We start from the raw sequence: 455,196 nt of genomic DNA, 5'->3' as shown, positions 1-455,196 counted from the left end.
ATGTACAGCAGCTGTGGTCAAAGAGTTCTTGTGTGTTCTGATTGGTGGATGATGATGATGAGTGGATAAAGACTAGAGCAATCAAATAGTGAGAGAGTGATCTGCTCACCTGGTTATGTTTGTGGATATTTCGACATGGAAATCAGTTCGGAATGGAAATATTGATATTTTATTTGTTAACAACATACTTTTCGTACCTTAAAATCAGTTAATGTTATGAAATTAGAGAACTAAACCAATAGTAGCACTGGCAGTGTCATTTGATTTGGATTGGAACTTCATATTGTGAATCATTGTGAGTCAGTTTGGGAGTTCAAAGCAGGTTTGCAAATCATTTGTGTCATTTTTGGAGTTTGGAGTATGGAGCGTGAATCATATGAGTCAGTTTGGGGATCGCGAATCATTTGAATCAGTTCGGGAGTTCGTAGCGGGATCGTGAATCATTTGAGTCAGTTTGGGAGTTCGGTGCGTGATCGCGAATCATTTGAGTCAGTTTGTGGATCGCGAATCATTTGAGTCAGTTTGGGGGTTCGGAGCGGGATCGCGAATCATTTGCGTTAGTTCGGGTGTTCAAAGCGCGTTCGCGAATCATTTGAGTCAGTTTGGGGATCGCGAATCATTTGAGTCAGTTTGGGAGTTCGGAGCGGGATCGCGAATCATTTGCGTTAGTTCGGGTGTTCAAAGCGTGATCTCGAATCATTTGAGTCAGTTTGGGGATCGCGAATCATTTGAGTCAGTTTGGGAGTTTGGAGCGGGATCGCGAATCATTTGCGTTAGTTCGGGTGTTCAAAGCGCGTTCGCGAATCATTTGAGTCAGTTTGGGGATCGCGAATCATTTGAATCAATTCGGGAGTTCGTAGCGGGTTCGCGAATCATTTGAGTCAGTTTGGGGATCGAAAATCATTTGAATCAGTTCGGGAGTTCATAGCGGGTTCGCGAATCATTTGAGTCAGTTCGGAAGTTCAAAGCGGGTTCGCGAATCATTTGAATCAGTTTGGGGATCGCAAATCTTTTTAATCATTTCGTTAGTTCGGAGCGGGATCGCGAATCATTTGTATCAGTTCGGGAGTTCGTAGCGGGTTCGCGAATCATTTGAGTCAGTTCAGGAGTTCGTAGCGGGTTCGCGAATCATTTGAGTCAGTTTGGGGATCGCGAATCATTTGAATCATTTCGGGAGTTCAAAGCGGGTTTGCAAATTATTTGAGTCAGTTTGGGAGTTCGGAGCGTGAATAATTCGAGTCAGTTTGGAAGTTTGGAGTAGGTTCGCGAATCATTTGAGTCTGTTTGGGGTTTGCAAATAGCTGTATATGGATATTCAAATCATAAAACCAAGCATTTCAATATAATCTTTCTTAGACATATTATTTGGAGATAACAACTGATATTTATATCATTTTATGTAAGTAGTCAGTTATAGTAGGCCTACTGTTATAAAGATTTAATTGATTTACAATACATGCTAGACTACATTAAAATTACATTACAATCAGAATTCACTCTCACTTTTTGGCCATATCAATAATAAAATCGGCACCAAAATGTAGATTTTAGCTCAGTTTGGGCCTTTGAATATAATTAATTCAAATTTTCTTTTGCTGAGTGTTTATTATATTGTACTACATGAGCCAGAGCCATAAAAGCCTGATTTATCAAATATCATAGTGAACATAAACGCATATGCAAACTTCTTTAAAGTATATAAACAGATAGATATATAGATAGATAGATCCAAGAACTACAAATAATAACTTGACTTCTAGTTGATCATTTGGAATTAGAAGTGGCTTATATAAAAGGCAAAGACCTCTTGATTATCAGCACTTTGGTTGAATCTTTGGCATGCTGTCAGAGCTAAGGATGCATTTCAGATGAAGGTTGGGTGTGCTGAGGTTCTTCTTCTACACACCTGGGAATGTGTTAATTACATTATTTCTCACAAGTGAAGCTCTAATCTTTGATTGAATCCTTTAAAGATGGGACAAGACGTTTGTCTAAGCAAAGTCTGACCTTTCTGTCCTAATTAAATAATTGAAAATCAAGGCAAGATCAGATTTTATTTTGGTAAAATAAGTGTAATCTAGTGGCCTTTGTCTTTCATATAAGCCACTTCTGATTCCAAATGATTCCAACTAAGTCAAGTTATTATTTGTTGTTCCTACAACTTGGATAGGCGACAAGATTTTTTCAGGGACTGTAGATAGATAGATAGATAGATAGATAGATAGATAGATAGATAGATAGATAGATAGATAGATAGATAGAGTAATTTTTAGGCAGTATCTGATTCAGGAATCGTCCGGTGAAAGGTCAAGCTCAAGTTACGAGTGGACATTAAGACACAATTGTGTTTGGTGTTAAGAAGCTATCGTTTGAAATCCAGGGGTTTTGCAGCATCATCTCTTTAATCCCAACACAAAAGCCACGGGCGGCATTGATGTGAGGAATTTGATTCAAAGTCAACATTTGGCAGCTCTTTCAAAGGGGTCAGTTATAGCGAGGGCCTCATGCTCTATGGATATAAAACTGGCCTTTCAGGAAGACAGTGGAATGTGCTTAAGTCCCAATCCAGTTCAGACTGACACAATGTTGTTTCTTCTTTTAATGCTGGATCAAATCAGAAGTTGTGTTTGGTGTGTAAGCTGTCATTCAGGCTTCACTTTTCAAAATATTGTAGATTGTTTTGCTTTCACAAAAGTCCAATACAATGTCTCAGGATTGCACATACATTCATTAATGTCACAAAATAACTCCATAATACAGTCTCTGATCATTCTTAAATGTAATAAATGAATCCATTTTATATGTTTATATCATATATTTATTATATTGTGTTACCATGTTGAATCACTGGAAAAAGTATCTGTGCTTTTTTTCTGAAAACCACTTTAAATTTAAATATGGTCAAAGGCTGTCCTCTATTGGTCAAAGAGTAAAAACATGCAACCAGTATATTAATGCTTATAGTTTACTAATGGACGTTCATAAAAATTATTATTATTATTATTTTGTAAACTGTATTCATTAATTCATTCAAACTGATGATTTTAGGTTAAAATACAAATATTTTAGTTTATATTTTAGATGCTGTGATTTGTATTTTTCTTGTTCTTTTTTCAATAGTTCACTTCAATGATCTTGAAGCGATAAATCACTTTTGAATTATTTTTTAGATACAGTACAAATATTCCAAATTAGCTCTAAATTAATATGAGTTCATGAAAATTGAATGCACAATAACTGAGGAAACATTGGAGGCAATTCTATAGTTGACACCCCCCCCCCCCCCCCCCTTCCATTTTTAAGACTATGTGATATAACAAAGATATAATGGCAGATGCTAATTTTGTTGACCTTAACAAAACAAAAATTAATTAAAATCAATTATTATATGCTATATGAGATTAAGAGAACTGAATAATTGTTCATATTAACATTTCCAAAATACACAATTCTTTAACATGAAAATTCAGAATGGAATAACTAATTTATAAAGCTATCTAGCTTTGATAAATGTGAGGTACAAATTGTACCGAGTTTGTACCATTGAGATGAATGGAAATGCTAACAGATAACTCTCAGCAGGTCTAGTTACAAACCACTTCTCTAGAATGGTGTTGTACTCATTAAACTATCCACTAGATGGCGGAGTACACTCGTAAAACTGCTTTTAAGAACAAATAATTTATACCCAAGATTCTCCACATGATGTGGCTATGAAGTTAAATAGCCATTAAATAACAAAAAAAAAAATACTCCTGAGGTCAATGCATTTTTGAGTAAAATTATCAAGAATAAAAAGATTTGATAAAAAATTCCCTGATGATAACATAATAGCTTAAATAACATAATAACAATAAACAGGACTGTGATATCATCATTATTCAAATTAAGAATAATCTTGTAACCATTGGTTTATATATATATATATATATATATATATATATATATATATATATATATATATATATATATATATATATATATTTTTTTTTTTTTTTTATGAAACCACAAAATAATAATAAAACAAAACAGAGTTTATATCACAGGTGTAAATATTCACATGCAATACAGGGAAGTGCAACCCACTACAAACAGACATTACAACACAGTTTCTTGTTAACAAATCTTTAAAGCATATGGTGTACACACCGCCAACATGTGATTTAAAGACAACCATAGGATATATTGTATCTGCACTCGTGGGTATTTTGTATGATGGGTTTTTTATAGTAATCACTTTGAGTTTTGTGTTTGTCAAATGGGTATATCCTACTGCAAAAAGCCATGGTAAAGTCATTTGCCTGACGTGAAGTGCTTGGCCTTTACTCTATTTCCTGCTCTTAATGTTTGTCACTGCTGCATTTGGCATGTATAAAATCTGTGGTTAAACATTTTTCTCTTTTAATAGCTCCTGGGCATATATTTACTACAGAGGTCCACTGGAAAGGCTACTGGGAAGAAAAATAGGCTTTATAAAACAACACCATCAACCTTTGTGCTCCTGGTGTTTCTGAAGCCTTTTTTTCTCTCTCTTCTTTTTTTTTGTTCCATAGGACACACAAAAATAGTCAAAAGTGACAGTACAGAAATGTATAATGTTACAAAATACAGTTGATAAATGCAGCTCTTTTGAATTTTTTAAAATCATGATTCCCACCATCTCAAGTTAAATTATTTTTTAAATTATATATATTTTAATATATTCAGAGATATAATTATATAGTCTTTTAAAATGTTAGAAACGTAAAGTTTTACAGTTTAATTAACACAATTTGATGAAGCTACATTTCTTTTAATATCCATTTTGTAAAAAAAAAAAAAAAAAAAATATTTTTGCTATTGTATAAAAATGTAATATTATTTATAAATGCATAAATGTTAGCTAAAATGTAAATCTACATAAACTTCTGTTCAAAAGTTTGGGGCTCACTAAGATTTTTAAAAGAAACTAACACATTCAGCAAGGATGCATTAAACTGAACTTTCCATTCATCAAAGAATAATGAAATATATTATGCAGCACAACTGTTTTTAATATCGATATCAATAAGAAATGTTTCACGAGTAGCAAGTCAGAATGATTTCTGAAGGATCATGTGACACTGAAGACTGGAGTAATGATGCTGAAAATACAGCTTTGCATCACAGAAATAAATTACATTTTCAAATATTTAAATAGAAAATAGTTATTAAATAGTAATAAAAATATTACTGTTCTAAATACATATTTAAAATGATAGCTTTTTCATTTCATTTTGTGTTAAAATAAATGGTACATGTACATATCCCTTTAAGAACTTTATATTCTCACATGGCCAAAAATATACCTTGAACAATTACGCAAATTTGGGAACTGTTTGTTATGTGACCATAACTCTTTCTGTCCAGTATCTGGAAATCTCTGACATCAGATGACCGATGTCTTCCATCCCTGACTGTGTTTCACTTCTGACCACTCAGGAAGACAGTCACAGAATGTCCAAGTGTCCATTTCCTGTCCTCATGCCTCCCCCCCATCTAAACCAGCACAATGCATCTTTAATTACGTAACACACCACTTATTTTTATGTGTTTTTCCAAGGAGCGTGTGCATACACCAATCTGTGTGTTTCTGCACTTGTGACGCTGCATATCTCAGGGATGAGGCCATCCGAGGAGAACCTAAGGAAAATGACACAGAGGTTGATAAATGTGTTTGCTGTGGCACCAAGTCGGACTGTCACACGCCTGCTTTTTTCAACAAACTGAATGCTGTTCTCATACATCACTGCTGTTAGAATACAGTAGAGACTGTGTAGGCTAGATAAATACAGTAAGTAAAGATCAATTGCATGTATCTAAGAGACAATGCATTTCAAATTGCACCCAAAATGAACATTTTGTTATCACATTAAATTTAAAACAAAAACATTGGCGGATGTAGACACGTCACAGCAGGTTTGACGTCACTGAGAGCAATTTCCACACAGAAAAAGTGAACTATGGGCAAATTCTTTTTTATATCATATGGCTTCGGAAGATGTGAAATATAATGCATAGCTCATATGAACTACAGTTATTATACTTAAATGCTGCCATATTCAATTTTGGAAATATCGTACCATGTAAAAGATTGAGGTTAGTATGTTTTTTTTTTTAAAGAAATTAATGCTTCTATTCAGAAATGACATTAAATTGGTCAAAAGTAGTTAAAATAATAACATAATGATAGCAAAATAAAAATTGACAATAAAAATTATACAAGTGTCAAAATTCGTCAAAAAAAGCCATTTCTACACAACTGATTTCAACATTGATTATAATCAGAAACGTTTATTGAGCAGCAAATTAGTAAATTACAATGATTTCTGAAGATCATGTGACACTGAAGACTGGAGTCACAGGAATAAATTACATTTTTAAATATATTCAAATAGAAAACAGTCATTTAAAATTGTACAAATATTTGACAATATTTTGTTTTTAGTGTCATGTTTATTAGTTTGATCAAATAAATGCATCCTTGGTGTGACTTCTTTCAGAAAACCCAAACTTTTGAACATTTACTGTAAATCAGCTTCTACTTTCATTGTAAATGGAAAAGAACACCTAACGTTTCATTTTGTGCTTCACAGAAGAAAGAAGAAATTATGGTGTTGGAACGACATGAGAATGAGTCAAGATTACATTTTTGTGTGAACTAACCATCTTATTTATTAGAAGTAGTGGTAGTTAATTTAGTAGTATAGTCTACAAATTTATGTGCAACACTCTCTTTTTAGTTTATACAAGTTATACAAACTACCTCATAAATGTGATTAAACTGACCATTTTTATGATAGAAATATACAATTAGATATCAGCATTGCATGTTTCCATGCCTCCCACATCTCTCTCATAAATGGAGTGTAAACTCTGGCTTCCTGAGTTGAAATACCTCTCCTGTGATGCTTCATGACCGAAGTCAGAATGAGGTCACTGTCGCTTTAAGAAGCATCCTGCTGGAGCTCTTGACTTCTGTGACTTCTGTGAGCACTGACTGCTCAGATCTCCGTCCGCAAATGCTGCTGATGTACAGAGCAAGAGGACAGGAACACAGAAAGAGTCCAGATCACCGGTTCACACACGGCAGGAACTTCTTATGAGAGTCTGCTGTATGAAGATTTATTTTATTTCTAAGGTAAGTGTTTGGAAGACATTTTTTTCTTTTAGTTTCACTGCCTCATTCAAGTCGGCGAAGCGTTTAAAGTGCACTATGATACAAACGTCTGATTCCACTACTTAAAACATTCATATTTTGCATCTTTTGTTTAAAACAACATTTTACACCAAAAATTATACTATAAAAATTATAATCTTTAGTACTAGAGATGCTCAGGTTCTCCAGCATCATGATCTGAGATGATCCAAAGAGCTTCAATTAACAATTTCTACAAAAAAGTCACATGATCAATTACTATTTTTGCTTATTAGTGACCTAGAAAATATGTCAAATCTAATGTCGGATCATTTAGATCTTAAAATGTATGTTTAGGTCCAGGTTTAAATGAAAGTTGTGGTCTTGCATAAAAGAGAAGTGTATCTCTTAACCGTCTCTGTAATTGTTTTATAGTAGAATGATTATCTGATTATATTGTTTGTGCTGAATCGTTCATTATATTGAAAGGAAAAGTAAAATCAAAGACCAAGTTCAACATAAAGCATCACTGAACTTCATTTTCACCTTGAATGAAGAGAAAAGTTGGCTTGTCTAGTGATGGTCATGCCACCATTGTTTAATACAATGGAAACATGAACCTACATGAATATTTAAATATTAGCTGGATGCAATTGTGCAGCACTGGCTTATTAATACTTGCGAGTAAGTTCAACATGCTCTCTGTGACATTTTGTGGTCAGGCTGTTTTGGTTGTGGTATTTATCATCAGCTACAGTATCTTTACTGCATCTAGCACCATAAGCTTGAAGGTGTTCGAGTGTCAGTTGTGCATCATGATAAAGAAACAGCTGATATTTTGACCAGTAGAAGAGTCAATTGCTAACAGAATGATTTTGTATATTGAATTGGAAATGATCAGATGTTAAAGTAATGGAAGAAAAAGTCTGTCATTATTAAATGACCCTCATGTTGTTACAAACCCTTTTGATCTATCAACAATTTCAAAGCTTAATGCACTTCTCAACATCATACAATATATTTTTAATAATCTTTCCAGCACTTTCAGTGTAAAAGGTACAAAAGCTGTCACAGGGATGTTACCCTTCAGGTGCTGCCAATATGTACCTTTGAGGAACCAATATGCACCCTATAATGATTCAAATAATGTCAGCGACTTAAATTTCAGTCTGTTCCTTGCAAAAACTTTGTATGATATTGAGAGGTCTAGAAAAATAGCATGCAAGTCATAGAGTCTATTTATGAAGCATTTATATAATTTTATCGAGAAACTGAATACAAAAAAAATCATAAAAAATTACAAAACATTTCTGAAAAACGTGATATACATATATAAAATTACATGCGTTGGAAAAAAATTCGGAATATTTATTAATTTATTTGTTCCACAACAGTGTTGTTATTGTTAACTAAAACTAAAATACAAAAATACTGAAAATACAAAACAAAACAAAAAAAATTAATTGAAATAAATTTAATTGACAAAAAAATTGCATAATAATGCTAATAGAAAAACGTTTTATTTCAGTTAGTTGAAAACGCAAAAAAAAGTTGTCCTAACATGTAAACAAAAATAAAACTGATACTGAAATTAAAAATGAGAACTAAATAACACATCGTAACGTCTGTTTTGACCTAGTTTCCCCTCTGTGTTTATCAGTTATTTCACCTGTGTTCTATTAGTCCCTGTTGTATTTATACTCCCTTATCTGTTCAGTGGTGCCGGTTGTTGTTTGTATCTACATTTTGTGCTCTGTTGATTCTAGTGATTCTCCTGTGTTTCTTGTGTATTTACTGTATTATTAACAGACTGTTTTCGGATTATTTCTTTGTCATGTTCTCATTTATAAGCACCGAGCGTGACAGACATACAACAAAATTATTAAAACTCAGTAATGGAAACATGAACAATGGAAAATAAAGACAAATTCAAAATATTTATAAATACTAGGATAGCAGAAAAGATTCTAAAATAACACTGTTTCACAGAAATAAACAACAGCATATGGTTTTGGGAAGAAATGAGGTTGCGTAAATCTTGAGAGTTTTTATTGTGTGTGTGTGTGTGTGTCCTATTCCTTGAATTCATTTCAAGTGGGTCAGATGTCAACTCTCTCTCACTGTCTTATATAAAGGGAAGTAAAACCAACCGGTAGTGCTGTGAGATGAATAATTATGTGTGCATGTAACTGAACTGATATGTTAAGCCAGACCTGTTTACTATATATTCCGTATGTTTTCAGGACTCACCCTCACAGTAGATGGAGGAGGTTTAGTCTAATTTAGTCCAGCGGGGAACAGCTCTCCATCATGGATCCGCTCGACAAGCTGAGCAGAGAGAAGTTGATCTTCTATCTGACAATGCCACTGTCTTCGATCATCATCTTCTCTAACCTCTTCATCATAATAGGCATCGCCTGCAACCGTCAGCTGCACAACACCCCAAATTACTTCTTCTTGAGCTTGCTGGTGGCTGACTTGTGCACCGGCATCGCCCTGCCCTTCATCCCCGGCATGACGCTCGACCGGCAGCTGGATTTCAAGCACTGCTTGGTGATATACATCTTCCCAAACTTTCTGTTCCTGTCGTTCCTCTTCAATCTGGTGATGGTGCATTACGAACGCTACCTGTGCATCGTCAGCCCGCTCCACCACAGCCAGTTCTGGGTCCACCGCTGCTTCCCACTGGCCTTGATGACCGTCTGGGTCCCGCCATTGCTGTATGCATCACTTCCTGCCTTTGGATGGAATAACTGGGTTGAACCCAATGCCTACAAGAGCTCCGATTCAAACGAGACGTTCTTGAGATCAACCGCATCTCGTAATGCTTCCAAAGAGGATGAGGTTTGCTCCTACAAACAGGTTTTTCCCAGGGCCTTCATTTATTTGGAAGTGTGCGGACTGGTGCTTCCGGCCATGCTGTCCATTGCAGCCATGATGGGACGGGTGTTGTGGATCGCACGTAAGCAGTTGCGTAACATCTGTAAGCTCCACCGCGCCGTGGACCGTCTCCAGCAGCAGCAGCAGCAGCCATCCGACCACGAGCAGCAACTTAACCTGCGCTACGCCAAATGCGTGGCTGCCGTGTCTCTCACGTTCCTGGTCTGCTGGGTGCCGTATATCATCTTCCAGCTCATGTCTGTGACGGCTCTGCAGACCGGGGTGAACTTGTCGAGCTCTGCTCTGTACATCATCATGTCCTGTACGGGAATCGGAAGCATGGCTGTCATTCCGCTCATACTGGGACTGGCCAACAAGCAGTACACTGAGCCCATCAGCAGGGTGATGCTTAAACTGAGAAACCGCTGGAGAGGAGGACACAATAACAGAGATATTGCACTGTGACAGTTGGACAGTGAGTAGATAGGATGTTTCAATTGAATGTGTAAAATCCTGCTTTGAAAAAAAAAAAAATACACTACTGTTTAGAAGTTTGGGGTTGGTTAGATTCTCACAAAGGCTGCATTTATTTGATAAAAATGCATAAAGTATTGTGAAATATTATTAGGTGTTTTCTATTTGAATATATTTTAAAATATAATTTATTTCTGTGATGCAAAGTTGAATTTTCAGCATCATTCCTCCAGTCTTCAGTGTCACGTGATCCTTCAGAAATCATTCTAATATACTGATTTGCTGCTCAAGACATATTTCTTATTAATCTCGATGTTGAAAACTACTGTGCTGCTTCATATTTTTGTGGAAACTGAGTATTTTTTATTAATAGAATGTTCAAAAGAACAGCATTTAGTAGAAATAGAAATCTTTTGTTACAGTATAAATGTCTTCACTGTCAATTTTGATCAATTTAATGCATCTTTACTGAAATAAAAGTAACAATATCTTTTAAAATAATGAATGATCCCAAATTTTTGATTGGTAGTGTAAAAGAACAATCACATCTGTCTTTTGTCATAGAGTTTTGTGTTGTCACAAACATTTTTACATTCATCTTATATATATATATATATATATATATATATATATATATATATATATATATATATATATATATATATATATATATATATATATATATATATGTATGCCTTGCATACTTAAATGTTCAGTTTTCTGCAATATATATTTACAACTGTGCTGATTTCTCACCAAGATAAAGTCATCTAGTATACTAAAGTTCACTGCAAAAATGACTTTTCAGTACAAACTAATTAGTAATGTTTTACATTTTATGTTGCAAATGAGTTAATGCTCATGAGTTATGTTATAACTGTATATTTTCAAAAATATTCTTCATTCTTCAACATTGGGTGGAGTTTTTTTTTTTAATAATAACATTTTATAAATGATCTAATATGTATTTGTTTGTAATATTCACTTATTATATTAATATTAACATATTTTTATATTTCATTACATGTAAAATTACATTATTATATTTCATAAGTATGAAAATATATTACTAAAATGTATTGTTTTTTGTGGTTTGACTGGGTGAAAAAAGCTGAAAAAATATTATTCTTATTCTTAAGTTATCTATCCTTACAAATTAGGGACATTTAGCAGACTACATCATATTAGTTTACCAAACATTCATATTCTAGACATTTCTCACTGAGATAAAGCATTTACAATGAGACATAGTTTTGAAGACATAAAGTAAATAAATTAACCATTATGGGAACCTTAAATTGACCAATAGTTTAGGATGTGATCATAGATATGTTAAGATATTTTTGCAACTGAGATAAGAGGTCCTTCTCATGCGCTCATTCCCAGAAACTGTCCTTCCGCTGACAAACCCACTCCAGTGCATTCATCACGGTGGGATACACTGAGTCTGGAGAAACTCTTTGACATTTTTTTCAGTTTGCATACATTAGACAAAGAGCTAAAATCACAAAGCAACTGTAAACAAAAGATATAAAGACAAATTGAGCTGTCCTGATGGTTTGTGTTGGATGCAGGGTTGGATGTGAAACATGTCGAGTCCCTTGAGGACATTCAGTAAGTTCACCACAAACATTGGCAGATGCACTCTAATGTTGATCATTATTTACATGAGCATTTATATAAAATTGAATTTGATTAATCTCTTAGTCTGTAGGCCTGACTCTTTGTTCCTCATAGTTTTGAAATAAAAGCTAAAGAAGGTCAATAGTGTAAAAAACCACAAACACACCCTCATCCGTCCACCCACCCACTCACACACACACACACACATACAAGTTCATCTCTTGCACTTTCGATACCCAACACTTTCTTCCTTTTTGCTATACTCCGAGAGTTCCGCTGTAACTTTTTCAGCTGTCATCAGAAAACAATAACTGAAATCGTCTAATTAGTTGTGCGTGCAAAACATTACTATTGCTATACATCCATTTAGGAACTTCGGATCCTAAGTGTTCAATTTCATCATAAAACTATAAATATTTATTTTATTAACACAGATTTTGTGGTTTATTAATCAAGTATAATGTAAAACACAAAGTACAAAAAAATATGTATGAAAGATATCAGACATTGTCCAGGCAGTGTTTAAATGTAAAATAATAAAAAAGAGTTCAAATAAATAAAAGAATTTAGTATACAGTCTATCTGACCTTTGAAGAGCGGCTCCTGGTTACTCTACAAGAAAGGAGGACAGTCACTCCTGCTTTTGTGCGAGGACCTCAGCGTTAAATGATGGTATGTTTATAAATATGAATGCCAGATGAGATATGTTATTATAGAGGAGTATAGAAGTGTTTGTAGTCCAGTGAACGGACACTCAGATTCATTAAAAACCTAACAATGCAGTAAAGTATTTGAATGTTATTTATTTGAAAAAAAAATAAAGGGCATTGCCGGTGCCTAACATTAAAAAATCTATTAATTATAATTATAATATCAAATGTTTATTAAGTTATTTATAACATCAGTGCTTTAAGTGGGCCAGCACCTGTACTCAGTACTGCCACTTCCAAATATAGCTCTTGAGCGTACCACCACCTCTCCATGCGCCCAGAACGTGCTTTCAGAACGCCCTTCACAATGCACGCTTCCTAATTCTTCCTAGTTCGGAGTATGAAGCGTGAATCATTTGAACCATTTTGGGAGTTCGGAGCGGGTTCGCGAATCATTTGAGTCAGTTTGGGGATCGCAAATCATTTGAATCAATTCGGGAGTTCGGAGCGGCTTCGCGGATCATTTGAATCAGTTCGGGAGTTCAAAGCGGGTTCGCGAATCATTTGAGTCAGTTTGGGGATCGCGAATAATTTGAATCAGTTCGAGAGTTCGGAGTGGGATCGCGAATCATTTGAGTCAGTTCGGGAGTTCAAAGCGGATTCGCGAATCATTTGAGTCAGTTTGGGGAACGCGAACCATTTGAATCAGTTTGGAAGTTTGAATGCAGTAATGCAGTAACTCTTTCTAAGGGTATTTTTTCAAAATCCTTTTGCACATTTTATTTATGTTCATTAGTTCTTTCTAGCTCAAGCAAATCCACAAAATAATAAATGATTTATTATTAAGGTTGCCTGTTGACTGCTGTATATAAAAGCCCTTCAATATACAGTAGTTGTTGTTACCTCAGGGGATGAGGGGAGTCATCAAAAAAAAAAAATAATAATAATACATTTTTTTTGGCTATAATAGAGTATCGGCACCTCTTTTTGGGCACTTAAAGCACTGTATTACATTATATGTGAAAACAAGTGAATTTCAAGAAAACATGTCCAAAGCCTTTCACCCTAAAATCGCAAAATTATTCAAGTTTGTTTTAAAAATTTATATTGTAATTTTAATATTTAATTAAGAATAAATAAAAGGCAGTGCAAAAAATACAACTTAAAATGCTGTTGCGTAAACATTTTACTATGTAAATTATATATTTCCCCCATTCCATTAATGAGAATGAGAATTTTGTTTGTCTGTTTTTTATTATGGTAATAAAAATAAAATTGTCCTATGACGATGACTAGAAAGTTTAGGGTTTCATGAGATTCCCCCATAAATAAAAATGTTTCCTTTCATTTGTCGGGAATTATATTGCATCATATATTACACTTGCATCATAAAATCCATCTGCACAGAAGAAGACCCCCAAAAAGCAGGAGCATCATATCTAGCCAGGTTAACTCAGGCCATTAATCGTGCTGTGACCTTTCATTCTGAAAACCAGATCCAATAAGAGCCATTTTAAAGATGCTTTCATCACTGACAGCCGAAGTGTGGCCGCAAATCAGAATTTAAAATTAGATTATTTTACTTATCAGAGAAGGATGAGTGCATTTTTACTGAAACGCTAACTAGATCAAAATCAGATACACTTGACCAAAAACAATACTCATCTTTTTACCTGTTTGTTCTTCTATCTGTCATCGTTATTGCAAGTGGCCGCAACCTCACACTGGCTCGTCAGTTTCAGGATGTTATCTGTCTCTGTGCTTCTCTGGGTTTCCATGCTCAGAACACTCCAGCTTGAGATTGAAGCTCAGCAGATCTTGAACTGAAAGAAAGAAACCGTTTACAAATGAAAATGTTCATCATTTATTCACTCTTATTTCATTTCAAACCTGTAGGAGATATTTTAATGCAGGGGTGTCAAACTCGATTCCTGGAGGGCTGGAGCCCTGCAGAGTTTTGTTCCGGCTCTGCTCCGGCACCCACACCATGTAGTTTACAAATAAGCCTGAAGGACTTGATTAGTTGGATGGGGTGTGCATAATTAGGGTTGAATCTAATCCCTGCAGGTCTCTGGGTCTCCAGGAACTGAGTGTGACACCCCTGTTTTAAAGTATATTCAAGCTGCTGTTTTGCAAAATCATGTTTTAAAGCTGCGGTAGGGAACTTTTGGCGCTCTAGCGGTTAATAAACAGAACTTCTTGCTTCTTGCGGAAGAACATCGTAGCCGGAACTACTTCTCTCTGTTTATGTCTATGAAGAATCACAAAGGTACTGGGTCACTCCGCCGCGGTATCCCCGAAGCAATCTAAAATAGTCTGAATATAAACACTTATTATTATAGATGTACCCTAGTGATTCAGGACGAGCCAAAAACACGGTTTGGAAAATGGATTCATGGTGTACTCGCTTATTATATAAATTTTTCTACATTTTGAACACAAACAAAGTTACGGACTGCAGCTCTGATTGGTTGTTTCTTACCGGGAGCGATGGAGTTTATGCAAATGGCAATAGGACACTGGGAGGAGCCAGAGGAGCTTGATTTTTTCACAGATTATCTGTCTCATATTCTACTGTCAGGACATAATGACAGGTTTAACAAATATGTAAAAAATATTTTTTTACAAAAGTTCCCTACAGCACCTTTAAGAACATTGTGCAAATGTTCCAATTAAGGTATGAACACGTTCTCTGAATGTTCCAAAATCCCGTTTTTTAAACGTTTTAAACATATCATTTGAATTTTGAGAGAACATTCCATTTTGAATGCGAACGTTACTTTTGAATGTTCTCTGGACGTTCTGAGACAAGCAGTCACATTTAAAAAAAAATGTTAGATGAACTTCTAACTAAACTGTTTCAGAAACATTCCATGAACAATGCATAAATAACTTTTTTGTGCTGAGTTGGAACAAACATTTTATTAACATTACAGGAAGAACATTTGACAGATCCTTGCCAGAAAGTTCTGACATGTTTCCCTGTTAGTGCATGCAAATTTTTGCTCAGCTTGTTATTGTTTATTCATAATCAACAAATGGAAAAGTTGTCGGACTTGATCTACCTCCCTGAAGAACATCACATCTGTATTCAAACAGACTCCTTCCCAAATAATAATCATGCATTTTCTTCTTATAAATGGACAATATTTTGAGGAGAGCATGCATTAGTATATCTCTGTGTACATAGATATGATAGATGATTTTAATTTATTTTGCCATTTGATTCAAACTGAATCTTATAAGAGTTTAGGAGTCTTGAATTTTCTGTTTACACATGTCTATGCTCTTATCAGAAGTCTATAATCTCTATTGTCATAATTCAACTCAGCAGAGGATTCTGATGTTCATGGGTCCATCTTTGTGTCTTTCCAGGTTGTTTGTCAGCTCAAAACTATCCAATGTTTATCAGTCTTGTGAGATTAAAACTGTACTACAGTTTAGTTTCTGACAAACGATTTGTGACCTACATCATTTACGGGTTTATCACACATTCAGAAGATATATTACATCCCATTAAACTAAACATATTTAATTATACTAACATTGAAAAGCATGTTTTTTCTGCTCACAATAAAGCTGCTGAATAAACACACAAAAAATACATATCTTTAGTCACAGAAGGTTATACTGTTGCCTGAAAAACACGTATAAAAAAGATGAGAATTAGGACATTTGTAGTCTGATTCATTTCCGCGAATCGGTTCTTGTTTTCTGAGGACCAGTTTAAAAAAAACGATTCAGTGGTTGTTTTACGTCACGGCGTAATTACGAAATCGCGTGTTGCCTGATAACTTCCCCACAGTCAGATCTTCGGTTCACTCCTAATTCTTTGTTGGAAAAAGACGGCTCCCCGTTCAATGTCTCGAGTTTTTGATTCGAGAACCGCTTTTAGCACACTGAATCACTATGATTCATGGACTAATCATTCAGGCTTTTTATACAGTCTGTGTTCAGGTCGCTTTTGCGAACCAGTTCAAACGATTCATTTAAAAAGATCCGACCCCAAAGAGCGATTCCCGTGAACCTGCGTGTAAAATACAAATCTGATGGCAGAGCAAACATACATTATTTAAGTATCCCCGCTGATCCTTTTAATGTATCTACAGGAATCCTGCATGCTGTCTATGTTTGTAATACAGTCCTTCATGGTTCCTGGAGAAGTTTTCTTGTGAGTAGCACAGATATCAAGCGCTCTCTGCTGCCCTCATGTGGCCATGAAGGAAAACACCACACTTCATATTATTAAAATAATCACTTTTCAGACACAATACATTCAGACACAAATAAGTCATGTAATGAAGGCAGGTTTAAACTGAATTGTTGAAATGTGATCTCCATTGTTTGCTGTTTATTTAATTTTTCCTAATGTTTCCTAATGTAAAAATATTTATATTTTAATGAAAAGCCTATGATATACTCCTTGGTTCCCAGTGTGACAATTTACCCCATAAGCTATTGCTATTGGGGCATGTTAGGTCAGTGTGTGTTCATAACCTGGTGAAGCGCTGAAATATGACATGGATGTGACAGGATCTGTGAGATAAACAGAATGCACTTTTCAAATATTCAATTCAATATTTATTTGTTTTACTATTTATATTTTGATTAAAAAAAAGAATAATAATAGGCTGTTTGGTTCCCTGTGTGACAACAACCCATTAGCTATTACTATTACTTTTGATGCATGTTGTCACAAAAGGTAAAGCAAAATCAAATGTCTTTGAAATATAATTTGGACTTGTTATATATGGACAGTATATATATATATATATATATATATATATATATATATATATATATATATATATATAGCACAAATTGAGCTCATTAATGTGACAACACAAAAAAACAATTTGATGCATGTAAAAGAGAATAATTTTTCTGTGTTGAAATAAAACAAAGGTGATTGGAGTAAGTTTTACAAAAAAAATTTATATCATTTTTTTCCCTCAAAATATCATGTTTAATTCAAAGTGTTTTTGTCTTTCTTTTTTTTTTTGCAAAATGTACTACCAATTTCTAAGTGAACCCTCCTCAGTGTAGTTTGAGAGTATGTCCTTGTTTATCATCTGTGGGAATTTGCAAACAAATCAGATCCGTGCAGGTGTAGACTTACATCTCCCCGACCAATCACAGTAGAGATCTGAAGTCTATATATAGCTGCTCCCAAACCCCCTCACATACCTGCCGCAGGTAAAACAACAGACCGCATCTCGCAAGCACGCTCAAAGCCACTTCTAAACCGCACCATGTCATTCATGAGCCCTTCCAGGAGTTTCTCCAGCTCAAGTCTGTCTGGTAGCTTGGGGTCAAGGGGTGGTTTGTTCGGGTCCATTTCCCCAGCCACTATAGGGAATCTGGCAAACACACTGCGTCCGACTGTGCAGATCAACAGCAGCACTTTTCCCCCAGCTGATGATAAAGAGACCATGAAGGGTCTGAATGACCGTCTGGCGGGGTATCTGTCAAAAGTGCGACTCCTGGAGGACTCCAACATTGAACTGGAGAAGCAAATCAAAGAGGCTCTGATGAGGAAAGGAGCTGAGAGTGACAGAGACTGGAGCGCCTATGAGAAGATCATGAATGATCTGAGAAACCAGGTGAGCAAATAAATACTCGTGCATTCTTTTTATCATAACGCACACTACCAAATGTTTGGACACATCTGCTAATTCTTTACTATGACTATTTTCCTAATTTTACAATGATAGTTCATGGTGAAGTAACACAAATGAAAGTTTGGGAATTATGTAGTTGCTAAATATGTTTTTCTATTTGTTTCAATCCTTTCAATTCCAGCTCTGTAGCTTCTTTAAATGCACGAGATGCAGGTCTACATCTATGTTGGACCTTGTTGATGCTTTTTCTTCACTATCTGCTCCACCTCCCAAAAAATGACTGAAATTTAATTTTAGTTGTAATTTTTAATGGTTGTGTATGTGGTTTAAGCTTCAAGAACAACGTAATGATAACATGTTGCAACCATTTAATAAAAATATGGAAATAAATCATTCATTGAATTATTCACTGATTCAATAATAATAAAAACAAATTATAATAAAAAGATGCATTTTGCAGGAGTGGTCTCGACAAAAGCAGCAAAAGAAAAACACTAATGTTACAACTGAAGTGCAATTAAGAAACAATGATTGTCAAATGGAAGAAATATTATTAATAAAAATGCTTTTATTAAACTGAAAAGAAAACTGGGTGCATTAAAAATGCCAAGGGTAACACATTTTTTTTTTTTTAGTAAAGGAACCAAAGCCTCAAACACAAATCATTTACCTTTTTTTGTTGTTGTTTAGATTTTTTTAAATGGTCTTTTAAGAGATATAACTATTTTAAAGGAACAATGAAATATTATGCAGTATGCATTTTATTAAATTATTTTGTGATGCATGATCTATTTTCCTCTGTTGGTTATCAGCATAAAGTTTTATGACAATTGTACAAGTAAAAAAAATAACAAACAAATAAAAATATATGCTGTTGGCTTCAATGCTTTAATCCATAAATGCAAGACAATGATGTGAGTGTGTTTGCATATCAACCCCTCAGCTCCAGGAAATGACCATGGACAATGCCAGACTCTTCTTACAGATAGACAATGCGAGGCTGGCTGCTGACGATTTCAAAGTCAAGTGAGTTTTTTGGTTATTTGTTCCTTGATGAAATGTTGAAAGCTCTCGAATTAAGAACATTTCTCTTATAACATGTAGTATAATGAGATAATAATACTAAGCTGTCACCGAGCTGCAGCACAGTTTGCTGTAGATATGACACACGTCCTGTGGTCTCTGATGTAAATAAGCTCTCACTGCATCGCTCCGGCAGGTTTGAGTCGGAGCAGGCCATGCGGCAAGGGGTGGAGCAGGATCTGGCAGGACTCCGTAAGATGCTGGACGACACTTACATGGGCCGCATGCAGCTGGAGGGCCAGATCGAGTCTATGAGAGAAGAGCTGGTGTTCCTGAAGAAGAGCCACGAGGAGGTACATGCCACTCAATACTGATTAAACAGCAACACCTCAAACCTACAGAGACAGACTCATTGTTGGAGCACAAACAGCCTTTAAGTCATAAGCAGCAGCAGTTAGTAGTTAACAGAGCACTACGAAAGCAAACATCAGTGATGGAAGTCAAATTAATCTAATTAATTCTACTGTACAGCGCCATAGATATCCTAAATAAGTGTGATATCAGCTTTAAGCAGATTTTGCGATTTTAATTTCATAGTAATTTTTATATATTATTTTCTTACATTAAAATAATGTGAAATAAAATTATTAAAATATTTTAATATTTTAATGATTGCATGAATGTTAATTTAATATGAATATTAATTTAATTAATATTAAACAAATTTAATTGTAAAATACTCAGACATTGTAAAATTACTTTTTAATGATTCATATTAATTTAACATTAATTAAGCTTAATATTCTAATTGATGTAATGAATATATTAAATAATGATATATAATTATTAAGATAATAGAAAATAATAAATTAATATTAATTTAATAAAATCAATATTTTATTAATTTTAATACTAAAATAATTTTAAATAATATTAATGTTAGTTTAATTTAATTCTATTTTAATATTAAAATACCTGAATTTTTGAATAAATATATATTTAATTAACTTAGAATTTAAATCATTTTAATATTAATATTTAATAAAAATTAAAGTGCATTTACGTTATTAATATATATAATCAATGGCTTCAGTGGAGAGATTGTTGTGGTTTGTTCCAATAACTATTTTTTTGAAGCTCTACTTTATTTCTTTGTTTATTTTTAATTAAATGTTACATTTATTTTATTTTAAATGTGTGTGTGTGGGGGGGGGGGGTCAAAATACTTTCCAAACTAAGAACTGCTAATAAAAAAATAAATTAAAAAACAGATCTTCCCAACCGTTCTACCTGGTTTACAATGCTTTAGAGCAAGTGTTAAACAAACTTAGCTCTGTTGCCAGATCCTGCCTTTATAATCGATATAACTAAATTCATTAATCATTTTATTTCACAGGATGTTGCCAACCTGGAGAGTCAGATCAGTGACTCTCAAGTCAATGTGCAAATGGAGTCTAAAAACAATGCAGACCTCAATGAGACCATTAATAACATCCGCACGCAGTACGAGCGAGCCGCACAGAAGAGCCGCGAGGAAACTGAAGAGTGGTATAAAAACAAAGTCAGTCATATTTTACATTCATTTGTTGTCTCCTGCTCTTCCAAAATTGTTGCCACTTTCATATATATATATATATATATATATATATATATATATATATATATATATATATATATATATATAGTGCTTCTAAAATACATCAAAAACAGCTCTTATAATAATTTCATCTTCTAAGGAAAATTTCATCTTTCAACTTTTGTGAGTTGTGACCCTATTTTCTACCCCATGGGAAAGTGCATTTTAATAAAAAAAAAAAAAAAAACATTGTAGAATATTATAAGGCGCCACTTGTCCTCTCTATCTAGTTTGACAGCATCACAGCTGAGGTGACTCAGAACACAGAAGCTCTGCAGGCAGGAAAGACCGAGCTGAACGAGCTGCGCAGGACGAAACAAACTCTAGAAATTGACCTGCAGGCTCTGCACAATATGGTATGGTACACAAATTACACAAATTATGCACTTGACAAATCACTCAGTCAGCACTCTCACCTGGCAGACATGTGCATCAATTAAATCATTATGAAATGTGATTGCACTAAATGTTCAATACCTGTCTCTGTGCACCCATGTCATCTGAATTTACACATTATACCTGTGGTTTTTAAACCATGGGAAAACAGGAGCTGGTTTTATATGGTTTGTCTAGATTATTTCTTTTTGTTAAGGTAATTTATGAAGCACATTTCTGCAAATAAATAACTGTTGAAAGTCAAAAGGTTGACACACCTACTCATTCCACAAAAAAAAAAAAAATATATATATATATGCATTATTTTTGTTTCTTTCGCTTGCACAAATTGTCTATAATATATTGTGAATATTTTACAATACATTCAAGACAAACTTATTGTGAAACAAAAATAATGAAATTAAACAATATAATACAAATAATATAATGTAATACGTTTAGAATAAAGAAAAAAATATATGTATATTTTGTTGTCGATTTCAAGCGTTTTACACAGAGGCCTATATTTAAAAAGTTATTAAGATCATGAGAAACAAAAAGGTCATTTTTGTTTATTCTGCTTGGTGTTTTGCAGATTCGATCCCTCGAAGATTCGCTGCGTGAAACAGAGGCACGTTACGCTCATGAAGTCAATGGGTACAACTCTGGATTGGTGCAGCTGGAGGGAGAGCTGGGACAGGTGCGAGCGCAGGTGGAGCGTCAGGCGGCCGAGTATGATGCCCTGCTGAACATCAAGTCCAAACTGGAGGCAGAGATTGCTACTTATCATTGCCTCCTGGAGGGTGTTGTTGACGACGAGGGGGACAAAAATAGGTAAGATGAAGGAGAGAGAGGAAGAGCTTGTGAACAGTGCTCACAAAATGGATATTCAAGCTCAATTTCAGAATCATCCTTGATACCTAATCGCCTCAAGTCCTTAATGAGCTGAATCAGGTTTCTTTTTCTTTCTTTTAGACTGAAGGCTAATCCCATAAATTCCCTTGTAAAGATTCAAATTAGGACTGGGTAATAGATCAAAGATTCACAATGTATTCAACACAATTTTGCTAGTCATATAAAATAAAAAAATATATGCATTTTCAGTTTTGACATTATGTTGAAAAAATACCATCTAAGCTGATTAGTTCGAGTCATTTCATGTATCAAATAACGTTTTAAAGGAATAGTTCACCCAAAAAAGAAAATTTACTGAAAATGAACTCCCTCTCAGGCCATCCAAGATGTAGATGAGTTTGTTTCTTCGTCAGAACAGATTTGGAGAGATGTAGCATTCCATCACTTGCTCACCAGTGGATCATCTGCAGTGAATGGGTGCCGTCAGAATGAGAGTCCTAACAGCTGATAAAAACATCACAGTAATCCACAAGTAACCCTCACAACTCAAGTCTATAAATTAATGTCTGTAAAGTGAAAAACTGAACGTTTGTTAGAAACAAATCCAATGCATTTTAACTTTAAACTGGTGCTTCTGGACAAAACACAAGTCCTTAATCCATAATAAAGCCTCCTGCAGTAAAAAACATTTGTTTAGAACTGTTATAGGCTGTTTTCACTGCAGAGGAACCACTGGTGAGTAAGTGATGCTACATTTCTATTCCGATGAAGACACAAAGTCATCTACATCGTGGATTGCCTGAGGGTGTGTAAAGTTTAAGCAAGTTTTCAGCTTCAAGCAACTACTCCTTTAATAAAATGATTCAAATCACTGATTTGAGGATTTGTTTCTAAAATTGGAAATCTATCCACCTTTTTTTAACATTGAGTTAAATACTGCTGTTTGTTCAAATGTTTTGGTTCAGTTCAGAACAAACACAAAAAAGTAACTTTGTGCGTGTTTGTTGCAACATCGTGTTGTTCCAAACCTGTATTCATTTCTTTCTTCAGCGGAAAAAAAAAGATAAGTAAATAAAAATAAATAAAAATATATTTTGATAAAATATTGGTAACCAAACATATTCAGTTCCCACCGACTTCCATTATAATTTTTGTTCATATAATATCTTCATGTTTCATAGAACAAATAAATCCATACAGGTTTAGAATGTTAATGACAGAATTTTTGGTGGACTATCTCTTTGATCTTGAAATCTCTTTGGTCACTGATTGTAACGTGCACATTACACAGCATTGCTGTTTCCGGCATTTTCCTTTGTGAGCTGCCCATGCAAATCTAGCGTGCACAGAGCTCATCTTTCCATGGTGAAGTCACTCTGTAGTAACAAACACATGGCACGAACTCTTTCTCTACAGGCTTTTGAGAAACATTTCCCAGCATTCATCTGTCCTTTAAAACAGACACCACTTAAAAGCAATGAGGGGGACATTTCCCCCCTTATATTTGCAGAAAAGTGATCACTCAGTGTGGGTTTTTCAGTGAATCATTCATAACTTCGATCCACCCCCAGTATTGAACATTTAGTTGCATCTTTTCCCATCAAGCACCTCCCTTTGTGCCATTCTCTCATATTCTCTCTTCCCTTCACAGAGAGGAATTTTCTTTAGAGCAGGCGTTGTATGCAGGTGAGTGCCCTGACGTGTAGATTTTAGGCATCGTCAGTATGAGTTAACAAAGATGCTTGCCTAACCCACAACAAGCTTGTCTTCATACTAATCATCACTCACTGCTCTACTGTCTAACAAAGACAAGTAAACATTGCTGCCCGAATACAATCACATCACTCACGCTGTTTGTTTCTAACTGCTAACCTCATGCAAATATGTTTGAAGGAAATCATATTATAATCTGTAAAAGAAACAAAAGGGTCATTCTACAAAACAGGTGCTATTTGTGTGCCTTTTTTAAGCTGCCTGTGGATCTATTAGCATGTATAGTAAAATGAATTAGAAATATCAGCATTAAATTTTCAAAGAAGGTCTTTCGTGAGCTTATATTGTCAAATGAAACTGTAAAACTTCACCCTGTTATTGTTCTGAAGACATAATTATATCTTGTCATGTTCTAAATGTCAATGAATATATTATAATTTTGCTTGAAATGGAGCAAAATCTTTTACAAAAAAAGCTCCCTTACAAAATAACCTTCTCAAAATGCAACAGGTATCTGATTCATAGAATGGCCCAAGTAATGTTTACTAGTGCAGACATCCCACCCTGTCCAAACCCGTTTCCAGGAAATAGCCCTGGAGAACAAAAACCTGTTTGTTCATTCATTACTATTCGTGAAACGAAAGTGAGAGTGATCCAGTGTAGTCTCAAAATAACTGGATATCCAAATGCAAGAAGTCAGGAGAGGCATTAACAATACCAGGAAAACGCATTGTAATAACAGGTAAAAACAATAACAAATTATGTAAAAAATGTATTATAATACCAAGTAAATTTGTGTCTTGGCTGAACAGCTGTTATGGGGTAGAATTCTCAGGTGACAGGGAGTCTCTATTATTATGCGGGAGACTCCCGGACATTCCTGGAAAGGTGGGACATCTGTAAATGTCTTAATGAATTACCAAAGACTGACTCTAACCTCCAGCTTTCTGTCTCCAGCTCCTCCGCCTTCCGTCGGACTTAAGAAAGCCATCGTCATCACGCAAGAAATAGTGGACAGAAAAGGGGTCTCTCAGAGTGAACTTGAGCAAAATCCTACTAATCACAACAACCACGTTTTTGGGGAGGAAGAGGAGTTGGCAGAACCACTGGTGTTAGCTTTGGAGTTAGCAATGGAAAAGGTGAAAGACGAGCAAGAGGAGTTTGGAGAACAACTGGAGTTAGCAATGGAAAAGGTGAAAGACAAGCAAGGGGAGTTTGGAGAACAACTCGAGTTACAGTTGGAGTTAGCGATGGAAAAGGCAAAAGACGAGCAAGAGGAGTGGGGAGAACAACTGGAGTTAGCGATGGAAAAGGCAAAAGACGAGCAAGAGGAGTGGGGAGAACAACTGGAGTTAGCGATGGAAAAGGCAAAAGATGAGCAAGAGGAGTTTGGAGAACAACTGGAGTTAGCGATGGAAAAGGCAAAAGACGAACAAGAGGAGTTTGGAGAACAACTGGAGTTAGCAATGGAAAAGGCAAAAGATGAGCAAGAGGAGTGGGGAGAACAACTGGAGTTAGCGATGAAAAAGGCAAAAGATGAGCAAGAGGAGTGGGGAGAACAACTGGAGTTAGCAATGGAAAAGGCAAAAGATGAGCAAGAGGAGTGGGGAGAACAACTGGAGTTAGCAATGGAAAAGGTGAAAGACAAGCAAGAGGAGTTTGGAGAACAACTGGAGTTAGCGATGGAAAAGGCAAAAGACGAGCAAGAGGAGTGGGGAGAACAACTGGAGTTAGCGATGGAAAAGGCAAAAGACGAGCAAGAGGAGTGGGGAGAACAACTGGAGTTAGCGATGGAAAAGGTGAAAGACGAGCAAGAGGAGTGGGGAGAACAACTGGAGTTAGAGTTGGAGTTAGCGATGGAAAAGGCACAAGACGAGCAAGAGGAGTTTGGAGAACAACTGGAGTTAGCGATGGACAAGGTGAAAGATGAGCAAGAGGAGTGGGGAGAACAACTGGAGTTAGCGATGGAAAAGGCAAAAGACGAGCAAGAGGAGTGGGGAGATCAACTGGAGTTAGCGATGGAAAAGGCAAAAGACGAGCAAGAGGAGTTTGGAGAACAACTGGAGTTAGCGATGGAAAAGGCAAAAGACGAGCAAGAGGAGTTTGGAGAACAACTGGAGTTAGCGATGGACAAGGTGAAAGATGAGCAAGAGGAGTTTGGAGAACAACTGGAGTTACAGTTGGAGTTAGCGATGGAAAAGGCAAAAGACGAGCAAGAGGAGTGGGGAGAACAACTGGAGTTAGAGTTGGAAAAGGCAAAAGATGAGCAAGAGGAGTGGGGAGAACAACTGGAGTTAGCGATGGAAAAGGCAAAAGATGAGCAAGAGGAGTGGGGAGAACAACTGGAGTTAGCGATGGAAAAGGCACAAGACGAGCAAGAGGAGTTTGGAGAACAACTGGAGTTAGCAATGGAAAAGGCAAAAGACGAGCAAGAGGAGTTTGGAGAACAACTGGAGTTAGCGATGGAAAAGGCAAAAGACGAGCAAGAGGAGTGGGGAGAACAACTGGAGTTAGCGATGGAAAAGGCAAAAGACGAACAAGAGGAGTGGGGAGAACAACTGGAGTTAGCGATGGAAAAGGCAAAAGACGAGCAAGAGGAGTGGGGAGAACAACTGGAGTTAGCGATGGAAAAGGCAAAAGACGAGCAAGAGGAGTGGGGAGAACAACTGGAGTTAGAGTTGGAGTTAGCGATGGAAAAGGCAAAAGATGAGCAAGAGGAGTGGGGAGAACAACTGGAGTTAGCGATGGAAAAGTGGAAAGATGAGCAAGAGGAGTGGGGAGAACAACTGGGGTTAGAGATGGAAAAGCTTATAGAAGAGCGAGAGGAGTTAGAAGAAGAAGAGTTTATGAAGACAGGGGTGCTCCCTAGGAGTGCCCATAAAATCTGGCCACCCCTACAATAATTTTGCCATGGGTATTATTAATTTAAATGCATAATGTAAATTCATAATAGTTCACAAAATGAAAGAAAACTAAATGCAGCCCGAAAAAAGATTGTAGATTGGCACCACCAGAGTAGCTTTGTCACTCCAAAGCTCATGAAAATCACATACCAGTTATATACCATGTTAATCGTGTGTTTATAAGCTTCATGTTCTTCTGTAGCTAATGCTAATCAAAATGTGTAAATCAGTGGAAAATGAAAAGAAATTATGATTCTGTCTGAAGAAATATAAAGTAAAGTGTAAAAATATACATTTTGCTCCTAAGTATGAGCACTTTTGGATTGTAAACCCTTATTGAAGCTGTGAAGACAAATTAACCGCAGCAGACTCGACTGAATATGAATGGGTGTTATTATTCTATTCAAAATACCATACATTACCAAATTATTATTTTGCATAATTAAAAGAATTAAGAAACCAAAGTAAATAAGTATAACAAATATTTTACATTACAAGAAGGGTCTCAAGATATGAAGGAGAACGAGTGACATTGTATTGCTACGTCTCATCCTAATCTTACAGCATTATTGGTTCTTCATTTCTGTATTTCTTTCCTTCTTATAGCTCAGTTTTTCTTTGTGATGACCATGACTTTTTATTAATCTACTGTACCACAATAAAACGTGTATGAGCTTTATCTCTTGGCTAGCGTTGTTATTTTAGAATGTAAATGACCAATCAGAAGTTTGGGTTCCGTAAGAACATTTGTTTTCGAAGCAAGACATTTATAATATTACAAAAGATTGCCATTTCTCAAAGAATGCTAAAAAAAATGGATCACGATTTCCACAAGAATATGAATCAGCACAGGCATTTTCGACATTGATAATAATAAGAGGTTTCTTGAGCAGCAGATTCAATTGATTTCTGAAAGATCATGTGACACTGAAGACCGTATCAATGATGCTGAAAATTCAGCTTTAAATTACATTATAAAATATATGTGGAGGTCTTTTTATTTTATGCCAAAAATCATTAGGACAGTAAAGATCATGTTCCATGAAGATATTTTGTAAATTTCCTACTGGTGATATATTAAAACTTAATTTTTTATTAGTAATATGCAATGCATTCGTACAACTTTAAAGTTGATTTTCTCAATATTTTGATTTTTTTTTTTTTGCACCATTAGATTCCAGATAGCTGTATCTTAACAAACCTTACATCAATGGAAAGCTTATTTATTTAGCTTTCAGATGATGTATAAATCTCAATTTAGGAAAAAAAGACTCTTTTCACTGGTTTTGTGGTATAAGAGTCGTATATTAAAACTAAAAGTTACTTTGAATTGTAATGAGATTTCACTATATTTGGGTAAAAAAAAAAAAAAATACAACCTTGGTGAGAATAAGAGACTTCAAAAGCATCAAAATAATCCTACCGACCCCAAACCTTTGCATGCACCCCAAATAACAACCACAGAATCTCTTCTATAGAAGACGGGTTTATTCATGACCGATCCAGGATGTCCAATATTGATGCATTTGGCGCAAACAGAAGGCAAGAGGAAAGGGAGAATACTGCATGTCTAATGTCGATAAAACACTGTCAGACAACAGCTATGCAATGAAACACAAGAGCGTATCAAAAATCCGACATACAAATAACATTTATCCTATTAATGCAAAGCAAGGAATATATTTGTCTCCCTGTTGAGGTGCAATTTACAGGTGGAGGATCAATATCACTGGCCAGAGGTGTATGATGGAGTCCACAGATGCTGGTCTCGTGATTGCACATCATGTCCTTAACGGGAGAAGGTCTTGCCCCTGGACAGATCATGTGAGGGTTAAATTCATATTCAATAGATCAATGCACAGTGGAATAAATATAGATATATACGCAATACTGCAAGAGTGTACTATTACATAGGATTATGTGTAGTGCTGACAGGTAGCAGGTTTGTTTTTTTAGTTAAAAGCACACTGACATTCACGAGAAGTCATTCTTCAGAGCTCACGGTAGGTATATTTCAAAAGGTTTCTACATTACTGATAAAAATCAATTTCTAATCTACCAGAAAAATGGCCTTTGATTCCAGAGAAGATGTACCTGCAGTATTTGGCCATGTTTCAGTTTAAACAAGCTCAAACAACAACCAGCTGAAGTATCTTTGAAAAGTACATGGTAATCTGCTTTGATATGATCGGCGTATGGCGCAACGACCTCAACGTAATTAATGAAGATTCAAACACACAGTCACAAATTAATCTTTTGCAAGCACATGCCACTGGTGTTAAACTCAAACCAGAGATATGCACCAACATCAGCACAAATCAACCACCTCTGCTGAAAAAAAGCCTGTGAGAAAAATACTTAACTTTGTGCGGTTTCATATAACGTGTGAAACACTAGTGATTGTGAAACAGCACTTACGACATAGTTTTCATCTCTTTCTTCTCAGCGTCCGGGCGAGCTCGGTTGAGTACCTTGAGGAAGTCCGAGGTCTTGGCCCTCATGCGAGTGTGGATGTAAGCCTAAAACCAGAGAAAACACATCTATCTTCATTCCCACGAATATAGCTGTTTTCTTCACGCTGACAATTGTGTTTCATCTGGCCAAACAAAGGGCAGAATGGTTGAATGACAAGAATGCAAACCAAGCTCTCGTTCGACCCTTCATAAACACAATCAGGGGTTTCTGAGGAGGGTCTCTCACCTTGGAGCACTTTATGTGGTAGTGCAGATAGTCCCGGAAGGTGTGGATGAGGTTGATGGTGTTGTCTCTGGTGTTGGCGTTGGTGTGTCGAGGAAACAGCACTGTTGGGAAAGGAATTCAGTATTTTTATTTGAAATAAAATGAGAAATTCACTGTAATTGTGACACGTTGGGTAACATTTACATAAAGATTTTTTATGATTTTTCAAAGAAGTCTCTTATGCTCATCAAGAGTTTATTTAATAAAAATAAAGAAAAAAACTGTAATATTGTGAAATATTATTTTAATTTAAAATAATGGTTTTCCGTTTTAATATACTTATTTTTGTGATGCAAAGCTGTATATTTAGCATCTCTACTCCAGTCTCACTCCAGTGTCACATGATCCTACAGAAATCATTCTAATATGCTGATTTATTATCATTGTTGGAAACCGTTTGGGCTGGCTAATATTTTTTGTTTTGTAAATAATTCAGGATTATTTGACTAATAAAACGTTTAAAAGTACAGAATTTACTGAAATCTAAATATTTTCAAACAACGTCTTTACCAACACTTTACCATTACCATGTATCAGTTCAAGACATCCTTGCTTAATAAAAGTATGAATTTATCTAAAAAAAAAAGTTTATAAATAAATAATAAATCTGCATATTATAATGATTTCTGAAGGGTCATGTGACACTGAAGACTGGAGTAATGATGATGAAAATTCAGCTTTGATCAAAGGAATAAATTATATTTGAAAGTATATTTAACAGTATCACAGGGCTCAATGCTTATTTTTCTTTTCAGGAGCACCTTCTGATCAATGATCAAAAATTTTAAATAAATTTAGCCTTGACCTGTGACTCAAATAGATTTACAGGGGCTTTTTTATTTTTTTTTTGTAACAGCATTTTTCTAACTTTATTAAAAGTATGTCATCTTTTATGTCAGATTCAAAAGGGTTTAGATTCATTAAAACAATAGAATAAGAACAAGAAGAATAAGTTACCAATCAAATTAAATCAGTAATAACAAAATTAATTGGTACTACAGAGGTGGCACAGAAGAACACAAAAGGTGCAGTTAAATTCATAAATTCATGTTGAGATTAATACTTTAAAATGTTAAACTTTAAATATAGAAATATTAAATGATTTAAATAACTGAAATTATATTTAAAAAAACTGCCAGTAGGTGCTGCTACTTTTCTCTCCAATACAGTAGGAAGTGAAATGAAATGAAATGTGGAGGATGTTAACCGTGACAAGATGATTGACAACAGTCAATATGGATACTCTACTGAATGAAGCCCCGCCTTCTGAATAAAAGAGCCAATCACTAATCAGTAAAGTCAGTTATATTTTAAATGATCAGCCGGGTTGGGTCCGAATCTATTACCTCGGGTCCCGGGTCGGTTTAACATCCTTCCCCATTCTGATGCTCGCTTTGAACTTCAGCAAGTCATCTTCACCACATCTAGACGCCTAAATGAATCGAGTTGCTTGGTTGATTAGCAATTTGTTTTACCAAGCAATTGAAAAGGTGTACCTAATAAAGTGGGTGGTGAGTGTGTGTATATATAATTATTATTATTACTACAACAAAATCTAATTTTAAGTTTTTAGTTAACTAAAAAGTGTTTTGTAAATATATTGTGTATATAAAATTCTGTCAGTGCACTAGGACAAAATACACTTGCATTAAAAACAGTGTCTATGAACAGGTTTTAATATCTTATTCAATGCTGCTTCTGAAGTAAATTTAATCCTGTTTCAAGAATTGTTAAATATCTCAAAAGGAAAACCAGGCGAAAAGACTGATTCAGAACTTATTTAGTGATTTTGTTGCAGGGTAGTTGCCGTTTATAGAGGGATAATATATAAATACGCAAAATTTAAACCAGAATGGATGCCTGAAGGTATACACTGAAGGTATAATATGAATAATAATATAAAAAAAATATCTCATTTGAATTTTATTATCTAAATGCATTATTCTGAGAATAAAATAATCTTTATCAAGAGGTTTACATTCAAAGATTAGTATTTTCAGTTACTTCTGTTCTGCATTTCTTGCTGCAGGGTACCAGAGTTAAATGAAGAGACAAAGCAGAACTAAAGAAGCGCTAAATATTGCATGTCTCTCTAGATACTTCCTGGTTGTATGAGAATCTCAAGTGGAGTAGAGCTGGTAAATGTTTTTGGCTTTGATAAAAGGGTGTGGTGCTTTTTCTATTCATTAAGAGGTTTGTGTAACCACCATGAAGAGAAGACGGGTGCTTGCTCTCTTGATCCGAATGCAAATGCACCGTGCACCTATCACACATAATCAGTGCTAAAGCAGTGCTTTGTTCTGGCCTCATAAATGTCCAAATTAATGTACACGGCATCAAGAGTCTATACTTAACTAGCAGCTGAGGTTGATAAAGGTGTTCAACCAGGGTCTGATATGAACACTTGCCAAGAGCCATATGTGTATGTGACCTCAAGATACAAACCAAAAGTGATGTAGCCGATGTTGTCTCCCACTGTGGCGTCAGTGTCCTTCAGCTCCAGAGGAGGTTCTCTGTGACTGAACAGCACCTGAGGAGCCGTGTGACTGGCCCTCCGGCCCTCCTTAAACTCCTGAACACAGAGGAACACAGGCATCATCATGATGACAGTCAAAACACCACTGTTAACAAACATGATGGTGGTGGTTTACACTGCTGACATCATTATGTGCAAGTAATCTGGAAAGCATTTTATTCACTGTATTATAAAACAGCTATAAATTCCAGAAAATATTGATTGCATAAAAATATTTTAAAATTGAAAACGACGGAAGTCCATATCCTCCACTGAATAAAAAAAAGGTATGTGCAACATTTTTTTTTCCCTCAGAATTGCAAAATATAAAACTCAGAATTCCAACTTGAGTTTATATCTTGCAATTTTGATATCTCACAATTCCATTTTTTTTTGTTTCTGCCACAGAATAACAATAAACAAGAACATTGCGACTTTTTCGCACAATTATGAAAAAAAAAGAGAATTAAGAGAAAACTAAATCTGAATTGTGAGAAAAATCTCAAAATGCTGACATAAAACATCAATTACCTTTTTTTTCATTCCATGTTGGAAACCACAGAAAATGGTTACTATTACCGTATTTTTCAGACTATAAGTCGCACCTTAGTATAGGTCGCATCAGTCCAAAAATACGTCATGATGAGGAAAAAACATAAGTCGCACTGGACTACAAGTCGCATTTATTTAGAACCAAGACAAAACATTACAGTCTAGCCACGAGAGACGGTAATGTTTTCTCTTGGTTCATTTCTCTCTGTTCATGTCAAATTAATTTTGATAAATAAGTCGCACCTGACTATAATTCACAGGACCAGCCAAACTATGAAAAAAAGTGCAACTTAAAGTCCGGAAAATACGGTAATTGCATTAATATTATATCAAGATACAGGTGTTGGTTTTCCTGCTGGGCATCACTGCCTGACGCACCTCCTCCGGTGCCTTTTGAACTTGTGTGTCATGGCACCTCACTGAACACTTTGTGAGCCTGAGCGGGTCGTCAGCTGGGGACCACCACTCATCGACGTTTCGCTCCTTTAACCCCAGTACGTCTCGTGGTGGCGGAGCGATGGCAGGGATCTCTCCCTGCCACCCCCTGCTGATGCCCTAGGTGTTTGCCCCCCAAACCTTCTCCTTCCTCCTTAGCCACAGCCAGAAGCTGCCTTTCTCTGCCTCCTCTGCCAGCTCTTTCATGGCTTTCCGATGCCTTGCTCCTGTGCATCCCATGTCGCGGAGTAGGCGAGCGGTTGAGGAACCTACAAAGCCCCTACACCCCACTTCCACAGGGCAGATAACGGCTTTCCAGCCCGCCTCCCTGCACTCTGCCGCCAGATCAGAGTACTTGGCTCGCTTCCGCTCATACGCGGCCTCCACCCCCCCACCCCCCTCCCATGGTACAGTGAGTTCCACGAGGAGGACGGTCTTGCAAGTCTCTGACCACATTATGAGGTCGGGCCGCAGGGATGTTTCCACTATTTCCCTGGGGAACTGGAGCTGCCTTCCCAAGTCGACCCTCATAGTCCACTCACTTCCCGGTGAGAGGAGCCTTGCTGTGTCTCTCTGGCGGGAGGGTCTGATGCTCTCTCCAGCCCTCGCGAACTGGATGGCATGCCAACCTCGAGCGGAAGGTCTACTATTCGCCTCCTTTCTGCATGACTCTGACACCTCTGCCAGCTTTTTCAGTACTTGGTCATGTCGCCACCTATAGCGGCCTTGGGACAATGCCGTCGTGCAGCCCGACAGGATGTGCTGGAGGCTTGCGTTGCTGGTGTTACAAAGGGAACATGTGTCTTCGGCCCCAAACCATTGGTGGAGGTTTCGGGGACAAGGCAAGGTGTCATAGGTTGCTCTGATCAGAAAGCTGAGCCTAGCTTGGGGGATCTTCCATAGGTCGGACCATGACATGGACCTGTCTGTGAGGCCTTCCCATGACGTCCAACGTCCTTGCTGGCCCTGGGACACAGCTTTGACGTTAAGGCGTTCGTGCTCAGTTCTTGCCACTTCCGCCACCACCATGGCTTTCCGGTCTTCTTTGGAAGCCTTTGACCAGAACAAGGGAACATCGCCCCTCCCAAGGCCTGCTCGACCCTCCTGGACTCTGCCAACCACCTCGCGGTGCTTCAGCCTAGTGATTGCCATGTCGACCTCTTCTTGGGCTTTCCACTTTCTTCCCGTTCTTATCTGGGTGCCCGCTGCTCTCACCAGCTGGTCAGTGGTTTCCCTCAGCTCCAGCACCAGCCGAGCCTTCTCTTGCTTGTATCCCCCGCTGATGGATCGCAGTGGTAGTTGTAGCGTGTTCCTCCCGAAGAGGCCTACCTCCGAGAAGCATCTTGGTAGTCCCAGCCACTTCCTGATGAACGAGTTTGCCAGCCCGTCCATCTTGTTTACCACTGATAAGGGGATTTCGCTCATATTGAACAATATTACTGTTTTTAATGTATTTTTATCAAATAAATGCAGCATATTCACTGAGAAAATAATATTGAATGAAAATCTTTTTCAGTTAAAATATTAGTAGTTGAACGGATTGTAGTTGATCTGTATGAATTAGGCCACAGTTCGGCATGCATGTGATCCGCGGATTAATTGTAAAATTTAAGTATAATAGAGTGAAAGTTTATCACTCAAAGTGATTTCAAACCATACCAGGCAGAGACGGTCTATGAAAACAAGTCTGAATATCTTATTCAATTTATCTTCTTTCAAGAATCTTTAGACATTTTTTATACATCAGCAAAAAACACCTAATTATTCAATATGTATATATAAATTTTTTTTAACTATTACAAAGGTCTTAATGTCATTGCATTAGATGCAAACTTTGATAGAAATTAGTGCTTGCTTATATATTTATTTAAAATAAATACCCTTTGCACTGATATTTTTAAATAATGTAAACATATTTGCGCATTTTCAATTGCGGCTTATTCGTCCAAACACTTTTTGGGGCTACAGTACATACAGAGATATAAAATGACTTAAACGTGAAAAGCATACAGCTCTAACAATGAGCTCATAAGTTTTGAGGTCAGTCAGCTTTTAATTCTGTAAACTGAGAAATGACAGCACTGCTTGACGTGTGGTGGTTTAAACTTGACACATGACACCAAATGACTGGATTGCAAAACACCCAGATGGCATGTGTTTCAACATTTTAAGCATACAAAAACAACTGCAAAGTAGGTCAAAACAGAACCTGAAAATGGGATAAACTGAGCGAACCTGCATGAACACTTTCCCGATGATGACGTCGTCGTCATCCTTGAACACCGTGCTGAACACAACAGTTACTCTGTCTTTCTTAGCCTCGATATACCTGAAACCAATGAGAGAAAGACACAAACACAGGTGAGGTGAGAACAGCCACAAAACTGATTTTTTTTTAAATCTGAGCACTTTATTAAATGCTTGTAAAAAAAAAAAAAAAAAAAAAGAATATATTTTTTAATAGAAAAAAAATGTTTTTTTTTAGTTTTTCTGTTTTGTTTTCCCAATACCATTTAATCTAATCTAATGAACTGAGTTCACTAGAAACAATTCACATGATAACATGTTTTCAGATAACATACGTTTTCCTGAATTAATCAGTATCAATTATTTTTTAATAAATTGTTAAATTTAAGCTTAAAATATTTTACCACATAAAAACCACCATAAAATTCTTTTTTTTTTTGGTTAGATTTTATCACCCATTCTGCTGTTTTCAAACTGTTTATATATATAATGTGTAAACATTTAAATATTAACTGGCTAATCATATTGTTAATTATATTGATATTTATATTGAAACTATTTTAAATCATTTGACACAAAATATTGCATAAACATACATTTTCCTTCTTGCCTTGAATTTGCACATTGTTAATAATATGTTTTGTCAGGTTAAATCCAAGAGGAATGTCATTGAAAGGAAACTATTTAACTAATTTTTGCTAAAAAAAAAATAAAAAAATAATAATAATTAATACAAAATCAAAAAATAAAAATAAAAGATTAACTGATTCTCTAAATTAGTTGCAACTCTACTGTCCTGAAGCTTTAAACATAGTAGAAGTACTTACATAGACTCATCATCCCTGTAATGAACAACAGCCCTTTTTTCTCCCTCACGACCCTCTTCCTGGAACTTAAAGTACTTCTCAAAGACGGAAGCGAAGCAGTTTCTCTTGAGGATGCCTGCCTGGTGTATCATCTCCTCTTTGTTGGGTGGGAGAGCCTCCAGGTCAAAGAGCAGTGAAATATTGTACCCTTCAGAGAGCAACAACAACAGACAGTCAGACCAAAACTCTTACAGTAAAAATAACGAAAAATAACGAATGAAAACTGCAACCATTTGGCTTACCGTCTTCTGGTGCCACGAGGACATTTCCATAAATACGCTTCAGCAACTGAAACACAACAAACACAAATCTCTTTCATTTGTTTTATTAATAAAAGACACTCACTGGAAGTAAATTCATTACGCATCATTACAAATACTTTGCAATCATGAAGAAAAAATGATGCATCTTAATAATTTCATCATCACAACGCAATGCATGCTTCTTAATCATAATTTACATATACAACAGCTTGATTCATTCCCAGCATTTAACACATGATTTGAGCGTCCTGCATTTTGTGTTTTGTCACCTATTTTAGCCCAAATGTAATAGAACAGAGATAGGATTTAACAAATAAATCAACTTCCAAAAAATGCATTTGAATTAATTTTTGTCTGAGAGATTGTCTTTGTGTGCAAACAGGTAGTTAAAGGCCGTTTCTGCTGGTTTTCCTCTGATTTGCATTTATTTGATTTACATCAGCGGTCCTGAATGAGGCTGGAACCCACTTTGAATATTTATTTGCACTGGCAGAGAAAAGGCCACCCATCAACCTCAGCTCCATGAACCCTCAAGACCCATGAAAATCATTCATTCATTCATTTTCTCAATGCACTGATTCAAAATCCTGACAAAGCAACTATATCCATCCTGAAATGTGCCTGCAAATAACGCAATTCAAAATTTAGAGCAACAACTGATCGCTAAATAAACTGAACACTGGCTAAGTTTACTAAACAAGGAACCGAGGTTTCTTTATTTAAAACATGTGACTTCCTCTATGCAAAGCGAGTCAGAGACACTTCCTGTTTCACAAAGAAACCACATGTCCTTTAGACCCTTACATGGTGATTAAATGTGATCACCCTGTCTGGACTGAATCATGCAAAACAAAAAACAAAAATCACAAGATGATCAGTATGAAAGAATGACCCAAAATAATGTGTGAAATAAAAATTCCTTCCTGCATAAGTGTCCACAGGAAACCTGAACTCTATTTTCCAAACAGATGAGAATTACAATTTCTACACTACAAACGATAGTGATAGTGATAGTGATATATATATATATATATATATATATATATATATATATATATATATATATATATATATATATATATATATATATATAAAGTATAAATATATAGCACAGACCAAAAGTTTGGACACACCTTCTCATTCAAAGAGTTTTCTTTATGTTCATGACTATGTAAATTGTAGAGTCACACTGAAGGAATCAAGGGCTATTTCAGCAAGAAGGAGAGTGATGGGGTGCTGCACCAGATGACCTGGCCTCCACAGTCACCGGACCTGAACCCAATCCAGATGGTTTAGGGGTGAGCTGGACCGCAGACAGAAGGCAAAAGGCCAACAAGTGCTAAGCATCTCTCGGGGAACTCCTTCAAGATTGTTGAAGACCATTTCAGGTGACTACCTCTTGAAGCTCATCAAGAGAAAGCCAAGAGTGTGCAAAGCAGTAATCAAAGCAAAAGGTGGCTACTTTGAAGAACCTACAATATGACATATTTTCAGTTGTTTCACACTTTTTTGTTATATATATAATTCCATATATAATTCCACATGTGTTAATTCATAGTTTTGATGCCTTCAGTGTGAATCTACAATTTTCATAGTCATGAAAATAAAGAAAACTCTTTGAATGAGAAGGTGTGTCCAAACTTTGGTCTGTACTGTATGTATACATTGACTCCAATCTTTTCAATGGTATAGTGTATAATGTTACAAAAGCTTTTTATTTCAAATAAATACTGATCTTTGGATCTTTCTATTAATCAAAGAATCATGAAAAATATTTTTTAAATATTAATAATAATAAATGTTTTTTAAGCAGCACATCTGCATATTAAAATGATTTCTGAAGGATCATGTGATAAAGGATCAATGATGCTGAAAATACAGCTTCTATCACAGGAATAAATTACATTTTAAGATGCATTCAAATAGAAAGCAGTTATTTTAAATTGTAAAAATATTTCACAATATTACAGCTTTTGCTCTATTTTGGATCAAATAAATGCAGGTTTGGTGAGCAGAAGAGAATTCTTAAATCATTAAAAATCCTCATGTTCAAAAACTTTGGTTGTGTGTCTGTGTGTGTATATAAAATATTATTGTTATTAAATCAGTGCAGCATTGGGGAACATAAAAGACTTCTTTAGGAAAGACATTTTGTGAATCTTACCAAACCCCAAACGTTTGTATGGTGAAGTACATTTTGTATTGAGAGAGTCGATTTTAGGGTCTCTCTTCTGATTTTATGGTCCCAGACATGTTTTTGCCAGGTTTTGTGATTGTTTCTCATACCTCATCGGCGCCGTGCTCCTGAAGCTCCTTGAAGAACTTGAGATTGATGCTGACCATCACCTTAGTTTTGTCTCCATTGGGGTTGGAGATGTGGTAAATCACACCATCAAAGTCTGCAGCAAAGGAATATCAAGACCCCATGTTATTCAATCTGCTTTTATCAGTGTAAAATAAACATTAGTTTTGTTGTAAGATCAGTTATAAGCATGCATAGTAATGTTTGGAGAACAGAAACACATTTTTCGACTTTACCTGCAAATGTAACCTCTACAGCTTCAGGCTTGTTCCTAAACAAAAATAAATCATAGTTTTATGAGTTAATATGGTCTGCTATGCAGAGAACTTTTTTTCCCATAAAACACAAAGAAGTGAAGGGATTATGGACAGTCAAGCAAAAGTGCTTTATTTTGCAATAATGACATTATTCCACTTCTACACGCCTACCTGCCTAATCAATAAATTGACAAGAAATACTTATTGTTGAAAAAAAAAATTATATATATAATATATTATTAGAAATATTTGACCGGAATGCCGTGACTGACCAATCAGAATCGAGTATCACAGTAATAATGTAAACAATGACAGACCGTAATGACACAAATGTAAATATAAAAACGAAACTTTTCATTATTAAGTAGTTGAACTAAAAAAGTAAACGGGACACAAATCAGAATTTGTTTGTAATCAGTTGCAGCAGGCGCGTTGCCGTTCCAGCAGGAGAGCGAGCACGCGCAAAGTCACAAACTGGAGAATATAACGTTAAAGGGGGCAAAGTTATCAAGCAATCACACTTAAATCATTTTTTCTTAAATGTATGGGGTGTTCCTATCGGACACACCCCATTCAGGATGATTCATTTCTCCAACACGGACACATCAACACATTATCCGACAGAACAGAGTCAATACAACATGAAAGCTCGTGATACCGTGTCATTTTATACACGCAAACAAACTCTGTCTCGTGTCAAAGCATCAGATGATCGATGTTTAATCTAGTTGTGTCTCAGACAGGAAGATCTTCGTCTCACCCGTTGCTAGCGCTGTCGAATTTCAGGGTGAGGGTCTCCTCTATGATCCGGTTGTTGATTTCCAACAAAATCATGGTGATTTAAATGAATGTCTAATGGCTGTGTGGAATTAAAATAGAAGCGATAATATTGGTTTTCTGAAATCCTGCTCCAGTCGTTTTGGTTTTCCTGCTTCTACACCTCTGGCCGCTTCCGCATTCACTCGAAAGACCCGCGGGCTGCCCGCGTCACTGCCTGACTGTTCGCGCGTAGCCTACTAATTATTTAAACTAAATACTTTAATGGAATTATGCTATTTACAATTTATTTACTGTAAGATCTTCTATTTCAAAATCTTTTTTTATATAATTATTTTTTTCTTCAAAGTTTCCCACGCCACCAAAGAATGACCAATGATTTCGCATATATGACGTTTCAGGAATTCGTCATTACTAAATAAGGAGTTTTACAAACATTGCACTTTCAACATAGGGCTTTCTACTCTTTAATCTGTCTTTCTGAAATATTTCAGCACAGATGTTGATATTCTACATTCTAACATAAAAACAGCCTGTTTTGTGATCTCCATTACTTTTTTTCCCCTTTTTTTTAGACATTATGCCCCTTTTTACAAGATGTGAGCGAAAATTTTTCAGGTGTCCCCAGCATGTGTCTGTGAAGCTTCATTTCAAAATACCCCACAGATCATTTATTATATTATTTTTCTGATACATTGCTTATAATTTAAGCAAAAAAAAAAAACAAAAAAAGAGGAGTTGGTGGATTTTTATCATTATGGGATAGTTGTGTACACACCAACAAACATTTGCATTCAAACTCATATAAAAGTAGATTTTGGACAATGGTTTTTTTTTTTATGAGGGTGCATATTGTTGTTGATATACGAATACTGTCCTGCATTGAAAATGTTAGTGAAAAAAATACTGCCAAAAATAACATTTTGTCCTTTTGCTATAACATAGATTTTCTTCCTGTTCTTCCCATATTTTGTGCTTGCTTACCATATTTCAATATGGATGCTGAATTTATGTAACATTATTTTGTAATACAATCACTTTATATATCATCTTGCTTTGCTTTCCTTCTTATTCTTCTCGTAGAAAAGCGTTTCTTCCTTTCCTGAACACAGCAGAAAGGAGGCCAGATCAGATTCACACTGTTTTCAGTTTTAGAAAGGTGTCAATTTAACCTCATATGTGTCATTGTGCTAGTACTATACTATACTATAGTATATTCTGAAGCATGTTGGTAACCAAACAGTTTGGGTTCTCATTGACTTCCATGGATGAAAAATACAATGCAAGTCAATGTGAACGGAAACCGTTTGCCAACGTTCTTTAAACGATCTTCTTATGTGTTCTGCTAAAGAAAGAATGTCATACAGGTTTAGAAAGACATGAGTAATAATCATTTTAATTTTCTTTCCCTTCAACAGATTATCATTAAAAGTTATTATGGTTAATAAAAAGATTGTATTTTCTTTAACACCACATCAATGTTTATAAATTAAGTGTCAAAGATGTACGTTTTTTGTTGTTGTTGTTGTTCTCAAATATCTGATAATTAATTGTGGTGATTTTTTTTTTTTAAATAACACCTACCTTTAAAAATAGTTGATGAAATGAACTGGCTGCTGCTCATGTGAGAAACACGCTTGTTTACAGCATCTTCAGAACAAAGCCAGTGGGATGGAGTTGCTCAATTTCCTGGATAACTGTGGGTAAATAATGATGTATGGCCTCGCATCTGTGACACATCTTTCCTCTGATGTTGAAAAATCACTTCCATATTGTGTGTGTCAGGTTTTTCTACATGAAGTTCAAAGTTTCTTTCTTAAGATTTAATTATAAACCTCACGTTGTTTCTCCTAAATCCTAATAATTTTATTTAAAAAAAAATAAACATTCCAGTCATTCATTTAAAATTCAAAAATGATATGAAAATAAAATGTAATAAAAAAAAATAGTTTATTCATTTATATTGATTTCTTATTTATATTTATTCTTAAAATATATATCCAAATATATTTCCAGATATATCCAGAATTCCTATTAAATGGCCTCATGACTTCATATCATAAATCTATTAGGATGATTTTAGGCCACATGACTCTTAGTTTCACTTTTGGTGTTTTGATCATGTTTATGTCTTGAACACGAGTGAGGATCTTGTGACCGTTAGGATATTTCAAATTTCCCCAACAAACATCTCTAATCTTCTGCTTTCTTATAGCGGGATAAAAGCAACATCCTCGTCTTCTGCATCTTCTTAAGGTATCATAAACTTAGAGGTGAGGATCAGCTTGTCTCCTGTTAAAGGGAAAAAATGTTTCGATATTCCTGAGAACTAAGAATAGGTTTCTGAGAAATAAATAGACAAATTAGAACATCTTAGTTGAGATTATGCACTTGAAGTAACCTTTAAGACTTAGACAAACAGGATATATCAACAAGGGTATAAAATAGTCTTCATTGACATCTCTGACATTTCATCCTGTGGATTATTATCACGGTACCAAATCAAAAAAAGAAGTTATGATGACTGGTAAGTCCAATATCTTAATTTTATAATTTAATCAGAAGTCCACAATTTGAAATCGGATTTTAATAATGCACCGTTAACCTGGATAATTTGAATTTACTTATAACACTAAAGAAACGAACTGCTTTAAAAGACAAAGTGTTGGCAAAGTGTTGTGAACGTAAAAAATTTAGTTTATTTAACTTAAAATGTTTTTTGATCAATTTACAGTAATTACACTTGTATTTAAGCTCTATGTATCCATTTCCAAGTTAAATCTTCATCAGTTGTTTTATCTTTCCAATTATGTTAAACTATAAAATTAGAAGAAAAAATTATATATATATAACATTCTAATTCAATTTCAAATCTGAAAACATAATTTTTTATGTCCTGAGAACATTTCTCCATAAAACTCAATAAAAAAAAATAATTGATTTCTGTGATGCAAAGCTGAATTTTTAGGATCACTATCACATGATCCTTTAGAAATCATTCTAATATGATGATTCATTATCAAAGTTGGAAACAGTTCTGCTGCTTAATATTTTTTCAGAACATGTGATACTTTTTTAGGATTCTTTGATGAAAAAAAAAAAAAAAAAAAGCGATGTTTTTAAAATATAAATATTTTGTAATAACAATATACACTACTGGTCAGTAATTTGGAGTCAGTAATTTTTTTTTCTTTCTTCTTTTTAAATAAAATCAATACTTTTATTCAGCAAGGATGTGTTAAATTGATAAAAAGTGACAGTAAAGAAAATATATTATTAGAATATATATTATTAATTTTATTTTTTATTTTGAATAAATGCAGTTATTTTTAACCTTTTATTCATCTAATATATTAGACAGCAGAACTGTTTCCAACACTCATAATAAATCAGAATATTAGAATGATTTCTAAATGATCATGTGATTGACTGGATGTTACATGTGACACTGAAGACTGGAGTAATGATGCTGAAAATTCAGCTTTGCATCACAGGAATAAATTATTTGTTTTAAGTATATTCAAATAGAAAGCTATTATTTTAAGTTGTAATAATATTTCACAATATTACTGCTTTTTCTGTATTTTTGATCAAATAACTGCAGGCTTGATGAGCAGAAGAAACTTCTTTCAAAAACATTAAAAATAGTAAAGTCTGTACTATATATATATATATATATATATATATATATATATATATATATATATATATGTTTATATAACATTTCCATTTTTATACTGTAAACTTCTAAAACCTAAATAACCTATTATTGAAGTACTAAACTTTATTACTTGCTGTAAGAATTGTTTTAATAATACATTTCACTTTTTGTTATCACAGATTGCTTTAATATTTCCTATTTATCCTTTTCTAACAGATCCAAACCATTTACTGAATATCAGTGACTATGGTGACTTCTACGGTGAGCTCAACAACACAGATCTCCAGAACTCGACTGAATTTGTCGTGGATGAGACTACGTTGCTTTGCTCCTCCGCCTCCATGGTGGATGCCGTCAACATTGCGTTCTGTGTCTTATTTGTGTTCATCTTTCTGATGGCTATTCCTGGGAACCTGATCGTAGGCTGGGTCATTGTCTCGCACAGACACATGCTTACCGCCTCAGATGTCTACTTATTCAACCTGATGCTGGCCGACACGTTATTGGCTCTGATTCTGCCGTTTTCAGCCTTTTCCGTGATCCACGGTTGGGTGTTTGGTGATATTGCATGCAAGTTGGTTTGCCTGGTGAAGGAAATGAACTTCTACACCAGCATTTTGTTTCTGGTGTGCATCAGCGTGGATCGCTACATGGTCATCGTCAGAGCTATGGAGTCCCAGAAGGCTCGGAGAAGATTGTGCAGCGGAGTCGCCTGCGCATTGGTGTGGGTCTTTGGATTGGTGCTCTCTTTGCCGTCATTCTACAACGAGGTGTATTACGAGCCAGTTTCCCAGCAGACCATTTGTGCAGAACGCTTTGAGACGAATAACGCTGACGAGTGGCGACTGGCCACGCGTATCATGAGGCATCTGCTCGGGTTCCTCTTCCCCCTGGTGGTCATGTTGATCTGCTACAGCTTGACAGTGGAGCGGCTCTTGCGTACACGCTGTTTCCAGAAACAAAGAGCCATGAAGGTCATTGTGGCTGTGGTTGTGGCCTTTCTTCTGTGCTGGACCCCCTTTCATGTTTCGACGATTGTTGACACCCTCCTGAGGACCAGAGTGGTTCAATTCAGCTGTTCCACACAAACATCGGTGGACGTCGCCATGTTCGTAACTCAAAACCTTGGCCTTCTGCACTGCTGCGTGAACCCGTGGCTGTACGCCTTTGTGGGAGAGAAGTTCAGAAAAAGATTTCTGCAGATGCTTCATAGAAGAAGAGTTCTGGAGTCGTTCTGCCTCTCCAGATCTAGCAGGGCAACTTCTTCGACCTCAGAAGCCACTTCCAGCTTTCTGTGAGCTAAACAATGGGCATCAGTGTATGCAAACTTTAAATAATGTAGTGCACCTTCCCTTGCTTGGTTGAACTAGAAAACACTTTGTTGTACGGGGCTAATTGCCATGATGAATTGGCTCCCCCTATTGGTCAGAAAAAGCACCTTTTTGATGCCTAAATGAATAAAAAGGAAAGGAGCTACACCACTTTTGCACAACTTCAGCATCACCAACTCTAAGCTTCCGACAACTCTTTCACTCTTTATTTAAAACAATATTTTCATTGTACGTATGAATTAGAATAGTTTGCAAGAGCTTTGTTATAAACACAGTGAGGGTGTTAAAGTGGACTAGTGATTGTATGAGTTTACGTGTTTGGCATTTAATGTCCCCGACAACCTCTGTAGTCTCATTTTGACGCATGAAGACAACTGCTTTTTGTGAAAAGTGAAAGCTTTAAAAAACACACAGAATAGGGGTGTTACTAAAGTATTTTATATTGTTGAATAAAACATGAAAATATGTTGAGCTTGTGTTAATTACAGGCATTATTAGAAAACATTCAAAAAACCCATTGACTTCGGGACAATGGAACCGGAAGTGCTATAATTATAACTTGTTTCCAGTTTCTGGCCTACAAAAATGCATATCAGCAGCACTATACTGCTTGGTTGAGCTACTGGTGCCCACAAAAAAAGTCACTTTCATACCAAGCAGCTTTCTGTTGGTCAATTCTTGTGAACACATTGTGAAAACTGCATTGGGAAATCTTTTGTGCTCATGCAAATTTCTGATTTGTGGATTCCTATTGAAATGACTGGCATTTTATAAGTACTTATAAAGCACATACTCTGCATAACAGTATTCTACATCCTTAATCCCATACAATACCTAAATATAACAACTACTGTCATGGATAGCTGAGCCAATGTTGAGCCAAGTCATCATGGTTGATAGTTAATAGTGAGAACTGGATCTTAAAATAGTGTGACTGTTCTGCAGAAAGCTAGGCTTCTGGTTTGTAGAGAGGTGTGTGTTTGAAGTTAGCAAAACAGCTCTTTGAATAGCTTATTGTATATTTGTTTTTATTATTATAATTATTATTATAATTATTATTATTTTTGTCAAGGCAGCTGGTCTGTATGTGGACAGTACACAATTATTTTATTTTATTTAAAGAGATAATGTGCATGTTTTAAATATATAGTATGATGTACAAGAAAGTAAATATTGTATTAAAAGACTGAAGGTTTTCTGAAATGCGTTACATTTTTTCCTCCATAAATTGTACTTTAAATAGGACTGTATAAAGTGCATGAAAGCTATTAGGAATATTTTTTTTGTGTGTTTGTGGTGTAATGGTTTGTCAGTATTAAATGGATGGAATGACAGAAAAATCTCTCCAGAACTTATAATGGATTTACTTTTTGATTTTCATGCTCATTTGTAAATAATAATAAAAAAAAATGTATGAACACTCTTTGTATGTCTCTTTAATATACATTCAGCCAGTCACTGCTGCAAAATTAAAATGATCAGTACTGTCAGATATACAGATACTGTTTCACAATTGTGGTTGAGGCCACTTCTTTATCGTGTGATACTGAATGTGACATTTGATGAGCATGATAGCATTAGCCTACTTTTAATCACACTTAATTTTTAGTTCATTTTAAATATAGTTTTTTAAGTTATATTTGAGTTTCATGGGCACATTTTTTATTTATTTTTGTATGTTTCAGTTTTTGAAAGCAGCAGCCTGAAAGTAAAATTTAAAAGTGGTGTCACAGAATTGGCGTTCTGTAAAAAGATTGGTTTGGTACCCAAAAAATATAATCTTACTGTCGGTCACCTACTGATTCTAACAGACAGCAAATAATAAAATAAAATAACTACAATTAAAATGATTATATTTCAGGTTTCTAAAATGTATATGAGTTGAATGTTCTTCAGTGGAATGTTCTTTAAAAATTCACTTGATTCTTCAGTCAGATTTTAAAAAATATTTATAATTCCAGTTTCTGATAAAATAAATAAAATAGAATGCGTTTTTGCTGTTAAAAACATAAGATGTCTATAGACATCTTTCCCTTTCGAATGGTCTCTCCCACTGTGTTGACAAGCTTACAGGGAAACACCTATTTATTCTGTTACTGAAGCCTGTAGCTGCACGAACCAACAGCTCTTCAACTCATCAAAAAGGGGAGGAGCTGACCTCTATATAAGTTTTGTAAGATTTTTCTCCGTCTGCAATGAGGATCATCTCCTTGCTGACTCTGCATGCATGAAGCATAAGAAGGAAGGTCAGCCTGCTCCTCGCCCTCAGAGAAGGAGCCCACGGCAGCGGAAGAATCCAGAAGCCTTCCCATGCGGCAGTCCGGCACATCTAAGAGCAAATTTATGAGCAAATTTAAGACTGTTGAGGATCTCGGCCTGGCTTGGTCGGTTCTGGAGAAGCTGCACAAGTCCTGATGCCTCTGCATGCTACTAAGGCCGCTGTACACTGTAGGCAAGGCCAGGGCCAATTTTGTGGTTTTTGAGCGCTACCTTTGCCTGAATATGTTTCAAGCTGGACCTGTCCTTCTCACTTGCAAACCACCGCTGTGATAGTGGATCCACATATTCAAAAGAGCATTTATCTCCTCCTCATTTCTAGGAATGTCAGTTCCTCATCCCCTTGTGGTGAATTAACATTTGAAAAGATAGAATCACTACCCATTCATCTTCAGGCTTGGAAGTTATCCTGGATGTGTCAATTTGTATTCTGAAAACCATAGAATGAGGTTACACACTTCAGGTCGCTCACAGACTACCTCACTTTAGAGGCATTATTCAGATTTTGGTGTGGGACAACAATGCTCACGTTCTCCAGCCTGAAGTACAAACACTGCTTGCAAAAGGAGCCATGGAAGCCTTACTTTTACTTGAGTATATTTTTTCAGTATACATTCTTTTCTGTAGGAGGAAGTACTTTCTTTCCAGGCAATATGAAACACATCTAATTTTGTTTTCTTCTAGCTGGACCACGGTGTCGGACTGTTTATCTTAATCTTCTTTAAGCATAAAAGAGCAACTGTATCTAAAGTGCTTGAAAAGAGAGAGTCCAAATTTCTGTTACAACATCACGTTTTTCTGAGCTTATGGATATGCTGAGGAATAGAGACAAGTCAGGAAGATTATTTACAAAGCAGTCATTTGTGGTAGAAGTGATGGTTCTACCATATTTGTAACAAGGAGTTGAATTTGCAGCTTTAGCTAAATGGGGTATACACGAGATTAGATATTGATCTGTGATATTATCGCTTTGCTGGAGAACAACATTAACATCCATGTCAGAGTATTCAATTTAGAGTAAGATTATGACAGTGAGTAGGTCCTGACACATGTTGTCTAAACCCAATGGAGTTTAGAATGTCTAAAAATGCTGATCCCAATGCACCATTTTCATTATCTACATGGATATTTAAATCGTCAACAATTAACAATTAACACTTCCCCTTTCACTTTTTGGATGTGGCTAACGTTTATATTAGAATCATTTAGAATCATTAAAATAATTTAATCATCTGGTTTTAGCCAGGTTTCTGTTTAAGTTATGATCTGTTATCATATCATTTACAAACGGCGCTTTTGTAGAAAGGGATCTAATATTCATTCTTTATCATTTGTTTATCTGTATTATATTATCTTTTTTTATAATTATTTGTTTAACAACAATAAAATTTTTACATTTAAATTGGTTTCGATGGTTTTTTTTATTTATTTTCTAGTTCAGGGAACACAGTCTCCATAGGAAGGCAGTTACATACATCTGGAATGGCTTGAAGGTGAGTAAATCACGGGGTAATTTTTTTAAATGCATAGGTTTTCATTACCTATGCATTTTACTTGAGCGATGCATTGTAGAATACAATGTCATGTGCAAGACGTTGCTTAAGATGTGGGACTTGGGTGCAACGTTTAAAGACATCCATCTAGTGTCGCATTTACATTGAAAAACAATGGAAAATACAGAAGTTGAATGGAAAAATGCATTCTCTGAGATTGGACCTGGCACAATATGAATATTACATTTAAAAAAAAAAAAAAAAAAATTTGCATAGACCAACATATTAGAAAATTTTGTTTATTTTTATCCTATAAATTAACACATTTTAGATCACCACATATTAATACGTCAAGCAAGTCATGTTTACACATACAGGGAATTTTTTACTGACAGAAGCTCAACAGAATGACAGTGACAAGACAGGACACACATGATAAAAATAATAATATACAAATAGACAAAATAGACAATGTACAAAAAAGCTAAATAAAAATATAATATAAACAATTATGATGTATGATGTGTGAATTTTTTTATGTAAGCAAGTATGGTGTTAAATAGGTAATGTATATAGTGTTGTGTGTTCCAATATTTTTGTTAAATGTTAATGAGATAGATTGCCTGAGATAAGAAACTGTTTCTGTGTCTGGTCATTCTGCTGCTCAGAGCTCTGTAGCGTTGACCAGATGGCAACAGTTCAAAGAGGGAATGTGCTGGATGCGAGGGGTACAAAGTGATTTTACTGGCGCTTTTGCACACTCTGGATAAGTACAATTCTTAGAGAGATGGGAGGGTTGTACAAATGATTCGCTCAGCAGTCAGGACTACCCTCTGTAGTCTTCTGAGGTCAGATTTGGTAGGTGAGCTAAATCAGACAGTTATTGAAGTGCAGAGGATGGATTCAATGATGGTGGAGTAGAACTGTTTCAGCAGCTCCTGTGGCAGGTTGAACTTCCTCAGCTGGTGAAAGAAGTACAGCCTCTGCTAGTCCTTTTTCACAATGGAGACAATGTGATTGTCCAACTTCAGGTCCTTGGAGATGGTGGTGCCCAGTAGACTAAATGACTCCACTGTTATTACAGTGCTGTCCATGATGGTTAGTGGGGGGAGAGCAGGGGGGTTTCTCCTTAAAACCACGATCATCTCCACAGTTTTGAGCGTGTTGAGCTCCAGGTTGTTGAGACTGCACCAGACAGCCAGCTCTTTAACCAGCTCTTTAAGGAGACTCATCACCATACTAAATGAGGTAGATGAGTGTGGTGTTGTCTGCAAACTTCAGGAGCTTGACAGAGGGGTCCTTAGATGTACAGTCGTTGGTATACAGGGAGAAGAGAAGTGGGGAGAGGACGCAACCCTGGGGGATGCCAGTGCTGATCGTACAGGTGCTGTTTGAGAGTTTTCCCTGTCTTACAAGCTGCTACCTGCCTGTCAGGAAGCTCCTGATTCACTGACAGATGGGTGTTCGCATGGAGAGCTGAGTTAGTTTGGCAGGAGGAGGTTTGGGATGATAGTGTTAAAAGCAGAGCAGAAGTCCACAAATATGATCCTCACATAAGTCCCCGGTCTTGTCTAAATGTTGCAGAATGTAATGCAGTCCCATGTTGTCTGTGTCATCCACTGACCTGTTTGCTCTGTAGGCAAACTGCAGGGGGTCCAGTAAGGGTCCAGTAATGTACTTCAGATAAGTGAAAACTAGTCTTTCGAATGACTTCATGACCAAAGACGTTAAAGCCACAAGTCTGTAGTCATTTACTTCTGTAATTTGGGGTTTCTTTGGGTCAGGGATAATGGTGGAGCGTTTGAAGCATGAGCAGATTTTGCACAGCTACAGTGATCAGATGAAGATATGTGTGAAGACAGAGGCCAGCTGATCAGCACAGGATTTCAGACAGGCTGGTGTAACACCATCTGGGCATGGTGCCTGTCTTCTCTTGTTCTTTCTGAAGACCTGATGCACGTTATCCTCACTGATTTGGAGTGCTGAAAGGGAGGAGAGCGGGGCTGCAGGAGGTGTGAAAAGTGTTTTTTTTTCAAACCTGCAATAAAACTTGTTCATATCGTCTTCTATTTGTTGATTCTCCACAGTGCTGGGGGAAAGTGTCTTGTAGTTGGTGATCTCTTTCAGAGCTTTCTATACTAAAGCAGGATCACTGGAAAAGAATTTGCTCTTTAGCTTTCAAGTATAATTCCTCTTTGCCACTCTGATCTCCTTTTCTAATGTGTATTTGGCCTGATTATACAAGAATCCATCCCGATTTCTGTGAGCGTCTTCTTTGGCCTGACGGAGCTGTCTGAGTTTTGGAGTGAACCATGGTTTGTCATTGTTGTAAGTTAGATGATTCTTGGAAGGAATGCACATATTTTCACAGAAACTGATATAAGATGTTACAGTGTCTGTGAGCTCGCCCAGATCGGTTAAAAAAATACTCCAGTCAGTGAGGTCAAAACTAGCTTATTATTCCTGCTCTGTTTCATTAGTCCATCTTTTTACAGTCCTAAAAACAGGTTTAGTTTATTTCAGTTTCTAACTGTAGGTCGGTATAAGACGAACCAAACAGTGATCAGAGTGTCCGAAAGCTGGTTGTGGTACAGAGTGATATGGATCCTTTATTGTTGTGTAACAGTGTAACGTTCAGTAAAACGTCAGAATAATTTAAATCTGGTAGAAGATTTTGTGGTGTGTTCTGCTGAATGTTCAGAAGTTCATCCCTGGTGAAACTGATCGTGTTTGATAAACAAAGAAATAGGAAATACGAACAAAAACAGTACAAACACTGGAGAGCCAAGTACTGAAGAAGTTGTGTGCGGCACCATCGAGAGTTAGAAACATCTATTCATGCAGTATGCAGATGTAACAATAATAACCAAAACCATTCATAAATACTCAAATTTGAATAGTAATAACAACATATTTTATTGCAAACCCTCAATTGCAGAGCCTTTTATACTCTTTCAACACTTAAGCTTTATCGTTAATCCTGACTGGTGATGAAATGCTTAATGACAGTTGGGTGATTTTCTCTCTCCACTTCTTCCATTCTTGGCAGGAAGTTTGTGTGTCAAATATGCTAATTAAAATATGATTTTGTGAAACAGAACCTAATATGAATGCTACAACATGCACTTGGCAGATGTTTAATTTCAAAAGCCTACTATATTTCATCATTAAATTCTATTTTCACACTCATCTTGAGTGAGGGGGCAGGATAGTCCTGCATGGTGAGGGGGTCCCCAGTGGCGCCAGCCCTCAATAAATTTAATGTTGGTTTTGGATGACTCTCCGGTGAAACCAAAGTACTGATAATATCTCTGCTCTACATTATTTTTGCTTATTCACACAGGAAGGAAAGAGACAGGGTCGCCTAGTGATAATCAGCAGGCCTGTAGCTAGCTATGACGTTACGGATGTGCTGACCTCGGTAAATTTTCAAAAATAAAATTTGTTCTCTAATGACTAATTTGCTGTTAAACTCTTCATATGAATGTTTTCCTGATATGCATAATTCAGTTTAGACCTTTGCAAGAATGTTTAGCATCCGTGGTATGAAAACTGTCGCTGCAAGATGCTGGCGGAGTTAACAAGTCTTCTTCACTCTCAGAAATAAAGGGACAAAAGCTATCACTGGGGCGGTTCCTTTTCAAAAGGTAAATACCTAAAGGGTCCATTTTGGTACCTTAAAGGTACATATTTGTACTTAAAGTGTACATACTAGAACCTAATAGGAACAAAAGTCTACCTTTTGAAAAGGTACCACCCCAGTGACAGCATTTGTACCTTTATTTCTGAGGGTATTGAGAGTCGTGAGCTCTGCCAGATCCAGCTATTTTAAGTGTTTTTGGACTTGTTTTTTCCACTTAATTTGACACTTTAGAAAGTTAATAAAGTAGGACATTGCAGTTTAGGGTCAGCGATATCTTTATATTATCGTATGTGTAGAAAATTTGAAATAATTTCGGTTTTATTTTTATTTATGTTTCTTATTGTTCCTGTGGCTGAGTGGTAGAGCATTCTGTTAGTAGCGCAAAAGGTTGTCGGTTCAATTCCCAGAGAACACCACACATCCTCATAAAAAAGTAATAATAATAATGTATAGCCTGAATGCACTGTGAGTTGCTTTTGATAAAAGTTTCTTCCAGGTGCATAAAGGTAAATGGTATTGTTTGTTTTGATAGCAATGTCTGGCAACACTAAATCCCTGGCACTAAAACTGACAGTAATTAAAAAAGCAAACTGACTATTGGTGACAAGACACAACATTCAGTTATGGAAACGCAAAAAAAAAAAAAAAAAAAATGATATTATCTATCAGAGACGTTATCAATGCTGTCCAAAACAGTAGCATTTAACACTGGTACACATACCCCCCCTCCACTCCCCCCCCCCCACCGATTATAATCAGTTGTTATGAAACCACTTACAGAAAATTAACAGTCAGTCAGTATTGAGTAATTTTCACTGGATGATCTTCTAAAACCTAGACTGTCAGACCTGAGCGCTGTTAATCAGTAAAATCACAGAAAATAAAACGGTAAGAAAATAACATTTTTATCAATTTATAGAAAGTTTGTTCATCTTTTAATTCATTTAAAGATTAATGGATTAGCAATCTGACTTTAAGTGAAATATTGCACTGAACTATTTAAGCATACTTTTAGTTGCATGCATTTACGCTTCATCTAAAAGCTCCAGTCAAAAGTTTAGACAAAGCAACTCATTCTTTTTTATTTTTTTTATTTTGCACTTTAAGAATAAATTAAGAATAAATGTCAAGTCATATTTATATAGGACTTTTATGTCTACAAATTGTTTCAAAGCAGGTTCACAGTAATAAATAAGAAAATAACTGTTGATTGTTGATTCAGTTCAGTTAAATATTGCAAATTTAAAATTAACTGTAAAAAACTGTTCATTGCCTTCAAATTTTAAGTTTAGTCAACTCAAATATCCAAGTTGTCACTAGCACAATATAGCATTTCAAGTTTTACTAAACTTAAAACTTTCAGGTGGCAGGGCTTGAAAAGAAAAAACTGCGTTCCTCTGTATTATTACTGTTCCAAAACTGGTTTGGTAGGAAAAATCTGTTAATAACGTTATTATTTTAAAACAAATGTCTTTGCCTATAATAGGCTAATAATAATAACAATAGCCTAATAATAATAATAATGTACAGTATTGTCTTTGTATTTGAATTGTATTTCAGCACCCCGGGTTGCCATTTGGTTGAAAACACAGCAAAAACCATCTTCAATATTTTGAATTTGGACTGCAATACCTATTTCAACCACTCTGAGTCAATCCCACATACTAGAGCTGTAATCGGGCCTTAAAATTTAGGACCGACAGGACCCGAGCCTGACAGGTTTCGGCCCGAGCACGACAAGTACATTTTGATTGACAGCTTTTTTAAAGTGCAAAATCTAGTGACCCGGGAACAATTGCTGGAACACTTTACCCGTGAATTTGCCGGAATGGCAGTGTGAAAGGGGCTTAGTTGGGTCAAAATGCCTGTCTTTGCGAGTATCCTCGTCAACACAGTAATTTGTGTCCTACATCAATGTTAAAGGGATAGTTCACCCAAAAATGAAAATGTGATGCTTACCCCCAGGGCATCCAAGATGTAGATGACTTTGTTTCTTCAGTAGAACACAAACGGACATTATTCTTTGTTCTCCTCGACATAACAGAAGGTATTGAGAAGAATGTTCACAACCAGACAGTTTCTGGTCCCCATTGACTCCGATAGTGTATTTATTTATTTTTTAATTATTATTATTATTATTTATTTTTATTTTTTGGTTATCAGTATTGTTCCAAATATATTACTTTGCGATTAACAGCACAGGGAAACTCATACAGGTTTAGAACAACAACAGAATTGTAATTTTTGGGTGAACTATTCCTTTAAAGCAGTCTAATAGCCGATGTTGCCATTTATGTCAATAATGTAAATCAAACATCAGAAAGAAAATAACTCACTGTCCTTGACTGAATCGCTTTTGTATTAAAAGTAAGTATTAATGTATTTCAAAGTCATACAGTGAGTAATAATCAGCCTATTTGTACATTTATCTATTTACAATATAATATTTCTTATTAATTTTAAACTTAAAATTAATTTTAAGTTTTTCAAGTAGGATGATTTGGTATGTATCTTTGTTCTAATTTTTTATAATTTGTTACTGTTTACTTGTGTTCAGTAAGCTTAGTGTTCACTAAGCTTTTTGTGATATTGAAATTGGTAACAAGACATTTCAGTGGCATAAAAATCCTATTTATCATATACATACACACACATATACATATATACCGTACATATATATATATGTATATATAAATAAATATAATAATTTCACTCGTTGGATGTCACATTTGCCTAGGCCGTACTACTGGAATTCTTGATTGATTGACAGCAAATTTCTAATATTAAATTGAATGATAATATAACGTTATTAACCAGTTAATGGCCATTTCATATTTTCAATTCTGTTCGGAACTACAAATTTATTTAGTTTCTAATTCTGGTTCTGTTCCTGTCAAAATATTGTTCTTTTACTGGTTTTCGTTTTTTGTTCCTTGAAACAGTTCAGAGCCCTGGGCAGCACAAACACTTTTTAAGTTATGAAACGAGCTTAATTATCTACTATCTACATTCAAACTAAAAAAATAAATACATTTCATTAATTACATTAATTAACTAATACTCCACAGAATGTCAAGAATGTTGACAGGTGTTGAAACATTTGAGTGAATTAGATTGATATATGTTGGTTCTAATAAATTATTTTTCCCCACAGTTGGAAGTCAAACGTCCTAAACATGGAAACTACTACTCCAGATTTCATATACCCTGATTTGGTGACTCCCTGCCCACAAACCATACAGAGTCTGAACAGCATGGTTTTGGTCTTAGTTTATGCCATAGTCTTCTGTCTGAGCTTGCCAGGCAACATGGTGGTGATATTCGTGGTGAATTGCATGGAGAACCGCAGGACGTCAACTGACGTTTACCTGATGCATTTGGCCATCGCCGACTTGCTCTTTTCTTTGACACTCCCATTCTGGGCTACTTACTTTCACGTCGGCCACTGGATGTTTGGCACAGTTATGTGCAAACTGATTTCAGGCTTGCAGGAAGCTACATTTTACTGCTGCGTCTTTCTTCTGGCATGTATTAGTATCGATCGCTACCTGGCCATCGTGAAAGCAACCCAATTTCTTGCCCAAAAACAGCATCTGGTGGGAAAAGTGTGTGCATTGGTGTGGCTGTGTGCCTTTATGTTGTCCTTGCCCATTATGATAAATCGTGAGGCCTTTGCGTCCAGTTATACGGATCAATATATATGCCATGACAATTTGACCGCAGAAAACATGGACAGCTGGAGACTGAGTTGGCGGATTCTCCACCACACTTTGGGATTCTTCCTGCCATTGGCCGTCATGATTTTCTGCTATGGTTTCACCATCTGCACACTTTGCCGCTTGCGCAACAGCCAAAAACAGAAGGCCATGCGGGTCATCCTATTCGTCGTGTTGGCTTTCATTGTCTGCTGGCTACCCAATAATATTCTAGAGTTAACAGACAACCTGATGCGAGGCGGCCATGTGAAGGAAACGTGTAAACTGAGAGACCGTATAGACGTTGCCTTGTACATCACGCAGGCATTGGCCTTCACCCACTGCGCGATAAACCCTATCTTGTATGCCTTCATTGGAAAGAAATTCCGCAACCAGCTTTTGAAGTCTCTCTTTAAGAAAGGCCTGTTGGGGAGAGACACAATGTCGAAATATCGAGTAGGATCTGCTTATAGCTCTGCAAGCACTAGGCAGATGTCAGTGACTCTGTAGTCAGCTGTGTTCCTCTGTAATATTAAAATGATATGTATTCTTCCTCTTCATGCTTCTTTTAAAAACATAGTTTAGCCAGAAAATGTTATATCATCCCTGTCATGAAAATACAGAGCTTTAAGGTTGGGTCAGTAAAGACAGAATTGTCATTTTTAAGAGGTAAAATAAAAGTGTGCTTGTGTATCTTTGACTTTCTCTGGCTTTTTTAGTGATAATGATCTTTGAAAGGTTTTTCTTTGGTTTGAGGCAAAATGCCGAGCTTGTGCTTTTTCAACGCTGTGTACATATCAGTATGATCTGTGTAAAACACTCTGCAGAGGTTTCTGTTTTTGTTGGAAAAGTGTAACAGGCGAATGTAGATATTTTCTGTTTTGTTTATTTTTCATCTGTATTTTACCTGTAATTTAAAAAATGTTTAATGTCTCTTATGCTCACCTGCATTTATTTGATCAAAAATATCGTAAAACAGTAATATTGTGAAATTTTATTACATAAAAATGTAATTTATTCCTGTGAATTTTCAGCATCATTACTCCAGTCTTGAGTGTCACATGATCCTTCAGAAATCATTCTAATATGCTGATTTGCTGCTCATGAAACATTACCGTTACCAAAAAAATAAAAATAATAAACAATAAAAAAAAGTGAAAGGTTTTATTAGTTGCTTGTTTCAGGACATGCTATTTTTGTTCTTACTCTGAATTAATGTAAAAAAAAAAAAATGTTTTGGCTTCACATGTCTAAATAAAGCTGCTTTCGAAAAAAAAAAATGCTTCTCGACCTTGTACCTTGTACACTAACATCTCCAGTTCCTCTCGACAACAAAACAGGTGGCAACAGTGCTTTAAGTGGCCCAAAAGTATGGAGCCAAAAGAGTCTCAATAAAGATAAATGCACACACTACATTCACATATGCACACACAGGATTCATACATGCACACACATGATTCATAAATACACACACAGGATACACAAATGTGCACAAAATTTACAAATGCACACACTACATTCACATATGCACACATAGGATTCATACATGCACACACGTAATCCATAAATACACACACAGGATACACAAATGTGCACAAAATTCAGAAATGCACACACAAAATTTAAAAAGCACAGAAGATCCACAAATGCATACAAAATTCAGAAATGCACACAAAATTCAGAAATACACACACAATTCAGAAATGCAAACAACATTTACAAATGCACTCAAGATTCACAAATGCACAGGACAAGATTCAGAAATGTATTTCTGATGCACACACACATATATCTTGATTCACAAACTGCTTGCGGTCTGTGAACTTCACTGCATTTGTGTGTGAATTTTGAGACTCCCTTGACTTGGCTCGACACACAAATGCTTTTTTTTAAACAGTGAATGATCAGCAACCAATCAGATATCTCCCTTCTTTTAGCCAATCACAAGAACGCACTCCACGTGGGGGATTGTTTACTTATAAGCCAATCACATGAACGCGTTCACAGAGCCGATATGCCTGGGCATATTATAGCCTACTTATTTATGAAATTGTATGAAGATACAGATGTTTAAATTACAATTCAGGTTTATTTTTTATGTCTCAATACATATAGCCCAGTGACTGCAGAAAAAAAAGTTAACCATGGATTCATAAATTTGAAAGATTTTAATGAAAGTTAAAAAAAAAAATGTTACACCTTTTTGAATATTTAAATATATCTAAATATTATTTTGGATGCAATATAGAAGTCACTTTAATTATAATATTCGGTCCCTATATGAAGAGAGAGTCAGTGGTCCACTGCAAGAGGAAAGTGACTCTCCGGCTGCGCAAAGTGAGTCGCCGACTGCATGAGGAAAGTGAGTCGTTCGCTGAGGAGAGTGAATCGTTCGCTCAACTTCCCTGCGTGAAGAAAGTGAATCGTTCGCTCAGGAAAGGGAGTCGCTCACTGCATGAGCAAAGTGAGTCATTCGCTGCGTGACTCGTGAGGAAAGTGAATCGTTCGATGAGGAAAGTGAGTCGTTCACTGCGAGAGGAAAGTGAATCTCCGGCTGCGGAAAGTGAGTCTCCTGCTGGGTAAAAAGTGGGTCGCCGGCTGCGTGAGGTAAGTGAGTTGTTCGCTGAGAAAAGTGAGTCGTTCGCTGCGTGAGGAAAGTGAATCGTTCGCTGAGGAAAGTGAGTTGTTCGCTGAGGAAAGTGAGTCGTTTGCTGATTGGCTTATAAGTAAACAATCCCCCACGTGGGGTGCATTCTTGTGATTGGCTAAAACAAGGGAGATATCTGATTGTTTGCAGATCATTCCCTGTTTAAATAAAGGCATTTGTGTGTCGAGCCAAGTCAGGGGAGTCTCAAAATTCACACACAAATGCAGTGAAGTTCACAGTCCACAAGCAGTTCGTAACTCAAGATATATGTGTGTGTGCATCAGAAATACATTTCTGAATCTTGTCCTGTGCAATTGTGAATCTTCAGTGCATTTGTAAATGTTGTTTGCATTTCTGAATTGTGTGTGTATTTCTGAATTTTGTGTGTATTTCTGAATTTTGTATGCATTTGTGAATCTTCTGTGCTTTTTAAATTTTGTGTGTGCATTTGTGAATTTTGTGCACATTTGTGTATCCTGTGTGTGTATTTATGGATTATGTGTGTGCATGTATGAATCCTATGCATATGTGAATGTAGTGTGTGCATTCATCTTTATTGAGACTCTTTTGGCTCCATACAAAAGAGGTGCCGGTACTCTATTATAGCCAAGTAATTTTTTTTTTATTTTTTTTGATGATTCCCCTCATCCCCTGAGGTAACAACAACTATATTGAATGGCTTTTATATACAGCAGTCAACAGGCAACCTTAATAATAAATATTTTTATTAGTTTGTGGATTTGCTTGAGCTAGAAATAACTACTGAACATAAATAAAATGTGCAAAAGGATTTTGAAAAAATACCCTTAGAAAGAGCTACTGCATTATTGCATTCAAACTTCCAAACTGACTCAAATGATTCGCGAACCCGCTTTGAACTCTATATTTGGAATAGTGGCTGTAGTAGGCCTACCAGTGCATACAGGCCCACTTAAAGCACTGGGTGGCAACCTGTTTTCCTCCTTCAAAGGGCACAACCCTAAAAAACAGAACATCTATGACAGATATGCAAATATCTGATATCCCCGGGTGCCGCAGCATAAATGGCTGCCCACTGATCCGGGTGTGTGTTCACAGTGTGTGTGTGTTCACTGCTGTGTGTGTGCACTTTGGATGGGTTAAATGCAGAGCACGCAATTATAATAAAAATGTATACCTTTTTGAAATGTATACCTTTTTTGACTAGATATATCCATGTGACACGTCATTTATCAATCTGATTTGCATAGATAAAGTCTTGAGAAATAGAAACAGGAAAGGGTGCTTTTGAAACACGATACAGTTCACTTCTGTCTTTTTTTATGAACTCTTCTCTAATTCTTAATGTGGCCATCTCAGGTTTATTCTCATTATCAGTGTTTACTTCAGTTTAAACTATTACCAGGTACCTATTTATGTGAGTGTGAATTAAACAACACTGGTGGAAGCACTGTTTATCGCAATTTTAATATATAAAGACTAAAAGAAGGGTTAAAGTTTAGGGAGTAATTTAAGAATCGGTAGAATAGTTTTGTTTGTTTGTTTATCACCCCAGAGGTTCCAGGATGTGGTTTCTCAATCTTTGTTTTCCACTGTATTAAGTCAAAAATGCAGTACAAACCTTATTAAAACAACACTTTGTGAATTTAGGCGCTATAGCGTTTAATAATAAACAGAACTGCACGCATCCCGCGGAAAAATATTCTAACCGGAGCTACGTTCTATGTTATGCCATGAGACCAAGTAGGGCGATTCACTCGTGTATGTGTTACTCCGCAGCGGTGACGACCCGAACAAGCTACAATGGTGCAAAAATAATCACTTATTATAAATGTACACCGTAGTGATTTGGACAAAAAGCCGGTTTGGTAAATGCATTTATAATGTACTCGCTCATTATATACATTTTGCACTTTTTGAACACAGAAAAAGTTTTGCAAAGTATAAGCAGAATAGCTCAGAATATGAATTATTAAACCGTTATAAAGAAAAAAGCCAGCCACAGCTGCCTTTGGATTACTTGCCACATCCTGGGAATCATGACCTTTTAACTCCATCTTGACCCTCGGAGGCCAGGCTTCTGTCTCAGTCTCTCAGGCTCCACCGTCATCTGTCCTCTGTCCTCTGTTCGGCTTCACTGGGCCTCTTGTACTCCTGGCTCCTGTTTAGTTGTGTATTTATACCCTTTTAATTTAGTTCGAAATTAAATCATCTTTTGTAATGTTTTTATGGTAACCTTTGATCGATCTAATGAATTCTTGCTAAATAGCATACATTTCTTTAAAAAAAATCTTACTGACCCATAAGCTTTTGAATGGTGTGTCAAATTTTAGTAGTTTCCTACATTTGTTTATTTTCCTCTTACTCTGCATCATGGGGTACAAATAAAGTTAATTCAGAAAAAAAAAACGGAGAAATTAAAGAGAGAAGTGAGGCAACTTGGTTTCCTCCTTCACAGGGAAAACAGACATGCAACATAAAGTTGCTGGTAACTTTATATGCCACTAAAATACAGAGTGTGTGTTAAAGTGTTCTTACATTTTAACAATTCTCTTACATCTTACAATTATATTAAAATGTATTAATCTGAATGATCTTACTCAGTGGTTTGTTCATATATAATTTCCTGATTTTGTTGAGATTTTATTTACAAAAAAAAAATGGATATATGTTGTGGTCAAGCTCAGAAATGATAAGACACGTGCATGAAGAGAATTTTTTTTATTAAATAACTTTTTTTGCTGATAATTGTATTAGCAGTGTGTTATTATATTCCAAATTCAGCAACTAGGGGCCAGCAAAGGGAACTACAAAGGGAATAAGGATTCACTGTATGGTTAGTAGCTTGTTTGCTTGTTTTTAACTATTTACAAGAATATACTAATAATAAAATAGATGCATTACGAAACACCAGAATATTTCTTAATACATTGCCATTTTTTTCATGTTCTCGTGTTAGTAAAAAGGTTTCCTATGTTCAGTTAATCATAATTGTATAATGTTAGAAAACTAAATAATATGAATAAATAAAATGTTTTCACGACATATAATAAATGTGCACATGCAAGTAATCAGCCAGCAGATGGCGCTCATGCTCACAGCTGGCAACGTAAGCCAAGCTTGCAGAAGCAGAAGAAGAAGAGGAAAACACATGTACGTACACTACATCTTTACCTATTTGATCCAAAGTGAATTTTCTACTTGAGGAAAGTCACTATATCACCAGAAGTCTCAAGATCAGTCGTGAAATCATGATCATTCGGCGTTTCTGATCTGATTAAGATTAGTATGAACTACTGAAACAAAGACTGATTTGAGCAGGATCAGTTGATCTTCTGATGTAACGTTAGATATGAAGCTCAAAGAGCTAGAAAGCTGCCTTCAGCAGGTGGATGGGTTTGAAGAGCCCAAAATACTCCTGGAGCAGTACCCCACCAGTCCGCATATAGCGGGTGAGCATTATACTGTATTTGTGTCCAGTGTATGCATTTGTAACCATAAGATATGTATTTGTGAGTTTTTAGATGCGTCTATTCTGTATTAGGATTAGCATACTTGTGTACTATTCTTACGATTCCTTTAATATAGTATGCAAATGTTATGTTGTTCAGATCCAGGGATGGGCAGTATTTCAAATGCATGTATTTCTATGTTGCATAGTCATTTTTGTTTTTGGTATTTTGGTATATTTCCTGATACAGGAAATCAGCAGTCTAATAAAGAGGTTGATTTTGGTATTTTATGTATTTTGAAACCACAAAAATACTAAGATTAAATGTATTCAAATAAAAAAAATAGTATTTTCTATTTCAAATGTCATGGGACAACAATGTAACATACTGATTGAAAGATTTTTATCATTGCATAATGCACTGTTTCACTTGCCACTTTAAAAATAGTATGCATTGTACAGTTTAAAGACTGTTAATGAATATTTAATTCAGAATTTAATTGAACATTGGAGTCCTTTGTCTAGGACAGATGGTTTTAATATATTTGATTATGGCATAAGATACCATTAATGTTTTTTTCACACTGTAGGCTGTATGTTGTACACCATCCACAATACATTTGATGACATACAGCATAAACTAGTTGCAGACTTGGGCTGTGGATGTGGGGTTTTGTCTATAGGAGCCGCAGTGCTTGATGCTGGGTAAGACCGACTCCATCCTTTCATCTATAAGCTGAAATTACTCTAGTTTTAAAAAATGATATGAATCAACACAACCATAATCTTTCCTCTCAAGACTGTGTGTTGGGTTTGACATCGACGAAGACGCCTTGGACATATTCAAAGGAAATGTGGAGGATTTTGAGCTGTCAAACATTGATATGGTCCAGTGTGACGTGTGCTCTATTGGATCCTCTTACGCCAAGAAGTTTGACACGGTCATCATGAACCCGCCATTTGGCACCAAGCACAACCAGGGTAAGAGTCATCTTAAAGTCAACAAGCTCTGCTGCTGATTGTCGAACAGGTTTCCCAAATTCCATTGGTTGACCTTGATTCTTGTTGTTATATCCATATCTTCAATTCAGGTATTGACATGCAGTTCCTGCAGACAGCGATTTCCATGGCAAGTACAGCAGTGTATTCCCTTCACAAGACCTCAACACGAGATGTAAGTTGCCATATAATATCATAGCTTCGACATTTCACTTATATTCATGAGAAAAACTTACAATTTAATTGCATTTTTTTTTCAGCACATTCAGAAGAAAGCAAATGATTGGAAGGTGAAAATGGAAGTCATTGCAGGTAATATTTAGTGCACCTAAAAACATGCATTACCATTCAAACTATTGATATATATATATATATATAAATATATCTACAGTACAGACCAAAAGTTTGGACACACCTTCTCATTCAAAGAGTTTTCTTTATTTTCATGACTATAAAAATTGTAGATTCACACTGAAGGCATCAAAACTATGAATTAACACATGTGGAATTATATACATAACAAAAAGTGTGAAACAACTGAAAATATGTCATTATTGTAGGTTCTTCAAAGTAGCCACCTTTTGCTTTGATTACTGCTTTGCACACTCTTGGCATTCTCTTGATGAGCTTCAAGAGGTAGTCACCTGAAATGGTCTTCCACCAGTCTTGAAGGAGTTCCCCGAGAGATGCTTAGCACTTGTTGGCCCTTTTGCCTTCTGTCTGCGGTCCAGCTCACCCCTAAACCATCTGGATTGGGTTCAGGTCCGGTGACTGTGGAGGCCAGGTCATCTGGAGCAGCACCCCATCACTCTCCTTCTTGGTCAAATAGCCCTTGATGCCTTCAGTGTGACTCTACAATTTACATAGTCATGAACATAAAGAAAACTCTTTGAATGAGAAGGTGTGTCCAAACTTTTGGTCTTTGCTGTACATGTAACAATATACATTGTTATATAACTTATTTAACCCTTGAATTGTGCTTCAAACACTAAGAACATACAAATATCAGATCTGGACTCTGTATAGGCAGATATTCAATATTCATTGACTCGGATCAGATCTGGGCCACAAAAAACCTGATCGGGACATCCCTACCCTGTAGGTTGTAATAAGCTTTATAGTGATATGTTTTTTTTTGTCCTCAACTGTTGTTGTCTCTCTCGCAGAGCTCAGATATGATCTGCCAGCATCTTATAAGTTCCACAAAAAGAAGTCGGTAAGTCAAGTTTGTTACAAAATATTGTGCTGGACACATTTTGTCAGACTTTACAATGACAAACTAGTGACATTATTTTTCTATCTGATTATTTTAGGTTGATATTCAAGTGGACTTCATACGATTCACTCCGACATAACATGTTGGGCAAAAAAGAGCATGTGTTGCTTTGCAAAATTTTAGTTTTATTTTATAGATAAAAATAAACTGTTCTTCAAAATAAGTTTTCTAAATGACCATACAGCATCATTTTTGGGTGGACACCACAGAAATACCAGCGTCTTTGTAGGATTTACAATCACACTTGTTGGAACTTTATTAAAATTTGTGCTTTTCACATTTTTGGCAGCATACACAGTTGATAAAACATGACAATATCTAAAAACAATAAATTACACAAAACACATCACATATTTATAGTAAAATCCTGGGTTCACAACTATATTACAACTACAAAATCATCCAAATAAATATTAATAATACTAAAGAATAATTACATTTCTTGATTTAAAACACCAGAACGGTTTAGTTTTTTTTTTAGTTTTTTTTTTTTTGCTGCACAATATTAGTCTTCAAAAAGGTGCTATTCTGATTATATTTAGAAACAGCCCTTTATCTTCCAGCAGAGATAACAGACAAACTGTGTCTCACACATTATCAGTGACTTCACATGTTGAACAAATATAATACCATATTAAACATCACACTCACTTAATTATATACCATGTGGTCCAAAAGTCTTAGATTTCCAGGATAACAATTCAAGTGATTAACTGAACTGAAAATGAAGAATTCTTGTTGGTTTCTCTCCCTTTTGGATGTGAACAAAACCTGATGATGATCGTGTTCTCCAGCATGATTTGAGATGCAATGAACGAACGTCTGACCATCAGTACAAAGAGTCACATGATCCATGTAAGAAATTTGCATTTGCATGTAAGAATTATGCAGTATGGAATTTGATTTGAGTAAATTCCAGGTCTGGATAAGCATTGGAAAATAATTGCATACTATTAGTATGCATACTATTAGTAGCAGAGTGATTTTCATGGCGTTTGAGTATTTAACGAGGAATACTGACAAATGATTGCACAATGTATTTAATATGATGTATAATGTATAGTAATGCTTTAATTTACAGTATAACCACAAACATTATTATACTGGACAGTATATTGTGCTATTATTTAGAGAATAATATTTTCAGATACATTTCTCATGTAATTGGTGGCAGTATTATTTTTTACATTTAATAATGTAATCAGTGACTGGTGATGATATCACTATTTTGTATTTTTTTTAGTTTAGAATATGAATTTAACGAGCGCTAAAAAATGTTTAAAGTCAGTGAAAGCATGTAAAACATAATCCTGTTTGAATGAAATACTGGGCTTTTAGGTTTGGTGTTTGTACGTGGCTACAATTCCTGCAATTATTTGGCAACATAATATTAAATATAGTCAACAGCTGGATTTTAAACACATTTATCAGGTGTTAAATGTGTTCTGGAAAAATATACAAAAATCCATTGAAATGTTTGGAACAATATGGAAAAATCCACAGAAATCCATACTGGAAAAGTATGTAATGGAAAAGTGATAGGAACCCAGAATTAGTTCCTAAAGTATTGCCTATTCACTTTACTGCTCACTTTGCTCTAACACTTCATTTCTATGTTTAAATGAAAATAGTCTCAGACGTTTAGACCGCAGTGGACAGTGTCTGTTCTGTGATTTCACACGCTGAACACACAAACACAGCCGTGCGAGCGTGCAGCTGACGGGAGGTTTCCCACTATCTCCCAGCAATCGATCTCAGGGTCATACCTCTCTATACTCTGCAGATATGTCCCTTTAGAGTATGAATACCCACCTGCTACATAGATGCACCCGTTTATAACAGCCGAGCCGCACTCCATCCTTCTCTCCTTCATCGCACACATCTGTCTCCATTCATCTCTTTCGGGATCGTAGCAGTCAGTGATGGTGGTCTGACCGCCAACCAGATAAAGCTTATTGTTCAAGGAGACCGAGCAGAGGCCATACTCTGAAAGTAAAGAGTTCTGATGAGCTTTTCAAATCATAAGAGTCAAATTATGGGAGTAACCAGCTGGGCTCACGAGTCAGAAAACAACCCACGGTGGTTGTAGCCTAGAGATCTAAACTATTTAGCTTATCTAATACAAAATGTAGGTGGCTCACCAGGATGTGGACATATGGTTGTGATGCTCCACTCATTGATATCTGGCCGGTAAGTCTGAATCTTCTCGTAAGTGCAGGTTCCTCTGTACCCATAATGTCCTCCGGTTACATAGACTCTGTCATTCACCACACAAGCGGTTGCATTTCCCACACCTTTAAAGTCAAAACAGAAAGACGCTGAACTGCCATCAACAGGCATATTAGATCTACAATATTTAAAAGTTTTAATGTGTATGATAAAAAAAAAAAAAGCTAAAATCCGGGTGAAAAACTGCACTATGCATTAGATTTCAATTTTATGAAAAAGTATATTATGCCCACCACGGCGACATTCATCTGATGCAGTAAAAACAACATTTTGAAAAAGGAATACAGCTTTCTATTTGAATATATTTTAAAAAGTAATTTATTTCTGTGATGCAAAGATACATTTTCAGTAGGGCTGTGCGAAAGGGCCCAAAAAAAAGATCTATAAATTTGTAGGTATATAATTAAAAATATTACTGACCTCAGTAGTTTATATATCTATCTGAATATTTCTCAAAAAAATATATTTTTAAATTAAGATTTTTTTTTGTGCTCAAAATAAATATATTTTTGTGAAACCTGTTAGGTAAACAAAACAAAAAAATACTTGTCCTCTTTCTGATTTTAATAAAATTTTTTAATAAGAATGTTTTACCATGGTTTCTGATTTTTGTTATGTAACAAATCAATCGTTGCAAATGACATGACAACATAAGTACACAGTCTTGTTCCTTTTCGCTTAAATTGAAATGTTGTGATGCTGCCATTCATCTTGAATCTGGTAGATTTGGTAAATGCCTCTTAACTTTTTTTATCCCTAAAATAGAGAAAAATACTTCCAGCACCATGGCCTGTAAACATGAACTAAGAGCTCCTCATTCAGGCAACCAATCCAATAGGTCTGTGTATGTAAACTGAAATTCTCATACCTTGTATCATATCCGCTACAGGAAACCATCTCCTCTTCAAAGGATCATAGAATTCAGTTTCTGGAGTAGGAGCTCCTGCCGTATATCCACCAATGACGTATATGCATCCACGTAAAGCCACCGAGCAGTGGTAGTATCTGGCTGTGATCATGGGACGTCCCTCTGTCCATTCATCTGAATCTGTGTTATAAATCCACACGGTGTCTAAAGCATCCACAGTCTGTGTCCTGTATCCTCCGGTCACATAGATATCAGGGCCTTGAAGTGCCACGCTATAACTCTCTCTTTCAAAATCAGGCATGTCTTTCCCCTGAACCCATGTGTTGGAAACAGGGTCCCACATTTGGACTTCACACAACGGATGCCAGTAATATCCACCAATAACATACAAGCTGCACGTTAGTTTTTTGCAGCACTGTAAGAAACCTTTGCTCGGCTTTAAGGAGGTACGAATCAGAGATCGCAGTTTGCTTTCAGAGCCACATTTGCGTAGATCAAAAGCCGCTTTGATGCAAGCATCATCCACTTCCAAATGGATGCATTTGAGAAGCTCTTGAAGGTGGTTTATTCGAGGAACCGTGTCATGGGCGACCCATTTGACCGCCGCATCCAATAAAGTCACTTCTTTCCACACATTAAGGTTCTCAGTTTCTAAAATCCCCATGAGCTTTTGGAAATCCACCTCGAGGAACTCCTCCTGAAGTGTGAGCTCTTCGAAGCGACTCCGTATGAGCCTCAAAGCCTCGTGCTGGAGATCCGAGCACACGTGAAGCTCGGCGAACGAGTGCATCCCGAGGCAGTTATCAACATCCAGCAGACGAATCAAGAAGCTCTCGCAGGCTTTCTTGAGCGAGTTGAACTGCAGCAGGTCTGCGGCTTCCAGAAGACTTTGGACGTTGTTCTGGGTAATGCTGATCTTTGAAGTGTAGACGTAGCTCACCAAAGCACCCAGAATCTCTCCGTTTATGCAAGGCAGGGTGATGGTGTTGTTCAAACGTTCTCTCATGTCTAAGGTGAACATCACCCTGAAATAAGAGCTGCGGGCTGATAGGACAGCCTTGTGGCAGTGGAACAGCTCTCCGGATGAAGACTGCAGGGTGACGTCTGTGAACAGACCACTGCGGTGAAACTCATGAAGAGCTTCCAGCACCTCAGAGGAGTGAGAGGCGTCGCAGAACTCATAGGAGTAACCGCTTTGAGCTTTTCCTGACATTGCAACTGGAAAGAGAAGATTTTCACAGTTTTTAAAGTGAGTTTTGAAGTGTCCTAACAAAATTAGCTCATCTAACTTATTACTAAATTATCATCAAGGAAAATTCCTTGAAGTTGTAGAAATTTAATGAAGTCATATTAGTAAAACATTTCTAGGGACAAACACAACAAAGCCAGAACTAATGCAGTTAAGAACAAATTCAAATTTTAGACACCATTTTTATCATGTTTATTCCAGTTAATATTTCTGAATATTATTTTTGAAGGTAACTTTCTGTATAGACAGACACCTGCTTTTATATCTTCACAAATGTTGACCGTTATGCTGTCATATTATATGGGGCAAGTTGTCACACTGGGCATTAAACACGTTTTAAGCAAAATGTAAACAGTAAAACAATTTTATACATTTTATAATTTTATACAAACTACACAAAACTAAATGTAAATGGTACCATAGAAAATATGAAAAAAATGTTTTGTATAGCAGTTTTTTTCATATATATATAATTTATTTTTTTACTTGTTTACCTAACAAGTTTCACAAAAAGACATTTACTTTGAGCACAAAATTCACAAAAAAAATCCTAATTAAGGTCAGTGTTATTTAGCATCACTGAAATACTATCAAAAGTTTTCTTATATATATTATAAAGGCAAATATTTATATACATATATGTATATTGTGTGTACTTTTTATCTTAGTTTTAGTTATATTAGTATTTAAAGTGAAAATGAGAATTGCCTTTGCAACGAACTGAAATTAAATAAGTAATTGTTTACATTTAATAACGTATTTCCATAATAACAACTACTCTGTTTTGAACTAGGTTTTTACAACCAATCGACAAAAGCACCACGAATTATGTAAAAAAATAAACTCCAGTTACAGTTATAGCGGCTGTGACAACTAGCCCCTTTGTAAAATCCAAGCTTACCTGACCCGTATGATGACTGAGTGACAAAGCTCGTCCTTTCTTCGCTGTAGAGGTTTTATCCCCAACAGTGCGGCTCGTGCTGGGACAGATCAGACATGTGGCCCCTGTATTTAGCGTCAGCCTCTGGAGAATGTCGCGCTCCTATTTTGGTATCGGTGTATTAAGCAGGAGCCTCGCTGCTGTCAGCCGCTACTACTGATCCAACACAGCCATGTGACCGAACCACTACTACAGCATCCCGTCTTCATAAATACATTATTAAAAAGATGTAATTCCGATGTTTCAATCAACTGAGACATAACACCAGTTTCACGTTTTAGTTGTCATGGCAGTGTCGAGTGTATAATCCTAATAAGGATTAAAGCCGTTGCATAATAATAACGCTTGCTGAGGGAAACAGTACCAAGGGCTGCCGAACACCAAGAATTAATCCATTCTACACGCTTCACCGTTGACTGAACGCAAAAGCGTTTGTTTATAGCTTAGCGACGGTGAATTATTGATGTGCATTGCCATTAAGTCCACAGGGTAACATTAAAGGGACAGAAATAACTCACGGTTACCATGAAAACAGTGTGAGGGGGTCAGTCGATGTTCGCGTTTGAGTGCACTTCTCTGAAGTGATTTCAAATTGATAAATGTTTGAGTGCTTGTAATTCAAGTTTTTAAATTGAATGCATTCTGCAATTTCGAGATCGATTAACATATTCATGTTTGCTGACAGTGTTAGGTTCCCTGAAACGATCTTGGATCATCAAAGGAAATAAATGCTAAAAAATAATAATACATGCACTGTGAGATCTGATCAGATAAGACTTTCTGAAACATCAACAGTATTTTAATGCTAAAGGTTGTTGGGAATGATGCAGTTATACTTGTGGACAAGGTCTAGTGTAACTAAAGTGTTTTGAAAGTGGATGTAATACAGACTTTTGTCATATGTTCTTATAAGCAGAAGTATCCAAGCAGAAAGAATGTGGGAACAGGATCAAGAATTATTTTAAATACACACATGCACGTTTTGGGAACAAAAAGGAGCTAAAATATATTTTTTGGCATATATATGTATATACACTGCTTTTTAAAAGTTTGGGATCAGTAAGATTATTAATGGTTTCACAGAAGTTTTTTGTTCATCTTGGCTACATTTATTTGACCAACACTACAGAAAAAAAATAATATTGTAAAATATTATTACCATTTAAAATGATTGTTTTCTATTTTAATATACTTTAAAATGTAATTTATTTCTATGATGCAAAGCTGATTTTTCAGCCGTTTCTGCGATCCTTCAGTGTCACATGATCCCTCAGAAATCATTCTGATATGCTGAAGCTGGTTTTGCAGCTTCATTTATTGAAACCTGTGATACTTTGTTCAGGATTATTCAATGAATAGTTCAAGTTGATTTAAAATAGAAATATTTTCTAACAATATTAAACAAGTCTTCATTATCACTTTTTATCAATTTAACATCCATGCTAAATAAAAACATTAATTTCTTTAAAAAAAGGGGGGAAGAAAAAAAGAAAAGGGCAAATAATATACAGTCCACAAACAGTACTGTATTTCCAATATTTATTTTAAATCAGCATAGCCTATAAGAATGATTTCTGAAGGATCATGTGACACTGAAGACTGGAGTAATGATGATGAAAATTCAGTTTTACATCACAGCAATAAATTATAATTTAAAGTATATTAAAATAGAAAACTATCATTTTAAATTGTAATAACATTTCAATATCAATATTTTTTCCCTGTATTTCTGATCAAATAATTGCAGCCTTGTTGAGCAAAAAATACATCTTAAATATATATACAAATCTTACTGATCCCAAACTTGCCGAACATCTGTTAGTGTTTAGTAAATTTCTATATTGTTTAGCAGGACATTGGCCTCAGCTATTTGTCGTTTTTATACAAAGGATCCAATGGCAAACCTTTAGTATGCTGAAAAGAGACAAACTCCACTGCAAAGCACTTATTTTTGTTATTTTAATCAAACACTTTCATCTGAAATACAGTGGTTTTAGTAAACACTAATGACAAAAATAGGACTATTTTACCACACTGTTGATTTAGGAATTGTAGTGTTATGAACAATGTGAGTAACACTGAGAAATGATATTCAATCAGACTAGAGCTTAAGCTTCTGGAATGTTTAGTGTTTCCCCATCAGCATCAATGACAGATATTCAGACCGTGAGCTGGGCAGCCTCTTTCGCCAAAGACTTCAGGGCCCCGATGTCCCCCAGCAGTGAAGATATGCCCATGCAGTACCACTGCTCACCACTGCTGGCAGTAGAGGCACTGAAGGACTGCAGCTCCACACCTGCTGCTGCCAAAACCCCTGAGAAAGACCGGAAAGCATCAGACTTCATTCACCCATATGCCACTCCCAAACCATGTTTGACCCTAGACCACAAAATCAGTATCAATTTTTCAAAACTGAGATTTATACATTACAAGGGAGCTGACTAAATAAGCTTTCCATTGATGTATGATTTGTTAGGATAAGCCAGTATTTGCAAAATCTGGAATCTTAAGGTGCAAAAAAAAAAAATATATATATATCAAAATACTGAGAAAATTGCCTTTACAGTTGTCCAAATGAAGTTCCTAGCAATGCGTATTATTCATCAAAAATTTAGTTTAAATATATTTACGGTAGGATTCTTACAAAATCTCTTCATAAAACATGATCTTGACTTAATATCCTAATGATTTTTGGCATAAAAGAAAAAATAATAATTTTGACCAATACAATATATTTTTGACTACTGCTAAAAATATACCCCATCGACTTAAGACTGGTTTTGTGCTCCATATGAAGGCACTTTTATAATATTCTTTGATATATTCTTAGTTTTGTTTTAGTGTTTAGCGCTTTATAGTTTTTTGCAAATTTGCAGCACAAATATGGAAGTAAAAATAAGGAAAAAACTAACCTTGCATTTTAATTTCTATAAATGTACATAACAAGTCATTTAAATGAAAAAATATTTAAGTATATGTAAAAACACATATTACTGTAATTGTAAATAAAATTACCTGGATCAAAAAATAAATTTCTGTGCCTTTTGAAAAATATATTTCCATGACTTTCAGTCATTTGTGAATAGTTGATAAGTTTTTTTTTTTTTTTTTTTTTTTTTTTTTTTAGAAATGTCACTCAAATTAGCAATTTCTGGCCAATATTTTAGAGCTGAGCTGGAAATCACTTTTAAACTCCCTAATAATATTAGGTTTTCTATCAGTTGAAATTCATCACAGATGTTCTTTCCCTTTACGGTTATTTGTGCAGAATGTGAATGAGTCTTTACCGGTCACAGACGGCAGGAGCTTAGTGGAATTGGCTGCTTTGAAGAACAGCAGGTGTCCAGTGAGAGGAACAGGCTGTCGAAACACACTTCCGTTCAGCTCCAGCAGCACAGGAACCCCGGCCTGCACCGAGCCTACAGTCGTATAGCTTCTACCGTTCACAGAGACTTCCACCACACACACCTCCCGCTCATTTGAGTCTTTATGATCCGTCTGCACCTGGTGGTTTGAGACACAGGGACAGATCAGAGCACTGCTGGCAAAATAAAACACCTAGATGCTGTGCTTTAACTTAAAACACGGACTGTAACTAACTGTAAAGAAATCTTACTGTAATTCCGGTCTCTGCAGCTAGAGGCAGTGCATTCACCAAGTTAGGGCCTTTCTGAGGACCTTCAGTGAGCAAACCAACTACAGCTGCTGAGCTCAAAAACCCTGAGGACTTCTTTAAGGACTCCCCTGAACAGCACAAATAAATAAATACATATTTATGTATTATTGTTAATATATTATATAATCAAAATGAATGCTAAATGCATACAAATGCATGATCTTGCCACAAGATGGCATCAACAGAATACAACATTTTTCAGTCGAGTAGGCCTTTTACAATCCAATAAGCTCTGATATGTACATCTGGGAGGGGAAATTATCTGTCCCAGCAGTTAGTAAAAGAAAATGTACATACTGTCCCAGCAACAGGATTGATTTCTTGTTATTTGTTTAAGCACTTATTGAATTAGTGAGTGACTGACAACAGTTTGAACAACACATTGGGTGAATAACTCATCTTACCAAGTGCTGTGACGTGGACCTGACTGTAGGGGTCTTTAGAAGCAGTGCAGGCCTTCAACACTCTGCCCATGGACTCTCCCAGCTGAATCCACTGATGAGAGTCAGGAGAGAAAGCACTGACCAACACCTGAGCGTTCACCTGAGGATGAAAACTAGGAACTCAAAGTTGTGGTCTTTCATTCTGTATTGTGGCATAGGTTTGAGTGATACAGAATACTGAAAAAGAAAAGGATGTAGGGCAGGGACGAGGATTTATGTATCAGTTGTTCAATGAATGGAGGATGAGCTAAAAGGGGTGGAGTTAAAGCAGACTGAATGATTGGAGAAGTCCGGCATGTGTCACCAAAAAGAATATACAAATCCTGATCATTCCAGACTTTCCCTGAACGTGGGAATCTGTTTCTGGAATTTTCTTTGGGTTTTTAGAAAAGCAGTTTTGGATTTAAAAAGAAATACTGCATCTGTGGTGAAAATTACTTGAAGATTTGTTTCCATGTTTCGTTCTACAAATTAAAAGACTTACCCTAAATGTATACAAATATGCTTTTCTGTGAAACAGTTACTTGAGTGATAATTTAACTATTTGACAAACGAGCATAATTTATGATTTTATGTGATTAGGAAAAAAAATATCCTCTCACAAATAAACAAAATGTCCCTGAAAGATTTTCAGGGGGGAGAATATTGCTCCTTCATAAAAAGTAATGCTGTAAAACGAAGCATGACTCACGGCTCCAACTAATGCTTTTCCCGTGGCCATGTCCACAATCTGCAGGGCGATATCTCTCCCACAGCGGGCCTGAGCTTCTTTAGTGCTGGCTCCCAGATGAGGACAGCCGATCACATTGGGATGCTTCACCAGCCGCTGATCCTTTGGAGGCTCCTGAACCCGCCGAAAAAGACAATATCAGTATTATTTTAAATATGTTTGCATGCAATGCCATTGAGCAGTGGCAAGAAGCTAAAAGCATTGTCAGTCGAAGTGATCAACAAGCTCTGACCTCCACAAACACATCCAGCCCCGCTCCTCCACACTGTCCCGACTCCAGAGCCCGGAGGAGAGCGGCTTCGTCAATGATGCCACCGCGAGCACAGTTCACCACCTTCACACCTTTCTTACACTTAGCAAAGGAAGCGTCATTAAGGAGACCTGTGTAGCACATCAGCAAAAGTTTGATTTTACACTGGGGCAATTCAAGCTAAATTAAATAAAGCCGCAATATAGTCTAGTAGAGCAATTATTAAACTGCATTTATTATTATTATTATTAATAATAAATGTTGTTGCTGTTGTTATTATTAAAAATATAAATAATTGTAATCATTAATTAAATAAAAAAATTATATTATTATTATTATTATTATCAAATACAATATTTTAAAATTAATTTTAAGATTACACTAGATTAGATACATGCACCTCAAAACCAGGGTTATTATAGTTAATGAAAGTAAAATAAAAAATAACAGTTAATTAAAAATTAAATAGAAGTTAAATTAAACCAAATAAAATATTTACTATTTTATTTCAGCTAGTTGTCAACTGTATAGACATGTTTAAGAAATAAAAATAATAATACAAATGTGACAATTCAAAATTACAAACATTTTTTAACTAAAATAAAAGTTATATATATATATTAAGAATAAAAACTTTATTTGAAAATTTATTTGAATTTGAGATATTAAAAAAAAAAAAAAAAAAAAAAAAAACTTTAACAGTATATCTAGTGATGGGCGCTTTTGAAACACTGCTTTTTGAAGCTTTGAAATCTTTGCGAATCGAGTTTCGAAACTGTTTTATTCAATTGTAGATATTTTTAAATGACACTTTTGTATAATATGTATGTAATAGTCTATTATTGACCCAATTTACCAAGCTTTCCATAAAACCGGCCTTACAAATTTATTAAAATGACACCTATTTAAACAGACACTTTATATTTAATGGTATTGCATATTTTGTTGACATTTTGTTGATTTAAAGATTTGAAAAGCTTTGTTTCTTCCATCACTGAGTTTATCAACGATACTAGAAATTATCACTGCTCAGGATTTTAGACTTAAGTCTTGGCACTTTATATGAGTTGTATCACAATATTTCTCAAAATAATCGATTGTTTTAACTGAATTGTGCAGCAAACTAGCAGAATGTTGTGTGTGTGTGTGTGTGTGTGTGTACCTGTGGTGGAGGGCATGAGTGGAGTGTGGACTGTGATATAATCACACTGTGGCCACAGCTCCTCCAGAGACATCTGCTCCACACCCCAGCTCGCAGAAACCTCCAGAGGGGTGATGGGGTCGTAACCAATGGTCTATCAGAGATGCAATAATAAAAAATTAAATAAAAAGTTTTAATATCATTTGCATTTTTAAAGTCAGGACAGTTTTTAGGACACAATGATCTTACCCTCATACCGAAGGACTGCATTCTCGATGCCACCTCTTTGCCGATTCTTCCAAGCCCTACAATCCCAAGAACTTTTCCATACAGCTCTGCGCCCATGAACTGTAAAATCATTAGCGAAGCACTCAGCCATCTAACACAACCCATTCAGTGATCGCAATCGATTAGTGATGACTGACTAAACAGACGGGAAAGTACAACTATGAAATCACAACTCTGACAATTTCTAAACTGTGTACGGTGCACATATTTTCTGTTTATTGCCAAAATGTGCAATATATGAAAGGATGGTGCATGCAGTACCCTATCTCGTAACGCATAACCCTTTAAACAATGCCAACAGCCACACAGAGAACAAGAAGTGCACATACCTTTTTACGATCCCATTTTCCATCCTTCATTGACATGACAGCTTGTGGAATATGTCTAAGAAATACAAAAAAAATTAAAATAATAAAATACAAAATAATAATAATAATAACAACAACAATTAAAAAATTTGTAAAATATTTTATAGGAATATACAGTGTTTTTTTTTGGTATCATTTATGTTTTGTTTTTTACATTTTTATAATTTTCTACCCAATTTCAGACCTAGAGTCATACATCAGAGACTTTAAAGTTCTGAGTTCTCAAACATATTTCATAAAACATTAAAAAGCAAAAAAAAAAAAAAAAGTCATTTTGCCAGCTTACCTTGACAAGCTCATCAAAAGAGCACAGGTGAGCTCAGCAGCACTGATTGTGTTTCCACTCGGAGTGCTGAAAAATTTAATTATGAAAAAATGAATAAACATAAAAAAAAATTAGGAAAATAATTCCTGGCCATTCTACTTGAAAGAATAGTTCATTAAAATGAACTGATCCTCAGGCCATCCAAGATGTAGATGAGTTTGTTTCTTCATCAGAGAAGACTTGGAGAAATTTAGCATCACTTGCTCACCAATGGATCCTCTGCAGTGAATGGGTGCCGTCAGAATCCTAATAGCTGATAAAAACATCACACTAATCCACACTGCTCCAGTTCATCAGTTAACACCTTGTGAAGTGAAAAGTGGTGTGTTTGTAAAAAGAAAAATCCATCATTAATGGAATAGTCAATGAGAAATCTGTCAATATTTACTCACCCTCAAATTATTTCAAACTGGTAACCAAACAGTTGCTGTTCCCCATTGACTTCCATAATATGGAAAAAAGTAAGTCAAGAAACTGAACGAAAACACAGCTTTTCACTTCATTTCTTTTTCACCCATTCACTGCAGAGCATTCATTGGTAAGCAAGCAATGCAAAATTTCTCCAAAGCTGTTCCCATGAAGAAACAAACTCATCTACATCTTGGATGGCCGGAGAGGGAGTTCATTTCCAGCAAATATTCATTTGTGTGTGAACTATTCCTTTAACATCTCCCAAGATGGGTTTCATTAGAAAACATGACATGAGAAGCAATAAATTACAAAATGTTCATTCACGAGTAAACTATTACTTTAAGAAAAGAAGAAAGAAGAGTGCACGACTAGATCAACATGCTTAAGCGTTGAAAACAAACAGAATAGAGGTCAGAGCAAGACTCAACATGCTTCATTACTTCATGACAATAATGCCTCTCTTGGTTGCTGCATCCACGTCCACGTTATCAACTCCTGTTCCAGCGCGTCCAATGATCTTCAAGTTACTGCCAGCATTGATGACATCGGAGGTAACTTTGGTTGCTGAACGGACGACCAAACCGTCATAATTCTTGGGGAAAGGATAAGTAAACAGAATTAGCATGTAAAACAGGGTTTAAGTTTTTCTTAAATCTTTCTAGGCAAGACAACATGTGAAATGACAATAGTGACAAGACAACATGCATTCAGCATTGTTGTTGTTTTTTTTTTATTAATCCACAAAGAAAAACAATTGATGCATTTTATAATAACCAAGCAAATACATAGGCCTATTTTAAAACCCAACCAATACACAAACTAAAAACACATGCACAGAGCAAAACACGTGCATTAAGCACAATGCAACGGGGGAAAAGAACATACGTCGAACATATAAAATGATGTTATACTTGCGATCTTATATAGTTATTAGGAATTGACTGGGATGATTCATATGGTGCAGATACAGGCTACTGTTGCATCAGATTGTGAAGAGGAGGAGGAGGAGGGGTGACAGTCACACATTCACACATGCTGTTATTTTATCAAGCACACCGAGTTGATTTTGCTGCTTTGGAGAACGCCATTCTTCCGCTGGCGAAGATTAAAATCAATGCACTTGATATTCCGGTGAAGTTGCTTCTGAATTCGAGAGTCAATCAGTTAAAGAATCACTTAACGTTACCTGAATCTCTGCAATCAACTCTTCTTTAGTCATCTGCTGCTTCTCCGTCACTTCAATGCCGTTCTCCTGCAGAATAGTTTTGCAGCATGGATCGACACTTTCACTGATTAAAACGCGTTTGACTGATACCGGAGCCATTAGTGTTGATTCAGTGACTCGACTCTCCTCAAATGACTGACTGATGTTCCGTGGCGCTCTTTCAAAGAGCTCCTCTCAGAAACTCCGCCCTTCACGCGCCTCTCCAGAAGTTCGTCCTGTTTTATTTAATTGAACAGTCTCATTTTACAAACTCTAAGGAAACAATTATATATATATATATATATATATATATATATATATATATATATATATATATATATATATATATATATATATACACACACACACACACACACACACACTTTTATTTTGGATGCGATGAATCATTTGACAGCACTATATATTTTACATTTTAATGAAAATACCTTAATATTGGAACTTTAATAAAAGTTCCTTTTGTGAAAATAGACCATAGTGAAAACAGTTTGCATTTGTAAATTTGAAAAATGTGTTATTAGTCATGCATAAACTAATCTATATATCTATCTATCTATATTAAATTAAATTATATGAATTTTCAGAATCAACTGCAAAATCTGCTCAGTTTATTTTCTATAATTGTTTTATATTAAACATTATTATAGGCCTAATAATTCTAAGGTTTAATCATATATAAGTCCTCAAAAAGCATAAACATTAGCTTTTTGTTGCTTATATGTCTAAGGGATGAAATTATAGAGTTACATTCTACAGAAAAAGTGGTTTTTCTTTTATTTTTTCTTGTGAATACAGAATTTTGCATACAACATTTAAATAAAAAAATATTTATTTAAACAACATAATCTAGATATAAATGCTTTGGGTTTTCAAAATTATAATAAAAACAATATCTTTGAGGACAAAACTTGTTTATTTTCTGGCATTTTTTTATTTATTTTTTTACATTACATTTACACTGAAATGCAACAAAATTAGAACACAATAATTAAAAATAACAGCAATAAAGAGAAAGAAGGAAAACAAACAAGTACCACATTTTAAAATAGAAACAAAAAAGGAATTAAATAACAAAACTAAACATTACGAGTAGAAAACTTGTAGGCTGTGCAAAGTTCTGAGTGATTTCTTGTTAAGTGAAACTGAAGTTGTAAAGAAATATGTGTGTGTGTGTATCTCATATATATATGATCTAAGAACAGAATTGGGTTTATTACAAAATAGGCATTGGGATCTGCTTCAAAAAATTAGAAAATTTGGGATTCATTGAAAAGTCTTGTAAGATAGTACTCTTTTTGAGATAAACAAACTTATTAAGTATAACTACATGACCAAAACAAATGTTCAGTGCCATTCTGACAAAAGAAGCATTTTGTGTCTAAATCAGACCCCAATTTTTTCTACAGAAAGTTTTGACGTGGAAAATATTATGGAATAATTGAAAATATATATAAATATATATCCTTTACTTGTAAGAAAACACTTTTGCTGCATGGATCATTCATTTCCCAATTGAAATGATCAAAAATGCTGTCCCAATGTGAAACTGAAGGAGGCGTGGTTTATTTTCGAGGTGGCTGGCTCTTTAAGTGTTCGCATGACGTCACCTCCTATCCGGGTTGCCGGGGAACAGTGTAACAAAAGTTGAATTGGTTGCCGAGCAACACAGTGTAGCGAGTACGATCATGTTGCCAACATCAGCCAAGTCTGCCGATGTATGAGGAAATAAATAAAAATACATAAACATCTCAACGAACTTCAAGATCAATCAACGAATGTGAGAGGAATAAAACAGCAGGTAAAATGTCAACCGCGTCAGTAAGGACAGGTGTCGTTCAATACGGGCGGAGGAAAGGCTCGAGTAAACAAGGTGAGAATAAACTCTACTGACCGAGATAACTGAAGACATTAACGTTATATGAATTACAGTTTATAATCACTTGGAAACATGTTATCGAATGCACACAGCTGTGAGCTCGGAGGTGGAGAAACCCGAAGCAGATCTTCGTCAAGTAGTAATTTTATCCCAATCAGACTGGCAGCGCCTGCAGGACCGTGTGAACGGAGTAAATCAGCGCAACAGGAGTGTGACCGCAGCGGCCGAAGAGCGCGAGCTGCTGCACATGCGCTCTAAAGAGCTCGTCAAACACTGGGCCAACACCATCGCTGTGAGCACCTGGAGTTTTTGTTACTTTCTTGCATAGTGAGCAATTTTAGCTTGAAAAACCCAAAATATGCGTAAATATCATAATTTATAACGATCTAAAATCTTTAAAGGAGGCAAAGTTTTGATAAATATCAATGAGTCTTATTTTGATAAATATCAATATCAAGATGCAAAGGCAATGTTTCCCATTTTGATTTAGTACGATGTACTTGGTGTACTAAAATGACTGAAATTAAAACTGTAATAAATTATATACAATATATTATGCATATATAAAAACAAATTCTTCTAAAAATTACAAAAACACAACAAAATGACTAAATCTTTGACTTAGATTAAAATGAAAACAGAATATATATAAAATTTGCTTGAAAAACCCCAAATATGAGTAAAATCATATTTTTACGACCTAAGGAAAAGTTTTGATTAATATCAATGAGTCTTCATTAAGAAAAAATAATAATGTGATTTTGTTTGATTTAGTTGATAAAATAATTTATGATAATATTTTGCCAGTTTTTGTGTCTAGAACAGGGTTATTAATGTTAGTAAAACTAAAAGTAAAAAAAACTGTTAAAAGTTTAAAAAAAACTGTTACTTTAAAATAAATGTTAACTGAAATAAGAAATGTATATACATCTCATAATACAAAAATAATACTTGTTTGGAAGGTCAATATTTATTCTTTGGAGCCAGTGCTGATATTTGAATGATGTTTTATTTTAATATTTTTTCCATACTTCTCTCCATCCACTTTTAATTTTGTCTATGCATATAATTATAATGTTGAATAAGCTGACTGTATAGTTTGAATGCTGTCTTGATGTAATATTTTTGGGTTTTCTTAATAAAAAATAAAAAAGTAAAAAAAAAAAAGATAGAGAAAAAAAGATTGATATAAATGATTGGGTTCAGTGCTTTAAGTGGGCCGGTATGCACCAGTACTCAGTAGCCTACCGCCACTTCCAAATATAGCTCTTGAGCGTACCACCACCTCTCCATGCACCCAGAAAGTGTTTTTAGCATACAGGTATTTTCATTTGGACATCTGTTTTAATAGAGGTTTTAATCCTTTTCCTTCACTGCCGCTTTTCAGAGCGCCCTTCACAATGCACGCTTCCTAATTCTTCCTAGTTCGGAGTATGGAGCGTGAATCATTTGAAACAGTTTTTGGAGTTCGTAGTGGGTTCGCGAATCATTTGAGTCAGTTTGGGAGTTCGGAGCGGGTTCGCGAATCATTTGAGTCAGTTTGGGGATCGCAAATCATTTGAATCAATTCGGCAGTTCGGGGCTGCTTCGCGGATCATTTGAATCAATTCGACAGTTCGGAGCGGGTTCGCGAATCATTTGAGTCAGTTCGGTAATTCAAAGCGGGTTCGCGAATCATTTGAGTCATTTCGGGAGTTCAAAGCGGGTTCGCGAATCATTTGAATCAGTTCGGGAGCTCGGAGTGGGATCGCGAATCATTTGAGTCTGTTCGGGAGCAGTGTTAATTTCGTTGACGAAGACTATGACGAAAAATATTCGTCAACTAACCTTTTTCACGGACGAAAACTAAATAAAAACTAAATAAAAAGTCAGATATGATGACGAAAAACGTGACGAAATATAACTGACACTTTAGTCAACGAATAAAAATGAGACGAAAATATATGGGAGGGACGAATGGAGAAGAGGTCCAATCAGAGCGAATCTTTGAGGGTAGGTTGATCTATGCAGAAGCAGCCGAGCCATTTTAAAAAGCCGCGGCAAATGCAAGCGCAACAGCTAAACAAACGCAGCAGCAGTTACACAGAAAAGAGAACAAAGATGAGTTTGCAGAAATTCGTACAGTTTCGAGGACGTTTTCATAACAGTTAAGTTGTTTACACAGGGAACTACACTGCAACCTTTTGAAATGCCATTGCGACCCAAATTTTTATGAGGTCGTAAATGTATCACTGATTATTTTTGTACCTACTTATGTGTAATGCTATGTTTTAATATGAGCATTTATTAAAACAGAAATGTGTATTTTAAGAATACGTTTTATAACGTGCTCCAAGCATTCAACACATCAAGTTGGCTTCAGCCCCGCGCTGCGGGAACGCTGAACTGAGCAGATGGTTACGCGCAACACTGAACCGAGATCTCTTTCAGGACGTTTGCGTCCTCTTGCACCCTGAACGAACAAATACAAATCGCATTTTAAATAAACATAAGAAAAAGAGCGAAAAGTGAAAGAGCTCAATTCAGCAGCGTGGTGTTCTGGTGTTCAGGGAGCAAGCAGAGACGCGTCTCAAAGTCTTCTTGCTTTTGTACCGACAACAAATACATACTAAATATGTCGAAATACCAGTCTTGGAAAGTGTGTTCGAAAAAGTCTGTAGTTATGTCTTCAGTGAAAGTAAAGCGTTGGAAAGAAATCGGATGCGTATCTTTATAATGGATGCATTTGTCTCTTAAAGTGACCGCGCCTAATTTACTAGCTCTGCTGTCAGTGTCTTTAATGTATGAAAATGAAAGTAAATCACTCACTGCTCTTGATTGAATTACTTTGTAGTTTTAACAAGAATTTATCCAAAGTCAATCCGAAAATCAGATAGAATAGATTATACTGTTTTACTAGTGACTAAAAAATTAATACAAAAAAATTATTAGGGACCTGAGCATGTTTTGCTTAAGTGTTTCTTTCTTTAATTTCTAATGCAACCTTTTCACACCACAGACTGAACCAAATTAAGCATTGCATCAGACATTATCAAGATGAATTTGTTGTTCTGACACAGTTTAACCCTGAGTTATTGTCATATTTTATTACCAATTTCTAAACTACAGCAAATAAACTGTGATATTGTAAGAAACGTTGAAGGTGTCTCAATACATTTTGGTTTGATTGTGTATTTTATTTTACAGTGAAGACTATGCAGTGCTATTTTAAATGAACAAAAACAAACTTAAAAAAATTTAAACTTTGTGTAAATAGCACAAATAAAGAAATAGATTGAACATACAATACAAATATAATATAGGTGGTTGTCTATTTCAATAATACTGTACTTCATCTTGAAAGAATGTCATATGCATTGCATATCATTCAGGACGAATGCATATCTTTTTCAGAGACCATGTATATTTTACATTGAGAGCAGGCCTTATGTTTATTTTATAAATACCATTCCATAACAGACTGATGGAAACATTTAGTCAAGTCAACTAAGTTGACTTTGTTCTACTAAAAAAAACTAGACTAAGACTAAAACTCTTATGATATTTAGTCGACTAAAACTAGACTAAGACTAAAACATTTCAGATGACTAAAATGTGACTAAAACTAAATGGTGTGTTATTCAAAAGACTAAGACTAAGACTAAATCCGAATTTGCTGTCAAAATTAACACTGTTCGGGAGTTCAAAGCGGATTCCCGAATCATTTGAGTGAGTTTGGGGATCGCGAATTAAGTGAATCAGTTCTGGAGTTCGGAGTGTGATTCATCTGAGTCAGTTCGGGAGTTCGGAGCTGGTTCGCGAATCCTTTGAGTCAGTTTGGAAGTTTGAATGCAGTAATGCAGTAGCCCTTTCTAAGGGTATTTTTTCAAAATCCTTTTGCACATTTTATTTATGTTCAGTAGTTCTTTCTAGCTCAAGCAAATCCACAAACTAATAAAAGGGTTTATTATTAAGGTTGCCTGTTGACTGTTGTATATAAAAGCCCTTCAATATACTTGTTGTTACCTCAGGGGATGAGGGGAATCATCAAAAAGCACCAAGTTTGGGGCCACTTAAAGCACTGCTTGGGTTAATATAAGTGCATTTGACTTTTGCCAAATGTCTGCCATGGAGAAAAACATATCAATATTTTTTTTCCCTTACAGGGACAACGACAAAAAAAGCTAGAGGCTAAAAAATGTCGAGAGGCATTAGAAGAAGAGGAGCGGAAACAAGTTGACTTAGAAGAAGCAAAATACCAGGCCCAGATACGAAAGGAGGCCATCGAGAAAGCAAAAACCCAGCAATACTACCAGACCGACAGAGTGAAAGGCTTCCATGTGTGTGTCTCTCATTATTTGATCACACTTTTTCTGTTGTGAAATGTTCGTAGAAACTATCCTTTTGTTTTTTATAGAGCGCTCTGTTGCTTGCAGAGGTTCTGAAGGAAAGAGAGGCTCAGCTTGAGTTAAAACGCATGAAGCAAAATGCCAGCAAGGACATAGACAGAGATATCGTGGCTGAAATGGCTTACAGAGAAGAACAGGCCCTCCAGCAGGAGCAAAAGAAAGCCATACAGAGGAAAAAAGACCAGCTGGCAACTGCTGAGAGCTTGAAACAACAGTAAGGAGATGTTAAAGTGCTTCAGTGCATCGGGCAACTATGATGTAGTAAAAAGGACCTGACTTTTTCTGCTCTTTTAGGATAAAAGATCATGAAATGAAGAAAGAGCAGGAGAGGCAGGAGGCCAATCGTGAGGCTGAAGAAATTGAGCGACTACGAGATCTTCATCTGTGGGAACAGTCCATGAACGAGCGCAAGAAACTGGAAGAGAAGGGAAGCGTGATGAAGGCTTATCAGGTGAGGCGACTGTTGAACAACATTTACAGACAGAGTGAATCAGATGCTGTTTTGAAATCCGTTCTTCTGTCCTCCATCAGGATTATTTGACCAACAGAGAGCTGATGAAAGCAGCAGAGGCTCAGAGGCACGAGGAAGAGGAGGAGAAACGCAAGCAGCTCGCCAAACATAAAGAGAAAGTCATCAAAATGAGGAAAGAGAAGCAGGAGGAAATATTTAGGTATTGTAAATGACATGCTTACACAGTGTAAATTATTATTGTGGGTTTAATGGGTATATAACTAGTGTCAGAAATGTACTTCTAGGAGCATTTTTTTACATTTATGAAGAATTTTTTTTTTCAAACTGTACCCAGAGTATGCAAACTCTTTATGTTAAATACTTCAAAGCTTTACTAAACTTGATATATTAATGGCTATATAAGATACTAGCTAAAATACATTTGGCAGCATTTTTAATTTGTGAGACATTTTTGTTATTTTAAAATTGTGATTTTCTAGACATTGTGGACTTATTTTTTATTTTAGTATTGTTTATATTATTTATTGATATTTTGAAATATATATTTGATATTGTTAGCTGTTCAAATTTAATTGTAGCTTAAAGTTTAGGGATTTTGATTTGTGCTTTTTTCTTTTTTTATTTATATTTATTTATAGCTTCAGTTTCATTGAGATACTATTATAATTTTTTATTAATATTTGTAATGTAATGTTTTTATTTTCATTAATATTTTTAAAGTCTTTTTTTCATTTTAGTTAAAGTTTTAGTAATTTAGTTGTATTTTTTTGTCTTTTGTATATTTTTATGTCTGTATAGTTTTTATTATTTAATATTTTTAATCTGTTCAATGGTTTTATTTTTAGTTTCAGTTTTAGTTAACTATAATAACCTTATTTAGATTTAATTTATTTAAGTTTACAGTAGTTTTAATGATTTTAGTGCTTAAACTTCATCTTATTTTATTTCACGTAGTTGCCAAGGCAACACTTGCATTTTTCATTTAAGTTTTTTAAGTTTAAGGTTGTCTAATAGTTATTATATTTCAGATTTATTATTATATTTTATTATTATTTATTTTTATTTACCAATAACAACACTTGTGGACTTTGCCCTGTACTAAACTATTGAATCAGCTAGAAACTGCTGTTTCTGACTATAATTGTGTCGAGTAAAAAAAAAAATCCTGCTTACCATCTTCAATCTGGAATCTTTAAACACTCAGTCTAATAATAAAAATCCTAATTCAAAAGATTGTTACCTGATATACAAATGGACTTCCACATTCATACAACATGCTTATCCATATATAACTGACAGGGCTATGAAAAAGTCATGGGAATTCATTGTGTGGGTGAAGTGTGGGAGTCCTGAAGAGAAAGAATGATTCTCTTCACTGATTGCCTTGTCTCAGCACTGGGCTTGGATTTGCATTTCCTTTTGCTTTAGAGAGCTGCAGAGACACAGAGAGACTATTATACAGAAGTTAGCCGTACAGAAGCAGCAACAAGTCAGCAACGAGGAAGAGATCATCGCCAAAGCCGTCGCTGAACGTGAGGCCAAACAGGCTCGAGAACAGCGTGAGAAAGAAGAAAAACATGCAGCCATGTTGAACTCCATCACTGCACACAGAGAGTCCATGGTAGTGACCTGTTCTTGATGAATTCATCAACACTTCATCTTCAAAGATTTGTCTAGTAATAGATGCATGATTATGTTGATTTTTGATTAAACTAAAGCAACTAGTGACAAGAGGCCATGTATTACAGTGATTTTACTACAGAAATATTGCATTTATGATCATCAAACTGTTTATATACATGTATATAATTTGAAAGACATTGAAATTAGCATTTTCTTAACCCTGTATTAGAGGAAAGAGCAGGAACGAAAGGCAGAGGAAGAAAAACAGAAAGCTCTGGAGATGCTGAATGCAAAGAAGGAAGCGGATAAAATCTTCATGGAAAAGCAAGAACTTCAAGCTCAGAAAGCGAGAGACGAAGGCAAAACACTACAGGACAGCTATATACAAGAAATGGTGGGTAGAGCTCTGCAGTTTGCTGAAAATGAACCCCCCGACTCAGGCCGTCCAAGATGTGGATGAGTTTGTTTCTTCATCAGAACAGATTTGGAGAAATGTAGTATTGCATCACTTGCTCACCAGTGGAACCTCTGTAGTGAATGGGTGCCGTCAGAATGAGACTCCAAACAGCTGATAAAAACGTCACAATAATCCACAAGTAATCCACAGCATTCCAGTCCATCAGTTAATGTCTTATGAAGTGAAAAGTGTATGTTTGTAAGAAACAAATTCATTATTAAGATCGTTTTTAACTTCAAACTGAGTCCTCTATCCACAATATTGGTTTCTCCACTGAAAAACTGAATTAGGAAATGAATTATTGTGATGTTTTTATCAGCTGTTTGGAGTCTCATTCTGACGGCACCCATTCACTGCAGAGGATCCATTGGTGAGCAAGTGATGAAATGCTACATTTTACCAAATCTGTTTCGATGAAGAAACAAACTCATCTACTTCTTGGATGGCCTGAGGGTGAGTACATTTTCAGCCACTTTCTATCTTTGGGTGAACCGTTCCTTGTTTACGTTTCATACATTGAACTATGATTTCTTTCAAATGTAACACTGGTTTTGTGAAGGCTGAAAAACGTGCAAGGCATCACCGTACGAAAAAAGAAGAGAAGGCGTTTGTGGCTAAGAACACTGCTCTCATCGTTGAGGAGGAAAACCAGTTTCAGAAATATGCCGAACAGGTGATTGTAACAGCAGGGAAGACCGGGAGAATCACCTACCCGCTCCTAAAGGCTGCCAGAGAGGGCATCGGAGGGGGTCTGGGGCCCGTGTTCGGTGGACTTAGACCAAGTTATCTAGTCCATGATGAGTCAGGTGTTCAGATGCCCACTTATGTGAGCGGCACCACTCAAAACATCAAAGAGCTGAACGAGACCTCTGACATTCAGCAGTCCAAGAAAAGACTAGGATTTACCTGTTAACACTTCACAACATCCAGATGTTAATATCAATCTCTTTTACTACTGCAATAATAAAGATTTTATGCTAAAGAAATTGTGATTGCTGCATTTTGATTCAAATATAGCATTTTAACCCCAAAAAGGTTTCCCGAAATATTTTTTTTTACACACAATTTGGATGTTTATGTTTAGAATTAAAAGATATTCTGTTGTGTGAAAAAACTTGGTTATAAATAACAGTATTATTCCTAGAAACTTGAGTAATAGTTAAAACAGACTAAAATGAAAGTCAAATAAAGTTTGGGATGTCTGAATAAAAACATATAAAAAATAAATAACATCTAATTATTAGCTAATCATTTTACTCAAAAGTGTTCAGTTAAAGATAATTTGTATTTTAGCTAATTTTTTTTTTTTTCTCATACCAGATAGACACAAAATTACCAATACAGATATTATTTCTACAATAAAACAAGATTACCAATATTAATATGACAGCAGCATTGCTACCAGCTGTGTATAAAATCAATCCTGGGTACATAATGTTTTGTACTCCCAACAATGCACATGTAAATCATGAAATAAATATATAATTTGTCTTCTATATTTTTAAGTCATTTAAATATCAGGAATTTAAAAATATAATTTTTTTTATTTATTAATTAGAGTATGAATTATAATGACATATTCATGCATGAATGATATAATGATTATGAACAATGACTTATGCATTTATGCATGTATCTATTCATATATTTCTATCTACCATCTATATACTATTTTTTATATATTAAATAATATGTTATGTTATTATATCATTTATACATGCATGTATATCCCTCCTGCAAATTCATAATGTTTTCATTTATTTATTTATTTTCTTACCACAGCGTGGGACTTTTATTTTGACAGACCCCGTGACTTTTGACTGCGCGCGTCATTAAACAGGAAGACTGTAGTAGCATTGATCATGACAGTCAAGTGTTGCCCTTTTCTGTACACATGGGCGATGAAACATTGTTCTTACATGCACGTTAAGCAGCTGTGCATCCGACACAATCAGTAGCGCGCATCTGTGGGACTTGAGCACATCTGTCCTCTAATAACACGTGCTCTGCTGCAGCACAGGGCTCTCGTGCTGTGTGTACATGTGTGTGTTATGTCATGGCTAGCTGATGTTGAAGGTACTGTGAATCTCTCTTAACAGAACATCATCCTGCTCAACACACGTGCTGCTTCAGATGGAGCTGACTTTCAGTGTTCAGAACTTACTCTTAGTATGTGTTTGCTAGTTGACTCTCAGGAAGACAAGTTAAAGGCAGTGTTAAAGTTAAACATTAACATTCAGCTCATTTTGGTTATGGCAAAACCAAAACTAAGAAGCTTTTAACAAAGATTGTGATAATTCACATACACAGAATAGACATGTATACATGATGACATTTTGTACATATGCTTAATATTAGTAAAGAATATATATATATATATATATATATATATATATATATATATATATATATATATTACTTTAAATTAAAAAAAAACTGAGATTATATATATATATATATATATATATATATATATATGACGTTCCCAATAAACCCAATTTATTAAGTTTGCAAGATTTATTTCCATTACATGTATTATATATTATTAAATATATTATTTTTAATTAGCCAATTTTATTATTTAGATCTAATATATATTTATTTAATGCCTGCAAGTTTTTCAGGATTGATTGTTTCCTTTTCATTCATATTTATAATAAAAAAAAATGTATTTCATGCATTATACATATATATATATATATATATATATATATATATATATATATATATATATATATATGTATATGTGTGTGTGTGTGTGTGTGTGTGTATATATACATATACATATATTATATTTTGTATAATATTGTACTATATTATATTGAAATCATGCGATTTTTTTTTTTTTTTGTCCTATAGCCTACATGAAAAAAAAATAGAAAAAGGCATGATATATGCACTTGTTTACATATTACAATTATTTTAATCAAAATTTAAGTACTTATTAATTTTGCGTTTTTTTAAGTGAATAGCAGTAGTGATTGCAGAATTTTCTAATTTAATTTTATAATGAGTGTGTGATTAACATGTATTTCTGAATGTCTTAATATTTGATGTTCTTTTGCTTGAGAAGCAGCATTCAAGCTTACATGGACTAAACCTGATGATCTGAATCTGATCTGTCTAGTAGTCTGATGTGGAGTGAGTCCTGACGGCGTCCGTCCTCTGCCATGTTCCGGCTCCGATCGTTTCGGGTGTGTTCCCGCAGGCTGTTTCACAGCGGGGCCGTCAGCCGTGATCAGGTGCTAGACCAGCTTCAGACGTGCTCCGCTGAAGACCAGGTGTTCGATGTGGTGGGCCGGAACAAAGCCAAGCTGTCGGCGAGCCATGTGAGCTTTGCTATTGGACAGCTGTGGAGGTTTCAAAGAGAGCGGCCACACATGCTCAGAACCATCGAGCAGGTCCGGAATCATCCGCAGTTCCTGACGCTTCAAGTTCTGGCTGAAAATAAGATCAGCCTCATGGATGATGCTTCAGTGGTGGATATGCTTTATGTTGTGCTCAGGTACAGAGTGAACATATGAAGCTCAAGTAAAAGCTCTGTTCCAAACGCTTCTTTTTTGCTTCGTATTTGTGCATATTTATAGTGTTGTGTTATTAATTATTCCTCTGTACAATCTATTTGAATCAAAAAGATTTCTAGGCATTTAGTCATGTTTCATTTCAGTCAGAATGCTCCTTAAGTAGGCAGCTATCTATCTAGGGCAGGTTCTGGAACAGAGCTGTTGTCTAAACTGTCCTAATTAAATGTGAGTGGGGAAAGTAACCAGCCTCTTGTGTTTGTCTTGTTATGCAGGCTTCAAGTAGAACACCATGACTCTCTTGTTCAGCAGCTGGTGACAGAGGCTTGGAACAGACTAGAGAGGTACCCGAAAAAGCCTCACATAAATGCATCCATATGCTATGTACAATATATTCTATGATTATTGCAAAATCTGCAATTTCATGCATATATTTTATGCAAAATAGGCATTTTTGTGTTATATATGTAAATGTGAAATATGCAGTATATTTGTCTTTATTACAAAATATGCAAGTAAATCTTCTTATGCAAAATGCATATAAATATTCATGTAAGTGTAAAATTTACAGTATGTGTTATTTATTATTGCAAAATTATGGAGCCCATAAATGGACATGGTGGTGGGAGATATAAAAAAAAATATTTGTAAACTCTTTTGCATTTTATGCTAGTTTTGAAAAATATTTTTACTACCACCATGTCCCTTTAGAAGCTCTGTGAGAAATATAATTATAAATGCATATTTAATTTATTTATGCAAAACATGCAAATAGACTCTACAGCGTATATCTTCATATGTATTTATGCAAAATATGCTTATATATTCTGCAAAAAATAATGGAAAAAATATCATATATACACACAGGCACACAATATAATTACACAAAATGTACAATAAATAAATATTAAGTATATAAAATAAAAAAATATATATTTGTATTTATACATCCATTTTTTAAGTAAATATATATGTGATTGGAGAGCATCGATTCTCTTTGTCATTTGAAGCGCCACATGGTTAATCACCATTCTGCTGTTAAACATTATTATTTAAAAACATAGACTGCCTGTACATGACCCTTAAAAGTGAAATGAAACAAGCTTTCTGTGCTTTCAGATTCCAGATGGCAACACTCTCAAAGTTTGCGGTTTGTCTGAGCGATCAGTTCCTGCAGCATAGTCCACTGATGGGTCAGATTACACAAATAGTGAGTCAAAGACTGGACTCCATTCAAGATGCCAGGTGTGCTTTTTTTAATAATCATGCACATTAAAGCTGTAATGCACCAAAAGATATGTATTTACTCATATCCTCCTGACAGAGTGCTCACACCCTTGATGAATAGTATTTTTGCCCTGGTGTCACCACAACTACGGGATGCACTGTTCAAAAAAGCAGACTTCCTTCTGGACCATACAAACCCATTGCACTTCAACAACCCCAGGAGGGTCGTGCAGTTCATCCGGAACGTCAAACAGATTCACCGACCGCTCCTGGAGAAATGCAACCAGCTTCTCCTGCAGAACGTCCCGCGGATGGACGTAGAGCACATCAGCATCATTCTGGGGCTGTATCACTCCATGCAGTACAATAACTGTGATTTCCGGCTGGCTGTGAGACAGAGACTCCTGGAGCTGGTGGACACCAGCACTGATCCTGCCACTTTCACCAAACTCTTCGCTTCTTTAGGACCTTTAGGTGGGCAAGGTGTCAGAGAGGGGTGAGCAAGGGAAAGTATCCCGTTTTCTTTTAAGAAATATTCTGTTATGTCAATGTTACTTTATCATCACGTCAGCATGATTTGATTTGTTTGACTGGTCTTGCAGGTTAGAGAGTACTGCGCTGCTATTGGCTGATGAGCTGAATCCCCATCAGGCTTTAGGTGTGGTGGAGACAATGGAGGAGATGCAATGCAGAAACCTTCAGTTGATAAACAAGTAAGAACAATCTGCATGTCATTCACGCCTCAGAACCTTGCAGACAAATAATTATTTGAGTTGGGGTTGGTGTATGAGATCTCAGAACGATGTCATTGCTTGGCAGTCTGTTAGTCTATATGGGGTTCTGTGTTTTTCGACAGGATGGCAGCAGTGCTCTTAAAGAATCTGGAGACGTACAGGTCAGTGGAAATCACTCGAATCACTCAGTCTCTCATCCTGCTGCACTGCCAGAATCCCCAGATCTTCTCCAGACTCAAAGCCATACTGCTGCAGTAAGTGTCTCCTAAAGTGTTGAGTCTTATAATTAAAGGGCTAGTTCATACAGAATGCGAAATTCTGTCATTATTTACTCACCCTTGTGTCATTCTGAAGCTTTGTGGTGTTTTTTCCATTACTGTTAGAAAAAAGTTTTTTATGCTCATCCAGGCTGCATTTATTTGAATACAATAAAGGCAGCAATATTGTGAAATATTTTTTTAAATTTAAAAATAACTTTTTTATTATTATTATTATTATTATTATTATTATTATTATATTTTAAAATGTAATTTATTGAATAATATTTTCTTACAAAAACAAAACAAACGTCTGAACAGTATTGTATATAGAATTTTAAGTAATTTTATTTGGAGTCTTTGGGTCCTTACAATTAACAGTTCTTTCTCACACTTCGTTAATGTTATTTAATATATTAATTTCAACATTTAATAATATTTTATTTTTTTTATTTAAAATTGTACCTGTTATCATAAGTAGCATGGACAATGAATTTTTATATCATTATAATAATTATTATAATATAATTTAATAGTTATATTATTATGATATAATTAATTATTATAGAAACATATGTTGTATTTTATGAATTAACTTGAAGAAAAAATAACAACAGACTAATACATTCTGTAAAAAATAAATAGATTGCTCGTCATTTTTACTAACTAATGAGACTTTGTTTTAAAGAAATAAGACTATTAAAGTATCTTATTTAACACATTTAGGTTTTTAAAGATTGTTGTTTTTCTGTATTTGATCGGTCATCGCTCAGGTACCTGCAGGCCAGTGTTTATCCATACGAGGTGACCATGCTAACCAGGGTCCTGTCCCTGCTTCCTTCTCCCCGTCCCGATGAGGCCGTCCTTTCCCGGGTGAACGCCGTGATCCCACAGAGCAGCCTAAACGACCTCAACACTTACTCCATGGTCATCGCCAAGTGGATTCGCAACGATCCTTCGTACCGGCACAACACCTCCAGCAAGTATGTGCGCCTGCTGCAGACCCTGAACCGCTGCGGGCGTGAGCGGCTGCACGGCTTCCAGAGTCTGGACGTGGTGCTGGAGGAAGCGAAATGTTTGTCGGGGGAGTGGTTTGATGAGATGCTGCTGGAGGAGACTATGGTCACCATGCAGAAACTGATCGACCAGATATCCTGGACTAACGTGCATGAGCTAGGCGTTTATCTGACCAGGACTAACTACTTCTGTGCCGCGCTGATGGACCGCATCGCTAGTGTGACGATTGAAAATATAGACAAGGTGGGAGTCATTTGAAATGCTGTATCAATACATTTTATTTATTATAAGGTTAATTGTATATGCTTTTTATAATGTGATTTCAGTAGTATTTATGTACTGTTATTATTATTATTTTTAACTGTTTTATCTTTATTTTAGTTTAAGTTTTTGTAATTTTATTTTGTCTTTTTTTTTAAGCTTATTTCAGTTAGCATGCATTTATATATTTAGGATAATGTTTTTTTTTTTTTTTTTTTTCATCTGATGAGATGCAGTATATACATTACTGTTTAAAAGTTTGGGGCCAGTAATAATTTTGTTATTGAATAAATCTCTTGTGCTCATCAAGGTTATATTTATTTAATCTAGTAAAAACTGTAAAAATTTTGAAATTTTATTACACTTTAAAATAACTGTTTTCTATTTGAATATATTTTAAGATGTAATTTATTCCTGTGATGCAAAGCTGAATTTTCAGAATTATTACTCCAGTCTTCAGTGCCACATGATCCTTCAGAAATCACTCTAATATGCAGATTTGCTGACACATTTATTATTATTATTATTATTATTAATTAAAATAAAATAATCTGAAGCACCTGTTATTAAATACTTTGTATATGTCTTCCAAACAGATTCATTACTCTGCAACTTATTCCATTTTGCTGCCTTTCGCTGTGCTAAATTATGACTCACCGAAGGCGGAGGAGTTTTTTGACGTGTGCATTCAACATTTCACTCCATATATTTGTAAGATCCTTCTTCTATGCAATTTTAAAATGTCTAATCTTAAAGACTTGGAATGTAACCTGTTTTTGCTGATTCTGACAGCTTCACTGGACCCTCATCTACTGGTTCTCTTGGCTTACGCGCTGGCTTTGGCTGATTATTTCCCTGAGGAAGTGGTCAGAGAGATCTTCAATGTGGACTTTCTTGCAAAGTTGGATGCCCATTTGGAGAGTATGTCTGTTTCTGAGATTATATAACTTCATTATATGAGATAATATAGTTATAGTCCATCAAGATGTAGATGAGTTTGTTTCTTCATTGGAACAGATTTGGAGAAATTAAGCATTGCATCACTTGCTTACCAATGGATCCTGTGCAGTGAATGGGTGCCGTAAGAATGAGAGTCCAAACAGCTGATAAAAACATCACAATAATCCACAAGTAATCCACATCACTCCAGTCCATCAGTTAACATCTTATGAAGTGAAAAGCTGCATGTTCGCATGAAAGAAATCAGTCATTAAGATGTTTAACTTCTAACTGTTTGCTTCCAGCTAAAATACGAGTCTATAATCAGGAGAGAAATATGCACACATCATGTGATGTTTGCAAGCAAAAAGAGCCCAGTTGTGAGTTTGGATTTGAGAGACAACAGGTGATGGACGTTTTGACTGGAGAAAGCTTTATATTGATTATGGATTAAAAATGATTTGTTTCAGACAAACACGCAGCTTTTCACTTCACCAGATGTTCACTGATGGACTGGAGTGGAGTGGATTATTGTGAAGTTTTTATCAGCTGTATGAGTGCTCTGTTGCTTATTTGAGTGTTTTTTCTCATCGCTGACAGCATTTCCAGATTCTCTAAACATGCGCATTCGTCTCCGTCTCATGGAGCTGAATCGGGCCGTGTGTCTGGAGTGTCCTGAGTTCCAGGTGCCCTGGTTTCATGAGCGCTACTGTAAACAGCTGCAGAAGAGAGGTCAGCATCAGTCCTCCAGGCTTCAGTGTCACATGATCTTTCAGAAATCTGCATCTGCAGATATGCATTGTTGCTGCTCGACAGATATATCACTGTTTAAACCATAGAAACCAGTATGCAGTTTAATGCATCTTTGATTAATAAAAACATTGTTTTCTTTTTCAAATTTTACTTTCCCTGTAATCAAATAGATTGAAACTGTTTAATGTACTGTAAACACTGTAGCCAACAGCTCCATTAGTCCAGCTCAGCAGCAGATCCATAAGATGCTCGGTGACATCCTGGGTGGGATGAACTGTGCCAAAGTAGGAGTGCTGACTCCATACTTCTATACCGTCGGTGAGTTTTGAACCAGTGTCACATGTAGAAGAAATGCACATTCCTTGGTCTCGTTGTGCACCTACACCTCTGAAAGCTACCTTCCTTTTCATCACAAATCCTTCTCAAAATATTTCTCCTATATAGATAGAGGCCCCTTTTCCACCTGTCTTTAAATATATGACACAGCATAGTTTAACAATGAAATGAGATATACGCAGAATTTCTGAAATTAGTCAGAATTTACTTTAAAAAGATGAAATGTGAATTGTTCATTCCCAACACTGTGGGTAAGTATTGTACACGTTTGATAAACAGCAATGCAGGAACAGTAAATAACAATCTTTAGGTCTGACATTTGTTTTAACGGAATATTATTATTTATAGTTGTTATAATATTGCATATAGTTTGTATAGTTGCAATACAGTTTAATTCATGCACATTACCGTGTCAAAAAAATACTAAATCATTTGTCTTAGATTTAACATTATATGTATATATGAACTTTTCAAACAAAAATGAAGGCAAAATAATTAGCCTTAGGTCTAACATCTGTTTGAACTAATTTTATACAATTTCATTAAATGCTTAATCATTACTTTGTCAAAATAGACTAAATCATTTGACTTGGGTTTAAGATTGTTTCCACAGAATAAATTATTACATTTAATTTTATGCAACAATTTCATTCCCAGGCTTAAGCATTACCTTTGTAAAACAAAAATAAAGGCAAAATAATTTGCCTTAGGTCTAACATCTGTTGTAACTGGAAGATTGTAATTATTTTTATTTGATTTGATTTCATGCAATACAAGTTTATTTCTATGCTTAAGTATTGTCTTCTCAGTATGGTTTGTCATTGAGTGCTATGTGCCATTAAGTATATTAGCATTGATTTGATGTATAGTGACCCAGTGTAATATTTTATTGACTAAATGCATTTACAGACATAAGGTGGCACAGGATGCCAGTCCTAGATACAGCTTTGCTGCTTCTGTAGGCAAATGACAGCTGTGATATTTTTGCCATTAGATTTTGAACTTGTCCTGGATCGCCATCTTCATCCAGTACCATACAGCGAGCAGATTCAGCTGCAGATCAGCGAGAGCGGAAACGTTCACTGGGAGTCCGGATCGGCAGACAGAGAGAGGACGGAGCTGCCGCCCGGAGCTTGCCGGTATGCATCATGTGACCTGCACACGCTCTGTTGTGCACAGGACAAGTAAAAAAAACATATATAATATGATTCTCTAAATCTGTCCAGCATTGCATTGGAATTCCTGGACTCTAAATCCTTCTGCAAAAATTCCTGGCACATGAAAGGAGAGGCCATGATGAAGAAAAGACATCTGGAAATTCTAGGATATCATGTATTACAGGTCGGAAGAAAGACAATGCATTATTCTGATTCTAAATTGTTGAGTGTGGTTTTGCTAATAATGCAGTTTTCTACACAGATTCCTCACTTTGAATGGAACTCAATGGAGCTTTCCACAGAAGATGCATGGAAAGAATATCTGAGGAAGAAGATATTCTCAGAGTTACCCTGAGACATTGAAACTTGCAAGATAGGATAGCCATCTTATATTAAGTGCTAATTTTGTAATAAATTATATTACGTCATTTCAGGAAGAAATTCATTGCTGTTTGCCTTTAAATATGTATTTGTTATTATGCATTTTATATAAAAGAGAAAAGAGGTGTGTATGGATAAAAATAAGTACATTTTAATTTTGATATCCATTGTAGAAACATTTTTCTTAACTGCTCCACATTTCACAACAGAACCCAACATGAAATATACATCTGTTGTCATTTTTACTCTTATACTTCTGGAAAGAAGAGGGATGAGGGATTTGTAATGTCAGCATCAAAAGAAAGTTGAAAAGTTGCATTTTGATTAAAACTTACAAAGACTGGGAATGGGAATCATAGTGAATATATGATTTCATATTGACTTTAAATGTTTTTGGTGGATTATGCTGCTTTAAAATATAGTTAGACTTTATCGGACACAAACTGTAAGTTATGATGATTTTTTAAAGTTTAGGCATCTTTGCTGCATTTAGTCTCATAGAAACGCAGGAAGCGCCGGCAGCATATCGCATCTCTTGTATCATTCCTGACCACTGTTTCTTGTCCTCCTCATACCTAGATAAAACATACATTAAAAAAAGAGTGTTTTTAGATGTAACCCCAGTTGGAATGATACATTACCAGTTAAAAGTTTACATGCACTTTTCATGATTTCAAAACCTTTTCTCTTATTGCTCACCAAGGCTGCTTTTATTTGATCCAAAAGTACAGTAAAAACAGTAGTATTGTGAAATATTATTACCATTTAAAATAACTGTTTTCTATTTGAATGTAGTTAACATTTTATTTATTCCCGTGATGGAAGTTTCAGCATCATTACTCTAGTCTTAAGAGTCACATGATCCTTTTTATTTTAACTGTGGCACATTCTCTTTTAGATTCTTTGATGAGCAGGAAGTTCAAAAGAACAACATTTATTGGAAAATTATTTTTTTTTTATCCCAACTGAGTGCTAGTGTATGATGAATATAATTCAGATGGATTATTGGTGTGTAAAGCAGAAGACTTACTGCCAGATGTCTGGAATTTCTGATGGGACACAGTGTTTGTCCTCGTTCTCCTGCACGGCGAAGCCCCCCACCGCATACAGGACACCAGCAGCACTGACCAAATTCACAGAACTTCGCTCCTGCACAAATTCACTGAACGGCTCCCATCTATAAAAAAAAAAAGGGTTTAAAAATTCTGATAGCTTTGTAGAGGATAATTACAAATTACAAAGGATAACTACAGTTAAGTAAACAACGGGTGAATTTTAAATATTTTTTTGCCATTTATTTAACTTCACATGAAAAACAGTTATTGGAATTATTAAACACTTTGCTTCATTTGTCTTTCAAACCTATATGGTTCAAACCAAACATATCTTGCTGAAAATATTTTTTGATTCAGTTATAATTTTGTAGGTTTTCCATGTGTCCTTAAGATCCTTTTTTTTTTACTCAAAATGTACATTTATGCATTTAGCAGACACTTTAATCCAAAGCGACTTACATTCAGGCTATACAGCGTCCCAGTATTTGGACATCTTTTAATAGAGGTTTTAATCATTTGCCTTCACTGTCGCTTTTCAGAGCACCCTTCACAATGCACGCTTCCTAATTCTTCCTAGTTCGGAGTATGGAGCGTGAATCATTTGAACCAGTTCGGGAGTTCGGAGCGGCTTCGCGGATAATTTGGATCAATTCGAGAGTTCGTAGCATAGACAGTAGCGGGTTTGCGAATCATTTGAGTCAGTTCGGAACGTTCGGAGCTGCTTCGCGGATCATTTGAATCAATTCGAGAGTTCGTAGCGGGTTTGCGAATCATTTGAGTCAGTTCGGAGCTGCTTCGCGGATCATTTGAATCAATTCGAGAGTTCGTAGCGGGTTTGCGAATCATTTGAGTCAGTTCGGAGCGTTCGGAGCTGCTTCGCGGATCATTTGAATCAATTCGAGAGTTCGTAGCGGGTTTGCGAATCATTTGAGTCAGTTCGGAGCTGCTTCGCGGATCATTTGAATCAATTCGAGAATTCGGAGCGGGTTCGCGAATCATTTGAGTCAGTTCGGGAGTTCGGAGCGGGTTCGTGAATCATTTGAGTCAGTTTGGGAGATCGGAGCGTGATTCATTTGAGTCAGTTCGGGAGTTCGGAGCTGGTTCGCGAATCATTTGAGTCAGTTTGGAAGTTTGAATGCAGTAATGCAGTAGCTCTTTCTAAGGGTATTTTTTCCAAATCCTTTTGCACATTTTATTTATGTTCAGTAGTTCTCTAGCTCAAGCAAATCCACAAACTAATAAAAGGATTTATTATTAAGGTTGCCTGTTGACTGCTGTATATAAAATATAGTTGTTGTTACCTCAGGGGATGAGTAGCCTGGTAATACCAGACTCTGCTTCTTCACTCTGCTTCGTAGAGTACAGAAGCGAAATGAAATTGAGCGGAAGTAGGAAGTCTGACGTAGTCAGGCTAGGGGATGAGGGGAATCATCAAAAAAAAACAGAAAATATATATATTTTTGTGGCTATAATAGAGTACCGGCACCTCTATTGGGTCACTTAAAGCACTGATGACAATATCTATATTTTAAAAGATAGCTGGAAAAAATAGGTAACTGTTATTAAGTGGTGGGAGTAACCATGCTTTTTGAAACTTTGAAGCAGTTAAATTTCGCTTTAATTTAGACGTTTTTTTTGTTGTTGTTTTTTTGTTTTTTTATATCTTTTTGGTTCCAGGATTAAGTATACATTAAAAACAAGTGATGCATACATACTTGTTTTTTCCAAAGTCGTAGGCTTCACAAGAGGCTAAAAGGCCATCTTCATTGACCCCTCCAACCACAATGATCTTTCCACTGTGGGCGACGGCTCCAAACATTGACCTGGGTGTTTTCATGGCCGCCAGCTCTTTCCATTCAGACTTCTTGTGGTTGTACGCAAACATCTTGTTGATGGTCTTACTGTTCCACAGATGAAAACAAGCAATAAGGCCTCCTCTCAGACTTTTATTTTGTATTTATGATCATGTTAACTCAAACCTGGCCTACTTCTCATCCGTCTTTCCTCCTATGCAGTAAACTAGTCCATTTTGTGAGATAACACTGTGACCGTGAATTTTTAAGGGCAGTTTTTTGGTCTCCTGCCACTTCATCTTACTGCAAAGAGCAACAAAAGGTAATTAGATGGATTTGTAATTATTTGGCTTATGCATAGAAAATGCAGAAGAAACTTACTCGACATCATAACTCATCACTGAGTCCAGAGACTCGTTGGTCTGCAGGTCTTTACCAGCAACTGCAAACAAGAGGTTTTCAAACTCCCCCATAGAGAACAGACACCTGGGTGATGGCATCGGTGGCAGGGCTATCCAGTTTGGAGAATGTGTGTCCAGCTGAAGAATATGCATGATTTAAAATTAATTTTAAATGTATATAACTTTAGTTTTTTTCTTTCTGATGAAATAGGCCTTTGTGTTAGGCCGGTTAAAGATTCGGGACTTTTTTTTGCACCTAAAACCATTTCCCAGAAATATAATGTCATAACGTTACAATTTAATGAATAGTGCACTCATAAATTAAAAATCGAGTCACCATTTACTCACCTTCATGTAATTCCAAACCGGTTTGCATTTGCAACACAAAAGTTGGCATTCTTAAATAAAACCATAAAAACTGTTAATTACTTAAAATAATTAGGCCTACGAAAAACCTAAACATATTTTGTATATAGACAAATAAAAAAACTAATAAAAACAACAAAATTACTAAAACATTTAAACTAAAATTAAAATACAATATAAAACACTCATATATATATATATATATATATATATATATATATATATATATATATATATATATATATATATATATATATATATATATATATATATATATATATAAATTATATGAATACATTTATAAAACTATAAAATAGGAATATATAGGCTATTGCATGAATCATATAAAATTAAATAAAAGTAAATCTGTTTCATGTTTTTCTGCTTGAAATTCGTAAATTCTGTGCAAAACTTTTTGATAGCATTTAATGGATAAATAACATTCCTACTTACATCTTCTGTAATTAATTATGTACATTTACTAAGGCTACATGAATATGTATTGAGGCAAGTGTTGGTAATTTTTTGATTGGTTTTCTGAAATCGCGATTTGTGTCTAAAAACATGAGAGTAGGATTTCATTACCAAGGGTTAAAAGTACGACAGTGAAAAGCTAAGAAATTCAGAGACAGAATGTTGCTCTTGAAACGTAGCATAAAATGAGTTCTTGTGCTAAATCCCAGGTTGCTGCAACACAAGTGTTCCCAAAAGATAAGTATAACAGGTTTGGAACAACCTGAAGGTGAGTCAGTGATGAGAGAACTTTCATTTTGAATAAATTACAGTCCGCTCACACCAAAAAAACGAACATTATCAACACCTACAACCTCGTATAACGTTGTGTTTTTAAGGCCGGTAAATTCTGATGCCTGTCAACGAGTTAATCATTTTTCAGCTGGGAAAAAACAATATGAAAGTGATTCCATCAAAATTGTTTCTCTATGTCATTATATTTATGCTATGAGAATAGGCAAAACCATAACACAACTATAAAAAAAAGTGTAGTTGGAGTTAGAAACCTTGGTGTAAACGGCGTTTTTAGTGACTTGGCCTAACCTGGTAGAAATAGCACTGCAGTGGTGATTCCTTGTTGTCTTCATCAACAAACAGTCCTCCCAAAACATAGAGAAGGTTCTTCTTCGATGTGATGCTGACATGATTTCGAGGTATCTGCTCTGCTATGGCTGCTAGGAAGCATTCGTTTTCATGAGCATCGTAGGCCACGGCCGCGGTGTCGTTTATCATCAGGATGAGATCCCTGTTGAACATCCCCAGCCGTTTGCTGTTATTGAGATAACCAGGCAACACTTTTTCGCCTTCTTCTTCTTCGCCTTGCGGAAGTTTTCCAGCAAACGCCTCTTTGATGACCTTCAGCTTCTTGGCGAGCTCGGGGTCGGCCTTGATGATGTCGTCCTTTTCCACTTTCTCCTTAAAGTATTTCTCGGGTAGAAGTCGGAAGCGGATGTATTCAAACGCATCTCCCAAAGCTTTCGCCCGGTTTTCCTTGTTCTTCCCGACCCACTTCATCAAGAGCTCAAACACAACCTCTTCTTTTTCCACGTTCAGGGCATCACACCCGATGATAGCGAACAACTCGGGAGCATTGAACTCCAGAAAGTCCTCATCCTTGGATAAAGTCTCAAAACGCTCCGCTATGAAGTCCCTAGCAGCTATAGCGAGTCTAGGGCAGTTCAAAACCAGTCCCATTCTGAAGATGGCCAAGCAGTTACCCAACGAAAGCTTGTTTTGTAGATAGTTGACGCAAGCGGTGAACACGGATGGGATCTGGAACCTGTTGGCGACTGCGAAGACGTCTTGCACATTCTCATCTGTGATTTCGATGTCTGCCGAGTAGAGATAGTTCACAATCATGTCCATAATGGTGGGATCCACGTTCTCCAGGACTACTTCCTTGCTGGAGTCTTTCTTCTCAACACCGTCTTCAGTAAAGTAGAGCTCTCGGAAATAAGGGCTACATGCAGCCATGATGAGTTTGTGGCAGGGAAGACTCCGATCTCCAACCTTCAGAATACAATCCACAAACTTGTTCTCCTTCAGAAGTTCCTTCAAACCGTCCTGGAGCAGGGTGCTCTGAAAGAGCATCAGGTCCTCCTTGATTTCCTTGGGTTCCATCTCAAATCTTGGAGGACTTGAAGAAGATGCTATACTTCCTCTTGTCTTGCTGATCCAGTCATAAGAGGCTGAAATAACACAGAGCTCCAACACAACACTGCAATTTAAGTCTGCCCCTCTAAATATAGACCCCTCATCCAGTCAGAAAGAATTCAGGCTGACCGAACAGGAGCCCAGTGCCACGTGAAGCAGCTGTCAAAGACAACTGTGAAACTTGGACACACTCGGAGGTGAGTGTGTGTTTGGTGCTATATTTCTAAAGGATGGAAGGAGTGATGCGTCAATAGGAATTCAACAGGTGTCTAAAGAGTTTTAAATCATTTTAAAGGTGTGTGTCATTACCTCAGTTTTGCACATGATGTCATTTGTATGACGCGTAAGTTTATAGGTCTGTGACTCATTTATGTTGTACTCTTCATGTGTGGTTTCTATTAATAGGAAAAGTTCAGCCAGAAATGAAAATGTTGTCATTATTTATGCACTTCCATGAGCTAGTTATAAAATGTATGTTTTTTTTTGTTTGTTTTTTTTGTAGCTTGACAGACTATAAAAGGTCATTGTAAATAGTTTGTAATTTTTTCTAAACTTACATTTTACATTTTTGTTCCACAGAAACATAGCGGCACACAAGTTTGGTACAACATGAGGGTGAGTAAATAATTATTATTGTGAAATGTTCCTTAAATGCTCTTTTTGCTTCATATTCTTCTGTTGCCTAAAAGGTCAGCAAACAGGTCATTTGTGAAGTAGTTGAGCTTCTCTGACACATTTTTAAACAGACTTGTCAAACCTGAGCCAGTGAATTACATATGATGATTTGAACAAACAATTACTATCAAAACTGATTAAAAATAAGAAACATTTTCCCCCGTCATGTGTTTCCTTACAACACAACAGCAGAATTAGCACGTGAAGTTATCTACATAAACAGTTTCTAATATACAAATATGATTTGATATTTCATACATATATAAATGTTTCTATTTCTGTGTATACATCCATATTATACAAAAGAAACTAAAAAAAAAATCCAGCTTTTTTTCCTTACACTTGGCTTGCATATGATTTATAAACATTATCAAATAGCAAATAAATATTCTAAAAATAAATACAATTTTGACATTTTGCTAATGAAAAATGTTTCAATATCAGATCTAAACAATGTAACAACGCAATGCCAAAATACATATAATGGAGAAGAGCGTTTGAGCATCTTAACCCATGACTTCCCAGAGTCCCTGTAGTGTGAATCCATCTTTTAATTTCTCTATTGCCAGACCCAGCTCTTCAGAGAACACCGGCTCACGATCATGTTGCTTAAGGAGAGAAAAAAAGATGGAATTTAAATGGAAATGTTATCCAGATATATAGAAACATAGCTAGATGATAACTGGATACATTAAAAAAAAATTATAGACAGATAGACAGACAGACAGATAGATAGATAGACAGATAGATAGATAGAATTTACCTTATTTCCATCTGCAAAATAAGCCTTGAGGTGAAAAAAGAGAAGAAATTGCACATCAGTGATTGTACATCTACTGTAAGTCTTAAATTAGAGAGCATTCCTGATGTCAGAATCATCAGAGCTCTGTGTAAACATTTTTGACACCAGGCGACAAAAGTCTGTGTTGATGGAGCATTGTGAGTTGAGGCTTAGGCGATCAGCTATTTTCAGTGTGTGAGAGACACACACACACACACACACAGAGCACTACGTGTTGAAAGCAGAGTGTCATTATCTCTGAGAGTAGCATATGAGGTAAAACTCACGGTAAAAGCGTCTGTGTGCTCATCTGGCTCAATCTCCACGTCATCAGGCAGCTGTTCTACGGTCAGCTCCTCCAGAGGCTGAGGCTGAGACAGGAAGCCTATTTATTTTTCCATGTTATTTACCAGATTTTTGCTTTTAATTCACATAAACTTGGAGCCATTCTAGCCATGTTTAAAACGGATGTGCCGTTTTCAAATTAATGTATTTTTCAATATACATAAAAAATCTTCATTAATACCTTTTCTTCCATCTCATATTCCACACCAAAAATGGGGTTTGCGGAGTACACTTTGTGTAAGGAGTTGATTTCCTTCACTGCATCTTGTAACTTGTCCATTGGATCGATCTTGAATCCCAGCACATAACCCCCCGTCTAGGAGAGAGGAATCAGCATGAAATGTTGCTACATTCACTCCAGGGAATTACAACCATTAAAAGATTTGGGGTCAGTAAGATCTTTTCATGTTTTCATATTACAAATTAAAATAACTGCTTCCTATTTAAATCTATATTTTAAAATGTAATTTATTCCTGTGATGCGCAGCTGAATTTTCAGCATCATTACTCCAGTCTTCAGTGTCACATCATCCTTCAGAAATTATTCTAATATGCTGATTTTTGCTGCTTAAGAAACATTTCCTATTATTATTCATGTTGAAAACATAGCATGTGCTGCTTCATATTTTTGTGGAAAGTGTGATACATTTTTATAAGGACTCTTTAATAAATAACAAGTAAACAAGAACAGCATTTAACAATAACATTATAAATGTCTTTTCTATCACTTTTGGTCAATATAACGTGTCCTTGCTAAATAATTTATTTAAAAAAAAATTCACTCAGTGTATAAATTACTATCCTTTTATTCTCTATCACATCAAAAAATTATTATGATGAGTGGAGTGATAATGAGCCCAATGATCCCACTCGTCACAATGATAATAATGTTAAGAAAAATGTACACTTTTAATGAGATGTTTGGGTCATTATAGGTCACATAATACAACACATATGACAAAAGTTTTTCTGAAGATCTTGATGTTGGTCCAGACTTACCTGTTGAGAGCTCTCAATCACAAGAGCAAGTCCAAATTTAGAGTCTCTGATCCTTATTGAGCGCTTCAAACAAAATAATAAGAAAAAGAAAGCACAGTTTTAATAATTACAACTCATTACTGATGGCTCAGTGTTTTGAAGCAAAAGAAACACCCACAATTTGCAGATAGGGAATGCTGACGTTGAAGCTCTCGTTCATGTTGGCATGCCACACTATCCTCACATTAGTAATGAAAAACGTTCCAAGATTGCCCTGAAACACAAGGCCATGCTTCATTGTTTAAGGTCACAGCAACAGACTTTTCTCAGTTAGATTCCTATTAAACAATCAATAATAATAATACTGTAAATTCACTGAAAATACCTGATCACTAGACAGGTTCCAGACTCCATTAATCTTGTCATAAACCTGCTCCTGTGGCAGAAGCCTCAGCTGTTTATTCTGAATAAGAGCTCCTCTTAGCTTTAGATCCCGATACATTTTGGAAGTCTCATAAGCTCTGAAAGAAACACAAATAATTAGTTTGGTAACTATTTTACTATATTTTACTTATGTAAAGGCATGCTTTAATAGATCTTATTGTTTGTGTCAGCTGAATGAATACAATTAAATAAATACATTTTATTGACATTCCAATAATTTCAGCATACAGTTTTGTTGTATATTTTACTTTATTTTAAGAAACATGTTTCATAGGCTTTCCTAAAGTTATATATCCTCTGAGTAATTTATTTCATTAAAAGGTGACCATTTCTTTTAAGAAAACTTTTATTATTATTATTAATTTTGTAAGTTACCAAAGTACGTAATACTAAACTAAACCAATCATTGAACCCAGGGGCTTTCTGTTTTGTCAGATTATGTGGTATGTCTTTATGTCCCTCTTTAAATCTAATATTTTTTTAAGTATAAAAAATTAGTTCAAAGTGCCGTAAAAAAAGGTGTGGAATTTATTATTCTGCAATTCACAAAATATATTACACAGATTATTGTGTATATTGAACTATAGCTCCACAGTAAATACTGTAGATTTAAATATTAGATTATTGATTTAGTCAAAATGCCAACTCAAGTAATTTGAACTGTCATTATGTATAGCAGAAGTACCTGTGCACAGCAATGACGGATGTAAACAGTCTTGGACTTCCTGGGACCACATTGGTGAATATGAACTCAAATCTAGTGTTATTAGATTTGGTTAATATATAAAGTGCTTCAGTCTGACCTCTAAGTTTCTGAAAGAAAAAAAAGAGGGAATTTGAGACAAACTACATGAGCTATCAAAAAGGATTTGATGAAAACATGAAGCAAGATAACTCACTGAATTTGCTGTCCTTGTGGTGATATTAATAATGCAGTTGTATCCCACAGCTGTTCATAAATAAACATAAAATAGAAGGTTAATAAAAGACTTCTTCTGAATCTATTGAAAAGTAGCACCAATTAAGCTTGGTTATATTTTAATAGAACTCTGATTGGATTCATCTGAAAGAAGAAAGTCATATACCCCTAGGATGGCTTGAGGGTGAGTAAATCATGGGGTCATTTACATTTTTGGGTGAACTAACCCTTTAAACATTCCTATGATGCATAAATGATTACATCACAAAAGAGCTACATCTGTCCGGTGCAATAAAATATGGCATTAGGTCTTTCTACTGTAGTTGACACCAGCATAAAGTTAATTAGATTACATTTTTTGAGATTATAATTGAATATTTCTCAAATACTCACACAAGTTGACTCTTGGAAGTGCCAATGAATGCCAAATTATCCTCAAATTGGTCACCAGGAGTCTTCCTATATAAAGACAAAGAAAGATGTCACAATTATGACAACTTAATATACATACAGAAAGGTAACAAGGCTGAAATAATTCGTTTAATCACCTCTATCACCATTATTTCCCTTTGTGTCCTCGATTGAATCCAGGCAGTCGATGAACGCTTCACCTGGTCTGGTTTTCATCTGCCTTAAATGAGATATTAAAACAGTTGCTAAGAGGAGTATAAGACACCAAATGGTTCATAAAAAAAAAAAAAAGATAAAGTGAAGTGTAATAATATGCCTTACGTATTATGTACTTATTTAAAAGTTATTTTTTATTCAGAATGAGCTTTCCTGATTATATTTTCAGTTTTAATATAAATTTGAGTTAAGTTTTTGGTGAATAATGTAATATTCACATGTTTCAGCTTTATTTTAACTAACACGTTTTTAACAGTTTTGTTATAATTTAGTTCACGATAATATTACTGGTATTAGTTTATAAACAATAGAACTGATTGATTCGATACAATGTTTAAATTCTTTATAATTTAAATTCATGGACTGACTCGAATGGAAATATATTATTGTCTAATAATAAATAATATAATTTTGTTATGTTATTTCCTCTGGGTTTCTAGCGCTGTTTGAGTACAAAAACGTCTTATGGGAACACTAGCACGTATAAGTTATCTAAATGTATAAAATATCCGCCTATTCCACTATTAATGTATCTGATTTAATAAATAAACATAGCTAGCTTCTGAGCTAGCAGATTAGCCTGAGGACTTACTGCTGAGTGATATCAAATCTCACGTCTCTGTCCTCCCAGAGTGCGTCCAACACCGACGCCATGATCAGACCTCACGCTCAGCGTTTTAAACGTGAATTAAATCAAAGTAAATATGTTTATTTCTTTCTCCTTTCCTGACTGAAACGCTCAAGTCGTTGTATAAGAAGATTTAGTGCAGAGCGTCTTCACGTCACTACGGTAACAGTGAGCACGGCGAGCTGGAAGGGTCAAACCGCGAAAAATCTGAAAGTAGACATACCGGTATGCTACTTGCTTTATTAACTATTATATACATTTCTATATGGCAATTTAATAATAGCTGTCAAAAGTAATATGTGTTTTAAAGAAGCAGGCTATATGGGATCTATATTAGATTTTTATAAGATGTATATTATAATTATAAGACCCCCTCCTCATCACTACATATTATAAAGTAAAGTTTTTATTACTTGCACTACTGTCTGTTCATCAAGAAACACTGAGTAATCAATTTGCACACTGAAATATTCTCTATGCACTTTACTGTCCGTGCACTAGTGTAAATTTTACATAGTCCATCTGTATAGTATATTCAAAGTACACCTATCTGTATATCATGTTGAAAGTATTCAAAATCTGTAAATTATGTCCATAATACTTCTGTACCTGTATAGTTATTGTACATATTGTAGACCTTGTATATTCTGTACTTACTGCTTATTGCACTTCTGTTTAGATGCTAACTGCATGATATTGTCTCTATCTATCCATCCATCTGTACTATTGGTCTGTCATATTCATGTGTATAAAATAAAAGCGTAATTAGATGTAGTAAAAGGGATAAATTATATTTCTTATGTTTTCTCATTAAATTACAAATTAGACATAGTTATCAACCAAACATTTTATTCACAAAATTCCAGAAAAGAACACATTAAAAAAAAATATCATAACAGTCTACAATTCAATATCGGCTTATTTCAGACAAATTCTAAGACAGGGCTGGTTCATGAATACATTTTGAAACACACAAAATGTTTTCCTTTTTGAAAATCATAATTGAGTTTACATGATTATGACTTATGATTATGACAAAATGCTAATATTACCAATAAAATTCCTAAAACATCATTTATGGCACTTCTGCAACCTGTTACAGTAGTAAATATGTCTGTGGCTTTTCTCGAGTATAGAAATTTTAAATAAAACAAAACATATGTACAATCAATTCCCAGTGAAGGTTCTTAGTAATATTTCTTCATGTCACAACTGTCACATACAGAGCAGTGCACAGATTCTCAAAATGATACTGAGAAATATTAAACATGTGTTGTGCATATGAATAAATGGCCTTTGAAGCTTCATAATAACATAACGCCTGTGTTTGAGGTTAGGAGGAACTTGCTTGTAAAATCTTTTGACTTATTTGTGTCCACATAAAAATTTTCTCTAGATCCTGAGCATAATGTAAGGAAACAGTTTATGATGTCATAGAAAGAAGTGACCGTTGTGGCATGTGTACATCATCATGAACATAATACAAGTTAATTTATCACTATTCAGTGATGTAGATCTTCATCCCGTTTAGCCTGCTATGAAAACAAAGCAGAAAAAGTCAATATAAGATGTAAATCCTGTCACATTTTAAAGGAAAGTTCAGTATGTGTGAAATATTGTTCTCAAGAAAAACTATCTATATAGATACATAGTTCAGCTTTACATTTCTTTTATATATACACATATCAATTTTTATTGTTTTAATTGGTTTCATCTCATATTTATATATTATTTTATATTTATTTTAAAATATAAAAATATAAATATATTTAATTTATATAAATATAAATTATATAAATTAAATATAATTTTTTTATTAAACTAATAAAAACTAAAACGAATAAAATAAATTCTGATTTTATTTTCATTAAAATAAAAAGTGTTAGTGTAACAAAAAATAATTATAATAACTGTAATAAATGCTAATGCTGCTGTTAACACTGCTTCCTTCATGTGTGTAGGAGTGAATGATACCTGTGCTGGTGAGGACACACGTCTTCTTGCATTCTTCTTCCGTCTGGAAGCGGTTATCGTTGCCCTGACAGCCTCCGTACCAGAACTGCGCACAAGCGTTTGCCTGTCTGTCGTAGTACCAGTGAATGACGTAGTCTCTGCAGGAACCCTGACTCAGACCGAGCAAACATCGAGGATCCAGTGGAGCTGATTCTGATGCAGCACAGAAGAAGAGAAAGTAATACCATTAAACACTTTCAGAAAATAAAATCTACTTTCATTAAAAAAACTTATATTATAAAAATATAATTTTATATATTTTTCAATATTGTCTGTGTTTTATATTAACTTTCTTTGTATAAAGTAATATATTTGAAAAATTATATTACTTATTATTCTAAATTATAATATATATATATATATATATATATATATATATATATATATATATATATATATATATACATAGCTCATGATTGTTTGTATTCTCGATATTTATGTTTTATAACAGCTTATATATATATATATATTATATTTTTCAATTTCAGGATTAGTTTTATAACAAATTTTGTATAAACATATATGTTATAGAATATTATAGTATTGTATATTAATTATATACATTTTATATATTATATATATATATATATATATATATATATATATATATATATATATATTTTTTTTTTTTTTATATATATATAAAACTGTTTTAGTATTATTTTATATTGCAAAAACATTATTTTAATCCCCTTTCAGCTTATTGCCAGTATTCAGTGTCAATATTATATTATATTATAATATATTATATTATATTATATTATATTATATTATATTATATTATATTATATTATATTATATTATATTATATTATATTTTTTTAACTAGCCTTTCCTGTATTTTAATCCTTGTATTAAACTTTTTCAAAATACTTGGTGACAATGGCTGTAATAAAAAAACATATTACATTTATTATTTTATATAATACTTTTTATTAAAAGTTTCAGCCTATTGTTAAAATTATGTTCTGTCAGCATAAAACTTACATTAAAAAACTATTTTATTACTTACTAATTTTATTACTTATAATATTTTATCATTCTTATTATATTGTATTGTATATTTATTATATATTTTATACTATAGAACATTAATTAATAATTTGTAATATATATTTTCAGCCTATTGAAGTCAATATTTATATTGTATTACAATAGTAAGTACCTTTTATCACTACAGGACGAGGCTTTGCATTCACGTTCACTGAAGTAGAATGTGTTGACACTGATGAAGATAATGATACTGATGATGAAGATGATGATGAAGAGGTTCCTGGCTGTACAGGTTGGACCGTCTTACTGACAACGGCAACAGTGCCACCTTGAGTTTGTGTCTTTATGTCTAGATCCTCCCCTTCATGGTCATTCTCCACCTGCACAAGAGCAACATCAGGGCCAGGGTTGATGGGAAGACGTATACCGTGTCCTCTGCCTCTCGTGTGACTCTGCGATCTGTCCTGTGAAATCTCCTGAAATCTTCTCCCATCAGCAGCCCAAACATTATTCCTGTATGAGGAAACATCCTCTTGGCCGTTACTGTAGCCGTACCCATTGTTTCCGTTCAAGCCGTTTGTAATCCGGTTGAAGAAAAGTGCCCCGTTCTCATCCTCACAGAACTGGCTAACCAGTTTAGACTCCAGAGCTGCAGAAGGAGACCAGACACAGAGAAAGATGCAAGTAGTTTGCAGCTAGGGTTTTAAATTAAGCAACATTAAAAATATAAAAAATATCGACAAAGGAGCACATCATTAAATTAAAACAAGTTTATAGATGTTTAAATAGCTTCTCTTATTTAAGTCAATTAAAAAAAAATACAGTTAAAATTGCTAAAATTTATAAATTTTAGGAAATCTGTTCCAATTGTGTGAACCGATTCAGAACAACCCCAATATAACAATTTCTCTGGGTGGCATTTTTAATTTATTACATTTTTTAAATGTATACATATATTACTATGTATTGTTATATTGGTGTTTGCACATTAATATAATTAAATATATACATACAGAAAAGTGTTGATTATTTTAACTAGATACCCTTTTTAAATGACTATACTTGCTGTATATTACATCTTGCATTAAACATTTTTATAATAACTGGAGACTATGGCTGTTATAAAAACATATTATATTTTATATAATTTTAATATATTTTTCAGCCTATTGGTAAAATTCAATATCATCAATATTTATGTTTGTAAAAAAAATATATATTATATATTTATTATATTATATTATAGCAAATACATTTTATTATTTATTTTATATTAAAGTAATATTTGATAGTGGCAATATTCAATATTGTTAATATATTTTACATGTCAAGAAGTATGAATATATATTTTATATTTAACACATTTAATAATTTTATATCAAATATTTTCTTTTATTCTATTTTGAACCTATTGACAGTATTCAAATTGCCCAGGCCTATATGCCAAAATAAATAAATAAATAAAAAACAACAAAAACTGTGTGTATATGCTTTAATTTTCCTCCATGCTCACCTGGCAGTGTGTTGTAGTCATCAATGAGGAACATATGTTCACTGTCAGGGTCAGAAGCGATGAGGTTGAGCTCCCTCAGGAACTCGGCCTGCGTTGGGTCAGAGGTGTTCATGATTCCCAGCGCATACATCTCAATATTCGCCACTTGAGCTTCACGTACTGCCATATCCAGCTTAACGGGTTCTCTTTTATCCGTCTGTCCATCTGTAATGACGATGGCTACTTTTCTGACCCCGTTCCTGGCGCTGTAAAAGGCCTCTTGTGTTGCTTTGCGGATGGCGGTGCCAGTGTAGGTGCCCTCTCCCATGTAAGGCATGTTCCTGATCGCCTTCTTGACATCCTGCTTGGTCATATACCTGGCCAGGTTAAACTCCAGTTGGACGTCCAAGCTGTACAGAACCAGTCCGATTCTCGTGGCATTACGGCCCACTGTGACACGGTCCACTAGAGCTGTGACGAAGTCCTTGATGATCTCAAAGTTTTCCGGGCCCACGCTTTCAGAGCTGTCAATCACAAACACCAGCTCCATGGGCCTTTCCTTGCACTTAATACCACATCCTAGAAATATGTGAAGTCATATCATGACATGCATGTTATTTCATGATCAAATTGTTTGTTTCGTGATATTTTTAACGATTAAAACTCACCACAAATCTCCTTAATCAGCTTGATTATGTCTTCTCTCTGAAACAACAACAACAAAAAAATACTTAATTTGCTCATATTTACAGTGCATAGTTTTCCTAAAATTAACACTTTAATCAGCTTTATTCTGTCTTCTCTCTGAAAAATAATTAAACAATTAAGGTATTTACAAATATTTAAAATGCATATGATTTCATAGCTTTCCTAAAATTAACTGCTTAATCGGCTTGATTGTCTTCTCTCATAAAAAATGACATATTTTGTTCATGTTTACCATGCATGTGGTTGTATAATCTATACATTTTTTTTAGGAGTTTTCCTAAAATGAACTCCTTAATCAACCTGATTATGTCTTCTTGCACAAAAAATAATTAAACACTGACTGAATTTGCCAATATTTTAAAAGCATATTGTTCCATAGTTGTGAAATAAGGAACACATTAATCTGCTTGATTATGCCTTCTGTCAATCAAATCATTAAAAGAAAAAGACAGAATTTACTAATATTCGTAATGCTTATGGATGTAAAAAATTTACTCAAAATACAGTTGAAAAGATGCAAATGTATTTTATCTTACCGTGAGCCCTTGTTCGCCCTTGATTCCTGTTCTTCCCTAAAAGGATGGGGTTAAAACAATCATTAAACAAGCTGACTTACAATGTGATTTAGTATTCACAACATTTCATTTCTGTCTGCTGACACAGAAGATGGTTTATAGAAAGTAAATGAACTTACAGCTAGTCCTGGAGTCCCTGGGTCACCCAAATCACCTTTCATTCCTTTGAAGCCCCTCTCGCCCTGCAAACCACGGTCGCCCTACAGGACACAGAGATTTACAGATGAATCAAAGGCCTCATATCACACATTTTAACTAATAGTTTCATTTTTATTTCTGAAGTACATACATAAGAGATTCTTTTTCATCAAAAATAGTCTTAATTCATTTTTTTAATTATGTTTTCTGACCTATATTTAAACATTTATACCTACCCCATCCTCTTCAGTTAGTGTGATCTAAACCAAAGTCTCACCTTGGAGCCTGGAAGTCCCTCTCCAGATGGGCCCCTCGGCCCTGTCACTCCAGGGGCCCCATGATCACCCTGATGGATTTAACAAACAAGTTTATTTTCTGACCAGTCATCATGACTTGGACACAATCCTATTATGTAGAACTGGGCAATATTTTGAATATTCATGATTATACTGCTAACGCAAAATGACATGTGTCATTGTCATATTTAGTGTCTTTTGTCATATTTTCTTTGTCAAAATCACTTTTTTTTTTGGTCCACCCAAAAAAAATAAATAAATAATAATAATAAGAAGAAGAAGAATATCCAGTCATTATTTACTCTCCCTAATGGCCTTCCAAACCTGACTTTGTCTTAGTTTAGGTTCCACACACTTCTATTAAATGGACAAAAAAATACAGTGGAAGTCAAAGGGAACCAAAACTGTTTGGTCACCAACATTCTTCCAAAAAATAAATAAATCAATCAATAAAATAGTGAAATTAAATGAAATAATAAAATAAACAGAAAGAAAGAAAGGCTGAATATCACCAAACTGGTCAAAAATATAATTTTAGTTAAATCGCCCAGCCCTATAAAGAAGGTAGTAGATAGTTAACCTACTTTGGGTCCCTGAATACCTTCCCCTGAGGGTCCTTGTGGTCCTGGAGGTCCTGGTCTTCCCATGTTGCCCTGAAACAGTAAGAAAGCAGAATTAACATGAGCTGAAAAGACAACTGGTCTTCATCAATCCCCACAGCAACACAGACTGTGCACGCTGTTCAGAGCTCTGGTTCTGGACACGTGGGGCGTTCAGCATCAGTTTCATTACTGTACTGTAGGAGTTTATGTCAGATGACGTGAATATCTCACCGGTGGTCCCTGCAGTCCTTCACCAGTTGGACCTGGCAAACCAGGCAAACCCCTGAATCCAATGTCTCCCTGAAATTTGACCAAAAGCACCATTTAAAATGATTCCTACTATGCATGACATTTGCATGTTCTCGTCAAATGACTTAATATACTGAGCTTGAATATATTGAGCATTTCTGAAATAATCGCCACTGCTTTGTTGTATCGCAATAACACACCTCTGAGTGAATTTAAATACTTTACTGATACTATGCAAACTGTGAAACAAGAAATCAGCATTTCAAAGGATGGTTTAAAAATCTTAATGAACTAACAATAAAATAACAGAGCAATGAGTAACTTAAAGGATTAGTTCACCGAAAAGTCATTAATGACATAATTTTCATTTTTCGGTGAACTAACCCTTTAAGCAATTTATTTCCATTCTGTGAATTTTATTGTTTTTGTGTAAATAATCAAGTCATATCTATTAAAGTTGACGTGTCTGAATGCATTTCGGATATCAACAATTTTCCCTCATACATCATCATAAATACAAAAAGTGATAACTTCACCTTTGGTCCAGGAACACCAATGCCTTCTGGGCCGGGCTCACCCGGTGGTCCAGGTAAACCAGGCAGACCCTGTGTCAAATAAACACACATGCTCAAATACCCAGCAACAAACCTGATTATAGGAACTATAATTGAAATGGCTTTAAATTTTAAGTGATGTATGGCATATGAAAACAGGGATGTAGTTGCTTACCACTGGACCGGGGAATCCTTCACCTTTAGGCCCAAATGGTCCGGGCGGTCCCGGGTTACCTCGATCACCCTAAATGAGACAAGAAAGGAACACCACTTCATATACTCTGGTCAAATGTTTGGAATAATTAAGATTAAAAAAAAATTGTTCACCAAGGCTGCATTTTTTAAATAAAAAAAACAGTTAACGCAGTAATATTATGAAATATTTTTACATTTTAAATCACCAGCTCAGCATTTTAGATTGATTTCTGAAAGATCACGTGACACTGAAGACTGGAGTGATGGTGCTGAAAATTCAGCTTTACATCACAGCAGTGAATGATATTTTTGAATATATTCAAAATAGAATCAGTTATTTAAATTGTAATATTATCTCCCATTATTTTTGTATTCATTGATTTTACATTTTCTGATCAAATAAATGTAGCCTTGGTGAGTAAAAGAGACTTGTTTCAAAAACATAAAAAATACGCCAATTGTCTATATAAAAAAGTTTGCTGTTTTATGATTAGCATAATCAAAATCTTTCATCATGAATTCATTTCGTTCAAAAACACTTTTTTTTGACCAGCAATAAAGCTATAAAGAGCTATTTTTATGATTAGCATAGTTTTTTTCATCATTGCTCATTCAAACCCTCTTATTCCTTTTACTCGTTTTCTTAGTTGTTCTACAGGTTATAAAATCCCACCTACCTTTGGACCAGGCAGACCGTGACCAGTCTCTCCAATCAGTCCGGGAGGACCAGCGGGACCCACATCACCCTGAAGGCACGAGGAGATGAGGTCATGGCATTACTTCTCGGTTTTATTGCTAAGTTGGCTATGATGAATCTTGAAATAGAAACGTTCTGATTCATAGTGTTGGCAGTGGGCCATTAACACAATGACTGCCTGCCAGCCTGTAGGAGCTTGGCTTTTGTTACCTTTGGTCCTGCTAGAGCTCGTCCAGGTAATCCTGGCATGCCCAGCCTTCCTGGCGTACCTGGCTCTCCCTAAAAAACAACAGTGTAATGTTCCAATGATGTAACTGCAATACATCTAAAACTATGTGCAAAACCACAGACATTTATTATTTCAAACAATAAGCAGTTCTGTAAACTTGGAGTAAAAAGAAATAAAAAATGTATATAAAGCAGTTATATATATACAACTTTTTATATATTTTTATATACTGTATAGAGCCCAACAGTTCAGGTTCAGGAAATAGAATAGAAACCTCATTCCTTTTCTCCCTACACTCTTTTGTATTTGCAAGCATTTAAATATTTTGCTGTAAACATACACTAATGTTCAAAAGTGTTGGTAGGATTTTAGTAAAAATTTAAAATAACAATTTTTGTGGAAACTGTGATCTGGATCCTTTGATGAATCATGATGAAGTCTTTGAAGTTCAAAAGAACAGCATTTATTTCAAATCTTTTCTTTCAAATCTTTTGTAATAATTTCCAAAATTTCTGACTTGGTTGCTTTAGCTCCAGGCTTAGTCTTTTAACTCGCTATTTAATACTTTTTGTAATGCCTATGGAGAAAAGATTAAAATACTCCCAGAAGCAAGATTGCGCTCTATTTTTTTATAGATATTCTCACCTTTGGTCCCGAAGGGCCACTTATGCCCAGAGGACCTGGCAACCCTCGAATGCCTCGTTGGCCTTGATCTCCCTATTAAGATTAGAACACAGAATATCAGTCGACATAACCTGAAGATGATGATACTAAAGCCTGTTTGACACCCACTAGATCACAAGATACCCAAAATCTGAACATATTGAAATGATTAATGAGGAGATTATTGTACCTTCTCTCCTTGAGTGCCAATTCCTGGAGTCCCCTCAGGTCCCCTCAAACCTGTTGCCCCAGGCTCACCCTGATGAAGAGAAACACAATGCATTTAATATCCAGTAAATCTGCTTAGAGACGTACTCTGCATAATGACAATAAAGTTGAATCTATCTATCTATCTATCTATCTATCTATCTATCTAATCAGCAGAACACTCAGTCTCAATCCCGTTTGAAGAGCTGACATCAGAAAGCTGAGTTACCTTTTGTCCCGGAGCTCCGTCCTCCCCGGGAAGTCCAGGTACACCTGCCAGTCCAGATGCACCAGGTTCACCCTGAAGAAATAATATCAGTACTTAGTACCATCTTCTAAAGTCTTTTATTATGGTCTAAAAATCTATTTTTGGAGCCTACACCTCCCAGGATTTAAGAACACAAACCTTTGATCCAGGTTCGCCCTGCCCTCTCTCTCCCGGGTTGCCCATCTCTCCTGGAAAACCTTGTTCTCCCTAGAAAAATGGGAAATAGATGAGTCAAGAACTAATTTCCTTTTACAGATTGCCATTAATTATAATCTTTACTACCAACCTTGGAACCAGGGAAACCCTCTCCTGGAGGTCCTCTTCCTCCTGGAGGCCCCCTCGGACCCTCAACACCCTGACATCAAGAAATATGTGAGAAATATAAGAGAAATAATTTTGCATTTTAAAAAATATAGGAAAATTTCATACATACATATGTTACACCTAGGTGTGTGTGTGTGTGTGTGTGTGTGTCAAAAGTTTAGAATAATAAATGTCTTTTTATATATTTTTGAAAAAGGTTTTTAAAAAAAGGCTACATTTATTAGATAAAAACAGTATAAACAACAATATTGTGAAATATGATTACAGTTTAAAATAACTGTTTTCTATTGTAATATATTTGAAAAGGTCATTTATTCCTGTGATCAAAGCTGAATTTTCCCCATCATTACTCCAGTCTTCAGTGTATCACGTGATCCTTCAGAAATCATGCTGATTTGTCAAAAACATCTTGTGCTATTTTCTGCTGACATTTTTTGTGGAAACTGTAATAAATGTTTTTAAGGATTCTTTGATAAAGTTCAAAAGTACAGTTTTATTTAAAGTAAAAGGCTTTTGTAATATTTTAAGTGTCTTTACTGTCACTTTCGATCAATTTATTGATATTCTTTTGGTCTTTTATTTTATTAAATTTTTTATATTACTTAAAGCAAACATTAGAATGGTAGTTTACCACAGTTTTCAAATTGATAATAATAAGAAATGTATCTTGAGCAGCATATTAGAATGATTTCTGAAGGATCACGTGACTATTTATCTATTTGTTATGGCAAGGTGCAGTTTAGCTGATGACGACAGCATATATATTATAAATAAAAAAATGCATGTTCATTCATGTGCATTTCTTTAATTAAATAAATCAAGGACAGTTAAGAACACATCACATCACCTTTTCTCCCTGAATGCCAAGCCCTGGGAGTCCAATCGGTCCTGGTAAACCTGGAGGCCCAAGCTCACCCTGAAAACACAAAGAGGATGAGTCCATTTCAGATAGATTAATACATCCTGAGATTTAATTTGTGGGAATAATAATCTGTTTTGGTTTTATTCAGTACTATAGGTGAGCAGGACTCATCTTTTCCTACAGTATTCTGAGCTGTGCCGCCCTCCCATCTGCTCTTTCTCACTCTTTATTACCGTGCAATCAGTCCCTGGTGTTTAAATGGGAATTTGGGCCAGTTTACATACTTCATTAAACCTTTTGTGTGTCATAGATGGTGTGGTTGTGTGAATTCCATTCATGGGCTGATATATTTACAGCCCACCTTGTCGCCTTTGATTCCAGTGCCCTGTTGTCCTCTTGGTCCCTTCGGCCCCTCCAGACCTCGGTCCCCCTGTCAAACAAAAGAGGCGTCATCAGCCCAGTGTTGCTGAAATGCCAATCTCCCTTTCTCTGCCATTCAGATGCATTTACTGCACTCACTGCATGTATTGTTTCTTTGTTTAAGAGATTTTGAAAACACCTGTTTTTCCAACTAGTAATAATGCAGTGCAATTCCTCAATGAGCCTTAATTGTTGTTTATCTAAAGTGGCTCGATTGGTCTGATAGTTTAGGTTGCACTCATAAGGATTCAATCAGAGCTAATTGAAGATTTGTTGACTTTATTTAAAAATTGCGTTGTGTTTCACATGTATTGTGATATTTTCTTAGTATTTTAAAGTATTTTTTTATATATTCTTCCTTATTTTATTTAGTTGTAATCACTTTAGTACTTCAACTTAATATTTTAAATTTACTTTATATATTTCAGTTTTCATTTATAATCTTAGTAATCTTTTCATCTATAAGTTCAGTTCAATCCTGTGATTCATTTCAGATTAATTAAAAACATGATTCGTATCATCATGAATACTGAACATGATCATAAATCTGAAATAATTTATTTTCACTACTGGATGAAGGTTTTCAAAGCACTGAGGTTCTCTTTTCTTTACTGTATTTTTAATTTATGATCACATTTTATGTGCAGTTCTGGCTTTGATGAAGACTGCTAAGAGTATTTATAGAGCTCAAAGAAAACGGATCCATTAAATTCTGTCTTGCATCCTCAGGCTGGTAATGCTCAGCTAATTTATCTGGAACATACAATAATTAATAGTCTTGGGTTTTAAAATGAGGATTTACCAGGAAACCTTGAGCCTCTAATGAGGTATTATAAAGAATTAAAAGTCTTTAATGCATTTGTTTACTTAGATCTTCTCAGATTGCCTTTGGCTGCTACAAATCTCCAGGTAGATTAAAGAGCAGAGAGTGGCTTAGTGAGAACATGACATTTTTGGGCTAAACATACCTTTGGACCTGGAAAACCCTCTCCTTGTGGTCCTTTCTCCCCTTGAACCCCCTGTGGCCCTTGAGGCCCCTGATTTGATGAGTAAATGTGAGGGAAAATGTCATACAGTCAAATCTATGGATGTACATTTAGTGTGTACTGATTAGTAAAGAGTTGAATATTTCTGAACTTGTGCTTCTGTACTTACAGGCAGACCTGGCTCGCCTATGCCAGGTGGACCCGAAGGACCTGGTCTCCCCTGAAATCCCATATCACCCTGCAGACGGATCAAAGATGTGAACAATTCAGGAGAAAAAGTAAGAAATAGGCTACTCTATAGAAAATCACAGTATATCTGAGAATCCAAAACATTTACCATCCGTATCATCTAAAAAATGCACAATGCAAACTGAGCAAAAATATGCATTCTGGTGCAGATGCTGATATTGATATGGCCAAAAGGTAAAATGAAATTCTAATGCATTGAAATATAAATGAGATCTTTATAACAGTATAACAGACTACTTACATAAAATGCATATCAATATCAGTTTTTACTTTATTTCCCAATAATATGCATTAGTAAGATGATTCAGAGGCTTAGTTTGATGATCAGTGTTCTGTAGTTTCAAAACATAAAATGCAATGCAATGCAGATTGAGAGATTAACAACTAGACGTTCCTCAAAAGCCCAATGGATCATATTTGATATGAAAAAAATGGCATAAGGATAATTAAATAAACATTAATTACTTCAGTCCAGTAGATGTTGAAATCTTGAAATATTACTAACATTTTATTTTATATTCAATCTAACAGCTATTCTAATGTATACGTATAAAAGTTTCAATGCAAAAATACACGTGAACCATAACCTGATGTTGGATTTTTACAATTATACTAAAATGCTTTTTACTTACAAAACTTAAAGGCATGTAGTTGATGTGCAAAGGTTTTTTAATCAAAGTTTTGATCATGTTGATCATTTACAGGTCTTAAAATGTATATTTTAATTTAATTTTTGTGTATCAAATATGATAAAGTTAAATTGGCTCATTGGCCATGGAAAGTCAAAGAAAAAAAAAAAAGATCTTAAACCAGTCAAGCTGTTGTTATGATGGTTTAGCTGATAATAACTGAAACTCAACTAAAGCCAGTAAACCAGTGTAAGTGTTTCCCCAGCGTTAAAGTCTGATTGCTTGCTGCAATTTTGGAGTATCTTAGTGGATTTGCAGTCAAAAAGGTAAATACAGCTGACCTTTGGTCCAGGAAGTCCAATTCCACTGTCGCCCTGAATTCCAGGCGGGCCAGCAGGGCCGCGCTCACCCTGTGATTAATTACAAACAAAAACAACTGATGAGATAGATTTAATTCATTTAACATCACATTCATTATTTCTGATGGAAGGCATTTCTCATTGTGTTGAAATCTCACATCGATTCATACAGACATTTCTGGGTTTCTTATAAGAATGTCATCCTTCAGGTGAAAAATTTGACAAATCAGGTACGTATTTATTTAAAGGGAAAGTTTACCCAAAAAGGACAATTTTGCCATATTTTATTCACTCTCATGTTGTACCAAACCTGTTTCTTTCCTTGCTAATTTCTTTCCTTGCTAATCAAACAGTTGTAGCCACTGACTTCTTAATACAAAGAAAGTCAATGGCTACCAGTAAATGTTTACCAACATTCTTCAAAATATCCTCTATTGTTTTCAAGAGAAGAAAGAAACATTCTCATTTTTGGGTGAACTGTCCCTTTAAATTCAAGCTGTCATCTCAGAGAAACATTAAAAGGAATGTTCTGTGTTCAGTTAAACTTAAGCTGTATGTACAGTATCTGTGACATGCTGTTGATTATCAATGAAAACAGTTTCAACTTGTGCCTCAGACTGTAAAAACATAACTTAAAATGGTGCTGACAGAAATCCACTTCCACTGAAAGCACATGACTATCAATGAGTTGAATTTATTTCTGTGGAAACTGATAACAAGCCATATATGCTTTTAATATAGAGCTAAGGATGAATTTAACCAGGAATGTTCCTCTTCAGAGAGATATATGATGTAAATAACACTGATAATACTACTATTACTTGTGGATTATTGTAATGTTTTTATCAGCTGTTTGGACTCTCATTTTGACGGCACCCATTCACTGCAGAAGACAAATTGGTGAGCAAGTGATATAATGCTATATTTCTCCAAATCTGTTCCTATGAAGAAACAAATTCATCTACATCTCGGATGGCCTGAGGGTTCATTTCAGGTAATTTTAATTTTTGGATGAACTATTCCTTTGATTTTCAACCAGGAGCTTATAGAGCTGAACTGTTTTAAAAAGAACAATCCAATCTAAAGAAGGAGGTCAGTGCGAGCGGTCACAAATCTGCTTGTGACATTTACAATATCCCCTTACTGTGCCTCCTTTCCACAGACTGGAAATTCTCTTTGTTCACGTCATCTTCATGTCTGTGCATGAATTTATACTTTGCACAGCATTTTTCCATCTTACACATTTCTGCTGTTATTAGCTACCATGACAATAATATCAGACCACCCATAGTCCTTTTTGCTGACCTGACAAGCACTTTCTAGAATCTCATTCGTTGACTTTCAACCTCAGGGCACATTATTCCAAATAAAAATGACTGTTTATCATCGCAGTATCATCTGTTACAGATGAATCCGCTTCTAAACAGGAAGTACAAAACAATTTGTCCTTCATGACTGTCTGTGACACTGATTTGTGAACCCGTGCATGAAAGAAGGAGGACATCTGCAGAGCTGTTTAAACCTTGACGGCTTCCTGCAGTTAAATTAAACAATGAGATACTACATGAAGAGCAGCAGACCTCTATTAAAGGAAATCCAAAACATGTCAAAACATGTCATTCATCTTCATCCCATTTTTGAGCACAAGCACGAGACATGCTTATACTAAAACTACAGTTTATGTACCCTTTGCATCGCAGACATAACCTTGGTCTCTTTTGAAAAAAGACACTTAGAAGATTTGGTCTGAGAGTCCAGTTTACCTCACTCCTAGATTCCTTATTTACTCACCCTCATTAGAATCAATGTCAAAGGAGAAATTTAAAAGAATAGCATGTCTTTTTATTATAAAAATAATTAATAGCCAATGTCTATGTAAAAAAGAGCAATAAAAGTAGTCCATATGACTCATGCTAAAATTTCTAAAACCATGCAATAGACTTTTGTCAGGGTCATTTTTGACAGGAATAAAAATAAAGATGTTATGGATACCAGTGTGTTTAATGTACTGTACTGTTGTTTAACAACATACCAACTTTCCAGCTGATGTAAGTTCTTTCTGAAAACTTAAACATTTGATTAACTTTTGATTATTTGTTTGTTATTTACGTTGTATTTTACAGAAAATAAAATAGCAAATGGGTTTAAAACAACATGAGGAGGAGTAAATAAAGTAAGAAAGACATTTTTAGAAGAGCCGTCCCTCTTAAATCATGATAAAACTCAAATCTCAAATTCCCTTGTAAAGGGATGCATAAAATATTTACATAAACTATATCATAATGGAGCGAAATCTAAAAGTCTGTCTCTATTCTGCACCTGCTATTACGATCAGAGTGCATCATTTAGTCAAAAATGGATATGAATAATATTCCTTGTAAAGAAATGGGAATGCATTAATATTTTTCATGCACTTTGGGCTTAAACATCCATTTATCTAATGGATGTAGCAAACAAACAAGCCTGTAGTGCATGGCTCTTCTCATGCACAATAACATGCCGAATAAGCAGTGGCTTCTGGAGTCATGGGAGACAGTGAAACTTTTCCAGGTGTGCGTGTTAAATGTGATGAGTGGAAACTTTCAGGATAATGGTTTGTGATTATAAGCCACAGACCTTCTTTCCCTGTGGGCCTTCTGGTCCGATGTCCCCCTGTGGTCCTGGTAAACCCTGCAGGGGAAACATGAAGGGTATGTTACAGTGTCTAGCATGAACATTTGATTTTTTTAGGGCTGTCTAACTGTCAATCTGTAGACACCATAGCATTATGCTGCTTACAGTAAAATATATTAGTTTAATTATATGTTGTGGGAAATTCAACGTGTTTTTTAACTGCTTTGAAATATACTGAAGCAGAATTCCGCCACAGGATAAAATAATGTTTTATCTCACAATTCTAAGTTTTTATCTCACAATATCTCACAACGTTAGAAATGCAACATATAAACTCCAAATTCTGTTTATGTCTCACATTTCTCAAGTTTACTGTGAATATTGCAGTTCTGAGTTTACATCTCACAAATCTTTTTTTTTGTTTTTTTCAGAATTGCAAGAAAAAGTTTGAATTGTGAGAAACTCAGAATGACCAAAAAACTTCAAATGGCAAAACCCTTTTATATTGTTTTAATTCTGTTTTGGAAACAAGCTTCCAAAGTAATAAGCTCTCATGTTTAGTTTAAAATAAATTAAAGGTATGTTTTTAATTTGAAATACATAGAGGCATCTGTTTCATGTGATCTAGATGGTCAATGCTAAATACAGGTGTGTAAACGCCTCCAAAACGTCCCGTTATTGGATCAAACCACATCAAATACGTCCAATCAAATACTTCAAATACACAATGAAAAGAATTTGGTTCAGGATTTACTTTTAAACCATTTTCACTCAGTAAATTTGAGTAAATTTCACAAATAACTGACAACTTTGAAAACACTTTTTGCTACAACTCTTACTGCAAGAGGTATGGCTTTAAAAGAAACAACTGTGACCGATTTTGGACATACATACTGTATATATTTAAATAGACAGACCGATGTTATATTTTAAAATAAATATGAAATAAATGTATGATCAGACCCACCTGTAAACCTCTGGACCCTTGAGTACCAACTGGACCTTCAGGACCCTATCAGATGGTACGATATAATTAAACATTTGAAACATGTGAAGTACTGTATTACTGTGTTCATTACATAACGGAGTTTGCAGATCCAGCAACATCTGAAGGTCTACACACCCGGTCTCCTTTGCTTCCTGGAGTGCCACATTCTCCTCTTTCACCCTACAGACGGTCAGAAAAGATCATAGTCTCATATGATTGTGTGGATCAAAATCAATATATTACGAATAGGGGCAGGGATTTAATACCTTCTCTCCTGTGTAGCCTGGTTTTCCCTGAGAACAAAACAGGAAGACTTTATTTTTTATTATTTTTTTAAAGTTTATTCTTGCATGTTGGTCAATGATGCGACACTAATCTACTCTCTGGATCTATTCAGTCATTTTAAAAATACATAGAATGCAATTCATATACACTTAACACATTTCATTTGTGAATTAAGGTTCATTTTAATGGGGGGTTTTTTAGGCTTAAAGTCAATAATGTTTAGGTGGCATAACTGTACGGAAATTGTAACAAAATTGTAACGAAAAAAAGTATTTTGAAATAATATTTTATTAATGTTACAGTAAAGATGTTTTGTTTTAAAATAATAGAAAATATGTCTGCCAAATAAAGGTCAGTGTGATGTCATAAAGAAAAGGAAACTATTTTGTCACATGACTAGAAATAACATCACACGTGCGCGCGCACACACACACACACATTGTGTGTGTGTGTGTGTGTGTGTGTGTGTAAAATAAACAATTACATATTTTTTTTACAGAATTACTTGTGCTACTATTGTTTGATGATTATACCACCTGAAATTGGTAGTTTAGAAAACATTTTTTTAGTTTCTTGTCCCTTTTTTTGTATATACTTTTCATTCTACCCAATTAGCAAATAGTACCCAATTTGGAATTTTATGCCCTCACCTCTGTTCCCTCACGGCCAGGAAGTCCACTCAAACCAGCTTCACCCTAACAAGAGCACAAAACAAGTGTTTTTCAAAAAGGGTTATAGAATACAGTCTGTCAGTCTTGATTGCTGTACTGTCCAATCTGAGAAAGAAATCTAAAATACAAAATATGAAGAGACAAATACACAACAATATAACTAGCCATGAGTTTCCTGTGTGCATCCACACAAGCAAGCACACACCAGAGAGAAAGACAGAAAGAGAAAGACAAAATGCTGACCTTTTGACCTTTAGCCCCAGGGGCTCCGTCCTCACCTGGACGACCCTTCTTTCCCTGCGGAGGAAATAGGAGAAAGTGAGCAGCAGTGTCAATGCCAATAAAAATGTTTCTCAGTGAGTGAAAAAACTATTGACCTCATGTGTCTGATGGGTTTATTAGACCCATAAAGCTGACCAATCAAAAAAACAATAATCCACCCCAAATAGAAAACATGTATGCATTTCGTTCTTCTGAGGAACACAAAAGAAGATATTTTGAAGAATGTCGGTAAGCAAATGGTTTCAGGTCCCACTGACTTTCATTATTTATAAAAGATAAATCAATAGTTCAATAGGACCATAAACTTTGAACATTCTTCAAAATATCTTCTTTTGTATTCATATCTGTATTCATAATATTTGTAAATATTCAAAAATATTTACAAATATTACTTAGGCTATTAACCCATCATTGACAGGTGTGGCATAATGTTAAATTTGGATCCGTAAGTGTTTTAAAGTCAAGGTTTTCAGCGAAAACATGCAATTACATTGTTTCAACAGACTAAACATGAAGGAGACTTCTTGTGAGGAATCTTATTTTGTGTTTCCCCCGAGGTAGTGCTGAGGGGTCCTGACAAAGACGATAATTATCCTGACTTTTACAAAGCAAAGCGGTTATCCAAACTGTCAGGATCATGCCTGTCTTTTCCCACTGTTGGCATTCTTCAAAGGAATCCATGCCTCTTAGGAACAGAAAAAAGAGGAGAAAAATGTGCCTGTGGGCTCGTGTGGAAACACCGTCCCATGTTGAAGGAAGTTTTTTTTTTTTCATCTCTTTATTCAATTCTTGAAACAACACATATACAATGTCACCGAGTAGCTACTATACCAGAAGAATGCAACATCAAACACTCTTAGCTGTATACTATACATTACTTTGAAGCCAAGAAATGTAAAACTTTATATTAAAACAGTAGTAAGATCAGCTTTTTAGCAAGCAACAAAAATGGCCTGTTTTATTGAAGGAAGTTTAAAATAAAAATACTTACAGCCGGGCCACTGAGTCCTCTCTCGCCCTTCTCACAAGCACACTTTGGAGACAGAGGACACTACATATAGAGAAAAGTGTGTAAATGGAAAAGTTGTCTTTTTGTTTTGTGTTTCAATAAGACTGAGATGGAGAAAAAAATATTCTTTCTGGCATAAATAAAAACAAGTTTTTTTGTGTTTGTGTGTGTGTGTGTACACATTTTACTAAATACATATACAATTCTGTGCTAAATACAATTTTTCTAATCAGTTCATTTCATTTGCTAATCCGAAAGAAATGGTTCACTACAATGAATCCAACAACTAGTACAGAGTTCGGGAGGATAGTAAGCTATTCCTCAACACTGCACTAATGCATATTACCATAAAAGACTTGAAATATTATTTACTCACCCCATCGTTTGCCAACTGAGCCTGTGAAGAGATGCAACAACAAGAAAATTAGATTTAGTTCAAACAGCTGGAATATTAGATTATAATTGCTGCACTTTGGCAATGGCAAGGCTTTCATTTTTATATTTTTTAGCAGTTTGGGTAAAGAGCATGAACAGTTAATATCAGGGTATACATTATACAAATTTCCCCGAGCAACAAATGTGAGTAAAGGACACAGTATCATTTGACATGCCCAGTCTTGCTTTACTTTGGAATTATGTCAAAGTGTTTCTGCTCAAATGGGAAAAATGAAACCTGCTTTACATACATATCCATATAACAGCAGAAATGACAACAAAGATTTATGGTAGATATAAACCCAGATGCATGTCAGAAAAGCCACAACAGGATGTGTTTACTCTAATTATAATAAATAAAGTGTAGAAAGGATAAATGTTAGGTGTCAGGGGTCCCAAAACACTAACAGTACATAATAATTTTTTTCTTGTTCATGTTTAAAATCTTGTCAAACACTTTACCAAATCTGTTTTAACAGCCAGACCAACTACTTCAGATTTGGAATATGTGCTTAAATGAAAAGACCATGTACCATTGAATAATGGCCTGAAAATACATATTTCTGTTGAGTTGCATGGCGTGGGTGCACGCCATATTGTACAGTGCAATGCCATCATCGACTAGTGCAACCTGACTCCAAGAGAATAACTCATTTGAATCGTTTTTATGATTCTTAGCAAATCAAAAGACAACAGTGCAGCCATAGTGAGTCTTATGAGTCGACTCTTTCTTTAAATGAATAATAAAAAAAGATTCAGATGTTTGAATCAGTCTGAGGAATCAAATGAATGAACTCACTGAATCTTTCATCAAGTTACAATCACATTCAGTGATGGAATAATAATAATAATAATGTAAAAGACAATGAAACTAACAGAGACAGTACATATATAACAGTTTTTTTTATTTAAGAATTTTAGAATTTAAGAACGGAGTCATGGGCGTGAATTTGAATTGAACTGGTCACATCCTACATTAAATTTACCTGGAATTTTGATTGGAATGAATGTAGTCTCTCGGAGCCAGACCTTCAGACCGACGGCTGTAGGCAGCTTTCATTGGCTAAGGCCCGCCTTTGAGGCCGTTTGATCGACATTTTAAACAACCAATCACAGTTCGTTTCATTCAGCATCACGTTTCGGGGCGTGGAAATGTCGCCACAATAACAGACCGGTGTGTAAAACAATCGGATGTATTTTAAAGATTCTATGTGGCGAACTTTAAATATCGGAGATATTTTTAACAATCCAGCGTTTAGTTGATCCTGATAAGCGCTCGTCGTCACAGTTGTTGTAAACACAACGGCTTTCTTCTTTCGTGACGTGGTTTGGCGCCACAGCATTTTTGTTTCCAGGCGGATCGTTAAAGAACGTGACACACAAGTCTTCCGGAAATCCTGTAGAATTTAACCAATCCGATGAAGACTTCGACACTTCTGAAGTGTTTCCACTTTTGTGTCACACATGTATCAGATATTTATCCAAAAATAGATTAAAAAGATTCAGTAGTTAGCTTGAATCAGTGTAACGGATCCTCTCTAAATGGACACACTGAACCCTTCAAGATTAAATTACAATCATTTTCAAGCTTATAACTGGCTGTGTGTTTGATATTGATTGAGTTTGTTATCTCTGGACAATAAAACTAAAATATGCACAAATAAATCAGAATCAGAAATCCCTGAATCGAAATGAAAGTTTGTGAACTGAAATCTGTATAGATACCAAAACGTGTAAAAAGAACTACTTCTCTGCTGGAGAAGTGTAAGCAGCGTATAACTTTTACTCTTGAACAAGCCCAGACAGGATCTGGAGACGTTTTGCATTTACTGCACTCATTTTAGGTAAAGCAAAAAAAAAAAGCTGTGGAATTCTGTGAAATGCATTTAAACATGTTAAAACCCAATAAATTAAACTGAATATACCCTCATGGGTAGCTGACACCAAAATAATGAATACACAAATACTCAAGTTGTTGGAATGAGTAGAATTTGAGCCATTCTGGAAATGTGTGGATAATGTTATGTGGGCTTACCTATACATTCAGTATGAGGACAGAATGAGTGATTGAAGACATTATAGTACTTACAATCTGAATTAGGACTTTTTCCATGACGTTTGTGTCCTGTAGATTATAGAGGAATTTGGTGGACGGTGTACTGGCCAGCAGTCTCAGGTTTGCTGTGTTGGCAGGGTCATTGGCGCCACGGGTGATGCCAATCGTGAAGACCTTCACGCCCTGGTTCTTTGCATCAGCCATAGCAGAGAAGATATCAGGGTTTCTGGGATGAAAAGTCCCATCTGTGAGGAGCAGGGCAATCTTGATGCTTTCTGGGCTAGATTCTTCCACAAATATCTTGGTCATGTTGGTGATGGCGTAGGTGGTGTAAGTGCCATGTCCGATGTAGGCCATCGGTGTGATGCTGCTCTTGAAGTTCTCCGAGCCTCTCCACTGTTTGAGGGTCTGCTCGATAATGACGTGGCTGCTGTACTGAAGCAGAGCTGCTCTCCAGCTGAGTTTGCGTCCTGTGTCCAAGCGGATGCTCTGGAGGCCTTCTATAATGTCCATAGTGAACTGTTTCTCCTGCTGGTGGTTGTCCTTGGCCGTCTCAGAGCTGTCCAGAAGGAAGGCCAGCTCCAGACTGCAGTCCTCATCCAAGATGGCTGAAGCCACAGCAAGAGGAAAACAGTGTTAAAGAAAAGTTAATGAACTATTAAACAGTTGGCTATAAATGTAAGAACTGACTCCCTTTTCATTTGATTGGAAATTTACTGTGTAGCAATTCAAAGAAATTCAACGCAGTCAAACAAGGAAATTAATTAGTCCATAAAACATTTTGTGAAAAAACAAATGAATACATGAGTGATACTCATTAATTTATTCCCTGTTATGTAGAATATTATTCAACATATTTCTCTTTACCAAGTTAAATATTGTCATCAATTAGCATAGCTATAAAAAAAAACGGTTTTTTTTTTTTTTTTTGGGGGGGGGGGGGGGTTATAAAATACAATTAAAAATTAATATATAATATAAACAAAAATCATATATAAAAATATAATATTTTATAAACTATTGAGTAAATTAGGTATATTACATATGATTAAGTTAGATCAAGTAGATCATACTTTTATACTATACTGAGTATATTAGATCATTGTGGGAAAGAAAATGTTCTTAAATAAAAGTAAATTTATGAAAATAATAAAATATAATAGTCAATAATAAAATTGTTTGTGTATGTGTGTGTGTTTGTTACCGGAAATATATAATATGTTGTGTATTATAACATTCATACTGCATTAAGAAGAAATAAATATTTTATGAAATATTGAGTAAACAAGACATATATATTGTGTGAATTAGGTAAATTAGCAAGTATATAAAGTCCTCTAACACTAGCGTGCTCTATTCTTTTTCTATTCTGTTTTCTTTTTATTTATTATATTGTTTAAAATCCCTTGCTACGTGTACTGTGTTAACCTAACTGAGACTTGTTATATCACTTGTATATCATTGCTCTTTCTGTTGTTTTTGATTGCCTCCATTGTCCTCATCTGTAAGTCGCTTTGGATAAAAGCATCTGCTAAATGAATAAATGTAAATGTAATGTAAATATGTTTACAACCTCAATTCTATTTTGTAATTTAAAAAGCAAATTCAGCTCTGAATAGTGCTCAGCCCTCATCTTTCTGGCTATTTGTCTGTCTACGTTTCTTTTAAAAGTTTCAGAAAATGTGAATGCTATATTAATCATCTAAGTCTCCTAATGACTGTTTTTGGATTCAAGAAGCAACTCTGTCAACTGATCTTACTTTCAACACAGCAGCTCATCAGTCTTCATGTCACCGGTGACAAGACATGACCTACCGGGTCTTACACCCGCATAAATAAATCATGTTCATGTTAGGAGAACTGAATGCTTCAGGGCTCCAAAATCACTCCAGACACATCCTCCTTCCAGACGCTCTTTAAATATGCTGCTAGTATGTCTAGTATGTCATAACATGACATTGCATGTTTTTAGGCTTAAACATATAGGCATAGCTTTATGTTTCTTAGACAGCATGAGATATACTGACGGTGACCTATGAGTTTATAGCACATACAGTACATGGCAAGACACTCATTGGGTGTCAAGAACAACCAGCATTTAAAGTCTACATGAAACACATTTGCAACCCTTTTTTTGTCCCATAATGTGTGAAACAGAATACTCAATGAGAAAATATGTAGGACGGGACATGAAAGTGGAGTAAAGTAAAAAAAAAAAAAAAAAAAAAAAGAATTTACTTGCATGCATACATACTGTCACATATTAAAAAATGAGTCGCCTCACCTTGACCCTCATGTCTTTGTGAAATAGCTGCCGTCTGTCCCCTGGTTTTAACTCTTGTTGGCCTGGTTTTTTCCTCGTAAAAATCTTGAGCCCAAACACTCAGCAAACCAAAACACAACAGAGACCAGCTCAACGCGTGAGCCATGACTGCCACTCCTGCAAAAATATTAATATTTTACTATATTATTGAAAACTTGAAAAGAACATGTCAAGATTGCAATTTACTCCAAAATCAAAAGACAAAAATAAGATTTTGCATAAAGAGAATTACTTTAATACATTACAAAACCATTTATAATAATGCAAATTTAAAAATATAAAAGCTGAGGAAGCAATGCTTTAAATGACATTAAAAAATAATGCAATGCATAGATATTTTTCTATTTTTTAAGTACATTTTCTTTCTCTGCAAGATCACATTTAATGCCAAAATCAAAAGATGAAAATAAGACATTATATTTTGCATGTAGACAATAAAGCTTATTTTTAGCCCATTGATTGTACATATAAAATGGCAAAAATAAATTTGGCAAGTGTCATAAAAGTGTCATAAAAGATATTTTATATTATATTACATGGGAAAAAATGTGAAAAAACGATTTGTTTTGATTATTTTATTAATGGTTTCCTTTACTTTAATATGTAACAAAACATTTATAAAAAAGCTAATTATAACATTTGTAGAGGAAGCATGCTTAAATGACAAGAAAATAATACATATGCAGTACAAATATATATATTTTTTTCTAATTTTCTTTATGCAAAACACTTTTTCTTATTTTCTTTCTGAATTAATGCATTTTTTCTTAAACATGCATTAATAAACCATTAACAATTTCCAAGGGCACATGAAACCCATAATTCACATTGATATTATTTTATATACAAACCTGCTTGGCACGTACTGTACATTATGGTATATTACCTTCCATACAGACTTTATTACCTGACTAAAAATGCAAAGCTCAAAGACAGTAATAAAAGAAACACTCATATATTTATTAGATGTTGAAAGGTGCCTCACCTTTGGCAGTAAAGTCTTTTGCCACAAGCGAGCAGCGCAGGTGTTCAGCTCAGCGTTCCTCAGGTGATGTGTGAGCGAATGAAGGAGGCTCTGAAGTGAAGTGCACTTCTGCCTGAGTCAACAGAAGTAGACGGCATCCTCAGGCTGTGTCTGTGACTGTCACAGCCCATTTCCCTCCCACTTTTAAGGAGAGGAGGACTCACCGAACTCTTTAGTTGCATTGCATGTCTCCTCAAAAAGAGTGAACCAACAAGCACACTACATTATTGTACTTTAGATATGTCTCATGTACCTTTTCCAGTTATTTAATAATAAATAAATAAATCCACTCTCAAAATATTTTTAGGCCTAAATGTAAGATTTTTGTTTCTGCAAATTAAATTTCCTTCCATTTGGAAGACACTGTTTTAAGATAATATAATTTGATGCATACTTGTCAGTCAAACATAAATGAAGCAGGTAAGATTTAAAAAAGAAACTGAATGTTTTAAATACAGTATGTAGAAACCAGGTTTATATATTTATCATAAATTAGTCCAATTTGTTTCAACTGAATTCAATGAATTTTGTTTATTTATCTTCTCGAAAGCAACTGAATATATGTCATTGTTTTCACTATTAAGTTTAATGCTGATTCTAAATCATTTGAATGAATGCACTTTAAAAATATATCTGAGATAATATCAAAGATGTAAATAGTTAATAAACTACACCATTTTTCAGTTTTCAGATTTTTTTTTTTACATTTTATATGCAATTCATATGGATAAATCATACAATTAAGCCTAAATATTATATTCAGATAATTTAAAGAATAATTGATTCACAAAGGAAAATTCTGTCATCAAAATCAGTGTTTTTCATGAAACACAAAGCTATAGGATGACTTCAGAAGACATGCAATATAGCGCACAAGTTTTAATATGGATTACTTTTATGATTTTGTTCTGCTTTTTGGTCTTTTTGAACACAAATAGTTCATCTTGAACCATCATTGTGAAGGGCAATTAAAAAGATATGAGGATGTACAGAACTATTCTACTGTTCTGCTACTCCTGGTTTGGGCTTTTATGCCACAAAACAGACTTAAGATATATGAAATGAGACAGACAAAGAGGAATATGGTTGGAGTTAGTTTTACAAGTCTTTAGTCTTTCTTCAGACATTCCACTGGATGCTATGGTGTTTGTCATGGTGATCAGAGGGCCTGACCTCATCTAGTCTTTTCTTTAGCAGTGTCTCGTCCCTCCATCCTGGTCGTTAGGGTATGGCACTGGCCTAAAATCTGACCACAATGTGAAGTGAGATCGTCCCTGCCATTCTGAAAGAAAGTTTCCATAAAAATCTGGTATATACACTACCGTTCAAACTTTGAAAGAAGTCTCTTTTGCTCAACAAGGCTTCATTAGTTTGATTACAAATATATACAGTACAGACCAAAAGTTTGGACACACCTTCTCATTCAAAGTTTTCTTTATTTTCATGACTATGAAAATTGTAGATTCACACTGAAGGCATCAAAACTATGAATTAGCACATGTGGAATTATATATGGAATCATATACATGACAAAAAAGTGTGAAACAACTGAAAATATGTCATATTGTAGGTTCTTCAAAGTAGTCACCTTTTGCTTTGATTACTGCTTTGCACACTCTTGGCATTCTCTTGATGAGCTTCAAGAGGTAGTCACCTGAAATGGTCTTCAACAGTCTTGAAGGAGTTCCCCGAGAGATGCTTAGCACTTGTTGGCCCTTTTTCCTTCTGTCTGCGGTCCAGCTCACCCCTAAACCATCTGGATTGGGTTCAGGTCCGGTGACTGTGGAGGCCAGGTCATCTGGCGCAGCACTCCATCACTCTCCTTCTTGCTCAAATAGCCCTTGATTCCTTCAGTGTGACTCGACAATTTACATAGTCATGAACATAAAGAAAACTCTTTGAATGAGAAGGTGTGTCCAATATTAACTGGCCACAAGCACTATTTGATAAAAGACAAACAAAACAGAAATAGATGTTTAGTAAATACTCACATAATCATAAAGATTTAATAAAATAGCACAAACAGAAAAATAGCAAGATGGCAACAATAAAGAAAAGATGAATGTTTCCACAGTTTCTATACCGCATCTGGGGCATTTCTCCTCTGAGTCCCGGTTGGTTTGTGACCCGGGTGTGAGCGTATGTGACCCTTGACCCGAGATCAAGTTTGATACAAGTGTTTGCACGTCCAGAAGCCGAGGCTCTTTTCTTCAGCTGTGCTGTGGGTGACAGGGATTTCAGTTTCAGACTCCGCAGGCTATGACTGACATTCTGGAATGCTTTGTTTCAGCTACAGCACATTTCACTCTTTTAATGCTACCTATTATGAATTATAAATAAGGCTTGTACAAAACTGTGAATGAATAGAAAAAATACTTCTGAAATGAAATCTTTTAAATATCAACAGCATGTCTTTCTTCTGATATGAAAAAGACCACTTTAACCACTTTTTTGTCAATATCCCATCATATCTTGTTCATTCATTTTAATTAGTTTTACTTGACTAAAATTAGATCTTTTTTTTTTTTTTTTTTGTCAGCATGAATAACATATAATTACAGCAAGCAAGGAACATTCTTAAAACTTTGCTCCTTCCATTTTCTGGAAATATACATAATAAGTATCAAAGGTTGGTCAGGTGAGAGTCTCAATCAGGTATCATGGTGTAAATACACCCTGATCTGGTAACTCCCATTACTTTCCTGCAGAGACCTATACTTGGAGAGTCTCGGCGACAGTGCAGCTGCTGGGGTGTGGCTTCAGCGGTGGGCGGAGCCAACAGATGTGGTGGGAGTTTTCCAGAGATTCAAGCTGACAGCTGTCATTTTAGGAGGTGCTTCATCATGTTTCAGTTTACAAGTCAAGCTCCAGTATCCAGTTTTTTCAACACGAAAGTAAGGTATTTTCTTCGAGACTTCCGATTCATTAGCTCTGCTAGAAAATAAAGTGTAGTAAACGGTAAAACTCTTTGCACTACAAATCAGCACGAGAAGATAGTAAAATAAAATAATATGATAAAGTACCAGAGCTCCTTGGTACAATTTCCATGTGTGTTTGGATGCACTTGGTGAATAAAGCTCATTCTGATCCTTGTCCTATTCTGATATTTGTACTTTCCTTGCTTACCCAATTAGTTACGTGTGTGTTTTTGGAATTACTATAATTATGAGTTTTCCACTTGTAAAAAGCATCACATCTTGTAATGACAAGCTGGAAACTCGGAAATAGTTAAACCGAAGGGAAGCTGTTAAAGACAGGTATGGAAAGAAGTCTTGCTCTCCAAAGCTGCATTTATTCAATAAAGAAATACAGTAATGTTGTGAAATATTATTACAACTTACAATTACTGATTTATATTTAATATATTTAAAAATATATACATATATTTTTTTTTGCTCTTTTGTTAATTCTTTGGTATCGGACCATGCTTGAGTAATTATTGTTGTGACTTTTTTCTTTTGATTTTTGACTAAAATGTGACCTGGATATAGCTCCCACGTCTTTGCTGATCTTAATTTAAGCCAGTCTAAAACAAGCCATCAGATATTCTTGCCATTCAGTGAATGCAGGGATGTTAGGAGAGATGGAGGACCATAAATGATTACAAAAAAAGTTGAACTTTTCATTTTGTTTTTATTTATACTCGAAATGCTTCACATACTGTATCATCTAAAATAAATGATCTTAACAGTCAAGTCCCCTCTACATCAGTGTGCCTGGAAAGAATTACAACATAGAAAAAGGACACAGAAACAGGGTCATTCACACCGTTCCAGTTATTCCCATATAAGGCCATTCCCATATTCTCAGCACTTCTGAGGAAACAGATTGTCATGACAGTGAGGTTATGAACGGCTGACCAGGTCAAATGCAATCAAAGGGCAGGTGCATTGCTCAGTTGTGGCCCGGATGCAAACTTGCATGCTTCAACTTGATGAGATGCATGAAATGGTGACAGATTATGGCAACGTGCAGTTACGAGAACATTTTGACCGCAACCGGTCACAGTCGTTAAAAACTCACATAGATGATATAAGGACTAACATACCTAACCTTAAAGGTATGTTCATCTCAGGTTCACATCCTAGAAGGACCATCATTTTTTGGAAAGGAAAGTGCTCTGCTACATGACTAAATATCCTCAGTTAAGGGCTAAAATATTTCATGACATAATGCAATACAAGATGCAATGAAAACAAGTTAACCCAAGAGGCGACTTACAGTACATGCTTTTAAGTGTGAACATCTGTCAATTCATCCAGATGTTCTATTCTATAAAACATATATACAGTTGCAGACCAGATGACCACTATACAATTACGCAAACTGCCTGTTATTTGGCCACAAATAAGTTCAGGAATGACACTAAAATTACTACACTAAAAATTACAAGGAGCAAAATACTGTCATTTTATGCCGTTCATTTGTAAATGCAGAAGTCATGCTGTTATTACTTGGACAGAAGCATAGTTTCTTTCTGTTATATCGATGCATGGAGGAATACATGGTGAACCAATGCATGGCCTAAAGTGCTGGAAGGAACTGGAACTAGAAGGTAAACATTGCATTTCTAGTGCTATATGGCTTGAGAGCTTTTACTAACGCAGTCGAATAGTTTTATCATCTCAAGAACCAGGCTACATACAGAACAGTCCAATTTATTGCATATACGGATGAGCATCAGATAGAGCGGTCTCAATGATTCAGTTCTGACTGCTCATACTGTACAAATAGTGGTTATTGGCTATTTTCTTCTGAAGAACACAAAAGAAGATATTTTGAAGAACGTTGGAATCCAAACAACATTGGAGCCTATTCATTTTCATTGTCTGGACAAATAAGGGGTGAGTTAATAAGAGCTATTCCTTTAATTTTGAACATTACAATTAATTACAAGGTTTCTGCAGGTCTTAAAAAGTCTTTATTCATCCTTCCACAAATTGAGTCCTTAAAAAAAGTCTTAAATCTAAGCAGGAATTCTTCAAATTCTAAACAGATTGCAATAAATGTTGTATTGTTTTCCGATACAAATATCAAAACATTCTTAAACCCTTAACTCTAAATTGAGAAACTGGATAAAATTAGCTCGAAACATGAACAAATATCTGTCAATGAAATGAAAATCTTTGAAAATCTTTGTGGAATGAAATCTTTTTTCCCTTTAAATTCTGTTACTTTTCTCCGAGCTCACTGGCAGATATTTGCTCGGTTTAATTATAAAAACACTTTATTTTGATCAATTTTTTATGAAACTAGACATATAAGATGTCATTCTGCTTCTTTGTATCTTGAATTAAGAATCTGTACACAGAGCAGGGCTGTCCAATCCTGTTTCTAGACGTATATTAATAATATTTAAGCGTTAATGTTAATTAATGTTGATGAATTGTGTTCCATTAAAATAATTCCTTAAATTTTCTTTACTTGGTCTTAAAATCCTGAATTATCTGATAAGCATCATTTGATATATTCAACTTAGTGGAAAGAGCAAAATAAATTTTAAACCTACATTTTCAAATTAGTTTAAAAAACATCCCTTATTTGAAAGGCAATATTTGACTTCAATTTAAAGCTCACAAAGATCAGAGTTTATCCAAGTGTGATCAAAATCAGGTGATTTTCTGATAATCATGACAGAGCCATTGACAGTCAACAATAAACAACAGCTGAAGTTTAAAAATGCTATTTTTATTTATAAAAGTCACAGTTTAGCCAAAACCAACCTATTTGCAAACTATCAAACTCCCCTGCAGGAATACTTTAAACTGCACCTACTGACGGAAGACATTCTCTTCAGAGAAACCTCATTTCAGCTTTGTCTTCTGGTTCATTTTATAAAACTGCCCCATATGTGATGAGCCAATGGTTTTCACTATATCATGGCTGATTTTGATGATGGTTTGATGATGATGATGGAAAGGGATGGATGGCTCAGATGATCATGTGCCGAAGTTTGCAGTTTAACTCCTTCTCCTTCTCAAGCAGTCCACTGCTGTGCTTTTTATATGCCTCAAACTCCTAAAAACGTGATATGTAAAAACATTTATATGCTACTGAGACTAAGATGTCCACTGTACATTGCAGGTTTTCTTTTAGCAGACCTTTTTGAGCTCATTGCAGGTGTCCTCTGCCTTCTCTAAGGCGTCCTGTAGTTCCTTCACTTTTAATTCACGGTTCACAGCGGCTGCTTCCTTTTCAAACCTGATAACCAAAAAAAAAAAAAATAAATAAATTTAAGAAAGACAGACTAAGCAAGTAATGCATTATAGATATTGGTAATATCACGTGCAAACAGAAACTCAAAGTCATAAAGAAAGTCAAAAATCCAGAACTGAACTTTTGTCTGTTGTATTGTTTTTTTTCACTCATGTTATTCTGACCATGTATTATTGTCTTTCTATATTTATGGTGCTTTCTTTAGTCTGACAGATGTATTCTTTATATACTGTCCTCGAATGGAAAAATCTAATTTTATATTGCATGGAAGGAAAATGGTCGACCTGAAACTGTGTAAAAGATAATGAAATTTCACTTTTGGGTGAATTATTCCTTTAATTAACATGACATGGTATATTTATAAAAAGTCTAGTATTAATGTATAAAAGTTTGTAATTCTTACCGGTTTTCTGCATCTAGTCTGGCGTTCTCAGCTTCTTGTCTTTTCCGAGCCAGCTCCTGAATTTCAGCTTGCTTGTCCTTTAACACATTGCAATGAAATCATTACAACTCCATCTGAAAACCAACAGTAATGTAACTGATCATTTTTTTCCCCAGACGTGTCCTGGACGGGATATCTAAACTGCGTGAAATATTTGGGTTTGGCTTTGTTTTGTTACTGTACTTGCTATAGGTAATTTCTTAAATGTAGTTTGACCAATAGCATGCAGGCATTCTACATAATCGACCAATTGTGGAATGCAAGAAAGTGGACTCTAACAAAGAATGGTTAAAGCAATGCAAATATGCATTGTTTTTATTGCCCACCAGGATAATTTTCCCACGCTGCATTGAGAGATCAATAAGATCATCCTTTTCCTTCACGAGTTTCTCCAGTCTCTCTTGACTGTCCGTCTCTCTCATTGACTCTTTTTCCTGAGTTTGTCTTAGTTTGAAATCCAACTCTGTTGAAAGAAATGCGTGAGGTGTTTAACAGTGTGCAGGTTACAACTGGACGACTACACACATTTAAAGACTTTTGTTCATGCTTAGCATAGTCCACATCTTTGAAATTCTCATCAAGCTTTGCTTCAGGACATTAACATAAAACATTTCATTACATTTTTTGTGAAAAAATTAAATAAAATACTTAAACGTTTTGGCAATATTTTTCTCATTTTCATTTAGTTTAGCTTCATGCACTAATAAAACTAAAACTGAAATAAAATGAAATTAGCAAAAACACAACTAAATTACTAAAACTTCTCAAATTAAAATGAAAATGGAATGTGTAATAAATTCAAATTTTGAAGAACCCCCACACACACACTATTTTAAATGTCATCAACTTTCCAAAACTACAATGTTGTTATTATGTGTTAATAAGTTTGTTATTCTAGTTAGGCTTTGGTGAAATATGGCCTAGATACCTGCACACATCTCCACAGCATTCTTCAGCTGTTTCTGTGTGTCGCTCAGCTCGTTCTTCAGCGACGCCTCTTTAATCTGATGGAGGTTGATCAGCTCTTTCAGTTTAATCTGGAAACCTGTTGTTTTCTCCCTGTTGGGATCATAACCATTCATTTCAATTCGACTTATTTCACTGAAAGTAAACAGTAACCATCAGCTTTTTCAGTTCTGGAACTATTTTTCCCATTCATTTTCTCAATATGTTTTTTTTTTAAATGCAATCAATAAATTGTTTTAATTAACATGAGTTTGTGAAAACTTGAAAAAACTAAAGTTGGATCTCTCTTCAGCATTGATTTTTTTTATTTTTTATTATGGCAATTCATTAAAACTCTATATAGGTTTTTACTTCCAGAACAGACTGAAACCGAGAAGCGTTTCTTACTGATACTCTGTTTCTAGTCTCTTATGTTGCTCTGCCAAGTCCTTGAGCTCTTGAGTCAGTTTGAGGATGGTCTTCTCTTTTTCTTGCACTTCCTCACTGAAAAGCGTTTCATTTTCCTTTCGGAGTCTCTCGTTCTCCTTCTCCAGCTTCACGTTCTGGCTCTTGTACTCGTTCTTGAAGTTGATCAGCTCTCGGTGGTTGGAGGCCAGGTGCATGAATCTCTGCTCCAGCAGTTCAGATTTCTTCCTCTCGTTCTCCAGCTCCAGCTGCACATTGGCTCTCAGGTTCTCCAGCTCTGCGTTGATCTTCTCCAGAGCCTGACATCGCAGAAGCATCTCGTCTGCTCTCTGTTTCAGGATGCAGATGAGAGTGGACTGCTCATCAATTCTTGATCGCAGCACTTCTGCTTCCGTCCTTTCTTCCTGAGAGAGACTTCTGAGCTTTTCCAGGGCTTGGTGCACATCGTCCATATCCTTGAAGGAAGGATTAAGATCTGGGGTTAAACCTGTGCTAATACAAGTCTTTATATTTATAATTTCTGCTCAATTAGATTGTCTAAGAACCAATTCTGAGAGATGCATGAGATGCATAATTGGCTCTAGATGGGTTTTAAAATCCTGATACTGATATTTAGAGAAAAAAGCTGTCAAATAGCTAATACAGTTGCCAGTATAATAAAATTAAAGAAGTAGTTTACCAATAAATGAAAATATTCTATATTGCTTATCTTGTATATTGCATTATTTCACCTCTGTCTGCTGTTTGGCTGTTTATATGTTGTATATGTTATTTACTTTATCTAAAGTGTCCTTGGGTGTTTGAAAGATGCTAATAATAATCATTATTATGATTATTATTAAGTCATAACACATGCAAAATTGCTGAATTTAAATGATATAAAAAATATGTATTTATATTTTACATATAGAAAATGTTTGTGCACTGACAAAGCCATTGTAAAATGCCTCAAAATTAGAAAATATTGTTAATTAATCATGTCTGGATTGTAAATTGGTATATTTCTAGAATAGTTTCACATTGGCACTGTAAATTACATACTTTTTTTATTACAGGAGCAAGTGAAAAATTTACATTATGCATTTATTGATTTAGCATGATGTTTTATTCAAAACGACTAACATCTGAGAAATACAAGTGGTTCAAAATAAAGAGGCAATAAATAAATAAATAAAATACGGGAAGTGCTTGCCATATAAAAGTTTCTGAATGAGTTCTTTCCATGGATGTTTTTCCTGGTACAATCAGGCAAAAGGGAAAATGGGGCTTTGGCTCCACCTTTCTGCCACTCCAGCAGGAAATGGGACTGGACCATTTCAGTCCGGAGGGAGGGACACATTCACATGTTGCTAGTTTTGAGGATTTATTTTATTATTTGTTTAGTTATGGATACAGCTGTATGATCATTTAAAAATGATGGGTATTATTCAGAGGTTTGTTTTTGTTTAAGTTTCATAACTGAATGTGTGTTTTTTAATTCACCTCCCATGGTTTTGGTAGACTTAGGTCTAGTATATCCTGTTTTTTATTAGCCTTTTTTGTGTTTGTTCATCAGGGTAGATCCTCTATTTTATTTTAGAAGCATTACAGTGATTTATTTTTTATTAGTTTAAACATTTCCTCATGTTATTTATTTTTTGCTATCATTTATTTTTGATAGATGCACTTTCTTTCTTTTTTTGTGCACTGCTTGTGACCTGACTTCACCTGGTCCGCTCCATTACACAAGTAACCACAATAAAACTACACTTGGTTACACAAGTCAAGCAAGAGCCTAATATATTATGATGGCAGATTTTTAAATAGATATTTGTTTGGGGCATGTTGTCACATGTTTGAAATATATTAATATTATTCATATGATTTTGTTCAGTGTACTGTGATATGTATTGACCAAAACAAGGGATTTTTTTTGTATGCATGATGCTGTTTATGTCCATTGTGACAACTTACCCCATCCAGTGTGACGCCACTGAGACATGTTATGAAAAAAAGTCGATGCGTGATATATGATCTGTTTTGTTTATTTTTATTTTCTAAAGCAGTATCGGTGGAAATGTTCAAGATGCGTGTCAACGAAACTGAATTGGGAGAAGTAAAATAAATTAACTGAAAATATGAAATAGGGTTAAAAAAAATGTGACAACAAGCCCCGGTGTGTTTACCCTACTGGGAATATTATTGGTTTTAAAGCTAAAAAAAACAAGTTGAGTATCAAACCTTAGGTATTATAAAGCAAAACTATTAATTCAATCTTAAAATGAAATGTGTAGAACCAACAACCAACCAAAAAAATAAATAAACGATTTTGTTGTTTTCCTTTCCTTTTTTTTTTTTTTTTTTTAGTAATGCGTGTCCAGTTGCTTTGTTACTGTTTGGGCGAATAATGTGTTTAAAGCCACGATTTTATCCCAAACACAACATGAAAACAGTCGATGTTGACAGGTGAACAGAGATGATGAAATGGGCGTAAACAGTTTTGTATGAAACTGCGTACCTGTTTGGTGTCTTTGATCATCGTTTTGAGGTCTATTTGGATTTTCTGTGGAGATGTCATGTCGAATCTCTCAAGGCTGTGTTTCGCAGAAGAAAATAAACCAGGTTTGTTCACAAAGGCGTCTCGACCGCAGTGAGCTGCAGTGATTGATCTTCGGCTTGTGGCGATACAAAGTTTCCCCGGTTGCCCCTAGCAACAGCGAATTTCGTCACGATTATTGTGCGTGTTTTCCCTTTGAACAGACTAGATTTGAGAATGTAATTTCAGCATTTTAAAAATCGACTAACATTTATAACACGCGCTGTTGTTCCAGGTATGTATGTTTTGTGTGTTTCCCCTCAGGTTAAGCAGATTGGGCTGAAAACGCAGGTGTATTGCTCGAGTTTTACCACTAGATGTCGCCACAGCTCCTCTCTAATGTGTGAAGAGACACTGGTCTATAGAAAGGCACATTTGCATTAGGTTGATTAGTAGAGTGAAGAATATATACTTATTTTGATTAGCATTACGTTATGATCTACAGCTGTAGCTCTTTAAAAAAAATCAACAGTGTTCTTATGATTTGTTTAAGAGTTTTCCCAGCTAAGATCTTCAAACCATCTTTGGCTGGTTTAAGATGTTTTATTCAGTGGGAGCTCTTTAATTATAAAGTGAGGATCACAGGACATTAACACACATCAAATCTTTATTCAACATGAATTTTGGCACAGAAGGATCACTTATTAGCTAAGCTAATGAACTTTAACTTGCCTTATAGAAATTCACTGACCCTAAGTACATTTACATTTATTCATTTAGCTGACTTACAATTGCTATGTCAGAGGTCACACGCCTCTTGAGCAACTAGGGGTTAAGTGTCTTGCCCAGGGGACACATTAGTGTCTCACAGTGGATTCGAACCTGGGTCTCTCACAGCAAAGGCATGTGTCTTATCCACTGTGCTAACACCACCACACAAGTAAGGCATTTAAAACCGTACTCTGCATTATTTGAGTCTGGCCTTCTCAGCCTATGGGAAACTTGAACTTGTGCTCAGTCTTGAGAATCAGAGACAGCTTCGGGTTCTTATCAATAAAAAATGTATTGCAAAAATATTGACTTGGGCATCCAACCTTAGAAGTATCATGCTGTTGTTTCACAACAGACTCTACAAGAAGCTTTTGAATCGACTTTAGGCTGAATGTTCATTTCTATTATTTGTTAAATCTGACACAAATTTAGGAAACTTAAATTTGCTGCCCTAAACATGAAGTAAAATAGTCAAGGATATGATCCTGTGGGTCGAGCAAGTTATACTGTAAACTGTCTAAATTGGTAACTGTACAAAGCACAGTGAACTATTATTGCACTACTGTTATTTTGAGATTTATAGTTACCAATGAATTATATTTCAAATAAATGCTCTTTTTTGAACTTTCTGTTTCTTGGGCAGCAAATCGGTATATTAGGATGATTTCTGAAGGATCATGTGACACTGAAGATGTAATGATGCTTAAAATTCAGCTTTACATCACAGGAATAAATTATATTTGAAAATATATTCAAAAAAGAAAACATTTACTCTCAACTGTAAATATAATATATATATATATATATATATATATATATATATATATATATATATATATATATATAAACCTTTTTGTATAAGCTATTATAATATTTATTTACAAATCTTTTTTTTTTTCAAATTAATTTGAGTAACTTTGCCCTGTAGTCATTTTATTCCTTTTTTTTAATGTATATTTGTTTTGTTTTAATTAATTTAGACTTTCATTCTAGTAACTTTAGTGTTTCCAATTAAATGTATTTCATTTCAGCTACTTGGCAAGGCAACCATTCTCATCTTCTACATTGGAAAAAGACCACAAAGAAACACTTCCTTTTCAAAGAATCTATTTTTATATGCAGCCCGCATATGACAGAAATCAATTTAAGATTATTTTTGAAGGAAAAAAAAATTAAAAATATAGATGAGAATAGATTAAATGTTTGTATAGTTTACAGGAATGAGACTTTGCCTTTTGTATGCCAATTCATGTTCCTTTTTATTATTATTGTGACGCCATATTTGTATATCTTTGCACTGATGCTGCTGAAAGAGAATGTTATGAATATACTGTACATTTGTAAATTAGAAAATATTTTTGGTCAGATGTTATTATGAAATAGATTATTACTTGTTCCTGGAGATTCACACACACACACACACACACACAACTATATATATATATGCCAAGTTGCCAACAATACAGTAAAGTGCATTGAGAGCCAGCTGAGACTTTGCCATATGATCTGATTCGTCTTAAAGGAACAGTTCACCCAAAAATGAAAATTCACCCTCAGGCCAAGATGTAGATGTGTTTGTTTCTTCATGGGAACAGATTTGGAGAAATGTAGCATTGCATCATTTGCTCACCAGTGGATCCTCTGTAGTGAATGGGTGCCGTCAGAAAAACTGACACCGAATCGCATTATAAAGTGCTGATTATTTTCCACAAAATAACAGCATATGGGTTCAAATGACATCAGGGTGAGGAAATAATGACAGAAATGGTAAACTACTACAAATATTATGATGCAGTGACATATTCTGCTGTAAACACTTTTGAATAGAAGTAGAAGACACACCACTTCTGTCTTACAGTATATATTCAGTGAATACTTGAAACTTCCCGTCTATATGCATGTGATAATGACTGATATCTGGAGCTCTCTGATGTCCAGTAGTTCAATAGCTTTTCATATATTGTTTCCCATCTGATGATGTGCATGTACAGTGAAATCAAAACATTTTAAATGACTTTGTATATTAATTACAGGAAAACAAAATGAATATTATGTATTTACTCATCTTGACATGCTGATATGTAGAAAGTAACTGGAAATAAATGCTGCTGTGAAAAATCAAAAAGCATGAAATGTTGCAATTTGTTATGTACCAAAAGATACACACACACACACACACACACACACACACACACACACACACACACACACACACACAGTGATATCCAGTATATACACGTGTACAAGGAAAGCCTCTTTCTTTCACCCTCTTTTTCTTACGGTTTTAATGAGCTAATTGATGTGGGTTGGGTTAATTAGTGAAGACAGGTGCATGATACTAGTTACAGAGAAGCCTTTATTAAAAACTCTCCAGAAGCTGGTGTTGACTGTTAGGGTTGAAGAGTGGGTTATGGGTCTGTGAGGTATTTTGGGAGGTCAGAGAGCTTCTGCTTGATGGAGAGCTTTGAGTGTTTTTTTGTTTGTTTGGCACAATGATGCCATAAATGAACTATTCCTGGTTCCCCAAGCAGTGAACGGGTCTTAAAAATACATAAAAAAATACTTTCTCTCTCTCTCTCTCTCTCTCTCTCTCTTAGCATGAATAACAGCCTTTTGTGAATTGTAAAGCCTTTATGGATGTAAAAGGTTCTTCATGGAACCATAAATGAACCTTTATTGTTAAGAGTGTTGAAGAGTTTTCCATTTGGAGTCATTCCATTAAGTTATAAAAAAAAATGTCAAAGTCTAGGTGAAACTATAGATTTTTTTTTCTGTGCTGCAAAGTACATAGATTACTAAGTGTATAGATTATCAAAAAATAATTCACAAAAAAATGTTGGTTCTTCTATGTATGGGTGGTTGATTTGATGCTGAGATGTAGGCGTTGGACTCAAATTGGAGGCAGATGAATGTGAGCATAGGGTCTAAGCAAACTAAATGATTGGAGAAGGCTTGTCTTCGTCAGAATATCCATTTGTCATTTTTCTTAAAAATTATTTAAAAAAAATGTATAACATGAATGAATGGATCAGTTTGTTGTGGGACACCAAAGGGTACTTTATGGAAAATGCAACAATACATAAAATGCATCATATTTGCAGAATGAAATCCAATACTTTTCTTCCGAATTTTGAGGTGCTTATTGGAAAAATTGTGCCCGTTTTGCTCTATATGTCACTTTTTCACAAAATCTGATGTTCCTTGTGTTCCTTTAAATGCATTTTTTTTCTTTTTTTTTTGCTTTCAAAGACCATTTGTAAGATGAAGTCGTCTTGTATTTTTCCCCAATCAGCAGAAAACTTGCCACAAAGACAGGATTCCCATCTTCCTCTGAGTCAGTTTGCAACCATTTGTTAAATTCTCAGACCATTATCATATCCTGTATATGAATGATTCCAAAGACATTATTTTATGCCTAATACTGATTGATATGAACTTTTGACATTTGACTGCTTTACATCATGGAGAATTTGATTGATATTTTTGAATTCATCATCATCATCATCAAATCAGGTAATAGTAGGATTTTTTTTTTTTGCAAATTATCAGAATTGTTTTTCAAGATTCAGAGTTGTTTAAACATTTTTGCACACTGCAATCAGTTTCAAAGACAAATATTCCCAAAGATGCTTGTATTGATATGTTGAGCTGCAATGCTGTTTTCAGTAGTTTTTTGTAGCAATGTTCAGCTCTTGTTCGTGGAAGGCATTATAATGTTAGTGAAGATGTCTGCTATGCATGTCGGCAGATACGAGAGGGGAATCCAGAAGAACTTGGCGTCCCAGCCTGCACTGTAGCGTGTTCGGGGATAACGTGCTGAAAGAGCGTGTTGCATGCATGACGTCACTTTGGAAAGGTCACTACTGGCCAGAATCTTCATGGAGAACTCCTGCACCTTTATATCTGGAGGAAAAGATTAAGAGAAATGCAGAAATGTCACATTGTTGTCAGTCAAGTATTGTGTCTTTCACTGGATGAGCTTGTTTGCATGTGTTCCTTCAAATGCACCATGATATAAATCTTTAAATTCTAGTATTGCATGAAATCTGCATTGACATGACATCAGAAGCACTCACAGTCCTGCAGGTATGAGTCTCCGTAGGCTCTCCTGACCTCTGCTGGGAGGTTGCTCCACCGTTTCTTCAGATCATCTTCAATGAGGCTCAGATCGGTTACTTGTGTCTTGAAGAAGCCTGGTTCAATGATACTTACATTCACTCCAAAGTGCATCATATCCCTCCTGATATCAGCAACAGAGAATAAAATGATTTTAGAGACATCATTAGACATTGAAGTAAAGATGCAAATCTCAAAGAAGTTTAAGTATGGGTATGGTTTATAAATTTAACTCGGTGAAATGTAAAGTGTTTAAAGGGTTAACTTCAGAAAAACTGACGTTGTGGTGACTCATGACCATAGTTAGAAATGGGTTTTGTTGGCTGTTTTTAATTACAGTCAGATGATAAATACAGCTTGCTAGCAGTATAAAATAATACATTTTATTTGTATTAATTTTAAAATATGTTTTATCTATTTTATTTATTTATTTCAGTCCTTATGACCTGTGTAATCTTTACTTTTATAGCTCTAATATTTATGGAAATTTAGAAATTGATTTTTGCTATTTTAAAAAGTCAGATGATGTTATTGATAAATGTAAATGTAAATGTTATTGGTTTGTTTGTAATTTAACATTTTATTTTTTAAATATTTTTTTTACTTAATACATTATATATTTGTGAAAATGTTATTTATTTTTATGTGTATTTATATTTAGATTTAAAATTTTTTTTTTTAAACAAATACATAAAATGTATTTATATTTGAGAAAATGAATAAATATAAGCCATGATGAAATGGATTTTTAAAATAAAAATCAGTTAGCAATGTAAAACAATACATTTGATTTTGTTTTTTTATTAAAGACATTTTGTTTGTTCATTTATTAAAACGTGTTCATTTTATATTTAAATACATTTAATAAATACATAAAATTATGTCAAATATATTTTATTTATTAACAAATATTATAATAACTTAACTATTATATATATATATATATATATATATAGTTAAGATGATTGTCAAATATGTACTATTGAGGCTCTTAATTGTAAGGACTAAAAACTAGGATAAAGAACAAGCACAATACACACTGCAAGCTCTTGTTGATATGTCTTCAAGTTCAGTTCCTTATTAGACAGCTAGGCATACCTCAAGCTATCAGAGAAGGCTTCCACACCATATTTAGTGAGACAATATCCTCCCCCGATGAGTGAGACTCTGCCCAGTATGCTGGCCACGTTCACCACCCGACCACGGGCCTTCTTCAGCAGAGGAAGAAACTTCAGGGTCACCTCGATGAGACCGATGAGGTTTACATCCAGAACCTTCTTAAAGTCCTCCAGCTGCATCCACTCCATGGGGCCGATGGGGACCGAGATGCCAGCGTTGTTCACCAAACCCCACAGACCTGATGTAAGAAAAACGAAGAAATGTAGTGTAGATGCAAAGAAAAGAAGAGTTTACTCACCCACAGGCCATTCAAGATGTAGATGAGTTTGTTTCTTCATCAGAACAGATTTGGAGAAATTTAGATTTCATCACTTGCTCACAAATGGATCCACTGCAGTGAATGGGTGCCATCAGAATGAGTCCAAACAGCTGCTAAAAACTTCACAATAATCCACAAGACTCCCGTCCATCAGTTAATGTCTTGTGAAATTCAAATCTGTTTGTTTATAAGAAACAAATCCATCATGACATTTTTGACTTCAAACCGTTTTTATTAATCAGTACCAAAAATTACACTATAATATTAAGGTTACTCTTTCTTTCTTTTTTCTCTTTTTTAAATAAATAAAGAATACACAATCCTTTAAGAAAATTAACCATGGTTTTATAGTAAAGGTGTAACATTGGAGGACGTTTTCAATGGAGGAAGTGTTATGGATTATGGATATTCTGACCAGAAGCTGGTTTAAAGTTAAAACATCTTAACTTGTTTTCTTACAAACAAAGTTTTTTTCTTCACAAGACATTAACTGATGGATTGGAGTGGTGTGGATTATTGTGATGTTTTTATCAGCTGTTTGGACTCTCATTCTGACGGCACCCATTCACTGCAGAGGATCCATTGGTGAACAAGGGATACAATGCTACATTTCCAGAAATCTGTTCTGATGAAGAAACAAACTCATCTACATCTGAAGGACCTGAGATGCATGAGTAATCTGTCAGCAAATATTACATTTGGAGTGAACACAACCCTTTTAAGGTCGAAAGGTCACTGAATTCTGCAAACAAGCATGTCAGGTGCATTATGAGGAAAGTATGTGGTTTTATAATAAACGATGCAGCTTTGGTTTGAGAATGGCATTTGGCTGAAGATGCTCCTTCGGGTAAACTAAAAGCGCTTGTCCAGGAGTTGCAGATTTATGAGTTGGTTGGTCGGCTTGACTCGAGCTAGGGTGTCCGTCTCACCTCTCTCCCCGGTCTCGCTGCGCACGCGCTCCAGCGCTCGATCGACGCTCGCGCTGTCGGTAACATCGAGCAGAAGCGTCTTGAGTCTGGGGGAGGCGGACGCGCGCAGTCTGGAGGCACCAGGTTCCGTGAGACACGCGGCGAGCACGTGAAACCCCCGCCGGTCGAGCTGCCGCGCCGCCAGGTGTCCGAAGCCGCTATCGCAGCCCGTCACCAGGACGTGTTTCTCGTGGATGCCGGTGATCTGACGGGAGTCTCGGAAGAATCGGACCGCGGCGATGAGCGCGAGAACGACCAGAGACCAGCAGCAGCAGCACAGCAGATCCGCGCAGAAGAACACCTGCGGGTGGAGGAGACGGGTGAAGCTTGTTCTATGATGATGTACAAAACAAAACAATTCCATATCGACTTATCAGGCAACATCCCCCCCCCCCTCCATTTACTAGATTTGAATGATTACAAACACTACACTGAGAAATACTCAAGTGAATATCTACAAAATAATTACAAAAACACTGTGGCATTGATGTTTTACTCCACTTTCATCAATCAGTCAATAAATACAGTAATGGCAGAAATCTTTTAACATTGATTAAAAGTTGATTGTAGGTGTGTATATATATTTTCTTTATGCATTGATAATTTATCTTTATTTTAATTTATTCATGTTTGAATGTATATTTTTTTATTCATACATTTATTTATATATTTTTATTTATTTAGCTTTGTATGTGAATATTTTTAATATTTTTTTTCTTTATATACATTTTAATGTGGATGTTTATGTATGTATATATATATATATATATATATATATATATATATATATATATATATATATATATATATATATAAATGTTTTCCAGGTTAATTTTAAGAGATAAGTGTTTACATTCTCATTTTTATAAATTATTATAAATATAACTTTGAAAGAAGATACAGGAGAGCAAAAGCTATGATAAATTAAACTCAACTAAAACCAACTAGACTGAATTTGTGTTGCTGGCAGATTCCTATTATTTATTCATTAGTTCAAATTAGGTTGTGCAACTGTGTGAAAGTTTATACGCATAAACTTAATTAAATTAAAACTGATTATAGTGCACAACCAATTGAGGAAAAAAAATATTTTTTCAATGTCTGGCTGCATGATTGTCAAAAAAAAAAAAAAAAAACCCACTTAAAATGTTTACATTTTTCGATCAAGAATTAAGCAAAAATAAGATTCTTTGCATTATTTTTATTACAATTAATGTTAATGACAGTTAATGCCTCTCAGACATGCCAAGGTGCATTCCTGCTCTTCTGGTGAGAAAGGGAACGTCTTGGGTTATGCATGTAACCTAAGTACCTCTAGAGGGAACGAGATGCTCTCCCCTCGCCATGCCTATTCTCCAAAGTGTCCACTAGAGGACATCTTGTCTATGGAACACATCTTGTTCCCTAGAAGGGGAACCATGTTACATGCATAACCTGAAGACATTCCCTCATTTCACTGCTAATGATTTATAGCAAAAATAATTTCTACTTCAACACTGAAATATTAACAAATCACGCACACATTAAACCCTACTATGCTTTATACATTAATGAAATAAAGACAGAAATGACCTGATCATGTTCAGAATTGACTAACGTACCATGACTAGTGCAGTTGTCGATACTCCTTCACTGAGAGAAACAGTAGCTCTTGCTTCCGAACCCCCGAATTTCACTCCTGTCCTGATCCCGCTGCGCAGAAGAGCTCAAGGGCCACAAACCGACTCCGGGATCCAAGGGCACCACAAGCAATAAACGTCACAGAGGTTGTGCAACACAACCTATGGCCTAGTTTGGCTTTTGAACATTCATTAATTGGTTTCTTTGGACATGTTACACTGTAGCTGTGGTCAAAATAAGCGGTGAAATTAAACATTTGACAGGTTCTGATATAGCAGATTAAATAACACATGTTTGTATGATGTTGATATGGTGATGTTGTAATAAAAGTTTTTATCAATCTTTTAAAGAAATGTATTAAATTCTGAGCTTACATAATCATATCACTGGTTTGATATTCTTTCATGAAAGTTGAGATAATGAGAGGATATTTATATTGGGTAAAATATAATTGAAATGCTGTAAAATTAAGGAAAAATATTTATTTGTGATTAGAAAATCTCACAGGAAAACGGACCCCCCCCCCCCCCCCCAAAAAAAAAAAGTTACAGAAAACATTTTAAAATTTAGTTTTTATTTATTCAATATTGTAAAAATGTCCAATAAAAGTTTTAACTGATTCACATGTGGATCATTTTATAATTAGGGCACTTTTCATGTCCATTATAGATGGATAATTGTATTCTAACAATTTTCTTCAGAAATACTATATTTTATCCATTATGAGAATATGTACTACAATCTCTTACAAATATTTTGTGTGCACACTGTTTTTCAGTTTGCTTGAGAATGCATTCATGTCTATTAAATTATAGTCTTTGCATTTAAAATTAGTGGTTCTTGAGTTCAAACATTTTTTTTAGTTTGAAAGAAATTATAATTCAGTTAAGAAAATACGGTTTATTCCATCAATATGCTGCATAGGTGCAACATAGAGAAGTGGGTGTTTATGCTTACAGAACCGAAGCTTTTGGATGAACAGCATTTTTTAAAACGAAAGCATCTGAGATGAAGGTTGGCATGTAGGAGAGAGGCAGCCAGACGAACTTGGCATCCCAGCCTGGAGAATATCTGGTCCGAGGATGGACCGCAGCCACAGCGTGCTCCATACAGCTGACCACCTTCATCAGATCTGGATCCAATATCTTATCAATCTTCTCCTTAATCACCAGCTTTGCTAGAAGCGCAATCATAGTTTATTTTGGCTTTTAGAACTAGTGCAAACAGTTTGAGAGTGCAGCCTTTATTTATTTGAAGCAGGTTATTGGACTCGAACTCACTTTTGTCTATGAAATCACTGCCATACTCATCCTTGACCTCCTGAGGCAACCTTTTCCACAATCTCTGCAGATGGCTCTCAAAGATAGTGGAGTCAGTAACACTCGTTTTGAAGAATCCAGGTTCAATGCATAAAACCTTGACTCCAAACGGTGCCATGTTCCTCCTGGACAACAAAGACACATTAAAGAACTAAAACTGCCAGATATGAAAAAAATTGATTCTGGAAATATTGTTGGTTTAGTTCTAAATTTCAACTTGCACTTGGAAAATATTTCCAGTGTTATTACTATTATATTATATTTATACATATTAAATGAAAAAAAAAATGACAATGTGAAATTTTTTATGGATGCAACAAACTGTAATAAGTTTAAGTTCAAGTACTAAAATTACTAAAAAGTTATACAGAAATACAAAAAACATTACAACCAAATGTAAATGAATGAGTGAAACTGAAAATATACAAATAAAAGCTGATTAAAAAAATGTATAAATACTACAACAGTATATACATAATACTACAATTACAGCTTTTTTTAGGATAGGATTTTTTCCACTCTCTTTCGCTGTAAATGAGATTTTGAGATTTTTCAAAAAACGATCGATCACAGGACATACTGACCTTAGACCGTCATTAAAGGCCTCTACTCCATACTTAGTAATGCAGTACGCTCCTCCCAGAGTACTTATCCTTCCGAACACACTGGCCACATTGACCACTCTGCCTTTGGCTTTCTTAATGAGCGGCAACACGCTCAGAGTGATGGCAACAACCCCGATCAGATTGACATTGATCATTTGTTTGAAGTCCTCGATTTCCAGCCAGTCATTGGGAGCAGTTGGGAAAGAGATCCCAGCGTTGTTGACCACAGCCCACAGACCTGCAAACACGCACAACAAAATTTACTTTGTTGAAAACTAAACAATCACAGGATTTTAATCACAGGATTTTAATCACAGGATTTGTCATAAACTGGTTATTAATATCATCTAAGTTTTCTGGAAATACCCCGTATAATGTGCATTACTACACATATGTATTGTGTAGGATAACATGCATTTATGAGCAAATGTCCCATTACTGAATGATCAATTAAATGAATTGCTTTAAATTTTAAATTTTTACTTTTTAAATCAAGTTTTTCAAGGCATCTATTTAAAATCAGGAATTACTCTAAAAGTGCACTCTTAATTTCTTAATGTTTTAATTATCTCTTATGTTCACCAAGGCTACATTTATGTGCTCAGAAATACAGTAAAAACTGTAAAATTGTGAAATAGTATTATAATTTAAAATAACTGTTTTCTATTGTAATATAATTTGAAATGCAATTAATTCCTGGGATGCAAAGCTGAATTTTTAGCAGACATTACTTCAGCATCAAATGATCCTTCAGAAGTTTTTGTGACTTACCCTTCTCTCCCACCAGAGTTTTAATGGTGTCTGCAGCTTTTTTGATGCTATAATTATCGGTCACATCCAAATGCAGCGTTGTGAGTTTGTCGGAGCAGCATTTCTTCAGCTCAACTTCTCCCTTCTCCGTGTAGCAGCCAGCGATGACACGGAAACCCTTTGTGTCCAGGTGTTTGGCCAAGAGATTCCCAAACCCTGTATCACAGCCTGTGATGTACACAGACTTCTCCGATTTATTGGGAACTCGTCCCAGTTCTCTGAACCACCGATACACATACAGCAAGACTATGAGACCTACAATGTACAGGAACATTTCTGCAAAAGAAAATTAATTTGTTTTCATAAGAAAAGATTATCCAGATTCATGCAAACTCCCCCAAAATCAAAAACAACAAAAGAGATATGAAAGAGAGTGCATGTGGTCAAAGCTCCCCTTATGTAATACAAAACCTAGTGAACCATTAACTTTTGGCTGATTGCACATTATGCATTGCAATCAGTATGAAGGGAAAATCAAATGATACATTTAAAACAAATATAAAAACCAGTATATAAAAAAAGAATAATATTAATAATGTTTGTCTGTTTCTTTATCTTTTAATATTGGATAACTGTGCAAGTAAATCTGTGATTGTGAAACACAAAGAAGCCACTTTCCAAATCGTGAATGAATCGTTCGTTTGAATCGGATCTCGTCAAAGAATCAGTTGAACCGATTCACACAAGCCAATTTAAAGGATTCATTGACGAATCGGGCTGAATCGGTGATAGCGGTTCTGGAGTCAACAATTCACTATTGTTTTTTTCGAACATAACCGATTTATAACCGAATAAGTAGCAAAGTGTCCTTGTGGATAGAAACAATTGTCAACAAAGAAGACCCACTTTGATTTTGAATATTATAAGCATTTGGAGGGTGAACTGAGATGTGACTGACTTGATGGAAAGTAAGTTAAACATTTCTCAAATAAAACATGCTGCAATGTTTGAAACTTGAGTTTTTTGACAGTTTTATCAACGCACACACACTTGTTTTAATAAAATGTAATTCAATTATAACATGCAAAAATGTGCAATGTTGTTCGAAAGGAGTGCGTGCAGCGTTGTTTATTGTAAAAAGTTTGAAAGGAAATTAATCTTAGCTGCAACAAATTAAACTGCAGTACATTAAATTGCAGTAGCCTAAATGTTATATCGTAGTATCTTTTATCATATTAGGCTAGCTTTAAAAGGTTTTTAGAACACGTGACATCGATCGGATGTTCTGGACCACGTGATTGCGTTCGAAGTAAAAGAACCGCGAAATCTAATTTGGACAAATCGACAGAACACCGGCGCTGTAAAAAAAATGAACCGTTTGAAAGAACCGATTCCCGAAAAAGAGTCGGTCGGACATCACTTCAGCAAAGCGGGGTGTAAACCTAAGATATCAACAATAGTAAACTTTAATTTACACAGTACTTTTACGTACTTGAAACGCTTGAAAGAAATAAACCAAGCTAACGTTGTTACAACACTGAAGTGCCTCTATAAGAAAGCGCGTGATCAGTAGTCGAAACTGTCCTGACAAATAACTCTTTTGCAAACAGTATTCATTTAACGTTACTAAACACAGGAATTTGCTCACTTGACCCTTCGTTCAAAATTGACTTTACAAACCGCTCGTATAGGCTACTTACCGTTGCTTTCTTTAAGATGTCCGTTTCTAGAAACTAGCCAGTCGTCTCAGTAGTTTTGGCATGTGTTTGTTCTTCGTTTCGGCTGTGCATAGTCTGCATACTGAACTGATAACTACTTGGAAGTGTCTGCTATTATGTAATACCTGTCCCGTGTTGTTCCTGCAGGGGGCGCTGGTGATCAGAAAAGACCGTTCCCTTCTCAGATGCATTGAGATTCCACACGGATGTAAGTTTGGCAGCTGGTAGGAAATGGGACAGTCGTACTGGGAACATTGGGAAGGTCAGATAAAACACCAGAGATACATTTCTCCAGCGTTTTTCTTGTAATTGCAGTGAAGCTTGGACTGATGGATCGTGATGTTGGAGATGATGTTGGTATAGTTTACATGTTTTTTCCATACAACAAAAACTCCAGACACAAAAGACTTAATGCATCACCTTTTGGAATTGATTAGTATTATTATTAATATTATTTATTATATCTTTAGCAGTTAATTTACATGTAAGAATTTAATTCATACATACAGTACAATAATAAAAAATAGATTTAATAAAAAATATTTTATAAGTGTCACAAATATTTTAGAAAATGTAATGTAGGTCAAGGTTTATAGTCACAGTCCTAAGAAGGAATATTATTTATTATTTCATAATAGTATTAATTAATATTTGGAATTTTCATTTTTATATTTTCAGTTTTCATTGTAATTTTTTTATTAAGCTTTAATTTATTTCATAAAATTGTATATTTTATATTTTTATTTCAGTTTCAAGGCAGCATTTCTATTTTCATTTTCATTTTATTTTTAAGCTGAAGTTTATTTTGTTTTATTTTATTCCATTTTCATTATAATGAACTAAAATAGTTTTTAATAGTTTTACCTTTAATTGACTATAGCAACGCTGGTCCTTAGAAACAGATCAAACACAGCTTCCTGTGTTTGTGAATCTATAAACAGTGCATTCCTGAACAAAGGAAGTGACTCCAGACTTCTTTGAATCAGTACTAAGCAGGAATCATTTGTGTTATTATAAATCCTGTGGCTGTAACGGCTCAGAGCTGCTGCACAAGTCATTGAGGCGCATTCACATATAAAGAAGGACTTAAACAATTCTTCGTAAAGAGATTATGTGGCATGCACTGCTTCAAAAGAAGTTTCAAGATTGCTGTATGAGCTGGGACACAGAAGAATGGATGCATATGAACAGAAACATCTCTAGTCAGTCACTGTCTGGAGGTATAGTAAACATCCACATCAAGAATTGAATCCTTTTTAGGCCTAGGATCCATTGGTGGATAAAGAGAAGGAGCAGAGACTTAAAATTGAGTGTTAAAATGAAGAGAGTTGTATTTTAATTAACTAAAGATAACTAAGATTATTAAACACAAATGCATTTCTCACTGTTAGTAATGAGACCTTATTGCAAAATGTTACTAGAATGTCTTTTAAATTCACTCAAATCCATTATCATGTAAATACAGTATATTGATGTCAATGAGTGATATATGATGTTCAAATGACAAAGAGTTGCATAATGCAACTTTATGGTTGATTATTACAAACAACCACACCAGCCTTTATCATTTTGACTGTACAAAACTGATTAATAAGTGATAAGTGATTTATCGCAGGTCAGAAAATACAGTGCAGTTATTCACCGTTCGGTCACTGACCTAATTTTACACACTTTCCCACATGACGGTACATGTGAGAGCGTGTTTTCTTTTTTGACAGCTTTTAATTCTTTTGTTAACTTACGTAAGATTTTGTCACGGACTAATATTCGAGTTTCCAGCATAAATATATGTTTCCAAATATATAAACCCTGTTTTATGCATGTTTTGCATGCTTTTGTAAGGCTGTAATTTGCTGACAAATGCATGCATGCCATATTTGTTGCTTATCATGATTTAAAGGCCTGAAAAATGTAATTTTAGTTTTTCAGTTGTGTGATTCATTGTCTGGCCACCAGATAGTACACTGTTGCATCTATTATTTTGCTATTTCTCTTGTGCATGAGTATCGTTTAAATTTAGTCATCATCCTTATGATATATATTCTCAGATCCTTCAGAGGTTATGAAAATGTACTGTTTTGATAACGATTGACGTAGGATGTACCTTTAGCGTCATACGTTTTATCAGCATATCATAAATTTGACTGTTATGAAGGCTCCCAGAACATATCTATTTCCGATTTTGTCAAAACTTGATCAAAGCAATTCTCTAATTTCTATATCTATGTGATAAATGATCCATTTAAAGCTATACGTCTGTCTTTGTAATGTAGTAGTCAATGTAATGTCAAATAATGCAGTGCAATGCAATGCAATTCACTGGGACTCAGATAGCGGGGTACATAGGAGAGGTGTTATCCATTATTAATCATTTAAACTGTTTTTGAGTTGACAATCACCAGAAGGGTTCAATAACCGCTTGGCTGTTAAACTATCACCTATTAAATGATCACCTTCATAGATGATGTATTTATTAAATCAGGCCAAATGCCATATTACAATGGAAAAATGGCAAAAAAAAAAGGAGTTAAGTGTGAAATGTTGTAGTAGAAAGACTAATCCAAAAAAAAAAAACTAGTCCAGTTATCTTTATATTTTTTACAGAATATATATATATACCAATATATATTTTTACAGTGTTCACTGAAAAAAAAGATGCTAGTAAATAAATAGAAAAAAAAAAAAAAAATAGAAAAAATATATCAAAATTACTTGTTATTATAATTTTGGCACTGTTATCCAATGGTAGGTACATTATAGACCTTGTTTTTTATAGCAGCATGATTCTAACCAAAAAAAGATGAATTATTAATGAATAAGGAAGACAGATCTGTCTCTCTATTTACTGTATCATCATACCTAATATTGCAAGCCCAACCTTACAGGTATGTCTTAATAAACCAACAACCCAACGGTCATTCAACCCAATTTATTACTGATGTTCATGAGATGACATTAATAATCCGCAGTAAACTCCATTGTGATTTGATGAGTGATAAATAAATGTGATCAATATCAGGAACTCATTAACTCTTTTTACACTATTTTGAATCTCTGTTTAGCGCAGAGAACAGACCGTGCACTGCTTGACCTTGTCAGACGGTGATCAGGTTATGTCTTATCAGTCTAATAAAGGGGAAGATAGTGTAGAAGGTGTGGAAAGACTGCACTGATAGAAGAGCCCCTCTGACTCGAGACAAACGCCTCTGAGAGCAGCTCCTCACAACAGGTACGAATCAGTCCTTCCTGCCTACTCTATTATAAAAAAAAGATGAACAATTACTACACTGTTTAATTATTTGATTGAGCAGTGTAACTGGTGCTCTTTTGAAATGTTATTTGTGACCCTGGACCACAAAACCAGTCATAAGGGTAAATTTGAGATGTATGCATCATATGAAAGCTGAATAAATACGTTTTCTATTGATGTATGGTTTGTTGGGATCGGACAATATTTGGCTGAGATGCAACTATTTGAAAATTTGGAATATGAAGGAGCAAAAAAAATCTAAAAATAAAGAAAATCACCTTTAAAGTTGTCCAAATGAAGTTCTTAGCCATGCATATTACTAATCAAAGATTAAGGTTTGGTATATTTACGGTAGGAAATGTATAAAATATCTTCATGGAACATGAACTTTACTTAATGGCTATTGCTAAAAACACTCCCAAGCGACTTCCGACTGGTTTTGTGGTCCAAGGTCACATATGAAGTTGATTTGCAAATTAGATATTTCTGATGTCTCAGTCATTTCACTATGCTGTAAAAAAAAAAAAAAAAAGATTTTTCAAACTCAAAGATTATTTCAGTCTTTCTACTTCAAAATGGCATGTGTTACCTGCCATTATTGTAATTATTTGTGAATTTTTTTGTTCTCAGATTTGTTTTCTCCCAAACCAAAGATGTCACTAATCATACATGTGTCTCCAAAAGTTTAAGTAGATCTGTAATGTTTTATACTGTTCTCTGACTCCAAAGTTTGAAATCTTTAGTTGGAGATTTTTTTTATTATGAACATATTTCTAGTAAAATTCTTCCAAAACAAAACTAAATGAGCTGCTACTGACAGTGTTTGCCCTGTACTCTAAAGTAACTCATTTGTGTGTTTTTTATTTTATTTTATTATTTCTGCATTTATTTGTCCATACACTAATGGTTTTTAATTATTCTTTGAAGATTTCATCAAACATAATCATGCGAGAAGAACAGTTTAGGATTCTTAATATTCAGTAATTATATGACAAAGAATTTATTCTTATCTGTAGTCATTAAGCAAAGACAATAAGACAATAAACTTTTACCTAATATTATTAATCTGGCACTTCCAGTGCTTTAAGTGGGCCGGTACGCACTGGTACTCAGTACTGCCACTTCCAAATATAGCTCTTGAGCGTGCTGTCACCTCTCTGTGCGCCCATAACGTGCTTTTAGCGTACCGGTATGTTCATTTGGACATCTGTTTTAATAGAGGTTTTAATCTTTTGCCTTCACTGCCGCTTTTCAGAGCGCCCTTCACAATGCACGCTTCCTAATTCTTCCTAGTTCGGAGTATAGAGCGTGAATCATTTGAACCAGTTTGGGAGTTCGGAGCGGGATCGCGAATCATTTGAGTCAGTTCGGGAGTTCGTAGCGGGTTCGCGAATCATTTGAGTCAGTTTGGGGATCGCAAATCATTTGTATCAGTTTGGGAGTTCGGAGTTGCTTCGCGGATCATTTGAATCAATTCGAGAGTTCGGAGCGGGTTTGCGAATCATTTGACTCAAGTTTGGGGATCGCAAATCATTTGAATCAATTCGGGAGTTCGGAGCGGCTTCGCGGATCATTTGAATCAATTTGAGAGTTTGAATAGGGTTCGCGAACCATTTTAATCAGTACGGGAGTTCGTAGCGCGTTTGCGAATCATTTGAGTCAGTTCGGGAGTTCGGAGCGGGATCGCGAATCATTTGAGTCAGTTCGGGAGTTCGGAGCGGGTTCTCGAATCATTTGAGTCAGTTTGGGGATCGCAAATCATTTGAATCAGTTCGGGAGTTCGGAGCAAGGGGCAAGGAACTCGACCGGAAGTTGAAGTTGGGTGGGGGCTGCCATCTTTTAGCAGAACTTCACTTGCGTTAGCATTCCCATTGACTCCCATTCATTTTGGCGTCACTTTGACAGCGAATAACTTTACATCTGAGGTGTTTAAAGACTCTGTTTGTCCATTATTTATTTCTAAAGATACACGACAATGTATAAAGGGCTCCATTACCTTCTATGTTACATTATGGCCCCGTATAAACAGTTTTTGTAAAAAATAGGCTAACGATTGCGTCATAACCACTCGGCTCTCTGTCGCATTACCGTACAGACAGGAGGAGAAGCTCGCAGGCAATTAACTTAATATGGCGTACTGGCGTTACATTTTAAAATACTATACAAAATAATTAATCAGAATACTTACTCCTTCTCACTCACGCCAAAGAACTCCCCGCTCAAGCTCGCCATCTCTGCAAGATTAACGATGGCAGTTTGCACGCACAGCCACTTAGAAGATTTACATCTGTCAGACAGGTTGCTGACGTCGTCAAGCTTCGTTTGAGTCTGCGCGTCAGAAACGGAAGTGCTAAAAAACGCTAAAACTGGGCTTCATTTGTCTCAATTGAGTTCCAATGGGGTCGCTGTGTCCATTTCTTTTACTGTCTATGGTTCTGAGCTGGTTCTCGAATCATTTGAGTCAGTTTGGAAGTTGAATGCAGTAATGCAGTAGCTCTTTCTAAGGGTATTTTTTCAAAATCCTTTTGCATATTTTATTTATGTTCAGTAGTTCTTTCTAGCTCAAGCAAATCCGCAAACTAATAAAAGGGTTTATTATTAAGGTTGCCTGTTGACTGCTGTATATAAAAGCCATTCAATATAGTTGTTGTTACCTCAGGGGATGAGGGGAATCATCAAAAAAAAAAAGAAAATATATATTTTTTTTTTGGCTATAATAGACTACCGGCACCTCTTTTGGGCACTTAAAGCACTGGGCACTTCATTTTTTATTATTTAACAGATATGTATGTGATTTGATGACGTTGGTAAGTTAAAACTGACTAAACGGATATTTTTCTGTAAAACCATATTTCAGATGCATCCAAACTGAAAAATGAAGAAGAATGAAGGTGAAAACTCTCTTGGGGACAGTGCAGATAAAACCACGAAATCATACAAAGCTGATGATGGTATGAACTGTAGTGTGCTGTGTTTCATTTTGAAAGCATTTATTTATTTATTTTGAAACACTTCCAATTAAGACATACTTGTAATAATTAAGAAAAACTATTTAATGTTTTACTATGTGCCAATAATTTCTTCTCTTTTATTACAACACAGATGCTGACCTCAAGTGAGTTTAATTTTTTTATTTTTCTATATAATATATAAATGAAATATGCCAAAAATGGCACAGCAAGTGACACTTGACTGAATGTCCAACATACGAGGGGAAAAAAATGATCTGTTGAATTTCACACCTCAAATACATTTCTTAAAAAATAGTCAATTCAGAAATGAAAATTTGCTGAAAATGTTCTTGCATTCAGGCATTTTTAAGATGTAGATGAGTTTGGTTAATAAAAGCCATATACAGCTTGGATCATCTGAGGCTGAATACATTTTCACATTTTCATTTTAGGGTGAAATGTTCCTATAATATTTTATTTAAGTCTAGTGATGGGTTTAGTGCTTTGGTAGACAGTTTTTTTTTTTTTGAATGTGTAGATATTATGAAGTGAATATGAAAAAAAACACATTTTATTTACATTATTGCTTTGATATGATGTAGGTTTGATTTACAAGTACAAGCAATGATTCTTTAGATTCAGTTATTATAAATGAACTGTGTAGATGTACACCTCATAAAAGTATTGCTCATAAAAATAAGCAATAAAGTATCTAAATTCTGTCTGTGTTCGCAGGAGTGGCAGTGACAAAACCAAAGAGAAAGCGCTGACCGTTGGATTCTTTCAGCTGGTAGGCATCTCAGTGTGATTCTGCTACTCAGATTGATTTCATTCATGATTTTTCTCTCACGTCACTGTTTTTGGTCTCAGTTCCGCTTTGCCACATGGAAGGAGGTCTTGATGATGGTGGTGGGAGGTGTGTGCTCTCTGGTGCACGGCGCCGCGTCTCCTCTCATGCTGCTGGTGTACGGCATGATGACCAACACCTTCGTGGACTATGAGCTTGAGGTGCAGGAACTGACCGACCCCAACAAAACCTGCATTAATAACACCATCACCTGGCTGGACGGGACTGTGGCCGAGCGGCCGGACAACAGCACCACGTACTGTGGGTGAGTGATGATTGGTCAGATCTTCTGTCAGTCAAACTCCATGCGAAGGGTCAGTTGAGGGCATTATGAAAGTACAGAGCTTTAAATATAAACATGGGAGAATTTGATGAGAAATATTTGAGTTCCTTAAGACTGAATTTGAGTTAATTGAATCTGAGACATCGATAATATCTCTTCCGAAACTTTAGAGGAGAAATGCTTATGATATTACTAGCATCGAAGTCCCTTTAAGGCAAGTCATTTCACTCGATGGCCATCAATTACATGCACGCTCTTTCTGTGGGAACCAGGACTTTTAACAGCCACTGCAGTTACGAAATCACTTTATCGATTAGCGATTGGCTCTTTTATTCAGAAGGCGGGGCTTCCTTCAATAGACCAGCCATATTGAGCTTGCATTTTACCACACTCAAAATTATACAACTGACATATCTTGGGTATACTTTAGTTTTTGTAAGCATCTCTTTCTTTAGAAACAAAGCAAGAGACTTAATCAAAAGTCTCAATTTGAGCTCCACTTAATTTCATTGCTGTTTAAGAGAAACAAATGAGAGTAAACTGATTTTTCATTATGGAAACTTATATTAAAACACTTCTGTTTGATTCTCATTTTCTCATTGACGCAAATCTTTTCTGTTTTTTAACTCTTGTTTTTATTAATGTATTTTATTTACATACATACATATATATATATATATATATATATATATATATATAATTTGTATTTAGAGTTTTTTTTTTTTTTACATAATTATATTATATAAAATATTTATTAAATTAAATTATCATTATTATTATTTTTTTTTTTTTACTTTAGTTTTTTTCAACAAGTTTAATAGCCAGAAGAGTTTCAGGGAATTAACTGGAGGATTGGTTCAAACATTGTCAAATGTGTCACTTTGCAGTTTGTAGTTCCAGCTGCATATTTTATATGTTCTTGCTCTGTCCTTCTCTACAGGGTGGATATTGAAGCTGAAATGTCCAAGTTTGCATTGTACTATGTTGGAATTGGAGTTGGAGTCCTTATTCTGAGTTACTTTCAGGTACACAAGAAAGTTTGTTCTCGTCTGATTTGAAAAAGAAGTGGTGCAATATTAACCTCTGTCTAGTATCAGAGATGCAGCTAGGGTTTAATATATATGTCCTTCATTTTTTAATCTCAGTAGTGCTCCAGATATGCTGGAGACAAAGGCATTATTATATATACAATTTTATTGAATTTAAATTTATGCATTTAGCAGACGCTTTTATCCAAAGTTTTTTAAACTGCATTCAGCCTATCAGTTTTTACCTATCATGTGTTCCCTGAGAATTGAACCCCCAACCTTACCACTTGAGCTACAGGAACACAATTTATGAACCTTAAGAAGTCATGTTTTCAAATGCACAGTATTCATGAAGATTCACTCTGGTTTCAGATCGCTCTCTGGGTCTCTGCTGCTGCCAGACAGATCCAGCGCATCAGGAAAATGTACTTCAGGAAGATAATGCGTATGGAGATCGGCTGGTTTGACTGCAACTCCATCGGGGAGCTGAACACGAGGATATCTGAGTAAGTGTTTCCATTGTACTATTGTTAGCTTTGTTCATGCATCTGTCATATTTCCAGTTTTCTATTTCAAAAGTTCATTTTAAAACCAATGTTACTTAATGTTTTTTTGTTGTTGTAATTATTAGTAAAACTTTCCTGCAGTTTCTGAGTCCTATAAAAATCCTATACAAATTTTTTTCAGTGTCATAAAATCTAGTTTATTTTTCATGTTTGTGTCTTCTTTTTCCATGTAGTGACATCAACAAAATCAACAGCGCTATTGCAGACCAGGTGTCAATCTTCATTGAGAGGATCTCAACGTTCATATTTGGCTTCATGGTGGGATTCATCGGCGGATGGAAGCTGACGCTGGTGGTGATAGCAGTGAGTCCTCTCATAGGACTGGCTGCAGGACTCATGGCGATGGTTGGTGTCACTATTAACAGTTTAATACGAAGGAGATGAAGCACTTGTAGAATGTAATGTAATGCACAAATGTAATCAGATCTCATGACATAATGCATGATTTAAAGAAACCCTTCACCTGAAAATGTGATGAAAATGTACTCCCACTCAGGCCACCCAAGATACAGGTGAGTTTGTTTCTTCATCAGAACAGATTTGGATAAGTTTAGCATCCCATCAGTTGCTCACCAATGGATCCTCTGCAGTGAATGGGTGCCGTCAGAATGAGAGTCCAAACAGCTGATAAAAACATCACAATAATCCACTAGTAATCCACATCACTCCAGTCCATCAGTTAATGTCTTGTGAAGTGAAAAGCTGCATGTTTGTAAGAAACAAATCCATCAAGTCATTTTTAACTTGCTTCCTCTATCTGTAATATTTCTTCATTGAAAATTAAATGGTATCTTCTGAGTCAGGAGAGAAATCTACACGGACTAATATTTTAGCTGGAAGCAATGGTTTGAAGTTAAAATGCTTTGATGTATTTGTTTATTACAAACATTCAACTTCACAAGACATTAACTGATGGACTGGAGTGCGGTGGATTACTTGTGGATTATTGTGATGTTTTTATCAGCTGTTTGGACTCTTATTCTGACGGCACCCATTCACTGCAGAGGATCCATGGGTGGACAAGTGTTGCAATGCTAAACTTATCCAAATGTGTTTTGATGAAGAAACAAACTGATCTATATCTTAGATGGCCTCAATTTTTATTGGCAAATTATTACTTTAAAAAGTTGTATTTCATCATTCCGTCATCCATCATGATTTTGTCCTATTTCAGAGTGTTGTAAAACATTTAAGTGTATATTTTGTTTGATGATAAGGCTGTGGCGAGGCTGACGGGTCGTGAGTTGAAGGCCTATGCTAAAGCAGGAGCAGTGGCTGATGAAGTCCTATCCTCTCTGAGAACGGTGGCTGCTTTTGGAGGAGAGCACAAAGAGGCAGAGAGGTACAGCATGCCCTCTTTATCTGTCAGTGCAACCCCATTTACTTTTGGATATTCAATGAGAAAACACTGAACTTTCAGCCATCTGGAATTATGTGGATTGTGAAAAGCGGGCATTATGGAAGTAAGGGGCTGAAAAAGTAAGAGGGATGTTGATGTGATTCATTTATTAATCACAGGTATGACAGGAACCTTGGGGAGGCCCAGGCGTGGGGAATTAAGAAGGGAGCGATCATCGGTGTGTTTCAGGGTTACCTCTGGTGCATCATATTCCTGTGTTATGCTCTGGCTTTCTGGTACGGCTCAAAACTGGTCATTGAAACTAAGGAGCTCACACCCGGCGGCCTCGTTCAGGTACAACGTCCAAGTGTGGACACAAATGGACATTTTTTTTAAGATGATTTTTTAATGAATTTATTTTATTGTATTATTTAAAAAAAAATTATGTATTTATTTTATTTTATTTTATTATTATTATTTAATTTTTATTTTTATTTAATTTGGTATTTTGTATTTTTATTGACCCATTTTTGGAATTTTATCATTTTACATAATGTTTCCTGTTGCAAGTTTATATGCCGTTGCTAATTTTTTATATAATGGATATTCAAAGTGCTATACATGAAGGCAATTAAAAATAATCATAAAAGATTGGTAGAAAATAAAAATAACAATAAAAAATAGGAAATTATAGAAGTAAAAATAAGTAAGAAACATATTCATACATCAAATTGTACAATCCAGTCAGTAAGATGCAACAGAGTGCTCATAATGCTTTTTGTTCTCTTCAGGTGTTCTTTGGTGTTCTTATGGGTGCCATGAATCTGGGCCAGGCCTCTCCTTGTCTTGAGGCCTTTGCCTCTGGTCGGGCCGCAGCCAAGAGTATATTTGACACTATTGACAGGGTGAAAATAACACACACACACAGTTCTCACAAAATCAATGAATTTCATTCTTTCAGCTTCAGGAACAGATTAATGACTGTCACATCCTGTTCCCATACAGGAACCAGAAATCGATTGCTTCTCAGAAGAAGGTCATACGTTAGACAAAGTTAAAGGTGACATTGAATTCCACAACGTTCACTTCAACTATCCCTCCCGTCCTGAAGTGAAAGTGGGTTATGGTTTTAAGCATGCATAATTTAATCTAATGTTAGCTTTTTTTTTCTGTCCGATATTGACTGACCGTATCTTGTATTCAGATATTAGATGATTTGAATGTTGTGGTTAAAGCTGGCGAGACGACTGCATTCGTTGGACCCAGTGGATCAGGAAAGAGCACAGTAATCCAACTCATTCAGAGGTTCTACGACCCAAAAGAAGGAATGGTACAGTAGCACTATTTTACTATTATTTATATATTGTTAAAGTATTTATTTTTTGCTGTCACATTTCCAATTTTTTTATTTCATGTCATTTTAATTTCATTTATTTTGTTATTGTCATGTGTGTATATATATATATATATATATATATATATATATATATATATATATATATATATATATATATATATATATATATATATATATTTTTTTTTTTTTTTTTACTTTTAGTTTTAGTGATTATTCTAGGACTTCTACTGAGGACTTTCAATTACTTCAACTTTAATTTATCGTCAAATATATTTTAGAATATTTTAGTTTAATTTGAAAGTCAGAACCTTTTTTATAGTTTTATTTTTTAGTTAACAATAACAACACTGGTTCAGATTTGTTAAACAATTTCATAGGACATCAGTTATTTCCAACAATCAATCAATAAAGAAAAAAAGAAGTCTTTTATTTGTTAAAAAAATAACTTCCTTGAATAAACACTAGTTTAAAATAGTTAAATATAATACCAAATGCCTGATCTGGTGTTGAAAATTGAAATTATTGTCATTTTTAGGTCACCCTGGATGGTCATGACATCAGAAGCCTAAATATCCAGTGGTTGCGTTCCCTTATTGGCATAGTGGAGCAAGAGCCTGTTCTGTTCGCCACCACGATCGTGGAGAACATCCGATACGGCCGTCCTGGAGTCACCATGGAGGAGATTGTAGAAGCTGCCAAACAGGCCAATGCTTACAACTTCATCACGGATCTTCCTCAGGTGCCAGTTACTGTATAAGATCAGCACATGCATTACCTCACTGATAAATAGATAAAGTAACAGACAAAGTTTTTTTCAGAATTTTGCATGTATTCAGTTTGCATATCGAACTAAATACATTTTATGACACTGTGTCTCATGTAATGCAGAAATTTGACACATTGGTGGGTGAAGGTGGGGGTCAGATGAGTGGGGGGCAGAAACAAAGGATCGCCATTGCTCGAGCGCTGGTCAGGAATCCCAGAATCCTCCTGTTAGACATGGCCACATCAGCACTGGATAACGAAAGTGAGGCTATAGTACAGGAAGCCTTGGACAAGGTGAGTTTTACAACATCCATTAGCTAAGAACAAAATGTAACTGTGTTTTTTGGAGCCTACTTTGAGCCTTTTATTCTTGACAGACTGTCCTTTTCTAGTTATAATTAATTGTAGTATCCTATAATTTAATGTTGCATGTTGTAATGAATTAAGAAACTTGTAAGCAAATGCAATCTTATTCAAGAAACTGATATTTCCATAAATTTATTGTTGCACACACTCATTCTTTGATATTTTTCAGGCTCGACAGGGAAGGACGACTATCAGCATCGCACACCGTCTGTCCACCATCCGTAACGCCGATGTTCTTGTGGGCTTTGAGCATGGCCGCGCTGTAGAGAGAGGCACACACAGCCAGTTACTGGACAGAAAGGGAGTTTACTTTACCCTGGTCACACTCCAGAATCAAGGGAAGGATACAGACAGTGATACACCAGAGAACAGTGAGTACGGGGACTTTTGGAAGTCATTTCCTCAAGTCCAGGTTTGCATTTTGCGTCACTCAAGAATTAACATTGATGTTGTTGGAAACCTGTATGGTGGTGATTTTCTGTGAAACACAAAAGCAGAAATTTTGCATTATTTCACCAGTGAATTTCCATGCATTATAAGCAATGTGTCCTTCCATGTATTTTCATGCGTATTAAAAATAATAATAATAATAATAATAACACTGGATGGTGTTATTTTTTATGGTTGTGACTTTTTTGCGTTTTTTTTTTTTTTATCTTTGACATTTTTTCTTAGAATTTGTGTGATATAACCTCACAATTATTTTCTTTCAAAATAGTCGGTCTTATTTATAACTCACAATTGCGAGTTTATCTCATAATTCTAAGAAATAAGTCAGAATTACGAGATATAAATTTGCAGGTGCGAGAAAGAAAAACACTTTTATCACGCAATTAAAAATATAATATGGAAATACTTTATTTGCAAATGTTATATGTGGTGCTCTAATTTAATTTTGCAACTTTAGATGAAAGCATAGCAGTAATTACTACATCTGTCAAGGACAAAAACACAAAAACATAAAAACAGTCCACATCACTTGCACATTGCACTACGTTCTTCTAAAGCGATGCAATAAAATGAAGGTGCATAGAGATAGTTTTGAATGACATTAGGGTGAATGACATTGTGTACATTTTTGGGTGACCTGTTTCTTTAAACACTAACATGATACTGAATCACACAGCTCCTGAGATGAACTTGACAGAGGAGGATGGATTTGAGAAAGCAAGGAGCTTCAGTAGAGGAAGTTATGAGAGCTCCTTAAGGTAAATAAACATTATGACTTTTAATATAAATTAATATAAGGATTTGTCGGAATGTTCTCTTTTTAAATTAAAATGCCTTTTCTATAGGCGTTCTCTGAGACAGCGCTCACATTCTCAGATGTCAAACAAAATCCCGGATGCCATCTCTGGAAAATTCGACATCCACTCAGACCGATATGAAATCGAGGAGGTTGAAGCAAACAACAAGGTCTGGAACTGAATACAGTTGAATACAGTGTTCCTGCTTTCTATATTTGTTCTAAAGTTCCCTGTCTTGTCTTGCAGAAAAGCAAGGGTGAAGAGGTCATTGAAGCGGCTCCTGTGGCACGAATCCTGAAGTATAACCGTCCCGAGTGGCCGTATATGCTGCTGGGCTCTTTAGGTGCTGCTATTAATGGATCTGTCAACCCCATCTATGCTCTTTTATTCAGTGAAATCCTTGGGGTGAGACACACACACACACACACACACACACACATGAACATGAGATACAATCTGTTTAGTATCTACTACACTGTTATTTATCCCCAACCCTAAGTATTAAACTTTGATGTGTACATTGCTTAAAGTGTTTTGAATAAAATGCAGCATCCCATTAGCTGACAACTGTATAAACATGCCTGCGTTATACATAGTTTTCTCATGACATCACACATCACATACACACAATGTTTTTATGCTTCTAGTTTTATAATAACCCATGCTAGGCAGGTTTCGCACAAGCAAACGCCACTCATCTTTAATATGTGCATGATCTGTTATAAAGTGTATCCTGTTATTAATCACAGAAATGGAGTTTAATAACATCATGGTTGCTTTTCAGACATTCTCCATTCAAGACCTGGATGAACAAAGGAGGCAGATAAATGGGATTTGTATTTTGTTTGTCAGCATAGGAGTCCTGAGCTTCTTTTCACAGTTCTTACAGGTATTCCCAGAGTTATTAGTGAGGATTTGTATACCTACGTTTTGTCTCTTTTCCATCAGAAGTGTGTTTTATTACAGCAGATCACTGATAGTGTTATATATGTTCATTGCAGGGCTATTCTTTTGCTAAATCAGGAGAGCTGTTGACTCGCAGGCTGAGGAAGGTTGGATTTCAGGCAATGTTGAAGCAAGAGATGGGCTGGTTCGACAACCCCTTTAACAGTCCTGGTGCTCTGACTACCAGACTAGCCACGGACGCCTCAATGGTGCAGGGGGTGAGTGACAAAAGAATACAATAATGACACAAAAATGTTGCAAAGCTGGAGAAAACAATCATTTCATATGCAAAGAGGAATTCTTGAAGCAAAAAACAGATATTGAAAACGTTTATAAAAACATATTTGTGACTGAAAGATTGTGGCACACAGAAACTTTGCATAAAAGAAGATAGTTTGCAGCAGCCAAAACCTTGCCATTTAATTCCAAGTATCATAGAGAGGATAGGAAATGGATATAAAACAAACTTGTGGATGATTTTGGTGCATAGAAACATTACTAGCATGAGAAGTGGACTTCGGGGTGAAGAATTACATAAAAAAAAAAAAAGTTTCATATGCCCCTTTAAGATTTGCAGGAAAATACAATACTAACAAAAAATGTTGCAAAAAATCATATGCAAAAAGGGTGTTTTTTAAAGAGGCAGCAGCGAAAAACTGAGCATTTAATTCTAAGGAAAATTTACGGAATATGCCACACATAAACTTTACTAATATTATAATTAAAAAAAGTTTAATATCCCTCTTAAGAATTTAAAATAACATAAAGTAATAACAAAAATTATTATAATATAATTATATCAGAAAATTATAAAAAAATATATTTTCACTAGTCCTTAGTTGGATGAACTACATGATATGACATGATATGCACCTTCTTAAGATATACATAACTGAAATATGGTTAAGTGTGTGTTTGATTTTGTTAAATGTGCTTTTCACTGAAGGCTACAGGCTCACAGATCGGCATGATCGTGAATTCACTGACCAACATCGGTGCTTCCTTCATAATTGCATACTACTTCAGCTGGAAACTGAGTCTAGTGGTCACCTGCTTCCTCCCTCTCATCGGCCTGTCTGGAGTCTTTCAGGCTAAAATGCTGACAGGATTTGCTCACGAGGATAAAAATGCACTGGAGGCTGCTGGGCAGGTACAGTGAAGTCATGTTAAATACGGTCTGCTTCATTCATTTAAATGCATCCTTTGCGAATACACATGCATGTAGTCAAATTTCTGAATGAATCACCAGTTCTTCATTAATGAATCGGTCAGAAAGTCTCATTAATCAGCATCAAATGTTTCCTGAGCATCAAATCAGCATAGATTGATTTCTGAAGGATCATATGACACTGAAGACTAGAGTAATGATGCTGAAAATTCAGCTTTGCATCACATGAATAAATAATATTTTACAATATATTCAAATAGAAAACAGCTATTTTAGAATATTATAATTTGACTCTGGCCTTTTACACAAATGAGAATCCTGCCCAATAAAAAAAAAATCCCTTTTTTTTTGTTATGCACGTGTGTAAATTGTGCTCTCTGTTCATACAGGTGTCCAGTGAAGCTCTGAGCAACATCAGGACCATCGCCGGTTTAGCCAAAGAGAAACACTTTGTGTCTCAATATGAAGAGCAACTGCAAACACCATATAAAGGAGCAAAGAAAAAAGCTCATGTTTATGGCGTCTGTTTTGCATTCGCCCAGTGTGTCATTTTCATGGCCTTCGCCGCCTCTTTTAGATACGGTGGCTATCTGGTCAGTAACGAGGGACTTCCATACATGATGGTATTCAGGTTAGTGCTTTGTACAGGTTTAAAAAATAATAATAAATACTCCCCGCAAAGATTGTGGCTTAATTAACACACTCATTAAAATCAATGTCTGTATTAATGCATAAAAAAAGTTAGAGGGAATTGTTTGAACAGATCAGGTCATTAGTGTCCTTAATAGATGCTGATGTGTGTGTTTATTTCTCAGAGTCATTTCAGCTCTGGTGACCAGTGCCACTGCACTTGGCAGAGCTTCATCTTTCACTCCAGACTACGCCAAGGCCAAGATTGCTGCGGCCCAGCTTTTCAAACTGTTGGACAGGGTTCCCAAAATTAACGTCAGCGAAACAGAAGGACAAAGTTGGGTAAGAGAGCATCAGTTTTTCTCCCTCCCAGCGGTTAACTTCCGTCGTTTTTCCTAGTTAGTAGTAGAACTTTAACATTCTGTGGGCAAAATGGATCTTTTTCCATTGATGGCCATTCTTAATTAGCTGAAAGATTTGTGAATTTGAATGTGCAAACTCATCAAAAGAAAGAGTTTCTGATGGATGGTTGTCTAATTGAAAGTGTGGGCTGCTCCTCTGAATTTATTTTTAATTATTATTATAATTTTTTTACATGGTCTTCTTCTGGTCATAGTAAGAGACAGATGTGATTTATTAATTATTGTTTATTTTATTCCATTATTTATTTTGCTTTATACTTCAGGTTTTATTTTCTATTTTGTTTTATTTTTCCTCATTACCTATTTCAGCAATATTTTTGTCATTTTATGCATATTATATTATATGGGTTTTTATTTAACTTTATTTTATTTTCTATTTCATATTTAATTTCTGTTTTACTTCATAATATATTTTTGTTTTATTTTTTAATTTAACTTTATTTTTCAATTTAATTATTGGATTTGTATGTTAATATAATAGTTATTTTGTAAATGATCCCCTTTATGTATTTCAATGACATTTGTCAGGTGGTAGGGATATTTAATGCATGTTATTCCCCAAAACAGATGCTGCTAACAGACACCATGAAATTTTTTTTCAAGTATTTTGTGTCCTTTAGTGCATCTACATTATGTTGCCAATATTAACTTTTAGTAGATATACTTAAAAATGTCTTTATCGGGCAGGAAATGTAATATTGTAATATTAATGACTCTGCTTTTTTGCCTTTATAATGTTCTCTTCTGTGCTGTTACAGGATGACTTTAAGGGCCAAATAGAATTCAAAGGGTGCAGGTTCACGTATCCCAGCAGGTCAGACGTCCAGGTTTTAAGGGGGCTGGAGGTGTCAGTACGTCCAGGACAGACTCTTGCTTTTGTGGGAAGCAGCGGCTGCGGGAAAAGCACCAGCGTTCAACTGCTGGAGCGATTCTACGACCCCGATGAAGGACAAGTGGTATGAAACCACATTTATTGAATACTTACATAAATGCAGTTAGCAGATGCTTTTAACCAAAGCAACTTACAAAGCAGAACAAAAGCAATTTGTCACAGAGCCAACAGTATTCGTAATTTAATGCATATTTAATTTGCTCAGAAATTGCTTGAATCTGAAGCTGTTGTATTATTGCAAGAATTATTACCAGATAGATTTTAAAAGATTCACATTGTAATCAAGTTGAAAATAATCAAAAAAACAGACAAAACTGCTGTAATTAGATGCTATTAAAATATCTCTTAGTACAAGATAGACGATGAGGAAGGATTGTGAATTCCTTGATTTCTGTCACAAACTATGACTTTTGGTTATTGCCCTATAGCTGATCGATGGACGTCCATCTGCGAGCATCAGTGTGCCCTTCCTGAGGTCTCAGATCGGCATCGTATCCCAGGAGCCAGTGCTGTTTGACTGCAGTATTGCAGAGAATATCCAGTATGGTGATAATTCTCGTACCGTGAGCATGAAGGAGGTGATAGAGGCTGCAAAGAAGGCCTACCTGCATGATTTCGTGATGACACTACCTGATGTAAGTTATGCGTTCCTATTATTCATGACTGACAATTTGGATTTAAATAAGGCTTAAAGTCAACATTTGTTTGTTCATTTTATTTTTGTAATTGAATGTATAATCCACTATACTGTTATAAAGATCTCGTTGATTTACAGCTAGCAAAATTTGAGCGTACTTATGGCCATATAAATATCAGCATCTGCACCAAATTGCATATTTATTTCTTCCTTCCTTGAGTATGAGCTACATATTCTCACTATAAATCATAAAAGACTGAAATATCAAATATGATACAAAACATACAAACACACATGAAACTTTTTGTTTAGATTTCTAATAAACCATTCCATTTATAAAAAAAAGAAGATATTTTTGATTATTGTTGTGTTTTTCAGAAATATGAATCTCAGGTGGGTGCTCAAGGCTCTCAGCTGTCCCGCGGTCAGAAACAGCGCATAGCGATCGCAAGGGCCATCGTCAGAAACCCTAAAATCCTGCTGCTGGATGAGGCCACGTCTGCTCTGGATACTGAGAGTGAGAAGGTAAATCTATCTCCATGTGTGAATGCACTGATTTTATATTCTGACTGTCATTTGCTGAGTAGTACCTGATTATATAAGATCTGAATTGCATAATCAAATTCCAAAAAATACATAATTGTCATTAGATCGCACACACAACTAGTGTTTCAATTAGATTTTTTATTTTAAAAATATCATTACAAATAAAATTTTTAAGATTTAATTAGGTAGTCGCTTTTTAATGATTCCCGAACCCCCTGCATTTCCAGACATAATGTATTTTTTAATGCACTTCATGTGGTTGATAACAAAGAATGGAACACGTTTTCTTAGTATTTTTTTTTATATCAATATGGTACAAGATTCTATTCAAATTAATTGGTGAATTAGTTAAGGGCCTTTCACACTGAGCGTGATTAAGCGACACAAATGTACAATGTTTTCAAATTGGGCATGATAATTTTTTTCCCGACCACTGTAGATTTGAGCTTTAAATCACATGCCCAGAGATTACAATTAATTTTACGAGGTTAAAAGTACAGTAATCAAAAGGTAGTTGGATTATACAAGATAAAATTAATCTAAAAGTAATTTTAGGGGGTTAAATATAATTTAAAAGTAATAAAATAGTAGTTGGATTATATCACATAATATGTGTTAGATGTTATTGGCCACCAAGTAATCTGCTATGCTATTATAAAGATTTTGTTGATTTACATTACAAGCTATCAAAATTTAAGCGTACCTATGGCAATATAAATACTACAATTTTCATCATGTAATTTGTTTTCAAGAATGGACCACAATTTGCAACAATCTACTCGGCACAGTATTTTTGAAGACTTTAATGCACAAAATGTGTTCGATTTTCGTTCTTCAGGTTGTTCAAGCAGCTCTGGATGAGGCCCGTCAGGGACGCACGTGTATCGTCATCGCTCACAGGCTTTCCACCATTCAGACTGCTGACATCATCGCTGTGATGTCACAGGGCATGGTCATCGAGAAAGGGACCCACGAGGAACTAATGGCCAGGAAAGCAGCGTACTACAAACTTGTCACCACAGGGGCGCCTATTAGTTAAAACTTATATAGCGTTTGGACAAGCAAGTTGTCCCACCTCAAACTCACACATCATTGCTTTGTCTGGCTTATTTGGGCCATTCAAACTAATTACATCTTATTACATTAATTGATGGAATTACTGAACTGTTGTTGAGGTGTTTGTTATTGATTTGTATTTATTGATAACTGGATGTTTATTATGTCTGGACAGTATCCTCTATGTGTTTGAATTCTACTAAGACAGACCTGGATCAGCTGTATTGTGTTTGCTGTTTTCAAGAAACTTAGTGAAAATGTATTGTATCAAAATGTGTGACATGCATAGATTGGATTTGTACTAAAAGGTTGTAGAGGTTTGACTTATTGTAGCAGCTGAAGATATGGTGTCCTTGAACTGTAGTGATAATAGTGCAGGACTGATAACATGTTCATAATCACTGATACCTTTATGCTCAGTCATTGTTTAATGTTGTGCCATGTGTGATCTGGTTTTGATTTCTCACTTATTGTCACTCAAAAAGTACTTTAAAAATGTAATTTAAACCAATGTGTCACTATTAATTTTTCTTTCAATAATAAAAAAAGAGTATGTTTATTAATTAATTATGCTCATTTAGCTTAATAACAACAGTATTAAGTTATGGTATTAAGTTTCTTCTCTCTTGATGATTTGTTCCACAGGCCTAAGAGGGCATAAAGTTGTAAAAGGATTTTAAAAAATAATAATAATAATAAAAGTACTGGAAATATCAACTTAAAATGTTTGACATTACCTTTCTGAAAGAAAACTGTTTTAATTTTAATATACTGCATCAAAAACTAACTTTAAAGAATAAAAAGAGTCAATTCAACAGTGAACACAAGAAGGGTCAGATGTGTTCTGCGAGGTCCTGCAAACATACTGGCAAAATGAGGTAAGAAAATCGCTATCTTTATTATCTTTTGAAAATAGTAAAGTATAACCAGAGTTTACAAATGGGTAGGTTAAAGGACATGTAACCTGCAGAAGATAAATAAATACCTGTGTGTGTATTTTTGCATTGCTTTATCACAGATGATCAAGTTAGATGCTCACCTAATGTGTTGCTGGTAAGTTATGTTAATATCTGTCTTTTAGAGATCTTTCCACATTTTCCTAATATGAATCCCATGCATTATGTGTGTTATATATGTTTATATTCTTATAATAGTTTCAAAGTGTTTTCTGAAACTGCAAATGTCGGTACAATTTTAATGAATTAATGAAAATGAAATTAAAAATGAATTAGGATTGATTAAAGCAGTGGTTCTCAGTGTCAGGCCCCTCTCTAGTGGTTACGCAGCTGAATCACTAAATTAACTATTAATGTTAATACATTTTAATTTAATCTTTGAGTAAGTTTTCTTTTTTTTTTACATTTAAGGACAGTTAATGTACAGTAAAGTTATTTAACTTTTGTTATAACGCATTTTAATTTAAACTTTAAGTTTTCATTTACCTGTACGTAAGCACAGTATAGTGTTAATGTTAAAACTGTATTTCCCATGGTAAAGTGGCTGATAACAATTAATATTCTTATTACAATAAAACTGCCTCAGTTTTTAGGCCTACTACATTGCTGAAATTTAATGTTGGTCATTATGGTGGAACTTAATATTTAATAACATATATTTTCTGAAGTGGTACAGTACTTGGTATAAAAAGTTTGAGAACCAATGGTTTAAAGAAATGGTATAATATGAAATCCTGCTTTTTATGAACTTTTCAATAAAACTTTTCTTTCACCTTGTAGAGTCATCAAGGATCCAGAAATTGTTCATCTGTCACTTCTGGTAGAGATTCATTGATCTTTTGTGATAGGGTTTGATTGTACTTAAAAATGTACTTTTAGATTTTACTTATTTTACTATACTGTAATGCTAGTGTTCTGATTAAAACAGTGTAACTGGGGGCTCTGAAAACACTGCTTGTGAATAATTTGTGAATTGTAAACTTTCATCTGAATACATTAAATAAGTGTTTAATGAATAATGTTGTTCACTTTGTTTCCAACCTCACTGTTACTGAACTGTAAAGTGAAAATATTGTGTGATTTATTTTGCATTCAGTTTTCAGTTAAATATATTTCACAATATCAAAGTTATTGTGAAACATTGTGAACATACCTAAACTCACTGGTAAAATCTTGTGTGCCCTCCAGAAGTTTGCGCTCTGCAAGTGAACGACGCCTTGTGGTGCCATCCCAAAGAAGTTCACTCTCATGGACCTTTTCCTGGACTGTGCCCAGCTGGTGGAATGACCTCCCAATCTCAGTTCGTACAGCTTTGAGTCTTTACTCATTTTCAAGAAACATCTAAAGACCCATCTTTTTCGCCAGCACTTAACCAGCTAATACTAGCACTTTTCCTTCTTTTCTTGTATTTCATATTTAAAAAAAAACAAAAAAAACCTGGCTATGCGTTCTATACTAGACTAACTGAGACTTGTCATGGCACTTGTATACTGTTGTTGTTCTCTTGTTGACCTGACTGCTTCTATTGTTCTCATTTGTAAGTATCTTTGGATAAAGTCATCTGTTAAATGATTAAATGTAAATGTTTATATAGGACGGTAAAGAAAGTGCACAAGTGGGAAAGAGTGGATGGGACGATGTCAGAATGGACCTAGTGCTGGGACTCTTTCAAGGATCACCCGAAGCACAGCCACACTGTATGCACGAGGCTGATGGTTCTAACATTTTAGAGTCCCCTTTGGTAGAAATCTCATTCTGCATTCCCCACGGTAAAGAATACACAGGGTTCCCATTAGAACCCCTCCCCCAGCCCCCGGGGTGCCCCCTCTAATGCTGGACCCTCGGAATTGTCCTAATCTTCCTTCCCCTTACAGCGGTCCTGGTTGAAGGTTCCCTTCTCAAACTGTGCAACACATTTTCACTGCACAAATGTACACATCTCTTGTCACGAGACACATTACTAAAACATGTTTTTTTACAGAAACTGTAGTTTTCCACCAGAATAAAAGATCAACTAGTTTCAGTCATAAAGATACAAGGGTTTCTCTTGCAAGTGCCGCAAAAAATATGCATTTATATGCCAAATCATTTTACAAAAACTATTGTAGTATTTGGATTGTTCTACTACATGTTTTTAACAATACATCCATGCGTACTCTGCAAAAATAAAGTTTGGGATTATTTTCATCTGTTTTATACAGTATGTTTCCAAAATAAAACTGCTGTGATACAATTTTGAGCATGTGGTAATTTATTGAAATTGATTGTAAAGCCATTGCTACCAGTCATTTGATTGTTAGCCTTTATCCTGTAGGCCTACTATTGATCTAAATGTAAATTAGGATCTAATTGAACATTCAAGTGTGAATTTATACATGGTGCCAGGTACGACGGTGAAACAACATTGTGTTATCAACGTTGATTAACTTTTCAAAATCGTAATTCGCCCATGATGAAAGTAAAACAGTGAATCAACGTTGAAATGCTGGCGTGGCATCATGTAAATTAGTCTAAATTAGTTAAAAACGGCTATCCATATACAGCTATGATTCAAATTCAAATAATTCGCGAACCTGCTCCGATCTCCCAAACTGACTCAAATGTTTCACGCACCCGCTTTGAACTCCCGAACTGACTCAAAAGATTCGCGAACCCGCTATACGCACTCCCGAACTGATTCAAATGATTCACGCTCTGAACTCCCAAACTGACTCAAATGATTCGCGCACCCGCTTTGAACTCCCAAACTGACTCATAAGATTCGCGAACCCGCTATACGCACTCCCGAACTGATTCAAATGATTCGCGATCGGCAAACTGACTCAAATGATTCGCGGACCCGCTTTGAACTCCCGAACTGACTCAAATAATTCGCGAACCCGCTACGAACTCACGAACTGATTCAAATGATTCGCGATCCCGCTCCGAACTCCCGAACTGACTCAAATGATTTGCGATCCCCAAACTGACTCAAATTATTTGCGATCCCGCTACGAACTCCCGAACTGATTCAAATGATTCGCAATCCCCAAACTGACTCAAATGATTCACGCTCCATACTCCGAACTCCAAAATAACTCAAAGGATTTGCAAACCCGCTTTGAACTCCCAAAATGACTCAAAAGAATCACGTTCTGAACTCCTGAACTGGCTCAAATGATTCACAATCTGAAGTTCCCATCCAAATCAAATGACACCGCCAGCGCTACTTTTGGCTTAGTTCTCTAATTTCATAACATTTACTGATTCTAAGGTACGAAAAGTATGTTGTTAACAAATAAAATATCAATATTTCTATTCCGAACTGCTTTCCACTTCGAAACATCCACGAACATAACCAGGTGAGCAGATCACTCTCTCACTATTTGATTGCTCTAGTCTTTATCCACTCATCATCATCATCATCCACCAATCAGAACACACGAGAACTCTTTGACCACAGCTGCTGTACATGTAAAGCTCTTGCAGCAGCTCAACACTGGTTTTCTCTGAGGTGGTCGGATCACATCAGATTGTGGTTAATCTTGCAGATCATGACTTATATCTACTCTTCCTCTCCCTGCAGTTTGGTAATATAAAGATTCCTCCTTTGAACTCCCACCTCTTCTGTGGGTTTTATTGTTCTGGGTCTGAATTTGGGCTCCTGGGGTCTCAAAAAAGAAACATTTTCAATCTCCAAGGTGAAGGTTATGACAACATACTCTTAGAAAAAAAGGGTTCATTGGGGTTCTATATAGAACCATAGGTTCTATAATGGCAAGAATGAACCCTGTTGGCACAAAGGTTCTTTAGGCTACAATATATAGTGATATTCTCAATGTTACCCAGAAAACAGGATACAGGTTTAACTCTTTCGAAATACTTCTGCTTAATGTTACACTGTCAGACATGCAAAACAAATCTAATGTATCTCTTACTCTGGCTACTGTGTATAGACCTCCAGGGCCGTATACAGATTTCCTAAAAGAATTTGCAGATTTCCTCTCAGACCTTCTAGTTACAGTTGATAAGGCGCTAATCATGGGAGATTTTAATATTCACGTTGATAATACAAATGATGCATCAGGACTTGCGTTTACTGACCTGATAAACTCTTTTGGAGTCAAGCAAAATGTCACTGGGCCCACTCATCGTTTTAATCATACGCTAGATTTAATTATGTCGTATGGAATTTATCTTACTGATATAAATATCGTACCTCAAAGTGATGATGTTACAGACCATTTCCTTGTATCGTGCATGCTGCGTATAACTGATATTAACTATATGTCGCAGCGTTCATGAATTTCTTTACTGATAAAATAGATAACATTAGAAATAAAATAGCGATTGTAGATTCTACAGCGTCTAACACTTCAGTTTCATCCATCGCACCCAAAGATAAACTGCAGTGCTTTACAAATATAGGACAGGAAGACCTAAATAAACTTATCACTGTATCTAAACCAACATGTTTTAACAAGAATTGTTACCTGTGGCTGAAGAACCGCTTCTCAATATCATTAACTCGTCGTTATCTTTAGGTCACGTCCCAAAACCATTCAAGCTGGCGGTTATTAAGCCTCTTATTAAGAAACCAAAACTAGATCCTAGTGAACTGGCAAATTATCATTACTTACCTATAAGGCCCTAAATGGTTTAGCTCCTGCGTACCTAACTAGCCTTATACCACGTTACAATCCATCACGCACCCTAAGGTCACAAAACGCTGGACTTTTGGTCGTTCCTAGGATAGCAAAGTCCACTAAAGGAGGTAGAGCTTTTTCACATTTGGCTCCCAAAGGAAGAAGAAAGGAAGCACTCATGACCCCATCCACATTAACGGGATGGTTGTTGAACGTGTCTCCAGCTTCAAGTTCCTGGGAACCACCATCTCGGAGGAACTGTCCTGGGCCACAAACACCTCCAGCCTCGTCAAAAAGGCTCACCAGCGCCTTTTCTTCCTCAGGACACTGAAGAAGAACCAGTTGTCTTCAACCATCCTGGTGAACTTTTACCGGTGTGCGATTGAGAGCATCCTGACCAGTTGCATCACAGTCTGGTATGGGAACTGCTCAGTGGCTGACCGCAAGGCACTGCAGAGGGTGGTGAAAACTGCCCAACGAATCACAGGGACACCACTTCCTGCTCTTGAGGACATCCAGAAGAAACGCTGTCTACGTCGAGCTCGCAGCATTCTTAAGGACTCCTCTCACCCTGACCACGAACTGTTTAACCTCCTCCCCTCCGGAAGGCGTTTCAGGAGCCTCCGGACAAGGACCACAAGATTCAGGAACAGCTTTTTCCCTAAAGCTGTCTCCTTGCTGAACTCTGCCCTCTGACACCCCTCAACACCCCCCACACCACACATAGACTCCTCCCCCTCTTCAACACTCTGATTTATTTATTTACTCACAACAAGCAAAAAGTAACTTGTTATTACTTGCACTACTGCCTGTTCATCCAGGAACACTGTATAATCCATTTGCACATTGAAATATTTTTTTTCTATGCACTTTACTGTCCATTGCAATACTGTAAATTATGTTCATAGTTCTGCCTATAGTGTACATACACTTTTACATAGCCCATCTGTATAGTATGTTCATAATACACCTATCTGTATATCGTGCTTATAGTATTTAATATCTGTAAATTATGTCCATAATACTTACCTGTATAGTTATTGTACATATTATAGACCTTTATTCTGTACTTACTGCTTATTGCACTTCTGGTTAGATGCTAACTGCATTTCGTTGCCTTGTACCTACATGTGCAGTGACAATAAAGTTGAATCTAATCTAATCTAATCAAACTCTGGAAAAGCCTTCCTGATAATGTCCGGGGTTAAGACACTAGTCTGTCTCTGTTTAAATTAAGATTAAAAATACATCTCTTTCGCCAAGCATTTGAATAATGTATCTTAAAATGTGAGTGTAGTTGCATCTGATCAAATGTGCATTCTTGTTCTATTTGTTTCTATGTTTTGCCACGGGATGTAACTAGGATTTACACAAGCTCCAGTCTGGATCCAGAACACCTGAGAAGAGATGATGCTGACTCTTAGAGGACCTCAGATGCTGCTAACCCTGAATCAGCAACAGAACTAACAAATATTGCTACAAGTGTGACTGCATCATATAATAATTATTAATAATATTAATAATGTTCATTGTCTGGCTGACTACGTCTTGTATTAATTTTTCTACAAATCCTGTCATACAAACTGACAGTCACCACTTATTTTCACCACTTCATTCATATATTACATCATTCTGCAACATTTTGTATTTGTAATTAAATTATTGTTTGTAGTAACTTAATATCACAATTTAATCATGATGATTTTTGGAGAAAAACTGAAATGGCACTCTTCGTGTGATATTGATTAACTACATAATCATATCAATGATATAAATATATAAATTTTTCCAACCCCCATATCTTGAATTTTGTGATCATTTACATGTATTCATAAATGCATTTGAATACACAGAATAATGTAGTGAAAAAACGCACTCAAAATGCACAGGCGCACTAGTATGACTTCATCATGTAACTTTACATTAGCCTATACGTGCACTTTGTAGGCACGATTTGTTTAGTTTTTGAATATACTTGATAACCTACTGTTAAAAGGCACATCATTAAAACAAAAAATACCAGTTTAAATATCACACCTAAACACGCTCGGAATACGTAATTAGAACTAGCTACTAAATTAGTTAAAAATGCCTATTCATATACAGCTATGATTCACGAACCTGCTCCGAACTCCCGAACTGACGCAAATGATTCACGCTCCGAACTCCCAAACTGACTCAAATGATTCGCGAACCCGCTTTGAACTCCCAAATTGACTCAAATGATTCACAAACCCGCTACGAACTCCCGAACTGACTCAAATGATTCGCGAACCCGCTCCGAACTCCCGAACTCAAATGATTCGCGATCCCCAAATTGACTTAAATGATTCGCAAACTCACTCCGAACCAGGGGGGCAGGGTTACATATTTTTTTGAAGCACCCCTGGCCACCGCCATTGGCTAGTGGACCCCCACCTGCTGTTAGCATTCCATTGTCTCCCATTCATTTTGGCCTCACTTTGACAGTGATTAACTTTACATTGTCATTTTAGTTTTTCAGTATGCTATCCAAGCTATTTTATTAATGAATATTGCATTGATCTTGAAGTTTCTGTGGTCATTATTTTTTGTGAGTTGCGTGTGCAACCTAGCCAGTGAATTGGCCCTTAACACTGGTAAAAAATGGTCAGTCTCATCCCTAATTGTTTGGAAGAAAGTATGAAAGTTATTTCACAAGTTATTTATTCACAAGTTATTTCTGCAAGTTGGAAACACATTATGTTTTCCAACTTGCAGGAATCAGTAAAGCTAACTCCGACTATAGTTTTTCATGAAGCTTCAAACCCCCTCCATGCAAAAAGAGCCAGCATCAATATGGAGGGTGCCAACATTGTGAGTGCAGAAATGGATGTGATGGAGGCAATGGAGTGACTCTTTGCTACTTATTTCATATTCAGTGTGGAATACGTCAGGCACATCACTCACATGATGAATTTTGTTGAGCAATACCTGTTTAAACTCTCCACAAGCCAAAATAAAAATGTCCCAGTTCAATTCCAATTCACATTCTTTATGAGTGATATTAATATGAATTTGTAGATTTGAAGTACTTCTATATCTGTATATTTCCATTGTGAGTTATATAAATATGGATTTGTACTTTTGAGGTACTTGATGTTGTTCTGACCCTGATGGGAATTTAGATTAATCTGTATATTTGCATTATTTATTAGTGATAGATTCATGTAATTTTAAAATGGACTTATTTTGTAATATGTAGGTGAAACTCTGTTTTCATTATTTATGAGATTTTTTAAATGGTTGGTGTTTTAATGTTGATTTGTACATTTAAAGCCTTGAATATTTGAAATTACAGTAGCATTCTTTCAGTAATAGTAATTATTTTTGTTAATATAAATAAATGGCTAGTTCTATGCACTTTGGGTGTGCTTTTTTCAGTATTCATGGGTGACTTTTTTATGTGAATTACATTTTTACATTTTAGGGTCTTGATGTTTGTCACTTATATGAAATATTTAATCCGGAAAGGACAAAATAAATAATCATGAACGAACCCCTAAAAGGTTCCATATAGAACCTTTTTTCTTGGTTTCGAAGATTGAACCCTTAAAAAGGGTTCTATATAGAACCTTTTAGGGGTTCCAAATACGTAGCGCCTGATAAAACCTTTTAAGGTTCTATATAGAAGCTTTTCTTCTAACAGTGTGGTTTAAGGGTAAATTTCACTGCTAGTAATTGACAGAACAAAAAAAAAAAAATCAGTTAGGTCATTCTTACAAGGAGCCATCTTAGCTGAGTAAATTATATATTTTTTAAATGTAAGTTTACATTTCAATGATTTAATCATTTTATCTGAAGAAGGGCTTGCTACACTAAATGACCACCTTGTTACATTCTCATCTCAATAAGTGTTTGAATGCACATTTATTGTTAATGTTTACATTTTCTAGAGAGCTATAATGAAACAAAATGTAAACAAAAAGTTCATAGGCAATATGGTTTGTTAACCATATTTTCAAACAGTTTCCACTGTAAATAAGAGTGAACATGTTATGCTTTATCAGTGAATCATTCTAAAACAATGAAAAAAGAGTGAATTAAGAATTGGTACTATGCTTCGCGTAGATAGCTTGTCACCAAAAAGTATTCTACTTCCTCTTCCTGAGTCATGTGTTTAAACTACTTGCAATAAAAGCAGAGTAATTATTTTAAATTATTATTATTATTTATTGTTTTTTGTACACATCTATTATATTATGGGCACACAAATTGCAATGAACAGGCTACTAGAAATGACCCATCTGCAGACAACAACTATACTCATCTGTAATTATTATAATTTTTATTTTATTTTTATTTTTTTATTGCAGAACTTACACATAATTACAAGCTCAGGGAAGTGAAGCAATGTTGTATCTCTTACAATGAATAAGCAAAGAAACATATATACAGTATATGTATATATATCTTGGATTTGCATACAGCACATTATGTAATTATACATACAGAAAAGAAAAGAAAAGCATAACAGTCAACTCATCTGTAATGATAACAAATTCAAAACAAGCCAGATAAGATGAAATGTAACTTAACAAATGTTGTCCAAAAAAACCCCCAAAAATTCCTGATTTAAAATAAGACAGGTTTTGTCGGATAAATATTCAGTCTGAGAGTTTCTTAATGAAACAGCACACTTAAAAAAAAAAAAAACCTTAGTGAAGCGACCAGCGCTCCAACAAACACCAGATGGCGCAACAAAAACAAAACTACCCAATGAGGGGAAGATTAGCAACCTGTATATATCCAATTAACACTTCGCTTTCTAAGGGAATATATACAAATTATACGTAGGAACACTAAATGAATTTATTATGTATGCCGTGAACAGTTTAACACGTGACGGAGCAAAAGTAATTTCATGCCGCTATTTTGTAATCGTGTCTACGCGTTTATTATCTGACGCCACTTCCGGTCTAACCGCTGGCGTTCCGGGCGCGGATTTTTGAAAACAAGAAGAATAAACCACCGTTTATATTCACTGCCATAAAACGGGTGAGTGTTTTAAATGTTCCTCCAAACTACTAAAACAACATTTATTATACACATTTCACATATTGATATAAACATCACCATCATTTCGGTTTCAGCTGCCTAAGTTAGAAATGAAGAAAAAGACATCGCACTGAAGCGTTAACGTTAACGTTACATCTGAACAAACAACAACAACAACTGTTCATTGATTGTCCGTTAAACGTCGATATTAGTATATCTTGTGTACAAAATGCAAATATAAGAGTATTGTAAGGTTATATTAGAGTAGATAGTGTGTAATAACACGCAGTAAACACACCCTGAGTCTCGTGTAGTGACATTAATCGTGTTGTTTGGTTGGTTTTGCAGCTCAGTATGGCATCTATCAGAGATTATAACGTGGTGGAGCAGTTCAACAGCAGACTGGAAGAGATCAGGAGCACACTGCTGGATCAGGCCATGGGAGAAGTACTCAATGACCGGGTGACAGAGCTCTGTCAGGAACACAGACACTACATGAAGTCCGTCCTGGGTGAGAGATGTTTGTGGGGTTGAGTTCAATGTGCAAGTCTTATTTTTAATATTACATTTTAACAAGACTATCTGTTGGATAGAAAGCAAATCTGCATCATCTGCATTTAAAACTGATGGGTGACAAAAAATGGGATATGTTTAACCATTGAAATATGGTTTGGTCTGATTTAAAAAAAAAAAAACTTTTTTATTAATTTGTGTCAGTTTAAGCTGATTCATTCTGATTCATTCAAAGTGCATTCAAATAATTAAATTTTTTTTTTTTATTATTTTTTAATAATTTAATTTTATTCACAGTTCTGTTTTTAATGGAAGCTTGTTTTTGCCACTGGATTAAAAATGTAAAAAAAATAATAAAATAAAAATAGGTTTGCAAGACGTAACCTCAGATTTCAGAGAAAAAAAGTCAGGATTTTATATTTTGCAACTCTAAAAGAAAAAAGACAAATCAGGCCATTTTTGAGACAAAAAGTCGCAAAGGTAATCGCAAGATATAAAATCCTGACTTTTTTTCTATGAAATCTGAGGTTTTTTTTTTTTTTTAATGCTATGGAATAACAAAAAAAGGTGATTTCAACTTTCGTCTCAAAATTCGTACTTTTCTGATTATTCTGAAAATTCTGATAGAAACTTAGAATTGTGAAATATGAATTCAGAATTGCAAGAAAAAAAAAAGTTTGAATTGTGAAATAAAAGCCATTATTGTGAGGAAAATAGTAAGAATTCCCAGTTACTTTTTTTTTTATCTTAAACGGTGGAGGAAACAAGCTTCTGAATTTTTTTATTTTTATTTTGTAATGCAAGACAAATTCATGTGAATATTTAAAGTTGCCCAGGAATGAATTAATTTCTTGCTTTCTGCCTGTCTGTCTTTCTTTCTACATAGGTACTTGTTTTAAGAAATGCAAGGAGGATGAAAACATGTTTGACATGATACAGACATTCAAAGAAGGTGAGAAGTTGATACACTGGCGCACTTGCTTGACATTTTTAATAACAGCAATGTCATATTGTGTGCTGTCTGGATTTGTCAGATCAATGACTTGCCAGGATATTTCATTTTTTTACGGTTAGATTTGAAAGAGAAAACATCTTCAATGAAAGAGAAGAGTGCCGAACATCTTGAGGTGGTGTCAGAGATTGAAGACAAAGAGCATCACAAAGCTCTCTTATTCCAGAGAATTGAGAAGCTCAAGAAGGATCAGACCAAAAACAGGGAATGTGTGTAGGCTTGTCTTTCCTCCCATGATGCTTTTGTGTTAATATGTAATGGATTACACTTAAAGTGAGGTAGAGAGAGCGATCCGTTACAGATAAGTGATGTATAAACACTTGGAGAATCATTTCTACCAAATCATTTAAGAGACATACGAGGATGATTCATTTGAGAATTATTAACTATAAATATCTCTGAATTAAATGCTGGATTTCCAGAAAAGAAATGAAATATTAAGTTCTATATATTCATATTTGTTCATTAATTTTGCCACATGTATTCTTTTATTTTCTGCATATGACTGTTAGGTGACAGACAGACAGAATGGAATGGTTTATTGTTGCTTTCTATTCCATCACCAATGCTTGTTTATTAAATTTTTATAGTGATTCAGTCACAAAATAAAGCCAACAAGGACAGACTGAAGAAGCTGAACAAATGTAAAGACATCTTTCAGAAACACCTCAGTCTTGAGATCAGAAAAATCCAAGGTAAAGTCTTTGAGTTAAACTATTACATATGTTAAAGTATGAATAATTTTTCCTCTTTCATTATGCATTTGATAACTCATTTAAATAAACTGAGGTACAAAAGTCTGAGAATATGTGATTTTCTTTCATTTAAACCTTGAAATAAACAAAGTGTTTGGATTTTGAAAATGATTTGGCACTATTTCTAGGTCAGTAATTTCTAGGTCTTGTCACTCAACTTGTTGCGGCTGACTAAACAATTTAAGCATTTTTGGTCACAAACTTGAGATAAGTTTTGCTTGTGTGTCATGAACATCTATGTTGATTTGCAGGTGAGAAGCTGCAGTTTGTCTTCAGGAACATCAGTCGTAAAGATCCAGACATGGTCCATATGTTCCTCCTACAGCTCGATGCAGAGGGCGTTTACCACAGTAAATACTCCTCTTCTGATCACTCATTACCATAAAATAATTAAGTACTGTTAAATTACACTTTGGAGGGTTTTCTTTGTGCATTTGAATTAAACCCACACATTGCATGTTTAAACTAATAAAAAGAAATATCAAGTTTATTACTTGATTATTAATTAGTCGTTATTCAAACGAAACTTAAACTACAGTTCAGTTTGTGGTCAGTAAGATTTTTTGATGTTTTAAAAAAAAAAGTTTCACCAAGGCTGCATTTGATTTAAAAAAAATACAGTAAAGCAGTAATAATGTAAAATATTCTTACAATTTCAAATAAAATTTTTTTTTTAATTAGAATATATTGTGAAATTATATTTATCCGTTTGATGCAAAGCTGAATTTTCAGCATCATTCCTCCAGTCACATGATTCTTCAGAAATCACTCTAATATGCTGATTTGCTGCTCAAGAAACATTTCTCATCATTATCAGTGTTGAAATCAGTGGTGCTGCTTAACTTTTGTGGAAACCAAGATACTTTTCCTTTTTCAGGATTCTTTGATAAATACAATCACAATCTTTTGTAACTTTCTAAACGTTTTTATTTTCAGTTTAATGCATCATTGCTCAATAAAACTATTATTATGTTTTTAAAATCTTGCTGACCCCAAACTTTTGAATGACTGACCCAAGTGAAGTACAAAAGAACATGATCATATTTTCCCCTCAGTCATCTCCTGTGACCCTCCTCTGGAGAACATGACACATCTAGAGCGCAGACTGCAGGAGACCAACAACTTCTCGGCCTTCCTGGCAAACATCCGGAGAGAGTTTGTGGCACTTCACAGTGGTGTAAAGACAGCCTGACTGATGAACAAAAGCTAATTTTTTTTATTTCAGATCCACTTAAGACGGTCAGAGACCCAGACACCGTTTTTATAGACATTTAGCACATGTATTGAGCTTTTATTTACCTAAACCATCAGTAATTACTTAATGTTTTACTTAATAATAAATTTAATCTTTCTTTTTTTTCATGTTCTTTGTACATTCACTGATTTGTAATTTTAGCAATAAACATTTATACAGGTCATAAAATAAACAAAACGAAAGTCTTAAAGTGCATTGAAATTTTTGTGCATTGCATGTAAATTTCTTTTTCACAATGGAGTTAGAACAATGGATTTAATTTATCGGCTTCCTTTCGTGAAAAAAATAAATAAAAATCAGAAAACGTGAAATTGTAAAATGATCTTTTCCAGACACTATGGAAATTTTCATAGCAAATACATTTATTCTCCGCTTTAAAACATTTAATCGGCTAGATATTGCTCATCTACTGTAAAACTACTCAAGTCACACTAATGCATGATTTGTGAGTGAATTGTTCTTTAGAGTCAATGAATCTGAGAAACGATCCAATTAATTTCTTTCATTTAAAGTCTTTTTCCAGTAATCACATCAAGTGTGTTTAACCCTACAGCACGAGTGAATCATGATTCAGTGACCTTTTCCATCACATGCTCTTTTAAAGTTAAGCTTCAGATGACTTCATCTCAGTGAAAACAGGCAGTTCTTCCACATACGTGGATGGGAAATGTCCTCTCTGTCCGTTCAGCTCTCCGAACCACCAGCCCGTGTCGTCCTTCTGAAAGATATCCAGTACATCTCCTGCCAGATTGAAGAGGGAGAGTCAACAGAAAGCAGGTGCTGAGGGATGATGTATTAAGATCAACTCCCATATTACCTTCATTAATGTTTAACTCATCCTCTCTTTCTGACGTAAAGCTGTATAAAGCCTTGCATCTTCCAACTGAGCACAATTCTGAGCCTGTTTAGGGAATTTAACACAAAAAGGAAATCAGGAGTCTGTGTGTGAATAAATAAAAGTAAACCTGTTTTTCTTGCTGTTTACCTTTATCCTCTTCAGATTCAGACACGCTTCCATTGACCGGGCCGCTCTGTTGCTCGTCTGTGTTGTAATGCGTGACATCGGTCATCTCAGTCGAGGGCTCTTCCCTTGTCGGATCAGGGCTTTGATTGGTCAGGGCACTCTTATTGATCACGGAGCTCCTCATGGACTGACGAGATCTGAACGGAGTCTTTTTGATCCTCACCGGTCGAGAAAGCTGCACAACGCTGTGCTCACAGTCCTGGAGCAAAACCAGAGAGAATTTAGAAAGTCATGCAACATTTAGATTATTATTATTATTATTATTTTTTAATAAATTAGGCTTATTAAAATTACGGTACTGTCTCTCTTCACCCTGAAGCCTCGGGGAAACCCATATATTATAGTCTAAACAGTGTAGGCTGTTTAAAAGCAACAGCATAAACGAAACATCATGCAAAACTATGACCTAGTTTCTCAATTAACTCATGTTTACATCCTTCCCTGTCCTGGATTCATCGAGATTTACATGTTTAATGGAGGTTTTACTTGATAGGATCAACCAAGGATGATTTAAGGATGTTTCTTTCGACACTAGAGACATTAACCATATTTATTTTATTCTTTTCAAGAAATGTTTTGTCAGTCCCATTGCAGTACCTACATAGACTCAGTTTTATGTTCAGCGTTTGTTTGTGTGAACTGTTGAAGTGTGAACTTAAAATGCATTACGATAAAGTTACATATATATATATGCACACATTTTTCATTCTCAAGGTTTGCAAATAAAATGCATAAATAATAATAATTTTACTGAAATAAAATTTGAATGCTGATAATAAATGTACAAACATAAAATAAAAATAAATAAAATGTGTTACTCCCAAAAATTAGCACTTAAAATGCATGCTGATGATACTTTTTTAATGTGACCCATATATGTATGTGTGTGTGAGTGGTTTTCGTGCAAACTCACCTTTTCTTTCCATTTAGTGATGCTGTCACTGAATCGATGTCTTGATTTGGGCTTGCCCTCGATCTCGGCGAGACTCTGAGTCAGTTTGCAATGCGTCGCTTCCAAAAGGTCCAGTTTGAGGATGGCCTACCGTGGTTTGAGGATGGTTAGTATTTAGTTGAAACCCTTTTTGTTAAAAACCCTTACATTTTTAATAAAATATTTAAATAGATCAAATTAAAATTTCATTTAAACCAGTTTTTTTTTTTTATTGAGGCAAATAAAAGTTATGATAGAAATTCAACAGAACATTGGTATGAAATGTAAGATCTGACCTCATCCAGTGACTGTTCTGTTTCCTCCAAGTTTTTTTGATTGGAGAAGTTTGGTTGTTCTCTATATACTTTCACCATTTTCTCTAAACCTGAAATATAGATTTATGTGTCAGTGTTGAACAAAAAGTCATATAATGAACAATATAAACCGGACAGAACCACCTAATAAGATCTCTGAGGAATAAAAGCGGGTCATATCATCCTTCCTTAAATTCAGTTCCTTGAGGTGTAAAGTAGACAACCTTTCTACCGTTTTTACTCTGATCAGTTCTTCTGGTTTTTAGGAATAACTGTCCTGTTTCTTCCTTTTTATCTTAACGTGCCTTTGACTTGATCATAAATGTTGAAGGAAATTGTGATTCCTCATGATATGACCCTTTTGAATCACATACGCTCAGCTCTGAAACACAGTATCTATAAGATCTGAACCTTCTCTGTCGCTCTTTGCTTTGGTGATGCAGTCCTCCAGACGCTGAAGTTTGGTCCTGATGGCATCTTTCCTTCTGTCTTTCCCCATGACTGTTTTTCCTTCTTCCTCCTGTACACACACAAACAGCAGCCCATTTCATATCATATCAATTTCTGCAACACAAATGAGTGTTGTAAACTCAAAGACTTACAAAGTAGTCAGCCATGAGAAATTCAGCTTTGTTGTCATCCGCCGTAGCACTGACGTCCTCGACCAGCGACTGAATGTCCTTCTCCACGTCAACTTTGCGTACGGCCTGCTCAATCTGTTTGTGACTCTATAGCAAATATTCAGCAAATCAGCCAGTGAAACCGGCCTGAAAGTCTTTTTAATCACGTCAAGAAATTATAGTTTAATCAACATTCACATTAGCTTTTTTTATTAATATTAAATTATTATACATTAAATTGAAAATGCTTTTTTTTTATTCATTCATATTAATTAAAATAATCTCTGTATATGTGTGTGTGTGTGTGTGAGTGAGTTCAGCTTTGGAAATGTATTAATTTCCAAAAAACTTTAATTTGCTCTAAAGCCTTCAAAACTGTAAATGTTAAATGATTAAAACCATTTAAAAATGTATTTTAATTATTTTAATAATACTTTTTTTTCTCTGGAAAATAATATTAAGATATTAAATCCAAATATGTATCTTTATGAAAAAATTAAAAACGATGTATGGGCATTATTATTTTTTTGTTTCTGTAGGCTGAATTATTATTATTTTATTGTATTATTATTGATTTTGGAAAGTTGAATCCTATTTTAAGTTCATGTGTGGCCATTTCAATTCACATTGACACTCGTAAATTCAAAGGAAGCATCTAAACATCAGAATTTCCCCAGTCCTGGTGAATCTGTCACAGGTACTGTTAGTGTTTAATGGGTTCAGTTACTCACGTGAATGACGGTCTGTGCGTATACTGTCATGAAGAGGCTGTACTTGTTTAGGGTGTTGGACAGAGTCTCTATTCTTTGCTTTTCAAGCTCCTGAACGATCTGAAATTCAGCTCTGAATTAGTCCAAATTGCAATGACATCAGAGGAAATAAAGCTGTGGAAAACAGCATGAACCTGGTAGCAGGTTTTCAGTGTGTTCTCCAGCTTCAGTCGGATGTGGTGACCCTCCATGTTGGTGTTAAAATATTCCTCATCGACTCTGGCCTGAAGTTCTGCTGATTTAGTCAATCTGTTCAACATCTAGATGAAAATAAATGCCTGTTATTTTGTCCAGTGCAACAAACAGGATTTCCCCAGCCAACAAACCATCACAAATACCTTCTGTTTTTCCTTCTCTGTAGAGATTTGTTTATTTTTCTCCACAAAGCTGAAGAGAGCTTCATGTTCTCTTGTCAACCCAATCAGCTTCTTTTTTAGCTGCAAAAACACATTTCTGCTCAAAATGTATCCTTCTCATGTGCTTTTGAATCCCACTTCAATATTGGTTTGTTTGATCGCATCCCTCTGAATTGGAGAACCACAAGTGTAGCTCTATTTTCTTACCTTAATTTGTTCGTTCAAGTTTGTAAGAACAAGCTTTCCAGACTTTTCAACGGCATTGTCAAGCTGTGAACATGAGACTTTGTGTAAACAAGCTGCTGTAAATCTTTAAAAAATATATATGCATAAGCATTAAAGAAATAGTTCACCCAGAAATTAAAATGTACCAATGGATCCTCTGCAGTGAATGGGTGCCGTCAGAATGGGAGTCCAGAATGAACTCTTTTCACTGCACGAAGCATTATTACGGGTTATGGACATGTATTTTGGCCAAAAGCTACAATGCCTTAATTATGGGTTTGTTTCTTAAAAACATGCATATTTTCACATTACAAGACATTAACTGATGGACTGGAGTGGTGTGGATTATTGTGATGTTTTTATCAGCTGTTTGGACTCTCATTCTGACGGCACCCATTCACTGTAAAGCATCCATTAGTGAGCAAGTGATGCAATGCTAAGTTTCTCCAAATCTGTTTTAATGCAGGAATGAACTCATCTACATCTTAGATGGACTATTGCTCTTAGTGACATACCGGTCTTTTTCTTTTCCCGTGTTCATCTAGGATTTGACGGACTTCCTGAATAGCATCTTGGTTGAGAGCATTTCCCAGTATGCTGAAAGAATAAGGCCGATATAAATACACGGCAACCCACATGAATAATAAAAAGAGCCTGATCCAGTGTTGTCATACCGGTGGGCATCTGCTGAGGCGTACATTTCATCTGATATGAAGGACCATGCACGATACGTGGAGCTTTGAAGAGGAAAAACTGTCAATGAGTTTGCAAGGCAAGTGCATCAAATATTAACCAGCACTGTTGACGCAGTTAACATCACATGCAAGATTTTGCCTTATTTTTCCAGTTGCACTATATAAAAGGCTAGATGAAAAGCAGCAAAATATAAAATAGTAAGTGTTGTTTTCAGAAAATGTATTTTTAGTAAGAGTATTTTTTTTGTCTTGCACTTGTTTTGAGTTGTTTATATGTAGATAGATGGGACGGTCACTCACTTGTCACACATCTCTTTCGAGACTTTAAGGAGTTTCCCTGCGATCTTCTGAAGTCCTTTCGAATAGTTGATCTCCAGTTCAGATCTAAATTCATACAAAACAATGTCTGTTATATTAGGTTATGCTTGTTCGCTCAGGTCATTGAAATTCTGCCATGGACATTTTAAGGATTTCAGGGTTTTGGAGAACTACTCTATTCTTTTTCCATTGCATTTTAATCTCTTGAATGGAAAAGTCACAAATCTTCTCTTAGAAATCAAGTACTACGATGACCTTTAAAGAAGAAGAGCAGAGTTCATGTTACCTTTGCTGAAAGACGGCCAAGAGCTCTTTGCAGAAAAACTCGCCATTCTTAGAGATTCTCTTCAGATCCTGATACAGCAGATTATACTGGAACACAATAGACAGCCTAATTAAACAACAAAGCCTCTATAACAGATAACAATTTAGTATTTAAATAAATGAGTTTTAACAGTAGAGTTAAGAGAATGAAACGGCTTTTGACTCACAGTACAGCTGCTCAGTGGGTCCTTCATCTTCACTCTGGTCGTTCTTTAGCTCTGTAGTTTAAACTTTGACCCTGTCTGTTCCTGAAGAATGCATGCGGAAATCACCTGTGTGCCTGTGCAAGATTACTGCACCATTAACCCTCCATAAAACCATAGGAGTGGCCTCAGTCTTCGCTATAGAAATCAGTGTTTCACTTTGCATTACGTTTTGTCACCTGATTTAATATTTGCCCTGATGTTGCCAGCAAATAGTATTATAAACAGCCATTTTTCACATTCCGGAATAATAGTTAAATCAATAAAAGATAGAAAAATAGAAGTATGTGCTGTTAAAAATAATCACTCTAAAATGCCACTTATGCACTGAAGAATCTTTTAGGTTTCCCTTTGAACTTTTTAAAGGAATAGCTCTCCCCACAATAACATTTACTGAACATTTATTCATTCTCAGAGCATCCAGAATCCAGGTGAATTTAGAAATGTAGCATTCCATCACTTGTTCACCAATGAATCCTCTGTAGTGAATGGGTGCCGTCAGAATGAGAGTCCAAACAGCTGACAACATCACAGTAATCCACAAGCAATCCACACTGCTCCAGTCCATCAGCTAATCTCACAATTTATATTTATTATAATAATTTTTAAGAATAATTCAGAATTCTGGGGTGAAATATTTGCATAATAAGGCTGAACTGTCAACAGTGGTTGATTTGGGGGGTAAAACATCTGAATTCATAAGAATCACACAAAGCTAGAAAGACAGACTTTATTTGTTGTTGTTACATTGTAAATATTTTTTTCTTGTAAGTATTTGCTTAGTGTAAAAATGCTTTGACAATACTGTATGAAAAATAAATCATAAAGTAGGCTACTTACGTTTTTTGTTGAAAATTGAAATCAACAACCAAAAAAAATAAAAATAAATAAATAAATCAGTTTTTGCTAGCTGTTTGCTCTGTGTGTATCGTGTTACATTGGGAGCTCGAGCTGATAACAGAAGCTTCTTGGTTGATTGTGCAAACTGTGTTGCATTTGTATATTGATGGGGAGTAGACTTCATAATTGAACAGCCCTACATTAGTGTGTTCTTCAATTTGGGGGCGGAGCAATGAAGGGTGTGTTCTTTATTGAAGTTCTAGTCTCCGCCCACCCATCCTCCTCTACCAATCAGAACGCTCAAATCCAGCTCGGTCATAGCTGCTGCTGTAGAGGATTAAAGGTTTAAAGCTTCTGTTCTGGAGCTTTTAAAGGTTTGACTCCAAGATGGTCAAATCTCTCTCAAAATATTGAATATTAAGTTTTTAGTAATTTGGATCTCTTTAAAGAATTTTTTTTTTCTTATTAGTTATCGTCTTCTCACTTTATTTTCCCCCTTTCAACCTGCTGGAAGTATGAATGCAGGCTGCAACAGGGCCATATTAGAGAAAACTGTTTCAAAATAACATCAAATAACAGTATCCCTCACATTTAATCTTTTATTGATTATAGAGACAGACGCAGTCCAAACAACAAAAGCATCCATGAGGGTTTTGGTTTGTCATGTTTATTTAAAATACATGGCAGCATAATTAATTAGTACCGCTGATAATCAGTTTTCCAGCAAAGGCAGAGAATACAATTGTCTATTTTTTTATTCTTCTTCGCCTTTTTGACATCAAATGTAAACCACATAACACAGCAACCTGTCTGCAGTGCAAATAAGATGACGGCTAATTAGCTGTAGCGCTTCTCCAGGTCAAAACCTTCCCAACACTGAAACAGCATCAAAACACTCGAATCAAAAGCTTTAAATAAAGCTCGGCTGAACAGATGATCAAATACACGAGGAGAACAGGAATAATCTTTTATTCTAAACTCAAAAAAGCTAATTAAAAAAGAAAATACAACAGAAATAAAACCAGTGTTTAGTGCCACTTATTCATCAAAGTTAATTCATTCAAACAGTGAGATAGTTTGATATATTTTATCATCTCATATGTACCTTGTTTAAGAAGCGTGAGCAAAATAATAATAAAACCAAACCTATTTGGAAATATGACTGGGAGTCATTGAGAAATTATTATCAAATATAACCAGGGAACATTAGATTAAGGTATTAATCAGCAATCACTTGATAAATAACCTTTTTTTTGAAGTGAGGCAAGATTTCTTGATGAAATACACAATAAGAGTCAGCAAGACTTTTATTTTGAATTAATAGTTTTGTTCAGCAAGGATGCATTAAATTGATCAGAAGTTATAAAGGCATTTATAATGTTACAATATCAATTATTTCTATTCATCAAAGAATCTAGCAATCACCACAAATGAATAAAATATATATATATTTCAACACTGAAAATAAGAAATGTTTGTTGAGCAGCAAATCAGCAATAGAATGATTTCTGAAGGATCATGATGCTGAAAATTCAGCTTTGATGACGGAAATAAATTAAATGGTAAAATATATACTAATGGAAACCAGTTATTTTCTTTGCAATAACACTTCATGGTATAAAATTTTTTACTGATCAAATAAATGCAGCCTTGGTGACCTTTCGAAAAAATCTCTTACCAAATGAACGATAGTGTACTTGTGAAAATATGTTTGGTGAAAGAACGTGAGCGATTTGTGATAAACCACTAGTTTAGCATGATTCATTTGAACGAATGATTCTTTTGAGCAAACTGATTGACTGCCATTTTAAAACGTCACTGTGTAACGTCCCAATGTGAGTCACATTTCCAGTTTAGACTGCTGATGACGATAATGCAAGATCTAGTTTTAATGTTATCAGTTCCTTATATGAAACCAGCACAAACATTTAATTAAAGTACGAATGCAGATGTGAATACTTGCTGATGCAGTGCAAGTTTTTTGGCGACAACAAATCTCAGTTACGTTACTCAAACTAGCGATGAACCCAGCTGACAAAAATAAGGTCTAAGAACGATTCGCTAATGTACCCATTAGGTTATGAAAACATTTTCAATTTTCTATGAACATTCAAAAGGTCCAGTTTAAAAACAAGCAGATTTTTCTTGGTTCCAACATTCCATGATTATTTTGCCGACATTATGGGAATGTTACCATTGAATGTTCTCTGAACATTCTGATACAAGCAGTGACATTTAAAAATGTTTATAGAACATTATAGAAGAAAAAAACATTCCATGAATGAGGTATAAATAAAATTTTTGTGCCAATGTTTGGAGAACACTATTAAAGACCAGATAACTGCAACAAATGCTTTATTAACGTTACTGGAAGAAGGTTTGTCCATAACTTGCCAGAGAACTTTGCCAGAAAAAGTCACTGATGTCTGTACTATTAAACTAAACTGTCAGTAGCCGGGTTTCCATCCAAAGTTGCAAATTTTACTTTACTAAATTTAAATATCTCACATAAAACATTTACAAACAAGCGCCGTTACCATCCAACGAGTCAAAGAGAACAAAATCGTCACTTCCTGATAAAAACTGGCACTTTACGTCACTAAGAAAATAGGTACTGAATATAATATTTTTCCTATGTAATGTATTACTTGCACCTCAGAACGAGCAGATGAAACAAATTAATGCAGTTATTGCTTTCAGAGGTGGATGAATGTTTAAAAGTTCGGGGAGGGAATTATACAGTACATGAATACTTTGATGACAGACTTTGCTCAGCCATTTCCGAATGAACATATAACAACATTTCAGATACTGTGGAACAAGATGGGTCCACTGGTTAGTCAGGATTTGCCGTCCCGTAGCGTAAAGTCACATGATGTTTTGATGCACTTGGAGGAATTTATTCGCAAAATGCATTTCCATCTTCCATTAGCATTAAAAAAAATTCAGCATAAGTTAAAAAAACCACCTCAAGTGAGCGTGACTTTTTTTTTTTTTGTGAATTGAGGCATTTTAACCCCAAATTCTGTTTCCATTACTCGATTCTGATGCGATACTTCAAAATGTGCATTAAAGCAGGGTGATGGAAACCCGGCTAGTGGTATTCAAGTAGGTAGTTAAAACTGATCAACTAACTTGCAAGATTCTCATCAAAAGCTTTCTCAACCACAAAAACAGTTGACCTGAAAGTCAAAATGTGTTTTGAATCAAAAATTTCTTTCGGAATGCACACAATCAAGCATCTGACATTCACATACTGTACTTGCATATGGTATTTCTTGGGAAACTTCTTTTGGATATACGTCTAATTTTTTTTATATATATATATAAATTAAAAAGTAACGTTCCCATAGTGTTTGAAAATTATGAAATGGAATGTTCCAGTAACATTTTCTAAACCAAGAAAAACGTTCTAAAACGCATTTTGAACATTCCGAGTGTTTAGAACTTAATTGGAATGTTGGCAAAACATTCATAGAACATATTTTTGTTTGCTGGGAAATCCTTCTAAGCACAGGTGGAGGGCTGTAGTTCCAACAACACAGATTTGTGATGAATTTTGCAAATGTTTATTGGAACTGTGGATTCAGGAAATACCAAAATCACTGAACTATATTGGTATATAAGAAAGTGCATCCAGAGCGGTTCTAGACTGGGCACTAGCTCCAGCACCGACGTCTTGTTTTGGAAAAGGGGAACATATTAAATGTAAAAAAAAAAAAGCACATGAATTAAAGTTACAAAAAATAAATATATACAAAATAACACTTATCCAAGAAACCTACTGTTCCCACGATGCCAGAATACATGACCGCAGCAGCATGCTCATGTGATTATGAAAGAAAGAACAGTGCTTTCATTCACCTGCATGAAAGTAAAGTGTGAACCGCACTGAATCTAAAAGGTGCTTCGATAACGAATGTCGCAGGATAAACAGCCTACAGCCACAAAAACAAAAGCCAACGAATGGAGCACAAAACATCTGGAGAGGAAATGGTGAAAAGCGAGCAAACGAAACAGAACCGCATTCACATTATTGAGAAGTTCCAGTACGGGACTGGTAATGTTCATATATGATTTGACACAACGGAGAGTGACGCAGCTGGGAACCAGGGAAACGTCCTCCATGCTGGGTGGACGGTTAGTGTTCGTCTGGGCATGGGGACTGGGACAGGTACCCGTTGGTGCCGTTGGTCCCATTAGTGTGATGTTTCTGAGAGCGAGGAAGAACCTCGTCTTCATCAGAGCTGGACTCAATGTCACTGCGGTCATCCTTCGACACCTAGGAAGATATGAGAGACAGTTAAGATGACAGTACAGACTTTATCTAGCACTATATAGAAGTTAAATGCAGCCAGTACACAGGACAATTAAGTTTTTGTTGTTGTTGTCATTTTTTTTTTTTGCACCAAACTCTTTTTTTCAATCACATACTTACATGTAAAGGATTCCATTTTCCCGCCTTCGATGGTAGCGTGGAAGACAAACAAGAGAGAAGAATCACATAAACAGTAGAAAACAGCGTAAGCATCAGGTAAAAGTAGTTAGTGAAGCCAGTTTCAACACGAAACAGTGCTCACAACATGAAAAACATGTAGGGAGGGAATTGATTTCTGATTTTGATCACTGGATCACGAATGCAACATTTAAAGGCTTTATTTAAAATCATTTTTATCTCCTATTAAATTACTCAATTGCTCATGTATACACAAATACAAACTTCATGTTCGTTTGGAACACCATATGGAGACACATTACACGTATGAAGCATGTGTGTACATAAGCAATATTGGACATTTTCTGTGCAATATCACAGCTATAAATATTGATTTGAATTGTAGTGCTTCAACTTGGTAACATCAGTTTATTATAAAACAATTTATTGCATTTTGATGAATAATTATTAAGAAAATATATATTTTTGCAGTAACACACAGTAAGTTAATCATTAACAATAAGACCAGGAGCAAGCACGAATGTAAAAAACAGTCAATTTGATTTCACGCTGACTTTGAAAGCTACGTAATCAGCAGAAAATTCAACTCCCTCAGACTCCATGTTAACTGTTTACATCATTCATAAATGCAGCAATAGCACTATTCAGACAGTAATTGTTTCTCGTAGGGAAGTAAGGTAATTTCAACATTAACAAGAGCTAGATAGTGATTTTATTGCCATCCAAATCCAGAATGTTTTTCCTTCCTCCACCCGTGTGAAAACTCCCATCTGAATTACATACTGTTTTTGACAAGCACAGAGGTCGTACGGTAATTTAATTGCTATCTGAATCCACATCTTTTGTAATTCTTTGAAAACTGATGAGCTATGTGCTAACCTGCATGCATTTTAAGTAAGTACACTTTTGTTTATTATTATTATTATTATTATTACTGAAATGCTGGAATACTGAATACTGGAATCTTAAGAATACTGGGAGCTCTTAAGATAAAAAAAAAAGACAATAGCACTGCGCTGTGAACCATTTTGCCATTTTTATGGCAGCAACAGGTATGCAATAAAATTTAAAAGCATGTATTTATACAAATTTGGCCTTATGCAACTAATCATTTTACTAGTTGACCAAACAGTCAAATATTTTCTTTATGTAAATAAGGCTGCATCCAACATTTTGAGATAAAATGCAAGACAAAACTATTTAAAGGGGTTATATGATGCGATTTAAATTTTTCCTTTCTCTTTGGAGTGTTAAATGCTCTTGGTGCATGAAGAAGATCTGTAAAGTTGCAAATACCCGTGTGCAAATACTGAATTTTCAAACCCAAAGAGCTCTTTATAAAAGTTAAGAAGCCGTAACTTTGATTCTCGCTGTACTGTAATTTTGTTGTTGCGGCATCGCCATGTCGTGAAGACGTGTTTCATTGTGAAATCTAAACTACTTTGTTTTGCCTTCCAAAAGAGCAACTAGAAATCAGTGGTAAAGTTGTATTTATAACATTGTTCCAGAACAGTTCAACCCAAATATTCAGATGTGAGCAATGCATTTTATGGAGGACTGTTTCCCGATCCTGGAAGAGTAGACTACAATTCGTCTGTGGCACAAAGGCTGTTTTTATAAAGTGGGACAGTGGCGCGTCTTACTCAAAGCCTGTAAGTACATTTTCATATTTAAATAATTTGCCACAGATGATTCAAATGCAAGTTTTGAGCAGTATGGAGCATTGTTAGTTGTTTGTCATTTCTCCGATCACAAATGCAGACATGGCTTAATGTTAACGCAGCGCGATAGGCAATGCAACGTGTAAAAAGGCAGTATAAGTCATTATAATCAGTAATTATGTCCCCACTGGATGCAACAAATGCCTCGTTTGTAATGGGATTTATTGTTTTTGACTTGTAGCTCCAGTGTTCTGACCGGGACACACATCACAGCATTCGGCCAATCACAACGCACTGGATAGCTGGCCAAACAGAGCACACCTCACTTTTCAAAACGATGAGCTTTGTAAAAATCAATGAAAGGCAGGGCATAGAGGAGCAAAAATAATTTACAGTATGATGAAAATAATGTGTTTTGTGAACTAGGGTTGTGCCGATATACGATAGTATCGTGTATCATATCGACATAAGCAGATTTCTCTGTCGATAATCAAGACGATATTAGTCTCAATCTCCTATTAATGTATTACATTATAATAATAACTATTATTATTTTTATTTTTATTAGGCAGCCTATTATAATTTGGCTATTAAACTGCCCAGCTATTTCACTTCAGCACCGTATTTCTCACACACACACAACACACGCACACCACGCACGCGCAAAAGAGGATTAGAAGGAGTTGGTGTCCCACACATTTAATGGCTGGTACACAGCAACATGCTCTTCTCACACATGAGAGATTAACTCTTTCTAGGCGTTACAAATAAAGTAAAGACAAAATAATTACAAGGTGGCAGTGCGAACTTATCATCCATAGTGATTTTCACGTAGTCCTTCTCTTAAAGACTGATCACTTAACTTCTAACACTCACTATGTGGTGATGACGTAGAAGGACGTGAGAACCACTATGGATGATAAGTTCGCTCTGCCGCCTTGTTATTATTTTCATGCACACCACACTATAATGTGATGCATGCAAAATATATAGTTTCGGCCGTTAAAAAGTCTCCATACACAAACAGTTGTACATCATATTCAGATATAAGGCATTTCATTGCACTTTAACAAGTAATCTGAACGGCCTACTGTATATACGTGCAATATTTAGTTTAATAGTTTAATAGCATAGTTTAATGTCGCAGTTATGTTAGAATGCATTTCATACTTGTTTCTGTGGCGGTGTGTCGGTCTCATCATGTATGACTGATGCATCAGTTCAATTTAACTTTACTCATAATATATGAACTTAGCTGTTTTAAATATTTTATATTTAACGTGTTCGTTTATGCCCAATATTAGTGTTAAACTGCTGGACTTTAAATGAAATCTACTATTGATTTTCACCGTTGACATTTAGACTGAGCGCACCTGCTTGTTTAAAAACACCAAATAGTTCTGCTATGACAAGAAACAAAGAGTCTCTCTCTAGCTCCACCCATGCACGATAATATCGTGTATCGTCGATCTCACGGGCTGACGATATGACGATTCGAAAAATGACCACATCGCCCAACACTATCGTGAACCTTAGAACGCATAAACAGTGCATTACACAAAAAAATACACAAAATAATGTTCTTTTTAGCAACGTCATATAACCGCAGAGTGTCAATCCAGTTCTTATTATTAAATAAACAAAATAGTATTTTATGACTATTAAATTCATTGTCATGCTGAACGTGATTGCCCAAAGAAAAATGCATTCCCATGGTTTAGGATCACGAATTCACTCCTCCACAGAGAACACATATTCATCCAAACGCATGAGTTTTAGCACTAAGGACGAGCCATTCAAATGTATTTCCACAAACATCCGCCATGAAAAACTACTACTGTCTGAATAGGGCTAAAGATGATCTGAAATATGTCTGATAATCTCAATAACATGTCAGAGATCTGTCATATGACATCATTTCTAAATGAATGGCACGAGATCTATCAGTCCCTAGCAATGAGAGCTGTGTTCTTCTGAAACCTCACCTTTCCTCTGGAGATGGCCCTGCAGGCGATGCGCACTATGAGGTACGACCAGAAGGTGTGCAGGGCCTGCAGCAGGACGAGCAGCACGTTAAACACCCACCACGAAGGGTACGGCCCGACGATATCCCAGCTCTCAAACACAGTGGTGTTTAAAATCCTGCAAGCACATTTCATTACAACAAGGTGATGTTTCATTAGGACAAATATGTTCAACAAATATGGCTTCAAACTTAATAGTGATCTAAAACCAAAACTGTTAAATGAAAAAAAAACTTGAATGAAAATTAGAAATGCCAAATAAGTTTTAAAACTATTATAAATGAATCAACTAAAAATTTAAGTAAATTAAAGCTATAGAAATATTAAGACAATCTAAGTCAAATGAAAAAAAAAGTAAAATTACTGCTGTAGAAGTTAAATTAAAATGAAAAAAATATAAAAACTTATTCAGAATGTGAATAAATAATATTAATAAATTACCATTAATATGAATGACAAAAGCACATTTCAAAATTACAAAAATATAAAGAAGCTAATACTAAATAATAAATGTTATAATATTAATGGTTAAATTTCTGAACCTTTTTCTAAGACCTCACTGAATGTCTGTGATTCTAAATCTACAGTAGATCTGGAAATAAACTCTTTTTGGACTTTGTTTCAGGACTAAGTTTAAAACTACGTGTACAAATGATGACTGTAAAATAATAAAGCAACATTTCATTTGTGCAGGACTCTAGATCAAATGTAATGCAAATGAGCGATAACGATGACTCTTTAATGAAAGGTCAGATTTCACTGCTTCCACTGTAGCGCAGGTTGCACAAATCTCAAACTACAAAATGGGACAGAATCAGAATTTACATGAACTAGCATTGCAGCATATAACTGAATACTCTGTCAAGGCCATTTCATAATCATCACTAAATGACAGTAAAGACTTCAGATGGCGCTGTCACATCCATCATCAGTTCCTCACACGCCTCCTCAGCTGAATCCAGATTAGACTGTTTCTCTAATTCCATTAGAGTCTCACAATGAAGTACTCAAAAGCCATAGCAGACACTTAGACAAGATGAGTGAATTAAACATCTTCCCAGCATTAAATGGTTAATAAGGAAAACCAGAGGAAAAAGCACAAATGATTCATTCTGAAGAATACAATCAAATCAAATGAATAATGGGTGTGAAAAAAGTGAGATGTGCTACACCTGCTGTTAACATCAGACGCAGGCGGTCTGCAATAAATACAATAGAGTCCAAAACGTTACGTGATGTGATCAGATCAAACCACATTCAGATGTAGTCAGAATTGCAAACACTAATTCATCAGTGGGAAGCAGAAAGACTGGAGATGCATCCTTTGCATATGGACGATTGCACATTTAGGCATTGTGCCTATAATAAAACAGGGTGGATTTTAATGCTTTTATTAAAGAAATTGTTTTACTTTGCTGTAATGCAGCGATTGCAAATGCAATTGAAAAAGAGCTCACATGCATCCATCTCCTGTAAGCTGCTGCTGGGAAGTTTATATGATGCTGTACTTCTCTGACCATGTGAAAAGAGATGACATCAAAAAATGATGCACGATAAAACATGTCTGAAGTCATGTGTTGCATGTAGGAAAATCAAGTGTGTGTTTGTATTCATACTTGGCTATACTTTTAGTAACAATATTTCTCCACTGCAGTGTTATTTTATGACAAGTATTTATATACTATTATTTAAAGTATATCATGTAGTAAGTGATTAATATGAGAGCATCTATTAATATTTTTGAATTTAGCTTTTATTTTTATATTTCATATACATTTTTGTTTTAGTTTTTGTAATTTTATTAGTGCTATGTGAAATGAAATATCGTAAACTTTATATTTAGCTAGTTGCCAAGGCTAAATCTTTCATTTTAGTTTTCCTTAATCTGCTAAAATAAATATAACTGATTACTAAAATCATAATGACATATTTAAAACAAAATACCTACCAGAAATTACAAAAGCACTCAACAAAATTACTAAAATTTAAAAAATAAAATAACAAAAATTAACACACACACACAAAAAAACAACCATTAAAAAATATGAATAAAATTTCAGTAATACTAATATTTAAGTTTTTCATCTAATATTTATTTTATATCATCTTTATTTCAGTAAAGAAAAATATTATACTAGGTTTAATTAACTATAATGACTGTTAGTAGTTATTTCTTGGGGTAATCGACACAGATGCGCAGCTCCATTTTAGCCTAAACCTGTTTATTTGAGAAGTAAAGTGGTCTAATGAAATCAAGTTAAAAATAGTGGTTTTATTAAAGCCCCGTGCCATTTCTTCCAGTGATTAAATGCCTATTATAGCTGTAAGAAGCACAAGGCCATCTGTTTCTTTCGTTCTGAACTCGTCCACATCTCCACACTTCTGCTGTAGCCATAGTAACTATTACTTGGCAACATCACTGACTGAAGGTGTCAAAACCTGAAATGAAAATGCTGGTAAAGATGATCAAATAGACGATTTGAGATATACAGATGAGAATGAGAGGTTCAGAGGTGTTCAAGGACATTATAACCAGCACATCATCTGCTACTGACACGGCTGACTTACCATACAGGATACACTCCCAGCCTGGAGCTGATGAACACCAGGGCAAACATGACGAACAGGACGCTGCAGAGTCTCTGGCATTTGACATAGTTGGCCATTTTAGCAGCCTACAAACACAATTTGCAGCAGGATTTATATCAACACAACAGACATCTAATGCATGCAAATAGCACATCTTGCATCACCTATCTATCTTGATTCCTGATTGTGCAATATAATGGTATATATACATATATATAAAAAAGTAAAAAAATATATAAATATATTTCTTTATTTTTATCACATTATGTATCACAGTAACACACACACACACACACACACACACACACACACACACACACACATATATATATATACATACACACATGCACAACATGAAAGCGAGTAAATTAAAAATCATTTGTATATTTGAGCGGACTAGGCTTTAATAAATGATCTCTCCTTATCATGTAATTGATAGATCAGCCCACTAACTACCCACAATTAAAATCAGAATATGTAACTTTAAAACTTATGAACTAGTTAATTCCTGTTGCTGTGGGTTTTGACACGATTATACTGATAATTCACAGAATTGTGTCTTTTCTGTAACAGGAAGTCACCTCCAGCAGGACGTCGGCAGCATCATGCAGACACATGACCAGCGTTCCCACCCGAACCATGTTATTCACATATGAGAAGGTGATCAGAGAGATGGTGGCCACATGATGCAGGAACATCAGGAGAAAGTCCTGCAGGAAGTCACATGGAAAGTGGAAACGTTTTATGTACTTTAATCCTGCAAGGTGAGTGCACACAAATAAAAGTAAACATTTTACAAATTCGAAAGATGTATTACTCTGTATGAGCAAAAATGACTGAGAATAAGTATTTTAAGTTGCAAATGATTGCACTGGCGCCTCCAAGTTAACTGTCATGCCGTAAACACACTACTATTGATCTTCCACACTCCCTGCAAACACTAGGTTTACATTAGAGCGAGCGGCCAGTGAAGCTGCAACTTACATGTTTCAGATGATAAGACACATTTAAGGTCAATGAATGCATAAAACATGAATATATCTTTTAATCAAATGAAAATTGAACAAACTCTTTGTTTTTTGTCGTTAAATAAAACTTTTATTTTGACGGGCTGCCATAAAGACCTTTGAGTTCCTGTATGTATATGAATAGTGATAGTTTTACTGAAACGAAACTCAGTTTGTGTATTTATATCCTCATTTAGTGAGACAGGAGACGCAAGAATCACTCATGTCTAGTAGACAAAACCACACGTATGCACCATTCATTCTGAGAGTGGAGGTTTGATTCTCTCATTAAGATATAACAGCGGGCAAAAGACATTTAATTGTTTAATTCAAATCATTATTAGGGACAATTTACTAATTGCTGGATATTGGTAGTGACTTGTCCTAGTATCACTACTAAATCCTACGCACTTGATTCATCAACACATATACGCAGAACTTACAGGATTCATTTATAATAGTCTTTTTGTGGCTCAATATTTACAGAAAATAGTCCATATCGTAATCTGATTTAAGTGTAGCATACTGACCTACTTTGGATTTATTCATCCAACATGTGACAAATTCTGTGAAATTCCACGTTATACAGTAAATTCCATTTTTATGACTGGATTCCGTAATTCTGTCTGTCATCTGCATCGTGGAAATCTTAAGGCCCTGATAATTATTAACTAAAATAAAATGAAAATAATTTTTTTAATATATATATATTTTAAAATAGAATAAATGTAAACTGAAAATATAAAGGAGAAATATAAATATGTATATAAGTATAAAATATAAAACACAAAAAATAAACTTTCATTTTACTTCAAACTGTTGCAAAGACATAATTTTACATTTTCTTTTAGTTTAACTTGAAGTACTAAAATAACTAAAACTGAAACTAAAACTAAGAACCAAATAAACATAAAAAAACTAAAATGACAAAAACATGCAAAATCACACTCACTGATAATAAAAAAACATTAATAAAAAAAATAAATAAAATAAATAAATAAATATATATATATAATTTTTTTAAATACTTCAAGTTGACTCCCTGATGAAAGCACTTACTGCCAATTGCTAATCAATGACTAAGCTTGACCAAAGTTATTTCTGGAAATCTGTTACACCCACTGATCTATTTATGACTATATTATAGATCAGTGGTTACACCCTTTTATATAAATAGTGTTTTTAAATAATAACGCAAGCATATTCAGATGTTTTAAGAGTCCGAAATGTCCTGCAGAAGGAAGGACTGAGGTTTGCATTATTTATTAAATAAATACTTCCTTATAGCTACAGCATGTCCCTATTTTAGCAACTATATTCACAACTTGCTAATGTGTGCATAAGAAACCATGAATCAAATGAAACCGCTTCATTCTCAAACACTGCAAGATAAAGAAGGAGCCTTCAGTGTCCTCACATGCACTCTATTCTCACTGAGGAAAGTCTGTTGAAGAAAGCTCTTAAGAGGCCAGGTGTTGCATGCTTCCCTGCGGCATTGTGGGATTGCACGGACTCAGCGAGCAGGTTGATGATAATGATGATGATGAAGATGAGGAAGAAGTGCAGTGGGGTGAAAAACAGCAGAAGGAAGTAGAAGCAGGGCAAACAGAGAAGGGTTACACCGGTGATGTGGGAATGGGACAGAGCACATCCTCAATGCGTGCATGGAAAAACTGAAAGGAGAGAGCAAAGAAAAACAAGATTTGCATTTCCTGAAGGAAACCGAAGGACATGTAAGGCAGAAAAAAAAGATAGTATTTGAGTTTTAGGTTGTACGTAGGTTTTGAAGTTTTTTACTGTCAGAACATGTCTCGTTTGCTGTCAGCCGTACATAGAAAAAAAAAAGAAATTTTATATATATATATATATATATATATATATATATATATATATAAATAAAAAAACATATAATAGATAATTATTAATATAATTAGGTAATTGTTTTTAGAATTTATATTTTCTGTTTTTATTTTAACTTTAGTAAAGAAACTACTTATTTTTATAGTCATTTTTATTATATACATATACATGCACATATACATACATATATATATATATATATATATATATATATATATATATATATATATATATATATATTATTTGATTTAGTTTGAGATATTTTAGTACTTAAGCTAAATGAAAATAAATGTTGCCTTGGCAAATAGCTGAAATAAAAATGTATATAAACAACCTGAAATAAATTAAGTAATGAAATGTATTAATGGCTTTGGTAATGAACAATAACAATGCTGCTGATAAGCAAGTTTATAAAAATACTTTAGTTACTGTCTTATAATATCAATCAATGTTTACTCAATGTTTTATTAGTACCATAATAACCTTGTTGCATTTTTTTCTTTTTATATATATACATGTAGACTAAGTTTTTTTATATGATATTTTACATCAGTTAATGTTCTTGTATGTCAAGTAAGAAGTTTTTTATGATTTTAGTAATTAACACATTTTATATGCACAATTACATATATATATATATATATATATATATATATATATATATATATATATATATATATATATATACACTGTATATAGTAAATATACAAAATTAATAGCAGAAGTTTAATATGAAGAGTTAGCATTTTTTTTTTACAAACCCTAACCAGTGTGTTGCCATGCAAACAGTGTAAAAACAGAAAAACATGCCAACAATGAGAGGAGAAATGAGTCTGGCTCTGAGGGGCTGTGAAGGAAAGAAGACAAAGAAAATCTCTAAAGCACAGACTGCAGGTGCTAACTGGGATTTCAAGGAGTCTTCGACAGCAACTGTCCACCTGTTCAAACACACAGGCTGAGAATCTCCAGCACGGATGTGACAGAAATCACTTATGTCAGCTGCAGGAGAGCGCTTTTACATTGAGAGGACACTGTTGTAATCAACACGGGACAATTACACAGCTTCTGGAGCTGAATGAAGCTTTTGAGAGCGCTGAGGGCAGCTTGTCTACATTTGCATTCATTTACATGACATTCGTTTAAGACTGACGTCGTGTCCCAACGAGGCGCAGCATCAGAAGTTTAGTTTAGCAGTATGGAGCAAACAGCAAAACAGAAGATAAATTCGGTTATGTAACATGAATTATGCGAGCTATTCTGGGTACACACCACAAGATAATCGGGGTGGTTTTTGGGCCGTTTTTTTTCCTTCCGATAATCCTAGGTAATGTCCCGATTATCTTGGTCGTTCTAAAGATTAATTCATCAGATTTTCCTGAATCTGCTCGGAATATGTTGAATATTTCCGATTAGAAATCCTGATGTGTGCGGGGAACCCTGGGACAAACACGTGTACGATCTGGAGATTATCACGTGAAACTAAACAATATCCAATCAGAGAGTGAGCTGACAGAAGACGGAAGCATAACAAACCATGTTATGCTTGGAAGCCATGATTATACTCAAGTCTCGAGAGATTTTGCGAGATTTCCTGTGTTCACGATCAGAACTCTAGATGAAAATCGGTCGGTGTGTGGTGCGCTGTCTTTGTCACATCACGCCAACCACGCACTGTAAGAGCAAAATGGTTAAATCTAGGAATTTTCGTCCTAGTGTTTGTGGTCTCTCAAATTTAGAAAATATTTTTGTGTGAATCCAGCATTAGGTTTTTGGACCAATAAGATTTGACGTGGGCGGGGCAACCCAGTGTGACCTGAAGAAACACACACAGTGACAGAATGTCTCATTAAAAAATGGATTAGAAAAAAAAACTCAGATTTACAAGAGAGATTTTATCATTAGATATTTGCAAATGTATTACCAAAATGATTTGGTTCATGTGCATGAAAACAATTCTTGACTTGAAGTACTTCGCTATTCATTTATTTGTTCATTTAAAGTTTGAGATAATAAGTCTTATTTTCTGAAATAAGTGTTTTGTGCTCATCAAGGCTGCATTTATTGATTAAAAATACAGAAAAAAATCTGAAATATTGTGAAATATTATTACAATTTTGGAAACTGATTTATTTCAGGATTCTTTATTTAATAAATCAAACATCTGAACTTTTTTATTTAATTATAGTACAGTATACCACTATTAGACCAATATTTTTTAACAATATTCACACTTGCTCCTGTATTATCAAAACGCCAAAGCTAAAAATACATTTCCACCAATTAATATTACACAACTTAAATCAGCAAAATCTATGGGACACCCATTTACTTAAAGTATCTTCCAAATGCTAATTTAAAAACTGCAATTAATGCTCATGACAATGCATTAATAAAAATGAAAATCATGCATACTGATCATAAATACGTATTTTTCCATAAGCTTACATGCATATGGTAAGTAACACAATGAATATTAAACACTGCAAGCTTCAGCTGAAATTAAGCGGAAGCAGTTATTAGTGGTCAAGAATACACACGTTTAAAAAGGAAGTTCCCCTGAAACCAAAAAAGCCCTTCCGCCCCTGTACAGCAGAGGAAACGAGACCCACACGTCACTGCTAATAAACCCAGCGCGGTCCCTCTCATGAGAAACTCAAACCGCTGCAGCAGACACGTCTAACCAGACCAAAGCATCGCTCACTGCCTCCCACAACGCTATCTTTCAAGTTCAGATCATGATCACAGTGCAAGATCAGAGGCTGTAAACTCATGCTTACGTACCTTTCTTCTGATGTCTGTGAACTGCGAGAAGAGCAGCGACAGATAGAAGGACAGCTCCAGTACGTAGTAGTAATGCAAATCCACGGTTAGCGGCTAGAAAAGTCAGACACAGTATAATCAACACAGAACCACATTTACAACAGCCCTAATGAGTATTTTGAGAAAACATTATTGGAGTAATCACTCCAATGCATCAGTTAACATCTGGTGAAGTGAAAAGCTGCGTGTTTGTAAGAAACAAAGCCATTATTAAGAGGTTTTAACTTGTTGCTTAGCTAAAATATGAAATCGCTATCTATAACACTGCTTTCTCTGTCAGAATGAGAGTCAAAATAGCTGATAAAACTTTTTTTTATCAGCTGTTTGTACTCTCATTCTGACGGCACCCATTCACTGCAGAGGATCCATTTGTGAGTAAGTGATGTAATGCTAAATTTCTCCAAATTTTTTCTTGAATGGCTTGAGGATGACTACATGTGCATAATTATGGGTGAACCATTTCTGGAAAATTTCAACTTTGACAAATCTTTTTAATAATTTATACTTTAATTCGTTTTTTTAATGTTGTAATTATTAGCTTCTCATCAGCTCACAGACCCAATGCAGTTCTATGAACCCTAGTTTGGGAAACCCTGACTTTAAAAATTTTAATGGATAGCGAAAATGGCATTAGAAATGTAATAACTGAATGATTTGATTATTTTTGACTGCGGTGTTAATGCATTGCCATGCAAAATAGTTCCAACTTTTAAAAAGGACCTAAGAGTCAGAGAGGGTGAAATATAATCATGGAAAACTAAACTATGACCGTTTGCCTCAAAAAATCCTTTATTGATATTTTAGCTGGACCTCAGGGGGTAATTACATGACACCGTTAAAATAATAATAATAATAAATTATGCGTTTTGGCAATTCATTTACATAACAACAGTATTTTGATACAGTATGACCCTTTTAATAATTATAATTGATATAACAGAAAGCATAAATCTACCTGATAGGGGTAGTTGTACCAGCACTCTCGGGTGTCCCACAGCCACGGGCTCTTTAAAATCAAACACAGACACAAATGATCTCCAGAGACTCTTAATAAAGACACAAGACAATGTGTTTTGAAAGAGCTTTTGAATTCAGCTACATCAAAGAATGAAAAAGACTGAAAATACAGTCATTATCCTCTGTAGTGCTAGCTACGTAATCGAAATGCTTTGAATTCACTTTTGATAAACCACATCATTATGTAGGAAAGTTGGTCGGCATCAAAGGCTGTTATTGTGAAGCTGATGATTTCCTGTGAGATCTGCGGTTGTGCTTCGAGAATAATGATATATGATCCAATCCAGTGCAACTTTGGGCTTAGTAGCAACTTCACAGCATCTTTCTCAAAGGCCACAGACAAGAATGAGATTTCATGTGGACAGACGTCTGATGCTTTAGTGAAACCATCATTATATGAAGAGTTTGGTTCCAAAACGCAATAAATCAATTTTGATTAATTTGAGTAAAAATGTGATTTCTTCACCAATAAGTGGCAATATGAAAACCACTATTTTCTGTTTCATACTTTCAACATAACATATTTAGGTTATATAATAACATAAAAAATTCAAATCCAGGTTTTGATTTTTTAAGATTATACAATTTTATTATTCCCCCTCCCAACAACCCCCCCACAAAAATGCAATAAGTCCATGATTCGTTTTTTTTCTTCTAAAAATGCAATAAATTCATTGAATCAATTTTACGGTTATGTTTAATAATGAAACTGATAAATACACAACATAGTATGTTGATCCACACATGACAGCCTCTGAACTTGTTCAACACTAAACTTATATACAAGCACTGGACTAAAAATACGTTCATCATCGCTTCCAACATGAAGTCAAAACATGACCTAGTAACTCTGCGAATATCTCAAAAGGACTGAAATACCAATTTCTCCATAGCCTGCTCTTCCTAACTGAGATGAAAGCAACAGGTGAACCTGTTCTTCAGTTCTTCAGCCAGTGTGAGCAGCTGTAGGTCTGTTTTGGGTTTATGTCAGCCCACTTCCACTCCTGGTCCTATTAATAACAGCAGCAGGAGGAACGTGTCCCATCTGAGGCAAATTAACTCAGTAGAGTGCACTGTCATACAAGTTCAAGCAGTTCACCTTTCGGCTAGTTTTTACAAAGACACACAGCATTACATACATGCATTTATTCATAAACTATATTATATATATGAGGTAACCATAATCAGGAGTCTCTAATATGCTCGCTTTTGGAACAATAGTTATAGTGTGTATATAAACACAATTTGTCTTTATAAGAAAATGTTTCTTATATATATAAGAAACACACATATATATATATGTGTGTATATATATATATATATGTGTGTGTGTGTGTGTGTTTCTTAAATATATATATATATATATATATATATATATATATATATATATATATATATTTTTTTTTTTTTGATCCTTACATGTATTACCTTTATATATTTTACACCTTTATTATGTTATATTTTATTATACCTTTATATATTATTTATAGATTTTAAAATCATAAAAATATTTTATGTAAAATATATATATATATATATATATATATATATATTTTATTTAAAATATAACATTTTATAATCTATCTATCTATTTATATGGCACATACATATGTACAATTTAATAAAAAGTAATAATGTAATTTGATACATTAGTAAAATTATTGAACATATTTATTTTTAATATGTTTTATATATTTACATTATTATATATTTTAATACTTTTGACATATATTTTATACATTTAAATATAAATGATAGATTACATGTATTACATATAATCTCATCATCAGTCTGCTTGCTGCATCGACATTATCTTTACAGATTAATGCAGTAAAATCATAACAACATGCAAATGATTGATGATGAAAGCTCCATTCAAATCCATTCGTGACATATTGTGCAGTTCTAGTTTGGAACAACGAGAGGTTGAGTAAACAGTGACAGAATATTTATTTCTGTGTGAACTATCCTTTAATTGCTTCATTGAAGAGTCAGTTATGCAGCCAGTTATTCTGAACATGTTTGCATTATGGATAGATTGATGAATTATGAATAGCTTTATGAGAAGAAGGGCAGAGAGAGAGAGAAAGCGAGTTTATAGACGCTGTCTCTCGCCGTCGCCGCACGGTACGACACAAAGAATAAAATCAGAATCAAGTCAGAGCTGACATCTCTCTAACTTCACCTTGTCTGCTCCAGGAAAGATGCAGAGTAACTCTCAGAGCGCTGCTGCGTTTTGTACTCGTGATACCAAATAAGTAAATAAAAAACTGTGACTGCATCTATTTGATAAAGCTGTGAAAAACAACGCTTCTCTGCTCGACAACATCCTGTCAACAACCCAAAGAGTGTTTTATGGAAACACCAAGACAGAATAATGGATGCATTGACTTGTCAATCATAAAAGATGCACTGTTTCACACTGACCATCAATTATTCAGTCAAAGCAGATAGTTTACCTTCTTCAGGAAGCGCACACCGTACGTAAATATGTACAGGTAGAAGGTGAACCTCCACCTGTGAAGAAAACACACAGAACAGCACAATCAGAAACATTTCAGTTTGCATTATTACTGCACTAAAACCTAACTTTAACACAGAAGCATCACGAAAAAAGCCTGCTTTCATGCACAGACAGCGATCAGGTTAACCCCTCTCTTCACGCTCAAGTAGTTCAAAATTGATTAGGAATTCAATGTGCAAGATGTCCTGCTATTGTAGACCGTGACAACATTTCACAGCACATCCTTCAGAACAAAGGCGAAAGTGAAGATAGGACGCTGACTTGGGCTGATATCTCATTCGCTCTGTTCCAGATAAATGCTGTGCTTCTGAACCCGAACAAATTCTGCTTAGCTGTTTTCAACATAATAATAATAATTATGAGTGTATTTGAGTATATTTGCTGTACATTCAAATTAGTTTTGAGCAGGAAATCAGCATATTAGAATGATTTCTGAAGGATCACGTGACACTGAAGATTGATGATGCTGAAAATTCAACTTTGATCACAGAAATAAATTACATGTTACAATAGATACAAACAGAAGCAGTTATTTTAAATAGTAAAAAATGTTTAATTAAATCAAATAAATGCAGGCTTGGTGAGAAAATAATTAAAAAACATTAAAAAAAACTTACTGTTCAAACACATTTTACTGGTAGTGTATATCAATATTATTAAACTGTATGTTAAATTATAACTATTGGTAAGAATATGAAGTTTTATGTCTCAAAAATGGAAACAATTGAGGATGATACAACAAAACTTATGTGACTGCATCGAATGATTTCTGAAGGATCATGTGACACTGAAGACTGGAGCAATGATGCTTTGCATCACAGGAATAAATTACATTTTTACAAAATATATTTTAATATTTAATTAACAATACTACTGTACAGTATTTACTGTATTTTTGATGGTAAGCAAAATTGACTTTTTTTTTTTCAAAAACTCAACATTAGTGTACCTTTGGAAATGGAATTAAAACTAGGGTTTCTTACAGTACATTTTCCTGCCACATCTCACTTATAATTAGTTCAGAACAGCCATGCACAGTATTAATCAAACAGACATTATACTGCCATTATCTCATTCACTTCAGTATTCCTGGAGTTAAGATGAATCATGCTACTGTCCCTTGACTGACCCCAACTATCAAAAAACACAAATCCTATGCTAATTTTGCAATTCAATTCATCTTAAATTAAGTCAAAATGTAAATGTTTGATTTTAAGAACATGTTATACACATTGGCTTGATGTTGAGAGTAAAATTTGGGTCTTGAAGCAACACAGCACTGCTCTAAAACACTGCACCAATTTTTTCAGCATGTCATCTATATGAGTCACCCTAAACCAGTTGTTCCACCACAACCAAACACACACACGCACACACACACACGCTCATCGGGCTTTCCAGTGCTGATTCATGTAACCTTTTCCCTTATTCGACTTCTGTCTGTCTGAAAACACTAGAGGAGTGTTTCTTAAACTTCAGGCCAAGAACCACCTTCAATTGAATCCGACTTGCCTTTGCAGATCTGAGGAATAGCCTTAAAGCACATATGCACAACAAAATAACACTTGATGTGTTGAAATCCAGTTTAAACACACTAATACCTCATAGTACATGTATTTTGAAATTGGAGCAAAGACGCTCAAAACTGAGTGCTGAATTCAGAGTCTAAATCAGCCCACTCTTTAAACTGTTTGGCTGATTGTCTCAGTTTTGTCCTCTTGTCTTTTTTTTTTTTGCATGAGAAATGGTGGTTTATGTAATTCAAAGCAAACACTACTGAAGCTCAAACATTAGAGCACTATGCTAACAATGGTGAGATCCTGAGTCAGATTTCCAGGAAATGCATGAAGTAATTAAACGCACACCGTCACTGAATGTCAATGGATGAAAGCATTTGTCAAATGCACAAACGTAGATGTGAAACACTGAGAGTGCAGGATGTGAGCGGACAATACAGAATTGTGGTCTATGCATCTTACTGAGGTAAAAAGAAAAAAGAAAAAAAAAGGCGTCTTTTCAATATTGTAAATTTCCAGTATCGTGCTGCGTAACATCTGTTGGACATCTATTGTTTGGAAACCAGTACTATTAGGAAAGATGACAAGGCCATTAAAACTCATGATTATTTACCGGGATTTCTAAATTGTCTAAAATGCCTGTTTTATGCATTGCATTGACTGTTCTCTACACTCTCAGAAAAAAAGGTACAAAAGCTGTCACTGGGGTGGTACATTTTTTATAAACTAAACTTTTGTACCTTATTTACCCTAAAAGGTGCATATTAGTCCTTAAATGGAATTTATTATTTGTTATTCATTATTTATTATGGTATTTATTAGTAAGTTTTGAAAGGATTCCAGCACAGTGACAGCATCTGTACCTTTTTTCTGAGAGTGCACAGATCCCACTCTCTTGGATGCTGTGATTGGTCGATTATGTTAGATACCTGCACGCTATTGGTCAAACTGCTTTTCAGGTATTACATTTCGCAAGTATGAAAACAAAGCTAAAACCTGGACATTTTAGGCTATTTAGAAATTCAACCAGGACGTGCGTGGACAAAAGGAAGACATACCCTACTCGTCTTGACGAAGGCGGTTGCTAACAAGTGTTCAAATGGGACTAGAGGTTTTCCGGACCATAAAACATCATCACACTGAACAGATAAACTCATTGTGGTAATAATCACACTCTTGAAGATTATCTTGATGAACAAAACATGCCAGAATCATAAACTTTTCTTGGTCTTATTTTTGGTAATAATCCAAAAGTCCATGGAAAAATCCTACCATTTGTTTTCTGTCGTATTGCGATATTATTGAACTCAAAAAAGCATGAAAAGAAATCACGCAGGAGTGCAAGATTTAACTGTTCAAATGAATCAAACTGAATTGCGAAACTCAGACACCTACCACAGACCGACTAACTGCGCTCGTCCAGCCCTCTGGGGTTTACCATGTGATATACTACATTAATTACTGCTTTGATATCGACACAGACAGAACTCCCTGTCACTCTGCATGAGAAATGAAAACAACATCAATTGCGGTTCCTTCCTTTAAGGCTGAGCTTCACTGCAGGCGGACACTCACTCACTCACTCACTCACTCACAGTAACATTCACTGACTGTCTGACGCACGGTGCACACAAAACTGCAAAGTACTAGTGAAAAACTGCAAGATACCATCAGATTTTACTTCCTGAACTTTCAGGCCCTCTTTAATTGGGAATCTTTAGGGCACCTCATGATTCTGATCCGACTTCAGTTAAAGGGTTAATTCACCCAAAAACCTAAATTATGTAAATAAAATAAAAACTATGACTTTATTCAGCATTGAAGTTCAATTCAGTTCGATTCAATAAACCGGTTGAAGAAAATGGTTCACCGGTTCTTTTGCGCTCGACGTAATGGCGTCATTTGCGATGATTGCCCTTGATTCAAGCCTTCTGTTTACCTGCGCCCATAACACTAGCACAGAATCAGTTCAGAATCAATCACCAAAAGAATCAGTTCAGTTCAGACGCTCTGTGTGTTGGTCTGCTTCACGCTGAATCACACATGCGCAGTATCATCAGCTCCTCGGTTCACGAATCGGACACGTCTGAAAGAAATAGTTCTTCACTCGTGAACGAGTCAGTCTTTTGTTCATTATCTGGCTCAGCTCGGTGTTCATCTTCAGTTCTCTCTTCACAGCAGTTCAGTCAGTGTACTGTCTGAGTAAATGAACTCTGGGATATTGGTTTGTTTTAACTCAGAGGGAGTGTCAGCCATTTAAAAAAAATGAATAAGTTAAGTAATTTGTGGATTAATGCGTATTAGAGACGCGAGCCGTTTCAAACGATTCAGTTCGATTTGGTGAAATGGTTCAAGAAGATCCGGTTACATCAAGTGATTCGTTCGCGAACCGGATATTACAAACTGTTGTGTTTTGAACTCTCTCACATCAGACCAGGAAGAGAAGACATTGCTGAATAAAGTCATATTTTTGCTATTTTTGGACCAAAATGTATTTTCGATGCTTCAACAAATTCTAACGGACCCTCTGTTGTCACATGGACTACTTTGATAATGTTTTTCTTACCTTTCAGGACATGGACAGTATACCGTACACACAGCTTCAATGGAGGGACTGAGAGCTCTCAGACTAAATCTAAAATATCTTAGACTGTGTTCCGAAGATGAACGGAGGTTTTACGGATTTGGAGTCATTAATGACATAATTTTGATTTTTGAATGAACTAACCCTTTAAGGGAATCACAATCCTTATTTTATTTTTAATAATGATAATGAATTAATGAGTTTGATGAATTTGAAAACCTAATTGTGTTCCCTATTGGTGTTCCTGTAGCTCAACTGGTAGAGCACTGCGCAAGCAAGCAAGCACAAGGTTGGGGGTTCGATTCCCCGGGAACACATGATATGTAAAAATTGATAGCCTGAATGCACTGTAAGTCACTTTGGATAAAAGCGTCTGCTAAATGCATAAATTTAATTTAATCTTTAATTTAATTGCATTTTATATATATACAAAAAATATAAAACACGAAGTGTCAAAAAACAAGTCTTGGTTATTTTTATTTAGTAGTTTTACTTCTTGCATTAAACATTTTGAATCTACTTTGCTGTACATTCAAATGGTTGAAATGATATTTCCATAAGGCTGAAATAATATAAGGATAATACAAGCTCTAGCACTCGGTCCTAATTGGAGGAAAGCAATGCATTTTTCAGTGTGTTTCTCAGGTCATTATTTGAGAAGCTTTGGACGCCTTGCTTTCAGCTGCTGTACTGAAAGCACCAGACAGAAAATCTGGGCCGCTGGGCTTCAGCTGAAGACTGACCTCGAAAGACCTTCCAGAAAGAGCAGATACACCTATTCTCTCCGAGTCTCCTCGTCATAGAGAGAGAGAGATGCTCTGTTCTCCAATCACTGATGTTGTCTGACAGGCCTCTGAGGCCATTCTGGAGGACTGAGACGGACCATGGAGCGAAGGAAACACCAGATCTTGTTTACAGCACCTTTCACACATGCTTCTTCATAATCAACGGCTGAGAGAAAGAAAGATACTGTTGGGCTAATGAAGGCTTTTGAGCACAGTTAGGCCTTTGTTAAACTGCAGTGGGGAAATAATCAACTGAGGCACTTTCTGCTGTTCGGGGTCCCAGCAATACATGCTGCAACATTGAGCTTTATTCTGGATCCAGAGTAAAAACAAACCAGCAGGAGTCATTTACTTGAAAACAGGTTAGTTAAACATGAGTCAGGGTGGATAGGAAAAGAGAGAGAAATAAGCATTTGAGCAGATTTAAAAAAAATCCAATCCACCAACAACAACAATTATTATTATTATTATTTGTAGGGCTGCACTAATTATATATCAATAGGACCATATAATATATTAATACTAATAAACTACAATCACATAAGCACAGCAAATGAATAAAAAATATTTATCATCATTATTAGTAGTATTATATAGTCATATTGATATATAATTAGTGCAGCCCTACAAATAATAATAATAATAATTATTATTACTAATACTTAATAAAAATATTTTTAAATGTTTAAATAAAAACATGAGTGTTATATTAATAATAATAGCTATATTAATAAATAATATATGCATGATAATAATTATAATATAAAAATATATAAATTATAAATACTTATTACAGTTTTGGTGACTGGTTGTATAAACTGCTTCGACTAGTCTTACAAGTTAGTCATCTATTTTTTTTCTTTAAGACTGGTCTTAACTTTAGTCAGTTATATAAAAGCATATATTGGAGGAATTGTAACTAGTATTCTAATATGAACAAAGCCTAATTCTGTCAGTTTTGTATTTAAGAGGACATCTTCACACCAAAATGTCTGTTGCATTTGTCCTGGTTTCTGTTTCTTTTTTGGCACAAGGAGAAGAAACATTGGCTCATGTACAGCACAGACTCTTGTTAGTGGTGTAACCTCGACTGACTTTACGCAACAGGGTTTTTTTGATCGTCTTTCTCATAGAGAGAGTGGATTATTCCACACCCACAGAGAACAAGGAATAGTTTCAGTCTCCATAGAAACACTGTTTGACTTGAACGTTTCCACTGATTGTGTGGTCACTTTATGTGTTTCAGTTCAGTATTTTGTCAGTGAGCTGTATGAAATCTGCCAGATGCCTCACAGATGCATTTTTTAAGGGCCTTGTGTTGGTTGATGCTAAGCCTGAGATGAGCGGAATCATGCTGCACTTCCAGTCTCATCCAAAGATGGGAATTTCAGGAAATATAAGAATGTCGCTTTCTGGTTTTGATGTAGTCTACAGTGTAGTGCAGACCGCCTGGATTGAGGACTACATACTAGTGTATCTTTGCATCTCTGGTGCATCCCAGTGTGTTTGTACTAACCATTCAGCATCCAAAACCTAAACTGTCTGTTAGTGTAGTAATAATACTAAACTACAGTAATAATATAAAACTATAGTACAGAAAGCAAAAGACCCATTCTCCATCTAAATATTAAGACAGTATTGTAATTTTACAGTTGTACAATATAATACAACTGTAATATTACAATATCAAGAGTAAGAAAAACTTTGACAGTGGTTTTATAATTGGTTTAATTTGATACATAATCAATGTAAAAAAAAAAAAAAATATTAATTCAGATTTGATAATTAATAGTAATAATTATAGAAATTATTCTATGACTTACATAATCAGTAAAACAAATGAAGACATTAAAAAAAATTGAAGACATTTTAAATTGCATATGCAATTTAATTGCAAAAAATTACAAATTAAGATAACTAAATAATAATAATAATAATAATAATAATATTAATAATAATAATAATAATAATTAGTATATAATAATATTTTTAATATTATAATATATTTTTTAATCATTACTTTTATTATTATTATTTAGTTATCTTAATATATATATATATATATATATTTATCTTTAAAAAATTATTATAATTTTTTTTTTGCCAAATTGTGCAGCCATACAAACAAGCACAGCAAACCTGAAATAAAAAAATAATACCTTATTTATCTTTTTTTTTTAAATCACTTCACTTAAAAATAATAATCTTTATCTGAAATACGGCAATCTGATTTTTTCCCCAAATTGTACAGCCTTAAAGGCCAACAAAAAGGCTCTCCAAACTGCCTACATCAAAAATCAGAGTCGCTCCATTATTCTCTGAGAGAAAGGCATCATTTGGTGGTTCTCATTAGGCAACACTCAAACGTGAGCGTGTTCGGTGATCTCTGGCACAGTGTCATGCTTCATCTCTGATCAGATGATCTCCATAACCTCTGGGGCTTTTCAGACAAACCAACAGAGCGGTGTCACTGACGAATCCCACTGCTGAGGTTACAAATGCATTACACATACACCAGCTGTGTCACCAAAGTGACTGGAAGTCATTAAGTTGCCACTTTACGGCGACACGAGCAACGGCGAGCGCTGCTGATGTTTAGCGTAGCTCAAATCTATGCTGTGACATGATACTGCATAGGACTGGTACTGGTGAAATATTCCTCTGAAATCATGTTGAATAAGACTGTGGAAAGCATGATAAAGATAAAGCAGCGGAGGACAAGTATGGAGATGCTGTGGACAGGATGAGCAAAGACAGGCAACAACATGGAGAGATAAGAGAGAGAGAGCTTGAGAGGTAAAGAAAGACAAACCAGAATAGACTGGGGCTTACTTGCTCTGATGCTGCCTAACTAGTGAACACTGGTACACAATAACACACCTATATAGTGCAGACACACTTCCCTCAGCCAGAAACCCACAGCGAACCACACAAACCAGATGAGATCGGAGAAAAAAGCTCACCTCAGGTTAACGTGAAATCAGAATCGACAGTATACACAGTATTGGTCAAAAGTTTGAGGTTGGAATAATAATATATATATATATATATATTTTTTTTTTACAAATTAATAGTTCTATTCAATAAAGATGCATTAAATTGATCAAAAGTGACAGTAAATTCAGTATTGAATATAATTATAGAATTTTTTCTATTTTCAAATAAACGCTATACTTCTGAACTTTCTAGTCATCGAAGAATCATGAAAAAAAGCTTCCACGAAATATAACTGTTTTTGATAATATTGAACATTTCTTGAGTAGCAAATCAGCTTATGAGAATCATTTCTGAGTTTTGATCATTGGAAGAAATTACATTTTAAAACATATTCACATATAAAACAATTATTTTAACTTGCATTTCTTTTTAATGAAATAAACACACCCTCGACAACTTTTTTTTTTTTTTATATTACTGACCCCAAACTCTTGAACAGTATTGTTTTTAATAAATGCTCCTTATGGTGAATGATTCATCATTGCACATTATTCCAAAGAAAACAAATATCTCCATAATACTTTATCAAAATATAATAACTTGCATCTCTCATATGACTTTCCTTACCTTTCAACCCCTGCCCTTTCAACCACATGATTCGTTTTAATATGTAATATCATCCACTTTTCAGCATCCAATCAATTTCCGATGGATAAAAGTAAATCATTCTACTTTACTGTTTCACAAAGGAATATCAGGAAATATCAGGAAAGTAAACTTTTTAATGCATTTAAAATGTCCCTACTGTTGGACTGACAAAACCAAGCAGATTCTCACATGCTCTCGCAGAAGCGCGCCAGTGTGCTGGGTTTCTCCTGGTTGCGTCGTTGTCTGAACCAGCGCTGGATGGTCCTCACGTCCCAGTCCAGCTGCTTGGACAGACCCTCTAACCTCTTCTCATCGGGGTGCTGAAAGACACAGCAGACAGAAGCGTGTCACTGCAGAGATCCATCGCAGATAGAGCACAAACGAAACGGCTGCATGTGGATTTAACAGCTTGAAAAAATTCACTCTATACACATTTAAAACCATTGTCTTTAAAAAGCCATCTGCACTTCCAGAACGAGCCAGCGAGACTCATGCATGCTGCGCAGCATGCTGTAATGTCTTGAGTAGTGGGGTTTCCATTGTGAATGAACAAATCTTTCAACTGAACAAAGCATTCATAGAAACTTCCTTGGACTCATTCGTGATTCCCTTCTTTCTAGACACGTTTCATTGATTTTTCAAGCAAACTGAACCTCTCTGAACTCTGGATCGGCCGACCATCAATGACCGAACAAAAGTTGGTATACATTCATTTAGTTCACGTGCAATTTTATTCAAGGAGAGTTAGGAAAACAAAACTAGAGTTCGGCACAAAAACAGGTGTGCAAAATGCATAATGCACAATTTAGGAATCTGTATAAATGGCTGTTGATTATACACAATTAGAATGATGTAAATAGCTCAATAATTATTCGAGACTATGCGTAAAAAACTGGTACAAAAGCTTTCACTGGGTCAGAATCTTTTTAAAAGGTGCATCTTATTTACCCTAAAAGGGTGTATATAAGTACCTTAAAGGTATATATTAGTTACTACAAAGCACATATTAGAAATTAAATGGTGTGTATATATGTGTGTGTGTGTGTGTGTGTAGCTTTCTGAAAAGCTTTCTGCCCCAGTGACAGCTTTAGTAACCTTTTTTTCTGATAGTGAAGCACTATTGAAGGACATTACTGAAAAATCATTATTTATTTATTTGGTATTTATAGCTTGATAAAATAAAGGGTTGGGGGGGGGGTCTTCTCTGTTGACATTTGTGAAGAAATGCTAAAAAGACCTGTTGTAGATATGTTGAATGAATAATAATGCAGAATAATTGGCTGGTTACGACTCAGAACAATGCTGTTGACTGAATGATTCATTAACTATCAGAAAGAGTCATTTGGTAAAAGAATCAAAAGATTCAGTCAGTGGGCTGAATCAAAATCCCCCACTACTAGTCAAGTTTTAGGCACAGAATATATGTTTGAGGCTTTATACTTGAATTATGATTGGTCACCGTAGCATTTAGCAATCAAATATTTTACATATACTTTTATACAAGGTTTACAATGTTAATAATATATAATGTAATATTAATGCTAGTTATACAAACTAACAATAAGCAATACACAAATTATTGAATTTACTAATTAAGTTAATAAAAATGCAACTATTTACTGTTAGTTAATGTTAGCGCAAGTCCATGAAATAATATTAAGAGACACTATTTTTTTAGTCCTTTTTTATTGGTAGATAAAACTTAGCTGTACAAAATCTCATCTTATTATGATTAATAAAATATCTGATTTAGATTTTTTTCAATTCTTTTTTAAAGTGGGGTAATATATGGCCATTACTGCAAAATAAATCTCTTTAGGTTGATACAAGGCCAAAACAATCGTTTTTTCTGATGAAAGGCTGAGAATAGAAAATGCCTTTTCTCTCAATAAACATCTACTGTTTTTATAATAAAAAAATAACCACCCCAAAACTGATGTGTATCAGTAATGGGTTTCATCCAAACTCAATCAGTTTCCAATTAGACAGCTAGATGAGTTTCGCCCTGAGGTCTCTCTTTGTCTCTACATCGCTCCGTTTCAGGCTGGAATTGTCTTTTTATTCCTCACGTGTGCCTGGATGTCGTGCATTTGAGAATCTGAACGTTTGTCAAGGAAACTGACTAAAAATAGTGTCGGTGCGTCAGCGCACATGAGCTCTGATAAAGCCACAGACGTCAAAGAGCCACGCTATCGCTCCAAGACTGCGATCAGCCGAACCGTCAATCCACCATCACTGCCGTCATCATCAAGAGCACGCTCAGAAAGATGAACCATTCTTCTTCTCTTACACGGAAACCTCTGCTCTGCTTTAGTTCAGAAGCTCACGCTGTGGATTCAACTCAGTGAGAGCACTTACATTTGATTTGAGATAAACTCACAATTATATACTGATTCAACTCAGTGGAGGTGATAGTAACTAAAAAACTGGAGACAACAAAGACATCAGGAACATCACGAGGGTGAGAGAAGTTTGGGTGAACTGTCCCTTTAAATGCCACTTAAACAGGCAGGATACAAAATGGATAAGTATCAAAATATCAGATCATTATGCCTCATAAATGCAGCTTAAAAGACCTGTCTCTGTCAATTATGCCAATAGTATAAATAAATAACAATTCTGGCAAGATAAAATACTCGTTTCTCTCGGATGGATAACTTTGGTAGCTCAATAAGACATTTTAACCTAAAATGTAGAAGGAACAATTTCAGCTAATTTAAATTACAGACTAGTGAAAATCTCATTTTGTAACATTTATTACATGTCTATCTGGTGTTTTTAATATTTAGCAATCAAAATTTGTACTACTTTTAACACTTAAAATGACTATTTTCCTCATGATGGCACCGTTTCTCTAAGGACTGACCTTTGGATTGAATTATTATTATTATTATTATTTTTCTGTTCCTGCTGAAAAAAGACCAGATGAAATGATGTAAATGTAATTGTGTGGGCGTGATGGTATGGGCATCTGAGTGTGGTTTGTGTGTATGGAGAATTGTATGTATTTATTAAAATCTGACCCTGCACAAAAAAAATTATGCATCAAAAGTTTGTTTCTAATTACCCAGGACTGCAGTAATCCCCCCCCCCCCCCCCAAAAAAAAAAAATAATAATATAAATTACTTCATAAAAGGCAGTGGCATTATGTAAACACATTATCATTTAAAGGGTTAAAATCCTGAATATTAATAAAATTTTTTGGTAGTTATGAATATAAGTGATATTGGTCAATAAAATAAAATAAAAAAAAGTGAGTGAAAGCAAGAAAAATATTTTTAGGAACATTTTTGAAAGTCATTTTAATCCTGTAAGGACATTTAACTTAAATTGATGCACAAGGGAAAATAATAATAATTCAGAAATTAATAGCAATAATTTAACCGTGAAATACTTGAAGGTGTTGTCTTGATTTAATGTGTTAATATTTAGATTAATATTTAACTGTTAAATGCACATATGTGACTCTTACGTCGCTGGGGTATATTTGTAGCAACAGTCAAAGAAAAAACACTGTATGGGTCAAAATCATTGATTTTTGTTTAATGCCAAAAATCATAAGGGTATTAAATAAAGATATTTAGTAAATTTCCAACTGTAAATATATCAAAACTTAATATTTGATTAGTAACATGCATGGCTAAGAACTTCATTCGGACAACTTCAAAGGTGATTTTCTTAATATTTAGATTTTTTTTTTTGTTGCAAATTTTCAAATATTGTCCGATCCTCACAAACCACACATCAGAGGAAAGCTTATTTATTCAGATGATGTATAAATATCAGGTCCAGGGTCACATATCTATTCAGCACAGCAGAAACGGGCCTACTGAATATTTTTGTGATGACCCAATTTTAACCAAACTGCCTTTTTATAATAGCAGTAAACCACTCAGAACTGTGTTGTAGTGGTTTTCTCAGCCTTCTGAAGCAATAAATCCTCCTGAACTGTGGTATGAAACATGCTCTGTACCTTGGTGATGGCAGTGAAGACTTTCTCCAGAATGGCGTTGGGCTGAGCCTTCAGCGGCCCGTTGGCTTGGATCTTCAGACCTAGTGCACATGGCCTCGCAATGAACCTACAACAACCAATAACAAAGAACGCTTTATTAGATTTAGATCTTCTAATACCAATGCCTGCTAACTGACAGGCTGCATTAAAAATTAATATTCAAAGGTAAAACCTCAGCGTGCAGCTAAAGAAATCTTGCGAAATCTTCACAGACAAGCATTTTATCTTTAGCGCAGGTCTGAGAAACATGTGTGCATCAGGAAATAAACAGCGACTGCAGTACAGTAGGTGTTGTCATGCTAATGTGATTCTGTATAGTTGATCTGATAATGAGAACGTTAAAAAGAAGAAACATGTCACGAGTCACCGCTGCTACAGTATGCAGAACATTTTCATTTCCTCATCTTAATCTAAATATTCGCCCTGTTTGGTTATCTTTTATCACAATATCAATAATGTGAACGAATCATATGATTTTCTTTGCACGGTTTACATTTTTCCCTAACTTCTGAAATGATGCCTGACAATTTCGTAAATATTTCAAATAAAACACAGCAATAGTGCATATTTGACACACACACACACACACATATATGCAAGAAAGCTGAAAACTTGTCTCTAAGTCTGAGCATGGAAAGTAAGATGTCACAATTATGGAAATGGATGTGACAGCAGAGAGTTTTAATAAGCTTTTGTCACTTAATTAATAATCTCATGCAATTAACATGATGGAAATGTAATTGAGTGCAGAAAGTGCTCTAGAAATGATTCTTCTACAGAGCTGAAGAGCTGTGATAAGGTTATGGGTGGCCCGACTGATTTGCGGCCTGCGCACTGTTTGCTTTTGTGGGGCTGAAATGCCATAAATGGGCTGTTGCTCACCATAAAAAATTGTGCAACGCAGGAGGATGGAAGAGGATGTTTGTACTTCAGATTATGTGTCCTTACAAGCCACAGTGAAGACCACGAGGGCTCTTATCAAGAAATCTGGGTTAGACGCTGATGGCTTTTTATTATTGTTCACAAGTTTAGCTATATGTAAAGTCAGATCCAAAGGTTTCGGCTGGTCCATAACTCACTGAAAAGCATGATTTACTGTTGATATCATGTGCACAATGACTGGTTTTATCAACTAATCTCAAGCATACGACTGCACTATAGAGGAGACCGGGGCTAGTTGTCACATGGTGAAGAGGCTTTACTGTACTGTATGTCAGTAACTAGTCCAAATGCACAAAAGCTTGTTTCTCTAGTAGTGCTTTTGTTTGCTGGTTGCAAACCTAACACTGGTTTTGAACTGAGAAAAAAAAAACAACACTGAGGTTTTGGTGCATTTCCCACTTTCATTTTTCTACATCACTTAATATGAGTCAACAACATCAGGTGCAAAAATAATGTGTCCATCATTTAATAGAAATACAATATATTAACAAATATCACACCATTGAAAAAATGTATGGACACTGCAAAAACTAAAAAAAACAAAAACAGCTTCATCTATTAAATTGTTACCACAGTCAAGACAGAAATATAAGATTATTTTATTTTCTACAAGACATGCTATAATTGTTTTTTGGTGTTACTAGCTACTAACAGCACCTGCTTAAAAATGTAGAAAATTATGTTAAAATCGCAAATAATATACATTCAATATACGAGCTGACATATCATGATTGGACAAAAACTATGAGTATGATTATATTTACTTATATATATTGTATAAACACATTTTTTTAAGAAATGTATATATTTATTCAGCAAGGTTGCATTAAACTTATTAAACAATACATTTGTAATATATATATATATATATATATATAAATATATATATATATATATATATATATATATATATATAATATTTAATATATATGTAATATATAATAATATTTTAAAAATATATTTTGTACTTTTTATTCATCAAATAATTCTGAAAAAAGAAAATAAAACATTTGTACTCATTTTCACAATATTACTTTTTTTTTTTTTTTTACTGTATTTTTGATTAAATAAATGCAGCCTCGGTGAGTATAATAAACATCTTTAAAAATATTAAGACATATTATTATTATTATTACTACTGTTATTTTGTTGTTGTTTTTTAATCCTATATTTCAAAGCAGGTGAAATATGTCTAGAAATATGTTTACATGCTCCACAGTCATTAAATATTCCTGTATCGATATAATCAGCGTATTCATGAATTCAGCAGTGATGAATAGCAAAATGTAGTTCAAGAGACTCTTAAAAATATAGGCCATGATGTTTCTTTTAATGTTTGTAAACAAGTTGACCCAAAAGTCTGAGTAATACAAGCATATACCAGTCACCAGCTTGGACGGGTTTCTAAAATATTGTCTTAATTGGGTTAATGCATTTTCATGCATCACATAGTAATTTGTAACCATTTTTTTTTTTGTGTGTTGAAAATGACAAGTTCCCTTTGTGACAACTTACCCCATACAGTCGTATGACAACATGCCCCAGTGTTGGGAATAAGTGAAGATTCTCAAACTTTAGATGTGTTATATAAAAGCATTCAGTTACAAAAACAGAAATAGATTGCACACCTAAGAATCATCTTCACTACAAAGAAAGGCACTGACCTACTTTTATCACTATTATTATTCCAGAAGAGATGGGCCATACTGGGTTCCTGTCATTGTCCTAATTCATGCAAGCATTCAGTTTACAACGAGAAGCGACACAAACCTGTCCCATCATCATCACCATCATCATCATGATCAGCACCGGCACTGATGATGATGATGATGATGATGATGATGAAGATGTGACACTGGACGTACCTCTCAAAGACCAGTCGGATCATAAACATGCAGAATGCTAAAGGACACGCCAGGTACAGATCCTCGGCTTGTGGAAAGGTGGACTCGTCTGTGTTTTTCAGGTCAGCCCAGGTGACGTTGTGCGGGAGCCAGAACCTCTCGTTCCAGAACCACGCCAGGATCCCTGCCATCTCTAGCGGATCTGAAGTCTTGATGTGCAGTCAATGGCCGACGCTCTCTCACGGCTGATCTTTGCAGGTCCAGTGTGATGATAATGATGAGGATGATGATGTTGGTGATGATGGAATCGGGTCTTGCACCGCCCGTTCGGGTTGCGAGTCCCCTTTTTCTCCAATGTAGGGAAGTAGAACGTGTCCGACGCGCCCCGCCTCCGCGGCGCTGATTGGTCAATGCGCATGTCAATCATAAAAGCGTCGCTTAAAGGAACAGTTCAGGCAGAAATGAATATTCTTCTGTCATTATTTTCAACAAATAGACAAACATGGAGAGGGCAAGTTGAGCCACAAGGAGTTAAACTGTGCAATTGATTATAACTTTACATTTTCACCTTATGCTATATCAAAGGGAGAAACATTCAATCAAAATACTTCTTAAAATCTAAATGTGTGCACTTGTGGTGGACTGGCCCTCCATCCAGGGGTTTCCTCGCCTGTGGTTCAAGATGCTGGGTTAGGATGCAGCCCCCCACGACCCTAATAAGGACAAAGTGGTTTGGATAATGGAATGGATTGACGGATGACTTCTGAAAAGTTTTATTTAAAGATACAGTTCACAACTTTGAAAGCATTTCTATTTTTCATTAAAAATTTCAGAGCAAAATAAAGTTACAGTTGAAGAATTAAAAAAAAAAAAAACACTGCAACTGACCTCACAAAACTGGGCTAATTGAACTTAACCTCCCACTTACAATTGTTGCAGGGAAATACAATTTTCCTAAAAACTTCAATGGGCAAATATCATAGACAGCGTCTACTTCAAATTTTCAGTTTCCAAGTTCAAAACAAAGAACAAAATCAAAAATGTTTAAAATGAACGAAGTAGGCTATGATGTAGAATTACAGTACAATTAAAAATTTTAAGTTAAACATTATAATCATAAGAAAGGGTGGGCCACTGGCTCAACTTACCCCAGGACTTTTGGATCAAATTTCTATTTTACCAAACTTGCATTATCCAGCAGTTTAGAGCTAACATTATTATGTAGGCTATAGCTTCATATTATAACTTCCTAAAGCACAAACATATGAATTATATTTTTTTCCGATTTGTCTGTAATCTGAAACATTAGTCCTTATCCTTTTTTTTTTTTTTTTTTTTACATAAATGCAGTTACTTATTCCATGGGCTTCTTATACATATATATATATATATATATATATATATATATATATATATATATATATATATATATATATATATATATATATATATATATATATATATATATATATATATATATGTGTGTGTGTGTGTGTGTGTGTGTGTGTGTGTGTGTGTGTGAGTGTGTGTTTCTTTGTACTCAAGCAATTTTTGTTGTATTCGTTTACTCCTCTCAATAAATAAAAGTCACTCATCAAAATAAAAGCACAGGACGAACTACACAGAGCCACCTTTCATAGTCGCTTGAGCTGTCAAATCTTATGAAATTGCTCCACCTGCTGGGCGACATAAAGCTACTGCAGGCTGCTCTCTCTGTTTTTACTTCATCCAGGTTTTACCTATGGGTTTTACAGAGGTGAATCCAAATAGAGATTATATCGTAAACTATATACATAATAGATCATCAGTCATGAAGGCTGGAGAGATTGATTCATCTTAAAATTCCTTCATAACAGTGAACTCAACTCAGACTTCACATTTTAAAAATAAATAAATAAATAAACACAACCCAATGAAATAGGGAAACTTTTTATTGTTAAACTCATACTAAGGTTACGAATATTAATTACCTAACGTTACTGAACCATATAGTGCAAAAAAAAAAAAAAAAAAAAAAAACAACAACAACAAATTTAATTCACACACACACACACACACACACACACACACACACACACACACACACACACACACACATACATATAATGTGTACACAAAATAAATAAATAAACCATGAAAATTGAAAAAAGTTATTCAAAACATTACAATCTTTACAAATATTTACAAAATGCACAGCAATGTTAAAATGGTTTTTTTTAGACATTGTTGAACTTCAGAAGTGTGTACTAAATTAGCTCATAGCAGAGCAGCAATTAAATAATATTCCCTAAGATATGTAATACGTGGAATAAGCCGAAAAGAAAAACATTTTCAAAACACAGCTGAAAGCTGGGAATGTTGTAAACAGAAATATGACCGAAAAGCAAGTCGAAAGATGATAACTCAATAGTAAAAAAAATAATAAAGGTGGGGTTCAAAATAGGTTTACTTGAATAAATGAACGAATGAATGAATACAAATAAAAATGAATAAATTAAACTACATAATATAAAAGCAAATTAAAAAATTAATGAAACTGTCAAACGCGCCAACGTAAGTCACTAAACTACGTCACCGCGGTTAACTTTATATTCATAAGCTACTTAATATTCACGCGCTACGCTGTAGTGATATCAGCGCGCCGAGATGAATATTCATGAGCTAAGCCCTAGCTGTAGTAGGATTCGCGAAGTGTCTCTCCGGATGTGTTGATCATCACAGGCGGCAGTGATCCAGCAGCAGCAGCAGCAGCGGTGAGGTGAGCCGAGGTGAGCCAGTGAGAGCGACTCTCTCAGCAGCATCATGGCGGAGCAGAGCGACCCCCCTGCGGCCGTCCAAACCCCGCAGCCGGCGCTCACCAGCAGCTGGCCCATTGTCAAGGAGGCGTACGAGCTCCAGGAGGTGATCGGTGGGTATTGCAGATGGATTTGAGCCCGTCATTGGCTGTAGTTTGTTGCTTTGGTTTGGGCCTACCGGCTTTTTTTTTCCATATGCACCGGCCGATGACAGTAATGCAATGCGGATGTGACAAGTGAAGCTTCCTATCATATGTTTCGGAGCTATAAGATGTCATGACAGCGCGCGTGCGATGAGCGACGATGCCTTATAATAAATAGCACGTGTCCAGTGAGACATCAGGCTACTGTGACGCTTACAGTAAAGCTGCCGTTATTATACACAGGGAAGGGTATTTGATTAAAAAGTGCAACCAAGTTTCAGGGGTTTGAAGTTGATGCATTGCGCAGCATGGCGGATATTTAACAAAACACTTATATCAGTGATAACACGAGTCATTATTATGATGTGACATATTTTAAGATATTAATATTCTGATCTTATCAACACTTGCACTGTGTGTGAGATTCAGACAGAGGTGTCATCTGCTGCATGCGATGAGTTTGAGCTCGTCTCACGACGCCCCCTGCTGCTCAGATCGAGCACCTCTCATTTCTTAAAACTGCATTCAGTCTTTTTTTTGATAATTCAAAAAGTTCTTGACAAAGAAATGAAGTGCAGTTTTAAGAAGCTGAACTACAGTGACACATCTCATATAGTCTACCTTACTTAAGCACAGTTGGTGGGAGATGTATCGATTTATGTATTTTATGTTTATGCTTTGTAAAGTGCTTTAAACTGACTAATGTACATACTATTATTATTAGACTTTATATACATATTAACCCTCTAATACATGGCAAATAATAGTCAGAATCGAATTGAATGGAACAATTTATTGAAACTGCAGTCTGTCTACAGTCTACACACACACACACACACACACACACACATATATATAAACGTATAAATATCATACAAATGCATATTTTTACTCAACCCTGTAAAACCTGACACATGAAATAATAGTCAGAATAGAATTGAATGGAACAATTTATTGAAATAATATTAAATAAATAGATTTACATTTACATTTAGTCATTTAGCAAGGTTAATAAGAGGCCGTAAATGCATGCATAATAATTATAACAAAATTATAGCAAAATAAGCTGTTATTTTGTGACATTGCTCCTTTTATTTGCTTTAATTTTTTTGTATTTTTTTATTCACTGACATTTTGCTGCATTCATAAATCAATAAAAGTTCAGCTCAAATTGAGGCGGCTGATATTGATGGACCCCCTGCCTCTTCTCTTTGAGATGCCTGTTAAAGCAGTATGCTTATGTTATCAGCTCAGATAAGAGCTAGCATTACCGGAGAGCTTCTCTATAGTTTCTGTGCACTTCTTCTGCCTCCTCTTTATCTGTCAGCCGCAGTTGGCAGAGTGTCACACACTCTTGCGGTGTGAATAGCAGCACTGCGTGTGTGTTTATAGTCACAAATGTGATGTGTCGTATCTCAGCAATTGGCTATTACTGCATTATGTTTTATGCATTAAATGTATAGAAAATGTGTAATTTTTCAAACAGGCTTAGTGAAATTGCACACCTCCTTTTCAAATGCATTTGAATCGATAGATTAACTGTTGTCAGTATTATATTATAAGCATGAAAAGAATATGAGCATGATTACTTAATGCATAAGTATCTGTATGCATGCTACAGTTAAAAAGTTTAGGATCGGTAAGTCTTTGTTATTTTTTATTTAATACTTTTATTAATCTAAAATGCATTAAATAGATCAAAAGTAATACTTAATGCATTCATAAATGTTAAAAACATTTTTTTTGTATTTTAAAATGTATTTAATTAGAAAACAGTTATTTGAAATTGTAATAATATTTCACAATAATAGATTTTTCTTTACTGTACTTTTTATCAAGTTATTACAAACATATTGTTAAAAAAAACAGCCGCAAACTTTTGAATGGTATTGTACTGTATATAAATTGATTATATTATATAAGGAAGTATTATACATTTTATTAATATATAGCATAGCTCTATAATTATATCATTAAATTATTACCATACATATTATTTATTTATTTTTAAAACGTACAATATATTATAACTACAGAAGTACAAAAAAAAAAAAAAAAATATATATATATATATATATATATATAATAAATATAATTATAATAATGTATTATTATATAATAAAATATGATTTGTGATCAACAAATGTGGCTTTTTCAATATTTAGAGAGAATGGTAGCTACTGGCTGATAAACATAATGCTGTAATAGGTCTACAGTTACAGGAAAAAGTATGTGAACCCATGGAGTTTCATTTTGTCTCAATGAAGATAGTACTGCCTCCTAAGGAAACTCATTTCAGACACGATCACATCATGTCAACTGATCAAATTTAAGTGGATTTTAGGCATAGTGTAGAAATTGAATCATAAATTCAGAGATGGATAACTGTGTGCATGCACAGGATCGTTGGATATCACAGACATTGAAGGAACTTACAAAAACCAAAAGAGAGCTCCGACTTGCAAGCTGGAAAAGGGTTACGAAATCATCTCTGCTTGTTAATCAACACATGGTAAGACAAACTGTCTATAAATGGAGAAAGCTGCAAAGAGGAAGCCATTGCTGTCCAAAAACAGCATTGCTGCATGTCAAAAACGTGCTAAAAGTCAAATGGAAAGCTTACTGTCATGGAGGGGAACATTTATTCTCAAGTTTGCAAGATTCAGGCCGTTTAGACTGAATGCTATCTGTCTGTCCACTCTGAGTGACCCGGAAGAGTCCTGACCTCAACCCAGATGCTTCAACATGAACTAGAGAGATAGATAACCTTTAAATACTGCAGAACTGAAAGCCTTTTGTTTAGAAGAGGTTAATGCAGGGCCAGCACAGGCTCAACAGCTGCTCCAGTGCTGCTCTCACTTCAGGGTCACAAATTAAACATGATCTTTAAGATCTTTACAAATGAAATCCCTCTCTTTCTTGCTGCCCTGACTGTGCTGTGGTTCTTGGCGACCTACAGTACCTGCATGCACCAGTTTTGGGTTAAAGCTGCCAAAGAAAGGCCAGCTGGGTTCATACACTCCTTCCACTCACGCAGTGTGTTTGGATAGAAATGAAGTAGTTTGTTTTGCTGTTTGCTTAAGCAGACTGTGTTTGTCTGTTCCTGATGAGGTGATCGAGGATTAGATCAAATTTACCTGCTAAATCCAATGCTTCATATACTTTGCATCTGGATTAAATAGATTCTAATGATGGCGAATAAAATGCACACAAATTGCTGAATTTAAATTTAATTGAATCAAGCTTAGGTTTTTTTTTTTGCATAATATTTACTCGCTAAAAATATCAGATTTTATGCCCAAGGCTGTCAACTGATTTTTTGCAACTGAATCGGTGAAATAACCACTTATATTATTCATCAGATAATATCCCTAAACAAGAATAAATAATATATAAATTAGCATATTAATATGCCTTCTGAAGGATCATCTGACACTGAAGACTGCAGTAATTCACAGGAATAAATTACATTTTAAAATATATTCAAATAGAAAATGGTTGCTTTAAATTGTAATAATATTTCACAATATTCATGTGTTTACTGTATTTTTTTGTTAAAAAAAACATAAATGAAAAATATTAATGACCACAATTTTTTTAAATGTAGTGTATGCAATTACAGTGTAATATATAATAATAAAATACTCTATTATATATTTTTATTATTTTGTAATATTGTTTATTAACATTTCTGGATTTGTTTTTGTCCCTTTCGTTAACACATATACGCACAAAATATTGTAAATATTATTTTGAAGATTTTTTATATTATTATTTACAATGTTTGCTAATATTTGATTTTTTTATTTTTTTTATTTGATTGCAATTGCAATTGATTTAGATGCAGCAAAATAACTACTGAAACTTGAAATTGTATAGCATGCACTTGGTCTCTCTTACAGTGAAGCTGCTTATCTGAGCGTCACACACGTCTGTTATCAATCCTATAAGCACATCATATGATCAGCTGCACCTGCTGTGCACAAGCTTTTATATTCCAGAGGGGATGTTTACTGTCTGCCTTTCATTGAGAATAATGTCTTTGACACACCGTGTGCTTTGTTCATTAGAGACGTGTACGCTGTGTTTTGTAGGTAGCGGAGCCACAGCAGTCGTCCAGGCAGCGCTGTGTAGCCCTCGACAGGAGCGTGTGGCCATCAAGAGAATCAACCTGGAGAAATGCCAGACCAGCATGGATGAGCTGTTGGTGAGGAACAACATAAAAACAGCTTTGTCTCCTAATGCAGATTCTGCCGTGCACATGCATATGCATGTGAACATGCACACATTACATGGAAATCCAATTAGTTACAGGTAAATTGCAATTAGGTTTTGTTTGAACAGCCTGACTGGCCTGGGCAGGCATTTTGGACAGACATCTTTTGGCTCCATTTCCCCCGTTTGTTTTCATCATAGATATTTAACAAAAAAGTAGTAGTTCACCCAAAAATGAAATAATAACCCAGGCCATCCAAGATGTAGATAAGTTTGTTTCTTCATCAGAACAGATTTGGAAAAATTGCATCACTTGCTCAGCAATGGATCCTCTGTAGTGAATGGGTGCCGTCAGGATGAGAGTCCAGCAGTTGATAAAAACATCACAATAATCCACAAGACTCCAGTCCATCAGTTAATGTCTTGAGAAAAGCTGGATGTTTCTAAAGAAACAAATCTCCTCTCTCTATGACTTTCTCCGATGGTGAGCATGTGATGTAATGTTACATTTCTCTCAAAGTTTAGAGGAAGTTTTGTTTTTCAAAGGTGCTGTAAGTTTTTGACTCTACTAAAGCTTAAAAATACCATAATATGTTTGCAGATATTTAAGAAACATGCCCACGGTCAGTTTACCCAATTGTATTTCGGCACCCCGGGTTGCCAGTTAGCGGGAAACACACACACATTTATATATATATATATATATCCTGTTAACTGTCATTCACGTTTTTGAAGATAGACTTGTATGTGCATGATACAAACCTAAATTTGTATAATTCATGACTGAAAACATTTTGTAACATGATATTGATGTGCCATTTACATGGTAATGCAATGTCTGATTTTAAAATGGGTTTTAGAGGATACATTTTGAGATTTTATGTTTTCAAGTGATATATAACTTCTGATGATTTCTAAAATGTGATAGAGAAAAAGGCAACAAGGAAGTCTTTTTTTTAAACAAAGGTCAAAGCTCCTTTTGTAATGTAGATTTCTGAGGGTGCACTCTTGTCATAAATTAATCTATTACTTTTCCTACATAATTTTTAACAAAGAATATTGGTATAATATATATTTGGGAGTCTTAGACCTTTCCAACGATATATAGTTTGTCAAGATTAGATTAGATTTGATTGTAATATAGTATAGTCAACGTAGTGACAACGGGGTGACAGTTAACAGGTTAAATATATATATATATAATATCAATCCCAAACTTTTTTTTATATATAGTGTATACAAATTGGTTGTTTCTTTTTTGTCATCCTCAGTGCTTCATGGGATTGGAAAATTGCCTCTAAACTCTCGCTGCAAAGTTTTATATTAGAAATAAATTAATAAATCATTTAAAATTATGAAAAAAAATCAATTTAAAATCATCCTTAATGCTTAATGCTTCTATGAAAGCATATAAAATTGTTTAATCTTAAAAAAGTTTTCTTAAATTTGCACCAAAAATCATTTTCTCATAGAGAAAATTAATTTCTTCAACAAACACTTCACATGTAATGATTTTGAATGAATAAACGACTTTTTAATGTGCATGTGTAAGTCAATAAATCATTAATCACAATTATCTGTGTGATAATTAATCCTTAGCCAACTTTTTCAATTTTGACTGCCCTAGTTTTTCAAAACTGTCAGGCACACATACTTCATGGTTCTCTCATTGAGTGCGCTTTCCCCACTGTAATTATTTACACACACACACACACACACACACACAGCATGCCTCTGACTCCAACACTCACGACTGAGTTGTTTTCCATTGATCTTTGTTGTGGTGCAGTGAGATTGGAAACTGATGGTTTGATTAATGACTTTTCTGTCACGAAAGCAAGTTTATTCCCAGAGATGGGATTCTGCTGTAAACATCTCCCAGATTTACTCTCAAATATGGTTTGTGTAAATCTATGCTGAAGCCAGACAGCACATATGTAATGCACTTTTTCAATTGCATCCTGTGGTCCTTCTATTAAAGCCTTATATTATTGGCATATGTGTAATTAATTTATCAGTCGTCTTCATGCATCCATGCACAAGCTAAACAGACTTTTTTAGAAAATTCATGCATGAGTTCTGCTTCGAAATAAACTGAAAACAGCATTAATATTGAAGCATTGATTGCCACTGCAGATTTCAAGGATAAGAATTCGTCTGTTGTGATCACAAATGAAGTTTCCTTATTAGTAATCCTTATAAGTATAAAAATCGCTGTATATTATCATATTTATAGAAATTTTACTTGCTCTTTTTTTCATTTAAATCAAATGAACTGTCACTTCAACCAAAGATTCTGAACTTTTCTTAATGTAAGTTTAAAATGACACTAAAAATCGAATGTTTTTACTAATTATTTTCATGTAATTACACCAATATAACAAAATATGTTTGTTTATAGGGACATAATAGAAAAATGTACATGCTAATTTTTTGCTAAAACCTTTAAATCATTTACACAGAGAAAAAAAAAGGTTTTGAATGATGACTCAAATAAATTGTTGAATAAAATTGAATCAAATAATTGAAATGGATAGTGATTCCAGTCCACGGTTGAAAAACTTTTACATTTATTGCATTTAAAAATTTTTTTTTGAGTTTGTATTAATTAAAGGTCATACAGTAATTTTTACCTTCATGTATAAATACTTTTAAAAAATTAAATAATATGCCTTTTAAAAAATACTTTTTTTCCCAACCAACAAGTTAATGAAATTTGGAGGAAAAATGTGTGTAATAGTTATTTACATGTTTTATCATAATAGTCATAAACATGGGCTTACATTTCTTCCTCCTATCTTTTGATTTTGGTGTGAATTGTGGCCTATAAATCAGTTCAAGAGCTTCTCTGTTTCTGCCATTGCGATTACTTTGATGTGCATGCATTATAAAGCACAGGCACATTATTAAAGACATGCATTATAAAGCTAGACACCTCCATCTGTCTCCACAGAAAGAGATTCAAGCCATGAGCCAGTGTAACCATCCCAACGTGGTCACCTACTACACTTCATTTGTTGTGAAAGATGAACTTTGGCTGGTCATGAAGCTCCTGAGTGGAGGTGAGAGAAATCTTTTCTGTGCACTGTAGATATGTTCATTTTCAATGCTACATGTGATGTTTCATCATTTAAAATAAGCTTACTTTGTAAAATGTTTGGACTGAAAAGTGTGCTTGTGCTTTACTTCTTCTAAAATAAATGGACTTGATTTAATATTTTTTTAAATGCATTGACATTAATATAGTTGATTTGTCCATATATATTTTGTAGACTAGAAGATTTTTGTGTGTTTACAAAGCGTTTTATTCATCCAGGATCAGTGTTAGACATCATAAAGCACACGCTCAACAAAGGAGAGCATAAAAACGGTGTCCTAGATGAATCTACAATAGCAACCATTTTGAAGGAAGTACTGGAAGGATTAGATTATCTACACAAAAATGGGCAGATTCACAGGTAAGGATACATGGCTGGTCATTTTGCATGCCTTTCAGACTGTCTGTCTGTCTTTGTTTAAAGGAATAGTTCACCCCAAAAAAACACACTCATCTTCATGCCATCCAAGATGTAGATGAGTTTGTTCTTCATCGAAACCGATTTGGAGAAATGTAGCATCGCATCACTTGCTCACCAATGGATCCGAATGGGTGCCGTCAGAATGAGAGTCCAAACAACTGATAAAAAACATCAAGTAATCCACAATAATCCACAGCACTAAAGTCCATCAGTTAACATCTGGTGAAGTGGAAACCTGTGAGTTAATGTGTAATAAATAAATCCATCATCAAGACATTTTTATCTTTTGTTTGTGGTCCTCTATTCGTAATATTTCTCTTTTAAAATGACAAGGTCATCTTGTCTGAATCAGGAGAGAAATATGCACATATCAAGCACTGTTTACGAGTGAAAAAACGAATATGTGGGTAGATTTTGATGTGAGAGGACAACAGGAGATGGACTTATTCACTGGACTGGAGTAGGGTTGCAAAAAGGTGTAAAATGTCCAGTACATTTTGGAAACATTCCAGAAATTTTGGGAACTTCCCAGGATTTTTGGGAATTTTCCCAGAGATTTTTGGAAAGTTTCAAAAAAATTTACCGGAAATCCACCCCAGCTATTTGGACTCTGATTCTGCCGGCACCCATTCACTGCAGATAAACCACTGGTGATCAAGTGAAGTGATGCAAGTTTTTTCCAAATCTGCTCTGATCAAGAAACAAACTCATCTACATCTTGGATGACCTGAGGTTAATTTCAAGCACATTTTCATTTTTGGGTGAACTGTTCCTTTAAGTGTATATATCTTAGTTCAAATAAAATGCTAAGTTGGCCGGACTTTATGCTGATAGTCAAGCGTCTGTTTTTGTGAGACTTTTAGAGACTCATATGTAACACATGATTTAAGTAAGTTCCTCTGCATGTTAAGCGCTGGGAAATACTAATGAGCTCTTTTCCCTCCAGACCATCACTGCTGTAATAATGGTCTTAAAAAATTCATAAACATGCAGATTCATTCTTTAGCCACTGGCTTTATTGTTAATGTTTAAGATTCTAATAAACCGTGACATGGATGTGCTTTGTCTCGGTTTGACCTCAGGGACGTGAAGGCTGGTAATATTCTACTGGGAGAAGATGGATCGGTGCAGATCGCAGGTTTGTAGCTTCGCTTGAATTTGTCTTTGCTGAAATTTATAGATTTTCTGTGATGTTTTGATCTTTTTTTGTTGTCTTAGTATTAGTAAGTTAACCACCAACATCTTGGCATTTAACATCTCCAGACTTTTCCAGTGGGCAGTAAAATACTAGACGGGCTTGACAACAAATTTGCAGCTTGCAAATAAGTGCTTCATCTTATTTCACATGCAAAGTCAACGTTTACATAGACGTCTTAAAGAAATGGCCTCAACAAAAAAGATCATGAAAAACTAAATTAGGACTTTATAAGTGGACCTCAGGACAAAAAAATATAAAAAATAATAATTCACACACACACACACACACACACACACAGGATACATATTTATGACACAGAATATTTTTTAATTCTTTGTTACTCTTAATTGATTTTGACCAATGTATTCTTGATTCAGTTGCATAATTATTTCAGCTCTTTAAGAAGTTATTTATAGCCATGATGTAATCATGAATAAAGCTTTCTTTAAAAAAATCATTTTAAAATTAAAATCCTTTAATTAATATTGGTTGTCAATTTAAAAAGCAAGAGTTATGGGCCTTCAGAGAGATTATATTGCTTTATAAACCTTGGTAATTAGCTTTAATTATGCTAACTGTAAAAGCAATAACCTAGCAGTGATTTAATGAGTCCGTAAAGCCAATTAATTTTTTAATTTTGGTTTGATTATTAAAAGATAATATGTTCCCCACTTTTGTTCTGTTTAATTTTGTTTCATGAATTTGTGTGTTAGAAGCACATAAAGCAGAGCAGAAACTCAGGCCTGAGCCACACTGATCGTAGTGTGGAGAAGTGTTAGATTTCTGAAATGGGGCTTTTTCCATCCCTGAGGGGAAACTGGCTGATTGAGTTCTAGAATATTGATCAGTTTTATGTAACAGGGTTTACAGTAGTGACCTTAGCTCTCCTCTGTTCAGATTGTGCTTCAAACCCCTTAACTGTCACTCATATCTTTGAACATTGACTTTGTAGTGCACGATCCAAACTTAAATTTTTATTATTCATGAATGAAAACATTTTGTAACATGATATTGATGTACCTTTTACATGATAATGCAATGTCTGATTTTAAAATGGGTGTTAAAGGATGCATTTTGAGATTTTAAGTTTTCAGTTGATATATAATTTCTCATGATTTCTAAAATTTGATAGAGAAAAAGGCAACAAAGAAGTCTTGTTTTTTTTATAAAAAAGGTCAAAATTCCTGTTATAATGTAGATTTTTGAGGGTGCACTCTTGTCATAAATTAATCTATTACTTTTCCTACATAATTTTTAACAAAAAAACATTGATAACATATATATTTGGGAGTCTTAGACCTTTCCAATGATATATAGTTTGTCAAGATTAGATTCGATTTAATTGTAATATAGTGAAGTAAATGTAGGCGTCCCACAGAGCGGACGGGTGACAGTTAACAGGTTAAACATACAAGGTCTCTCTCTCTCTCTCTCTTTCACACACACACACACACACACACACACACACACACATTTCTGATTGTACTGTGAAAGCACAGTAGATGTTTTACACAAATGAAAATAAAGCTGTAAAATATAGACACACAGTCTTTTCAAAAGGTTGCTCTGTCCAAATATCATAGTTCACATCTAATTGTCATATTTTTTTGGATATTATATTTCCACTGACTTTTATACACAGTGGTATGAGACTGTACGACCAATTTATCAGACTGTATGTCAGATTTTTCATTTCAAACATTTACTCTTCAACGGTCAACTGATTTTGCAGTAGATGTTATTTGAGGGTATGATGAGGTTTTTAATCATTCTCTACAGATTTCGGAGTGAGTGCTTTTCTGTCCACCGGTGGAGACGTCACTAGACACAAAGTGAGGAAAACATTTGTGGGGACCCCGTGCTGGATGGCCCCAGAGGTGATGGAGCAGGTCAGTTACTCACAGGGCCAACTTAAGCCCCGCCCCCTTCTCTCTCTCACTCTAACTTTTCACTTCCTGTCAGCTCTAAACTGTCCTATGGTAAGAAAGGCAAAAACGCAAAAAAATATATCTTTAACAAAACAAAAACAACATGAAGGATGTTGTAGAAGTTTAGTTAATACTAAGATATTCTGTTTTGGCCTAAATAAAAGCTAAAACTAAAGCAGCATTAGATGTGTTGTTATAAGACACGGGGCAATCCCATAATGCATTGCAATGTCAAAACCCATCAAAGACAGTGGACAAAGAGAGAAATGTTTATTATAATCATTATACATTCAAAACTGAAAAGTTTAATACAAAACAGTTGAACCTACACTACTGTTATAACTTATTTTTAAAAGAACTCTTTTCTGCTCACCAAGGTTGCATTAATTGGATCAAAAATTATTCATATATTTTCAAATGTAGTTTGTTCCTGTGAATTCTGAATTTTCAGCATCATTACTCCAATCTTCAGTGTCACATGATCCTTCAGAAATCAATCTATGCTGATTTGGTGCTCAAGAAACATTTCTTGTTTTTATGACTGTTGAAAACTATTGTGCTGCTTTATCTTTTCAGCCCAATATTTTTGTGTTCTGTTAATGTTTTTTGTGATTTAAGTATCATGCGGTTAAATCACAGATATGCTAACTCAATTATTTAAAGCAAAGTTGCTTCCTAAGAAGAAATACACTCCAGCAATGTGCATCTGTCATCTTACTGTAAATATGATTGATCTTGGCACTATGAGAGTGTTAACAGCTAGACTGTTTCTATGAGCGTTTTCTATACTATGAATGATTTATAACCATTCAACTATTTTAGTGCAGATCATAGAGATTGTTTAATAATTGAATATCTGGTATAGAAAAAACCCATCTGTTAATGATTGGTGTGGGTCATAGTCTGTCATCCCATCATCTGATGATCTGCTAGCATGTCATGTGACCGCAGGTACGGGGTTACGACTTCAAAGCTGACATTTGGAGTTTCGGAATCACTGCCATTGAACTCGCGACAGGCTCTGCGCCTTATCATCGCTACCCCCCTATGAAGGTAACACAAAGACTGTCTGTTCATGTGTGCTTGTGAAAACATACCTTTTTTCCATATGTAGTTATAGCAGTTACGCAAATTTAATCAAGTGTTGGTGATTTATTTTATTTGTCTGTGCTGCTGATATTACAGATGTGTACTAAATGAAAGCAAAGCCTGTTCAGATGAACCGTATTTAATGTGGTTTTACAGAGTCATCCATTGTCCCAGGCTCAGCAGGCACCAACTAAAAGAATAGTTCCTCCAGAATGAAAATGACCAGAATTTATACTTTGATTTGTTCAGGCTTTCTTTCCTAAAATACAAAAGGAAATATTTTGCTGAGTGTTTTATCTAATGTTCTATTCAACATTCTATTGTTCTGTCTATTTATTATAGATAAATCCATCAATCCATTCTATCATTCTGTTGTTCTATACATGTATAAATATATACATCCAATAAATCAAATCTACCATTCTGTCATTCCTTACATCCATCCATCAGTCCATCCATCTAGTCTACCATTCTGTCATTTCTACCATCATTCATCCATTAATTTATCCATCCATCCATCCATCCAATCTACCATTCCGTCATTCCATAATCATCATCCATCCATCCATCCATCCATTAAATCTACCATTCTGTCATTCCTTACATCCATCCATCAGTCTATCCATCTAGTCTACCATTCCGTCATTCTACCATCATCCATCCATCTATCCATTAATTTATCCATCTATTCATCCATCCATCCATCCAATCTGCCATTCCGTCATTCCATAATCATCATCAATCCATCCATCCATTCATTTATCCATTCATCCATCCATCAAATCTACCATTCTGTCCATACATCCATCCATCCATTCTGCCGTTCCGTCATCAATCAATCCATCAATCCTTCCAATCTACCATTCTTTTGTTCCATCCATCCATCCATCATCTATTGTTCTGTTGTTCCATCCATCCATTAAATCTACCATTCTGTCCACCCATCCATCCATCCATCCATCCATACAACCAATCCACCATTCTGTTGTTCCATCCATCCATCCAAACTATTATTCAGTCATTCCATCATCAATCAATCCATCCATCCAATCTACATTTCCATCCATCCATCCATCCCTCCATCCATCCATCCATCCATCGTAGTTTTATATGTAGTTCTGTATCTAATGTTTGTTTTTTCATCTGTCGTTTCATCTACGTTTCATTCCATTGGTCTGTTGTTCGATTGTTCTATCTACTGTAACTATCTATTAGATATTATTTTCATATCTAATGTCTTCCAACTGTTTTGCAGGTTTTAATGCTCACGCTGCAGAACGATCCTCCAACCTTGGAGACTGGGATTGAGGACAAAGAGATGCTTAAGAAGTATGGGAAATCTTTTAGAAAACTTATATCCTTGTGCCTTCAGAAGGACCCTGCAAAGAGGTAATTTGAATCGCCAAACCTGCCTCATTTATTCACACAAATGAGTAAATCTGTGTCCAAAAATGCTGAATGGTGTGCAGTCTGCAAAAGTTTCCTTGCATGACCAGAAGTTTCAATACTAGAAACAAACATATTGATTTGAATTGTGTATATTATTGAATAGCAGTTCATCTGTCCTGTGTTTGCTCTTGGTTTGTTCTCTCTAAAGACAAATTGCAGTCAATAAAAGAAATGCCACGCAAACAAAGTAGCTCAAATAGATACAGATGAGCTAATGCAATCTTGAGACAATAAATTGCTGGTTTGTTTACTTTCTTTAACTGCTGTCTCATCTGGTCAATACATTGGACAGGCAGTAGGGATATATATATATATATATATATATATGTGTAAATGTCATTAGGTCAAGTTAAAATCTGAACTATTGGCCCATCCTGCCCTGGACAAAAAAGTCAAAAAGTATTGTTCAGTTTTGAAATGTACACCTGTCTGAAAATGTCAGCATCAAGTGCTGTTTCTCATCTCCACAGGCCCACTGCAGCCGAGCTTTTGAAATGTAAATTTTTCCAAAAGGCTAAGGTATGGCAATATAGTCTCCCTGTGTACTTCAAATACTTTAACCAGTGCTTCACAGTGGTCTGTCACTGATATATGTTTTTATATATTTTTCCCCTCTTACCTCTGTGTTGTAGAATCGAGAGTACTTGATTGAAAAGCTGCTTAGTAAAGGACCAAATATAAGCCAAAGAGCCAAAAAGGTAACGCTTTCTCATTCATCCTCCTGTGTTTGAGTGTATTTTCTCCCACAGGACAGATGGGTCTCTGTGCCCTCATGTTCAGTAAAGTGCTTTCTATATTGATTACGCAGTACGGCTGCTTTTGATTGAGGGATCGGAAGCCGTAATGTTTCTCACTGCAGGACATCTGCTCTTAACACTAACTGAGTGTCTCTCTGGCCGCCCAGATCCCAAATGCACTCTTACCTCTTACTGTAAGAGCCGTGCATGGACCCCGTCATGAACTCTGTCCCTCAGCCTGATCCTTTGTTTCTCTCTGCCACTAAGTTAATTGTTAGAATGTTATATGGAACTTTAGAACGATAGATGTATAGGCAGATCCATCTATCTATCTATCTATCTATCTATCTATCTATCTATCTATCTATCTATCTATCTATCTATCTATCTATCTATCTATCTATCTATCTATCTATCTATCTATCTATCTATCTATCTATCCAACCATCCATCCATCCATCCATCCATCATCCATTCATCCATCCATCCATCAAATATACCATTCTGTCATTTCATCCATCCATCCGTCCGTCCATCCATCCATTCATCCATTCATCCATTCATCCATCCATCCATCCATCCATCAAATCTAACATTCTGTCATTCCATCCATCCATCATCCATTCATCCATCCATCCATCAAATCTACCATTCTGTCATTCCATCCATCCATCCATCCATCATCCATTCATCCATCCATCCATCAAATATACCATTCTGTCATTTCATCCATCCATCCATCAAATCTACCATTCTGTCATTCCATCCATCCATCCATCCATCATCCATTCATCCATAAAATATACCATTCTGTCATTTCATCCATCCATCCATCCATCCATCCATTCATCCATCCATCCATCCATCCATCAAATCTAACATTCTGTCATTCCATCCATCCATCATCCATTCATCCATCCATCCATCAAATCTACCATTCTGTCATTCCATCCATCCATCCATCCATCCATCCATCATCCATTCATCCATAAAATATACCATTCTGTCATTTCATCCATCCATCCATCCATCCATCCATCAAATCTACCATTCTGTCATTCCATCCATCCATCCATCATCCATCCATCCATCCATCCATCCATCAAATCTACCATTCTGTCATTCCATCCATCCATCCATCATCCATTCATCCATCCATCCATCAAATATACCATTCTGTCATTTCATCCATCCATCCATCAAATCTACCATTCTGTCATTCCATCCATCCATCCATCCATCCAATCCAACATTCAGTCATTCCATCCATCCATCCACGTATCTATCCACTTTGTTTGAACCATTTATTAGTTATTTGGATTCCTGTGAATTAAATTAAACCAATTCTCCATCTTTATATTTCGATTTGCATTTCTGTCCTGCATTATGTTCCTGCATGTTTTTGTGTGCATGTTTTACATTTCATCACCATGTAGTAATACACCCTTTCCTCTAAATCCTTACTAAACAGATGATGTAAAATTAATTGGCCCTGAAAGAAGGTGCTGCCTTTAGCAGACACCTAATGTCTGATGAGCTATGAAGAAAAATAGGCTTTAATGCAGGCAACAGGGTGCTGCGTTTAAACAGTCGTTTGCATGCAGGCCACATGTGCTGCAGTGCTGCTGTGTCGGGACAGACAGGGGCGGCTATCATCACCCCACACCTCCAGCCCACTAAATGAATGAGAGAAATGGCAGCTAAAGAGCTCTGTACATCCATTCATTAAGGAGGAGGAACAGAATGTCCCGCTGGAGGTGGAAGTAGAGGCTGTGACATTGATGGGCTGAAATGATGGAGGGATGTTGGTGTTGTGTTGAGGTGCAGTCGACAGAATGAGGCAAATATGCTGTGCATATATAGAATATTCCCAAAGATTTTGCTTGTGATGCAGTCCTTCGTCGTCTTGCAAGTCATAAGATGTTTTAATAACATCTCTGATTTATTAAACTATAATTAATTTATTAATTTATAAGTAAAACTTTAAAATGTTTTCATGAGAAATATATGCACTTTTTATTAGTAAGTATTATTGGTGCATATAAATGTTACATTTAAATGTTATCAAATATTGCCTTGATTATTTTAATGTACTAATTTATATATTTATTTTTAATTTGCATTAAACATTTTGAATCTATTTTGTTAGAATGACTATTTGGTTAAAATTATAGTAAAAAAAAACACTTTAGTATAGGGAGTTAGGGACCGATTTTCACTATTTACTAGTTACTTATAAGCACACCTATTATTATCATATTGGCTGTTTATTAGTACTTATAAAGCACATATTCTGCATGACCATATTATGCATCCCTAATCCTAGCCAATACCTAAACTAAACAACTACCTTAATAACTAAGCAGTTTAGAAGTTTATTGAGCCAAAAGTCATATTTAATAATGATATTAAAAAATATTTTTTTAAAAAAATACTATAATACTATAATTTAAAAAAAAATTATAAACACACACACACACACACACACACACACACACACGTATATATATTTATATATATTTATATATATGTATATATATATATATATATATATATATATATATATATATATATATATATATATATATTTATATTTATATTTATGTTTATATTTATATTTATATATATATATGTATATATATATATATATTACATCATTAATTTTTTTTAAACATTTTAATTAATTAATTAATTATTTTATTTGATTTCTGTTGATCTTTATTACATTTTATGTTTTTTTCCACCTGTATTATGGCTGGATGATTTTTCTGAATTTATCTATGAATTAGATAAATGTCACGTTGACAATATGCTATTGATAACAGTTAAGAGAAAAAAGTTCAACTTGAAGCAGTGGAAAGAAGCAATGGAAAATCAGAACAGTGGAATGGAATAAACAACTACTGTATGTCGATATTTCATGTTTGCATGATGGTGACAGGCAGAACAAAACATTTAATATTAATATAATAGTATAATGTGCCTCTCTCTCTCTCTCTATATATATATATATATGGAGTGTGTGTGTGTGTGTGTGTGTGTGTGTGTGTGTGTGTGTATATATATATATATATATATATATATATATATATATATATATATATATATATATATATATATATATATATATATATATATATATATATATATATATATATATATATATATATATATGAGTAAAGTAAGGTATTCTCCAGCTACACAAACAAGAGAACTGAGAGAAACTCTTGGATGCAGTCAGACTTCCTCGTGCTATGATTTTAATAGTGTTTTTTTAGGTCGACTGATTTGTGTGCATTGAAAAAGGAGTGTTCTGTACTGATAACGGGATTTACTCCACACTAGGTGACCGAATGAGTGCACTCAAAAGCTGGCCGGCAGAGAACCGCGCAACCACACAGGCGTATTTAGAGTCTGACTTGTAAAGCATTATCACTACAGCAGATCAATTTCGAATTTATTTTGTTGATATGTGATGGTTTTTTAGTTGTCTGAAGTGCTCAGAGAGATCTTTCAGTAATAGACTCTTCTCAGTGGATTACAGTATTAATGAGAGCGAGGGAGAAACAGATGCACGGCTGTCGTCTGGGTGGAACGCAGCCCATGTGTACTTGTTAGATTTGACAACAGTTGCAGTCATCTGAGGCGTTATATTCAGGGAAGGGGACCTCTGGGAAATGCAGGTTTAATTGCAGATCTGAAATGTTATTTGTAGCACCTCATTGGGATATTGGAGTTGTTAGTGTGAGGGTACAGTAGGGAAGCACGTCAGCTGAAACTATGTTCACAAACAGCTGACAGCGATTAAAGTGCTGGAGGACAGCGGCTCCATCACATTTGGTTTCTAGCTTTATCAGGTGATTGATCACCGTCTGTCCTCCCAGCGGTAGTAACTGCATTGCTTAAAATGTCTTTGGCACCGTTTCAGCCGCTGAAATGCAAAATAATCATGTTTAAATCAGTATTTTTTCCCCTAATTAAACTAGTTAGACATTCTTTAAACACAATCTGCAGTTTTCTTGAGAAGCAAAACTGTACATGTAAATTTTTAATGAAATTTATTTGACCAAATGGCAACTTACTTGCACAATATGATGACTTTAATGCATGCTTTATTTGATTGCATAATTATAAATTCTCTTACACGCTGAATGATAAAAATAAAAATTAGTAAGACTCTTTTAAAGAAGTCTCTTAAGCTGCATTTATTTGATTAAAAATACAGAAAAAAGTAATCTTGCAAAATGTTATTACAATATAAAATAATGGTTTCTATTGGCATTTATGTCTGTGATGCAAAGCTGAATTTTCAGCATCATTACTCTTCAGTATCACATGCTGATCTGCTGCTCAAGAAACATTTCTGATTACTATCAGTGCTGAAAACAGTTGTGCTGCTTCATGTTTTTGTGGAAGCCCTTTCATAATGTCCTCTCAGGATTCTTTGCAGAGGATCATTAGAGTAATTATTGTGTGTCGCTGTGATTGACAGGTTTCAGATACGGCTGCGGTGCGAGGCTGGAGTGAAGCGTACAGAAAATGTGAATTATGAAATTGGATCAGGACCCGCGTGAATATTGTGATGGAGGATGTGTCAGTGTCAGCAGTATGTGTGTGTCCTTTCTGTCACCTGGTGTCTGTCCTCTCTGCTGATGTGTTTGTGTGTGAGTGTGACCCAGCCTCACTCCCACATTATGTATCCAGTCAGCATAGCTGGAGAGAGAGAGAGAGAGACCGAGAGAGAGAGAGAGAGAGAGAGAGAGAGAGAGAGAGATGCTGTCTTGTAAGGACTCTCTGACCTGAACCAGTCCTGACAAACACCATTTCTCTTCCTTACCTCACTTCCTCTTCCTCTTGTCTGTATTCCTTTATCTCTGCCTCGCTCCGTCTTTGTCATTCTCTTTCTTTCTCCTCACTGTGAAACCTTTCATAGGACTTGTTTATTAGTAGCCGTGGTTCTGGAGAGCTTCAGTATTTGACCTTGTAATTTTTAAAGTGTTTGGTCCGAGACGTCCTCTAGAGCCAAACTGTGATGAACAATCATGATGATTTTAATGTGTGCTTTATTTGGCCTTTGAGTTTTCTAAAGACAGCGTCATTAAAACGTTGCTGTAGACCATGAATTTTTTTCAGAAATGTAATATAATAATAAAATATTTTTTTAAATGCAATTTGACCTGAAAAAAAGCTTCCTGTATGTTAATTAGACCGCTGAATGTTTTCATTATTTTCATATATTTTCATTATTTTTGTTAACAATAGAACAAAGGATTAATAACATTTTAATATATGAAAATACATTTAAAAAACTGTCTTAATATAAATGTAAATAGTAAAATATTATAATTGAATTATTATTATTATTATTATTATTATTTAATTTCGTCTTTTAATAGGATTTACTTGTCTTTTTTCAATCTCCAGTAAGGCCTCCTAAATATAGTTGACTTTCTGACCCACAAATATATATGATAAATACCATGTGTCATAAATTAATTATTACATTTTGATATCAGTTGTACATCATAGAAGAAATTCAGATAATTCTCTATGATTTTTAATTCAGTTTGATGTACTTTGAAATTACTTCGGCAAAATAAGTGATGGATGTTATGCATGAACACCTATTTTATACTAGATTTTATCCTGTAATTTCTTCCATCTCATATAACTTGATCTTCCTGGTCGAGATTTGTGTCATTTATCTTATTTCTTCTGTAATATAATACTGGATTTTATTTCTGTGTGGTTGTTTTGTCAGTCAGGTGAAGTTGAGTGGGTGTGGTTTGTGTCCAGTAGGGGGCGCAGCTTCTCTGCAGTGGACGCATGTGTTGACTCTTATGCTGGAGCATATTATTTTGAGTTATTTTTAGCTGATATTTTAATAATCTCTTATTATTGATTGCTGAGTTATACCTGCTGCTGAATTAAAAATATAAATCAGAATATCTAGCTATAAAACCATTTTTATTTCTCTCTTCTCTTCATTTCAGTAAACAAAGCTTCAGTGGCATGACTAAACATTTGCAGTATTGCCAAAGCATATGAAGTATGTGTACAGTAGTGCAGAAATATAAGATAAAGTAAATAGAGATGAAGGGAGATGTGAAATAGACCGAGTGCAGCATGAATACATTTGAATTATTACAATTATTTCTAAAGAAGACGTTCTTTTGCTTTGTTTTCCTCTTTGAGTATTGTAATGATTTGTTTTTGGTAACTGAATGTCTGTAATTTAAGACTCTTAATGAGACCTTTTTGCTTTATTTAAATCTCCAAAGCCACCTAGACATATTTGACTGTCAGCCACTCAAAAAAAATCAAAATTAATTTTAATTCAATAATTGCAAACATCAGAGAAGATTAAATTCATCATCTGTATGAACTTATTCAAACATACATACATTTTAATTCAATTATATATTATAATATATATTCAATCATATATATATATATATATATATATATATATATATATATATATATATATATATAATTGGATCAATGTATTTATTTACTTTTATGTATTTTTTATATATTTTTTATGTATGTATTTTTAAGTATTTATATATTGTAAACATCATAGAAGCCATTTAATTTAAATTCAGTTTTATTTATTATAATTTTCCAATTTGTCTGGGCTAAAGAATTTGCGCCAATTGCCCCTTAAAAAAAAAAAAAAAAAACTATGATTATAAATAAATATAAATAATACATGCAGAAATACATTTTATAAATACATTTAGCTATTTCTTTAAATATGATTTCAATAGATGTTCTTTTGTTTTTCTCTTTCAGTGTTGTAGTGATTAGTTTTGTGTAATTAAATGTCTGCATCACAACACTCGATTGCACATTACATTTTCTAAGAGTGCAATTTACCGCTGGCTGTTTGAGCTTACGTAATGTCCCTAAATGAGAGCGAGTGTGTGTCTGAGTGACCCACTGGTGTTATTCATGAGCACACAGCCGCAGGAGCAGTTTGTCATCATGCGCTGATGTTTATTTGTTGCTTTGTTTGTCTGTGTGTTGTTTTGAAGGATCCCGAGCAGAGGAAGCAGCACACAGAGGATGCTGGGAAACGGGTACATGTTATCTCACTCGCAGAACGCTTCGTAGTTCTCGCCTCTAGACGTGTGTGTGTGTGTGTGTGTGTGTCTGTGTGCCGTGTTTCACCTCTTGCAGGTCGACTGAGTTCCTCGATCAGGCCAATCTGATTTGGTCAATAGCCTCTCAGAACAGAGCAATCTTCAGAAAGTGTCATTGATTGGACGCTGTCTGATCTCCACAGTCTAGTGCTTCATATTTCACAGACACCCAGAGGATTTTAGTCTTGTGTGTCGCTTCTGGGATTAAATGGATGGAAGTAGCTATAACTCGAATAGTCTGGTGTAGAATCTCTCACTTCAGATCAGGAGAGATCGTCTGGCAGACATGAAAAGTGTTTGTTAAAAAGTAATTGGTTCATTAGTTAACAAGTTTAGTTAACATGAACTAAACATGAGCAATACATCTACAGCATTTATTCATCTTAGTTCATGTTAATTCTAACATTTACTAATGCATTATTAAAATCAAACGTTGTGCTTGTTAACATTAGTTAATGCACTGTGAACTAACATGAACAAAGATGAATAACTACTATTATAAAATAATTGTTCATTGTTTGTTCATTTTAGTTAATGCATTAAGTAATTTTTTATGTTTTTTTTTTGATCAAACCAAATTTAGGATAGGTCTGCGGTTACTTAGAAAATTGTCATAAACATTTATTATTATAATATAAAATTATTATTTTCAGTATTGTCTAGTTATTTTTTCATAAAAATGTGTTTATCATCAATATAAATTATATTTAATTCATAAATATTATATATATATATATATATATATATATATATATATATAGTACATAATAAATTATACCAAACAAATGTATTGAATTTACATTACTTTGAAAACTGTTAAAATAAATATTTATCTTTTTAATAATTGATTAATATATATATATATATATATATATATATATATATATATATATATATATATATATATATATATATATATATATATATATATACAGTATATTGTTATAAGTATATAACATTACATATACATAACTAAAAAACAAATGGATATGTAATTCACTTGCTACAGATTGCTTCAAACAAGCATCTTTCAAGTTTCAATGTCACTAACTTTGCAAACTTTAGCAAGTGACCCGTGTTCATTTTGTAAGCCTGGCCTGAACCGATAGGAAAACCTATGTGCTCTTATTCTGGGAAATTGTGTAAAGCCAGCCGATCAGATTAGAGATTGCCAGACTGAGAAAAGGCTTGTCTAAATGAGAGGAATTTAGGGATGTGGTTTCTGGAGTCGAGCTGATCCTCTGATGTGCTGTGCTTCAATGGATGTTGAGATCTTGTGGGCCAGATTAAACCTTTTGCATGTTTGAAAAGATGTGTCCTGCTGAAAAGAACAGATCGTGGAATATTTCAGCGCTGGATACAGACACTGAGCAGGCCTTTTTTTGACGTTAGATGAATTAAAGCTCACTTCACTGACTCGGAGAAATAAGCCCTCTGCAGCTCCAGCACAGACTGCTGTATATCTGACACACTTGACCCCTGCTGATACCGAAGCGTGACGCTGTAAAACACAACAGGAGGCTTCTGAAAGTACAAATGCCATTCATTTCCTCCATAGAGAAATCGATTTTTAACAATCATCTGTAAACATACCAAGTTGGTCCTATGAGCTCTGAAGTTGGTAAACAGTCGTATGCTTTAGTAAAAAAACAAGTGTGTGATTTCAGCTTATATAAATATATTATTGTTAACATAATATTAATAAATAAATATTACACCCCCCCCCCCACACACACAGTTAACAGAATTATGCTGTAAAATAATAATAATAAATATTTAGTATATTTTAAATTATTCATTTTATAAATATACATTTATTTATATATTTATATAACATAAATAATATTCTAAGTTGATCACTCATTAATCAAAAATATTTAAATAAACATAGCATTAATGCAAGATATATATATTTTTTTATCAGATTTTCTTAAATGCTACAAAAAACTAATGTATTATTATTTTTGAACTTACCACTCTCAGCTTAATTAGATGGTGTGTATATTTAAATATTCTGAATTATTTAAATAAATAAATAAATATATATTAATTTGATTGCTAATTTGATGCTTATGGGATGAGTAGGTCATTCCTTATTTTACATTCCCTACTTTTTTATATATATATATATATATAAATGCTTATAGAGAAAACGAATGAGAAAAATACTTTCAGAACCAAATCTGTTGGATAAGTGTGCAGTCACTGCTGTGTGCACACTACGGTGTGATTGACAGTGTGTTCTGTTCACACTTGCAGGTCAGAAGGGTTCCTGGGTCCAGTGGTCATCTGCACAAGACCGAGGATGGAGACTGGGAATGGAGTGATGATGAAATGGATGCGAGGAGTGAGGAGGGGAAGGCTGCTGTCAATCATGGAAGGGTAAGTGTGGCCTTGAAGGATGTGAATCATCATTCTTAAAGGGATAGTTCACCCAAAAATGTAAATTTATAAAAAAATTTATTTATAAATATTTATTTATTTAATTACATTTTTTAGTGATGATTTTTTGTGTGTGATGAAAACACTGAACTTGACTTGATTAATTAAAATGTAAAATTATAAAATAAAAATAAAAATGTATTTATAAATATTTAACTTTAAATTCCCCAATATCTGATTTTTTTTTTATTTTTTTATTTTTTTATTTGTTTGTGTGTAATGACTGAACTTGAATATATTATTTTAAAATGTTTTGGACCTTACTGTAAAAATAAAGCTCTCAGTATGTGTTTGCGTTTAACCCACATAAGAAATTTGAAGAAATGCACTTCTCTGATGCTTTTCACCTCAAGCTCTCTTAATACTTTATCATAAATGCTCTGCCTGTACCATACAGGTTACACACACCATTTGATCAAAGTCGAGAGGCTTTTTTCATTTAGAAATATGGAATATATAATTCTAAAACATCTCTGACAGGAAGGAACAATCAGAGCCCCCGAAGCGAAGCGTCCGCAGATCAGCGGCTGCTAATGAAGCTGAAGACGTTGTTCTTGTGTTTATTGTTTATTATGGAATGCAAATGAGCAAGTGCTGATTGCACTCCCACACAAATAGCTACATCTGTCTGTCGTACTTTATGCGAGAGCGAGAACATAATTTAATCCTGTCTTGTTATTGCTTTTGCAGTCACGCAGGGTCAAAGATGAAAATGAGCATGTAAGTTACAGTCATTCTCTGTTTTTACCTTTCAGAATGTTTGTGTTTTAATAAGCTGTGTGGGGTAATGCATCGCTGCTTTGAGTGTGTCAACATGAAAACCCTTCTGAAGTTACATAATGCACATTACTCCTTTTATAGTGGATGATTAATCAGTGCAAGAAAATTTTTTTTGTCTTTCATCACAAAACAAAGCTCCATTTTTAAACGGAATACTTTTTCAGCAGTACAGGTGTTGGTCAGTGTTGACCAGTAGCTAAATAGGTATTTAGTCATTGTTTAGGTTGTTGTTGTTGTTGGAAATTTAGCTTTTATATAATTTTTCTGATCGTTAAATATTGTTTATTTGCACTGTATTTATAAGAAAAATTAAACGGCCAAAAACAGACATATGTTGGAAGAAGGACCTGAACATTGTTTATAGACTAAAATATCATAAAAACTTGGATGGAGTCTTTGGTTCGGGCTAGAATACAATCAACTAGTAACCATCCAAAACACCCTAGTAAAATGCATAGCAACACCCTGGTAACCATCCAAAACAGTAAACACTAGTGAAAGGCATAGCAACGCCCCGGTAACCATTCAAAACAGTAAACACTAGTGAAGCGGATAGCAACACCCTGGTAACCATCCAAAACAGTAAACACTAGTGAAAGGCATAGCAACGCCCCGGTAACCATTCAAAACAGTAAACACTAGTGAAGCGGATAGCAACACCCCCGTAACCATCCAAAACAGTAAACACTAGTGAAACGCATAGCAACGCCCCGGTAACCATCCAAAACAGTAAACACTAGTGAAACGCATGGCAACACCCTGGTAACCATCCAAAACAGTAAACACTAGTGAAGCGGATAGCAACGCCCTGGTAACAATCCAAAACAGTAAACACTAGTGAAACGCATAGCAACGCCCCGGTAACCATCCAAAACAGTAAACACTAGTGAAACGCATAGCAACGCCCGGTAACTATCCAAAACAGTAAACACTAGTGAAACGCATAGCAACGCCCCGGTAACCATCCAAAACAGTAAACACTAGTGAAACGCATAGCAACGCCCCGGTAACCGGTAATCTTTTTGCACTAAAAAAAAATATCCACAAAGTTTCCACAGCACTGATAATAACAGCATAATCAGCATTTTGGACTTAAAAAATTCAGCTTTGCATAACAGTAATAAATTACATTTTAAAATATATTTAAACCATTATTTGGAATTGTAAAATTATTTCACAATATTAAACTTTTTACTGTATTTTTTGATCAAATAAAAACAACCTTGTTGAGACTTCTTTCAAAAACATTAAAAATATATTTTTTAAACTATGACCAGAAGTGTATGTGATATACAAAGGTAAAATGGGTCGTGATTCCAGTTTCAAGTTGACTTTCAGTTTTTGCCACAGCTAAAATCTTAGTAACTGTAAATGCTGTAAATGTGATCTCACAGACACAGGGGGCTTGACTAACTATGTTCTGGTTGTGAATAGATTTAATTAACGAGTGAAGTATCTGATCATTTAATTGAGAGTATCAAGGGATTGAGCTGTTTGCCTAATAAACTGCGTATTAAATAATTAACAAGTGTGGCCTATTCGACCGTATTGGACAAATGGCAATTAAGCAGCACAAACACAGATCTTATTTCCTACTGTCTGTGTGTATGTGTGTGTGTGTGTGTGTGTAGCCATGTTCCACTCATATATTCTCCCACTGGATTACCAAACGTCATGACTTTCAGCTCAGCCTTTGAGCTTGTAGAAAACCCATTGCCACTGAAGAAGCGTCCTTGGAGGGAATGAAAAGAAACAGTTAGGGGTGGAGAGATGTCTTTCTGTACCTTCCTTCGCTCTTAAGCAATCCATTTTTTTCTCTGCAGGATGAAGTGAATGCTAACAGTCTCCCGCTAGAGGATCTGTCCATTCAGCATCCCCAGGTGAGGCCCGGCCGGCTCTGACCATGTTGCTGTGATTCGTCTTGATTTGGTGTCCCAGACTCTGTGCTGTGAGGAGGCTGGTCTCTGGGCGGTCTGAAAACGACCCTGGGGGCCGACTGGCCTTGAGGGAGCCTATTCAACTTAATATCTCAAATAAAGAGTAAGAGTGGATGCCTGCTACAGCAGCATCTGGAAAAGAGTCTCTGCTCCAGAACCTAGTGAGCCGTCTGTGTAGGGAGCGTTTTAATGCATCATAGCTGCACTTCGGACACAAACACTGCATTTATCCTTTGTGCAGAAGGCAGTCACATGATGCACTGCAGTGCTTTTTTAGCATTATTTATATACCGTGTTTTTCGGACTATAAGTCGCACCTGAGTATTTTCAGTCCAAAAATACGTCATGATGAGGAAAAAAACATATATAAGTCGCACTGGACTGTAAGTTGCATTTATTTAGAACCAAGAGAAAACATTACCGTCTCCAGCCGCGAGAGGGCGCTCTATGTTTTCGGTGTAGACTACAGGACCACTGAGCAGCATAGAGCGCCCTCTCGTGGCTGTAGATGGTAATGTTTTCTCTTGGTTCATTTCTCTTGGTTCATGTCAAATTAATTTTGATAAATAAGTCACACCTGACTATAAGTCGCAGGACCAGCCAAACTATGTAAAAAACGTATAGTCCGGAAAATACGGTACTATTCGTTTTTATGAATATTATAATTTTTATTTCATTAAATTTTTTAGTACATTTAGTTTTTTTTTTTTTTTTTTACAGTTATTATTTCTTGTGCTTCATCTTTTAATTTTACTTAATGGTATTATAACCCTGATGCCTTGTGATAAAAATGTTGAAAAAAAAAAATACAATTAAATTAATAATCCAGTTTATTAAATGAAGGATGCACCAATGTTAAACTTTCAGAAATGGCTAATAACTGATGAATGACTGATATTAAAATGTTTGCAATAGTTTTTTCTGAGTGAATTAAACATTTTAACTAATAAAAAGTAAATAAAAATTAGATTTTAGTATCAAAACTTTGTAATATGCTGTAGGATAACTATATATCTATATATCAGTTTTAGGAATTGTAGTACTTCAACTTATATTTCACCAGACATTTATAACTTCATTTAGGTTTTTAAGTTTTACATCTGATATTTTTTTTAATAAAAAAAATATATATATTTCAATTAACATGAGCAAATTTTTATGGAAATAAAAACAGAGGAATGTGCAAATTAAAATATCAAATTGGCCAACATAGATATCCTGACTAGAGAAATTTTGCATCATATCGCCAGTATAATGCATATTTCCTCAAGGCGAGGCAAGTTTATTTATATAGAACATTTCATACACAATGGTAATTCAAAGTGCTTTACATAAAAGAAAGTAAAATAATCATGGAGAAAAATAACACAAATAAAACAAGCAATTTTAAAACTTTTAAAATGATTAAAGCGTTTACTTAAAATCAATTTAAAAACAGTTAGAAAATGATTTTACATTACCCCCCCCCCCCAAAAAAAAACAAAAACAAAACAGTGAAAATACAGTGCAATCAGTTCGGACATTGCACAGTGCTCATTCGATAAATGCAAAGCTAAACAGATGAGTTTTAAGTCTAGATTTAAATATGACTAGTGTTTTAGCACATCCGATCTCTTCTGGGTAGCATAGTAACTAAAGGCGGACTCCCCTTGTTTTGTGTGAACCCTTGGTATTTCTAACTGACTTGATCCTAGTGATCTGAGTGACCCGTGTGTAAACAGCGGCACGTGCCATATAAAGATCTTTTAACCTCAACGTCCAGAGCACTTTGACATTAGCGATTAACTTCCCATCATGTTGTGTGTTTGTGTCCAGGTTCAACCGTTGGAGAATCCTTCGAGCGCTCAGGGAGCAGTGAACATGGTCCTGAGGTTGAGGTGAGCGAGCTCATAGCCGTTTCTCTTTTCTCCGTCCCTCTTTGTACTTCTTTTATGTGGAAAGAGCGGTGTGTTGGAAAGTGGGCTGGTAGTACAGTGTGTGTGTGTGTGTGTGTGTGCTGCTGGTAGAAGTGTTTGTCTCTTTTTAAATGATCTCTTTCCCTCCGTCTCTCGCCTCATGTTGAAGTGCATCATGTTAATGCATTTGGTGTGTTAAGTGTGGGAAGCGGTCCTTCAACCCTGACCTGTGTTTGCATTCTCCTGCCTGAATTCGTGTTTGAGCCCATGCAAAAGACAGAAGACTCTGTTCTTAGATCTCGTCTAAGGCCAGGAAAGCTAAAACGAGTGTTTGACAAAACCATTGCGAGAGCATGGATGTGTTTTACTTATTTAAAGCGGGCGTTGTGAAGCAGCTTATCGACCAAAGAAAAACGTAGGGCGGGACTTGAGGTCATTCGTCAGCTGTTGATTGGACCGTGAGAAGTGAGCATTACATAACAGAATGAAGGTGAATGTAAATACGAGTCAGTCATCATATTACAGGAAGAGCAAGTTGTGACATTTGGATTGTCCATTATGAATCATTCACAATAAGATCATTAATAAATACAATTCAGTTTTGATGTCATGGGGACTTTAAAGTCACAATGACATGGAAGTAGCGGCAGATCTTTTTTCCTGATTGTGAGGTACATCAGAGTGTAATCATATTTATAATCATATTCCTGCATCATATTTGCTTAATGAAATCCTATACTTGTTTCTTAATAATGCTGGGGCTGTTTTTCTCTACCAAATCACACTTTCTCACAAAATATGATAGATTTTGTTGCATTTTTGCTTTTGACATAATTGTCGATTATTCCCTTGAAACTGTAATTGCGATTATTAATTATGATTATTGCAATTTGCATTGAATGACGTTTATACAATGATATTTGATGCAACAAATGGCATATTTTTATACAAAAAAAAAGAAATTTGTTGATTATCACAGGTCAATAGTCATATAACGCAAACATGAGATAAAAATGTACCCTGTTTACTTTGCTAATGTACACTTACTTCCCAAAAAAGTTACACATTTTAGCAACAATTCTGTAACACACAAAATTGTCACATTATGGGAGCAAAATAGGTTTTTCATATTGATAACACACTGATTAATTTAGATTTAACATAATGTGGTTCATAAAGGGCTAAATATTTAGCAGTTTTAATGATGTTTAAGTTACCAGTAAGAGTACAGTGCTCTGTTTTAGCGCACATTTTACCTTTTAAATCTGGCTGAATCCACAGGATCAGCAAAGAAAAAAAGGTCTACAGGTTGTGTGGCTCACAGGGATGTTCACAGCTAATCATTACATTGAAATCTTTCTGTCTTTCAACCAATTACCCTCAACAGCCTCAGTTTGGAATGACAGAGAGAATAGGCTTTTTCAATTGTCGGCATTGAAACTTCTAAACAACATTGATTCAGTGGCAAAAACGGACAGCTAATCAAGCTGCACGGACATCTGAGTTTGAACAGAGAGACAGAGAGACAGAGAGAGAGAGAGAGAGAGAGAGAGAGAGAGAGAGAGAGAGAGGAAGTTGCTGTAAACAGATGCAGGAGAACAGAGACAGTGGCTCGCATCCATTTGCGCAGTGAGGTCAGCAGCGAGAGCAGGTGTTCGGCTCATCAGAACGGAGCAGGATAATGGGTAGGAAAGCGAGGGATAGACTTGTTTGTGTGCGCTTGCTAAATGATTTCAAATGACTTTAATTAACTCTGCAAATAATTTTTGACGTAAATACACACAAGAGAATCAGTGAACGCGCTGATCGGTAAAGCCATAAACAAACATACTCTTATGATTACCTGTCCGAAGCTGAGATTGACCCAGGATGATCTGAATATTTGGCTCAATTTGTTTTTAGTGGTGTGAAAAGGTTGGACCTCAGTAATGCTTGTGTAGATCTACAGACCTGATGCAGTGGAAATATTTGGATGGGATGTTATCCGAATACACGGATTAAAGGAATAGTTCACCCAAAATATGCAGAAAAGTCCCCCACCCTCAGGTCATCCAAGATGTCGATGAGTTTGTTTCCTCATCAGTACATATTTAGAGAAATTCCATCATTTGTTCACCAGTGGATCCTCTGCAGTGAATGGGTGCCGTCAGAATGAGAGTCCGAACTGCTGATAAAATCATCACTGTTATCCACAAGTAATTGATTTGTAATAGAGAAAACCCATCATTAAGATGTTTTTAACCTTAAAAAGGTCACTTTTGATTTGAATGCAAATCCTCTGTCAATAATATTGCTTTCAGTGGAAAGTGTGAATCAGGAGAGAAATCTGCACAGATCAAGCAGTGAAAAGTGAAAACAATTCTGGGCAAATATGTTGGTGGGTTTTGTTGATTTTGATGAATGGAGGGTGGACTTTCTCACTGGAGGAGACATTTTTGTGGATTATGTATTCTCGGCCAGTATTTTGGCCAGAAAAGAATGCCTTAAAGATGGATTTGTTTCTTACAAATGCACAGTTTTTGGCTTCACCAGATGTTAACTGGACAGGAGATTTGTGGATTACATGTTGGATTATTGTGATGTTTTTAATCAGCTGTTTGGACTCTCATTCTTACGGCACCCATTCACTGCAGAGGATCCATTGATGAACAATTGATGCAATGCTACATTTCTCCAAATCTTTTTTGATGAATAAACAAACACATCTCCATCTTGGATGGCTGGAAGGTGAGTACAATTTCACAATTTTCTTTCTTCTCTATTCCTTTATGGTAAAGTATGAAAGTGCTGAATTACTGGCTGGCTGATCACAATGGTGGCTTGTTTAGCAAGGAAAATTATTGCGTTAGTTTCCTGATATTTAGTTTTTCTTTGAAATTGAAACGCAGTGTGAAATCTCTGGCATGAGTCTGGCATGAGTCTATAAATCTGGGGTTTATTGGGATTCAGCTGGCGGAGAGAAAAATGTGTGTGTTTGATAAGATAATAAGTGATGTGTGGAGAGGCTTGGAGAGAAGGGCGAGAGAGAGTGAGGAATTCTCCAGAGAGAGAGAGCATGGATTTCTAGATATTGCTCTGATTTTAAATCCTTTTCATTTCTCTTGAGTGCAATATGAGGAAATGCCAGAGTGAGAGATGAAACCTGTGCAAGAAAATACTTATAAATAAAACAATTCTTTTATTTAGCAACGGTGCTTTAAATTGATCAAAAGGAACGGTAAAGCTTTTTACATTGTTGCAAAAGATTTCAAACACTGTTCTGTTGAACTTTTTTATTCACCAGTGAATTTTGAACAAAGAAGTATCATGGTTTCCACAAAAATATGAACATCTCGAGCAGCGAATCAGTATATTAGGATGACACTGAAGATGAGTCTGGAGTAATGATGCTGAAAATACAGTTTTGACTCACAGGAATAATATTTATTTTTAATATATTACAATAGGAAACAGGTAAACTGTAAAAGTATTTCACAACAAATGCAGCTCTGGTGAGAATAAGAGATTTCTTACCGATTCTAAACATTTGATTGATAGTTTATAGCAATTATTTAATTTTTTTTGGTCTGTTACAGTTTGATGTGTTTCTTGTAGTTGTTGGTATTTTCCACATTCATTGACTGAAATAATATGCCATTTTTCTGCATAGAAGTGGAACATAAAATAAGATAGTTTGAAATTTGTTTTTGTCTATACAGTGAAAGTCAATGGACTCCAATGTTTCATATTATCTTCTTTGTGTTTCACTGTTGAAATATGACACAAAACCCCTCACATTCCACAAAACACAAATACATACATGTTTGGAATGATATGACGGTGAGTAAATGCAGACAGAATTTTCATTTTTGTCTCTTTAAGACAGTTCCATTCTTTAACCTTGGTAAACACTGCAGTGAACGGCCTCTCGTGGCTTTTTGCTTTATTATACACGCACACCTTTGAAAAGAGAGACAATATTTGACAATAATGGGTTTTTGATTAGCTTTTGCATTCATGTTCATATATTACTCATATAAATGAGCCTCAAAGACTCTTTTTATCCTGCATTCTCATTTGAGATAATAGCGTAGAGTTTGTCTGGGAAAGTTTCTCAGCACAGAAGCTGGTCTCACTCCCGTATGGAATATGGTCTGGGCTGATGTGATAACAGCTGTCTGCTGGCTCCTCCTAACCCTTCATTATAGAGCACAAAACACACACACACACACACACACACACACACACACACTTCCATCCCCATCCAGTACACAAAGACCTTGCTCTCCAGAAACAGGCCAAGTGGAGCGAGAGCTCAAGGGAGGTGTAATTATTCTAACCTTGACATGTAAATGAATGCTTAAGTCCAGCATTACTCTCTGTTCTTGTTTCTTGATTCTCAGTCTAGACACAAATTTTACTCTGAAAGATTACAAGACTAGATTTAATGATCCTGAGTGTCTTGATGTTAAGGAAATCTGTCTGTCTGTCTTGACTGTCTGTCTCTCTGTCTGTCTGTCTGTCTGTCTGTCTGTCTTGACTGTCTGTCTGTCTGTCTGTCTTGACTGTCTGTCTGTCTGTCTGTCTCTCTGTCTGTCTGTCTGTCTGTCTGTCTGTCTTGACTGTCTGTCTGTCTGTCTGTCTGTCTGTCTGTCTGTCTCTCTGTCTGTCTGTCTGTCTGTCTTGACTGTCTGTCTGTCTGTCTTGATTGTCTGTCTGTCTGTCTTGTCTGGATGTCTGTCTTGTCTGTCTGTCTTGTCTGTCTGTCTGTCTGTCTGTCTCTGTCTTGTCTGTCTCTCTGTCTGTCTTGTCTGGATGTCTGTCTGTCTGTCTCTCTGTCTGTCTGTCTGTCTTGATTGTCTGTCTGTCTGTCTTGTCTGGATGTCTGTCTGTCTTGACTGTCTGTCTGTCTGTCTTGATTGTCTGTCTGTCTGTCTGTCTTGACTGTCTGTCTGTCTGTCTTGATTGTCTGTCTGTCTGTCTTGTCTGTCTGTCTTGTCTGGATGTCTGTCTGTCTTGACTGTCTGTCTGTCTGTCTTGTCTGGATGTCTGTCTTGTCTGTCTGTCTTGTCTGTCTGTCTGTCTGTCTGTCTGTCTTGACTGTCTGTCTGTCTGTCTGTCTTGACTGTCTGTCTGTCTGTCTGTCTGTCTTGACTGTCTGTCTCTCTGTCTGTCGTTAAAATTATAGTTATATGAATTTCTCATATTCATTTAATGCTGCTTCCTTGCTTTTAAATTCTAATTGTGATTCTGCTTACTTTAGCTAGCTTAATTCATATTTGAATTCAGTATTTCAGTATTTGAATTAGAAATGAAAAGGTATTATAAATTCACTTCTGAATGGTGTCAGCCTGATCAATGACATTTCAATAATTGCAATACCTTGAAACCACAAAACAGCTATTTGTTACGGACACATACTTTTATGTGAAGTGAAATGTTATCATAAACATTAAATTAAATGAATGTTATGCACTGTAGTCTGAGTGTTTCTCAATTAATAAAACATTCCTTCAGGTTTTTCAACAAATTATTCAAGTCAGTGAGGAAGAACAAAGAAATAAATGAGCAGCGAGTGGTTTTCTCTTTTCCTGCTCAGTATTGTTGATGAATTAATGTTAAAAACTAAACCCACAGCAGCAGATCTGTTCATTTACACTGCAGGCTGAGATGCATCAGCATAATGTTAACATTCACTTAATAATTGTTTACATTAGCGTTACCCATCAAGGCACATTCAAACAACTTCTAATGGACATTTGAGCACTTGAAAGCAGTCGTACTTCATGCTTCTGAAACTGGGTTATTATTTAGTTTTTGTTTATTTAGTAACCTCTACAACTTCCATATTGATTTCTTTCATGCATTTTTCTATTAGTATTCTGTCTTCTACTTTATTGCCTCAGGTTAGTGTTTTTGGTGTCATTTTCTAGTTAGAAGAATTGTGTGCGATTGAGTCTAGCATTGTAAGCCGTAGTGGATCTGAGATAATGGCACCAGAGGAACACTGATCCTCATATGTGAAGTCTTCACACACATTTAATCAACTAGTGGTGTTGTTATCCGGCCTGCTGGCTGTGAAGGCATTTCTACTGTCGCTCTGGCTCAGATCACGCTCAATGGTTTTAGCTCGGTCCTGTCAGCTCCCATTACCCAACAATGAGGCGTTTGGCCGATCATCTCTGACAGCCTTTGTGCCGGAATATGATACGGATTTGTCCCTGCTTCACGACTTCGCAGGAGTCTTACTCAAAGCTCTTTACGCGCCACTAGTGTGTAATGAAGCTCCGGAAGCAGAAAGCTGCGTTCGATTTGATGCTCTGCGCTCAGGCCTCTTTATGGAGGGGGAATTACATTTACCTTAATTTCACAGTTGCGAATTCAGAGGGTTAGATTGTGTTTTTCTGACTGGCAGTCTAGTCCAGCACTCTTAAATTGCTTTCATGACTCACATCAGGCCTTCCTTGTACATATATTAGGGTTATTGACTATAAAAAATAATGTGTTAAAATAATCCAGTACATTTGATTGGGGATGAACATGATGCAGGGCTACGACTCACTGTGATGTAACCCTATAAATGCAGTTCTTTGCCCCTAGATGTATCCTATATGCCCATGTGGCTTTTATGTCATATTTATAGCATATGATATTGTTAAGCAACAATATTCAAGCAATAAGTGTCTCATCAGATGAGTGCAAATATGATAGACCTACTGTCTTTATGCAAGTACAGTAAATAATACTGTGTTATATTTTTAGAGGCAATGTTGTCTGTTTTTCCACAATTTAACCAAGGAAAATTATACCAATTAAGCCACAGTAGACTATAAAGATTTTAATCACATGACTATTCAGGATTTATTCAGGATTCTTTGATGAATATAAAGTTCAAAAGTGCAGCATTGAAATATGAATCTTTTGTAACATTATAAATTGCCAAATTTTTCACTTTTCACCAGTATACCACATTGTTGCTGAATAAAAGTATTTATATATATATATATATATATATATATATATATATATATATATATATATATATATATATATATATATATATATATATATATATACAAATAACTTCTATATAAACAGTGTTTAAGTGAGTCAACAATGAGAAACAGCAAGTAAGTGTAGAAAAAAAATAAGGAAACTTGTTTGAAAACAATCATTATAATATTATTAATATTTTTATTTGATGATGCTAGTGGTGCAGAAATGAAACAAATTTGCGTATGACTCAATATTTCTTCATTTATGTATTTATGCATTTAAAAAAAAAAAAAAATTATATGCCAGGTTAAAATCTATGGCTCCTTCCATTATGCTTGTCTTAGCAAACGCTAAATGTTAAAAACCACAGGAATAAAAAATTCTGATTAATGCTGTGAAGATTGGGACGCATGGATTTTGGTCCAAAGCACACTTTATACACAATTTATCAGGTAAAGTTTTACAATTTGGTGTGATTTGCATATTGCACACTCCCGCAAGCTTGGACGTGTCTGTTTTAAAACAATCTATCTTTGTAATTTAGGGTACTCCGTAGCAAACTCAGCTTGAAACCTTTTGATTTGTGAGACTACCATCCCATTTTTCAGACCAGACAAAACTGAACCGAGTGAAACCTCATTAGAGCTGGACTTTGAATTAAATTAACTCCCTTAATTAGAGTCCTGCTCTCATTACTTAGCAGCTCTTTAGAGGAAAATAAAGTGCATAGCGGGGAAAAACATAAATGGCTCTTAAGTTAACTGTAACTAATTGTTCTTAAACGTCCACTCTGTATTTTTTTTATTATTTATTACTTATTAAAAAAGTTTTGCAAATGAAAAATGAAGAGTACTTTTGAATAATATGTTTAAAATGTTGTGCAATCACAAAACTTGAGTCATGACCATGCAAATACTATTTGCTTTACCACGCAAATTCCCCTATCATCGGACCCTCTGGCTGACTGCTGGTTGGTTATTTTATTGGGTGAATTTCTTTACAACACTTCAAACAAAAAAAGAAAAAATTATGTCATGCATTAAGAAAATGTTGACCGTTTTGGCACCTTAAAGATAGCATGCATTATACATCAAGAAACCTTTATGTATAAAGCATTAAAGAAATTAATAATGTACATTTTAATGCATTATATATTTTAATCAATGACTGTAAGCAAAGTTAAAATGCATTTTAATGTTTGCAACTGAAAATCATACGCATCAAATGCATTAAAAAAGGGCATTAGAAGGCACAATTAATGTATTAAAAAAATTTACACAATACATTACCCTTTTTATACGTTGTATATGAAAACTTAGTAAAGTGTTACCAATATATTTTACATTGTTACATCACTTTTTTACATTATAGTATTATTTCCGTGACAATTACACACACACACACACACACACACACACACACACACACACACACACACACAATAATTTTATTTTAAATACAGTTTAAATGAACTTAAATGTGCTGTTATGTGCAAATATATTATTTTGTACTTTTAAAGTTTTTTTTGCACTGATGATGATCATCATGATTTTACCAGATTCATAATAAAAATTTTAATGCATTATATCTTTTCATAAAGTTGCATCATTTACTTTCTTAATATGTAACAATGAATAGATAAATATTATAATTTGTTATAACTGTGGTTATAATTATTCATGAGATACTGTATACAAATGCATTGCAAGGTGCATTAATTTGAAAAAATAAATAAAAAAAGAATTTTATACGGCATTAAAGGTTTCAAATAAGTTATTGCCAAGATATTTTGCTTAATTGTTATTCATTTATTATTACATTAAATAAATTTGTTTTTAACAAAAAAATCTCAATATTATATTTTTTGTAAGTAATTTTTATAACATTTTAATAATTAAGCATAAAGTCAGAGCATGCTATTAAGAAAAAAAATATATATATATTTTTGTTTTGTTTTGATTTGCCTTGATGATGATAATTGTGGTGAAAATGTGCTTAATTGTTCTGAAAATAATATTACAATGCATATTATTCCTAAAATGCATTGATTTATTTGTAACCTAAATATAATTTAATATTTTTTCACTTTTGATTTTGGGGCTGAAATGAAACCCAGGCATTTTCCTGACAGTTTTTTCTTGATGCTCACCCTCTTTGTTTGGTTAGTTGGTAAGGTCTTTTACAGTCAAGTGGCTGTGGAGCTGACGTCTCCTGAGGGAAATGAGGGATCTCAGATCAGTTAGATGAGAACCAGAGGCTCCCATGAGAAGAAAAGTGAGGAAAGAGTAGCGAGGGGCTGATTTCCTCTGGTCACAGGGTGAAACAATCACCTCGAGCCAGCAGGAGACAAGTGTCAAGTGTGAGGGCTTCCCATGCCTTGCAGCTCTCTCAGGATTGATTGGCTGGATAACAACAGCAGGCCAAACTGAAGGACTGAATCACAGCAGACCGATGGCTGGCCGGCCACGCTTCACGCAGAGTACCGCTGTGTTTTTGGGAGTGTGTGTGTGTGAATGGTTGTCTCGAGAGCTTGACCTCCGAAAACTGTCAAAACATAACGACAGTGAGAAAATTGGCTCTAAGATGCCTGTGCTGTGTCACAGCCGCTGGCGAGGACTGCATCAGAATATACACAGTACGTAGCTGTTGAGACAGAAGGACTACAACCTGCTTAAAGACTTATTTTATTTTACTATTATTATTTCTAAGAGTCAATGTTGGTCCTCTGGAATTGATTTGTTTTACCTTTTTCTAAAAGCAAAAAGTGAATCTCTTTGTATCTTGTTTTCTTTTTTGTTATTTGTTCTCAAATTGGACAAAAACCAAAGTATAAAAACAGCTATTATATTATATTATATTATATTATATTATATTATATTATATTATATTATATTATATTATATTATATTATATTATATTATATTCCTTTTTTGTTGTTGTTTCTGTTACTTTTATCTTATTTTTATATTTCTTATTTTTTTATTTAGATTTCAACTCTAAATTCGGATTGGAGAAGTTACCTTATAAATAATTCCCTGATATTTTATCCTTTCCAAAATATTTGAAGTAAACCCACTGAAAACTTGATTAATGTTGATATCTTTTATTTTATTTTTTATTTTTTTATTTTACAGTCATGGATATTGTTTAATTATTAACGTAACGTAATTATTAACATAATTATTTACTGTTTTAATTCTTGTATCTAGTTATTTGTTAAACAGTGAGGCTTTTGTCTTTGTACCTGAGCACTGAAACAATATATAATTACCTGATGTAAATTTATGTTTAATACTCATATACTCCATGATCCTGATTTAATTTGATAATGAGACTGATTTAAGTTTGATTAACCTTAAAACACACAAATAGTTGCTGTACAGACACTATTTATTTTCTGATGTTAATGAATAAAAAGCAGTAGAACGCTATCGATATGATAATATCAGCCTTGAACTGAAATGAAATCAGAAAAGTGTAACAAGGCACAGGAGGAAGACAGAAATCATTCAAATCCCAAGAAACAAACAACCAGGCTTTATTTAATCGGCCTGCTGAGATTGCTTCACACCCCTACAGACTTCTTTTGATTAGCTCCATGACGTATTTATCGCTGCCAGCATGATGGTTTAGCTTTTTAAAAATCCTTTTTAGTCTTCAAGGTCCACCGTGCCATTGACAACCCACCATGCATCATAATGTGGGACTGGCTATATAAACCTCTTCAATTTGCTGTTGGTATACTGGCCTGGAGTAAGATCCCATTCCTCTGACGATCAGTTAAGTGACCTACTTGAGAGACGGAGGGGTGGAGAGCGACACCACTGATGATAGCTGTCATTATAATCTAGTACTAGAGAAAATGAGGCTAATGCAAGTGTCAATCTGTTAAATAAGTGCACTGAGCTCAACAGCACAGCTGGAGCTCTGGAGCAGCCGCTGAAGAAACTCACTAATACAGAGACTTGACCTTTCATAAAAAGAAACGGGATACAGTAAACTCGTACAGTATCAGGTCTTTTGAAGAGAGACAGAATCAAAAAGGATCTGTCAAGTTTTATGCCGTGTCGCAGTATAAATAAACTTGATATATACACTACCGTTCAAAAGTTTGGGGTCAGTGGGGCTTGTAATGTTTTACAAATCATAAGAAGTCTCTTATGCTCATAAAGAATGCATTTATTTGATCAAAAATACAAAAAAAAAACTGTAATCTTGCAAAATGTTATTACAATATAAAATAATGGTTTCTATTTTAATATCCATTAAAATATAATTTATTTCTGTTATGCAAAGCTGAATTTCCATTAGCCATTACTCTGGTATAAAGTGTCACATTATCCTTCAGAAATCATTCTAATATATATATATATATATATATATATATATATATATATATATATATATATATATATATATATATATATATATATATATATATATATATATATATATATACATATATATATATATATATATACATATATATGCATATATATATATATATATATATATATATATATATATATATATATATATATATATATATATACATATATATGCATGTGTGTATATATATATATATATATATATATATATATATATATATATACATATATATATATATATATACATACATATATATATATATATATATATATATATATATATGCATATATATATATATATATATATATATATATATATATCTATCTATATACATATATATGCATGTATATATATATATATATATATATATATACACACACATATATATATATATATATATATATATATATATATACATATGTATATATATATATATATATATATATATATATATATATATATATATATACATGCATATATATATATATGTGTGTGTGTGTGTGTATTCACTAGTGATTGTGAGTGAATTTTTTTTTTCCAAAGTAAATCCTACACTCATTTATTTGTGGGGGTATTTTTTCACTGAGCTCGTCACAGTCCATTATAGGATTGTCTTCTTTGTGAAGAATAAATCTGAAACCCAAAAGAAGGTTTCTTAGAAGGCAGCATAATTAAGTCGCAAACTTTTAGAACAACTTACAACTCTGAAATCGTCTGTAAAAGGGCATGAAATCTGACTTGGACAAGTTCTTGACATGGCACTTTTCACCCAGAGTGTCTGTTTGACACATTCCCCGGGGAAGAATGACGAGCTTCAGGTCCCATAGCTCTGGTAACTGTAGCCTTTGCATATTATTTGTGTCCTTTGCCTTTCCTCTGCAAACGTGACGTTAATGAGCTTGTCAGGCCTGGTTGCTGAAGCAGAACAGACTGTTTGATGTCAGAGAGAACAAAGATCTGGCTTTATCAGGAACATCAGTGAGAAGAACCAGAGTGTGGACACACTCCAGGTGTGTTTACTGAGAACAGAGCCTTAGCATCATGAAGATTCGCTCCAGGAACCATCATACCATCATACCCCACTGTTAGGAAGTCCCTCAGCCCATTTTGGGAGAAATGTTTTCAGATTTTCATTTGGCAAAACATCTTTAGAAGTAATGATTTCAGTGATGCCAAGTATTATTTTTTTGCAAATATATTTTGAAAATTGTTTTAAGTTTAAAATGTCTTTTAAGGTGACCATTTAATAAATAAATAATTGATCTCCCTTTTCTGTTAAATTGATGATTATTCCGTCATCTGACTCCTAGTCCTCTATTGCAGTACAACTCTTTTCCATACAGCAGCAGTTCATAGTGACCACGTTAATCTCCGAAACGGAGAAAAACATTATAAATGATGAAAGATCCATTAGTGATATGAAATGCCGTTTAACCGCAGATCACCTACAGCACAGTGAAGCCTTCCTTCATTAAACCGACTCAAGTGAACACGCACTCCCTCCAAAAGCCCACCTGAATGCTTGTGTAAAACCCTGAAATCACAGAAGAAGCTCGCTGGTTTACAAAACATGGCACTGATTGCTTGCTCACTGGCACTGTCAAAATTTCTTCCAGAATGATTATCTGGAGAGCTCTGAGGACAGGACTCCTCTGAGGCCCGTATCTGTGTGTGTGTGTGTGTGTGTGCGCGCTTCAGGCTCAGTGAAACAGCAGATGGCCGTGATCTCGCTTGGCTTTCTCACAGTCAGACAGACAGGTGGACACCCATTTCTCACCACAGATATCTCCTCTCTCTTTCTCTCTCTCCGTCTTTCCCTCAGGAACTCAAGGAAGGAGTTGAATGACATACGGTTTGAATTCACTCCAGGACAAGGTCAGTGCACCTCATCATACATCAGCTGCAGTCCTAGTGTTATGCTGCCTTCAAATCCTACTTCAAATTCCCACTTATGAGGCCGGGAAACGTTATCATGACGCGATTTTGGTCAGAATAAATTGGGCACCATTTCTTTTTCCACCCTCCGGCAGACTTTTGAAGCTTTTTTTAGTGCTAGTGCAATAAAATGAAAAGTATGGATGGGCATTAGGCTTGCATGCTTTAAAGATATATTTATTGTTGTATTGCAACCACATGGAATCATGGGAAATGTAGTTTTCCAGGCATGTTTTCCAGCTAGATAAAAAATCATTTTCTTGTGTATATTTTCTTCTGTATTATAGTATATATTTAAAAAGATTAATTAATAAATTTTTATGTATTTATACATGAAAAGACTAATTCTTTTTTTATATATGTATATTTAAAATTTGTATTTATTTAATCAAATATAATCAAATGTTTTATTTGTTTGTTTTTAACTGGTCATTCTGTTTTTGAAGGATATATTATAATGCTTTAAGGACTTAGAAAAAGTGCAATTTCCTGATTTTAATGCTAATTTAATCTTTCATCATACTCAAAAATTGGGGACAAGTAATTAAAATTATTGCACATCGTTTGGTATTTATGTGTACAAAATATTATTTTAGCAAAAAAAAAAGGCAACAACATTTTTTACATTCTCTTGTTAATGGCAACTTGATTACCACAAATAATTTAGATTATTTATAACAAATAAATAAGTCACACATTATTTAACATTTTCTTTAAAAGTTAAAATGCCCATCATAAGACTCTTTGTTCCAACTCAAAATTCTGGTTCTGACACATCTGAAGTTTTACTGCGCATCATTTATTATATTTCAAAGTGGCAAAAGTTGTAGCCATAAAACACTAAACTCTGCTTTCTTTCGATCATTGCTTGCTACATCACGTCACATTGTCCAGCTCGAGATATTCTGTGCAATCGAGGCCATTGCATCTTGTTTGTTGATGTCTGTGAGCGTGGGTTTGCTAGAAAATGCTTTTAACTTTGTGTTCTGACGGGTTTCTTGGTGTGATATCACGCTGTGCATCTGTGTTTTTTCTCCTCAGACACTGCTGATGGAGTTTCTCAGGAGCTCTTCTCTGCTGGTCTGGTCAATGGCCTTGATGTTGTTGTGGGTCAGTTGCATGTGCATTATATTAAACTCCAATACTCGCTCCTAGGAAGTCTTAATTTGCCGTTCCATAAATGAAGCAAAAAAATCTTAAATTCATAGTTATGAAATGTTGCATATACATACTTACATCAAGATGTATGTATGTAACTTGACATGCAAACCAAAGATATTAAGTTTTGTTTTCTGAGAAAGGATCTTTAAACATTTAATATCAGTTACAATCATAGTGCAGCAATTTTATTTTGCCTGTATATTTGAAATGCAATGCTTTTATTATTGCTGTGCATCTTAGTCCCTAAAAATACTGCCTTTACGCTTATGCATTTGGCAGACACTTTTAGCTAAAATGATTTTCATTGCATTGAAGGTAGACATGTGATTACTTCATGCATTTTCCAGAGAAACGAACCCATAATCTTGCCATATGGCATGCTCTACTTTTAGGTTTTTTTTTAATATATTTTTTTAAATTAATAAACATTTTCTTTTAATATATTCATATAATAATAGTATATAAATATTATTTGCAAGTATTAATAAGTATTTGAATGACTTTTGACCATAACATCAGAGCAACTCGTGATGTTTCTGGCCTTTTAATGGAGCTCATACCGGCTTCATCTGCAAGGAGAAAATTGAAAAGGGAGACATTCACAGGGGTCATTAGTTCACTAAACATTCAGAGCAATATGCTGTGTATACTGATAAGACCAGCTCTGAAAAAAGATCTGTTCATGCATCAGTAACGTTATAACTGTACTAATTAATGCATGTAGTTAAGATTCACAGCTACACACACTTTGGCCCTCAAGGTAATTTGAGTTCGAGACCCCTGCTTCAAGACATTTCAGAGCAAATACATGAATACTGAGATACTGCATATTATCCACATATCATGTGTTTAGTTCTGTCGTTCAGTTCTGATGTCAGTATCTTTCTCTACATGTGTTTTCCCAGTGGCTGCTAACCTTCAGAAGATTGTAGAAGACCCACTTACCTATAAAGTATTGACCTTTAAGTTGGTGAGTATTCGGATGCTAAATGTCACAGAGAGTCTTGCAGCATTCCCGTGATTCAGTAAAAACTGGGAATATCATGGCCTGGAAAAGTATTGGAAATTAACTGTGAAAGATACATATACTTTTTCTGGTTATGCTCTTTGTATTTCATTGGTTAGAAATTGTTCTTAGAGGGCAATCTCTATAAAGTTATTTTCACAATCAAATTATGAACAACTGGATTTTCAATTGTTTTAGTATCAATGAGATACTCCTAAAATTTTAGAAATATAACTAATAATCTAAAAGTTTTTTATATAATTCATATTTTTATATAATTTAACATGTATTTTCTTTCAAGTAGATGCTACTTAAAATAAAATGGATCTGACTTGAGATGAGCCTTTTTTTTTATCAATTTTGAATAACTGTATTTTATAAGACTTTCATTATTTTTATTTTAGAACTTTCCATTTTAATTTTGGTTTTAGTAATTTTATTGTGTGTGTTTTTTTATTTTTATAAATAGTCTTATAAATTTTTATTTCAGTATTTGTTATTTTAATACATCAAGTGAAGCTAAATGAAAATAATGTCTTTTTCTTTGTAGTTTAGTAGTAGTTTAGTAAACAGGCCATTGCAACTTAATTAATATATATATATATATATATATATATATATATATATATATATATATATATATATATATATATATATTTATCTATTAATTTTTGTAAATCCAGTGACAAAAAACTGGAAAATACACGGAAAGTCCTTCAGTTTGTCAGGAACCAAAAGCGATTTGTTTTTGTATGATGCTGTTTGTTTTGCTCATTGAACATTGAATATGCAGGTCCCACACAGCCATTCATTTATTATTTGCTGAAATCACTTCTTTGACAGCGTAATGAATTTTCATGACATAATTCCTTATTGATTACTCTGAGCAGATGACAGACCTGAGAGAATATTAGAAGAGTGTTTAATGATGCCTTTTAATGCATAAAAAAAAAGACAGAACTGGGAATTTCTGTCAGGTACATGAATACCCGTATTAAAATGTCACCGAGCGTTTTCGCTTAACGCATATAGATGAAGAAGGGAACGCATTAGACCACAGGATCCTGTAGAAGTATCTGTTCATATTCCCTCCAGCTTTTAGTATTTCACTCTCTGTGGAGGATTAGAGACAGATAGTGGTGATAGACGCCACTTTAATCCACTTTTAAGTGGATCCCGTTATATTGGATAGGATGAGATTTTCACTGTTCTCATGAATAGTCTGCTGAGATGAGATTTCATCAAATTAAGTCACCTTTATTTATATAGTGCTTATACAATACAGTGTGCCTAAGTAGCTTTACAGTGTCGGAGAGGAAAAATGTGTGCTGATAATGCAAGAGGACAACAGAAAACAGTCAGTTTATCAGTTAAAGTCGGTTCATTGTTGATTAAGTGAGGGCATTGTCCAGCTCAGTTCAACTCTCTTCCTATAGAGTCTGTGCAATCAAGACAACAATGTCGTCAGAAATTGTGTCTCCAACAATAAAAAAGAAAGAGAAACCAGGCTCAGTCGGGGGGCCAGTTCTCTTCTAGCCAGACGACACCAACATGGCATGATTTAATTCCAGACTGCAACGCACCTCAAATTAAGCAGAGGACTCGTCTTGTTTTTCACAGGGGATCTGTCTCTGGGTTTCGTCTACTTGACATGATCTCTGCTGACATTCAGGGCTGTAGAGGTCGACTCTAGGTGCCGATCCACCTCTGATCTGGATCCGTATGGCTATGGTGACCTCGGAATAAGAAAGAAACAGACTAATATTAGCGTAGATGCCATTCTTCTTATGATGTAACGAGTACATCGGGTCTTATGGGAAGTGTTTCTAGTTCTGTTTTACCTCATTAATGCAGCCTAACAATCCTTTAAAGGATTTGGATTACAGAAATGTGTTAGTGTGTTATGTGAGGTTAAAGAGGTGGGTCTTTAATCTAGATTGATCCAGAGTGTGGGCACTAAATAGGAAAAGGATCTGAAGCCCACAGTTGATTTTGATATTCTAGGTATTATCAAATGGCCAGAGTTTTGAGAACGCAGTGGATGTGAAGGACTATAATGCGATATTATCTCACTCAAGTATTGCGGAGATAAACCATTCAGGACTTTAGAAGTAATTACTAAACTTATGCAAAAAATGAAGCTTTGTTGTTTCTTTTTCTAGGTTTGTTTATATATTGTTATCACCCAGCTCTAGTGAAAATAGCAAAAATGTAAGTTTTCTTGTGTGACATATCTAAAGATGCCATGTTTGAAATGAAGGCCGATACAAACAAGATTTGAAAACTAGTTGAAGTTCATTTGTATAGAGCTGTACATACATGAGTTTAGGAGAACATTGATGGTGAGTAAATGATGACAACATTAAATTTTTTAGATGAACCATTCCTAGAAGATGCTAAGCGTTAAGGGCAGGTCCCGGTGGACTGGGCACTACGGCGGTGACGGCTGTGTTTAATCACTCCGTTAGATGAGTTGGCGGTAAACAACATCTGCGGGTAGCAGGCGGCTCATTCTCCTGCAGCCTTTCGCAGAGAGCTATTTCTACAGCATCTGCCAGCTCTTACCCTTAACTTCACCCTCCGACCCTCCACAAATCTCCCAGAATGCATTTCTCAGTCACACCTGGAGTGTTTGGAAAATCGCATTAGGAAGTGTGGACTTTTATTGTTTAATTTCAGCCTGAGCGTCCCTGGAGAGAACTTCACATCATGATTAGAAAACAACTGTGAGAAATGTGCACATGTAACAGGGACGTAGACGTGTGGTGTGTGTAGGGAATTTCTCAGGCGGCCCAGACCTCCAATCTCATTTACTAATGTCACTCCTGACTACACTGTGTGCAACTCAGACAATTAGGCTGCTTGGATATTGAACCGTGAAGAAGACTTATGTTTGTGGTTGCTGAGCGCACACTCGCAAGCTCTGTGGCTTGAGCATAACAGTTTGTAAGCATTAAAACTGATGCTATATATATATATATATATATATATCTATATATACAAAGTAAAGAAGATGATTTATTGCTTTTAGATAAGAAGTTAAAAAATAATAATTAAAAAAATTAAAAAAGATATTTAAAATAAAATAAAATAATATTTGTAATTATATTTAGGCAAGGCAAGGCAAGTTTATTTACTGTATATAGCACATTTCGTACACAATGGTAATTCAAAGAGCTTTACATAAAAAAAGTAAAATAATCATGAAGAAAAATAATAGCAAAAATAAAACAAGTAATTTTAAAACTTTAAAAATGATTAAAACATTTAGAAACGGTTAGAAAATGATTTTACATACCCCCCCCCCCCCCCCCAAAAAAAAAAACAAAAAACAAAAACAAAAAACAGTGAAAATATAGTGCAATCAGTTCGGACATTGCACAGTGCTCATTTTAATAAATGCACAGCTAGATTTAAATGTGACTAGTGTTTTAGCACATCTGATCTCTTCTGGGCAGCATAGTAACTAAAGGCAGACTCCCCTTGTTTTGTGTGAACCCTTGGTATTTCTAACTGACTTGATCCTAGTGATCTGAGTGCTCTGTTAGGTTTATATTCAGTGAACATATCTGCAATATATTTCGGTCCTAGGTCATTTAGTGACTTATATACGAGTAAAAGTACTTTAAAATCAATCCTAAATGTAACTGGAAGCCAGTGTAAGGACCTGAGGACTGGTGTGATATGCTCAGATTTTCTGGTTCTAGCATTTAGCATTTTCAATTCAACTTTTTTGTTTGTTTTATAGTTGATTTTTATTCTTTATACGGTATTTATTTAATTATATAATTTTTTAATGTTAGTTATATTTATATTTCATTTTTGTTTTAAATAAAAAAGTTTATTTTTATTTTTAGAGACTAATTTAAATATAATTAATTTGAATCCAAATACTATATATATATATATATATATATATATATATATATATATATATATATATATATATATATATATATATATATATATATATAAAACAATAATGCAAAATATCTTGGTAATACCTTATTTGAAACCTTTAATGCAGTATAAAATGCATTAATTATGACTTGCAAATTAATGCACCTTGTAATGTATTTGTATTCAGTATCTCATGAATAATTATAACCACAGTTATAACAAATTATAATTTAAATTAAAAAGTTGATTATTTATTTTTTATTGTGTGTCAATGAGAGAGAAATTTGAAGGTAATTAACAATAAAAAAAATATTAAAATATCTATAATTTTACTTGTTATGCTCGTGATATACATGTATGTGTGTGTGTGTATATATATGTATATGTGTGTGTGTGTGTGTGTGTGTGTGTTTTTCACTTAAATGCTTTACATTAAATTTTTTTTACAATTTTACATTCAATTTATTTTACGTTTTAAGTTTTATCTTTCCGGTGTCAGATAAAAATACATATCTGTTTCTGTCATTAACCTACAAATAGCAGTCTTACACTTGACTACACATATTAAGCTAAATATTTCCACATATCACTTTTATTTTACCAGCATCTACAGTATCTGTCCATCAGAGTGTTTTCTGCATGTGTAAGCACACACACACAGCAGTAGAAGAAATACTTCGTTCCTCTCTTGAGTAATTCATAATCCTTCACTCAGGAGAAATGTGAGTTATGTCAGGAAGGAGTTTTATGGTCAGACCTTTCTACGGGTCACTGTCCCTCTTATTTAGCAGGAGCGTGAACTCAAGCCCGTATTTCACTCAGTGTTTTTCAGAGAGAGCAGACGCTCACTAACATACAAACACACGCACACACACACACCTCTGTCTGAGAACAGCTGAGTCTCTGTGTCTCCTCCAGAGGAAACGGACAGACGATCGATTTCCTCCAGACACTCGGGCTGGTGTTACCTGTGATAAGATGATCTGCTCTCTAGACACTTGTCAAATACAGGCCACCATTGCATTACTCTTTCATGTTTTCTTTTGCCTTTCATCCCTTAACCTCCCTCTTTGAAGCCTCTTAGATATTAGTTTTTGAAAGCTAAGTCAAAATGTGAAGTACTTTATTTGAATAAAGAAATGGTCCAGGTTCAGTGCAAGTTAAACTCTGCTCACAGATTTTTCGGTGTAACGTGGATTACCAAGTACCTTGGGTTTATTTATTATTTTTTAATTCATTCATTCATTTATTTATATATTATTTTATTTTTTATTTATTATGCACATAAAGGGAATTATCCAGATTAAATGTGAGATAAACACAATTTTGATTTGTTATTTTTGATTTTTTTTGTATGCACATGAAATGTAAGGGCTACTCCATTGGCAGAATGTGTGGAATAATGTTTATTACCAAGTACCTATTGTTTGTTTGTTTGTTTATATTTTTTATTTTAGTGTGCACATAAAATATATGGAAAGTGTTCTAGACATAATTTGTGGCATAATATTTGATTATCAAGTACCTTGAGGTATTTATTTTTTATGATTTTATTTTTAGTATGCACTCGAAATGTAAGTCCAGCATTGAGGAGGGTTTAAAATCCCGCATGCGAAGCTTCTTTCGTTCTTAAACCAATAATTACAGTTTTTTATTTAGTTAACTGAGTCAAATTTAATTTATTCAATTTTATGTATATTTTATTAATATATTAATATATTTATTAGATTTTATTTTAACTAATAGTTAAATTATTCCCTCGGTTAATCTACATTATGCCACATTATGTTTAGTATTTTATTATATATATATATATATATATATATATATATATATATATATATATATATTTTTTTTTTTTTTTTTTTTTTTTATCAATGCCACAATGTTATTATTTTGTTGTTTTATTTTTTATTTATTTGTTTTAAAAAAAAGTGTTAATTTAAATCATATCATATTTTTTTTATTATATATATTTTTATTTCATTCTGTTATTTTAATTATTGCTAAGAGTCAAATTATTATCTGTTATCCCACCAGTGCTGAAAAAGCTTAACATACTGAACCCGGAACATTCCTTTGAATATTGCTTCAACAGTCACGCAGGCTGGGATTTGTTTCAGCTGCGTTAACGTGCATTTGTTTCTTTGTGTCTGTGTCTCTAGGCATCTGGTTGTGACAGCACAGAGATCCCAGACGAGGTGAAGTTGATTGGCTTTGCCCAGCTGAGCGTCACCTGATAGCATCTCGTTACCGAATCAGAGGGAGAGCAGAAGGACGGGCGAGTGAACGCTGCAGGAGACGCCGCTATGGCATTCAAGACCTCTGCTGCAAAACTCCCACCTCCTGCTCCCATTCAGGCTTTCCTTCTCCTCCCGAATCACCTGCCCTCTGCACCTGTTCAATCAAATGCAGCACTTTTATTCAAACACACACACACTTTTGCCCTCGTTCCCAGACACTGTATGCCTTTCACCAAAACATTCCAGCAGTCATTTCCCAGAATTCAAAGCAGGAGCCATCATCTCAGGAGGCAATAGCTAGTGAAACAAAAAGTTTTTTTATGTTGATTGTTATCTTAGCACTTACTATATTATTATTATTATTATTATTGACAAAAAAAAAATGTAAGAGTAGCGCAAAACTGAAGTGGAGACGTCTCCCTCTGAATGTAAAAAGCACATTTTCATCCTGAATGTTAGCACATTCAAACTGTATTGTACATAGACCTTCTGATGTCTAAAATAAGGGAATATTTTGTTGTTTTAGTTGTTGTTTTTAGAAAACCCAATGCTGCCATGTGCAAACATGCTGCTTTCTTTATTCGGGACAGTGTTGATGCTTCGACGCTAGAGGTGCCTTGTTTTTTTTTAATCCGTGCCTAAGAAATGTAGGTTACAGGCTTGAAGAACGCTGCTCGTCGGCAGATTTGCTCATAGTATTCTCAGCGGCCGGTGGCTCGCGTTGAAGTTAACAGCTGATGCACTTTGATTTCATGCGGTGCGATGTGCATGCACCTGCGACGCTTAGACCCTACCTAACTATCCACATTTAACCCGTTAAAGCTGACAAACAAGGTCATCGCTACCACAACGCACGCCTTAATCCTGATATATCATATTCACAGATGGCCAATGGTTACGCGTCATTTTTACAGCACTAGAATGTGTTTGTTTTTGAGCCCAGAATGCATCTGTCTATCACTGAACATGAAGTATTTTGTAAAGGAAACCAAATGTCTACTACTGAATGACAGAAAAGCCATCTGTGTGTCCAAAACCAGTGTAGTAGCTTGAATTAAATTATTCTGTTCTCAGCCCAAATGTAAATAAATATGACATACTTTATTATTATTATCATTATAAGTTGAATTGTGTTTTCTATATACCATGCGTGTTCCCTCCCTACTATTCAGCCCTTCTGTAATCATCAGAGAATATAAACTTTCTGCAAAGGTTACAATAAATAAAACACAATTGCTACTATTAAACCGGAGCATGACTGTTTTTTGGGAGAAGAGGGACCCTAACTGTGTAATGTGATTATGATATTTTCTTTTGCTTGCCTCTGCGTGTGTGTGTGTGTTTTTTTAATGCAGTAATTGCTATCATTTACCACCGGAAAACCTTCAGAAACAGATTCCATTACAGTGTTTTAGTATCTAATCAGGGAGAGAGAAAAATGAGATTTATGTGTGATGTGGAGCGTTTATGAGAGCACTTGAACTGGTGGGATGGGGAATTTAGAAAATATCTCAAATGATTTTGATCGAGATGTAAAGTTAAGCAAGCTGTGACTTTAATGTGATTTTAATGGTTTTTTTCTGTATTATATTGGTGCCTACTATACATAACAATGACTAATTATTTGTGCTTATTTTAAAAGGGTGGTTTACTGTTTTTTTTTTTTCTAGGCTTGATTGTGTTTATGGGGTGCAGTCAAACATGTGCTTGTGCCTCGTTAAAAAACAAACAAACATTATTTTTCACATAATTTACCTTTATTCCACACCGATCTGTCCCTTCTCTGACAGACGCCTCAATTAATTAGAAATATGGGCTGAGATTGGTCAGCTGGCTCAGTTTGTTGTGATTGGCTAAACCGCCTCGAGCCGTCTGAACATCCCATCCCTCTCAAGCTCATGCTTATCAATTCGGGGGGCAGGGTTTCATATTTTTTTGAAGCAGCCCTGGGCGCCGCCATTGGCTAGCAGACCCCCACCTGCTGTTAGCATTCCATTGACTCCCATTCATTTTGGCGTCACTTTGACAGAGAATAACTTTACATCTGAGGCATTTAAAGACTCCATTTTTCCATTAATTATTTCTAAAGAAATACGAAAATGTATAAAAGGCTTCAATCCGGAAGTCACCCATGTTGGAGGCACTGATATAAACAATGCCATTGAACGGACTCGCAAATTTTGCTGATTATTGCTATAAAAAAAGGTCGAGTTTTGGTCTGTACTTATTGGTCGCATAGGTAGGAGCAGTGTTGCCAGATTGGAAATGTCCAAGTATCGTACCAGAAGTTCAAAATTATCGTATCTGGAAGAAAATTATTGTACAAGAGTCAAAGGAGTTATTTATCTATTCTAAACCAACAACATTTTGACACGACCTGCAAATTACCACAATAGGCAACACTGTGTAGGAGGCTGGTATGTAACGTTTCAGTTTTTTTCAGAGCTACGCTGGTTTCAAAAATAATAATTGTCTGCTCGTCCGGCAATCTGCAACAACAAAGCCTTGTTTCGGCAGCGACTTTAAACATGTTCCCTAAAACATAATTATTCTATAATAATATGTATTCAACAGCTGCTCAGGTCCACATTTTAAGCCTGCTGGAGCACATTAAGCAGCAGCAGGACCAGCTGGTGGCCAAGGTCAATCACCTGAGCAGCAGGTTGCTCAAGAGCCAGAGGTGAGACGAGGTTTTTGTAAAAATTAATTTACACGTGTGCATATGGTTGATGCTGTAACTGTACCTACCTCTCTCAACCACAAACGCCTTCTTTAATCACTTTTTTTGCTCTCTTCTCTTTAACTTTTGACAGAACTCGAAATGTGTTTAACCTATGCGACCGATTATTACAAACCAAAACTCTGTTATTTTAGCAGTAATAATCAGTCAAATTTGTGAGTCCATTCAATGGCATTGTTTACTTTCTGTGCCCCCAAAATGGCCGACTTCCAGATTGATGACGCACATTTTTATAATATAGACTGTATAATAAAATTAATGTGTTATGTCAGATGTTGTGCGATTTTAATTGTTGCATCAGACCTCAGAATTGGGACTGGCCAAGAGCACTTTTTAAGTTAATGGGAAACCAAAGTGTGCCACTATTTAAGTTAAGTGCCATTTTTTGACACTATATTCACTCAGGATGCTGATTGCTTTTAATTCCGCCTTAACAACAGCCTCCTGGAAGGCATCCCATAATAGACACCCATTCCTGATTGAACATCGGTTGCTGTAAAGCACTGGCTCCATTATGACACAAACACAGCAATGCCAAAGACTGTCTTTATTTGTCAAGGGTGCTGACAGAGTTTGGCAAGGCCAGCGATTGGCACGTCTCGAGCTGCCTGACCAGTCTGCCAAGTGGCACTACTGTGGGCATTTGGCAGGAAAAGTGAAATCCTCCAAGGATGGAGAAGGTGAGTCGGACATTTTGCTGGATCTCCACAGCACATTTATGCTGTAAAGATCAGATTTAAAAGTGACAGAAAATTTACAGAATGGTTTTCTAAAACAGGTTCATCGAAAGTTTCCAAACAAGCAAATGTTTTACAAATAGGCATTACTCTAAATGCACAATTAGTTTTCAAAGCCATTGGAAAATGGCCATATGGCTGCAGATAATACCCCATTTTTTTGTAAAACTTCTTACTATTAAAATAATTCTGTATTGTAATGTTTTTTTTTTTTCAGGGAATTTGTCATCAGTCTACATTCATTTAGCTGACGCTTTTATCCAAAGAAACTTACAATTGCTATACATATGTCAGAGGTCGCACACCTCTGGAGCAACTAGGGGTTAAGTGTCTTGCTCAGGGACACATTGGTGTCTCACAGTGGATTCGAACCTTGGTCTCTCACACCAAAGGCATGTGTCTTATCCACTGCGCTAACATCACCCCCATACATAAGTTTTACATAACCATTCAGAAATCATTGTAATAAGTTCATTTTCTACATTGATCTTTTTTTCAGGCTTCTTTGATGAACATAAATTTCAAAATAACAGCATTTATTATTATTATTTTTTTTGTAATATTATAAATATCTTTGATCAATTTATTGTGGGCCAGCTGAATACAATTATTAATTTCTTTAAATCTTTGACTTGAGATGACTGTGAGTATATATATCTATATATTTTTTATTATCCCTTTAGAATCTTGAATATAAATGAGCAAAACATAAAAACAAAAAGAACACTTAAAAAAAAAAAGAACTGCTATATATTTTTATGTGAAAAATATACAGTATAATACATTAGTACCGGATGGGGATAACATGTTCATTTTTGTTTTCAGAGTTAAATGTCAGATCCCCTAAGTTACTCCAAACAATTCAAAAAGGAAAACACATGAACCACATTTTGGCCTCAATGAAATCAAATTCTAGAGAATTAATAATTTTCATTATATTCCACATTTACACTGCCATCCTTACACAATCTTTGTACAGGTTTGACAATGTACAGTAAATACTCACTAAATGATACCAAGCGTTAATGACTTTAGTTATACAGATTTACATCATAGCTACAAACATGAGCTGTTCTGAAGCAATGGAGTTTAACTTCTAGGAGTAAGAAAATAATTTTTATACTTATAAATATGGAACTATACATTGCGTTATCTTTTTCAAGAAAATACATTTTCTGAATGTGTAAAACAATGCAGGTGCTTTCACATAATAGTAAACAAAGCAATGTTACTTTCATTTGTACAACCAGAATAATGTGCAAAGAAAATGCAAAATGTTGTGCACCCGAACCAAAAGAAACTCCAGCATGTTGAACCAGACAGACTGGCACAGTTATAATATTAACACGAATAGCACATTCCCCACCCGATTCTCAAACAATAGGCTCGGCGTGGTTTGAAATGCCCCAGAAGGATGTAAGTATTTCTAAGAAAGAACTACCATCTGTGCATCATGGGGATTTTTAAAAAAGGGCACAAATACACATCCTCAGGCAGCTCCCACTAACACTTGAGATGCTTCTTGCTGGTCATGTCATTCCAGATACGATGCATCTCCTCAGGGGAGATCTGGTGTACGGTAATGACTCGACGGTACCTGCAAAGACTGTAGGCCATTTTCCAGTGATTGAAGCCACTGTTCTGATACGGATGAATGCCCAGCTTCCTTAAACACACCCCGACGTATACGTCCTCCAGATGCAAGAGTCTGGTGTGCAAGGACGTCTTGTAAATGAGCTCCGCAACGTCCGCCGAGAACACATACCCAGTGCCAGAGCAAAATGGCGGGTACTTGCTCTCAGGGTAAAGGTCTCTGGGCATGTACCACTTGCTGCGCATGTCCCGAATGGGTCCGCCGTTGATGACGTATCCCGTGAAGTACCTCCGTCGGGGTTTGGTGGCTGGCTTCAAGAGCTTATACACCAAGTTGTCCATGTTCACAAAGATATCACTGTCCGTTTTCATCACATACTTGGCTTGGTTGCAGAAAGTGGCCACCCAGCGCATTCCCATCAGCGTTTTGAGAGTAAGATTGTGGTACGAGTCGATGAAGTCCTCAACTATGATGTCGTGAAAGATCTCGCTCTCTTGCTCCACCATCTGGTTGAGCACCGCATCTGTACTGCGTCCCAGAAGAAACAGTGTAATGATGCTAAGGTCGCTGAAGGTGCTTTCATCGCCCCATGTTTCCCTGATGGCTTGGCGGGCGTCAAACTCTTTGTGTGTGGTCGTGATGAGGATGACGAGGAAGGGCACATTGATTTCGCATTTCTTGGGCTCATTGATGATAAAATCGAAGGCGTGGGGGTTCAGTGGACGTGTGCGGATGTTGCTGAAGGTTGTGGTGGAGTTGCTCTTGACTGCTTTCACCGTTTTATGTGCCGGGACGGACAGTTGGCTCACGTAGGACGATGTGGGACGGGATATACTTAGGTACCACAGAGCGCTGGCCCAGCAAACGACTGTCAACACGTAGAGGCATGATACTTTTGAAGGCATTGTGAGGCATTTACGTGGACTTGGATCTGTAGATCTCGAACGACCCCGCAGCCATTAGCGATGGTACATTAGGCAGGAATGCAGAACCCCATGACGTCAGCTGTCAGAGCGGTCTTCATATGAAAGCTGTGGGATTTTGTAGCAGGTCTTTGAATGCTCCCTGACACTCTTCGGCATGTTCCAGTGAAATCTGAAAAATTTACATATATGCAATTAACAGATGCTTTTATCTAAAGTGACACATTGTATTCATAACACATTTTCTTTTTTTTTTATCAGTTTTGCTTTCACTGGGAACTGAACCCATGACTTTGCTTTTGCAAGTGCCATGCTCTACTGTTTGGGCTACAATACAGTTTAAATCACAACAAAAAATATGCACAGAAATATGCTGATATTAACCCTTATTTTTTATTATATTTATTATAAATGCCAAACCACTATCTATTGACAGGACTGTCAAGAAATGTAAATGGGGTACAACTTTTTAACTTGAACACACTGAAAGCTCCTTTGGCTTTTGGATTATGGTAGAAAATAAGTCCTGTGACAAACAAAAGTTTTTGATTCTTACACTTTCATCAAGATAATTTTTACATATAAACACTTTTACGAATTTTGAAGCCTGTATACAATTGTCAGAAGAAAAGAGCTAAAGGTAAAGCACTACACCATGGTTGCACAGCTTTAAGATCACCAAGTTTCCCAACAACTCTTTCAGTCTTTACTAAAGGTGAATAGTATAAAACATTTTAATTAACAGATATAACTATATGACTTTGCCTAGCTGATTATTCACAGTACATGAAATTTCTCTGAAATGCTATATTTAAATATGCAAACTTGATGCATAATCTAATCAAATATGCAGTACTTTGCATAACCCTGATGACTGGATAAAATCAGGTTCATAATTCTTGTTTCATTTTGTTTCCATGTTAGAGCTAACATTTTTTTAGAGTGGATTAAGGATTTCTCTTATCACTCCATAAATTAAAGAATACTTTCAACAGTCCAAAAAAAAAAAAAAAATCACCATGTATTAGGAATAAAATGAATTATATGTCAGTGAATGATACAGTATAATAACAAACTGCTCTTTTTAGAACAAATAAAAAGGTATGAATACAACTGTAAAGTTTGGTGCATGTAAGTGCTACAGAAGTGGAGATTTCGGACCCTTGTGAATGAAAAAAAAAAACAAACAAAAAAAAACATTAATGTGTATTTTGGATGTTTTATTTCATCTCGCCTGAAAGAAGACAAGTTATTAAAGCACAATATCCCAAAATCTCAAAAACAACAAAGGTTTTGCTTGTAGTGTCTTGCCATTTAAAATCAACAAGTTGGAACATTTGATATAGAATAGTTTGCAAGAATGTTAATAAATTACACCTTCAGGTGTCCTTAAATGCAATGCAAGAGACATGGACTATTTATACTTGACTTTTTAAGACCAGGGGCCCGTTCTTTGTACATTGCTTATTACATCCGAGATTCAATGTCACATCCAAGATGATATCATTGCGCAAATCAGGATCTGGCTAACATTTTTATTTGAATGTAGTAATTATCTATTAATTTAGTTTTATATTTGGACAGATTTGTTAAGTGGAAGCATTAATGAAAGTTTCTTAAGGGTCAATATCATGTTATCTGCATCTCCTGTGCTCAGTCAAGCCACTCCCATAATGGCCGTCATAACTCAAATTAATGCATGACTCTATCTGTATAGCATGTGTGTAAGATTCAAATACAGGCTTCCCTAACCTGAGATGTAAATTGGGGACCACGGTCTGAGACAATATCTAGAGGGATGTCATGAAGATGGAAAACTTGCTGGACAAGAAGGTCAGCGGTCTCACAAACTGTGGACAATTTAGGGAGAGCCACAAAATGCACTACTTTGGAAAACGTTCCACAATAGTAAGTATAGGGTTGTTGCCTTGTAAAATAGGCAGTCCAGAAATAAAATCAAGAGCAATGTGAGACCAGGGGCGGCTGGGAATAGGTGAAGAGTGAAGCAAACCTGGAAGATAGTTTTCCCATATGCACACACAGAGCAGCCTTTGACAAATTCTTGGTTATCCTTGTTGGGTGCGTTTAGCCTCCCGAATGACTGACTCAATTTCCCAAGTGATGGCACCAGCCACACGTGAAGGAGAGAGAATGGTTTCAGAGCTTGGTGGGTCCATGTGGTTTAACATTCTTTTAGACAGGGCGGTAAGTGAGGGTAAAATTGAAGAGACTAAAAAAATAGGGCCCAATGTGCTTGTCTAGGATTTAGATGCTTAGCAGTTTGTATGTAGGCTAGATTTTTATGGTCAGTTCATACCAAAAATGGTTGTTCAATTCCCTCAAGCCAATGGCTCCTACACCAGAATCAGAGGCATCCACTTTCATGATGAACTGCAGAGATGGATCTGGCTGAATAAGCACAGAAACTGAGGTGAACAGTTCTTTCAGTTTGTCAAAGGCCTGATCAGCCTCCTGAGTCCACATAAAAAGGGTAGAGGAAGAAATGAGGCTGGTGAGAGGAGAACTATAATCCCTAATAAAACCGCGATTAAAATTGGCAAAACCCAAAATTCGTTGCATCTGTTTAAGGGTGGTATGATTAGGCAATTCTGTCACTTCCTGGATCTTCTCTGGATCAGTTTTCACCTGCCTGCCCTCAATTACATATCCCAAGAAGTTGACAGAACTGACATGAAACTCACACACCTTAGCTTTTACAAACAGTTTGTTTTAGAGAAGCCTTTGCAGAACTGGACGAACATGAATGACATGTTCAGAGATGGTGTGGTGTGTCTTAAATGTCATCCAGAAGCTTGGAACGCAGCTGGACCATTTGTCAGTCCAAAGGACATCACCAGATATTCAAAATGTCCAAGGGGCATGTTAAAAGCATTCTTCCATTCATCCCCTTCTTTTATTCTGACCAGATGGTAAGCATTCCACAAGTCCAACTTAGTGAAAACTGTGGTTCAATGAAGGAGCTCAAATGCCTAGTTGATAAGAGTTAAGGGATATTTGTTTTTAATAGTTATGTTATTGAGACCACAGAAAATGATACAGGGATGTAGAGGGCAATCTTTCTTTTCCACAAAGCTCCAGGGGGAGATTACCTAATTAGACCAGCAGCAAGGAAATCGTGAATGTATTTCTCCATAACCTCCCTCTCAGGTCGAGAAAGGTTGTGCAGTCTACTAATAGGCAGAGGAGCTCCAGGAAGCAGATCCATGGAGCAGTCATCGGGACGGTGGGGTGGCAAGGTCAGGGCCTTATCCTTACTGAAGACAGCACCAAGGTCATGGTATTCAGAAGAAATAATAGACAGATCAAGGGGGTCTGGATGGAAACCGCTACAGCAGCCTCAGCTGGTGGAAGGGCAGACTGCAGACAGGAGGATTGACAGGGTAAACTGGGATAAGAGTCTCACGTAAAGGATAGGCAGTCTGAGTGGGGCTACAGAAGCCAGCTGAATGGGCTGAGCGCTAGTAGACCACTGATCAAGGAGAGAAGAGATTTTATTCAGTTTATTGCCAATTTGAGAAATCTGACCGGCCATGGCTTGATTGCTTTCGGTGAGATTCCGAACCTGAAGGTCATGTTGCCCTAAAAGTGCACCTTGACCAGAGAGAGCTTTGTGAACTGAATAGGTTTCTGCTGGGTCCATGATTTGGCCAGATCGTTCTGTCATAACCAAACACAGCTTTGGACCCGAAAGCAGAACACAGACTAAAAATGATGCAAACAGGCCAGAGACATGTTGGAAGAGCAGAGAGAATAGTTTGTTGAGTGGGCGTGGCAGGCAGAATGCAGGATGAATACAGGTGAAGTCTAAAGCACAGGAGAAACTGAATTAGAACTCTAACAAAACACATGACCCAAAAACTGGTCCAAAGGCACTAGGAGGCGTTAGCACAGTACCTCATAAGCAGACTGAACGATGTGGTAAAAAATGACTGAAGACCCAAAGTTTAAATACTGGAGGCAGATGAGTTTATTGGCAGAAGGCGATTCACATTCAGCAATCAGCCACAGAAAGGAGTGTATAGCCATGCCCCGGGATGCACCAACTCACAAACACACAAGCACAGACACACAAAACGGAAAAACATAGTTGGCCAAAAAAAACACAAATCCCTGACAGCTATGACAGCAACTCCAGGATGAGCTTCGAAGAACCAAGTGATCCAAGATCATGCCAAATCAACAACAATCAAATCCAGCTAACTGAGTTAGCGACGTACGAAGAATGGGCCCCTTGACAGCAGTGTAGCATCTGTCATTATTTACTCACCCTGAGATAATTCCAAACCCACATCAGGGTCTAAATAAAGTAAATAAAAGATAGAATTTTTAATTTTTGGGTGAACTATACCTTTAAAAGGTGAAGAAAGGATTTAACCAAATGTGAGGAACATTTGCTTCTTTAGTAAATACAGAACATCCCTCCTGCTGGAATAGACATTTAGCCAAATATTATGATTTTTAAACTGACATTGCAGGAGATTGTAACATTTAGAAAGATTTAAAGAATATGAGGTGGGGGATGTGCAAGTGTTTGAAAGCAGCAGTCCTCTGTTGTGTTGCCTCTGTGGAAATGAAAGCGATGTGTGATTCCCGCACTGAAGTTTTCAGCCGTTTAGACATTTGATAAGCAAGCTGTGTCGTTATATAGCTGTTTTCTGGCTGAATCTTCTTCTCAGTGGGGAAGATCAACAATCAGCACATTCACGGAAGTGAGGAAATATAACTAGGACGCTTTACAAAGAAATCATTTATTGTAATATATTCCAAACAAAATTTAACTGGCTGAATTATTATCTTCTTTATGCATGCTAATTTGTGTTTGCCATCTACTGAAACTGTGGTACATAAATATTTGGAGGAGCAAGGCACATGCAAATTTAACTAAAAATAAATATTAGTGATGTCCCGATACCACTTTTTCACCTCTGATACCGATACTGATGCCGCAGCTTTGGCTATTTCCCAATTCCGGGAAAATATCCGATATTTTTATCTTATTCTTGAACTAATACTAATAATAATAATAAAATAAATGGAAGCACTTTGCTCAATTAGCCACCTATAAACATACAAAATCTTTGTAATTATTTTATCTTTGTTATAAAAAAAAAAATAGAACAAAGATACACATTACAATTACACATAACACACTAATAAAAATAAACATTGTTTTGCAGGTACAATAGTATTTAGCATTAGCATTCAAAAAATGTATTTAATGAACAAGTAAAAATAAAACCATTATTATTTACACATTACAATTGTACCTAGACAGTTGCCTATGGCTATGATTCTACTAATCCTGTTTGATTTTATAGTCTCAAGTATTCAGAAATGACACACAAGAAAATTTTACTTCAGTAAAACCAAGGATCATTTCTTGTAAGGGTTGTGAGGTCCACATGTTTTTGTTGAAGAAATTATAGAGGCTAGCATTTCTATTGCAAAAAGGTGGCCAAAAATTTGAAATGAATTAATTAAATGGAACATTGAAACTCTAAGAGGATATTAAGGCAGATATTAAATTAAAACACGTTATTAACTTAATATCATCAAAAAAAAAAAAAAAAAAAAGATTAACAGGATTATAAACGTAGCTAAAAGTGATGCACGGGCCTCATCTTATGCTTTTTCATTTTCCTTATCTCGGCGCTGGACTGCTGTTGTCTTTTCCCGGGCATAGATGTCCATCAGTTCTGATCATTTGCAGACAGCCGACAGCCGCAAACATGAGGTGAGCATGGGAAATGCTAATATTCAAGCATTTAGGCAATGGTTTAAGCTACATTTTCCCATGGTTTGTGTTGGATAAGTATCGGATAGGTATCAGATCATATTTTTTTCTCCCCTCCGATCTCCGATCTAGCGTTCTGGGCCAGTATCTGCATGATACCGATGTCGTGGGTCGGGACATCCCTAATAAATATACAGTGAAACATTTTTTTTTTTTATATCATACAATTTTGAAAATAACTATAAAGTAAATACTGTATAAAAAAGTGTGTCTGTGTGTGTTGATGTGTTGGTTTATACGTATATACATACATACAGATTCAATGAACGAATTAGCCGATTTTCTGCATGATCAGCCCAGACTGAAAACGTATGATAGCAACAGCACACAAGGTAACCCACAGAAAGTTAAAGAAACATACTGTGATGAGAAAAAAATATTATTTATAATATATTATATAGGTAAGCAACAATACACAACCAAGATGTTTCCGCATATATCAACAAAATTGCTATGTGACAGATTTTATACAATAGTAATTCAATATACAAGAAGTTAAAATTAAGTTCCAATATAAGCTAAAGCAGAACTGTGTGTCTCAAAGTAACCCAGCTCTGTTTCGTTAATGAATGAATCCACGTTTTTGAATTAATCGTGTGAGTCATAGGCTATATTTACAAGCCCATTTTTGGTTAAATCAGACTAAATTCATTACGATTGATAAATCTGAATGTAGTGTTTACATGAACGCTAAATAAAGTGATCGGGTTGATGTGTATGTTTATATGTCACAAGCTTCAAATCTGAATAGATTTTTATTTTACATGCGCATACTGCACAAATATTGAGTTTCTCTCTGTTTGCACATAATAACCACTCTCCTACATGGTTTCTTTATTTTTTTTTAAAAGCAGAATTAATATTTATGCCAATCCATAGGCATTTATGGATAAATATTCAGTACATATAAACTGATGTGCCGTGCTGCTCATATTTATCATGCAGTAAAAATGTCCATCCCTGTGCCCAAAATGGTTTGCCTGTGGATAAAAATCCAAAACAAGGACTGGTGGGAGGTTGTCCTGCTCCACTTCACAGTTGCTGAGTGAAAGGAGAGCTTTATAATGAGCTTTTGGCTTAAGAGCTGCTCGTTTCACGTATCATACGTCATTACACATTATTTCTGCGTTATTGCACATAAGCAGTGCTTTCAGTTTCGTGGTTCAATCCAATATCAGATAGAGCTCAATCGGATCGATTCAGGTGTTTACATGAAGGCTTTTCAGTCCGATTTAGCCGTCAAGCCGATTACAATTGTAAACGTAGCCACTGATTCAGTGGCCCATTCATAAAGACAATAACGTGCCTCGTTTCAGAATAAATCAGCTGTTTGAAAGTATTGGCTGGATGAATGTACAACGACTGAATGAATGACTAAATTACTCGCTCATTAAAACAAGTAATCAACAAGCTTTCACTCACCTTTTATCATTATACCATATAGCTGGAAGATGCTTCATCTAGAAAAATTTAATATTAAAAAAATATTTTATTAAATATGTCACTTTAAAAATGGAAATGCAAATTATTAACATTTGAAGATAAAAATAATAAATATGAAAAAAAAATACAATTTAATTATACATTAATGAAAAGTATAAAACATTTTGACATTGATAGAAAAAATATATTATATATAAATGATATAAAATTATATTAGAATTTAAAATTATATATTATATTAAATACATGTTATTAAAATTTTATTAATTAATTTGATTTTGTATTATATATAATAATTATAATAATAATATATAATTATTATTATTAGTATATAAATTATACATTAACATGCCTTTACTCACCGAAACAGTAAATAGCTGGAGGATGCATCATCTAGAAGGAAAAAACAACAACAACTGTATTAATCATAGCATTTTAAAAACGATTATGAAGTACAAAATATCATCAAAAAACCAGTGTTTAGGTCAAAATACTTGTATATAATATAATATAATATAATATAATATAATATAATATAATATAATATAATATAATATAATATAATATAATATAATATAATATAATATAATATAATATAATAATAACATTTAAATTAAGTATCACAAATAATTATATATATACACACACGCACACAGACACACACACACACACATACACACACACATTGCTTGCTCAAATGTGAAGATGAAACATTGAATGTAGCCTTCCACTTGACAATATGTCCCTGCAACAACTGTGTGACAACTACCCCCTAAAACACATTAGATCAACTGCCCAAAGTCCTAGTTTTATCATATTCTTTTTCTGTGAGTAGATCCTGATCTGCTGTCTCCTGTTTCGTTACATTGGACACGTCTCAAAACAATCTGCAGCACATAGCAACACCCTGGCAACCACGCACTGTAGTGTTTGTATGTGCAAGAACTACTCACATTTCCTTTATAAAATGTACAAATTTGTTTAATAAACATTATTACATTGTATACTGTAGTTCTCAACAGATCAGTAGTTAATATACATTGCGAGAGTTGTCATGAAACTTTGATTGATAAATTTTAATGCATAATTTTATTTGAATGTAATTAAGCTAATGATCTTTTGAGTATAGTTATATTGTTTGTTAATTACTTCTTAATGAAAGGCAGATCTTTAAGAGGATTATTTGCTTGTGCATAGCCGTTCTATGGAAAACTTCAGGGAAATCATCCCGTAAATCATAAATTAATCCAAATAATTGTTTGTGTGACACACACACGTATATGTATATATATATATATATATATATATATATATATATATATATATATATATATATATATATATATATATATATATATATATGTGTGTGTGTGTGTGTGTGTGTACATATATTTGCACATATGCATAAAAAAATATGGTCAGTTTTCATGATGACTTCAAATAACCATTAAAAAACAACAACAACAAAAAAACTGAAAAGCCCCTGCGCTCTCTTTGTGGCTTTATACTGATATGAATGCTGCCATTAAACTTCACCGTAGTTTGGCAGAGCTGGTGACCATCTGCTGTGCTGAAATGAAAGCAGTATTGCCAGACCAGGTGAAAGTAAATGTCAATCCATAAAATGACTTTAAAATCACTCCGAAATCTCTCCTTTCCTCAAAGGTACAACATGAAAACCATTTTATATGAAGAACAGGTGAGCGGATGACTTTACTTTAGTGTGTATCCATACATGCATACACTAACACACATAATCTACATGGGAAGTGTAGTGTTAAAACTTGTGTATCCTATGTTCATATCCACATTCGTGTGCAGAAAACTCCAACATATTAACCTGAACGAAAGTTTCGGGTTTGTTTCAAGATAGCATCATTCTCCAGACAGCCTACAAGATGAGCTGCTGGCACCAAACACACACACACACACACACACACTGATGTAAACTGCTTGAGATAATGTTACAATCACAGCGTGTTTATCAGAAAAACAGGGAGAAGATTCAGTCTGTAAAAGCAGATAAAGTCCTCAAAAGGCCAAATGCCTCTGTTAAAACAAAACATGGCCACAGATCTCCACTCTATTCAGATAAGCAGCTTGTGGATTCATTTTATTACTTGGTTTTAGCCCCAGACACATTCAAAGCTCACTCTTGCATGCGTTTTATGCTATTGATTTGCTGTGAGGGTTTTAAAGCTCCTTTGATTGACTTAATAAGAAATTGTGGCAGCTTTAAAATGGCTGTAAATAAATCCAGTACACACAGGCTCCAAGATTAAAGTCAACATTGATTCACAATTCACCCAATTTACTTTTTTTATACACATTCTTCTTCTTTTTGCGCAATTCATCAGTCAATGTCATTGTAAAAAGAAAAAAAGTTTTGCAGAAGTAATTTGCTCTGCATGTGCAAAGACCTCTCATTTTTTTATGTTTTTTTTTTTCATTTAAATAAGAAGGTTTTTAACAAAGACCAACACTACATTTTGCCTTACTAAATGTGTTGTTTTATGCAGAATGCATTACATTATAGATGTTGTCTGTTATTTTAGTTATATATATACATACAGTATATATATATATATAAATGCTGCAATGTAATGAACACAGTTAGCAAAAAAGATTGTCTTGTAAACATGTCTGATGAGAAATAAAATCCCGATCCATCTTCATGTTTAAAAAAAAAAAATTTGTGACAGGTGCAGATTCACCAGAGACAGAGACTGGCTCATCCCGAGCAACACCTGTGCTGCTTTCAACAACTACAAAATCCTATTCTTAGGGACACAATACTGTAAAAAAGCAGTTTTATGGCCAGCCATTTTTCTCAATTCACCAACCTCTGGCAGAAATAAACAGCAGATTGGCTTTTAATCATAATATCATTTTCAATCTCTCTTGCATTGATTTAACCCGGCTTCATATCTCTGTGACTAACACCTTCTCTAATAATTTTCATCAGTTGTTTTGCATAATGACTAGTCTATTGCAAATATAATATCAAGTGCCAATATGCTGTGCTCCTCTTGTAAATGAGGCTGTTTTCTGCTAATTTCTTTCTTTAGGACTTAACAGAAACACTCAGATTGTTTTTTGTTGCAACAGAATGCAAACGTGAGGTACACACACCGTTTTTGTTTCATAAGCTGATGGATTTGTATATGAATTGATTTATTCAGGGACTTCCTCTAAAGCTGAATCAACTGAGAAAATTAAACATGCACGCTCTGTTCCAAAACCTAGTGAGCTACCTCGCAGTTTACAGTCTACATAGGCAGCATTCAGCGCATTATGGATAATCATAAGTGAAAGATTTGAAACTCTCTGCATCTGTGCATCATACAAAGTGCAAAACAGATTCAATTTAGAGTTGATTACAATAGAATTTGGAGTTGGTACTTTATGTTGCTGAGCTAACGTAGTTATACTCTTAATTTTATTTTAGTATCGCTGAGATACTTTTACAGTTTTTGTTAATATTTTGATTTTCATGTTCATTTAGCTTTAATTTTAGTAGTTTTTTTTGTCACATTAGTTTTTATTACAATTTAGTTTTAGTAACTTCAATACTGAGACTATATACAAATTAGAATCGTGTTGGCAAACCTGGGTTGGCAATTAGCTGAAATAATATATATATATATATATATATATATATATATATATACACACTCACTGGCCACTTTATTGTAAACCTCGCTAGCAGGGGCGCCGGACTGGGGGTAAAACCAGTACTGATTACCAGGGCCCCGAAGGAAGAGAGGGCCCTTGAAAAGTCTGGAATATTTATTTTCAAGAGGAGGGGGGCTATGCATAGGGCCCGGGATCTTGTGCAGCATCCCTGCTCGCTAGTACCAGGTTGGACCCCGTTTTGCCTTCAGAACTGACTTAATTCTTTGTGGCATAGATTTAACAAGGTCTTGGAAACACTCCTCAGAGATTTTGGTCCATAATTACATGATAGCATCACGCAGTTGCTGCAGATTTGTCGGCTGCACATCCATGATGCGAATCTCCCGTTCCACCACATCCCAGAGCTGCTCTATTAGGTTGAGATCTGGTGACTGTAGAGGCAATTTGAGTAAAGTGAACTCATTGTCATGTTCAAGAAACCAATTTGAAATGATTCGAGCTTTGTGACATGGTGCATTATCCTGCTGGAAGTAGACATCAGAAGATGGGTACACCGTAGTCACAAAGGGAACAATACTCAGGTAGGCTGTGACATTTAAATGATGCACAATTGGTGCTAAGAGGCCCAAAGTGTGCCAAGAAAATATCCCCCACACCATTATACTACCACCAGCAGCAGCCTGAACCGTTGAGACAAGGCAGGATGGATCCATGCTTTCATGTTCTTCATGAGAAGTTCTGACTCTACCTTCTGAATGTTGCAGCAGAAATCAAGACTCATCAGACCAGGCAATGTTTTCTCATCTTCCTTTTTCCTGTTCTTATCTGACAGGAGCAGCACCCGGTGTGGTCTTCTGCTGCTGTAGCCCATCTGCTTCAGGGTTCGATGTGTTTTGCGTTCAGAGATGGTATTCTACATACCTTGGTTGTAACGAATTAAATCTCCTTTCTTCCCCATTCTGATGCTTGGTTTGAACTTCAACAAGTCGTCTTCACCACATCTAGATGCCTAAATGCATTGAATTGCTGCCATGCGATTGGCTGATCAGCCAATTAGCTTTGTTACCAAGCAATTGAATTATGTGTACCTAATAAAGTGGCGGTGTGTGTGTGTGTGTGTGTGTATATATATATATTCATTTTAGATTACATTTTTTTTTTTTTTTAATGAAATGTTTATTTCATTTATTTATGGCTTTAGTTTTAGTTATTGATAATAACCATGTTACCAAAATTATATTATTTAACAGCATATTATTTTATTTTTTCTGTTTTAATTAATTTTAATTTTAGTTCAAGTTTTGTGATTTTATATGTTTTTGTATTTATGTCTAACTAGTGTTTATGAAGGTTTTAGTTTCATTTGACTTGTTTTAGTACTTCAACTTTTTTATTTATATTAATTTACACTTTATTTTAAATTTAGTTATTGTGTTTATGTCAAGTAAATGTTTTTTATGGTTTAGGATTACACTTAACAGTACGATCTCATAACTTCATATTAGCAAATGCATTAAATAACAACAAGCAATGCATTGATTACAGTATTTATAAATCTTTATAAACATTAGTTTAAATAGAGCATCGCTAATTAATACTGGGGAGCAGTTTTCTCTATCTCTGGGTCTATCTCTATTTTCTCCTGATAACCCTGAAAATATCTTAAATTACACTTTCAAGGCTTCCAATGTAGGCAGCTGACTAGGTTTTGTAACAAAGCCATGGGTCTAAAGAGCTTTTGTTACTAAATCCTCTTTAGCACTACAACCAAATGTAACAATGATAAGCATCGATGGAAAAATAAAGACATAAAAAATGCTACATGTAATGGTAATTGATTCAACAGGTGCACTCATTTGTGTGTTTGACAGGCGATCTCCATGGGATGACAGACAGAATACCACACTGTCGCTCACGTGCACAAGTATCGACACATCTGCCAAACACACGGTCATCCAAATGTTCAGTAAATGATAGTAAAATGATTCTCTGCAGCATCCGCTATGCAAATGACTCACTGTCTGTTTACAAGAGCACCAGAAGTGTGATTATTACCAAAAAGAGTGAGGAAATAGTCAGGTGAAAATGTTTTAAATGACATGAGCAAACCATCAATTCCGTTTGCTGGGTTGTTTTGTTATTTTGAAACACAAATTACAACAAAAAATGCTACATTTAAATGCAACAGGCTTATATGTTGTATTTTCCGGTTTTGAATGCAATGTGCTGCAGTTCAGTTCAGTTCAGTTCAACAGTGCCTGACCTTCCTCACTTTGTCCGAAAGCTCCAAAAAATACCACCATTGGCAGGAATAAACAGCAGACTGGCTCTCAATCATAATTGCATTTTTAATTTCTCTAGCATTGATTTAAGCCAGCTTCACATCTCTCTGACTCTAATATTTTTCATGAATAATTTTGCATAATTACAATATATATCAAGTGTCAATAAAAAAATGCATCCATTTAGCTGCTTCCTACTATTAATGACATGCACTCTTTAAAAGTCTTTTATAATACCTTAAAAGCTAGACGAGGTCTAAATAGTATATTTGACACTACATTTAGAAAATTAACCCTTAAGCGTAATGAAAATCCTTTACCTAATTTGCTTTTTCCAGTCAAATATGACGGACCCTTTAAAATTTGACTGTTTAAGTGAAGTTTAACTGCATTTTCAAGTACTTCTTTTGTTTTTATTTTATGGATATTTTTATGGAGCTATCCATTCCCTGGGAATCAAACCCATTATTTCAGCAATATAGCACTTTGCTCTACTGTTTGATCTACAGGAATGCATTATAAGGAATGGAGTTTTATGATTTGTTATGGATTATAAAATAATTATGGACCTTACTTGTAGGTGCATTCAGATGTAAAAAGCGTATTTATTAATCTCAAAATGCATAAAGCATCAAGTTTGACTATTCTGTAAACACTGGTTAAAACTTTGTTCCTTGTCATGTACTTACAGATTCATTCTGAGAATCAAGCTTTGTGGCACCGAATGCCATTCAAAGTCACAGATCTGATGGAATTCTGGAAAAAGGTGCAAAGTAAAAGCATCAGCCTGAATCCCCTCTTGGTGTTTCTCATCAGAGAGCTGAAATTTAAAACAAAACCACAAACTAATTCTTACTGTATTTTATTTTGCCATGCTACAGATACAAAGTTCCCAGGGGACTGTGGTGATGTCCGTTTAGCGCTAGTGTTTGCTAGAAGTCAAGATTTATAATTGTGTTTAAAAAAAGAAAACGTTCAACAATTAAAAGAATATTATCAGGAGAAATACTTATAAGTTATTGTGATTTTTATGGGGTTGGGGTGGTAAAAAATATGGTTTACAGTGCTGTATCACAACTGGATTGTTTTATACAGGTCAAAAATGGACAGTACTAATACTTTAAATCTAAATAGAGTAGTGATACTGTAATAGTAAAAAAAACAAAAAAAAACAAAAGTGCATGCCAGTTAATGACTCCAAAATGTATATTGTTTTGGAATCTGATTGTATAATCCAGATTGCATGCAATCAGTTATGACCCAGCACTGTTAGTGGATAATTATGGCAATGTTCACTTAAAAAATTTGGTGCATAAGCTCATTACAATGAGGCCTACGAGCAATCAGTTAAATAAGAAATATTAGAAATAAATTTTAGTCCAATGTGATAACACTAACCTGCTTTTTTGGGGGAAAAAACCCCCTCTCTGAATCAAAATGACCTTAATGGAGGTTAATCTTCATAATCTGGATGCTTATGAAAGTAATGCAGTATGCTCTAATTTGTCACATTTTCATGTCAATATTCATTTTTATAGTTACGTGAAGACAATACAGTGGACTTTTCGTCAAGCTGTATGACAAAATTAAAATCTGTTTTGATGTCTGTTAATTGTTTTCATTGTTTTAAGTTGATTAGAAAAGCATGTCTAATCAGTTGAGAAACAGGCACAATTAGTCAAAATTATAGTTATTAGTAAGTAGTAATTATGTTTTGTCAAAAACCTCTTTGTGTCATTGCATGAGTTATATACATGCTACAAGCAAAATACTGGAATAAAAAGTTGCAACTCAAGCTGTCAGGTAAATGTCTCAGTAGTACATTAATAAAAGATCAGCATCTGCTAGTAACATCCCATATTTTCACCATAGGTCAAAGCACATTTCAGCAGAACAAGCAGTCATCCAGGAAGATATAGCCGTACCTGAAATCTAATGAGATCCGCTGGAGCTAATGCACTGAAACACTGCTAAATTCCTGAACAGATGTTGAAAAACAACACTTCCTCCAGTGTTTACAGGCAGGACCCAAGCTAGGCCTGAACTCATTCAAATTTGACTTTCATTGCCAAAAACAGTCACCCCCTTCCCATTTGGCATGCATTGCAAATCATCCAGCAAAGCTATGTATATTCATGAAACGGAAATACAAATCATATCTTGAACCTCGGGGAGACATTACAAACCAGTGAAATAATCACACAAAACAACCAGAAGATTCAATGTATATGGTGATTTATGGTTCTGCGGAGGCCAAATCCGTAGTAGAGGAACAATGTGACGACACCTATTCATCAAAGCGGTGGCATCCATTTCTTCTAGCCGCTAGCTTTAGCTTTCTGCATTCTACTCCCTATTGAGAGCAATTATACTGTCCTCTACACATCAGAGAGGAAGGGCTGTGATTTACAGTCTCGCACTGATCTGAAAGCGGAGCGCTCAAATGCCAATAAAGACATTTCTACTTTAACACCTGACATTTTCAATTTACAAAACTGCGTTTCTATTCAGATTAATCTAGTTAGATGTAAATAATGGCTTTTGGACATTACATAGGATATATTTTTTGTATTAAAAATGGATCACAGTAGAATTAAATAACAAAAATGAATGCTTTTGTTGTAATTTTTTTTTTATTAGATTAAAAAATAAATGTTTAAATTTAAGCATTTAAAATACTAAAACTAAAAAAAAAAATAATAATTACAAAAATACAAACAGATAATTCTTTTTTTATTTGTTACAGTTTTTACAGGCAGAATCCAAGCTAGGCCTCAACAAAATCTTCTGTTTTCATTTCAATTTTAAAGTTTTAGCAATTTTGTACTTTTCACTAGTGTTTTTTTTATTCCTATATTGATTTTATTAATTTACATAATTATAATAATAATTTTAGTTAGTTTAGGACCTTTCAGTATCGAGTTAAACAAAACTAAAATGATGCATCTTCCCTTGGTAACTAGCTGAAATATACTGAAACAAATTATAAATGCAAAACTCTTGTTTTTGCCCACATTTTTCATGAGCTGAATTCTGTGAATTCTGAATTTTAAAAGGTCTATTTCTCTCAAATAATGTTCACAAATCTGTCTAAATCTGTGTTAGTGAGCACTTCTCCTTTGCCGAGATAATCCATCATCCTCACATGTGTGGCATATCAAGATGCTGATTAGACAGCATGATTATTGCAATAAAAGACCACTCTAAAATGTGCTGTTTTATCACGTCAATGCCACAGATGTCACAAGTTTTGAGGGAGATGTGTTGCATTGCATGAGGTCACACCAAATGGTGGTCACACTGGTTTTTGGACCCCCAGGACCCCCCAATACATTAAAACTGCAGATTTTAGAGTGGCCATTTATTGTGGCCAGCCTAGTGTTCAAATTCAGCCCTACATTCACAGCTAAATATCTCATCTGTAAAACGTATTTAACCTGTATTGGATGTGTAGATAAGAATGTACTGCATTAAAAGAAAGGCTCGCCACGGACGTCCATCTAGTGCATATTTACACAAACCCACAATTAAAAATTAGTGCAGACTGAATGCAAGAGCGCATCCCATGTGAACAGCCCCTGCAGATGCACAGAAAAACACTTATTAAGAAAAGTATACAGCGAGAGATAATTAAATAATGCATAAAACCAGAACGGCATGTCAGACACGCACAAACACAAACATGCGTGCTGTGTTTTCCCATTTGGCTCAGATCATCATCTCCTTTCCATTTGAAAGGCTCCGTTTATCCCGGCTGCCAATTAATGATGCATGAAGGCCTCGGTCCAAAGGATGCCTTCTCCTCTCTTGAGGATGTCCCTTTCCCACCAGATTTCTAATTAAAGCTGGCCTCGATAAGACCTCTCTGCACGACGCCAGACTTTGTGTTTTCAAACATCAACACATAATTGAATGCTCACTGACAACTCCGACAAACACTTTTTTCTGGAATCGCACGGATGCAAACTGAAGAAGATAAAGGCAAAAGGCTGACATGGCACAGTGTGACGCCCGGGCTTCAGGCGGTCTTAATGTACTTCTCTCCCAAAAAAATACAAGTTTAAAGCACATCACAATGCTCAGAGCGGTTTTCACTGTCAAAACTGTTATTAATTGTGAAAAGAAGAAAGAAGAAAAGAAACTGGGTTCCTCAAAACATTACATCTGAAATGTTAGTAGCATGTAAGTAGTTCTTAATCTCAGTATCAAAAAGTATCAAAATCTCAGTATCGGACAAATCATTAGTCCTATGTGCAACTTTAATGCATCTTTCCACTCGCTTTCAGTTCATGAGAGGACGGTGAATAAATGATTTTAAAGCATTTTGATTATTGTACACTAAGAAGTGTTCGTAAAAATTATAATGCCAGAGTTATCACTTCATTTTCATCAAGAAATAAATAAATAATAGATCCAGTATGCTGTACAGACAAATCTGAGTGAAGTCATGATGATGAGCTAGTATTATTTTAGTATTATTCAAGTAATATCATAGTTTTTATTAACATTTTTAATTAGCTTTTATTTTAGTACTTTCAGTTTTAATTTTATAACAATTTAAGTAGCATTTTTTTGTCAATTTGTTACGTTTATTTGTTTATTTTAAATCTTACTATTTATTTAATTTACTTTTATTTTGGCTTTAATTTCATTTCAGTTTTGCTTATAATAAAGAAATATACATTTATATATATATATGTATATAATTTATTTTAATACACTTAAACCGAGATCAAAAATGTGTTCCTGCAAGTCACTATGGTAAGCCAGTGACTTAAAAATTTAAAATTATTTACATAATGTGATTGTGTTTTTAACTGTTGTGTTTATTTTTAAATTTATTTTATACTTTCAGTTTTACTTTCATTTTAATTTTAGTTAAATGTCTAGTATTTTTTATGTGCTTGTCATTTTATTATTATTATTTAAATATATATATATATATATATATATATATATATATATATATATATATATATATATATATATATTTCAGTTTTAGTATTATTTCAGTATTATTATTATTATTCAGTATTTTTAATTATTTATTTTATTTTCTAGGTAGTAATTTTAGTGTTTCATCCTACTTACTCAGATAAATTAATTAAATTTGTTAAAAGATGTTTTCTTGCATGTCTCGATGGTTAGCCAGTATCATTTTACTATTGTTTAAATAATATGTAAATATACTTTTTAAATAATAATAGTTTTATTAATATTTTGAATAAGCTTTTATTTTTATACTTTTAGTTTTAAATTCATTTTAAATGTACTTGTGTTTTTAGTAATTTTGTTATGTGCTTTTATCATTTTTATTCATTTTTAAATATTACTATTTTATTTACTTTGATTTCTGTTTTAGTTTTAGATCTTATTTTTATATTTTAGTTATTTTTTTGGTTTTTCAAAAGAAATTCAATGAAAATTAGAGATGTTTTTCATCTAATACATATATTTCACTAAAGTTTTATTTCAATAAAGAAAATGTTTTACTAATTTTAGATTTACAGTAGGTAATGATAATAACCCTGCAGTACGTCTGCAAGAATGATTCATTACTGAAGGCTTGTCAATTTAATTTGGCTGGAAATTTCAGGCTTTCGTTAATTTCCATTTCATAAAATGGTCCACATCATGTGAGCTCGTGGTTCACATTCATTTAAACATTTCTGAAACCATGTTTTACCAAACTTACATATATACATTTATGCATTTATGCAGAACTAAATGTTTTAACGTTTAACAGAATAGATAACATGCATTTCCCATCTGCCAGTATATTCGTGTTGGAGAGAAACTATTGAAGATACTGGCAAATGTTTTGGCTCGACAGCTTCCATAACAGCACACTTCAGCTCTGTTTAACAGGCGATCCACGCGCTGCTTTGGGAAACAGGTGCTGGATCCATCTCAACATAATGAACTTGATCTTAAGATCCCCAGAGCCTGTTTTGTAATCTTATCAGGAAACCCGGGCCAAAGACTAAAAAGGAGTGAAGCCTGTCACCAGCCCTTCCTATGGCAGTCATTATGGGTAATGTGCGGCATTATTTCTCAGGCAGAACCGACCTGTCTGAAGCAGCAGCAGACCGCAGTTCATCTCAAACTCATAAAAGTCACTCTCCATGTGCTGTATAATTTCTGATGACATGAGTCTTTTTCGCTCGTGAAGTGCAGGATCTGTCAAGCAGAACAGAGAAATTAGCAGTCAATAAAAGAGCGAAAAAAATGAAATCAAAAGTGAGAAAAGAACTCTCTTTTGCTCGCTAAGGCTGCATTTATTTGATCAAAAATTCAGTATTTTTATTACAATCTAAAATAAATGTTTTCTATTTCAATAACTTATTTCTGTGATTTTCAGCATAATTTCTCCAGTCTTCAGTGTCACATGATGCACTGACCCTAAATCTTTAAAAAGCAATGTACGCTTAATTCTAAATACAAATATTTTATCCCAATAATCAAAATGTAAACACTTGCTCCACCTCTAGAACTAATGTAAAATCCTGTCATTGTTTAAAGTATCGTTGATAGTTTATTGATATTTTTAAATTAATTAGTGATTTTAGTAAGATATTTGTTGTGTTTTTGTCATTTATATATATATATATATATATATATATATATATATATATATATATATATATATAATATATATATATATATATATATAATATATATATATATATATATATATATATATATATATATATATATATATATATATATATATATATATATATATATATATATATTCCAGTTTGATATGCTTATTTAAGTTCTAGTTTTCATTTATTTCATTACCAGTTAGTCATTTTGGTTCAAAAATGTGTTTTTATCTTCCGTCAGTTAAGTATTATTTTAGTAATATTTAAATAATATGATATGATAACTAATGATAGCATTAGTTTTATATTTATTTTAATTTTAGCTACATTTTAGTAAGTTTCTCTTAACATACTGAAAAGCTTCAGTCTTTTGAACATATTAACATGTTGATGTCGTATATTTTGCTGCAAACGTAAGGGACAAAAAAAAAAAAATCTATTTTTTTTTAAAGTTAAAATCTAATTAGATTTAATATTCTTCAAAGAAAAACTAAACTATATATACGTTAAAATAAATGAAAATAAGAAATGCTGTCAACTAGCTGAAATAAAATGTATATTTTTTTGTATATTTTATTTCAAGTGGCAATAATTGAGGTGTTTTTTATTTATAGTTTTAGCTTATTAAAATAACCCTGCTGACTACCATTCTATATTTTCTCATCGAGTATCCTTTTTTTGCTATGAAATATTATAAAAGCTTTACATATTATCATAACCTTTTGTTTTGATGTAACTGTAAGTATATGCAGTGTTTTGAAGCTTACAGTATTATTAGTGTATTGAGTCAAGTTCTCAAACAGAATCAGCTGTGAGCTCCTGTCTGATCTGCCCTCTCCGATCACACGGTTATCTCTCTGTCAGGACGTTCTCCAAGCAGATCAGCGAATGGTTTCCTAACTGCAGTAATCTTCACCAGTGCTTCCACTCCTCTCAGCTTCACAGACTCAAATCATTTTGCATTGTATTATTGAACCTAGAGAACAGAGATCACAACCTTGATTTGACTTCTTCTTTCTATCTCTATGTAAAACACATCAGTTCATCGGAGCCAAAACAGCAGTTTTTGTAAAGCATACGAAGAGAGCAGTCAACACGGCCTGCAGCCTTGAGAACCAACACACACACACACACACACACACACACACACACACACACACACACACACACACACACACACACACACACACACACACACACACACACACACAAACACACACACACAAACACACACACACAGAGCTCTTTATATGCAAATCTCATAGCCAAAATATTACCTGCTCAAATACATCTGTTCAGCACAAACTCTCCTGTTATAGATGAACAAACAGCAGACCGACTCATGAATTTAAAGAATGAAATCCGTTATACATTTCCCTGTTTCGACTAATGAATTTACATTAAATTTGCAACATTTTTAGCAATTTCCTTGTCATTACTTTTGAATTTTGGAGTTAATCTAATCTTGAAACAAAGATAAAGACCAGGCAGTTTTTATTCACATTCTGAATCAGTTATATATATATAGTAACATTTTTAAATCAGTTTATCTATCTATCTATCTATCTATCTATCTATCTATCTATCTATCTATCTATCTATCTATCTATCTATCTATCTATATATATATATAAACTGATTTTAAAAAAAAAAATTTTAATTTTAATTTTTAATTTTATTGTTTGCTTTGTCATTTATTTTTTTATTTTTTTATTTTTATTTTTTAATATATGTATCGTTTTTTTATAATCATTTTTTATTTAGGTTTTAGGTTTGTTTAGTACATCAAGTTAAACTAATATAAATGGAGAACTGTTGCCTTGTCAGCAAGCTAAATTGTTTCAGTTCACTAGCATGTTAAAGTTGTGAATTTTTTTTATAGAAATTGCACTGAAAACACATTTTAAGTCAACAAAATATTTATAGCTGAGCATAGCTAAAATAATAATCAATAATTTTAGAAACATTCATGGTGGCCCGGTTTCACAGACAGGGTTTAAATTAAACCAGGATTGGGCCATCTAATTAGTGTTTAGAAATATGCCTTAGATAAAATTATCACTGGTGTGCATCTTGAGACAAAACAATGAATCTGACATATTTTAAGATCAGTCTGAAGTTTCTTTCAGTTTACATGCATTTTAGCCTGGGACTAAGCTTAAACCTTGAACGGTAAATGTTAATAATTAAATTTTAGACTTTTCTATTAACTTTTTCATTGATTTACTTTGGACTTCAAAATATATTTTTTAATACTGTCTAAATAATATCTAAATTTCTCTATACAATTATATTTTAAAAATATTTTCTATGTAATAAAGCAAAATAAACTACACATTTTAATTTATTCTAAATACTTCTACTACTACTACTACTACTACTACTACTAATAATATAGTTATATACTTAAAATACTAAACAACAGCAGTCAAAATATAGAGGTATATACTAACAATTGAAAAAAAAAAAAATCACAATTACATTTTTTATTCTGTGGTGAAAATACTGAATTACAAGATTGTGATATAAGCATTGTGATATAAACTCTATTCTCACAATTTTGCAAAGTCTGAATTGTCATATAAAAAGATGCATTTACCTTTTTTTTTTATTATTTTTTATAAACCACAGTGCTGCTTAAAAAAAAAGATCTGACAAAAGTCATGTGTTAATGTTGATTAGGAAGCTCATTAAATGAACACTGCCTCTATAACAAATCCCCACTGTATGGAATAATATAACATTAATGCACATTTTATGAGCTTATTTGGCTTCCTCGCTTTGCTGCAATCTATCAAAACTTTTCACTCAGCTTAATGTAGCTGCACTCATTTAATCGTCTGATTGATTCTTTTTTTTTTCTTGCCTGGTGCTCACAAAGCCCAATTTAGTTCAGTCCCTGAAGCTGGAATATGTAAATGATGAGCATGTGCTAATGTTAGCATGTCAATCAGACTGTTTGGACGTAAAGCGCAAGCGGTTGGCCTTTGTTTTAAGTGAGATTGCTGATGCTGTTTTAGTTTATCATGCTATCATATTGGCACATTGCTGGTCTTGTTATCTTGCTGAAGGGCAGCAGGACTCGGAGACTCTCCTCCAGGAGCACCAATGAATGGAAAACTATTAGACTCTGAAAAAGCTATGTATTAGACTCTGCTGAAACATGACGGCACACAAGGCCAGTGCTGGATCCATCTGATGGTAGCAGCATTGCATATGTACTTTTAATGCCATATCAATTCATTTCTTTAATACATATTTCTGGTAAATTCCATGTAATTTTTTGGGGAGAAGAATGGAGATTAGAACACATTTTGTAAATTAGAAGTTTATGCATCGCCTCTCAAACTTCTATATCTATGAGATTAGAGCAAGTGAGCATTGCCTTGAGTAGACTATACTAAAGATTCCCAGTACAAAATGAAATTCAACCAATTGCTGAACATATAAATTAGTCAGGTACGCAGAAGCATCTGAACACAGACAGGACCATATGTTTACCTAAAGGTTCTGCCAATTACTTATGAGCACCTGGCAACCTACATCATTCATCTATGTGCAACGAAACATAAACTGATACAGCACTCTGGTGAAGCTGCTGCTGTTTATTGTTGGACGAGTTTGTTTCCACTAGCAGCTGCAAGTACTTCACTTCTATAGGGTTATACACACTACCATTCAAAAGTTTTTAAAATAAATTAATACTTGTATTCAGCAAGGGCAGCTTAAATGGCAATAAAGACATTTAGAATGATTTGTATTTCGAATACATTTTGCGTTTTAATCAATATTTTAATCATTATTCTTAATATTTATTTTTGAAAAAAAGTACCACTATTTGAAAATCCTGATTTTCATTACATTAATAAATTACTAACTTTAAAATATATTAATATAGATTTTTTTTAATAATATTTCAATGTTATTACATTATTTTAATAAATAAAATTAGATATAAAAATATTTAGTATATACTTATGTTTACCCAATAATCATCATCATCATCATTATCATTATGGAGAAAAAAAATCAAAATGTACCAACAGGAATATGCCATAAATATAAAGTTAACACAGGCATCAAGATTCATTGTCATGCCTGCACTGACAGACAGTTGTCTGATTATTCCCACAGTTTTATAGATAAAGTGCAAATCACAGCACAACACAACAGGACTTCTGAGATCAGCCACAAATCACACAAAGTGCTTTGTGTTGGTGTACATATTGGATTTTAGACGGAGAGAAGTGAAAATTGGGAAGCAAAATGGATCAGCATGATGCAAAAATGTGCCTAAAGCATTCCAGTAAAGCAGCAATAATGTTATTGTTATTGCAAACAGAGGAATGGCCTCATCCTTCTCAACACACAAAGGGTGAATTCACTCCACAGTTGCAACACTTTATTTCTGTGGAAAAAACTATTTAAATTGGGAACCTTAAACAAATATAGCTCAAATCAGTGTATTTTGATTAGAGAACGAATTACTCTGAATTCATTAATTTTAGTGATTCAAAAACATACAAAGCAACCAGTGTAGACAGTTAACCAAAGACTGATGATTAGTTTTTTGGGTTCATTTGTCAATCGAAAACTTACAAAGCAACCAGTGAACCATTTTTTTTTTCATCAGTAATTTAAAGCATGCACAAAACCGGTGCTATCCAATTTCCAAATAAAAGATTCTTATGATTAAGTTCTTTTCAGTCAATCAAAAGATACAGGAAACCTAGTGTAGTCCGATTTCTGAATGGAAGTCTCTTATCAAGTGATTATTATTAGAGTTCAGTTCATTCAGTTCTTTTATTTGATTATCTCAGTGAATCAAACACACTTTGCTCAACTAACTGTGAGACTAACCACAAATCAAAATCATTTCTTTAGATAACCCCCATTGTCTTATTCACAAAACATAACTTTTTATTTTCATGACGGCAGTAATTCTTTTCATGATGATGAAACAACCTAAACTGGATGCTAAAGCAACACAGACAATGCTATCATTGGCCAAGCTCCATTCAAAGAGCTCTGTTTTTATTTAATTTCATCGTTCACTTCCTCCTGAACCCTCCCATATTCTGCTTGGCAAACGCTTGCAGTCTTCTCAGCCAATCTTCCGTGCCATGGGATTAACATACAACACATAATGAATACATTAAAAGCTTGCAGGAGAGGAGCTTCCGTCCATTCGGCTGAGCTCAACTGAAGGTAAACGGGCCTGAAGCCTCAGCCGGCGCAGAGCTTTCCAGGACATATGCTGCTGCACACTAGGTGTGAGAGCAGCACACACAGCTCAAGCAGCAAATAAATCATTAAAGACATTAAAGACAGTCATCTGCTTGGAAATGCACTGGGATGAACCGCAGCAGTAGGTACAGTATGCTGAAGCAAGCAGAAGGCACTGTATGCACATAACTTCAGTGACTCTTAGCCACTTTAAGCCTTTGGTGAGGAGCACTCTAATACCATTAGCCTCCATAGCTAAAGAGCTTGTGGACAAAAAGCACCTGAAAGGCTCTAAATTGTGCAAGCTGAGCTACATACAATAGACTAGTGTTTCCTGAACTGATGCTGAATCTACTTCCTTAATGTTACTGGGAGCACATGGCGAGGAAAACAAACACACTGAATTTATTCCGATTGATGAATCTGAATGTAGAGTTTACATGAATCCTAAATAAAGTGATCGGGTTGATGTGCGCGTTTATATGCTCATTGTGACTTGTTTTGTCAGCACAGGACACATTCTCAGGAGGAAGCACATGTGGAGGCGATAAATGACAACAATGCATGCGCGATGTTTCAGATGGTATGGCAAGTGTAAACAGATGAATTGGATATGGGTCAAAATTGATAGAACGTGTAAATATATACATACCTACATACATACATTTTCGTATGTAAAGGATTTATCACTGCGACTCAAATGAAAGTTTTGAGCAGTGTAGATTAACTGTTAGAGCTTATTGTTTGCCGTTATCCGATTAAAAAAGTGAAGTGAAGTGAAGTGACATTCAGCCAAGTATGGTGACCCATACTCAGAATTTGTGCTCTGCATTTAACCCATCCGAAATGCACACACACAGAGCAGTGAACACACACACACACTGTGAGCACACACCCGGAGCAGTGGGCAGCCATTTATGCTGCGGCGCCCGGGGAGCAGTTGGGGGTTCGATGCCTTGCTCAAGGGCACCTAAGTCGTGGTATTGAAGGTGGAGAGAGAACTGTTCATGCACTACCCCCACCCCCGATTCCGTCCAGCCCGAGACTAGAACTCACAACCCTTCGATTGGGAGTCCAACCCTCTAACCATTAGGCCACGACTTCCCTTACAAGCAGACATGGTTTTATGTTTATGCAGCATGATACGCAACTCAATGCGTAAAAAGACAGTATTTATAATCAGTAATTATGTCCCCACTGGATGCAAAAAATGCCTTGTTTGTAATGGGTTTTATTGGCTTGGTCTCATCGTGCTGGGAGACGGCATCACAGTATAGTAAGGGGTGTAACATTTCCATCACACCCTTGAGGCATTCGGCCAATCAGAACACACCTTGCTTTTCAGACTGTTGAGCTTTGTGAAAATCAATGCGCTTCAGAAAGGTGGGGCATAGAGGTGAAACAATAGTGTACAGTATGTGGAAAATAATGTTTTTTGAACCTTAACCCATGTAAACACATTGCATTACACCAAATAATGTTATTTTGAGCAACGTCATACGACCCCATTAAAGAATTAAATCCCAGCCGCCGAGATGCTCCTCTATCGATCACAGACTATAGAAAGTGAAACTTAAATCTATAGGGGTGGTTGTATTAATTCCTGCACGTTCAAATATTTTTTGAAGCATCTTTCTTTTCAGATTTTTATTTACAGCATTATTTGATATGCTGTATGTTAACTTTGGTAGAAAACTGGTAGTTCTATGTGAAATTAAATGTGAAACTAAAATGACAAAAACACAACACAATTATTAATTATTTTTAAAATTAATATGAAAACAGAATATATACGAATAAAGACTATTCATAATATCAAAATATTAATAAAACAATTATATCACAATGTTATTTTAGTATCATTAAGATCCTACAATAGTTTTTATTGATTTTTGCATGATACATTTTTGTATGTTTATATTTTCCATTTTTAATTTTAGGTAAAGGTTTAGTAATTTGGTTGTGTTTTGTCAATTTTAGTAGTTTTTCAAATACGTCTTTACAGTTTTTAATAGTAAATGAATAATAAGCTTGTCATTATGCAGTATCACAAAATGTATAGTCGGACACATTTTTTGTATTGCATGATGTATTTCATATATCCCAGCTAAAGCTGCAGTCATGACAACTTTCTATTAACAAGGCTGTATTTAGTCATTACTTCAAGCTTTTTTGATAGTTTGCATATTTTATATAAAGCTTGTATGTTTCACCATATGCAGCGTTTGCTTATTTACATTTTGAGCTAGAGCAAAAAGTGGCACCTTTAATTTGACAAAGACATGCAACAGAATTTCTCTGGGAAGCTCCATCTGCCGCTATAGTGTTTTAATTAGAGACGGTGTGAGTTTGATCTGTGACTCAGATTCTTAAGTTGTGTTCGTGTCAGCATGTCTGCTTCTCCACACCTTGCAAAAAATAATGACGCAGGATAAACTAAACTCTTGAGTTTGGCTATTTGTCTTCAGTTAGTGGTGGACTTGTTAAAGCTGCGGTGAGGTCGATAGTATAGAGCAGGGATCGCACACTGGTGGACTCCGGTCCGAATCCAGACTGCGAAGCCTTTTGACATGATGCAAGAAATAATTAACCAGATTCTATTTTCTAACAAAATCAAAAACAAAAAAAATCTAAATCAAAAACAAAAATTTATATCAAGTACATCAAGATCAGCTATGAAGAGATTTTTGGGTCCTACATGCCACCTGTTGTTCAGATGTGCGGTCATGCTTGCAGTGAAGATAGCAGAGAACGGAAAGTTGACGGGCCCTTAAAAAGTCTTAAATTTAGTTGCATTAAATTTAAAAACTCTAAAAGGTACAAGAAAGTCTTACATTTTGGGACAGTACGACAAGAATTGCGATACAGCTTAATGTGTCGATTAAACTGCAAAAGGCTATGATTTCACTGAATAAATAAGAGGGCTGCAAGTTTCCATATATTATATGTTATTTAATTAATAAAAAAATATTGATTGATAATAATTGTTTAAATTAATAATATAATTCATACTTTTGACTTTGATTTTTTTTACTTTTGTGAGCTGTATACACACACATACCTCATAACTCATACTGAGTCTGACGATAATGTTGCATTATGGCAATTTTTCTCGCTTGACTGCATAAGAACCTGAAGCGCTGTTAATACGGATAATGAGCTATCCGTGGACTGAAAGTGGCATATTAATTTCAGCTCAACAGAAAAAAAAAAACAAAAAACAAAAAAACTAACAAACAAAAAAACACTTACACTTCTCTGCAGAAAGATCTGTCAGCATGCACCTGCTTCAAAAAAACATCTCACATTTGCTTTTTAATTTTATCATTCACTTCTTGAGAGAGCTTTCTGTGATCTTAAGATAAGAGCCATCTGATCCGTTGGGACGTAGAGGCAACAAATGAAACAAAGGAAGTCAAAAACACACAAAAACACTTATAAATCAACACAATAAATCAATGTTGCTGCTCTATTTGGTGGCGCCTTAATGCCGTGTAAGCCAGTTTTAATGAACAACAAGGAGAGCCAACCTTTCGCAAATGAAAACACAGCTGCATCCATATCCAATATCACAGGTGTTATTTGTAGATTGATTACACTGTGAATCCTCTCTATAAACATTAGCTCACTCAAGGCCTGCCTTCCTCTTTCGTTCCAGCTAGGCCCAAGATTTGTCATCTTAATTGCAATTCCTACAAATAAAGGAATTGATCAATTTCAAATAAGGAGACTGTCTTCTAAACGCTTTCTCTCTCCAAAATCTCTAGAAATGGCTGTTCATTGCCTATGTTACATCTCATCTAGATTACTGCAATTCTTTATATTGCAGTATTATCTAAATCTCAAATTGCACGACTTCAGCTTGTCCAAAATGCCGCAGCCAGACTTCTTTTAAAGTGTCGTAAACATGAACACATCACTCCAATTCTTAGATCCCTTCACTGGTTGCCGATTTATCAGAGTATAGACTTTAAAATTATCCTCTTCATTTATAAATCACTTCATAACAAAGCTCCTGTCTATTTATCCGAACCGTATACTCCATCAAGAAGCGTACGATCCTGTGCACAGCAGCGCTGCAGAGTGCAGATGATTCTATAAGACAAACAATCACATCTCAGTCAGAGAGAAAGAGATTAATGAGTGGACAAATGTGGGCAGATGTTGTGGAAAATGAGTGTCATTCATTCTTCTTGGTCTCTTGAATATGTAATTGCCATAAGAGACATAAGCCAGATGGAAACCGTTTTTTAATAGGTTTAGTTCATTAAATCTAATTGCAATGGTCAAACATAATGAATGAATGAATGAATAAATAACAGTTTTCTGATATTAAATAAATACATTTACTTACTAATAAATAAACCAGACATGAATTAAAGCAAGATGACTATAAATAAAGGTCCACTAAAGCCTACAAACAAACAAAAAAATGCATAAATAAATAAATTGTACTATTGATAAAAAATAATAAATGCATACAGTATTCTTCGGACTATAAGCCCTAAGTATAAGTCGCATAAGTCCAAAAATACGTCATGACGAGGAAAAAAGCATATATAAGTCGCACTGGATTTTATAGGTACAATTTGTTACAATTTGTAAGATATTTGCAGTAAAATATCCAAAAACCAGTAGGCTAGTGTTATATATTTTGTCCAGCTGATTGCTAACAATATCTCTAATGTTTTCAACAAAATTCCCATTTTAAACAGTGTCACGAGGCAGTGCAGTCGCCTGTCAATGACGTAAGTTGCCCTTTGTTACTGGCTTAACTGACGTAGAAACCACATGAAAACAGTGTCGAGGACACATCTTCCACTAGAAAGAGATGCCGATCTCGCTTGTGTTTTACTCGACATGTGAGTTGTTTGATTCATATCTTTACAGAAAATGTATGCTATTGTAACGATCAACAAAATTAGTATTATGGGGCATACACGCCAAATGCAGGGCATCGTGTCTCTAGACCCGCGCAAGGACGCGTCTGATTCATAGTCTGATCGTGTCTTTACATTGACTTTGTATGTAATCTACTCGCGCAAATCGTTGAACTCGCGTTAAATCCATGATTTATCTTTCCGTCTGATTGATGGCTGTCAGCGGTTGGGTAGAAGACAACGAATCCCATCATTCCACGCTCCTTCTTAGCGTCATCAAACCATGCGATTGATATTGTTTTGGTAGTGAGCCCTCTAGTAGCAGGTCCTACAACCTGTACCTTAAGTTGCATTTATTTAGAACCAAGAGAAACCATTACAGTCTACTGTAGACGGTAATGTTTGATTAAGATTTCACTTTTTTAACATTAGTGTGTAATGTTGGTTAGGGTTAGGGTTAAATTTACTTTCAATTCTGTCCCTGACAATTACTGTACAATCCTAAAGTAGCTTTCTGTGCTGCACATTTTCTGGAATACAGTTCCATGAGATCAGTGCTGGAAGACTCTTACTGAAACATGGAGTAGTTCCTGATTTAAAAGCAGAGGCAGCTGTCGTTGGGCCCCAACCTATAAGTATGTTTTATTATTTAGAAATGTATTTTCCATGTATACTTTCTGTCATTATTGTTGGTTATATCAAGGATGTTAACAAAGGCCAACGCTGTTGGCTTTAGTAGCCAATTAGATAAATGCTATTTCATACTTATAAGATAAACGTGTACAAACACCAACAAACTTCTATGTAATCACACCAGAGAACTTCAGTGGTAATGGGCGTGAAGATTCCAGACAATGTGCAGTATGCGGTTACTGAATCACAACACACTGGGTCAGCTAACCAATCTGAGCCCATTGCTTATTTCTGAGGGAGTGGAATCACAGAAACAGCAAGTCAACTGGCTGTTCAAATGACAATGGAGACAGCGGCTTACAATAGACATAAAATATATGAAAACTGAAGCACACAGACATGTTACACTACACCACATAAACACAATGAAGCCAAGAAAAAAAAGCAGTCAGCCACCCCTTTAAACGGGAGGTCTATTGCTATTTCATGCTTTCTGACTTATTTACACTGTTAAAGAGTTGGATTCTCATGCAAACATGGCCAAAGCTTAAAAAAACTGGTATTTCAGTTCCAAACACACTCCTTCAGGGTATTACTTTTTAGACTGATATCAACAAAAGCATATTGACAAATAAATGCATAAATGTGACATCAACTAAAGCATATTGACTGTCGAAAAAATAAACTACCAAGTAAATATATTTGGTAAACGAAAGCCTTCTGGCGATTTAATAAATAATACTAATAATAATAATAACAATAATAACAATAATAACACATTACAATAAGGTTTATTAGTTAACATTAGTTTTCATTAAGTAACATTAATGAAGATTAATTAATACTGTAATAAATATATTAGTCATTGTTCGTTCATGTTAGTTAATACATTAACTAACATGAACTAATGGAACACCTAAAACCTATTGTATATACAGTACTAATCATTAATAAAAGCCTACTAACTTTAATTAAGAAATACAAATAAATAAATAAATAAATATTAAATTATATGTATTCATTGAGTGAATGAATGAATGAATGAATGAATGAGACAGGTTCTTCAAAATGTCCTTCACATACAATTAATTTCAATATAAAAACACATCAACACCAAACATGGTGTTTAAATCATTTCTGATCATTATATCAAAAGCAGCTTGTGATTAAGCAGTCCAATGTCAGTCCAAACAGTGATCAAATAGGTCTCTGACCTACTAATGTAAATCATATTTTGTTCTAGTAATATGTAGTAGTTGTTCTAGTAGTTGGGGTAATACTATCATTATTTGTGAAATTATTTAATGTATTTTTAATAACCCATTTTAATGCATTCTATTTTTATGCCAATGGATTTCAGATAAAAGAAGTAATAAATACGGATTAATTTATATGATATTAAACTGCTGCTGGAGTTTCTCCTGAAGCTAACAGTCTGACAGTCTGATGGTGAAACACTGTGACTGATGTGCAGACCACCCGAGACACGGATCCAGAACAAACCCTGACCCTGAGACCCAAACCCAGACCTGCTGGTTCAAGATCCAGGCCATCAGTTTTAATGATCTGACACAGAAAAAGGTGAATTTATTGCAAAAGTTGAGACTTGTCTGTCTGTCTGTATCTATTGTACATCCAACGATTACAATCTCATGAGCAAGAACAGTTGAACAGCTTCAGTCTTTACTTAAAGCACCAGAACCAGAACAATTCCCACCAGCAACCTGTTTTGAAAAGGTTGCTTTGGGTCTGAAATAACTTCTCATGAGTTACAAATGAAAATCCGCTCACAATATGGTGATAGAAATGTGATGCAATGAGGCATGACCACGGCCGTCTCTTCTGAATAATGTATCGCTACAGTGTGCACATCCTCATCTCCCAGGAAATGTCAGAGCTCAAATCTGATTCCAAATGTCAAGTAAACACGAAATCTCCTTTGAAACAGGACGCAGGCCAGGCTCGGGCATACTGCTTATTTCCTCGGTCTGGAGTGATAAAACTGCATATTCTCCCAAATTGTTGGGATGAGATCCACAAGTCCAACTCTTAATGAAGATGAGAGTGCTGTCCAGTGTCAAGACATGTTAGATTCCCCAGGCCAAGGACCGTCTCCATCGAGGGACATCTCACACTCTCATTTACACCACTACCAGTCCTAAATGCCAAATCTTTCCTCTCTCAACCATTTCAGAAAGTGCCTCATGCTGTCAAGAAGGCATAAGTATCGATGCCATAGTATCACACATCCACAGATCGACCACAGTACATTCACAAAAAAAAAGAAAAAACCTTGATTGGCTGTTGAAATTGTAAAAAAACACACACAAAAAAAGTCAAAAAATGCTTCTGTTTTGATTTGTCTGATGCTTATTAAAATAGTATTTTTCAGCATAATAATGTGAGTAAAATGTCTCTCTGAAAGCAACACTGGAGCAAAAAAACCTGATGAACATGTTCTCCAGCAATGGAAGAAGAACATCTGACCGTCTGTACAATAAAAATAAAATACTTATATGCATATATATATATATATATATATATATATATATATATATATATATATATATATATATACTTATATGTACTTTACATAATAATACAAACAAAAGGTACAAGGTCAATGTCTTCGATATTTGTTGCTTTAAAATAAATAAATAAATACAAGGCCTATTAAAAGGCTGTCAATAGAAAATATTGAATAATTTGCACCAATGAATCATGCAAAACAAAACCAAAAATACGCATTAGGACAGTAAATAGGGCTCAATTTTTATGCTGACATTCATATGATGAGTTTATCTTATCCTCTCCTCTCATTTTCATTCTGTTAGCCCCCCTCCTCCCCTTTCTCCTTTCTTGGGTCCAGTTTGGCTCTTTTTTCCCTCTCCCCATCTGTCTCTGTCTCCCCTGTCACAGGTAGTCATTAAAGCCGCAGCAGATGGTGCAGCTGTTGTCTCCTGTCTGAGTCTCTCTTCACTCACCAAGGCTCTGCGGCTGTGGACACAACACACTCAAACTGCTGCTGCGCTGGAGAAATGATTTACTAGCTCACACATCTGCCATCATTAAGCTTGGCTCAAATCAGCAAGAAATTTTAAGCCAGATAAATGTGTTTCAAGCATATTTAATAAACAAGACAAAGAGAATGTAATTATAAATATATCTGACCTCATTCTGTGCCTTTCAGTTCTGCTGAAAATGTAAGTTCTGTCATCATTTACAATACCATTCAAATCTTTTGTTTTTCCAGTAATGACACATTAAATTGATCAAGAGTAAATACATTTACAATGTAATAAGAAATTTCTTTGCACTGAAGAATCCTTAAATAAAATGCCTCACAGTTTCCACAAAAATATCAAGCAGCAATTGTTTTCAACATTGATAATAATAATAATAATAAATGCTTATTGAGCAAATCAGTATATTAGAATGATTTCCTAATACACAAATTGGTACTGGGATGCAGATTTATTAAATGCCATAAACTAAACAATCAAAAGTGCTCCAGAAATTATAAATGCTGGTTCAAAAAAGCTCTGCATTATTTTTTTTATATGATGATTTGAAATTACTGGTAAATGTTTGAGAATTTGTATTAATGAACTGAATATTGTGAGGTATTTGACAGAAATTGATGAAAAGAGTACATTTTATATGGTTAGAAAAACAATAAAACACTGTCAAAGAAATAAAAACTAACTAAATAAACTTGATGTGAAACTTGAGTGATTGCTTCTGAAAATTCAGATTTCAAAATACAAACCCGATTCCAAAAAGGTTGGGAGACTGTACAAATTGTGAGTAAAAAAAGAATGGAATAATTTACAAATCTCATAAACCTATATTTTATTCACAATAGAATATAGATAACATATCAAATGTTGAAAGTGAGACATTTTGAAAAGTCATCCCAAATATTAGCTCATTTTGGATTTCACGAAGCTACACATTTCAAAAAAGTTGGGACAGGTAGCAATAAGAGGCCAGAAAAATTAAATGTACATATAAGGAACAGCTGGAGGACCAATTTGCAACTTATTAGGTCAATTGGCAACATGATTGGGTATAAAAAGAGCGTCTCAGAGTGACAGTGTCTCTCAGAAGTCAAGATGAAGTCAGACTGTTATAAAAAGAAAAGGGGATGCCACACAGTGGTAAACATGGCCTTGTCCCAACTTTTTTGAGATGTGTTGATGCCATGAAATTTAAAATCCACTTATTTTTCCCTTAAAATGATACATTTTATCAGTTAAAATGTTTGATATGTCATCTGTGTTGTATTCTGAATAAAATATTGTTTTTTGAAACTTCCACATCATTGCATTCTGTTTTATTCACAATTTGTACAGTTTGCCAACTTTTTCGGAATCAGGTTTGTATATTCAAATAGAAAATAGTTATTCTAAATTGAACCATACTTACATAAGACGTATATAAGTCTTCTGAAGCCATATATAAGTCCTAGTCTTCTGAAGCCATATGATAGTTTTGTCTGATCAACAGACTCAAGCAAAGCTTCACTGTTCCTCTCAAATCAAAAATAGCACCTTTATATGCGTCGTATCACACACATCAAATGTCATCAGTTCTGACGATGTTCTTAGTTCTCTCAGTATATTCTTGACATTTTGTGATCTCACAGATTTGAACAATGATGGGTGAGCAAATGATGACAAGAATTTTAATTTTATGGGTGAGCTATTTCTTTACGATGGTAAACCACCTTTAGAGTTCGAGTAACTTGTTTCATTATGAAGCCTATTTCACAGCAGTAGTTCAATGATGCTCATTTTCAATACATGCACTCGAACACTGAGCGAATCGATCTTGTCTTACAAATCAACCTTTTATGCAGCCATTCACTGGAATTGTACAAGAATATATAAAACTTATTACAAGGTTTCATATGAGGTTCTACAGGATTACACCTGCACGTCATGCTGTAAGAGATCTATAGTGAGATTAATGATTAGTAATGAAACAAAACACAAAGGCTGTATTTCTATGTATTGGCACTGACACAATAATGAGATTTGGCAGAGAAAGTATGAGGAGGAGGAGATGCAATTCTCCATATGGCTTCATGCAAAATAATGATGGAATTTATATTTTTGAGGAATTATTACTTTAAAATGACTTTGGAGGAAGCCATCCAACATATTTGGGAGCAAATGAAATGCATTTCTTAACAAAAAGAAGAGCCAAGGTAGTGAAAGATGGTAAGCCCATTAATTTGCTTCAATGAGTCTAAAATTATAATCCTCTGGCACAATAATGTCAGGAATTGAATTTATTGAACAACAGCACAGCTCCAAGCAAAATACAGCAGGTCTTCACGAAATATTACTTATATATCATTACTGATAAGGATATTTCTATGCTAAAATGAAATGCTTAAATAATAGCTAGTTTTAGTGTGGGAAAATTATCAGGGGGAAACAAAATAATAAACCATTATCTGTTACAACGAAATGCTGTGTCACTTACAGGTAAGCTACACCAAAAAATAACCACTGTATTTTTCTTGATTGTTTAACTCCGAGACATTTTCAGTGCAAATGCTCCTTGAAAACCAGTTTATTTTTTAAATGAAAAGTTTGCACAAAAATGAAAACTTGCTGAAAATACTCGCCCTCAGGGCATCCAAGATGTAGATGAGAACATTTCTTCATCAGATTTAGAGAAACATAGCTTTACATCACTTGCTCATCAATGGATCCTCTGCAGTGAATGGGTGCCGTCAGAATGAGAGCCCAAACAGCTAATAGAAAAATTACAATAAGCCACAAGTAATCCATATCACTGCAGTCCATCAGTTAATGTCTTGTGAAGTGAAAAGATGCATGTTTGTATAAAACAAACCCATTATTAATAAAACATTTTTTTTTACTTCAAACTGTTGCTTCTGGATAAAATACGAGTCCTCTATTTATAAAGCTGCTTTCTCCATTGAACAAATTATCTTGTCTGAATCAGGAGAGGAATATACACAGATCAAGAACTGTTTATAAGCTAAAACAGCTCAAAACAATTCTTAACTAATTTGTGGGGGATTTGGATGTGTGAGGACAACAGGAGAAAGCATCATTATGAATCATGGACTCGTATTTTGGTCAGGAGTGACCTTTTGAAGTTAAATGCCCTAATGATGAATTTGTTTATTACAAACACAGAGCTTTTGGCTTCACAAGACACTAATTGATGGACTGGAGCTGTGCAGATTACTTGTGGATTATTGTGATGTTTTTATCAGCTGTTTGGACTGTCATTCTGACGGCACCCATTCACTACAGAGGATCCATTGGTGGGCAAGTGATATAATGCTGAAATTCCCCAAATATATTCCCATGAACAAATAAACTCATCTAAATTTTGGATGGTCTTAGGGTGATAACATTTTTGGGTGAACCATTCTTAAACATTTTGGATTTGCCCTGCATCATTTGTAATTGACACTTGATATCAAGCATGAATGAGATGGATGCTTTTATTTTTCTGTGCAATCAGACCTGCAATTTCATCTGGCAAAAAATTGACTTCCACTGAAGGCATACCTTCTATCTGAAGAGCCACTATCACTGACCACTACAAGCACATTCTGTGAAGTTAAATAAAATGTAAATGTACTCTACAGACACACAGAAAACCAATCCACAAAGCACAATCACAATCACAATCGTGTTCATTCAATCTAGACACTATCAGAAATCATCTGTAATTGGCCAGAGAGCTGTTACGGGCCTACGGTAATGAGTTACACTGATGATAACGTAATGCATGTGTACAGGAAAGATGGTAAAAGGAAATGCATATGTCTCAGTGTGCATTGTTCTCTAAACTATCCCACCAGGATAGACACTTCCCAGAAAGGCTCAAATCTGTTGGCGGAAGATGATGGCTATAATCAGCTATGTGATTAGAATAAGGCTTTGATTGCATCTGCCAGGTTTCTCTCTCTAACCTGCGTGAGGAAAGATTCTCTGGAGAGTGCTAATAGGATCTAAAGACCACAGTGAAAATTTGTGAGTCTGAACTGCATTGCCTCATTATCGGGCCAGGCTTGCATGGAGCATGTTAAGCAGCCTGCTCCACAGCGTAGGGTGGTACTTTGCATGGTAACTTCTTCAAAGAGAATATTTCAGAGCACGGTGAACCTGGAGACATCAGATGTCATTATGATTATTAAAGGGGTCATACGATGCTATTTTAAAGATAATTATTTGGTGTTACAAAATATGTTGACATGCTTTAATGTTCAAAAAACATATTATTTTTCAAATACTGTACAGTATTGTAGTTCCTCTATGCCCCACCTCTTTCAAATGAGTAATTTCCTAAGCCCCTCCTTCTGACAAGCACAGTCTGCTCTGATTGGCCAGCTGACCCAGTGCATTGTGATTGGCTGAACAACACGAGCACACATCAGAAATGTAACACCCCTTTCCATAATTGCGAGTGTCAGCTTTTAACATACATTTTTTTACAAATAGCCTTTGCACAGCCAGCCTTCTAGGCTACTCTCCTCTGTTTACAAAACGGTTGTCCATAAAATGCATTACACAAATTCAAAGGTCTGGCTTGATCTGTTCTGTTCTGTTCTGTTGTAAATCAATATTAACCAATGATTCCTCTTTGCATCTACTTTCAGAAGACCAAATAAAGTGCTTTTGCTTTTGCACAAAAACACACAGCGTCACCCTGACATGACTGCATCAACACTAACTCCAGTTACTGAAACCACACCTTCTTTCTTTGTGTCAACATTTGGGTGGCATTATGCAAATATTTCCACAATTTGACATAGACGTGGAGGCATGCTTGAATGAGCCATTTTAGCCCAGTCTGGATCATCCTTCACTTTTAGATAGAATAAATTATTTTGTGGGAGACTTTAAGCTTTGTAACTCTGCAGATCTTATACATTCACAAATAGCTACATAATAGCTACATAAGAAAATGAAAAAAGAAATAGCATAATTTGACCCCTTTAAGATTCTTTGGAGTCTGAGAAAAGAACAGCTGAAGAAGAGCGGATGAGGATGAGGGGTGAGTTTCTGCTAATCTTCAAATGCACTGGCAGGTGCAATTCAGAACTGAACTGAGAATGAAAAATATTTCCAAATCAATTATTTGTAGAGTTACATTTCAAACTGAATGTAAGGAAGTAGAATTAAAATCGAATAAAGATAGATACGTAGCTAACTTAATAGCTAGATATGATAGAGAGAACGATCAATACATGGTGGACAGATGGACGGACGGACAGACAGATAGATGTTCGGCTGAGCTGCAGCAGATCTTCACCCAGTACTCCCTCGTCGGGTCATGTTGAGGGATTTGCGCTGATCCTGAATAATGCATTCATGACTGACTACAGTAAATTCTGCTGGGTCCTGCACTCTGGAGACCTGAATCCTGGGAACACGGACTAAAGTTCAGTTAAGAGCAGAATGAGAACTTGATTCAATAAGACATGCTTTTTGCTACAAGATTTTTTGAAGCCAGAGTTTCACTATCACCGGGAAGCACAGCAGCTCATTTTTGCCAAAAACCACCTACTTATACATTATCAAAGCTAATTATGAAATAAATACTACCACAATAGCATACACCACTCAAACAATGTTAATTCAAATAGTGCTGTAACAGTGAATGGTCATACCGAAATAAATAAATAATAAAAAATGTGTGCAGACTGCTTTTTTTATCTAAAATTAATAAGCTCTGAGTACTGATCTTGGCTAAACATCAAAACTACAAAAGGTCACATTAAAAGGCCTAGACAATCTGTGCATTTCATTTAACCACTACACATTAATAATTAGGCAATCTATTCAATTCATCAGCGTAGTTTGAATTGAGACACACAACAAATCTGTGGAAGTACTCCTTTAGTTGTAAATAAGTTTAAAGAATGGCATTGGTTTTATTCTTAGTGATAATTTTTTTTTAGCATATTTTTGTGTTTTGCTATGGTACCGAAATTGGTACCGAGAACCGTGGATTTTCACTGGTATCAGTACCGAATACTGACATTTTGGTACCGTGAAAAAACTAGTACAATATCACTGCTGTATTTTTGATCAAATACATGCAGTCTTGGTGAAAATAAGAGACTCCTTTCAGAAACATTCCAAACTTTTAGCAATGTACAATATATATATATATTACATATATGAATATATAAACATTATAAAGGCATTATAAAGAAATAATTCTTTTATTTTAAGATTTTCTTGTTTGATATGCAATAATAAAAAGAAGCACTTTGCTCGTCACATAAAACACCAATTTGTCATTAATATTCATAATCCAATCTGATAAGCTTTACAACATCCCCTCCCCCCTTTCAGATTGTTCATACTCCTCTGTAAGAATCAGTTTTGGTGTCATTATTAGATGGCTAATGAAACATCCCAAGATAACAGCAGAAGAAGGAACGTACATGAGTGATAAAATGTGGTGGTGCAGAAGGTTGCATATTGTTTAGACGAAGTGCATGCTTCTCAAACAATGGCTCCCTAATGCTGTTTATCCACAGGTGAGGCGGAGGCGGCGGTGTGCAGAGGACTCTAATTCAAAGTGCTGATAGTCCACAGCTTCAGAGGATGAGAGAGAAGGAAGCAAGATAAGGGAGGATGTAATTAAGGTTTCATTGCCTTCTGCTCCCCAGGCCTGCACTCCACACACAAGATCTAACACACAAAGAGGCGATACACACAGCGCATACACTCAAGGTAAACAGCTGGGCATAGCTGAGTCACAGCACAAATGCTAAAGGTTACCAGGATGATGCTGATCTGAGACCAGTCCTGTGGCGTCTATTAAAGGTTGGGAAAAGCAATGCTAATTTTTATTAGCTTAACTTTCATGCACTTTGCAGAGCGGAGATCTGAATTGAATAAAGGAGATTATGTAATTTTAAGCTCATTTGTGCACAGCACTCTTACAGGGTGATTACTGCTTTAGAAACACAGCTGGAATAAAGCCCACTAGCTATGAGGTTTACCAGAGGTTCACCTCTTACTCAAATTCCACAACTGATCAAAAGATTGGACACACCTGCTCAGTTTATTATTAGACTTCCATTTTCACATTAGACATTTGTATTTTTAAACACGAATAAGTGAGTGTGTGCATTTTTTTGTAATTTGTTTTATATTTATATAAAATAAGCAGTAGTAGTAGTAGTAGTAATAATAAGGAAGCATTACTCTAATTGCAACTGTTCAAATATGGACACACATGCTCATTCTTTGTTATTCAACATAATTTTCCACATTTTAGATCAACTGCAAAGACATTAAAACTATGAAATAAAATATGGGTTTTATGTGACAAAAATATGTGACTTAAGTGAAAACTTTGCAATACTGGAACATCGTTTAATCACTATTATAGGAGTTTGCATTCTTTTTTTAATATCTTATATAATATTAATAACTTAAATGCCTAAATATATTTATCAGTTTGGAATAAAAGGTTTGGGATTTGATATGTTTTTTTAAGTATAATAAATATCTTCTGCTCACAAAGTAGGGCTGCAGAATCAATTAACCATTTCACTGAATGCTTGAATCTGATTGGACGACGAACGTTCTAAGGTGTGCAATTACTTTCAGGGGAACACAAAGTTAATGTAGTTCCAGGCAGCTCTAGACCACATAACATGCCCTTATCACTTTGCTAAATGATTTTTGTTACAACAGAAGAATAACCACAACAACACTGGCCAGACTAAGAAATATAGTAAGCAAAATTATAAAAACTACAGATCACGTGATCATTTTATTTTATGATGAAAGTAAAGCACATACACACTCTCTCCCTCACAGATGCCTTTCACAAAACACATATGTAGAATGGAATAAAGCTTTATATAACACATAAAGTAAAAAGGTGCCACAATATCATACAAAACTACACCATTATGTACTGTACTGGAATGGAAATAAAAGCTTGAAGTGGAAACTCATTTATTGCCAGTCATTTAGATACCATCTTGATTGTGTTTAATGAATTTGTGATGTGAAACGTCGGCTGTGCTGCTTACGCTCACCTCTTATTTTTCCTAAAGGGAGGGTGAAGGAGATTTTTGATGCCTTGAGCCTCATCTGTCCTTTTTCCAAAGCCGCCACCACCCTACACCCCATTACAGAAATTAATTCTCATCATGCTGCAACAACTACAAGCACTACAATCTAACGTTAATGGGTCATTCTATGTAGCACATTTATCATGTCCTCATCATACTGGATGCAATATTGAAAAGATGGAAATATAATTGAATTGTTTTCTTCTTTCATGACAATGATATCATAATTAAGTGAACATAGGGATCATGTACATAATTTCACTACTTGGAGTAGATGTTTATTTCAGTCTGCAGATACTGCACTAACTTCCACAATAAGAAGCTTTTTTTTTTCTCTTTTTTCAAATTATTGTTAACCATTTTTTCCCTGTCTGTACTCTGTTGACATTGGGTGTATTGTTGTTACATTTTGTGTATTATACATAAAATTTGTATTATACAAGTCAGCTCAATATTTTTGCTAATTTTAATTATCTGTTGTGATAATTTTAAAACATGCATAATAAAATGAAATAATCTTTAATTTCACATTGGAGGAAGGGTTGTTAGAGTTAACAAAATCTAAAACTTAAAATAAAATGAAAATCATAAAAAAACGTTACTTGAAATAAAATAAATGTTAACTGAAATAAAATAATGTAAAAAAAAATTAGGTAGTAGCAAATATTTCCCATTTTAACAGTTTAATTTGATGAACTAAAATAACAAATTAAAACAAATCTATCAAAACAGAAATAACAATTAAAAAAAATTATTAAAACACAACAAAATTATGAAAATTTTCACTAAAATGAAAATTAAATATTAAAAAATTATTTATTTTCTCATTTCTCTTTTAGTTTAACTTGGTGTAAAATTATTTTATAACAGATATAAGAGCTGATTCAAAATATCCACATCATATTTCTTTTAAAGGTCTAATGTATAATTTAATGAAATATTTCCTTAAAAATTTTAAACTTGATTTTTAAAAGTTCAAAATGTGCTGCAGAACATGAATGCCCCAAATCAACTTGTCAAATTATGCACATTTAGCACGTTCCTCTCCATCTTCAGGCTACAATATTATTAAAACTCAAGCCATTTGAAAAAGGCCTCAGTCAGTGGTAATATTCTAAAGTTTATTCACAGTAAAAACCCAATGATTGTGCTTTCCGTCTGCCTCAGTATTGGCAGTTCAGCTGAGACGGTGAAGTAAACCGTGACCGCTCTGGCCTGTAAAATGCAAATAGCTCCGTTCTGGTCAGCATCAGGGTGAAAGCAGGGAATTTATAGGATTTTTTGAGTGAATAAAATGCACCAGGTCAGACAATTTCAATGCTGATCAGATTTTCGACCTTGGCAACTCTCAGATAGACATGTGCCGGTATTCTGTATTGTGATATATCACATTAATGAATATGCACAATATTATTATCGTGAGCACTTCTAAATATCGATGAATTATTATATATTACAAAGTATTCCGAATTTGGAATGCATTTTAAGAATACTTTTCCCACCAACTGGTCAAAATGCACAACAGCGCTAAATGCTGTTTAAAAGACATGTGTGCGCTCTGATGTAAACAAGCCTGAATGAAAAGCACATGGGGAACACGTGAGAGATGCACTGAATGAAAGCACATTCACTCTCTGACAGCAGATGGCGCTAAACTGCAGAAAATGCAGCCTTTACCCTGGAAACCCCATAAATAAAGCAGCGGCTACTTTCTAAAACATATTTAAATAGCCATTAAGATTTGTGGATTTGCTGTGTTGTAAAGAATTATAAAAACTTCGGAAACTCAATTATAAATTCAGTCATTATAAGCAAACATCCCATACAGAAATAAAATATGTGACATATATTTCCCTATATCAAGAGTCATTTTGCCATATATGTTACCTGCAAGACTATTATTTTCACATATATGCATTCTCTAGATGAAAATGTACATTAGGTATGGAGGGATGGATGTACATTAGGGTATATTTAGGATGGTTATACATGAACATAACATATATGTCTAAAACATTATATATACATAATCTGTAATAGAATCAAATGAAAACCATAAAAATGTGCTACTTGAATATTGAAAATATGAACCATAATATTATCTCAATTATGCTAAAACAACACTGACATAAACATATTTGTATGGGCTAGATATATATGTTTCCGGTTTCTGGAGGGTTTTATATATACAGTAATTTTCCTTCAAATGACAATATTTTGCTAATACAGAAATTGAATAAATGTAATAGTGGCTAATGATAATGCAAGCAGCTTTTGTTTCTCACTAACATCATGTCAACTGCACCAGACTCTCCAGCCAGCCGTCACGCCACTGAGATATTTACGAAAGCTGCTTATTTAAACGTCTAGCAAGCTAGCAAAAATGAATAGTTGTGCAAACCCTATTTCATATACTTCAACATGCAGTTCTTCTAAAAATTTTCATGAAATTAACCTGTAGGTCTTACTTGTGTCGTGCCGTTTCAGCTGTGGTTGAACTGGAAGCGCTCAGCTTTCATTCTGAAGGTGAAAATATTCTGCTGGGAGAAAAAAAAAGATTTGAAGAATGGATCACTGCAAATACATACGACACATTTCATAACCTAATGATGTTTACTGAAAATAATGAAAGCTTTGCAGAAGCATCACCAGTTGTACTGAAATTCAACCCACACTATTTTAAAGTAAACACTTTCAGCTTATAATTTTGCTGCTCAACAAGGTACATAATTGACTCTTATTGCATTAAGTTTTGTCCCGCCGAGGCTGCTTTAAAAAAAAGCTGCAAACTGATGATTATAATCATGTACTCGCTCTCCCTGCAGATTCCGTTATGAGCCAATGAGAATACAAGTGAAAGAACCGCTCACATAACTCAAGATGTTACAAAAACAAATCAGCTTTTCATTGCCTCCTCCGAGATAGTGCTTATGTTTTAACACAAAAATCTGATATATAGGCGTTGAAACAAACTTAACTCCCCATCGAACAGCATGTCCTATCCAGATGTGATGCAATAATAATATATATATAAAAATAAGTGCAAATGGAAAATTAACAATAAAATATAATTTAAAACATTAATAAAAAATATAATAGTATATAAAAAAATACTAAAATACCACTGTCAATGACATTCATGCCTTATAACTATACATCTATTGGACAGCATTTAATTTGTCTGTCCACACTGAACACAAAATGTCTGTAACATCACAAATTCTCCTTAGAATATGTCTGATGTTTAATATGCAATTATGCAGAGCATGATTTTAGACCAATTAAATTTCACTGTGGGTGGAGGGTGGAGCTACTGTGTGCAACAACATAAAAGCTGACACCAGGCGATTGACAAAATGTCACTGTTGGTCAGGATAAAAATACTGTTTATTTAGGGATGATTGAAATGGTCAGCTTGTTATCCAACACCTGTCTATTAGTGAGGTCAACTAGTCCATCTCATTTAATTTTTTCATATCTGTGGCTGACTTTAGAGTGCCATGTTTAAGCCTGCTGTATCAACACAGTCTGCAAAATAAAACCCCTTTTTGAGCATCAACATCTCTAAATCCATTTTCTTCGACCAGTACTTTAAGATTCAATAATACATTTATTGAGTTCAAATCACCTGCTGTGTTCCCTTTATTGTGCCATGTCTGTAAGCAACCATATTTGTGTGGACAGTTTTTGCAATAAAAGACTATCTGTCAAACAAAGTGCTGTACGTTCCTACACACACACACACACACACACACACACACACACACACACACACACACACACACACACACACACACACTAGAATCAGAATTGTGATATGTAAACTATTACAACTATTACAAACAATTTATTTCTTTATTTTATTAAGTCAACATTTATAATTTAATTAATGAATTTTAAGTCATTTTACTGCCCCCATGGAAGTGTGCTGAGGCCCCCAGGTTGAAAACCACATTAATTAATTAAATCTTTTTTTTTTTTTTTTTTACAGTGTAAAAAAAAAAAACATGCTGACGTGTGTCTTTTGTTGTTATATTGCATCTTACTATTTGTCTCAGTGTAACTTCTTAAAAATGACCCTTGTTCATTTTATTGTGCTCCATTCAGCTGTTTTTAAAAACAAAAATGCATCTTATTTGTATTTCCTCCTGAGATAGCACCTTTTGGACTGTAATTATACAGACCTACTATAAAACAGACTGACTGTTCAATATTAACTTTATGTTGTTTTCAACACCAAGTCGTAATATGAGCATGCAACTCTTTTTTTTTTGTAAATCGGGTTCAGTTGCATGCTCATATGTAACAGAGTGACGCTAAAGCAATCAATTAAAACCTCAGACCTTCATATCCACAGACCCACTGGGACTTGGAAATGTGGCAGGTTTTGTCTATAAGTATCTGTGTGCGTCAATACAGTAAGTAAACAAGTAACATGCCAGAGACTAATATATCCAGTTCACCAGAGCAGCGTCTATACAAAACTCCCTCAATATTTAATAAAGCCTGACATCTGCTTATGTTTCTGTGGCTCGTTTGTCTCCGTCTCTGTGGTGATATTAAAATGATGGGGGACTCCTTAGAGACGGCTGCTGGCAACTGCCTGGATCAGCATCCGTGCTGAGAATACCACCGCAGAGACAAAGACGCCCGCCGCTCACGAGCAAAGACAGAACGGCTGCTGCGAGATCCAGTTCTGCTCTAAAGTTCTGTCATGTCACCTGCCTTCACTTAGTCATCCGTGAAGACTCAGATTCGCACAGACTGGTGCATGTTAATGTGGGAATGAGAGCTCACCTCTTCACACTTACTCATGAGGCTGCAGAACTTCTTTTGCGTTTGACAGCTGAGCCTTCACAGACACAAACTGTTCATTCTAGTTCATAGTTATGTGTTTGAGTAAAACATTTTTTAATTCTGAAAAATACTGATGACATTTCTTCTAATTTCTTCTATTTTAACATTTAAAAATTGTTTAAAGCATAAAGTAAAAATTTGTCCAGATAACAAAAAATTTGCAATTTCAGACATTATTATATACATTTTTAGACACAAATACCAATGTTTTAATTTAAGAAGAGTTAAGAAATGTTTGGTGGAATAACCCTGATTTTCAGTCAGAACAAATAAAAACATTAGTTATTTTGAACAAGTGTCATTTTCCCGAAGGAAAAAAAATAAATGGCGATATTTTTATTTGAAATTTGGAAGAAATGTTATCAGATCTTTATAGAATAAAATAAATATTAACATTTTACTCAAACCCATACCTAGTAAATCCAGACAAACTGAGAACTTTCAAGTGGTCTCTTAATATCTTCTATAACTGTATACATATATATTAGGGATGGCACAGTTCGCTGAAAAAAAAACCGAACCGTTCGGTTCACCACACTCGGTTCGGCACGCACTGGTACCGCGGTTCAACTTAAATCTGACAAACCATCTGTAATATGGCTTGATATAAATAACAAGTAAAACAAACAGGGTTCAGCTAATATATGTTTCTGTTGATGCATGCGCATTCTGGATTCCCAGACATTACAATAACAGCGATGAGAGGAAAAAAAAAACCCTGGACAAATCATTCACTCTTGAGCAATGTGAATGACTTATGCTGGATTATGAGCAGTCATTTATTCCGTCATCACCCGTGTGCTAAAAGTGCACGCACAGATGAGACCGCACATATCTGCGCTGATATCTGTGTTTAAACTCATTTAAACATTTAAGAGCCAGAGGGCGCGAGCTCGCAAATAATAAGCTCTCTCTGAAGTATTGTGTTTAAATGGACAAATTCACACAAAAATTATGTCAAAATGCCCATCTTGGTAAGTATCCTACAGCAGAGATAGCCGGCTGAACGCAGGCCTGCTGTATCAGTGCATTCTCTTAAAGTCGAACAGCAACAAAAAAGAAATCTCTCACTGGTCTTGATTAAAAAGCTTTTGTAACTTTAGTAAAGAATAGTCTTTAATTTATACAGTCAAATATGTGATGCTGTTTTACATTTGATTACTTTATTCCATTTCTGTACCTAAAATCTAATGCTAGACCTCCCTAAACAAAACAGCAACTGAAAATCAGTGTTTATTTTATTTGTATCTTTACTCTATTGTTTTTATTTGTGCTGTTGCTCGTAGTTAGATAAAAAAATAAATAAGTATAGTTTCTCCATAAACATAGCACATACCGAACCATACCAAAACCGTGACTCTAAAATGGTGAAAAAGTTAAACCGTTCCACCCCTAATATATACATATGTCAGATAAATCAAACTGTATGAAACATAAAAAAAGAACATACTGCAGATCATAAAGGATTTAATAACATTAATAAAAGTAGCTTCAAGTGCAATCATGAGGCTATGAAATAAGCTTTACAGGGAAATTCTCAGAACTTTAATTATGGTTCTCCAATATAAGCGCTCTTCAAAATAATAGCCTATTCTGTTCACATAATCTCCAGGGGTTTCTTATTACACTGACTTTTGGTCTGAACAATGTGAAATCTAAGGCCCCAGGTCCTTCACGCACTGCTCCTGAGCTGTGGATTTTATTGGGAGAGTTTTCTGTCAGTGAACAGCAGATCCTTGTTCTCCTGTGACCCTGCTGTAGCCTCTGCTATCTGGAATTGTGATGGAGGATGTATTTACACTCACCTTCACTGTACGAACACCGCAGCACAAAAGCCCAGAGGAATTCACTGGTACTCTGCCACATGGAGGTCATCAGAGAAACATGCTAAATCTTGCATGATTTCCCACTGCCTATTTCATGCATACAGCATTACATGCATAAATCATTATGCAGTGCACGACCGGTGGGCAGAAACAATTAACCACTCATTTTCTCAAGTTCTGGACAAAGGAAAGAAAAAAACATGCATGAGATCTCTATAATATCTTGACTGGTTCTTCCACGCATCAGTGAGGTTAAATGGACTTCTGCACAGATGTTTCTCTTAGAGAAAATGTGCAAAAATTGTTGTACCCCTAAAGGTACCATTAAAAAAAAAAAATCCAACAGTGTAAGAGAAATATCCCATATGGAAGCCTGTTTCTGGCACAGGGGAAGTTGCAAACTCAAAATTCCGAGATGGATACTCAAAAGGGAGATATAAATTTGCCATTCTGATAAAAGAAAGAAAATAATTATATTTTCTTGCAATTCTGAATTTACGTTTTGCAATTCTAAGTTTATATCTTGCAATTCTGACTTTTTGATCAGAATTCTGAATTTACATCTCAAGAAATCGAGAGGTCTGAAAAATCAAATAAATACAAACAAATTCAGAGAAATAAGTCAGAATTGTGAGATAAAGAGTTGCAATTACCCTTTTTAATGTTTAATCCCATGGTGTAAACAGCTTCTATACACATATGTATCTCTTCTAGAGTTTCAAAAAGATCAATAATATTTCAGACTGTGCTCACGTTTGCCAATATATCAATGTCTGCAACAATAATTCAGTATGAACTCAAACATTTCTCCTTAAATTCATACAAATGATTTAAGACAGGGTTCCTCAAACTGGGATTAATAGGTTTAAGAAAAGCTAATAATAAAATCATAAAAATTTAAATATAACACAATTTAAATAAAAACACTCAACAAAAAACAGTTACTTAAAAACATTTTAATATTTTATTTGTTTACCTGCATGCAATGTGATATTAAGAGATTTTAGGTCAAAAGAGTTAGAAGGAAAAAAAAAAAGTTTGGGAATCCCTGATCTGAGTTAATAATGCTAATCTCTATTTTCTCATGTGTCTCATTGAAACCGCAAACAGTAGGAGGCAGATGAAATCAAACTTGAGTTTAGACTGAGAGCAGAGTGAAGCTTCACTCTTTTATGATTATGTTATAGCAGTAATTTGATTTCTTACAAAATGGAGAGAAAACTGCACAATCACATTCAGGGGTAAGATTTATTAGTGCAAATTTAGATCCAGTCTAATCAAAGAGTGCAGAGTTTGTTCTGCTACCTGCTGTCTGCGGTCCAAATCTAATACAGGCCACAGCAGGCTGGCTGCCCGGTTAAAGGCTTTTGCGAGTCTGACCGCATTCAATAAAAGACATCAATTTTCACATTCACTTCCTATTAATACAAGCTCAGGCCATGGAAACACACAGTACAAATCATCATAATGTATTTCTACAGAACACCTACTGGCACAGCATAGAGGACAAATACAGAGCACAAATACGATCTTTAGACCTGAATCACTTTATAATGTCATTTCAAGTACACTATACTACAAAATGCAAGCTTGTTCTATTTCATGCTTGTACATAAATTGCAGACTTCAGCACATAAATGCATCTGATTTAGCTTTGGTGAATGTAAACCAACCTAAATACATAGTGCTTCTGATCTGAATTTTAAATCTTTCAGTAGGTCCATTCACTAAGAATCAAACCCTGGCTTTGCTAACACCATGATCTGCTGGTTGGCCTAGAGAAAAATGTTTACCTAAAATTTCTGCATAAATACCCCTGCGATTTAATTAGTTAATATTTAAACAATTTAACAACAAATTTGCATATTCAAGGTTATTTGATGTTGGTTATTAATGGTCACATGACATGCAAATAAACAAATAAAATATTTCCATATTGTTTTGTGTTAATTCTAATACCTTGAAATCATGACTTTTTTTCAGTTCTTGCAACTCAGACTATTAATAAATAAAATATTTCCTCTTTTTAGTGTTTTATTTTTGATATCATTTTTTTTAGATTTAAATTGTGCATTTTTGTTTCAATAAAAAATTGTCCCAAACCCCCTGCAGTTGCCTCAGACACTTGAACCCCAGTTCAGACTGCAGTATGTCAAAAGTGCGATGTCAAAGCAGGTTTTGACTATATTAGAAGGAATAAATATTTCCACAAGGACAGTAAAACCTGAAATCACCAGCCACCGGACTCCACAAGAAAAACTGATTAATAAATGACCTGAACATAGTCTAAATGCAGAAAGATTTTTTTTGTGAGAATTATGGGTAGAAACTATCATATTACTCAAAATAAAAACGTGTATATAGGAATTCAGTGCACTTATTTGACAACAGAGAGACTAATTCAGACTAAATCAGAGAGACTAATTCAGCAGAGATGCATTGACCGTATGCGTATGGTGAAATCTGTTTTTCTGCTGACTTTGAAGACATGAACAGATGACAAATGTCTCTTCTTTCAGTCTCAGTCTCTTTCTCTTCCACACACATAGTCTCTCATTTTCCAGTCTGTTTCACCTCATACGTCCACCTACAAAGGGGTCCAAAAGTCTGAAAATCTGTCATTCTGTTTCTAATTTACTGCAAACCTGAAAATAAACAATGCATTTTGAGTCTGAACAATTGCGAGTGCTATTGATCATGTGACTCTGTACAGACAGTCAGATGAAGTTCAAGATGCTTTTAGGATCAACATTTCTTTGGAGAACACGATCATTAGGGTTTGTTCATGTAGCTCCAGTGCTGCGGTCAATACAGCAAACAGCCTGTTAAGACGATCTGAAATTCATGTTCATTCCATTCAAATAGAAAAGTGGGAAATAGAGCCATTTTTATTGGGTCTCAGACTTTTGGATCCCGATATTATTCTCTACCTCTACATAACCTCTCATTTACTCATGTCCACAATATAGGGGAGAGCGGGGTGATTTGAGCCTGTGGGGAAGTTGAGCCACCATGTGACCCACAAATATATGAAGAGTTAATCATTTTACCAACTCTGTGATAGAGAGAAACCCATGGAATAATTTGAAACCAGATTTAGTTTCAAATTTTTATTTTTTTATTTTTTTGTTGTTGTTCAAAGTAACTTTTTATATATGTTCAAGGACTCATGTTTCTTGTTTTTGATCATTTAAAGACAAATCTGAAAAAATATCACGCATACGTTTGTGCTGTAGGAAGTTATAATATGAGGCTATGCTGTTAGCATAATGCTGGATGATGCTAGTTTAAATGGTCGGATTGGGGTCATTTGAGCCAAAAGTCTTGAGGTAAGTCAGAGACAATTTATAAGAGACTTGCCACTTCCTCAATCCTCAATACAACTATATAAGGAAGCCTTGTTAAAGCAAAGATGGCGGTTGTATGCACATGTCCCGCCCCTCCCGCTGGAAAGCCAATCATCTGCTTTTAACAGTCAAGCCGGGAAACCTTTAAGCCTATTGTCTGGTTCCACTGACGCATGCACACAGTTGAGGTTTTGCGACTCCGGAGACGATTTGGTGACATCGAGTCGGTGTGTGCAAGATCAGATGGAATCCACTTAGAAAACTAAATAAAAAATTATAATGCAAAATATTGTACCGTACACTGATAAAACAAATGACATTGAGCATTGGCAGAACACCGGCATTCTGCATAGAGACGTAAATGAAGTTGATGACGTGAACCCTTGTGCATGTGTAACAAAAGTAAAACCTGCGGGGAAAAGGGCGTTTAAACCATATTTTGGGGCAAAGTCACCAAACTTTTTCAGCAATTTTTATCATATTTTACTGCTGTTTCTATGCATGCATGTCTTTTTATGTCCCGGTGACCAGTGAAAGTGCAGTTCTGACTCTCTGCCCATTCATTTAGATAGGATCCTGGTCTTGTTAGTCCGAAATAGCTGCCTGGGGGCATTGCCAAGATGGCGGCCGAGTGGCACGACTTGCCTAAAAAGTTGAGTCCTCTTGATTATAAATTATAATTTTACTTTAATTATGTTTAATTAATCATTCAATCTGAAATTTTTTAATTATTTTAGTTCAAAGTTTTTAACTGTATCTTCAAATAAAACTTTTCAGAAGTCATCCATTCTATTATCCAAACCTCTTTGTCCTTATTAGGGTCGTGGGGAGCTGGATCCTAACTCAGCACCTGATTTTTAAGAAGTAATTTTATTGAATTTCTCTTCCTTTGATATAGCAGGAGGTGAAAATGTTCACCTGTACTTCAGCATAATCAATGGCAAAGTTTAACTTTTTTTGGCTCAACTTACCCCACACTTGGGGCAAGTTGAGCCAAGATACACCTTTTTTTTTTTTTTTTGGAAACCCGTATTTTAAAAGTGGTTTATTTTAGATCCAAAGGGATTATTCCCAATGATGCACCGCATACTGAAATGTATGTACATAAAACCCATTATTGTCATGTGCTCACTATAAACACTGTAAGTAAAAACTGCCTCAACTCACTCCGCTCTCCCCTATTCACTATAATTTAGTTGATTATATATAAAATGAGGTAACATTTTGAATATCACTTTTAATGTGCTTTCTGTGTTTCCATTATGAGGTTTTAATGTTGTTTTAATAGCATCTCTAAAAGTTCTAAAACTTCAAGAGCAAAAACAGCTTATGAATTTGATTCATTCACATGAATCACCGTCCAATCACTTGAATCACAAAACTGTTCACTTTCACTCAAAAACTGGTCATGGATTCTATAACCATTAAAATGTTTTAGTATAAATAAATATAGATAAAAAATGCTGTTTATTATTATGTTTTATTACACACAGAAAAATGATGGGTTAAAAATAACCCAACTTGGGTTGTTCTATAACCCAACCACTGGGTCACTATTGCACCCAAAAAATAACACAAATTCCATATAAATAACCCATAATGGGTAAAGCATTTCATAACCCAGTGGTTGGGCAGATTAAATAACCCAACATTTTTTAGAGTGTATATGTTACATTAAACAGAGCACTTGTATTCCTGTCTTGTTTCCCATCACAAACACATTCTTATATCAAGATACTTCCTTTGAAGTAAGATTAATTTTCTTGCTCCATTAGCAGTTTTTTCTTTCTTGCTTCATGCAAAAATAAACAAAATCATAATATACTTTTCAGAAAAAAGACTTAATATCCTGTCCTTTTGCTTCTCAAGAAAATGTATCTTGATTTAAGAATGTTTAGATATTTGTAACAGATCGCTTTTTTTGCAGTGTGTTGAAAACATGCCTTGATTATTGGCTCAAACCCTAGACAAACACACCTGAGCATGCTAATCAATGTTTTTGGGATCATTAGAAAATCACAGGCAGGTGACCAAACTCGGCCCTCCAGGGCAAGATTTGAATAACCCTGTTCTACTGTGTTTCTGTGCACCTCCCACAGCCTTTGAGTTGAGTATGAGTGGCCAAACAATCTTCTTCACAGCAGTTTCTCATTGCTTTTGATTTATAAAGAGTGTTTCCTGAGCAGATGGCCAAACCAACTGCACGAGGTCCAACACAGAGAGCTGTGCTTCTGTATTTGGGGCATCTCACAAGACAAAGCCCTGGAGGAAACAAGCACTCTCTCTTTCTCTCCATCACACGAATGCAGAGCACATACAGGAGGAGGTGACAAGGAGCTGCACACGAGGACACTGAAAGCCTATAATCACTCAACAATAGCTTGCTGTGAGTGGGAAGAGTGTGTGTTTGAGACAGATGCTTCTACAGACAACACAGTGAGAAGGGTACATAGAGTACATACATGAGCAGAATTTAATAAACACTGAACTGACTTGAGCTGCATGATGACACTATTGTCTTTTTGGAACTGCTTTACATCACTGATTCTGTTACTTTACTGTGAAGCTGCTTTGAAACAATCTCTTCTGTATAGAGCGCTTAAAGGAGATAGTTCACCCGGTCATCATTTATACACACTCAAGTTGTTCCAAACCTAAATGAGTTTCTTTCTTCTGCTGAACATAAAAGAAGATATTGTGAAGAATGTGGGTAGCCAAACAGCTGACGGTAGTCATAGTGTTGTTCCAGCTGTGCAGGTGAATTTTCTCTTTAAAGGTGATGAGAGGATGTTTAGAATTAGCAATGCCTGATGTACAATTCATGCATTTGAGGTTTTTCAATGAAAAAGTGTTTTGAATCAATTTATGATTCATTCTGAATTATCTGAGCATTTCACTCACAGCCTGAGTTTGAAACAGTTTTGCTAAGCTATCTAATGGGGATATATAACAGCTGTTTTATTATTTTTGCATTGAATTTACTAAAATAAATATAACATTTTGATATGATTATTTAAAAAAAATCCAAAAGAATTACAACAAAATAGTGTTTTTATATTTATTTATTTACCTTAATCAGCACGAATGCAAGAATGATCAAAAGTGACAGTCGACTTTTACAATGTTAGAAAAAAAAAAAAATCCATATTTATTCCAAATATTCCATAATACATTTTAAATGAATTCTATTCTTTGGACTTTCTATGAAACCTGACAAAAATGTATCATGGTCTCCACAAAAATATTTTATACTGTAATATTTTAATGCATTTTTTATAAAATAATGTAATGTTTTACAATATTAAAATATTTACTGTATTTTTAGAGTAAATACCAGTTAATTTTAAGATGGCTTATCTTGATGCACTTTTAACAGTTTGCCACACAGAGAGAATAAGAAAAGGGTAGAAGGAGTGGATAGGATCTGAGGGGAGGAGACAAAAGAAATTATCAAACTACCCTGGGAATTACCATCTGACACCATAAAGAGAAAGAGAGAGAGAAAGAGAGATCAGTGTGTGCAGCTCTGCCATGATCTCCAGCAGATCCATTCATCTTCCTTCTGAAGAAACACTCCACACTCAACCTGCTACAACAAAATCAATCTTTCACATTATCGTCAGCCCAAGACGGTCATTTATGCACAGGTGAGAGAGAAGAGCAGTGCTCCGGTGTCAACTCGCATTCAAACGCAGACAAAAGATCCAAAAACTGCAATCTGACATGAGTGCAAGCAAAGAATTCAGCATTTCCATATCCAGAAGAGTCAGTCAAACGTGTGCGGCATGAAGTCTCCACACCACAGCCTGAGGAGGAACTGACACATTCATTTAGTGACCTTTTCTGTGCAATTTCAAAGCAACTTCAATTTGTCAAATAACTGTAAACTGGCATGGATCTGTGACTTCACGTTACATTCTCCTTGAGAAATGCACCCGCTGCACCTGTTCGCGGGAACCAAATGAACCTAGCATCATTTAGCCTAAAGGTTTCATCAGCAATTTCTTCCAGCTGTCCTCAATACAACAACACATGCATATATTTCCTATGGACACATGCATGAATGGTAATATTATTTTCAACGTTTTTGAAAAATGTGAACTACTACTTTTATTTGACCATACATACAGTGATAACAACAGTGATATATTATTACCATTTAAAAGAGCTGTTTTCTATTTTAATGTTTTAAAATGTTTTTTTTTTAGATTTATTTCTGTGATGCAAAGCTGAATTTTCTCCAATGAAGCAGCACAACTGTTTTCAACATTGATATTAATCAGAAATGTTTCTTGAGCAGCAAATCAGTATATAAGAATGATTTCTGAAGATCATGTGACACTGAAGACTGGAGGAATGATGCTGAAAACTCATCTTTGCATTGCAGAAATAAACTATATTTTACAATATACTCAAACAGGAAACTGTTACTTTAAATTGTAATAGTATTTCACAACATTACAGATTTTACTGTATTTTTGATCAAATAAATGCAGCTTTCTTAGGTCTATGCTCATGCCTCATGGTGCTTTAAACACACACTCCATTTGAGATATGATTTGGATATACTTTAGATTTCTTTACCAAAGTGTAATGGTCGTGAATGGAATGTGTTAAATCAATCACCTTTTTGCCTCCGCTTTGTATTATTTTTCTGAATAAACACATAATCTGCCGGATTTGAGAGCTGCAGTCTTTTTTGACATTTGTTTATTTTTCGACCATTGCAACTCAATTTGAAATCTCTATAATCTGAAGCTTAAACAATGATTCTTTAGCCGCATGGTTATTTGTCAGTCATAAAAGCATAAACATACTGCCTCTATGCCTGAGAGAAATACACACAGCTTTTCTGCAACCGTAAATCCAAAGTGACAGCACACTAATGTAAATACATCTCTCTCTTTCTGTTGCCTAACCTCCCTGGAAACTACATCCAACATAACTGCATCTACAAAGCTGTCAGTAAAAGGTATAGTCTGCAAGGTAGCGATTTGTTCCAGCTGTAAATTACATATTTGCTTTCCAAGGAAGCCTCTGAAATGCAAAACAATTTAGTGTAGAATGGATCCGGAGTAATGCACTAGTTCCATGAAGGTTAAAATAATTTTTTTCAAGCTATTTATAACTACTCCAGGTGTTGAGGCTGAATTTCCCCAGCATCGCTCTGTTTTTGCAAGATCAAACATTCAACTTTACTTCAAATCGGCTCAGCTGTGTCCACAATTACACAACCTCTAAGTACTGGGAAATATATACACATATATATATATATATATATTGGGATCAGTAAGGTTTTTAATGTTTTATTTATTTTAAATTTTTTAAGTCTCTTCTGCTACAGTAATTCCTTTTTTGGAAATGGCCTTTGCAGGATTCTTTGAGTAAAAAGTAAAAAAAAAATATATATATATTTTCTTTTACATTCTTTTATAAAAATGTTTATTTATTTGTTTATCACTTTCTTCACTTGATTTAACACATCCTTTTAAAAAAAGAAAGAAAAACAAATACTGACTCCAAACTTTGGAATAGTTGTGTACCTTATATTGTTACATATTGTTATTATAGGCAAATACAATCATGCCAATAAAGTTCTTTAAATTGAAAACTGATTTCACTGTAAAACACAACTCAGCATTTTGAGTAAGAACTATCCATTTTGTAATATCCATTTCTTTTTTGTTTGCACCTCAAGTATTTCAAAATGCCAAACTCTTTCTTGCACTGATGCCAGACTCCAGTTCATAATGTTCACGTTCATTTTTATTCCTTTGATATGAATAATCTCATCTTTTGTTTTGTGCACCAAATGAAAAGAGAAAATAATCAGATGAGATGAAGTACAATACTTTACATTTGATTTACTAAAACATACAAACACAGGCTTTTCATATGGTTATTGAAAACATAAACCATTAACGTGATATATTCATGCGGTCAAACAAACCACCCACTCGGACCACCGAGATCGAGAAGTTATCGCTACATTGTTTATCAATCATTCAGCTTCTTACTGTCGAATGTTGCTAACTGCATTTTCTGCATCCCTGCTAAATGCAGTCTGACTTCAAGGGCAACTGCTCTGCAAAGTCACTCTACGGAGAACATTAATAGAGCCGTTTAGGGTTTTAGAAATCCCACAAACATTCATTACAAAGTTTGCAGTTTATGTCGGTGGAATTTTATGAGCAGATTCAGTACAGACAGGAAGAAATGTGAGCCTAAAATTAAATCCTGTGAAAGTCCACATAATCTTTACTTTTAGTACATGATTGGAGAAAAACTGATCTTCTAACCAGTTTAATATGCATGATCTTGTTATTCCTCCTGCACTACACCAAGGCATATAAAGTATACTCAGAATACTATACCACATTTTCTGCAGTATATAGTATGCTTATAGTATTTACATTTCTGTATGCTTGGAATACCCAAAAGACCAACTATATTTGAAAAACATATTGCATAATACAACGCATATTATTAGTTGATTAAAATATACTGACAGCTCTAATTGTTACATAACCCAATATTTACTTAATGTTTAATAGAAATGTAATGCCACTCCCTGGTAAGAACATCAATAAACATGAAACATTTACAATGTCGCGATTTTTTTACATGTAACAGTGGCCATCAAAATACATACATATATATATATATATACTGTATATCACACCACTGCAAAAAATTCACTACTCTCAAAGTAAAAGGTAATGTTTTTTAAGCCACTTACACACACACACACACACACACACACACAAACAAACTATAATAATTATTAAATAATAATAATAATAATAATAATAATTTTATTTGTAAATAATCTGGATGGCAATCCAAGCGGTCATGTGACAAAATCAAATAAAATCAAATGAAAATATATCAATTAATTTACAACAACACATTTCTATTTATTTGTTTGTTTGTTTATCAAAAAAAGCACAAGAGAACTTTATAAATTAAAACACGAATGGAAAATAACCTGGTTGTGTTAGAAATTATTATTATTAGTACAACAATAATAGATTATAAAAGTAATAGATAGATATATAAATATAGTAACATATTTCTGTCATAATTTCTTCAAGTTAAACCAAACTTTAATGACAAATTTTTTAGATTCAATGTGAAAAGCTCATGAAGTGACTCTCAGAACAGCTCTGGTTCATTACCTCATATACAGAGATAGCAGACGCTAAAAACACCGGAAGCTTCATGTGTGTTTGAGTTTATGTATCAGATGAAAATCAGGTGTACAGAGACATGCAGAATTATTAGCAACCTACACTGACCGGCTGCTGTTGTGTATGTCTTTTGTGTGAAAGGCTGTTAAATCCATATTGAGTAAAAAATTCCAAATCTTATCATCATAATATATTCATTTTATTGTGATCTTAATATGACTTTATCACCCAGCCATGTTTACAGCATATAATGCATAATATTAGTAAGTCTTAAAAATAAAGGTTTCCAACTGTGTTTTTGCAGCGATGCCATAGAAGAATGATTTTGGTTTCAGTTCTTAAAATAACCGTTCTTAGTTTGCAGAACATTTAAACAATCTAAAAAAAAAAATATTTTTTCACACTAAAGTAACTTTGTTTTCATTGAAAAGTTTCCATTTAAGGGTTATTATGGAACTGTTAATTACAATAAAGAACCTTTATTATTAAGAGTGTAGATATCAGTTTGGCCAATGTGAATCTTACATTCTCTCTGCCAGGACCACACAACACTTCTTTAATTACCTACTTTAATTTACATCCAATTGATCTGGAATATTGATTATTAGATTCAGGAATGAGGAGAAGGCTACTAAGAAGCTGTTAATCTCCACAGAGAAGCAAAGCATGTGTGAAAGGAAAATCACTAGCCATAAAGCAGCACCACAGTCATTGTAAACGCTCACACAACATACAAGCCATGATGAGTTCCTAATTTATACACAATCCACGCCTCCACACACCTGCCCTCATGCTTCAACGCATAACTTCTTCTCATGCAACACACACCCACACACGACCCACACTTCATTTATACTCTCTAGTCAGTTTGTCACAAAACAAAGGATGAAGAGAGAATAATTGACCAAGCTACAGACGAGGCATGCAGCTTTCAAACTTTATTATGCTTTCACAGACATGGCATCACTTTGTGTACAAAATGTATCTTTTACATTCTCATATTGCAAAACTATTTTAATCAAATGCATACAAATATATAGTGTTCATTTTATTTCATTTAATAAATAAATATATATATCTTAGTGTACATGTGACCATTTTTAGGGTCACAGCCACAGCCACGTTACAAATCATAAATCATTAAAAGTCAAAACAGTCCCCCCAAGACTACTGGCAATATCCAGTACCTGTACAGTGCCGAAAAAAATTACTCAGAATTAAATTTGAACAGAACAGATATTTTATGTGATTCTGTTTAAATGAAATGCTGCATCAAACCTTTAACTTTGCTGTTGTCATGACAGCCAGTACACTCTAAGAAAAAAAGGTACAAAAGCTGTGACCAGGCGGCAAGGATGTCGACCGGGTGCCGCCATCTTGTAGCAGAACTTCACTTGCGTTAGCATTCCCATTGACTCCCATTCATTTTGGCGTCACTTTGACAGCGAATAACTTTACATCTGAGGCGTTTAAAGACTCCGTTTGTCCATTATTTATTTCTAAAGATACACAACAATGTATAAAGGGCTCCATTACCTTCTATGTTACATTATGGCCCCGTATAAACAGTTTTTGTAAAAAATAGGCTAACGATTGCATCATAACCACTCGACTCTCAGTTGCATTACCGTACAGACAGGAGGAGAAGCTCGCAGGCAATTAACTTAATATGGCGTACTGGCATTACATATTAAAATACTATACAAAATAATTAATCAGAATACTTACTCCTGCTCACTCACGACAAAGAACTCCCCGCTCAAGCTCACCGTCTCTGCAAGATTAACGATGGCAGTTTGCACGCACAGCCACTTAGAAGATTTACATCTGTCAGACAGGTTGCTGACGTCATCAAGCTTCGTTTGAGTCTGCGCGTCAGAAACGGAAGTGCTAAAAAACGCTAAAAATGGGCTTCAATTGTCTCAGTTGAGTTCCAATGGGGTCGCTGTGTCCATTTCTTTTACTGTCTATGGCTGTGACTGGGGCAATATCTTTTCAAAAAAGTACACTTTTGTACCTTTTAGGTACTAATATCTACACTTTAGGTACTAATATGGACTGTTTAGGTACAAAGGTGTGCTTTTTGAAAAGGTACTGCCCCAGTGACAACTTTTGTAACTTTCTTTCTGTCAGCTCTGCATAAAAATCTACAGAAAATATGTTTTGTTATTTTAATAAAGATTTTCATGCATACATTTGTGTCTATTTGCATTTAAAAACAGGTTTTTTTAGTATCACTGAAATTACATGTTGTTTTTTATTATTATTTGTAATTACTTTTTATTTTTGTATTTTATGTTTTAATTTAAAAGTTTTAGTCTTTGAGTCTTTTTAATGTCTATGTAGTGTTTATTATTATTTTCTTTCAGATTTAATCTTGGTTATTTTAGTTAAACTAAGTTAAATTATATATATATATATATATAGATAGATAGATACATAGATAGAAAAATTTAACCTTATTCAAAATAAAAATAATTTTTTAAAGATTTTTTTTACATGGAAACAAAATTCTATAATTTTCCTTATAATTCTAAAACATGAACATGGCACTAGTAAGAGGTTCAGATTTGTTGACGAAAAACTCAAACTATATATGTACAAATGTACTATACAGCTTTAGGTTTAATTAGACGATCAGGGTTAAACAAGGCTGTTTCTGTGGCTCAGTGGTAGAGCATTGTGTTAGCAGTGTACTGTGTACTGTAGTAAAGTTTCCGAAAAAAAGCTATGTCTACATGAGAAATGCATGTGTTTTTTGCTGTCTTTAAAAACATGAGTAGGAAAATGTAAAGTACTGAGGGATTAAAATCCTTTGTCCTTTGATACACTGTAAACTGCCTTGATTCCAGGAAATGATCCTGTACTTTTTCAAATGGATATGGCCTCATTCAAAGAGATCCAATTTGTCAAAAATATTAGTCCTGAAGGCCGTCTATGTAACCCCTACAACACAAAAAAAGCTGCAAGCATTTGCACAGCAAGCCAATGACAGTGTTCCTTTAACCCATCAAACGTCACAATCCAGCCAGGAGACAGAGAGAGCAGTGACACAGAGGATATAAACTGGAGAATCACTGAACACGCTCTATATGAGAAAAGTGCTTCCTATATCTCTACAGCACAGACACAAAGAGGAAACCTCTCAGCTCATTTAAAGGTGAAGGGTATAACTTATCTAGTGGTAGTAGTACTAAGACATATAAAATGTGAGTGAAATCTGTTAATCGATATGACATATTTAGAATAGTGTACTAACATACTACTCTTATGCATACTGTGCGTACTATTTCAACCCAGGCTTACTAATTAAAACCGTGCCATACAATTCACTTATTTCCAGTTGAAATGAACACTAGTGGCAACTTACTGTATTTTTTTTTTTTTTTTACACAAATTATGATTAGGGTACCTTTATAACCATTATGTACCGAACTGAATCAGAACGCAGACTTTGGTGCCTCATTTCGGTGCCACTTAAATGCATGAGCTGTCAACTGAAATATTTGCACTCCTGTGCCCCAAAACGGACATATAAAGGATTACTAGTTAAATTATACTGCATTCATGTGGTGACAGAATAATCATTAAAATAATTTACCAACTGAGAAAATTCAAAACTCTTGCTCTGATGGCAGCAGGAAGCCTACCATAAAGAGAACATTATAATGTTTTTACTCCACAACACCAGTCAAATGGGTCCTTTTGTGATCTGATGTGGATTCTTGTCACAGAATGAGGAAAATATGTTTTATACAGTAAAAAGCTATGTCGATTAGCATGGATTATATATATATAGTTAATTATTATGAAATACCAGAGATTGCTTGAACAACACAGATAAACTATATGCCTACATTGTCAGAGTCGAGTGTTTATTGTCTTTGTTTTATCATTCAAAACGATCCTCTACAGTGAATGGGTGCCATCAAAATAAGAGTGCAAACAGTGGATAAAAACATCACAATAATACACAAGTAATCTAGTTGATCAATTATTGTCTCACTTATAAAGCTTTGTGTTTGTAAATAACAAATTCGTCATTATGAAAAACTATATGTTACTATATAGTAACTCTGGCATAACACTTGTGTTGTGCATGGTCTCTGTTAAACAAATAAAATAAACTAAACTAAACTTCCCACCAAAATAGAGTCCATAATCCATAATCCTCCAAAATCAATCCCTGTTGTCCTCTCACATCAAAATCCTCTGACATATTTGTTTAGAACCGCTTTGGACTATTGTTGTTTGTATACAGTAATTGATCTGTGCATATGTCTCTACTGATTCAGATGAGACAACTTTTTTCACTGGAGAAGGCAAGAGGACTCTTAGCCAGGGGTATTTTAGCCATTTTAGCCATAAACAACGGTTTATAAATGTCTTGAAGGATTTATTTCTTAAAAACATGCAGCTTTTTGCTCCTCACGACATTAACTGATGGACTGGAGTGGTGGGGACTACTTGTCAATTATTGTGATGTTTTTATCAGCTGTTTGGACTCTCGTCCTGACGGCACCCATTCACTGCAGGGGATCCATTGATGAGAAAGTGATGGAATGCTACATTTCTTCAAATCTGTTCTGATATGTACAAAAACATGTTCAGATTCAAGTTCATTTGTTTTAGTGCAAATCACTAGATGTTTCACTTTAAAACTATTGCAAAATAAGCAAGAAGCAGCATAATTTTGCAGAAATGTTGCCACTGGCATGTTTTTTCAGTGAGCTTGGGTTGTAATCTTTTCTGTATGAACAGAAAACACAGATGTCCAGCAAAATTAGACAAAATGTGTACTATACAACAGAGCATGCTGCATGCAAAACTGCATCCCAAAATGCAATGCACTTTAAATTGATAACAGTCAAGTTATCACAAATTTTTCATTAATTTTTGGAGTGGTAAAAATAAATTTTTACACAAAATTTTATAAAAATTACATCAATGATGAGACATCACTTCCAGAAATTATAAATATAATGTGATGAGGTCATTTAACAAAAATGAAGCATACTATTGTGTGAAACATATATCATTGCATAACGCTATATGCATACAGGTAATTCAGTAAGTCAAAAACCAGTATTTCATTCTCAAATTTCTCATATAAAAGCATTGGCTTGACCACCTCTTTTAGGCTAGTCAAAGCAACTCTTAGACAGAGATTTCATTAAATTCTGCTAGTGGCACAGAAATTACACACATCATTTTTAAATGTTGATATAAATATATTTTACAGTATTTTACAGTAAGAAATTACTAGGAAACAAAACATCTGACAAGCACATTTCAGCACACATAACTTTAACTTATGCCTTTTTTACTTGAAACATATTCCCATATGGAATATTTGGCATTGCTTACAACAACCCCACATCCAAACAAAAGTTCACCAATTGACAAAAAGCCAAAGGTTTTTAATGAGCACAACTAGTTCGCCCAGTGGTTTCACCAAACTCCCAGCTGACAGACTGTGCCTCCAAGCCACAGAGTCCGCTTTGTGCTGTTCTATTTATAGACAAAGGGAAATCAAATGGTGAAATGAGAGCACACCCCCAGTGCGGCGCTTAAAGTGTGGCTGACGGTTTAATGAATGCTAATTGCTCCTTAGTGGAAGCACAGGATACAAATGTGCTGACACACACACACACACACACAGCCAAATCACATATGTCCTGATATATTACAACTTTATGATCCCACACAGCCACATTTAGCATGATCTCTCGAATCTTTAATCCAGTGGTTCTCAATTACAGTCCTCGCGCCCCCCTGCTCTGCACATGTTGTATGTCTCTCTTAGTTAACACACCTGATTCAGATAATCAGCTTTTTAGAAGGGAGCTCCGTGCATGAACTGTGTTCTGATTGACATGGTCTCTACACAGTGCTCATTGCTTCCTACTCCCTGAGCAGGGGACATCTGTTGAAGTTTACTTCACTTCAGAACGTTCACTCACAGATTTCTTTTCTTCTCAGAAACATTCAAAATGTGCAGAGTAGGGCATTGCGAGGACAGGACATGAGAACCGGTGCTCTAATCTATCCCTCATTTCAAATGAAGATCAAAATACACGAACCTCTAATTTTGCTGATACTCTTGCTGATGGGGCATCCACACGTAGTAACACATACTAACATCATCAGTGCACCACTCAACTTGCCATAGCGTTTGAAAATGATTGCTTTGTTAAGACATGCTATTAACATAATCTGACAAAGAATCAGCAATAAAATCAACATTCTGAATATAAACGGCAGAAGTGCACCATGCATAATCCAACTCACTCAGAATGCATTTCCTACAGTACCAGTGTCTTCACTCCTATTGGTAGTCACCACATTATGGTTTATTAGCATGCAATAACACTTTTCTCAACTTTTATCTCTGGATATGCCCACATCACTAGATGTATTGTTGATTGGAACATGTAACTTATTTTCCAACTTGCAATCAACTCACCACAACTTTTAAAAAGCACTGACTGTTAAAATAGCATGCATTTCTGATTCAACAAGGATTTTGAGTTTTCTCAGCAATACAGTGTACGATTCTACAGGGAAAATGTTTTAATAAACTGCAAAATAACTGCAGAAGTGCTTAATGTATCATGAACAAAATTAATACATGAATCAAACTCACTCAGAATATCACTATATTTGTGACTAGCCCTGAATTATGCTAATCAGGCACTAGATTGCAACCTTGGCTTATTTCAAAATAGACATCATTTGCAGAGTGAGTAATTTTGGCCGGTGCCTTTATGCAATAAAATCAATTTATGGTGGAAAACTCAAAGGGCCTTTTTAATTAATTCCTGTATTCCCGTATACTACAAAACACAAGAGGAGAAAACGTACGGGACATCACAAAGCTACATCTGAAGGTCAAATTTCAAAGTGCTCACTTCTATAAAAACTGCATTTAAAGGGGCCATATTTTTTTATTGCTTTATGTCATATAAACAGCACAAGGAAAGTCACTATAAACCAAAACTACTTTTGGTCCAAGTATACAAAAAAGGGTTTACGTGAGAGTTTACTGTAAAGAAGTCAACAAGAGTTTGTTTTCTCTCACGGAATAACTTTGCACTCTGTCAGAGAGCAGCAATCATCAGCAATCCAGCCTTTTTCAGAGGCATACCGTCACATCCTACCTCAGATATGACCTATTGAACCATAGGCTCTCCTCCCTTCTCCAACCATCTGTGGAAAGAAGACAAGAGGTGATTAGAGAGGAGCTGACAAAAGGAAGAGAAAAATATAGCTGCGAGCAGCAATTACGGGACCAAGCCATAGCAGCAGCAGCAGCAGCAGAAGAGATGTTTAATTTAACCAACGTCCAAAAGTAGGATAAGCAGAACTATCATTTTTGGATTAGTCCTTTAGAGGTTAAGAGTTCATTTTAATAACATTTACAACTGACAAAAATTGTAGAGGTGACATTCTAGAGGTGAAAATATTTGAATATAAACTGCCGCAATGCATCATAAACAAAATTAATGATGATAAAAACATGAATCAAATTCAATCAGAAAGCCAGTGAACAGCAAACATTCATGTAACCATGCAAATAAATAAATACAATTAATACATTTTTGGTTTTCTAATGTTGTGTTTTGACTGTGTCATCATCTGATTTATTCAAAACAGCATGTAACAGTATGTTAGAGGCATAAATGCATTTCAGTGTGAAATACAGTATCACAGGGTGGCTTTTTGAACCTTACTACAACTGGTTAAATTTATCGCCTGTGCACATGACAACCTGTGAACAGCATACAGTGTTAAATTACCCAAATTGCAAAAACTAAATGTAATTTCTCAATTTAGTTTTAGTTTTTGGCAGTGCTCTTAAAAATAAGGAACAACCAAAGAACCTTTCAGTGATCAGTCATTAAAATATATATATTTTTAAAACATTTGAATAATCTAAAGAACCTTTTCCAACTTATTTGTTATCCAATGTTTCATTTTCACAGATTGAAATGTTTACTGTCTTTATCATTATATTTGCAAGGCCATTTCTCATGAACATTAAAAAAAAAAAAAATCACGTTTGGTCTGAAGATCACCGCTACAAATTTTGGTTAAAAATTGTTTTTTGTGATGATGAAAAGCACTTCCGTGATCCAAATGATCAGTTGAAAAACAATCACATTGGTTCAAAAGTTATGAGCTGAAATTCAAGGGCAATTGCAACTTTAACCTGCTGATGGTGCTAGACGGTTTAAGAGGCCAACCCTAAGATTCGAAGATTGAAGCACAAACCCTCCTCTACGCCAAATTTTACGACTTTCTGCCATATGATTGTAGATGCTGCCATGCAACGGGTGCCTACAAACCTACAATAATCAAAAGCCAAAGAGTGAAAGGAAACAAGAAGTCAGGCAGAAAGAATGATGACAAGGTGACGGCGATGAAGCGGGTGAGGAGATGACAGAAGGAGGATGGATGAGAGATGAATGGTTGCATTCTTTTATGAATCTGTCAGGTTCTGTGACTGGAACAATTGATTATTAGAGCTGCTTTGTTTGTAAGGTCCACTGTGACCTGTCTGAGAGCAACAGAGATGCATTGACAGATGCGGACAGCTCTGAGAGAGGCGAGGCGATGCATCTTAAAGGGACAGGAGTGAGAGCCGTACAGTGAAAAGCATTTCATATGCCATCCTCCATGAAGGGTTGATATCCGTTTCATAATAACACCACATCACTACAACTTTTAAGATGAAAGTCTCTGGATGTAGGAAGACATGTCCAAATCCTGTCACACAGTCTCAGCCTCAGACAACACACCCAACATCAAGTCTATTTTATTTATACATATCTTATTTTTCACATTAAAACTGTGTTTTTGCAAACTTTAAGGGTTAATTCACCCAAAAATGAAAATCAGACTGCGTTTTACTCACCCCCCGAGGCGTCCTAGGTGTATATTACTTTGTTTCTTTCAGACAAATCCAGTATGCGTTATATAAAAAAATGTCTTTGACCTTTCAAGGTCTATCATTGCAGTCAGTGGATGTTACAGTGCTTCAGTCCAAAATAAGTGAAATAAAAAGCACCCTTCCATAAACATAAAAGTTCAATGCAAACGTTGATATTGTCTTGTAAACTTCTGGCAGTTTAATGCCTACAAAAATGTCTGGTAGGGGACTACAACAAGCTTCTTTCCAGGTCTGTTACGTCATGATCCCAGATAAACCCCGCCCCCAGGAACACGCAACAAAGGGGGCGGGGCCATGTTGTGCTGCTTTAGAGAAGAGGAAGAGAAAACTAGGGGTGCACATAAAAATCTGTTCATATATGAATCGATTCTGTCTTCTAATGATTCTATTGGATTCACAAGTTTGTTAATCCAATAACAAAAACCAATGTGCTGTATTAAAGCTTTAATCAGAATAAAACCGTATATTAACAGAAGCAGTATCACTTACAAACAACAGCGTATCTAAAAGTATGAGACCACAACAAACAAACATACAAACATACCATTAAGAGCTGTGCTCGCACAGGTTCTGCGCGATCCTCTTACATTCACACATTTAGCAGACGCTTTTATCTAAAGCGACTTACAGCACATTCAGGTTATACAGTTATTTTTACCAGGACATGTGTTCCCTGGGAATTCATCCCACAATCTTTTGCATTGAACATTAATAATCGCTTCATTAAGAATCTCTGCATCTCAATCTGGCTGAAATTGCTAATCAATATAAAGGACATCTTTGAACATCATTTACAATACAACCAGAGCACTTTCTGAGCTTGAAAGGCGCATACCTAAAAAAAAAAATATATACTCAAATTAGATAGATTCAAAACTAAGAGACATGGGCCGCAAGCCACAAAACTCAAAGGTCATGGGATCTTTAAATATTCACTTGGTTATCTCACTTGAATTTGTTCTAGATCATTAGACATGATGTAATGGTGCTTTGTCAGTTTCATTAAAATGTCCCTTCATGCAAAAACGCTGTGAAATCACTGACTGACAGAGCAGCGATCAGCAAGGACGTGGCCTTTAGTTTCTGCTCATATCATGCAATTCTCTTTGCCTTGTTTGTTCCTCCCATCCCATTCTGCATGAAAATATGATGAGCGCATTTACACAGCCACCGCTCCTTCAGATGATTACAATGATGATGGAGACCAGCATCCTTCTAATTGGCTCCTCGTTCAAAACAAAGTACAATAGATCTGATTCGGCTGGCATACCAAATATTCATGACCTCATTAAAGACTTTATTTAGTTGATTCTACTCGAATCTTATTAATCCTGCTTGGTGCAATGGCACAGCGAACAGCAGCTACAGCAATGTTTTAATGTTAATTAATATGGTATTCATGATCCGCTTCCCCATTAAGTCTAATTTGGCTGATTCCGGCGTCTCACTTTTGCACACAGCTTAATTTCAACGCCACGTTTTCGGCATCCGTATGCGTTTCTCGGTTTCTGTCAATGTAAATGTCAGACTTACTGATGCGTGCTATTTCACAGGAAATTAGAGCTCTGCGATTCTTGTTGCAGAAAGGTCAGATAGAATCTTCTCTAATGAAACAGTTTTGACCTGATTAATACATCTCCACCTGTGACAGTGAATACATGCACATTAAAGCGCCATAACAGCCTCAGCTGTAGATAGGAATCTGCATTGACCATCTCACAATCAGCGAACAGAAGACAAATCTTTGGTTTCTAACAACCCTGTCCTCGTTCATAAAATCCTCTGCACTCATTTGTAAACAAGCTGTCATTTGAAATGATGAATGTGTTTCATTTCCTCCAATCTTTGAGAGAGAAACCCGGGCCAGATGAAAATGCATTTTGAAAACCTAAGCGCTATGTCTCTTCTTCTGAGCATCGGCGGCTTTATGGTGACAGATATTAACCGAGCAAAGAATTACAAGAGTGAAATATTCATTATTTTCCAAACTTGGCTAAGATGGAGAGTTATTGCAGAGATATTAATTGCTCGTGACAGCTGATGACTGGTGGCATGGAACTGCAGGGTAATTAAGGAGGTAGATTAATCATATTTACCGTTCCGGTGGTATCTAAGTGACAGGCCAGAGATAGGCAGACATTTCCCACTGAGATGAAATCAGCTCTTAAACTGCTTACAGGCTCCTAGCTGGAATACACAATGGGCCTGAATGCCACATCAACAATGGCAGCATCACATACGATACAGACAGAAGCACTTGGACGTATTACGGCTGTGCGAGGAAAGTCGTTTAGTGGATTGCACTGCCATAAAAGACTAATAAAGATGCAAGATTTATTCTCCAGAAGATTTCCTTCCTCCTTAAAAAGAAGAAAAAGCAGATATTTATGCAAAGCTAAAATGCAAGCTAAAATTTGCAGTAAATGACTGCAAATTATCAATGCACTACAGTAACCACAGCATTTGAGAAGGTAAAACTAGCATTAAAACAAAAGTTTGCATGAACACATACCTGCTTAAATTACGTAGAAGTGAGCAATATGACCAAAAGCTTACATACAAGTCATTTTCAACCACACTAAGTACCGCCATTAATTATGTCTGAAATCAGAGATGCTACTAATTAATATTAAAGCCATACTCTATGTTATATTTCTCAACATTGTCACTTAAATGACTCCACAGTAAGTTTGAAACATGTTAAACTCACATCAGATTCTTTGATGACCTTCCAGTTTTCACTTAATACAACAAATCATATCTTCATTGATGCTTTCTGAGAATGATTTACTCTCACCAACCATTGTCTAAATACCTTATCTCCTTTCGCCTGGCTTTTGTCCATGCATCTGACTTTTTGACTTTTCACCCGAGAGATCTGATTTGATTTTCATTCATTCTTTTTTTAGAGTTACTCACTATTCCTTTGAACAAAACAGAATAATATTTCAATATTTTTATAGAACAAAACCAAACAATATAAAAATGTCTTAATAGATCAAAACCAAAAACAATAGTATTGTCTTTGCAATAAGTGTAAATAATAGTTAGATGCTGCTTAGTCAATTTATTATATGTATTAAAATTCTTAAATGGATTCCAACTTATTGGGACAATAAAATCCTCTTTAAACCTACATGATAAACACTATTGAATAGGCATCTTATATAATTTGTTTTCTAATATTACCTTAATTTTTTATAAAAAATAAACGCCTTTCTGCTCTGCACCACTGCAGATGTTAATTGACTAGCGTCTTTTGTAGTGTTGCTAATGTAAATAGTCTCTGCCAACAAGGTGGTTTATTTACACTTAGTGTAATTAGACACTCGCATACTTAAATCTCTCAACTGAACAAAACCAACCTACATTTCAACTCTTAATAGCTCTGAACACTGAGATGTGTGCATGAGTCATTACACCACCAATATATGTGTTAGACAACACACCATTTAATAAATACAATACAGCTATATCTAAAATCTGGAGAATGACTTCATCATTTTATACTGTCATTTTGACCTGATCTGACAAACTCACATTTATTCCATATTGCTGACTCATTTTAACACTCACTCATTTCATAACAAGTTATTTTGCAGTCAATACAACCTTTGCACGTCATTTTACAGCTGACTGACTATTATTATTTTTATTTTTTTCACTGTTTTGCTCCACTTCTAGGCTAATTCATGCAAATTAAAAAGTGAATTTACTGACAATCCACCTGTGGTTATGATTGAAATATGTGAAAATGTGTGTTAGCAGAAATAAAGTAAGTGTTGCTAACAGGCCAACATAAGATGTAAAAACAGCACGGTACTCTTTTATAAATACCCAAGAAATGCCCTCAGGTCCCTTATGCCTCAGTTGAAATGTTCTGCATTTTGCTACTCTGTAAATAATACAATAATCTTTCTGTGATGGAATGACACAGTTTTTTTTTTTTTTTTTTTTTTTTTTATGGCTGTGAACCTGACATCTCCAAAACTTTTTAAATGTTTAATACAGTTACTTACATTATACAGTAGGCCACAAAGGAACAAAATCAATGTCTGTCAAACAGACCTGAATGAATTTCAAGCTAACAGTCAAAAGTCTCGCTGCTTGAGAAATAGCATCTTAAAAAAAAAAGAAAAGATGTTGTTGAAAATAGGAATAGAAAGATAACAGATAGCAAGGAAAAACCATGATGGAGGCATCAGAGAAGGACAGAAAGAATGAAAGTGACTAGAAAGAGCAAAAGGCAAAGTACAGGAAGGAAATGAGAGCTAATTTAAAAGCAAAAACATGACACGGGGTGCATGTAGGTGCTGGATGGCACACCTGCTCTGAGCTACACAATTACTACATTTTCTCCAGTCAGGGCATGAATCTGGTGACAGATGGACGATGATGGGATGCCTGTCAGAGCACAAGAGATCCACATATGGGCATTGGGACATTGGGACAATAACTGAGAGCTGTTTCCATGTCTGTTCATGTTCCAGCTGCACCTGTATCTGGAGATGGACTTATCTCATAGCACATTATGAGTAATATTATATGACGGTACACTCTTAGAAAAAAAAGTCCAAAATCTGCTTTTGAGTGTTACCCATGTAAAAGGTACTAATATGTAAATTTTAGGGATAAATAAGGTACCGGATTCTGTCACTTCTGTCTAGGTTACTGTGGTTTTGTGCTGGAGCTGTCATGTCTTGTTTCCACCGGAGATGCTCTCTTGTCTGCGTGAACTGTTTCCTCGTTTCATGTTGGAGCATTGTGTTTCGGATCTCGGCACTTATGTGTTGTTCAGTTCTGGTTTTATGTCGGGGTCCGTACACCCATAATCAGTGTTCTGGCTTGTTATGCAAGTGTTGCGGATTCAAGTTGGCTTGGGCCGTATGCACTTCTGTCCGTGTGAGTTGTGGTGTTCTGTGTAGCACGCGTTTTGTGTTCGGCCGGATACTTTCTCATTGTCTTCTGTTGTTGAATGCAGCTTGGGTTTTTTACTGTTATCTTGTTTTGTGTGAACATGCGGCTTATGGGTGTTCTTATTAGCTGCGTGTTCTTGTTTTGTTTTGTTCAAGCACATGGCTTGTGACTGTTTTGCTTGAGTTTCAGTTTTGTTTGAGCACATGGCTCTTGTTTTGTTTGTTTCTGTGTACCATGTGCTCTCATGTCTATTTTCTTGACCCCGCCCTTTTTGTTAGCTGATTATTGGTTCGTTTGCCCCACCTGTCTTCCGTTGATACCTGCCTGGTCTGTCTGTTTTCCCCCTCAGGGTAGTTTTTGTATACATTTTTGTTTGTTTTAATTTAAAGCCAATCTACTCCATACAATTGAGTCCTCACTTTATCCCTTCACTCATTCAACCCTGACAGTACAAACTGGCCAAAAGAAGACTCAGCAGAGACGGGATCTTCCTCTTCCATCTCCCACCTCGGGATTTTCCAGCCCCCAACTATTGGTCCAGCATGTCAACACTTAAAAAAATGGATCAAAGTTTACAGAACAATATGAAGCAGCAGAAAAAATGTCCACCTCGATAATAAGAAATGTTTCTGAGCAGCAAATCTGCATATAAGAATGATTTCTGAAGGATCATGTGACACTGAAGACTGGAGTAATGATGCTAAAAATTCAGCTTTACATCACAGGAATAAATTACATTTTCAAATATAATCAAATATAAAACAGATATTTTAAATTGTAATAATATTTCACAATATTACAATATCTTTCAAATATATTATTATAAAATCTTTTGAATGGCATTGCTTACTGTGATGTCAATGAGAAAATGGTTAAAATATTAAATATTCAAGTGGTAATGCCAGAGGCACAAAAATAGTGTATGCAACATAATAAAACATAACATAGAAATAGAGTATTGCATTGCAAAATTGTACCCAGCTCCATATTTGCAAACCTCATGAAATCCAAACTGTACCTCTGTGGCTTTTAGTCCTTGTTGGTTAGTTTTGAGGTCATCTAAATGCTAATGCTCTCCAAAAAGTTGACTTTAAGCATAAATAGACATTAAAAATTGACAGTGTTTCTCTTCTGGAAAAACAGAGCCTGATGGTTGAATACAACCTTTTTGTCCAATCAAATACTTTCTAGAATAAGGAAGCCCCTCCCACTAATACCACCACCAAATCAGGTAAACAGAATTGGTTATTTCAAAGTAGCCTTTCATCAGAACTTCCTAAAATACATCAACAAGGGAGAGAAAACTGCATCCTTCAGGCCTTTTGATCCAGCTGCGAGATGTTCAGCTGAGTAACTGTTCCTGGCAGGTAATGCTGGGACAGATCCAGCTTCATCATGTCCTATTTCCACAGACGTGTTGCATTAAAGCTTTCCTGTCATGCATTAATAATCTGGCTTTTCTCTTACATTGAGCACCAAGGGAAATATGAAGAACAATTTGACATAGAACGCGTCTTTTCACAGTCAAATGGACAAAACACAAATAATTAAAAAGACAATTACAGCATGAGCAACAACAAAACAGGTGGCCAATTATTTTGTCCTGCATTGTACAGAAGCTTCTGTTTACATTTGGAAATAATTTGGATACTGGATAATTGGGAACTGTTGCAGAGAAATCTGAAGTTGACGGTACTGATGATGCACTTCTCCACTTAATTATGTGAGAGGTATAAGCATTTTAATGAAGCCTAATCACTATTATATTTGTAAGCCATAGCTGAGCTGATCTTTCATTCTATATATATCCAGTCAAGCCATTATTGAATCATGTCTAGGAAGTCAGTGCAATTTATTGCTAAACTAACTATATTAAACATTTCCGCTTCACTGTAACATCAGTATCTTACTCACACTATCTTTCTTTTAATGAAGATTTCAAAAAGACATCATGTTTGTTAAAGGTACAATGAACAAACACGCTGGTTGAAGGTTAAAAAAATCCCCCAAATATAGTTTGTTTGCTCAGTCTGCATTAACTGTAATGATGAACAAACTATGCTAATGAGGACCGCAAAGCTTCAGATAATTAGGTTTCAGAATTTGATGAGGAATGTTTCAGTTTCTGTGATTTGGCATCCTTGCAAATCTACAGTAAACAATTTTAGAAATTAATTTTAACACATTTTTAGCCGCATGACCTACATTTTCTAAAATTTGCAGTAAATAGAGCACACTCCAAACATCCCACAATGCAATTCACCCAACTTGACCTTTCATTGAACCAGTGTACAATTCTCACCGCTAAACTACAAAAATCACCAGGCAATATTTCTGATTTCAGATCAGGCACTGAAGAATATTGAATAAAGTCTTGAGGGCAGATTGAATCTGGAAAAACACTGAAAGTGATGTTGAATCTTTCTTAACTCATTCTGTACTGTATTATTCCATATATTTGGATTACAAAATAATACAAATTTATGAAAATTAAATATAAAATGAGTAAATATGTAATGATTAAAAAAATAAATAAACTAACAACTATTTTTATTATTATGAAAAAAGAACATTGCTATAATAATAATAATAATAATAATAATAAATGAAATGTACAATTAGTAAATATAGAATAATTTAAAATAATAAACTATTATTATTACTTTTATTCTTATGAAAAAATTATTGCTATAATAATAATAATAATAATAATAATAATATAGTAATAATCTTTAATAAGAAATTAAAATACATAATGATAAAAATAGCAGTAACAGAACAAGTAATAGAAGAAATAAATAAATAAATAAATAAATACATATATATATATATATATATATATATATATATATATATATATATATATATATATATATATATAATAGTTATTATTTATATATATATATATATATATATATATATATATATATATATATATATATATATATATATATATATATATATATATAATAGTTATTATTTATATATATATATATATATATATATATATATATATATATATATATATATATATATATATATATATATATATATATATATATATATATAACTATTATTGTTGTAAAAATGGTAACACTTAAATATAGAGAACAATTCTCACAACTTACTAGTTGCTTATTAGAATACCTATTATTAACATATTGTCTGTTTATTAGTACTTATAAAGCACATATTCTGCATGACCATATTCTGCATCCCTAATCCTAGCCAATACCTAAACTAAACAACTACCTTACTAACTATTAATAAGCAGTAATTAGAAGTTTAATGAGACAAAGACAGTTAATAGTTTTTTAATAGCGTGAATCAGACCTAAAATAAAGTGTGACCATACTTTTTAGCTCCATAATAACTGGATGCCACTCACTGAACAAAAAAGTAACAGGAGAAGGTCACATGACAACAATTTAAAATTGCGTAGTGTGTTTTTCCACAAACAAAAAAAAACAATCAATCAATCGATCGATCAATCAATCAATCAATCAATCAATCGATCGATGGATCCCAGGTATTGTCTTGGAAATAAGCTTAATCAGAACGACTGACTGGTTTTATAGCAGTTTGCTTTCACTGAGCTCCAACCATTAATCAACAGACAGTAAAAATCAGCACAGAGCACAGTGATAAACAACTCGAGCTTTCATTGAGAACTCCACTTTCAGCCATACACAATCAAACTCTTACTTTTACTTCAGACATTTGGCAAATGCTCACACAGCGGCACAGCAAGCAGTTTGAGAGGAAGCCAATAGGAATATATCTTTTATTAGCAGACGCGCTTCAGGTCGGGAGTAAATGGACCAATCACAACCTGATTTGAATGCACTCTTTTCCTCTCAGTGAATAGGGTGGCTCAGCGTCTCAGTGGCTAGGCTAATGCTCCTTATTACTGAATTTATCATTACTGTGGTCATTAAAAGAAAATGAGGCTGTTTTTTTCTGTTTGCATGGTCTTCATACAAGCAGACGTCCACTTTCAAACATCGGCCCTGCCATGTGCTTAGTGATGGAAAAAACAGCATTTAGTCACAAATAATACCCCTAAGTATCAATTATTTCCTCAATTTGGCCTCCTTAAATACATAATTATGCAGCTGCCCGGAAGCGCTTAAAGTTCTGGATACCTAAACAAATCAAAATGACAGCAAATGAAGAGGAGAATGGAGGCTGGTTATGTTCACAGCTGGGACGGGACACTAAGTTCTGCACACTAAAGCAGTCTCTCATCCTTTTTATAAATCTTTTTTTTCTGGATTTTCTTTTTCTTCAAACTGCATTTAATTCTGTGCATTTAGGATATGTTAAATACTTTATAAATTGTGATATTTGTCATTATTGGTTTACTATTAATTATATATAATCGGTTCATATTCTGAAAAAAAAAAGACAAAAAAATATGATCTGTGTATGCTAGTAAGAATGTTTTTTAAGTTCACACTACTAAAACTAGTAAGAATGTAAAAATATAAAAACTTTGAGATAAAATGATTAAGCAACACTCTGAATAATGCAGTGATTTTAACCCACTTCTTATTTAGACATTATGTCTTTTAAAAACTAATTGTTCTTGTCTCACATCCAAAAAATTATGATTCGATGATCAATCTGTCATCATTGAAAAAAAACGTTCACAGAAGTGGTAAACATGCCTTGGTTTTTTGGAATGGATTTAGTATATGTCAGTTCTTATATTAAAAATCTAAATGTACTTAGATTTGAATAATATTTGTGTATTTTTGTGTACAGTATGTGTGTGTGTGTGTGTGTTGGTATTAGAATTAAATTAGCTTAGTTTAAGCTGCACCAGCACTAACCAGCCTGGACACGCATGGTGAATCTTGCTGTTCAATGGGGATCCATTCAACACGGGAGACAGATTTCATCAGCATTTCTCATGACACTGGGGTGATGGATAACAGCAGGGAATGTTTGCAGCTCCTCACTGGGTCCTCAGCTAAATGCTCAAGCTATTTTCTCTCCACACGCTCTCTCTCTCTCTCCAGTCTCCTCTTCCAAATACACACCCTAATGGATGTGTGGCGTACACTGAAACATTGTTGACAGCTCCAGCATGCAATTAAATGCTCAAAAACCAATTACATTCCTCAACAGCCCTCTTACGTACATTAACTTTGGGCTTTGACAGACCCTGAGGAAGTTAACTTGTTGGCGGTGAAGTGCGAGACCTCAGAGACCAGCAGAAAGCCAGCTAACAAGAAACATTCTCACAACTTTGACTAACATTCTTCAGGATCCTTCAACTTTCTTTAGGATAACCAACATTCATCCAGTAACATTAATAGAATGTTTGTTGTAAGCTAAAGTATATAAAGAACTAAAATAAAAAAATAAAATAAAACATTTATAAAAAACAATGCAGCCAAAAAGAAAAAAAATAAACTAAATTAAAAAAATGTGCCATGATGACTGTATTTACACTATAAAATATTGTTAATAGACAAACTAAAGCTAATGATAGTCTAAAATATGGTAAAAGTGTCAATTATAAAGAAAGACTAGATTTACAAAATGTAAAAAATACCAACAAAACTAATAGTATCTCAACAATCCTAAAAAGCTGTTTGCTAAATAATTGCAATTACACATTCATTTAACGTTATGCAAGTTATTGAGAAACTCTTCACACCTGTAGAAACACTGTCAATGCACCTTTAAGCTCAATCTACACAAGATGCATGTAAACAACATCACTGCAGACATAATCAAACAACCCTATCTAGACTGCGCAGTGTGGACACCTGCATTAATCTTAATGGAAGTGTTGTAGTTTATCATGTCGCAGCACTTGCTAGCGTCACTTTGATGTTAAACACACTTACTAGCCTGCATTCAGGGACCTTGGAATTTACAAACTGAGTACCAACACAGACCTACAGCTTAAAAAAGGAAAGGCAAGACTGTGACAGGTGAATAAAGAACAAACATCTTTCCTTTCTGCCTTTCTCTCCATCGGTTTACTCAAAGTGCCTCAGAGGTGTCAGACCTCTGTCTTTGTGATCTCTTAGCCCAGACAGGGACCTGTAAAGATGGCACGGCCAGCTCGGCCCGACGACTCTTTAAGCATTCAGAACAGTGAAGGGATACGGAAACTTTAACCTTGAGTTCTCTTCCTCTGCTGTAGCCTGACAGACATCATTAGGGTGCAGACAGCACCAAAGATGGATGACACTCAACAGCTCAGACCTTCACGTCAGTGGCTCATGCCACCGCTCCATATTGCAATTGCACCTATAAAAGCTGTTATAGCAGACAAGAAATGGTGCGAGAATGTTAGTAAACCATGAGATAAATTGAAATATCAGGAGCGACTACTACTCTGACTCAGTGCTTTAAGTGGCCCAAAAGAGGTGCCGGTACTCTATTATAGCCAAAAAAAATATATTGAAGGGCTTTTATATACTACAGCAGTCAACAGGCAACCTTAATAATAAATCCTTTTATTTGTTTGTGGATTTGCTTGAGCTAGAAAGAACTGAACATAAATAAAATGTGCAAAAGGATTTTGAAAAAATACCCTTAGAAAGAGCTACTGCTTTACTGCATTCAAACTTCCAAACTGACTCAAATGATTTGCGAACCAGGTCCGAACTCCTAAACTGACTCAAATGATTTGCGAACCTGCTACGAACTCCCGAACTGACTCAAATGATTCGCAAACCCGCTACAAACTCCCGAACTTTTCAAATGATGTGCGAGCCCTATACGAACTCTTCAAATCATCCGCAAAGCAGCTCCGAACTCCTGAATTGATTCAAATGATTTGCGATCCCCAAACTGACTCAAGGATTCGCGAACCTGCTCCGAACTCCCAAACTGACTCAAATGATTTGCAAACCAGCTCCGAACTCTCGACTTGATTCAAATGATCAGGGAAGCAGCTCTGAACTCCCGAAATGATTCAAATGATTTGTGATCCCCAAACTGACTCAAATGATTCACGAACCCACTACAAACACCCGAACTGATTCAAATGATCCGCGAAGCTGCTCCGAACACCCAAACTGACTCAAATGATTCACGATCCTGCTACGAACTCCCAAACTGGTTCAAATGATTCACGCTCCATACTCCAAATTAGGAAACGTGCATTGTGAAGGGCGCTCTGAAAAGCGGCAGTGAAGGCAAAGGATTAAAACCTCTATTAAAAAAGATGTCCAAATGAACGTACCGGTATGCTAAAAGCACGTTCTGGGCGCACGGAGAGGTATTGGTATGCTCAAAAGCTATATTTGGAAGTGGCGGTACTGAGTCCTGGTGAGTACCGGCCCACTTAAAGCACTGTTCTGACTACACTTTTATGAAACATTGAACCTGCAGTGAAGTTCAAAGAACTGTGTGTTTGTTAATTATCTTTTATTGATATCTTGCTCTTGTGATGGTGGTTGTGGGGAGGGAAAAAAATCAATCCAGTCCCGGAGGCAAATTTTATTGCTCAGAGGTTGCTCGTTCAGAGCTCAGTGGATTTAATGGAGCTCTCTTTTATGTTTCATTGAAGAATCAATCGCTAAAATACCTTAGGAGACATAAAAATAGAAACAAGAGTCAATTAGTGACATACAGTAAGAGTGCAGGGTTCATTTCATGTGGATGACACCTGAGAAAGTAAGTCATATTTGGTCTTGGGATAATTTGATGAGCAATGTTAATATTGTGATATCTTTTCATTGCAGAATTCAATATTTGGACAAATCTGAGTACAGTTTGAGACGTTTTTTTTTTTTTTTCTCGGAGAAACATCTGAGAAAGAGAACACTCAAAAAATGCATTGATTGTTCATGGGACATGAAACTTAATGGAGCTCTCAGTTATGTTTTATAAGGTTTATCCCAGATGTTTCTCCTAAAATTGTCAATGAATGAGTCAATAGCTGACATACAGTAAGAGTTTAGAGTTATAGATTAAATGCAAACACCATAAATTATCTGGGAGAATTTGATGAGACATATTTGGGTTCTTCCTGAAATCTCTACTTGACAGCTGAATTTGGTATTTTGACCAATCTGAGCATGGTTTGAGAAATTGCAATCCTTTCTGAAACACTACAGGAGAAACCGGAGACTTGTTTGTTCATCATCATCAAACTTATTGGAGCTCTGTTAGGTTTTATTAGCTTTATCTCAGATGCTTCTCCTAAGATTCCTTTGGCGAAAGAAAAGTAGACCCAAAAAGAGTGAGTAGCTACATACAATAAGACTATGACAGTGGAGCGATAAAGTGAATGCAAACACCATGATTTAGATTGTTAAGTCTAGGAAGAATTTGGTGGGAAATGTTTGAGTTCATATTGAGATCTCTGACTTTGGTATCTTGACAAATCTATGTTAGTTTGAAAGATTCTGAGACAGATGTAAGATCACTAGGGTCTTTTATGAGGAGAAAAGCTCGGCTTTTAATCTCAAGATAGTGAAGAGATCTCATTCTTTTTTCCTATGGGGTGAGATTTTAGAAAGACTGAAAAATCTGGATTACTTCAAGTACTAAAATACATGATGTAAAAAGCCACAAAAAACACACTGTGGTTCTGCAGCAGTCTGATTTATTTATTTATTTATTTTCACGGTGAAAAGGATTTATAGAGAAAGGCAATTACTGAGGTAAATTCAGTCTTCAAATCCATGTTGGCACGGCTGCTATGCTGCTTTATTTGAAGGCTCTAAACTGCATTTCATTTTTCCATTTGCTCTAATGAGCTTATTTCACATATAGTGGAACAATCAATCAGTAAACGGTGAATCACTCATGGTTTGGTGATATATGCGCTGGATTGAAAGAACGTCAGTAAAGGCGATAAATCACAGTTCTCCTAATTGCTCACTTGGGCTGTGTAGGTGGAGCCGGTCACCTTGCTGAAGGGGGAAACATTCGTCTAATCAGAGGGTTGCTGAGCCCCTGTTGACCCTTCTCACTATGAATCATAATGACCCTTAGTGACCTTATGTGACTTTAGGATTATTAAAGAAGTGAAGCCAAGTGCTAATGAGTGGGCTGAGGAAGTAGAGCAGGATACACACATACTGTACACACACTTTGGTACAAAACCAAATGAGATTCTAGCTCAATTCAGGTCACACTGTGTGTATCCTTTGCATACATACAGTACAATATAAGTGCAAAAAGTTATGCTCACAGAGGCTGCATTTATTTAATTAAAAATACAGTAAAAACAATGATATTTTGAAATATTATTACAATTTAAAAGAACTCTCTAGTATTTGAATGTATTTTAAAATGTAATTTATTCCTGTGATGCAAAGCTGTATTTTCGGCATCATTACTCCAGTCTTCGGTGCCACATTATCCTTCAGAAATCACTCTAATATGCAGATTTTTTTTTATAATAGAACATAACAGACTAAAGTATATACTTTTGATCACATATAGAATATAATAGACTAGAAAGAAGTATTAATTTCACTCAAAGAATTTATAAAAATGCCATGTGCTACTAAAATCAGTTAAATCACCTGTGCTGGTTATTTTTATTTTTTATTTTTGTTAAACTACATAAAAAAATAAATAATAATAATAATGTATGTATTTTTAATAATGTAATATAATGTATGTATTTTTTTTTTTTTTACATGCATACATTTAGTGACCAGTGGCTGTCAAGCTCCACAAGCTTTGGTCATATGTTCATGATTTGATCAGGGAACAGACTGAAATTTAATTTCAGAAGACTTGCAATGCACATTCACTAATATGGTGCTTTTTGTGTCATATTTAGTGATTGTGGTCATGGTCTGCTTCACTGTACAGAAAGAGCAGCTATTTAGACCATACATCTCCTTGTGTAACATGAAGAGAAACAAAAAGACATCAACATGAGGGTGATGGTGTCAGTCAATCATGAATCTTCACTTTGGAGTGAACTCACACTTGAAAGATCACTCATTAAGACTTCAAGGAGCCATACGCTGTATTGTTGGGCTCGAGTGAACATGTCTATCTCATTAGTGATCGAAGGCAGACCATTTTAGAGGAATATGTAAGAAAAATTGACTGCATCACCCTATACATCTGACATGCAAGACCAACCAAGCTCTGACCCACCCCATGGTGAACACAGTGTATTTGTACCCAGATAACACACACACAACCAGGAGGGAACTCTTTACTGTGTAAAGTGTGTGAAAGTCCATCACTGAAAACTGTGACTGAGATGGGTATAGCTTCGGAAGCTCAGAAAATGTCAGTATGATTACAGTGACCTATCTATCTCTATCTCTCTCTGGAGCTCAGCGGTGCGTGTTATGACCGTTAAACTCCTGCGCAGGAGATGTGTGATGAAAACGGCCACCCATAAGCTCTGATTCAGCATTTCATAGGCTTTATCTCTGAATGAAGCTCTATCGGTTTTGTTTCCAGTGGCTGTGGCAGGCGGATAACCTCTCTCAGAGGAACAGCATTCAGCGGGAGACCTGCAGTCTGAGGATAACTATCTGAGAGCCGCAGACACTGCCAAACGTGGCAACTCAAAAGATGGCCGCTAGGAACCGTCAAAATTATATGGTATAAGCCAAAATGTAAGAACGATAATCTGATTCTTCAAGAGATGTGCAATAAAACCATCTACTTGCCCACGTACACATATTTGGCTGAAATATATTTCAGATATATTCTAAAAATATGTTATGGACAGCTGTATGCAAGTATAAAGTTGAAATGGACAATTTGAGTTCCAAATGCCAAAATATATTACAAAATGTACTTTAAAGGCCAAGAAAATATATTTCAGACTGTAAAAAAGATTTTGAGTAAATGCTTGTTATATATATCATTAAGCCAGCTAGACGAGAATATGAAAAATCAAAATGACGATGATAATTTACAGTTTTGTGACACATTTAGTTTCACCAAGTGGCACAAAGACCAGTGAAATCTGACAGAATATCACAAGAAAAAACAGAAAAAATGGATAAAAATGTTGTGAATTTTTTCAGCATAAACTAATGCATCATTTTGCTTAAAGACTGGTAAAAAATATTTGAGCCGTATACTTTCTCAATTTCATTACCATCTGGTGTGTCCAAAGAGAGCATAAAACTCATCACACATTTAGTGTTTTAGCCCTGCAAGATAAGTGTGCAAATAAAACAGCAAAAAGAGAGTCCAAATTGAGCTGCTGATTTACTGCTAGAGCCAATTCTCATCTCATCACCCCAGAAATTCAGTCCTAATTCAGACTTATTAAAAATTCTGCGTTATTCTCCTGCGGCTCAAATAATAACATTTCCGACAGGATGGCGCCGATGCTTTATTTGATAGAGGAACATTCAGTTTGCAGTCATTTCAGCTAAATGGAGCCTATCGGCAGGACATGTCTTTTCAATGAAAGGACAAGTGCAGCAAGCCATTTCTCACTTTCTCTTTAGCTCCTCATTTGATTTTTCATATAAAAGCCTATTCTGATGACAGAGAGCCTTTAGCAAGATGACGTCCCGCATAGAGGCCATGCATATTCACATGCCGCTGATAGTCCCAGTTTCTGCTCAATTTCCTCCAGGTTTCCAGCTGAACAAAGGAAACCTTCTTCTGTCATTAAACTTACACCTCATCTCGCCTCTAGGAACCAGACACACTTTCTCTCAAAATGGACAGATCGCTTGGTTCCTACCTTTGAAGTCCCAAATGGCTTCTTTCTTCTGCTTGCAATTTGGCTTTCAGACAGTCTGGCCTCTTGGCCCTCTGTTGCAGGGTCCGATCAGACTCCCTCTACTTTTATGTTTTCCAACTCTCTGTCTCCAGTCCCTTCAGTCTAAAACCGGATGCTTTCATCCCACCCTGACCACCACAGTGCACTGTGAAAGAGCCTTTTCAAGAAATAGCACACTCAATAATAAAAATCTGGCTTGTATTTACTGACCCTCACGCTGTTCTAAACCCTGCCATTTTTGTCTGTGAAACATAAAAGGAGAATTTCAAAGCATCATGCTGTTGTTTTCCAATAACAATTCATATGAAATTTAAGAAAAAACAAAACAAAACAACAACAATAACTTAAATCATCATATACTCAGGTTTGTTAAATTATGTAGTATTAAGGGATCTAAAATATGGTCATACAGAATAAGGCATTAATACTGTATGTGCCTTATAAATACTAATAAACAGCCAATATGTCAGTAATATCCATGCTAATTAGCTTAATAGTGAGAATTGGTCCGTAGACTTACAGACTTTCTTTCTTCCACGATGATAACATACGATGATGACAACAATACAATTTTTTTTTTACCAATTCTGTGGTGCTGATTCCAAAAAATGCTCACTTTCTCACAATCACAAGATCCACACTTTCTCACAAATGATATGCATTTTATACCTTTTTGTCTTTTTTTTGCTTTGACAACCATTTTTGAGGTGAAGACGTCTTGTTTTATTCTTTAAACAGAAGTAAAGCATCCTGTCTGGTTACAGCTATTTGTTCAATTCACAGCCAATTTTCACACATATGAATGATTCTGAAGACATTATTTTATGCCTGATCCTGATTTTAAAGTCAGAATATGGTACATTTTCTGCTACATCTGTTATTTTTACTAAACTCAAACAGCAACAGGAAATGACCGATTTTGTAGGGAAAAAGCTGATTTATTTTAACATGCATTTATGTAAACTTCTTGGGCATTAAATGGAGTATTTGCACATATTTTTCTTTTGCAGATTGCTGATATATTTTGTAATACTTATTTAATATTTTATATAATACTTCTATGTTGAAAGTGCTTTAAACCTGATACATATTATTTGAAAAGTCTTCATTGTTATTTTTATTTGATATGCAATTCACATTCATAAATCTTAAATTTAGGTCTAAATATTTGTCAAAAACACAATGATAAACTGTAACTCTCTCTCTCTCTCTTTAATTGGTTTGTTTACAATAATTGTTTGAATTTTACTTATTCACTTGAATGAAAGCGAGACAACAATTTAGGAGGTCATGTTTGATTATCACCAGCTGTAAAGTTCAACTGCGACAACAAAAAAACAACAACGCTGCATTTTGACGCGCTGTGTTTACTACACGTTGGTAGAAGTAGCTTGTTACTGGAGAAGCTACATTGTTTTAAAAAGCAAAGGCGCTGTCACACTCTTGTTAAGATAGTTGAGTCTCTTCCTCTAGTTTGTTTCTCTCCTACACAAGACAGAAAACAGTTTACCCAGAGATCAGAAAATGTTGTTCTCATTAGGGATAAAGATAGTCAGATGAGCCTTGCTGCTCATGAATGGCTCATCCGTCAAAACGTGTCTGCTTTTAGCAGACCTTCAGCAAAAATAGAACAATAATTGCACCAATTAGTAACAGTGGGGAAAACAGAAGGGGCTGTTTGGTGCGGAGATGAATGCTGGTGTGCTGGATGGAGGAGGAAGGACTTCAAAATAAAGGAGTAGTGCACCAAAATAATAGGATGTTTTTTTTTTGTTTGTTTTTTTTTTGGAGTGCTACAGGAGAAGTTTTAAATAATAACTTTTTAAATATATAATGTACAAATAATAGAATGAGTATGATGTATTATTATAGGTGATGTTACTCTTGCCAAGCTCTGATTTCTGAGCGAAGCACGGAGAGGCAACACTAATGCTGTGTTTGATTTGCACTCTTTTCATTCATAACGTTTACATTCATGCACTTCACACTCTATTGCTGCTTTTAGAGGTCTGTGTATAATTATTGCACTGATCACCTGGCTCAACTGTTATCTAACAAACACCAGACTGTGACAGCCTCAGTCGAATATGCAGGCAGAATTATTCCTTGTCTGTTATTTGTTTTTGAAGCCATTATCCATGCCATTCCGAAGAAGGTATTCTGCTTTCTAATTATTACATATTACATTACATATTTAAATTTGTAATTAAATAGGGGCGTAAATGGCTGCCCACTGCTCCGGGTGTGTCTTCACGGTGTGTGTGTGTGTGTGTGCACTTTGGAAGGGTTAAATGGAGAGCACGAATTCTGAGTATGGGTCACCATACTTGGCTGTATGTCATGTCATTTAGTAGATTAAAGGCTATTCTAGGCTATTTGCATAAATGAAACACAATTATTTAATTGAAATAAAATAGATATCAATAGTTAATAATAAAATGTCCATGTTTTCTTTCTTTCTTTTTTTGTCTTTTTTTATCTGTTTCTTACCCGTTTCATTCCTGAAGGTTATTAGCTAATGTTAAAACCGTTTAATCCAAATAGATGGAACATTTTTATTGCAATTCAAATACATACATCTTAACATTTTCTGAATATTTAGAGAACATCATCCTTTAATTCCAATGCTTATTGTTTTTGTACCGTATAAACACTGCACTGACATTACCTTCTTACATGTCTTTAATGTAGTTCTCCACTTTTGGTTTGGATAACTTGGCTGTAGTTTAATTCCTTTACATTATGTGTAGCTACAGTTAATGGAAGCTACAGTTAACAACAACACTGGAGGTCCATATTGAAGGTAATTGCACAACTTTGAAAGATCATGAAGACTACTTTCGTTCAGGGACCAAAAGGGCTGCTGAGGCTTTGAAGATAAGCAGCGATGCACTCCTCCCAAGAATTCAATTCTATTAAGCGCAATTCCTTTAACAGTATCTCTTAATAAATCAATACCAGTTCTAGACATCCAGGTAATTCCAATCAAATGCTACTGTTTAGTGTTATTTACTTTCAGGCTTGTCTGTGGCTGACAGAAGTATTTAACACTGATTTTCCCCAGTTTCTCATCATTCAGAGCCCTGTTAAACACATCGAGTGCTTCAAGACTGCCTCTTTAAAATTAACATAAAATCATAAACTGACCCTGTTTGCACTACCTTGTTAATAGATGTTCCTGGTGTTATTGTGCATGATTCTCCCTTTGACATACTGCATCTAAGCATCTGGGTTAAACATCTGGACTGTGTGCTGAAGTCTGCAAGTTCAAACTATAGAAATAACAATTCATAAGCCACTTAACTGCACGTTGCTCCCAGGGAATAAAGGTGTTCTGTATATTTCATTACACAATGTGTCTGAAAATGAAAAATATAATGAAAACAACAGATTAAGGACTGAGGCGAAATGCACAATAAGCCTAGTGTGATGTGTAAAGGATAATGTAATTTAAGCTGATCATTATTGCTAAATAAACCTCAATAGAGTGATAGTCTCATCTGTATTGTCCCGAAGGGGTTTATTTTACGATAATGACCATCTGACTGCACAATATTCTGCTCATTATATGGCTACTTAAATAAATACATGAACATAAAAATCTAAATTTGAGTAAATGAAATTATTTTATTATATTAAATAAGAGAGAGAACATAGAATGATAAGAAACACAAAAGATATGTAGGAAACGGTTGTGTGCATCCACAGACAAATATATAGTTTTTTCCAGTTATGCAACACTATCTGGCTCAGTATTACATGGTATATAGAAAAACACACACAATGACCAGAGGAGAGCAATCAATGCGCTTCAAAATAGTTGGCAGCACTGCATAGGATTTGTTCCAGAATGCTTCCAAATAAGTGAATTTTGGATGTGATGGAAAGTTTACCGTGTTCAGCTTCCCCAAAAACCAAGCGTTACAAGAACAGTGAATGCAGTTTGTTTTCCGGGGCAGCAACGGAGTGTATCAAGTGCGTTTGTGTGTTCTGGTCATTTGAGTGATGAATGTTTTATAAAACAAGGACCAAGTCAACATGAAGCAGTCCCTGTGATAAAAGACCCCATTCATGTGTGTACAATTGCATCAGATTTCTTTATTTTGTTGGAAATCAGCACACAAGTGAATATATGTTAATGGAAACAACACAAAACATCAACAGCAACAACTGAAGCGGAAAGCTGTATTTTTCTTTTATAAATATGATAAAACTAAAGACTTTTTGGATAAATGAAGGATGCTGTACTCTATAGGTACTCAAGATGAGATTACCGTTTAACGACTTCTCTTTTTCGTCATACGCTTTTACTAGCTTAAGCGAACCTTGACAATAATGTACTGTAATTATAAATGTTGATAACAATAATGTTAATATAATTTATAATTTTTTAAATTGTATTTTGTATATATTGATTATATAATATTCATAATTAATATGTATGTATACAGATTAAAGTGAATAATGTGTATGCACAATGTGTATAATTTGTATATTATGTGTACATGTGTATATATATATATTTATTTTTTTTAATTTTTTTTTTTTATTATTAATTTAAGTTAGAACGGTTAAACCAGTCTCCCTGTATAGATGGCATATCATCATTGCACTTTACACTATCTCATATGCTATTCCACTGAAAATTGCACAGTGGCATTACCATTAGCCATAGATGCCGTTTAGTTTATCCTGCAGCAATCAATTTAAAAGAGCATTCAGAGGAAATAACAGACCCACTGAAAGCAAATCTTTATAGCAAGGCTTTACAATTGGCCGTAAATCAAATCAGCAGGCTGTTAAGGGTCATCTACTATATATCTGACTGATAAACCTGCAGCCGGAGGATGCAAACATGGACTGTACCATCTCAGGCCAAAGATAACAAGCTGAATTTCAGAGTGGCTCGGGCTATGAGACTTTCAACGCTCCATTGCCTCAGCAAGCGAGTGCTTGACTGGAGCGCAGAGCAAAAAATCTGAGGATGATGGTGGCTTACAGCGCACCATATGTCACTGCCGCCAAGTCCTTCTCATCCCTACGAGCCATGCCAAGTGGATTTTCTGTCCAGTCAACCTAGCGCTCTCGAACGGCTGCCAGAATATCAATTACAGCGCTTCGTCGCGGTGATCTGTGGGGAGTGAAGTCACGAGCTCGGATGAGACACCGGGACAGGGAGGGCTGGATCACTCTTATCTGATGGAGCTGCGTGAGATCTGGGAATTAAATCTGCCAACAGCAATCAGAACAGACTGATCTCATTAAAGGGTTACAAAGGTTTACAAACCAAATAAGACACACAACACAGAACAAGCCTACAGGTGAAAGGCCTCATTCATGAAACACAAGCAGAACGAATGTCTGTCACAATCATGTGTAACGTTATTCTTCCTTAAATTGATTTGAAAATTTGTACTTGTATATAAAATGTTTAAATAAAATAACTTTTTAAATAAAAATAAATATATTTATAAATTATAATTTTAAAAACTGAATTTATAAATATAGTTTAATTAAAAGGTGCTTTTATAGTTGTTACTATATACAGGTGCTAGTCATATAATTAGAATATCATCAAAAAAGTTGATTTATTTCACGAATTCCATTCAAAAAGTGAAACTTGGATATTATATTCATTCATTACACACAGACTGATATATTTCAAATGTTTATTTATTTTAATTTTGATTATTATAACTGACAACTAAGGAAAATCCAAATTCAATATTTCGGAAAATTAAAATATAGCTTAAGACCAATACAAAGAAAGGATTTTTAGAAATCTTGGCCAACTAAAAAGTATGAAAAGTATGCGCATGTATAGCACTCAATACTTAGTTGGTTCTTCTTTTTCCTGAATGACTGCAGCAATGAGGCGTGACATGGAGTCGATCAGTCTGTGGCACTGCTCAGGTGTTATGAGAGCCCAGGCTGCTCTGATAGTGGCCTTCAGCTCTTCTGCATTCTTGAGTCAGTCATATCGCATCTTCCTCTTCAGAATACCCCAAAGATTTTCCATAAGGGTTAAGGTCAGACGAGTTTGCTGGCCAGTTAAGAACAGGGATACCATGGTCCTTAAACCAGGTACTGGTAGCTTTGGCATTGTGTGCGGGTGCCAAGTCCTGTTGGAAAATGAAATCTGCATCTCCATAATGTTGGTCAGCAGCAGGAAGCATGAAGTGCTCTAAAACTTCCTGGTATATGGCTTTGTTGACCTTGGACCTCAGAAAACACAGTGGACCAACACCAGCAGATGACATGGCACCCCAAACCATCACTGACTGTGGAAACTTTACACTGGACCTCAAGCAACGTGGATTGTGTGCCTCTCCTCTCTTCCTCCAGACTCTGGGACCCTGATTTCCAAAGGAAATGCAAAATTTACTTTCATCAGAAAACATAACTTTGGACCACTAAGCAGCAGTCCAGTCCTTTTTGAATCGAGACGCTTCTGATACAGTCTGAAAGTGAAAGTGACATACAGCCAAGTATGGTGACCCATACTCAGAATTCATGCTCTGCATTTAACCCATCCAAAGTGCACACACACAGCAGTGAACACACACCTGAAACAGTGGGCAGCCATTTATGCTGCGGCGCCCGGGGAGCAGTTGGGGGTTTGGTGCCTTGCTCAGGGGCACCTAAGTCGTGGTATTGCCAGCCCGAGACTCAAACCCACAATCATAGGAGTCAAACTCTCTAGACCATGACTTCTCCTGTTGTTTAAGAGTGGCTTGACACAAGGAATGCGACAGCTGAAACCCATGCCTTGTATACGTCTGTGCGTAGTGGTTCTTGAAGCTCTGACTCCAGCTGCAGTCCACTCTTTGTGAATCTCCCCCACATTTTGTTTCACAATCCTCTTCAGGGTGTGGTTATCCCTATTGCTTGTACACCTTTTTTCTACCACATCTTTTCCTTCCCTTCGCCTCTCTATTAATGTGCTTGGACACAGAGCTCTGTGAACAGCCAGCCTCTTTTGCAATGACCTTTTGTTTCCTTGTGCAAGGTATCAATGGTCGTCTTTTGGACAACTGTCAAGTCAGGAGTCTTCCCCATGATTGTGTAGCCTACAGAACTAGACTGAGAGACCATTTAAAGGACCTTTCGGGTGTTTTGAGTTAATTAACTGATTAGAGTGTGGCACCAGGTGTCTTCAATATTGAACCTTTTCTTTGAATTGCAATTTAGAACATTCCTCTTAATTACAAAATTTCCAATTCCACCTAAATTATAATTCATTAAAGCGAGCTGATAAAATTTGTGACCCGTCTAACATTGTTTTCTACTGAAGCACAGTTGGTTTTGTGAAATATCAAGCTTTTTCTACATAGCCTCTTCAATTTCTCAAACTATTAGAATGAAAGGGATAGCTGCCACATCAGTTTTGTTGTAATGTAAGTCTCGCAAACATAAAAGACTCTTGCAAACGGCAACATTCACACCAAATGTCTTTTCCCAGACAGCATTACATGATCAATGACGATTGTATGTCAGCATATGGCCTGATGTCGTCTTCTACCAAATCACATTCTTGGTTAGTCAAGGATTTCTAATGTGAATATAAATTAAGATTTCAGCGCTTTAAAGCTTATCCTCTTAAACTTCTTAAAGGAACAGTTCACCATAAAATTGCCATTTCTCACCAACATAGCTTATTGTTTGCATACAACTCAAATGGACAAAAGGAACATAAAAGTGGTGCTCTACATATTCAAAGCAACACAATAGCTTTCAGTGAGGAAATTTTGAGCAAACTTGGAATATAGTGTCGTATGGACTATTTTTATGTCGCTTGGCAGTATAAATTACCATCCACTTGTTCTATGGAAAAGATCAGTTATTATATTCCTGAATCCTTTTGTGTTCCATGGAAGAAAGAAAATAACACGGCTGGAACGACACTGAGGGTGAGTAAATGATGACAAAAAAAGAAAAAAAAAAGTTATTTTTAGGTGAACTACTCTTTTCAGTGGCGGAGCAGATGGCAGATGTATTGTATGTCTGTGAGGTTGCGTGAAGCGGGAGAAGGTGTGCGGTAGGATGTGTTCGGAGATCTTGTCTCTGAGGCAAGAACTGGAGCTTTGATCCTCCCTTTCTCTTTCACTGGACTGATGAGATGAGACTGCCTGCCTCCCATCAAATACTCTCTCTCTCCTTTTTATTCTCTCTCTCATTCTCACACTTTTTTCCTCATTCTTTTTTTTTTTTTCAATCAGTCCTCCATAACTCAATATGCTCACCTTTTTCTCACATTCTCTAACTCGGTGAGCTTTCTTCTCTCTCTCATTCTCACACTCATTTCTTTTCCATTCCTATGTGAGTCTCTGGCTCTGCTTCAAAACCCAGCAAGCTCTCTACATAGACATCTACTGTAGGTGTGCTCCTATGAAAAAAAAAACAAGGGTGTGTTTGCAATTGGCAGGTTTTATTTTAATCGAAAAAAATTCTTGTGTGATTGCACTGTTAGTTCGGTTCATTTGAATAAGTGTTAACACTGGCAACCAAATATTGGTGCGCACCAAACAAATTGTGGTGCGGTTCCAACATGTCACACTTCATGTTCACACTTCATGTTCAGTAGCATTGGGCGATATGCTCCATAATCAGCCTGTGAGATACACAATATCATCCAGCTAATTATTATTATTGTATTACTTAGTTTAATAGCCAGAGAGTGAATGAATGGGTACGGCTAAAAGCAACCTAATGTTAGAGGAATCTATTAACTACACATTATATCTTTTGAATCAAGTAAAATACTTTGATATGACCGAATTTGTTTTTAACATAATCACTTACATTTCCGCAGTTACAACAGCTACAGAAAACAAGCAAAGAACATTTAGATAATAAACAAACATCATCACTGACTTCAGGCTAGTGCGGGTTTAAGCACTTTAAAAAACACTCCCGTTCTAATCAGTGAAGCTGTCTACACTGTATGATGAATACATCTCTTATACTTATACTTTGAGAGAACTGGCGAGAGAGCAGAATTCAGTCATGCAGCTCATGCACTGAACAACAAAACTGCGGTGTTTCAGCGATGACTCATCCGAAGGCCTCTGATTGGCTGCTGGATTCATAAGCTCAACAGAATTGTGTGTAATTGGTTATGACAAGCAAGGATGTAAAAACACATAAAAATAAATGTTATGGAACACATAAGCCGTAATATTCATTAGATACTAAGTCTAGTAATAATAATAATAAAAGTCTTGATATCATGAAAGGTATCAGCCAGAGGCGATATCGCTGACTATCGTCGATACACAATACTTTCGTAGGAAACAGAAAGAGGTAAAAAAAAACTAAAAAACAAGAACAACACAATTTTACTCAATATTACCTCATGCCAAATGGTATATTATTGAAAACTGAAAGAAGTGTTCACCAAAGCTGCATTTATTTAATTAATATACAGTAAAAAAATAAAATAATAAAAATAAATAAATATATATATATATATATATATATATATATATATATATATATATATATATATATATATATATACTACAATTTCAAATAAGTGTTTTCTATAGTAATATATTTTAAAATGTATCCCTGTGATGCAAAGCTGAATTTTCAGCATCATTACTCCAGTCTTCAGTGTCACATGATCCTTATATTTAATATATTTTTACAGTAAAATGTTTTTGAAAGTGAAAAGGAACAAGACATCTTATTTATATAATTTGCAGTGGAAAAACTGACATTCCATTACTATTATTTTTTTCTACAGTAAATTTTTCTTTGATAAATGATGGTATCATATGATAAAATTCTAGCAACCTGTGGAAAACTGTGATACATAGTGAGTTAATTTTCTGTGGAACTGCTGTTGACTAAATCACCCTCCACTCTGGGAATCATTTGCGTCATTAAAATATTCAGTCAAGCAAAAATAGACATAAAAGTCCTCTTGTGCCCCAGCATCACCACAAAACATCTCTAAAGAGTATCATTCCCCAGGTCAGAATGATGCAGAATTCATGGGTATTCTCCTTTACATTCCTGGAATCCAGTTTGAATTTTTGAAGCGGCTCGCTTGACGTTGCCGTGGCCACCTGGGCACGACTGCCGGAGTTCTATTGTTTCCAGGCGACAGCTTGCTCTTGGTTTCACTGTCATTAGATTTGGAGCGCCTGACCTTTCAAATCCCAGCTGTCAGAGAGTTGATCATATCTAAAACTGTTACACACTGCAATTAGAGCAAGCCCGTTCTGAACCAGGCAGATTCACTTGACAGACACTGAGCGTGTGAGAGAGAGCCATTAAACACAGCAGGGCTCAAACTCGCCTGTCATGTCAGAGTCAGTCCAAAGATGCTGGTATAAAGAGAAGATTGAATTAGCTAAAAAGGAAAGGAGTAGAAAGATCTCTCTGGCAGCAGAGCAAAGGAATGATCCACCCCTTACACAGATGAAAGAAGTGCGACGAGTGACTGATTATGACTCGAACCGAGTGAAAGTGCAGCTGAAATATTTACACAGCCGGGGGTCGAGGGGCCGAGGGAACCTTCACTGGAATGGGGCCATGGCAGGAGAAGAGAGGCCAGTGCTTGGTCCCTCGATAGCTGTCCGCTCTCATGAGCTTTGCTCATTTGCTCTATGAAAAGACTCTCTGCCAGCTTAATTATGCATCTCTGCCATGTAAAAAAAAATAATAATAAAAAAAAAAAAAAAAAATTGCATGAAAGAGAGAAACAGAGAGAGCAGAAAAATGGTCCATCTGTCCATCTCTGTTATATTCTGTTATTTTCAATCAATGCTGTTTGTCATCTTTACGACTGTTTGTGGGTTTTACAAATATTTAACCAATGAAAAGCATTCAAAAGAACCTGTGACTAAACCTACTAACACCATGGATCCTCAAATTAAGCGAATCCTCATATCTCAATCTCCTTCAGAATACAGTGCCGCAATGCAAGGGTAAATACAGAACTGATGTTTGAATAATACAGCATTGTCTTTACTCAAGAAACACATATTGCCATCATTCGCTTGTCAGAAACCTTATAACTCCATCTGAGCTTGATCAGCTGTGGTGTGATGAGGGGTGAAAGCAGTGAAAACTTTAGAGTAGATGGGAAACCAATAGCTCCTTTGTGACCTTTTGTAAACTGAACTGCACAGATACAGATACAGTATTATAACAATCTGTCGATAAACACCACCTTCTGTCCTATGTTTCTTTTTGAGTCTGCTCGCACTGCGGATTGAAGAGCAAGCTGAAATTTGAAAGGGGACTGACTCTGAAGCAATCACGAATTTGTGTACAGTTTATGGAGCTAAACGATAAAGCCCCGCTAAAAATGTCCTATTGATGCACTTGCTTCTTAATTCCATTTCGGAGAACCAGGACAAATATTTCAATTGATTGCTCAGGCATTTAAGTGGCACTGAAATGAGGCACAAAATCTGCATTCTGATACGGTTCTAGTACATACCGGTTACATACATAGGTACCCAACCCTGCTTATAAAGGCTTCATCGCTGCAGTTCAAGTGCTCTGCATTGTTGGACATAGTGGGCGTTTAGTACACTCTCAATATTAAAGCTACAGAAGCTTAATTTGTCTGGGGCAGTACCTAAAGGTACTAACATATATAATTTAGGTACTAATATGCACCCTTGAGCAGTGCTTTAAGTGGCCCAAAAGAGGTGCTGGTACTCTATTATAGCAAAAAAATATATACATTTTCTTTTTCTTTTTTTGATGATTCCCCTCATCCCCTGAGGTAACAACAACTATATTGAAGTGCTGTTATATACATCAGTCAACAGGCAACCTTAATAATAAATCCTTTTATTAGTTTGTGGATTTGCTTGAGCTAGAAAGAACTACTGAACATAAATAAAATGTACAAAAGGATTTTGAAAAAATACCCTTAGAAAGAGCTACTGCATTACTGCATTCAAACTTCCAAACTGAATCAAATGATTCGCGAACCAGCTCCGAACTCCCGAACTGATTCAAATGATTCGCGATCCCCAAACTGACTCAAATGATTCGCGAACCCGCTTTGAACTCCCGAACTGATTCAAATGATTCGCGTTCCCCAAACTGACTCAAATGATTCGCGAACCCGCTTTGAACTCCCGAACTGACTCAAATGATTCGCGTTCCCCAAACTGACTCAAATGATTCGCGATCCCACTCCGAACTCCCGAACTGATTCAAATGAGTCGCGATCCCCAAAACTGACTCAAATAATTCGCGAACCCGCTTTGAACTCCCGAACTGACTCAAATGATTCGCGAACCCGCTTTGAACTCCCGAACTGACTCAAATGATTCGCAAACCTGCTACGAACTCCCGAACTGATTCAAATGATTCACGAACCTTATACGAACTCTTGAATTGATTCAAATGATCCGCGAAGCCGCTCCGAACTCCCGAATTGATTCAAATGATTTGCGATCCCCAAACTGACTCAATGATTCGCGAACCCGCTCCGAACTCTCGAATTGATTCAAATGATCCGCAAAGCTGTTCCGAACTCCCGAACTGACTCAAATGATTCGCAAACCCGCTCCGAACTCCCGAACTGATTCAAATGATTCGCGAACCCGCTCCGAACTCTCGAATAGATTCAAATGATCCGCGAAGCTATTCCGAACTCCCGAACTGACTCAAATGATTCGAGATCCCGCTCTGAACTAGGAAGAATTAGGAAGCGTGCATTGTGAAGGGTGCTCTGAAAAGCGGCAGTGAAGGCAAAGGATTAAAACCGGTACGCTAAAAGCAGGCTCTGGGCGCACAGAGAGGTAGTGGTAAGCTGAAGAGCTATATTTGGAAGTGGCGGTACTGATGCGTACCGGCCCACTTAAAGCACTGCCTTTGAGGAAATAGGTGAACCTTCTGAAAAGATGCCTTGGTGTGGTGCGGGAGAGAAACACGTAATGAGGAAGATGATTATACAAAGTCTTTAATAATCCACATGGGGTAATCCATAGGGAGAAGGCAGAGACACTCGTAAACATTAAAGAGACCGGAGAACCAAACACTGAACAGAATACAACTTATAAGGGTATGTTGATGAGAGTAATTGGCACGAAACACCTGAACATGATGACACAACCAAGGGGAGACAGAAACTCAAAGAATATAAGGGACGAAAATGAAAACAAACATATAAAGTATAAACCACTGTAAAAATATAAAATAAAAAATAAATTATAAATGTCATTCTAATGTGACAAGGAATCAGTTTTCTTTCCACTAAAAATTCAAATTATATAACATTGCATAATATATCATATCATGACATTATTGATGCACTCATTCAGAATGTCAATGTTTTCCAAATACATAATTAAATTGCTGTATGTGGGCAGAAACAAATAATTCAGAAATATGAAATCAATATTACTGCTCAATCTTGCTGACATGCAAGATCACATGCTTCAGTATCCTCATATCTATTGGCTGTAGCCACATTCAGTCATGGCTCATCTGCATAAAGTTCAACTTTTCTCAGCTTTATCACATAACATCGGCATAGTGATTTTTTTTATTTTTTTTTACAAAAATGTATTTTAACACACATAGACAGTAATTAGATGTTAAAATCTGAACATTCAGACCTTTTTTTATTCTATTAAAAATGTAACTATTCCATTTTTGTTTGTATTGAAGTGCACATAGACTACACAAAGAAATGAAATATAATTACACCAAATATGGGTAAAAAAAATAATAAAAAAATAAAATAAAAAGGTTTCTGGTCGCTTAACCCAAGTAGAAATGGTGCATTTAGAGAAAGTCTATTAGAGAGGAAATGATGCAGATGGGATGAGATCTTAACATGAGGTCAAAAAATATTATAAGTCAGATTAAAACAGAGCAGGCTGAGCAAAGGTCTTTAATTTAACATGACATGTTTGTGTGCATGAAGACAGAGTGTATGTGTATGTGTGTGAGACAGGCAAGCAGATGTGGCTTGCCTCATTAAAATGACAGCTGGCTATTGAGCACACTTGCTGACCCTGTGGGCCGTTTGCTGGAATGGGTGAGAGTGCATTATGGTCATGTCTCATAATTGAGCATCTGGACACTGAAGAATCTCAAGCTTGTCATTTCTGCATGATCTCTGATCACACACACACACACACACACACACACACACACACACACAGAAACACACACACACACACACACACACAGCATTGCAGCTATTAATCCACTGACAGACTGGGAGCCTTGCTCCAACATAATCGCATTTCTCCATGTTCGCTATACAGGTGCTGGTCATATAATTAGAATATCACCAAAAAGTTGATTTATTTCACTAATCCCATTCAAAAAGTGAAACTTGTATATTTATTTCTTTTGATTTTGATGATTATAACTGTCAACTAAGGAAAATCCAAAGTCAGTATCTCAGAAAATTAGAATATAACTTAAGACCAATACAAAGAAAGGATTTTTAGAAATCTTGGCCAACTAAAAAGTATGAACATGAAAAGTTTGAGCATGTATAGCACTCAATACTTAGTTGGGTCTCCTTTGTCCTGAATGATTAAAGCAATGCGGCGTGGCATGGAGTTGATCAATCTGTGGCATTGCTCAGGTGTTATGAGAGCCCAGGTTGCTCTGATAGTGCCCTTCAGCTCTTCTGCATTCTTGGGTCTGTCATATCGCATCGTACTCTTCACAATACCCAATAGATTTTCTATGGGGTTAAGATCAGGCGAGTTTGCTGGCCAGTTAAGAACAGGGATACCATGGTCCTTAAACCAGGTACTGGTAGCCTTGGCACTGTGTGCTGGTGCCAAGTCCTGTTGGAAAATGAAATCTGCATCTCCATAATGTTGGTCAGCAGCAGGAAGCATGAAGTGCTCTAAAACTTTTTGGTATACGGCTGCGTTGACCTTGGACTTCAGAAAACACAGTGGACCAACACAAGCAGATGACATGGCACCCCAAACCATCACTGACTGTGGAAACTTTACACTGGACCTCAAGCAACGTGGATTGTGTGCCTCTCCTCTCTTCCTCCAGACTCTGGGACCCTGATTTCCAAAAGAAATGCAAAATTTACTTTCATCAGAGAACATAACTTTGGACCACTCAGCAGCAGTCCAGTCCTTTTTGAAGCGAGACGCTTCTGACGCTGTCTGTTGTTCAAGAGTGGCTTGACACAAGGAATGCGAAGCTGAAACCCATGTCTTGCATACTTCTGTGCGTAGTGGTTCTTGAAGCACTGACTCCAACTGCAATCCACTCTTTGTGAATCTCCCCCACATGAATGGGTTTTGTTTCACAATCCTCTTCAGGGTGCGGTTATCCCTATTGAGTGCACACCTTTTTTCTACCACATCTTTTCCTTCCCTTCGCCTCCCGATTAATGTGCTTGGACACAGAGCTCTGTGAACAGCCAGCCTCTTTTGCATGACCTTTTGTGTCTTCCCCTCCTTGTGCAAGGTGTCAATGGTCGTCTTTTGGACAACTGTCAAGTCAGCAGTCTTCCCCATGATTGTGTAGCCTACAGGACTAGACTGAGAGACCATTTAAAGGCTTTGCAGGTGTTTTGAGTTAATTAACTGATTAGAGTGTGGCACCAGGTGTCTTCAATATTGAAGATTTTCACAATATTCTAAATTTCTGAGATACTGAATTTGTGATTTTTGTGAAGTTATAATAATCAAAATTAAAAGAAATTAACATTTGAAATATATCAGTCTGTGTGTAGTGAATGAATATAATATACAAGTTTCACTTTTTGAATGGAATTAGTGAAATAAATCAACTTTTTGATGATATTCTAATTATATGACCAGCACCTGTATATTTACAGCTGCTGTTAAGTCGGAGGTTGGTTAGAGAGCTCATCTATAAGTTCAGATGTTTACAGTTATGGAGACCGGAAGTCTCCATGTTAATCACTGACCTTTATCAAGGATCAGAAGCAGCAATCCATATTCCGTTTTCTAAACATTATAAGATGCAAATCCAAGGTCAAACATGATTCATATCCAGAACAGGACTATTACTGTTAACTGAAACTTAATTTTGTTACTTGACAAATATAAACACTGAAATGAAATAATAATAAATAATAAACACACACACACGTCTATATAGTCTAAATATTTAATGCAGCATTCAGTGGTCACACATGCTTCAACCATTAAGTTCCACTATAAAAAACAAAAAACAAAACAACAATAACCGAATTTATAAATCTTATTCAGAACCAGTTCCTAATTTCGAAACCTATAAGTGAGCTTCATGTTTTTCCGATGACGCTAAAAAATTAAATGGCATGAAATGTTTATCTCATCTGAAATGACAGCACAGATGCTTTAGAACATGATGTCGGGACAGGAGGACCAGCTATGCATATTTGCCCTTTCATTTGCATGCATTACCCAGAATCCTTTACACTTTTTTTTTTTTCAAAGACAATCAGGATATCATTATTCCTTAGTATTCAAGGACACGGGAAGTTCAAATTGATTCATTACCATTTTTCACATTACTAGTACAGTAGGTCCCAAGCACCACCAAGTCAAATCTTTGCATGTTCCTCAAGGAGGCTTACAGGAGGATAATTACTCTATAATGTAATTTGAGTTGTATGATAATTGAATTTGAGCAAATGAAGGTCAGTCTTTTGTACACTCTTCAGCAGAGGACAGGGTGCTAAGCTCAAATTAAACAGTGTGCGTTTCCACAGTCACTTATCAATGAATGAATGAACCAGAGAAATAATTTATGAATCTCGTAGATCCATGCACTGTGTTTTTACACTCCAAGGTTCTTTTTTAATTTGGGCAAAAAAAAAAAAGAGTTTCTGCTTAGATAACACTGTAGCTTTTGTAGCGATTGTAAATTTCAGGACATTTTATTGTTAAACTCATTTCTCGTTATGAAACTACTAGATCTACTAGAAGAGTACTGAAAAATTATTAAAGTATGGTGGGGAGACTCAGTTTCAGAATTTCACTCAATTAAAAAGCCAAAGTATCTTGCAATAAAATATAAAAAAATAGGCTTCCACAAAAGTTTAAAAAATAGACTAATGAAATCAAGAGGGAGTGGAGATTTTCTCATTAAAGCATGGGCGGAGTTTGGGGGGGGGGGGCTACGGGGGGCACTGTCTTGTGCTTTGAAAAATAAAAATAAATACAGAATTCATATTTTCTCATTTTATTTGTCCTGTCTTATCATTTTTGTGGATATAATGAATAAGTTTAGAATTAATTATTTTTAATTACCATATTGAAAAAGAAGCTCATTTTGGCGGACTTCAAAGTATTGCGGTAAGTTACGGGAGTGGACTCTCTTCTTCTGTTACCGCTTTCGTACATGCTAAATAAACAAAATGGACATTGGTCGTTTTTTTTTAATAAACCCACTAGTAAAAGTGTGGAGTTTTCTAACTCTGACACTTCAATCATCAATTCCACTGCTGCTACTGACACAGCAACCGAGGCCGCATTTGCTGGTAGGTGCCCCCCCACTCACAAAAGTGAAACTCCGCCTATGCATTAAAGGAACAACCAGTCAAAAATAATCACAGTCAGGACTTTCTAAGACACACTAAATTGAACTAAATCTAAACTTACATTCTGAAACTTGTTACTTGAAATTGTTCAACTTTAAATTCAGCATCAGCTGCTGACCAACAACCACTGCTACATTGACCATTAACTGATCAAATTTGAATAATATATTAGTATTATTAAGCATATTTGGCTTAAGAACATGCATGTTAATGCACTCAGTGATGGCCTGGAGTGGAATAATTGTTGATTATTGTGGTGTTATGTACTCCCATTCTGATGGCACCCATTCACTGCAGAGGAACCATTGGTGAGCAAGTGACGCAATGCTAAATTTCTCCAAACCTGCTGTAATAAAGGGCAAAACTCATCTATCGTCTTGTAACGCATGGGTCGAGTACATTTTCAGCTGTTTTTCATTTTTTAAAAGAACTATTCCTTTAAGAGTGATCATTAACTCAAAGTCAAGCTCACCTGTCAGTGTTTTTAATTAAAATGCATGAATGCATTAATTAAAGCAATTGCTTCAGGTCAAAAACTCATATTGGTATGACTGATGAGATGTCTCTTCACAAGGATTAATGATCATAGTTGTGGCCAATTACACTGCAAACTGGAATGGATTTCATTTACTGTTTTACTGGTACTGTTTCTAATTGTTATGTTGGATCACTTAGGTGACCCCTGCTTTTGCTTTGAAAGTTAAAATAAAATTAAACAGACTTAAAGTGTATAGATTGCCTTTGAAAATCTACTTAAGGGTATTTAGTTTCAGCACCTCTCAAGTACAAAGGCCCTAAAATGATACCTAAATTCATCATGAAATCAAAATGACCAGATTTACTTTCTTAAACAAACATTCCTTGGTCTTACTGTGAAGAATTTATAAGTGCATGTTATTCCAAAAAATCACTTTGCCTTTGAAAAGACTTTCTTTTACAGCTTATGTAACAAATCCCTCCTCTCCAATCACCTGACTCCATTCTGGTAAGCAACGGCCACTTTTGACAATCCAATCAAATCTCAATCTGTAAATCCAGCCCTACATCTTCTGTGTTGAATATCATAAACCCCCAAAAAACATTCGATTACAGAAGTAAAATTGGTTACAAATGGCTTTCCTGTAGACTTAAAGTGCACTAATAAAGGATGATTCCTTGGGTACTTTACACTACTGGAAACCACATCTGCATTCATCACAAAAGAGCCTGTCCTGGCTAAGACTGCTCATGTCAACTCACATTTAACGGAATCAGGGAAAAGTGAAAAAAGTCAGCACACAGTAAGTTTAAAAGTGCACTGCATTCTTTCTCTGCATACAGTACAGCTTGCTTCGGTGTGTAGCTGTGTGTTATTTCTCTGGTACAACTTGGCACTAAATATTACAATTTTTACATCCACTTCTGTTCAAAAAGTGTTTTTTTTATTTTTTTTTATACATTTTTATTCATGAAGCACTCATTAAAAATGACACTAAAGATAGATTATATTTTGTAACTGTATTTTTGATCAGATAAATGCCGCCTTTGAGAGCATTAGAGACATCTTTCAAAAATATTACAAATATCATCCTCGACTTTTGAACTTTAGTGTACACAAGACTCACAGTTTTTGATGCATTAGTGCCATATTGGAACAGGTTTGGATAAATTTGGCATTGCATCACTTGCTCACCAATGGATCCTCTGGAGTGAATGGGTGCCGTCAGAATGAGAGTCCAAACATCTGATAAAAACATCATAATAATTCTTAAGTAATCCATACCACTCCAGTCACATATCCAGGCTTTTGCATGAAGACCAGGTTGCATCTTATTCTGGTAGAAAATAGCTTAGACAGAAAAAAAAATACAGTTTAATTTGTTTTACAAGCCCTTTACTAATGACGTAAAAGAATCAGGCACAAAGAAAGCTTCTACTATACTATGGTGAAATATTTGTGATTTATATATATATGTGCTGTTTACATGCACGGGGGCTTCTTTGCCTCAGGATCCTTAAAGGTTCCCAGGAAAAATTTTGTTCCCATGAAGACACACATATTTCAGCTCTCTCAAATGCGGTGGTGAGGCTGACATTCTGAATGTTGCAAATTTAACTGCTAGTTGCTAGGCAATTATACAACCCATCGATCCCAAAATTACACAAAAGTCAATTATCCGCAGAGCCTTCATGCATGCAAAGTTTGGTGAGATTTCACCACAGGGGAAAAAAGTTATAGCTGCTCAAATGGAGGAAGAATAATACATTCAGCTGCTAGCAGCGTTTACTGTCTGGAGTCGAGCTCATCAATGACACTGCAAGGTTGAAACAAGGGGGGCTATATAAAACCCGGAGAAAGGATTTTCTGTAAGCATTCTCAATTGCTCAGCTGTGGCAGGAACTCCCAGAATTACATCTTTGCTTACAGCTGCTCATTTCTAAAAACATATTGTATTTGGTCAGAATACATGCTTACTGAATACCAGTCAATAGACAAAATATGCTTTTTGCTGCCAGATGGTGTAGTTACAGAACCTACCAGTAGGAGATGACTAGCCAGACTTTGTCTAATTGGCATAAAACTTGAAAAGTGTGTATCGCTACTATATTTATTACACAAACCCAAGAGGTCAAAGTGTAACTAATATCATGACTCACTTCCTGCTTTGAACAATTCCTGATTTTCTATACCACCAAATTTGTTAAATGGATCCTTTAAAGTCAGGTCACCGTTATTTTTATCCAATTGAGATTTAAAAAAAATACATATACATTGGATATTTTGGAAAATAACTATGTATTTCTGTGTGACCATAAAGTGTAAGTCAGCAATCAAATGCTGTTTTGAATCAGTGTTATATTAGTATTATCAATATACTGCTATAGTTTTTTTTTTAATTTCAGCATTCTGCAATATATATATTTAAAGGCAGTTGTAGAAGCTGCTGTATCATCCATAAGATGATAAAAAAAAAAACACAAATAATGAATTGCTTTCTCAGTAATGTCTATTGATTGGATCGTAATCTCTATGGCTGTTATAGAATAGTTTGAACAATCCGTAGTGTGTTAAGAGCTACATCAAGCCTCCTGTTGGTTTTCCATTAAGCCTTCTGTTTATTTGATGACATCTGATATAGGTTTCTATGGCAGATTGAACTCTGTCCTGACCTAAAAAGCATTCTCCATTAACTGTAATCTAACCCGGCACTAGACTTAATCTTTGTCCAGAAAGCTGCCTATTTGAGTCCACAAACATGGCGGTCTAATCCTGAATGAAGCCATGTTTCTGCTGGAGTCTGGAGGTGTTGAATTGTCTGTGTTAGTGCTTTGAGAGACGGACTGGGGCTGCTAAAGCTGTGAGGATTATCAGCGAAGCTGCTAAGACACGTAGAGACATGGCTGTCACACTGTGAAAGAGAGAAAGAGAGGGAACGCAGGGACAGGAAATGATGTTGCCCTCCTGTCCCAGACTACAGCAGAGGACATGCTGGGCTGTGAATGCAGATGAGAACTCAGGCTTCTTCATTCAGTCAATGAGGGAGAATGATAAGTGGTCATTCTTTATCCACTAAAAATGTTTTAGAAACTTCATGTTTGTGAATTACTATAAAACTGTATCTTTTTTTTTATTTGAATATATGTATTTAAGAATCAGCACTATTTCGATAGATCAGTTGGAATCTGAGTTTGCCAAACTTCACAGGAAGCTATATATTGGAAACTGAACTGCAATTAAAAGAAGTGGAATCAACTGAATTTCAATTTGCAGAAATCGGCGTGTAAGCCTTAAGATCGACCAACTCCAAGACATTTTAAACTTCTTTAAATGTTCAGAAGTTGTCAAGCCATTATTCATAGTTTGTATTGAGAAATGTCCCTTCTATAGTCAAAAATGACCTACTGCCATTACATTAAATTTATTTGAACGTCTGTTCATTTGAATTCTTCCATTACTTCTTGTTTACTTGAAGTCAAATTTGCAACTCTGCATCATATCTGCAACCCCATTTCATATTTAGGAATTGAATTGGATTTGAAAAGCATTAATGTAATTTCTGATTGGCATACATAAATGTACATTTTGTATGGAAATAAGTAAATGTTAACATTCAAAACTTTGGAGTCGGTAGAGAAGCATTAATATTCAGAAATGTTCCTTGAGCAGCAAATCAGCATATTATAATTTTTTTTAAGGATCACGTGACACCGAAGAGTTGAGTAAGGATGCTGAAAATTCAGCTTTACATCACAGGTATAAATTACCTTTTAAATATATTCAAATACAAATATATATATATATATATATATATATATATATATATATATATATATATATATATATATATATATATATATAATAAACCCCAGCTATTTTAAACTGCAAAGGTATTTCACAATATGACTGTATTTTCTGTATTTTTGATGAGATAAATGCAGCCTTGGTGAGCATTAGAAACTTCCTACACATTAAAAAACAAACAAATTTGACCATGCTCAATCTTTTGAATTGTTGTTTACCTGAGAAAAGTATGCATAGAAAAGAGGTTGGACAAGAGAGAAGACAGCTGGATTTATAAGCATATAACAACATCAGTACAGAGTTAAATATATGCTTAGTGGCTCCTGTTGGCTTTATACTTCATATTATCTGCAGTCCTGCTTAGAGTCAGTCTAAATTAACTCAACTGATGTCTTTAGATGCTGTTCAGGGCAGCTTTAGAACAAAAATGAGGAGAATACTAAAATATGTTTTCCCTCACACTTTAAAGACAGGCCTATGGGACATGAGTAAATCTGATTTTCCTCAGCGGGGAAGGCCTGAACTGAAAATTTACCCAAACAAGCTGTCATAAAACGATGAAAAATAAGGAGTTCGCCAGCAGTGCTGTCTGTTAAAGGTTTCAGTATCATTATTTTAGTGGTTTTATTGAAAACCATTCATTACACTGACATTATCACTCAACCATATGCTAATTCCACATGCTACAATTTCAAACAGAATATTCAAGTGGTGAAGTCACAACGTTCATAAAATCTCCTACAGAAGGATGGGAATGGGTGGGTTTGACGGATGAACTCCTCAGATGTTTGCAATTGAATTGCTTGGAAAGGATGCTGCAGGAAAAAAAAAAATATTTAGATTCTATTTCTTATTCTCCTGGCACACTAACTCACTGCAAATAGATAGTTGTCTGACTACAACAGGTTGTGAGGGTTTTACTCAAGGATTAAAATACACATTACATCAGGATCCTAAAGTAGTGAACACCTTGGCTGGGCGAGATACACCCAACACACACACACACACACACACACACAAACATTACTTACAAACATTACTTGTAAATCTTTCATTAAACTATGTTATTACCAAATCTTGGATTCAACATTTTTTTTCATCTTGTTTTCTAAGTTTTGTATTTCTTTTTGACTGATTAACCATAGGCCTCAATGGTCTCACCTCAGTTTTTAAGGGAGAAAAAAACATTATTTATGGATATTTTTGGCAATGAGTCTTATGATCAATCAGATTAAAAAAGAAATACAAAACTTTTGCTAATTGAAAGAAAACAAGATTTGTTGATAATATTAGCATAACGAGATTTTTACAATGCCATAGTGGGATCAAAGAATTATGATTTTCAGCACAGCATAAGGGAAATACATATCAATATACTGATCGAAAAACACCTTCAAAAGGCTGAAATATAGTGCACATTTCTTGCCATATCGCACAGTTTTAGTGAACATTAACACTGGTTGTGTACTGTTTTATTAACATTACAGAACGTATACATCAAGGACAAATCAATCAGTCTAACTATACACTCTAAAAAAATGCTGGGTTAAAACAACCCAACTTGGGTTATTTTGGCAACCCAACGCTGGGTCAAATATGGACAAACCCAGCGTTGGGTTGTTTTAACCCAGCCGGTTGGGTTAAATCTTTGACCCAACTTGTTGGGTTGTTTTATTTAACTCCATTATTGATTAAAATGACTACATTGCTGGTTAAAAAACAAACCTGAAATAGGTTTATTAATAATAATAATAATAATAATAATAATAAAATCACAGAGAATCACTAAAAGAAACAGTAATAACTCAAAAGGTGAAGATTTATTAATAAAGAACATCCAAATGCAAGACATAAAAGCATATATAATTCATATAGCAAAAAAGCATGATATTTTTTCATGCTCAATGAACAATAAAACAGCATATAAAATATAAATACAACTTCCATTTTATAAATATAAAAAAATAAATATCAATAAATTAAATTAGCTTAGATTTAAACATTTACATTATATACACAAGTATAAGACACAAGTACAATGCTTCATATATATTAGTTAGATGACTTTCCCCTTAATATAAACTCATAACTTTTTAGAGAGTATGTTTAACAAAGAGGCACACGAACAAAGTGATACAAGTAAAATGCTTTAGATATATGTATTAGTCTGACAACTTTCCTCTTAATATAAACTTGCATAACATTTTAGAAAGGGTTAGTTGTCATGGTTCCAGTACTGCTCAACATGACAAATATCCACGGAGCAGTCTTACAGAAGGAGATTCAGTTCCTGGGAGTTTGTAGACAACAGTCTGCAAAAACTCCCACACTGGTGCACACTGCTTCGGGAAATGGATGTCTAAAACATAAAAAAGTTTAAAGCATGTGTCCACAGCACCAAGGAGTGTGTTTTGATGCAGTGCCTGTTTGCCAACAACTACAAAGGCTTGATGGCATTGACTGTCCTCCCCAAGACCAAGGACAAAGGGGAAGGGTTTAGTGAGCTCTGCCTCCTTCAAATATTCAACCATGTTGGTCCCAACCTGTTAAAAACAGAAAAATGTTAAAAACATACAACTCACTATACTTCACTATATCAAAATGCAGCATTATTAAACAAAATCAGTCATTAATATTTTATATATCGTGGAGTTGACTCAAATTACATTCTACATTAATTTGCATAATTAATCATTCAGTCTTTATAGGGTGCTTCTCAAATGGAAGGTTGATTCCTAGTAAGGCTGAGTCTGTCCAAGTCCAGTCCTTCTGAGGCTTCTAGGCTATAGAGTCCTGCTCAGTATTAAATGCTAGACTGCTAAATGCTAGTTAGTGCACATAGCTTCTCTATGTTATAAATGTTTTCACCCCCAATGTCAAGCAAAAAAATGTGTATTACAATTGGTGGTGGTGGTGGGGGGGGGGGGGGTCTATTTCTATTAAAGCAATACAGGCAATTAAAAATGTTAGTGGTCTCCCAGTGGTAATTTACAACAGAACATGCCTTTATCAATCTTTTTTTTCTTGCGTTACATAATGACATAGTGACAAGTAGTCACACAATATCAGTCTATATTAAAACAGCTGTGATTTGGATGCAAGTAGGTACTTACAGCTGATACAGCTTTCATGTCTTTATTGAACAACCCATTAAACATGTAAATGAGCTAATCTTGTTGTTATTGCCTGGATAGTCCACAACTTTTTATGTTTTGTAATTTTCATGAGTTTAGGATTTTGTGTTGTTAAAATATCATATTTTTTCCATTTAATACTATGCTTCAGAAGTTTGATATTTACATATTTCACAGAAGACAAAAGTAAAATGTAATCATAATTTTCAATGAGTTCACTCTCCCTTTCTTTTAATACACTGTGTTTCCTTCTTGATAATCAGTGAATGTTTTTACTCTTAGTAATGGGATGTTCAATAAAGACATAAATAATTATAATGATAAATTATAATCTTAAAAGACAGACTTCATCCAAAAATGAAAATATTTTTGTTAAAATTCCTCACTCTCACATGGTTTCAATCCCATAAGACCTTTGTTTTAGTTTTTTCGGAAGACAAATGAAAATATTCGTAATGAAATCTGAGGGGTTTCTGTTCTTCCATTGACAGTCTACTCAACTACCTTTCAACTTTCAAGTGAAAGAAATTTTTTCCACTTCCACATCAATCTCCAATGCGCATTCACAAGAGAACAACGACAAAAGCAGAGGAAGAGGGATGGCTGTATTCAAGCTTCACTAATTAATTTCTACATTGATGGTGCTTTAGGTCTTTTTTTTTTATGGAGCCAAAGTGAGCATTTTCTGGATGCCTTGAAAGTGGTAGTTGAGTAGGCTGTCAATGAAGGGACAGAAACTTCTCAGATTTCATTACATATATCTTCATTTGTGTTTCTTAGATGAACAAAGGTCTTACAGGTTTGTGGGGGGGGGGGGGGGGGGGGGGGACTATCCTTTTGTGTTTGCATAATAGGAAATATATAAATCGCATGACCAATTAATGCAGGAAACCAATTAATTCCAAAGGGTTCAAATAAGAGGTCGACTGATTTATCGTTTTTTAAACACTGAATTTCAAATTTCTCTTTGCCTCATTGTTCATTCTTGAAATAAACTTGTGTCCATTTGGTGAATAAATAAACCATTTTAGACCGCTGCTCGAGTTGAACGCGACGCGTCCGGAGTGTGTGTGATACCGGGGAGTTCTCCTATGACTCAAGCGCTGCTCTTTTATTTTGATTAGATAATCACAAAGTCTTTTAGTGACTTACTGATTCAAGAATATAAGCAGTTAAAGTGTGAGAGTTTACATTGTGCTGGGATAAATGTAGGGCCCTATGTTTTCCGCAATGCAGAAAACGCAGATAGAAGACTTGCTTTATGATTAAGAAACTTTAATTTAACTATTAAAAAGGAGTGGAGTAAAATTAAAATGAAAAAAAAAAACAGAATCCAGAAAATTTAATAACGAAATTTGGAAATAAAATGGAATTTAGGAAAAAGCCTAGAGGATACGGTGCTGGTGTCTTGGAAGGTGGGATGATCCGAGAGGTGGTGGCTTGAGACGATGGAGGAAGATGACACACACACACACGATGGGAACAGGAGCACACTGGAGATCACCGGAGAGAGGTAAGTCAGGTATATGGTTAGTCCTTAGGGTTAGCAGGTAGGTATAGACCTAGTTGCGAACGAGACCGGACAGTGACTGCGTGTGTGTGTGTGTGACTTTTGAGTGCTGGGGAGATTGCAGGTAGATGAGGAGCAGGTGAGTGTGATTAGTACTCAGGTGATGGCGTGCGCTGTGATTAGGTGGTGTTGGAGCCTGGCGTGTCTGTGACAGTACCGCCCTCCCCATGCCCGCTCCTGAGGGCCGAGGACCCCGATGTCGTGGTGGTCTTCCTCTTCCCCGTGGAGCAGGTCTGTCAGGGTGATTGGTGTGGAAGGTGTCCAGCAGGTTCGGGTCCAGGATATTGTTGCATGGGACCCATGAGCGTTCCTCTGGACCATAACCTTCCCAGTCCACTAGATATTCGAGTTGTCCACCACGGTGTCGGGAATCCAAGATCACGCGAACCTCGTAGGCAGTACCATCGTCCAGGATGAGTGGGAGGGGGGCTTTGGCTGCGGCTACGCCAGGCTCTGTGGAGAGGGAGTCAGAAGGATGGTGAGGTTTGAGGAGTGATAAATGAAACGGGTGGATACGATACTCAGGAGGGAGGTGTAGCTTGTATGTGACTGGGTTGATCTGCTCTGCGATGGTGAATGGGCCAATGAATCTGGGACTCAGTTTGCGGCATGGTAGACGCAGGCGGATGTCTTGGGTTGACAGCCAGACCTTCTGTCCTGGTTGGTAGGCTGGAGCTTCGGAGCGGTGAAGGTCGGCCGTCAACCTGCGTCTACGTAGGGCCCATTGTAGCTGATGGTGGGCCGAGTCCCAGACCCTCTCGCTCTCTCGGAACCAGTAGTCGACGGATGGTATGTCTGTGGGTTCACCTGACCAGGGAAAGAGCGGGGGCTGGTAGCAGAGCACGCACTGCAATGGAGTGAGTCCGGTGGAAGGTTGGCGCAGGGAGTTCTGTGCGTACTCGGCCCACCCCAGGAACTGGTTCCAAGAGTCCTGGTGGCCGTGACAGAAGGTACGGAGGAAGCGATGAATCTCTTGGATTTTCATCTTCGTCTGCCTGTTCGACTGAGGGTGGTATCCAGATGACAGGCTGACGGCCACACCTAGGAGGGAGTGAAAGGCCTTCCAGACTCGGGAGATGAATTGGGGACCTCTGTCAGAAACTATATCCTCAGGGATGCCAAAGTACCGGAAGACGTGGTTGAACATCAGCTCCGCGGTTTCCAAGGCCGTGGGTAGTCCCTTCAGAGGAATAAGACGGTATGATTTAGAGAATCTATAAACAATTACAAGAATACATGTGCAGCCTTTCGAAGGTGGTAGGTCTGTGATGAAGTCCATCCCTAGGTGTGACCATGGATGGTTAGGAACGGGCAGAGGGAGGAGTTTGCCAGATGGTAGGTGACGGGGACTCTTCAAGATGGCGCATTCCCTACATCCTGGGACGGTTCCTCCAGGTTTTCTTCAGGAGTGTAACAACGGGATAAGGCGTCAGCCTTGACATTCTTGGATCCGGGCCGATAGGAAATTGAGAAATTAAAGCGGGTAAAGAATAGAGCCCATCGAGCCTGCCTGGGGTTAAGCCTCTTGGCCATGCACAGATATTCAAGGTTTTTGTGGTCTGTGAGTACTAGGAATGGGTGTTTGGCTCCCTCCAGCCAATGCCTCCACTCCTGAAGTGGCAACTTGATGGCTAAGAGTTCGCGGTTGCCGATGTCGTAATAAGCCTCCGCCGGGTTGAGCTTGCGGGAAAAGAAGGCACATGGATGGAAACGGCTGGGATTCCCCTGCTGCTGGGAGAGCACCATTCCTACCCCGTTGGTGGAGGCGTCGACTTCCACGATGAATGGCCTATCGGGATCGGGGTGGACCAGGAGGGGAGCTGTGGTGAAGGCCTCCTTCAGGGAATTGAACGCCTCCGTGGCGGCTGGGGTCCAGGACAGAAACTTGGGTTTATTTCGGAGGAGGCTGGTGAGAGGAGTGGTGATGGAGCTGTAGTCTTGGATGAAGCGGCGGTAGAAGTTAGCGAAACTGAGGAATCGTTGGAGTTCTTTTAGGGTAGTGGGTGTTGGCCAGTTCTGGATGGCATCCACCTTCCCCTCTTCCATCCGGATGCCACTGTTATCGATGTTGTAGCCAAGGAACTGCACTGAGGGGTGATGGAAGGAGCACTTCTCTGCTTTAAGATAGAGTTGGAACTCTCCCAGGCGTTGCAGGACCTCCGCAACGTGGCGTTGATGTTCCGCTAGGCTCCGGGAGTAGATGAGGATGTCATCGATATAGACTAGGACGACCTTGTGGAGAAACTCCCGGAGCACCTCATGAATGAAATCCTGGAATACGGAGGGGGCGTAAACTAGACCATACGGCATAACAAGATATTCGTAGTGACCAGTAGGGGTGATAAAGGCTGTCTTCCACTCGTCTCCCTCACGTATTCGGATGAGGTTATACGCGCTGCGGAGGTCCAACCTGGTGAAGACAGTGGCACCACGGAGATGTTCCAGGACTGCTGGGACGAGAGGAAGAGGGTAGCGGAATTTCACAGTGATATTGTTGAGGGAGCGATAATCAATACATGGCCGCAAGCCTCCGTCCTTTTTCTCCACAAAGAAGCTCGAAGCAGCAGGGAAAGTAGATGGACGGATGTAGCCTTGCGCCAGCACCTCCTTGATGTAATCCTCCATTGCCTTCTCTTCCGGGATGGAGAGGGGGTAGATCCTTCCCCTTGGCACTGGCTCACCCGGAAGCAGATCTATGGCGCAGTCCCATGGCCGGTGTGGAGGCAGCTTGGAGGCCCGTTTGGGGCAGAAGACGTCACTGAAGGGGGCGTAACATGATGGGATATTCACCGATTGTCTTTCAACTGGGCTTTCAATGGAGGTGGTATAGACAGGCAGTGGTTCTGGAGAGGAGTGGATGCAACCGGAAGTCCAGACAGACAGCTTTGGAAACAGGAATCGCCCCACTTCAGGACTTCGCCGGTCCTCCACGAGATTAACGGATTATGCTGCTCCAACCATGGGCGCCCTAGAATCACGTCAGCAGTGGATTCCTCCAGAACCAGCAGATGGATCTTCTCCATATGAAGCAGCCTGATCTGGAGGGTCAGAGGGCCGACACCACGGCGAACTTGTCTCCTGCTTGGCAGTTTTCCAGTTATTGAATGGATCTGGTAGGCTGACGGCGTTGCAGTGGTAGTGAGGTGCCGGAGATGAAGTTGCCGGCTGACCCAGAATCGAGGAGTGCATGGACTGGAGGGGAAACATTAGCGGCAGTAAGTGTCACAACAGTGGTGAGTGGCTTCATCTGATACTTGGAAAGGAAAACGGCACTCAACATGGGACGAGGAGGGCGGACGGGGCATAGGGAGATGATATGCCCCTGAGATCCACAGTATAAACAGAGATTCTGGGCCAGCCGACTTTGCCGTTCAGTCATCGAGAGTCGAGTGGAATCTACTTGCATGGGTTTGTGGGCTGGTTCTGGGGAGCTGACGGTCTCTGGACGGCAGAGGGGTGAGTTGGCATGTGACTTGCCCTGGTGCTCTTCGAGGCACGACTGCATATGAGTGGCGAAGCGGATGGATAGTTGAATGAAGCGTTCAAGCCCGATGGTTTCCTCGTATGCAGCATGATGCAACCGCACTCAAGGATCCAATCCTTGACGGTAGGTGGTCAGCAAGGCTTGCTCATTCCATCCACTTGTGGCCACGAGAGTCCTGAACTTAAGAGCATATTCATTGACAGTCATTTTTCCTTGTTTTAAATTATAAAGTTTCTCACCAATGGATGAATCCCAGGCAGGTCTCCCGAAAACTTCTCGGAAGTGGTCAACAAAGCTTGAATATGACTGGATGACAGAATTGTTTTGGGTCCAAATGGAATTGGCCCATTTTAGAGCTTTACCTTGCAACTGGGAGATTAGGAAGGCTACCTTAGATCGCTCGGTGGGGTACAAGTGCGGTTGCATCTCCAGGACCAGCGAGCATTGGAGGAGAAATCCGCTGCATTCCTCCGCCGAACCAGAGAAGGGCGCCGGTTTGGCCATGGGGATGGCGTGCACGGTAGGGGAGGAAGAGGTGGTGTTGTTTCCGTAAGTGCTCGCTGGTGAAGGGGGTGATGGAATGCTGGTGAGCGTCCGACGCAACGCGTCAAAGAGGTCCTGGAAGGGGTCCGTGAGGCTCATGCTTGTGTCGCTCGGTCTGTGTCCGGTCTTCTGTTACGGTAGTCAGGGACCGGAGACTGAAAATGACAGGGAATGATGTTTATTTGACACAAGCAGAGGTGAAGGTGAGCAATGGTGAACCAATGGGTGAGGATACGGTGCTGGTGTCTTGGAAGGTGGGATGATCCGAGAAGTGGTGGCTTGAGACGATGGAGGAAGATGACACACACACACACGATGGGAACAGGAGCACACTGGAGATCACCGGAGAGAGGTAAGTCAGGTATATGGTTAGTCCTTAGAGTTAGCAGGTAGGTATAGACCTAGTTGCGAACGAGACCGGACAGTGACTGCGTGTGTGTGTGTGACTTTTGAGTGCTGGGGAGATTGCAGGTAGATGAGGAGCAGGTGAGTGTGATTAGTACTCAGGTGATGGCGCGTGCTGTGATTGGGTGGTGTTGGAGCCTGGCGTGTCTGTGACAAGTACAGTTTTTTTTTTTAAATTATCGGTTAATTTATCAGTATCAGCCAGTGTGGTCCAACCTAGCTATCGGTATCGGCAAAATCCAATATCGGTCGACCTCTAGTTTCAAATACTTTTTCTTGCCACTGTATATAGCTTTTGGAGTTTTTTTCTGATTCTAAGCAATGACAAATAAAGAATTTAATGCTGATGACAGTGACTTTATAAACACTTGATATGTTTAGCCATTTTAATTTGCTCTTAGTATGGTTTGCACGTGATGTGTCCAATACAAAATTACTTACATGCTTGAATTCAATGAAAGACTTGATATTTTCTTCCAAGCTTGGTTTGAACATTTTCATCCCTTTTTTGTAGACAGGGGTGGGCAGTATTACAGGAAGCAGCCTGAGTGCAACGTCACTTTGGACTTCTGTGCAGATTAATATTTTGTATTAATTATTTTGTCATCATTATTCTAATGAATAACTACCAGTTCTTGCATTCACAACTGTACCTGGAGACAAACTGTCTAAATTCTGGAGAAGCTCCTGCGCCTTTTTCTCCTGGCTGGCAAAGCAAAGGATTTTGTCTTTGAAACTCATTTTCCAAGTTTGGAAAAGTCTCTCTGCATGGTCGGGGAATAATACAGAGAAGTCTTGTGAAATCTGAAAATGAGAAATCAACAGGGCATTAACTTATTTAAAAAAAAAATTAAAAGGCAATGCTCTGTCTTCAGCCTTCCAGTGTTCCAGAGCAGTACAGGTAAACTAATATCCCTATTTAAAAATATATCCCTACAAGAAACATGTTTATTTTTTTGCCACATCGCCCATCCTGATGACCATCAAAAGGAATTCAGACTTTCTGGAAAAAGATGAACAGATTTGGACCTACCATGCCTGGCGTATCAAGGAGTCGAGGGAATTCACAAGTTATTTCCTCGATAGATTTTGTCCCGTTAGCTCTTATCCACTGAGCCCTGTGGATGGCTGTTTCTTTCATGTAATCTGCAACTTGGTTAGCTGGCCACATATTATTTTTAAGCCATTCTGCAAGTTGTACTGCTCTGTCAGGTGAAATACTTGGCTCTACAAATAAATATAATTTTAACAACAAAATTAAGGATATTTGCCAAAATAATAAATACTTGCTTTTAGTAAAAGATAGCAAATTTAAATTTTTACCTGGTATAACCAAGGTGCTGCTTATGGCTTGAGAATCCTCTTTCTCACGGCTTGTGCAGTTTTCACGACGGGTTCTCTTCCTGACATTTCGCAAGCGTTCCTCCAGAAATCCAGTAGCTGGACGATGGCTTCGTCCAGGGCTGAACCATGCTTCCTTAAAACATAAAAGTAGTTTTTATTCACATTTATTTGGTTCCACAGTTATTGCTGATTTTTATTTTATTTAAACTGTTTTTTTCTTCTTTATTATTTTACATGATTGTTTATGCCATCCTTTTCTCCAAACATTCTTATTTGTTTAGATAATAAACGTTCTGCTTTTCATAATTATTTGTTCTTCATTCATTACTGATTTTTTGTTTTGTATCTATACCTATTTAAACTTTGTGTTATTTGAGGTACTATAAAAGTTATTTGTTCTTTTATATTAGGCATATAGCATGGAGTATTTTTATTCGTTTTGTTAATAAAAGTTCTACGTTCTACGTTGTATTTTGTTGTTGCTTAAATTGAATCAAAGCAGTTGATGCCGAATAGCCGCTAAAAGTGAAAGTAAAATGTGCACGGTGCTTTTACAAGCCATTTAAGCAAAGGAAAGTGAGGGAAAGAGGAAAAACTCAAACTAAGATTCATACGACCCCCCACCACGGTGATATCAGTATTACTGGTGTTGTCAAGTGTCGATTAACCAGTGGAAAAATTTCCTCACCGTCACAACCCTAGTTTGTATCCTGTAGGAACGTGACCAGAACTAAATACTTTATTTGGAAAGGCACAGATAATGAAAAACACATTCTATGGAACCCCTAAAGTAACATGGTGATGGAAAAAATATGAGATAGGAGGATAAATATTTTTTCAATGTTTTTGCATTTGCTCACAAATGTTTTATAAATGAAAGCAAAAGCATTAAAATATATTCTGTTCTCATCTCATTTTTTCCATCACCAAGTTCTTTTAGTTGCTCCATAGAATGCGCTACTCATTTTCTTCACTTTCCAAATAAGGTTTTCAGCTTCAAGCAAATCCATAGTATCCTGTGAATGTAACAAGACCATAGACCAATTTTTTCCTTTTAAAATGAAAAGCTTTAGAAATGTGGCAATAAGAAAGTTGTACTCACATAGCCTTTACCCTGGGAGTCCTTAAGACAGGGATATTGCTCAACCAGAGAAACAGCCAAACACATCTTTTGCTCAGAGGATGGGCTAGAAATAATAATAATAATAATAATAATAATAATAAAAAGAATTCAGGAGAAAGTCACACATCAATTCAATACAGACATGAAAGAAATTCCAGCATTAGACAGACATAGGACTCATACACAATGTTTACATTTGGTTGTAATTTACCTTCAAGTGCTTGGTACTGTTATGTACAGACACAGTTCAGTAATTTACAGGAGCAACAACCACATTCTACAACAGGACTGACTCCAGAAAATAGCAGGAAGCGACAACTGCATTTACAGAAATTCTAATTTTAAATGTAGTTGTCACTCCTGCAACTTTACAGTGTGTACTTGGCCATAATCCACTATGGGAGCTCATGCAACAATTTGGCCTAAATTCACTTCCTTTTGCAAAAATGTATATGCAATAAAATATACTTTTTATCATGGACAAATGCATACATACTTTTCTCCAAAGCGATTCATAAGGTGTGAAACTAGTATCCTGACCATGCATCTTCGCTGATTTAAGGATAAAGTGTTCTTCTCAAGACTGGCCAATACGTCCTTGCCTTCGACACTGCTCATTAGGACCTCAGAAATATTCTGTTGTAAAAGACAAAGCAGCAAACTATTCAAGCCGCAGATCCTAAAAAATTGACTAAATGTTGCTGAAATATCCCTTTAACACTAGTGAAAATCTCTTTTACAAAGTTTCACATTTGACAGTTGATTTGTTTTTACTCATATATAAATTAGTAAAGCCACTGTTAATTTTAGTAAATGTGACAAAACTGTGTTGCACCTGAATGTGTATGATTTTATGTAAATTAATTTGAAGTACAGAAAGACAACAACACATACAAATGTTGGCACTTCCTCCACTGACATCTGAATTTCTGCTTCACATTGTTGGTCCACAGGAGGTTTTGGAAGCTGATCCACTTTGGATCTGTTCTGGTTGTGGCTCCTATAAAAGTACATGGAAAAAGGGTTACCTACATGGACATGGTTTCATTTCTTGTAACAAATATAAAGCTACAAATTATGACATGCATTTTTTATATTGATGTTTATTCTACACACAACAGTGCTTCAATGCTAGCTTAAATTAGCTAAAATAGTGTAGTGTTATAATATATTCTACATATACTTACGCAAAACATTGTAAAACACAAATACGGTGAATTAAAGATAGCTTTCTAGGGGAAAAAATGGTTGCATCTCCAAAAAGTCTGTACAGGTGTGTAAACGGTCCAAAAAAAAATTGTCCTTGGAATTTCAAGTTGAAAAAGGGGACATTTAAAACAGCCGGTAGCGCATGGACACATAGTGGTTGCTGTCCCCTTCCTTGTATGACCTCACTACATGGAGAGGATGGTAATCATCAATGGAGTCAACATCAATAGAGTCAATGACAGTAGTGGGAATTACGCAGCATGCAAAATAGTGTCTTTCAAATCCTACTGTGTCCCATTTCCTAACAATGAAATTGATGACAGACTCAAAAACCACAATCTTCTGAATTGTTCCGAACTGAGGTTCACCATCTGGAGAATGAGACACAAGGAGGGTCATTCCTGGACGATATTCTGTCCCTTTCCACTTCACCCAAGAGGGTATATACACTTCAGTCAATGATGGAGTATGTTCAAATCTGTGGCAGACTTGATCAAATCCCTCAATGGAAGCAAGTGGAGTAGTGCAACCAGGACCAAGTTCTTTGTGATGTGCAAATAGGTGATCAGACAAAAGACTGTAACACAAAAACATTTGATGCCTGAAGGCCATTGTTTTGCAAATGTTTCTGAAGTTACATGTGACATGGGCAAGCCTTTTAAAAAAACCATGCTTGGCCTCAAAGCGCATGGACCAGTAGTGCATCAGAGGGCCCAGTCTCCTTATGGCACCTGGATAATGCAGCATGAAATGATGTTTTGGCTTTAGATGTCTATCAGGGAAGAGTTCCAGGAAAAGGCTGTGATGCTCATGAAGAAGATGTCTGAGAAATAATACTGCATCTTCTGTTAAGGATGGAGAAAAAATATATTCCATACAGGTCAACAAAAGCAGCAAGAGCTCCCAGTATTTGTTTCCCTCTGGAATTAGATCTCCTATCATCAAAGGAAGAAGCCTTAACAGGCACCACATTTGTGCTGCTGTCTGCTTCATCGAACTGTCTGGTGTTTTTATTTCTTGAGGTCGGATTGTGGATGGCTTGTTGGAAGACTCACAGAAGCCATAATCGTAGCTTGTGATTCGGTAATTAACCTGGTCTAAGGTTATTACCTTCTGAGAGATGAGAGAGCCTAATACCAATTTAACTTCATATGCACCTACTCCTTCAAGGATATCATGCATAATATCTGGTGCTACATTTTCTGTCACATGGAAGTATTTCAAGTTGTTCAAAACGCTCTGTCTTTTTAAGCCAGTTTCTGTTGGATTACTTTGCACCAGATCTGAAAGATGGCCATCCTTATCCCTAAGCAGTGACGGATCTTCCATTGTTTGTGTTCTCATGACAAGTTTCTTCACGTGGCACCAGCGACAAACACTATTTCCAGAGAAGCTCTCTGTATAGCCAAGGATTGAATTTAGCCCCAAATTATCCCCACAAATTTGGGCAACCCAAACCTTCAATGTGCCTTTGAAGTGAGCCGTGTCTACTTCCACACCATTTGTTTCCAAATCATTGATATCATCAACAACTGACTTCAGGACAGCATCTATACCATACGTTTTGGCATCATCTGCCTTATACACTGCCAAAAGAAAGTGAGAATCAAGACTTGAAAGGCACTCTGGGGGAAGACATTTAAGAGTGAAATAGATGAATCCCAATTTGTGGATTGAGGTCTTAGAGCCTAGTGGATTAACCATTTCACAGTCATCATTATACAACAGAAGAGGAACAGAGGGCTCAGTGAGGAAGATAGAACTTGTTTTGAACACAGTGGTGTTTAATGTGTCTTTACTTAATAAAAGTGTTTAAAAAAAATGTATTGACACCAAACGTTGCCATTTTATTTTTATACAACATTAGTGTTAATAAGTAGTACAGAGCTTAAAACAAAGTGCAGTTTAAACCCATTTTAAAATCACAATACGATGCATTTCTGTCATTAACAGGATGTGAAATTAGGAAAAAAATCAGGAAGAATAAATTTAACTGGACTGATTTGATTGGACTGGATTTGGAAAAACATGCACCAATGCATGCACAAAGACAAGAAACATGCAATACAAACACAAATATTGTCTGTTTTGACTGATTTCATGTAGTTTACAGACATGTAGTTATGTAGTCATGAAGTTTAAAGTACAGAATTATCATTTTACAGGGCATTGTTACTAAAACAAATCCATATAGACTCCACAAAGCCTCTCGTCTTTATTCTGCTCTGGTGACGGTATGAGATATGTTCATGTGTGTTCTGCCCATCTTCATAAGATAAATCATTAGAGCAGATTACTTCTGACACTGTTCAAAAATGACGTCATTTTACTTCTGTTGGAGGCTCTCATTTCCCATCAGATCCTCTGGGACAGAGTTCTTTCTCTTCACAGGTGCACAAACCCTCAGTACTCGCTTAAAATGAATACGACGCTGTACTTCTGTCTCAGAGGTTCAGTGGTTTATTCATGCGATCTGACAGAGCACAAGACATAAAGTGCTTATTTCGTGAGGAATCAAATTTACTTTCATCTTTTGGGGTAAATGTTAACTGTACTATGGAAACATACTGTAACTTTGAAGTGAATTTATTGGAACTAAGATGCAAAATCCAAGTTCTTTTTGCAAGTTCTTTCAGACAAATGAATGTATTATAAAATGACTAAATGCATATACACAGCATAGATGCTGCTTGGTGTTCAGAAACTATGCCTGTTCAGACATGGTGAGGTGATAAAGAGGAAAAAGGACAGATTATACATAAACATATAAATGTAAAAAAAAGATTCATAAAGATTCTTTAAAATAAGCCAGATGCAAACAAACAAGTCTAGCTAATCTGATTTTGACTTGCCTGAATTAAACCATAAAAAATGGATTTGAACAGCTGATGATAAATTAAATCTATTTCTGTGAGAAACAGGACTTTGCTGATGTTGCCAGGATACAGAAAACATCAAAACCAGAATAACTGGCCAAGACCTTCATAAAATGTGAACAATTACAGAGGCACAGTGTGAATGCTTATTAAACTGCTCTGTGAATAAATAACAAGACATGTTGTGATGCCAAATCAGTACAGGCAATATGTGCACTCACACCTGGATATCTATCTGACCTTCCATTAAACCTCAACATGATATTAACTCATCTATAATATAATATGATTTACCACTGATAACTTTTATAGAGGTAAAATAAATAACTGGAAAAAAGAAAGGGTGCCACAAATAATACTGACCAATTCAGAATTCCTGAATCACTTCCTCACTGAATCAGCTCAGATGACTCTCTCTAACTGAACCACAGGTTATCATGTCCAAATTTGTAAGGTTAATAATTGGACTATATAAAAAAAGTGCAATTATATAAGGGAATTCAAGGGCTTACCTACCTGTCCGATCGCTAACACTTTGTTTATTTAAATGGAGAGTGATCTCAATTATCAATAATAAAGTATGGAGTGCCACAAGGATCTGTCCTAGGTCCTCTGCTATTTTCAATATATATGTTGCCCTTGGTAATATTATTGGAAAATACGGAATTAGTTTCCACTTGTATGCTGATGATACTCAGCTATATCTCAACGAGACCAGATGAAACTTCTAAATTATCTAAGCCAACAGAATGTGTTAATATAAAATATTGGTTGAACAATAATATTCTCCTATTAAATTTGGATAAGAAAGAGATATTACTAATTGGAACAAAATAAAGTACACAGAATTTATTGGATTATAATTTACAACTAGACTGATACTGTTACTCCCTCTACAGTCATAAATCTGGGTGTTATATTAGACAGCAAATTGTCTTTTTAAAATCATACCTCCCATTTTACAAAAACAATATTTCTTCCATCTTAGAAACATTGCCAAGCTACGAAAGGTGATTGTCTTGCATCTTCAATAAACAAGCTACAGGTAGTCCAAAATGCAGCGGCTAGAGTCCTTACCAGGTCAAGAAAATATGATCATATTACCACAATTTTACAGTCTCTGCACTGGCTACCTATTAAGTTCCATATCAGTTACAAAATATTATAACTTACCTGTAAGGCCCTAAATGGTTTAGCTCCTGCGTACCTAACTAGCCTTCTACCACGCTACAACCCATCACGCTCTCTAAGGTCACAATACGCTGGACTTTTGGTAGTTCCTAGGATAACGAAGTCCACTAAAGGAGATACACTCTCTCTGGTTAAATCTAGATTAAAACACATCTCTTTGGCTAAGCATTTAAATACTGCATCTCATAATCTTGCACTGCAGTTATATCTGATCAAATGCACATTCTTTTTTTCTTAGCTTGGGTTAAACAAATCAATTTTGATTGGTTGGAACAGCAGCTACACTAATTATGTCTGTATTTGTTTCTTTCTTTTTTTTTTTTTTCTTTTGCCGTGACTAGGATTTATACAAGCTCCAGTCTGGATCCAGAACACCTGAGAAGAGATGATGCTGACTCTCAGAGGACCCCAGATAATGCTAACCCTGAAACAACAACAGAACTAACACATTTTGCTATAAGTTTGATTGCAAAAAATATAATACTTGCTATTATTAGTAGTGTTAATTGTCTATTTGATAACGTCTTAATTTTTTTTGTACATTCCTGCTACGTATATGTACATTAACTGACAGTCACCACTGAATATATATATATATATATATATATATATATATATATATATATATATATATATATATATATATATATATATATATATATATATAAATATTATTGATTAATGTTTTATATGACAAAATTAAAAGACAACAATTATGATATTATGTTATTATATTTACTACAACTCCTACTAATAAATATAACATAAATTATATTTATATTCAAATATTATTATTGTTATTGATGTTGCTGTAATTATTATTATTATTATTATTAATAATAATAATAATAATAATAATAATAATAATAATAATAATAATAATAATAATAATAATAATAATGTAACTATCGATTGAACCTTGATATATTTTTTCATTCAGTTTTATAAAAGCTATAATCCATTTGAAGCACTGTGTTACGATGATTGTTATCATGGTGTAGAGTAAAACATGACTTATGATAAAGAATAAGGGCAATAAAAAAATCATCTCTCGTGTCTCATTACTTTAATATATAACCTTGATCAACAACTGTCTTCAAATCACCACAGTCTTACTCGATTATGGAATATGGGAATGAGATTCCAATTTGCTGGATGATAAAAACAATACCTTTTCTCCATAGGGATCCTGACGGAGAGAATATGGCTGCATAAAAACCAAAGAGGCAGAGCTGTGCATCAAGAACCCATCCTGTGAAATCAAATTCTATCTGCTGAATGCCTGTAGGCCACAGACACTATCAAATACCTGAACAAGCAGCAAATAGTCTGTATCAAGTGAAAGGGCCTTTCATTGTGTATAGGATACAGAGGCTCTGTCAAAAGAAAGAGCTGCGAGGGGATGCTGGGAAGGTAAAATGTGAGACACACGCAGAGAACGGGAGCAGCTGCGACGACAGTCTCTAGTGTAGCAACGGCTGACATGTAAACATGTGGCATACTGTCAGACTCTCAGACTGGCACAAAAAAAAAAAAAAAAAATGAAGGACTCTGAGCCTTATACCAACATATGTTTCATCTTCAAGCAGCACAACAGAGTCAGATTAATCCCAGACAGACATGTGGAGCAGAGCGGACTCACATTCAAATGCGTTTCATCACTGTCTACTGTCTACTGATTCATGACATTATTTTATTGCACGTTAACACAGTTTTTTTATTTTTATGAAAGTCCGTTGCTCACTGGCTCTGAATACACATACATACAAATCATGGTTAGAGGAGGGGATGCTCTCGATCAAATTATTTAGGCTAAGCATCAACATTCACAAACCATTATTTTTAACAGTAAAGAATGCAACGAGCTCGTGATCACAACTTCATAATGGGAAATAGGAAGTTTCCGACAGCACATGAAGACAGCAGAGAAGCGCTTGCTCAACACAGAGGAATGCATTTTTTTTTTTTTTTTACATTGATTGACTGATTGATGAATTGATTGACTGATTTAAGTTTAAAGGAATTCCACCATTTGAACAAATTTTTTTTAACAAGTTAAAATAATACATGATGTTTCCCAAAGTTATCATAGATAACTATATAACTATATATGTCTTAAATGTATTTCAGCTAGTTGCCAGGGCTATATTTATTATTTTTAGTTTATCTTGATAAAATAAATTAAACATTCTATACAGTGGGTATAGAAAAGAATCACCCACCTTAAGAATGAAGAGGATTGAACTGAACTTGAGCAGTTCCGCAAAAAGAGTGGGCAAATATCGCAAAGTCTAGATGTAAAGTTAGTAGAGACAAACTAAAGGCTGCAATTAAAGCTAAAGGTGTTTCAACTAAATACTAATACAGGGCCGATCCTTTTTTTTTTTTTTTTTGAACTCAGTGATTATGTTTATTTTTTCTGACATGTTGTTGGTGTTATAGATGACTGTATCTGGGGCTCAACTAAATGAGCCCCAGATACAGATCCCCTGTAAAGACCTTGTCTCAGAGGACCACCAGGACAAGACCACAGGAATCAGATGATTCTTCTGCACAATCTGGCTTTGCTGCAGACTGGAATTGAACTGAATTGAACTGCTGGTTTCGTCTGGTCAGAGGAGAGCTGGCTCCCCATCTGAGCCTGGTTTCTCCAAAGGTTTTTTTCTCCATTCTGTCACCGAAGGAGTTTTGGTTCCTTGCCGCTGTCGCCTCTCGCTTGCTTAGTTGGGGACACTTTTTTAATTTACAGCGATATCGTTGACTTGATTGCAAATTATTGCACAGATACTATTTAAACTGAACTGAGCTGGATGATGTTAATGGATGTTAATACAGCTGGATAAAACAAAAACTATGTCCGTCTTCATTTCAGGCTGCAAAGCAAACAAAATCCATTATTTTATAGGGGGGTGATTCTTTTCTACACCTACTGTAACTGATTCATATGAGACTGGTGTAATTCTCTTTTTAAATTCGATGTGAGAAGCATTTAAACCGCAAGCTGTAATTTTAGCCACAACGTTGGCAAAAAGGTCTGATAACCACAATAAAGGTGCAGCAGGCAATGCAACGAGAAACTGAGCTTTGGTTTTATTGTTTAAACAGACACGACTATTAAACGGTTCGTTTTTACATTAGGGCTCAGTATGAGTAGCTGTCATGTCATTTTATATTTCCTTTCAAATTATTTTAAACAGCATTTTCCTAATTATTATATAATTGTTGCTTGTATTGAAGCTTTTAATTAAAAGACTGCATGGAATAGTTGTTATTTTCTCAAATTAATTTGTCACGCCGCAGGAACATTTATAATGAACTAGTCAGGAAAAAACTGAGATTAAAATTATGAAAAGACACGGTGAACATACTTCACCTTATATGTTGATCTAATGTAGCCAAGGCAACCAAAATGTCTATTGGATCAAATACATTTACATTGATTCGTTTAGCAGATGCTTTACACACACACACACACACACACACACACACACACACACACACACACACACACACACACACACACACACACACACACATATATATATATATATATATATAAAATAAGGTTCAGAAAAAGAGCATATGTCAGTCTCTACAGAGTTAATGTTGATATGTTGATATGATATAAAGCTACAGTACATACCTTTAACTTCACTGAACCTTTTCAGTAACTCAATTTGCCGGACCAAATACATTTTGCCCCAAAACAACAGCAAAGCCATTCTGAGACCCGTTCCTGATGGAGGACGGACCCCCTGTAGATACATGCTGAGCCACAGTATGAATGAGGACCTAAGGATTGCCACTGTCTCATTTAAGAACATTTTAGTTTCTCCCACAGGAAAGCAGCTGATGCTGAGGATGTTTTTAAACTCAGTTATTGCAGACAGGGGAACAGTAAAGGAAGAGTCATACCCTCACATCAAGAATCAAATAGCTGACCCTTTCTATATTCATCGCCTGTTTTACGAGCAGAAGGACCTCGTGCACATAGTGTAGTTAAGAACGACAGGAGCAAAAAAAAGACAAGCTGCTAATGCTCTCCTCTGCCTTGGGAAATAGGCAACCTCAATTTCTGGGACAATAGCCGAAGTGGCTGCTCTATTATTGAATAGAGAGGAGCAATGGCTTCTGTTCGAGCGATCACCTGATGTGAGGAACGATAGCCGAGTGGCTCTGGTGTTTAACTGCTCGCAGCGACAAATTGCATGACTGCTAAATGAGACAAGGGCAGTGCATTTACTCATGGATTCTTTGATATATCTGAGGTAGTAATGCATCAATCACTCTATCCCCAGATCCATGCCACTGAAACACAATGCAAAGAGTGTTAATCAGTCCTATACAACAGCCACTTAGATTCGGCACAAACAGTCACTGACTGATGACAAAGAGATTTCATTAGCAGAAGATATAGGCTAGGAGTCATTTCAGATACTTTCTGTACTGTATCATTAGTGAAATTATGTTTGCAGCCTATTTTATTTCCTTAATGTGATGAATTTCAGAAGGTTTTCTTTATCCACCATTAAATGATTAGACAGTGAAAAGCTGTAAAATGGATTACAACTTTTCACTGTGCATGAACCAGGATTGCGCAAAACTGAAGAACCAACGTCCTGTCGATTAATGAATTGCAATTTATATTGGAAATATGGGAAGGGGCATTTACGGGAAGAAATTACACACAGCAAAAGTTAATGTATTGAATACTTCAGAAATAAATATTGATGTAAAAAATTATGTTTGTGCTATTTTCAATTCATTTTAATTCTATTTCATTTAGAACACAACCTTTGCATCCTATTTGTTACTGAAAAACCCAACTCAACACATTTTCCATTCAATTCTGTATTCAATTCCATTCTCGGTAATTAAAAAATTCCAAATATCAAAATTTTACCTGATACAGAATAAAATATAAACACAATTAAAATTTAAAAAATTAAAATTAGAAAACGAGGAATGTTGTATTTAACTTAAATAAACTGAATAACTATAAATAAAATGAATTCAAAATAATTGAAAAAATTAAAAAGTGAAATAAAAAATTGACAAAAGCACATTACAAAATTACTAAGTCAATTAAATGAAAAAAATCGAAAACGTAATGTGTATATATACACACACACACACACACACACACACATAAATAAAATATAAAAATATAAAATGAAAACTAATTCCAAATCCTAATAAGAAATACAGTAATACTAAAATAACATACAGGAACATATTTTAACCACTTCACAACATTGAGCCAATGCATAAAATAATAATACAATAAACGTCTTCTTCTTTTTCTCATTTTTTTTTTCATTTCACCTCTATTCCAGGTTTGAAATAAACCTGACACTGTATACTATGAATACTGTCAGCTTTGTGACAAATTGCTTGTTATGTTCCTCACTTGCAAGTCACTCAGTATAAATGTTTCTTCTAAACGAATAATTGTAAACATGCCAACTGTCAAGAGCAAATATGCATCACACATAGACAGGGTCACTCAACTTCAATTGTTTATGTCTGTTCTTGACTTCAGTTTTTCATTGATTTGCACCGTCACAATATGTGACAGGAAACGTCAGTGGCAGTCATTTAGTCTGTCGCCACACTCGGTTTTTAATCGTTCAGACTTGCAAACGAAGAGGGCAAGATTTCCCAAGAAAACTGTCTGCAGATCTGACATTTCCGACTAAAATAGAGTAGTTTCAAGTTACAGCCTGCTTGAGAAAGACCATATTGCATGAAGCCTGGGTCTGTGTCATTCCCTGCTCATTAGTATGCCAAGGACGGACCACCTGCTGTTGAGGTTTACACTCCAGAGGTTCGTTTGATTACAAATGTCTTTTCAGATGGTGTGTTTAAGGACAAAGCAGAGAAGGATTGGTAAAGAAGAGGAGGAGAGATGAAAAGGGAAGGTGTGAATTGATAAGATGGGTTGTGCTGTTTGACATACTTGTGATCTGAATGCTGCTGTAGTATTACAAGCTAATCAAAGCACTAATTAGCATATAACGATCAGCGTGGAGACAATCCAGTACAGTAAAAAACCACTGTAATTAGAGCCTAAAGTTTACATGACATCAAACCCAACTCTATTTAGTTGCTTAATCTCCCTAATCTTATACTGCACTATTTACTGGTGCAAAAAAAAGGAAAAAAAGGAAACATCTTTGTAATCTCTTATTAAAAAAGAATTACTAACTCCACCTCGAAAATGACTTTTGTTTATGGCTGATATTACAAATTCCTCTTATCCTACTATACATGGATTATGGAGTCATATTTTGATTGGAAGCAAAGTAAAAACATCTTATTGATGCTTTTGATCCTTACAAACACTCAATTTTTCACTTCACAAGATGTTAGTTTGTAAGACTCCAAAGAGAAAGACAAATTTGAAATCGCATCTTATGACCTCTTTCAAGCAAGTGGCAACTGCACTCAAATTCTAACAATGACTTCAGTTTCCTTAATTTTTACTCAATGCCACTTTTTTGTTGTTATTTTCTTATTTAATGCATGTTTTAGTGTGGCTTAAGTGTGCAAATATTGTTTTGTCTCACTGTGAAACAAATTGTATATGATAGAAATGAACAGTGACTTCTAAACTTTACTGCATCAAGGAAACACAGCTGTCAGCAGCAGATCTTCATTCAGTTTAATGCACTCAGCAATTGAATTGGATGCTAAAGGGTTAAAGCAAATCTCGAGAGCTGGGAGAGATTTTGTGGCTGATTCTGGAACTCAGTGAGTTATTGCTTTTATTTTAGGAGCAGTCAGGCTCTCATTGGTAATAAATCGTGGTGCTCAATATCCGATCCGTGAGGTGTCAGTTATGAAGACTGAAATTGGCACAGAATTTGTTTTCCATCGCTTAAGCGGCCGGTCTGCAGCCTCTCCAAGAACATTGATTGCCCTTTTCCTTCCCCTCATCCTGAGCAGAGACAGTGGTATAGCAGCAACTTGTAATAACGGGAAAAAACAGGGTGCTTCAGCCTTGAAAATGTCTGTTAATAACTTTGAGGTCAGGCTGTCTGAAACGTGCCCACAAGTGAAGCAATGTTCCTTGTGTTGCAGAGTCAGACACATCGCTGACAGTGTAAAGACTGCTCCTTTTGGCAGCTCATTCTGGCCATGGACTGTCCATCTGGACAGAAAAAGGTGTGTAACGCAAACAACTACGTTTTCACATTGCATTTAGTGGTGAAAAAAAAAATGGCACATTACAAACCTTTTCACATCGGCTCATCAATCAATCAATCAATCACCTTTATTTATATAGTGCTTTAAACAAAATACATTGCGTCAAAGCACTGAACAACATTCATTAGGAAAACAGTGTCTCAATAATGCAAAATTATAGTTAAAGGCAGTTCATCATTGAATTCAGTTATGTCATCTCTGTTCAGTTGAAATAGTGTCTGTTTTTATTTGTCATGAATATTGAATGGAAGAAACCACTTTAGCTAACCAATATTCATGGTGACAGTTCATTAATATTGATTGGGTGAAGTAGCATGTTCCAAAGACTATTGAAAAGCTTTTTCATTACTTAAAATAAGGCTGAAATAAAATAAAAGTATTAGATAAAATAAAAATAAAAACTAAAAAAGTACATAATAAAATGACAAAAATGTAACTAAATCACAGACAGGTGGAGTTCATCCCATTAACTATGAACATGTTACACTTTTTGACTTTGAATTGTTTTCTTATTTCAAACTTAACAGACATTTAGGTAAATGTTTTCTGGACTATTGAAAAATAATTAAAAAAATGTGTTCATTGAAATAAATCTGAAATGAAACACAAAAAAAAAATTTATTAAAAAAATTTAAAACATGAACAAATATTTAAAGTACTAAAACAGAAACAAATAAAAGCTAAACATGGATAAAAAAAATCACAAAGGGATAAAAAAAAAAATGTAAACCCTAAAACCCTTAAGCAGACAAAATAAAATCAAATTTAAAACATTAATAAATACTATTCTAGTGTTAAGTATAAATACTAAAATACCACTGTTCTAAACTGCTCTGATTAGCTTAATAACGTGTCAACAACACAGCTAAGTTAGACAGCACGTCCACGAACCACCCAGCGTCTGTTCACTGACCATCTCGAGGCTTGAACGACCCTGTGCTTGTCATAGCCATTAGTCAATGATAATAAAATGACAGCATTAGATTGTAAAGATAGATCATCTGTTTAATAAAATGAAGAGGAGGGGCAGTAAAATCAAGCGGCTCTCATTGATCTCCTGGCTGATTTTAAAACAAGACTATGAGCTCATCAAGTAAAGGTAACATAACACTGCTTTAAAAGGTTAAGATGTACCACAACACTGATTGATGGAGCTAGAATTTCTGTGCAACATACTCTTTTGTTGTTACTAAACAGAAAGGATCTGTTTGTCATTCACAAGCCATTTCATTTAATCACAGATAGTTCACTCAATATTCACTTAACAAAACATGCACAACTTTCACTGTATGGAAAAGAACAGTTTAGATTCCCTGCATTAAACAACATCTTTTATGTTCCAGAGAACTAAGGAAGTCATTCGGGTTTGTAACAGCATGAAGGACAGTAAATGATGACAGAATTTTATTAACAGCTATGAAAAAAGTATTTTGTAATCACTGCAAATGCAGTATTTCTAAGGGTTTTCTTAATGTATGGGTTTGTTGCAACTGGCTGAATTTTTAACTGGATGCCAGCCAGCAATCTCATCTGACAGCCTTCCAATAATGCTCTACAGAAACCCATTCCCCACTGCACTCATGCTGACCGAATGTCAGACTCTATTTCAAATATCTCAGCTCAATCTACACTGCATTACAGACACGTTAACACACTAGATGCAGCACACTTCACAAAGATACCGGAGCCCATAAGCTGCTCTATTCATGACTTTTACTATTTTATATTTTGTGCATCTATAATACAGAATTACAGACTTTTTGAATCTCCCCCTTTGTTTCAGTTAAAAAAAAAATAGACACAACTTCAACTGTTGTAACGCAATAAGAGTATAGATTTAGGAGAATCTGATTAGAAATGTTTGATGTGACAAATCTTGTGAAATTCTGCATGAGACTTTCCGTGGAGAAACTCTCCATTTTTTTCTCATTGCTATCTAGGAGAAACAACCTAAGAGGAATGCAGCTTTTGTTAGTGTGGGTAATCGATTATTTGGGTTGTTGGTTTGTATACATTAAACTACAACATTACTTTTGCACTCTGGAAATCCCACTAAACTGCACCAATAACCCAAATGTTTACCAACATTATTTCTAAGTTACAGAGCCATGAAATTGGCACCAGTAAACACTCCTGGAAAACTCCATAGCCAAAGATGCTCATTTAGCACCTGTGCAGTACAGACAACAAAAGACGTTTGGAGTACACAAGTCTGAAGATACTGAATTTGGAAATCAACAAATCAAATACAAAAAAAAAACATTGATAATATGAGTCAGATATTCTTGTTGTGGAGAACATTATCATTGGATTTTGCTCCAGTGTTGCTCTCATAACACTCCTCAAAATAAAGGCTGAAAAGGACGGTCTTCTCAGCAATACCAAAGAAGAACCATTTTTGGTTCCACAAAGAACCATTACATCGCTTGCTCACCAATGGATCCTCTGCAGTGTATGGGTGCCGTCAGAATGAGAGTCCATGAGAGCTGATGAAAACATTACCACTCCAGTCCATCAATGAATTTCCTCTGAAGTGAAAAGCGTGTTTATAAGAAAAAAAATACATCATTGAGAAACCGTTGCTTCAGGTAAACATTTCATTACTCTTCCCATAATATTGCTTTCTCAATTAAAAAAAAATGTCATGTTATCTAATCTCTATTGTGATGTTTTTATCAACTGTTTGGACTCTCATTCTGACGGCACCCATTCCCTGCAGAGGATCCATTGGTGAGCAAGTGATGCAATGCTACATTTCTCCAAATCTGTTTCAATGAAGAAAGAAGATCATTAACATCTAGAACGGTAAATTTTCTGCATATTTTATTTTTGGGTGAACTAATCTTTAAAGGTTCTTCTTGGAATCATAGATGGCATTAAAAGACCTTTATGTTTAATAGTGTATAAGAGAGTCATTGTTTCTATTAAACTTCACTCATATAGTTATTCCAAGCATTTCACTATCGTGGTTTTAGACTTTTGGCCTCCTTCTTACTTCGAAAGTACCATCTTTACTGCTCAGACTTAGAAAACCGCCCCACTGGGGAACATGAGATTAGAGATATCACAGCCGGTTTTATCCGATAGCATCTAATCAGAATTGCAACATGGAGATTATCACCGCTACACCAGCAGGCAAAATATGGTGCGATAAGTCGGTTTTTATTTTTCCTTTATACAAATCATAACTGGATTAGGACGCCTGCCTCTTGTCATTGTTTTGTTTCATTTATTTTTAGCTGTGATATTTCAAAGGCAGCATGCTGACACATCTGTCATTGCTCACAACCATTAGAGGGTAACAAAGTGACACCGTTCCTCCGTAAGGAATCTGGGACACTGACCACACCTGCAAGATCATCCAGGAAGAACATGTGTTTGATTAGAGACAGAATTGCTCTCCTACCTTTGCACTCTCTAGTGACATGACAGTGGCGCACTAACCTGCTTTGTGTTCCAGCTTGGAGCGGGATCGCGAATCATTTGAGTCAGTTCGGGAGTTCGGAGTAGTGATGGCCGATTCGTGAACGAATCGTTCAATTTAACCGGTTCTTCTTAGTGAACCGGTTGAACCAGTTCACCAAATCGAACTGAATCGTTTGAAACGGTTCACGTCTCCAATAAGCATAAATCCACAAATTACTTAAGCTGTTAACTTTTTTAACATGACTGACACTCCCTCTGAGTCAGAATAAACCAATATCCCGGGGTAATCCATTTACTAAAACAGTACACTGAATGAAATGCTGTGAAGACCGAACTGAAGATGAACACCGAGCCGAGCCAGATAATGAACGAACACGCCCACTGCTGGAGCAGTTCTCGTTCTCGAGTCAAGAACCGGTTGCTTCGGTGTTCGGATCACCAGTACACTCAACCGAGAATCGTTTCTGTCGGACGCGTCCGATTTGAGAACCGATGAGCTGATTCTCGTTCTCGAGTCAAGAACCGGTTGCTTCGGTTTTCGGATCACCAGTACACTCAACCGAGAATCGTTTCTGTCGGACGCGTCCGAATTGAGAACCGATGAACTGATGATATTGCGCATGCGTGTAATTTTGTAAGTATTTTGTTAAACATCGGAAAGTGTGATAAAATAACTATATTTTATTTTGATTTTTTTTATTATTATTTTTTTTAGATTAATGTTTCCAATCTGTATATTGTATATAATGTATAGGCCAAATGGGTTTTCAGGGAAGTTGGACAATAATTAAGACTCTAAAGACTCTTATATAGGAATAAGGGATGATTTATGAGATATACTGTATTTATAGTTAATGATGACATTCACAAATTGAGTTTGTAGTAAACAGAACATGAACACGAGTAGAGCAGCTGATGACACTGAACTGCAGCACGTGCCGGTTAGAGCGATTCTCGTTCTCGAGTCAAGAACCGGTTGCATCGGTTTTCGGATCATCAGTACACTCAACCGAGAATCGTTTCTGTCGGACGCGTCCGAATTGAGAACCGATGAACTGATGATACTGCGCATGCGCGATTCAGCGTGAAGCCAACTGACTCACAGCATGTCTGAACCGAAGGGATTCTTTTGGTGATTGATTCTGATTCTGTACTAGTAATATTATGAGCGCGGGTATTTCGAGGGCTTGGATGAAGGGCAATCTGGCGAAACGTAAGTTCATTTAATAACAAATACATCGCAATGGATTATGTTTAGTAAGTGGATTATGGTGTCTGCGCTGATGACACCTAATTTATTTACTTTATATCTTGAAGACTTAAATCCTCATATGCACATTATTGCTGTTACTGTATTTAGGTGTTGTTGCAAAACTCAAATGTAAACTTTTCATGATTATGAAGTTTTAACTGACTAAAGTTATGATTACTGACTTATATATTTATATATTTGAATGTTTGATAGACGTGACGCCATTACGTCATCGCCAATGACGTCATTACGTCGAGCGTGAAAGAACCGATGAACCGGTTTTTTCAACCGGTTTATTGAATCGAACCGTCCGAAAGAACCGGTTCGCGGAAAAGAATCGAACTTCCCATCACTAGTTCGGAGAGGGTTCGCGAATCATTGAGTCAGTTTGGGGATCGCAAATATTTGAATCAATTCAGGAGTTCGGAGCAGCTTCGCGGATCATTTGAATCAATTCAAGAGTTCGGAATCATTTGAGTCAGTTCGGGAGTTCAAAGCGGGTTCGCGAATTATTTGAGTCAGTTTGGGGATCGCGAATCATTTGAATCAGTTCGGGAGTTCGTAGCGGGTTCGCGAATCATTTGAGTCAGTTCGGGAGTTCAAAGCGGGTTCGCGAATCATTTGAGTCATCTTGGGGATCGCGAATTATTTGAGTCAGTTCGGGAGTTCAGAGCGTGATTTATTTGAGTCAGTTCGGGAGTTCGTAGCTGGTTCGCGAATCATTTGAGTCAGTTTGGAAGTTTGAATGCAGTAGCTAATGCAGTAGCTCTTTCTAAGGGTATTTTTTCAAAATCCTTTTGCACATTTAATTTATGTTCAGTAGTTCTTTCTAGCTCAAGCAAATCCACAAACTAATAAAATGATTTATTATTAAGGTTGCCTGTTGACTGCTGTAGTATATAAAAGCCCTTCAATATAGTTGTTGTTACCTCAGAGGATAAGGGGAATCATATATATATATATATTTGTGGCTATAATAGAGTACCGGCACCTCTTCTGGGCCACTTAAAGCACTGGGTGGCACACAACAGAGCTCTGCACACTCCGCATGCTAAACAACACACCCACATCAACTAGCCCTCAAAGAGCCTCCATTTAGAAGGTCAGCGTTCTAGGGATTTGTTCCTTGGAGAAGAATACGGCGATATTCTCCACGTAGGATGTTTCTTCAGACTGATGTGGCCAGATGCTGTCAGTTTCTGTAGCAGCAGGAAATAAAGCCGTGGATAGTGACTCCGATTGAACTGTTAGCAGCAGGAGGAAAAACAACTAGATGAATGCAATCTAATGAAACAAATCTGGACAGATTTTACCCATCTCTGAGGGACTGTAAGCTACAATACTTTGTGAATACTCAGGCAGATGGCAAACAAATCCGTTTTTTTTTTCTCTTGAAATGTGCTTGGATATATATATATACACACACACACACACACACACACACACACACACACACACACACACACACACACACACACACACACAAATAAGTATATACTGGGTTGTTTTCCTAGAAATTCTGTACACCCAACTAATATCAGACAAGGTGAGGGTCCATGAAAACTGTCTGAAAACAGACATCATTTTTGCAATTTAGTGATGCTAGCTGGCCAAAACAGAACATTCTTCAGCTTTAAATGTAGTAAAACAGAACAGCTTCTTGTTCAGGTAGCATTAAAAGCATCAAAGTCTTTTCAAATCCCCAAAACATTTTCTTGAGTGATTGTGACATTAGACCGCAGTGTGTGATACAGGCCTATCCAATAATTTTGTCAGGTGATGCTCTACAGGAAAAAGAGCATAGAGGGGTTAGTGGTTCAAATCCAGGCTGTGAAATATTATTGGCATACCCTGCAGCAAACAAGGCATTTAATCTGAAATGCTTCAGTAGATATCCATTTACATGTAAAAAAAAAAAAAAAAAGTAATCCTTTGATAAGATCTTCACTAACTGAGAGGTGGGGGTGAGTAAAAACTGCATTATGTTCTGAGTGTGTCCCTGGCATTTTAAAAAATCCTCTTATGTGTTCAGGTATAGTTTTGCTAGATGACAGAGGGCTGGAGTGACTGGAGTGAACTGCTCAGATGCATTTACAGCAGACACACACACACACACACACACACACACATATATATATATATATATATATATATATATATATATATATATATATATATATATATATATATATATATATATATATATATATATATACATATATATATAAAAAAGCTCTTTTTCAAATAAAATGTTCTTTTGAAATTTCTATTAAGGTTTCCTGAAATAAGCAGCAAACCAGAATATTAGAATGAATTCTGAAGAATCATGTGACAATGGAGACTGGAGTAATGATGCTGAAAATTCAGCTTTACATCACAGGCAGAAATAATATTTTACAATATGTAAAAAAAAATTTTTTTGATTAACTATTGCAGCTTAGAAGAGACTTGTTCTAAAAACTGTATCAATACCAACCTTTTTTCGTTTTCTTTTTTTTCTTTTTATGAGGAATCTTTAACGTGCTCTCTCTTAACTAGAGCAACACCTGAAATAAGCATTTTCAACAATCTGATCTAGGGTTGTAAACATATGACAACGGTAAAGACTATTATGAGATTGCTAACTGATAATGAAGTGATTATGAGAGTGCTACGTGTTGCCTTTCCCAGAAGTGCTGTCAGGAGAATCCCTCAGATGAGCGAATACAATAGCAGCGACCTCTGTTTTATTTGCAGATCATTAGAAGCAACTTTCAGTAGTCGGAGAGATGATCATTATCGGCTGCCCCCCACTTAACACCCGCTCTGTCTGCTGCTGAAGTTTCCCCAGAGATCATCTTTAAATGGAGATGGCCTGTCTAACAGAACAAATTAAAGAAGACTGGGACTACAGAAGCATAATGAGCTGATTTAACACACAGGAGAAGGTTCAAACCAAAAGCCTGATAACAAGTGCAAAAGCTGCCAATGCATTTTTCCTCAATTTCCTCAAACACGATATTCCCAAACACATTTGTGCGGGAATGTGTAAGAAAAATGAAAATTGCTTGAGCCTTTTCATTAGAAGAGTAGCACAACAAGCTCAAATAAGTGAAAGTCATTCCTTGGAATTAATTTCACACATCAATATTCCCAGTCTGCGCTCGTGGTGAGGCATAATGCCCCTGCATGTCAATGTGCTGTAATCAATAAGATCTGCCAGTTATTGAGGTTTTCTAAGACCTGATCAATCCATCAATGTCAGCAACCAGACTCCAAACAGCAATTAAAATATGAGAAATACTGATATAATATATATATGCTTCGAGTGACTGTACACTGTTTAGGTTCCGTGTCAGGCTTCCATATGGAAACAAGAGCTTGTCTAATCATAAAGAGATTACATTTTCCAACAGAGTACACTTACAGTTGCAGTGACAGAAATGATTGCATCGAGTCAAGTCAAACATAAAACTGCATTTATTCCCCATAAAGAAATATCGTTCCTCTTGGGAGACCACAGAGGCTATTTCAATATCCGCGACAGAACAATAAAGTACTAAAAGACACCTGGGACATAAAGACAAACCTCAGATATGCAGACTTCCCCTCCGGGAGTCGGCTTACAGAACATATTTTAAACAACACGACACTGTCTTTGCCAAGAAATCACTGCCAAGGTCACAAAAGCAAATTCAAAGCGTCGGCACAATTCATATTGGATTTCAAATAAACCCAAGAGAAAGCGCAAGCTGGCGCCCTTTCCTCTCAACAAGATAAGTGACTTACTGCCTTGGATTTTTATGTAAGAAAGAGAAATGCCGGGGAGGAACGATCCTCATCAAACACCTGTTTTGCTTTCCAAACTGCAACTTGAGAACCAGAGTAAAGAGAACAGAAGCAAATGAAGGAGATGCTGCAGCTATTACTGTCAGTCCGTATGTGAACAAAGCGGCACACCGAACCCCCGTCGAAACAGGTGATGCTAGTGGAACCAACATGTGGCTGCAACAGATAATGCATACCATAAAACGGGACACACAAGCGCATACAAAAATACTTCAACAACGAACAATGTGCTAATACAGACATTTGTCTTAATATATACATTTTCATTCCTGGTGACATTGCATTTTTTTGCATCCTGCCATCTTTAAACTCCTAATTGCTGTATTAGCAAATATTTACGGCAAAGCCAGCATTTTGCCTCTTTATATTTTTATTTTAGTCAACATAATATAATTTTACATTTGTTCTCCCAGGTTATGCATCATTTCAGCATTAATTTATTTTTGGAAGCAGCACTGGTCATTATTTATTATTTATTTATTTAATAATAATTATTAGTAGTAGTTGTATTATTAATCATGTGCTGAAACCAATTTAATTCCCCAGATTACACATAAACTATTTTACTATTACATTATTCCATTTGTTGACCAGTGACTGTTTCCATTATTCCTAAAAGCAAGAAGTGAACTCTTCAAGGACAAGTCTTTTTAATGTAATTGTATGCTTTAATTTTGTCAGTACAGGACAAACTTAGATCTTTAAACCTGTTACCATGGTTATTTATAGTAGTAAACAACTGATAGTTGAAAAGATTTTTAAACGAGTTTTAGCATCAAATTCTGTTTTGAAGAAGCACTGGTTTCATGACATTGAACAAAAGGCTTTCTATATCTATATCTATATCTATCTATCTATCTATCTATCTATATATATATATATATATATATATATATATATATATATATATATATATATATATATATATAATGTGTTACAAACCCTTTTCAGTCTAGAGGAAATAAGGCGTGCAATACTAAAACATTGAACACGTACTGGAAAACACCTCACACACAAACAAATCTAGTGTAAGAAAGGTGATAGTTTATTACAATAAGAATCAATATAACAAGGACACCTCAAAGTTATTAATTACATACACCATTTTTGCAAACCAAAGAAAAAGGTTCACAAAAGAAACAAGGGTAAAGAGAAAAGAACTAGACCGTGCCAAATGCAAAGAAATAAGTAAAACCCAAACCAATCTTACTAGAAAAAAAACAAAAAAACAATATATAATCGGACTAAATTAACAACAGAGACAAAAAACAAAAGATCTTCAGCATCAAAGACGCCCTAAATAAACTACTCTTACTGACAAAACGAAAAATACAAACAGTGGCACAGGTCACTAAACTAGTGTTCTAGACACAATTGATAACTCAGTGTAGCACATGTATATCACGTGATATCTCAGCTATTTATTAGCACATTATATACATTCTAAAAGGTTTATAATCTTTAAAAATAATACTTTAAAGTTGACATTAAATCAAAATTGACAATTCTTATTTTCAAAAGGATGCTGTAGTGTTTATTACAAATAATTGTATTACAAATAATTTTATTATAAATCGTTATATTATGCACATCAATATTTTCTATTCTTTTTTTTCCTTTTTGTATTCAAGTGTCCTCATAATCTTTAATCGAAAACATTAACTTTCTCTCTCCTTTGCCACACCATCTCTTCTCTGATGACATGTGCAATGAAATGTTGACAACAATCACTTCCCTCCAGCAACCTGTCACTCACATGAGATCACAGCAATTAGAAAACAAGAGAAATCCAATCAAAACCCAATGGACAAAAGCAAGCCCCGCCCAACATTTCACTCAGATATGACACAATAGAGAAGAAAAAGTAACTAAAATTTCCATTTAATGCTGACTTCTAATCTTGTTGGAAACGTACCCATTTCATATTAATGATCCATTTTATGTTCTGCCAGATGTTTGGGCACAGAGAGCTTATTTCACCTTAAACTACTTTTTTATATTATAAATTCCACTATCAACAAGAATTTTCTTAAAGAGAGATGCCAGTTCTAAAAGTTATTTCACAAATGGTGGCAATAATGACAAGTGATCATAAATGAGCATTTTGTGAAAGATCTGTGAGTAAGGCACATTCATTTTTACTCTTCATTAATAGAAAACTCGCCCTAGCATCAATCTGCTATAATGTGGGGTAATAAATGATGCATTATAATGTGAATGAGAGAGTCAAAACACATGTGAAAGATCTGTTCAATTTTGAATGCAAATATGCAACCTATGGTCCAAAAGACATGTTAAAATGATATGTGCACAAAGAAAATTGTCTTTTTATGTCTTCAACAACAAATAAAAAACAGCCAGATGACTTACATATTAATAAACTTTGAGAACAAGTTAAGTAATTAAGAAATAAAACCTATCACTGCGGAAAAGACAAAAAAAAAAAAAAATAATAATAATAATAATTAGGTAACACTTTAAAACAAGAAAACACATATTCACTATTAATTAATTATTTTCCCTCAGTAATTTTCTAATTTGCTGTGTATTATTAGTTAGTTAGGTAGTTGTTATGTTTAGGTATAAGGTAGGATTAAGGGATCTAAAATATGGTCATATGCAATAAGGAATCAATGGGCTTTATAACCACTAATAATAAACTACTAATAGTCAACAGCCAATATGATGGTATTGTTAAAGGTACCTGCCACTAGAGGGCGCACTATCAAAACAATAACAATCACGTGGTTTGATGACGCTAAGAAGGAGCGTGGAATGATGGGATTTGTTGTCTTCTACCCAACCGCTGACGGCCATCAATCAGACGGAAAGATAAATCATGGATTTAACGCGAGTTCGACGATTGGCGCAAGTAGATTACATACAAATTCAATGCAAAGACACGATCACACAATGAATCAGATGCATCCTCACGCGGGTCTAGAGACGCGATGCCCTGCATTTGGTGTGTATGCCTCATAATACTAATCTTGTTGATCGTTAAAAAAGCATACATTTTCTGTAAAGATATGAATCAAAACAACTCACATGTCGAGTAAAACACAAGCGAGATCTGCATCTCTTTCTAGTTAAAGTTTGTCTCGAAACTACTTCCGCATTTTTCCATGACACTGTTGTCATGTGGTTTCTACGTCAGTAAAGCCAGTAACAGAGGGGAACTAATGTAATTGACATGCGACTGCACTGCCCTGTGTCACTGTTTATAATGGGAATTTTCTCATGATTTACAAGTAGTTGAAATCATTAGAGATTTTGTTAGTAATCAGCTGGACAAAATATATAACGCTAGGTTAGTAGTTTTGGGATATTTCACTGCAAATATCTTACAAATTGTAGCTTTAATAACTAGTTAATAGTAAGAATAAGTCCTTAAAATAAAGTGTTTCCAAAATGTATCGCAAAAGATTTTTCCTGAAACTCTTTATATAGCAAGGTATATTTACATATCAGTAATCAACAGTGTTTTCACGAACTAATGATGATTTATTTCCAACCAGAATAAAAAATTATAATAAAAAAGAAAAAGAAAATACAATGCAACATTTTAGGAGGAATTAGAAGAGGAATTAGACACAATCAGCAGAAAAAAAAACAGTAACATGAGATTTTCATAATTATCTCTTTGTACTTTATTTAAACCATCAAAAAGCTTATATACAAATCTACTTTATATTAAACAATGTTACTGTAGAATCTACTGCCAGCAATAAAAGGCCACATCAGTTACATAAAGTTTAACAAAAGAGAGATCCCAGAATTACCAACATAACCACAAAACACAATCAGCTTAATTCACGATGCTATAATACTATAATAATGCTGCAAACATGAAATAAATAACCCAGCTTCATACGAAAATAATCTTGAATAACAGAAAAGTCTAAACAAACATGCTAGTTCACATACACATTTCAATGAATTGTTCTTTCCCCAAAGTATAAGGTCAATCTTATTTTAATTATTTTTTTCATAAAACCACTTCAAAACACACCAAAAACATATAAATTATATATATGATTTTTAAATTAGAACATTTTTATACTAATACAAAATGCCATAAAACTGTATTCTCCTGTTTAAAGTCCTACTATGTTTTTCGGTGTAGTTGGTGGCTAATACTCACTTTCAGCACCTCGGACAGCGTCAGTACCGCGCCGAGACTCGGAGCCACTGTCACCTCCATCACTTTGACCCGGCAAACACTTCAGCGCACTAAACCTCACTAAACAAACTCCAGAATTCAAGATCAAACCACAGAACCCGTCACAGCTCACTTTTCCTCCCTGCAGGCAGGTCTGAGCAGCTAACCATTCTTCAGCGAGTAGTAAGAGAGACGCGTTTCACCTACCGCTTCAATCGCCTCCATCCTCCGGACTCGTGCTGCCGCGAGTGAGAGAGTGAGAGAATGAGCCTCAATCCTCTGCGCCACGAAACCTGATGGTGGAACCAGTTACACGACAGGCGCGCCATCCAATCACATCGCGCTCTGGGAGACACACAACCAATCAGCAGTAAGACTAGTTACTTTGTTTTGCATAGCAAGGTTGATTGACGTTGTGAAAAAATTCAAGAGGGGGTGGGAATTCGCTGTCAAATGTTTTTAGTAATTTAATAGAAATACAGAAGCAGAATATCTATGAGTTTAGCAACAATTTAAGCATATAGCACTAGGCAAAATATATCACAAATAAGAAAAAAAAAGTCAAAAAAAAAATCTTTGTGAATCTTGAGATACTTATGAGGCTCAGCATTTTCAAACAACTTTGGTTTTTCACACACACAGACACACAGACACACACACAGATACGTATTGAAAGGTACAAATGATGCTAATATTCCAATAAATATATAATACAATAATATAATATAATATATAATATACTATATTAATATATATTTTTGAAAACATTCATAAAATAATGTCAAATCAAAGCCAGCCTTCACTACATTATTTTAAATTAAACTGTACCAACCTGTGACTTCCATCACAAAAAAGTGCAGATCTTACCTTATCATCCTAAACATCTTATATGGAGATTTCTTCATTGATTGGCTTGTTCACTGGAGACTCTAAATGGTAAATCTGTAAATCTGCCCTGAAGCAATATGTATAAGTGAGTGTTATACTAAATAAATTGACTTGAAATACTTATTTCAGCCGTTCTGACCCTTATCGTATGCATTTATTCAAAATCATTTCTCAATCTCTGAGCAGATGGATGTACCCAGTTAGGTGCAGCAGAGGTCTGTCAGGTTGGGCTGCATTAACACCACTAATCTAATAGAGTTAACTGCCTTAGAGAGACTGACTATCTGCTGCACAGGCAGGCACAGACCCAACACCACTGCCTCTAGAACTCCAGAAACAATTCTGTTAAATATATACACTACTCAATACATTTAGACATAAGAAAGAAGTTATACGTGTGTGGGCATTACCTACCCTCCTGATAGTGCTTAGCGTTTCAGCTCATCCATCTAAGAGAGGTATTAGTCAGCACTTTATTCATCTGGGGTAGGAAGGACAGGTGGATTAGGCCTTCCCCTGGAGTTTATTGCCTCTGACTATGTCATTATTACAAGAGTATTATTCTAATTTTCTGATTAATGCTTAGGAAACTTTTCAGATGAAGCTAATGCACAAAGCCTATTTGGGAGGGAGTCTTTTTAAGTTAAGCATTTTTAAAGTTTTATACTTTTGGGGTTTTTTCAAGGAATAGTTCACCAAAAAATGAATTGAAATGTTTGCTGAAGTGTTACTCACCCTCAGGCCATCCAAGATGCTGATGAGATTGTTACTACATCAGAAAAGATTTGATTGGAGAAATGTAGCATTCCATCACTTGCTCCCCAATGGATGCCCTGCAGTGAATGGGTGCCATCAGAATGAGAGTCCAAACAGCTGATAAAAACATCACAATATCTCACAAGTAATCCACACCTCTCCATAAATTCATATATTAATGATTAATGAAAAGCTGCATGTTTGCTTCAAATGTTGCCTTCATAACCATATTATTGCTTTATTCAGTAAAAAGTCATATTATCTGAATCAGGAGAGAAATAGAAACAGATCCAGCACCATTTACAAGCACAAACAGTCTGAAAAAAATATGTGGGTGGATTTAGATGTGAGAGAACAACAGGGAATGGACATTTTCAAGAGAGTGGTGTGGATTGCTTGTGGATTATTGTGATGTTTTTATCAGCTGTTTGGACTTTCAGTCTGATGGCACCCATTTACTGCAGAGGACCCATTGGTGAGCATGAGATGGAATACTAAATTCAGGGTGTCTACAGATATGAACAAGTTAAATTTAAGACCTTTTAAGACCTTTATAATATAATTTTATATGAAATCTAAGACCGAAACCTGAGATGGAAGTACACATTATATTGCAAAGTATAATATTTAATGTGTTTAATGTAAAAAGAAAACAAAATATAATTTCTGTCATAAATGCCATTTATTATTACAATATTGTAATAAACAGACTTGGGAACAGAAGATTGGTTGACAGCAGATTTATTGAAACAGTAAATAGCGATGGTAGTGGGAGAGATGCAGGGGATGAGTTTATCCATTGGAGAGATAGTTAATGGCAGTGACAATATGAATTGATATTAGTTTTCATCTTACAGACAGTGGGGGTGATCGCTGGAGGAATGCTGGAGTTACGCAGGAGGAGAGGAGACTCACTGGAGAAGAGGTTAGTCGAAAGGTAAGTTAGAGGAGTCAATGCAAGTAACTAAGACAAAGGAAGTTCCGCTGTGTAGCCACGAGATCGGACAAGGTGATGACTTAGGTGTGTGCTTTCATGTACTGGTGAATTGTGAACAGGTGCCGGTGATCAGTATTCATTTGAGGGAGTGCACTGTGACTGGCTGGGTGATGAGCCTGACCGATTTGTGACAGTACCCCCTCCTCCAGGGCACACTCCTGAGGGCCGAACATCCCGATGACGTGGTGGTCTCCCTCTACCCTGATGAGCTGGACAATCCAGGTGTGATGTATGGAATTCCTCTAGGAGTGTGGGATCAAGGATGCAATCTCTAGGGACCCAGGCGTGCTCCTCAGGGCCATATCCTTCCTAGTCAACTAGATATTCCAGTCTGCCACCACGCTGCTGGGATTCCAGAATATCCTCCTTGAATTTGTAGATGGATCAGAAGAGGGGATTCCTCTGTACGGTCAGGCTCTGTGGAGACAGGAGGGTGAAAAGGTTTTAATAGTCAAACATGAAAAGTGGGATGAATTTTGTACTGAGGAGGAAGTTGGAGTTTGTAGGTGAGGGGATTGATCTGTTCCTGGATGGTGAAGAGGCTGATGAATCTATGACTAAGTTTCCGGCAGGGCAGGTGCAATCTGATGTCTTGGGTGGACAACCAGACCTTTCGTCCAGGTTGGAAGGTAGGAGTGGGTGCTCGGTAAAGGTCGGCTGCCATCTTTGGCATGTGCACTGCCCGTTGTAGGTGATGGTGAGCCTCTTCCCAGACTCTCTCACTCTCCCAGAACCAGTAATCGACCACAGGAACGTCGTAGGGGTCTCCTAACCAGGGGAAGAGAGGGGGCTGGTACCCGAGTACACATTGGAATGATGTAAGACCTGTGGATGGTTTTTTTTATTACCAGGATACAGGTGTTCATTAGTGGGAGGTAGGTCTGTAATAAAGTCCACTCCTAGGTGTGACCAGGGCAACTGGAGGGGAGGTCCACTGGATAGGGCTGGAGATGAGCTGAGTGGGAATGATGGTCTCAGGCTCATCCATACTTTCCTCGTACGCATGGATTCGGGATAAGGCATAAGCTTTGATGTTTCGAGGACCGGGTCTATATAAAATGGTGAAGTGGAACCTCGTGAAGAAGAGTGCTCATCTAGCTTAGCGGAGGTTTAGGCGTTTTGCTTCTCTAAGGTATTGCATTTTTGTGATCAGTAAGTACCGTGAATGAATGAGCCACTCCCTCAAGCAAGTGTCACCATTCTTCTAATACCAATTTGATTGCCAGCAGTTCTCAGTTTCCAAATGTTGTAGTTATTTTCTGCCTGGCTGAGCTTCTGGGAGAAGGCGGCGGTGCATGGATGGAGTTGAGAAGGGGACCCCTGCCGCTGAGAAAGAACTGCTTTCACTCCAGTGGTAGAGGCATCCACTTCCACCAAGAAGGGGAGTTCTGGGTCTGGGTGAACTAGGAGGGGAGTGCTTGTGAAGGCTTGCTTGAGAGTGGTGAAGGCTTCATTGGCAGCTGGGGTCCAGGACAGAGACTTGGGTTTGTCGCGTAGGAGGTTGGTTATTGGACTGATGATGTACTGTAATCCTTTAAGAACCGGCGGTAGAAATTGGCGAAGCCCAAGAATCGTTGGAGTTCTTTGATAGTGGAAGGTAATGGCCAGGAAGTGATTGCTTCAATCTTTCCCTCATCCATGTGGATTCCTGTATTATCAATGACGTACCCTAGGAGTTGCACTGAAGATTGGTGGAAGGAAGGTGCATTTTTCGGCTTTGAGGAAGAGTTGGAGTTGTCTTAATCGTGCTAGGACGGTTCGGACATGCATTCGATGTTCGGCAAGGCTCCGGCGAGGTTGAGATACTCCCGGAGCACTGCATGCATAAAATCTTGGAAGATCGAAGGGGCGTTGACTAGGCCATATGGCATCACCCGATATTCATAGTGGCAGGAAGGAGAATTTGGTGGCTCCTCGAAGTTGTTCCAGGGCAGCTGGGATGAAGGGGAAGAGAATAACGGAACTTGACTGTAATCTGATTTAATGCTTGATAGTCTATACAGGGCCTCAAGCCTCTGTCCTTCTTCGCCACAAAGAAAAATCTTGCGGGGGAAGTGGATGGGATGATGTAGCCCTGTCTGAGAGCTTCCTCCACATACTCCTCCATGGCCTTCTGTTCCAGTAAGGAGAAGGGACAGATCTTACCACAAGGCACTGGCTCACCTGGAATCAGATCAATCACGCAACCCCAGGGATGGTGAGGAGGTAGTTGTGAGGCTTTGTGAGGGCAGAAAACTCTTTGTTGCAGAAGGTGATGTCTATGGAATGTTTTTCCAAGGGGCTTTTGATGGAGGTGGTGTTAAGGAGTAAGATCTACGGAGGTTGCTTCAGTGGAGCTGGACGGTTGGGGAAGCTTGATGGGAAACACTGGGCATCACAGCATGCATTTCAGGAAGATAGCTGATGAATGTCAGAGTGAGCAGAGCTGGAATCATGATAAAGAAGAAGCTCAGACATAAGAGTTTTTATTTGTGAAACATTATTTTGATCATTACATCAGTCACATATAATGTATTTCCATTCATGTCATTTCAAAGCCTGAATTAACTGAATGAATAGGTGTCACACTTTGAATGCCAGAGTAATTGAGTTGCCCATTTTAACAACTGATGTCACAAAAGATTATATTTTTTGCTAGGTCAAAGGATAATAAATGATTGTTGAATTAAAGTCATTGTTCACAATCTCCATGGAAACAAAGCAGCCATGCACTGTCATGCTTCTGTTTTATTCTTTTTTTAAAGGAACAGTTCATAAAAACTAAACAAATAAATATCATCAAATCAAATAATAATATACTGGGTCACTCTTTCCCATGCAATCATAATCAATTTTTGACTGGAGCTTTTGTTCATAGAAAATGTGGACATCCGCTCTAGTTTTTCCTGCAACATCCATGAAAGCAGTAATGTCAGATTTATAAATAAATCATCCCTTTCAGTTAAATCTTTTCTGATTAACAAAATTAGTCTGTATTATTTGTTTATGAACCAAATTGATCTGTTTAACTCACTGTTCCATGGACGTATTAATAATAAACACTGACTAAAATGTCAGTTTCTGACACAAATCTATGCACTCAGATGAATGTTATTTAATACCTCTGAGATACTATTATAATGTTTAGTAATAGATTATATTTTGAATATTTATTTATGATTATTTAAATTTTTTACATTTTTATTTACTTTTTTATTTATGTGTTTTGTCTGTATAGTCTTATTATTTTCTGAGTTTACTTCGTACATAAACTAAATAAAAGTTTGAAAAGTTGACTTGTCAATTTGATTGTTATATTAAATAACTGATTTTATTTCAGTTAACAGTAAATGTTTGTTATTTTTATTTAACATTTTATTTTCATTCTTTCTTTTAGTTATAGTTTACTATGATAACCCTGCAGAAGACTATACTGATGCAAGGTTGGTATGGACAACTTTTCTGATTCTTTTGAATCCTATGTTCTATTATATTATTATATATATTTCTTAATTTACATGAAAACAGACATATGGATGAATATGTTATTGTTTATGATGAAATTGTTATACAGTTTAATCTTGTGTGTGAATTATTTCTTGTAAAGGTATTTAAATAAAACTAAGTCTGAGGTACCTAGGTAAGAAAGGTGAGCTCCATCCTTCTCTCTGTATCATCTGACAGCGTCTCTGTGGAAGATGGGCTTTGCTCAATGATTCATGTGCTCTTGGAGGTTTTGTGAAAGCACAAAGACAGATAGACACATCATATTTATCCAGCCAGACAAGAGTGTGCGAGATGAGAGTAACTAACTCCAAACACAAAAGGAGGCTGAAGAGCAAAGCTTTCCATCTTTCTTTTTCTTCTCTTTGGCTTTTTCCACTCGTGTTGGATGAATGGCTCAGATTAGCTCACACCCTGCTGAGACGAGAGGCCAAAGGATTTCACAGCATTAAACCACTTGCTATAGTTGCCTAAATATGAGAGAGCTTAGTAATTGAGATAAATGATCTAGTGATGGTTTCTGAGCTCTACAGTAGATAGACTGCTGGGTTGTATAAACACTTATTTCATATGTAGTGAGCCCTGAGAAGTATGGAGAACTGTACATGCATCATGTTTTAGGCAAAAACATGACACATCCACATCAGTGAGATAATTCAGACCAAGAGCTTGTGAGACATAATCAGCTCTTCCAAAATTCATACATTTTTAAAGGGAAAGTATTTTACTCGACATGACAGGATCTATAGGTAATTTATGTGCTAATGCAACATGCAAAATAGAATAATCAGAAAAATTACAATTTTTTTCTTTTCTTTTCTTTTTTCTTTTCTTTTTATTATTAAATTGAATTGCATGGATCTTTGCAAAACTTGTTTTCTGAATGGCCACTTGCAATATTCTGCTGTTGAATATTTATCTATTATAAATGTTAATATCAAAATGGTCTGAGAGGGAGAATGATATGTACTGAATTTACAAAGTCTGTCTGATAATGTCTGAACTTACAAAGCAGTTCTAATTAAAACCTGGTACTTTTTAAAAATGTAAAAGGTCCAACATAATTTCTACTAGGCTTTTTCCTACACTAACATTCATAAGTTTTGGAATTTTATGCTTTTTGAAAGAAGCCTCTTATTACTAACCAAGGGTGCATTTATTTAATAAAGTGCTGCTTAATATTTTCAAGGAAACAGTTATATGCAGTGCATATCAAAATTAAAGAACACACCTACAATTTCCTAAATTCAAGATTAGTCCATATTGAAGTTATTCTAACATGATTAGAAGGGCAGTTTTTAAGCATACAGTATTTAATAAATTATTTGTATTCAGACAGTATAAAAAACTTCAATAAGGTATTTGAAAAAGAACTAATCAAAATTAGAGAACACGTAGTTTCCTCCAATTATTGGTGTTAATCTGGCACCTGGTGCTCATTTCCTTAATTATTCGACAAACACTATTTAACTGGCAGCATTCCTTCAATGTTCACTGAGATTGCAAGATGGCGAGCAGCTGTAAGGTTATTAAAACCTTGCGACTGGAGATTGTCAAAAGGACAGGACAATGTGGTAACTCTCACCGGGGAATCGGTTCAACACTGCAGCAACATTGCTCGCCACTTCAGTGTTGAACAGGGTATGGATCGGTCTCATCGAGTTTAAGAGAAGTTGGACTGAAAGTGCACTCTGCAGTGACCAAGTCTCTCATCAGCAGAAAGAATCAAAAGGCTAAAGCTCACCTTTGCTGAGGAACTTGTTGTGTGGAGAGAGAAGAACAGGTCCAAAGTTCACTTTAGTGATAAGAGCAAGTTTCATTTATTTGGGTCTGATGGTAAACAATATGTTTATTGTCAAACTGGTGAAAGACTAAAGCCTGAGTGTGTAAAGTGAAAGGTGGAGGAGGTTTGATGGTTTGGGGCATGTTTGGTTCTCTTATACAGATACATGGCAAGGTGAATGAAAATATTTACCAGAACCTCTTTCAACATCATGCGATTCCTTCCCTGCAAGCTTCTCCCAATCAGCCTGGAATTTTTAAACAAGACAATGTCACCATACCATGGCAAAACAAGTAAAGCAGTTCTTTGAAGCCAAGAACACTGAAATAATGAAACAAACCCGACTGAAAATCTCTGGAAAATGCCTGGTGACAAAGTTATAGGTAAGAAACCAACTACAGTCACCGAACTATGGAAGAGAGAGTAAAAAGAGTGGACCAAGATCACAGCAGCTCAGTGTGAGAAACTAGTGATGTCCAGTGGCCCCAGATGTGCTGAAGTCAATCAGAGCAGGGGCCTCTACACTTCTGAAATATATATAGTATGATTTTTTTTTTTTTCAAAATAATATGATGAACAGAAAGTTTAAAAGAACATCTATTTATAGAAACAGGAATCTTTAGCAACATTATTATGCTTTACTATCACTTCTGATCAACTTAATACTGTACATCCTTGCTGAAGAAGCATATTCATTTATTTAAAGAAATTGCTGAATGCTAATGTATGTTCTTTTTTTACTCGTTTATTCACAAAACTAATAAAATACAAACTAGAAGAACTCAAAACTGTTCACATACCATTTGATTGTGATGACCCTTCTCCCTTTAACGACCTGCTAATGAGTGTAGTTCGAGGTCTTGAAGCTGCTGATGCTGTAAAAAAGAGTGTTCCAGCAGTGTTTCATCAATCTAAGACTTCTCCCTAGGGAGACTGTACAGCAAGAGCTATTGATTTACAACAGTCTACAGGTTTGCTTAAAGACTACACCTTGAAATTCTCACTGTGAGTGATGCTAAGGGATTTCAGTTTAAGCACAATAAACACTGAAGTGCAGTTGAAATGGCCAGCAGTTTATGTGATCACGTGTCAGAATGGTTTACTTCAAAAGTCTCTCGGTGTTGTTTAGAGGACTAAGGTTATGCTTGAAGAAAAGTGTTTAGATGTGCACTGTACAGCTGTGCCAAAAAATTAAAATACCCTCGATGCACTATAGTGCAAACTCTCGACACAACAAAACAAGCAGTTTTTAAGAAATATGAACGGGTGTGTGTTTTCAACCACACAAGTCAAGATTTTTTTTATGTACTCATTCATATAAAATGAAGAAATGAACCTGAGCACATTAATTGTGATAAAGACTTTATTGTAATTCCACCAAAAAAATTTGCTCTAAAAAGATCATCTTCCTCACAAAATATTTTCTGTTTAGAGAGGGAATGACATACACTTCTATAATAAACAAGACAAGAGGTTTACAAATGTGTGTTTTGTTCATCTTCCTCCCACACAGCACTCCAGGTGCTGCACATGAAGAAGTACAAATAATAATAATTAGAAATGGTTGAAATGTGGAAAGAATCCCCAGGATACAGTATAAAAAGGATGCAAAAATATAGGGATGAAAATCTAAAGTTTCAATCTAGAGTTCAATTTAGTGATAAATTGCCTTCTCTCCATGGACACAGATAATGCACTGCAGAAAATGCTGTGAGTAATTTCAGATAGCTATCCTCAACAGAACTGATTTTTATACAGAAATACAGAACCTTTAGAATATAGAGTACAAAAAAAATAGACCCTCATATTTGGCACCCCAAAGTTGAATATCAGCCATTTTTATTAAAGTTTTGAACTTGTACATTGAAATGATGGAAATGTTCTAATTGCTGCAATGAACATTAAACATTTTAATATTCTTTCCAAAAAATTCCTAGCAACTTTATGAGTGTTAATCAAGAACCTGGTGAATCATGACTAACTAACTAAATAAATAAATATACAAACAAATTATTAATATTCTACATAAAGCCTGTTTTTAGAACCAGTATATTTATTTGTAATGTGGTTTGAATGATTATTAATTTGCTGGCTTGCTTCTAGATTGTTAATGGTCCTCGGAAATTAATAATGGTTCTTACTACTATCAATGTTCAAATATTTTTTTGGTGCGTACTATATTGTGGAAACTTTGGTTTAGCATTCTTTGATGAATAAAAAATGTAAAAGAACAGAATTGAATTGTAAAAAATTTAACTACAAAACTTCATTTAATTTAAAAAATGTCCATTGTCACGTAAATAGGATTTGTTTTCTTTATGCACAATGTAAGTTCATATTTCTATCTTTTGGTCATGGAGTAAAATATAACCTTGTTTTATTTTTGAAACAATTTCTTTCTCTTCATTATTCCACTTTTCTTCAGTTCTTTCTTTCAATGTAACACACAAACCATCTAAACCAGTGCCTATTTTATATATACACAACATATTTATCATTTCCCAAAATCCTTATCATCTTCCTGTTACCTTTTCACCTCCACTGTCTCTCTCTCCACCTTTCCTCACCCATCTGATGGCCAGATTTTCACCCTGCGTTCGAAGCTCTTCATCATTGTGATGTGTCCTTGTGTTTCTGAAGCTCCCACAATACTTCATGCTGTTGTGTCATGCTTTGTGTGTCGCTGATCGATGAGATGTCTCCTTCGCTCTACCCGTTCCTCTTTCACCGTCAGCTCAGAGGACGTGTTGCACTCCTCCTAAAGTGTGGTCCTCTGAGTTGCCTTCCGACGCTGGTACTTTGGAGACTTTGAAGTTTCGCTCTTTTGGGGCCAAACGGGTTTCACCAATTTCACATCCTGATCCAAAGAGAATGTCTTTTTCGGAGAGGCTGTTTGCGGAGGCCACGCTACAGAAATTTTGTTAGGGCTCTGATCGGGTTTATTTGCTTCTTTTTCAAACACATCTGACAGCGAGCACATGCTACTTTGTGAAAGTGAATATCGCCAATCCGATGCGTCATGGTCTGTATTCCCTGCATCCCGAACGCCCTGTAATTCCCTTTGCAACCCTTGTCAAAATCCATCCTTGAAATTCCCTTTAGACTTGAAGAGTTGTTTAAAATGTGGCTGGCAGTACAAATGTCCATGAAGAGAGACAAAGTTTCCAAGGCTGTCAGACAAGAAGTTTCATGAGTCACAGAAACTATATAGCGCTGTCTACACTCGCATAGTTTGTAAATGAGAACTGCACTGCAAGCTTTCTATCTGAATGGCTTTATGAAGGATACTTTATCTTAGAGTTGCAAATAATGGTATTTTATGCAAAAGAAATCCTTTTAGAATTGATTATGTTGGAATACTTCCATTGTTAGATGTACTAGACTATTTATGTTACTGCTAAATATGATAAATTGTCTGTTTATGCTGCTTTTAAAACACAATACACACTAGAAACTCATCACAACAATACCACAATAGTGTGTTCTGCTGTGAGGCTAGATATGACTCGGGCTCATCAATAGGAAACTATGAATTCTTATCATTCGCACAACAGGTGAAAATCGAGTTACTTTAAAGAATAGTTCACCCAAAAATGAAAATATGCAGAAATTTTGGATGACCTCATCCTCAGGACATCCAAGATGTGGATAAGTTAGTTTCTCCATTGGAACTTCTTCACTTGGTAACTAATTGATCCTCTGTAGTGAATGGGTGCCGTCAGAATGAGATTCCAAACAGATGATAAAAACAATCACAATAATCCACAAGTAATCCAGACCATTCCAATCCATCAGTTAACATCTTATGAAATGAAAAGCTGCTGTCATGATCCTGCCCTCGTGTCCTTGATTTTTCCTAGTCTTGAGGCAGGATCATGACAGACCCTTGTTTTGTGTACAAGCGCATGGCCTTGTCTTTGGGCCATGTGCTTGTGTTGTCTCGTTCCCTTGCCCCGCCCCCCTTGTTAACCTAGTCGTGTCTTGATTGTCCCATCTGTGCCACCTGTCGTGTCTTGATTGTTTCCCCTATTTAGATCTCCTAGTGTGCTCTGTCTTGCGTCGGTTCATTGTCATTGTGATTGTACCTGTGATTGTTCCACTCTGTGATTGTTCCTTAAGAAGTGTTTGTATTACCGTGAGTGTTTGTTTATAGTTAGTATTTAGAGTCCTTGTTTATCTTGTTAGTCCAGTCCTGTTTTAGTTATTTAGTCTTTACCTTGCTCCGTGTTTTCCCCCTCGTGGGTTTTGTTTTCCCCTTTTTGTAATAAACCCTTTGTTTGAGAATCCCTGTCTGCACCTGAGTTCCTCCCTTACCAATACCTGACAGAATGAACCGACCACCAAGGAACTCAGCAGACAGGAGGCAATGCTGGATGGCATCAGCCAGCCAGCGAGGTTGTTTTGAGGGCTCTCGCCTTGTGGTGTTCCGAGGGACCAGGGGAGGTCGTTCCGGAGCGAGCGGGCGAGAGGAGGAGCCCCAGAGGTCCCCACCTACCCAGCTGCCGGCGATCCCGGAGGGTCGTGTCCTGGCCGTGGCAACCCTGGGGGGTCAAGCAAGCCCCTCCCAGAGTCCTGAGGTGCCCTCCTCAGCCAGCAGTCTCCCCATGAAGCGAGGGAGACGGTTTTCATGGGAGTCAACTTCTGAGTCTTCGGCGTCCGAGACTGCCCTGCCCGAGACCAAACTCCCCCAACCCGCCTCTGACCCAGCTGTGGCCTCTGCACCGCGCCCAAGGAGGAAGAGGAGGAAGAGGGGGCCTGCCGGTCCTGTGACCCTGTCTCCTCCCGTGCCAGCAGCGGAGAGCGCTGGCGTGCCCGTGCCAGCAGCGGAGAGCGCTGGCGTGCCCGTGCCAGCAGCGGAGAGCGCTGGCGTGCCCGTGCCAGCAGCGGAGAGCGCTGGCGTGCCCGTGCCAGCAGCGGAGAGCGCTGGCGTGCCCGTGCCAGCAGCGGTGGGCGTTCCCGTGCCAGCAGCGGAGAGCGCTGGCGTGCCCGACCCAGCAGCGGTGAGCGTGCCCGAGCCAGCAGCGGAGAGAGCTGGCGTGCCCGTGCCAGCAGCGGTGAGCGCTGGCGTGCCCGAGCCAGCAGCGGTGAGCGTGTCCGAGCCAGCAGCGGTGAGCGCTGGCGTGCCCGAGCCGGCAAAGAAGAGGGCAGTATGCAAGTCGGCAGTCGTGAGAGCGCAGGAGAGTGCCGCGGCCGACTCTGCAGCAAAGACTTTAGTTCAGTGTATCTCATCTCGTAAGGAGATGCCAATTGTCTTAGCGGCTAAAGCCTTTTCTGATTATTTGTCTAGTCTTGTCCGTATCCTAGAAGTCCCTGTCAGTCCTGTCTTGTCCTCAGACCCTGTCCCCAGAAATCCCGAGTGTCCTGATGTCGTCTCCCCGTGTCCCGTGAGTGTTGCCCCGTGTCCTGCTGATGAAGTCATGTATCCTGTTGATGTGGCCCCGTGTCCCGTAGATGTCCCGTGTCCTGTTGTCCCCCCGTGTCCAGTAGATGTTGCCCCGTGTCCTGTAGATGTCCCGTGTCCAGTAGATGTTGTCGTCCCGTGTCCAGTAGATGTTGTCCCCCCGTGTCCAGCTGTCGTCTCCCCGCGTCCCGTAAGTCTTGCCCCGCCTTCCGTAAGTGTTGCCCCGCGTCCCTTGTCTGCTCCTATCATGTCCCCTGTCAGTAGTCCCGAGACCCCTCCCCGCCCCTCACCACCCAGACCTGCCCGTACCCCCCGTCGTCAGCCTTCGTCCTGTCCTCCTAAAACTCCTGCCCCATCCACTCACCCTGGTCTCCCCCCCATGAACTTTGTGGTCCCGCCCCCTCCCCTTCCCTGTTTGTTTTTTTTGTTATGTCACCCTAACCCTGCCATTGTGTTTTCATGTTTGCCTTTGTTATTATTAGTCATGTCCTGTTGGTTTGTGTCTGTGTCCCAGTCTGTCATGTCAGTCGTGTCCCGTGTTTGATGTTCCCTTGAGGAGCGTCTGGAAGCCGCTCCTTAAGGGAGGGGTTCTGTCATGATCCTGCCCTCGTGTCCTTGATTTTTCCTAGTCTTGAGGCAGGATCATGACAGACCCTTGTTTTGTGTACAAGCGCATGGCCTTGTCTTTGGGCCATGTGCTTGTGTTGTCTCGTTCCCTTGCCCCGCCCCCCTTGTTAACCTAGTCGTGTCTTGATTGTCCCATCTGTGCCACCTGTCGTGTCTTGATTGTTTCCCCTATTTAGATCTCCTAGTGTGCTCTGTCTTGCGTCGGTTCATTGTCATTGTGATTGTACCTGTGATTGTTCCACTCTGTGATTGTTCCTTAAGAAGTGTTTGTATTACCGTGAGTGTTTGTTTATAGTTAGTATTTAGAGTCCTTGTTTATCTTGTTAGTCCAGTCCTGTTTTAGTTATTTAGTCTTTACCTTGCTCCGTGTTTTCCCCCTCGTGGGTTTTGTTTTCCCCTTTTTGTAATAAACCCTTTGTTTGAGAATCCCTGTCTGCACCTGAGTTCCTCCCTTACCAATACCTGACAGCTGCATGTTTTTATGAAATAAATCAATCATTAAGACGTTTAACTTTAAACTGTTGCTTCCAGCTAAAATACGAATCCTTTAGTGATGTGGATTACTTGTGGATTACTGTGATGTTTTTATCAACTGTTTGGACTCTCATTCTGACGGCACCCATTCACTGCAGAGGATCCATTGGTAAGCAAGTGATGGAATGCTACATTTCTCCAAATCTGATCCAATGACGAAACAAACTCATCTACACCTTTGATGGCCTGAGGCTGAGAACATTTCAGCAAATTTTTATTTTTGACTGAAACTCCTAAGTACAAGCAATATTTATCAAATATCATATTACAACATTTGAAGACATACCTCAATTTGCTATTGCAGTGCTCACAGAAAAAACAGGATTTATGGAACTTCTAAGTTTTAGTCAATTGGGTTTTGTGCACAATCAATATTCCCACGCAGCACTTTGCCAAACACTGAGTCCTCCATCTGGGCAATGCAGGCAAATCACATCAAACAACATCCACTACTGCAATGTAAGGTTATAGGCAAGTTTGTTAACAATGGTATTAGTGAAAGACATGTTCAGACACAATAATCCAAAGCATAAATACTTCTTTAATATGAATATGACACAATTAATAGTTTAATCTAAATAAAATTTGATTCTTTACACAGAGCTGTTGGTCTTTTTATTAAATAATTTCCATAGTTTTTTTAGGTATCCCACCTTTCTAGGTTAGTTCAGTAAAACATGCATGCTGTTCAATAGGCACCCAATGCTGGTTTACCATTAGTTTTTAACCTAGCCTCCTATTCCCCCAGTCCCCATCAGATGAGTTTATAGAAGTCTGAATAACAACTGGGTGATAATTTGTGGAGTTATTTTGGGAAATGAAATAATCCTGCAAACTCACAGGCAGTCTCTAAAAAGAAACAAACAAACCAAAAAGCAATAATTAGATGTTTCTCAGGTCACACAAAGAAACACAAATCAGGCTTTGTTTTCCTTCGTTCAGTGTTCTGAATCAAACCCTAAAACATTCTGCTTTTAAAATACATTTGATTCTTGCAGGACTCTCAAATGCCAAGGTATATACATATAAGGTATATATACTGTATATATATATATGTATTTCTATTCATATATATATATATATATATATATATATATATATATATATATATATATATATATATATATTAAATAAATAAGATAATAACAATACTAATAAAGTTTAAATATAAATAAACAAAAAAAAATATATAAATAAATAAAATATAAATATAATATACAAAAAAATAAAAAAGAAAGGGGAAAAAATAAAAGGACATCTATTTTAGTTATATATCAGGTAGTATGAACAAATATTTAACACATAAATAAACTAATTAATTAATTAATTCGAGACACATATTTATGCCAGACAGTATGAGTAAATTTTAAACAAAGTAAAAATTAAATGTAAACATGAAAAATAAATAAATTAACTCATTTCAGCTAGTATCATGCAAATAGCTGTGATGAGTCACATTGATATACATGTTTTCTCATCTAACTGTGGACTTGTCACCTGGGGAAAGACATAAATTAGAAACATACACAGATTGACCCAGTGATGTACCTTAGACGTTTTGCAGTAGCTTGCTGTCATTCCCATCATGCACTGTAATCATATTTACCCAGCACAGCAGTCACTGTTTGATGCACTAGCAGGTGGCTTGGCTCTCTCACCTGTGACACCTATGCTTTTGAACACACTCTCACTTTCTGTCCAGGTTTTATGGAAGCTTTCATCAGTTCCTCTGCAGAGACCTCAGTTGACACTGTCACCTCTGATGTCTTTTTCTTCACAGCATCAGCATAGGAAAACGGCACGTGTTGCGGCACAACACTTTGAGTGTGTGTAGAAACGGTTGTGTTGCTTCTTAATCCAATAATTTTAGTCCCGAACTCATCAATAGAAGAATAATGTTCAGTGAATGTTTCTGTATCTGAAAAGCCTGTTGGATCGACAGACTTGTCTACTTTCGCATCTTTGTGCAGAAGCAGAGGGGAGCTCAGCTGGGAGCATTGTTCCCTCTCAGGAGGAAGCTCAGGCTTTGAACCTTCAGATGCAATTTCACTCACTCTTGACTCCTGTTCCTCCTGTTTGTTTTGTACCTTTTTGATGGGGGAACTTTTCTCACTCATTTCAGAAACATTTTCAAAATTCTTCACGTCTTCAGCCATATCCTCTTGTTGTCTTGCTGTTTTCTCCGTATCAAGCTCCAGTTCGTCAGTTTCCACGCCAGGCTTCTCTGTAATGTCAATTGGTTCTTTTCTAATACCAGCTTTGCCTTCTGACATCTCCATTGTCTTGGCTAGTCCAGACAGATCAACCTTAGACAGATTTTCCTTATATTTCACTGCACTTTCAGGCTCTGAATCCTGTGTGTTGGGGCCTAAGCACTCTGGAATATTAATGGGATCTCCACTTACGTTAGCGTTATTCACTTCAGCAGTCACAACTTGCGTTTTAGAAGGCCCAAGTCTCCTTTTCAACCTTTTTCTATTCAGCAGGTTTACAATCAATTTTGATTGATTTGCCACTGGATCGTGGCGGGAGATTCCACATTTTCGGACTTCTTTCCTGTGACAGGCTCCACGTGAGGCATTGGATCAGGCATCATGGGAGAGCGTAGCTGTGACATTTCTGACCTGCTTGATGGTGATGAACGTAGGTGAGGATGAGCTCATCTGTAACAATGGGGATGGAGCTCTGGGGCCAAGAGTTGTAACGCTGCTCATCTGGGAAGTCGTGGCCTAATGGTTAGAGAGTCGAACGCCCAATCGAAAGGTTGTGAGTTCGAGTCCCGGGACGGTAGGAATTGTGGGTGTCATGGGGAGTGCATGTACAGTTCTCTCTCCACCTTCAATACCACGACTTAGGTGCCCTTGAGCAAGGCATCGAACCCCCAACTGCTCCCCGGGCGCCGCAGCATAAATGACTGCTCACTGCTCCGGGTGTGTGCTCACAGTGTGTGTGTGTGTGTTCACTGCTCTGTGTGTGCACTTCGGATGGGTTAAATGCAGAGCACAAATTCTGAGTATGGGTCACCATACTTGGCTGAATGTCACGTCACTTTCACTTTCATTTGTTGCCTTCAGCTCTTACATGCTGTCTTTGACCACCTTCTGTGTTTCACACCTTGCTGAACCAATAGAAATCTTTAAAATTCCTTGTATCACTCCACTAGAGACTACTTTTTCAGAGATGGCCTCACATTCATGCTTTTCAATTGTGCAGTTAAAGTGCATTAGCCTAGCTTCAACAAGGCTTTTAGCATAAGCAAGAATTTTTTAGAGCTTCAGTTCGTTGTGTTCAACAGCTGCCCCTTCCAAATCACTCTTCTCTCCTGGCCCCAGAAAGCAGGCGGGCATTTCATTGAGCAGCGTCTTCACAGACTCAGAGTCCATTTGTCCTGCAACCCCCTGTATTTCTGAGATATGAGACATCTTCTGCGCTTCGGCTTGTCTTAGAGATGTGCCGGAGCTCTCTGCTGAGGACTCAGCAGGTTCCTTTTGTGCAGATTTGCCTGTCATTTTTATTGGAAAATGTCTGCTTTCATCTTTTGATTCCTCCGGAGTCTGCTGGCTTCCACTGGCCTGCTTTTGAAGTTTTACAGTCGCGCCCTCCTCCTGGAAACTCTGCTGTTGGACTGTACTTTAAGTTTTGATGACCTCTTTGTAAGGAGTGCCCTTGTGTGCCCTGTAGGAATGGTGTGCTGTGTTTGCACATCTGTGATTTTGTCTTGTTTTTCATCAGATGTCAGGACTGGCCACTTAGGCTCAGCAGGCGTTGTTACTTTGAGCGGCTTCTCTGTCTTTCTTATTCTTGCTCCTCCTTTTCTTTTGCCAAGTGGCAGGGGGCCCTTCTACAGGTTTCTCTTTGGTCTCTATCTCCACTTTACTGTCTGTTTCTGTGGGGCTTTTCTCTGCTTTCTTTCACCTGAACCTTCTCCTGCTCCACCGTGGCTTTCTCCTTGCTTTCCAGTTTAGCGTTCTTATTAACTTTCTTAGCCTTTTGACTGTCAACCTTTTGTTGCTTCTGCTCAGCATCCTTAATTTGACTCTCTTTGTTTGGTCTGGATCGATCAGGGGAGATTTTGTCTCGATTTTTCTTTGGAGAGCTTTCCTCTTTGTTTTGTCTTCAGATAAAGATATGCTGCTCACATCTTTCTTAACATTCTCAAATTGAGTTTCAGAGACACTTTGAGGTTTGTCTGTTTTATCAGAGGACTTTATTTCTTCTTTGGTTGTGTTTATAATAACCGTCCTCGTCACCTGTTTTATACTGGGGATCACGGATTTCTTCTTTTTCTTTTGAGTTGAAGTGGAGGTGGTCTGCTGCTGACCCAAAGAGCC

General features: G+C 35.5%; 23 protein-coding genes across 80 annotated transcripts in view; 10 read left to right on the top strand and 13 right to left on the bottom strand.

The window, feature by feature from the left end:
• Positions 1–6,953: 6,953 nt before the first annotated feature.
• Positions 6,954–11,421, top strand: gpbar1 (G protein-coupled bile acid receptor 1). Its single transcript, XM_052606708.1, has 2 exons — positions 6,954–7,159; positions 9,400–11,421. Exon 2 carries the CDS (start codon positions 9,467–9,469, stop codon positions 10,499–10,501), a length of 1,035 nt encoding a protein of 344 aa, XP_052462668.1. The 5' UTR covers positions 6,954–7,159; positions 9,400–9,466; the 3' UTR covers positions 10,502–11,421.
• A 6,433-nt stretch (positions 11,422–17,854) lies between these two features.
• zgc:92380 (uncharacterized protein LOC445086 homolog) lies at positions 17,855–28,255 on the top strand. 50 transcript variants are annotated; one of them, XM_052606670.1, is made up of 13 exons: positions 17,855–18,386; positions 19,348–19,430; positions 19,624–19,780; positions 20,824–20,988; positions 21,294–21,419; positions 22,034–22,272; positions 23,945–23,979; positions 24,964–25,199; positions 25,266–25,481; positions 25,644–25,925; positions 26,034–26,141; positions 26,262–26,423; positions 26,586–28,255. In XM_052606670.1, exons 1-13 carry the CDS (start codon positions 18,036–18,038, stop codon positions 26,907–26,909), a joined length of 2,484 nt encoding a protein of 827 aa, XP_052462630.1. In that variant the 5' UTR covers positions 17,855–18,035; the 3' UTR covers positions 26,910–28,255. The 50 variants fall into 50 exon arrangements, with proteins under 50 accessions (XP_052462630.1, XP_052462651.1, XP_052462640.1 ...); XM_052606691.1 differs by having other exon boundaries at positions 17,856–18,386; positions 26,370–26,423; XM_052606680.1 differs by having other exon boundaries at positions 17,856–18,386; positions 26,316–26,423.
• A 124-nt stretch (positions 28,256–28,379) lies between these two features.
• On the bottom strand, positions 28,380–40,120 carry arpc2 (actin related protein 2/3 complex, subunit 2). The gene is made up of 10 exons (XM_052606709.1): positions 39,846–40,120; positions 39,065–39,099; positions 38,813–38,925; positions 36,506–36,551; positions 36,225–36,411; positions 35,386–35,479; positions 32,094–32,220; positions 29,610–29,710; positions 29,328–29,428; positions 28,380–28,720 (listed from the first exon to the last, which is right to left on the bottom strand). The coding sequence occupies exons 1-10, from the start codon at positions 39,917–39,919 to the stop codon at positions 28,699–28,701; spliced, it is 900 nt and encodes a 299-aa protein (XP_052462669.1). The 5' UTR covers positions 39,920–40,120; the 3' UTR covers positions 28,380–28,698.
• A 1,948-nt stretch (positions 40,121–42,068) lies between these two features.
• Positions 42,069–46,280, top strand: LOC128020088 (C-X-C chemokine receptor type 1). Its single transcript, XM_052606635.1, has 2 exons — positions 42,069–42,389; positions 43,740–46,280. The coding sequence occupies exons 1-2, from the start codon at positions 42,380–42,382 to the stop codon at positions 44,819–44,821; spliced, it is 1,092 nt and encodes a 363-aa protein (XP_052462595.1). The 5' UTR covers positions 42,069–42,379; the 3' UTR covers positions 44,822–46,280.
• A 6,764-nt stretch (positions 46,281–53,044) lies between these two features.
• Positions 53,045–57,242, top strand: cxcr2 (chemokine (C-X-C motif) receptor 2). The gene is made up of 2 exons (XM_052606634.1): positions 53,045–53,155; positions 55,422–57,242. The coding sequence occupies exon 2, from the start codon at positions 55,444–55,446 to the stop codon at positions 56,470–56,472; it is 1,029 nt and encodes a 342-aa protein (XP_052462594.1). The 5' UTR covers positions 53,045–53,155; positions 55,422–55,443; the 3' UTR covers positions 56,473–57,242.
• Positions 57,243–61,697: 4,455 nt separating this feature from the next.
• Positions 61,698–64,477, top strand: mettl5 (methyltransferase 5, N6-adenosine). The gene is made up of 7 exons (XM_052606633.1): positions 61,698–62,040; positions 62,630–62,744; positions 62,839–63,020; positions 63,131–63,213; positions 63,299–63,350; positions 64,205–64,254; positions 64,352–64,477. Exons 1-7 carry the CDS (start codon positions 61,941–61,943, stop codon positions 64,391–64,393), a joined length of 624 nt encoding a protein of 207 aa, XP_052462593.1. The 5' UTR covers positions 61,698–61,940; the 3' UTR covers positions 64,394–64,477.
• A 143-nt stretch (positions 64,478–64,620) lies between these two features.
• klhl23 (kelch-like family member 23) lies at positions 64,621–70,191 on the bottom strand. The gene is made up of 4 exons (XM_052606632.1): positions 69,562–70,191; positions 67,412–68,629; positions 66,456–66,608; positions 64,621–66,300 (listed from the first exon to the last, which is right to left on the bottom strand). The coding sequence occupies exons 2-4, from the start codon at positions 68,622–68,624 to the stop codon at positions 65,990–65,992; spliced, it is 1,677 nt and encodes a 558-aa protein (XP_052462592.1). The 5' UTR covers positions 68,625–68,629; positions 69,562–70,191; the 3' UTR covers positions 64,621–65,989.
• Positions 70,192–71,545: 1,354 nt separating this feature from the next.
• On the bottom strand, positions 71,546–78,618 carry LOC128020083 (D-3-phosphoglycerate dehydrogenase-like). The gene is made up of 12 exons (XM_052606631.1): positions 78,419–78,618; positions 77,673–77,824; positions 76,783–76,848; positions 76,458–76,512; positions 76,090–76,188; positions 75,862–75,994; positions 74,682–74,830; positions 74,411–74,563; positions 73,681–73,819; positions 73,217–73,344; positions 72,888–73,104; positions 71,546–71,914 (listed from the first exon to the last, which is right to left on the bottom strand). Exons 1-12 carry the CDS (start codon positions 78,554–78,556, stop codon positions 71,760–71,762), a joined length of 1,584 nt encoding a protein of 527 aa, XP_052462591.1. The 5' UTR covers positions 78,557–78,618; the 3' UTR covers positions 71,546–71,759.
• Positions 78,619–80,103: 1,485 nt separating this feature from the next.
• On the top strand, positions 80,104–88,260 carry cfap210 (cilia and flagella associated protein 210). The gene is made up of 9 exons (XM_052606630.1): positions 80,104–80,324; positions 80,423–80,622; positions 84,476–84,649; positions 84,727–84,932; positions 85,013–85,169; positions 85,250–85,389; positions 86,619–86,811; positions 87,043–87,207; positions 87,830–88,260. Exons 1-9 carry the CDS (start codon positions 80,258–80,260, stop codon positions 88,181–88,183), a joined length of 1,656 nt encoding a protein of 551 aa, XP_052462590.1. The 5' UTR covers positions 80,104–80,257; the 3' UTR covers positions 88,184–88,260.
• Positions 88,261–89,071: 811 nt separating this feature from the next.
• On the top strand, positions 89,072–98,200 carry fastkd1 (FAST kinase domains 1). 2 transcript variants are annotated; one of them, XM_052606625.1, is made up of 15 exons: positions 89,072–89,346; positions 90,398–90,775; positions 91,067–91,135; positions 91,911–92,036; positions 92,116–92,514; positions 92,621–92,731; positions 92,875–93,006; positions 93,783–94,269; positions 94,884–94,998; positions 95,080–95,208; positions 95,827–95,958; positions 96,184–96,297; positions 97,310–97,454; positions 97,542–97,656; positions 97,735–98,200. In XM_052606625.1, the coding sequence occupies exons 2-15, from the start codon at positions 90,441–90,443 to the stop codon at positions 97,825–97,827; spliced, it is 2,502 nt and encodes an 833-aa protein (XP_052462585.1). In that variant the 5' UTR covers positions 89,072–89,346; positions 90,398–90,440; the 3' UTR covers positions 97,828–98,200. The 2 variants fall into 2 exon arrangements, with proteins under 2 accessions (XP_052462585.1, XP_052462586.1); XM_052606626.1 differs by having other exon boundaries at positions 89,094–89,346; positions 90,401–90,775.
• Positions 97,983–103,809, bottom strand: klhl41a (kelch-like family member 41a). The gene is made up of 6 exons (XM_052606628.1): positions 102,525–103,809; positions 101,083–101,240; positions 100,897–101,004; positions 100,624–100,809; positions 98,884–99,030; positions 97,983–98,428 (listed from the first exon to the last, which is right to left on the bottom strand). The coding sequence occupies exons 1-6, from the start codon at positions 103,599–103,601 to the stop codon at positions 98,317–98,319; spliced, it is 1,788 nt and encodes a 595-aa protein (XP_052462588.1). The 5' UTR covers positions 103,602–103,809; the 3' UTR covers positions 97,983–98,316.
• Positions 103,810–104,155: 346 nt separating this feature from the next.
• Positions 104,156–109,216, bottom strand: bbs5 (Bardet-Biedl syndrome 5). Its single transcript, XM_052606629.1, has 12 exons — positions 108,996–109,216; positions 108,325–108,407; positions 108,170–108,235; positions 107,757–107,806; positions 107,543–107,670; positions 106,799–106,934; positions 106,592–106,687; positions 106,435–106,497; positions 105,617–105,751; positions 105,378–105,461; positions 105,073–105,096; positions 104,156–104,917 (listed from the first exon to the last, which is right to left on the bottom strand). Exons 1-12 carry the CDS (start codon positions 109,055–109,057, stop codon positions 104,816–104,818), a joined length of 1,029 nt encoding a protein of 342 aa, XP_052462589.1. The 5' UTR covers positions 109,058–109,216; the 3' UTR covers positions 104,156–104,815.
• A 647-nt stretch (positions 109,217–109,863) lies between these two features.
• On the bottom strand, positions 109,864–134,529 carry col28a2a (collagen, type XXVIII, alpha 2a). Of its 2 annotated transcripts, none has more exons than XM_052606623.1 (35): positions 134,386–134,529; positions 133,362–133,517; positions 131,111–131,685; positions 128,963–128,983; positions 128,569–128,628; positions 127,539–127,592; positions 127,275–127,319; positions 126,606–126,632; positions 126,475–126,519; positions 126,319–126,363; positions 125,355–125,408; positions 122,721–122,789; positions 121,671–121,739; positions 121,484–121,552; positions 120,457–120,525; positions 120,081–120,149; positions 119,196–119,264; positions 119,048–119,116; positions 118,871–118,942; positions 118,625–118,693; positions 118,417–118,488; positions 117,753–117,821; positions 117,523–117,591; positions 116,826–116,894; positions 116,633–116,701; positions 116,079–116,147; positions 115,830–115,898; positions 115,227–115,295; positions 114,931–115,011; positions 114,773–114,808; positions 114,197–114,233; positions 113,550–114,107; positions 112,209–112,685; positions 111,006–111,197; positions 109,864–110,566 (listed from the first exon to the last, which is right to left on the bottom strand). In XM_052606623.1, the coding sequence occupies exons 2-35, from the start codon at positions 133,504–133,506 to the stop codon at positions 110,559–110,561; spliced, it is 3,639 nt and encodes a 1,212-aa protein (XP_052462583.1). In that variant the 5' UTR covers positions 133,507–133,517; positions 134,386–134,529; the 3' UTR covers positions 109,864–110,558. The 2 variants fall into 2 exon arrangements, with proteins under 2 accessions (XP_052462583.1, XP_052462584.1); XM_052606624.1 differs by having other exon boundaries at positions 109,864–110,563.
• Positions 134,530–139,795: 5,266 nt separating this feature from the next.
• Positions 139,796–154,379, bottom strand: zgc:172182 (coiled-coil domain-containing protein 89). The gene is given in 11 exon segments (XM_052606622.1): positions 139,796–140,442; positions 140,526–140,625; positions 141,044–141,120; positions 141,409–141,545; positions 142,011–142,141; positions 142,436–142,908; positions 149,392–149,642; positions 149,816–149,979; positions 150,954–151,212; positions 152,223–152,562; positions 153,863–154,379. Coding segments are annotated over 11 exon segments (2,022 nt in total). The 5' UTR covers positions 153,866–154,379; the 3' UTR covers positions 139,796–140,355.
• Positions 154,380–154,438: 59 nt separating this feature from the next.
• dhrs9 (dehydrogenase/reductase (SDR family) member 9) lies at positions 154,439–158,421 on the bottom strand. Its single transcript, XM_052606621.1, has 5 exons — positions 158,256–158,421; positions 156,577–156,891; positions 155,785–156,043; positions 155,162–155,325; positions 154,439–155,058 (listed from the first exon to the last, which is right to left on the bottom strand). The coding sequence occupies exons 2-5, from the start codon at positions 156,887–156,889 to the stop codon at positions 154,835–154,837; spliced, it is 960 nt and encodes a 319-aa protein (XP_052462581.1). The 5' UTR covers positions 156,890–156,891; positions 158,256–158,421; the 3' UTR covers positions 154,439–154,834.
• Positions 157,037–179,292, top strand: abcb11a (ATP-binding cassette, sub-family B (MDR/TAP), member 11a). 2 transcript variants are annotated; one of them, XM_052606620.1, is made up of 31 exons: positions 157,037–157,523; positions 158,421–158,481; positions 158,589–158,630; positions 161,399–161,502; positions 164,381–164,474; positions 164,626–164,638; positions 165,210–165,264; positions 165,345–165,586; positions 166,545–166,629; positions 167,005–167,138; positions 167,372–167,543; positions 168,416–168,540; positions 168,717–168,891; positions 169,329–169,442; positions 169,543–169,653; positions 169,742–169,867; positions 170,430–170,633; positions 170,783–170,953; positions 171,195–171,396; positions 172,152–172,233; positions 172,321–172,441; positions 172,519–172,677; positions 173,057–173,161; positions 173,274–173,435; positions 174,164–174,367; positions 174,775–175,016; positions 175,201–175,357; positions 176,196–176,393; positions 176,758–176,964; positions 177,345–177,491; positions 178,351–179,292. In XM_052606620.1, the coding sequence occupies exons 5-31, from the start codon at positions 164,399–164,401 to the stop codon at positions 178,549–178,551; spliced, it is 3,990 nt and encodes a 1,329-aa protein (XP_052462580.1). In that variant the 5' UTR covers positions 157,037–157,523; positions 158,421–158,481; positions 158,589–158,630; positions 161,399–161,502; positions 164,381–164,398; the 3' UTR covers positions 178,552–179,292. The 2 variants fall into 2 exon arrangements, with proteins under 2 accessions (XP_052462580.1, XP_052462579.1); XM_052606619.1 differs by lacking the exons at positions 157,037–157,523; positions 158,421–158,481; positions 158,589–158,630; positions 161,399–161,502; positions 164,381–164,474 and having other exon boundaries at positions 164,551–164,638.
• Positions 179,293–188,998: 9,706 nt separating this feature from the next.
• Positions 188,999–192,890, top strand: spc25 (SPC25 component of NDC80 kinetochore complex). Its single transcript, XM_052606618.1, has 7 exons — positions 188,999–189,165; positions 189,514–189,676; positions 190,565–190,630; positions 190,753–190,899; positions 191,281–191,385; positions 191,697–191,795; positions 192,501–192,890. Exons 2-7 carry the CDS (start codon positions 189,520–189,522, stop codon positions 192,635–192,637), a joined length of 711 nt encoding a protein of 236 aa, XP_052462578.1. The 5' UTR covers positions 188,999–189,165; positions 189,514–189,519; the 3' UTR covers positions 192,638–192,890.
• nostrin (nitric oxide synthase trafficking) lies at positions 192,879–198,529 on the bottom strand. The gene is made up of 16 exons (XM_052606617.1): positions 198,445–198,529; positions 198,240–198,325; positions 197,936–198,019; positions 197,615–197,677; positions 197,456–197,537; positions 196,923–196,985; positions 196,698–196,796; positions 196,494–196,619; positions 196,321–196,419; positions 195,572–195,697; positions 195,381–195,489; positions 194,952–195,040; positions 194,638–194,763; positions 193,686–193,923; positions 193,518–193,601; positions 192,879–193,441 (listed from the first exon to the last, which is right to left on the bottom strand). The coding sequence occupies exons 1-16, from the start codon at positions 198,469–198,471 to the stop codon at positions 193,305–193,307; spliced, it is 1,638 nt and encodes a 545-aa protein (XP_052462577.1). The 5' UTR covers positions 198,472–198,529; the 3' UTR covers positions 192,879–193,304.
• A 1,743-nt stretch (positions 198,530–200,272) lies between these two features.
• cers6 (ceramide synthase 6) lies at positions 200,273–234,949 on the bottom strand. The gene is made up of 11 exons (XM_052606616.1): positions 234,570–234,949; positions 231,724–231,829; positions 227,939–228,069; positions 219,214–219,271; positions 216,693–216,743; positions 215,699–215,791; positions 210,632–210,760; positions 210,030–210,136; positions 207,423–207,579; positions 203,759–203,782; positions 200,273–203,602 (listed from the first exon to the last, which is right to left on the bottom strand). Exons 1-11 carry the CDS (start codon positions 234,737–234,739, stop codon positions 203,462–203,464), a joined length of 1,167 nt encoding a protein of 388 aa, XP_052462576.1. The 5' UTR covers positions 234,740–234,949; the 3' UTR covers positions 200,273–203,461.
• Positions 234,950–237,200: 2,251 nt separating this feature from the next.
• Positions 237,201–288,678, top strand: stk39 (serine threonine kinase 39). Of its 2 annotated transcripts, XM_052606613.1 has the most exons (19): positions 237,201–237,456; positions 241,581–241,693; positions 244,655–244,763; positions 245,018–245,159; positions 246,302–246,357; positions 248,197–248,306; positions 249,297–249,398; positions 250,690–250,823; positions 251,354–251,402; positions 251,516–251,581; positions 258,661–258,705; positions 261,028–261,150; positions 261,901–261,930; positions 263,814–263,870; positions 265,743–265,804; positions 279,009–279,061; positions 280,163–280,231; positions 281,188–281,252; positions 287,354–288,678. In XM_052606613.1, exons 1-19 carry the CDS (start codon positions 237,351–237,353, stop codon positions 287,426–287,428), a joined length of 1,566 nt encoding a protein of 521 aa, XP_052462573.1. In that variant the 5' UTR covers positions 237,201–237,350; the 3' UTR covers positions 287,429–288,678. The 2 variants fall into 2 exon arrangements, with proteins under 2 accessions (XP_052462573.1, XP_052462574.1); XM_052606614.1 differs by lacking the exon at positions 258,661–258,705.
• Positions 288,679–290,703: 2,025 nt separating this feature from the next.
• On the bottom strand, positions 290,704–436,830 carry b3galt1b (UDP-Gal:betaGlcNAc beta 1,3-galactosyltransferase, polypeptide 1b). 4 transcript variants are annotated; one of them, XM_052606611.1, is made up of 7 exons: positions 436,604–436,830; positions 359,430–359,478; positions 337,518–337,589; positions 312,671–312,781; positions 301,046–301,076; positions 300,663–300,700; positions 290,704–293,597 (listed from the first exon to the last, which is right to left on the bottom strand). In XM_052606611.1, the coding sequence occupies exon 7, from the start codon at positions 293,405–293,407 to the stop codon at positions 292,412–292,414; it is 996 nt and encodes a 331-aa protein (XP_052462571.1). In that variant the 5' UTR covers positions 293,408–293,597; positions 300,663–300,700; positions 301,046–301,076; positions 312,671–312,781; positions 337,518–337,589; positions 359,430–359,478; positions 436,604–436,830; the 3' UTR covers positions 290,704–292,411. The 4 variants fall into 4 exon arrangements, with proteins under 4 accessions (XP_052462571.1, XP_052462569.1, XP_052462572.1 ...); XM_052606609.1 differs by having other exon boundaries at positions 337,518–337,586; XM_052606612.1 differs by lacking the exon at positions 436,604–436,830 and adding an exon at positions 436,379–436,593.
• On the bottom strand, positions 401,446–417,025 carry LOC128020068 (uncharacterized). 2 transcript variants are annotated; one of them, XR_008185281.1, is made up of 8 exons: positions 412,138–417,025; positions 411,740–411,879; positions 411,223–411,307; positions 410,100–410,253; positions 409,810–410,003; positions 409,430–409,580; positions 409,218–409,345; positions 401,446–402,183 (listed from the first exon to the last, which is right to left on the bottom strand). XR_008185281.1 is itself a non-coding variant. In XM_052606608.1 (8 exons), the coding sequence occupies exons 1-8, from the start codon at positions 412,255–412,257 to the stop codon at positions 401,881–401,883; spliced, it is 1,275 nt and encodes a 424-aa protein (XP_052462568.1). In that variant the 5' UTR covers positions 412,258–417,021; the 3' UTR covers positions 401,446–401,880. The 2 variants fall into 2 exon arrangements, 1 of the variants encoding a protein (XP_052462568.1); XM_052606608.1 differs by having other exon boundaries at positions 412,138–417,021.
• Positions 436,831–452,358: 15,528 nt separating the features above from the next.
• xirp2b (xin actin binding repeat containing 2b) overlaps positions 452,359–455,196 on the bottom strand; it is a 17,409-nt gene continuing 14,571 nt past the window's right edge. The window contains 10 exon segments of the mRNA XM_052606890.1: positions 452,359–452,362; positions 452,472–452,580; positions 452,583–453,325; positions 453,358–453,459; positions 453,461–453,594; positions 453,910–454,524; positions 454,527–454,629; positions 454,631–454,762; positions 454,764–454,974; positions 454,977–455,196. The exon segment at positions 454,977–455,196 is cut by the window's right edge and continues 241 nt beyond it. Coding sequence (XP_052462850.1) covers positions 452,359–452,362; positions 452,472–452,580; positions 452,583–453,325; positions 453,358–453,459; positions 453,461–453,594; positions 453,910–454,524; positions 454,527–454,629; positions 454,631–454,762; positions 454,764–454,974; positions 454,977–455,196 — 2,373 coding nt within the window.

This window comes from Carassius gibelio, chromosome A9, assembly GCF_023724105.1.
Source record: "Carassius gibelio isolate Cgi1373 ecotype wild population from Czech Republic chromosome A9, carGib1.2-hapl.c, whole genome shotgun sequence".
Taxonomy (NCBI): Eukaryota; Metazoa; Chordata; class Actinopteri; order Cypriniformes; family Cyprinidae; genus Carassius; species Carassius gibelio.
Note: the sequence above shows the minus strand (reverse complement) of the source record. Positions and strands in the feature narration are given on the sequence as shown.

Coding starts and splice junctions, on each gene's coding strand:
- arpc2 (XM_052606709.1), bottom strand. CDS start 39,919: ATGATTTTGTTGGAAATCAACAACCGGATCATAGAGGAGACCCTCACC. Junction 36,552..38,812: donor AGGAGCACGGCGCCGATGAG/GTATGAGAAACA, acceptor GTTGTGTTTCAG/TTGCTGAAGCGTATTTATGG. Junction 29,429..29,609: donor ACCACATAAAGTGCTCCAAG/GTGAGAGACCCT, acceptor CTCTGGTTTTAG/GCTTACATCCACACTCGCAT.
- spc25 (XM_052606618.1), top strand. CDS start 189,520: ATGGCATCTATCAGAGATTATAACGTGGTGGAGCAGTTCAACAGCAGA. Junction 189,677..190,564: donor CTACATGAAGTCCGTCCTGG/GTGAGAGATGTT, acceptor CTTTCTACATAG/GTACTTGTTTTAAGAAATGC. Junction 190,900..191,280: donor TCAGACCAAAAACAGGGAAT/GTGTGTAGGCTT, acceptor AAATTTTTATAG/TGATTCAGTCACAAAATAAA.
- cfap210 (XM_052606630.1), top strand. CDS start 80,258: ATGTCAACCGCGTCAGTAAGGACAGGTGTCGTTCAATACGGGCGGAGG. Junction 80,623..84,475: donor ACTGGGCCAACACCATCGCT/GTGAGCACCTGG, acceptor TTTCCCTTACAG/GGACAACGACAAAAAAAGCT. Junction 87,208..87,829: donor ACAGCTATATACAAGAAATG/GTGGGTAGAGCT, acceptor GGTTTTGTGAAG/GCTGAAAAACGTGCAAGGCA.
- stk39 (XM_052606613.1), top strand. CDS start 237,351: ATGGCGGAGCAGAGCGACCCCCCTGCGGCCGTCCAAACCCCGCAGCCG. Junction 241,694..244,654: donor CCAGCATGGATGAGCTGTTG/GTGAGGAACAAC, acceptor CTGTCTCCACAG/AAAGAGATTCAAGCCATGAG. Junction 248,307..249,296: donor CCCCAGAGGTGATGGAGCAG/GTCAGTTACTCA, acceptor ATGTGACCGCAG/GTACGGGGTTACGACTTCAA.
- nostrin (XM_052606617.1), bottom strand. CDS start 198,471: ATGAAGGACCCACTGAGCAGCTGTACT. Junction 196,986..197,455: donor ACGGGAAAAGAAAAAGACCG/GTATGTCACTAA, acceptor TCATGTTCACAG/CTTGACAATGCCGTTGAAAA. Junction 196,420..196,493: donor CACTGAAAACCTGCTACCAG/GTTCATGCTGTT, acceptor GCTGAATTTCAG/ATCGTTCAGGAGCTTGAAAA.
- cers6 (XM_052606616.1), bottom strand. CDS start 234,739: ATGGCAGGGATCCTGGCGTGGTTCTGGAACGAGAGGTTCTGGCTCCCG. Junction 216,744..219,213: donor GTGTGCGCTTCCTGAAGAAG/GTAAACTATCTG, acceptor TTGATTTTAAAG/AGCCCGTGGCTGTGGGACAC. Junction 210,137..210,631: donor CTGCCGACGTCCTGCTGGAG/GTGACTTCCTGT, acceptor TTGTGTTTGTAG/GCTGCTAAAATGGCCAACTA.
- b3galt1b (XM_052606611.1), bottom strand. CDS start 293,407: ATGCCTTCAAAAGTATCATGCCTCTACGTGTTGACAGTCGTTTGCTGG.
- bbs5 (XM_052606629.1), bottom strand. CDS start 109,057: ATGGCGTCGGTGTTGGACGCACTCTGGGAGGACAGAGACGTGAGATTT. Junction 106,688..106,798: donor GGAACCTGTCTAGTGATCAG/GTATTTTCAGTG, acceptor CTTGTGTTTCAG/GGCAATCTTGGAACGTTTTT. Junction 104,918..105,072: donor ATTTTGCAGATGGAAATAAG/GTAAATTCTATC, acceptor TCTCTCCTTAAG/CAACATGATCGTGAGCCGGT.
- cxcr2 (XM_052606634.1), top strand. CDS start 55,444: ATGGAAACTACTACTCCAGATTTCATATACCCTGATTTGGTGACTCCC.
- fastkd1 (XM_052606625.1), top strand. CDS start 90,441: ATGTTCCGGCTCCGATCGTTTCGGGTGTGTTCCCGCAGGCTGTTTCAC. Junction 92,037..92,115: donor GACTCCATTCAAGATGCCAG/GTGTGCTTTTTT, acceptor TCCTCCTGACAG/AGTGCTCACACCCTTGATGA. Junction 94,999..95,079: donor ACATTTCACTCCATATATTT/GTAAGATCCTTC, acceptor TGATTCTGACAG/CTTCACTGGACCCTCATCTA.
- klhl23 (XM_052606632.1), bottom strand. CDS start 68,624: ATGTCAGGAAAAGCTCAAAGCGGTTACTCCTATGAGTTCTGCGACGCC. Junction 66,609..67,411: donor TGTAGCGGATATGATACAAG/GTATGAGAATTT, acceptor TTGACTTTAAAG/GTGTGGGAAATGCAACCGCT. Junction 66,301..66,455: donor AACCATATGTCCACATCCTG/GTGAGCCACCTA, acceptor CTTTACTTTCAG/AGTATGGCCTCTGCTCGGTC.
- dhrs9 (XM_052606621.1), bottom strand. CDS start 156,889: ATGTTCCTGTACATTGTAGGTCTCATAGTCTTGCTGTATGTGTATCGG. Junction 156,044..156,576: donor AACTCTGGTGGGAGAGAAGG/GTAAGTCACAAA, acceptor GCGTGTTTGCAG/GTCTGTGGGCTGTGGTCAAC. Junction 155,059..155,161: donor CAGTGATTTCATAGACAAAA/GTGAGTTCGAGT, acceptor TTGCGCTTCTAG/CAAAGCTGGTGATTAAGGAG.
- zgc:92380 (XM_052606653.1), top strand. CDS start 18,036: ATGTCATTCATGAGCCCTTCCAGGAGTTTCTCCAGCTCAAGTCTGTCT. Junction 19,781..20,823: donor TGAAGAAGAGCCACGAGGAG/GTACATGCCACT, acceptor TTTATTTCACAG/GATGTTGCCAACCTGGAGAG. Junction 26,424..26,585: donor TGGAGTTAGCAATGGAAAAG/GCAAAAGACGAG, acceptor GCGATGGAAAAG/GCAAAAGACGAGCAAGAGGA.
- mettl5 (XM_052606633.1), top strand. CDS start 61,941: ATGAAGCTCAAAGAGCTAGAAAGCTGCCTTCAGCAGGTGGATGGGTTT. Junction 63,021..63,130: donor TGGCACCAAGCACAACCAGG/GTAAGAGTCATC, acceptor TCTTCAATTCAG/GTATTGACATGCAGTTCCTG. Junction 64,255..64,351: donor AGTTCCACAAAAAGAAGTCG/GTAAGTCAAGTT, acceptor TGATTATTTTAG/GTTGATATTCAAGTGGACTT.
- LOC128020068 (XM_052606608.1), bottom strand. CDS start 412,257: ATGTACTTTTATAGGAGCCACAACCAGAACAGATCCAAAGTGGATCAG. Junction 411,880..412,137: donor TGGAGGAAGTGCCAACATTT/GTATGTGTTGTT, acceptor CTTTTACAACAG/AATATTTCTGAGGTCCTAAT. Junction 411,308..411,739: donor ATGAATCGCTTTGGAGAAAA/GTATGTATGCAT, acceptor TATTATTTCTAG/CCCATCCTCTGAGCAAAAGA.
- abcb11a (XM_052606620.1), top strand. CDS start 164,399: ATGAAGAAGAATGAAGGTGAAAACTCTCTTGGGGACAGTGCAGATAAA. Junction 169,443..169,542: donor TATTTGACACTATTGACAGG/GTGAAAATAACA, acceptor GTTCCCATACAG/GAACCAGAAATCGATTGCTT. Junction 170,954..171,194: donor TACAGGAAGCCTTGGACAAG/GTGAGTTTTACA, acceptor GATATTTTTCAG/GCTCGACAGGGAAGGACGAC.
- gpbar1 (XM_052606708.1), top strand. CDS start 9,467: ATGGATCCGCTCGACAAGCTGAGCAGAGAGAAGTTGATCTTCTATCTG.
- klhl41a (XM_052606628.1), bottom strand. CDS start 103,601: ATGGAACCCAAGGAAATCAAGGAGGACCTGATGCTCTTTCAGAGCACC. Junction 101,005..101,082: donor GTGATGAGTTATGATGTCGA/GTAAGTTTCTTC, acceptor TGCTCTTTGCAG/TAAGATGAAGTGGCAGGAGA. Junction 100,810..100,896: donor GGAGGAAAGACGGATGAGAA/GTAGGCCAGGTT, acceptor TCTGTGGAACAG/TAAGACCATCAACAAGATGT.
- LOC128020083 (XM_052606631.1), bottom strand. CDS start 78,556: ATGGCTCCGGTATCAGTCAAACGCGTTTTAATCAGTGAAAGTGTCGAT. Junction 76,849..77,672: donor AGAGGCATTATTGTCATGAA/GTAATGAAGCAT, acceptor TAAATTTTTCAG/CACTCCGAGTGGAAACACAA. Junction 74,564..74,681: donor GGCTGGATGTGTTTGTGGAG/GTCAGAGCTTGT, acceptor CGGCGGGTTCAG/GAGCCTCCAAAGGATCAGCG.
- col28a2a (XM_052606623.1), bottom strand. CDS start 133,506: ATGGCTCACGCGTTGAGCTGGTCTCTGTTGTGTTTTGGTTTGCTGAGT. Junction 125,409..126,318: donor AAGGGTCCAGAGGTTTACAG/GTGGGTCTGATC, acceptor TTTCCCCTGCAG/GGTTTACCAGGACCACAGGG. Junction 119,117..119,195: donor AGGGTTTCCCTGGTTCCAAG/GTTGGTAGTAAA, acceptor CCATTTTTCTAG/GGAGAACAAGGTTTTCCAGG.